General features: G+C 42.1%; 8 protein-coding genes, 1 long non-coding RNA gene and 2 other non-coding genes across 18 annotated transcripts; 8 read left to right on the top strand and 3 right to left on the bottom strand.

Annotated features, from left to right (window-relative positions):
• The first annotated feature begins 36,320 nt into the window (after positions 1-36,320).
• Positions 36,321-170,808, top strand: Epb41l4b (erythrocyte membrane protein band 4.1 like 4B). 5 transcript variants are annotated; one of them, XM_046451466.2, is made up of 26 exons: positions 36,321-36,641; positions 73,580-73,684; positions 84,254-84,296; positions 85,121-85,199; positions 87,201-87,245; positions 89,040-89,092; positions 93,832-93,952; positions 95,392-95,479; positions 95,640-95,728; positions 96,029-96,098; positions 96,192-96,361; positions 98,550-98,659; positions 100,578-100,608; positions 103,877-103,910; positions 108,364-108,428; positions 131,210-131,415; positions 133,374-133,492; positions 137,845-137,958; positions 140,866-140,933; positions 143,732-143,830; positions 149,516-149,693; positions 151,518-151,595; positions 158,027-158,143; positions 160,201-160,269; positions 166,364-166,509; positions 167,737-170,808. In XM_046451466.2, the coding sequence occupies exons 1-26, from the start codon at positions 36,336-36,338 to the stop codon at positions 167,804-167,806; spliced, it is 2,673 nt and encodes an 890-aa protein (XP_046307422.1). In that variant the 5' UTR covers positions 36,321-36,335; the 3' UTR covers positions 167,807-170,808. The 5 variants fall into 5 exon arrangements, with proteins under 5 accessions (XP_046307422.1, XP_058437601.1, XP_046307419.1 ...); XM_058581618.1 differs by having other exon boundaries at positions 149,507-149,693; XM_046451463.2 differs by lacking the exon at positions 158,027-158,143.
• A 3,207-nt stretch (positions 170,809-174,015) lies between these two features.
• Positions 174,016-205,882, top strand: Frrs1l (ferric chelate reductase 1 like). The gene is made up of 5 exons (XM_046452025.2): positions 174,016-174,268; positions 190,603-190,687; positions 194,499-194,637; positions 198,164-198,410; positions 201,799-205,882. The coding sequence occupies exons 1-5, from the start codon at positions 174,031-174,033 to the stop codon at positions 201,969-201,971; spliced, it is 882 nt and encodes a 293-aa protein (XP_046307981.1). The 5' UTR covers positions 174,016-174,030; the 3' UTR covers positions 201,972-205,882.
• Positions 205,883-216,458: 10,576 nt separating this feature from the next.
• On the top strand, positions 216,459-299,039 carry Tmem245 (transmembrane protein 245). Of its 2 annotated transcripts, XM_046451715.2 has the most exons (18): positions 216,459-217,061; positions 224,308-224,425; positions 225,906-226,007; positions 234,010-234,126; positions 236,646-236,882; positions 238,650-238,819; positions 240,244-240,267; positions 244,440-244,544; positions 251,479-251,561; positions 255,666-255,756; positions 262,713-262,811; positions 264,781-264,912; positions 270,710-270,832; positions 270,961-271,106; positions 283,603-283,703; positions 285,159-285,333; positions 286,735-286,929; positions 293,918-299,039. In XM_046451715.2, the coding sequence occupies exons 1-18, from the start codon at positions 216,480-216,482 to the stop codon at positions 293,961-293,963; spliced, it is 2,646 nt and encodes an 881-aa protein (XP_046307671.1). In that variant the 5' UTR covers positions 216,459-216,479; the 3' UTR covers positions 293,964-299,039. The 2 variants fall into 2 exon arrangements, with proteins under 2 accessions (XP_046307671.1, XP_046307672.1); XM_046451716.2 differs by lacking the exon at positions 240,244-240,267 and having other exon boundaries at positions 216,460-217,061.
• A 1,287-nt stretch (positions 299,040-300,326) lies between these two features.
• Positions 300,327-364,453, top strand: Ctnnal1 (catenin alpha like 1). Of its 2 annotated transcripts, none has more exons than XM_058581617.1 (19): positions 300,327-300,547; positions 316,339-316,528; positions 322,658-322,845; positions 324,972-325,091; positions 329,746-329,835; positions 330,853-331,023; positions 334,262-334,462; positions 336,441-336,527; positions 339,926-340,084; positions 340,429-340,521; positions 344,749-344,899; positions 351,011-351,048; positions 355,585-355,635; positions 355,725-355,879; positions 359,421-359,469; positions 362,266-362,322; positions 362,467-362,580; positions 363,223-363,306; positions 363,400-364,453. In XM_058581617.1, the coding sequence occupies exons 1-19, from the start codon at positions 300,416-300,418 to the stop codon at positions 363,424-363,426; spliced, it is 2,157 nt and encodes a 718-aa protein (XP_058437600.1). In that variant the 5' UTR covers positions 300,327-300,415; the 3' UTR covers positions 363,427-364,453. The 2 variants fall into 2 exon arrangements, with proteins under 2 accessions (XP_058437600.1, XP_046307244.1); XM_046451288.2 differs by having other exon boundaries at positions 300,328-300,547; positions 363,436-364,453.
• A 374-nt stretch (positions 364,454-364,827) lies between these two features.
• Abitram (actin binding transcription modulator) lies at positions 364,828-371,815 on the bottom strand. The gene is made up of 6 exons (XM_046451292.2): positions 371,456-371,815; positions 370,394-370,445; positions 369,556-369,685; positions 366,771-366,847; positions 366,587-366,656; positions 364,828-366,496 (listed from the first exon to the last, which is right to left on the bottom strand). Exons 1-6 carry the CDS (start codon positions 371,547-371,549, stop codon positions 366,359-366,361), a joined length of 561 nt encoding a protein of 186 aa, XP_046307248.1. The 5' UTR covers positions 371,550-371,815; the 3' UTR covers positions 364,828-366,358.
• A 38-nt stretch (positions 371,816-371,853) lies between these two features.
• Positions 371,854-427,968, top strand: Elp1 (elongator acetyltransferase complex subunit 1). 2 transcript variants are annotated; one of them, XM_046451285.2, is made up of 37 exons: positions 371,854-372,023; positions 375,184-375,388; positions 376,340-376,492; positions 378,088-378,169; positions 378,922-379,002; positions 381,088-381,173; positions 383,879-383,975; positions 384,297-384,387; positions 385,681-385,804; positions 386,456-386,549; positions 390,489-390,719; positions 391,789-391,959; positions 393,534-393,633; positions 396,229-396,411; positions 397,200-397,306; positions 397,719-397,822; positions 398,786-398,839; positions 398,926-399,031; positions 399,537-399,652; positions 400,249-400,322; positions 401,207-401,285; positions 401,376-401,455; positions 402,590-402,727; positions 402,836-402,921; positions 403,224-403,372; positions 404,954-405,077; positions 405,911-406,008; positions 407,129-407,330; positions 409,673-409,734; positions 416,821-416,883; positions 417,188-417,248; positions 419,130-419,243; positions 420,291-420,402; positions 421,515-421,642; positions 422,104-422,258; positions 424,156-424,231; positions 427,340-427,968. In XM_046451285.2, exons 2-37 carry the CDS (start codon positions 375,239-375,241, stop codon positions 427,402-427,404), a joined length of 3,996 nt encoding a protein of 1,331 aa, XP_046307241.1. In that variant the 5' UTR covers positions 371,854-372,023; positions 375,184-375,238; the 3' UTR covers positions 427,405-427,968. The 2 variants fall into 2 exon arrangements, with proteins under 2 accessions (XP_046307241.1, XP_046307242.1); XM_046451286.2 differs by lacking the exon at positions 371,854-372,023 and adding an exon at positions 372,048-372,307.
• LOC124097121 (uncharacterized) lies at positions 407,926-439,680 on the bottom strand. The gene is made up of 3 exons (XR_009227411.1): positions 439,544-439,680; positions 420,205-420,438; positions 407,926-408,355 (listed from the first exon to the last, which is right to left on the bottom strand). It is a non-coding gene; the product is annotated as an uncharacterized LOC124097121 (long non-coding RNA).
• On the top strand, positions 417,714-417,847 carry LOC124097550 (small nucleolar RNA SNORA42/SNORA80 family). Its single transcript, XR_006853284.1, has one exon. It is a non-coding gene; the product is annotated as a small nucleolar RNA SNORA42/SNORA80 family (small nucleolar RNA).
• On the bottom strand, positions 431,182-432,925 carry Actl7a (actin like 7A). Its single transcript, XM_046451289.2, has one exon. It carries the CDS (start codon positions 432,738-432,740, stop codon positions 431,418-431,420), a length of 1,323 nt encoding a protein of 440 aa, XP_046307245.1. The 5' UTR covers positions 432,741-432,925; the 3' UTR covers positions 431,182-431,417.
• On the top strand, positions 435,396-436,844 carry Actl7b (actin like 7B). Its single transcript, XM_046451291.2, has one exon. It carries the CDS (start codon positions 435,533-435,535, stop codon positions 436,787-436,789), a length of 1,257 nt encoding a protein of 418 aa, XP_046307247.1. The 5' UTR covers positions 435,396-435,532; the 3' UTR covers positions 436,790-436,844.
• A 4,563-nt stretch (positions 439,681-444,243) lies between the features above and the next one.
• On the top strand, positions 444,244-444,306 carry LOC124097543 (U7 small nuclear RNA). Its single transcript, XR_006853278.1, has one exon. It is a non-coding gene; the product is annotated as a U7 small nuclear RNA (small nuclear RNA).
• The last annotated feature ends 51,293 nt before the right edge of the window (positions 444,307-495,599 follow it).

The following is a 495,599-nucleotide window of genomic DNA, read 5'->3' as shown; positions in this document are numbered from 1 at the left end:
AAGCCAGGCGGGGAGGCACTCTCCCCTCTGCCCTCTCCCCCTCACACAAAATGGGAGCACCTCTGCGAGGATGGGTCAGGCACGTCAGAGACCCAATACAGACCCGTCCCCAACACCCCACTGCCACTGCCCCTAAGCACTGAGTGCAGTGTGAGCTGCTGATGCCACCAGAGTCCACTGCCAGGGACATACTGGAGCTGACCCTGCAGCTGCCACCCTACTAAAATGAACTGACGCAGCCCCTGCGTCCTGGCCTCTCTGAGATCTGGTCAGAGTGGGGGGCAGATGCTTGCTGTGGGCAGGGCCTGACCACGTGCACATACCTGGCTGCAAGGGACCCAGAAGCCTGGCAGGTGGCATTTTGGCCACATGGGAGATGCAAGAAGGAGGTCTTGTCTGCCTCCCACGGCAGAGGGGTCTCCAAATGGAGAAGTTGGGTGACCAAAAAGAAGTCCCCTAGAGCCCAGGCCTTGCTATGTAATATCACGCTTCTGATACCTGCCGGTGCTCCTGCCTGGTGGGACAGGAAATCTCCCCCAAAAGGAGCCAACCAGAACTTGTCATTGACAGCAGGGCAAGTCCCACTCTGTTCCTTTCCTTTGGGGCCAGGACCCTGTCTCTTTTTCTTGTACTCCATGTACTAAATTGTAGGTGACAACTACCCGCGTACCCAAAAACACTGAAGGAGGGAAGGGACATGAGATAAACTACGCTAAACACGCATAACACAGTGGGAGAAAATACAGCCCAGCTACCGGGGTGATGGGCTCTGCCCACAGCTGGCTGCTGTCCCTGGCGTGAGATCACACTGACCGCGGCCCCCGGGGCTCCAGTGAGGGACTCCTTGGCTCTGGATTTCACTGGGACCAGGTGCAGCGTCTGGATTGCAGCAAGAGACCTACCGGAGAACTGGGGAGGGATGTCAAGGAGAAGAAGCCGGGTAGTGACCAGGGCCAGCCAGTCAGTTGCTAGAGGAAGTGCATGGTATTTATAAACCTCTAGGACAACCTGGTGACCTGAAAGGGAAACAGCAAGAAAAGCCCAGAGAAAAACATCGTAAAATAAATGCTGAGGTCGTAGTCCTGCAGCGGGCCGCTCCTTGTAGCCGTGATCAACAAACTGTTGTCAGTTTCAGAGAGCTTACAGGATTCGGCTTTTCCTTGTGGAGTTGTGTGTCCAGAAGCACAGGAGTGCACAGGGACCAAGACCTGGTCATACCCCACCCCCACACACACCTGCCTCCGCCTCGTGCATTTCTCTTTCCCTCCTGCAGCACACTGGCCTCAGGGAAGATTTCCCCAGTAATGTTGGTCTCTTTTTTTCAAACCTGCCTCATCTGCTTCTGGAAAAACTCTTGCCTTTTCTTTCCTTTCCCATCATCAAGAACTCAAAAAGATCTCTACAGCAAGCTTTTTCACAAGAGATCAAAAGTAGAAACGACCCACATGTCCATTATCTGCTGAGCACATAAGCCAAATGTCTATCTGTACAGTGGAACATTATTTGGCCCTGAAAAAAGAGAGAAGTGTGATCATGTGCTAAGGCACGGATGAACCTTGAAACCAGGATGAAAGAAGCCAGTCACAAAAGGCCACTTGACGCCATATATGGGTTGTCCAAATCCACAGAGGCAGGAAGTGGTCAGTGGTTGCCAGGGGCTTGGAGGGGGAATGGGCATGACTGCCAGTGGCTCTGGAGTCTCTTTGAAAATGTTCTGGATAGTGGTGGTAACGTGGAACAAGGCTGCGGGTCCAGGAAGAAACACTGGCCAGCACACCTAGAGACACTGAACTTCATGTGAATTCAATCTTAATTTTTTTTAATTGGGGGAAAATCCATAAAAGCGTCCTCGGTCCACAGCAGGTGGAGTTCATGTTGCTGAGTGGCAGGAGATTTGCAGGTGTCAAAGCTGAAATGGGAACCTAGTACTTCACCTGGGGGAATCTGACCTAAGGGAATAACTTAAGAGTTCCGTTTTATGATAGTAAGAGGGTTTTTAATATGATTTTTGTAGCAGGGTATTTTTATAATAGTGAAAAATTTGAGATCAAGTCCATGCTCATTGGTCCAGGTCAAGTTCAACGAAGTTCAGCACATTTCTGTTACAGGATGCTTTGAGGCTCTGAAAGCTGATGTGGGGACTGTTGATGTCCTTATGCAGAAAATATCTGTACTAGGCCAGGCGCGGTGGTGCACCCCTGTAAATCCAGCAACTCAGGAGGCTGAAGCAGGAGGATCACAAGTTCAAGGCTAGCCTCAGCACCTTAGCAAGGCCCTGAGCAACTTAGTGAGACCCTGTCTCAAAATAAAAATAAAATATAAAAAGGCCTGGGGATGTGGCTCAGTGGTTAAGCACCTCTGGGTTCAATCCCTGGCACCAAAACAAACAAACAAAATAAAAGAAAGTATCCATAATATTTTGATAAGAAACTCAACCGGGCTGGGGATGTGGCTCAAGCGGTAGCGCGCTCACCTGGCATGCATGCGGCCCGGGTTCGATCCTCAGCACCACATACAAACAAAGATGTTGTGTCCGCCGAAAACTAAAAAATAAATATTAAAAAAATTCTCTCTAAAAAAAAAAGAGACTCAACCTATAGTATGGTGTTACTATGTGATTCCAACTAGTATAATTTAGTAGCCAAGAATATAGATTCTGAAGCCAAATAGTGTAGACACAAATCTCAACTTCTCACCACTAAAACAGCTGTGCCTCCTCAGGTACGTTACTTAACTTTTCTGAGCCTGTTTTTTCTCCAACATTTCTGAGCTTTCCTGAACTTCTGTTTTCTCATCTAGGATAGTAATAATATCTACCTCATACGGTTGTCATGAAGATTGAGTTATATGGAAAATCATACCATTCATTTTGCTTAACGAGTATGGTAGTATGTATTATTGCTCAGATGGAGAGAAGATAGAATTAAGGGAAGATGACAGACGAGGAGGGCGGAAGAACGCCAATGGGGTAATGACTGTCTGCAGGGATGGGGTTAAGGGGGGATTTCCTGCCCTTTGTGTTTACTGGTGTAGCCCAAGTTCCCGTAATGAAGTTGTATCGCTAATAAATAATCGTAGAGGGCTGGAACGTTGCTACTAAGACATGCACATGCCACAGTGAAGGCTCAGCCTGGGCAGTGAAGTGACCCCGAGGGTCAAAGCTCCTCCTGACGGCAGACGGGATTCTTTGGGCTGCAAGTGACAACCCAGCTCAGGCTAGCTTGAGCCAAAAAGGACTCCTGGGCCCTGGACATCTGAGCCTAGGGCTGTGCCTGAGGGACAGCAGCCTTCAGGAAGCTCGACGGCTTCTCCCGGACCTCACTGTCTTTGGTGTCTCCCAAATGGCCTCATAGATGGCTCTTCCTCAAGACTCCCAAGCCAGACAGGAGGGAGAGCGTTCCCTGTCTTCCAACTCAGCGCTGCTCCGTGGGACATTCGATCGGCCACATGCTCTAGCTCAGGTTCCATGCTCCCACCTCGGGCCCATGGCGGTGGCCCAGGGGTGGGTCGGAACCTGGTGGCGGGACTGGAGACGCAGCGAGGATCACTCCCCAGAGAAAGGAAGGCTCTTCCGGGTGGACTGAGCCCCAGAGGGCCCCGACGTTTCAGCCAGCCCTACCGCGAGCCCCCACTGGCCAAAACCCGGGACTCACCGGCCCCAGGGCCTGGGGCCCCGAGGAGTGTCCGGAGGCTCCTCCAGCCTTGCCAGAGTGGCCCGGGTCCTGCTTCATGTTATTTGAATTAACACTGTATGTCCCCAAGGAGGGGTCTTATGGGATAGAAGACCCTCTGCTCTGTTTCCACTTGGTGGAAGAGTGTTCTCCAAATGCTGTGAATATGGGGTGCATTCAGCGGAAACGTCATTTGGGATCCCGCCTCTCCCGAGGAAGAGGATCTCCTAACACGCTCTGCTTTTGCGACACAGAGAAGCCTGCACTCGCCCGTCACTGTGAGGATGAGCCTTTTGGCCAGTACACCCACATTGTCCTCCTGTCCCCCACCTGCGAGGAACGTGACCGCTTCATCCTCAGGATGCTTCAGCTCGGCCTTCCTGCCCCCTATCCACATACCCACAGCTTCCCAGATGCCCAGATCCCACCCAAAGGCCCTCTCCTCCAGGGAGCCTTCCTGGCCTGCCCCCTCCCCAGCTGGAGTCCTGTGTCCTCCTGGGCCCCCTCCACTGGCTTGTGCTCACCTCGGCTCCCTCCTAGAGAGGATCATGCATGTTCCTTCTCTGTGCCCCTGACACCTGCGCGCGCGCACACACACACACACACACACACACACACACACACACACAAGAAGGTGCCAGGAAATGCCTGATGAAGATTGGCCAGCGCTCCTTCCCTCACACAGATGATCTTCCTTTTTGACATTTTTTAGAAACATTCCTATCTTTATGGCAGGGGCCGCTGGTGAGAGAGAACACGATTCCTAAATCTGATCACGTGAAAACTCACCACACCGCAAACACAGTAAGAGAAGTCATCAAGAAACTGAGAAAAATATTTGCAACAAACATGACAGGTTGAGATGCCACTTTTAGCTTCCACTTGGCAAAAGTTTAAAGTCATGTTCTGAAGCACGTTTAATGGCAATTTTATGGAAAACATTTGAGTGGGGAAAAGCTTCAAATGGAAGTCAACATTAGACCACGATTGTGTGATGACAGGGGAGGTTTTATTTTATTTTTTTAAATGTTGCCGTTTTCCATTTTCTTACAATAACTGTGATATATATATATGTATATATATATATATAATCAGAGGAAGAGAAGTAGAGCCTGCTGCAGTGGCGGGTCCCACTTGTAACCCGAGCTGCTCAGGAGGCTCAGGCAGGAGGACTACTTAAGCCAGAGTTTGAGGCCGGCCTGGGCAACATAACAAGTCCCCTCTCAATTAAAAAAAAAAAGAACACAGTAGACGTCACCTTTTGCTGAATTTCCTGTAAAACTCAGCATTGGTAAAGGAGTGGCGGCATAGGGCAAAGGAATGTGGGAACCTTTTACTATTATTATTATGTCCTAATGGTAAATATCCCATATTATTATTGTTGTCATTGTTGTTAGTGTAATTTATTACCATAGAATGCCTCCCAGGACAAGAATGTTAAATAAAAACAGCCAGGCGAGGCAGGGTGGCTCAGGCCTCCAATCACAGCAGCTTGGGAGGCTGAGGCAGGAGGATCTTGAGTTCAGGGCCAGCCTCAGCAAAAGCAAGATGCTCAGCAACTCAGTGAGACCCTGTCTCTAATAAAGTACAAAAAAAGGGCTGAGGATGTGGCTCAGTGGTTAAGTGCCCCTGAGTTCAGTCCCCGATACAAAAAGAAAGCAGATAGAGAACAAAATGTAGAGAAAGCCTCCAAGTGTGTAAAAAAGGGGTAAAAACAAGACCATCTGTGTCAGCAGAGGGATATGACTACACCTGTGCATGCTGCTTCCATAGGTGCACGTGATTCTGGGAGGTTCCGCGTGACCCTGGGAACTCCGGTTGCCCCTGGGGAGGCAGAGCGGGAGAGAGAGAATTTTTGCCGTCTACCCTTTGGTACCTTTGCCTCAGTAGCTGAATTACCTACTCGGCAGCACAGAATGCCTGAAATTAAAGCCAAAACGAACGGCCGCTGGTTCTTAGCGTCATTGTTAAGAGCCTGAACTGTGAATTCACTTTCTTGATTTGAACCCGTCTGAACTGCTGGGTGACCGCGTAAACCCTGGAGAAATAACGGGTGTAAGTCTGGTCTTCTCCTCTGCAATCTAGAGGCAGTGACACCTGCCAGTGAGGGCTTGTGTCAGGAGCTCAGGCCACGACCCCCGGGAAGTGCTGTGGTTACGCCTAAGAATAGTAACAATACTGGCCGTGTTGTTATTCCCTGACTGTCCCAAGGCCGGCCACACCACAGGGCCATCGGTCTGTCCCTGGATATGGAACGGTCTCCCCCACTTCCGAGAATTGCTGAGAGATTCCGTGAGTTAATATAGCTGAAATGCCTGACATGGTGCCTGGTTCTCCGAACAAGCGAGCCATTGTGAATCATCCCCATGGCCTTTATAGGCCGTGCCCAGCGTCTCCTCCCATCTCTGATTCTTGGACTCCCTTTATTTCCATGACGGTAAGATGTCTTTCCTATAATTTCCATCTCGATGATTTTCTTGCTTTTCTTTTCTCATACGTTTCTGCTCTTGCCTGAAAGCTTGAAGTATCTGTGCCTTCCTTTATCTCTTCAAAAGTGCTAAGCCTGCTTATTTCAGACTCTCAAATTGCTTTCTGATCCTTAGTTCTTGGGATATAAAATCAATTCATTGCCCCGCTGACTGTGTGGGGTTTATTTCCTCACGGGGGTTTGTAAATTTATTGCAAAAGCATCTGCCTGGGATTTTTATGAGCAAGTGTCCCTGCCATGTGGTTCCAGGGACTCTCAGGTCCCCTAAGTTTTATCAGCTTCTGTTTCTCACTTGGAATCCCCATACCACACAGGTTTTATGGACTCAGACACCTCATCTGAACGTGGCCGAGAGTAAAGACGTGAATTTTTCTGATCCAATTTTTTTTTTTTTTTAAAGGTGAACAACTTGTTTTCATCTCCCTGCAAGCCTGGGATAAGAAATCCCCAGACCCAACCACCCAGCTTTGGTGGTCCCCACCCATCCCAAGATGGCAGCCACTAGCCACCTGTGGCCACTGGGCACTTGAAATGTGGTATGACTGAGAGACAGAATATTTTATTTGTCATGAAATTTAAAGAGCTGCAGTGACAAAGTCCTGGCTGGCGGTCTGGGTGGCCCCACCCCACCGCAGGCTGAGGGTGTTTACCTGGCATTTCTTCCAGATGGCACCTGGCTGCCGGTGGCGCCTTCTCTCCTGAAGTCTGCCCTCGCCCTCTGCTCTTCCTTCCCCTGGTCCTCCTCTGACATCTAGAGTTCCAGTCGCCTTGAAGCCAGGCAGGGTCACCCCACGTGCCTTCGTTCCACACATCCCCACTCACCCCTCTGCCTCCTTGAGCCCCATCATTCCAACTCAAACTGGGTTTCTCCCTCACTGAGATCACAGGGGCAGCAGCCCGCCCTGCGTTTGGCCCGACAGGGTCTGTGGTCTGCTGATTCTCCCTTTCCCCTCCCCTGGCTTCATCCACTCGGAGGCTGTCCTTTGACATATGCCGGACTCCTCACAACACCTCCACCCCACTGCCCTCCCAGCTGATGGGGGAGCCCTGGGGCCTTGAACCTCTTCCCCACTCCCTACTCCTGACCCAAAGGAAGACAGTCTGAAGGTTGCTGATGACCTCGGAGGTGGCTTGACTTGCTGAGCCTATCAGATGCTCTCTTATACAGGATTCACACAAAAATACTCAGAGAGGGAGGGAGTTAAAGTTAAGAAGAAGTTTTAAGATGGTATCAGGGTGGCCAGAGGCCATGAAAGCTGGGCTCATCGGGGCTGGGGGTGTAGCTCGGTGATAAAGCACCTGCCTAGTATGCATGAGGCCCTGGGTTTGGTCCCCAGAAGGGCAAGAGGAAGGGAGGAAGGAAGGGAGGGAGGGAGGGAGGGAGGGAGGGAGGAAGGGAGGGCTGGAGAGAGAAAAGTAAAAAAAAAAAAAACAGAAACCAAAGAAGCAGTCAGATATAACCAGTGATGTCTACACATATAGGTGATTACAATATCAACATATTTGAATAAAAATTTGAAATCGGATTCCCAGAAGGAGAGGAGGGAAAGAAAATGGAGCCAAAAAAGAAATTTGAGTAAAGAGTGACTGGAATTTTGCTAAAGTTTGTTAAAAATGTAGCTCAGAGATAGGACACTTGTCTAGAATGCAAGAAGCCCTGGGAAGGGAAGGGGAGGGGAGGGGAAGGGAAGGGAAGGGAAGGGAGAAGGAAGGAGAGAGAGGAAGGGAGGAAGGAGGAAGGAAGGAAGGAAGGAAGGAAGGAAGGAAGGAAGGAAAGAGAGAAAACCTGAAAGCTTACAAATTCAAGATTCTCAACAAAAATCGAACAGAATAAACATCAAGAAAGAGTCCATACTAGACCACATTATAAAGTCAAAAGGCTTAAGTAAAGGAGTACATTTTTTTTGGGGGGGGGGTACCAGGGATCGAACCCTGGAGTGCTCAACCACTGAGCCACATCCCCAGGCCTTTTTTACATTTTATTTTGAGACAGGGTCTCAATAAGTTGTTTTGGTCCTCACTAAGTTGCTGAGGCTGACTTTGAACTTACGATCCTCCTGCCTCAGCCTCTGAGCCGCTGAGATTACAGGCATGAGCCACTGTGCCTGGCTAAAAGAGTACATCTTAGCACAAGTAGAAGGATAACCAAGATGGCACAGGGGGCATTGCCATTGACGAATGGCAGACTTCTCACCAGAAACTATGGAGGCCAGATCAAGTGGAAGGGCAATTTTAAAGTGCTGAAGGAAAAACAAAACCCCAATCCATCAGTCCTGAATTCTAGAGTCAGCAAAAAACAGTCACGAAGAAGGGTGAAATAAGACTTTTCTATATTTTAAAAGACAACTACAGATATCCTCCCTAGCAGACCTGCATCGTAGGAAATGCTAAGGGAAGTTCAGACGGAAATGAAGGATGAAACTCAAATCCTCAGGAAGAATGAAGAGTACAGGAAATGATAAACATTTGGAAAATATGAGAGATCTTTCATCTTGTTCTCTTCATTTCTTTAAAATATTATGATAATTTAAATTAAAATTACAACATTATTTGGGGGTTTATAGCACATATATCTATGTGTTCTCTACATAACACATACATATGACACATATAATGTAGACAACACAGATAATGACAATGTAAAGGATGTGGGTCTTCTATCTTTACGGTAACTCATTAACTATAGGTGAAGTGAATGGTCAAAAGTTAAAGATGTGTATTTTTCTCTCTAGAGCAACCATCAAAAAAATAAGGCAAGCCTGGGGTGTGGCCCAGTGGTAAAGCGCTTGCCTAGCATATGTGAGGCCCTGGGTTTGATCCTCAGCACCACATAGAAATAAATTGATTAATTAAATATATTGTGTTCAACTATAACTAAAAAATAAATATTTAAAAAAATAAGGTGAAGAAAAATGGCCAGAAAACTAATAAGAAAACTAAAGTATAATTCTAAATATATTCAAATGATGTGTTTAAAAAAAAAAACAGGAAGGGGAAAACGAAACACAGAGAACACAATTTTTAAAAAATAATATTTTTTAAAATATTTTTAAAATATTTTAAAATATTTTTTTAAAAATATTAAAATATTTTAAATAATATGATTACAATAAACTGAACACTTCAACCCAAAACTGGTGTTGTCATAATTGATTTAAAAAACACAAGACCCGACTCTGTGCTGTCTAAATGTAAGGTCCTAAGATACATACAGGTAAACACAAAGTAAAAAGCCAATTATAGTGACACACACCCACAGTCACAGTCACTCAAGAGGCTGAGGCAGGAGGATCACTGGAGCCCAGGAGGTCAGGTCCAGCCTGGGTGACATAGTGAGATCCAAGAAAGAGAAAGAGGGGAAGGAAGAAGAGGAAAATAGATATACCATACAATTGTAAGCATTAAAGTCCTGTGACCACAATATTTAAAATCGATTATAAGACTAAGAGCATTACCAGAGGTAGGAATACAGTACAGTGAAGCTGGGCACAGGGGCACATGCCTGTCATCCCAGCAACCTGGAAGTTTAAGGCCAGCCAGGCAACTTACAGTCTCTAAATAAATAAATAGGCCTGAGGATGTAGCTCAGCGGTAGACCATCCTTGAGTGGACTCCCTAGACCTGGGGAGGGGAAAAAAAGAAATATTTCATAATGATAAGAAAGATTGATTCATGAGGAAGATATAATAAATATGTATATGCTCCTCTCAGCAACTGATATAAACACAAAATAAATAATTGGCATAGACAGATCTGAACACTAGCAACTACTTGACCTAAATGAATATTGATGTTTGTAGAACTTGACGCTCAACAACAGAAAACCCATCCTTTTCAAGTGCAAATGGGATGCTCATCAAGGCAGGCCATGTGCCTCAATAAACATCAAATGATCTACCTCAGATGCATATGTTCTCTAACTACTGTGGAATTCAACAAGAAATTCATAACAATAGCAGGGAAACCTACAGGTACTTGGAAAGTAAACATAACTCTTCTCAATAATTCACAGGTCCACGAGGAAATCACAGGGAGTCAGAAAATATTTTGAGCAGAGTGATAATGAAAATGCCACCCTTGTAGTATAGAAGTAAAGCAGTATTCAGAAGAAAAATGGTAGATCTTAAATACTTGGATTATGTTTTAAAATCTATAATCAGTTACCCAAGTTTCCACCTTGAGCCCTAGAAAAAGAACAAATAAAACCCAGAGTAAGTAGAAAGAAGACATAAATTGAAGAGCAGGAATCAGTGAAATAGAAATACACATCAGCAACACCACCACACCTGGCTTCCCCTCATCATTTGAAAAAATGCAACTGCAGTTTCCATCATCCTCAAAGGGGAGAAGCTCAGTGCTCCCCCTGTGATTAAGAAGGCAGCACGTTTCTCTGCCCTCGCATTAACTTCAGCATTGTACTAGAGATTGTAGCCAATGCAAGAAGACAAGAAACAGCAACAAAAAAACAATCAGAATGCAAGGAAGAAGTAAAATGAGCTCCATTTTTATACATCTAATGATATTAGGACAGCATACACAGAAAGTCCTAAGGAATAGATATTTTTGAGTATATAAGTAAATTAATCCAGAAAATTAAGGTAATTAAGGTTAATGTACAAAAATCAATTACATGTCAACATGCCAACATGAACAATAGGAATATGAAATTTAAGAATCAGTTCCATTTATAATACATTTTAATGCTACTGTCATCGAATCAGTGAGGGATTGACATGAAGGTGAACTCAAAAATTTACAGAAGAAAACAAAATCAATACAACAAAGGAGAGATTTCATGAGGAAACCATTCTTACATGGTCAGTTGATTTTGACATGATACCCAGATATTTCAAGTGGGAAAGTGCTAGAGGTTGAATCTAGGATATCCCCAAAGGCACTTGTGTTACAGGCTAGACTCCAGCTTGGTGCCAAGAGGTGGAGCCTAGTGGGAGGTTGTAGGTCATTGTGCACATGCCCTCCAAGGGGATAGTAGGACTCAGTCTCTTCCCCTCCCTCTCTGCCTCTTGTCTGCCCTGAGGTGATGGCTTCCTCCACCACAGGCTCCTACCATAATTCACTGCCTCTCCACAGACTCAAGCAATGGAACCAGCCAACCATGGGCCAGAACCACCAAAACCGTGACCCAAAATTAACCTTTTTCCCTTTTAAAGTTAATTATCTCAAGTATTTTATTACAATCACAGAAAACTGGCTAACACAGGAAGAAGAGACTTTTCAAAAATGGTACTGGAACAACTGAATATCTATCTGGAAAAAGATGAACCTTGGGCCACATATCAAACATACACAAAAAATTTTTCTCAAAAATATTCATAGGCCTAAACACAATAGCTAAAACTATAAATCTTTTAGAAGAATTCAGAAGAAAAATCTTCATGATCTTAAGATAGTCAAAAAAACAACAACAAAAAATCTTTAATTTTAAGAGAAAATTCAATAAAATTGACTTTTTCAGAATTAAAAAGTTTTACTCTTTGAAAGACATGGTTAAGAAAATCAAAAGATAAGCCTAAGGCAGGGAAAAGACATTTGCAAAATATGCATCTGACCAGAGTCAGAGTTTTATTAGAGATGTATAATAGTACACAAGTATCTGATATACATAGCTAGAATAAATGGGAGTTTATTTTTTCTCACATGACAATAAATATAGAGGCAAGACATGGGTGGTAATGAGTTGGCCAATCATTGCTCATCCAGAAATGCTCCTATCTTTACTGTGTGCTATCCTTAGCATGTTATTTCACCCTTGAGTTTCTTGCCTCGTTGCTCAAAACAGCTCCTGCCGTTCCAGTCATCACATCATGACATAAGGAAGGAAGAGTAGAAAAGACAAGGAACCATACTTGTTTTATTGATCTCCTTTTTTTAAAAGAATGTTTTCCATTTTATTTTTTTCTAGAGGACAGCTTTTCTTCAGTCCTTAAAGTCGTTTGGTAGGAGTCATAGGGACAGCCCAGCAGGTCTAAATTGGGATGGGTTTCATCCTTCTGGGGTTCTGGTGATGAGTTTCTGAACACTTTGCTGTGAATAAAACAACCCACATGGTAATGTAGCTTCACATGCAGCTCGGGAAGCACAGAGGTATGGAAGACACTCTGTTAGGAAATGCCCCTGATGGCCACGGCCTCTCCCTTGTATCCAAGGTCTAACTTCTGACAGGCCTTGTCCTTGGGCATATTCTGGGTGCAGTTCATGCAGCAAGTAGGCTGCTGCTCCTTTTCGTGGGTGTCATTATGGAAGCAAGGACCCCAACCATCTCTTCCTTTTTATCAGGACAGCAAAAGATTTCCCAGAAGCACCCTGCAGCTGCTTTCTGCTTTAGTTTTCATTGGCCAGAAAAAGTCACACGACCATCACTAGCTTCAAGAAAGCCTAAGAGAACAAGGGACAGGGTGGTCATTATGGTCCTAGGTCACCTTGTGATGATCACTTTAGAGAGGGTACCGCGGATGCCTCAAAGAAAGTCAAGGATCTGTTAGCCAAGAACAAGGGAAACTATTAGGTAGTCAACTTCTGGTTACAGTTCCTGCCACATCACCGTAAGCTCTAGCCAGAAAGGACACTCTTTCCCCAATGTTGGTGATGGAACCCAGGACCTCGTGCATGCAAGGCAAGTGCTCCATCACTGAGCTACACTGCAGCTCTAAAGATCCCCAAACCTTTAAATTCTTTATAATAAATTTCCTGTTTTTGTTTATGCTAACTCAAGTGGCTTGTGTTGCTCCAGTCAAGAGTCATAATTACCACAGTCTTTGCTCCCTGGTATCAGAGCTTCACCCACAGAGGCAGAGACGGTGCTTGCCAAGTACCCATGAGCTTCCCTCTGCTTCCCAGTCTCTGCCAGTTAACTTGCAGCCAACTCTGTGATCGAGTTCTAGGCAAAGGGTTATGATTGGAAGTGATGGGTGCTACTTTGGGCCAAGCAGTTAGGAGCCTCTGTATCTCCTTCAACTCTACCCGACAGAGACAACAGTGTGTTCTCTGCCATGTTGCTATAAGAAGGAAGAGGGCTTCCTAACTTCAACTGGATTTTTTCATGAAAAAAATAAATAAACCTTTCTTATAAGAAGCTGCTGAGACTTGGCGGGAGGGTTGCTTATTGCAGCATCCACCCTTAATGACACTAACTATTACACCCATTAAATTATAGGTACTTTACTTTTTCTCTCATTAGGTTCTGATGTGTTTGAGGTTAGTAGCAGGTATTCATCTTGTAATTCCAGCCCCAGCCCCTACAGGGCCTGGAACATGAAGTGTGCTCATTAAATATGTGTTGAAGGAATGACTTGACAATGAATCATTTTGCCTGATATTTCAACACCTCCTGTAAACACTTGCTAGGAATCCAAGGAGTATAGACATTTCTAGAGCTGGGACTTGAACCCAGCATCTTCTAAGTCTAAGCAGAGGGAGTTTTGCACATCACCATTGTGAGTAATTGATAGCAACTGTGAATTAACCCCTACGGGTGGCAGTTCGGCAGACAGGCAGTCTGTGTGTAGCTTTCTAGGACAATTATTCTGGAAAGTCACTTCTGGGAAAGGGCCCAAGAATTTATGCACAGCAGAGGAGAAAGACTGCTTTAAACGTTGACTGCTGCTGTTGCTCTGGTCATGAAACTCTGGAAACAACACAATCAGAAGCCTCCCTGGGGACAGAGGAACATCTGTCTTTTCAAAAATTTCAACATTCTTATTAAACAATTTCTCAGAAATTCACAAAGGGGAAATTGAGCCAGGGAATTCTCAAAATCCCACAATGAGGCTTGAGAAGTCAGAGCCAGTGCAGGAGGGGAAACGGAATTTTGTGACAAGCGCGTGAATGTCTGAATTAACTACAAAGCCAGGAGTAATTGGTATCAATTGTGCTTCGCTGTTGTCAGAGGGACAGGGCTGAATTTTTGTCTACTGTATCCTTTCTTACTCCTGATAAAGAAGTGTCAAGGTAGCAGATGCCATTTCCATTTCACAGATAAAGAAAAGGGGCTCAGAGGAGTTAGGAACTTGCTAAAGGTCACATCACGGGTTCATTGTTGACTCAGGATTCGAACCCAGGTGCTTTGGAGTCGATAAAATGTCTGAAAAACATCACCAAAGGAAATATAAATGCTTTGTCTGAGGCACAGATCACCCGGGGGGAGTAGCTCTGTTACCTTCAAACAGACGAAGGACCATCTTGAGGAGGATGGAGGACGTGTTCTGGGTCCCATAGGACCGGCCGATAGAAGTTTCCAGGAGACAGAGTTCAGCAGCAACTTCCAGAGTGCTTCCCAAGTGCCAACTCTGTGCCAAGTTTCTTCCCCTACAACGTGTCTTCTAATTGTCGCAACAAATCTGTCAGATGAATTTCATTATCCTCGCTTCACACGTGAGAAAATAGACCAACATAAGTAAATGGTCCACGTGGCAGAGAGTGAACCCAGGTGTTCTCTCTCTGCCCATTCCATTATACCACTCTGCATCTTTACACGCAACTCCCTGGTAATCATGTCTGTTCAAAGAGTCGGGGTTTTCCAGGAGCAGGGGGGCTCTCCTTGCCTAAAGGTACCCCTGCAAAACTCAAACAGCCATCTTCCAGGGCTTGATACAGATGTATTTCAAAGGGGAGATACAGTTGCACTAGAAATTCCCTAAGACCCATGCCAACTTTGACTCCATAAATTCTGCAAGCTGAATAAATTCTTTAGAAACATCACTCTGAAGATTCTCCCTCTGCCACCCCTCCCCCACCCATCTATCCACCCCTTTGCACCCAGCTCTGAGCCTTTCCGTGCAGACCTGTGTGCAATGCATCGTGGTCTCCCTGCCCCTGACTTGCCGCTGGCTTGGCCTAGTTGGGATCCCCAGCAGATCAGAGGAGGCAGGTCAGTAATTCTGCCAGGTTGTATTTGGTTGGCTCTTTCCCCAACTGAAGGTCACCACTCCTCTCAGTGTGACCCCTTCAGCACAACTCTTGCTCCTTCTAGGTTCAGTTAACTCCTTCCTTGCCTCTTTAATAATCTCAGTTTGGTGACAGCTCTGTTGGTGCCAAACCAAAGGCTCTACAGCCACCCCCGGGGTTCCTCCCACACCCATACTTTATAATCAATCTGCCCACGAGCCTTCCTCAAATGTTCTGAATTGAGTGTGCCACCTGTTTCCTGTTGAGAACTTGACTAGTAACTTCTTCCAGATTATAAATTCTACATCTTCATTACATTTTTCTATGTGCTTAGTATGGATCTTTCAGTTATAGACTAAAGAAGACAATTAAAATCACCTCTACCTGGACCGACAGAGAGCTAGCATTTGGGAGCATTTCCTGCTAACAAGTTCCTTATTATTCTTCACAGCTGATATACATTGGTTTATACCACTCACATCTCCATGCACATACAATTTTATTAACACAATTGTACCATGAACAATTCCTCATGTCATTAAAAATCCTAAACATTGAGATTCAAAATTGTATACCATCATATACATGATTATCTTTCCATTCCTCTATTTAGGTAACTTTTTGACTGTCAAATATTTTTGCTACCATGATCATAATTCCTAAGTCTTAGTCTAGATTTTTGATGATTTCTAGAAGTCCTTCAGAGTTTACGACTCTCCAGTGATGCCCAGAATACTGCACACACTAGAGGGAGCTAGAGAGTTCTCTGAAACAATAGTTTTCTGTGCCCTGGTGAAGAATGAGAAGAACCTGCCAGGACCGGCAGAAATATTAAAGGCATTTGAGGGTTTCCCTTTTGCCACTGGGAAAGCTCTGCCTGAGCTCATAATAATACAATGTGGGCATTCTCTTCCCAGGCCTGGGTCCATCTGGGGTCGGGAGCAGAGCTCAGTTTGTTGTTTTGGCTGATGACAAGTGCGGTCATGAATCTTTAGATGTGTGGACGACCAGTGGGGTGACCGCCAAGGCCACGCTCAGCTGATGAAGAAAGTCCATGCGAGAAGACACTGAAAAAAGGTCCCACCCCAGCCCCAGGGAACCACCGTCCCCAGTGCAGTGTGTTCCCAGAGCCCCAGGCCAGACCTCGTGGAACTCGTTGTGCAAGTTCTCTGTAGCTGCTTGAGAGACTGAAGTGGGGAATTGTCCTCAACCAAGGCCCAGGGTCACCAGCAAAGGAGTGGGTGGCAAGCACATGACCAGCAGCAGCTCAGTACTGAGGAACAGGGGTGAGGCAGGGCCTATGCTCCTGAGCCTGGAGCCCTCCTCTGTGCCTCCCCTCCCACTTGTTTTAAGATGGTTCCTACAGAAGATTCTGACAGGGAGAGCCTCCCAGAGCCCGGGTTCACTGCAGCTAGCAGTGCTGAGGGAGGCTGAGAAGAGGGGGAGCCCTCAGAAAGTGACTTGGAACGTGGAGCACAGCATGTCCACCCCACACCCCGAGGATGAAGATGGCATCCTCTGTTCCCCTCAAAACCAGAATCATAGGAAGAGGGTCGACTGTATGGGAAAGCCTAGGAAAGCAGGAGGTTTTCATGGTTTGCAAAAATGATAATCTCTAGAAAAACTGGGTTTTGATAGGCCCAAGGACCCCGTGTTAGTCCATTTCTCCATCAGTGTAACAAATACCTGAGGTAGGCCACTTATGAGGAGAAAAGGCTTATTTTGGCTAATGGTTTGCTGGGCCCCATGGCATTGGGCCTGTGGTGGCATACTGTGGCCAGAGCACATCATCACTGGGACGTGAAAGAGAGCAGGACAAAGGAGCTGGGGTCTCACTGTCCCCTTCAAGGTCATTCCCCCGTGACCAGGAGGTCTCGCACCTGTCCCCACCTCTTAAAATTTCCATCAGTTCCCAGTAGTGTCACACTGCGGACTAAGCCTTTGACACCCGGACCTTGGGGGGGGCATTTATGATCCAAATGACAGAGCTGGGCACAGTGGCACAGGCCTATCATCCCAGCTACCAGGAGGCTGAGGCAGGAGGATGGCTTGTATGCAGGAGTTTGAGATTAGCCTAGGTGAGCTCAAAAATACATAAATAAATAAAGATCCAGACTACAGCATTCAAATACGTTAAAAGAAAAATCCCAGGTAGGGTTAAGGTAAAACTTTTCCTTAAAAAAAAAATTTTTTGTTGTTGTTGTTGTTTGTTTTTGTTTTTTTTCTGGTACTGGGGATTGAACACAGGAGCCCTTTACCACTGATCTATATTTCCAGTCTTTTTAATATTCTCTCTCTCTCTCTCTCTCTCTCTCTCTCTCTCTCTCTCTCTCTCTTTCTCTCTTGCTAAATTACCCTGGCTGTCCTCAAATTTGCTATCCTCCTGCCTCAGTCTCCTAGGTTGCTGGGATTACAGACATGTGCCACCATGCCCAACTGGCTCTCATTCTTAATTGTGCATAAAATCATTTGGGGAGTTAAAAAAAAAAAAAAAGAAAGAAAACCATGCCCTAATCAATCACTTACAAGCCTCCAGGGCTGCACCAGGTAGCCAAGGTTGAGAACCACTAGCCTTTAAAGGAGAATGAAAGGTGGCCAAGGTTTGATGCATTGAGAGCCATATAAATTTAATGGCCATATTTCCAGTCTGTACTTTGATGTTTTATTTCCTTAAATCTTGCATATAAAAAAGCCTTCTGACCCTCATTTGCAAAACCAGTTAGAGATCTATAAATAAGTTATAATTTCAATACTTAAATTTAATGAGAATCTTTTTTTTTTTTCCCCCTTGTACCACTTGTGCTCCGGGAGTTATTCCGGCCCAAGGAAAATTTCATTGACTGGCAAACCTAAGGACTCCCTTTTTCCCTGAACAGGAGGAATGTCCTGGAAAAATGAGAGGAAAGGTCAAGGCAAAAACTTAAAGACAGGTGAAAAGACTGGGGGGGGGGGGGCTGGTCAGTTATGCACGCAAGTGGAGAATTCTGCATCTTAAGAACAGGAGCACAGCCTTCAGGGACCAGAGGGTAGCAGAGGCTCAGGGGCTTTCCTGGGTGCTAACATTTAGAGGCAGGTTTGGTTTGCATTGCAGGCAGGAAAGCTAAGACTCATCAAATCTCAGAATTTCAACTATTGGCCCTCGATTTTCTGCACCCTCTTTTCCATTCAATCTCAGGCACCTCCTCTATGGTTTCTTAGGGACCAGTGCAGGCTACAGGAAAAGCAGGGACCTTGGGTGGGAGAGCAGTGACTTCACAGCCCAGCTGCGTCACTTTCTGGCTGTGCATAGTTACCACACTTTTTTTTTTAAATTTTTTTTAGTTGTCGATGGATCTTTTATTTTATGTATTTATTTATATGCGGCGCTGAGGATCGAACCCAGGGTCTCACGCATGCCAGGCAAACACTGTACCACTGAGCCACAACTCCAGCCCGGTTACCACACTTTTGGCCTCTCAGCCTTTCGTTTTCAGTCTGTGAACTCAGCGAGTAGCCCGAGGCCCTGGAGCACTGCTGTGCCTACCATGCATTGCTCATGGATTAAGATGGCACCAGCTGTTCCCCTCAGACAAGGACTTTGCCTTTCCCGCCTAGCTTCATCTTCCCAGGAGATCGGCCTCTCCTGGCAACTGTATTTGAATAGCTCATTTGTGCAGGAGATAAAATCAAAGAAGCAATTTTCTGAGACAAGCGGGGACCTTGCTTTGGTGGCCTCTTGTCCTGCTGTTCCTCTGCCTATACTCACCCCTCCTGGGTCAGGGGCCTGTGGTGAAAGAGACCTGCCTCTTAGAATAATCACTTCCCTTTCTAGGCCACATACAACGACCAAGACCCTGAAATCCCCTAGTTGGGCCTGAGCCCACTTCTGGGGTCTGCAAGGGCTGGTCTCCAGGTCTGTCCTCTTGAAGATGGACTACACTGCCCACCCTAGGCCCTGAAGGAGGTCAGGAGAGGCTGCTGGGGAGGGGATGATGGAGATGGAGGTGATAGAGCAAGGACATCCTGCTTACCCACAGGCAAGTCCTTGTGTTGGTTCAAGACAGACTCAGGACTGAGAAGAGAAGGCACAGCTCTCCCTGCCTTGCCCCGTTTAGCACGGAACACAGGTGGGTCTTAGAATTCTACAAATTCAAACTTGGCCTTCCAGGTCATTATAAAGATACTTTTAGGTTAGGAGACTAGCACATAATTTATTTAACAGCTTGTTAGCTTGCTTTTTACCTTAAAAAATTGGGGTGTATGTATGTGAACCTCACGTTGACCCTGCAGATGTAACAGGCAGGCCTGGAGGAAAGAGTAAGATCATTTAAGTTGCACAAAAAAAAATCACAGATGCCTATGGTGTAGGTTCTTAGTAAGGATTCTTCTCTCCTTCAGGCTAATCAATGTCTCTCCTTAAAAATGCAGCTACAAAGGGCTGGGGATATAGCTCAGTTGGTAGAGTGCTTGCCTCGCATGCACAAGGCCCTGGATTCAGCTTCAATGCTGTACAGATTCACTGGGCTGAGCCAACATGGCCACAGGCCTTCACACAGTTAACTGCAGCTAAAGAAATAGCTCTTATGCCAACCAGGAAGGCCAACACCCCTTCTGAAGTGCCTCTCCCAGCAAGAGGCAGCCTTAGGGTGAGCAGGAACCCAGGCCGAGAAGGCCTAGGGAAAGAGAATTCTAGATAGGACCACAGGGTAGGCACAGCAGCCACTCCGGGGACCCTGAGAGTTGTCTGCAGAGGTCCACGGTCTGAGCTCAGGAATCCTACCTGGAAAGCTGACTATGCTCTTTTAAGAATCAGGGAAGGGGAAGGGGGAGCTCATGGATCCCAGCTCAGCACTCTGGTGCTCAGAGAAGCCAGACTTTTCTGATAAGTTGGAACCAGCAGAACTGGTTCACTCTGCTAAGCAATATCTCAAATTTGCTGCCACGTATCAACTCTGTGCTTTTAATTTACTTTCTGCATTTTTAAACAGTCAGTAGGAGTATGTGTACATTAGAAAATGGAGCTGGGTAAAGCACAAGCAGAGCAGGTAGAGGGAACAGAATCCACAAAGAGTCACAGGCATGTAAGTAACAGAGTACAGGACAGTGGTGAGCAGGAACCCAGGACTTCTCTCAAGGTCTAGGGAAAGAGAATTCTAGATAGGACCACAGTGTAGGCACAGCAGCCATTCCGGGGACCCTGAGAGGACAGTGAAGAATGAACCCCAAGGTCCGTGGAGGGCCGAATGGAAGTGGGCTTCAGGCAGTCTCACGTTGCTTCAGGATCAGAGAGAAAAATGCTCTTTGGACGCTATGACTTCCTCCTCTTTAGAAAAGCCTTTTAAATCTCTGGGAAATTTTAAAATTGGTAATCACTTAGTAACCACTCAGAGTCAAGGAATATTTAACTCATATGTATGCTGGAACTGTTTAAGCTGCTGGTAATTTTTTAAAATCTATCTTATCCATCCTTTTTAAACCACCAGAAAAATAAATTTATTTCAAAACCAAGAAAATATATTTTCAAATCACAGAGAAGGGGCTAGGGCTGTGGCTCAGTGGTAGAGTGCTTGCCTTACCTGCATGAGTCACTGGGTTCGATCCTCAGTATCACATAAATAAATAAAATAAAGGTATTGTGTTTAAACAATTTTTAAAAACCACAGAGAAGTTCTTGTGATAGTTTGATATCCTACTTTGTCCTAAGACACAGATCCTTGAGAAAATTACTATTAAATAAAATATTCTAGAAACGTCAAGATCTCAAAAACAAATATTACAAAACTTTCAACTTATTCAAATTCTAATGAGGTCCATAAACTCTCAGAAACAAGATCCACTGGGTTCTGAATCTCATCCTGGAGGGTAGCATTCTCCCTAAACATCAGGAGCTGATCCCATTGAGAAAAGCATAAACATGTTTCAATTTGTTCTCTGCCAAATTTTATCCAAAGGGCCTGGGGATTAGTGATGCCCTAAATTCACCTCCACACCCATCCTCACCACCACCCCCCCACACACACACAACACACGACTTTATTTTACCTCCACCATGTCCCTTATGTTAAACCCAGGGTGGCTCATTTTGATGGTGAAACACTGGTCCTTTATATAGAAGGTGACTATAACTGCAACATTGTTTATTTGCCAAATCCCCAAGAGGCAAAGATCTAATTAATCTATTAAGGCTTCTCTTGGAAAAAAATCAAACCTTTCAAAAGATGGGAAACCTGGGTGGATATCATCAGGGTGTTTTGCAATGGGACTGGCCAGATTGCTCCAGACGATTCCTAGGGCACTGCTTAGCACATGCGGAGGTTCACGCAAGCTGGGGAAGCAGGCTGGGAATGCAGAAGGTGGGGGGGGGCAGCTCTGTTTGGAGATGTTGTGCTGGGGGGGGCGGGGGGCTTCCAGCATCCACCAGGCCAGTGCCCACTGTCCTCTGCAGATGAACAGCTGTGCCTGCAGAACTGAGGCGAGAATAAAGGGAGTACAGCTGAAAGTGGGACCTCAGGACCCCATGGCATGTCCCTGTCATCTTCTGCACAACAGAATCGAGGCTGAGGGCTCAGCTCTGCTGGGTGAAGCCCTACTCCTGAAGCTTTTGCTGATGGCCGTGTTTATTATGATCCTTCCCGAAAGTCTCCCAGGGAGTGACCCCTCTCCTGGTACTGCCAGTTGGCCTGGTGGAGGGGGCAGGGGCAGGGTTGGTTTGGCTTATTTTTAAGCTGCAGCCTTTGATGTTTTCCCCAAACCTGAAGGGCATATGAATCCTGAAATTATTTCCCCTTCCAAAACTTCTCTCCCTCACGGGGGGCACAGACACAGCCACCTCATGCAAATGAACACGATCTGCTACACTGCTAGAAAAGGGGGGACCGACAAAGCCCCTCTCTGCAGAGTGAGAGTTCTCTGAGAAACCTCCAAGTGGGGGTTTTAGAGGTCCTCAGAGGACCTTCATTACACAGTTTGGGTATCTTTAGATCTCCAAGCACAGATGCTAAACCATCCAGAGACGGGCAAATCGGCTTTATGACATCTGTGCCTACAGGGGGCACAGTGTGTAAGATCGGGGGTGGGTGGGCAGGAAGAGAATATGGCTGACTGCAGAGCTCTGGCCAGTGAAACTGTCTGCAGTGTTGGAACTGGTCTCCACCATAGCACCTTGTCTCATGCCATAGCACCAGACAGACACGGGTGACTTCTTTTTTTTATTTTTTTAAGTATCGGGGATTGAACCCAGCCTTGAATGAGCTACATTTCAGTCTTATTTTATTTTAATTTTGAGACAGGGTCTCACTAAATTGCCCAAGCTGGCCTTGAACTTTCAACCCTCCCACCTCCAAGTCACTGGGATGATAAGTGTGTGCCACCATACTCACCACCTATGGTGACCGGCCATTTGCATGCTGCTAGTGGAACCCAGGAACTGAATTTTAAAATTTTGTTTCATTTAAATTAAACAATAGGGGGCTGGGGTTGTGGCTCAGTGGTAGAGTGCTCACCTTGCATGTAAGAGACCTGGGTTCTATCCTCAGCACCACATAAAAATAAATAAACAAAATAAAGATATTGTATCCATGTATAACTAAAAAAAATATTTAAAAATAATTAAACAATAGCCGCAGGTGGCTAGTGGCTGTTGCACTAGCACAGGGAGAAGTCTGCTGGGTTTGGGATGCTGAGAAAGGGGAGACACCTTCACCTGTTGCTGGTTGCACCTTTTTCTCGAGTCCCTGGTCATTCGGGCTTCTCCTCCTGTCTGGCAGGTCCACAGCCAGGGCCTCTCCCCGATTAAACCCCACGGCACTGGCCAACCTCAGCGAGGAGAAACATCACACTCTGCTTTGGAAAGACTACATATGACTTTCTCTGAGCAGGATGAGGTTGGCAAGGATCACCAAAAGCTGAGTGTGATATCCCAAACTGCTAATTTGCTGAAATAATTTGGGAAAGTGCTACTTAAATTCCTGACAGGGGTGAAGGCAACGTTCTGATGATTGTGGAGGCCAAAGTCCAGGCCACTGGAGGTTTTGTTTGCTGATTGTCTCAGTGGTTGTTTATTAAGTGGCCAGGGGATATTTATTTCGGTCAGAATACTTGGAGCAGTAAAGGTAACTGTGTTCACTGAGTTTGCTATTATAAACGAGCGAAAGATCCAGCCTGGTTTCCTATCAATTGGAAATTTGGAATCACGTCATCTGCTTTTCCCCAAAGAGATCTACAGGATGCCTTTGCAATGGGCAACCTGTCCTGTGCATAGGACCCTCTGAGTTTGAGAGTCAAGAAGGCATAGGGGACTGCTTCTGTACTGCTTTGCTCAGCCACCTGGAGTTGGTTGGACCAGAGTGGCCAATTTCATGGGGTGGACAGTGATCTATGACCTGGCACAAAAGAACCTTCTTCCCCAGCTGTATTCCTCTCCTCTGGATTCTAAATTAGAAGCAGAGAGAATCTGACGTTGGAAATAGTAGTTGAGCGATAAAGAGGGAAAAATCAAGGATAAGAATTTAGACCCAAGTGCAGTGGCACACATCTGTAATTCCAGCAACTTGGGATGCTGAGGCAGGAGGATTCCAATTCAAGGCAAGCCTCAGCAACTTAGTGAGACCTGTCTCAAAAAAATAAAAAGGCCTGGGGATGTAGCTCAGTGGTGGAGCATTCCTGGGTTCGATTTCCAGTACAGAAAAAAAGAAAACGCTTAGATGGGAGCTGTGAGCAAGATAGTGGTTTTGCACAAATGTGATAAAGCCAAACACCTGATACTTACCTTGTTTTAACTCCACATGCACTTTGTCACCTCCAACAGGACAGGACATTCTCCTTCACTTCGTGTGCTGCTTTAACACAGGATACAGCCAGCATTTTTCTATTTGGGGTGGTACTTTATTGTTAGCTTTCTACATAATATTTCTTTAGGATAGATTGCTAGTAGTAGGGTTCCTAGGTCAAGGAGATAATAATCTTTGTGCTTCTTGTTATATATTACTTTCCAATCAGTTTTATAAACTTAGTGTAATTGACAAATTGAAAATGTCAGCTTCCCCACAATGGTATTGCCAGCCTTGGGAATACCATTTGGGAAAGGGATATGACTCAGTGGTAGAGCACTTGTCTAGCATGCATGAGGCCCTGGGTGACTTTTTTTCTTTTTTTTTTTTTTTTTTTTTTTTTTTTTAGGGAGTACCATCCCATCTCTCTCTATGTATATTTTTCTTTTTCCTTTTTTCCTTTTAAGTACATGTCAGCACCTCAAGACTGCTTTAATTTGCATTCACTTTGATTGTTAGTTAAGATTACTAGTGAACTATTTCCCATTGGTGTGTTTACTCTGCATGTCTTCTTCATGAATTTCCCAAAAGTAATATCTTCCAGACACCCCTTTCTGCTACTATTAAATCTATTATCCCCCTTATTTTCAAAACCACAGCAGAGCTCTCAACACCTCTAGGGGCAACATCCTAAAACCCCACCAGTCAGAAAAGCAACCCTTTTCCATTTAGTTGAACCTCTGGTGTACTGTTTGCTGGGGTGTTTTGCTCACAGTGATTACTGGCACAGGCGCTCCTCAGTTAACCATGACACTTTGGTTACATGGCCAAAGTGTTCAGTGGTCACATAAAGATGAAGCAAGAGGATTAAACAAAGTTAGACTTCTTTTTTTTTTCCTTTCTGTTTTTGCACAAGGAATTGAACCCACTGTGGCACTGAACTAAATCTCCAGCCCTTTTTATTTCTTATTTTGAGACGGGATCTCACTCAGTTGTGTTGCCCAGTCTGACCTCCAACTCACTATCCTGCCTCAGCCTCCTGAGTTGCTGGGATTATAGGCATGCCCCACCTTGCCCAGTTCATATTGAATTTAATTTTTGGATATGGTTTGAGGTAAGGGTTCAGCTTCATTCTTTTGTATGTGGATATTCAGTTTTCCCTGTACCACTTATTGCAAAGACTGTCTTGAGTGAAATTGACCAAATTATGTCATGTGCATGTACCAATGTCACAATGAATCTATCTCACTAGTATATATTAATTACAATGCACCAATAAAAAATTAAAAATAGCAGTATAGTATTTTTTTAAAAGGTGAGAGGAAATAACGGGGGGCGGGGGGGGGGCAGAAGGAAAGACAAGACTGTCCTTTACACATTGAATGATCTTGGCACTCTTGTTGGAGCAGGGTTTCCAATGGCTCTGATGGACTCAAGTGGTAGGGCATTTTTGTGGTAGCGTGTGCGCCCCAGTTTTCCCTAAAGCACTCTTTCTCTCTCTTCCAGACTCAGAGGGGCTGCCATAGACAGGCCCAAGGAGACCCAGACCGCACCTCTCAGGTAGGGAAAGGCCTTGGGCAGTACCCAGGGGCAGCATCCAGAGGCAGCCATTCAAAGCCAGGCTGCTCCCTCTGGACCTGGCCCAAACCAGCCAGCACAGCCTGGCTCAAGGACTGCCCCGACTGGTTTGTAGGCTTTCTGTTCCCTGGGAGCTGGCTCCCTGGCCACAGCTTCTGCTTGTGTGAGCTCCCCACTACCCCCCCCCACTACCCTCAGCTGTATTTCTTCTCCAATTCCCTCCCCCACCCTCTTCTCTCCTCTCCCAGGCCCTGCAAGGTCCTCGCCAATCCCCAGACATAAGACTCTGAACTGCTGACCTCACTTGTCCTGCCTCAGCAGGGGCCCCCGTCCTCCCCTGGGCCCCCTGCCAGGTCAGTCAGGCTCTGACCTAGAAGGTCTCTATTTTTTTAAATGGATATAAAATTATCGATAATAACCTGACCAGTAATGCCTACAATAACAATCCACATTTATTGGACGCTTACTAGACATAGCTGACATGCCTCGCGTTGTTTCCTCCCCACATCAGACCTGTGAGGTCAACACTATTATTATGCCCCGATAACACATGAGAAACTAAGGCGTGAGGACTCAGATTTGGTGCCCAAGGTCACACAGCCAGTGAGTGGCACTGTCAGGATTCAAACACCATCTCCTAATGATGCTACTGGATCAGACTGTCTGATACTCTCACTAAGTGACCGTGGCCACTGAATGGACGGATCCGTGGGCCAGCCCCCCTGCATGTGTGTGTGTGAGTGTGCACATGTGCATGCCTGTGTGTGTAAGGAGGTGGGGGGAAGGGAGCTCTACCAGGACATGAGGGCCCAAGGAGAAGTCACTTAATTAAGGTCAGGGGATGGTGGTCATGGCAGAATTAAGTCCCCAAAGCAGTTCCAGCCCCAGTCTTTCTAGTACCCCCTGGGCATTGACCACCTCTAGAGGAGGGTGGTGGGAGGTAGGGAGCAGGCTAGGGACAGGTGCCCAACAACTGAGGCTACTTGCAGTGAAAGTTCTTGAACACAACACCCTCCTCACCAGGACCAGCCTGATTCTGCCTTTGCCCTCCCAGTCCCTCCTGGCTGGACTCACTGATACTGCACTCCTAGCAGGTTCAGGCCTGCCCAGTTCTGAAGGAATTCCCTGCACCAGGCCTGCATGAGGCAGAAGATAAAGAGGTAAATACCATGTGCTTCCTTCCACCTTCAAGGAGGTGGTGATCTGGGAGGGAGGGGGACGGGCATCACCTGACACCTGCCCCCTTGCTCCCCATAACGTATGCATCCCACACCACATGGGATGCAGTTCCTCATCCCCCCGCAATTCTGCTCCATTTCTTCTCCATTACAAGCCGTGGTGCCATCCTCCACGTTGGCTAAGCTCTGATACCTCTTAGCACGGAGGGACTGGCCTGTCTACATGGCGGAGGACATGCAGGTGCATAAGATGCTATAAGGGCACAGAAGCCCAGAAGGCGCTTCCCAGAGGAGGCCCGTCAGAGGGTCCCAAAGGTTGAATAAGAGTTCGCAGGTGGGAAGATGGGAAAATGTGTTTGAGGGGAGACAGACTCACATGTAAAGAAGACATCTTAGGGTGACTGAAGAAGCACAGTATTTTGAATTGAGGATGGAGGTGAAGGGACAGAGCCCGTCTACAGCAGCAAGGCCAGGCTGAGAAGGCCTCTGAGAGACAGGTCCTCCTGCAAGAGTGAGTGTGAGCTCTGGTTTAAAATAGGTTCACTCTCCAGCAAACAGAGGCTGGCCAAATATCTTTATGTGGCATTTGTCCATACAGGCAACAGAAACAGCCCAGGGTCCCCTTCCAGGTGCCTACAACTCTGTCACCAGCCCTGCTGCACAACTGTAAACAGAATGACTTGACCATTTTCCTTCAGAAGGGTTGCTCTGGGTGCTGGGTAAGGGATGGATTAGAGGGGAGAGGCTGCCCTGGGCGGGGGCGGATGCAGCAGTCCAGGGGCTCAAGAAATGACTGTGAAAAGCAGGGGACAGGCAATGGATGTTGCAGGATGAGAGAGAGGGTGGGGGTGGGGGAAGACTAGCTTCAGCTGTTGGTAGAAAAAGGCTGTGCCCTCCTCCCACTCCAGGAAATTCTCCTCCTGCCCACCTCAGTCTTAAGAGGAGGAAATACACTGATCTGACTGGTCAGATTCCAGCACGAGGGCGAGGCCAAGTTGACTTGTGAGTGGGGTCGCTGAGTGTTAACAACAACAGCAACAAAAGACACACAAGAATGTGGCCCTCTGTTCCCCACACCCACACCCAGAAGCACTGGCCTTAGCAAATGAGGCCTCCGGTAGGGGACAAGAGCCCAGGTTGCAAGTGTGGCCTTATCAGAGTCCTGTGCACTGAGCAGGCCCTGCATAATAACCCAGCCTGTATCTGGTTGCTAGTGCCTGTTGTGGCTGTGTCCCTCGGGAATCCCAAGAGCAGCCTGGGGAGTGGCAGGGCAGGGCAGGGCTGTTCTGCAGTGCCTCTTAGTATCGCCTGCCTTTATTTGTCACAGCTTAATTGAAAGGGAGGAAAAGGTTGGGGGACAGGGAGATGAAGGGAGGGAGTTTCACAGCAAGGGGGGTGGGAGGAGAGGGTGGCACCTTACCAGGGCAGAGGCTGGCTCTGGGGAGCACAGAGCAGCCCCCACCCCCAGTGAGTCAGTGCGGGTGGGGGCCAGGTGTGGCCGCGGGGAGAGCCGGGTTTCAGTTTGGAGAGGGAAAGAGGGAGGGAAGGAGACCAGCCAAATAGCTGTGGGACCCAGGTTTCAATCCCAGCCCTGCCGCAGCTCCCAGCTTTGAGACCTGGGCCACGCCCACTGCTGCTCTGAGCCCCGATTTCCTCAGTAAACACGGGGGACAGCAGCCCCTCAGGAAGAGCAGTTCAATGTGGAACTGTCTGTGACAGCACTTAATAAATGAGAAATCTCTGCGTGACAGAAAAAGGTGTCCTTTTTATTTCTTCCTTTGGGAATGAAAAGCAGTGCCTGGCCCTGTCTTTGCTACAGCCTCAGAAAACCATCCGCCCCCTTCCCCAAGCACCCTTGGAAACTCGCTGGTCCCCTTCAGCTGTCCCTCTCCTAATACTGATGAGGCTGCTCAGCATGAAAATAAAATTATGCCCCAAACTCTGCCTGGTCCTGGAGTCCCTTTGAGCTGTATTCACTCCTTCCAGCCTTACATTTGTATAGGATTTTGCAGTTTATAAAGACTTAATTTTTTTTTTTTGCACCAGTTATCTGTTTTGTCATATACAGAAAGACCTGACAAAACTTTGAGGTGAGGGGTACTCGCCCATTTCACAGACGAGAGAAGTGAACCCTGGGACTAGAGATCAACAGAGGTCTCACGTTTCTCATCCCCGGGATGCTGAAATTTTAAAATGAGCGGTCGGGATCTACAGTCTCCCTGGTTGCCTCTATTTTCTCTTGAGCCATGTGGTCCTTTCAAGGCTTCTGCCACAGTGCCAAATGCAACACTGAGTCACTAGCTCCAGCCCCCCTGGTCCCCTCCTAGACCTCGATCCTTTTAATGCTTTGCTGACATGTGTCTGATTCTACCCAACACCTTCTCTTTCTTTAAATTCTCTCCTTCCTTGGCTTGAGCCAGGACTTGAAGCTGACATTGGAGGAGAAGGGAGGGTGTTTTGTGTCTGTGATCCCTGCTCCTTGGTTGTGTGATGTTAGTGCAGATGAGTCATGGGATCCCACTTAGGAGTGCTGCTTCCTTGGTAAGCTCTGAGTTGTGACAGGATTCCCCAAACACACCAGCAGCCCACTTGCCCAGGGCTTTCCCTGAAAGAGTGATTTACCTTGGTTTTGACCAACTTGGTGGCTGCTGGGTGCTTTATTTATTTATTTTTGTGGTTTTATGACTTTGACAACCAGCAGTAATTTCTCATTGACATCGACTATGGGTAACAGGGTGGTAAGTTACCAAACCATAGAGCTTGTTTGGACACTCTTCATCTTCATTGATTTTTTTGGACAATTGTGCATGGCTATAATAGGGGACATTCCTTATTCCTTTGGTCTAGGCAGCTTTGTTGAGCCTGGTATCATTGAACACATCTGGAGTCCCAATCCCCCTCATGGTGAATTTATGGGTCTCTTTGAGCACCGGAGGGGAACTCTTCTTGAAACCCACTTTATAGTTGGGCTTGTGAATGTCAATGGTGTAGGCTGGGGTCACCACCTTGCTGATGGCAGGATGGCCATCTTCTTTTTGTCACCCTTGTTTGAAGGAGCTGTTCTACTGGGCCCAAGTGGGAAAGGAAACATACCAGGGATTGTCAGCAACTGGATTTTTTTTTTATTTGATGGCAAAAAAGAGGATCTGTCATATCTTGTGACTTGGCCAAGCGTGGGAAGGTTAATGTCAGCAATCTGGGACACAGCAAAAGGGTTCACCAGCTAGTGCCAGACTCTCCCAAAGGGAATGGAGCAGGTTCAATGGAGATGAGCCCAGCTGTCGTTAATGGACTGGAGTGAGGTGGAGTCCTGCATTGTCCAATATGGTGGCCACCGTTTACGTGGGACCATTACATTTACATTTAAATGAAATCAAGTTAAATATTTAGTTCCTTGGTCCTACTAGCCACCTTTTAAGTGGTCAGTAATCACAGGTGGGTAGTGGCCACCATCCTGAATAAAGCAGATATAAAATGCTTCCTTTGTTGCAGAAGGTTCTATTGGACAGCACTGAATTATAGTCCACTGTTAAGAAGAACAAAAGGTAAGCAGTTGGTTCAGAGAGTAAGGGACAAATCAGCTCATTAGGGATGTTCAGCTCATTAGGGATGTCCAGTAAAAAGGAGCTTAGCATGGCCAACATGGAGATGGAGGCAGGGAGACAGCAGAGTAGGCAGGCACTTTAATAAATGTGCCTCTCTCACTTTCTCTGAGCATCTTGGTATTGGGGTTACCTTATCAGAGACACATGTGCTTCCCCAAAGATTTATAACTTGGAAAACTTTTATTCTAATCCTAATTCTCTCCTTAAATTATACTCCTTAATTTGTCTCCTTTTAAATTGTACTGGCAAACATCTAATTCTACCCATCACCTTCTCTTTCTTCAAATTGTGTATTTCAGGAGATAAGTCTTGCTTCAGGCATGGCTGGATCCAGGTAGCTAAAATCAAATTGTCATAAAAAAAATCTGTGTCCATTACCTAGACTCTGCTTCTCTTTGTGTGGGTGTCATCCTCAGGCTTTTTTCATATGATGTTAAAGTGGGGGCTACACAGTAATGGCTCATCAATTCTGATGGAAAGAAATAGCCTCTTCCAAATAATTGTAGTCTGAGTTTCAAGGCTAACCCTCACTAGTCTGGCATGGGTTATTGCCCATTTCTGAGCCAGTAACAGGTCTCTGGGAAACACAGCCCTCTGATTGGTCATGAATGATCATGTGTCCACACTTGAGGCAGAAGGCAGTGCCTGCCCACTCTGCTGTCTCCCTGCCACCAGCTTCATTAAGACCACTGGGTCTTTGAGTTGGGGGTAAAATTGTTCCGCAAAGTAACCCAAACAAGAAGAGCAGAGGCTAGCCTGGCGGAAACCATCGCTGCCCACTATGTGGTCTTAAGTTAACCATAGCTATTATGGCAAATTGATGGTGGAAAGGTTAAGTTGACATGTATTAAAGGGACAAGGCTTTGTGGCACATAGTAAGATCTCACAAAAATGTTATGGAAAGTATAAAATTACGAGGGAGTAAATTGGAACATACATTACAGCATAATTGTGGTCTGTGGGGAATAAAGGAGTCCAGTGAAATGAGGGCACAACTTTGCAGAGTCTCAAAAATGAATCAGGAAAAACAAAGGATGGAGATAAACGGCACATTTCCGAAAAGGAGTTCCTCAGAGACAGGACTAAGCCTGTTAATTAACTTGCGAAACTACTCTGGAGGGAGGGAGTGCATAGGAAGCTCTCTAAGTTTTCTTACTGGTACAAGATGCCTGATGGGCTGTCGCTGGAAAGGTCTCAGGAACAGAAGAAGTGGGCACAGAAGTGGCAGCTGAGCTTCAATGAGGGAAAGGCAAGAAGGTGATTCTCAAGATCAAATTTGATGTAATGCCTATGAAATGAAGGAGGCCAAGCTTCTGTTTATGATCCAGGAAAGGATGGAAGTTAGTGGAGACTGTTTCCTAAACCGTCGGTGAAGATGGTTCTAGGGGCTGGGGCTGGGGCTCAGTGGTAGGGCGCTGGCTTAGCATGTGTGAGGCATTGGGTTTGATTCTCAGCACCGCAAATAAATAAATAAAATAAAGGTCCATTGACACATACTCACATATAAAGATGGTTCTAGAGAGACAGGCAGGAGAAATCCTGGTGTCCTAGTACATTCAGACTGCTATAAAAAATACTATGAACTGGGAAGTTTATAAACCGTCTAGTCCAGGAGTCTGGGAAGACCAGGATCAAGGTACCAACAGATTGGGTGTGCGGCGAGGGCCTGTTGACTGGCTCAGAGATGGCGGCTTCTCACTATGTCCTTGCATGGCTGAAGGGGTGAGGGAGTCTCTGGGGTCTCTTTATGGGCATTAATCTTATTCATGAGGGCAGCATCCATATAATCTAATCACCTCCAAAAGACCCTCTTTCCAAAAGCCCTACCTCCTAATCCCTGGGGGTTAGAATTTCAACCTATGAATTTTGGTGGGACAAACATTCAGACCAAAGCGCTACAGGCTCTGAGTCATAGCTTAAGGACAAAAGGCCCATCAAAGGAGCACCGCATTAATAAATAGGATACATGTGCAGCTCTGGCCAATTCACATTAGCCATAAAGGAGGTGCAAGAAAAGACAATAAAATCTTCGAAGGGTGGGGCTGGGTTGTGGCTCAGCAATAGAGCGCTCCCCTAGTACATTCGAGGCCCTGGGTTCGATCCTCAGCACCACATGAAAATAAATAAAGGCATTATGTCCAACTACAACTAAAACATAAATATTAAAAAAAAATGTCTTCAAAGGGCTGGTTTTAGACTTCAGGTAACAGGGTTAGGGACTTTTGAAGAAAGACCAAGATTAAGAAAAAGCCCTAAGTGACCACAATTTAGATGTAAGCATGCTCATCAGATGTTGAAACGTGAGGTTGAAACTGGTGATGTGAAGCCGGTTGTGGTGGTGTACACCCATAATCCCAGTTACCTGGGAGGTTAAGAAAAAGGACTGCAGTTTGGGGCCAGCCCGGGCAATTTAGCAAGATCCTATGTCAAAATACAAATTTAAAAGGGCTGGGGATGTGGCTCAGTGGTGGAGTACTTGCTTGGCATATGTGAGACCTTGGGGATGTACTCAGTGGCAGAGGGCCCCTGGGCTCCATCCCCAGTACTGTAAATGTTTTTTTTTTTTTAAAGAATTTCAGTGATGTGAATTTTCATTAAAGGAACACCTAAGCCTTGTTTCTGCTCTGAATAATGGAGAATAGTGTTAAATCACTATTATGATGGGTATGGGATGAGATTCACCGAGACATGGTCTTGTCAGGAGCACACAGAATCTGGAGTCAGGAGCCAAGAGTACGGGAGTCTGGGCTCCCCTCCGATCTTCAGTGTATTGCTATTGCCTTTCTAGAAGGCATACTTCACAGAGCCATTATGAAGATGAAATGAGATTTTAAAAAATTTTTTTGTAGTTGTAGATGGACAGAATGCCTTTGTTTTATTTGTTTATTTTTATGTGGTGCTAAGGATCGAACCCAGTGCCTCACACATGCTAGGCAAGTGCTCTGCCACTGAGCTACAGCTCCAGCTGAGATTCTTTCTTTTTTATTTTTTTTTTTTGGTACCAGAGATGGAACCCAGGGGCACTTAACCACTGAGCCACATTCTCAGACCTTTTTAAAAAATCTTATTTAGAGATAGGGTCTTGTTAAATTACTTAGGGCCTCGCTAAGTTGCTGAGGCTGGCTTTGAACTCACAAGCCTCCTGCCTCCGCCTTCCGAGCCACTGGGATTACAAGGCAGGCACTACCGTACCTGGCATGAAGTGAGATTCTGCATTCATTCAACAAATATTGGATGGACCCCCTACTACTTGCCAAATAGCAGGCTAGGTATTGGGTGAGGACACGTGGGGAAGAAGAAAAAGTCCCTATGCAGCTCAGAGTCCATGCAGCAGGAGAGAAAGGCCACGTATAATTATAAAGCCAGCCGAATGATGCTTGCTGGGGGGGCCACCATGAGAGCTCTCACCTCCATGGAGGGTGGAGGGCTTTGAATTAGTTTGTAATGCTCCAAACTAATACTATTTAATATCACTTGGATTCGATTCCTGTTGTGGCTAGAATACATTACCACAAACCCAGTGGCTTAAAAACAACATGACTATATTATCTTACAATTCAGAAGGATAGATTTGTTTGTTTTTGTTGGTACTGGGGCTTGAACCCAGTGGCGCTCTACCAGTACACTATACACCCAGCCCTTTTACTTTTTTTAGAAATTATTTTGAGACAGGATCTTGTTAAGTTGCGGAGGCTGGCCTCCAACTTTTGATCCTCCTGCCTCAGCTTTTTGGAGTAGCTGGGGTTACAGGCACGCACCATTGTGCCTGACTTAGGTAGATCTTAAGGGCTAAAATCCAGGCTGCATTCCTTTTAGAATCTCTAGGGGATGCTTCATTCTTCATTCTTTTACAGCTTTTTGAGAGGCTATTCCCTTGGCTCCTGAAACCGTTACTCTGATTTCTGCTGCCTTGGTCCTGGCACTTTTTCTGACTCTGACCCCTCTTCCTTCCTCTTCTAAGGTTGCTTGTGACTACACTCGGTCAATACCAGATTAATCTCCCCACCTCAACCTCCTTAACTAAATCACATCAGCAAATTCCCTTTTGCCACATAGAGTGACACATTCACAGGTTCCAGGGCTTGGGATGTGCACATCTTTGGGCATCCATTATTTAGTCTACCTTACCACTCCTGGGCTATATAGTAGGAAATGAGCTATCCTGAGAAACCACTGAGAAGAACCAGTCTACTTCTGAACTTGGTGGTGGTATTCTATTAAATTTAGTTGCAGCGGGAGGGGAACAGAGTGGGTATCTGAGGACCAATAACATATGTCCTCTAAGAATACACTGCCACAAGGGAGTCCCCATCGTGTCTTAAAGGGAATGCCAGGCAACAAGCGAGAGTACCTGACACTCAGCAGCTGAGACCTTAGGAAAAGATATTACTTCTTTCAGCTTCAAAATCCACCTAAGTTAAAGGGGATAAATAGAAGTACCTGAAAGAACTGGAGTCAGGATTAATGAAAATATCACCCATGAAATCACTTAAGACAGCGCATCATCCTCAATAAACGTCTGTCCCTCCCTCAGTCCCTCCCTCCCTCTTTCTCAGTCCCTTTTGCTGGAAACACTGCCTAGTCCAGTCCTCTCATAACCTTCACTTGCTTGCCAATCATGCCAACTGTGCTCCGGCAACAGCTCTGGAGCTTGGGAAAAGCACCCGCATTAACCATGGAATCTGCAGCTAGTCTCTTAAGCTCTCTAAGCTTCAGTTTCCTCCTCTGTACAATGGGGATAAGAATGTCTATGGAACCAGGCTGTCATGAGGATTAAGTAAAACGATGAATGGAGAGGGTTTAGCAGTGTCTGGCACAAGATTAAGGGGCGATAAACAGTAGTACTGTTATTCTTCCCAAGAGGCCTGACCTCCTTTCTGCCTGGTCTTCTCCACATTCCTCACTCGGGGAGCACCTGACAAGTCTCTGAAGCCGACTTGAACCCTGCCGAATAGTGCTTATAAACAATTCCTTTTGTGTCTGATATTATGCGTCCTGTTCTATTCATTTTCGCGGCCCCGGTTCTACTTTGCTTCTCAGCGACCTGTTCAACGTTTTCCTCGCCTTCTCAGTCACCTGCAGTGTTCAAGTTCTTTCCTCCATAGTGGACACAAGGTCCTTGATGAGGGGTGTCTCCTGTGAAGTGTGTTGGAAAAGTACTTCCCCTCCTTGTCAGGCCTCCATTTCCTTATCTGGACCGAGTCCACAGAACTGGAAGGGTAAATTAGCGTTTCCAGATCTGAGCTCTTAAACGATGGAATGTAATTAAGTAGCAAGGACCCTGTGGGTTACCTAGTCCACCTCTTTCCCATTCCAGAAGGGGAAATCGAGCGCCATTTTTCCATTAGGAGAAAGTTCGTGTTTTTCTGTTTGGCCCCCGGGACAAACCTTCCCGGAGGGCAGGAGGTCCTGATTTCCTAACTGGGAAAGGGGGGACTCGGCGTCTCCAAGGCTCGGGGAGCCGGAAACACGTGTGTGCTCACCTACGTGTACACACGTGAGTGCACCTACAGCAGCAGGGGGCGCTCGGGCCGGCAGGGGGCAGCACAGACCCGGCTTACAATTACCCGGCGCAGCCCCCAGGGAGGAGGGCGTGCTGCAGTCCCGGCGGCGGTGGCGGCGGCTGGAGGTGCAGCCTCCCAGGTGGGAGGCGGGGGCTGCGGGCGCAGGAAAAGGCGCCTTGTGAGCGGGCGCTCAGCGGGGCCTCTTCGGGCTGGGCACCGCGCAGCGAGTGGGAGCGAGCGCGCCGGGAGCACGCAGGCGCTCTGCTCTGGCTGGCCCTCGGCCCGCGCGCGGCGCGGGAGCAGCCCGCCCCCCGCCCCCTGCGCCCCGCAGCCCCCCGACTGCCCTTGGTCAGCGGCTCCCTCCGTAGCCAGCGCACCCGGAGAGCGCGCGGCGGCGGCGGCGGCGGGACGGCCCCGGGCTGCCCGGAGCGCGCCCTCCCGCCTGCGGCCAGTCGCAGGCGGCGCTGGCCCGGCCGGCGCACCCCGCAGGCGGCCGGAGCGCGGCCTCGGCTTCGGCCTCGGCGGGAACGAGCCCCGGGCCGCAGCCCGCGGGCGGCGGCGCGGGCGGCGGCGGGCACTGACGGCGTCGCGGGGCGCTCCCAGGCGGCGGCGCAGCGGCAGCAGCGCAGGGGGCGGAGGCAGGGGGCGCCCCCAGCCAGGATGCTGCGGTTCCTGCGCCGGACCTTTGGCCGCCGCTCCATGCAGCGCTACGCGCGGGGCGCGGCAGGGCGCGGGGCCGCCGGGCTGGGGGACGAGCGCGACGGGGGGCCACGGGGGGGTCCGGCCTCCGCTGCCGCCTCCTCGGCGCTGCCCGCCGCGCCCGGGGGCAGCGTGTTCCCGGCCGGCGGCGGGCCCCTGCTCACGGGCGGCGCGGCGGTGCACATCTCCGCCGCCGGAACGGCTAAGGCCACCCTGTACTGCCGTGTCTTCCTGCTCGACGGGACCGAAGTGAGCGTGGATCTGCCGGTGAGTGACGGAGCCGGTCGGGGCACCGGCATCATGCACCCTTAAGGCAGCTCCCCCTGCCCCAGTGCTTATTTCTGGGTCTGTCCTCTTGCACCTCTCTGGGATCCCCTCCCCCATCTCCTCTGACAGCCCTCGGTATCCCCGTTCCCTCCTGGGCCACCGGTCGGTCCCGGTCTCTTTCTGGCCCCTTCTTTGGCCCGTGCCCCCTTCTTGGCACGTTGTGCTATGGGGTTGCGCCTTCTCTGGTGCCCACCTGGTCCTATGGGCCTCACCCCCTTTCCAAGTCCCTGCCCTTGGCGAGGATGGCCTGTGTTCCCTGCAAGTGTTGCCTTTCCAGCACCCCCCACCCCCGGTTCCAGTGGGGGCCTTCCTGATGCTGGATTAATGGATAGAAAATTTCAAAGTAGTGCAGGGTTGTTCCCGGGTGTCGCGCTATATCCCCCTCCCAAGCCTTCCATCAGGCCTTGGCGAGACCGTGGAGAGGAAAGTCCTCTCCTGTTGCCCAGCAGGTACCCCAAGTTTGGGAGGGGGTTAGAGAATAGTTTCTCTTCTCTGTTGATTTCTCAGGGTGGCCCCTGACTCCAGCCCAAAGAGCTCCTCTTGCTCTCAGCTTCGCAGCGGGTGGAGCGACTTGGGAACTAACTCTGGGACATGGTCAACTTTGCTCTGGCAGAGACCTTGATGGGGCCCAGGGTGTCGATCCCGGGCCCCACGGGCCTGGCGTTCCCGACTAACCCCAGCTCTCAGCAGTGTGCGTGGGGCCCGCCGGGCACCCCGGGGCTGTGGCGCTGGGCCTGCGTCCCGGCCAGCCGCCCACAGGTGGTTGCACCCCCGCCCCGTTGTGGCGGCGAGCTAGGCTGGCGCTGCTGTCCCCAGCAGGGCGTCCAGCCACCAGCGTGTTTCTGACGAAGGGGCCAGCTCAGATCCAATCAAACCCACACATTAACGGGGCGCCTACTGTGCACCAGGCGCTGCGGCAGACGGTGCCTTGGGGAATCTTTGGGTGTGACTGAGGACACAGCAGTAATTGAGCTTTAGATGAATGCTACAGATCGTCCCGAGGGTTTCAAGGGAAGGAATAACATACCGGGACTTGCACGAAAGCATTTAGGCCTTTCCGGGTGGCAGGAATTCTTTGGATTTCACGAGAGAACTAGGAGCGTGTTAAGGGTATCGGATAGGAAAATCCGAGCTGCCTGGCTTGGGGTTTAATCCTTCCCTGTGTAGGTTTATGGCAGTTTTATTTTTGTGGCATCTTGTGCTCTCCATAGGATATCATTTTGTTATGAAAATACCCTTTTGGGGCCTTTTTATTCATGGAAAAGGAACCAACATCCCGTCCTTAGAGTTGTTATCTGTAAACAGCATTAAAATGTTATAGTTCCCAAAGAAGGAAGTTCTGCTTTTATTCAGCTGGGAGAGAGGGCCTGAGAGCTGGGGAGGAGAGAAGAGAGGTGAGCAGGCTGCCTCTGGAGTGGGCAGTTTGGGATTGGTGAGGATGTGGCGTAGTTTGCATCTGGGAACAGAATGCTCTCCTTGGGAACTTTGACAGTGCTCCTTACTGGTGGTTTGCTTGTCTGTTCCCCAGGGATAATTCATTTATAAAATGTATTGCTGCTGTCAGGTTTGTGCGACAAGCTTAAGTGGTGATTCTGAGATGAAAAATGCAAACGGAGTAAAGTACATGTGTGGTAGATAGAGCCAAACAGGTACACAGAGGAACAGGTAGGGATGGGAATACTTATTTGTGACAGCCGGTGGAGCTCTTGCAGAGTGTGGGGGAAGGGGACATTTGCATCCTAAAAGGTTTCTTGCCTTTATACAAGAAGAATTCACCCATCTCAGCTTTCCATATTATGTCAGTCTTCTTGGTGCCTTTCAGATGATTTCATGAACCCCAATTTATTTATACGCATATATATCTTGGCACTTTGTCCAAAGGCAAATAAAAAGCAAATGCTGGCTTTTGTCACGTGAGCTCCCAGGGAGGAAAGATGAAGAAAAATTCATTCGTGAGCATGGCTCATCGATTTAAAGATTTATTAAATATTAGAACTGCATCACACAGACTCCCCTACTAATCTTCCCAATTCACAGTGTTAGTTCCTGTAATTAATTCTCGAAGTTACGATGTTTTGCGCCAGGCGGCCCACTCCCCGATGAATTGGTAGCATTTGTGTTGTACATCAGATCCACTTCAGTAGGCTCCCTTTTTATGACTTTTTTTTTTTTTTTAAGGCATGTGGTCCTCTTTGTCATTATTTCTGTCTTCTGTTTCTGGATTTCGGCTGCTTCCTGAGCTCTGGCATTGGCTGGCTGCTGTCACGAAGATAGGATGTACCTTTGACCTCTCTACCCCTAAGCTTCATTCTCTGCCCCTATCATTTCCATAGATACCCAGGGACCTGGCCTGGCTAACTGTGACTCCTTTGTAATTAAAACTGTCTGGTGGCGTTGGCCTCAAGAATTTCTCTGCTCAACATATGAAGATCCCAAGTGGTAATGCATTGTCATAAACCTTTTTATTAGCCCTAGTCAGGACACTTGTGTTCTGAAATTGCCTTGAACACAATAACACCCTCAGTGTGACCATGCTGCGGCACCTCAGCTCAGTTCAGTCATTTATTGAATGTCTTTAAAGTGCCAAGCTCTGTGCTGAGGACACATGAGAGTCATGGCCTGGAGACTCTTGGGGGACAGGTGGACACATGGTGTTTTTATTCTGAGCCATGCTAAGTGATGTGACAGGCACACCCAGATGGGTTGGTTGCTGGGGTGAATGGGATGGGGGAATTAGGATTTTTTGGAGTTTTGACACTTGAAAGGATCAGAGTTCAAATTCAGTGTCTCTTGGCAAAGCTACTCTTCCTCTGTGAATGCAGCTAAAGATCCTACTAGTATGCTTGGCCACGGCACCCACTGTTGACTCGTATTAGTTCTGTCTTGTCATATGTGATAAAGGAAGAAGCCACCATAATCGTCTTCTTGGATGAGTCAATCTTCTTGGACAGGGCTTGGAGCCCCTTCTTCTGGTGGTAGGCTGAGGGTCCTCTAGCACTCCTGGGTGTTTGTAACCTTTGCTGAGGATGGTCAGTGATAAAATGTGAACAGACAGGTGTTAAGAATCCCATTTATAACAAGTGGTGGGCTTCCTGTGCAAACCTAGCTCCCAGGTGAGTCCTTGGCTCACCCTACCAATCAGAGTGCCACCCATAGCCACTCCCTTCAGAAAACCTGGCCCTGCCTTGGAAGGCACCTCCCTTTAGATAGCCCAGCCTGCCCAGCCTGCCCAGCCCACAGGTGTGGTCGTGTCTGAGCAGGGCAGGTGGAGGGAGTAGACACTCTTCCCCTGTGAATGCAGCTGAAGATCCCATTGGTGTGCTTGGCAGCAGCACCCACTGTTGACTCGTATTAGCTCTCTGTTGACTAAATCCTTGGCATCACTTTTGCTTGGGTGGCTGCTGCTCAGCCCCGCCTCCGTTCAGTGCGTGTGTGCGTTCTTCCAGCAGCTCTGTGGCGAGAGCTGTTAGGATGTGTGGCTGGCTGGTTAGCAGTCCTGCCGTGCCTTGGAGGGGACAGCTGGTTGACCAGTGCAGCTTTTCGCCCAGTTGTTCTCATTGTATCTGAAACTTGGCATTGACTTCCTGGGATCCAGTGCTAACACGGAGAATTCCAGTGCTATCTTACAGCCTGGCTCTGCTGCCTTGGGTAACTTTCAATTCTCTGAGCATCGATTTCCCAGTCTTTAAAATGGGAGCATCAAATATGGAAAAGACATAATTAGCCTCAATAAACAGCAAGATGCTGAAGGTTGCTAGGAAATTGTAATTTTATATAACTCTCATTCCTCCTCTTTGGACTATGGAAAGGATATGAAAAAAATTCTAGTAATGAACATTAGGGAAAAAATAAATAAATAAAGCTGTGCCAGGCAGACTAGCCATGGCTTGGCTCTTCTTATTGGAAATTGGCAGTTGGATATAGTATGAGAGATGCTTATTAAAATTTTCATTTTGGATGAGAAAAGAACCACCCCCCCCACCCCAACCCCCCACCACACACAGATTCTTAGAATGCTAGGACCGGAACCTCTGGTCGAACAGAACATATGTGATGCAACATAAAGGTCATGTGCCTTATTTTGGAATTGAGTGGGACCCTAGAAAGCACATATCTATACACTGTATATATGGGAAACTGAAGCCTGTGGATATAAAGTGACTTCCCTTTAGTCACTCAGTGGAAGGGTCAGAATGGGCTGCTCCAGGAACCCTGATTGTTCAGCTTTTGTAGCTGTGGCACTTAGGATTAGCCTCAGCAGTAGGACTGTTAGCGTTCCTAGTCCTAAGGTGGGCAGGGTATGTCCCTAGGTTTTGGAAGTAGGACAGATTTTCCCAAACAGCTGGAAACTCTAGCAAAACAGTTTTCTAACTTCAGGGTATACCAAGTTTTTCTGGGATTTTTTTTCTTTTTCTTTTTCTTTTTTTTTTTTTTTTCTGAGACAGGGTCTCACTATGTTTCCCAAGCTGATCTTGAACTCCCAGGCTCAGTGATCCTCCCTCCTCAGCCTCCCAAGTGCTGCGACTATAGGTGCATGCCACCACTCCCAGCTCATCTGGAATTTTTTACTTTCCTCCAATTTTAGAGCCCACTCCCAGAATTTCTGACCCAGGATTTCAGGAAGCTGGGCTCTTAGCAAGTCCACCACAGAATCACCACTCCAGGTGATTCTGATGAGGTGGTCTCTTTACAGCCTCATGAAATCCCCTGGCTCTAGGGCTCAAGAGAACCAAGAGCAGCTGCACTCTGCATTAAACATTGCTGTGAGCTGTGGGGGTGGGCGCTATCAGCAGCTTTGAGCTGGGGAGTGACCTGTGCTTTAGGAATCAGTTTCTGTTTGTCACAGTGGAGTGGAGGCTGAGTCACAGGAGGGGCTGGATACCAGTTGTGCTATGGCAGTGGTCCAGATGAGGGGTGAGGAGGGCCGGTCTAGGGCCAGGGCGCTTCACAGGTGTAGTCAGGGAGTTTGTTGGGGAATGGAAAGTGGAGTGGAGCTTGCTCTGCAGGGCTGTTCTCCCCCTCTGTTGTGGGAAGAAGTGACACCCTAGGAGGTAAGGGAAGACAGGTTCTCCTCTCTACCCCTCCCTAGGGTCTGGCTGCTGCAGTCCTTTGCCTTGTGGCAGGCCTCTGGTGACTTGCTTCTCTGCTCCTGCAGGATAGGTACTGGCTAAAGGTGGCGCTGCAGTGCTTACCCCACCCTCTCTCAGTCCATGAATGAGACCATGGGGAGCCCTGGATTTCTATATAGGCCTTGAGTTCGTGTTATTTTTATAAATGCTTTTGTTTTCAAAGGAGGGCTGAGCTGGGGGCTGAGAGAGGTGAATGCCCTCCCCATGGGATATGATATGGCAGCAGGCGATCTCTGGTGCCACACTTGCTCGTTGGCCAGTGTTAATATGGGAGGGGGGTTTGGTCTGCAGGAGTGATGGGGTCTGCCCAGTGTCTCAGGTGCCAGTAACATGACCCTACAGTGGTACAGGGCTTTGAACAAATATTAACTTGTTAAGCACTTCCACGTGCATAATCTCACTGAATTCTGCTCTTAGTTTTGAAATAGCAGAAGGTTGGTGGGGGTGGGGCCTTCCCTTAAATTCTTGCATGGGGACTTAGCAGATATCCACCCGGGTAACCACAGAAATCCTCCGCCTACAATTTGTCTTTAACATGTGTGTTGAATCCTTCCCCACTGTGTCCCCTTGGCTGGCTGCGGGATGTTCCCCTGTGCTTCTCTCTGCTCCGCCTGGAGCCTTCTTTGCCAGGAATCTGCACCCACTTCCCCGTGCTTGCCCAGGCGTCTGTGGGTTTTTTTTCAGGTTGGTGTGCATCCCTCCCTGACTTCCATTGCACATTGAGAACACATCCACAGCAGACGCGTTAGAAAATACAGAGGCAAGAGATAGAAAGATACCTAAAATTTCTTCAGAGGCTGGGGTATATATGGTGTATATCCATCTGTGCTTTTTTTTTTGTGTGTGTATTTAGAGATAAATATGGTGGGGTTTTTTTTTTGGTACTGGAGATCAAAAACATGGGTACTCTGTATCACTGAGCTACATCCCTAGCCCCCCTACCCTGCCCCATTCCCATTTTTCAATATATGAGTTAGGATCTTGCTAAGTTGCCTAGGTTGGACTCAACCTTGCAATTCTCCTGCCTCTGCCTTCCTAGTAGCTGGGATTACAAGTGTATGCCACTGTGCCAGCATAATCATGTATTCCAAATGATGAACTGCAGGGGGTTGATGGAAATCTCTTCCCACCCTTTTGGCACAATTAAGGAGGGACTGTAAGACCCCAAGTTTGAGGTCTGGTTGATATAGCCCGAGTCCCTTTGCATCTGGGAGCGTCTGCTTTGGTGCAGTCACACCTCTCTTACCTGCCTAGGGATGCCTGGGGCTCTGGTAGCAGCCAGAGCTGACCTGGCCAAGGCAGGCTAGAACTTTGCAGCCTGCCTGGTGTCCCTTGGTCTCCAATCTCCTTAATGGCATGCCTTCGGCAGCCTCAGTGACTTATCTCTTGAGCTCATTTGATTTTAAACGTCTGGTTTATTTTTAATTGCTTTCCAGAATGTTTTTGTTTGCCCAAGGTAAAGCTTTTTTAGTCAGCAAAGGCCTGTTGGGCTCTTTCTCTGATGAGGCATTGGCAGGGTACAGGAGAGGAAGGATGTTTCCTTGAATTCCCAGTCTCTGGCAGACGTGTAACGCAGTGTGAGGTAGGGTGGCAGGGAAGCTGGCCTGGGGTGGAGTAGGAGGTTTGATGCCCAAAGTGGCATTGGGGTTGTCCCAAAGGGTAGAGTTCACTGGCAGGTGCAAATGTGTGGGGGATGGGAGTCAGAAAATGCCAGTCTTTCCCTGGGCCCTGGGCTCCTGGAGTGGGGAGAATTAGGAGCCCGGCTGTGGCCCTAGGACTTGAAAGAATGAGTGAGGAACCTGTGAAGTGCTGATGAGCGTTGTGAATTAGCTATATATACAAGTCACCCTTACTGAACTTTTGCTGTCAGCCCGGTACCACACTGAGGTGCTTCCAGGATTATCTTGTTGAATGATCTCAAAACTGTGCTGTGCTGGCTGTTACCCCTAATCTGTAGGGGAGAGCCAGGGCTTAGCAGCTGGCTTCAGTGTGCCACAGCCACACTGTAGTGAGTAGACGCAAGCTTCAGGCTCAGTCTGGGGGACATTTGTGTTCTGAGAAGTCCCTTGACAGCTGCACTGGGCATGATGGAGGCTGAGCCTGCCTGAGAGGGTCCCCAGGTGGATGGGGACCCCTAAGCCTCAGAAGGTTTCTGCCTTTGTAGGCCCCTGGGGATTTCCAGAGACGGTTTGTGTCTTTGGACTCGTGTGCAGTTTCTCTAGGGTGCATTCTGGTGTGATTCTTTAACAGCCAGATCAGAAGTAGGCGACATATTTTAAAGTGCTTCATAGAGCAACATTAAAATTATCACCAAGAAAAGCATTTTCCATGTCCCATCCTGCTGCATAGCAACTGGTTGGGTTTGCTTTGTTTCTTTGTGCTTTTGTATACATGTGTATAAGCATGGCATATATCCTTTTCTTTTTTTAGTGGAAACCTGGACTTCACACTTGCTGGGCAAGTGTTTTGCGACTGAGCTCCACCATGAACCCTAACCCAGCCCCTCTTTTTTGGTATTGGGGATCAAACCCAGAACCTTGCACATGCTAGGCAATTGCTCTACCACTGAGCTACCTCCCAGCACTACCTCCTTTTCTATTTTATTTTGAGACAGGGCCTTGCTAAGTTGCTGAGGCTGGCTTTGGATTTGTGATCCTCTTGCCTGAGCCTCCCATGTAGCAGGGATTACAGGTGGGCTCTTTCTCCGCCTTTTTAATGTTTTTTTTTTTCTCCCATCCAAGCTTCCTGATACACTTCTCACAAGTTTGGCGCCCTCTTTATGCTTATTCTGAAGGACTTAATTTCAACCCTATTCTGTGGTGTGTGTGTGTGTGTGTGTGTGTGTGTGTGTAACACCTGCCTCTGCCAGTCTCTTGGGCTTGGAGGTTGATATGCAAAGCGCCTGGTTTTCCTGCCTGATGGGCAACCCTAACCCTACCTCCCAGGCTCTCAGAACTTGCGCTGCTTCCCTTAATGGCCACTTCCTGGGAAGGTATTATCCCCTTGCAGGAGATCTCCAAGAGCAGATGGCCTCCAGTCCCTCACCTGTTTGGTAGCACCAGATTGAGGATAGGCTTCCTGAGTGGCTTTCCAGTGTTCCCCCAGCCCTTGCCCCACACACCCACCTGTCCTGCATTGCCTGTGTGGTCCTTGGAACTCCCTGGGAAGGTCAGAATTTCATGCAGTAACCCCTCTCTCCTTTCTATACCCCACTTCACCTTTCCACACCTCTGGCCTTTGGGTTCTGTGTGCCATTTCTCAGCAGTTTTTGCAGGTTCTTTCCTCCAGGGTCATCGTTGGCTGAGTGCCTAGATTTTCCTTCTGGAAGCTCTCCCAAGGGGTCTGTCCTACCCTGGGATCACCTGGTGCTTCCTTGGTACCCAACTGAGCTCCGTCTCCAGTGGAATTGTCCACATTGCCCACGAGCTGTGAGGGCACCATCTGCCTGGTTTGGCAGGTGTCTGCAACATTGTCATACGTCTGCTCTGCGGTGTCCCTTCCATGCATATTTCCTGATCTGAGTGTTGCTGCTTCATGATACCCACTCAGGTGGGCTAAGGGTGCCGCTCCTTTGTCCTACCTGCTCGTGTGCTCAGCTGCACCTGTCCCCAAGTACAAATTTTCAAAAAATCATAAGGTAATATAAAGAACAGAAAATTTACCATTTTAACGTGGATAGTTCAGTGGTACACAGTAAATCATCTCCAGAGCTTTTCATCTTCCCAAACGGAAACTCTTTTCCATTAAACACTTAACTCCCCCCATTTTTTCCCCTAAGCTCCTGGCCACCACCATTTCACATTTTTTGGTCCTTACGAATCCGACTACTCTAGGTACCTTATATAAGTAGCCTCCAACATAACCCCTATGGAGTCAGTGCTTCCAGGCTCTGTCAGGTAAATGGGACTGCCCAAATTTATGCCATCACCACCAGGCCACCCGCCAGAGAGGGGGGGAAAATACTGTGGCTCCATTTGAGGGACACCCTGATGGATGGACACCTCTTGGACCTCAGGAGCAGGAAATGTTTACCCTTTTGTGTCTGGCCGCCCATGTAACCTAGCAGTGTCTTCAGGGTCCCTCTGTGTTGTCACGGGTGTGAGAACCTCATTCCTTTTTAAGTCTGGTGTTCCGTTGCACGCATAGGCCACATCGTGTTTATCTATTTGTCGGAGTTAGGTCTGGACTTGTTCACTGAGTGCCACCCGTCCATTACTGGCCCTGCTATTGAAGACATGGATGTCCACAGCCCTCTCTCCCCCAGGTTTTTACTTGGGATTCTGGCATCTCTCCCCTGGAACTTGCTCTGTGCTGAGCATCCTCCAAAGTTATCTGGTCTTAGTTTGGGGTGTGGGGGGGGTGTCAGGTAAATTTATTCTCCCCCTTCCATTTTGTCTGAGTTGCTCTGTGTTGGCAAGTCCTTTGTCCAACATGTTTTTAAAAAACTTTAATGATGAAATATGACCACAAAAGACTTTCTATGGCATGGATGGTTGAAAGAAAAATAATACAATGAACATTCCTGTACCTACCACCCAGCTTAAACCAGGAACATCACCAGTGCTGTGAAGGCCCTGAACGTTCCTCCCTGCTCCTAAAGTTTGCCTTCCTTTCCTTTATAGGTTTTTCCCATAAAGTAAAACAGGGTATTGTTAGTTTTATGTGTTTATGAACTTGAATGGATTTCCCGTTCACTATGTGAATATGAGATTCATCCGTGTCAAGGAGCTGTAGTCCTTACTGTTCTCTAGTTACTCTGTTGCATAAGTATCTAGGAATTTATCCTTTCTCTGTAGGAATTTGGGGTGTTTCCAGTTTGGGGCTATTAGGAAAAAAAAAATACTGCTTTGACCTTTCTGGAGTTGGTCTCCTGTGCATAGGTATAAGCAGCTCTCCTGGGCGTTCCCTGGGAGGACGGACGGACAGGGCGTTTTAATATCATGCAGAATTTTTTACAGGAATCCCAGCAGCATATAAAAGCCTCCGTAGGCCATTCTTCTCCAACCCTTGACGTTGTGTAGCATTTTTGGTTTATTTCTCCTGTCTGGTGGGAGCTATGGGGACTCCTGCAGTCTTCACCTCCTCCAGTTGTTGGTGGGGTTGAGTATTTTGTGTCTGTTAGCCCTACTGTATTTCTTCCTGGAATGCTTTGTGTTAAGAACTTTGCCAACTTTGAGCAGCCAGGAAGCTGCATTCCCCCTCCCCACTCCCTGCATTTAGCTTATTTCCCCTGGTCTTTGTTCCCATATCCACTCTTCAGAGGTAATCTCAGGAGCGGGAGAGAATATGTTAAGTCCCCAAATCCACTGGCTTCCTCTGCCAGCCTTTCTTATTGAATAGGAATTAAAGTTTTGACTCCACTTTTACTGTGAATGAACTGAAGTCAGCTACTGTTAGTGGCTTTTGGTGAGCAATGGCAGGCTCTGTACTCTACATTCTGCCCACTTTTTAAAAATGTCTTTGTTGGGAAAGTTTCTAAACCTATTCAAAAGTAGGGAGAATTGTATGGCTGATCCCAAGTAATCACCAGGCTTCGTTACCTATCAGCACCTGTCACTCATTTCTACCCTGACCTCTTCCCCTTCCCAGTGATTTTAAAACAAATCCAAATGTACTTTGTTATATGTCTTCAAGAGCTATATTTTAAAAATTATTCATAATACTGTGAAAACACCTAAAAATGATGTGATGATTATTTTTTGGCATTAGATATTTAATGTGCAAATTTCCCTCATTGGTTTTCAGCAAGGTTGATTTAGACCGTTTTTTGTCACTGTGATCAAAATGCATGACAAGAACAACTTAGAGGAGGGAAAGTTTCTTTTGACTCACGGGTTCAGAGGTTAGTTCATGGTGGGGCAGGTCCATAGCTCTGGGCCAGAGGTGAGGCAGAACATCATGGTGCCACTTCATTTATAGCAGCCAGGAAGCAGAGAGAGAGAGAAGGTTACAGAAAATGGACTCTTCCAGGCCCCCAGTGAATCACCTCCTCCACCCACACCCCACCTGTCTACACCTGCCAGTTAGTCCACTCAAACCAGGATGGACTGATTGGGTTACAGCTCTCACAATCCAGTCATTTGCCTCTAAACATTCCTGCATTAGCTCAGAAGCTTTTGGGGGACACCTCATATCCAAACCATAACAGAGGTCCTTGCAGTGCATTTGCTTGACAGTTTATCTGAAGCACTTAATCCAGAGTCCCCCGCCCACTTTTTCTTTTATCTTTTTTATTTTTCCTTTTCCTGGCCATTTAGTTATTGAAGAAGCCCTATATAATTTGGGGGTCTCTGGATTTTGTTGGTTGGCTTCTCAACGTTTGGCCACCCTGAGGTACTGCCGGCACAGGAAACTGCCGGCCTGTAACTCAGGACAAGCAGATCAATGGGAAGGTCATGGTCAGGAAGTCTGAGTGGAGATCAGTAACCAGCTCCCAGGAAGGCCCGAGGTGGGGGCAGCTGCAGGGGAGGCGACTCTAGGGTGAGCTTTAGACAGAAAGTTCTGGGCTCTGCAGGCAGGTTGGAGAACGGCCCTACTGGTGGCTGCAACGGCATATGCGAAAGGCACCGAGGTTCAAAGTAAGACCTTCCTTGCTCAGCCCTGCAGGGGACCCAGCCACCCTCCTCGATTTCCACTGGGCTTTCCTTCTTTGAAGAGTCCAAATTCCTTGTCTTGGGAAGTTCTCAACAGATTTGAGGAAAGAGTGTCCTTTTTTCTTCTGTGTCCACTTTCTCTTTTGCCATTAGCTCCTTGACCTTGGTTTTGACCTTGGATGCTTTCTTTGTCTAGATTACTCCTGTTTGGATATTTACCCCCAGAGAGGGCTATGAGTGAGCTCTTCCCATCCTCCTGGCTGAGGATGCCAATGGTGTTTTAGAAAACACAGACTCAATGAATGCTCCAGAGAAGGCGATGGGCTGACCGTGGCCCAGCTGGATGTCTGGCCTTGCCCCACTGGAGCCCACAGAGACCACACGGGCCAGAGCCTTGCTCTGGGGTGAAACTGCTTTCCTGGCTGCTCACCTGTGGCAAATGAGCAGTAATGAGGGTGTAATAAGGGCAGCTTCCTGCATGCAGCCCTCCTGGCTCCTACACGTGATATCCAGCCATCCCCTTGGCTCTCTGAAGCTCTGCCACTTCTTCTAAAGCAAGCCTAGGTTCTCCCCCGGCACATGGCAGGAGGCTCTCATGGTCTTCCCATGAAGTGCACGTGGGCATCATATGAAAGTGCCTGGTAAGCCACGAAGGCTTGGGCGGGTTAGTAATTAACCTGCTGTGCTCCCAACTGCCCATCCGGGCATTTCCCTGATTGCAGTCCTTTTATTGCTGCTGTGTGCTGGGGCCTGAGACCAAGCCTGTGCCACCTGCTCAGTCCCTGATGATCTGCATTAGGTGGTATCGGCACCACTTTGATGGCAGTAAGAGTGACAGGTCAGAGTCCAGGGAGAGGCCCAGAAGGACCCAGGTCCACGTCATGCACACCAGCCAGCAGCGGCAGACACAGTGGGGTGCTCAAGGGTGGACGCTGAGAAAGGAAACGTGGATGTGGGGTATTTTAACGGGGAAGTGAGGGCCCGTGGTTGACAGTGTTTGTTCAGACACCTCTGTATTCTAAAGCTATGGATTTAGTTTGCTTTTTATTCCAGAAGTATTTAGCTTAATGGAGAAGTCCCTCTTCACTAAAGAGACTCCTGAAGAAAAATGCAAAAATTATGTGGTGTCTCTTAAAAGGGAAAAGGAGGATTGCATGTATGAGGATGATGGAAACATGTCCTTTATCTTATTAGCTCACTCCAGGGAATGAGCCCTGTATGTGAGTTTCCCAGAGAGCGACAGCTTAGTCATTTACAGACAAGACCCATCCTGGTTTGGCAATTTCATGTATGTATGACAAAAAGAAAACCAAGTGGCTGGGGTGGAGTCTCAGTGGTAGAGCGCTTGCCTAGCATGTGTGAGGCACTGGGTTCTATCCTGAGCACCACATTAAAAAGAAAAAAGTAAATAAATAAACAAAGTTATGTAAAAAAAGAAAGAAAGAAAAAAGAAAGAAAACCAACCAGAGCATCTAGTTTATGTAAGATTCTGTGTGAGGAATGGGGAATGGTGAAAATGTGTGGGCCCTGCTCAAAGGGAGCTCATTTAGGGTGGACATGGAACTGTCCTTGAAGGGCATGACACATCTCCTGTCCTATGAGAAGAGAAGGAGCAATTGAATCTTGCCTTGGTGGCCCGGGGTCAGCATGCTGGGTGCTTGTTGCTCTCCTGGTCTGTAGGACTGCAGCCCTTCACTCGGAGGACACAAAGGTGGACACTCCCCCCCCCCCCCCCCCCCCCCCCCAGGCTGCGGACAGTCTGACTTACAGCTTGTAGGCAGTTCCAGCCTTGGGAGCGTCATTACTCATTCTGTGGCCTTTCTGGTGTTGACTAATGAGCTCCAACAGCGATTTTCAAAGTTTACTGTGGGCCAGAATCTTCTGGGGAGCTTTTCAAAGTCCAACCTGTGATACACCCTGGACTACTACCACCAGGATTATGGGGCATGGAGGCGGAACCTGGTCATCAGAACATTTCAAAGCTCCCGAGGGGATTCTTGATGCTCTGAGAGCCAGTGTTGGACAGGGCCACATCTGGTATAATCCTCTCTCACAGAGAGCGGTGGTGGCTCTGGCTCAGCAGTAAGATTTTGCCCCTAGTGTCCCACAGCTGGTAAATGACAGAACTAGACTTGAAATCATTTGCAGGCCCTCAATCCAGTTCTTCTAGGCTGTCACCTAGTGGTTCTCCAGCAGGCCCCCCACTTCTCACCCAGGTGCCTTGCCTGGTGCCGGCTCACTTCCCTTTGGCTGACTCTTATCACTCGAGGTCCTTGTCATCCTTCAGGGCTTGTCTCAGATGCCACCATGGGTATGAGGCTCATCTGGAGCCATTCCCTGGGGCCCTGCCTGTGACATTCCCTCTGCTGCCTGGGAATGCTGCCTGGGGACAGGCATGGCCCTTTTGCCTTGGGTGGGACCTAGCGCATGTCACGTCATAGTAGTTCTTTGTATAGTAATTCATACTATATAACATTATTGACTTTTTTTTCCCCAAAGTGATTTTTTTTATTGTGGTAAAATAGTCATGACATAAAATTTACCATTAGTGACATTTATTGTATTCACCATGTTATGCAACCACCTCTGTCTAGCTCCAGAACATTTCCACCACCTAAAAGGAAACCCTGTATCCTGTGAAGAAGTGGTTCCCACCTCTTCCCTGCTCCTGGCAACTACTAATCTTTTTCTGTCTTTATGGATTTGCTGACACTGGATATTTAATACAAGTAGAGTCGTACAATCTTACCTGGCTTCTTTTACTTTAGTGTGATGTTGTTGAGGAGCATTGATTATTTATGTTGTTCGACAGATTTTTCACAGTTTAACTTACTCCTCACAGTCCTATGAAGTAGATAGTTCCTGTCAGCATCCTTGTTACCAGATGAGTCCAGGCCCAGAGAAGTTAAGCAACTGTGAGAGTACACACAGTACATAAGTGCCTTGGCCCCTGTCCTGTATTGCTGGTGTATGCTATTGACCTTGATCTTGACCTTTAGAAACTGGTGGTATAAGCTCAACCTGTGAAATGGAATTTGAAGAGCAAAGATGAAACTTCAAGAGAGAACTAGTTTATAGCATAAGTACAGTATGCATATGATATAGCTCTCTGAGCAGAGATCATTACAGATGGCAGGACAGAAATCACTGGTTAAAGTTCTTGGCTTAACTCAGTTTCATTTCAGATTTCCCACAAATGTTAGATATGGAGCATAGGACTGTATAGCTAGTATCAGAAGCCAGCTGGTCTTCCAAGGTCACAGGATGTTGAGAATGAGTCTTCAGAACTCCTGAAAGATAGAGGTTGTCCCAGACAAAGTGCATCTTATGAAAGTAGTTCTTGCTAGGTGTCAGACGCAGTTCTGAGCAGTTTGTATATTTGCTCCATTCATTCTTACAAAAACTTTACAAGACAGCTACTGCTGTGTTTTATGGAGGAGGAGACAGAAGCACTAAACATTGAACTGTCTCACCCAGGGCGTGCATTAAAACGGGGCGGACCCAGGAAACCTGGCTCCTACGTTTATGGGCTTCATCTCTTTTTTCCTTAAAAAAGTCTTCATATTCCATTTGGGAATATAACATACCTGTTTTGAGGTGATAAGAACAGATTGCTTGAAAAGGAAGAGAAAACAGGAAGGGGGCTGGAAAATGCTGCTTGGATTAAAAATAGATGTGGGGCTGGGGCTGGGGCTCAGTAGTGGAGTGCTTGTCCAGCATGTGTGAGGCACTGGGTTCAGTTCTCAGCCCAGCATTTAAAAAAATAAAGGCCCATTGGCAACCGAAAAAATAAAAAATAAATTCTATCCTGATGTGTCTGTTCTGTGTTTTTAAGTTTGGAGCAAACAAGGTCTTTCAACAAAAATACGATCCTGTCATATACACCTTTTTTAAAAGTTTGTGGTAAAGCATGATCTTAATCTTCCTACTAGGCTGCCTCTTATATTTGAAGAAAAGCTTAGGGGTATCTGGTCCTTATCTCACAGTCAGGGACGCAGCTGTACCCTGGTACAGAAGATATCTGAAATGGCCCTGGTGGCAAAGGCATTTATGGCTCCTAATGGGATGGAGATTGGCCAACAGGTTCTAAGGTCCTGCGGGATCTTTGTGTGTGTTCCCAGTCCTCCTGATAATTCTTGGAAGTCAGCAGAGCGGCTGTTGTCCATTGAGGTCTTGGATGTGCTCCTTAGTCTAACGTGACTGATATCCTTTTAAGAAGAGGAGATGAGGACGTGGAACACAAAGGGGGAAGCAGCCATCCATAAACCCAGGAGAGGAAACCAACCCTGGCCACACCTTCCTCCTGGATGTAGAGCCTCCAGAATTGAGAGGAAGTAGATTTGTGTTGTTTAAGCTATCCAGTCTGTGGTGTTTTGTTACAGTCACACTAGCAAACTGATGCAGTAGAGAAGACTCAGAAAATTTTACTTGTTCTTTTGAGCTCTTTGCCACTTCATCATGCCTCTCAGACTTCCCCAAGACAAACCAGAAAGACTCGGGCACTGTCATAACCAGACAAATGGAGCCCCATGGGGTTCCTTGGAAGTAGAGGTGGATTTGGGCTGGGGATGGCTTCAGGGGAGAGGTTGGGCTGATTTGGACCCTGGGTGGAGAACTGGCAGAACGGCTGGGAGAGCCTGGTGAAGAACCTCCCTGCAGAGGGTGTGAGGAAGACGGGTATGGAGAACGGAAAGTGGCTCTGGGGATGCTGGAGCAGGGGAGGTGGGAAGGAGGCCCGGTCCCCTGAATGTTCTTGAGCAGCGGAGTTCTGGCTTGCAGGGTGCTGGCGGGTGGGCAATCACACCGAGAGGTGGTCAGCGTAGTGCAGGTCTCATCTAGGGTGTGCTGGACGTGAACAGGAAGGACAGTTGCCATGGAACTGGAGGACTTGGAATCCTGTGGATTTGGTGGTTGGGTTTAGATGGTGAAATGGAGAGGTGGCCCCGATGTTTTGCGAATGTCAAGTCGGTGAGATTGAGAACCCAGAAGGTGGCACAGGGCTGAGGCGCCCCGTATTGGGTTCCCTGGGCCTTTGTTTTTGTGAAGATTGCAATCTAAGATATTTCCGTATTTTCTTTCTTTAAGAGGACCTCTCAGTGGTATATGCTTTCAGGTGCCACAAATCCTGGGTTTATTCCTGGTCATTTTAGATCAGGCCAGTGCGAGGGGCCAGCACCTAGCATCTGGAGAGAGTTCAGCAGGGTTTGAATGGAATTCTCGCCCGGCAGGGCCTGCGGCGGAAACGGAAGAGAGACATGGCTGACACCATAGGACGGTCTCTGCCAGGCTCTGGGGGAGCTGCCTCATATGAACTCTGGTCTTGCTGAGCCCCAAGCAGAGCTGTGGAGTTACAGTCACCAGGTGTATGAGTGAGAAGAGGGAGGCAGCTCCTACTCTCCGCCCTGTTGCCTCAGACCTGGGAGGAGCTGACATTTTCAAGGGGAAGAGAATAACAAAGAGATGGGCACTTATTGCGGCCCTGCTGTGTACACAGAACAAGCCAGGCGCCAGGTAGATACAGGACTGAGTCAAAGATGCATCTCTTTCCGCAAGTCACTGCCAGTTTGATGAGAATATGTGTCTTTTTTAATTTTTTTTTTTAATATTTATTTTTGGGGGCTGGGGTTGTGGCTCAGTGGTAGAGCACTCGCTTGCCTAGTGCGGGTGACGCCCTGGGTTTCATCCTCAGCACCACATAAAAATAAATAAATAAAAATAAAGTTATTGTGTCAACCTACAACTAAAAATTTTTTTAAAAAATATTTATTTTTTAGTTGTAGTTGGACACAATGCCTTTATTTAATTTATTTTTTGAATTTTATGTGGTGCTGAGGATGGAACCCAGGGCTTTACATGTGCTAGGTGACTGCTTTACCACTGAGCCACAACCCCAGCCCCCCAGCCCCCCAAGAAGTCGTGTCTTTTGCATTTGTGGAGAACACTAGTTTTTACATGCCTTTCCTGGATTTTCTTGCTCAGGGGAGAAGAGCCAGGGCAGGACACAGGACAGGGGGAAGCAGCTACCTTGCTTCTCTGAGGACACCAAAGTCAGCTCTCGTCAGAGTTCTGGGGTATTTGTTATTGTATATTTTAGGTGCAGAAATTGATGTTTGTAACATGAGACTAAGGGAAGAGAGCAGGACTTGAGCAGTTCATTGAAAAATCATAGCTCTGAACCTCAGTTGGGGTTACTTTTACCTGAAATGTTTATCTCAAAGCTCTATTGTAGGTCATCCATAGAAGATGGCATGGGAAGGGTGATGCAGACATGTCATCACCAGCTTGGCTCAAATAACAAGAGATGGAGTCTTGCTATGTTGTCCAGACTGGCCTAGAATTCCAAGACTCAAGCCATCTTCCTGCCTCAGACTTCTGAACAACTGGATTACAGGGAGTGCCATTGTGCCTGACTCAAACTGAATTCTGAAATCTCATTTTTGCATTCCTATGCATTATGCTGAGTGAAATTAACCTTACATAAAAGAGTAGCCTCCGTTTGATTCCATTTATATGCATCTAGAACTGGCAGTATTAATTTGTGCAGGAAACAAATCAGAATAGCTATTGCTTGGGGACGGGTAGAGGGGTGCGGGTTACACAGATGTTTCCATCTGCCAAATCAGAACAGCTCAGACTCATGCATTTCAATGTAAGTATAACTTACCACCCTCTGGGAAAAGGAAGTGCAAAACTGATCATGGAGGCCAGAGGACAAATGAGTACAGGGAAAGATGATACAGAATGTTAATCGTTGCAAAAACTGACAGGTGTTTACTATTCTATTTACTTTGTATTCTTTTTTTTTTGGAGGGGGGTACTGGGGACTGAACTCAGGGGCACTCGACCACTGAGCCACATCCCCAGCCCTATTTTGTATTTTATTTAGAGAAGGGTCTTACTGAGTTGCTTAGCGCCTCGCTTTTGCTGAGGTTGGCTTTGAACTTGCGATCCTCCTCCCTCAGCCTCCTGAGCCACTGGGATTACAGGAGTGCACGCACCTGGCTTTACTTTGTATTTATTTGAATTGTCTGTAATGACAAGTTTTGTGGGTTTTGTTTTGTTTTTGTTTTTGTTTATTTTTAAGAAATAAGCAGCACAGAGGGTCATCTTTGTTGATTTTTCCTTGCAGGAAGCCTTGCTTCTGTCTCCCTGAGAGCGAGCCCAGAGGCTCGGGAGAGTGGGGCTGGTCCCAGCCTCCCTGGCTACAGTCTCTCTGGGTTTGCTTATTTTCTGCATTTTGGTGACCATGAACTTTGGCTTCCCCGCACTGGCACCTGCCATTGCCCCTGTCCTTTGCCATCCCTTTGATCTGGGATAGACCCTCCCCTTCCATTGACTTTGACTGCCCTGCTCCACCCACTGCCTAGTCTCTTATCTCTGACTCCTCCTTCCCTCTGCGGTTCCAAGTCTTTCTCTGCTGTGGGTGAACCCACAAAAGGTGAATTTCCCGGATCTCATTTCCCTTCCTCTTAGAATTGTGAAGTGCCACCTGTGAGCCTTTGTTCATGGACACAGCTCTGCTGGGAACTGAAGGGGCGCCATCCCCAGGCACCTGTGAATGATACATGCTGTCTGATTCCATGGATATAAACTTCAAGACAGAATGAATCCATGGTGCCCATGGGAAAGGAGGAAGGGATGGGAGCCCAGGAAGGCACACAGGGGCCTCAGTGGGGTGGGGGTGGAGCTGGGAGGGTTCTGGTTTTCACTTGGGTGGTGGTTGCCAGGGGTGCTTGCTTTTGGTAACTCCTTGAGTTGTACATGCACTTTTGTCTATACAAGTTACCCTTTAATTTCTTTTTAAAAATTGCTTCCATATTTTTATTGGTATATTATAATTGTACATAATTGTGGGAATCATTGTTGCATGTTCACACATGCATGCAATGTAACAATATAATTTTGCCAAAAATAAACTAGAAGCCCACACAACATTATAAAAAAAAAAACTGCCCTATTTCACATTTTAAAAAACACCCATATTTCTAGATTTTTCTTGAAAAATTGAACCAGGCATGGTGGCAGATGCCTGTAATCCTAGTGACTTGGGAGGATGAGGCAGGAGGATCACATGTTCAAGACCAGCCTTAGCAACTTAGCAAGACCCTGTCTCAAAATAAAAAATAAAAAGGGCTGGGGATATGGTTCAGTGGTTAAGGTTTAATCCCTGAATAATGTAAAATGAAATAAAAAGAGAAAAAAGAAAAATTAGATGTGGCAGCACAGTCTGAATCCCTAGGGAGTAGCATTTGGCTAGAGCTCTGAGGTGCCTGCACCCCCACCCCATTCCTCATGACCCACTTCCTGTCTCTGTGCCATCCAGCAGAAGTTGTCCAGCAAGTGGGTGGCACTGGTGTTACATATTTTCCTCCTCCTCCTCCTCCTCCTCCTGTTGTATTTTCTCATTTTCTTAGAAGGCATGGAAGTCTGGGGGTTCATGCCTGGTTTGGTCAAGACAGTCTTTCAGAACTCCTGGTGGCACCAGGACCCTAAGTGCTAACCATTCCAGGTAAATTCCCTGCACTGGGGACAACTGCAGTTAGATTATGACCAGCCGTGGCAGTTACTATATTTGTTCCTAGGTATTTCATTTTGTAAATGATTTCCTAATGTGCATTCTGTTTTAAAGTAAGATTTCTTAGTAGTCCTGGTTAATGCTTGTACCTTGCTTGGCATTCAGTGATGGTTTGGTAGAATGCATATATGATTGAGAAGTGTTTTCCTCACTTAATGGGTAAGGAAGGGCTTACTCAGTGTGATGAACTTAGAGCTTACTCTAGCTGCAAACCCACACCTCAGGCAAATGATCTTGATGATGCCATCCTTACAAATCCAAACCCGAGGGCAGGCTGGGAGCCGTGCATGCTCTTTTTCCCCATCTGAATATGTCCTTCTCTTTCTTCTTTCCTCCTCCTCCTCCCCCTCCCCCCTTTCTTCCTCCTGCACGGGGGGACAAACCCAGGGCCTTGCACATGCTAGGCCAACTATGCTCTTCCACTGAGCTACATTCCTCGTCCATTTCTGCCTCCTCCTTGCAGGGAGGCTGTGACTTTTTTTTTCTTTAAGACTACTGACTCATCTCCTCACCCACAAAAAAAAGTGGGGGGGGGGAAGAGAAGGAAAATCAAAGGCTACTTATAAACAGACAACTTTGTTTATATACTTCCCCCCCAAATGAATGGGTAGTGGTGCCTCAGTTACAGTTTTATGACCCTAGCAGCCAGCCTCACCATAGACAGGGTTAAAGGAAAGAAGTTTATGGACTTTTCCACTCATTAACCTTTTTGAAAATCTTATACACACGCAGAGCTAAGTAAAATCATGCTAAAATTCCATGCCTTAGCAGTTGGCATGACACTAAAAGTACTAGAATACAGAGTAATTTTCTCTCTGGGTTCATTGTCTGCATTTACAGAACGCCATCCATGAATGGAACAAGGAACTTGGGGTCCAAGACTATTCTGTGACCCAGGAAGCTTCTAGGTTACTGGGGTAGGGGCTCCCCTTCTGCCTCTTTTTTTTAAAATTTTTTTTAGTTGAAATTGAACACAGTATCTTTCTTTATTTATTTTTATGTGGTGCTAAGGATCAAACTCAGTGCCTCACATGTGTGAGGCCAGCGCTCTACCACTGAGCTATAGCACCAGCCCTCCCTTCAGTCTTAATCTAGGAAACACATGCAAGTGTCCAAGAGCTGTCACACAGCCAGGGCCCTCCTCACCAGAGACGTGGGCCAGAAAGTTCCCAGGGCTGAGTCAGAGGTTCTCGGTACACACAGGCTGGCTCTGCTCGTGGCCAGCTGTGACTGCACAGTGGGATACTCTCCACACGTGTTCTTGTCTTGTCCTTATGTGGCTTGGGGTGGTGGTGGTACTGTGTCTTTATGTTCACTTTACGGACAGGAACCAACTTTGGAAAGGTGAAGGGGCCAAGTCAGGGTCATGCTGGCTGTGGGTGTTGGAGCCCAAGTTCAAACCTAACTTGAAGCCCCGGATCTTCCCTCTGTTCTTGGCTAGGTTGATCATAACAAAGCACCACAGACGGGTGCCTTAAGCAACAGAAATCTGTTCTGTTCCAATTCTGGAGACTAGAGGGCCAAGATCAAGGTACAGGTAGGGTTGGTGTCCTCTGAGGCCTTTCTCCGTGGTGTGCAGGTGACTACCCTCTTGCTGTCTGCTCTCTTCACCTGGTCTTTTTCCAAGGGTGAGCATTCCTGGTTTCAGTGTGTGTGTGTGTGTGTGTGTGTCCGTCCGTCTGTCCTATCTCCTCTTTTTATAAATATGCCATATTGGATTAGGGCTCATCCTGCAGCCTTATTTTAATCTAGTTAACTTTTTTAAAACCCTGTCTCCAAATACAGTCACATTCTGAAGTCCTGGGGGGTGGGTTTAGGGTTTCAACATGAATTTGAGGGTGCAGGGTGCAGCACCCAGGTGAGTCCCTAACATTGCTCTATCACTCACCCCCCACAAAGCTCATCTTCCTCTTCTGCTAAAGGTGTGCTACCCAGAATGAGTTCACCTCCATCACCAGGTGTGTCCTTTGGGTGAACCCTGGGCCAAGCCCTGTTAAATTCATCATCTCGCTTCATACAATCTTTAGAACATCTTCCCCGAGTAAGAACCTTCCAGGACAATAGACTCCAAGGTGAGTAATAGAGTTTGAACTCCAACCCCATCCCCATGAGACCCGGGCTGTGCTTTCTGTGCCCTGTGGTACAGGCTGTGTGGTCAGATCCCAAACACCACTTTGAGAGCTACAAAGGGCTGCACAGATTAAATGGGAGCAGTCCCTACAGGACGGGGGCACTTAGGGAAGCTTTGGGTACGAGGTGGCATTGACATGCCTCATTTTTCAAATTTAGTTCACATTCCTACAGTGCAGGATGGGTGGGGGCAGCCATCCACCCAAACTTAGTTCTTTCTGTTCACGTTTCTTGGCTGGGTTTCCTGGGAATTTGTTGCATATTTATTGATGTAGAATTATTTGCTTTCAGAATTGCAAGGGTGGGGGAAATCTGCAGTCTGGCTGCAAAAAAGTAATTTGGCAATTTATTTTCAGGGCTGCCCTTCTTCCAACAGCTTGTTTCAAACTCAACCTCTGGCACAAAGACATCCATCATTTTAATTGCATGTTACTGTTTAGTCAGGCACAAATTTGTTTCATTTTCTTTTGCCTTTCTCCTGTGGTTGTAGGTGGTGGTGGTTGTTTTTTCCTGGTCCACCATAAAAAAGAAAAAAAAAAAAAAGGCCAAAAATATTTCTCCAAAGCAAGCACTTTTTATAGTCAACGAGTTTTTAGCCCTAAGATGTGTGGTTTTCCAATGCTGCAGGTTTGCTTCTTAACCTCTCTGAAGCAGAAAATCGAGGCTGCCTTTTCCCCTTTCTTGTTCAGGTAGCAACCATCATGCAATTGTCTCAAGATAGTTCTAAGAAAAGTGTGTTGGTCTCGGGGTCAGAAGGCTCCTGTTCTATTCCTGGCTTTGCAGTGGCTGCCTGGCAACATGATCTGCCTTCTCGCCTTGTTTTTCCCATCTGTGAAACGAAGGGCTTGAATGTGTTGATTTCTAGAACATTCCCGTGTTCTCACCTGGTGACCTTGGATCCCATACCCAGGCCTGGTCACTGTGGCCATCCAATGATGTCCATTGAGGAGTTTGTTCTATTCCCAATCATGATGTCTTGCTCTGTTGGGTCACAAATTGTGGCTCTTTAATTCAAGGTCAGAAGTTAATACTGTATCCCTCAGAAACATTCTCAAGGATAAAGACATTGTTTCCATGGATTAGATTGGGTAAGAAGTTAACTTTGGTATGTTCAAAGCTAAAAATGTAGCTTTCATTGTGGTGTATGCTTTGTTTCTTGATTCAAAGATGCTGTTTCCTGTGTCCATGAAATAAGCCCAGAGTGAGTAAGTGGTAGGGTGGCCCCCTTACAGCCTGGGCAGGGGAATGAGGGGATTAAATGTGCACACACAGGTGCCGAGCTGGGTGCCAGCAGAGGTCAGGATACTACATTTTGTTTTAATAATATGGAAGAAAAATAAATTGTTAACGGATTGGAGTGATTTCCTCTGCATCCCACAGCACTGTCACCGTCACCAGGGACAGAGGATTCCTCTTCCCAACCACAGCCTTGATACTCCAAGGCAGGCTTGGGCTACAACATGCTGACACCATCTTATCTCTCATCTCCTTTGCACATTACAAGGTTTTAAGTTTTTATTATGGAAAATTTCAAATACACAAAGTAGGCTAATATGCTGAAATCCTCACATACACAACATCCATTTATTATTATTTTCTGGAGTACTTTATGTTCTTTCTTTTCACAGTACTGGGGAAACCAGGGTCTTGTGCATGCTAGGTAAGCACTGTACCACTGAGCTACATCCTCAGCTCAATTTCTGGAGTATTTTAAAGCAAGACAACTTATTTAACCTGTTAGTACTTAAATGGGTATCTCTCATAAATATATATGTAGCATATATAGCCATAATATCATTATCATGTTGAACAAAATGCACACTGATTCCTTAATATCATTTAATACCAAGTCCTCCATCAGTGTTTCACATTCATCTTAAAAACCTATTTATGGGGCTGAGGTTTGGCTTAATGGTAGAGTGCTCGCCTAGCACACCCGAGGCTCTGGGTTCGATCCTCAGCACCACATAAAAATAAATAAATAAAATAAAGGTATTGTGTCCAACTACAACTACAAAAAAATAAATATATTTTTAAAAAAACTATTTATAAACTACACATTGCATTTGATATATGTGTCTGTTTTAATCTGTACAGTCCCTCCCCCTTTTCAGTGCAATTTATTGAGCTCCTTTTGGCAAATGTAGTATAAGACAGCTGTGATTAATTTAGTGTACTTCCCCTAAACAGAGTGAGTGGCCTTAAAAAACGGAGTTTTAAGGACTGGGGGTGTAGCTCAGTGGTAGAGCATCAGCCAGGGCTGATAGAAAATAAACAGAACCCATTTCTAGGGTTTTTTTTTTTTTTTTTTTTTTTAAAGAATGCATGTATTGGGCTGGGGTTGTGGCTCAGTGGTAGAGCGCTTGCCTAGCACATGCAAGGCCCTGGGTTCGATCCTCAGCACCACATAAAAATAAAATAAAGATATTTTGTCCAACTACAACAAAAACATAAATATTAAAAAAAGAATGCAAATTATTTGTCCTACTTTTGTTTCCAACTTAGGTTGATCCAACCTAAGTTGGTATCACAGAATGGGGGTTTCCTAAGAAGCATTTTTTTTCAAGTTGTGAAAAACTTTATGTACATGAAATCCTTAATGTACATACACACATGCCATGCACCCATGAAGTGTTTGTGTATATGTGTGGTTTTCATCCCAGTTATCTTTTGTTGCATAGTAAATTCCCCTGATGCTTAGTGGCTTAAGACAACCACCATTGTGTGCACATTTAATCCCCACCCCTCATGGATTGATTGTATTGGTCTAGAATTTGGGGGCAGGGCTCAGCTGTGTCCTGCCCCCATGGTCACACAGCGGTTGGATGATGGGCTGGTTTGTAGGGTGCAAATGTTACACTCACTTGTCTGGTATCTTGGCAGGGATGGTTGGGTGGCTGGCTCAGTGGTGACAGTAGACTAGAACATCTGCTTGCAGCCTCGTAAACATGACAGCTGCAGGGTCCGTGGACATTTTGCTGCCCTCTGGCTCTTCCCCCAGAGCAAGCATCCCAAGAGAACTATCACCTCACCTCAGAAATCACAAAATATCACAACACCATGTTCGTTTTCATTGAAACTGTGCCAAGTTCTTCCAAGGGAAAAGGACAGAGACCCTCTCTCAGTAGGGGTGTCAGAGAATATGTGGTCATGTTTGTAAGCACCCCCTTTGGAAAGGACAATACACTAGTACCTTAAGTACTTGTTAAGCCCCCATGTCCTTGCTTGTCTTTTGATGGAAGACAGAGGCCCCTGGAGTGGAAGGTACTACCCCAAAGGTCATTCAATGCAGCTCCTGTCCCCCATTCCCTTTCACTGGGGAAATTAGAGGACTGACTTGGTGTCTCTTCTTGATTGCCATGTCCTGAGCTGCTTTCCTCCACCACACCCTTATGCCACAGTGTTCTGCCTCACCTGCAGCCCAGAGCAATGGCGCCAGCCATTATAGACTGAGACCTCTGAAACTGTGAGCCCTAAATAAACTTTCCCTCCTCTAAGATGGGGGGTGGGTGGGAGGGAGGACTGAATTGGACAGGTGCACTGCAACAGCTACATGACTCTGCTCACCTAAGAAAACTGCTGTGGCTCCAAGTCCAGAACTTAAGAGGAATTGGTCCGAGGGACCTTTGTGCTAGGGAGATTGCCATGTATTTCATCAGTGGGGCTGGTATATTAGGCAGTGTGCCTGATAGTACGTGTCACCAAGAGTGTGAGTGTCAGCATGTGCTGTTTTGGTGTTCCTCACTGAGAGGATGAAGCATGATATTTGAAGTTTTGGGTGAGACCAGTTTTCAGGGCAGCCAGAGTCAAGTAGCTTTGGGTATCCTTGACTTCATTCAGCATTGTGAGGAATGACCAGGACACTCGTCCCTTCAACTAAGGAGTCAGCTGTGTTTGGATAGAAGTGTAAGTAGACAGAAATTAAGGAGATGTCAGGTGTGCCCTGTCGATGTCAAGAAGGGCCAAGGATTGGGTATAGCTCAGTGGAAGACACTTGCCCAGCATGAGGCCACAGGTTTCACCCCCAGTACTGCCAAAATAAGGGAAGGAAGGAGGGAAGGAGGGAAGAAGGAAGGAAAGAAAAGAGAAGGTCCACAGGATTTCTGTGAGTAAAGTCATGGTGGAAGAGCTAACTCTGGACTCTCCCTCTCTGGTCTTTGCAGCACATCGAGGGGCCCCACTCAGGGTCTGAGGAGGACACTGGCTGGCTGGGGAACCGACCAGCAGCGCCTCCTTCCATTGACTCACATACTGAAATGACAGCCCCTTTCTTTTAAAATGTCTTTTAGTTCCTTGTTGGTCAAAATTAAGTGTAGTTTTTTTTTTTTTGTTTTGTTTTGTCTGACTTCTAAGAGCTTGTTAGCCGGGCAAGTCAGGAAATTAATGACATGCTGTTTTAGCAGAATTGGATTTCCAGGAGCCACCTAGACAGTGCTACCCCCTCTCCTACAGAGGTGTGGCTCCTCTGTTAGTCTGTGAGCAAATATTCTACTTTCCACATGGCTGTGGCTTCCCTGCTCTCCAGAAGGAATGGGAATTGCTTCCCCACCTGAGATCTGGCTGCCCTCGACCCTGTAGCCCCGTACGCCAGCCATAGCCAAAATCATGAATGCAGTCGGCTCTTAGTGTGTGTTTTTTCTATTGGGTATAAGAAACGTTCCTTGTTTGCAGGGTACATTACATGGGCTCAGAGCCCCAAAGGTGAGAAGGAGGGCCAGGGGAGTAGCAGGATGAGGTAGAAAGACCTCTGCCGTAAAGATCGGGAAGCTTGGGTCTGGGTTCTAGTTCTGCCACTTAGAAACTATGAATTTTATCACATGATTTCTCTGAGGCTCATTCTTTTCTGTAAAGTGGGGTCTTAGAACCCTTATAAACATTGGAGTACTTGTTAACTGGCAGGTGGGATTTATAAGCTGGACAGGCTGGTTTTATAAATCCAGCAGATTCTGGACATGTCTGCGTGGTCTTGCATCACTATACTCATCAAGTCTTTCTGATAGCTGAGAGGGTATTTCTAGTTCATGATAAAATGTCAAGGTGACTTATGTGGTAATTTCAGATATCCATGTCTATGATGTCCTGTAGTAAATAGTGTGTGTTTGTTTATGATGACTTAGCCATATTGGCGATGACAGTGGTATTATCCTCATGTTACTATAATAAAATTCCCGGAAGCAATTACCTTATAAAGAGAAAAAAGGTTATTTTGACTCATGGTTTTGGAGGTTCTAGTCTAAGATCAGGTGGCCCCCATTGCTTTGGGCCTGTGTAAGGGTGGAACATCATGGTGAGAGGCCTGTGGCAGAGCAAACCACTTCCATCATGAGCCAGGAAAAAAAGACAAGAGAGGCTGGGGTCTCAAAATCCCCTTCAAGAGCGCACCCCCAATGACCTAAGGACCTCCCAGTAGGCCCCAACTCCTACAGGTCTACAGCAACCCCCAACAGTACCTCCTGGGGTCCAAACCTTTAGTACATGGACCTTTGGGGGACTTTCAACCAAACCATAGCAACAACAGAGACCCTGAGGCCACTTAGGGGGTGTGTGTTGGTAACTGAGGACTAGTTTCCTAGGGAGGTTCATGGAAAACTGGCAGGTCAGCCGGTGGGGGTGGGGGTGGGGGTAGTGAGGTGAGTGAACTGTGAATTCGCACTCCCTAGAGGGGCTGGAGCAAGCCTGCGGAGCACCAAGACAGACTTGCTCTCAGGGACACCAAGGACTTGGAGAGGAAGAAATTTACAGGTTTACAGAAATTCTCAGGCGGGACTAACAGTTTTCTCTTTTATTTTTCCCCCACTTTTATTTTTTAATTGGTGCCTTCTATCTGCATATACTAACGGGATTTATTGTTACATATCCATAATGCACATAATACACAATATAACGGCATAATTTGGCCAACATGACTGCCAAGCATTTTCCCCCTCTCTCCCCATCACCTTGGGTTCAAATGGGATCATTTGATATTGGCAATGACAATGGTATTATCCTCATGTTACTATAATAAAATGACGTACCTTGATTTTTACTAAGCATTTGACACAAAGCACGTGGTGGTATTCCTGTGGACCAGTGGGAGACAAAAGGTTTGGGTTGAAGTAATGATAATTCCTTCATTGGTATAGCACACCAGGTTACAGTGTATGCTTGTTTGCTGTCTTGCTTTTTTATTAATATAATACTTGAGTAAGGTCATCAGAGCAGATGAAAGTATTCCCATTTTTCAGACAAAGAAGCTGAGACTCAGGGTTGCCTCAGGTCATGGTCCCATTGCTAGGAAAGTGGTAGAACTGGGATTTCAACCCAGCATTTGTGCCCCTCAGAATCCCAGGGCACAGCCCCAGGGGGGACAGTTGTGTGCAGTCATACTGGGCTGGAAGCCACCAACACATAGGTGCCCTGAGGTCCTATGAAGCGAGAAGTATACCCCCAGCATCACCGCTCCCCGTGTAGACCTGCCTCTGACAGGGCCCCGAGCTGTGACACTGGCATCAGGAACTGACAGATGGAGTAACAGGCTGGGACTCAGGACATTCTTAACAGGGTAGATCTCTTCATGCACTGAAGAACCAGAACTGGTTAACATTTTGTGCAGAAGAGGCATAGCATTCTCATTCGCCATAAGGATAGGCCACAGAGGGGTGCGGCTTCCCAAGCACCAGAGGTCTGGGGTGCATTGGAGCAGACTCTGGTCTGGAAGAGGTGATGGCAGTACTGGGAACCTACACGCAGGGCCTGGCCAGCTACAGAAAATCCCAACAGAGTTGGACTGGGGAATCAGAACTGGGGTTCAGAACTTCTGAACCACGGGTGGTTGTGGTGCGAACCGAGGCTACTCCTTAATTCACTTCGGTGTTTGTGTTTTTTTCAACTTCCAAACGTCAGGTGGCAGAAGAGCAAAAATGACTAGTGCAGCGTGCTGCCAACAAGAAGCCGAGTAGTGGGCTGGGTGGGGCTCAGCGGTAGAGCGCTTGCCTAGCATGTGTGAGGCCCTGGACTCGATCCTCAGAACTGCATAAAAATGAACAAATAAAATAAAAGCATGCTGTCCACCTACAACTACAAAAAAAAAAAATAGAAAAGAAAAGAAAAATGAAAGAAAGAAAAATGTTGAGAAGTGAAGTTTGTTACTTGCAGTTGACCCTGGCATTTAGCTTGAGGATGGGGACAGGAATGGGAATGTCGGAGAGGGGCATCCTAGGTGAGGAAGGCCCCAGTCAACCCATGGAGGTGGGACTGCTGAGTGTGGTGGGGCAGGCATTGTGTTTGGAGAACAGAGTGCTTCACAGTTTCATGGAGCCTGCGGGGAGAGGTAACATCTAGTTTTAGGTTAGGCAGTATTGATAATACAAAGTCCCTGACACAGGCTAGGGTGCCTGCACCTCCATCCTTGATAGATGCCTTTGAGCAGAGCAGTGAAGACCACTTTAGGCAATGCAGGGGAGATGGGTATAGGGGAGGAGACACTAGGGGGAGCAGGATCGCTTGGGGCTGTTGCTGTGGTCAGATGATGAGCCACAGCCTGAACCATGAAGGGAGAGGCCTTTCTGAAGATGGACACACAGGGACATGCCATCCAATGGATGTGACCGTGCAGAGGGAGAACGGCCACATGTACCTGAAAGGAGCAGCTCCCAAAATCTCGTTCACTGCTTGGGTGTCATAGTTTTACAGTTTCCTTCGTAACTGGGATATATACACTTGTTGAGTACACACCTTCCAAATCTCCCTGGATGCCCCACATCTTATGCTCTTGAGACTAAATGAGATCTAGACAGGTTAGCTCCTATCTTCTGTGTTCTTCCAGGACCTGATTTGACTTGTGAGTGCTGCCCTTGGGTCAGGCTGTAGTAGGGGATTGCCTGCAGCATCTTATCTGACTGAGGTCAGCATAGTTCATTTATTTGGGGGGGTGGGGGACAGTTAAGGCATGGACACGGCTGAGAACCAGTGAGTCAGCGAGACAGGGACTTCTGACGCTGACTGGCCAGCAAAGATGGCACAACATCCATGCCTTTCCCTGCTAGCCGCCTGCCCGCCCCTGCCCACCCCAGCTTTCTTTTAAGTACATACTGTTATTTTACACACGATGTTAAGGAGCTCGGTTCTTGTCAGCTGATGTCAGATCCAAAGGCACTGCTGCCGAGAGACACGTCGACCCAAACCCCTGGTGGCTGGTCCTGGTGGAAAGTGATGTGTTGAGATGGGAGGCAGGAAAGCGAGGGGACATCTGTGCAAGAGCTCCAGGGAGGAGCTGGCCGGAGCCTGCTGTGTTTGGGGACAGACAGCTCACTGTGTTAGTTTGGAACTAGGTGCAGTGTCACTGGGTTCCAGAGTGGCAGCCCTGACTTGGTAAGGCCCCCGTTCCGTACAGGGCGCTTCAGAAGGTGAGGAGCTGAGTGGCGCTGAGGCCTGTGGGTTTGGGTCTGCAGTGGATTTGGACGAGCTGCTCACCGAGGACTTCTGCAGTGGGGGAGGTGGCCACCCTGCTTCTGACTGGGTAACCCCTGCTCCATGCCCTGCAGTGGCAGTTGGCATTGATAAGCACCTGGCAAGCATTTGGGAAGGAAGGGAGGAAGGGGGGAAGGGGGGAAGGGAGGAAGGGAGGGCAGGCTCCGTCACAGAGGGAAAGACCTAGTTAACAGTAAGGCCCCAAGCAACGGCTTTCCAGTCTTGTCATGTTGACTTAGCGCCTTTCGGAACCACTAGACAGCACTTGACATAATAGCAACAAAATTGTGTTTAGGTAAACAGCTTTGGAAGCGCAGGGTGGTTCCCCAGGCTCTCGTTCATGGAATACTTAATTTGAAAATATTTTAATGAGTATATTCTCATTTTGAGGCCTGTGGCTCGTGGAGTATGGTGGGTCTGTTGTCAATGCGTTAGCAAGGCCCATTCAGAATGTGCCTTTCTTGGCCCCAGACCCCACCACACACACACACACCTGCTGTCCATCCACACAGCTATCCATGCAGCCAGCGGGCATTAGGGAGCCCCTGCCGTGTGCCAGCCAGGCACTGTGTGAGGGGGATGCGGGACAGGGAGGTGAGTACTCGGGTGAATGGAGCTGGGCCCTGCCCTCAGGGTGCTTAGTCTGAAGCAGGAGTGAGGATACAGAAGCCCAGAGAGCAGCCATAGAAGTTGATCCTGTGTAAAATACAGCCATGAGCCTGCCCGAAGGAGCACAGAGGAGGGAGCACTTGTCTGGCTCCTGAAGAGATTCTGTTTGGGCGAAGCTTGAGGTAATGCTTTCTGGGCTTCAGCCCCAGGTGCTGGATGTCAGGCTGGCAGTGCAGGAGAATTGAGTTCTCTGGAGCCTTCTTAGGATTGAGTGTGAACACCCTGTGGACTGGGAGAAGGGGAGAAAGTGGGTTCAAGTGCAGAATGACCTTGATTCTCTTAATTTCATCCTAGCCAATAACCCACTGGGGCCTGTGTTGAGGATCCTTCCATTCCAACCCTCATTATTCTATCAGATTCTTTTTGGAGCTGGAAAGAGACCTTGGGAATTCTTTCTTCCAGCAGAATTTGGATGAACCAGGAGCATACTTGAGGGTGTGGGTGTGGGGGAGTGTCTGCAGGTGTGGAGTAGAGGTGGTATTTTCTAACGGACTGGGCCTTGCCACTTCCAAGACCAGTGGAAATGAGGGTCTGGCCTGGCAGAAGGGACCTGCTTCCTCACCTCCACCCTGAGCTCCTCAGACATGACAAGCCATGTCAGAAAGACATTGGAAAAGTGAGATTTGGAATGACCTGGGCAGAAGCTCATGCTGACTCTTTTCATTGTACACGAGTAGAACTGTGATTTTTCAGCCAGTGTTCTGTGAGTGGAGTCATCCTGTGCCTGCCTGGTAGGTCCTGAATCCAAATAGAGAGATCCAGCTGCGGGGCAGGTTGGATTCGGGGCCAGTTTGGTTTTGTGGCCCTGTATATTCAGGGCACTGTGTCAGGAGCTGCAGGACAAGTCTGGGCTGGTGATAAGGATTTGGGGAAATTATGAATTGCTTAAGGCCGCAGTTGGTGGTCCACCTGGGAGCACGGGGCGCCTGCTTTCTCCAAACCCAATTCCTCCTGCCGTGTCCTGCTGCTAAAGCTCTTCTTAACTAGTTCAGTCCCACCGGGAGACCCACTAATGAAGCGTTGGTGCCACAGTAACAGGTGTTTCCTAGGGCTGACAGCAGAGGAGAGGCACAGGGCAAAACTACCCAGAGGATCCATTGTTAGGGGCAAGAAGGAAGGGCACCAGGGAGGGAGGACTTAAAATATATATATATATTTTTGTTGTTGTTTGAGAACTGCAAGGAGATCCGTGTTTTAGGAAAACTTGGGAAGAAAACCACCCACAATTTTTCCACCCTAATACAGCTAATTATATTTTAACAGATTTTCTGTTTGTCTCAGGCAGTCCACAATACATAACTCACGTCTTTATGCGTACTTGGAATCACAGCTAGCCTATAGAGTTTGTTTACCTAACCTCGTACATTTTCCTTATTTCTGCCTCATCTTTGTAATTATTTTCCATAACGGCTGAGCAGTACTCTGGGGTGTCAGAAGGCCATCGTTCTGTGTCCCTGGGGCTGTGGAATGGGCTGGTTCCTCTCTCCCCCTCCTTAAGCTTGTGCTCTAGAGAACTTTCTGACACCTTCAGCCTTGTGCTTCTGTGCCCTTGCTGCCTTGGAGAAGCAGTTCCAGGAAGGGGACTTTGAAGTCGGTAATCCAGGCATGCAGACAGTTTTGATATTTGTTTTTACTTTTATTTATTTATTTATTTATAATATTTATTTTTTTCATTGTAGTTGGACGCAATACCTTCATTTCACTTATTTATCATTATGTGGTACTGAGGATCAAACCCAGGGTCTTGCATGTGTGAGGTGAGTGCTCTACCGCTGAGCCACAAACCCAGCCCCTGATTTTACTTTTATTTATATATTATTTATTTATATATATATATATAAAATATTCATTTATTTACCTGGGGCTGAGGGTTAAACCCAGGGCCTCGTTCATGCTAAGCCCACTACCACTGAGCTACACTCCCAACCTTGCATTTTTATATGTATCATGCAAATACAGATGTGCAAATAAAGCAGAGGTGTAGCTGAGCGAGTTATGAGGAAGCAGATGCCACTACTCGGCTCAAGAGACAGCTTCCTGCTAGCCAGAGCCCTCTGCGCTCCCTTCCTGCCAGGAGCTGCGTTACTCTGACTTTATTGTAATTGCTTCCGTGTTCATTAAGTTTTGTCACCCAAGAGTGCATCCAAGACATGACAGCTGGATTTTGCCTTTAAAAAAGGTCTTCTAGGGGCTGGGGTTTGGCTCAGAGGCAGAGTGCTCCCCTAGCATGTGTGAGGCACTGCGTTCGATTCTCAGCACCGCATATAAATAAATAAAATAAAAGTCCATTGACAACTAAAAAAAAATACACACACACACACACACACACACACACACAAAATATATATATATATTAAGCCTTTTAAATTAACCTATAGGAGTCCCCTCCATCTCTTCTCTTCCCTCTATTGTTTGTTGAAGAAAGAACCTGGATCATTTGCCCTGAGAGGTTTCTAGGACTTTCCCCAGGCTGGGTCTCCTGGAGAGAGGAGTTGGAGCCAGAGGTCACTCAGGTGGGTGTTCTGCTCCGGGCAGTACACAGGAGCGGGGATTCTCCTGCGGGGAAGTGAGTAGCCACTGGAGCCCAAGCGCAGAACCTTCCATTCATTAGGGGCTGCAGAGTGTTGAAAGGGCGGTTTCTCTTGTTCCTTCATTATTCGTTTGTTGGACTATTTCAGTAAAGAAAAACTCCACCCATCTGCTTTTTAAAAATAGCTTCATGGAGGTTCACATGTCCTACAGTTCACCCACCGAAAGTATGTAATTCAGTGGCTTTTGGTACATTTAACAGAGCTCTGCATCTGTCACCACAATTAATTTTAGAACATTTCATTGACAAAACGCCACTCCTTTTGCTGCCACATCCTAAACCCTCCAGCCTTTAGCAGCCACTAACCTAACTTCTGTCTCTATGGATCTGCCTACTCGGGACATTTTAACAGGCACATGTACAATATGTGATGCTGTGTGATTAGTTTCTTTCATGTCTTCTAGGTCCCTCCACATTGGTTGCATATGTCATTCCTTTTTATGGCCAAAAAATATTCCATCAGATACATGCAGTAGCATTTGTTTATTCATTAGTTGATGACTATTTGGTGCTACTTAACCCTTTGGATATGATGAATAATATTGCTAGGTAGATTCACGTATAAGTTTTTCACAAACATATGTTTTTATTTCTTGGGTGCATACTTAGGAATAGACTCACTGGGACGTGGTAAATCGTGTTTAACCATTTGAGGAACCATGAGACTGTTTTCCAATGTGGTTGCATGAGTTTTTGTTCCCATCAGCAATATTATGAGAATTCCAATTTCTCCAGTGTGTTTTGCAATGTCTTTTTAATTCTAGTGGGTATGAAGCAGCATCTAATTATGGTTTTATTTGCATTTTCCTAGTGAGTGATGATGGTGAGCATCTTTCATGTGTATTTTGGCCATTTGTAGATCTTTGGAGAACTATCTATATGTGTTCTTTGGCCATTTTTCAATTGGGCATTTGTCTTTTATTATTGAATTGTAATAGTTCCTTATGTATTCTAGATAAAAGTCCCTAGCAGATGTGGTCCACTCTCTATATCCATTTACTTTACTGACTTGTGGATCAAAAGTATTTTTTAAAAATTGCATCTGTGTTGAACATGTACAAACTGCTTTACTTGTTATTAGTCCCTAAATAATACAGTATAACAACTATTTACATAGCATTTGCATTGTATTATAAGTCATCTAGAGATGATTTAAAGTATACAAGAGGATGAGCATAAGTTATATGCATGTACTTCACCATTTCTATAAGGGGCTTAAGCATCTGTTGATTTTGATATTCTCAGTGGGTCCTGGAACTAGTCCTTCCTCAGATATAGAGCAATGACTGCATATGATTTGCAAAATATTATTGTATTTTGGGTTGCCTTTGTAGTTTCTTGGAAAAAAAATTTTTTTTTTCAGTGCCAGGGATTGAACTCAGGGGTAGGCACTTGACACTGAGCCACATCCCCAGCTCTATTTTGTATTTTATTGAGAGATAGGGTCTCACTGAGTTGCTTAGTGCCTCGCCTTTGCTGAGGCTGTCTTTGAACTTGTGATCTTCCTACCTTAGCCTCCCTAGTGGCTGGGATTACAGGCGTGCACCACTGTGCTTGGCTCTTGAGATCTGGATATCTTTTCAGAGTGTAAAAGTTTTGCAATTTGATGTCCAGTTCATTTTTTCTCTTGTGGCTTGTACTTTGGGTGTCTTATCTCTACACCATTGCTTAACCCAAGGTCATGAAGCTTGGTGCCTGTGTTTATTCTGAGAGCTTTAACTGTTTAACTCTCACGTTTAGGGCTGTGGTCCACCTGGAGTACATACACTTCTGTGCCCACTGGCCACCCGTAGCTGCAATTTTAGGCAGAGTCAGTGCTGGATTCTTCCTCTTCATTTACCAGTTTTGGTATTAAGGAGTTGCTTCTCTAGTATGAAACTGTGTGTTTCCTTTGTTGTTTTCTTTGACTCTTAGATTTAAACATATTTGCAATGGTGTAGTTTTTACTGAGCTGGGTGCCTTTGTTCTGTTGGAGCGATTACTGATGAGTACTTTCTGTTTGTTCAAGACTTCAATCTTCTTGGAATGATTTCTCATTTGTGATCTCCTTAGTCTTCCTAAGGAGAAGCTGGGAGAGCAGCTACCACTAGGCCTACTTTACAGAGCAGGAAGAGAAGCATAAGGAGAAATGACTTGTCCCAGGGCACAACCACTAATAAGTGCAGGACTTGAACCCTGGGTCTGACTCTTCTTGTGCTTGTGTCCCAGCTGTATGCCACACGGTCAAAACCCTGAGATAGACCTGGAATTTGAGTTTCAGTCCTAGTTCTGTGGTCTGTGATATGCAGGAGATCTTTTGTTCTTTCTGGGATTTGGTTACTTGCTCTGTGAGATTGGAAGAGCCAGTCCCAATCTAGAATTCTGAGCAGATTTCCTCATGTCACCTGCAATGAGAGACAGCCCAGGTCTTGCTGCTCTGGGGTGGAGCCCCATCAGGAGCATCTGATGGACAGAGCTCACCATCACACACAAATGTTGGTCCATATGGCTCCCTTTTTGTCAGGAGAGACTAGTGAGGGTTAGTGATGGTTATCCCCTTATATAGTTGACCTTTATTCTAGCATGTGATGTTTGAATTTCTTTAAGTATGAGTTTGTATTATACTTGAATAAAATAATTAAATTTGTAAAAACTTGTGTGCATGTATACAATGTAAAAGAGAGAAGTGGGTTTTTTTTAATCCTTTTGTTTCTTATCCGGCTCTCACACTCTAAATTTTCATCTACCCGTTTGTCTTCCAGAAACATGCCAAAGGCCAGGATTTGTTTGATCAGATCGTGTACCACTTGGACCTTGTGGAAACAGATTACTTTGGCCTCCAGTTCCTCGACTCTGCCCAGGTCACAGTATGTATTGCTTTAATTTCATTTCAGGACAGATTGGCTTTTGATGCTAATTGCAGATCCACAGTTGCTAGAAATTGGTAGAGAAAAATAGGAGTAAAACTGTGACACTGTTCCAGTAAGGAGCATTGGCAGCTGTGATAGTGCCTGAGTGGAGTACAGGCACGGTGCTGTGGGATGCTTCTCACTCCAAGACAGCCAACAACCAGGAGAACTGGTGCACAGGAAGCATTAAGGAAGCATTTCTGAGCATAGGGATGCACGGTGGACACATTTCTAGAGAATGTTGGAGGAAGAAGAAATATTATGGAAAATATTGCATCGGTATTGCTTTTATTTTTTAAGCAGCAAGATAGGCCTCCCCACCATCTTCTTATACAGCCTGGCTAGGTAGGGAGAGGGTCTTGTGAAGGTGGCTGAGGCCCAGCCAGGCTGGGGGGCAGTCAGAGCAGGCCGTGGCCCTGCACCAGGACCATCTTGCGGGCTCCAGGAGGGATATTGGGTCATCCCAGACTTCTCTTGCTGTCCCAGAGGCACAACTGCTCACAGTGGAGGTGCTAGAATGAGTGATCTCCACAGAGCTCAGAACCACTCTTTGGAAAGTAGCAATGACTTCATAGTCCCCCTTCCAACAAGAGATTTGGGTTTCAAAGATAATTAACTCAGTTATCTAAAAATGTTGGTTGAGGGCCTGTGATGCACTGGGCCCCATTCTGAGCATCATGGATAAAAGTGGTGATCACAGATGGTGTAAGGATAGGAGGGGACAAGAGGAGGCAGAGTTAAGCGAGGAAGAGTAAGAGGAGGAGTGGGTGCTGAGGCAGAGTGTCTTGAGGCAGGGGGTCCCTGGGAACACCTTCCAGCTGGATACCTGAAGCTTCTCATACCTAAAAGACACTTACCAGTTACCTCTGGGGGACCACATGTGACAGCTGTTAGCTGCTCAGACTGGTGTCTGGCCATTGGGGCTGCTGGAGATGCCCCGCCCTGGGGTGGGCTATAGAGTGGAATCTGGAGGGAAAAGCCCCTGGCTGTAGTGCCCCCTGGTGGTCCTCCCAGGTGGTGCCCTGGGCATCCACCTCTGCACCTTAGGACTTCCTGTCTGCCCTTACCCCACAGTTGCTGCCACCTTGGCCACATGGTCCTGATTCCTTCCCTGTCCCTCAGTTGGAGACTCTCACTGTGGCCCTGGGGGGATGCCTCCCTGTTTTTTGTCTCTGCCTGCCCTTCAGTTCTGCTTCCTTGGAGTTGAGCAGCCCCGGACCCTGCCCTCTGGTCTCAGGATTGTCCTTCACATTCCTCGGGGCCTCTGTGTCTCAGTTATTTTCTTCCCCTGGGCAACCTCAGGATTCTAGCTGCTGACCCTTCTGAGTATTCTGGGCACTGTTTCCTTTCATTTAAGCAAATCTGACTCAGATTTCTTTGGGGTCCTGTTATCACTCCCAGATCCAGAATCCTGCCATTCCCAATTTCATGGTATTGTCTCTCGATTCTGTCTTTCTGGCCCCTCTCCTTCTGGTCTTGGCTTTAAGGGGCCCTTCCTGTCTTATTCCCATTTCCCAGCCCCCCCCCCCGGCCCTCACCTCCCTCCCTGCCTGAGCCGAGCCTCAGCTGTCTCACTGTGTCCTCCCTTAGCCCTCGGTTCCCCTGCCCCCGTGTCTGCTCCCTGGCCACCCCTTCACATGCAGGCCCCTCTGTTTTCTCCGTGGCTTCTCCTGGGCTGCCAAGTGGTGCCGGAGAGTCACTGCTGTGCCCTTTGGCATCAGCAGAGATGACAAGTTCAGCAAAGTCCAAGCCCTGGACCGGTGCTTCGAGCCTTGCCAGACCCCCACGGGATGCCAGGTGCCCACAGTTCCCTTTCTAGGGAAGTTCTCCCACTGAGCCACACCCCAGCCCTTCACAGCTCCCGTTCTGAGGTGTGACCACGACCTCCAGTCCCCACCAGGTCTGTCCAGCAGCTGTCCTCACCTGCTGTTTCCTTGCCTTGTACCTCCAAGTTTCTCTTTCTCTCTCTCCAGCCTCTTGAGATAGAGAAAAGAGTCTGCCTATTCCTGCGCTTTCTCTCTGTACCTGCTGCCATGGTCCCATTCCAGCTGCTTCCTGAGCGCCACCATCAGAGTTCTCTCTCTGCTCAGTGTCCTCCAGCTGTCCTAGCACTGGACGCCTTCAGCCTCCTCCCTGAGCCTCCTCTCCGTTCTGCCTTCTGTGTGTCATAAAGCATGTGCTGTCTGTGGCTTCAGAATGTCTATAGCCCTGGCTCAGGAGTCAGGTCTGGACCCTGTTCCTGGCTCTGCTGCTGACCCATCGGGTGGGCTTAGATTGGCCACCTTTTCTCCCTTGGCCTCAGTTACCTCATCTGTGAAGTGGGGTTCTTGGACCTGTTTTCTAAGAGCTTTCCCTGTTCTCGGGGTCAGTGACTCTTGAGTCTGAGGGGGTGGGGCAGGCGCACTCGCCCCTCTAGTTGGGGAGGAGAAGGTACCACTGTTATTTGAGCAAGTGCCTGTTATCTTGGATGCATGTCCCATCCCCAGGTGACCCCTCTTCATCCGCTCAGCTTCCCAAAGCTGTGGATGTGACTCCATGGCCAAAGACTTTGCTGTGAACCTCTGCCAGTGTGCTGTCACTGTGCGTCAGGAGGGGTGTTCCCAGCGTGACTCAGGCATCCTTCCCAGGTTTCGAAGCCTCTCCAGCGTCTTGCTCTCTTGCAGCGGCAGGCAAGAGGGTGCAGGAGCAGCCGCCAGGACCCTTCCTGTCATCCTTCAGCTTCTCAGCCACATCCTGGTGGTCCACCCTTCTCTCTGTGCGTGGCATGAGCTGTCCCCCTCCCTGGAATGCCCTCTCGCCATCCTTCAAGCCATCTCAGCTGTCCCCCATTCATGAAGCATGTCCCCAGCTCCTAGAGTGTTTTCCTCTATGTAAACCTGGAGTTTATTTGCCTTCTGTGGTGGTTTGCTCACCTGGCCTCAGGTTTCTTATTTGAGTCTATAAACAAAACTTCATGACTAGATCCTAAAGCTTAGGACTTCCTTTTCTTAACTTGGTGACTCCTAGGAACAAGGCAAGCAAACTGGTACCTTCTACTTTACCCCGGAAGGGACCTTGGGAGAGGCATTTGTCAAACCTTTACATCTTCTGGATAGTGAAACCAAAGCCATTAGACCCTGGCAAGTCACTTAGTAACTGGTGCAGCTTGGACTCAAACCCAGGTTTTGTGATTTCACTTGTATGTGTTCATTCTAGTGCACTGTGCTCTTGAGTCTGCGCCTATCTGTAAAGTGGAGTAACACTTATTTCACAGGGAAATTGAGGAGCCCACAGTGGGTTAATGGATAAGAATAGATTTCTAGTATGGGTTTCTTAGTATATTTTGTGTTGCTATAATAAAATACCTGAGGCTGAGTACTTTCTAAAGAGGTCTACTTAGCTGGATGTGGTGGTGCACACCTGTAATCCCATTGACTTGGGACTGAGGCAGAAGGATTGCAAGTTTGAAACCAGCTTGGGTAATTTAACAAGACCCTGTCTCAAAATAAAAAGGGCTAAGCTAAGGATATGGCTCAATGGAAGAGTATCCTGAGCTCAATCCCAAATACTGCAAGGGAGAAAAAAAAAAGTCTATTTGACTCACAGTTTTAATGGCTGAAGGACCAGGATTGGGTGGCCCCATCTGGTTGGCCTCTGGTGAGGGCCTTCTGACTGTATCACAACATGACGGAGAAGCAGAAAGGGAAATGGCTGCATGCAGAAGGAGCCACGTGCATGGGGTAACTTTGCTTTACAATAACCCAGTCTTTATGAATTAATCCAGTCTGTAGAGACCTAACCCATTTTTACCAGGCAGGCATTGTGAAGATGAAGCCTCCATAACTAACTGCCTTCCATAGGCCCCACCTCTTATTTTATTTATTTGTTTTTTATGTGGTGCTGAGAATCGAACCCAGGGCCTCACAGGTGCTAAGTGAGTGCTCTACCACTGAGCCACACCCCCAGCCCTAGGCCCCACCTCTTAAAGGTCCCACGACCTCAACCCCGCCACACTAGGGACCAGGCTTCCATCACCTGAACCTTGTGGAGAGACAAACCACACCCAGACCATAGAAATCTCCTCCCCCTAGCTGGGCAGGCTGCTAGGGGCTAGGGTCCTCACGGGTGGGCACACTGAGAAGGGTATGGTAGCTGGGACCTGTGAGTCTATTCTGTGTAGGGGAGAAATGGCAGCACATTTAAACAAGACCCCTTTGGGAGAATCTGCTGAGATGGCCTATGGGGTGACATCCATTTTCACAGGGCCTGGGAGGTGATTGGATGTCACAGAGATGTATCTGGGGAAAGCAGACTAACAGATGGGAACACAAAAGGAAACTGTTCACTTGGCCTTTGGCTTACTGCCCCACAATTGAGGCTCTTTCCTATACATAGATCCTCATGTAGCCCCTGACATGAGGACCAGCAGGAAGTGGCAGGACTTTGGGCACAGCTGTCTGTATACCCAGCTTATACCTCCAGCTCCCTGAAAGAGCCAGGCCTGGTTTCCATAGTGCCCTGCCCAGCCTTGAAGCAACCGTCAAAGCCTGTTGGCATCATCTATTTTTAGCAATCGGAGCTGGGACCTCATGTTTCCTTTTCCTTGTTAGAAGGGAAGGCCATCCAGGGTCCCACTCTGTGGCTCTCACTTTGGTGCACCTCAGAGCAGGGGCTGGGAGTCTAATTTGCGTGTCAGAGCTTGCTTCCCCAAGCTAAGGGCTCTGGCCTCTGTGCCCCTCCAGCTTTCACATGCCTGGTCCTGGTAGCTGCTGTTTACTGAGCTCCACCCTGAACCAGGCATTGAATTAAGGGCTCTGTATAACTCTTATTTAACATTCATGACTGATCTGCAAAGCTGGCCATAAAGCAGACCCATTTTACAGGTGACAAATTTGCAACTCAGAGACATTAGGAACCTTGTAAAGGTTAAAATAAGGACAATGCCAGAACTCATTCCATTTGGTCTCATTCCAGAACCCAGCACATTCCACTGAACTGTTCTGGTTTCATGCTGCTCATGGCGCGCGCGCACACACACACGCTCACAACACACACACACACACAGTAGGAAAGAGCACTTTCCAACTTTGACTTGGAACTTACCTAAGGCCATGCCTTGTAGTTGCAGACATTGCCCCTGCCTGCCACATTTCTGGTGGGGGACACAGAGACAAGTAGTCCCTTGGAGTACGTCATGATCAGTTGCCTAGTGGAAGGTATCTAGGCCTTTGTGTAAGCCTGGAGGAGAGACTGTTATGTAATCAACAAGCCGACATGGTAGCAGAGAAGAAAGTGAACCCTGATGTGGTCCCCAGAGTGGGAGAGGGGTTTGCCACGTGGCGCTCTTGGGTGGGGGTAATAATAACAATCCCACCCAGCTGGAGTCTCTCCCTCCTCTTCTTGGGGGCAGGTGTTCTTCAGGGTTGATGCGGCCACCATAAATCTTTCTCCTAAGCCCCTTCCCAATAGGAATATGGAGCTTTTTATAGCAGTACATTTGCAGCAAGGAAATCAGAAAAAATAATTGAGCCTTTGAAGATTGTCACACGTTTTTTCCCTCTGGGCTTTGCAGCATAGACCCTGGGCTGCACGCTGAGGTCCACACATAGATGGTGGCTCCTGGAAAGGCTTGATGGGTGCCACAGGGACTCCAGCTCCCTTGGCTTCGCTCTGCTTATTTCTTGGAAGGTCACCACATTTGCTGCTTGTACAGAGGGCTCTGCTGAGTGTTCCTGCCATTTCAGATGTGACTATAGGAAGAAAAGGAGCAGGGCTGCCAATGTAACTAGTGGGCAGAGTGCTTGCCTCGCATGCACCAGGCCCTGGGTTCAATCCCTAGCATCACAAAAAGAAAAAAAAGGAAGAAATGAGTAAGTACTCAGGGTTGGAAGAGGGGAAGTAGGAGAGTGTAAGTGCTGTTGGTGGAATCTGTGTTTCCTGAAGAAAATCAGACCTCTCATTCTATCTGCTTGGACAATTTAGTACAATTCCTGCAGATACTCAGTTGATCCTTCCAGAGTGTTGGGGCAGCTCAGCTAATGGCTGAGGAAGCCCAGGCCCTTGCTTGTGGCCATACACCAGGGAGTAGCAAAGCTGGGACTTGAACTCTGGTCTGTTCCTCCTTCTCTTGTAGTACTAAGAGGTGTCAGATGGGTCAGTGTCATAGGCCTCCAGCAGCCCATCTGAATGCTGGCAGTGAGAGGCCAGTGAGTGTTTCCCTGCCCACGTGCAAATATCAGTGTGGAATGGATGGCTACTGAAGGGGTCTCTGCAATGGACTTAGACAAACTCCCAAGGAAAAACCCCAAGTAGCTGGTGTGAGTCTGTGGCTTCATCCTGGATGGGTAGAGAAGGTGGTTTGTGCTGGGGAATCCTTGAGTGGTGGCGCCAACCCCAGTGTGGGTTGGAATCCTGCCTCCCCTCTTCTTAGGGACATACCTCCCACAGCCTCTTCAGAGCCACTTCCACCTGCTCTGAGACCCAGTGAGGTGACGAATGTGACACAGTGGACTCCAGAAGTGCTCCTCCCCTTCCTTCTCTGTTCACCCTTCAGATACGATTACCTCTTCAGGTTCCTTCCAAATCTATTGAACCACCATCTAGATGCTCTTTACAAGTCAAGAAAATCTACAGGTACTAAAAATCCTCTTCTGAGCTCTATCACTCGGGCTTAATGGCGAGGGCCCTGGGGATATGGAAACAGGGATTTCCAACCCTCTTGAACTCCTGGGCTTTTCTCAGGCAGCGTGGTTCCAGGGCTTCTGTGTAGACCATTAAATTCTCCATCCAGCCTTGTGTGGTCATATTTCCAGGGCTGATGTACTGTTAGAACAGATGGGCTTTGCCAGGATCATCTCACACATCTTGATTTATGGGAAGGGCTTTGCCAGATGGACTTGGATGACAAATTCAGATCAGAAGCCACCTTGCTAACACCGTTAGTGTGTTTGAGTTAAACGTCTTGCCATTTGAACTCAGAAGTGCATCTGTCTGTCTGCAGTGACTGGTTTAATGGTCTGTTGAGAGGGCTGGAGCCATTTACCTTGGCCTTTACTGACAGGTGGCCTGGTTATATTTAGCCAGGACACAGGTGAACATCCCAGACAGGTCCTGCTGCTACTGAATAGAGTCCTCAAAGCCGCACATAGGTTGCAATTTACTGAATGCCACATCGGGCTTTCATTGTCCCAGTATTCAAGTGACAGGGGGTCTTGTGGGATAAAGTACGTGTGATCAGCCCTTGGTGAGCTCCTGTAGCTGTGAAGAAAGTCAGGTCATTTTGAGCTAGTTGGATACAAGACAGGTTTTATCATCTCTCGTTTTAGGATTGTGACTGGGTTTCTTATACCTCTGATGTGAGCCATCAAAACCCACTCTGAAAACCCCTGAGGGGTCAAGGAGCTTCAAAATGAAGCCATTTTCTAATTTCTTTCTTAGCTTGGTGAGCCCCAGGCATTTCACAGACCTACATGCTGATGGGTCCTGCTTTGGGCAGAAAGGGTGGAACCCAGCCCCACAGTGGACAAGGGACATCCACTCGTTGTGCAGCCATAGGGTAGAGCTGTCTGCTGCCCAGAGGGACAGCTGGCCTGAGGATCTAGCCATGATCTGCCTGTGATAACCCCAGCCACAGACATTTGGCCACTTTGCCTCTTGGACTAGCCCATAAAACCTGAAATTGCTTGAGATTTTGCAGAACTCAAAATAGCTATTTTCAGAGGGTTTGTAGATGATTTGAGATCATCAGGGCCTCTTCCTGGGTAGGAGCTGATGCAGAAAACTTCAGTACTGAATATTTAATGGATACACTAGGAGTTTTTATAAAACATGCATGCTCTGAGACTCCTGTTAATGAGTCTTGGGTGAGATCCGGGAGTTGACTTCTTGAAAGTTTCTCTGATGATTGGCATACACAGCCGGCGTTGAGAACCTCTGCCAAAGAAGCCACATAGATTGGACTTGGGTGGAGATTAGAGTTTGACAGGGGAGAGGAAAGGTGGGTGTCAGTGTGGTCTATTCAGCATTAACAGTAAGGAGATTTGAGAAAGGAAGGAAGGAAAGGGGACAAACTCCTCTGAGCTGTGAGCCACAGGGCTGCTGAGACAGTCTGGTTGCAGGGAGAACTTTCTTTACATGGTAATGGTGAATTCATTTAAGCACAGATTTAGTCATAGCCATTAGCATGATACATAGCTGGAGAGTAAATATGTTTTCCTTTTCTTTTTTTTTTTTAGTATAGGGGATCAAACTCTGGGGTACTTAATCACTGAGCCACATCCACAGCCCTTTTTATTTTTATTTTTAAAATTTTGAGACAGGGTCTCACTAAGGTGCTTAGAGCCTTGCTAAGTTGCTGAGGCTGGCTATGAACTTGCCATCCTCCTGCCTCAGCCTCCTGAGTCACTGGGATTACGTGTCTGCACCACCGTGCCTGGCAAGTAAATATGCTTATATCCAATCTGTCTTCTCAGAGCAAAGGGTGGGGTTCTCAACCTGCTTGAGTATAGCAGTGATATCTAATGCTCATGAGGCAAACACATTGTCAAAAACTGCCAGGTGGGCAAAAGATAAGTGAATATAGAAGTGACAAACCAGCCCATCCCCTGCAAATAATCATCTCATTAAATTAGAGAAAGAGAAGTAAATGACATTCACAGCCCCACTATCCAAAAACAACCCCTATCCTTCTGGATATATCTTGACAGAAAATAATAATTTCACATAAATGGAACCAACCTGATTTTCTCCCTCATCTAACATTGTGCTATGGCTCTCTTGCCACCTATCAATAAATATAGGCCTACGTCAGTTTTAAATAGTATTTCATTACATGGATGAGCCATTTTTTAATCCGCCTTTGTTGATGGACATTTAGGTCATTTCCAATTCAGAGCTTTTAACAATGAGATAAAGCGTCCTTTACGTGAGCCTTTGCGATATGCATCTTGCTGCGGTGATCTGCTTCTTTTATTACACGCTTGCCTAGCCGGGAGTGGAGATGACAAAAGCCCACGTTCTGCCGCGCGCTGCTCTCAGGCTTATTGTATTATAATTCACCTGTTATTTGCTTTTGTGTTTCCTCGCCCCTCCTCCCCCGGAGTCATAAGGGGTTCTGTGGTTAGGGGTAGAGTACCCTGGACTCATTTAGCCCCGCCCTTTCTCATTATTAGAATATACAGAGCTTAGATTGCTTCTGAAAGTCCCTGGCTGTCAGCAGAATGGCCTCTGGTTCTGAAGAGCTGGCGAGAAACCCACTCCGGCTGTCACTCCAACTGATTTTGCAGTGAGGTTCCAATGTGTGTTGAATTTGCTTAAAAGTGATGGGTTACATCCCTAGCTTGCCTCACTTAAAAAATAAATCATACTTAACCTGTATTTATTTCTCAGTCTAATAGGAAGTACACAAATGATGGGGTGCAGGGTCCTTGGCCTCCAGGGGCTGTGTTCCAAGGGGCTCACAGTACAGATGGTCCCTGACTTACGACGGGTCGCTGTCAGGAGGGTGTGAAAGCGATATACCTCCAGTAGAAACTGTACCTCCACTTTCGGATGTTCAGCTTTCACGGGGCTAACGATACTCGATAACAGTAATCTCTCCAGGTCCTGGGCAGTGGCAGCAAGCCTCGGCTCCCAGGCAACCACACGATCACAAGAGTAAACAACCGATAGTCAGTCGAGAGCGTGCTGCGTTGCTAAGCTCTGATGTGCAGGAGGTTGGATTATTAAATGCAATTTCAACCTACAGTGTTTTCAATTTACAATGAATTTATCCAGGCATTGCCCCATCATAAGATGAGGAACATCTGTATAATGTTCCTAAATATAGCTTTCCTTGGGAGGCTGCTGAGCTTCCTCAGAACTGTTGTATCCTCCACTTTGCCATTATAGAGACACCTTTATTTGAAGAAAATGTTTTTGCAATCTTTAGATGAGACTGAAGTAGTTCTTCTGGTAAAAACGAGAAGTGGAAATTCTGTCATTGGCCCCAGCAAAATCATCTTAGGCAGATTCCTGCCTGTCTTTCCATCTGTGGTGTGGGTCAATTTCCTGGACAAAGAATAAAGAGACTGTGAACTTTGGTTCTCTAATTTCAAAGTTTAGGGTGACAGAACTCCAAGGCTGAGGTATGAAGGGGGATTATCTGCATTGTAGCTTGTACTTTTCTCCAGATTAATGGAGACATGGAATTATTGGAGAAGATGATAATGTGAAACACTCAAGGAAAAGGCAGTCAGTTGGTGGTTCCTTGCATTCGAAGGGACTTTACAGATCAGTTAAGTAAGGGGTTCTAAGTGCTTCCAGGTACCTCTTTGAAAGGCTGATGAAACCTGTGAGCTTCCTTACTGAATAATGCCCTTGGGTGCACAAGTGCAAAGTTTTCAATTCCACATCAAACAGATTGTAGATCCCCACCAAAGAACTCATGGCCTGACCGAGCCCCTGGTTTGGGAGGGTAGAACTGCCAGGTTTGTAAAGGGGGGTAACTAGGAGAGCTTATAACCCTGTCGATGAACTGCTCCTAAATGAAAACCTTTTCTTTTCTTTCAGCACTGGCTGGATCATTCCAAACCCATAAAAAAGCAGATGAAAAGTAAGTAAACAGAATTTAGCCTTCTTGTGTATTCCTTTAATTTGTGGATAAAGTCCTTTGCCAAAGTTTTGAGGGTCTTAAGTATTCATTGTAACTGGGAAGCCTTTTTTAAATTTTTTTAAGAAGGGATTTTAAATGGATGATTCTTAGTTTCTTAAAGCCGGCCAAAGATGAGAGCTTAACATTTGAATTTGAGTTTTTAGTGAATGTTTAAAACCCAGCTATGTTCTCATTTGAAATCAGACACCTCTGCCAGTGAGAACTGATTAATGTGCTGTTCAGAAATGTGACGTTGCACCTGCTATATTCACTTCCTAATGAGTTATAAAGCAGGCTGGGCGAGTGGGCGGGCTCTTGGGGAGTGGGGTCCAGCTCACTCCTTTACAGGTGTGGTACCCATTTCTCTATGCTGTTTATGCTTGGGGCATTTAAAGAAATCTTTATTCTCTTAAAAATGCTGTAAGGTATTTCTTTATTTTCAGACAGCAGAACACTTTCCTTTAGCCCACTTTGTACTTTGTAGAAACATAGGCTATCAGTTTGGAGCCTCTCGGTATCAGAGGTAAAAGTAAAATGCCAACTCTTCGTAATTCATCTGGAGCCTTATGGTTTTCTGCCAGAATGAGGTTACCAGCTAAACTATCCTAGGCAACACGGAAGGCCATTTTGGTTTTCCAGACTGGGATTGAAAAGAATGTACTGGTATTGTGTGCCCAGTTGTGCCCTCCACGTAGAGTGGCGAATGTGCTGTAGATTTAACGTGTTTTTCCTTTTTTCCATTCTGTGGGGAAAACATCTTCAACCCTCCGTCTCCAAATGTTTAGTTGGACCTGCTTATGCATTGCACTTTCGAGTTAAATACTATTCCTCAGAACCGAACAATCTTCGAGAAGAGTTTACAAGGTAGGACATAATGCAGAAGGTTCTGCCCCGTAACACTGGCCTCACGTAGAATTTGTAGGTCTTCTAAGTCATGGGTGTGCCTCTCTTTCCATCCACTTTCTGTACTTCTGAGCATGGGTTATTAGCATTTTCCCCTGGGATTTCTGTATTCTGTTGAAAATCCACAACTTTGCTTCATTTGATATTTTTTTCGTTAATAGAAATTAGACTTATTTGTTTTCTCAGGCCACGGGTAAAGCAAATTGTTGTCCTATGGAATTTTATTTCTGTCTCAGTGACAAAAAGGGAGAGCAAATACTGGGAGAATGCTTCTCAGTCCTTTTTGTTTTTAAGGGGCTGCAAAATAGTCCCTTGATGGTCACAGTGAAGGCTAATTCCCTTTAAAGCCTCCTGCCCTAATTATGGCAGAGTTCTTAGAATCCTTTCATGTCACCCTTCAGCCCCACTGAGTTCTTATGTGTTGTGTCCGCCCGTGCATGTCTATCTCTTGGACTTCAGGAGCAGCGTAGAAGTCAAGAGAACGTACATAGTGAGGTGTTCCCCACCAGCTACCCTTCCCTTGGTGAAATTCTCCACCAGCCTTCTGCTTTTGATATCCCAGAGTCTCCTTGTCCCTGTTTCTTGGGTGATGGATTATAGTGGTGACACATATGCAGCTGGGTGGTCCACGGTGATGGCCAGGAACATGGAGATGACTTCCTAAGTAGTGCTTTAAAGACTGACCAGTGGTCACCATTGCCCCACTGGATGGGCCAACTGAACTTGTGAAGTTAGGTTTTCCCAGGGGAATTGGAAGTTCTGGCCATGTCAGCGTGCGTGGTGTCTTCCCTTGATATGAGTCTCCAGTTAGTGTCCAGAATTTCACAGGTGAAGTCGATGATGATCAAGCACCTGTTGGGAAGCAGGAACATCCTGGAATGTACTAGAACCTGCAGTCGTTCCTCCCCCACCACTTGATTTCTGGGTCACCCACATTGTCCTATATTCATTCCACAGAAAGTGACAGCCCGCATTGTTTCCAAGGTTCATACAAATTAAATTACTGGAGTTTTGTTCTTCCTCAGAGCTCTTTGTGAAACATGCTGCTTCTCGCTGTCACCAAAGCCAGTGGTTTTTAAGCCAGGCTGTGTGAATCAGAAACACCTGGGAGGCTTTTGAACAAATCAGATTCCTGGGGACCACTCTTGCATGTAGGATTCCTGACTCCATAGGTATGGAGTAGAGCGTGGGCAGCTTTGGTTTTTACAAAGCGCTGCAAGTGGTACTGATGCCCACATCCTCCTGGTAAAAAACAAAACAAAACCTACTTAAGCCGTTGCATCTTTTTTTTTTTTTTTAACCTAAGTAAGCCTCACCTGTGTTATTGCTGCCTTCCTCCTAATTTTTTGTTCTCCCTGTAACCCATTGCAGTCCAATTCCAGGATCTTTCTTGTGTGCGTGTGCTCACATATATGTGGGTGAGTGTATGTTTGTGTGCCTGTTTTTTTGTTTGTTTGTTTGTTTGTTTTTAAGAAGGTCTGCAGTTAGACTGCATCAGGAAGCAAAGCTCAGGCTGTTGATCACAGAATCCAGTCAGCTGCAAACTTGTTGATGTGATTCTGGAATCTGCCAGGTGGAGTTGGCCCAGGCCTAATCCAGTGGCTCCCCCTGCCTGTGTTAGTGGACACATCGCGTGCCTGTGTTCCAAGTTCCATGGGCCTGTTTGGCTCCTTTCTCAAGCATCAGAGGGGTTGTGGAGGCCTCATGGGACAGCTCACTGTTCCATGTTCCACCCCACAAGTATCTTGTGGACTCCCTACATGCACTACCTAGATAGGTTCTGGGATGTCTTCATGGAGCCAGGAGGAAATGCTTCCACCCAAGTTCTCATTTCATCTGGACTCCCTTTGGACAATGCAAAACCCCAGGCGGTGTGCAGGGTGGGATCTATGATGGGAAGCTGGGGATTGGAGGTGGCTGGGAAAGAGTTACCCTCTGTTGACTTTTGTATATGTTTGTCAGGTACCTGTTTGTTTTACAACTCAGGCATGACATTCTCTCTGGAAAGTAAGTATGCTTTTGTTCTAACTCTTCACCCAGGATAGATCATGATGTATTTCAAAATATTTCACTGTTTTAACTCTTTTACCCTTGTTCCCTTTTCAAAATTCAAAAAAAAAAAGTGCACCAGGCATTGTAAAGTGAGTCTAATACTTGTATCACTGTCATTATCATCTTATTTTAAATGATTACTATATGGCTTGAAGCATTTCCAAGAGCATTTAATATCTTAAGTGATGTGTATTTGGGAATAATTCACTCCCTGATCACATCACTGCCCATTCATAATGGCTTTTTGTCGTATTTGCAAGCAAGATACGTTATTAGTATGTATACACGTACAAGTATTTGGGTAGTCAAAAAGTTTCATTCGTCACCATCCACATTGAAGTCATGGAAAGAGGTTGAGTTCTGATTTGGATAGAAAGAGGCTTAGCCATCTCATCTCATTTCCTTTCCCATCTTAAAAATGGTTTTTAAATACTAGGCTTCTGGCTATGCACAATGATTATGAGCACAAGAAGCATTAGTTTGAAGTGGTTGATTTCGCATGCAATATTGGTTTATTTTAAAGATAAGATATTTCAACAGTCATAGCTTTTACAATGTCATTTTTCAGCATAGGTATTAAATATTTTCTATTACATGAAAAACTAAGGCTGTATTGAGTCTGAGAAGTAATACCTGATGTTACTGACAAGAGTCCATTCTGATTCTGAATGTAAGCCAAAGGAAAGTTAAAATGTAATTTTGGAATTTGCAAACTCAATAGAATATGCATTATAAAAATTTCAATGAAATATCCTCTGTAGAATGAGTTGATTGTACAGTGTATACATTTGCCTTATTCAGCCATGCAATACAGACCTTTGGTTGGCATAAGTGTTATGAGTGTGTGTGTATTTTTATCTCTTTCTCCATACTGTGCTCCTTATACTTAAGGCCTTGTGACTGTAGAAATTGTCTTTAGTTTAGAAAAATATTAATGGCAGCACCCTGCATTTGTACAGTACTTTGCAGTTTGCATGCACTTCTGCCTGATTTGCTATACTTCAAAGCCGGACGAGGTTCTAGTCCTGATTGGATGACCTTGGGCAAGACCCCTGAATACTTACTTCCTGATCTGTGAAATGGGAGATGGGGGACACTGGTCATACAAACTTGATGCATTGACCAGCTCAAATAATGTACATGAAAAGGCTTCAAAAACTATGAAGTGCTATACCAATGTATGCCATTATTATTTTTCTAACTGACTTTGAAATTATAAGTATGAATGAGATTGCCAGATTGGCATTAACACTTTTCTGTGGCTGTGCCTCAGTTATCCTGGCTAGAATCTAGCTGAGTGCACCCAGTATTAATTAGATATGGTGTCTGTGTGTTTACTGTTAACACTGCAACCTTGTTTCAAGAAAGATTTAAGACAGCTTGAAAAGATGCATGTACTTTATTGATACGACAAAATAAGTTTTAAAATAATAAGGCAAAGCAGAGGCTTTTCATTCATTTCCAAACTTCCCCATTCTGGCCAAATTCAGTCAAGTTGCCCATGTGATTGATGAAAAGTAGACCTAGAATGGGTTATTTTACCATATGATGAGAACTGACTTTGGGAACTTTGTAGTTTAAGTCAGTTTGCATTCTTTAATACAGAGAGCAAAAATATAAACTGAGAACAAAAATCATTGCCTAGATATCACTGCTTTTTGAAGAATGGCTTTCCCAGAATATTATATAGTTACGGGTACATAGCTTCATATTTAGAATTGATTTCTTTTCTTTCTTTTTTTTTTCAAGATTGAAATGCCCCTATGAAACAGCTGTGGAATTAGCTGCCCTCTGTCTGCAAGGTACATTAATCTTTAGTAGTAATTAGCATTTTAATGTTATTACTTTTCATTTCAACAAATGAGTGTCTGTTGTGTGCTAGGTCCAGTGCTCTACTTTGCCCCAGGATATAAATGAATATGACATGGTCTCTGTCCCCAGGTAGCTTGCAGTCCAGTGAGGGAGGCAGATGCAGGAGACAGAGCGGTTCCACCAGGAGCAAAGACACGTGGGACACTCGGAAGAGGCAGGGCCACAGGGTTACGTGGAGAGGGAGATGACTCAAGGAACCAAGGCATGAAACAAAGGGCAGAGAGGGGCTGGGGTGTAGCTCAGTGGTAGAGCGTGTCCCTAGCATGCACACGACCCTGGGATCCATCCCCAGCACCCCCCCACACACACACAAAAAGAAGCATTAGCCCAGTGAGGAAGTAGCAAGTGTTGAATGATATGGCAGAGAGGGGTCAGGATGGCCTCAGACCCCACTTAAAAAGCATGAACTGCATGCCCCGCTGGCTATAGGGGAGAGGGGTTGGAGTGGGACCAAGACCATGGCTGAGATGCAGTGAGAGGTGCTGCTGTAATAGGGAGATGAATAGGGCCAGTGGTTATGCGTGTACCCCAAAAGCCAGCCTTGGTAGTACAGGAAGGCAGACCTGGTGATTAGACTTGGGTGTTGAGAGAGGAGTCAGAGAGCTGAGTCACAGGCTGCTTCCCAGGGTGGGCGGCGGCAGTGGTGAGCAGTTGAGGAAGAGCTAGGCTCCCGTGGAGGAGACAGCCTGCATAGGACCCCTGGGCCTAGAGGTGCCGGAAGCAGCAGCAGTGTCTCCGAGTCTGAATGTGGCTCTTGCACAGGTCAGGCTGGAAGCGTTGCTGCAGGTCATTGGCACATGGGCAGAACTGAACAGCAAGACGTCTGCCTGCTAGATTGTCAGCATGGGCTGTTCATCCCTGGGGTGCATTGGCAGATCATGATTTAAAATGCCTAAGAAGCACTTGCTAAAGTCCCTAGCTCTAATTAAGAGAAGACTAATGTGTAGCTGCATATGTGGGGGATTTCATTAGCACATCAGATAGATATATGGCGTGGACTCGTTGATCAGTGTGTTTGTGGGCTTCTATTGGAGGATGAATTATGATGTGTTCATTCATAATTAGTATTTGTGAATACCATAACAGGACTTGGCTTCCCTCTTTTGTATTCTACCAATTTTTAAAAGTTAATCGAAGAAGTTTTTTTTGTTGTTGTTCAAATTATAAAATTAGTACGCTTATTAAAAGGCAGATAGAAAAGGAAATAACCCCCTGTCCGGCCACCCACAGGTCACCAGAGTTTCTATGAGTTTTAAGTGGATTTTTAAGAAATGTAAGTCTGATCAGTCCTATACACATTTTCTGTATTTTTTTTACTCTGTATTTCTAAAGTTTTTTTAAAATATATATATATTTTCAGTTGTAGGTGGACACAGTACCTTTATTTTATTTTTACGTGGTGCTGAGGATCAAACCAGTGTGTCAAGCATGTTAGGTGATCGCTCTACCACCCAGTCACAACCCCAGCCCTTTACTCTGTATTTTTAGTGCATTTTGCCATGTTTACACTCAAAGGTAGGAAGCTCTGTTCCTGGGTCACCTCACGTCTTACTTCTAATGGGGCTTGACATATGGCAGACAGATACTCACTGAGTGCAGAGTGATTTGAAGGAACACAGCTGGAGAGACCCCATTTTGAAGGGGTACCTCCCGTGTGGTCTGCCAGCACTGGTAGTAGAGGTGACGATAGTGTCATTCATAGCCATGATGGATCAGGTCCTCAGAGACTGCCACAGGATATGTGTGGCTTGGGGAGTGTCAACAGCCTGTCAGCTCTGGCCAGGGACAGACTTCACCAGCGTAGCCTGTGGCCTTCTTTCCCCTGAGAGCTGAGCTGTCCCATCAGGCTCGGCAGCCCAGCAGGAGGTGTCAGGGTGTTGTTGGTGAAATTAAAGCATCATGTCAGGCCTGCAGGTTTTCTCCTCAGGCCACTGGCACGATGTTGTAGCTTGCATACTGTCCTGAATGATTAGAGGCCTGGGCACACTCACAGCAGCACCATGCCCCCACCTCTGATGGAGGCAGCACAACACTCGGAGTCTGGGTCCAGCTGAACCCTCTGCCTTGCCCCAGCAGAGGCAGACGGAAGATCAGCTGCCCGTGAGCCTTTCTTGGAAAGATCACCCATTTGAGCTGGAGCCATAACATTAGTATAATTTAAGATGCAATCATTCTGTCAGTTTCAAGTAAAAAGACTTGGAAGATGTAGACACACATGGGAAACCCTTGTCACATCTGTCCCCGAGCCTCTCCCCCACCCCATCTCCTGCTGGCTGCTTCAGCCTAGCAGTTTGTCCTGGGCTCTGATCACTCAAGCAACTCCATGGGTCTGAGTCAAATGAAGGGTTGTGTTTCCTCCCCCGTGTGAGCTTTGAAGACATGTCTTGCCACCATTGTCCTTGTATCAGTGGTACCTCCTGAGTTGTGATACAGTGGCCCTGCACGGAGGCTTGTGTTCCTTGGGGAATAATTTTGTGGTAGACTTGAAAATTAATCCAAGTAAAAGGAACAAAACAAAACAAAAAAAAGGAATGGAGGAAGATGAATAAGACAGTCATGTTTTGTTTGCCTGTTGTCTTTTCTGGTCCTTATTGGAACAATTCCCATTTTTCAGTTAAGGCTCAGAGACCCAGAGAGGTTAAGTGACTTGCCTGAGGTCACATAGCTAGTACATGGTGGATTTGGGATTCAAGCTCTCCTATGTCTGGACTGTGCCCATGACCCTCCACCCTTCTTGGAGCTGGAGGCTCGCTGCAGAGTCTGGAGCCTAGTGAGGTGTCAAGTTCTACCAGATTCTTGAAAGGCAGACATGCTACCTCCAAATAGCACCAAGCGCTCAGGCCTGCTATAGTGCAATAAGGGTGAGGTCGGTTGCTGGCCCCATGCCTAGTCTGAGCACAGCCGGGAGACTTTGTCATTGGCTTCTCTCTGGTGCTCAGTGATGTCAGTAGCACAGTTAGTCCCGTCCCATCTGCAGTACCACTAGACACAGGGCTCTGTTGCCTCATGTTGGCCAGTAGGTGCAGGAAAGGGCAGTTGATGACAAGGGAGTCTTTCTAGACCACACAGCCCCTCTGGATGTCCAGGGACCTGGTTTCATAGCAGCCTCTTGGACAGAGGTCAGTGGTGGACTCCAGCAGTGGGGAACCAAGCTCTACCCTTTTGGGGCAAATAGTGTTTCCAGAGCAGTCTTCATCTGTGCCTTTACCCAAGGTACCAAGGGCTGCACTCCCTGACCAAGACTCTCCCGGGCCATGGACCTAGTGTGCAGGTGAGGGGCAGCAGGAGGGGGACCTTCCGCAGGCCCTGGCCCATGTACAAGCTTCTTGTACAAGCTCCTCACTGTCCATCTGAGTTTGGTATCACTGCTTCCTTGGTGTAGACAAGAGTATTTTTTCTACTCTGAAAGGCAGCTGGAATCCCTCCCTGGAAGAGAGAATGTGGGATTGGGCTCTCAGAAGCCCATGCTGTCTGGGCGTGACCTAATAGGTGATGGACAGGATTGCTGGGTACGAAGTGAGTTGCTGTCCCTGGACTGTTCGGGCACCTAGGCCTGCTTTGGTCTGTTGGTGAAGTTGGTGTGTGAAGCAGAGGTTCTCAAGAACATATTCCAGGTCATCCACATCAGCATCACCTGGGAAATGCAAATTCTGGGCCTCCTTCCAGACCTACAGAAACTCTGGGTGTGGGGCCAGCAGTGTAGGTTTTACGAGCTCACCAGGCGATTCTGATGCACCTTCAAGTTCCAAAACTGTTGGAGATCAGTACTTTCCCAAGGGAAGTGTGCATGGGTCCTCTAGGCCTCTTGGGACAAGGCGGGCTTTGCCTCGGTCGTTTCGGGGTGGGGCCTGGGGGTGTGCATTTCACACAAACGGGCTGTGCTGCTGGTCTTTGGACCATACTCTGTGTTGCCAGGAATTGGAGGAAACTGAAGGAGTCCTTTTTATTCTGGGGTCTGCAGAGGCTGGGTGGGGAGAGGTGACTTTCTCATTTATGCCTGGAGGGACAAAGCCACCTGTGTCCTCGGGGCCTCCATTCTGTGGCAAGAGCAAGGACCATGCAGCACGCTTTGGGCTTTCTGCTGGCATCGCTGCCTCTGCTGCTTCCCTTTCTGCACAGCCGCCTCCCCCCCAGGTTCTGCCCACTTTGCTGCAGTTGCTCCTGCAGCCATCGCACTGCCTCTCCCTCCCCCCTTCCCTCCTTGTTTTCTCCCTCAGCTTCTGTATGTACCAGATTCTTGATCCGTTCTCTCCAGCACTGCAGGCCCTGAAGCGCTGCTCTCACCTGCCCTTACCAAGCACCTTGTGCTGTGGATATTGCTGGGCAGATCCTCATCCCTACAATTGGCTTTTATTGCAAATGCGGGGCTCCACCACTTCTCAGGGAAAATGCAATCAGGGCCTCCCTGGTTGGGAGAAATAGTCAGGGAAAAGAGTAATAACCAAGATGATGGTGTATCACCCAATGGGGAGGGCATCGGAATGATTCTTGGGGACTTTGAGTGTACGTATGACTACCAAGTGAGGCCTCAGTCCTCCTGAGAGGAGAGAGTTATACCTCACGGGGTACTTGTGCTTCGTAATCATGCAAAATGTCTTTGGACTTGGCTGCAGCAATAACTGGAAGTATTCACTGTCTCCTCTTTTCCTCCCTTTTATGAACCTTGCAGCAGAGCTTGGGGAGTGCGAACTTCCGGAACACACACCAGAGCTTGTGTCTGAGTTTCGGTTCATTCCAAATCAGACAGAAGCGATGGAATTTGATATCTTCCAGAGATGGAAAGAGTGCAGGTACCTTGATGCCCCACTCTAGCATTCTGACCTGTTTATTCATCTTGTCCTGTGTGTGTGTGTCGGACTCTCTTGTCCACTGTAGAATCGCTTAGTTGATGGCCATGAGACAGCAAGCAGCTCCTGTTCTGCTGTGCTTCCTCCACACCTGTGTTCCCAGGGGCCCCCGTGTCATCTCTTTTCTGAGAGAGATGCAGCAAGAACCAAACCATAGTCTCTCTCTCCCTCTGAAGTAGAGGTTTGCTTGATGTTGCCAAGAGTGCCACCACCAACCTGGCAGCACCCCAAGTGTGCCCAGCAAGATGGCAATGCCCCCCACACACACTCTCACACACCTTGGTCACTGGTGACCCTGACCTGAACCTTCTAGAGCAAACCTTTTAATAACACGAGTGGAGCATCCCTACTCTGAAAGACCCAACTATGAAACTTTTTGATCACCAACATGACACCTTGGAAAAATTCCACACCTGACTTCATGGGACAGGGCACAGTCAAAATGCAGGAACAATAAAAACAGTGTTTAAAATTACCTTCAGGCTATGTGCATAGTATGTATATGAAACATAAATGAACTTCATGTCTAGACTTGGGTCCCCTCCCCAAGATATCTCCTCACCTATATGCAAGCTTTCCAGAATCTGCACGTCTGAGATCGGAAACCCTTGCGACCTTGCGTGTTTCAGATGAGCAGTGTCCAGTCTTGTAGTCCTGTCATGTAGGAGTCCCTGCAGTTGAGACTGTGTGCTGTGCTGTGTAGTATTTCAGGAAGTGTGGCCTCACACCTAAAGCCGGCCATGTCATTTATGTCTTTGGTTCCTCCCCGGCAGCCCCTGCCCTGATCCAACATGGTTGAACCCCACTCAGTCATTTCCCTGGGGTCCTTCCTTCCTCCCCACCATCCCTGCTTCCCCCCATACCACCCTGTTGCTCTCAGACCTGAAACTTAGTATGGCCCCCTGTATGTAGCCCCTCATGAAAAGCCCGGTGACTTTATTGTTGTTGGTAATGGAAGGTGACATGAGTGCAATCTCATTGTATCATTGACGCAGGTTAGAACTGTGTGGCTCTGGAGTCCTCCCACCACCCACCCCCTCACACACCCGTACAGCCTCCCGCCCTGCAGGAAGCCCTTGGCAGCAGCCTGTTGTGTGTCCTTCCCACCCCTTTCCTTTGTGTTTAAATATATATTTCTACACCAAAAAACAACAAAAAAAAACAAAACCGTGGTCCTGTTTTCTAAAGTGACCCCCTTATAAGCACTGTCCTCTGATCTTCCTATTCAGTAACAGTATGTTCTTGGAGATCTTTTCGATCAGTAGAACTGGCGCCCCCCCTTGCTGTCATTGCTGCGTGACCTTGCACAATGTGGAGTGCCCTCCAGAACCCCGTGGGTGTGAGAGTCCCCGTTTACGTGTGTTTCTGTTGGTTTTTCTAAGGGGAAAGAGCCCTGCCCAGGCGGAACTCTCCTATCTGAATAAAGCGAAGTGGCTGGAAATGTATGGGGTAGACATGCACATTGTCAGGGTAAGGACTGCCGCGTTTGAGTCGTTTGCTTTTGCTATTACTGAAAAGTATGTAAACGGTGTGTCAACAAAGTAACTTGTGGTGAGGGAACTGTTTTTGCATTCTGCTCTGTGACGACCTGTTAGAACCCTCTACCGATTGTCACTTCGTTTGTTTGTAGGGAAGAGATGGCTGTGAATATTCTCTTGGACTGACCCCGACAGGCATATTAATCTTTGAAGGAGCTAACAAAATAGGCTTATTCTTTTGGTAATTTAGTTTTGTCTAATATTAAAATGTCTTTTCCTATTTTGTGGTGGAGTCTATGTGATGGATGATTATGGAGGGATATACAACACCCAGATTTGTTTTTAAAATCACACCATCCTTTTCTCATTGTGGGGGTGTGGCAATGACCCTGAAACCTCTGGATAATCACATGTAAATGAATGAATGATTTTTTTTTTTTCTTAGCCAATCTAAGCTTTAAAAGTAGAAAGGAAACTGCTGTTTGATGTGTAGATCATTTTACCGCAGACTGCTTTTTTAAAATGCTTTCTCTCTGATCAGGCCTAAAATTACCAAAATGGATTTTAAAAAGAGCAAACTGACACTCGTGGTGGTGGAGGATGATGACCAGGTAGGCCTTGCTCCCCATCGGTCTTCCTTGCTGTGAACAGCCCTGCTTTGATGTGACAGATGCCCCACCGGGACCCTGTGCTTGCTCTCTCAGGGCCGTGAGCAAGAGCACACCTTTGTGTTCCGGTTGGACAGTGCCCGGACCTGCAAGCATCTGTGGAAGTGTGCTGTGGAGCACCACGCCTTCTTCCGCCTGCGCACGCCGGGAAACAGCAAGTCCGCCAGATCGGACTTCATCAGGCTGGGCTCCCGCTTCAGGTTCAGGTGGGGCCGCCTTGTGATGTGGGTGAGGTGTTTCAAAGGAAGGCAGCTGCTTTCCTTTGTGAACCCAGCAATTTGGGTCATCATAGGTCCCATCTCTACTTCCTTCCTAAGCTCTGACCATCAGGTGAGCCATTTAAGCTCTTTTGGCCTCATTGATAAAATGGAACTAAAGCGGGTTGAAGATCCCTTATCCAAAATGCTTGGGGAAAAAAAGAAAGAAAGAAAAAAAGAATGCTTGGGACCAGAAAGGTAGATTTTGGAGCTTTTCAGATTTTGGAATATTTGCCTATTTGATTTTGCAAATATTTGAGTCTCAACACTCAAAAAGTTGGGAATTTGGGAGCACTTTGGATTTTTGAATTAGGAATGCTCGACCTGTAGTAACAAAATTATTCGTAGCTGGCCTGCAATTAGAGCTACGCTGTCCAGTATAGTAGCCACTAGCTACGTGGAGCTATTTCAATTAATGGATAGTTAATAAACTTTAAAATGTAGTTCCTTGGCCTCACCAGCCACATGTGAGGTGCTTGGTAGCCTCATGGCAATAGTGGCTACTTATTGGGCAGGGCTGACTGGGCATAGTGTCATTGTTCACAGTTCTTTTGGACAGCACTATGCTAGAACTCTTCATGTATCCACACTTACTCATTGCAGCAGCCTTAATAATGAGGCAGATTGGCTATCCCCAGTTTTTAGACAAGGAAACCAGGGCTCAAACTCCCACATAAACACGGTAGTGCAGACTCTCGACCTGACAATGCAGTTCTTATATCTCCAACCCCTAGTAGCAATCTTTCTTTCCCCTGCCAATGTCAAGAAACTTGGTTATGATTAAGAATGAAAGCAGATGTCTGTATGTGTGTGTCTCCATCTCCCGTAGGGTCGTCTCAGTAAATATTAGAATCTGACAAGAGCCTGAAGAAATAGAGAGCTTATTCTGATATATTTTTACTTACGATTCTAAGACCATGTCTTTCTCTAAGTGCATGAAAACTCCCTGGGGTTTGTTAAAAAGGAGAATGTATGGCCTTACCGAGACCTTTGTTGTCAGCCTGTGAGCGTGCACACCTCTGTGTGAGGCCTTGGAATGTGCATTTTCAGTGTGCTCCCAGGATTGACTTTTGAGACACATGTGTAGGTCTGAGAACCTCAGTGATGAGATATAAAACTTCACATGGTTTCATAACCTCTACCCACACATGGCATGTCCCTGAACTCTGTTTAAAATGCCAAAAGATTTGCTCATTTCAGATTTATCTACGGTGCAAGGAAACGGCTGTGCACTTCTGTTTAAAGAATTATTTTGTTTGAATGTATTTTTAAATGCTCCAAGAGGAGGGGAAAAAAATAAAAAGACCAAGTCCTTTTGAGAAAGAATCGAATCACAGGGCTCTTGGAGGATGGAAATGTCAGATGGCAGAGGCTCCGCAGAGCTGCTCCGTGGTCTGCTGGGGTGGGGGGTGGGGAGGGCAGTGAGGAGCGGGGGTGGTTGCCAAGCAGGCTTGCTCCCTCCTGGGAGGAAACTCCCCCAGAATTTGGCCTGTACCTAGTGTCCTCTGGTTTTCAAGGAGAACTGTAGAAGGAAGGGAAGCTTTGAGATGAGGTTGCCCCTTGGAGACACGCAGAGCAGGTGGTGTGTGTCTCCTTCCATCTGATAAATCATAAACCAGTAGCAGCTGGAATGAAGCCATGATGGTAGATCAGCAGAGTACAGCTATCCCTCCTGGAAGCTGCAGCCAAAGTCATCGAATCCCAGAAAGCCCTGGTGAGATAAATACTGTTTCCCGTGGTATGGCAAGAGAAGCCGAGGTACAGTGAAGGGGTCATTGGTAACAACCTTCTAAAAGATGAGTTAAATGTCTACACAGCATGTTCCATTGAAAGGGTGTTTTGTGTGCTAATCAACATTCTCTTAGCCAATGTTCCAGGTACTCAGATCTGCTTGGTTTGTGCAGCCAAGTGGCTGGTACTTAAATTGCAGGTTTTATCCTTTGATAGAGATACCTTCCCCTGTCACATAGCCTGGATTTGGCAAATGTGATTTTGTTTCCAAATAGAAAGCTTAAACTTAGTGTATCTTTCCCAGGAAAGTATAGTGGTGCCCTTGAATATACAAACTCACTTCCAAATGTGTATGGTGTGCTGAGATTCTGATAATGGTAACACGTAAACAAATGTTCATTCCCAGTGGGCGGACGGAGTATCAAGCTACGCATGGCGCCCGTTTACGAAGAACCAGCACCTTCGAGAGGAAGCCCAGTAAACGCTACCCATCCCGGAGACATTCTACCTTCAAAGGTTCTGCAATTTTATTCTGTCTCGGCATTTTCCAGCACAGCTCAGTGGGTCAAGCCCTGAGGAGCTGGCTCCAGCAGCCTGAGAGGAATTTGCTGCGGTTCTGCTCTATCATCCTGAAACCTTTCAAAGAGGTCCCAGGCCGTTCTCTGGGTGGGGTCAGGGCTTCTGCTGTCCTACAGTCTTTAGCCACCCCCTTGCACATGCCCACTTGCTCTCCCCCAAGTCCATCATTCTTTTTGTGTGCCTCTCTGCTTCTTTTAGACCTGGGACCTCAGCAGTATGACAGGTCACCTGTCTTGTTTATAGAAGGTGCTGTGTCCCTTCTCGCCACCATCTTGTCATGTCTGGTGGGGATACCAGGTTCTTATTAACCAAAATTTAACTGCATGGAGTAGATGCAGAACTTGGAGAGACTTGGCTCAGGTGCCTACAGTCAGTCAAGGCCCACCCTATTCTTGAATGTAGCCAGGTCCTGGGATGCTGCCCCTTCCCCTCCCTAGACCCCCCCCCACCTGAACCTTGTCTGTCCCTTACTGCTGTGGCTCACACCTGCATGAGGCCAAGAACCAGGAGGTGCTCAGTCAATGAACGAGCAAGCCAGCTTATTCTGTTTGAGCCAGGCTTCACCGCCTATCTAATAGCTCCTTCCTCCCCACTGATTGCTCCTCCATCGGGGACACCCAAGTTAGTGCTCAGCGGTGGCTCTTTTAAAGCAGCAGGGCCTCGGCACTCTCAGCCCCACCCCTTCTCTCTACCCTTTACTCGTTGTGGCCATTCTGTGAGTTTCTCTTCCACAGCTCAGGACTTAGTGGGCCTCCAGGGAACCCAGCTTCTCTACTTGCCCCTTCTGGAATCTTTAACTTTCATTACTCCACCTTCCTTCCATCGCCTTCCTGTATGAACCAACATCACAGTAATCATGGCAGCCACAAACTCTCAGTCATTCTCAGCTGTTTTAGTGGAACAAAAATGCCCACCACCCAGAGAACATGGCATCGCTTTCTAGAAAGGCCAGAGGATGGGAGCATGTCCAGAGAAGGGTTATGAGTTAACACAGTGATTGTAGCAACTGCGGAGTGTCTGAGGTAGGGAGGGAGAATTCGCAGCTCCAAGGGCTGCTGCTACCTGCACAAGCAGGATCATGTCTGCATGTTTGATTCATTGGGTCACAGTTGTCAAAAGCAGCAGAATTTTCCAAAGATAAAAATTATTTATTTGAGACAGTAGTGAGGTCCCTGTCCCTTTGTGTGTGCACAAAAGGAACAAGCCTTGAGCCCTGGTGTGGCTATCTTGACCCCACCAGATGGCCTGGAGCTCTTCCAGAATCCTGGTCCTGTGATCACCTCCCACGCTCCTTCCTGGTCTCCAGCTCTTTTTCTCCCCCTTTATTTTACAGACTTTTTTTTCCCCCTAGCCAGAGCCGCATCCTTCTTAAAGCAAAATTGGAAGAAAAAATAGAGTGTAGATGAATAAGCTCCAACTCAGGCCCTGTGTCCATATCATGTGGACTCTGACCCCACCCCAGTCAGAAAAGTCTGCCCTGGTTTCCTCAAGTGCTGATACCTCTGGAATTTCCTCCTTTATCTCCTTGTGCTGATTTTACTTCTCTGTGCTTCTTGTCTCTGTCTCAAAACCATGAGCCTCCTGGGCTGTTTGGTGTCCACAATGCAGCTTGCCCAGCCCTGGGAACCTGCTCAGGGAAGGGCTGCTGCAGGCATGGAAGGAAGGGGCAGAGTGCATTGAAGAGAGGGGTGGCTCAAACTCTCTGGGAAGGAGAAATAGCCACAGTGCCTGTGACTTGGACTGGGCTGGGGACCGGCCTGTGACTAGAGAAGTCTGTCTTCCGGGCAGTGCCTGTCTGTGCCTGGTGAAATTGTAAAGCTCTCTAAGATGTCATAACTTAGTTTTTCCTTTCCAGCAAGCAACCCGGTGATCGCTGCTCAGCTCTGGTAAGTGAGCTCCCCACCTCGAGCACAGCTCTGCTCCCTGTGTATTGTGTTTATTTGCGATACTGACTTTCCCCTTAAAACAACAATTAAATCACAGTGAGTCACCTGTTAATATTTTTTTTTTTCCTTGTTCTGCTGCCTGGCTGTCCCATTCTCCTGGTTTTCAATAAGTACATGTTGGAATGTTCCAAGACAGTTTGTTTTTCTGGAAAACACAGGTGCTCGGTTTGAGAGGCGTTGTGCTTTGTTTTTTTATAACAGTGGACAAAAAAGGGGACAGGCATGTGTGGGGCACACTGTGCTGTGGTGTGGCAGCCAGTGATGGGGAAGGGAAGGCCGTGCTCCCAAGCAGGTGTCGGGTCTGCTCAGTGACCTGCAGGTGTGAGAGTCATACGTGGTAGGAGACATTAACCCATTCAGTGCCATTCCTGCAGGGAAAAAAAAAATTAGCATAAGACTGAAAATTTCCAGCACAACTTTCTGTAAAGGGCAGATAGAAAGTGGTTTCTACTCTGCCAACTGTGTGCTGTCTCGTTACAACCATCTGGCTCTGCATGGGGGCAGCTATGACCATGTGACCAGACATGGCTGCATTCTAATAAAACGTTATTCACAAGCACTGCTCCAGATTCAGCATATAGGCTGAATTCAGCCAGCTTGAAGCCCCTTCCCCACACAGGTGTTTCGGATCTTTCTGTGTATTGGAATTATCTGGTGAGCTTGGAAGGGCACCCTTGGCTGGGCCAGGCCCTGGGCCAGGTAACCTACCTGTTTTTCAGTGCTCCCCAGGTGAGTCTAAGTGTGCAGTTCAGGTGAGAGCTACTGACCTACCGGGCACATATGTCTTTCTCCTCCTATGAAACAACTTTATTTCCTGTGTGAGTTTGGATTTGCTGGTGGGACAGGTGTCATGGGGAGAGAACCACAGTTTCAGGTTGCTGAACTCTTGCTCTGGCTCCAGCCACAGGTGGGTAGCCCGTTTTAGTTAGCCTGCCAGCCGCGGGTCTCAAGGCTGCTGGGGAGAGCGGCCTTTGAGATGGCCCTGGCTTGACTTGCAGTGAACTCTCAGCTAGGACAGTGAGCAGATGTGGCGTGTGATGGGGCAGGTTGCTGCTGCCCTGGTTAGTGGCCAGAGCCCTGCCAAGGTCTCAGGAGCCCTCTCTCCCAGCACACTTCATGCTCTGGGACCTTGGTGTCCCCTTTCTAGTCCTCCTTTTTCTCATTTGCAATCGAGGAGGTTGGGCTAGATCAGCATTTTCCCAACTCTTTTAGACTCTGGACCCCACCCTCATACACACTCCAGAAAAAAACCCAATGTAGAAGCCCAGTGAACAGAACAGACAAAAACAGCTGCTCTAGAGCAAGCTGAGTGGGAGAAACGGGGCAGGCCCTGCTGCTCATCTGCCTCCTCCCGTTACGTAGCTTCAAGGCACCATCAAGGATCCCTGGGTTTTGGAGGACAGAACCAACCCCTCGGATCACACAGCTGGGAGCTGTGCTCTGCTCCAAGCCATGCTTGCAGTGCGTTCTGCCGGGGCTCACGCATGCAGCCTCTTGCCTCTGGATTTTGTTCTCAGTATCTAATGAAGGGCTCGAGGGTCCTATTGAACCCCTCTGCATTGCCCCTGGCTCCCTGTGGTAGAGGGAGCATCTTGCACGGGTTAGCGAGGGTCTGCAGGTGTGCCTGTGCCTACGGTCGTTCTGGCAGGAAGTAAGCTGGAAAACACTTGCACCCTTCTTAGCCAGTCTGGTGTCTCACTCTTGATTCTCAGGGCCTGTGAGTTGCAGCCGTTCTTTCCTTGGCTCTCTTAGGAGGTGATTGTTTGTTTGTATTTCCCTAATAAAATGACATTTTCCTCTTAGCGTCTAGTGGAGATTATATATTGGGAATGAAAACAAACTACCAAAAAAAAAAAAAACCTCCAAGAAAAAAAAAAACAGTAAATATACCCTTTAGGAACAAATGAGCTAATAACCGCTGTTCACAGCTGTTCAATTGCTCTTCGCAGCCTGTGAGATCCCGGGGTGAGTGGGATTGCTATGGGAGCTACGTATGAAATTATGTTCTGGGCTGCAGAGGTGCTACCAGAAGAATAGCCCCTCGCAGACCACTTAACCTGCCTGATGAAGCCCAGCCCGCAGCGATCTGGCCCAGAGCCCAGCTCAGTGTACTAGTCCTCTCTGAAAACTGGAACACAGAGCCAGTTAGACCCCAGGCAAGACTCATAGCCAGGACACCTTCCCTGTCATTGTTGGAGAAGCAATAAACTTGATTTCAAGCACACCGCCCTAGCAACAGTGATTATCCAAGGATTGTGCCGTGTTTCTGCGTTTCTGGCAGACTATGAGCTTGCATTTTTAAATACATTGCATTTGACACCAACCTTTTCTGTGTGCATGTGTGCACATACGTGTGTGTGTGTGTGTTTAGGGGGAGGCTCTCAGGGTAATTCTATTCAAAATGACATCAAAATAAGATGCATGAGCTCTAAATTTTTCCTTCGGCCTCTGAGAGCCAGCTTGGTTTAGTGGAGAGAAGACAGACTCTGGGATTGAGCAGATGTTCAGTCCAGCCCTGGTTCTGCCGCTGACTAGCCAGGTGACCCTGAGCAGGTTTCCTAATTCTCTGTTAGGCAACTGTTCCTTTATCTGTGAAATGAGGTGGAAGGAAACATAGTTGGCCTCACAGCCCTACTGGGTGGGTTAAATAATAACAGATGCAAAGTTCCCAGAAGCGCCTGTATGGAATGAGCATTCCACAGTGGTGCCCAGATCAGCAGCAGCTTAGCTAAGAGCAAGGGACCCACATGTGGCTGCCACCAGAATGCCATCTACCAGTGGTGGTAGATGTCCAGAAGTGGCTGGCCACTGTGCCTCCAGGGGGAAGCAGCTCTGTACATCACTGTAACTTCCTGGGACCACCCAAGACGGTCAGGGCAGCCTGCAGGGGGAACTGAAGTTACTTGGTTTGCAAAACTGAAAGGACCTCCTTTCTGCTACCAAAATGCGCTATCACAGCTGCGTTTTGAATATTACCAGTCTGTAATACTTAGGTAATTTTGGAATGTTACCTAAAGTGATGGATAAAGGTTGCTGTCTGTGGTTTGCCTGATTATATGTTCATTTAAGCATCCAATAACCAAGAAGAAATAGTGTGTGAACATTCCTAACAGAGCAGGGAGTACATAGGAGGGGCTTATGATTAAATAGGTCCCTAGTAATGCCACTTTACAACCTGTAAAGTTACAATGTTTCTTTTTCTTTTTAGCTCTAAAACAAATCCTGAAGTCCATAATTACCAGGTGAGATCCTACTTTTAAAGATCTTTCTAAATTTGCTATAATTATCATCATTATGTATATCATTAGATTTTGAAGAAATAATGTTAAGTTTTTTTTCTGCCTTTTTTTTTTTTTTTTTTTTGAGAAAACAGTAAGATAAACCTTCTTTCCTGGCCCCGCTTCCTCCTGGCCATCTGAACTGCCTGTTTTTCTTAACCTTGGCAGCTGGCAAGCCTCAGGGACATGTGCTTAAGTTTCTGGGTGGTCAAATGCAACCTCGTAGTGACATTCAAATAAGACAGCCTTTTGTTGAAGCATGTCCTAGGCCTGGGGAACACGAGTCCCTTGAGACGTTCCTCCAGAAGAGGATGCTTTGGTCAAATGTTTGGTAAATGTTGCTTCCTTCATTTGCCTTCTGGGATCTTAAGTGCCCATTGGGATGTAAAAATATGAAAAATCCTACAAGAAAGGCACATTTTATTTTATTTTTAAGATCTTTTAAAAGTTGTAGTTGGACCCAGTACCTTTATTTTATTTATTTATTTTTATGTGGTGCTGAGGATCAAACCCAGTGCCCCGCACGTGCTAGGCGAGCATTCTACTGCTAAGCCACGACCCCAGCCCCTTATATTTTTTTATAACTCAGTATTTCACCAAATCATCTGTGAATTGGTCCCCCCACCATTAAAAAAAAAAAAAAAACTAGCCTCCACTGACTTTTTTTTTTTTTAATGGTAAACCCATTAACATCTGTGGAGCAGTGGTTTCTAGAACCTGCTTTGTAAAGCACGGTGCTGGTCTCTCACCCACAGGAGCACAGGTGTGTTTCCACAGTTGATGTTCTGCTCTTCTGCAGGACAGCCAGCCAGGGCCCATGCTGCCTGCCCGCCTGCCTGTCCACCTACGCCAGGAAAGCCTTGGTAGCCTGAAAGATGTGGTCCACAGCGCAGCCTCCTCCTAAGCCCTCTCTGGCCATTTGTAGCCTTCTGTGACCTGATTCTGACTTCTCTGCATTTTATTTCTCACCCCTTCTCATCGTACCCCAAAAGTTCTGCTCACAGGGAGTTGCGTAACTGTCACCCCCAATTCCTTTCCACTCTTCCTCTGCCCATTCTCGTCTGCTTAGAATCCTTTACCTCCTACCTATTCACTAAACATATGTTTTGAAGAGCAGCTCAGGAGCCCCTTCTTCCTGATCTCCTCAGCTGGAAGCCACCAGCTCTAGCAATTCTCATTCTCCTGCACATTAAAGCAATCTGGCCAGCGTTTAAAAAATAACCAGTGCTCGGGCCTCACCCCGGAAAGATTGAGCATAAACTCTAGGGGTAGAGTTTCAGAGTTCCTGAGGAGGTTCTAATGAGCATCCAGGCAGGGGACCCTGGGTGGACGATGTGGTATGTACCTTGCTTCTCAGGTGCTCATTAGTTTCTGCTCAAAAGCAGCATCCCTCTCTGGTGACTTTTAGTTGGAGGCCTTATTTTAGTCATTTTTTTTTTTCTGTTGCTCTAACAAAATACCTGATGCTGAGTACTTCATAAATAAAAAAAAAAAGTACATTTAGCTCATAGTTCTTGAGGTTCAAGAGCATGGCACTGGCTTCTCCTGGGTTCCAGTGAGGACCTTAGGGCAGGTGGCACCACAATGGCAAGAGTGTGTGTGGTAGAAGAGATCATCCTGGAGACAGGGAGCCAGGCAAGGCGCAAGGCGGGTGGCGCTTGCTTTTTTTTTTTTTTATAGCAACTTACTCTCAGTGGAAACTAACCAGGATCCCAGGATATTTACCCTAATCTCCTTCAAGGACAGCATGCCCTCCCCTCGACCCCTGCACCTGATCACCCCCCACTAAGCTCCACCTCTTAAATGCCCCCACGGCCTCATACAGCAACACACCAAGGACCAGGACAGTACATGAACCCCTGGGGGAAAACCACATCAAACCACAGAAGGTCAAGTCTCTCACTCCTGGTGGGTGTGAGTGTCCCCAGGGACACTGTCCTCCCGGGTTGCTGTTCCCTAATCTTAGTCTGGTTGTCAATAGCACAAGTGATGCTACTGTTCTACAAACAATTTCATGTTGGAGTCTTATACTCATCATCCCTTTTCCGGGTCCTTCATTACCATAGAGAACAGTCCCTTACGTGAGGGTGAGACCTCAATGGACATCATCTTCACTAGGTTTCCAAGTTATGTCTCCCAAGAACTTGGTGATTGACTTGCATCCTCGACACCACATTCCCAGTGTGCAGAACCTGGACGTGACTTCTGAGTTTCAGGGAGCAACATGGAAATGGGGCTTGGTAGTAGAAATATTCTGGTTTCCTTCTCTCCCTGCCTTCCTGGGATTCTTGAGTCTCATTCTCAGGCTGTTTTTCTTGTGGGATTGTCAGGTGTGAGCAACTGTTGTAGGGGCAGGGAGAGGTTACCGATGGTGATCAGTGTTTGAAGGAGAGGAAAAGAATAAAAATTAACAAAGTAAAGCAGCCCAGCTTGGCACTCCCCTGCGGGCGTGGGTCCTCCCTGTGCCTTCTCTGCTTGGAGTAACATCCAGGAAGTTTTGGGTTGGCATCAGATCTGCAGAAACTTATCTAGACATTGTTCTCTCCACATCATTGGCAACCACTGGTCCCGTGCCAGACTTAGAGGGCCCGTGTTGCTCTATCAAGGTTTGGGAGTAAATTGCCCGGGAAGAGAACATCCTGAGGAGGACTGGCTTGGTGGCCTCAGAATGCTGCACGGAGTTCTCTGGAGGATGGCGTGACAGCATTTATCTGATTCCCAGTACAGCAAGGTCAGCCAACTGCAAAGGAGGGATGGCTGTGTTCTCCGGGAGGACACTATTGGCATTTGAGGAGGGACGGCTCTTCCTTGTTTGGGACTGTCCCTGAAGTTGCAGGATGTTTAGCTGCCTCTTCCTGTGTCGTCATGACAAGCAGAAACACATCCATGCATTTCCGTTGTCCCCAGGGGGACATGACTTTCTCAGTTGAGAGGACCATCTGGCTTAACATAAAACAGATTACCAGAGGAGACTGAGGAAGGTTCTGGAATCTCCTTTTTCCAGGTCTGTGGATCAGGTTCCCACCTCTTTCTGATGAATCTGATTTGGTGTGTTTGAAGGAAGAGAAGAGAGTAGGGGATCCAATTGTGGGTTAGTTGTTCTTTTTTGTTGAAGATCCAGGGTGTGGAACCTCATTTGGGGCATGGCTGAGACCACAGCACCTAGAACAGTTTGGCTTTGGGCAAATCATCCAAACCCTATGGGTGTCTGAATCTCCTAAAAGGAAGAGACATGAAGAGATGGCAGCAGGGAGATCCTAGAGCCCTGGTCATCTCTCCAACTCTGCTGCTGAGCTATTTTCTCCAGATTCTTTTCCCCTGCAGCTTGTCCTTTGGGGGCTGCAGACTCAGCTTGCTGACAGGCATGTTTGAAGGCAGAAAGAAAGGCTACTGGAATACAGAATAGGCTGGGAGGGCATCTCAGGTCCATGAAAATTGGATGAACGGAATTGCTGAGAATTTTCTGTAACAGAGCAGCCTGCTGCCTATTAACCGAAGCAGCAGGAGAAGGAAGAGGAAGGGAAGAAATAATTAAAAGATTAATGGTGCCAAGATTGTAGTGACTTTAATGTCAGGAGGGCTTAATTTGCCCCATAGCAAGTTTAGCCTTGAGAAACCCCGGGTGTCAGGCTGTGTCTAGGACTGCTGCCCTCTACAGGCCAGATGTGGATAGGCTGCCTGCAACCCAGCCAGGCCCGTCTGGGTTCGCCCTGATCACTGTTTTGGGTCTGTTTTCTTCCTCTTGCAATGGATGACTTCCCACCCTCCTCCTTTCCCTTTAGCCATCTCGCCCAGCCTCCCTCCCTGTCTACCTTCGTCCAGTTTTATCAAGATAATAAGTACTGTGGATTTTTTGTTTGTTTTAGAGTACATTTTAGAAAATTATTTTTAGCATTTATACCAGGAAGAAAGAAATTCACCCACAGCTCTGCTGTCTCACTTCGCATCCCTGTCCAGCCCTTGAGTGTGTGCAGATGTCACCGTCACACACATCATCATCATCATTTGCAGCAGCAACAAAAACTTTCTCTGAAGAGGGAAATTGACTCCTGCTCTCACCTTCTTTCTGTTATCGGGTCCCCTTGGCAGGGAGGAATAGTGCCCGTCCTGGGTACCAGAGGACCACCCCCTCCAAGCAGAGGTACTGTGCTTCTGGAGTGGCATCCCAGCACTTCCCAGGAGTCCACCTCTGTAGATGGCGCTTTGAGAACCAGGCTCAGGCTTCCAGTCCCAGCCTTTGACAGTGGGAGAAACCCCATCACCCTGGGAGAGGTCCACCGCTCCGCCAGGGTTCAGTTACAGTCTTTCTGTCACAGCCCCCTCCGCCCCTGAGCTGGTTGCCATGAAAAAGAAAGTGAATGGAGACCATTGAAATCCAAAGGCCAGTGGGTAATCAAGTGTGGTATTTTGTTTCTAGCCTCAGTACCATCCGAACGTCCACCCCAGCCAGCCCCGGTGGCACCCTCACTCTCCAAATGTCAGGTAAGTGTTGACACTCCCTGAGCTGCGCTTTGGAAAGTTCTCCTTTCTCTTGAAAAGCTCCCACTCTACTTAGTTATGAATTGGAAGTCTGCCGCAGAAGCGGTTCCCGAGGGTTACATTGCCAAGGCAGGGATGAATCATTTGCAAAGCAGTAGAAGCCAGCCACAAGTTTTTGTGAAATAAAAGGGAATTTTTTTTTTAAACACTCTAACCTCAGATATTTTGGATTTGATTTTATATCAAGATGTTACTTAGATTTTCTAAGTAACATTTTCCTGTTCTAACAATTTGTTTACTTATAATGTGATTAAAACGTGGGGATTGTCATTGTGGGTTTTTTTTTTTAATTGGATGGGGACAGGGTTTGCTTTTCTGGCAGTGGATTCCCCCCACCCCCACCCCACCAAACCCAAGGGTCAGTAAACAGTTTCTGTAAAGCATAGTCAATATTTTTGACTGTGGTCATTGTCACTCCCATTGACTCAACTCTGACATTGTTACCTGAAAACAGCCATAGACAAAACATAAGTAAGAGGACATGGCTGTGTCCCCAGTAAAACTTGTTTGCAGAAACAGTGGGATTTGACCTGATGGCTGTTACTTACTGACCCCTGCCCTACCCGCCTGGGCCCTGCCTGGGCCTCCCCCTGAAGAATTGGCACTGCTCTACTGTGTTTATAGTTAGGCCCCAGAGTGTTTTTCAAGGCCAGTTTTGTGAAAATAGATATGCCTCTAAGATTTGCATTTTAGATCAGTCTTAATTAGTGTTTATTTGTCAAGCCCATTCAGGAACAAAGTTTGTGAATTGAGTTTGCTTAAATAGAGTTGTAAGCCTTGCTCCTTGAGAAAAATCAAGTGGTGGAAATCAATTTGCTTAGACCAAGGCAAATAAAAGTCTTCAGTGGATCTTGTAATGACAACAGTGCAATTTTTTAAAATTATAATCACCTTGATTGATATTCATATAGCTTTTGTAGCAAGTTAGATTAGTGAAGTGATCATTCTTACTCTTTCTGTATTTCAATGGTAGTTTATTTTCCAGACAGAAGAAACAGAAGATTGATTTTTTTAAAAAAGTTATTTTATTAATACTGCTTTTATGAACTTTATACGTAGTATTGTCTGTTTTATTGTAGTAGTTTCCTTAGTTCCACTATTTACAAGGGATTCAACAGAGTCCCTAGCAGGTGGCCCTCCTGAAGGTCAGCCTTAGCATCCCCTGGGGGCCTGTTGGGAATGCCTGCTCTCAGCCCCTCCCCAGACCTCCTGCATGGGAATCTCTGGGATGGTTCCAGCATTTTGTGTATTATCAGCCTTCCCATGAAAAGAGAGTTTTTTAGTCCAGCACTTTTGGCAAATGCCACCGTGGGTGATCACAGATCACCCTGCACATTAGCATGATAGAAGCCTTCCTTGTGGTAAAGGAACCTTCCCACTTCACCTGGCTTCCCAGACTGACCTGACCCTGTGACACCCTTTGAGAAGAGGTGACTGGGCCATAAACAGAACTCTTAACTTGGAAGTTGATAGATGATCCGCATCTGGAGTTTCTAAATTACTGAGTAGCCAGTCCATTCATTTCCGTGTGCCCGCCATCACGTCCGCTGGTCCCCTGGCCGTTTCCTTTGTACCTGTGTTGTCTCACTCTCGTCTCTGAATTCTCTCCCATTCTCCCACTAACCGTTCACTCTGCAAACAAAACAGGCCACCCTTTCAGGATGACAGGTGGCTCTGGAAAGCACCGGCCAGCGGAGAGGACAGCCATTCTGTCCACGCCCAGAACCCGAGGAACGTAGGAGGGACGCACAGTGTGATGTGTCGGGACAAACTCATGACTGCTCTCTGAGACTGAAGCGTCTCACTCCAGGCCCCACCGTGCCGTCACTGCATCCCATGAGAAGGGTCTTGGTGTTACGTGCATGTGTTCCTACAAGTGTCTCTGTGGAACGGTTCTGAGAGCCGTTTTCAGTGTCTGTGTAAATATTTGAAGAGAGCCACGATAGCTGGCCGTGATTTACTGTTGACGGCGTTCTCGACAAAATGAAGGGAGCTGAAGGCTCAGCAATCATTTTTATATTCTGATTTTAAAATCGGAGCTAAAGTCTACGTTTACCCTCTCACTGCTTACCTGATATTCTTTGTTATTTAATTAATGGGACCAATTAAATCAAAAAAGAGGGGGAACATAGCTCAGCCTACACTGGGGTGGGAACAGAGACTGCTAGCGTCCAGCCTGCACCACTGAGTGACCTTGTCTGAGCTGGTTCCCCTTGTTTGGCCCCATTCCCCCATCTAAAAATGAGTTGGACTAGGTGAGCTCCAAGATCTTTTCTGACTCTCAAATTCTTTGATTTATGAAAATATAATTTCTTGGAGGTTGAGGACATACCTTCAAACTAAAGGACCTGCTTCTGTTGCCTCAGAAATGCAACAAAGTATATAACTTAATAGATGTTCTGTAAACACAGGGAGACTTTTTGAATTTCAGATCTTAAAGCAGTTCAGCCACTTTGAATTTCAGCCTTAGCACTAATCACAAATGGCATAGCATCCATTTTGATAGCATTTGCTGCTCAAGTGTAAAATAATTTTTAATGTCTTAATCATCGGTGCTGCTCTCTTGCATGATCTTCAGAAGACATCGTTGTGAATACACACTGTCAGGATTCGGGGGTTGGGTTTTACTCTAGACTTCACTCCTTTGAAATGGAACCTGCGGATTGAGACGCACCTGAGGCTCCCATGAAAACATGGGAGATTTTACAGAGGTTGTGCCAAAGCATTTTGTAGCACAGGGAAGGCAGGCCTGGCCCCAGTCTTTCTGTAGAACCAACCAGAAAACCATTTTTTTCTTTTTTTTTTTTTTTTTTTTTTTTTTTTTTTTTGTGGTGCTGGGGATTGAACCCAGGGCCTTGTGCATGCAAGGCAAGCACTCTACCAACTGAGCTATATCCCCAGCCAGAAAACCATGTGTTGTCTTTTAGGGTGACACTTGAACCAAAATATTTATTTTCCCCATTTCAATTCATGAGTCAAGCATGTTTTAATAGATAGGCCTGAGATATTTTTTCATTAGTGTAATCAGGTGATTATTATGCCACTTTTAAATATGCAGTTGTAATTTGGCTCCCATTTTTAAGCCCCTCAACATATATTGACATCCTTTGAGAGATTTTAATGCTACCATCTGATCTCTTTTGGTGACCACAGTCAATTCAGGAGGGTCTCGGCTGCACACCATGCCCAGTGGGTGGATCACCTATAACCTGTCCCTGGGGTATTTGTTTACAGGTGTATTCCATTTTAGCAGGTGTTTTGATCCTCAGTGTATGTGCTGCACCCAAATAAATGTGTTCTGAATCTTTTCATCTTACTGATAACATTTTTACAAATGTGTTTCCAAAGAATAAAGATTTTTCTTCCTTTTTCTTTTTTTTTTTCCTTTTTTTGAGTCCATCTTCATTTTATCGATTCTTGCTTCTGCCCCAAATTCTCAATGGTGGATGATCTCAGTGATGGGACAGTTGGCTTTTGGCATTCTGAAGGTGAGCATTCAGTTAGGTGGCACGGAGCAAGATCATCCTAGGACAAGACTGCTCTTGGCAAGAGTGGCTCATCTCTTCTTGCAGACACAGTGGCCGAGGCATTTCAGGGCAACTCTGGTGAAGGTCATAGAACCTGGTCACTGGTGCCGAGCAGAATGAAGTGGTGGCAGTCGGGTCTTCCTACTGACAATCCTATGGTGAGGGTGGGGGTTTGTCTTGGCAACTTTGTTCTTCCTGACTGGAAGACATACAGACCTGGGTCTGTTGCCTCCTGGAGACTGTGTATGCTGTCTAATACCCTCTAATAAATATCTTTCTGCTTAAAGTAACTTGAATGGACTCAGTTGTCTGCAACCAAGAAGTCTAATCAGTATGCATACCTATGACTTCCTAATTGTTCAATGAAGTACACACTTTTTATAGCTTAGGTGACCTTTCTCTATTGCATTTGGCCTCTTTGTTCTTCTTAGCAGCCTCTCCTTCTGTTATCCTATCAAATATTGGTATTTTCCCAGGGTCTTTCCTCTGCCTACTGCTTTTCTCACCGTGGTCTACTGGAATCTTCTTGTTCTGTGTTAAATTTAGAGTGCTGTTGACTCTGAAACTATCCTAGCTCAGATGACGCCTGTGTGTGCCTAAGACTGATTTCAACTTGGAAATCCCATGAATACTTTGAACTCCACATGTCAAAAATCAAACATGTCATCTTTCACCATCTTCCCAAACCTCACAACTTTTCTTTTATCTGAGTTCTCTCATCGTTAGAATCTGTACATCATCTACAACTCTTCTCCCTTTTGCCACCCATGTCCAGGAGGCCCACAGGTCTGCTCAGCTGTGCCTCCTGAGTATTTTGCTTGAGCCCTTCCCCTCTCTTCTTTCCCAGCACTGATCTTGTAGCAGCATCATTCCCCTTGCTGACAGGTGCCGTTGCTGATCTTCCTATCGAGCTCATTCTCCTGATAACAGTCTCTAGAGGGATCTTTCTGAAACACCACCTGATTGTGCCATTCTGAGGCTGGACATCTGCCCGAGTTCTTCATCATCCATACGATGAAGACCAAAGCTCTCTAAGTTCCTCCGCTCTCTGTGTCTGTCCTGTTGCTCTAGCGGGCCTCCCTCCTCCTCTCATCCTTCTTAAAATCCTACAATACCAAGCTGCTTCCGGTTCCTGGCTTACACCACCCCCTGCTGTTACATCTTTGCCTTTGCAGATGTTGTTCCTTCTACCTAGAGATCTGTCACTTCCCTCTTTTCCCCCAACTGCTGCTCATCTTTTAAATCTCTGCTCGGGTGTCATCTACTCCAGAGACTCTCTTGACAGCCCCCACCTCTGAAAATGAGGTTAATTTCTGTGTTCTATGTTCCACTCCACCTCCCCCTGCCACCCCCAGCTACAGCAACTTCGTACTCGCAGCTTTGTGTTAGAGCAGCCTGTTGTTCATCTGCCACCCATGTCCACACCTGAAGTACAAGCTTTGAATCTTAGCTGCTTTTGTTCCCAGTGCCTGAGAGATAGTAGGTGTTCAATGAATGTCTGCTCAGCGAATGGATTCTTGTACATTCATTCTGAAGGAAATGTCTAACCAGATAACAGGCAGTGATACGTCACCTCTGAGCCAGTCGGAAACTCTCTGAACAACCTCATCCATCCTGAGGGCATCACATGTTGAATAGGACGTGGACCACCCTGTTATTTCTGGATTCCAGTTCATCGTCTGAATATTAGTCAATGTGTCAACTGTGTTCTCATTCAAAGCCTTGGTACAGTGTTGAGCGTGGTAGAGGGCAGACAAGCCACCTGACATTGGAAACCCATCAGGTTGACACCAATCCACAGTGATACACGGCATTTAAAGCCAGAGGCAGTGCTTTGTACTCTGTATCACTTCACTTGATTTTTCTGACCACTTTTTGAGGTGGGTCCTGTTGTCCCTAGTAGGAAAACTCAGACCTGTGGTTTAGCTCAGCAACATGTATATGATATGTCACGGATCCAGTAAGTGGGGAGTCAGAATTCCAACTCCGAAGCCTGTTCTTATCTAAGCTTTAAGTCCTCACCACCAGTCATTCCATGGTTGTGACCCTGTGGATCGACACCTCAGCAACTTTACTGGATTATAGCAAGCAGTTCACTACGCTGAAGTCTGGTCACTAACTAGAGAGCCACCCCTCTACACCAGCAACCTGGTAACCCTGTCCACTTCCACCACATCACCATCATCAGTGGTCTAGCAACTGTCCACACCTTCCCGCACCATGCACGCCCCAGTGGCTAGGGACCTTGTCCATCAGCAGTGATGGCCTAATCTGTCTACCCCCCCACACACCCCCTACTGGTCTAGCAGCCCTCCCCACCTCACCACCCTCTAGTCTGATAACCATCTGTGCAGGCATTCCTTCACTAACAGTCCTGTTTTCAAAGGAGCAGAGATTGGGTATTATTTGTTCTTGGTGAACCCCTCCTTATTTGAGATGATCCACTTGTTCCTGAGAATCCGTGATATAATAATTTCTTCTGGAGCCTTAACTTGCCAGCGAAATCAAGCTCAGTATCCTACAACTGATTAAATTAACACTTTACTTTTATGCAATTTGCATTTATAACTGGTCCATCATCCGTTCTCATTTCTGTGATCCCTTGGAACATGCGGCAGTGGGTTGACAGTGCTGTTGGATTTGTGTAATTCACAAGGGTCTGAAGTCTTGAGAGCATGCCACGATAATTACCTTGACCTTCAAAGCCCTCTTACTTGTTTCATTGCTTGGTCTTTCGTTTCCACTAAAAATGGTCCTCCTCAACACTGCAGATGGAAGGAGCATAGTAGGACAGTTCCTTTTGTCTTTCTGGCACTGTCCTTCCAGGGCAGTGACTCCAGCCTTCTGGGTCTGGCTCTGAATACAGCTGATGACAGAGCCTTTTTGTTGCCCTTGACTTTGCAGCTCTTAACCAGCCCTTTAAAATCTGAGCTCATCAAAAAACTCCCTGGGCAGCCATATTGATCCCTTTGGGTCAATATTTCTCAAACTAAGCTCAAAGCCAATTCCCTGACTGACCAGGTCTTCCAAATGTTCCAAGTAAATACCTTAAATTGGCCTAGAATAATTTGCTTTCCACCATCTCACAACAGGAGGCCACGGGCAAATGTGAAGGCAAGGCAGAAGAGGGCAGAGAGACCGAAAAAGCAAACTATTGTTAGAAGTCCCTTCACGCAGGAAAAATGGCACATTTTAAGAAGCCCCAGGGGTACCTAAAAGGCAAACAGGAAGTTGACATGCAGCAGGGTCTCTGCTAAAGAAATCAATACTGCAGATTGGCCCACTTCTCCCCCAAACTAGGGAGACCAACAATGACATGGACAGTATATTTAAAATGTCCAGTGCTGGGCCAAGAGTTTGGGGGCAAGATCTGAGAACCTGCATTCTAACGGTCACCCCAAGGGAACCCAGGTGGGCAGAGACAGAATCTTACTCTGGAAAAATGCAGTTTCTTACCTAGTTATGTTGGTCCTCAGTTTAATGGTTCAGTTCTAATTTCCATTAAAGGCAAATTTTTGATTTTTTTTTCTTTTTTAGTAGGCACAATGTTAAAATGTAAGTGGATGGGTACTTCATAAGTAGCTAAATCTTCTCAACATAAGTTCGCTCATGTTCACCATCAACCTTCCCCCCAAGTTCATCAAACCATACCTGTGTCATCGTCCATCTCACTCCAGAGGCAGGACACTAGTGAATTCCAGCCACTGGATAAGGATGGAGCATACCCACCCGCCTGCCTAAGAATCTGTGCCAAGAGTGGCCTCCTGGTGGGGATACAGGAATTTGCAGAATCAAGATGGTGGGATGTTGCAAACCAGATGACAGAAGAACTGGAGTCCACAGTGGGGCGTTCTGGTTTTGTTGGGGGCAAGAGCCCCACAGTAAGTCTTGAGAGCATGCCACGATAATTACCTTGACCTTCAAAGCCCTCTTACTTGTTTCATTGCTTGGTCTTTCGTTTCCACTAAAAATGGTCCTAGATAAAATGTAGGCACTTTGAGTGTCACACGGTTTGAATCCCAGCTGTGCCACTTACCATCCATGTGACCTTTGGCCAGTTTTTCCTATTTGTCTCATTTTTCTCACCCCCAAAGAGAACATAACAATGCCTTGCTCTTGAGATAATTAAATGATGTGATGTCTGTAAGGTGCTTGGCATGTTGGGTTTGATGCTAGCTGGTAGCAATTTTTAGTGGGTTTTGAGATGTAAAACTTGAGCAGCCCCTGTGGACAGAAACAGGCCAAGGAGAGTCAAAGTCTAGCTCAAGAAACGGTCTATCTCATGGGCTGCTGGGCGGAGATGTGTAGTCTAAGTTTAGCAATGATGGTGTGTGGTTCCGAAGGAAAGGTCACGTGGAAGATGGTTAGCACAGTGCAGAGAGACACATCTCTTTGAAACTGACAAGCTAAGAGCAGAAACACCGTGGGGATCTTTTGAGACGGAATAAAAAGGGAAATAGAAATGATATTTCTGTCTGAGAATCCTAGGAAATAAGTGTCTGGGCACAATGTGGACAATGCTTTCCTATCTGTAAATGGCAGAACTGACATAGGGTGAGGAATTGGTGAGACTGCTGAGAATCCGTTCTGCTTTAACAACTGGGACTCAAAAGTTTGGAGAATTGAAATAGAGTGTCTGCTCGGCTCCCAATTTATCTAATTTAGGATTTCATCTCAGACAAAGCAGAGGAAACTTTGACCTCTTAGGAGACTGAATAGAAAGCAATAAAGAGAACCATTGTGCTTTTTTGCTTTTTTAAAAATAGGTAATACAGTGGTAAAAATTCAAGCAAAAATACTTAAGTTACTGCTCCTTTCCATTTTATTCCTCAGTTCCCCAGTTCTCCCCAGAGGCAAACACTGGTAGCATATCTTCTTGTCAGTCTCATGCTAGCCTGAAAATAAACAAGCACATATATTTATTTAACCATTTGAGATTGATGGACATGTACTATATGTCAGCTCCCCAAAATGACAGTCATCTACCCTTCTCATGCATTCTGTTTTTGCACTTGAATCTATAGAATGAATTTCCTAGAAATAGAAACTTTGGGCCAAAAGGTATATGCATATCTGATTTGGACATTGCCTAATGAAATCTCCTCCCAAAGATACCACCTGTCCATACCTGATATACACCCACTATCCTGACAGTACCTCTGTGACCACACAGGGGGTGAGCTGATAGCCTTTTCTAACTTTAAAATTTTTTGATAGTCTGATGGGTAAAAGCCAGAATTTCCATTTTTATTACATTTCTCAATGAGCAAGACGTCACACCTTTTCATCGTTGTGAATGCTGTTTGTTGTTTTCTGTTGAACTGTCTGGAACCCATTTTTGCAAGATCAGGCTTCTGTCCAGAGGTGGCTCACACCTGTAATCCCAGCCACTTGGGAGGCTGAGGCAGGAAGATCGTGAGTTCAAGGCCAGCCTGGACTACTTAGTGAGGCCCTAAGCAACTTAGTGAGATCCTGGGGATGTGGCTCAGTAGTTAAGCGCCCCTGGGTTCATTCCCTGGTATGGAAGTTGGGGGGCAGGAGGATGTGGGAGAGGAGATCAGGCCATTGAAGGCTGAAGTCAATTAACTGTGTTGTTTCAGCACTGACAATAGTAAAGAAAGGGGAGGCCAGGAAGAGTTGATCTGTACCACACAGTTTGAAAAGCAGATCTGCAGAAGTTCAGATAACCATCAGTGTGGTTGCACCCTGGAGAGCTTACAAGAGATACAGGCAACATAGAAACAGCAGAGGCAAAGGAATTGATTTCTAATATCTGTGTTTCCTTTCCTGTTTGGGAGTTTGTTAAGAACATTCAACCTGAGCTACTTAAATACCCACTCAGACATTGTGAATTTCCCCCACACACACACATTTGACCAAAAAGGGACAGGTTTACTTTTAGCTACAATTAAATTTCTAATATATTCCATCTAAAACCACAGCTGCAACCCAAGACTTGCCCATGATATTAGTGAAAGAAAACCTATAGAATTTAAATTCCAAGACTCTTATCATCTAGGCAATCCATGAAAAATGGTTAGATAATTAGAGGAACATCCCCGCAGGCTTATATTATAAGAAACCCGAAGAAACCTACCTAATCATCCCCTGCTGAATGGTGGAGGTTTAAACATCCACTGTCTGCAGCTGAGACCTCAGAAGCAGAAGGTGTTGCTATGCTAACCACCCACCCAGCCTCAGCCTCCTTCCCTGGCTGAATAATGGACATTGTGCCCATGTTAAAGGCCACTAAGCCAACAAGTCCTTCAAATTGGGCCCAGTGTCTCGCCTCAGAGGCAAACTAAGGATGTTTATGATAGATGCTTCTGGAAAGCCTACAAGAAATGAAGAACAGGGAGAGAATCATCTGAGATTTTTAAGCACTAATGAACACCAAAATAGATTAATCCTCATCTGTGTCACCTCAGAAACGTGTGTACCCAGTTTTTAGCTCCGGCTCCGCCTCCCACTGGTCTCTTGTGTAATTAGAATGTCTAAAACCTACCGTTACCAGATTATGCCTTTTATTCATCTAACCTGCACTTATTCTAGAATAAATAATGTTGTAATTTCATTCATTGGGAGACTTGGGTGGTGTGTAGGGAGTGGAAAGTCCCCCTCCCATCTCATGTCTGAGTCTCCCATAGCCCAGGGCACAGTGGGGTGAGAAATGGCTGCTCAGAGTGGCTTTATGCTGTAAACAGGTGGTTTTCATGACAGTGAGTATTTTGTCTTACTATTCCTTGAGGGCTCCCATATAATGCCATTTGGGGATGCACTCCAAGAAGCAGTTAAGGCAAGTCTGTTCTTGTTGTTTTCCTCCCAAAGAAAAGAGAAATGAATTTTCATTTAAAGCAGGGGCAGGGGAACAGGGCAGTGAGCCACAGAATTGAGAAGCAAACCAAAAAAATCCATGAGAAACCAAGAAGGGACTAGCACCATTAGACTTACTAGTGAATACTGTAAAGGAAAACAACTCTATTTGTGTCCATTTTTCCCTTTTGTAAGGCAAGAAAAAGATTGAATAAAATTCTTAGTCATGAGCCCCTAAAGCAAAAATGAACTTAGGAAATAGGAATTCTCTGGACTCAGATCCTGCAATTGAGCTGAAATTGTTAACATCTAAGGTCTCACCATGAAATCCTACAGAGCCCTCTCCTAGCTTCTTGGCACCCAGGGGCACACATGTGTGCACATACTCATGAAGACAGGGACATGAGAAAGCCATTGTAAAACTCATCAAGGATAAAACATCAAAGCAAAATGGATTTCTAGCAGAAAATGTTCAAGACCTGCTGACCTGCTCGTAGCCGTTCACTGGAATCATTTGATAGCAGTTATGCCCAAGGAAAATTCCAGACCCAAAGGTGAAGACACATGCCCTACTCTGGCTCACACAGGACAGGGATCCAAGTACCATGGAATCATAAAAGCTCTCTTCCCTAAGATGTGGAACGTTGTACTCTACAGTTTGCAGAGACTAATTAATGTAGTTAAGAACAACTAGGGAATTCATGATCAAAGTGAAATTTTTATGAATAGCTACTTGGTAATTATGTAAGGAAAATTAAAATTTAATGCACTAAAACTAACTCATTGAACAGATATTTGCTATGCTTCCACACTGTGCCAAGTACTGGTATGTTAAAAAAAATGCCACTTTTGGCTTCAGGTTTCAAGGAACTATTAAATAAATCAAAATGATTCCCTATCTAGGGTGAGTCACATGTCACCTATACTGACAATAGCATTAACTCTGAAAGTTGGGCACTTGGAAAATTTATTGAAAAAAATTACAATTTGGAGCTGGTCAAGTGGTGCATACCTGTAACCCCAGCAACTTGGGAAGCTGAAACAGGAGGATCACAAGTTTAAGACCAGCCTCAGCAACTTAGCAAGGCCCTAAACAACTTAGTGAGACCCTGTTTCAAAAACAAAAGCCTGGGGATGTGGCTCAGTAGTAAAGTGTCCTTAGGTTAAATCCTCAGTACAAAAAAAGAAAAAAAAAATTGAGAAAGTTTCCTTCTGCCAACTGGCAGTCTGAATAAAGGGGTCTAAAATATAATTTATTTATTTATTCTCTTTTTTTCTTAGTGCTGAGAATCAAACCCAGGTCCTTATGAATGCTAAGTACGAATATAATTTTGTAATGCAATTTTGACCTTTTTTAGACAAGATAAAATAAGGTAGTCATCTTTCCTTCTAGGCTTTTTTAAAACAAAACTACTTAGTTACTGTAAGAAATCCTCCCTAATTAACTGGCCTAACATTTGTAACATGTCACATTTCTAAAATGTTGATTCAATTTTCTTCTCAAACGCATTATGGAAAAAGTACGGCTTTTCAAATATACATTGTACTTACTGCCTAAGAGTAGGCTTGCATTGAATTCAGTGAGAACTCACAACAATGGGTTGGTCTGTTTAGTTTCTACTAAATTAAAATTGAAGTAAGTGACAGGTATCTTGGAAACCTGGATGAATAGATGCACCATCAGTCTTCTTTCAGTCACACATGGCAGAGACCAAATGATTTCATTATCTCATGCTGTCTTGCCTAGCATATAAATGTCCCAAAGTGCAGGGTCTGGAACTCAGATAAATGAAGTGAGTTATCCAAGGTCACAGCCAAACAGCCCTAAGGCCAAAGCTAAGTGCCAGCTATCAGTCCTGTGTCATCATTAGACTTCTTCCATCCCCCATGGCAAAGCCATATCACTTGGCACCTGAGAGAGCTCAGGGCTCTAGGGTCCAGTTTCCTAGGTTCGAATCCCAGCTCTGCCATTTACTAGCTTTGTAACGTTGGGAAAGTTTTTTAGTCTTTCTGTGCCTGTTTCCTTATCTATAAAATAAGGATGATTGTCCTTTCTTCAGATGGTTGTTGGAGATTAATGGCACAGTGCTGAGCACTTGAAAATGTTAGCTTTTCGTTTTTTTCCCTCTGTGAGTATTTAAAGAGGATGATTAATGTGCTGGTGTTTGGTCAGGAGGTATTATTCTGGCTGACACCATCTGTTATAATGGTGCTTCAGTAGATTCTGCTAAGAGATGCTCAGTTGGAGAGCAACAGTCCAGGTGAAGGAGCTGAATAGGGACCAGTGGTACTTCCCAAATTTTTCTGGTCCTTGGCACAAATAGAAGGTGATCTATTTGGATAGCACTTTGGGGGGAGCAGGCAAGAAGACTGAGGCCCCAGCTCCCCAGATCTTTGCCACTGACTCCAAGGATGGGGAGAATGCATGGTTTGGCATGCTTACGGCCCTTCTAGGGCCCGTCCTGTGGGAAGCTCTGTGGAGATCTCTATCAGCCACTCCCTCATACTTTAGTTCTAATGAAGCATGTGAAATGGCCCCCGTTTGGCTTCATGCTAACAAGGGAACCAGTTTGTCCCAGTCAGGCTTCTTTGGAATCTGCTTGGAGTGTGCCATCTGGGTGCTGCTGTGTGGACTGTGCATAGATGCTGATTCTACCTCCAGGACCCTGCCGTGGAGTGGAAACACAGGAAGGACTTGGTGACAGAGAAAAGAATATACAAGGAATAATTAATGGGAAGAAAGAACTCCGAGTACAGGCAGCACGTGATCCATGCACAGTGGGCCATCAGGACCTGAGGCGGGGCACCTTGGAAGGAGGATGTTCATGGTGCTCACCTGAGAGAGACGTCAGGCTGCACAATACCTGTGGGAGACGTCTCAGCTACCGGACATCAGCATCTCAGCTACCGGACATCAGCGTTCTGTTAGAGGCAGGGCATCTGCGGGTTTCTTGGTCTGCTTCGCTGACAGGTTGGTTGTTGGGAGGTGGAAGAAGCACAGCAGGGATTGCTGTTCATTCTGGTCAGCAAGGAAGACGAGGTGAGAAAAGCCTGCGTGGCAAGATCCCTGGAAGGAGATGACCCTGATGTCTTGGAATCATTCATATGACATGAGTAGAAATCAGGGTTTAATCCTGCCTGTTTTCTAACCTTGAGAAAAACCAGATTTCAAAGTGTCAAGAAAAAGACCTAAAAAGGTAGGATTTTTCACATGGGCTGAGAATAGAGCACCGATGATCTCAAACAGAAAGGCTTTGAGGGCCTTTTAGACAAACCCACAATTTGAAACAGTATTTGAAAGAGTGGGAAGGTGGAACATATAAAAAACAAGGGCACAAGCCAGGCACAGTGACACATGCCTGTCATCCCAGCCACTGGGGAAGCTGAGGTAGGAAGACCACAAATTTGAGGCCAGCCTCAGAAATTTAGCAAGACCCTGTCTCAAAATTAAAAAACACACACACATATTAAAAGGGCTGGGGGTATAGCTCAGTGATAGAGCACCCCTGGGTTCAATCCCCAGTACCACAAAAAGGTAGGAGCAGAATGCATAGGAATTAAGGGAAAAAAACTTTAAAGTTGAATAGATGCACACTTTGGAGCAAAAAGGTGAAAATGTAATACAGAGCCATTTTTTGGAGGATGGCATAGAAAATTAACAAGACATGGATAGAATTACTCAACTTCTGGGTTTTTTTTTTTTTCTTCTTTTCAACAAGGACTGTACTAACTGCAGAAGACAAAGGGAATGAAAAGAAGGGAACTGAGGTCTCAGATAAGGGAGTCAGGAGATATTTTACTGCTTTTTAGTTAGTTCAAGTCTGTAAGCTCAGAAAAGTACCTGCTCAAATCTGAGAAATAGCGCACTTGTTGCTGAGTCAGCATTCTGTGTCCTTTGAAAAGACACGTTGTCCCAGGGAAATGCCAGCAGAGCAGACAGGCCGTGCGATGAACTCTGAAAACTTTACCGGTAAGCTTAATGGTGATTGTGAGGGAAGGTAGAGTCTTTTTTAAGCACCTAGAAAAGGAAGTAGTGCCTAGCAAGATAGTGCAGAAAAGGACCATCTACCCTGAGTAATGGAGTTTGTCAGGATCCACATTCCACTTCAAAGAGTCTGCAAACTCCTAATGAAGACAGGACAAGTGATATTCCATATTATTCTGGAGGCTTTACCAATGCAATAAGCTAAGAAAACAAGGAATAATTAATGGGAAGAAAGAATAAAATTTATGTGTGACTCTCTTCCTGAAATCCAAATGAAATCCTTCTAATAAGAGAATCCAACAAAGTAGCCAGAAACACTAATATCCTAAAGTCAGTAGCTTTGTAAATCTAATCACAAAATTAAGGGAAATATATCAGTTAATGACATTTCATTTTCAATTGTCAAAACTGAAAAACACCAGGCAAAGAAGTTAATTAGATTTGTACCATACCTTAATGAAAAGGTTAAACATTCTGACTGAAGGACTTTTTTTTTTTTAACCAGGGATTGAACCCAGGGGTGCTTAACCACTGAGCCACATCCCCAGCCCTTTTCTATTTTTTACTTTGAGACAGGGTCTCACACTAAGTTGCTCAGGGCCTCACTAAGTTGCTGAGGCTGGCTTTGAACTGGCCATCCTCCTGCCTCAGCCTCCCAAGCTACTGGGATTATAGGTGTGCACCACTGAGCCCAGCTAACTGAAGGACTTTTAAAAAGATATGAGATGGAGAAAAAAATATCATGTTCCTTATAAGCACGTTCTTTCAAATTAATCCATAGTATTTCATTCTTCAAGTCAGAACTCCAGTAGGATTTTTTTTTGGTAGTAAATTATATTCTAAAGTAATCAGAAGGACTGAATATATAATGGTAACCAAGAGGAGAAAAAGCAGAAGGAAAAAGGATTTGTGCTGTTGCATATAAAATGTGCATTAAAGGTAATTAAGATAAACTGATACTGGTTTAGCAGCCGATAAATAGATCATTGAGAGAGTGAAGAATTCCAGAAATAGAAACTGATTTATATTGCATATCTGTCATGGGCAATCAGGAAACTGAAACTATACTAGGCATTTCTTACAGAGGGAATTGAACACAGGGAATTGGTTATATAAGGGTTGAACGAAATAAGAAGTTGGATTGGGCAGTAAAGCAACCCAGAAATGAGCAACAACCAGAGCTTGCTTATCCTTCCTAGGCTAGAGGGACAAAGGGAGGTGCCAGTGTTCCGGCACCCAGAGGTCAGAGCCACAAGAATCCTGTCTAGTGGGCTTGGAGCCACTAGAGGACCTATAGCCGATGCTACAGACATCACAGAGGATGACCCTGACTTAGGTCCTTTTCCACACTCCATACCCTGCGGTGCTCCCTTAGCCAGTCCTGCAGAAGCCAGAGGGAGGGAGCCGGGGAAGTGCAGGTCCTGGGAAGCAGAGTAAGTCAGGGGGAGAACAGGGAAAGGAGCCTTTAGAAAAGTGACCAGCACAGTGAAGATGGCAGGTCAAGTTCATGGGGCAAGGATGAGCTAATCCTTTGGGGATGTTGAAACAATTGGTTCTTCATATCAGGAGGAGAGTCAGAACTTCATAAGTTACACGTGAATTCTCAAGGAACTCAATCCCAGTGTTAAAAGTGAAGTGACAACAGTAGGAAGCTCATTCTGCCCATGTTAAACCCTGGAAAGTCCCCTCACCAACGAATGCACAGTCAGTTCCAAGCTTCAGCACTTGGGATAATCTCTGCCTGGGACAACCAGCCCACTCTTATCCTTCAGGACATCATCTGCTTCACACATCACGACCCTGGAAGTCTTCCTCTTTGGCTCCTCTCCTGTTTACTCTTATCAGAGCAGCTGTGAGCTCCTTAAGGACCAAGACAAAGTCTCATGATACAACGCCAGGCACTTCAATGTTTATCCAGTGCACTGAGATTTAATTCTGTTTGCAGCCTGACCACTATTAGTTGAGCACCTGCTATGTGCTCTGCATTTTTCTACTAGTGGAGGACACAGAAGCATGTGATGTGACAGTATCTCTTCCTACAGAGCTCACTGTATGGATGGGAAGACAAGGTGCATGCGCCAGGATGTCTCAGCCGGTGGGTTCTGAGAAGGACTTGGATTTTCCTGATGAGTGCATTTGCTGCCTGAAATAGAAGCTGGGACAGATGGGAAGGTGCAGCAGATGGGCAGCACTTGGGGCAGTGAGCAGAGAGGTGGGAGTCCTGGACCGTGTCCCAGGCTCAGCCAGTTACCCGCTGTATGACCTGCTCACCTCACTCCCCATGGTGGGCCCATATGCAAAATGAGGAGGGTGGACAGGACAGCAGTTCTCCGCCCTGGCCACAGGTTGGACTCACAGATGGGTGGCTGTGCAATTGGTCTGGGTAAGGCCTGAGCATTGATTTTTTTTTTCCTCTTTTCAAAATCTTCCCTGGTGATTTTCTAATTCCGCTGTATTGAGGAATAATATTACATGCATACAGTTTACCAATTTAAATTGTACAGTTCCCTGGTTTTTCATATTTTTACAAAGTTGTGCCACCACGGCTGAAATCTAATTTTGGAACATATTCATTACTTCTAAAAGAAACTCAGGCCCATTAGCAGTGACTCACTCATTTCCTCCACCCTCCCCAGACCTCCATAACCACTCATCTATCTACCGCCCCAGACTTGCCTCTTCTAAATGTTTCATGTAAATGGAATCATGTGGCCTTTTGTGTCGGGCCTCTTTCACGTAGCTTAATGTTTTCAAGGTTCATTCATGTGTAGCATGGATGGCTATTTCATGCCTTTTTATCAACTAGATAATTTTCCATCATATGGAGGTGGCACATTTTGCTTATCCATTCTTCAGTCGATGAACACATAGGTATGTGGGTTGTTTCTCCCTTTGGGCAATTATGAATAATGCCGTGAATATTTGGGTCCAAGTTTTTGGTTTTGTTCTTTTTTTTTTTTTCCTTTAGTACTGGGAGTTGAAGCCAGAGGTGCTCTACCACTGATCTACATTCCCAGTCCTTATTTTTTATTTTAACACAGAGTCTCACTAAGTTTCCCAGGCTGGCCTGAAATTGTGATCCTCTTGCCTCAGCTTCCCAAGTTGCTGGGATTACAGACATGTGCCCCAGTTTCAGCTCATGTACAAGTTTTTGCATGGACATATTTCTCTTGGGCATATATCTAGGAATGGGATTGATGGGTCATCTGGTATCTCTTTGAGGAACTGCCAGATTATTTTCCAAACTGGCTACACCATTTTGGATTCCCTCCAGTAAGTGAATAGGGGTTTTCCTACTAGTGATTTTAACATTCATCCAGAGTTTAAAACCACCAAACTGGTGGATATCCAAGGGGGTCCATTTCTGAAATTCTGGGATTTCTTATTCAGGGTTAGATTCCCCAGGGCTGCTCTCCAGAGCCCATGTCACCCAGAGGCTTGGCTGACTATAAAGTATATGATTGACTTCTCAGAGCACCTGGAACACTTATCTTGTTTTCAAGAGAAAGCCTTGTTTTTGTATCCCAGCTTGAGACCCTCCCCCTATCTTGGTTTCCCTAATTCCGGGAGGCAGTGCATTTTGATAGAGCACCATGTTTTGGGCAGGCTGGGATCCCAGAGACCAGGATGGGAGAGGCTCTAGTTGGAAGCATGTATGGGATTAAGTAGGTCAGCAAGAACCTCTCAACCAGCCGGTTCTGTAGAGCTGTGCCTTCCCCAATACAGTCAATGACGTCCCCTAGGACACTGGCCCACTGGGAACACCAGCTTCTCCAGAGTTGGAGACAGAATGAGAGCTGGGTCTTCCCCTGAGAAAAGGCAAGAGAATAAATTATATAAGGTTCAGTACTCCCTTGCAGTTCCAACAGGCCACATTATTCATCTTTGCTAAGCTCCAGTGTCAAATGAGGCAACAGCAGCGTCCCCGCAGGATGGTGTGGAAGTTGAGGTGCTTAGCACAGGACAGGCACATAGCACATAACAGCCCCCATCTTCCACCACGGTCCCTTCCCCTGTCAGCTCAGGGAAGCAGAGGCCAAAGCCTACATATCCCACCTTTGCCACCCACTCTGAAGCCACGATCTGTGACCTCCTTTCCAGAATGTCAGAGCCTCATGAGCCTGTCTCTGGTGATGGTGGACATGGAGCTGGCAATCTCCTGAGCCTTAGCCAACATCCCTGAGGCTCATGGGCTGCTACATGCTCTTGGACCTTCTAGGGTGGGCTTGACCTTCTCTTCAGACTGTATGAACAGGCAGACGCACAACGTCATGGCCACTCAATTACACCATGGTCTATGTGAATGGCAACTCGAGGAGTTTCAATGAGTCCATGAGAAATTTCCTTAATGGACCCACAGCCCCTTGAGACTCCATGTTAGGTATCTTAGGATGTTCCTCCATATGTATGAGCTGAGGACACTCTCAGGTCACTAACTGTTTAGGAACCTTTGCTCTTCCAGACACACTTAGCCTGACCACATTTCTGGGTCCAGCCTCAGGCAGCTTCCGACACTCATCTGTTCCTCTTTCCATTTCTCTCTTTCTGAGTCTACCCCCTAGAGTTGCAGTAAGAGGAAAGTCACCCATGCACCTTTGACTTGAAACGTTATTAAATGCAGTTTCTTACCCCCTGCACTTTACTATTTGACCCTTTGGTCTGAGTTTCCTTGAAATGAAAAGGCACGCACTTTTAACTTGGAAAGACAAGTATGTGACACCGAGGTGCTTTTCCAAGTCCTTGACAGGCATCACTAATCAATCACAGCACTCTCCTCCTGAGCTGGGCATAATCCCAGAATCCCTCTGCATCTTGTACTCTAGGCAGAGGGTGAGGATCAATCGGAGCTGGCATCAGAAGTGGTGTCTATTTGCCATCTTTCTGAAACGCTTAGTCAAAGCTTTCCAACTCCACTTCCAGCCTGAACGTGTGCCAGATCTCTGCGGCAAGACATCTTTTCCTTTGGGCGTTCATTCTCACACTCACTATAACTCATTTGAAGCTCAAGCATGTCAAAGTAGCCCTCATCCGCCACCTTTTTTTCTTCCTATTAATGACATGCCATGTGCCTGGTCTTCGAGGCTAAAAAATATTTAGGGTGTCCTCACCCCTCCCTGTCTCCATGTTCTCTTTCTCAAATCCAGCCAGTACCCATATCCTGTCCCTCTCTTCCTCTCAGTGTGTCTCTGATCTGTCCCCCTGCCTAGACCATGGCACTGCCCACTCAGACCTTTAATGGGCTGGCAGTGGCCCAGAAAGAAGGGCAGAGGCGAGATGAGCCTGAAGTCCTTCAGGGCAAAGGGCATTTTCTGTCTTCTGAGCTCCCAGTCTCTGTACCTCTCTCTTGAGGGTAAATATTATTTTTCAACATAATTAGGAGACAGGAAAATAATGTTAGTAGGATTTGGACTCCACGGAGCTGTCGTCCAATCCCAGCTCTCCAACTTCTTTGGTCCATCCTCTCCCCCTCCCCCCTCCCTCCACCCACCCTTGGTTCCTTCTCTCCTCTCTTCCTTTCTCCAAGACTTGTGGCGCACTACTGCGTGTCCAGCAAAGGCCTCTACACCTATCACGTGTGCTGTTTTACATAAAACAGGTAGCCCGGTACCTGGGATGTGGCTGGTACTAGATAGATAATTGGGAGAAAGAGTGATTCTCAGATCTGGAAGTTTGCCAGAAGTCGCCTAACCTGCCTCATGTTACAGATGGGGGAAGTGGGGTCCCGCGCGAGCAGCCACCCAGGGGTTCCCCTGCCAGGTTGAGGCAGGACCAAGACTCAGGCCCATGTATTCCAGCTCCACCTCGTGCTCCTTTTTCTGTCCCATTCCTGCTTCCACGGGAGGGTGGATACCCTGGACCTTTCAGGTTGGAAAGAGATGGGGGATGGAGCATGACCCCCAAAGCCAAACCACATCATTGTCCACATCCTTAAGGGCACACACTCAATGTAGGATTGTGCTTGAGCTAAGTCTTCAGGGGACAGTTGGGGTACATCAGAAACCCAGCTCTCATGGCACTGTGGGGGACCACCGGTGCCATTTCTGCTGGGAACCTCCTACCTCTGCAGCAGAGGTCTCCTCCTTCCCCCAGTGACCCAAGGTGACAGGCCTGCAAGCCTGCTCACACCCTGTCTGAATATCCCAGACAGCAGCCCACAGACTTTCCACCAGGCATCACTGCCCTGATGGTGGCCTGGCCCCTTCTCTCTTCCTAACTAGCCCCCTTGTCTTCTTAGTCTTGACCCCTGCTGTTCTCCTCCTCACTCCCTCTTCTCTCTCTCTCTCTCTCTCTCTCTCTCACACACACACACACACACACACACACACACAGAGCAAAACAAAGAACCCAACACCAGCACCAATTGATAACGTGGTTTATAAATGGGAGAAACACAGCCACCTCAATCAGTGCATTTTCTGAACCTTGTCATTGAAAAGGTTCGTGGTAGTAGGGGTTTCAGGTGTGCAGGATCTAGGCACTCAAATAATACCATTACTTATTCTTGCTCCATCTGCTTTTAACCTCTGCTCATCATTTCTCCCTTCATTGACCTCATTCCCACAGATACTTCTGCTTTATGTCCAGGGATGATGGTCACAAGAAGCCTCAGTGTACATCATCCTTATGGTCATGGCTAGTGTGTTCTCTACACTGTGGGCACAGAGCCTTAGGTCCACAGTACTTTATAAGCTCACAAATAGGTTTTAATTTCTTTTAAAATAGAAATGAACTTTTAGTTGGAGAAAATGTTTAACATACTTTTATATGAACATTGCCATGAAATACAATTTTTTAATTTTTTTTAATAAAGAAGGGACAAAAGGCAGAAGTGCTTAGGGCCCAGAGAAGTCACCAAAAGGCCCTGCTTGACTCTCACAAAGAGAGAGAGAGAGACCCTGTCTTTTGGATTTTGTATGTTAAATTTTAGGGTCAACTCTAATGGTCTCTGATTGGGTCACACCCCAGAACTAGGATGGAAGATTCCAGCTGGATAGGCTGGAATCAAGTCTCAGGCCCAACCCTGAGGGGGAAAGACCCCATGAAGAATGGGGTCTCCTGTAAGAAAGAGGATTACATTTCAGAAATGGCCCCTAAAGCTTTACCGTCTCCCCCTGGATGTTCCCTCCCTTGTGACACCTTCCCCTCTGCAAAGGAGTTAACTGTCTCTACTTCTGCTCTCCCAACTTCTGCCGTTGGTGTAGTATGATCGCAAGTTCCTGAAACACAGAGTTGTAGGGTACTTGGACCGTGAGCCCCTTGAAGGCAGAGAGAAGGTAGTGGGCGCTGGAATCTGGACAGCAGAAGGCGGGGTGAGCCCGCCTGGCAGTGTGAGGCGGGATCACAGCTCAGCCAGCTCTTAATGGAAATCTTTCCAAAGGAAGGGGCATCTCAGCCTGTTGAGAGATGAGGGATGCTCAGGATGGAAGGGGTTAGTGTGTAGAAGGGACGTTGCTAGAGATGGGGCTGCAAGAGGAGGGGGCAAGGTTCCTGGAGGCCACAAGTGCTGTGTAAAGTAGTGTGCATCCTCTCCTGCCAGCCTAGCTCTTAACGAGTCCCCAGACAGTTCCAGCAGCCCTGGAGTCCTGGGGAACTTTGCATCTGCAGGGAAGGTCTGTGGGGTTCCTTGGATTTCCAAGGGGGATTTCTGTCCTGAAAGGGTGAAGATGAGATGTATTCCAGCTCCCCCAGGAAGAGCGTCCTCCTCTGGAAGATAATTAGAATACCATTCTGGAAACTTCTCTGTGGGGGAGGGACTGAAGGAGGGAGTCTAGGGTGGGAGAGAATCTTGTCCAGGAGTCTAGGTGGGGGATGAAGGGGCTTTGAACAGGAAAATATTGGTAAACACAGAGAGGAGCCATTGGAATCAAAAAGTGTGACAATATTGGGCTTTCAATGTGCTGGGCAGGGTGGAGAGGAACTTCTAGTTTGTAACATGATCTTCTAGGATCATTTAACATTTTATTATAGTTGTCATGTCTTCCATTTAGAGAATGCCTCTAAAATATAGCAATGTTTTCATTCCATTTCAAAATTAAGAATTTTTTTAAAAAAATATTTTTTAGCTGTAGATGGACACAATAGCTTTATTTATTTATTTTTATGGGGTGCTAAGAGTCGAACCCAGTGCCTCATACGTGCCAGGCAAGCACGCTGCCATTGAGCTACCACCCCAGGATCCAAATCAAGAATTTTTTAAGGTCCAAGGAAGAAGGTCTCTGATCTATGCAGATTTCCACCTCGCCCTCCATACAATGCCCATGACCTCCCATTTTAAGCAGGAATCTTATGTGTTGAACCCGTTTCTCTTTGGTATTTGACGCTTAAAGATCATCTTTCGAAACCTACCGGATGATCAAGATGTTTTGCTTTTCTAAATCCTGACTCTGTCGCCACCACAGCTACCCGCTCCCCTCCCCTGTGCTCAGCCCCTCGGACCGGCTGCCCTTTGGCATCGAGGAGAACGGGGGCACCCCGTTCCCCCCCAAGGCTTCGGGACGGCATCACCGCCAACACCAGCACCACTCCAACTACGGCCTGTCACTGACCCTGGAGAACAAGGAGGGGCCCTTGAGGTCCCCGAACTCCAGCAGCAAGTCCCTCACAAGTGAGTTGGGGGAGGAGGGGGACTCCTGCTGGCAGGAGTGGCTTCTCTAGCAGCTCAAGGCAGACCCTTCCCAGGCAACACTGGAGGTGATGCTATGCTGGTTACTGGGTTTGGATGGGGACAGAGAAGAGCCTGATGCCTTTAGGTAGGGGCACTTGGGAGTCATAGTCTCCAGTGTCATTACAGGGTAGCCATTGTCCCCAGTCCTCTGCGGATACAGTATCCAGCCCTGGCTCAAGCAATAGGAAGGAGAAAGAGGGCAGGGAGGTGGTGGCTGGAATTGCCACTGTCCTAATTCCAGGGAAACCTGTCCTGCCCACTTTCTGACATGGGACTTCTGAGAACAAGGTGGTGTCAGGTGGACCACTGATGCGGGTCCCCATCAGAACTCCGTTAGTAATACAACGACAGAGTGAGGTTCTCTCTCTCCCATCTAATTTTAACCCGCAGGCTTGGGTTTTGTATGTCTGCTATTTTATTTTTATTTTTTTTTTTTTAGAAATTGTCTTTTATTTTAGCAAGGAATTTGCCTCTGGTGAACTGGGGGAAAGGACTGGTTCTCCATCTGGTGCTAAGGCAGAGTCAGGTGGTGTTGGCTCTGGTTCCTGCTGTAGGGCGGGGTCCCTCACGGTGCCTTGATTTCCTCTTCTGGGGATGGGGTGGAGGTGAGGAGATGAGAACCAAGGGCTCTTCCAGCCCCAGCATGGCATGAGCCTGGGAGCCGGTAAAACACCACGATCCTCTCCTTCATTGACCACAGAAAGCAATTCTGGGTTGACTGAGCTGGATATGGGTACTCATAACCCACTTGTGTGAAGACTAAGCTCTGTGCCCTCATGGCTGCCCCGGCTGCCTATGCCGAATCCCTGCCTCATCTTATATCTGGGTAATCGTGGCAACCTCCCGATGGGCACCTCCTCCAGCCTCCCTGAAAAAGCTGCCAAATCTACTTTCACCAGATGGCTCTATCCAGATGCCTTAAGGCCTTGCAGGAGTTCACTGTCCTGGGATGAAGGCCACCCTGCTGAGCCTGGCCACACACAGACCTTCATAACCTGGCTCCTGCCAAGGTCTCCAGCCTCCCCGACTCCTTAGCTCACTCTGGCTACACAGAGCGCCTCTCCTCTCACCGAATGCTGTGCCAGCTCTGTCCCTTGCACTTGTTGCCTCTTCCTAGAAGGCTTTTCTCTGTCCTGGTGAAGTCCTATGCATCCCTCAGGAACCAGCTCAAATGTTATCCGTGAATCGTTCTTTATCACCAATCCAGGCTTTGGAGTGCCTTCTCTCTCGTTCCTATCACTAATTATGACTTTTGCTGCTTTTTATTTGAAGTATCTGTGCATGTCTCTGTCTCTCCCTTTAGACCAGAATTGTGTCTCATGCATCTCTTTTCTTTCGGCTTCCTAGATCCCAATTGACTATTAGGACAAGTTTTACTTTGTAATGAATATTTAATATATCAGTGAGTAAATTCAAGCTAAAGGTAGAAAAGGTGGCCAACTAATCCCCAGTGGTACAAAAAAATCAAAGTCAGTGGATTTGATTTTAGAAACATAACATGGCTTTTAAGGGCACATTTTTGTGTCTCTTAGACTGAATACTAATCTTTCTAGTTTGCATAGAGCTTTTTCACTTTTAAAACACTTGTATATGAATAAAAACTCACTTAATGTTCACAGCAACCCTACAAGGTAAATAATTTTATTTTTATTTAAAAATGACTCCGAGGCTCAGAAAGGTAAAGCACTTTAGCCAGGCCCACCCAGCTCATGGAGCTGATGGGGGCGGAGTTAGACCTTGAAACCGTGACCTCAGATATTCTCACAACCCATCAAGCAAGAAGACAAGGAGGCAGGCAAACAGGGTGCTGGGGGCCAGGATCTGGCGAGTGTCCCTTAGCCTCTATAGCTGTCTCTCCTTTGACCCATCCTTATTCATTTTCCCCGGCTGCTGTGTAGAACTGAGTCCTGGACCACCTGCTCTGTTCAGTGATGCTGCTGCCCATCTGAAGAAGCTGGAGCTGGAGACAGTGAAGGCTGCTGGACCCTGGCCCACTCTGCATATCAACATTAACAAGGTGCCAGCGCCCGGGGCTCTGCATGAACATGGACTTGGTGCTCATACCAGACCTGGGCCTGTTAACGCGGCCTGCCTGTTAAACCAAATGCCAGTGCCTGGAGGGACTTCTACCATCTTTCTTGACTTTTCGGCTCAGGCTGTCTTTTAGGAGCAAAACTTCACTTACCGTCTTGCTGGGTGAATTACAGGGCTGGGCATTGCCCAATAGATCATGTTCCCCCTGGATTGATCTTCTCCCTCTTCTTAATCTCTTGGTTTTCAACTTTTCTTCAACAATACACATGATAAATGGGTTGAATACGGGCTTACCCAGAGTTGGACAAAATCTAGAACTATTTTGCAGTGAAATACAGCATATTGAACAGCAGAGAACTCACAAGTGCAATAGCCATTTGTAGTTGCCATGACCATTGGTAGGATAATGGGGACAGTGGCTTGCTCTGGGTCAAGGCATATCTGGAACATCTGTGCATTACAGAGCATTGCCCTGTAGCTCAGCTATAACTTATTATAACTTCCCTTTTTTATCCTCCATTCAGAGAAATACATTAGGGGGCTGGGAGTGTAGCTCAGAGGAGAGCTCATGCTTAGCACACACAAGGCCCTGGGTTCAATCCCCAGCATCAAAAAAAGAAGAGAACAGGAAAGAAAGGAAGATTAGTAAGCAAGAAACCTAGGTCAAAGCGATTATCCAGGTAACTCTGACGCTGTCCCAACCTATGAACATAGCATATTATTTCACACTATGATTCTTTGTCATCAATAGAGCATTTCTTGCAATAGACCTCACTTGATAGCATGATATCACAATTGGGAACACTGGCTTGGATGACTTTTAAAGTTTTTTTTCCCCCAACCTTAAAGATGGAGCATCTTCTGTTTGTTCTTAGATGACCCCCTGGGATTATTTAATGATGAGAAGTCATTTTCACTACTCGGTTCCAAAGTCACACCCAGAATTATCACAGGAATATGAATGTCATCAGATTTCCAATGTGTAAACAATTTGTATCAACAATTTAAATATGCATCTGATCATTTCTTTATTCCCAGATGACATCTTCCAACAGATGGCCTATTTCCAACTATAATAATCCAAAGGCCCAATTGGCATCCATTTGTGTATTTTGAAATATTTAACCATAAAGTGTCTTTCCACGATTCAAGCTGAACATAAAATATCAAGTATGATAATTCAGAACACAGAAAGCACAACATTCTGGGACCTTCCTCCAGACTGGACCTGTTGTTTTGTGATCTCCCATAGAAATGCCTTTTTCTGTGTGTGTGTGTGTGTGTGTGTTGGGGGGTACTGGGGATTGTCCCACGGGTGCTCTACCACTGAGTTACACTCCCAGACCTTTTTATTTTGTTTTCCCCCCAGGGTCTCACTAAGTTGCCTAGGTTGGCTTTGAACTTGTGATCCTCCTGCTTTGGCCTCCTCAGTAGCTAGGATTACAGTCATGTACCACCATGCCTGGAGAGAAATGCCTTTGAAACAAAAAAAAAAATTATATAATGTTTCACAAAATTTCCAAAATTTATGTCGGCCTTTACCTGAGTCAATTCGTAAAGCTGAACATTATTGCTCTTGCTTCATCCAGATGGGACAGGAATGAGATGGCATGAATTTTATGTCCAAAAAAGTAATTTAGAATTCCAAAGTTCTGGGGGGAAATCGTTGCTGAATTGCTGTTCTCTTCTTATTTTAGCAGCATTTCGTTTCTTTAAGTAGGTCTTCGGTCATTACTGTCAGTATAACCACATTCCCTCAAGCAATTGTCAAAAAACCTCAGATGGGCTTAATAACTAATTTCATTCCTATATTATTCCAGAAAAATTAAACCTAATTAAAAAATTAACTCTTCACATATCAATGAAAACATCCATTTAATATGGAACAGATATCTTTACATAACAGGATTTATAAACACAAGATAAATTATCCAAAGTCTATGCTACAAATCCTACCTTTTAAAATACAAGTTATAAATAAGTTAGTGATCTGCCTAAAGGAGAAAACTTAAGTCCCTCAGGATAATGAATCTAGTCAAAAGAGCCAGTTCTTCAAGCACAACTAGATGGCTTAGGGTCATTACTGTCCTCCCATCCAAAGTAACTTTTTGTTATATTTTCTTTTCTAACCAAAGAATCTGACATGAAAGTGTCATTTGTATCTTAAAAAATTTTTTTCCTTACTTGAACATCCTGAAAATCTTGTGAATAAAGAGAATGAGAGATGGGCTGGGGTTGTAGGTCAGTGGTAGAGCACTTGCCTAGCATGTGTGAGGAACTGGGTTCGATTCTCAGCACTGCATATAGATAGATAGATAGATAAAAAATAAAGGTCCACCGACAACTGAAAGACATTTCTTAAAAAAGAGAGAGAGAGAGACTGAGTCAGAGAAGGCAAGGGGAGCAGTATGGTGGTGTGGTTAGGAGCTCTGGGCTGCGTCTACCAAAGCCACTGTTCCTGAATGCGAATGTTGGCCCTTCTGCTTATCTCCTGTGTGATCTTGGACAAGTCACTTCCCATCTCTCTGCTTTGTTTTTCTCATATATAAAATGAGGATATTAATTCTCTGGTTTCTGTTTATATCATATAAATCCTTCACCTTTTATAAAAGTGGGGAGGATAATACTTGTACCTACTTCCAAATGGGTGGAACAAATGAGAGGATTAAGTGAGACATGCATATGAAATTTATAGTCAACAGCTGACTCATAGTAAGCTCTCAGTAAATGTTACCCACTGGAGTTATTTTTCTTTTTATCATCACTATCATCGTGTGTGTGTGTGTGTGTGTGTGTACATGCATGCACTGGTGGGAAACGAACCCAGGGCTTTGCACACACTAGAGAACACTCTTCACTACTGAGCTACACCCCTAGCAACCTCACTCTCTTTTTAAATAGTACTAAAAGAAGGCAAAGCTGAGGAGCAGATCTGGGTTTTTTGCCTCTGCCTGTTCTGGCATTATGTGAAATTGCTGCTTGCTCTCACAAACGCTCCTCTGTGTGTCTGGCGGTCCCCCTGGGAACCTGTATACTATGTCCTCTTTTCTTTGTCAAGTGGTGTCCATCAGCCAATTGCCTTGTGCTGCCTCTATGGCTTTTATAATATTGCTACTAAGAGTACCAAGGTGCTCAAGAGGACTTTCAAATTAGTGACCAAATAATTTGGGGACATGAAGAACTTGAGGGCTTTAGAACATCTCCTTCTTGCCCTCGTACAGGATGGCTGACATGATATTGGTATTGCTGGATTGCCTCTGGCAATCATGTGGTTTTGTGCTTTCTTATTAAATGCATATCTCTTCTGATGATAACTGTATATCATCATAATTGTCCTCAGTAGGTGTTTAATGGACACCTACTCTGCATCAAGCACCATATTAGTGCTGGGGTATGCAATGGCCATGATAGTACAGTTAGCAATAAGACATTATTTCCCAAAAGTGGTGTGTGTACCATTAAAGATGAGTTGGGATTACCCATGTGGATAAGTGCTTTTTATTTTAATTATTATGGAAATGTCATCATGTCTATAATAATACATAGAAGAGTTACAAAGCCTAAGATTTCAAAGATATCATTGCTTTGAGCATAGTTCAAATATGAATATTTGTCCCAGGGTGCCCTGGGATCACAGGAATTTTAGGTACATGTTCAGTTAACACTCGGGAGATGGTAAAAAGAGTGAAGGTGGTACCAATTTCCAAGATGCTCTGCAATACTGTAACAGGGGCTGGGGGTGTAGTTGAATGGTAGAGCATGTGATTATCCCTGGGTTCAATTTCCAGCCCCCTCCAAAAAAGGAATATAGATACAAATTCCTTGTTAAGAATCACAGTTTTAGGACTGGAGATTTAGCTCAGTGGTAGGGCACTTGCTTAGTATGCACAAGGCCTTGGGTTCAGTCCCCAGCAAAACACACATACACACACACCAGTTTTTAGCAAGATTTATTGTAAAAACATCCACAGATATTTTGCACTCTTTCCCTTGACCCTACAAGTCACAGTGTTGGCTTTCTGTGTCAGACTTGCGATTGTGGGGAGAATGAATAGAGAAGTTGAAGCCCTAGCCCGGTTCTGCCACAGGCTCTTGCCGCCTGACCCCTGATGATCCCCTTCCTCACCTTCTCAGGCCTCGCTCCCAGCTCCTGATGTGTCTTCTCCCTCCCTCATAAGAGGATGAGTGAACCTGGGGCACAGATGCATGGAGCTGGTGGCACATTTGCCTGGATACTTGGATCTGTATTCTGTGCAGTCGCAGCCATTGGGAAAGTTAACGTGCATGTTTTGTTTTCTGCTTACAATCCATCATCTGGATTTTGATTTGTTTCAGGCCGAGGAAAAGAAGGTCTCTGAGAAGACTCTTCAGACACCCCTGTTGCCCTCGCCCGTGGCAGATCACGTGAAGTGCAACATTCTGAAAGCGCAGCTGGAGAACGCTTCCCGGGTGAGTGCCCAGGTATGGGGAGCCTGGCTCCCTTGCGTTCAGGTTACGGACTTCCTCCACACCATCGGGAGGGACCCAGACACCACGTCAGTTGGGGTCCAGACTGGAGATAGGAATCATGCCTTGGTAGGTGAACTGAAACTTTAGTAGCAAGAATTCTTAACTGATATCCAGTTATTAATTAGGTATGTGTGAGTCCTCAGGAGAGCTGGCCCAGCCCCATGGATTCAGCAGGTCAGGGTCGGGCTGAGGAAATAGGCATTTCCAACCAGCTCCTGGGGCCACACTCGGAGTCACACTATTCTCAGGAACTAGAAAGAGAAACTGCAAGGAAGCACTTTCCAGCTCCATGGCCCAGGGACACGCAGATGAAATTTGGATTTCTTAGTAAGGGTCCCAGCAGCCAGTGCTGGTGTCTCTGAGCTGGAGTAAGAAACCCATGTGGCCTGGAGGAACTGCCACTGCCCAGGTGAAGCAGCCAGGATGGGGTGACTCAAGGAAGCTAGAAACAAACAGAAAAGAGCAAGTTCTGCCCCACTAGCGCCCCCTATTGACATGTCCTATCCTGAAGCCAACTGGGAAAGCAGTTACTGAATTTGCTGGTTCTGCCTCAGGTCCACCAAGTAGAGGTGCGGAGGACAAGCTGGAGATGAGAGACGACAGTTCCATAACTCTCGTTACCCACCACTAGCACCCCTAACAGACCTCACTGGTTATATGCAGTGATCACCACACACCCTGTGACCCTAAATGCAGCCTCAGGATTATCTTCTATACAAAAGGTCTTCCAAGGAGATACCAGTCAACAAGGTTGTCACTCAAGTAGAAATCCATTTGTCATCCCTGCCCTGGAACCAGTATATGAAAAGCTACAGTTGTCCGTGAGCTCACTCATGAACTTAATATTTATGCCTGTGTTGCTGAGGACAAAGCAATATTTAGTAATCTCTTATATTATTATTTCCATTTATTTAGCAATCTGAGTAATTTAGATCCTTCCAGAACATACCATGAAAACCCAGAAAGGGCTTACAGAATTTCTTCTTATTTGGGAACTGTGATCCAAACAGGAAGCAGTAAGGTAGAGAATATAAGTTTCAAAGTCAGGTGGCCTGGGTTCAAATCAGTCTACCATGTTTCAGCAGCATCACCTTAAACTTGTTCATTAATCTGAGCCTCGGTTTTTCTCAGGTGTAAAATGAGGAAAATGGTATCTAACCACCTTAGGTTACTGTGAAGACTGAATGAGACCATCTGTGTAAAGTACCCAGTACCCAACACAATGCCTTGCCCTACCATTGTGTGGATATTGACAATAATTACTACAGATCGGGCGTGATGAAGTTGTCAGGGGCTCTGATTGTAGGTAACAGTGGTAGCACTTTTTATAGGATGACCATGTTGACCTTCTTCTCATTGCATGTTAGATATTAAAGTTATAGTCACACATTACCTTTGTCTTAATCCAGCTATCTTCATCATTTTAGAGTATGCCATTTTTATACTGTCGTGGAACAAATAATACTGACATATTCCAAGTTTACAAAGCTGCTTTGATCCACTCTAGAAAGCTCTATCATGTGCCCAGTGGCCCCATTCTGCTCACACCATCCGAGGAGGACCCATGTTTCTGCACCAGTGAGGAAGTACAGTGTGTTGTAAACTTTTCATTCTGCAAAATATAGAAAAAGATGAGAAACAGATATGAAGAAAAGAGAGTGCCCTAGCCACAGACAGGGTGGAAGGGCATGAAAGGAGGAAAGGAGGAGAGAGTGAGATGAGAACTCAGTAATTTCAGAGCAGCGTTCCCCAAGATGTTATAAGGTGCACCAGCCCTCCAGGAGGCTTCCTGATTGTTCTGGAAATTCTGCTCACTAAATCCCCTGAAACAGTCCCAATGCACACATCTTCTAATAGGTTCTGAGAAGTCCTGCAGCAAAGAAACCTGTTTTAGTTTCCTTCACACCTGATTGGTCTCAGAACACTTTGTGAAACAGTTCCCACTATTATCATAGAACGGGAGATGCTGCTGAGTGTTCACGGGAAAACAGGGACCTGCCTTAAGAACCCCTGGCTTAGAGTGTCCCGAGGGGCTGTGGGGAAAGGGTTGTGCATCCCCCCAGAGAGTTAGGTCTGAATTCCCTCTTGGCCTCCATGTAGAGCAAGGGTGTAAGGAAAAGAATCGAGTTCCAACAGGGAGCCAGGGATGAATGTGTTTGGCACCCATGCAGGCCAACCGGTCAGTGCCCTCTGAGCCAGGGTCCGAGCAGTACCACTCACTGTATGCTTAGAACAGAGGCGCAGCTCTGTGTGCTGTGACAAGCATGAGGGCTGTGTCTGTCATCGAGCACTGTGCGTTCTGCTGGCCTGGCAGGCTGAGTGGGTGTCCCTTCCTCCCCTGTCATTCTTTGGAACTCACCAGAGGGAAGAAGACAAGGCTTCTGTCAAAATCAAATGATGTAATTCCTCCCAGGCTTGTTCCACTGATGTGAAAGAACAGATTCCAGATCCCTTTGTAAACTGTAAGGCTGTGTGAGCATACAGCTGGTAATTATTCCCGATCTAAACTGTGAGGTGAGCCAGTTGTGGGTTTGGCTTTTCCCACACCATCCCTTTCTCATTCAAGCATGAGCTGGCACGTAGCAGGTGTTCAATAAAAGTAGGAATACAATAATTGATTGCATTTGAATAATTATGTCTTAATCCCCATGGAGGAGAATGACTCAAGAAAACACATTTCTGTAAACTTACATAAATACCATAACAAGGTTTGCTATTGACTGAATACATGATGAATTCGCTCTTTGGTCCACCTTCACATTTCTATAATCCTTAGATTGTGGAAGACTTGAAAACATTTTTGCATGCCAAGAGATTCAGTTTGGACTAACCCGTTTTGTCTTACAGATTGGAAAAGAGGAATCGACATTTGTAAATATCAATAAGAAATCCAGTCTTCAGGACACTAATGTAAGGTCTGTTGCTTCTTGTTTGAACGGGGAGATGACACTCGGTGTAGCCAACATTATCTTCAAAACATTGCTGACATGTTATGTCATGCTATGAATTAGCTGATAATTTCCATCAGAGAGGGAAAATGAAACTAAGGGAATGTGAACCTCAAAGACCCACCTCAAACAACTGCTGCTGAGTCTCAGAATTAATATCACTACCTGCTATACCAACAAAGAATTTTAGACACTTGGGTTGTCTCATAACATAGAGTTATGACCTTGTCATGTGCCCAGATCAGTAGCAACCTATGGATCGTGGCAGCTTCATTACCAGCCTGTTGTCTACTAACATCTGTAGGGGCTCCCTAGGGTAGAGTTTCCCCCCAAAATGTCCAAGGACAACTCCATCGTCTCTTGTTAAAGGCACAGACTTTTGAGTCCAACTCCAGGGCCTTCAGATCCTATTGGGGGGGGGGATGCTGATGGGGACAGAGTCAGCAATTTAACAAACAGCTCAGGTGTATAGAACTACTCGCTTGATGCCCAAAGTAAAAGTTAATATTCCGGGGCTGGGGTAGTTGCTCAGTGGTAGAACGCTTGCCTAGCAGGTGTGAGGCACTGGGTTCAATTCTCAGCACCACATATAAATAAATAAAATAAAGGTCCATTGACAACAAAAAATATATATATTTTTTTAAAAAAAAATTTAACATTCTGGGCTGGGGTTGTGGCTCAGTGGTAGAGCGCTAGCCCAGCATGCATGGGACACTGGTTTCGATCCCCAGCACCACATAAAAAAACTAAATAAACCAAATAAAGGTACTGAGTCCATCTTAAACTAAAAATATATATTTTTTAAAAAGTTAACATTCCTTTTTATCACCTTATGATTTCCAACCTATGTTCTTGGTATAAATCTGTCTTCCACCAGAGACACCTTACCCTCTGGACATTCCAAAAATTCAGTTCATCTCTTTCCACCCTCCTCCATCATCCTCCACCTGTTTTCCCATCTTGATGACTTTCCCTTCTCCTTACCCTGGCCTGAAAACCTCCTGCCTCATCCCCTCACCTAGTTGGCCACCACATCCTATCAATGTGGCTTTCCTACTACCGCCACATCCATCCTTTCCTCTCCAGAATCATAATCCCTGCTGACTCCCAGGCCTCGTTACTGCCCATCCTGGATACTATCCCAACAGTACTCTAAGATGCCCTGGCCTCCCTTCTCCCATGTCCCCTTCTGAGCACCTTTCCAAATTGCACCTGACTATGCCACTCCCCTTCTTAAAGCCTTTAGAGACTGCCATTGCCTTCAGAGTAAACACCTCAGACTTGGGCCCCTGGTGACGTGGCCCCCTGTCATCCCTTACTTTGTCACTGGGACCTCCCTTGTCAGCATTTCCAGTGCCCTACATTCAGCCAGGTCTCCACACTGTCTCCCACCTTGCTGGTCTGGCCTCCCTGTGGTTAGGAGGAAACTTCTCTGCAAAGCTTTCACAGATATCAGCCATTCTACCCAAGCAGAGGTCTGAGCTCCTACAAGGCTAAAATCTTCCAAGGTCCATGTTCAGCTTCCTCTGAGCTCCCAGCCTGAGAAGCCACTGACTTCAGGTCCTCATTTGCTCATTCCTGTAGTTACTCAGCAAACATTTATTAGGCACCAGCCACATACTGATCACAAATAATTAGGCATTGGATAGAAGAAAACACAGAGGCTCAGAAATGTTAATTGACTTGTTGAGGTCCCTTGCTGAAGGTCTCAATTTGTTTAGATGCTCCTTTGGTGCTAGAAAGTCATTAGTGATTCAGTCGGGTGTGATGGTGCATGCCTGTCATCCCAGGGGCTCTGGAGGCTGAGGCAGGAGGATCATGAGTTCAAAGCCAGCCTCAGCAAAGGCGAGGTGTTAAGCAACCCAGTGAGACCCTGTCTCTAAATAAAATACAAAATAGGGCTGGGGATGTGTCTCAGTAGTCAAGAGCCCCTGAGTTCAATCCTTGGTGCCTTCCCCTGTCCCCAAAAGAAAGTCATTACTGACTTTTAATAAATGAATTTAGTGGAGCTGAGGATGGATGTGTGGCTCAGAGGCAGAGCACTTGCCTCCCACATGTAAGTCACTGAGTTTGATCCTCAGCACCACATAAAAATAAATAAATAAAATAAATATATTTTAAAAAATGAATTTAGTCATGATCACTTCAAAAATATTTAAAACTTTTCCTTAAAAATCACTGTTTTGAGTAGGGCCTACCACCTGTCAGGCATAAATGACTGAGGAAAGATAAAGTTAAACTTAAGTTTTAACATTTTCATATGTACATAGAATTAAAATGTTTTAGAGTAAATGCTAGTGGGCTTCTGGTTATGCATTTTTCACATAAAGTATACTACTCAGCTTTATTTTCTTGAAATGTGTTCTGTGCTATGTTTAAAATACATAGCTAGCAGATTAAAAGTAAAACTTTTAAGGAAGTCAAACTGAGTTTAGTTTATCCATTTTACCTGTTTATGAATCAAACATTCATATTGTGGGGTGGCTATGTGGGACACGGAAATTTTATTTGGTTCCCCAATTATATTTAGTTCCGTGCTTGCTATATTTTCTTCCCCATTATTTTTGCTTGTTGGTTGGTTGTTTGGGGTTTTCTGTTTTTAGTTGCAGTTATTAAATCAGTAGAACAGAAAGGCAAAAATAAATGGATTTCTGGACTACCAGTGTTATTAAGGTATGAATTCACTGAGAAAGCAGTCTGTTTGGCTAAAACGAGACCATAAACCTTTTTTATTGGTGGTATTCTCTTTTTTGGTATGTCTCTAGAAGTCCTATCCCTATACGTGTGGAAACTGCCCAACCAGCTGTGGAAAAACCGGAAATCAAGCCTTCCCGAGTGAGGAAGTTAACAAGACAATATAGTTTGTGAGTTCTGTATTGCAAGTTTTTCAGTTATAACCGCACTGATGCTAAACATATTGGTTTTAAATGTTTCTTAACCCTTCATACCATTCCCAGAGAGAGAGCCATTCTCCAAATTCTGTTTATTTCCAACTTGGGTCATAATGGGACCAGAACTTTCCCCCTGAAAACATACATGTATAATCATTATTGATTGCTGTATAACCAAACTACTCCCAAACAATCCTCGTTATTGCCTCCCAGTTGTGGGGGGCTGGAGTCCAGGCTTGGCTTCCTTGGCTCCTCCTCTGTGTCAGGATCTCTCACAAGACTGTGTTCAAGGTGTGAGGGCTGTGGTCTCATCCGAAGGCCCCTTCCCATAGTTCCTGGTACCCAAGGGCATTGGGCCAAGGTTATCTCAGTTGTAGTCACCCAGAGAGGGTGCTAGCAAGGCGAAGGTCACAGTCTTGTAACCTAATCACAGAAATGACAACTTATCACTTTGCCACATTCTATTCATGAGAAGCAAGTCACTAGGTGCAGCTCATACTCAAGAGGAGGCATATATGGGAGCCTGAATACCAGGACAGGGATCCCTGGAGGCCATAGCAAAAGCTGCCTCCCATGACCTGATAGTAAAGGGTAGCAAGGTCTGTCAGCAGAGCCAGAGCTAAGCACTGAGCTCTCTGTGAGACCAGTGGAAGGAGCCACATTCCACCAGGGCCCACCCACTTCTTTTCAGCTCAGTTTAACATCGGTCTCTTGGCTACAGTGTGCACTGGATTGTTCTAGGGATGGTCAAGGGAAGAGCAAAGTGTCTTTGACAATTCCCATCCAAAGAGTCACCGTGTATTGGTGGCAAAGGCCGAGTGTCAAATCCAAAATGGAGTTACAATCCAAAAAAGACAGAAAGGTGTTGCAGTAAAGGTGGTGGTTGATAAGTCATAGTGGTCGTCCCAATGGTAGTTCCCTTTTCTTGACCTTGGCTTTGGGCCGGGCAGTGTGCCTGGGCATGATTTGGTCAGAGAGCTGCAGGGATATCTCCAGATGCAATGGAATGCATAGGGGCTCTGGGGCTGAAAGGTCTTCTTTCTGTTGGAGCCCTGGCTGGTTTACAGCTATAAGCTCTTGGAAAATTTATTTTTGAGCTATTATTTCTGCATCTGCAGAATGGTTGTGCTAATGTCTACCTCAGGGATTTTGTGGGGGTTAGCATAGGTAAAGCCCATAGTAAGGGGCCAGGCCACCGAAGGGCTGTCTTTCCTTTTTTCCCCTGGAAACTTCTGAGAAAAAGTCCAAGTTTGTGGGTCTCCAGAGTGTGAAAGTGTAGGGCATGGAGGTGGCTCCAGATGCAATTCTCAAACAGCTGTCTCAGTGCTATCATTTGCATCTTGTGAAAAGAGGAAAAGGCATGCTGCGGGAGGGGGATTAGTACGGACACATCCTACCTCATTAGCTTTAATAGAAACTTCCGGATAATATAGCAACTGCATTTCCTAGGAAAACCAAAATGAATAGGGTTCAAATAATTAACAGTCCTAATGATCTCCGGGGAACAAATTAAACCGTTAAAAATCTGCTTCCCCAAGGATAAGGCTGGCGGGATTTGCCTTTCCTTTTACATTTTGAAACTCGAAATGTCATTATCACCCATTTGGGATATGTAATCATGTTTGAAATAATGACTGACTGCTAGATGGCCCGGAAGGAAAGAAAATTTCACTCACTCACCAAATTGGCTCTTTGAAGAAAACCCTTTTCAAATCTGTAACTTAAAAGCATGTTTATTAAAATGCCTCCAAATATTCTGTTTTGAAAAATCAAAGAATGGCAGCATTTCCCCATTAGTAGAAAATAGCAAATGTAATGGATGGGATTTTTTTTCCAATGTTACCTTTCTTCCCCCAAAAATAGTTCTTCAATCTCCAACAGTGGTTACTGCTCATTTGCTCATCTGTTTAACTCCTAGAGGTTGATAAAGTTGAAAGGCATGTGGTCAAGAAACACAGATGGAAAAACTCAGATTTTGGATTTTCTGGAACCATTTTCTGTGTTATCCTTTTTGTGTGCAGATGTGTGTGCTATCACAGTTTTTCTGGCTCTTAGACCTGAGTTATGTGTATTCAGATGTTAGCTGCTTTACCAAGGCCATCGTAACATTCAGGTGCTCTGAAGGAGTTTTTTTTTTAGCCACTGCTTTTAAGGATATAAACAAAAACCTCAGCCATGTACTTTCCTGGAAATATGACAAGAAATAAAAGTGTTGGCTGCTGTGTGCAGAGAAAAAGGGGAGTGGAGGAGCTCGGCAGAGGTCAAGGCATATAGAAGTGTCATCTTTATACTTATAGCTAGTAGGTTTTAGAAAATGGCTAGCAAAGCAGGCAAGGTGGTACACACCTGTGGCCTCAGCTACTCAGGAGGCTGAGACAGGAGGATCTCTTGAACCTAGAAGTTCCTGACCAGCCATGGGCTGGGAAGAAAATGGTGAGCTGTTTTATCTTTTTCCAGGAATATAACTTTGCTACTTATTTGAACACAGTGAAAAAAGTCTTTAAATATTCAATAAATGACACATGGAAGTTCAAAGAGAAAAGTAACCAATTCCCCAGAACCATGACATCAAAAATACCAAGTAGGGAGTGAGGATATAGCTCAGTGGCAGAAATCCCTCTTAGCATGGGTTCATTCCCAGCACCACAAAAAAAAAATATGTATATATATATATATATATATATATATATATATATATATATATATATATATATATACATACAGGTGTTCACAGCAGATGATTATTACTTTAGACATGCTTCTGTGCATATTTTGTTAAAATATAAAAAAAAATAATTTCAAAACAAAGCTCTACACATAAAATTTTATTTATTAAAATGTTATTTTGTGGCATTGGGGTTGTGGCTCAGTGGTAGAGCACTCACCCAGCACATGTGAAGCACTGGGTTCGATCCTCAGCACCACATAAAAAAATAAAAAATAAAGGTATTGTGTCCATCTACAGCTAAAAAATAAAGTATTAAAAAATGTAATTTTCTGAATTTAACATTACTGAATTTTAGATATATTTCTTTGTCATAAGATCTAAGTTATGACAAAAGATTATAAAATCCCATGAAAAATTTGGAGCTTTTCAAGTTTAGACAGTATTATTCGACTTCCTGCTGTGAAAGATGAGCTACGTTTTCTGAAATGGCTTTTTATGTAAAAATAAATAATAAATAGGCTCTTAAGAATACAGTTCTTTTAAATGAAGTAAAAGAAAAAAAATTACCCCACTCCTCCACTTAACTAGCCACATTACCAAATTTTTTTAAAAATGAGGTAAAAAAAATTTAACTCAACTCCTCCACGTACCCAGGTTTGTGACTTTGATCACATGAAATCACATCTGATTCTCTGAAAAATTGGAGATCAAATCACAAGGTTTTTGAGAAAATTTAATGGGCACATGCCCGGATAACTTACATGACCTGCTTTATCTGTGTGGTTGCAAATATGTGATATCTTATTAATTTTTCCACAAACTTGTTCAAACCTTCCACCTCCCCTTTTTAGTAATGAATCTTAAATCCTCCTTGAGAGTCTTTTCCAAACACAGACTGATCTAAAATCCCCCAGGGCCAATCCACACTGCAGCTGTGATCTGGGGCCATGTTCCCCATGAGGCCCACTGCCCAGGGACCATCAGAAGAGACTGGGCACAGGCCTCATTTGTGCCCATCAGCCATCTTTTATCTTTACTCTTGAGCTCAGCTATCGTTTTGAAAACTCAACCCCTGTGCCAGGATGGCTTCAGGGGGTGCTCCAGTAGAGACAGTGTGCCGGGGGTCCCCAAGACCATCCTCAAGGATGATGACTCACTAGAAGGACTCACAGAACTAAGAAAAGCAGTCACACTCACGGTTACCATGTGTAACAGTGAAGGAAACCAATTAATCTCAACAAGAGAAAAAGCCCAGAGGTGGAGTCCAGGAAAATACTCCCATTGCCCTCTCTCTGTGGAGTCACATGGGCAGGGATTCATTCTCCCAGAAATAACATGCAACAATATATGGGGAGTATTACCAACCAGGGAAGCTCACTTATGCAACGAAAAGTGGTTTTTATTAGGGGTCAGTCACGTAGGCATGGAGCGCCCATATGACAGACCTTAGCTTATTAAGATCAGACCACCCCCACACCTGCCTCAGATCAGACTGATACAGCATAGTCCTAAAACCCCAGGTATACAAATCCAGGTGTTTCACCATATAGCACATTGAGAACATAAACTCTGACATGGCCCAAGCTGTTGGGTACACAGACTCTCCCCAGGCAGGATACCCCAGGGCCCAGAGGATGTCTCCGAGGAGCTGGTCAGTGCCCGTGGTTCCTCTGGAATGTAGGGAGTTTGAGCATCTCAGTCCTTCTGAGTTAACTCTACTGCACAGGCAGGAAGCTGGCAGGTTAGCAGCTGGGAGACTTGTCTTAATTTCTAAAAGTTGGAGAAGATATTGTCCACGCTAAGAATGGGGAATCAATGGCACTGCTCCAGTGCCGTGCCAGGGTGACCAGGTCAGAAGGGGCTACCAGGCTTGGCGTATGCTGTGGGACATCAAAGCTTCTTTCCAAATCCAAGCCTGGAGATAAGCTGCAGTGCCAGGCCAGACTTCCCCTCCATTGTGGTGGCTTCCTGTCAAGTCCTTTCCTTCCCAGGTCACCTCCTCCTCACAGAGAGGTTCTAAGACCAAAGCTACTTGGCCCCCAAACAAACACTCCTCCCCTGTAACCAGCTTGTCACACCCAACAGACAGTTCGTACCTAACAAGGCCACAAAAGAGGCTATTATGTCTTTGGCTCAAAGCCATAGGTTTCTATGAGCCTTGTATACACCTGCCTAAAGGCCACCTCTCCAAATAATAGCCTTTGCTGTGGTGGTTCCTCAAGAAGCTAAGCAAAGAAGTAGCATAGGACCCGGCAACTCTCTCCCTAGATGAAATTCCAATCCAAAAGAATTGCAAGCAAGGAGCCAAGCAGGTATTTGCACACTCGTGTTCATAGCAGTGTTAGTTGCAGAGCTAGAAGATGAAGGAACGCAAGTGTCCATCAACAGATGAATGGACAAGAATATGTGGTACACCCACCCAGTGGATTCTTCACCATAGAAGAATGACATCTTGATAAATGCTACAACATGATTGTACCTTGAAAACACCATAGTGAATGTGACAAACCAGACCCAGAAGGACAGAAGTGGTTCGATTTTGCTTCCACAGGTGCCTAGAGTAGTCAAATTCATTGAGACACACAGAGGAATAGGTGCTTCCAGAAGCTGTGGGGAGGCAGCCACAGAAAGCTATGTTCAGTAACAATACAGAGTTTCTTTGGGGTGGATGCAAAGATTTGGGGGAAAGGTAGTAGTGATGGCTACACAACATTGTAAATGTGTTTAGTGCTACTGAACTGTAATGTTACAAGGACTTAAAATGATAATAGCACTTTATATGTATTTCACACAATTTAAAAAAAAAAATTCCTGGTGAGTGACAGAAAATCCAGCTCAAATTTGCTTTGGTATATAAAAAAAGTCAGTGTCTCTGACTCTGTCCGCTGCATGTCAGGTAGACGCGTGTTGAGGGAGCCCCCGCCCAGGCCTCCCTGCAGCCCGTGTGTTATTGTAATGAGCAGAGCTTCATGTGCTTTTAGTAACCGCAGTGATGAAGACGACCTCCCTCCAGACCTGGCCGAGGCGGTGGGAGTCACCACAGCCCCAGCCACAGACTCCACCACAGCTGCCACACAAGCCTCAGTGCCACTGGTGTCCCCCAAGCTCCAGAAAGTCAGCTCACCTCACAAGTCAGAAGGCAAGAGCCTGCTGTCTCCAGCGGCCAAGGTATGGCAGAAGTACTAAGGGTCAACCGCTATGTGCTGGGCAGGCAGGGTCCTTTGAGTGAGTGGCTTTCGGTGTGTGCACTTAAATTTTGCGTGATGCTTTTTGTGTATTCAGATTTGAAAATGTCAAGACATGTTTTCATGTACCCTGTCCCCGAAATATGAGCCAGCAATTTGTGGGAGACATGCTCTGATCTAAAGCCACACACACTGTACTTTAAGAGCAATTTAAATGAATTCTTGGGGGCAATTTTGGTTTAGAATATCATTTTACATAAGCTATCACTCTACTGTAATGACAGCAAGAGAGAAACATTCCCCCCCCCCACTCCATGATGGACAACTTGAAGGAATAAAAACAGACTTATCTCCATCCCATTCCTTTTACAAAATAAACCATGTTAAAAATTTGAAGATGGGAAATATTACTCTTTATCAGTTTGAAATTTCAGAAAATCGCCAGAGATGGGAATGGAAAGTAACAAAAAATGTCTCTTACCTGAGACATTTCCCTTGATTTTCTCTGAGTGACCTTTAGCAATTGGTCACTCTTGGGCAATTGGTCCAAACACAGACAAACCTATTGCTGTCCAAGTGGCTGCTGAGTCAAAGGTTGTTTTGGTCCGTGCACCTGCACAAGGAAAGGTGTGCACGCAGGACAATTGTCCTGAAGGCAAGACCAGAGCTCTGATCAGTTCCCAGGTGCTCCATTCACAGGCCTTGTGACTGCTCACTTCCAAAGCTGTTTTTCCTCCAAGACTCAGTTGCCTTCACCTAAGATGAGAAGGTCTGCTCCTTCACCCAGCCCAGGGGCTAGCATCCGGTCTCTGAACTGGATGCCTGAGGCTTCTGCAGTTTCCAGGGTCACAGTTCTTGGCAGTGTCTACATAGCAATAGTCCAAGCCCATATCCCGCATGCCCAAGGCTGGTCTTTCCCTGGTCCTTTCCCCAGGAGTTTGGACCAGACACAGGAATGTGGCTGACACCCGCAGCCAGTGACTGGCTGAGACTGAGGTTCTCTGCATTTCTGCAGATCACCTCCTGGCATCCTAAGTTGGGTTTCTCTTCACAGCAGAGAGTCCTCTTATAACTTGGTCTCAAGTGTGGACACAGGCTCCCATCACAGATCCTCCAGCTGGTTAAACCCAGGCAGAAATATTTACAAACAGAAGGGAGTGGTGCTAGGGAGGCAGGGAAAGCAGGCGACATCCTTCCAAAGGCCTCAGGGCTCCCTCTCCTGGCCATCTCTCCCCTTAGGGCCCTGCTCATATCAGGTCGATGGCTCCTTGTTTTTCCTCCCCTCGAAAGGGCCTCGGGATCACCCATGCAGCTAAGACCCCAGAGCAGGAGGGACAAAATGTTTTCCAAAACCAAGGAGCATAATGTTCAGAGGTGCCACCCCCACCCACACCATGAGCATCTTACCCTTTTTTTCCTGCAGATCAGTTTAGCTCCTAAAGGCCAATTGATCCTCCCCTACAGGACAGCCAGCTCTCTCGGTATACATTCAAAGGACTCTTTAAAGCCTTTTCCCGAAAGACCAATCAAAGAACACTCAGAAAACTTAAGAAAAGTTGTTTTCAGCTCTAAAAAGGACACTTTCCCCACCCCGTGCCCTACTTCTATCTATAAAGATTCCAGAAAAAAAAATTGGGGTTCAGTCTCAACATTTTGTGCACTGATGAGCAAGGGAGATGTGGGGGGTGGGCATCCTGATGAGCTCAGTGTTAGCAAGTGGGTAGAGGGGAAGTGGACCACCATCTTTCTGGTGCATTTACTGCCAATCCAGAGGCATCGCTAACAGGGGATATCTTTACCTTTGCAGAGCCCCTCTGACCGGGGAGGGACCTTTACCTTGGAGCCTGGAGATCTCCTGATGGATTTCACAGAAGCAACTCCTCTGGTAAACTTCCTATTTTTCTAAAACAAGAAAAGCCACAGCCCCTAGCAACATCTTGGCAGAGGTCTGGGTGGAGAGTGCTTCTAGGAGGGCCCTTCCTCTTATCTAGGAGGCACAGGGAGTACCTCCTGGGGTGGAGATTCAGGCACCTTGGGTCCCGCACCTCTCAGTCCTGGAGGAAGGGCTGCCCCTCTGGGGGTGGGGGGCCCACCCTCGCCTGTCTGCTGCTCACAGGGCTTCTCCGTGCTTGGGTCTTGGCTTTGTGGCTTCCTGGGCTGTGCCCTGCATGCCCACCCATCTCTTGCTCTTGCTTCCACCAATCTGTCTGGTCTAAAACAGTGGCTCGAACCTGAACCCTGGCTTTCCAGGCCCCTTGTGCCTCTGACTATCATCCATCTTCTGCATTCAGGTCTCCCCTTGTGGGTAGTGGCCCTTATGAGAGTCTTTCGGGTGAGAAACCCTTTTTAAAGGACAGAGCACTGAAGCAGAAATCACACAGCCAGGTCCTGTGTGCAGTCTGTACTCCCCCTTTGAAAAGCCTTGTCACTGGACAATCACTGCTCCATCTTCTATGAGATAAAGGATGCCATTGTTTGTCACAGGAGAGTTATAAGAATTTTATGAGCGCACACGCAAATGCATGTGTGTCCTATGAGAACAGAAAGTGCCATAAAGATGTGCAAGGTATTATTACAGGGAAACTTGCTTATATCTTTGGCTGGGCTCAGTGCGGTACCCAAGTGTACTGGAGCATAAATCACAGTCCACCTTGTATTAAGCTTAAGTCATCACTTTGAGCTATAAGCCAAAATGTGAGCAAGTCAAGACCTATCTCCTAGGAGTCTGCTGCTTGCCTGTCCATGTGCTGGGCTGTGGGAATAGAGAGGACAGCTAGAGGTGGAGGGGATGTCAGGTTGATAAAGGCCATGAGCAATGTGAGAAGATGCTCAGATAGAGACCAGAAGCTGGAGTCATTCAGGACCCACTTGCTAGAGGAGGATTGAGGTATTTAGGAGAGATTTCTGGAAGGTTTTCCAGAGAGGACACATGGGACCCACCACTGCTGACCAGCTGGCATAAGGAGATCATTGACACAATTGCCTGTCTCATCGGGACAGTTGATGCAGTCTGAGAGCTTTGGATAAACAGCTGACAAGTGACAATGGGTGACCCCTGCTCTGGTCAATCCAGAGTTAGACCCTTCCTGTGTCAAAGTCGCAGAATGATTCACAACCTCCTTGATAGACAGATTGCCAAGACTGTGGGAGGACCCCTTCCTCTTCCCTCTGCCTTTCAGAGGTGGTGACCCAGAAGCAGAGGCCCTTTCGGCACCACTTCATCACCCTTATGAACTGCCACTTCTGTGGGACCTAATATTTAACTGTACCTGGAGGCAATGGGAAAGGGAGGCTCATGGAGCCTGGGTTTTAGAGTATGAATAGGAGTTTGCCTGGTGAAGAAAATGAACCCAGACATTCTAGGTAGAAAATACAGCATGATCAAAGTACTGAGAATTTAATAAAGGGTCTGGTGGATCTTAGAACAAGGGTCAGTTTATAAAAATAATACACAGTGGGCTTTCCAGGAGTGGTAGGATTCCTTTGGAGACTTGTACTGGGAATGCAGCTGGTAGATTTCATTACCTGTGGAATTAAATTATCTGTTTTCGTTTGGATGTTACACACTGAGATGAGGAAGAAAGCAGCATGTGGCAGGAACTCAGGGATCTGCTGACCCAAAGTCAGTGACAGTCCTGCCTCTGCTGGCGCCCCCTGCAGCACCAGGAAGCTCACTCCTCTCCTTGGGAGGCCCCGCCTACATGTTGAGCAACTCTGACTAAGCTCTCAATTAGGGTTCAGCATGCTGCACTGCCCAGGCCTGGACAGGGGACATCCTTGTACCACACTGAGACACAGCTGCCCACTGAGGTCTGCAGTGAATATGTGTGCTCAGGACGGGTGCCTTTTGTCTTGGGGCACGAGCAGCCCAAAATGCCTGGCATTTTGGCAAGAGCCCACTCTGCTATGGGCTTTCCTTGGTGCCCGGCTCTGACTGCACTTTGCTCAAAATGAATCCTGTTCCCATGAGGGTCAGTGGATCCTAGAGAGGAGGAGGGGAATGTGGGCAATCTCCTACTCCTTTTGGCTGATCCCCTCCCCTCCATCCCCTCCTCTCAGCATCTCAGAAATACAAAGCCAGCCCTCTCACCTTGCCAAGGGGAGAGCAGACTCAGGGCTAGGGGCATCACAAGCACCAGTGCACCTGTAGCCATGTTCACCATCTCCAGGTCAGCATCCTGCACCTGATGGGGGAGGTTGCAGAGGGGCTTCTTAATCCACCACAGGAAGGAGCTGGGACCAGAGGGAAGTAGTGTATGCCTGACTAGTAGCCAGGACTTCCTTGAGCTCTTGCATCTGACCTGTCAGTGGGAGTGGTGCCTTGGGACCATCTCTTCCCTTTCCTCCCCTACAAATGGGGAAGCCAGGCAGGGCTGGGGATACAGCTCAGTTGGTAGAGTATTTGGTTCACATGCACAAGGCCTGGATTCAATCCCAGAACCCCCCCCCCCCCACACACACACACACACACACAGAAAAAGGTGGGGAAGCCAAGGTCCAGAGAAGACCAGACACTTGTAGCAGATCACACAGCTTGTCTGTGTCAGGGTCAGCACTGGAACCCAGGCCCTGGGCTGCTGTTTCAGCACATTTCCCAGTGGCAGATGGTCTGAGCCAGGATGTGTCTCTCTTTCCCCATTATCCAGTCAGATTCCCTGGCCCCATCCCTATCCTCCACAGCCCAGGCTTTGGGAAAATTCTGGGACCATCTCCAAGTTGTCAGCCCAGGTTTGGTCCCCAGAGTTGCTAAGTAGGGCGTGGGGATGGGAGGTACCCGGTACCTTGGTCTGACTCAGCCTGGACGAGGGGTGGTTCTGCCAGCTCTGTGCCCTTGGCCTCTGGCCTTGTCTCTGGGCTCTCCTTAAGCATTTCCTTGGGAAGAGGAAGCAGCACTTTATGGGGCAAGAGTGTCAAACTCCCCAGGTGATGCCCATCCCTCGTGAATATTTTCCTGGGCAGTCACTTCCCGAGCTCTAGCCCTCTCCCTCCTCTAGCTGAGATTCCTGAAGTCCTCATAATCCTTGAGCCAGCACTGGAAGGACAGGGAACTGGAGAGATTGGAACCGTACCAAATGTTCCTGCCTTTATTCAGGTATGTTCCACTGAGGCACCTGAAATCAGGTCTGATCTCTTTGGAGTGGTTTTTAGAGAAGCCCAGTCCAAAGAGGCAAGAGTAACAAGAAGGCCCAATGTTGAACTGTCATCTCTCAAAACATATTCAAGAAGATTAGATGAACTCCCCTGCGCCATACGATAAAGCTCTTTGCCTTCTCTTTCATTCTCTTGCCTCCTGCCCTGCTCCAAGGACTTGGGTTCTGGAACTCTCCACAGAAGTGCTCCTTCCAACTTCACTCTTAAAGCATCTCCCCCTCCTTTTCCCAAAACTTTTCTAATCCCCGAATCTTGTGTTATGTAGCTCAGTTTAGCCATCCAAAGCCAGACACCCTTTGCAGCTTGATGCCTGCCGTCTCCAGCTCTGGCTTCAGAGTTCATGATCACAAAGAGTTCCTGTCTGGGACAGACGGGTAGGGCGCGAGGGTGGAAAGGAAGAGGACAGTGACAGGAGAGCACCTATCACTGGAATTCTCTCGGGTTGTGAGAGAGTACTGCAGGGGGGTGTTGGTGTCAATTGAGTCACTTGACTCTGGGGATGCAGAGCCGGCCCTCCTCCACCCTCAGGTACCACAAACCAAGCACAGCTATACCTCTGCGTTCTCGGGTCTCTGCACTTGGTAAACCATTCACCTGACTATAGAGCAGAACTGGTGAGAACCCAGTCCCTTCTGGCACATGGCATGTTAGTGAAGAGCACAGATGTCAGACAGTACATTGGCCTGGCCAAGGGAGGGAAGCTGTACAGGGCCCATGGACAGCCCAGGGCTGTGGGTCAGAAGTGGATTCCCATCTGGCTCCACAGCTCAGTGTTTATTTTGAATCTCATTCTTCCACGAGGGCCATAGCTTGATCTCGAACCAAATCAGGGTGCCCCTCTGTAGCTCTGTGGGTTCATCTGTGCTCCCTAGTACACAGGTGGAAAGAAACCAATTATTCCATAGTGCCAGTGTTCACTGATACATCTGGGACACTCTGCTTCTTTTGTGGTCCTTTTGGGTAAGTAGAGATCGCTCGCCTTCTGGGAGGTATCAGTCCCTACATACTGGGCACCAAGCTGTCCTGGGGTCTGAGTGGCTCTCCCTGAGCAGGGCCGCTGGTCCTGGATTGCTCTTTAATCCCTGTTTGCAGCCACAGCCATGGAGAAAGGCCCAGGGCCACTGGCTCAAGACTCACCAGTGTCCCCCCTCCTCCCTTTGCTTGACTCTTCTCCCCTGTCCTCAAACCAGCAGGTCTCTTTTCTTATCTAGATGATGAAGAAGCACATTTTCATCAGTCTATGCCAAGAGTCTTTCTGTTCCCCCCAGAGTCAGACTTTGAAACTCAAAAGTCAAGTAGTTAGAGAAGACTGCAGCTGCCCGCATGTAGGAAAGCCCCAAGGCTTTGGTCGGGGGAGGCAGATAAAATGGCATTTCAAAAAGTATCCCATGACACGCCTTATCTTATTTCCTTTCCGTTTACTAAGAGCCAAGGGGTGGATTTAGTAAGAGTCCAGGGATGCTCTTTTGCTGAAATCCATTCAGGTGCATATTTAGAAAGGCCAGAAACGCTTGTCTAATGATCAACATTTACGACGAAAGCAAAGCCTTAAGTCATTCATTTTAATCTTCAGATTAAAGACATTTTGGCCTCTAGGAAACTCAGCCATATTTCTTGGTCTCTTATGCCAACTTTTATTTTCTTTAGAAAATACACACTGAATTCTTGCTGGTGTCAGCAGAAGCAAAAGCCCAGTGGCCAAAGGCCCCAGGTGCAGCTGGTTCTGGCTGGAGCAACAGTGTACTGGGGCAGCACTAAGAACTGATCCTGGAGGGCTGGCAGGGGGCAGCTTCATGCAGGCCTCAAACACCATCAGGTGGGATTTATCCAGAGGAACAGAGAGTGGGAGGATTTCAGTAAATCCTTCTGGTAAAACTTGACTACAGGTGCCTTATATGAATTCACTTACTACTGGAAAAAAAAAGAAAGGATTTCAAAACGATCAACATAGAATCTAGAACCCAGGACATTGCATATACAATGTATGCATCTCCCAAATGTGGAGAGTAGAACAAGTCTGTTGCGAAGAGCACTGAGTGACCGTGGTTGTAAAAGCCCTTTGGAAATTATCCAGCATTGCACCATTGTCAAGAGGACAGAGTTAGATCAATTTGGAGAAGGAAAAGAGGCCTGCAATTTTCTTGATCATTTTTCAATGAAACTTGTCCAGAAGCTGTATTTTATTCCTCGTGGCAGGATGATACCAACTATTTCGGGAACCTCTCTTGAACTCAACATGTATGTATTTATTCTCTGGAGCAAACAGTCCCTCCCTGAAACCCAAAGTCACCCTGTCAGTAGCCTCTGCTCCTACACGGAGCATCATCTGTTCACTGTTCTCATCCTTCACGGTATGAGCTGTTGGACCTCTGCTGGGCGCATGGCACTCATCAGGGACAGGGTGGGGAAGTTGGCATCCCACAGGGTGTGGCACTTTTCTCACAACGCTTGGTGTCTTTCAGCTTAGCAGCAAGTACCAATGCCAGTATGAGACGCCAAGGTCTGGGCTCCTGGGCGTGGGAGGTGGGTTGAGGTCATTCTGTTTTTGCAAACCCAGAGCCGTGACAGATGAAGTCCTAAACTCGGTGTTCCTCCCCTCATGTGTCTCTTTCCCAGTGCTCTCTGCTGGACATCTACATATACACCACAGCACATGCCCTTCTTTGGCAGAAACCTGGCGATGGGGTGTTGGGGGGCAGGCATGGAAGGCAAATGCTCTCGAGCGTGTGGCCAGTCTGCATATGGCTCCCGTGGCTGGCATTGTTAATTCATGGTGGCTCTTTCTGGCCTGGTCTGGGCAGTGCTTCAAAACCCTAACGGTGTGCCAGGGTGCAGCTGCCAATCCTGCGCGTTGGCACAGGTGACGGTCCCTCCCTGCCAGCCCCGGGAAGGGGGTTCTGGAGTGTCAGAGCTCTCATAGTGGAGAAGAGAGATGGGGGTCAGAGAGGAGGAGAGAGGCCGAGAGAGGAGGGTGGCGGGTGGGACCAGCGGGAGCTGGCCAGAGGCTGGAAGTAGGCTGCGGGCAAAGCTGGCTTGAGAATAGTCTGGATTTGCCAGATCCGTCTTGCACTATGCTCTCTCTCTCTCCTTTCCCCTCCCTTATCTCCTTTCTCTCCTCCCTATCTCACCACCTCCTCCTCCCGTTCTCTCCTCTCACGTGAGCAGGCAGAGCCCGCCAGCAACCCCCACTGTGCTCACTCTGGCTGCTCTCCTCCACTCTCTCTCCCCATGAAGGAAGAGACCACTGGAGTTTGCATGTACCCTCCAATCAAAACGAGGCTGGTAGGTACACCGGCAGGGAGAGGGGCCTGCCAGAGCAGGCGAGGCTGCGGCCGGACGGGTGTGCAGGAGCACCAGACCTCGGAGAGCCCCGCTGGCAGGGGCGCTGGCCCAGGACCGAGGGGCAGCTTGGAATCCAGCCAGCCTTGGTGGAACTGGGACGCTCAGCTGTGGTCCCATCCCTTCAGCCATAGCTCCCAAGAACCAGGAAGACTTGGTTTTCCTAGGGTTTTGATGAACATCGATGGCTTTTCCCAGGGGACATCTAAGTTCCAGTACTCACCAGACAGATGAAGTGTCATTTCAATTGAAAATAAAAAAATAATGTAAACTTGTCTTCTCCTGCTGTTTATCAAGATAGTGACATAAGAGCAGTGTCACCTAACAGTTTAAAAGGAATCACCCTTAATTCCACCCTAGCATGATTTTTTTTTCATCTTTTCGCATTTCCTTCTATTTGTCCATATTCATTCATAATTCCACATATTAAATCATAGTAGCCTCATCATCGCCTGTTTCTCTCTCTTAATACTGTGCTGTTTCTCTCTGGTTCTTGTTGCCACATTGCACGTGACTATATTTCATTGAGTGAATGGCCTCCATTTGCCTAACCAGTCCTCCACTGTGGGACACGGGCTTTGGTTCCAGTTTGTCACTGTTCAAGGGAACCCACACATAGCTTTTAGAATCAGACTAGACCCTGCTGGGTGACACTGTGTGACCATGGCTTTCACCTCCTTCTGAAGTGGCTATCCCAATTGGCAGTGCCATCAGTAGACAGTGAATTTCTTCTGCCACAGCGTGAGCAACACTGTTGGGGTCTAGTTGTTGTCATTCACAGCAGGTGGAGAGCCTCTTTGAGGTTGCTGACTTTCACATTTCTTTAATAGCAATAAGAAAGTACTTTCCCCTCTGTTTAATGATGGTCTGAACACTTAACTGCAGCTGCTTCTCCTGTGACATTGGTCTCAGAACACTTTGTTGACCTGTCAGGGAGGCGAGGAGAATGTACCATGGCTTTACCTTGACAGTCCTTCGAGTGTGCGGCCCATTCTAGGAATTTGGAGATATTTGAAGAGAATGGAGAGATTTGGGGGCGAAGGGAGCAGGATTAGGCTGCGCATCTCAGTGCACATTGTAAAAACACCATGGTCCCCATTTTGGTTGAGACCTACCCTGTCCATTCCAAAACACCTCAGCCAATTTGGGTCTGATCTGATGTGCTCTTGTTCATCCCTACCAGGTGCCAGCCCAGGGTTCATGGGCAAGACCCTGTAAGACACGAGGCTGCTGCCACTGGGCTGGGAGTCCTGGGTGTCTTGGAGGCAGTCCCCTGCCCGCAGGTGGCACAGGTGCACACACTGTGCAGGTGGTTTCTGGGCCCTGGGACTGCAGACCAAGCTAGGGCCAGTGTCACCAGGGCCCTGGACCTGCTGGTGTACTGGTTTGAATAATAAGTCCTCCCATTCCCCAAGACTTCCAGGAAGCCAAAGACAAAAGAATCGGAAGCCAAAGACGGTTTTGGCTACCACTCAGCATGCTGGGGCCATCCAGCCTCTTTCAGAGCAGCTCGGTGCTGCAGTGACCCCAAGCGTGGGGCACATTCTGGCTTAACTAGCCCAGCCTCTTATACCTGCCCATGATAATAGACTGTCCCTAACGTGACCTCCCAGAAGCCTCTTGCCATCCCCCACAGCTATGGAGAAGCCCTCAGAAGCCACTCTGGGCAGCTGTGGCTGCCTCGTTATCCACCCTGAATGTGTCCTTTTGTGGATCATGCCTGGGATTTGGCATGCCTGGAAGGCCCAGGCAGCCTGGGGAAGGGAGCTTCAGGTGAGGGGATCATGGCATGTCCACCAAGGACACCCCATCCTGTCCCTGCCAAGTGCAGCCCCACAGTCCGACAGCAGGTAGACGCAACCACCAGCCCACACTGAGGGACTAGGGCTCCCGGAGGTCCCTGAACCCTGCTGTCCAGTTTCACAGGTGCACTGCCAAAGATTTCAAAACTGTGTTTTCTCACATGAAGGTAACCCCCCTTGTCTCTCTCTTTTTTGAAGATAAAAACATTCCCGGCTGATCCGGTGAGCCCGTTTCCTGATCCTTTTAGCACCGGGCCTCAGTTTACAGTAAGTAGATGGGGGCGGGGGGCAGATCTGCATTTTGAAGTGCTGCTCCCGGGTGGTGAGCTTTTCTGTGGCATGCTGGACGGCACCATCGACTGTTCAACTCTGTGAGGTTGGGATTTGGGGTCTGCCTGTTTTATTTGAGGCAGGGTTCACATAAAATGAACCTTCTTAAACGAACAATTTGGTAGCACTTAGTACATTCCCAATGTTGTGCAAGTTAGAACTACCTCTGTCTAGTTCTAAGACATTTTTATCACCCCAAAGAAAATATCATATCTGATGAACGGTGACTCCTTAGTTTCCCATTGACCTGTAGCCCCTGGCACCTCCACTCTGCTCTGTCTCTGTGGATTTGCCGCGTCTGGAGCTTTTCTACCAATGGAGTCATACAACCTGGGCCCTTAGTGTTGGCTTCTTTCACTTAGCATCATCTTTGTGAGGTTCATCCACGTTGGAGCCTGTATTAGCACTTTGTTTCTTTTTTATGGTGGAGTAATATTCCACTGTGTGGATACACTGCCGTTTGGTTATCTGTCCACCTGTTGGTGGGAATCTGGGTTGTTGTGAATGGTGCTGCTGGGAACACATAGGTACATATATTTGTTTGAACTCCCGTTTTCAATGATTGGTCCAAATTTGAGCATGCTGTGATCTTAGGCTGGTGATTTTACCACTCTGAGCACCAGCCTCTACTTATTTAAAGTGGAGATGGTAATGAGAATATCCTTCTTGTATCTGGTTGAGGCCAGGATCAAAAAGGACCAAGAATTTGAAACTCTTTCCCAACCACAGAGCATCCCCCAGATGTCAGTGATGACAGCTGCTTCTCAAAGCTACAGAGGCAGGTGGTGTGATGAGCGACCACAGGGAGGCCTGACCGAGCCATCTCTGGGCAGCTTATTTGAATTCTGCAAATAAGCTGTCACGGTTTCCTCATCTGCAGAATGAGAGCACGCAATGATTTTCATGATGGGTTCGGCTGCTCAACTCATTCTTAACTGGAAGTTTCTGCAGAAGCTCACTATATATATAACCAGCTGCTATATGGAGTGGAAGCGAAGGCCCGGGTTCCATGCCCCTTCCTCTCACTCTCTTCTCCTCCAAGGATTCAGTTTACAACTCCTACTGGCTTCTGTCCTAAGTGGAGGATCTGTGAGGTGGCCTGGGAGTGGTCCGAAGCCGGGCAATGGTCACTACCCAAGGGTGGCTGCAGTCACATGGGTATGAAGGGAGAAGCCGATTCAGGTTTCAGAAGACGAGCAGAGCGGGAAGGCGCCCAGCAGTCCAGGCAGAGAAAAGAACAGGTTCCTAGAACAGTCCATTTCTAGGGTCATGAACCGCTTCCAACTCCTGCCTTTTAATGAGCAAACAGAGTCTCAGGGGCGGTGCCAGGATGTTGAATGCCACTTCCCTGACACCCTTCCAGCCCCCCTACAGTTCTGCTAGACACAGCTCCCGGCGGGAAGCTCCACTCCTTTTCCCTTGGTTGGCCCTGGTGGGGCACTCTGGCCTCCTGCCCGGGCTTGGCATTCCTGTGAGACACTCAGAGAAGCCCTTCCTGAAAGCTAGGGACCAGGGTGAAGCAGGAAGCCAGTGTCAGAAATCACGCTGGGACTTTCAAGAACTGGGCAGGAGTGGCTGGAAGGCAGGGGGAGCCGGCAGAGGGAAGGTGGACCAGAGCCTGGGGTGGGAGGGGTCATCATGCCTTCAAGACCCCAGGGACTGGGATGCAGAGCCCCAAGGGTCTGAGGTGTGAGAAGAGGAAGGGGACAGAGGCAGGGAGAAACACAGTAGGGACAAAGTTATGCTTGACTGTGTAGACCGCAGGAGGGATTCTGATCCTCATCCTAAAAGCGATGGAAGGTTTCCAAGGACCTAAGCAGGGCCATGGCAGGCAGCTAGCTGCTTTTGGAAGGGATCCCTGTGATCACAGTAGGAGAACATTTGGGTCCAGACAGTGTATCTAGAACAATAGTCTAGAAATCTAGGACAGTGGCTTAAGGGAGGGAGGACAGAGAGCTTATCCCAGCACGGTTTTGATTGTAGAGGTGGAGAGAAGTGCACAGATGGAGGAAACCTGTAGGCGGCTGGTAAGAGACTGGATTGGAGGGTGGAGAGGGAGTCACAAATGGCTGTCAGATTTCTGACTTGCAGAATGCAGTGGGGACAGAGAATAATGAGTTATTTGCCTTTGGTCATGATGTATTTGCCTTTGAAAGACGTGCTGGAAACAGGAAGTGGGCAGTTGGATATCCCAGTGAGCACCCAGGAGGGGACTAGGTGGGAGATGAGGACTAGAGTTACTGCAGGTGTCATGGTGGGGGGGTGACGTTACCCTTCCAGATTTCCCACCCCTTTGGGTCATGGTCTCTTCAAGTCAAGACGCTTGGATTTGCTGCAGGTTTGGCCTCTCCACAGGTCTCCAGTCCTATCCTGGCCTCAGTCACACAGGAGCTTAGCAACTCTGGGGAACTCTGCACAAAGCTGACCTGGTAGTTTCTCCAGCATTTACCTTGAACCTGGTTTCAATCATCAGGCTCCCTGCTTGATCTGAGACCAGTTGCTGTCACTCACGGCCGGCGTGGGTGATGGATTCAGGGTCACTCTGCGTGTATTGGGCTGGCAGACCACACAAACACAAAATACCTTTTTTGGGGTCAGGGACAGCTCTGAGACCTGAGGTGTCCACTCCTGCACTGGAGGGCAGCAGGAGCAAGGGAGGCAAGAGAGCTAGCGCACCTGGAACCTCCCTATTTATGGGGGAGGAGACATTCGATAGAATATTCCCCCCAAATAAGGCAAGGGATTGTGTAAAAACAAACAGGGGGGTGTAGCCCAGTCTCACTGGGTGACACCCACTCCCAGAGCTGCACCTTGCTGAGCAATGGTAAGGCCCACGTGCTTTGCACTGCATTCGATGCCACTTCCACACCCCCATTACTCAAAGGTAGGGGGCGTGCTCAGCTCCTGTTCAGGATGGGCCCCCAATAAGTTACTACTTCATATTCAGGCCCATGAACTGAACGGGCTCTCTGCTGGGACTCGGCTGAGTATTTTGGTCCATCAACAATGAGGGCCCCTATCTGGCTTCGATTTCATCCTCTTCCTAAGCTGGGTCTGTCCTTCTGGGTTTGATCCTAAGAAGAAGCGGGAGGAGGAAGAAAACAGAAGTTGGGGACGGTTGTGCCTGCCTGTGTCCCAGCTACTCAAGAGGCCGAGACAAGAGGATAACAAGTCAAGACCAACATGAACAACTTAGTGAGACCCTATCTCAAAATAAAAAAATAAAAAAGGGCTGGCGATATAACTCAGTGATTCAGTTAGAGAGCACCCCTGGAAGAAGTCCCCAGTATTTCTTCCCCAGAATAAGAAGAACATGCTTTCATGTATTTCCTCATTTAACAAATATTTTAAAAGTTTTTAAAAAGATAGGTACTTAGGTTGAGATTTTTTTTTTTGAATTTTTTTTTTTAATATTTATTTTTTAGTATTTGGCGGACACAACATCTTTGTTTGTATGTGGTGCTGAGGATCGAACCCGGGCCGCACGCATGCCAGGCGAGCGCGCTACCGCTTGAGCCACATCCCCAGCCCCTTAGGTTGAGATTTAATTAGTAATTTTTACTGCTTCTTCAATGACATTCTTTTTTGTTGTTATTGTTTTTGTACTGGGGTTTGAACCCAGGGGCATTTTCCCACTGAGCCACATCCCCAGCCCTTTATATTTCCTATTTTGAATCAGGGTCTCACTAAGTTGCTTAAAGCCTTGCTTAGTTGCTGAGGCTGGACTTGAACTTGTGATCCTCTTGCCTCAGCCTCCCAAGTTGCTGGGATTACAGGTATGTGCCACCTGGCCTGCTCTTCAAGGATATTCTTGAGATTGCCCCTCACCCCCTCCCACTGTGAAGAAGATGGAGACAGCTTATACAGATTGTAGTCATGCTGAAGCCCTAGCACTTTTACACACTGCTGCCTGTGCACCACCAGTGCAAATGTGCCTCAACCATGGTCTCAGAAGCCCAACCCCCAGCCATTCATCCAAGCAACTTCTCACCCCAGCTGCTGGATCAGGAGGGATCGGCTAAGCCTGTGGGTGCTTCCAACCAACGCAGGGACTTTCCTACTCAGGTCAGCCCTGTGTAGACTGAGGACTGTGCTCTGTGGTGCCCTCTTTCTGGGGACTCAGGCTAATGGAGCAGTATAAGCAATGACATGTAGAATGCTTATAGTCACAGTGGCGGAGGAAAGAGATTTTTCAGGATAGCAATACCTAAAGAGAGAGGTGGGGGGGGTGGGGAGATCAAATACCCACTGGCTCTTTCAACAGAAATGGGAAGCAGCACCAGCCCAAAGCAGGGCATATGGTCACAGCTAACTTCAAGGGGGCAGTGCACTCCTACCATGTGCCTGGAAGGGGACGAGCCAGAATGAGTTGAGGAGCAGCTCAAATGACTGCCACAGCCCCCATCTGTGCAAGCTCTCCATGGCTAACGTCACCTGCTAGCCCAAGGCGTGCTGCTCCTGTATGACCCAGGGGATGGCTTCACTGACGGGACCTTTGAGCAGAGACCTGAAGACAATTCCTTGGCATCATTCCATTTCAGGACAGTCACTTCTTTTAGGGGCACGTGTGAGGCACCAAAGAGCATTTGTAAGGCTCAGCAAGCCCTCCCCACTTCAAAGATAAGCCTTTTCCCCCTTGCTCAACTCCGATGTCCTTTCAGAACTTGAGCTCTGCGTGATATTTTCAGTGGTTTCCATGGCTGCCTGGGAGGAACAGCTCATCTTCTGTATAATCACTAGGAAGGTAGTCGCCCCTGCGAAGATCAGAGCCTCTTCTTTAGAAAGCCAGGCAGTAACTTTCTCCAAGTTCAGGGTCAAGATCTAGCATAAAAAGGCAAATTATAAAATACATAGCTGGCTGGCTCAGGAGGCTGAGGCAGGAAGATAGCAAGTCCAAAGTCACTTAACAAGACCCTGTCTCAAAATAAAACATAAAGAGGGCTGGGGATGTGGCTCAGTGGTTAAATACCCCCGGGTTCAATCCTCAGGACCCCAGAATGATAAATAATTAAGTTTAGTGAAATACATAGCTGGTATTATCCGAAGGGTGTAAAAACAAGCCAAAAACTATGCATAGGAGAAACTACTGAGAAAATAATGGATTAGGGAATTTCTTCATTTATCAGCTTTTACATAGATCCTCTAAGCTTTCTCTGTAGAAGTAATAAGCATATTGTACTTCACAATAAATGACATAACATTTTTATTGTTGGGCTTCATCCCCAGATACTTGGGTTCCAATGGCTTGAGTAGGCCCTGAGCACTTTGTTTTTCCCACCAATTTTCAAAATAATTTGATGCTGTTAGTCTGGGAATCATACTTTGGGTCCCCCAAGTGTGGGCTACATTGGTGAAAAACACCAGTTAGGGAGTTAGCAAACCCTCATTCTGAATACTGCTATTAATGTTTGCTTCCTGTGTGACCTTGGCAGAAGGCTTAACCTCTCCGAGCTTCTCATTACTTTTTCATAAAATCAGTTCTAAGATACACTTTTTGAAAAATGTATATTTATTTTTTAGTTGTAGTTGGACACGATACCTTTATTTATTTTATTTATTTATTTTTATGTAGTGCTGAGGATCAAACCTAGGGCCTCACACATGCTAGGCGAGCACTCTACTGCTGAGCCACAACCCCAGCCTCTAAGATATATACTTTTTTTTTTAAACCTGTTTATATCTCTGAAATCAGAATGTTTACTACAGTGTACAACATGACAAAGTTGGAATGCCACATTTTTCTTTCTGTGCGGTACACAAAAAAATGATGTATCTTATAACTGATGGGATCTAAGATGTGATGAAATACGGTTTTGCCTTAAAAGGTTGTCAAGAGGTGATGTATGTTAAGTGTTTAGCACAGTATCTGGCATAAAGCAAAATCGCTTAAAATGGCAATTGATTTTTCAGCTATTATTAAAAAATAACAGGAGCGGTACAGTGAGGCTTAGAGACAGAGTGGCTGCGTGGCTGCCCGTGGGAAACGGAGCTCAGATAGAGATTGATCTCCTCTCCTCCGTGTCTCCCCCAGGCCGACTTCAGAGACAGTAAATTACAGCGCTGTCCTGGCCCGCCTTCCCCACTGATCCCAGCGGCGGCCCTGAGGCCTTTGACAGAGACTGTCTCCACGGTACAGACCGTCTATACCACCCGGAAGCCTGTTTCTATGGCAGCCAGGTAAATCAGAGCAGGCACCCACAGTTAACTCTGGTGACATGGAAACCAGGCACAGACTCGAGGTTCACCGTGCTTGTGCCACTACAACCCTCCCACCCCTTGCATTCATTGATCCTGTAAGGATTGATTAACATATCCATGGGGACAGCTGTATTCTAGGTGCCAGGGATGGGTTAAGTGTGGTTAAGTGCGACCCTTACGAGGTTTACACTTTAGTGCCTGGAGGTGAAGGGAGACAGACAACTGGGGTGTGTGTGTGTGTGTGTGTGTGTGTGTGTGACAGATACATGACTGACAACTGGACCCCAGGCTCCAAGAAGTCAGAGGCAACCCCTCACGGCAGCCAGTTTTACTTCATTCAGCTTTATTCAGAAGACAACATTGTATTAAGTCCTACTTTAATCAGCTTTTCCTCCACTGTGACCAAAAGTCCTAACAAGAACAATGGTAGGAGGAAAAGAAATTTGGGGACTCATGGTTGCAGAGGTCTCAGTCTGTAGATGCCCAACTCCATTCCTCAGTGCCCGAGATGGGGCAGGACATCATGATGGAAGAATGTGGTGGAGCAAGGTAGCTCAAAACTTGGCCCAAGCAGCAGAGAGAGACAGAGACAGAGAGAGCATCTCCTTCACCACTGGCAAAATATAAACCGCAAAGGCATGTTCCCAACGACCCACTTCCTCCAGCCACACCCCACCTGCCTTCAGTTACCACCGAGTTAATCCCTATCAGAGAAACAATGCACTGATTAGGTTAAGACTCTCATAACCCAATCCTTTCACCTCTGAATGTTCCAGTATTGTCTCACATATGAGCTTTTGGGGGACAGCACATATCTAAACCATCGCAGACATTGCCTCAGTCATGAATCAGATTAACCTCTGGGACAAAGAGTCTATGAAACCAACTTGATTTAAAGAAATCTAATTCCTGGGCATCTTCCCATTCATTCGACGCTTGTACTGAGTGGCCGCTATGGACCAGGTACTGTATGGGGCTCTGAGGTTTCAGAGATGAACGACATATACTCACACTGCAGTCGGGGAACACATAGGTGACCAGACAATTTCAAGTTATGGTAATGCTCGCCGATGTAGGGGGTCCTACAAAGCAAAGTCAAGAAGGAATCTGGGAGATGACATTGAAGCTGTTGCTCCTGCGATTTTTGAGGGTCTGTCTCACTATTTTGACATTTTCTTTTTTTTCTTCTTTTTTTTTTTTTTTTAGTGCAGAGACACTCCGGCAGGAACTGGAGAGAGAGAAAATGATGAAAAGACTGTTGATGACTGAACTGTGAAACTGTCCCCTTGTCGTCTGGAGGATGGCATGGTGCCTTCTGTCCGTTTTCTTTCTTCGGGCTTAGCGTGCTCATTCCAGCACGACATACAGATGTGTGCTCTGTTCCCAGGTCTCCAGGGCTAGCGGAAACCGACTGCTGGCTTGACTTTCATGGGAAAGGTTATTCTATGTCTCCTGAGCAGTAGAGGTTTTCTGTGGCTCAGTGCAGTTGAGACAGGATTTGGTACGTTTAGGAGAAGAAAGATGGGAAGACAGGGATTCCTGTTCAGAAGTACCTGTGTGTGGGTTGATGACCACAGAGGCTAACGCAGCGGGGAATCCTTCACCAACAGTCTCAACCATGTGATTTTGTATGATTGGAACTTGCACCAAGATTCGACTCTTTGCTAAAGAGTAATTTTTAATGAGAGAATAATTCTTTACTGATGGTTTTTCATTTACACTGATAAATACACAGATCTTATAAAGTCCTTTATTTTTATTCAGACATGAGTAAATGAACTAAAAATATATATATATACATACATACATTATATATATATATATATATATATATATATAATTACCATGACTAAAAGTTCTTTAGCTTAACCCATAACATGATTTTCTTTGGGAACTCATTGGATATGTTATTATCTGTGATAAACAAAATTTATCATTGAACCAAAGTAGGAAATTCCAGCTTGCATTGTCTAAAAATCTGTACGGGGTTTTAAGATGGTTCAATAAGGAAAATCATTTGGGTTTTCTATTAAGGAAGACCATTTCTAAAGTTGATTGATTAATGTCCTGCTGATAGAACCCTGACCAGAAGAAACTTTGCTCTCTTTTTATATAGTTTCAAGAAATGTGTTTTTAAATTTTTATTATGCACTTGAATAACTTTGCAGGAACTAAAAAAAAAACACAAAACATCCCTCTAAATTAGTCCCCAAGCTTTCTCCATGAACATGCACATGTTTTTACGTAGCTAGGATCAGTGTGTACATTCTCTTTTGTTCCATTCTCTGCCTAACACTTATCTCCTTATCAAACAGATCCTACTCTTGCCAATTTAAATATCTTTATACCCATGTAACATGGTTAACCTCACTTCTCCCATTAGATACCTGAGTTATATCCATTTTTTCACTCTTATAAATAGTGCTGCTATGAATGTCTTTGTAAAAAAAAAAAAAAAAGTTCCTTCCTTTGGAGTATTCCCTTTGGGAGTATCTTCAAAGAGGGATTACAAGGTCAAAGAGCATGAAATACTTTTATAGCTCTTGTTTTATATTGCCAAATTGCTTTCTAGAAAGATCCAATCTCTGGATTGGAAGGACCTTAAAGGTCATCTAGTTTAACACCCCCTTCCCCCTCTGAATGCTTGAATCCCCTTTAAAATTTATGATGCCACCAGCAATGTATAAGCATTTCTATTTACCAATAGCTCTGCCAGTATTGGGTTTTGCTGTTTTTATTTATTTTCACTAGTTTAATGGATGTGTACAGTTGTTCTTGAAAAGTTGTTTTATTTCATTAATTGCTACAAAAGCTGAGCACTTTTCCACGTGATGATTTCCTAGCTGTATCTCCTTGTGTGTAAACTGTCCATCCATTTCTTACGACTGCTTGTTAAATGGAATCAATCCCGTACCTTTGTACCAGAACTGTATTTTTATGTTGTCGTAGAGTTTGCTCTCCTGTCCCTACCCTTACAACTGAATGGTGCCAATAATTTGATACTAATGATTATAAAAAAAAAAAAGCAATGCCTCATTTTCTAGCATTGTCGTGAATGAGGTATCTGAACAAATATTCAGATAACTGAGGAGTAACCCTTTAAGTGCTGACTTTAAAATTTTAATATTTTTTGAGGGAAATCTTTCTTAAATGTATCACACACATCCCTGCCTTAGCAAACAGAGTACACTGGAGAGTATTCACCCTTTCCTTACGGAGTCATGGTCATCTCTATAAACATCAGCCCCTTTTGTACCTTGGTATGCTGCCGTGATGTCGCCAAGAGCTATCAAAATGCACAGGGCTCGGCTCTGCCTCTTACAGCCTCTCACGTTCTTCTCATTGTTGGTTTTTACTGCTGTCTGCTCCATCGGTGGAGTTATTGGGGCAATTGTAGTTTGGGGGGCTTTTATACCTCCATGACCCCAGCTGTACTTTTAAAACAGCTTTAATTGTCCTTTATCTCGTGCCCGTGACACAAAATGTGTTCCTGTACAGCACGAGGTTGTCACCTCTTGCCAATGTAGCAGCCTCTTCCTGCTCTCAGCTGCTTTCTGAAGTGTCCACTCCTTGCCTCCGGCTATCTAATGGAAGTTCCAAGGTCACAGCTGAAGACCTCTTGGGAAAGCCAGGAAACCGAGTATTTCCTATGCGTCTGGTTTGCTTTGCTTCCCACGAGGGATGCGTGAGCTTTAGGGTTGCTGTTTCCAGGAGGCTCCGAGTCTCCTGTTTCTTCCCCTCTTCCCCCTGGGTTCACAGGTATTTTGAAATGTTGATGTCACTGAAAGTCTGGCTGTTATTGTGTATGAAAACCCAGTACCTTTGGCAGCTCACCTCTAACCAGTAAAATCAAGAGGATTCCATGGTTTCATCAGTCGTCTTGGTTATTTGCCTATTCAAATATAAGGATGGGTGCTTGGCATTGGGGCTGAGATGAAATTGTATTGGGTGAATGAGGCCATACAGCACACTCCTTAGGTCTAGGGTAAGCTCGGGTACCATCTGTGGCCGGGGCTCCTAGTGGGCATGGTGGGTTACTGCAAGAGTCTGAGGATCCTCAATCCACAGAGTTTCTGGATTGTGGACTGTATAGATCTTCATGAAGAGTTTGAAAACAAAGTCTGAATATTCAGAAGTTCCCACCAGGAAGCATCCAGAATTTTATATTCCCCAAATAGCACAGGACTATTCTGACATCACTGTTATCTTTTTTTTTTTCACCATCTCAGAGATCACAGCTTTTTTAAATGTTCAAATAAAATTCACCATTTTAACCATTTTAAAGTGTACAAGTCAGTGTTTTTTATGCAAACATCACCACTATCTAATTCCACCACCACTCTTCACCCCTTGACAACCAGTAGTCTACTTTCCGTCTATGGATCTCTACCTAAGGATCTGCTTCTCCTGGACATGTTGCATAAATGGAATCATACACTAGGCAGTCTTTTGTGATTGGCTTCTTTGTTTAACATAATGTTTTCAAAGTTCATTCCTGTGGCAGCGTGTATCAGAACTTCATTCCTCTTTATGGCTGAATAATATACCATTTATGGATGCCATATTTGTTTATCCATTCATCAGTTGATAGATATTGAGGTTGCTCCTACTTTTCAGCTAGTACGAATGATACTGTCGTGAGCATTCATGTACAAGTTTTCATGTGAACATATGTTTTCAGATCTCTTAGAATTGCAGATCATATGGCAACTCTATGTTTAACTTTCTGAAGAACTGCCAAGATCACATTTTAATTTCTTATGAAATCCAAAGTGAAAAATTACATATACAAGGCAATCCAAGGCATGGGCACATCTGTTACTGGTCAGATAGTGAGATGTAGCTCTCCTATGGGAAGTTTTTATAACAGAAAAAAAAATGTTTTATCAGAATGACTTTGATGAGAAGATAAAATAAAGGTGTTGTGTTTCTTTTAAAAATGAAAATGAAATTAAACTGGTTTATTCTCTAAGTTCTTGTTTTAATAACTGGCTCTTATTCAGCCAATGGTCTCAAAATGGTCAGACAAAATTCTTCCCCAGAAAGCATGTGCAAAAGAGGGATCCACAATATTTCTTGGCCATCCAGTGGATTCACACTGGTGGGGAACACAGAGTGTCCAACAGAGATGTAACTAAGAGAGAAATGTGCAGAGGAATTTATTTGTTTGTTTGTTTGTGCAGTACTACAGATTAACCCAGGGCCTCACACATTGCCAGGCCAGCACTTACCACTGAACTACACTTCCATTCCTGCTAAGGGTCTTTCCAGAATTTAAATCTTATAAGAAAATAAGAAAACCCCAAAATGCAATTTAAGTAGATTGGAAAGAATCTTGTGAAAGGGTAGAAGTAGGTTCTGTAGGACTTGGAAACCCAAGTAGGTTTCTAAGTCCCTGAAGAGACATGCAGACTTTGACCCATGGTAGCTAGAAGTTGCCCCTCTAGAAAAATTCATGCATCACAACATTATTTCAGCATTTTCATAAGCTCACACTACCTCTGAGCCTATCTGTGGCCTCTTTTGAGTCTATGGACACCAGGTCCTTGAAGAGAAGTGGATAATTAAAATCCACAGATTACATGCAAGGCTGTGTATTAGGCTGTGTTTGCAAATCCCCCTTTCCACAGAAAGCCCATGTGCTTTTACCAGACCATTCACTAGGAGATGGATATGACCTGGTTTTCATTTCTCTTCTATTGAGGTGCCATCACTGTTCATTGTAATAACTGAAATTAAAGGAATTAAAAAGAAAGTAATAGGTAGCAGCTTGAATTCCCAAACCAGAGAATCAACACTGAAATCAGAAGTCTGATGCTTTCTCTTTTCAGCCAAATGTAGGTCCAGTTAAAACTGACCATATTTGCTCTGGTGAATGGGAAGAAAAGAAAAGGAACAGATTGCAGTTTTTGAGAAGGGATCAGGTCTTTTTTTTTTTTAAGGATTTAACAGATTTTCAATTAATTGGAATTATATTTTATAATTTAAACCTTGCCAAGCTATGCTTTTAGGGAAGGAATCTTGTTTAAAATAATTATAGTTTACCTTAACCATTTCCAAACAATAAATCTGACTGATTTCTTAAAACAATTAGTATGTTGGAGGATCTAGTAAAACTGAAGGTTTTCATGAATTACATCTTGATTCAGCTGTCAGGATTAACATGTTTAAACCTCATTTGGACAACCCACCATGAGCTGACACCCAATGACAAACCTGAACTTTGGGTTTCTCAGAATGACTCCCTATGTCAACAGCTGTCCCCTGTCTCCCAGCCAACTAGGCCATAAAAGGTTGAGGTCACTCACTAGTTTCCTTTTGAATATTAATGTTTCATAATTCTATGCATATTTATTCATGCCATCGAGAGCATTGAACCCAACTGATCTGTACCTCTATTTTCTTAAATCTCCATTGCACCATGAAGATTATTGATCATGGGCAACTACTGATCACTACCCTAGGCAGTCTGACTTCTAGGCCTGCATTTAGAATCTATGCTTTTCTGCCTCCCTAATTAATTTATTTATGCAATAAAGTAAAAAAAAAAAAAGAAATAAAAAACAGGAAATCAAGTCAAAATGCTGACATTACATGAAAAGAATTTCGTTCCTGTCTCTAGCCAAAACAGCTTCACAGTTTCAACCTGTTATCACTCCAACAACTGTCATCAGTAGAGGATCCTGGGACCTGCCACATAGTAAGTGCTTGATGTGAATAGATGGACGACTGAGTAAATAACAGAGAATTTAAGTGGTAGGAATGGTTTTGAAAACGTGGAGAGTTCAGCGTGGGCACCAGACACGGTATGGGCCAGGTCAAGGCCCATGCTGCCTGCTGCAGAGGACCAGCTGCCTACTTTCAATGGTGCAAGTTACCCTTTGACCACTTCAGTTTACTCATCTCTATAGTGAGATCTTTCCATTTCAAGTTCCTTCTGAGTTGATCCCAAGAAATAACGGGTCTAATAGGTGTTCTGTAGAAATGAGAAGGTGCAGAAACGAGTTGGAGGAAGGCAGCAGTTTTAGCAAGGGTAAAAACCCCTAGAAGAAAGTTTCTGAATTGGAACTGTGGGATCCTGCGGATTTGGGTAAAAAGCAAATGCTGATTTAGGAGTCTGGTGTGTGGGGCCTGAGATGAGTGATGCTCCCAGGCTCCCAAGTGATGCTGACCCTGCTGGTCCAGGGACCACACTTTGAGTAGCTAGGCCTAGAATAGGTCAAAAATCCGCAAGGGTGGAAGGCTGGAGGAGGGAGATGGGGAGAATGGGCGGAAGGACGCAGAAGGGAATCTACCGGGAAGGAGAGGACGCGGTGGTGAGTGGAGGGGGAGGCTGCGGGGCTGGAGCGAGGATGCGCAGAGCAGAGGCGGGGAGGCGGAGGTGCGGGCGGCTCCGCGGCTGCGCGGGCGCGTGCTGGCGGCGGCGGCTCGGTCCCGGCCCGCGCCCGCGGCGCCCCCGCTGCGGCCGGAGCGGCCTGGCTGCGGGATCGGTGCGCAGCGATGGCGCGGCCGCCCTGGCAGTGCCCGCGGGCCTGGGCGCCGCTGCTCTTGCTGCTGCTGGCGGGGCCCGCCGCCTGCGCTGCCAGCCCAGCGGACGACGGCGCGGGCCCGGGGGGCCGGGGACCCCGGGGCCGCGCGCGGGGGGACGCGGGCGCAGACGAGGCGGTGCCGCGACACGACTCCTCCTACGGCACCTTTGCCGGGGAGTTCTACGACCTGCGCTATCTTTCAGATGATGGTGAGGCTGCAGGAGGGTGAGGGGCAGCGAGAGGGGAGTCGGGGGTGGGGACCCAGGGCGGCAGGAATGGGGGCGGGAGGGGGTTGGTCAGAATGCCAATGGGGGACAGCGGAGCACCGCCAAGGCCAGGCTGGGAAGCGCTCCACTCAGACCCCCATGGGCTTGGAGGCTGGGCCCAGGAGCTGTCAGCTTCTGCTGTCTGCTTTACACGTGGGGAGACTGAGCCTGGAGAGGGAGGTGGTCACCCAAGTCCTGCGAGGCTGTGGACAGGAGTGCTGAACTGAGGCTCCCTGGCCTCCACCCTCCCAGCCACGGAGGAGGCCACCATCTGGTCTGGGGTGTGTGAGACCTGGTCAGTTGGTAGAAAGTAGAAACCCCAATTTAGTGAGAAATGCTGCTTTGTTCCTCCCCATTTGTTTTGACCTAAGTTTGCCGTGACTAGCGCCCCATCTTCTTAGCGTTCTGTTGGTGCTCACTGCCCTAGCACCAGAGCTGGGTCACATCTCCCTCCCCACTCCCAGCCCACTTCTCTCCCACAGCAGTTCTGGTCCCCTAGTGTGAGCCACCATTGTTGGGGCCATCTGGGCTGGAAGACTGGGGGTTTGTCAGCCACCAGCCTCCCTGTAGAGCTGCTTCAATGAGCACAAAAGGCAAACTGACTCTATTCAGGAGTGGAAACTGTCTTACTTCTGCAACTTTGGAAAGTAGTCATTTTCCTTTTCTTTGGCTAAGAGGGATATCTGACAATCAAGCTGGGGTTTGAAATGTTGGGATCTGTTCAAGGGTGTTTTCTATTAGTTATGATTAGGTTCATCTATATGCAACCAGCATAAATGCCTTCCACAAGATGGAATTTTCTGTCTTGTAAAGAAAGCTGGAAGTAATCCAGAATCTGTGTGGCGGCTCCCTGATCTTCCAGGACCCTGGATCCTGCTCTTCTGCTTCTTTGTATTTCTTAGCATGTAACTTCATGGTCCTAAATATCTGCTTGAGCTCCAGCCATTACCCTCACCGTCCAAATAGTGGGAAAAAGGAAGTAGGAAGAAGAGGTCATTGACTACTTTATAAGGAGATTACTTGGAGGTTCCATTTAACAATTCTACTTACTTAGTTATGTGGTCACACATAGGTGTAAAGGCAGCTGGAAACGGTAACCTCACTGCTGAGACATAATAGACCCAGTTCAAAAAATGGAATTACTATATTAAGGGAAATGGAGAGAATAGATTTGGGGAAAATATATTTTTTTAAGTAGTCTTAACTGCTGAAACAGAGATTCCCAACATATAGTGGCTTAAATAAGAGAGAGAATTTTTCTTGCAGATAAGAACCTGGCTGCTCTGGGACTGGTGGGTGGGCTCTATTCCATAAGGTCATTTGGGGACATAGATTCTTTCCAATTGTTGCTCCACAGTCCTTTACCCCTCTGACCTCATCTGTGTGGTAGAAGCCAGGTTGCTTGCATGTCCTTGTTCAAGACTAAGGGAAAGAAATAGAGAAATTCAGGGTAAGCAATTACCTGTTAGGCTGTCTGCACAAATCACTGCTGCTCATCTTCCTTTGGCAAAAATGTCATTACATGACAGAGCTGTGGGGAAGGCTAGGAGGTGCAGTCCTCTAGCTGGGCAGCCATGTGGCCAGGAACAAGGTGTAAATGACAGGCAGAGTCGGAGGACAACAAGCAGAAGCAGAACCTATCACTCTGGAAAAGGATAAATATTCTGAAACCCATCTGTTTCTGGAAGCATCTGATGCATATTTATTCTGCGTACATCCAACCTAGTACTGCCCGGGGACATTAACATGAGCTTATATTCTCATTGGGTACATATGCCTAACATATGAAGGACAAGCTCAGAGTTTAGGCATACAGAGAGAATGATCTGTTAATTGCATGGTCAAGTTTTATAAACTTGGACATCAGGTGGGCCCTATAATCAAGGACAGCTATGTGGAGTCCAGCTGGAGGCATGAAAGACTGGTGAGATGGAAGAGGGAGGGCATTTAGATGAGGTGACCATCCAGTGGTGGCAGGGCATGCTGTCATGTGTGTTCAAATCCCTGGTTGCCCCTCCCATCCATTCTGTACATACAACCGGCTTACCCTTCCTAAAGCCCACCTCTAACCCTGTTGGTGTTGCATTTAAAAACCTGTGACAATTTCAACCTGCTCCCTGGAGGAAGCTCGGACTCCCTTCTCTGGAGTTTCTACCCTGGCCCAGTTCCCCTTCACAACCTCTGCTACTCCTCCCATTCCCTGCTGTTATGGTTTAGATGTGGTGTCCCCCCCGCCCCAAAAAGCTCATACGTGAAACAGTGCAAGAAAGTTTGCTGAAGAAATGATTGGGGTACAACCTTAACCTAATTAGTGAATTGATCCCTGATGGGATTAACTGAGTGGTGATGAGGCAGGTGGGCTGTGGCTGGAGGAAGTGGTTCACTGGGGGCCTGGCTTTGGGATATCTGGAGAGTGAAGACTCTCTCTGCTTCCTGATCATCCTGTGAACCCCATCCCTCTGCCACACTCTTCCGCCATGATGTTCAGCCTCACCTTGAGCCCCAGGAATGGAGTCTGCTGAATATGGATTGACTTATGAAACTGTGAGTCCTTAAATAAACGTTTCCTCCTCTATCATTGTTCTGGTCAGCTCCTTTAGTCACAGCAGTGAAAAAGCTGACTATAATAACACCTGCCCTAAGTGCCCACTTCCTGTTCTTCTGCCCTGCCCTCTGACAGTTTCTCACTTCCTCTTCAGATACAAATCCTACCATGAGCTGGTGGGGATGTTTGTGGGGGGACCTCTCAGGGGTAGCACCTCTGCTAGTTTACCCTGGACCTGGGCTTTCGCCCTATAAGTTCTGAGGAGGGAGTCTTAAAAACCATTGTTGACACTGTCTTAAAAGGGACTGTCAGAGAGGCAAAACCATGAGACAGAAGGGGTTGGAAACAGTGTCCCAAACCACCATGAGCAAGAAGGCATGGGCACTCCAGGTAGCCGATGGACTTGAGATGGGAGGCAGGGGGTGACCCTCCTTAGGGTGGATTTAGATTCAGTGGGGAAGGAGGACACAGGCTGATTGCTTTGGAGGAAGTGGCAAGTGGAATCGTGCCTTTAAACTATTCTTTAGGAGTGTGTGTGTGTGTGTGTGTCTATTTCGTTGTCAATGGACCTTTATTTTATTTATATGTGATGTTGAGAATCGAACCCAGTGCCTCATACCTGCTAGGCAAATGCTCCACCACTGAACTATGACCCAGCCCTAAACTGTTCTTTTTTCCCAACAGAATAAACAGATTTGTCCTTTTGAGGCAATCAGGCCACTGGTTTCTTCCATGCAGAATCCCCACTTCACAGATTCCAAATAGCCAAGAAATTGAGTTTGTAATGAAGAGCTGGCTTGGCCGTGTGCAACTAGAAAAAGGGAATTAGAGCAAGAGGGTGGAATAAGGATTTCAGTGAAGCTGGGAGAGACCCACTGACCATTATTGACCCTGTCCACAGACCATCTCTCTTCTGTCTGGTTGCCCAGGACCCCCCAATCCAGAAGCTGTGCATTGCCTGATTTGGTTTCTCTGATCACCCCTTCATGTACTCACTTTTTAAATTTAAATTATGTGTTGTTTTAACTATGCTGGTTTTCAGAATTCACTATCTTAGCCTACACTGTTTATCTTTGCTGTCCTGGCTCAAATGCCACCTCTTTCAGGGAGCCTTCCCTGATTTTCTCCCCCTCCCATCCTGGCCCAATAAGCTATTCTCCCAGGGCACACTCCTAACCTTGCCATGACCTGTGGGCTGTCAGCACTCAAGAGTCTGGATAGGGTCTCGGTACTTGTACCCACACCTCTTTCCCTTGAGCTTCTCAAACCAGAATCTATATATTCTGAACAACGGTAGAATATGCAGTGGATTACCATTTGATCATGGGCAAATACCCATTCTGTGGATTCTCTGGGGAAAAGACAAGAGCAAAGAACTGTGTGAGATGTTGGCTTGGGGTTAGGTCCCAAGGGAAGCCTCCCACTCCCATCTCCCTGCTGCTCAGATGGCCAGGTTTGAGGAACAGATCCTGAGCCTTAACCCAGCCAGCCACAAAAGATGATGGTACCTGACTTGGCCTTGGGGCCAGACCCTGCCTGGGACCGGAAAGAGCCATGTATGCTTGCTTATCTTAAGGCATAATGATCTGAATGATTGTAAAGTGGCCCAGTCAGTGAGTTTCTGACCATTGAGTTCTGACCAGTTTTTGCAGTCTTGAGAGAGCAAGCTGGTAAAGAGGCAAAGAGGACAGAAACATGGGGAAGGGAAGGAGCTCCCTCACCTTCCCATGTCCTTCCTCCATCCACCATGCAGGTGGCTATGTAACTCATCACCCTGCTAATCCAGAAATTGTTTAAAGGTGACGATCTGCATCTGATCTCTCTCTGTACCCTCCATGAATCTGCGCTGATGATAACACGCAGTGGAGCTAACTGGTAACAAGTGCTTGTTGTGTTCAGGCACTGTTCTAGGCACTTTATCCGTATTGACTTCACTCCTTTCAGCAACCCTGTGAGTTAGACACTACCCTGATCCCTGCCTCAGAGTTCAGGGAACTGAGCCACAGAAAATGTAAATATCTTAGCCAAAGTCACACAGCTAGGATAGCAGAGAACTGTGTGGGTTTGCTGGTTGACATCCAGCCTGCCTGGAGTGGGGGGTCCCTGGGGACCTGAGCTAGGAAATGGAGTTGGACAGGTGGAACTGGGAATTTCTGTGAGTGAACTTGAGAAGAGGAGTTAGGCGTTGATCTGGCAGGCAGCTGCAGGTTCCTGAGCAGCAGAATCCCACCAGCAAGGCTGCGTTCACACACATGTGGCACTTCACACTTCACAACGTCCCTTGATGGGGCCATGTTGTTATACGACTCTAATGAGTAGGAAAAATGGTTCAGGAGGCCCAGAAGGAGGCTGATGCAGTAGCTCTCAGAGATGAAGCTGAATGGTATGGCCAATTTCTGGTTAAAACTTCAAGGAGTCTAGTACTCAATTAATACCTGAAGGCTGTGAGCCAAGCAGTTAATTAGGAGCAATAAATAGCAAACCAGAAGCCATTAACCACCCAGTAGAGCATGGGAAGCAGGCTCAGGGGATTGCAGAAAAGGAACAGAGAGTGCCCGTGAATCACACAGGCACGGAAACCTTAGAACCATACTGGGAAGCTCCAAAGTCAACCGAGAAAATAAGTACCTCACTGAGCCACATCCCCAGGCCGCAATGTATGCATTGCACAACTAAAGAAGACAAGTCAGTGCAAAGGAGATAGAATGGGGTGGAGGAGAGAGAGGCAGGGAAAGTCTTTCAGGAATGAAGCAACAGGGTCAGGTGGTTGCTTCAGAAAGATGGCCCATGGGGTGTAGCTGGGTTAGAGAGCTGGCCTAGCATGTGCAGGCCCCTGGGGTCCATGCCCAGCATTAAAAAAGAAAAACATGGCTCATGATAGAAGAAGAGGAACCGAATAGGAGGGTGAACAAGTAGCCCGGAGGCAGGCTCTGCGGTAGGAATCACAGAAAGTGATGGTTAAGTGGATGCACCAGGTGGGAGAAGGGGCGACCTCTAGGACTGAGGTTTCATGATTGGGAGACTGGTCAGTGGTCGGATTGTTCACTGAGAAAGTAAACACAGGAGGAAGAGCACTGGGGAAGCAGAGGAACTTGGTGTGGGACATTAGGAATTGATTTGCTTGTAGAATCTCCAGATAGAACCCTCTGGATGCAGTTGGCTTTGGGGCTTAAACACTGACATAAGAAGAGGAAAAGCTGGAAATTGGGACATTCAAGAAAGAAGAGAATAAATCTAAGGAGAGTAAAGAAAAAAATAATAAGGGCATAGCAGAATCATTGAAAGAGACACCAAATACTCAGTAAAGAGGATCAACAAAATCAAAAGTGAGTCTTTAAAGATATGAGTAAGAGCTGAGTGTGGTGGCACATACCTGTAATCCCAGCTACTCGGGAGGCTGAGGCAGGAAGATTGCAAGTTTGAGGCCAGCCTGGGCAACTTAGAAAAAAGCCCTGTCTCAAAATAAGGAAAAGGATGGAGTGGTAGCTCAGTGGTAGAGTGCTTGTCTAGCATGCACAAGGCCCTGGGTTCAATCCCAAACACAGAATGGATGAATAAATAGACATTGAAATAGACAGATATCCAGAGATAGATATCAAGACAAATATTGAGACAGATATTAGGATAGGTAGATAAAGAATAAGAGAGATAAGTGTATTAATCAGGGTGCCACAGATAAAAAATAAAATAAAATAATAGCTTTCTTCTAGGGATGGGCTCACGTGATTGTGGAGGCTGTGAGTTCAAGTCCAAAGTCTTACAGTTGGGCCAGCAGGTTGGAGACCAAGTAATGAGCCCATGTTATGGGTCAAGTCCAATGGCATCTGTCGTTGCATTGCTTGGGGGAGTGAATGAGGCCCCCCGTTCTATTACAGAGGGAAGTCTGTGTAATTCCAAGTCCACCAGTGTAATCCCTCCAAAAACACCCTCACAGGAACAGCCACAACAATGTTTGACCACATACCTAGGCACCAGGGCCCATCCAAGATGACACATAAAATTAACCATCAGAATAAGTTTCTGTCGAGATGGATCATGAAAAAAAAGAGAGAAGTCAAATAATATTAGAAATTAAAAAGGGAAAATTTTAGACATAGCAGAGATTAAAAGGCTAATTGAGTTATAATTATAACAACAAAAATATAGATAACCTAATTTAAAAATGGGGAAAATCTCAAAAGAGATATTTTTCCAAAGAAGATGTACACGTAGCCAAGGGGCACATGAAAAGATACTCAATTAAGGTAATGCAAATCAGAATCATAATGAGGGGTGGGTGAATAGCTCAGTGGTAGAGTGCTTGCCTAGCATCCTGGATTGCATCCCCAGACTGCAAAACAGCAAAAACAAAAACATACAGATGTTTCTGATTCCAATGCAGTAGAATTGGAAATTAACAAAAGCAGGTTGGGTATTGTTGCCAGGGGAGTCAACCTGTCTGGAAAAGAAAACAACATGAACCCATGTGTTAAAGAGGAAATCATAACCACGAATGGTGGGACTCTACTTTGTGTACAACCAGAGATATGAAAAAATTGTGCTCTACATGTGTAATATGAACTGTAATGCATTCTGCTGTCGTATATAACAAATTAAAATTTTAAAAAGAGGAAATCATAAAGAAAATTAAGAAACACATCTAATGACCATCAGAACGTTGCATATCAAAATGTTTCACATGAATCTAAAGTAGAGCTTAGAAATTTATAGTTTTGAATACATCTGTCAGGAAATAAGATTGAAAACATGTGAACATGGAATCCAACTCAAAATGGAAACAGAAAGGAGGAGGTAATACAGATCTGAATAGGAATAAGTGAAATGGAAAACATACACAAATGAGGACAATTACCCAAAGCAAAATCTGACTCTCTGAAAAGTCTCATAAGAGAACACAATTTTTGGGGACAAATCTAATCAAAGGAAAGGGTGAAGATGCAGAATAAAGAAGAAGAAATATGAAGATACGGTGGATTGGCTTCCTCTGCATCTATCCTGCCCGCTCCCGCAACCTTGAAGCCCAAGTTCTGCCTGTGATTTTGATTCCGTCAATTAGATGCATGACATTTGAATTCAGAAGTGGGGTAATGTGGAGCTAGGGCATCACATGCAAGACTTCCATTGTGTGTTAGCTTTGTGTCACTGTGACCAAAATAGCTGACAAGAACTACTTAGAGGAGGAATATTTTGGTTTCACTCACAGTGTGAGAGGTTCAGTCTGTGGTCAGCCCACTCCATCCCACTGGGCCTAACATGAGGCAGAACATCTTGGCAGAAGGCTGTGGTGAAGGAAAGCTGTTCAGCTCATGATAGACGGCAGGAGGGGGGGGGGACATTATCCCCAAGGTACATCCCCACTGATCTATTTCCTCAGCTACACCCTACCTTCCTACTGTTACCACCCAGAAATCCATTCAAATTATTAATCCATTAAATGGATTAATCCACTGATTAGGTTACACTTTTGTAGTCTAGTTATTTCATCTCCTGCATTAATGTATGAGTTTTTATGGGGGACAGCTCATATCCAGACCAGACCATACTGGTTTTTCTTTCTTTCCCTTTTTCTTATTGAATGTCATTTCCATACAATTCACCCATTTAAAGTGTACAGTGCAGTAGTTTTTAGCATATTCACAGGGTTATGCAGCCATCACCATAGTCAATTTTAGAGCATATTCATCACACTGAAAAGAGATACTACACCCCTTATCCATTGCCCTGCAGTCTCCTCATCTTCCCCCACCCCACACCCTTCTTGCCCCAGCTTAAGGCAATCACTAATCTTTCTGTCTCAATATTTATGTTTTCTGGACATTTAATGTAAATGAGATTATAAAATATGTGGCCTTTGTTACCCTCTTCTAAACAAAATGAGTTGAAGTTTCATCCATGTAGTAGCATATATCAGTACTTTATTTTTTGTACCTAAATCATATTTCATTTTTTGCATTTACTTTTTTTTTTGTACTGGGGATTGAACCCAGGGGCACTTAACCACTGAGCCACATTTCGAGCCTATTTTATATTTTATTTACAGACAGGGTCTCACTAAGTTGCTTAGGAACTTGTTGAGTTGCTGAGGCTGGCTTTGAACTCACAATCCTCCTGCCTCACTCTCCCAAGCCACTAGGATTACAGGCGTACACCATCATCATACCCAGCTACCTTATTTTGTTGATTATTCATCAATAGGTGGACATTTGGGTGATTTCCACTTTCTGGCTATTGAGTATAATGCTGCTATGTACAAATTTTTGTGTAAACCTATTTTTTTATTTTTATTTTTTTAGTTGTCAATGGACCTTTATTTAATTTATATGTGGTGCTGAGAATGGAACCCAGTGCCTCACACATGCTAGGCAAGTGCTCTACCACTGAGCCACAAACCAGCCCTAAACTTATGTTTTAAAATCTTATCTTTTTCTACTTAAAATAGCTTGAGTGGTTTGTGTTTTCTGCAAAATATGGCATCTAATAGAAAAAAACCCTGCTCTTTTAAATTTATGTAATATAAGCTTGTGAGGTAGCTAAGTAGTAGAGCACTTGCCTAGCACATACAGGTGATTGCTAGTACCTGAAAACCAAACCAAACCAAAAAAAAAAAAAAAAAAAAAGAAAAAAGAAAAGAAAGAAAGAAAAAAAATGTGTGTGTGTGTGTGTGTGTTATTAAGTAAAAAGCTCAATAAAATTCATCCAGGAAGAAAATTCTGGAACTAAGTAACATGGCATAAAGAAAAATTTAAACAAGCTAAAAATTCAAGAAATTTAAATATTAGCTAACTAAATCTAACACTGTATCTAAAAACACACAATATATACAGGTATCACTTATTGTAGCAATGGTGAATTGATAACAGAAAAAAAATCTACCTATATAATTTTATAGTATTTAGATTATTAAAAATATATCTTAAAAACGTCAAGCACTGGGCATGGTGGTGCATGCCTATAGTCTCAGCTACTTGGGAGACTGAGGCATAAGGATCCCTTGAGCCTAGGAGTTCAAGATAAGCAACAACATAGCAAGAACTTATCTAAAAAAATTAATACATAAGTATAGTTTTTAGAAGATTATAAATATATTAGAAAAATATTTTACTTGATAGAGTCTCTTTTGAAAAAAATTGAAACTAACAATATACTTAATGGAAAATCCTTTAAATTTTATTTCTTTAGGGTTAATATAAGACAAGGATACCCGTTTATTATGACTATTACTGTTCAATATAGTACAGGAAGTCCTGGCCAAAGGAAAAAAAAATTCAGAGTCATAAGAATTGGAAGGGAAGACATGATGTGAGTATTTACAAAGAAAACCAAAAAGAATGAATAAACAGACATAATCAAGACAATGCAGTAAGGTTGTCATAACCAAGATCAGGGCACAGAAACCAAAAACTCCCTTCTTCACTAGCAGTAATAAGCAAAGAATGTAAAAGAAATGAAGATATTGTTTGAAATAGCAACAAACCTATATTATCCAAATGTTACTTGATAAAGAATGTATCAGTCCTAAAACTACTAAGAGATATAAAAGATGTGAATAGACAGGCATACCATGATCTTGGAAATGAAAATTAGTATTATAAATTAATTATATTAAATTATAAATTAATTCTCCCTCCTCCCACAATTCATCTATATGTATAATGCAATTCCAACCAAAAAGGTCTAGCAGCATTTGGGGAGAGAACTTGGCAAATTAATTTCTATAGTTTACATGGAAGAATTAAGTTTCATGAATTGCTAAGTAGGCTTTGTCTTGCTAGATATTAAGATATAAGACAAAGTCTGGTATTTAAAAGTATATAGTCCTGGCTCAGAAACATAGGTCAGAAATTGACCTATGTTACAAGACTTGGTTATCATTATTGAGGTATCATCATAAATCCCTAGGGAAAAGATGAGTTATTTCACAAATGGTGTTGAGAAAAATTTATTCAATATAGGGAAAAAATAAAATTGATCTCTTATCTCACACTATATAAAAAATAAATTCCCAATGGGTCAAAGCTCTAAATATGCAAGAAAATACTACCAAGGCAATAAATGAAAATGTAAAGGAACATCTTTATGTCCTTGGGTGGAGGGTGAACTCTTAGACAAGACCCTAAAAAGGACACCCCCAAAGAAAAAAAATTCTTAGCTTCACTCCATCAAATTAAAAGCTTTGAGTCCAAAAAAAGAATATCAGACAAAAATAAATAAAAAGAAAACCCAAATTGGTGACAGACTTGAAGGAAAAATAAAGGAATCATCTGGAACCAGGTTTCTGGAGTACACACAAACTCCTATGATAAAGATCACAAACCCAAGTAATAAGGGGAGAATGCGGAAATACACATCACAGAAAGAGAAACCCGACTGTTTGCTGAAGACAGGGAGAAATGTTCATTGCACCAGTACTCAGGGAAACCCAAGCTAACGTGAGAGAATGGTGGCATCAAGTACACAGAGGACATGGGGGAACCGGGGCAGTCATGCACGACTCGGGGTATCATCATAATTCTGATCTCATCAAGCTTTGTGGAATTGAAAATGTGACCCGTCATTTCCTCTCCTGGGTTTTTTGAAACAAAATGAAAAACACTTGCATATACACACAGGAAATGAGGGCAAGGATGTTCATCTCTTCAACTTGTGAGAAAGCACCATGTCAGAGGCAGCCCATGTGCTGAATCTGGAAGGAAGTTTAAGAAAATGGACACACCTCAGGGAATATTATTCAGCCAGCAGTAATAACCAGGCTTAGGTTTACACATGTAGGTAGATTTTCAAGGGGAAATATTAAACAGAATGATGAGCCGTACTGTTTTGTGTCATTTATGCAGATCACAAACATAGAAATATTACATTTTTAAAAGCACATATACATAATGAGAAATACATGGACAGTGAATGGTAAGTTGGAGTGGGCCCTTGCTAGTCTGCCCTGCTGAGGTATTTCCAGACTTGTGTGTGGCCATGGGATGGCCAATGCAGCATACCTGTGGACAGAGTGGCCCAGTGGTGCTGTAGGCAGGGTGAGAAATTGTCTATGCCTGGAATCTGCACTTTAGAGCTACTTCTGTGCTGGCAGCTTGGGTAATATCTTATAGGGCGATCATGCAAGAGTTCAAAGGTGGTGGTGCTGGGGATATGAAAGATGTTTTGCAACCTGGAAGATTTCAGCCTTGCACAGGCAGAGTTCTGGCCTTCATGGAGACAAAGAGCATACCCTCCAGCTCTGGATTGTCTGGAATCCATTATTACTGATGTGTCCTCTCAGGTTTTCCTGGTAAGAGATTTTTACTGTGATAAAATATCTTTTTCAGATATGTGGGTCAGAGTGTTCATTTTTTGTTAAGATCTTCCTCCTGGTCAGAAGGATATGCAGGAATTATACCATATTCAGTCTAAGCTAGGGAGGAAAATGAGGTTAGGAATGGATCAAGGAAAAATATAAGATGGCCTTTGCATAAAGTGATAATGAGAGTTTCACAAGCCAAGAAATGGCAATTTAATTCTGTGCTTCTAGTCACTTAAAAACCCACAATCAAAATAATTTACTACTAGAATTGTATAGTGCATATAAAACATAGATTCTATTGAGTATCATTTTTCAGTAGCCTTTGAAATGATAGCTGCTAATAAGCTACAGTCTGGGCAGATGCATTGTATCAGAATTCAAGAATGAATCCATTTAGTTGGTATTAAAGTGTAGTTAAAAAGACAGAAATCACACTAGCTATTTTAACAGAGTCACTAGTGCTAGGAGCTAAGTAGGAGCTGGTAGAACTGAAGAAGCATCAAGGGAGCATCAGGAGAGCAGAGAGAAAGTAACCAGAAGAAGCAGCCACCACCCCTGGGTCTTGGGTACCAAGAGAAAGGCTTGGGGTTCTCAGAACCTGGATGCTCAGACAAGGGACCTCCCAGAGATGCTACCATCTTTCAAGAATGGGGCTCTGCCCAGCTGCTGACAGTTTTGAGCAGGGTTCTGAGGCTTTTTTTTGGAAATCTAGCACAAAGCTGGGAACTCAAACCACCTGCCACTGTAAGGATGGAGCAGGGTTACTGAGGACTTGCTTTCTGGAACAGCAGCCTAACTGGAAGGAAGAGTCCTCTTTCCTTCCTCCCTCACATGCGACCTGTCAGCGTGCCTTAGCAGCTGGCAAGGAGGTTTGCATGGTGCTCAGCCTGTGGAAGGCTGGTTTATAGCCCATAGGCAAGAGTTTAGACCCAGGCACTTAGTCCAAATTTAGTCCAAATAGTGAGCGATCATTTAATTTCAGGAAAAAAAAATTGGAATACTGCTCCACTTTTCTAATACCAAATTTCATCAGCAAACTTCTTTCTGGTATTACATAGAGAGTACAGACCCCACAGGTTAAAAAGGTCATGGGCTACAAGAAGACTGTCCACACGTCAAACTGACCAGCCATAAATGCAGGGGCTTTCCACACTGCCATGACTCAGGCTCTATAACTCTGTCTCGTGGAATTTAGGAAAGCACCATACTTACAGTGTTGTCATCCAGGATACCATCAGGACCACCTACGGAGAGACACAGAGGGTGAAGTTTGGCTGGCTCCCAAATCCAGTTTCCATGTTTTTGGTGGAATCAGCATGTTTACCCTCAGTTACGGTTTGGATATGAAGTGTCCCCCCAAAACTCATATGTGGAACAATGTGGGAATGTTCAGAGAAGGGATGATCAGATGATGAGACTTGTGACCTAATCAGTGAATGGATCCATTTGATGGATTAATAATTTGAATGGATTCGTGGTTGGTAATTGTAGGCCGGTAGGGCATGTCTGGAGGAAGTAGTTCCCTGGGAGCGTGCCTCGAGGATGATATTGTTCCTGGATTTGTGCATGCAAGCTCCCTCTGCTTCCTGGTTGACATGCCCTGAGCTGCTTTGCCTTGCCCTTCCACCACGGTGCTCTGCCTCACCTTGGGCCCAGAGCAATGAAGTTGGCTGACTACAGATTGTAACTATGAAAGTGTGAAACTTTTTCTTCTCTAAATTATTTTTGTTGAGGTAATTTGGCCTTGACCATAGAAAGCTAACACCCCCTGCCAACAAATCCATGTGTTCAGTCAGAGAGCTCCACCGAGCTTCAGTGTCCAGAAATTTTATTGGGGTTTCCACTATGTGGGGATGAGATAAAATTCAATTTCCAGTCCCCCTTACCTCCCCAGAGGTGGGGAGGAGTCCAAATTCCAATTTTTTTTTTATCGGATATTAGTCTTTCTGGTGGTCAACTTCCATCCTGAGTCATATCATCTCTTAGCACAAATTCAGGTGTGATCCAACGGGTTCATGAATACCAGAGACACTCGTATTACTTGGAAAAGTCTAAGGATTTAGAGTTTGTCTCCCATGAACCAGAGACAAAAGCCAAATTATCTTTCAGCAACTTACAAAACAAGATAAAAATAAGTTACTAGGGGTTAGGAGTGTAGCTCAGTGGTAGAGTATGTGCTTAGCATACATAAGATCCTGAGTTCAATCCCCAGTACTGGGAAAAAAGTGATATTGAATGGATGTACAAGTGCATTTGACAGAATGCCAGTTCTCATTCCAAGTTTTAGAGGCATACAAGATGATAGAAAATTACTGCTAGAGAAGCTATTTGCCAATACTAATAAATCAGTTTAGAACATATATGTGAGTTTTGTTGCAAAACTTGCTTTTGCCGGGCACAGTAGTGCACGCCTGTAATCCCAGGGGCTCTGGAGGCTGAGGCAGGAGGATCGCAAGTTCAAAGCCAGCCTCAGCAACTCAGGGAGACCCTGTCTCAAAATAAAATATAGAAAGGGCTGGGGATGTGGCTTAGCGGTTAAGTGCCCCTGTGTTTAATCCCTGATGCCAAAAACAAAACAAACAAACACACACACACACAAAAAACCATGCTTTTATTTGGAGTTCAGAAGCCCAATTTTTTAAAAAGACAGCATTACCCAATGGTTATTAGTTCTCAGTTCAGTTTACAAAATATAATGGTAATAATAATCCAAAAACTCACATTTATTGAGCTAGGAATCTTCCATATACCAATGTATTATTCAGTGGGAAGTAGTAAGGGTGCTATGTTGAAAAAAATGAAAGAAGATAGGGAGTCTGAGTCAGAAGCAAAGTTAAAAAGGTCGTTTTTGTGAGTCACCTGCATTCCTAGGTAAATATTCTGAGGAAAAAAAAAATGACCTCAAGACTGTGGTGAGAAGTAAGAGGAAGAACACAGATGACGGTGCATGGAACAGCTGCTCCATAAATATTAGGGTAAAACAAAAAAACTCAGTCAAGGCAGAGCTCCTCTGTTATGTTCAAATGGATATAGGTTTTAGCACAAAGTAAACATTCAACTAGCAACAAGTAATGCCTGTGGCCTAATTGCTTAGAGGTGGCAAAAATTGCTTAGAGGTGGGCTATACCCCCAATCAATAAAGTAATAAAAATGGAATAAAATAAAACTAAACTTTATTTTAAAAAACAGTACAATAGAGAAAAAACTAATAATTTTTATGTTTATTTACATTACCCTATCATTAGTGGGTGATTTTATTACATCATTTGACAATCATTTATTCAGTGTTCAGGGTCAAACTCTAGGCTGGACAGAAAACACAGGATGAATCACACAGAGCTCCCGTGTGAAGTACTCAGCCTAGGAGACAGGTTATAAACTGGAGGCGGGCCATGGCCTCATCCTTTCATATGTAATTGATGTATTATAATAGTAAGAAATTTTATAACAAAGATACACAATTGCTAGGAACCATCTTTAAGGGATTTAGAGGATCTCTGGAAGTGTTATATACAGCTTAAGGCAAAATAGCAATTCAGAGAAATGGAATGGAAAAATCCTATTTTCATATATTTAAGTGGAAAAATCCTACTATCGAAAATAAAAGGGTAGTATTGATATTTTTGTTTCTTTTAGAGAATGTGTACTGTATTAGAACTGTGGTAAGCCAATGGTTATATGGAATTATGCCCCTGCTCAGTGTCTCCAGTTCCTTGCCTGAAAATGAGGAAAGAGAACACCCATTCCCAGATGCTATGTAAGGTTGAATCCAGAGGTGCATGCCCTGTGCTGACCCCCAGGGAGCATGATTAGGCTTAGTCAAAGCCCTTTGTGAGTCCCCAGCCATTGCTAGGCATATGCAATGGAAAATAATCAAAACTTGTGGGGAGCCACCTATGAAGCTTCTTGAATGGTCTTTTACTGGGTGCTAAGCCATGGGGGACTTAGGTCTCCCCTTGGGAAGGATCCCAGCATTCCCGTGTGTAGACTGCCCAAAGGGTGAGATCTCTGCCCTCTCTCTACTAGTGGGGCAGCTCTTGTAGCTCTGGAATTGGGTGTAACCCATTAGAGCTGGACAGCTCACCTCCTATCTTATTTGGCAGAAGAACATTCTATGGAAACCTTTGAAGTTTCCCCCATATAGAATAAAGCAAACGCGGCTCCCGAGCGCTCTCTCTTCCCAGTGTGGAAGCTCGACCCCTAAGGTCAAAGAGCCATCCCACCCCCGCTTTCCAAAATTACTTTCTGTGTAGTCTGGGTTTTTATTGCTGCCTTCTTTTCTTAGCTTTTTGTTGTAGCCAGTTCACTCCACGCAGAGGAAACCCAAATTCTACCGCCCGCATCAGACGTGGGCGAGAAAAAGTTTTATTTTATTTTTTTAATTCTCATTGAAAAAGTTGATATTGGATTTTCTAACCTCTATTTTTTCTCACTGCCCAGGTTACGCTTTCCCGACCGCTCCTCCTGTGGATCCATTTGCCAAAATCAAAGTGGAAGACTGTGGGAAAACTAAGGGATGCTTTAGGTTGGTAGAAAAAGATGACTTTAAGGCTAAGAACTATATTTACTTCTCAAGGTAGTATTTAAATCGCATGTAATTCATTCCAATCAGGAGCCTATATCCTTTCATAACTTCTGCAATGTTATGGTGTTTCCTTTTTGGAGGGAGGGGGTGATACTGGGAATTGAACTCAGAGGCACTCGACCATTGAGTAATCATACCCCCGACACTATTTTTTAAAAAATTTGTTTAGTTATACATGGACACATTATCTTTATTTTGTTTATTTACTTATTTTTTAGGTGGTGATGAGGATCAAACCCAGTGCCTCACACATGCTAGGCAAGCGCTCTACCACTGAGCCACAACCCCAGTGCCCCCAGCACTACTTTAAATATTTTATTTAGAGTTAGGGTTTCACTGAGCTGCTTAGCACCTCTTTGTGGCTGAGGCTGGCTTTGAACTCATTATTCTCCTGCCTCAGCCTCCCTGGCCACTGGGATTATAGGCGTTCACCACTGCCCACTGCCGTTATGGTATTTTCTAGAGTTATGGTGTTTCTAATGGCCACTCCGTGTTTGAAAGCTTTTTAGCTCTAGCATGCACTAGTCATTGGACTTCCATTTCTGGTTCTCCATTTCTGCTGTGACCCCAGTGTCTATTTCTCATCAATAGGCTGTAATGGGGAGATTCACACAACACAAAATATGTCTATGCTTATTCAGTAGGAGCTGTGGGCAGAATAAGCAATGATAGAGGTATCTAATACCCAATACCTTTTCAAATAAATAGTCGTGACTTGTGGGTTTCTACGTAGGGCTAACTAGTCACTGAGCATTGATTATTGTAGTAAGCTTGCCACTCAGGCATTGGTGAGTGCCCACATGATTATTTAGTGGTGTTCCACCAAGACACATTGTGTTAGGCTAAAAAACTGTGGTGTGCATAGCAGACCTCTCATCTAGTCAGTGCTGTCTTGTTGGAAAAGCCTTCTCTTTGAACCCTTTACTTCCTGTAACAAACTATTAAAACCTTTAGTAGGGTTTTAATGGTTACTGCACTGAGGTTCTGATTTGGTGGTTGTTCAGAGTTCAAGGTCTAAGGGGAAAACAATGAATACGGGAGCTTTGAGCTTTCTTTGGATTACAAGTCATTTCAAATCTACCTTTTAAAAATCTAAACTGCTAGTATTGAGGAAGATGGTTAGTAATGTACAATTTCTGGTGATTAGGGGGTGCTTTTGAGAAGGAATGGAACTTTAGCACCCTGCTGGTTTAAGAGTGACTTGTTTTCATTTTTTTTAATATTTATTTTTTAATTGTAGTTGGACAGAATACCTTTATTTTATTTTATGTTGAGGATCAGATCCAGAGCCTCATACATGTTAGGTGAGCACTCTGCCGCTGAGCTACAGCCCCAGCCCTTGTTTTTATTTTTTGTTCCTTTAACTTTACTTGGCCCTTTTCATATTTTTTTTGGAAATTTTTTTTCTGAATATGATTTTATTTATAATACAACACAGTTTACTTAAATATGACTAATAGAATTCATACATTTTAGTAATGACCATTTTCCTTAATACTTTTTTTTTAATTTTAATTTTTTTTTAATTTTTATTGTTGGTTGTTCAAAACATTACATAGTTCTAGATATATCATATTTCACACTTTGATTCAAGTGGGTTATGAACTCCCATTTTTACCCCGTATACAGATTGCAGAATCACATCAGTTACACATCCATTGATTTACATATTGCCATACTAGTGTCTGTTGTATTCTGCTGCCTTTCCTATCCTCTACTATCCCCCCTCCCCTTCCCTCCCCTCCCCTCTTCTCTCTCTACCCCCTCTACTGTATTCATTTCTCCCCCTTGTGTTATTTTTCCCTTTCCCCTCACTTCCTCTTGTATGTAATTTTGTGTAACCCTGAGGGTCTCCTTCCATTTCCATGCAATTTTCCTTCTCTCTCCCTTTCCCTCCCACCTCTCATCCCTGTTTAATGTTAATCTTCTTCTCATGCTCTTCGTCCCTACTCTGTTCTTAGTTACTCTCCTTATATCAAAGAAGACATTTGGCATTTGTTTTTTTAGGGATTGGCTAGCTTCACTTAGCATCATCTGCTCTAATGCCATCCATTTCCCTGTAAATTCTATGATTTTGTCATTTTTTAATGCAGAGTAATACTCCATTGTGTATAAATGCCACATTTTTTTTATCCATTCGTCTATTGAAGGGCATCTAGGTTGGTTCCACAGTCTTGCTATTGTGAATTGTGCTGCTATGAACATCGATGTAGCAGTGTCCCTGTAGCATGCTCTTTTTAGGTCTTTAGGGAATAGACTGAGAAGGGGAATAGCTGGGTCAAATGGTGGTTCCATTCCCAGCTTTCCAAGAAATCTCCTTTTCATATTTTTCAACCCAGTTCCAGGTTGCCTTGATCTTACATTTCTTCCCCACTGCTCAGGATATTTCTACCAGTGTACTAGGTTGTTCTTGCTTCTTTCCTCAATCAAAATTTAGCACCCTTGTGTCCTGTTCCTTCAAACACCTGCCATCTGAGCTTAGATTGCTACAAGCCATCCGCTCTCCCTCCCTCTGTCTCCCCTTCTTCCTTCCTTTCTTTCTTTCAGTGCTGGGGATCAAACCTAGGGCCTTGTGTAAGCTAAACACATGATCTACCACTGAAGCAGCTCTGTTGCTGTAATTTTTTATCATTCTGAATAGTGTGCTTCAAACTAAGGCTTGCTGGTTCTTAAAGGATCCACATATCCTTTGTAAGACTATTTAAATTTGTGTTTTCAACTCAATGATGCTCTTTAAAAAGAAGGTGTGCATAATCTGACTATTGAGATAACCACCTTATAGCTGTATGTTTTAGTGTCTGACTTTGGAATTATATTACCACCAAGTAGCCCAACAGAAGAAAGGCAAATTTTGTAAATCAATGATGCATTTAGGCTCAATGGACACCAGATGAGTTATTTGTTCATTTGGTGCACTGTAGAAGTGAGGGTTTTGCAGCAAATCAAACAGATAAATTGGGGAGTTGAGCCATCATGTAATGGGCTGCCGTAATAACATGCTGCATTCAAAAATCCCTGCAGGGTACAGTCAGACACACCACATACACAACAGTAGTATACTCTTAGTAAAATCACATTATCCATAACATGAATGCTGGGAATTTTAGTGTTCCTGGATTTTTCTGTTTGTTTAATCTATATTTAATTTCTAAATTTGTGTTGTTTTTAACTACAAAAATTTATAAGTAAAAAGAAGTGGTGTACATTTTAATTAACAAAAAATGGTTTAAATTATTAACTTAAAGAATCCTTTTCCTCTAAAGGAATTCAGAAATAATTCAGTAATTCCTAAAGTTTAAGAAATTACAATATAATGCAGAGAACACTGGCTAGAAATTTAGAGACCTACATTCCCATCCTGTTGCTGTCTTTGATTTCATTATGCAGCCTGAGCCAAGCCTCTTTCCTTCTCTGGACCTCATTTTATATGTCTGTAAAGTGGAGCAGATCATATCCACGGTTCTTTCTGAGTAAAACTGTTTTTGAGACCCCAGTAAGCAAAGACCTTTTTTTTTTTAGTAATATTGCTTAGCATTCTATCTGTTACTATATGTGAATAAGCAGAAGCAATAATGTCTCTTTTTAAATTTTTATTATTTTTTTTTAGTTGTAGATGGGCACAATACCTTTATTTTATTTATTTTTATATGGTGTTGAGGATCGAACCCAGGGCCTCACACATGCTAGACAAGTGCTCTACTGCTGAGCTACAATCCCAGCCCAATAATGTCTCTTTTGACACATCTTCCAGATATGGGAAACCAGGCTGTAACGCAGAGACCTGTGACTACTTCCTTAGCTACCGGATGATTGGGGCTGATGTGGAATTTGAGCTGAGTGCAGACACAGATGGCTGGGTAGCAGTTGGATTCTCTTCAGACAAGAAAATGGTAAGATGCAAATTATGATAGAATCTGCTTTTTTCTCCTCTTTAGTTTGCTGGGTTTCTTTAGATTTAGGAAGCATATAAATTGATCCAAGCAGTAGAACGATTATATTAGTTGCAAGTTAAAAAAAACTTTCTAGCTCACTTAAGGGCAAGGGTTGGTTGTTAGCATATGAAATGTCTTGTGGCTCAGTAATCTCAGCTATAGCCACAGTGATGCTACAGGAAGAGCCCCTGAAACTGAATATCTTACACTAGTGAGCATTTATTTCTTGCTCATAGATGTGTGGTGTGTCTGGGGTTCAGCCCATTTTAAGTAGGGTTCAGCTACACTTGGCTGCAGTTGGTGGGATGGATTCAGGTTTTCTCTAGTCAATCTAGAAGGAACTGCCATAGAGGCATGATTTTTCATGGCAGAAGCAGAAGTGACGAGCCATCGTAAGAGGAAAATTCTAACTGCTTTTTCTCTCTCCTTACACACTCAACACTGTTACCAGACACCAAGCAATCTTCCAGTGGATACCAGGTAGATGTCCTCTAACAATTCATTTCTGACACATCTACTGGGAGGTAGCATCAGATCCCACAGGTTAAAGGCTCAGTCCCAAAAGACAGCCCCCACTTTAGATGCCAGTTTCAAGTCCTGGGTTATAACCTGTGCTTCTGACACCTGGGAGCTGTACAACTGTGGGAACTGTAAATCATAGTTTCCACAGTTTCATTAAGTTGCTAGAGTAGCTCACAGAACCCTGAGCACTTTACTTTCATTTACCTATTGTGTTAGCTTTCCATTACTGCGACAAACTACCTGAGGTCATCAGTGTGTAAAAGGAAAAGGGTTATTTTGGTTCACGGTTTCAGAGGTTCTCATTTCATGGTTGCTTTTGAACCTGTGGCCAGGCAGTACATCATGGTGAGGAGCATGAGGTAGAGGAATCCTGTTTGCCTCATGGCAGCAGGGAAGGAAGGGAGACCAGAAGAGGTCAGGGTCCCAATGTCCCATTCAAGGGCATGTGCCCAGTAACCTAACTTCCTGCCCCTAGACCCCACCTCTTAAAGTTTTTGCCATCTCCCAATAACACCACAGGGTGGGGACCAAGCCTCTCACATAAAGGCCTTTGGGTGACATTTTAGATCAAAACTGTAACTTCCATTTATTATAAAGGATATTGCAAAGGATACAGATGAATGGCCATGTATACAGACATCTAGGGCAAGGTATGGGGAAGGGGTGAACAGCTCCATGCCTCCTGGGCATGCACCTCCCTCCAGGCATCTACATTCAGCATCCAGAAGTTCATCCAGACCCTGTTATTTGGGGGCTTGTTGGTTTTGTTTTAATTTTCTATAGTGATGGGAATCAAATCTACCACTTATTCCATCTAGGCAAGTGCTCTACCCCTGTGCTACATTGCTAGCCCTTTCTTTTGGGTTTTTATGATCTTATCATTGGCCTTTAGTGATCAGTTCTAACCAGAAGCTGGGGGGTGGGACTGAAAGTCCCAATCCTCTAGTCATCATGCCTTGATTTTTCTGATGACCAGCCCCCCTCCTGAAGCTGTGTAGGGGTCCCAGCTACTAGTCATCTCATTAGCATACAAAAAACACTCTTTCCACTCCAGAGATTTCAAGTTTTTTTTTTTTAATAAGTTGTGTGCTAGGAACTAGGCGCAGAGACCAAATGTGCCTATTCTATTACAGTGTCCCAGTCACAGATCTCTGCTTATATCACAGCTGCTACACTTTCATTGCACAAAGCAAGTCACACAGCCAACCTCAGAATGAAAGTACACTGTCCCTACCAAGAAACTTTGCAAAAATACGCCTACATAAATCTACCACAGGGCAGTGGAGAATTGGATCCAACAATTCAGTCTTTCAAAATATCCACCGGCCAGAAAACACCTGGACCTTAGAAAGGACTGTGACAGGAACAGGCAGGGCATTGGGAGGCCAGGCCGTGGTCTCTCTCACCTCAATGGCTCAGCTGACTTCTTTCTTCTTTCTTCTTGAGCCCCACCACCGTGCCAGGCTCCTTCCCAAACCATCTGCTTTAGTCAGCTTTTTCACTCCTGGGACCAAAAGACCTGACAAGAACAATTTTAGAGGAGGAAAAGTTTATTTGGAGGCCCCTGGTTTCAGAGGTCTCAATCCATAGACAGCTGGCTCCATTCCTTGGGGCTCAAGGTGAGGCAGAACATCACGGTGAAAGAGCATGGTGTAGGGAAGTGGCTTACACGATGATCAGGAAGTAGAGAGACTCCACTCCCCAGATACGAAACATATATCATGAGGGCATGTCCCCAATGACCCATCTCCTCCAGCCTCACCCTACCACCTCCAGTTACCACCCAATGAATCCCCAGTAGGGGATTAATTCACTGATTGGGTTAAGGTTCTCATAACCCGATCATTTCACCTCTGAACCTTCTTGCCCTGTGTCACACATGAGCTTTGGGAGGACACCACATATCTAAAGTGCAACACCATCGGACTTTCTCAGGCTGTTGGGCCTTTGCACCTGTAGCTGCCATTGTCTAGAGGGCCTGCCCACTTCTCTTCACCTTGCCTACTTTGAGGGTGTCTCATACCAGGGTTTCAGCTGTGGTGATGGTGAGGAGGGCTCCGGTTTTGGATGTTAGAAACCAGTAGGGATGGGATTTGCTAAGGAGTTGGATACAGGCTGGTGCTACAGGGTACAAAGAGACTGAGGGGGCAGTGTCAGCGGGTGGCCACCCTGGTAGTTTTGTTCTTCTCGAGGTCACCAGCAGAATGAGCCTCCACCGGTTCTAGTCCAGGCAGTAGGACAGTGGATGCATCTGGTAAGACTCCATGGATACAAATGCAGGGGGTACCTCTCTCCCACGGTGGTGTCAGGAGAAACGGCAGGTGTGGTCCTACCCAGAAGCTGGCTCCCATGAGGAGGGACCTCTTCCTGTCCTGGAATGGTAGGGCTGTTAAGATTAGGAAGCTCAGGCCAGGGACGGTGACACATGCCTGTAATCCCAGTGGCTTGGGAAGCTGAGGCAGGAGGATCACAAGTCCAAAGCCAGCCTCAGCAACTTATTAATTAGCTAATAATTAATTAGTTTTTGGAGTCTTTCGTAACAACCCTTCTGAAGATTATAGACTAGTTTTTCTTTTTACAGAGTGAGCTTCAATTTGGGTTGTCTGATTGTTTTCTCATTATTAGATTAGTTGATATGTTTTAGGCAAGAAAATTTCTTGTATATAGGTGATAATGTACCTATGTACATCAGGAGGCACTTGATGTCAGTTATGGTGATGCTGACTTTGGTCACTTGGTTCAAATTTTTTAATGGCATTTGAAATGATTTTTTTTTTTTTTGCTGATAATTGAACCCCCTGGGCATGTGCTAAGCATTTGTCTATCACAAACTACACCCCCAGCCCCAAATAATTTTTTGATGGGATTTCAAGTTACAGAAGGGATGGACTGTATATTTCTGAGTGAAATGTTCCCAAAAGACAAACCACGACTTTATCGTCTTACTCATTTTCTGTGTCAGGGTGGTGACGATGTCATGGCCTGTGTCCACGATGACAATGGCAGGGTCCGCATACAGCACTTCTATAACGTGGGCCAGTGGGCAAAAGAGATTCAGAGAAATCCTGCCAGAGATGAAGAAGGAGTTTTTGAGAACAATCGTGTCACCTGCCGATTCAAACGTCCTGTGAATGTTCCCAGAGATGAAACGATCGTGGATCTGCATTTGAGTTGGTATTACCTATTTGCCTGGGGCCCAGCCATTCAGGGTAAGCTTATATTTCAGCCTCCACATTAAGCACCAGACACAACTGTGCTTGTGTTCATTATGAATTGAAGTCACACTGTGTAAGCAAGAGAGCTGTAAGCACTTTGAATAATACAAAAGAAACAGGAGAGGCAACCCCTACCTTTAGTAGGTTATCACAGTCTTATGACATGCACAGACAAATGACAAGCTGCAAGGACAAGCTAGCTGGAGCAGGGTGGGCTGTGTGCTTAACAAATAGGTCCTGTGTCTTCCCAGTGGCAGGTATGGGCTATTTAATCCTCACAACAAATCCATTTATTCCTCACTGCATCCTATAGAGGTCTAGACATTGTTATTCTCCTTTTAGAGAGATTTAGAAACTTGCTCAAGGCAATGCCCCTAACTGGTGGAAGAACTGAAATCCAGTCCTGTCTGTCTGACTCCAGTTAGTGCTTGCCCTTAACTCATCCTCGAAAGAGAAAAGTATTGAAGGAAAGGGCTTAGGGAGAGTTGTCTGGAGCTTGACAGCAAGTATTTCATTACTAGTCTCTTCTGGTAGTCACAAATCCACCAAATTACCCTATAATTTAGCCTGTTACTCCTCAAATATTCGTATGCATAGGAATTCCCTGGTTGTAGTGTTAAGATGCAGTCTCCTGCAGGTCTGGGGTGTGGCCTGAACTTCTGCATTTCTAACAAACTTCCTGGAGATGCTGATCCACGGATGACCTCACTTTAGTGAGGAAGGCTTTTCAGCATTTCCCCAGGAGAGATCCAAGAACACCACAAGACCCCTTAGAGATCACTGAAGTCCAGTGACACTGTGTCTTGAGCCTTCCTCTTGGTTGACCAGGCTAGTGGCCTGACTGGGAGTGGGTGGCTTTGGTTTGCAGTCCTGGTGCAGAGAACTCACTCTGGCTCCTGGTGACGGCACCTTTCTTCACTGTGCGCCTGGCGACTCTTCCTTGCTTCATCTGATCTTGTTTTATTTCCATCAGTTTGTGTGCATCGATCATTTTGGAGATGGCATGACCCACATTTCTTTGCCTGTTGCCAAGTGGGAAAACACTTAGAAGCCTCTCACCATATGTGACACCTTTTTCATTTGCTGATTTCCCATATTACCAACAGTGGATCTGCAATGATGCCTTCAAGTACTTCCAGTACCCTGGGAAATAAATTAGATCTCAGTCTGGAGAAATGAACTCATTTAAAGTGGTGGGATTTGGAGCCTAAAATATTTGAGTTTGAGTATTGATTTTGCCCTTGGTATAGCTATATAATATTTAGCCTATTATCTAAAATCTGAACTTCATTTCCTTATATCTAAAGTGGGGATAATAATAATATCTGCTTCCTAGGATTATTGAAAGGATTAAATGAAAACAAGCATTTGAAATGGCTTTATAAATTGAAAAGTGCTGTACAGTATTCCTCACTTATCTGCAGGGACTGTGTTCCAAGATCCCTGCTGGATACCAGAAACTCCATATATACAGGCTTTTCCCTATACATAATTTATAAGTTAGGCACCATAAGAGATTAACAACAATAATAATAGAAAATAGAATAATTGTAATGATATACTGTAATAAGAGTTGTATAAATGTGGTCTTTCACTCTCTCTCAAAATATCTTAAATCTGTTACTGTATTTTTGGACCCTGAGTAACTATGGGCAACTGAAGCCACAGAATACAAAACACAGATGGGGGCACTACTGCATTTGCAGAGGGTCATCTTCCTAGGTGTCTGGCATCCTAGCCTGATGTTCAAAGTCCTCTCTGAGTCCATCTGGCTTTTCCTGATAAGCTCTTTCAAGACTTGAGCTCGGGCTGGGCTTGTAGCTTACTGATAAAACACTTGCCTAGCTTGTGTGAGGCATTGGGTTCAATCCTCAGCACTATATAAAAATAGGTAAATAAAACAAATATTTTTTTTAAAAGTCTTCTGTTCTTCTCACTGTCTCCAAGCACAACAGGCACATTCCTGCTCCCTGTACACATTTGGGCTCCTCTTGTTTCCTGAATGCCCTTGTAATGCCTTTATAGTGACCAAATTCTTTCCATTCTCTGAGCAGGGATAAACTGAGCTAAGGATGGAAAGGGTGTGGATTAGATTTATCCCAAGGGAGGCATAAGCCAGAGGTGCTCTGCTAAGTTTAGGAGACCATGCAGGTACCAATGAGGTGAGGTTAAGTAGGAGAGCTGAGGGGGCCCCGTGGAAGGGAGAATCTCTGTGCTAACTCTGTTTGTGCTGATAGGAGCCAGGGTTGGAGTAGACTTCACATGTCAAGTTTGGCTGGGCTTCCCTAGTAGTGATTATGTTAAAAACCCTCACTTGAGCCTTAGTTAAAAAGAGATTTCTGCACTGAGTTCACATGGCTTAGTTTCTCTAACCCAAGTTTCATTTGGATTTTCAGAAGGTCAGTCACTTCTAATCAACTTCAGCTTGTTATGTCTCTTTTTTAAGAGATAGGGTCTCACAGTGTTACCTAGGCTGGCCTCAAACTCCTGGGCTCAAGCAGTCCTCCTACCTTGGCCTCCCCAGTGGCTGGGGCTGTGGATGCACACCCTGCTTATTAACCATCTTTTATGTATGCATGTGCATATGTGTGTGTTCATTTACTGTGGTACCAGGGATGGGGTCCAGGGGATGTGGGGGAAGTGCTGAACCATTGAGCTACACCCTCAGCCGTTAACAATCTTTTATAACATAGCCTTTCCTTCTGCCCTCTTGTAATCAGGTCATAAAGTTTTCCACCCCCAGACTTGTTTGGTATCTTGGTCCTCCTACTTTCTATACCATTCTTCCCTACTCTGCCAGACAGACACACAGACTCACATGGACATACACCCAATCTGGCTCAGCTGAGGCACGCTGCCTCTATAGGTGCTGCAGACAATGGAAGAGGGCTTCCACCTTAAGGGAGACTGCTGTGTCACCAGGAGTTATCAATGACTCATACATAAGAGAGAGATTTGAGAGGAAAAAATTAGTAGCCTTTGCTGTTTGGAATCCTGTTGCTAAGAAATGAAAGTCATTAAAGATGAAACCCACATTCACTTTTTGCATTTGGCGTTAAGCATGTTTTCATACTATGGTGTCTAAATAGCAGCCCTAAAACAGAGATGCCACAGACAGATCAATACCATTGATCTGTTAAAGGAGAGGAGAAGATTAATAGGAGCCAGTCATTTTTGGATAAATTTAGCTGATTTCTGTGTTCCTCATAATAAATTATAGAGAATTCTGATGATAACTCTGATCCTGATTCCAGATCGTTACAGTCACTGTGTGCACGTTGCACATTGAAGGCTTGTCTTTACTTTTTCTGTTGCTTTCCTATACTGTTTTAAATCTGTACTTTTTTTCAGTTGCTCCTCCCCTTCTATTTCTTTCTTAAAGGCTCTATCACCCGCCATGACATAGACTCTCCACCGGCTTCAGAGCGCGTTGTCAGTATTTACAAGTATGAAGACATTTTTATGCCGTCAGCTGCCTATCAGACCTTCTCATCTCCGTTCTGCTTGCTTCTCATTGTTGCCCTGACCTTCTACTTATTGATGGGAACCCCTTAGCCATAGCTGCAAGGCCAGCGGAGTCAATGGATTGGAAAGTCTTTAGTATAAGCATATTTTTAAAAAATATCCAGTATAATTTTAGCTTCTGTTATTTAAAAACTCATGATTTCAGCTTTTTGGAAGAAAGAATAAACTTCTTTTCTAGTCAAAGAGGGTTATTTAATAATGATCCTACTTTTGGGAAGTACTTAAAACTTTTGTAAACAATTTCAAATATGTTTTCTTATTTGAGTCTCACAAGATCTCTGTGTTGGCCTGATAAAAAATTAAAATGACCATCTTAGCAAGATTTGAGATTCAGGAAAGCTGCTCATGTATGACTCACATGCCATGTACCTTGGTTATTTGGTTAAATAACACTTAGCAAGGTAGAGAAGAGCTAGGCACAGAAATCATGTCTCTGGACAATCTTTACTGAGTATTACAGCCCAAGAGAGTTACCTTGAGTATTACTAAAGAGAACCTCCCTGGGTATCACAAGTTCACAGTCAGTCTTTTGAGCAAATTTCTGTAGAACATAAGTTCTTTTTAGATGTGTACACAGTTGATGGGAAGGATGGGGAAGGTTATAATAATATGAAAATTGTTCATACCTATTTGATTTCTTCTCAGAGTGTAGCTATAAGCAAACATTTTTATAGCTGTTTGAAAAAGGTTACAAACAGAACTGTGAATGTTCCTGATGCCAAATCATTTTAATAGTTAAAAAAAATGGGCATTCTTAGTTAGAATTTGGACTATTCTACTATTATATTTTGTAAATGAAGGTATTCATCTGTTCTTATTGCCAATTCTGTTGTCAAAGTCAGCATGCATTAAAGTATGTGTTGTTAACAGACATGATTAAGTATGTCAGCATGATTAGGTATGTGTTATAATAGACAAATTATCTTACTAAAAATTTAAGTCATTTTAATACTATATGAATATTTGGGGGGATTTTAGAGATTTGGAGCCAATAAAAAAAGATTTTTTTTTAAATTAGAAAATGGGAAAATGACCCATAAAATGAATTCACCTAAAGTATTCATTCAAAATGTCCAGGCTTGTGAATTGGTCTGGCAGTCAGCATCATTCATAATAATGCCTTGATGTAATGTGTTTCTTTTTTTAAAAAGAAGCCCAAGTATACCTTTGTTCCTAACGTCTGTGGTAGCCACCCACTAGAGAAGAGGGTTCTGTGGGCACAGTCACACTACTGAGAGGCACTTCTGCATGGTGTTCTAGAGTCCTCTGACTTGCCCCAGTTGCTGGCTATGACTTTGTGTTTAAATGGCACTGGAGATTGTGATCTCTAAAGCCACCTTTGAGATTTATGTCAGAGGTGAAAGGCTGCCTGTGGGGAAAGCTTTCACATTCTTCTGGGCCTGAACCAAAAGAAGGAAGACCTTGATGCTCTGGGACATCTCACAGTTAGCAAGTGCTTCCAAGAGATATAGGAGAAACACCCCTCATTGCAGACAGGGAGAAATAAAATGACATCAGGTGAACAATGGAACTCCAGATTCAAGCCCAAGACTACATCTGACTACCAAGACCTCAATAAGCCCTTCCTTGGTGGTGGTGGCTGAGCCTGGCCTGTGTGTCACCTTCTCAGCTCTAATGGTTGTTTAGGAGTAAGGATATTGAGTATGCAGGAACCCACATTGTAAATAAGAAAGCAAATATTTTTGTATTTCACTCTCTTATGTGTATAATAATTGATCTATAAATAGATTAAAACAAAAAAGAGACTTCAGTTAGTAGCAGGCAGGAAAAAAATGAGTGGAGATTCCTTCCACTTACATTTCAAATCAACTGCTTATTTCACTAATTCACTCCTTTGATTATGGTTTTGCATGTCTATGCTTAACACTTCCAGTGACTTCTCCTTGCCCAAAGGTAAAACGCAAAGTTGGTGAGCTCTGTTATCACCTCTCCATTACTAAGTCGCAGCAAGACTGAAGGACTCTGGGTTCTTCAGACCTGCCCACTCTGTCACGTGTCCCATGTTCACTCACTCTTTGCCTCCTGTGTATGATGAACAGCCACTCATCTTTCAGGTCTCACCTTAGTTACTTCTTCCTCCAGTCCCCTGGACGTGTAGGTTAGGTCCCTACCCAGTGCTCCCATAGCCTCTAGGGGCTTCCTCCTCATAACACTCACCATATTTCATTTTAATCACTGACTCTGCCCTCCCTGCTGATTCCCTAATGCAGGGTCTGTTTCTCATTACTCATCACCGAGCAGATACTGCTCCACAGTAAGTACTCAGCAAACATATGTGGAAAAAAATAAATAGGTGAAGCTATGATGTGACAGCATATCATCTTTGGTTCAAAAGACATGTATTTCATATACTTTACCAGACTGGCCAACATTTTTTTATTCTTCTGTCTTCAATCAAACCACAAATTATTCTTTTATCAAATGCTGAACTTTTTTTTTGGTACTGGGGATTGAACTCAGGGGCACTCGACCACTGAGCCACATCCCCAGCCCTATTTTGTATTTTATTTTGAGACAGGGACTTACTGAGTTGCTTAGTGCCTCGCTTTTGATGAGGCTGCCTTTGAACTTGTGATCCTCCTGCCTCAGCCTCCCAAGCTGCTGGAATTACAGGTGTGCGCCACCATGCCCAGCTGAACTTTGTCTTTTGAAACAGAAATGGGAAGATCCTTAATAACAGTGCTAATAATTTGCCTACAGTGAACATTAGTTGACTCCTCAGCTCCCCACAGAATTGGGTTTTGAACCTAGAGGATCATATAAATTAAACACTCTACCATTGAGCTACATTCCCAGCCCTTTAAAAAAAAATTATTGTGATACAGGTTCTTGCTAATTTGCCTGGGCTGACCTTGAACTTGTGATTCTACTGCCTCAGCCTCCTGAGTTACTGGGGTTAGAGGCATACCACTACATCCAGCCTAGTTGACATTTTAACACAATAATCATTGTGCAGAAGTAAAAATCCACACAGACTAGGGAGGCAGAATAGTATTTGTCCATCGTCTCATAGAATCATCAGTTGATAGACAAGCTAAAATTAAAACTCTATAGACTGATTCCTTCCATTCTTTTTTTTTTCCCAAAATGCCCGAATGGAATAATTGTAAATAGCTGAATGTGGTTAGTGCTGTTCTAAGCACTTTATGTGGATTAACCCATTTAATCCTCATGACCATAGGAAGATTCAATTATTAATCCAATTTTACAGATGAAAAAAATGAGGCTAGTCATTTGGCATAAATCACCACAGCTGGTAAGGACTTTAGAGAGCATTTAATCCATGCATTTATATTACAAGGGAACAGCAAAGGCACTGGGGGGTGAGGATTTCCTGCACCTTCATGTGGATTCACTAAAAGTTGTATTCAGTGAAACCTGCTATCCATATTCAACTGAACTAGGTGCCTTTTTTTCCACTTTAGTAATTTACATTGAATAGGAGGACTATTTATAGTTATATTGGGGAAAGAAGTACATTTTATTTTGTATCAACTTTCTTTCCTGCTTAAAAACATTTTGATTACTTTACCAGTCGTTTTAGTGCTTTTTTTCCTCACAATTAAAAAAAAATTGTTCTAATTAGTTAAACATGACAGTAGAATGCATTTTAAAAAAAAGTTTATTTATTTATTTTTTCATGTGGTGCTGAGGATAAAACTCAGTGACTCACACATGCTAGGCAATTGTCTACCACTGAGCTACAACCCCAGCCCCAGAATGAATTTTTTAAAAAATTAAATTAAAAAATACTATACACATTAGGCAAAATGGGACGAATGTATTTATCTTAGTTTATTTTAAAAAGTGACCTGCCTAAAACCTAAGTCTATATCCTCGCTTGGAATCCAATGACCTTTTTATTTTTTGTGCTACTGGGGATTGTACGCAGGGGTGCTCTACCACTGAGTTATATCCCCCTCACTTTTTGGTTTTTTATTTTGAGATGGGGCCTTGCTAAATTGCAGAGGCTGACCTTGAACTTGTGATCCTCCTGCCTCATCTTCCCAAATAGTTGGGATTATAGATGGTGTCACCAGGCCTGTCTCCAATGCCCTTTTATTGCTCTACTCTAGTCTCAAAGGTGAATTTATAAACACGATTTCAGATAAAATGTAGGAGCTATATTTAATTGTGTTGGGTTGCCTTTTGTCATTAAAGAATTTAGAAAGTTTGGACAAGTTAGGGATGGATTTCCATTTATCCTAGATGGAATTTACTGCTATTTCTGTATTAAAGGTTAATAGCTATATTAGGATTTTGTCTTAAAAGATATTATCACTGAGGTTACCACTTAGCTCTAGCCAGGGTTTGATAAATTTCTGTGTAGCTGGGCTGTAAGTATTTTCAACCTTGCACTCTGTGTCTCAGCTGTTCCATTCTGCCATAGACAGCATGTAAATGAATGAGCATGGCCGTGTTCCAACAAAACTTAATTGACACAGAAATTTGAATTTCATATCATTTTCACGTGTCACGAATGTTCTTTTGATGTTTAAAAGCCCTTTAAAATTGTGAAACCCATTCTTAACTTTGCAGGCTGAACAAAAACAGGAAGCAGGCTGGGTTTGGCTTGTGTACTATGGTTTTTCCCACACTTGCTGTTGGTCAGGAACACAGCAGTGTATCATGATCTGTGGTAAATTATATGGCCAACAATTTATTACAGGCTTACTATAAAAATATTGAATATCTTATTTTAAAAATAAATTATAGTTGATTTATTGCTATAAATAGATGGCATAGCCAAGAATGATAGCACACAGCTGTAATCCTAGCTACTTGGGAGGCTGAGAGAGGAGGATCAAAAGTTCGAGGCCAGCCTGGGTAACTTAGTAAGATCCTGTCCTCACACAAAAGATAATTAGGACTGGGATATAGCTCAGGGGTAAGGTGTCCCTGGGTTCAATCTCCTGTACTGAAATAAATAAATGGCATAATGATATTCGCATGCATTTATATTCTAATATTTTTTTTCTGGATTTGATGTAAAACAGGTAGGTGGCAGTAAAGCAGAGAGCTGGGTAAGTTACATATTTTACCTAAGCTGTGGCAATCATGAGCAACTTTTACTATTGAACTGCCCTTCACAGTGATGATTTCAATGTGTCAGAGTGATTTATTTCCCTGAAGTAATTTAAGTTTTATCAACATGTGCTATACTCATAGGAGTGTTTTACACATGTGACATGGCATCTACCTTATGTAATGGAAAATATTTGAGAACCAGGGCATGAGGCCATATGCTGAGATGTGTGTACTTTGTTATTGTATATATTGTATATCTTTTCTCTCTAAACAGAATTGGTTATGTTTAGTGAATAGTTTGATGTTCTCAGTGTGTTTATATATATATTTGTACATACCTGAAGGGGTGTGGGTGTGTTTATACATAAATGCATATATATGAGCATTTAAAGGTCTTTATCAGGGCTGTTTTTGTTTCTGATTTCATGAATACTTTAAAACCCATGAGGTAAAACATTATGTGTATTACAGGGTAACCTACCCTTGAGTTTATAGCAATTTAGTTTATAGAAAGGATTCCTGTAACAAGGGTTGCCTCTTCCATTCAATATTATATGAATTGTTAAGAGCGTATAAAGTATCATTGTTGAACTTGACTGACTTTTCTATACCGTTAGTGAAGAAACCAAGACTAGTGTTAGGTAACTGGCATGTCGATGCAACCTATACATGCTTCATATTTAATTAGCCTCCTGATTCACTTATTTAATTAGAAAATTATTTAGTTTCAAGTTGGATTTCTTTGTTTTTATATTTAATGATGACTTGCATATAAGTTCTTTTTCATGAAAATAGTAGCTAAGCCAATGTGATTTTAAATATGTCAGGTGACTAAAACTTAGTGACTCATTAAGATTTGGGGGATTTTTCCCTTAAAATACACTGATGCTTGGTTAAATGTTGTTACTTTTCTCCTGGATATTTGCTATTAGGCGAAAAACTATTCAGTTTGATTCTTCTGGAGAATAATCAATTCATTGAGGTTATGGGGTACTGCAGTGGTGTGGCATTTGCCCAGGTCACTAGAGTCCTTACTGTTTCATCACCTAGAATGTCCTGGTCACCTGGATGAGTGACACAGCTTCGCCACATGCCTTATTCCCCCTGATGTGTTGATGTGCTGGAACAATCTGGGATCTGGGAGTATTAATATACTTTTTTGAGACTGTCTAGAAAATACTATTTTGTAAAAACTATGCCTTTAAATAGACATTGATGGGTTATATTTGTTTTATAATAATTGTGTACCAAATGTTCAATTGTGATTGATTTTGAGATTACATATAAATGTATATTTATAAGCCTGTTCTATGTGAATTTTTACTCAGACAATGTGGTACATTAATTACTAAAAAGACATGGATTTCTATTTATGTAAAGTAATGGTAACAATACTCCTAAATGCTGCCTAATGATTATTCTGTCCCTTTGCTATCATACTTTTATCTTTAGAGGATTATGTTATTGTCAGAATATATTAACGAGATTTAAAATATAAATTCTCAACATAGTTTGAAATTCTTCCTGTTGATGTAATTAAAATTAGTTTATAATTCTGTATTGCTTTGCTCTGCATTTTGTTTTTCTGTTTCTTTGTTTTAAATCCTTTCACTGCTAAGTCTCCCTCAAGGCTCTCTGAATCTACAGACTGTGGAGAAGATGGCAGCCTATCTTGTCTGACCAAGAGGAAGATCACATTGTTGTAGCCAGGTAAAAATCCCTATAGAGGAGCCATGTGCAAAGTAAATTTATCTTCATAGCTTCATTTTAATACCTTATCAAGTTTTAAGTGGAGGTCTGTAATCCCATTTCAAGCATATCCGTTGGTTAATTGCACATAGCTATCTCTAAGAATTTCAATTAGGAGCCTTATTGCCAACTAAATCATATTATATGTTAAGAATAAATAGACTTCATTTGAAGGGCCTAGTGAGTCATCTGGGAGGTTTAGAAAGTATAAAATGCAGAAGCTGAGCTACCAGTTCTTTTGGGACTAGGTTGAGAGGATCATGTGTTATAAAAGAATTAGGCACCACCACATTCTGCATTACAGCCCCTAATCCTCATCACAAAACCCCAAACATTTTGTCCTTGTTTGGTATTATAGTTGTTTCCTCTGATATTTATTTTGCAATATCTTCAGTGGGTAGCTTAGTTGTCAGGTATAAGGGCCAGCAGATAAACTGTAAAAGAACTGGAATAGATTTGAGTAACTGGGAAAGTTACCTGCATCCAGAAGCTCCAACCACTCATTCATTTAATAATTGTTTATTGAAGACTCTCATGTGCCTATGCCTCTACTAGATAGCCACACCTAGAAGACTCCAAGAAGAACAGTTCTTGATTTCTAACTCTAAGAAGTTCAGAGCCTAGTTGGGAATTCAGCACATAATACCATGACAATACCTCGTGGTATTCCAGTGGTATGGAAAAGCTTGTATGCAGTCCAAACCTGGAGAAGGGGTCCTTCCCCCACTCCTGGGGCCATCAGGAAAGCAGACAATAATACTGAAGTTGAGTCTTAAAGAGGAGTGCTATGAATGAATGCTTGTTTCCTCTCAGTATTCATATACTAAGACCCTAATTCCCAGTGTGATGGCATTTGGATATGGGGCCTACAGGGAACGATCAGATCACAAAAAAGGAGTCATGATGGGATTAGTGTCAACAGAAGAGACAAAAGAGAGTTTGCTTCCTCTATCTGCTCTCCACCATGTGAGGATACAGCAGGAAGTCAGCCATCTTTGAACCAGGAAGAGGGTCCTCACCAGAACTGAACCCTGCTGTCACCTTGATCTCCAAATACCCAGCCTCCACAACTATGAGTAATACATTTCTGCTATTCAAGCCGCTAGTCTGCAGTAATTTGTGACAGCAGCCTGAACTAAGACAAAGGGTAAGCTTAAGCAGGCAAAGGGTATTGGGAGGCATCTCCAGGGAAAAAAGAGTGCGACCTCAGAAGACAGACCAGCAGGAAATGTTCTGGAACCACTGTCCTTCAGCAAGGTTTGCATTTGTTTTCTATGGCTCCTGCAACAAAGTATTACAAATTTAGTGACTTAAAAACAACACAAATGTGTTCTCTTACAGTGTGGAGGCCAGAAGCCTGAACTGAATCTTATGGAACTAAAATTGAAGTGTTGGCAAGGGCTGATTACTTTAGAAACATTTCTTTCCTCTTCTAACTTCTGCTGGCTGCTGGCATTCCTTAGCCTGCGGTTTCATCACTCTAATCTCTGGCTCCATGGTTGAACAGCCTTCTCTTCTATAGTCTAATCTCCTTCCTCCCCACCTTTTTTTTTTTTTCCTTTTGGTGGTAGTGAGGGATGAACCCAGGAGAGTGAGCTACAACCCCAGCCCTTTTAATTAATTAAAAAAATCTTTATTTTGTTTATTTCTTTTTATGTGGTGCTGAGTATCGAACCCAGTGCCTCACATGTGCGAGGCAAGCACTCTGCCACTAAGCCACAACCCCAGCCTAACCCCCTTTTTATTTTTATTTTTTTTGAAACAGGGTCTTGCTAAATTGAGGAGACTGGCCTTGAACTTAAGATCCTCCTGCCTTAGTCTCCTGGGATTATAGGCATGAGCCACCACACCCAACTCACTGTTTGAATTTCTATTGTAAGGTAATCATTTTAATCAGGTTCAGTTCTTAGCAGCCAAGTGCTCTATATACAGAGGCCCACGGGAAGGGAAATAATGCCTACTCTGGCTATTTACTATGCTAATTACTTATGTACACTAGTTCTAATGCTCACAACATCCTGGCCACATAGATTTATCACCTCTGTTCAAATGTGGAGACATGCTCAGTAAGTTAACTTATACAAGGGAAGCGACAGCAAGGATTATGTCTCAGCTCTGTCTGCCTTACAAGCTTATATTCTAACAGCCTTACAATAATATATGCTGTATTCATTTTTTCAATTATTAAAAATAAGATGTTCACAGTACTGAAAGAAATACAGAGAATCTCACTCACCAGTTTCCCTCAAATGAGGAATTCAGATGTTTGTGGAAATGATTAGAATACAACATGGTCCATACTTGAGTGAAGGTAAATCAGGCGCTACATGGGCACAGTGAGGTAGCTGCCAATTTTCCCTGGATCTGGGACGTTTCTCCAAGGAGGTGACTGTGAGCTGGAGCTAGAAAGATAAATGGGGATTATCTAGATAGACGAGGGAGAAGACCTAGGGCCCAATCATGTAGGGATTTATATACCATGGAAAATAGTTCATTCTTTTGTTATGGAGAACCACCAGTTTTTTTTTAAGCAAAGAAGTGACATTTCTAATTATACACACACACATATACACATACACACACACACACACACACACATATATATATATTCTTTATTTAAAAACATATAATTTGCACTTAACATTCTTTTTTTTTCCCTAGGAACAGTGATTTTTATTTATTTATTTTAATTAGCTATATGACAGAAGAATGCATTTTGATTCATTATACACAATTGCAGCACAACTTTTCACTCATTTGGTTGTATACAATGTAGCATTGCTCTGTATACAATGGTGCAGCCATACAAATACCTAAGGGTAAGAATGTCCCTCTCATTCCACTATATTTCTGGCCCCCTAAATTTATATTTTAGAAATATAATTTTAGGCACTAGAGCTGTTGCTCAGTGGTACAGTATGTGTTTAGCATACTCAATGTCCTGGTTCAATCCCCAGCAGTTGCCAATAATATCCTTGTAGAGAGGGGACAAGACTGGAAGTCAAGACATTTCTTAGAAGAACATTTTGTAGTTGAGGCAGCTCAACAGTGTTGAAGGGTCCAGAATGGAGAGTTCTGTATCTGGCTGTCCGTCCTATGGAGACAGAAGAGACATCTGAAGCATGGTGCTATTTGGAGGAACTCACTGCTGGTACTTGTTGCCCAATTCCAGAAGACACCTAATGTGAATAGTACCTCCAAGTGTGAATAGTATCCCCTAGAATTGTGTAAAGTGGTGGTCTTGGACCATGGGGTGTTCACTGCAGTTCTGGGTATTTGACATTGCTATTTGTAATTCTTATTGCCACCCCATGAACAAAGATTATGTTCCCTGTACGGTTGAGGAAGCCCAGCTCAGAGATGCTGTGTGCGATGACAGATAAGTGACAGATTGGGAATCTGAATGCATGTCTGTCCAATTATATTTTCATGTAGTTTCTTTCTGCACTGTACATACTACTTTATATACATGACACACGACATCGAACGTAAGTTCTGGACTTTGTACCAAATGGATATTCAGCATATTTCTGGAAAGGTTTGCAGAAACACATGGAAACCCAAAGACAAACACACACAATGCCTGGAGAATCCCTTCTCTGCCTATGTTGGTCACATCTCTTGAGTTATTATCTTTAGACCTCTGGAGCCTGTGGACATTTTGTTAAGAGATGCCTTTTGGCTTCTGTAGGACAAAACAAGCCACTGTCATGTTGTCACCATGTCCCAGCACTGTGTTGCTGCTTTATGTATGTGTTCTCATTTCATCTTCATAGCAACCTTTCTTATAAACCAGGAAGCTTTCTGCTGCAAATAATGAAAAACCTACTCCAAAGAGAGTTAAATGATGAGAAAATTCATTGATTCATCCAACAGGAAGATGGAAGGCAGTCTGGTCTCCAGGTCAGCATCTATTTTACCTCCACTGTATCCTGAGGTGCCCAGGGAGCTGTTCTTTTCCTGAGATCTTCAGAATGAGTCGCCGTGTGGTGCCAGCCCAGGGAGCCCAAGCAGCCCGGCATTTTGGAAGAGATACCTAAAAGCAGCTGCCCTGTGAGCTAGAGATTTAAATGAACCCGAGGTTCCCTCTCAAATTCAGTTGTTAGGTCCTGTGTCCCAGCAGTTTAACTATTCTCTGTTTTCAACTACATGAATGCTCAGTAGAAACAGTCCAGAATTTCAATACCATATCTTGCAGAAAGCATAAGTGGGCTTTTGGGAACAGATCCCACTCATTCATTCTCAGCCAATCTTAGGGTGCTTCTACTCTGTATTATGAATGTCCTATGCTGTGTCAGTTGCTGGTGACAAAGAAATGAAGCAAATTCAATTCTTGTTCTCTGAGAGCTCTCTAGGAAGACAAATGCATATACTACTGACTTTGACTTTGGTGTGGAGAGTATGTATGGTCATAGGAGGGGTGAGCAAAACCCTGGGGGAGGGGTGAGCAGAACCCTGTGGGAACCCTACCTCTGTTAGGCCATACACATGTTAGTCTAGTTAGTTTGTTCATTTCTGTTAAAAGTTTCATTCCTGACTAGAAATTCTGCCTGCCACCTATTAGTTCTATTGCCTTGGCCATTAGAACATTTTTTTTAAAAAAAATTCAGTGCTGAGGATGGCACCCAGGACTTCACACATGCTAAGCAAGCACTTTACCACAGAGCTATATACCCAGGTCCCATTAGCATGATTTTCAAATGCTCAACAATTTTGCTTTTCATTGAGACTTGGAAACAGAGTTCTTGTCGTGAGCCAGCCATGGGCTGTGTGTGTGAGCTGTGAGCATTTGAGCGCATTCCGGGACTGGACTGACATTGCTTCCCTGACTGGGCCATGCCACATGTTTGTGTCCTTTGCGTTTGCTCTGCCTTTGATCCCACACAGCACCTGAGATGGGTGTGGACTTTCAAGATGTCAGTCAATTTGCTGACCAGACTCAACCCCCTGAAACCTGACCCTTTGCCTTATTTGGAAAGAACATCCCATGGAACCTCCCCTTGTGTGCCTCCCTATAAAAATAAAGAGTCCAGGTGCAAGCTCTCTTTTTCCAATGGACCCCTAAGGTGGAGAGCCATCAGGGATTTTGAAAAGGTATTTCTGTGTGCTTGCATGCTTTCTTCGCTGTTTGCTCAGTTATTGATGTAGCCAGATTTTGTGAACCCAGCATAGGTCGCCAGTCCGGCTAGCTGGCGATAAATTTCTAGGACAGGGCGTTTTTGATTTGCTGAAGTGGGACCCCAACGCAATTAAGGCAATATTAACACCCCTGGTCTTGTCTGGTTTGTTTGTATTCATTTTTTTTTTTTTTAAAGAGAGAGTGAGAGACAGAGAGAGAGAGATAGTGAGAGAGAATTTTTTTTTAATATTTATTTTTTAGTTTTCGGCAGGCACAACATCTTTGTTTGTATGTGGTGCTGAGGATCGAACCCGGGCCGCACGAATGCCAGGCGAGCGCACTACCGCTTGAGCCACATCCCCAGCCCCTGTTTGTATTTATTGATAAAACTTTTATTATGTAAGAGCTCTCCTGTAGTTCCTGGTTGGAGGAGGACGGACAGGATGGTTTGGCCTTTTCCCCTCAATGGCCATTTGTTTAGATGACAAAGGGGCAGGAGTGGATGAGATTATTCAGGAGAGGATTTATAATACATCAGGCACAAGAGACTTGGGTTAGGGTTTGAGTGACAAAAGTGTAACGATTTGGCAGTTCGGGAGAAGGAATTCTTCAGCTCTGAATGGAACCTAGCTCTGCTTTGGCACCAGCAAATTAGAGTTCGGGAACAGTGATACAGAACACTGCAATCTAGGATGGGCACTGAACTCAGTGAGCTCCACTGGGCAGCAGGGCGACACAAACGGTTGGTGGTGATTCCTGTCTCTGATCCCATATGAGGCATTTCCTGTGGGATCCCTTAGAAGTGACTCAGGAATTTTTGGGAGGGAGGTTGAAACCTTCTTATATAAATAGGATCTTTAGTCAGTGAAAATGGGGACTGAAAGCTAATGTGACCATAATTTATGATCATGATCTCAGAAGTTAAGCAGCAAAGCAAAATGCAGGAGCAACTGAAGGAAGCATTCATTGAGTCAAACTCCAAAACTGTGACCTGAAAGTGATAAATGAGATACTAAGGAATGTTTTTATTTTTCACTTCATTTACCAAATCCCTTTGTCTCCAAGACTTAGTAAGCAAGTTTATTCGTCTGAAAACTGTTTACTTTAGAAGAGAGACAAAACTTATGTTAAAGTTAATATAAAGATGTGTTGAAAACAGGAAAGGAATAACTTGCAGGATTTGAGCATTCACATATTGATTTTTCAGTAAAGGGTTTCCCATTGCTAAACTCTAAAGATAAAAGCACTATTTTTAGTGTATTTTTGTAGATAGAAGGTTTGGATTCCAGCGCTTTTCCAACAGAGCAGAAGCACCCTGCACTGCCCAGAGCTTCCTCTTGTCCACAGTATCCCTGAGGCAAGAGCTTCTATTATTATCATTCCCACATGACAGAAGAGACTTTGAGGTTGGAGTATTAATACCCCGACACCCAAAAAGAAACAGTGGCAGTTTTAGACTCTGATGGAGGTCGCTTTGAAGTTTGGATTGCTCCCATACTGATGAGACAGGAACCACCAAAGGGACAAAGGACAAATGCATTTCCAGACCTTGTCTCATGGCCACACAGCAGCCCGCAGGAGGCTTGATGTGTGCCATCTTCAACCAGTGTCAGTTTTGCTTCTAAGGTCAGTGTGCCTTGTACATGTTCTCCTGAACAGCTGCAGTAATTTGTTTTTAGCACAGGGCAAAATGCTTGAATTGAGTATACCTATGGCCAATTAACATGCCCATCCCTGCAAACAACCAATAAAAGGAGCTCCTTTTTGTTCAGGGAGCCAGTCTTCCATCTCCTTTTAGGGGCTGTCTCCCTTCCTAAATGGAAACCCCAATAAGAGGCTTGATGGCATTTTGGCTTCATGGGCTCGGTTTCATTTCCATTCTCATGGAGTCAAAAGATTCTAGTGTTTGGTAGCACGGACACGAGCACACGTGGTTGTCAACAGCGATTGCACATTACAGTGCTTTGAGGAGCTTTAAAAACTGCCACAGTATTCCTTGGTCAGACCAACTAGCATGGAAGATAAGGGTTACAGATGCGGGAGCCAGAGTTTGAATGCCGCCTGTGACCTTAGCCAGGTGCTTGACTGTCCCCTCGTTTTTCTATTTGTAAAATGAGGATAACATCTTCTTTTTCAGGGTTATTTTAAGGATAAAATGAGTTAATAGTAGTGAGGCACTTAGAACAGTGTCTGCCACACGATAATCGCTACATATAAGATCTCGTCGAATACACTAGAGTGAAAACGGCGTTTATTAAAACAGTAAAGCAGTCTGGGCAGCGGTCTTGTGCAAGTACTCCCCGCAGGTTTTCTGTCTCTGTACATAACAGCTCCTTTTCTGGGACCCTGCCTCCGCAGTTGACATCAACTGAAGAGGGAAAAGAGCTTCTTATTTTTTTTTTCCTGGGACTTGGGAAACTCATTCTCTGGATCTGCGGGGACCCACGCGCGCGGGGCGGAGCGCTCGCGGGGTGCCCTGGGACTCGTAGTTTCCCAGGAGCGCGCCAATGGCCCAGCCGGAACTACAACTCCCATAAGGCCGCGCGGCGCCACCCCCGTTCCCTCCCGCGCTGCCCGCCTACTCTCGGCTCAGCCTCTCGGCCGGGGTGGACAGAGGCGAGATGGCCGACAGCGGCTGCCCTGCCGAGGCGACCGGCTCGCGGGGCTCCCCGCGTCCGGACCATCGGGCCCCACGCGCGGCCGGGCCGAGTGGCGGCGGAGTTGGCGAGACCCCGCGCACCGCGGCGCTGGCGCTGCGCTTCGACAAGCCCATCAAGCAGGCCTTCTACAACACCGGGGCCGTGTTGTTCGTCTGCCTGTGCTGCGGCGCCGCCGTGTTGGTCTACTTCATCCTCGAGGCCTTCCTGCGGCCGCTGCTGTGGGCCGTGCTGTGCGGCACCTTCCTGCACCCCTTCAAGAGCTCGCTGACGCGCCTGGGCCGCCACTGGCTGCAGCGGCTGCACCGCGCGCACACCCCCATCGTGCTGGCCGCGCTGCTGCTGCCGCTCTGCTTCGCCGACTACGGCGTGGAGGCCCTGGGCGAGCAGGCGCTGCGCCGCCGCCGCCTGCTGCTGCTGCTGGGCGCGGGCGGGCCGCTGCTCTATGGCCTCTACTGCCTTGGCAACTACCTGGGCGTGCAGGTGCTGCTGGCCCACGCGGGCGCGCTCATCTGCCAGGGGCTGGACTACTTCAGCAGCCTGTGGGTGAGTGAGCGAGTGGCGGGCCGGGCCCCCTAGGCGGCTTGCCCCTCCGCGCACCCTGGTGTGTTGGGTCGCTACCGTGCAGTTCCGACTCGTTGCGAAAGGGCGACCAAAGGTCCTCACCTGTGCTGCAGTGAGGGTCGGCGCCTCCTGCCTACCTACACCTGGAAACTTGGCTTACTATCTTCCAATTTGAGGCGGGTGCGATTTGCAACATCCCAGGGCAACAAGTGCCCTGGCTGAGAAGGCCTGTTGCACTTTGTGGGCAGAGGCCCCAGAGAGGGATTGATTAGTTTTACTCCGGGTTGGAGAGGGAGGGCTGCCTTGGCCACTCTTAGTTATGTAGATCTGGGTGCCAGATCTGGAAGGGATCCTAGAGTTCAGTTTGCTATCAGAGGTGACTTACTACCAGGCCAGGACGAGTTAAGGACAAAGAAAGGACTGACTAATTCAGCTTTCTCAAGTCCTAAACAAAACTTTCTTCACAGTCAGGTGTTGCCTCTCAATTCAGGTCTTTAATAGAGAGTGCGTGCGAGGCCCTGGGTGCTGAGCGCCCACACTCTACTTCTGGGGAACTACTTTTGTTGTGCGGTGATCAAGGCACACATCCCTTCCTGCCTGGATTATAGCGTCCTGCTGGGTGAAGGAGGTAGATTTGTGATGCTCGGATCATCACGAGTTTACTCTTACAAAACCAGGGAGCCTTAGTTCAGAGATAACCTTTTAACACACTTTCCAGCTCGTTCTTTTGTGGGCCGGTTTATCCACATACCTAACTGGGAACTATTGAAAACAAGTGGATAGTTGATGCTTAAGAATGTTAAGAATGTTGATCAGTACTACAGGGGCTGGGGGTATAGCTCAGTGGTAAACTGTGCTTACATGTTGGAGGCTCCTGGGTTCTGTCCCCAGCCCCTCAAGGAACAACAAAAGCGCCCCCCCCCCCCACCAACCTATTTAAATAATTTGGTTCACTTTTGTCGAAATAAAGTTCAGTGTAACTTAACCTAATTAAGTTGCGAAATAATTCCTCTTATCTGGTTTTGAATTGCCTGAGTTAATTGGTAGGGTGGTTAATCCCAGAACTCCCATCTTCTGTCTTCTCATGCTTATGGATACCATCTCTCAGTTCCACTTTTCAGTTCAGATTTTAAAGTTGGTCAAACATGATGTTAGGACCTTTGTGAGGGATTTTAAAAAATGCTAAGATGCAAGCTGTGTCTTCAAGGTGCATATATAGTCTTATGAGATTTATCTCTCTTTTTTTTTTTTGTTGTGGATTGAACCCAGGGCTTCTACTTTGGTCCCCCATATGTGAGCCTATTCTAATGGAGACATTTATCTGCATATGAGACATTTATCTGATATGCAGATAAATGTTCATTACCCACCAGTTATGGGCCACAGGCTCAGAAGTCACAATTTTTTTTTTTTAATGCTGGGAAGTGAGCCCAGGGCCTTGAGCATGCTTCTGCTACACCACCCACTCTGTGGTTCATTTTTACAGAGCACAGTTCAGTGCTCTTACCTTGTATCATGGTTTACTTAAGTGGATTGAATGCCACATAGAAGGCAGACTACTGTGTGCCCATAAGAAGAACGACATGCTTGTTATCCTCAAGAAATTAATATTGTCAAGATCAGACACATTTACAGATTCTGCTAACATTTCTGACTGTTGATACTGCCCGAGTAGCATAGTCAAACTGTAGGAAATTAGGAACAGAAAGATCTGTCATGTATGACTAGTAAGTATTTTCATCTGGAGCAAAATGAGTTTGTCGGTTAGGTGGACAGTTAGGGGAAAGAGAGGCAACTCTGCCAGTCCCTCTTCAGACGCTCAATTCAGTGGAAAGAGTTGAGGAAGTGGGTACCTGGGAAGAAGTATCTGCAGTTCAGTGTATGTAGCTTTGAATATCTTTATACTGAAAATAAACCCTCATGTTTCCTTTTTCTTGTGTGGGTTGTAGATGGTGAGTGGCAAGGAAGGGCCAGATAGATTACTGGGGGTTGGAGGGAAAAGGCTCAAACTTAATTTTTAAATTTTTTTTTTTTTTTTTTTTTTTTTTTTTTGTGGTGGTGGTTGTGGTGGCAATGAAGATTGAACCAGGGCCTTTGTATGCTAAGCATGTGCTCAGCCACTGAGCTACTTAAGTCAGCTGTTGGTCCACAGTGATGGGAGCAAAGGAGAAGGGGCTTAAAAACCAGCAAACCTATAAATGAACTAGAAGTGAGTAGGGAGTGGTAAAAGCTCTACATTTGAGAATAGGGACTCTGCATTACCTGAATTTGAGAGAAGCAGGCTTAGAGTTTTGCTGAAGTAGTGCTTAGGGCTGGGTAGTTGAGTTGGGGTAAAGTATACTTGGAAAACAGAGTCCTTAGCCCTCTGTGGAAAGTGCTGATTAAGGCCTGACCTGCAGCAAGATGGCTGTGTGACCGCCAGGGGCCCTCTCTGTAATTCTTCTCATTGTCCACAGCAGTTTTGTTTTTTGAGCCTAAGCAGGGCTGCCTGGTACAGAACAGCAGTGTTTATGCTTTCTAGACATCTTGTAAATGTGAGCCTGCTGCCGAAAAGAGGGATAGGTAACAGAGGTAGAGAGAAAAATTACATTTGGGTAATCCACATTTTGGTGAACTGACATTTCATACATTTAAGATCCAAGGTTTGAACATTTACCATGTGCCAGGCACTGGATTAGGTTTTCTCATGGATGTAATTTTGTTCTCAGTCCTGTGAAATGGGAGGAAGGAATTTCGTATCTGAGAAAACTAATTTAGAGGTTGATCTGTGCATGCTGTCAGTTAATGGCCTTCATTGGACCTACCAGCAAGTGAAATCTTGCTGTCACCAAAACTCTAGTAACCTTCAGTAAGGATTTTAAAACGTTTTTCCCATTGGCTTATGTTTAAAAAAATTTTTAGTTTGATTTTTAAAAATGTCAATTGACTTTAGTTATCAGGAAAAATAGGATTGGACTAACCACAACTGTTCTCCCAAAGATCCCTGGATTCTAGTTACCTAGAAACCTTAGTCATTCTTTCTCTGTTGTGTCCCTTTATCTGTGCAGTTTTTGCAGGTCCTTTCCAGTTTTCCTTTGTAGTGTCCTGAGTGCCTGTGCTTTTCTTTGTCACAGTTTATCTTTGTAATTCCTCTTTTTTTTAAAAAAAAATATTTATTTATTTTTTAGTTGTAGTTGCACACAATACCTCTATTTGTATGTGGTCTGAGGATTGAACCCAGGGCCTCGCACATGTTAGGAGAGTGCTCTACCACTGAGCCACAACTCCAGCCCCCTTTGTAGTTCCTCTTGATGTCACTTTGGATCACTTCAACTTTTGTCTCCAGTTTCCTCCTAACCCTCCATTATGCTTATAGGTAAAAGACTGATTAATTCATTATGTTATGAGTAATTCCTTTCAATAATAAATAAAATAAAAATCTTAAATTAGAATATTGTCCTGACACTGATTTCATAATGCTTAAAAAAAAATTGGGCTGGGGATATACTGTATTTTACTGCATAATCCTCACAGATTTTATGCCAAGCTTTTGGCAAAAAGTGGGGTATGACCTTTATTTGAAGTTTTTCTTTAAAAAAATTTTGTTGGTATTATTAAAAAATATTACTAAACGCTCTTTGCTGCAAATTAGGATGCATGGAATATTTATAAATATATGTGGTAAATTATGGGGTAAATATGGTAGCTCAGTGGTAGAGCACTTGCTTAGGATGTGCAAGGCCCTGGGTTCTCAGCACATATTCCCCGGAGGGCCCCGTCCCCCCAAAGTTTTTGTTGCACCAAGCAGACATGTGATTCAGCTTGACCTCTCCTCATGGTGTGGAGTTGTGCATGATAAATCTGAAAAACTGATGACCTCCCTTGCTTCACATCTTTTGTTATTGTTGTTTGGTTTTGGTACTGGGATTGAATCCAGGGGCACTTAACCATTGGGTTACTTCCTCAGCCCATTTTTTGCAAGTTGCTTTAGGACCTCACTAAATTGCTGAGGTTGGCTTTGTTCCCATCTCTCCCCCTTAGTTCAAACTTAATAGAAAATTTGAAGACTGAGCTGGACACAGTGGCGCATGCCTGTAATCCCAGCAATTTCAGAGACTGAGACATAAGATCACAATTTTGAGGCCAACTTCAGCAACTTTGGCCTTAAGCAGCTTAGCTAGCCCCTGTCTCAAAAAAAAGAGTAGTAGAACTCCTCTGAGTTTAATTCCCAGTCCCACCCCCCTAAATGAAGGCCATTTATAGTTTTGCAGTAGTGATAGATTTCTTTTCTTCATAGTTTCTGTTCCCATTGTTTTCATCTTAATTAAAAACAACAACAACAACAAACCAGGAGATGGACTTGCCTTGTGATCTGAGACAGACAGGACCCTACTCTTGGCCACTCAGTCCTGGTTGTGTAAAGTGACCATGGGCTTGGCTGGTATCTAAGTTTCTGCTGTTGGGTTTGCTCCATTCTACTTCTAAACGCTGCTTAAGTTTGTTCTTGGTTACCTGGTAGCAGTGAAGAAGTTTCCAGAGCTTAGTTCTTTCAGTTAAAGACCTTTATTATAAAAAAATTCTTGACTCTTAGGTTTCCATATGACAAAAAGAATAGTTCACAAATTAGAATTAAGCTATTTTAAAGGAAAATGAAATACTTGAAGCAGTTGCTGATTCTGGCTCTATTAGGGCTTGGGTACCATAATTTGAGACTTGTTTTCTTCTCTCTGAAAAAGACTTAGGAAATGTTCTGCAAAAATACACTACTGAAGCAAGCCAGGTTTTTCCAGTTGATGCCCAGATGACAATAAATAGCATGAAGACATAGTCTAAAAGGAATGTCTACTTAATGTTTTATGAACTTAATATATTGTTTAGCCAGGATCATGTGGTTTATCATTACAAATGAAAGGAAAATGTGATTGTTGATTAGTTTGCTTTACTTGCAGTGCTAAGTAAATTTTGTTAACTTTTATGCAGCTTAGGTGGTATCTGCACATTAGTACTGAAAATGACTATGGACTATGTACTTTGAAAAGGAGACATGGTTGGTATTTGAAGAAAATAAATTTGGGAATGTGTTCCCTCTTATCTCCTTTATTCATCGGTTTATGCGCAGGTGAGAATTCACACATGAACAGATTTGCTTACAGGCTAAATATATCTAAAGTTGACTTGTTGACCTCAGGCTTCTGTGTTAGTGAAGGTTTAAGAATAAAAAACTTCATAGGTGTCTGAGACTAGGACCTATATGGAGACTGGGAAGCTGTCTCATGCTAGGCTTGGCCTGGCATGTACAGAGGTACTGGGTAGACCCTAGTACTGCAAGAATAATGAAAAAAAATTGTGTATCAAATGTGAAAATATACTCATTTTCACTGTTATTTAAAGAAAATATTTGATGATTTAAAAACTTGACTCTTATAAAATGTGCTCATGATCTAAAGAACTATTTAAGTAGCCTAGAAGTTTATTTGTAAATGATCCCTTTTCTTTGCCACTGTCCCCATATAGATGTTGCTATTGTTGGCTGATGTACAGCCTTTTAAATTTCTATCTGTGCCTTAAAAAGTTAAGGGTTTAAAAAAAAATTTTTTTAAATGGATTTCATACATATATTTCTGCACTTTCTTCATTTGTCCTTGTATTGTGGACTTCTTCCTCTTTGGTGCTTATATAGACTTATTTCTTTTTAATACTGCTGTAGTAGATGTCCCCCCCCCCCCCCCCCACCATGGTTTTTAGAAAGTGTTTCTGACAGATTATTTTAGTTCTGAGTTTGTATAAGAATATTCTGATAAACATTTTAAATAATTGTAGAATCAGTGTTTAAAGTCTGCTGAGGGTAGACTTTCCTACCTTGTCATCCCCAAATTATGGCCAGCAATTGTTCAAATGTAGCTTATTCTATTTTCAGAGTACTATCATTTGTTAGAAAACTTTATTTTCATATTGAGCTGAAATTTGTTGCTTCCTAATTTCCATTTATTATTATTTCTGCTTTAGAACCCCAGAAAATTAAGTCTCAGACCTCTTCCATGTGACATTTTCCCAGCTATTTGAAGACAGCTATCAACCTTGATAGTCTATTTTCTTTTCTAAGCTGCTGTTCTTTCCCAGCTATGTGTATCACATATGCTATAATTTCCATTTTCTTTCTCAGCCTGATTTTATTGTTCATGCAGTTTGATAGTGCAGAATTCATCGAGACAGTCACTTTCCCTGATACTAATATGGTCCTTAATAAATAGTCAGAAGCTACGAACCATTTTAAGACTTAAAGATTATTTTTATTGATAGATATGACCACAGTAATGTAGGAGATGGGTTCTTTTTCCTTGTAATAATGCTTAATTTATTTATTTTTTTTTTACTTAATTATTTTAAGTAAAATAATTTTTATTTATTTTTTTTTACCTAACTATTTCAGTAAAGTCCTTTAATTTCCTTGTAATAATTTTTCTTTATGTTCTGAATTATATCTTTTCTTAATTTTTTTTTGAAGGTTCATGTCAAACTTAAATTTTTCATTCTTGGACTGAGTTCTTGGTGTTCAAAGAGTGTGTATTTCTTCCATCTTTTATAAATGCTCTATGAAATACAAGTTCTGTAGGCTACACTGGTGTACTGTGATGCTTCTTGAGGCCTAGTCATTCAGCTTTAGAGAGGGAGAGGGTGGTTCTTCTGTTTTCAAGTCTTGCCATTTCTTTCACTAGTAATGTTTTCATGTGCACTACTTCAGCTTTATCTCAGAGGGTCACACCTCAGCTAGCTGCCTAATTGCTTTTACAGGGACATCTGTTTGATGGCCTTTAAAAAAAAAATCATTACGGGCTGAAATAGAATCTTTTGAGAAATCTTTTTTCTCCTTTTCATTTTTTCCCTAAACATTAATCGATGTTGAAAACAGAAATTCCACAAGATTTGGGTTACAATTTAAATCCATGGTTTATTTATTGAATATTTCACTTTAAGTATTTTTATACATAAAATGGGTTTTGAACTTTAATGTCTTAAGTTTAAACAATATAGTTTTTGTTTTGAATATTTAAATATTGCTACATGAAATTTCAAATGCCTGTTTATCTCAAAATAATTTATCTAAACAGGGGAGGAGGACCTAGGCATGAATCTTCTCTGCTGTATGCAGAGCACTGTTGGAATACGATGCTTACAAATGTTGTATAATTGTTTGCTCTTTTTCATGTATATGTATTTTACAGCTTTGTCTATATTTCATTTATTTAAGATCTGGACGTTGGTAGTTGGCTATGTGTTGACTGTTTCATTCAAGTGGAATACAAGCACTGAACGCTACTTGAGAGCAATTTCAATTCCTGTCTGGATTATATTGCTTTTTCATTTAGGTGGGTCCCTTCTTTTTGGAAAAAAAAAAGTCTGGGTTAAGTTCAGTAGAGACTGACTATGAATGAAAGTGGATTCTTTTTAGTGCTGTGTTACATTTAAAATTCTTTTTAATTTTTAGAAAATGTTATGCTTTAGTTTTTTATTAATCTTGAATGAAAATGATATGCTTTTAAAATATCTTTTAATTATTTCAGTAAAGTCCTTTAAAAGCAAATATATCTTAAAAGGTAGAACACGCATGACTGTCATTCCTGGCATTTTGTTGACCGTCCTGCTTGGCATATGGATACGCATTCAAGGACTAGGAGAGGCCCCTGTATATCACACAGTTAAAAGGACTGAAGATAAGAGGGGGGAGCTGAGCCAGTGGGGCTGGGAGGAGGTGGAGATAGAGATATAAAATGTGAAGGCCGGTTTCTAATAGTGGAAGGCTTTCTGTCCTGTGTAGTTTAAGCAGATCTCTGTAGTCATGGGTAGCTTCAGAGAAAGTCCTTGTTCCCCATAGAGACTGTCAGGTGTCACAGCTGCTCCGAGTAATGAGTTCCCTGTTGTGTGAAACCACCCACTGTCGTCTGGGGGGCTGCTAGGATGTGGTTGAGTGATTTTTTTTTTCCCCCCAGCATGATGCATATGGTTGGGACTTTTTATTTCCAAGTCTGAGTTAATGGGAATAATAAGTTCTAATTTAAAAAACAAAATTCAGTGGTTTCTAAACAGAAAATAAATTTATTTAATTTTTTTTTGGTTTTTAGACTATCAACTTCTAAATTAATTTTTAGAGCTATTTATTGTTATAAACAACAACAAAAAACAGTCAATTGAAAATGTCTGCTTAGAGTCAGATGCTGCACAGAAGCAGCCTTCTCTAGCTTTGCTGAGTTGGAGTACTTCAGTTTATGTGTAAGATCGATGGTCTTACAGACTCCTTTTGACCTTGGGGAAGGGAGAGGAGGGAGGCAGGCCAGTATGTGGCTCTGATGGACTCAGGCAGGTGGAAGTGGTTAGAGACATTGACCTAACCCATAGCAACCTGTTAACACTTTACTACTGAGGAGCATACGTTGAAGCTTTTGCAGTGTCCTTTTGGGCCATTAAGTTCTCTCTTGAAAGAGAGGTTCACACCGCGTGGGTATTTTCAGAAAATCTAGTCAGGTTCCATGACTTCAGGGTCTGTTCCTGATTCTGCTCATTTTGGGGTCAGGTGGGTGGTTGAGTTTGAGTTGATCTTTAGAATGGACTAGATTCCTTAGGCAGTACAAGCCCATTAAGGGCAGGCTGGCACGAACCTGAGCGGAGCCTTTGAGAGCAGGGAATGGCGGTGTTCTGTTTATGGCCTTTAAAAAGCTTTTTTTCCCTGTGAAATAATTTTGTAGTTAGCATATATACTAAATTATTTTGTCAGTCAACAAAACTGTTTCTTTTATGAACATGTACTAGGTTTTGATTTAACTAAAAATGTTAATTCTTAATGATTTTCAGCATCCCTGGCTGGCTCATGGAGAATTCCAGTGTTCCTGGTTATTGTTTTCCTGATGTCTGTGGGCACCCTGTATGAAAAACAGAATGGAAGGGAGTCTGCTGGTAAGAAACAGTGCATTCTGTGAATATTATTGTTAGAAGAATTTTGGAGAATAACTTTTATTAAAAAAAAGCTATGATGAAGTAGTTTTAAATCTACTTAAAAAACCTGTAGTGGTTTCTAAACAGAAAATAAATTTATTTAAATATTTTTTTGGTTTTTAGACTATCATTTTCTTTTTGTACACCCTTTCCGCAGTACTGGGGATTAAACCTAGGGATGCTTTTACCACAGGGCTATATCCCCAGCCCTTTTTATTTTTTTATTTTGAGACAGGATCTCAATAAGTTGCTGAGGATGGCTTCAGACTTGTGATCCTCCTGAGACTACAGGTCTGCCAGCCACACCCAGATCTTTTTTTTGTATTTTTTATTGAGATATAATTCGTATAATATACAATATACTGTCAACCATTTAATGACATTTAGGATATTTACAAAATTATTGTGCAACCCTTAGCTCTCCTAATTCCAAGACATTTTTGTCATCCCAAAAGGAAACCCCTACACATACATTAGGACTTCATTCCTTTTTATAGTTGGATAATATTCCATCATATGGATATACCATATTTTGTTTATCCATTCATCAGTTGCTGGATGTTTGGGTTGTTTCCATCTTTTTTTCTGTTCTGAATGGTGCTGCTATGTTTGAATAGTCATTTTCAACTTTTTTATTTTTTTATTTTTTGAGGTAATGAGGGATTGAAGTCAGGGGCACTTGACCACTGAGTCACTCCCCAGCCCTATTTTGTATTTAGAGACTGGGTCTCACTGATTTGTTTAGCGCCTTGCTTTTGCTGAGGCTGGCTTTGAACTTGAGATCCTCCTGCTTCAGCATCCTGAACCACTGGTATTATAGGCATGCACCACTGCACCTGGCTCATTTTCAACTTTTTAAAATTCCTTTTTTAAAATTTTTAATTTAATTTTTATTTTTTTAACAAATACATAAAAATTGTGTGTATAAACTAGGTATCATGCAGTGTTTTGATACATGTATGCCCTTTTCAGTTCTTTAAGGTATTTATGTAGGAGTGAAATTATCAGATTATATGTAGTTCTATGTTTAACTTTTCCAGGGATTGCCAAGCTATTTTCCATAGCAGCTGCACCATTTTGTATCCCACCAGCAAACATGAGCGTTCCAGATTCTCCATATCCTTGCTAACACTACTTTCCATTTTTTATAATGGCCAGTATAGTGGATATGAAGTGGTATCTTGTAGTGTGGATTTCTGATAGCTAATGATGGTGAGCAGTTTTTCATGTGCTTGTTCATTATTTGCTTATCTTTTTGGAGAAATGTCTATTTAGATTCTTTGCCCTTAAGGTTGTTTGCCTTTTTGTGGTTGGGTTTCAGGAGTTCTTTATATGGTCTGGATACTTCCTAGATATATGATATGAAAGTATTTTCTTCCATTTTGGGGTTGTTTTATCCTCTTGATAGTCTCTATTGATGTGTAGACATTTTTATTTTTGATATCTAATTTTTCCATTTTTCCTTTTGTTGCCTGTGCTTTGCCCTCCAAGGTCATGAATATTTACCCCTAAGTTTTCTAATAAGAATTTTATGTTTTTATCTTATATGTAGGCCATTGATGCATTTCAAATTAATTTTTTGTTGTTGTTGGGGTTTTAGGGATTTAACCCAGAACCTCTTGCATGCTGGGCAAATGCTCTGCAACTGAGCAATACCTTCATCCTTTTTAAAACATTTCCCAGGCTGGCTGCAAATTTGTAGTCTTCCTGCTTCAGCCTCCCAAATACCTGGTGTCACAGGTGTATCTGTACCTGTCTGTAATCCACATTTTATACTTGTGTCATAGCATCTTTCTCTGTCAGTGAATATGCTTTTACAGCATTGTTTTTAGCATCTTCATTTTATTTTAATCACATTTTATTTTAAACACACTGGTGTGTTTGTACAGCTTCCTTATAAAGGTGTTTTAAAAAATTAAATTGCTTTCTGTTTTATTTGGTAAATGAATAATGCCTGATAATTGTAAGATAGCTTGTATCCATAAATGTATGTTTCAAACTCTTATCTGAAACAAAGAAACCTTAATTACATATTTTGACAGTGGAAAATAGGGAATATTTTATTTTCTATTTTGCCATTTTTTAAAGTTTTCTATTTTCGGCCTGTATTCCTGTTCAGAATCTGTTAGATTCTGTGATTATATATCAGACCAATGGAAATAAATTTCCTGTCTGGGCATCTAGTGTAGAAAGCTTGGTAGTTTTGCTTGTTACTCAGGTTAGTTTTATCTTTCTTCCTTTCCCCTAGTTGTGGGTCATTCGGACAGCTCTACTTGCTCTTTACCTCTCACCTGGGGTGGCTTTCTTTTTTGATTGCTTTTGCCCAGTGCCGATTGAGTAGGGTCAGCTCTTTGTAGGTTCTATACCTTTGGATTCAACCAAATGAATATCATAAATATCTCGGAAAAAATGACATCTGTGTTTAACATTAACAGATTTTTTTCTTGTTATTATTCCCAAGAAAATACAGAATAACAGCTATTTACATAGCATTTACATTTTACCAGTATTATAAGGAATTCAAAGATGATTTAATGGGTATGGGAGGATTTGTGTATGTTATATGGAAATCATGTAAGGAATTTGAGCATCCTCACAGTTTATTTTATGGAGGTTCTGCAACTCATCCCTTATGATATCAAGGGACAGCTGTACCTTAATCCAAGAATATGATTAATGCAGGTTTAAAACAAGGGTTTCAGCTGTTTTTTTGTTTTTTTTTTTTTAATAGAGTATAAATTCTAGTCATCTGGTAATGATAGCCTAGAGAACTGTGAGAACAAGAATTCTAAAACCATGGGGAAAAAGACCAGGTCAGTTATTGTCATCAGCCACAAACCTAGAATAGTGGTGTGTTGGCATGCAGGCTAGATTTATGGTATTTGTGTTCTTGATTATGACAGTGAAGGAAATTACAGCGTTGCAGAGTAGATGTTGAGAGCAGATTTGGAAATGTTGGTTTTCCTTGTTTTGTTTTACTCTCATTCTACCCCCTCCCTTTTTTTAAAAAAAAATATTTTTTAGTTGTCAATGGATCTTTTCTTTAATTTATTTATATGTAGTGCTGAGGATTGAACCCATGGCTTCACACATGCCAGGCAAATGCTCTACCACTGAGCCACAATTCTAGCCTGCTTCTTGATCTGGAATTCTTTTATGGTCTTCTGGTCTTAATGCTCATCATACAATAAATCTATAAAATATTTTTTTTTTCTAAATTTCTAAATATTTTTCCTCATGCCCTTAGAACCTTGTTTCTTTATGAATCAGAACTTAGCCTCTCTTGTCCATAGTGGGGCTGCTGTTTCCTTCCCTTGAGTGGATACAGTTAGGTACAGGATTGCTTCCTGGTATGGCCTGGCCTTGCTCTTGTGCGCCAGTCCCCTGTGTGGATATCCTTCTTTATGTCTTCTGAGCTTTGAATCTTTTGCTGCTGTAGAAGCTTTTGTAGTCTGTGGTTCACTAGATTCACAAAATTAGTTCTCTCGATTTCATTAAAATTCAAAGCATGAGTTTGTTTAGTTCCGAGATCCAGAAAATTCTTACGGTCATTGCTGAGTTAGTTTCAGTAGTTTCTCAGTGGCTTTCTCTTGGACCTGGGGAGCTTTTTCATTGTATTTCCTGGAAATCCAAGTTTATAAAATGTAGGGAAAAATGTTTCAGTGACTATCATGGGCTGAGAATTCTGTTTTTAAGTGTGCTCTTTGTAAATCCAACAACCAACTAACCTACCAGCCAAAACCTGCAAACCAACCAAACAAAAAATAAGCAAATAAAACTTTGTAAAACTTTGTAAAATTTGTTCATGGAGACATTTAATTTCAAAGGTTAACTGATGTGCCCATAGTCACAGAGATGAAGCTAAGATTTAAAACCAGTGTTCTTGATCCTAAGCCCAGTGTTCTTTCCCTTTCCCTGGTTCTTTCAGTAAATGACAGTTATTTAGTAAAAAAAAAAAAATAACAACTACTGATCCTTTTTGCACTAGTTGTAGTTGTCAACTCCTTCATTCTTCATGTTGGCCCTCTTGGTGTACCATAGCCATAGGACTTAGCTTCTCTGCCTCCTGGATTCCACAAATCTCAATCAGAAACTTGGTTTCTTAGTCCATTTTGTATTGTTATAACAGAATAGCACAGGCTGGTATCCTGAACAGGAATTTATTGCTCCAAGTTCTGGAGGCTGGGAAGTTTGATACCAAGGTGCTAGCATCTGTTGAGGGCCTGCTTGTTAAGGCAACTCAATACTTTTGGTCTCTATCCTATAGTACTTCTTGATACCGTTACATGGTGTTTAAATTTCAGCATGAGTTTTGGAAGGAACAAACCATAGCATCTGGGGGCAGCTTCTCTGTGTCCTCTTGGCCTGTGAGAGAAGAGAAACTTTAACATTATTCCTATCTCACCGATGAGGTTCTGTTGCCTCTTCAAACATGCCATCTTAGCAAGTGGGTGAGATTGGTATTATAGTTATTTTACAGATGAAGAAACAGACTCGGCGAGCCATTTGCTCTGAGAGATTTCTTGGAAAGTAAGGGAAATAAGCATCAGGTGTATCTTTAGTAGCCTGGGTACCCATCCTGAGAAGTACTGAATACAGCTGTCTCCTGCTCTTCCTGACATTGGTAATTGTGACCAGAAGTACCTTTTCAGGGAGGAACTGATAGTTACCTAAGTTGTTTGGGATAATATGTAATATGAATGAATAACTTTGGCCCAGGTAAGCTCAAATCAGAAAAGAAAAGGAGAGAACTAAGTTTCTTACTGCTCATCTCTTTCTCCCTGATTATGGTGCTGAGAGACTTCTGGTCCACATCCCGGTCCTTCTGAAGTGATGCTAGAAGTGATCTAGAGGGAGATGTATCTTTCACATTGATAATGGAGACAGAAGCCTACTCAAGGAGACTTTGCAAGCTAGGGAGGCTTTATTTGGTATGCTGTGCCTCCTCCAGCAAGCATCTTTGGATATATTTCTGGCAACTGCCACTATTTTGTGAAAAAGAACAAAGTAAATCAAGAGGTATCTCCTCATTGATATTGTTTTCAGAATATATTTTCCCATGATTATTTAACATTGAGGTACCCATTGTTGAGTTAGTCATATTAATAGATTTTAATCTGACTTTGTTTTTTCTGTCCTGATTGATGACTGCTTGTTTGAACTTGTGTAGATGTCTCACTTCATACTGCCCTCATCCCTGTGGAGACTGACGCTTGAAACCTTGGATGCTCTTTTCTTTTTTGTTTTTAGACCTTGAGTCCCAAGAATGTGTTCCCTTGTTTATGTGCCTATTTTTAGCTGGGAATTTTTATCTAATACCACGACCTTGACTAGAATCTCAGTCCTGGCATACTTCTGTCCAGACCCTTGGGTTTTTGAAGTGCTGAAGGACACCACTAGGATAGAAGTTATTAAGATGCATGTGTGTTTGATAGGAGCAGTTAATGTCTTATAGCCATAGTTTTCAAATGGTCTTTGTTGATTTTTCTGTGTTCTACTTTCATGCTTTTTTAAAGTGTGAGGTGTTCTAAAAATTGGCTGAACCATTCGTATGTTAACTAGAATGATAATCACATAATTCTCATAGATGTAGCTAAGAGTTATTGAATGTTTATTGCATATTTTACTGACATCAACAAGTTGGAGAGTTATTCTTAAGTCACAGTTTTGAGGATTTAATTTCCTTTAGTTTTCCTCAAGTCTTTCAGTGCTTACTCTATGTAAGATACTTATCGCTGTGGGAGAGCTAAAAACCTCTACTAAGGGGAAGAGACTTAGGGAAATGGCTATCCTGTGATGCTAAGGAGTGAATGGTACAAAGAAATATTGTGGAAGTGATAGGACTTGTGCTTACATTTGATGCCATCAAAGCCAACAGTTTTGGTATAGATGATGGTGATAATTAAGATTTATTGGGCATTTCCTGTATACCAGGCATCATTCCAAGCGTTTTATTCAGACACACACACACACACAGAGTTTCACTTGATTCACATGTGAAGTAGGAATTTATATGAGCCCCATTTTACACATGAGGAGACTGATGTGTAAGAACTTGACCGTGGTCATCCAGGTAGTAAGGACTGGACCTGGGATTTGAACCTGGGCCATTTTGGTTCCTCATCTGTGCTCCTGCTCCAGTTGTCTCCATAAGTCAGGTTTTTTCTTTTGAAGCTCCCAAAATACCCAGTCCTCAATAGCTTTGTAATTTATCAACATACATTTTTTTGTGTGGTTAATTCACATATGTCTCTTGCATTAGGCTCCTGGAGGCGGGTCTTTGTCTTTATCCCTCACACACATTATAGCAAGTAATGAGTGCATAAGCCCTTGCCCTCTTTTTTAAAAATTTGTTCTAATTAGTTATGCATGATAGCCATAGTGTCATCTTGGGACACCAGCCCTTGCCCTCCTAATTGTCATCTTGGAAGGAACTTGGAAGGATAGGTGAATAAGGTCCCAATCCAAATATATAACAGACTTTCTTTTCAGACTATGAGTTTAATTTCTTTCCAATTGCCTGAAAGTAGACTTCTTTCCTGCCCCTGGGATACGTATTGGAGGAGGGATAGGCTTGAGGTAGGTGAATGCTTTTGATCCTGATGTCTTGACTATATCAGAGGCGTCTTGGGCTCTGGCTTGCTTATTTCTGGCAGACGGCCAGCCTTGAAATTGTTGGTTATGCAGAGCTAATTTGGAGCTAAAAGTCACTGGCTTTCTGAAGGGTTGTGGTTCTTTTCACTTGCTTGGCAGAATTCTCTGTTGTCACACTGAATATTGGTCTACCAAAGGTAAGGTCATAGATGTATGAGTGTGGTTGTATGATTTGGTGACTAAAATGGCCTGTATTCTTCAATTGTGGACAGTAGAATCCATTTTAGATGATATAACTAGTAAGTATTGTTGGTTAGAATTTAGAAATTTCTGCATGTGCAATTTTTGGAAACTAGGCTTGGCTCCAACAAAGGCAGGAGCACTGCAACCAGGAGAGCCGCTCAGTAACACCAAAGGACAATTCATACAGAAGGCATGGCTGCTCCTGCTGGCCATTAGAAATCAGATAGCAGAACTCCTGCAACTTTTGCTGAATTGCTGCAGAAAATCATATGCCTCCATGACAATTTGATGTGAAAGCTATGTGGCTTCTAAATTACAGAGTGACACTCTGTCATCCAAGCCTTGCATAGGTGTACTGGCTTGATAGAAACTGCATTACATGTGAGATTTTCATTGCAAGGAGTCTAAGAAATATTTATTCTTTGCTTTCCAGCCTCTAGTATGCAAGAAAGCACACTAGTACCTCATGTTTTGTGAACTAGTCATCTACCATAGCAGATCATTGCAGACAGACCTTGTTTGTCATAAGTGTTTTATTTGAGCTTAATGTAAATGATTAGGCCTGGTACTATTAGGAAGTTAACACGGGAATATATAACATGAAATGAGGTCATGATGTTTTTATAGATTTTCAGAGTGGTGGATTTTGCCTGTGCTGAATTGTGTGGTTTTTGCATAATATCCATGTATTTGCGTGTTCATTTAGGAAATGTATTACTGAGAGCACCAATTGTGGGGTGTCTGTGCTAGAACCTAGTAATACAAAGGGTAAGAGAGTTTAAACAGAGAGCTTTTAAACTTGGTGTGGCAGTGTTTTTTCATAGAAGTGTGTATTAAAATCAACTTGTAAAGTTAAATATAAGCTCCAAACTTCAAATTTATATATGCAGTATCTCTCACACCCACCAGCATCGTCTCTAAATGAGAAAGACTTGAGCTTTTAGCAAATCGTCTTGCTGATTTTCAAGCATTCTTCCTCAGTGAAGAACATTGGTCCATTGGGTCAGAAATAACCATTTTGTTTTACTGTTTTTGAAAATTTAGGATTGTGTTTAAATTTGCAACCTTTATTTCCTGCTTTGTTCATTTGCTTCAAACACTTTAAGAATGTGTGCTTCTTTTACAGGGGCAGAGTTACCAGGGCAAGTAATCTCCATGGCAGCGTCTACTCTAGCCAACTTGGCCATCTCCATCACGGGTTATGAGTCTAGCAGTGAAGACCAGCCCTCCACTCAGCCTGCAGGTGATTGAGGTCCTGAGGCATTCAGAATTATTCTAGAAAATGAGATCTAAATAGAGGATGGAGTTAAGAAGGATGCTAGCATCACAGAGTGCTGCTTGTCTTGCTGGTCCTTCATTTTTTCTCTCTAATGACCATTCTTACACCATTCAAGGCCACCTGTCTTTGTCCTCATGTCACTTTTTCATACATTTAATTGTTTACCTTCTTGAGTTTCTTATCTTGGCTCTTCTACCACCCCCTTTTTAGAAATGCTTTTTTTTTTTCTTTTGTTCTTTGTCACTTTGATTTTTCTTTTCTTGGTGTCTTATTTACCTTTTCCACAGGCCTCTCTACCTTAGGCTGTTTCTCATCTCCCATTTCTTTATAGCTGTCACTTCTCTTGCATTGATTTATTTTGTTCTATTTCTTTGTTACTTTTTCTTTTGCTTCCTTTTCTCAGTTCACATTCTTTTTTTGCAGGGGAGGGGGATGTTTTCATCCATTTCTCTGGCATTCTTTTTTTTTATAAAAGTTTGGTTTGCTTGCTTTATGCTGTGTATATTGACTGTTCCCTGAACTGACCCCCCTACTTATTTTCTGTGGCTTGGCTCTTGGAGTCACAAGCTCCTGTGAGATGCTCCTGGTAGATTTACATCTGAATATGTTACTGTGCCCTCCCAGAGCTTGGGAATGTGGAAAGCCGCCTTGGTCTATGCTGAGACACCTTTCTGAGCTGGAGCCATTTGGAGTTAGGGAATATTTATAGTGAGCTGTTGGTGAGGAACTGACTTTAGACACAAGTGGAAGGAAGCAATCATCCAGAGAAAAGAACCAAGAGTAGTAGGAGCACTTATATATATATTTTTTTACACATTAAATCATGTTCTAAAGTGGAAAGAAGATGATGGGTTATGAAGTGGTTATTCTTCCAGATATCTAACATACCCACCAACATAGTGTTTCCAAACTAGAAAGATAATAAGAGAGCAAAGTCAAACAAAATCATGCTATAACTAGCGTGGCTCCTAGCCCTTACCTCAGGATAGAATGCTAGTCTTAGTAAGGTGAGCTGACTTACTGTGGTACAGAGTATCTCAGCAGTAAAGTTTATTCACAGCTAAACATTTAACATTAAAATAAGCACTGAGGAAATTATGATAGAACATTCAGCTGGATACTCTGTGGCTGCTTATAAAAATGATGACATAACAGGGAATTATTCATTCAACACATATTTAATGAGCACCTACCTACAGCAGGTCAGATACTTTTCTGTGTGCTAGGAATTCAGTGGAGGAAGAACAACATAGACAAGGTCTTCGCCCTCTGGCTGACTTTGTTCTGAAGTGAGAAAATGGAAAAAGATAAGTGGAACATGATGTAACCAGGTGAAGCTGTGTAAAAGACTAGGGCACCTCGGCAACTTAGTGAGACCCTGTTTCACAACAAAAATATAAGGGATGGGGAATGTAGCTCAGTGGTTAAGCACCCCTGGGTTCAATCTCTGGTAACAAAAGAAAACCAACAAAAAATAAAAAAAAAAAACAAAAAAGACTGGGGCAAATAGGTTGATTATAGGTGTTCATTTCTGTGTTGTTTTTTTTTAAAGACTTTCCAAAATATGATTTACTTTTGTAATTAATATTTTTTTAATGGAAGGCAAGATGAGGTATATGGACTAAGATTGAGGTATATGGACGAATATTGTCTTAAAATTTGTATGATTTCTGGTGTATATGGTATGTCTTGTCAAAACTAGGAAGCAGAAATAATTTATTGTAAAATGTAGCAATTGTTACATCATTAGGAAAGAAGAGTGCCTTATGTGAAACAATCCTGTGTAGTTTCCTTTATTTGAAAATTTCTCAACCCACAATCTCTCTTTGTTTTATATCTCATTCAAAGAAAAGACACATTTGAAAGTCCTGGGTTCTTTTAATAGCAATTGGTTCTATTTTAGGAGAAATGACACTAAAAAAGTCACATTATGTCAGAAGCATGTCAATACATCTAATCTAAATTTCTATTGAAAGAGGAAGAGGGCTGGTGTTGTAGCTCAGTAGTGGAGTATTTTCCTAGCATGTGTGAGGTCCTGGGATTGATCCTCAAGACTGCAAAAGCAAAAATATAAGAAAGGAAGAATTCCTATATACAGAAATTCTTGTATATGTATTTGTTGCTTTATGTGGTTTGAATAATTTTTGATTATTATTATACTCAGCTACATTGTCATGTATTTTTCTCTAGTTTATGTAAATGATGTGTATATTAGTTATAAAAAACATTTCATCTTCCAACAGTATTTCCTAACAATTTCCTTAGATTTGACCTCTGTCAGTAGTGTAATTCTCCACAAGTTTTTCAGTGTGTATAAAAAGATTTGTAAACACATACAAATCTTTTGGTCTCTTTAGACATAATGATATTATATATTCTGTCAGAGTACATTTAATAATATAGGGCAGGCTAACAGATTGCTCTGTTACTGTTTCTTAAAGTGGACTAATATGGTCTGTGATTTTTTTTTCCCCCCTTTTCAGAAGCCACAGACAAGGAAGAACCCCCTCCAATGCTGTCTGTCTCTTCCTCACCGTCCTCCTCTTCCTCACCCTCCTCCCCTTCACCCACCCTGGGCAGACAAAGACCTGAAATCGGAACATTTCTTAGAAAGAAGAAAACTAGTGACATCTACTTTGTGTCTCTTGTTTGGGCCATCGTTGTTGTCCAGATCTGGTTGAACCTGTGGATTGTGCAGTTGTTGCCCGTGCCTATTGCAGGTCATTATCTGGTTAATTAAAATCTGCTCTTGTCTCCAAAGATTCCCCCCCCCCCCCCCTCTTTTTTCTTTTTTGACTTTGGATTTTAGCATTTGATAAAATTTTATTGTCACTTTAAAACAGTTGTATATTTGCATTTAAGTCATGGAACAAATGTTATTCTGGAAATTTGTTTCTTTGATATTTCATTAATATTTCACCCTTAAGCAGATATATACTTAGCTTCTTATTGATTGGAAATCTGTTTTCTACTATATCCAAAAGCTTAAATTTATTTTCCTGTATGCCTTTTGGATCACTAGTTTTCACCACTTCTTATTCTCATTGTATTGGTCAGCTAATTAAATCTTAGCCATTATTTTAAACGTTTATTTTGACCAAGAACTGTAGAGTGCTGTCCTGAGGGAACATATAGTATAAATAGTTGAAATTTCTGTTTCTTATGTCCTCAAGAGAACTTCTGGTAGGCACTTAGAACAAGATGCAGTTAAATTAAGCAAGTCACAGAGAACATACTATGGCTCTGCTTCTGTTAGGGCAATTATAGAAATGCTTAGTGAAATGTGGTTAAAATTGCTCTTCTAGATTGTTCCAACCTTTTTTGGTTCTGCCTGATGATTTCCTTGTGCTGGCAAATCGTGTTGGGGTTGTTAGAACCCCCTTTTTATTAAGGTTTGTTACCAGGAGTTAAGTTTCTCCTGGACATATCTGAACCTTCTGGTCATCAAAGGAATTTGATATGGTCTTGGGAGGGCAGGCTGTAACTAAGGTGGTCCCTCAAATGCTTTCTACAGCCTGTGATATCATGGAGATATCATGATATCACATAGATATAGAGCTTTTCTAGGGATTTAAAAATGCTAACGAAGGAATTGTTGAACTGGTACGCAGTACAGAGCTCATGGTTCAAAATAGGAAATGGATCCTCTGGTTATAAGGTCAGGGCTAAGAACACAAATCCCTGGAGTTAGGGAAATTATAGTGGATAGGAGTAGTTATCCAGGTCCAACCTTCAAGGCAGGCCCCACAGATCTGTAACACTGCCTTCTGGGCCCTCTACCTTCTGAGTTGTCTTTATTAGGGGGCTTAACTGCTTGAAGGGCCACTGCACTGCCTAACTCCAGGGGGAGACATTCCCATTGTGGTTTCCTGAGGTCCCCACTGAAATTGTGCAGTGCTGTCTCAGGGCTGCTTGCACTCAGCTGACTTCTTTGCTCAGCCCTGGCATCTGCTCAGATGTGCAGAGCAGCATCAAATGAGGAAATGGGAACACACTTGTTACCCTGCAGTGGCATAAAATCATGATGTGTGTGAAATACTTTATATTTTTCTGGTTGCTAAATGTCAAAACATCAAAGGAAAAGAACCAAGTTCGGAAAGAACAACTGTAATAGCTAGAGAGATTAGAAAATATCAGGGGTTAGTTTTCTTTACTTAGGAAGGGGAGAGTATGGGAACTGTTATAGTTACTGAAACCTGCATGATAAGAATATCTTGTATTTATGTGAGCTGTAAAATAATCCCCGACTCCTCCGAGGATTCAGACAAAGAAGATAGTCACAAAGAAGATAGTATGTGGGTGGCGGGGACTGTGTGAAAAGTTATCTGGCCAAGTTCATCTGTTTAGAACTTGAATTCTTCCACTTCTCCCTTTTTAGCATTGATCTTTATTTTAATAATAGTTTTACTGTTTTAGAAAGGAAATTAAGGAGTCTTTTCATATTATACCTTTCTGATCTGTATTTTGTTTGCATATGTATCTTATAGTGTGGATCATCAAAAAGCTTGTTATTCACTTTGGTGTTGTGGACTTCCTGGAGAAGCGCTGCCGGGTTTGGTGGCAGGTCATTGAGCATTTCCTGAAGGAGCGACAGGAGGCTTTAGCACCGTGGCCAATCATTGGGCTTGGGAAATTCTTGTTAAAAGTTGACAGCAAGGTATCATATTTTAAGAGCTTGGTCCAGAGTTTATATGTTTCATGGTTTGAAATGTTTCATTCCATGGTATTTAGTGTTTTTTCATAACTGTTGATGATACATTTAACATCTAATTCAATGATGAAATTCTGAAGTTTGGTATTATGGTTCGTATAAGGATATAATGGATTTATTTTAAATAAGTATTATGTGGTTTTCCTCTTAAATATGGGAGAAAAGGATTTTATGGAGTACCTAGTTCAACTCTTTCACTTTTTTAGGACTAAACTGAAATCCAGAAATGTTAAGTGATTTGCCTAAAATTTTATAACTAGGTAATGGCTCAGATCAGTGAGTATTTTTGGAATAATTCCTGTTTGTCAAATATTGTGCTAATTTCAGGGAAGGTCAGGTGAATCATGGAAAACCAGATACAGTAGCTCATTTAGTGGAGATAAACAACAATTCATGAAAACCCAAGGTTTAGTGGGTTAAAGAATGTGGACTCTGCATCCAAACTCTGGTTTCAGATCCCACTTCTGCTGCTTAGTAGCCTTATGACCTTGAACAGGTATCTTTAACTTTTCTGTGCCTTGGTTTTCATATCAATAAAATGGGTATAATAGCACCTACATCATAGAATCATTGTGAAGGTTAAGTGAGTTAATGTCAACCCTGTGTCAGTGCCTGGTACTCAGTAAGCTCTATGTAAGTAAGTGTTATCTAATTTGCTTTATATACTAAGTACAGGATTCAGTGGTAGCACCAAGCAAGAAATGACTTCTGTTGATAAGGAAGTAGGAAAGGGAAGTTTTGCAGAAGATGTGATGGCAGGGCAAGTTTTGAAGCACAGAGCAAGTTTTGAAGTAGGAGTTCATTAGGTAGACCTGGCAATCGCATAGGGTAGAGCCAGCATGGTGGCACTTGCCTGTAATCTCAGCCACTTAGATTCAGAGACAGGAGAATTCCAAGTTCAAGGCCAGCCTCAGCACTACTTCCTGAGAATCCGTCTCAAAAACAAACAAACAAAAAAAACAAGGACAGGGGAGTAGCTCAGTGGTACAGTACCCCTGGGTTCAGCCCTCAGCACCCCTCCCCCCTAAGAAAAAGATAGGTAGTGGATGTGACAGTAAGAGCAGGTAGATGGAGCGGTGCAAAGGCAGACACTAAGCCTGCAGCATTCAGGTTGCTTTATGCATTTTATTTGTTGGATTACCAAGAATGCTTACAGCTCTCATCATCCCAGTCCTTGTTGGTCATAGAGGAATGCTACATTCTCTTGATTTGAAGCTTCTTAAATGTGTTATGGTTTTCTCCTAGTTTTTCCTGACAATTTCCTTCTCATGCTCTCAGTGACTTTCTTTTCTTTTCATACTGTTATTGCATTCTCTAATGATGTTCCACTGTTCTTATCTTCTCTTTCTCACCTTCCCCCTATCCTCAAGCTCTGGCACTGGCTAAATAAGAAGGTAAATGAATACACAGATATTGGTTTTTACTACTGAATTCTGTAACCGCTCCTCCCCCAGTATCTCCCTTCTCTCTCTGTGTCTCTGTCCATATGTCAAACTAAGCTTCTACTTATATAAGCTATGGAAGGTCGTGAAGCATGAATACTGTTACAGTTCAATTTGCTAAAACCTCAACAAAGACTGTTTAGGATATGGAGGGTATCTCCTTGCTCCAGTGCTTGTGAGAAGGTCTGTCTTGTGGTCTTTGATTTCCATGCCTTTCCAGCACTGTGATGGGGCTCCTCTAGTCTCCTCTGATGTATGCCAGCACATGAGGTGGCAGTTATAAAGAAAGAGCTTTGTTACTTTTTCTATAAATAACACAGGAATTCTTAAAGATGACAAGTCTGATATATTTGTATGATTCCCTTGGTTAGTCATTTTATCCACATACACATAGGCGCGTGTACACACACACATATACACACACACACACAAAAGAACTAGTGTTTCAAAATTTGATTTTTAGCTTAAAACAGATTGTAGTCATGGCCTGTGACATCTAATTTTTTTATGTTCCCAAGGCATGGAGTTGTGTAAGACTCTAAAAAGTCTTCAGTGAATATTTTATAGCAGGTCATAAGAAAGATATGGTACTTCTTTGCAATAAGCCAAAATTACACTTGCAAATGTAGTGGTTAGGATTTTTTTTTCCTGTCAAAAGGAGGAAAAGGAAGACTTTGGCAATGCATAAATTTCAACTTTGGATTGAAAACAAGCAATGTATGAAATAGACTTCCCCAGTCGCACACATATATGTTGTATACTTGCCCATTCCTTATAAAACTAGCATGAGTAGATGAGTTTAATCCACAGCAAGTGATGTGCAGAAAGTCACGTTTTCTTATTTTGATCAAGGTAGATGATTTTGTATATTTTCCCAATTTGTCCTGAAGAAATGAAAATTGCTCCCAAGGAAAGTGAGAAAGGAGAACTGACTTCATTAGGTTAAATTTGATCTATTGTCAGTAGACTAATGAGTTAGATAACCTTAATTCAAGAACTTGATTCTAAACTGCATAATTAGATTAGTTAAAAAGAGTCCTATTACCTCAGCCATCAGGAACTTCCCTTTTCTTGGATGATTCCATGTAGAATGTGTGAAGCATTGTTGTGGAGTTAGAGTAACTGCTTGAAATTCTGAGTGTGTTCCAGGAAAGCACATAAATGAAGGCTGTTTTACTGCATTACAGCCAAGGTCAGAAAATGGCAACCTTGGGTAATTTTGATACATAAAATGTTCAAGTGGAGTGAATTAGGAAACTGATTCAATCAAGAGGACAGGGCAAGAGCATCCATCTTATGTTTGAGTGAACTGTGATCTGTTTCTCAGGGCTTATTTGTTTTATTTATTAATACTATTCACACTAAGACTCAAGTAGGAGCTGGTTAAAGAAATAAAGCAAAACATGGGCCTGGGGTAAGGAAATAGAAGAGAAACTCAGTAGTGCTTGATGAAGTCAGCTTAGAGGTTTTTTGAATGGCTTTTGGTATAGGTATAAATTACAGACATTTATCTTATTTTAAAATTATCCCCTTCCCCTTAAAAAAATAAACAACAACAACAAAAAGCCTCATAAGTTAAAGTAATTGGTCACAGCCTGGAAGCACTGGGGGATTATTGCTTGAGGCCCTGCAGTTTCCATGAGCCAGGCAGGGTGCTGGGTGGTCTGGTGTTCACTGCCCACAGCAGAGCATGGGACAGGGTCAGCTTCCTGGGATGGCATGTCTGGCATGTCTTTAGGAATTCTGTTCTCTGGAGCCGTCTGCATTGCTTCCTGTGTCCACGTCTCTTGTTCTGTCTCTGAGATTCTGTTTCTTTGTGGGTCTCGTTCTATTCACTTTATCAGGGGTATGTTGTCCTCCCCCCCCTGAGTTTTCTATCCTTTTGTTTTTTCCTGCTCTTATGGTCCTTAGTTATTTATGTACCAACTCCCATGCCCACATTTATTTCTTTTCTAATAACTTTTTCTATGCCTTTTTATTCTTTAATAAGTCTTTTTCTGTCTTCTCCCATCTGTATTCTCTGTTTCACTGTCTCCCTTATCACTCCGTTCTCAGTTTAATTTTAGTTGACCATAATGTGAATTAAAAAAAAAATAGCTTATGTGTTGCATCTTAAATAATTTTATTTTAATTTTTCATGAAACAGCTAAATATCCCTGTTATCCCTGGGCATAAATTTTTATTTAGGCAACCTGGGTATAGGGCATGTTAGTTATACCAGGGGCATCCAAAACCTTCAACAAGTACTTTATGCTTAATTTCTGAAAAAATTGGAATTGGGAAAATTCTACCCTAGCTTAAAAATATGAAGTTTGATTTTGTAATCTTTATATACATAATATGTTTCTGGATATTCTGTTTTATATGTTACATACCCAGCTATAAATTTAGATTTCTATATTTTCTAAATAGAACTTAATTTTCATTTAAAAATACATTTTGGGATATGACTTTTCTAAAGGAAAAAAACAGAAGCTCCTATCTTATTAGTGGATATGAATCTAGTCATAATTCTTAAATTACTGTAGGCTTGCTTTCTCAGCTGTTAATTGAATGCTTGCCGTATGCTTGGTACTGTTAGATTTTGGAGATACAAAGAGGAGTAATGGACGAAACACTAGCCCTTTCTTCAGGAAGTTGTCCGAAGAACTGGGTGTTCAGCTGGTTGCTGATTGTGCACTTTTCATTTCATTGATTTTAGAATTTACCTTCAAAATAAGACATCTGACCTTCCATATCTTAGAAACTTGTTATTTCTTTTTTAATCTCTGCATTGTCTTTGAAGCTTTGGAAGCATGCACTGAAAATTAACTCTTCTGTTTGAAGCTCTAACTGTCCAGATTACAGATTAACTTTTTATCTTTTAGTTCACCTTAGCATCGATCACTTAATGACAGTGTCCTTCATGAAATAACAGATAAGAGGACAACCAGCTTATAAGCATGGCGTAGAAAATAAATGTAGGAGACGTGGTGATTTTTTAGCAAATATTCTTTGCTCTTCTAACTTAGTGTTCAGAGAGCATGTAATTCAGATTTAAATTGAGAATAATTTTCTTAGTAATGCTATAGTTCATGTTGGATGGAGGAGTATAATGTAATATCTTAGTAATTGTTACTCTCATTAAATTTTAAAATGTTAAGTGGTAGCTTTGCACGGCAGGAGTTTTTGAAATCTATGGAATTGTTATATATTCTGCAAACAGAAATTGTTTAGCATGTAGGATTATTTGTGGTTGTGAAAGATGAGGGAACTCATCGTCAACATATAAAAAATAGCATTTAAGGAGAGCATAATTTTAATTATTGATGAAGGAATAACCATTACATTGATTTACATTTGACTAATTATAATGTCACAAAGCTTATGTTTTCAAAAGAATTTACTTCAAATGGAATAACAGTCTTTTAAGAGCACTTTATTATAAAATCTTTCAAATGTAGAAAGATTTAGAGAATACTTATTTACCTAACCCCCAGTTTGATAACACTACCTAAATAATTACCAATTTGTGCATCTACCTCCCAACCCTCCTATCCACCCCTGTAATTGCTATCTTGAATTTGCTATTTATTTTTGCTTGAACATTACATTTTTTTATTATTACTATCTTTATAACCCTAAATAAAGGGAAAAACATTTCAAATGTTACTGCGATTTTTACTTTACTCCTATTTTATCTGTGTAATTTAGGGCATACCTGTATTATAAGAACCATAATTTTTCTAAAGTCATCTATGTCTCCTGATTAATAGTCAACTTCATGAGATTTTTAGGTCAACTAATGAATTTTCATTGTTTTGTTGGAACATCTACCAGATGATAAATTATAATTTGAATTGTAGGTATACCACAGTATGAAATTCAAACATAGATATGGGGTTATTTGCCAATTGACTGCCTTTTCTTAACTATGACTGTAATGAACTCTTCCCATAACAAACAGTAGTAATTAATAGTTAGTTAACTTTCTAAAGTTACTTACAGCTTTTATTGCTTTAATTAGTGTGCCATAGTTTGCTTTGCAATGTTGAGATTTATATTTGTGTTCATGATACTTTAATACATAAGTGCTTTTATTAAGTTGTATTTTAAAGATAATTCTCTTTTTTGTTTCTGTGCAGATGATCATCTGGTTGGAGAAGATGTTAGATAAAATAATTAGCATTTTCATCATATTTTTGCTAGTAATAGGAACCCTTCTTTTAGCCCTTCTCCTGACTGCAAAGGTAAAGCACAACAATTACTATTCCCACTAATAAATTCATAATTGTTAGAATCATGGTGTAGATGATAAGCCAGCAGAAGAGACGTGGAACATGTTACTTGGCTTATAAGTATATACATAATAACTAAACCTATTTATGATGTGTATATTAATGATTTTGCAATGAATTTGCCTAGCATGTTTTCTTTTTAAATCTCTTATGTGCATTTTATTTTATCATCAAAATCCTCAGGAGGAAATGCAGATAAAAAAATAACATACTGAAGAACAAATGAGCTTTTTTTTTCCCCCTCATCAGGAGAATTATGGACTATTCTCAAGATTCCTAATCTTTTCACTAGATCTGAATTCTTTTCTTCCTCACTCCCTCCTTTCTTCCTTCCCTTCCCTCCTTTCCTTTGTTGTGATGAGGCCTTGCTATGTTGCCCAGGCTGGCCCCAAACTCCGGAGCTCAGACAGTTCTGCCTCAGTCTCCCTACTAGCTGGTACTGCAGACACACACTACAGAACCTGGCTTCAAAATTTCTTGAGTAGCTCCTTCCTTTTTTCTTGTTGGCCTTTTTGCTGAAATCCCATAAGGTCTTTATTTCTTTCTTTCCAGCTTGTATTTCTATTCTCCCCTTTCATCTCTTCAAAGAAATCCGTTTCCCAAAGCACAGCTAAAATTTTTTTCTACAGTGATATCTTTTATTTACTTCAGGTTTTTTTTCCCCGCCTTTTACTCTGCATTTTAATCTTTATTTTATCTGAACTCCTAGATTTTGGTTTGTTGTTTTCACGGGATTGTAAAGCTTACATGAAATCATGAATATAAAAATTTTTCTTATAGTCTTGTAGAGATACGTTTGTAAGTGTTACTAACAGGATAACCTGATAAGCAGCAGTTTTCTAAAGAATTGTTTTTCTTTTTTTTAAGTTGTAGATGGACAAATACCTTTGTTTTATTTATCTATCTATCTCATGTGGTGCTGAGGTTTGAACCCAGTGTCTCACACATGCACCGCAAGTGCTCTGCCACTGAGCCACAACCCCAAACACCCCCAAAAGAATTGTTTCTTGTCAGGTGGTGTGTCCTCTTACAAGTCATGTTCTCAGTCATTCGCAGTCTCTTTTGTCCTCACATTTATCTAGCATTTATTCATAGAAACTTGCTCTCTCAGGAGTCCTGTTTAAGCTGTGCAGTTCCTATCTGTTCTTTGGGTGTCAATCATATATACTCACTTGAATTTACTGTACAGATTTCATAGACTTTATTTTTGTCATATTTTGCCTCAACCTGCTATTATTGCAGTCTTCCATTCTAGTTCTTGGAGAAACCTTTCATCAGTTGAGCATTTCATTGTTCTTCTCGCTCCTGCTCTTTCTTTAATTTTTTTTTTTTAATTTTTTAGTTGTACATGGACATAATACCTTTATTTTTTATTTTTACGTGGTTCCGGGGATCGAACCCAATGCCTCATGCATGCTAGGCAAACGCCGTACCACTGAGCCACCACCCCGGCCCAGCTCCTGCTCTTTCATTGGGCTTCTCCTCCCTTTGCATGTGGTCTTCTTGCCTGTCCGTCTCAGTTACGCTCTTTCAACTTTTTTTTTTTTCCATCCTGTACTTTTGCTTCCCTGAACCCCCATAATAGGTCTTACTGAATTTCTTTCTTTCTTGTTTGGGATTTATGCAAACTGAATTTTTGAGGGAGCCTTATTTTGTCTAGTTTATTCTCCCTCTTGTAAAGATGTCATTCTACACAACACAGTGACAGCATCCTCTTGAATGTCTAATAGATCTCAAATGAAACATCAAAAACTGAATTCTAGACCTTCTCTCAGGTATCTGGTCTTCCCATTTCAGTAGGTGACAACTTCATTCTTCTGCTTGCTCAGAATACTCTCAGGATCATCCTTGACTACTTTTTTTTGTTTTATATCCACATGTATTTTGTTAGAAAATGCTTTTGGGCTCAATCTTACTAATATATCCTGGGATAACAGGATAAGGATGTCAGGTCTTTCTTTCCATAGAAAATAAGAATAAAACTTTAAAATTATTAGCAACATCATTTAAAGGCATTGGAAAATAACCATCTAGGAACAACTGGGGGAGGGTTGGCTAATAGCTTGGTGCTATTTGTATGCTGCCTTGTGTAGGCAGCAAAACCCCACAGTTTTTCTGTCAGTTTTTCCTGAGGGAGGTGTCCTTTGATACATGGGAATGTGTAAATTTGGGGTGGTCCTGTTTGCCTTTATTTGCTCTTGTCTTTGCTAAGCCAATTGGAGGTGAGCAGGACCTCAGAGATTTGTGGGGTAATATCAGGTGTTCTAATAGACATGTAATTAGCATCCCAGAAGATGAGGAGAGAAAGAAAAAATAGAAACAAATTTTGAAAAAAAAAAATTGCTGAAAATGGTTGAAAACTTCCTATATTTGGTGAAAAATATTAACAGATCCAAGAATTTCAACAACTTCTCAGTAAAATACACAAAGATGCCCAGACACATTGCAGTGAAACTGCCCAGAGCCAAAGATACAGAAAAAAGTTCAAAGGAAGCAAGCAAATTACATACAAGGGTGCAACAATCCAGTTCATGACAGTTTTTACAACAGTGAACACCAAAAGACATGGGAGCAACATCTAAAGTCATGGAGAAGGAAACCTGTCAACCAAGAATTTTATATTAAGGGAAACTTGAGTAAAGACAAAATAAAAACATTTCTAGATAAACCAAAACCAAGGGAGTGTGTTGATAGTAGACCTGTGCTTTAAGGCATGCAAAAGAAATTCCTTTATACTTCAAAAATAATTTGGACCCAGGGGAAGGAATAAAAAGCACTTGGTCAGTATGTAGGTAAATATATGTCCTTAAGTTTTCCTTCTCTTTTTTTGGAAATTGTTGGTTTTTTTGGTGGGCCTTTGGTTTTTTTTGGTGGGCCTTGCACATACTAAACAAATGCTTGACTACTGAGCTACATCTATTGGCCCTTGTTATTTTTTACTTTTGAGATGAGTTGCCTGAGCTAGCCTCAAATTTGCAGTCCTCCTTCCTTAGCCTCCTAAGTAGCTGGGATTACAGGCATGTGCCACTGTGTCCAGCTTCCCTCTCTCTTAATTTGTTTAAATAATGTGATTATTTAGAAAAATGTAATACCCTACTGTGGGCTCTATAACATATATAAATGAACTATTTATAAGTAGTATTTTTACATGTAATATAAAGAAGAGAGCTGGGAACTGGAACTATTCTGGTGTGAAGTTGTAAATATTTTTGTGGATGTAAGTCATTATTAACTTGAAGTAGATTTTGATCAGTTAAATGTGAACATTTTAGATAAATAACAACCACTAAATAGTGTGAAGTTTAAGAAAACTAAAGTGACAAGCTAAAAATATTTGCTGAACATAAAAGGCAGTAAAGGATGAACAAAGGAACAGTAGAGATAGGTCAAATAGAAAGTAGAGAGTAAAATAACTAAAAAAATCATTAAGAAATATTATTAGGGCTGGAGTTATAGCTCAGTTGATACAGCACTTGCCTAGCATGTGTTAGGCACTGGGTTTGATTCTCAGCACCACAAATAAGTAAAATAAAGGTCCATCAACAACTAACATATATATATATATATATATATATATATATATATATATACACACACACACACACATACATATACTAATACACATACATACACACACAAAAATTTATATATACACAAAAAATTTTTTAAAATGAGGGTATTGTCCATCTACTGTAAAAATATTAAAAAAAAGAAATATTATGAGAAAAATAAGGAATTTTTATAATATGATGTTGCAGTAAGTTATAAGTATGTATGCTCCTGATATCAGAGCTCTAAAATAGAAACATCCATAGTTAAAAGGAGAAATAGACACATCTATGATTTTAAAATTTTTAAGTATTTTTTTTGTTTGTTTTGTACTGAGGATTGAATCCAGGAATGCTTTACCTTGAGCTACACCCCTAGTCTTTTTTCTAACTGAATTGCTGAGGGGCCCATGAAGTTGCTGAGGCTGACCTTGAACTTGGCATTCTCCTGCCTCAGTCTCTGAAGTTACTAGGATTATAGTCATGCACCTCCATGCCCAGCTCAAATCTATGATTTAGTTTGGCATTAAATACTCCTAATAATAATAAGGAGATAGAAAATTAGTAAGGATACTTAGAAGCCTTCTAAAACACTGTCAACCACCTCAACTTAATTGACAAATAGAATTACATTATTACATTAATTGACAAATATAATTACATTATAAATAATTACTATATTCTATGAAAATAGAATTATTTTCATATTTATAAATATGAAATACTAGGATAAACAATACTTAATAAACTTGGAAATCTTAAAATTCTAGAGCATGTTCTTGGACACAGCAGAACTAAATTGGAAATCAGTCACAGAAATCTAGGAAATCCCCCAAATACTTAGAAATTGAGCAACACAAAAATAATCTGTATTGAAGAAGGAATTCCAAAGGAAATTGGAGAATACTTTAAAGTAGATGCAAATGAAACTACTGCGTGTCTCAGTTTATGAGATGGATTTAAAACATTCCTTAGAGGGAAATTTATAGCATTAAGTTCTTAAATTAGGAAATAAGAAATCGGTGATCTAAGCTTCTACCTTAAGAAGGTAGCAAAGAACAGCAAATTGAATCCAAAGTAAATGGAAGGAAATGATAAAGATCAAATGCAAATCAATGAAATTGGAAGTAGAGAACAGGAAACAACATTAAGATAACAAACAATTTCTTTGAAAAATATAAAGAAAATTGATAGATTTTTATCCAGACTTATCAAGGGAAAAATAGATAACAATAACAAGTATCAAAGAGGAAATATCTCTGCATGTCTCATAGACGTTAAAAAGAAAATAAGGGAATATAGTGAACAAATTTGGGCCACCAAATTTGATAATTTTGATTAAATGAAGAAATTCCTGTGAGGAAGAAATGGAACAGAATTGAGAAGAAATAGAAAAATTGAATAGTTGTATACTTAGAAATTCAATTACTGCCTGCAAATCCTTCTACAAAGAAGAGTTTAGGCCCAGATAATTTTGCTGACAAATTTTATTAAAAATTTTATCAAACATTTAATGAAGGATATTACCTGTTCTACAAAACACTTTTCACCTAGCAGAGGAAGAAATACCACTTTCCAGCTCATTTTATGAGGCCATTGTTGCCCAGATACTAGTCAAAGACATTCATGGAAAGAAAACTACAGATCAATATTTCAACAGATGCAAAAATCCATAATAAACAAGAGTTTAAGTCTAGCTATATATTGAGGATGATATACTATAACCATGAGGTTCATTTCAGGAATACAAACTTGGTCTAACTCAAAACAGTCGGTTAATGAAAGCTGTATTCCAAATGCAGTCCCTGCTTTCCTCTCCACCACCACTGCCCTGCTCAAATCTATCACCAGGCTTGATTGAGTTAGTTCAGTACCCTCCCAATAGAGCTTCCTGCTTCATTATTTACTCTGTTCTGTATGCAGCGTCCAGATTTACTTTAAAAACTTAAGTAACATGTTACTTCTAGGCGTTAAGTCCCACCAAATGAAAGCTAAATACTTCATAAGAACTTATAAGGCCTTACTTGGTCTGGGGCTTTTTTCAGGCATTCTCTGTGAGTTGATTCTCTCCTCACTGTGTTTAAAGTTTGTCTTCCTTTTCAAGCTACAGTTGTCTTTTGGTGTTCTTTCCACTTTTGCTGGGGCCTGATAGAATTGGAAGTGGGTTGCAGTGACTGCTTCAGTGGCTGTTAGTGCAGGTGGACTCTGTTCTGCTCCATATTTTGTCATGTGATTTGTTCTAGCATTTTTTGCCACTTGGCTGAGGTCATACACATCCCTATGGGAAACTGCCCTCATCTTTACAAGGTTTCTTCAGTTCCTTGCATATTCTTGAACTTCATGGAGAGGGAGAGGTGAGGAGAAGAGGGTATGGTGAGGCAGCACCGTTGATCTTTTTCCTGTGATTTATCCGTTTCTTCTCTACTGTGGCTTCTGACCTCTTCAGTCAGAAAAGGATAAGGATTTGGTTTTCTTTCGGCAGATTTGTGTGCTACATGTGAATCTTAAGGGTTTGTCAGCTCTGGGTGTGGGAGTCACTTAGGAATGAGCTGTCAGGCCTCTTGTGCTCCAGACAGCTCTGTTTCTTTACCTGATACTGTATTCCAAGTGGCACTGAATTGTTTCTTTCCTTGTTTTGGTGTCACAGATAAACTTTTCCTCATCTGGTGCATTTCGTTTTTTATTCCCCTTATTTCCTTGGTTATCAGGCAAGGCAAAGTTAGAGGTGCAGTTTCAGTTGGCCCTTTTTTTTTTTTAAATATTTGTTTATTTTTTAGTTATAGATGGACACAACATCTTTATTTTATTTTTATGTCGTACTGAGGATCCAACCCAGTGCCTCACACATGGTAGGCGAGCGCTCTACCTCTGAGCCACAACCCCAGCCCTCAGTTGGCTTTTTTGTATTTCCTCAGTTGCTTATTTGCTTGTACATCTCACCTAGCAATATAATTGTTAGCTAATAGAGTGTCATGTTGCATATGTAGTTACAATATATATTCACACACGTATATATGCAAATTAAACATTTTATATATGTATTAAAATACATATCCTTGTATTTTAAGTAAAATATATATCTGTTTATATGTTTTTTTTTTTCCCTCAAGTAAATTGTTGAGCTTCCTGAGGACAGGGAACTGTCATGTATTTTTTATTTCTTATAGTGTGTTTCACGGGGCATGTAGAGCAACTTTTCAGTGCATATTATAAATTAATTAAAACCAAGATGTGTAATTATATGACTCTAAAAGCATTGCTCCAGCTAGAGTAGAAAGTTAAATTTTAAATTAGTTTTATTAATTACTGAGATTCTTTTTTCTTTATCCATAATACAGGTACATCAAGAGAGTGTACACATGATTGAAGTCACAAGTAATTTGATTAATGAAACCCTAGCAAATCACCCTGAGTGGGCAAAGTAAGAATATTGTTTTTTGGGAAAAAAAAGTAGTGATGGATGACCTAATTTTAACATCTGTTGGCATGAAATGATCTTTACCATTACAGCTACATTAGAAGATTAAAAGATAGGGTTTGCCAAAGCTTTGATAAATAATATATATATATATTTTTTTTTTCAGAAGAATGGCATGTAATATGGGAAGAGGAGGGGCAAGTGCTTAAAATTTTAGGACTAATGTATGATAAATGACTTTTTTTTAAGATGGGATCTTGCTTTGTTGCTCAGGCTGGCCTTGAACTCATGATCCTGCTGCCTTAGCTCCCCCAGTAGCTGGAATTATAGGCATGCACCACTGTGCCAGCTCCATACCTTATGTTTGAATTGAGATTTATATATTTACATCATGTTTATAATTTCATCTGCCTGATGTCATTTGTTTGCATAGTGACTGAGGTAGATTGAAGAAATTACCCTCATTTTAGAGATGAAGGACCAGGATTATAGTTTTAACAACTTGGGATAGTAATTCTCCAGTGGCAATCAGTACTTAGAACCAGTGTGTCTATCCAGCTGAAGGGAACCATGCACTATATGTGTGACTCCTCAACTGTCTATGTAATTCTTGAAATAGTTTCATATTTGTAATAATTTGGGGGGTGGGGGGATAGGCAAACTTGGCCCAGGATCAAATCCATCTGCCTGTTTTTGTGATTTTTTTTTTTTTTTTTTTTTAAGCACAGCTCTGCCCATTCATTTACTTATTGCCTCTCACTGATTTGGGACTTTGAGCATTCACACTTGAGTAGTTGTGGCACAGAGGGCCACATCTGAAGAGCCTAAGGTTTTTATTCTTTAGCCCTGCACAGAGAAAGTTTACTGTTCTCCTACCTCAAGGAGTTCTGTATACTTGCTTAATTTAACTTGTGTAAAAAGGGTTTTAGGTCTTTGTGGGGAATGGTAGCAGAGTTATGCTGTTTACCTATTTTATACTTCATTACAAATGGCATGGCCTGCTCTATTACCCTTTTTAGTCACTAATTAAGTCAGGAAATAATCTGATTTTAGGATTATAAATTGAAATTTATGTTGATTTTTCTCCTTTGATTTCTTAATATAAAGCCTGCTTTGGGTATTGCTTGAACTTTCTTTAACATCACATTTGAGTATTCTTAAAAGAATTCCTTTGAAAATGTATTTCTACTGACTTACCATATTACCTAGAGTATACCCAAGTTACTTGTCCTCAGTACTTCTCGTTAGTTTAAAATTGTGGCATATCTATACAGTGGGGTATTATTCAGCGTTAAATACAATACAATGGGGTATTATTCAGCGTTAAATACAATTGAATTAATAGTACACGTACCAACATGCAGTATGAGCATGCTGAGTGAAAGACATCAGGCAAAAAAAAGACTGTAGTGTATGATTTTATTTATGTAAACTTCCAGAGAAAGCAGACTCCGCAATTTGTAGTGACAGAAGGATTACACATTGGGGTAGGGTGGGCTCCAGAGGGGGTGTAAGAGGGGTGCAAGGATGTTTATTTTCTTGACTAAGATATAAGAAGCGGGGGCTGGGGTTGTGGTTCAGCGGTAAAGTGCTCGCCTAACACATGTGAGGCCCTGGGTTCGATCCTCAGCACCACATATAAATAAATAAAATAAAGGTCTTGTGTCCAACTACAACTAAAAAATAAATATTAGAAAAAAAGATATAAGAAGTGGAAGTGTTATCAGATTTCATTCTAGAACAGTCTTCCCATCTGCATTGTGGGGTATAAGATGTAGCCCTTGAGACCAGCTGAGAATCAGAGTAAAACCTGATAAGAGGTTGTAAAGCCCTGGACTGTGGATAGGTCTAGCGGGAGTGGGCAGGAGGGATAGAGTTGTATAATCTTAAGGAGATTTGTTGGTTGTGAACTAGATATAGGAAGAAGAAATCTAGTGTGACTTGCTTCTGGCTTAAGAAATTAATATATGATGGTGGATTCAGTAAGACAGGAAATGGAAGAGAGGTTTGGTGGGGAAAATTCACTTTTTTTTTTTTTTTAATTTAACCTGTTAAGTTTTAGGTATTTGCAGGAAGGATAGGTGGAGGCATCCAGGAGGCTAGATGGGTATGCAGTGCAGGAGAGAAATCAGGGATAAAGGGAAGGAATTAGCAGTTGGTGTGAGTCCAGAATCGGAGGTCTGGGTTGGCATTAGAGTGTATTAAGAAAGAATGTATGTGATGCACACAGAGGACCCTGGGTATATGCCCTCTGGATTATCTCTGGCCTTGATAAGACTGAAAAGAAAACCATAGGTGGCAAAGGAGAATGAGAGAAACAAGAGGAAAGCCAAGGGCAGAGAAAATTTTAAGAAAGCAGTAGTGGATAGCAGATGTCAGATTGCTACAGAAGGGCTGGGGCACATGCTTAGTGGTAGAGAGAGTCATGCTGAGTATGAATGAGGTTTGGGGTTCAGTCCTCATTATTGCCCCTCTCCCCTAAAAAGGCTTCAGAAAAAGTAAGAGTGAGATTGGATGTAGTGACTACAGGATCAGTGCATTCAGTTAGCAGAGCAGAACCTCATTAGATTACTTTGTGTTAAATTATGGGGAAGAGAGAAAGTAAGTGTGGGCTTATCTTTCTCATGTTTATCTGTGAAAGAGCAGCTGATGGTTGAAGGGAGGTGAAGAGCAAATTTAAAAAAATTTAAGATGGAGGAATCTCATTTATTTGCTGAAAGGAAGAAATTGGTACGGTAGAAGGAATTGAAAATATTAGGAGAGGGGTAATTCTTGGGACATGTCTCTGAGGATGAAGCAGGAGATGAATCCACAGCACAAATTGAGGAAAGCAGATCAGAATAGATATGAATATAAACCCTTGAGTTTAGTGGGTTGGACTGGGGAAAGTGGAAAATTAGGGCAGTATGCCTTTGAGGTAAGAAGTGAGATCATCTGTCCTCTATGCCCTTTATGTTCTTTTAACATAAAATATTTTGAAATGAGAAAGCAAGGAATCAACATGATCCATCTATTAGGGTTTAGGAAAGAGCCACCTGATCCAGGCAAGCCTTCTCCCAGGTGTTGTCCTCCAGGGCTAGTCTCAGTATTATAAAGGATTCCTATTCTTTGGCAGTCATTCTTCTATAAGGCAAATAAACCCAAGTTCTTTCATACTGGTTTTGAATTGTAATAGCGCCATCTCTATTGCTATTTTGAAAGCGCACAGTAGTCGGAGCAGCCCTAGATCAGGTTGTTGTAGACAGGTGTTTTGTTTACTTGGTTTAACTTTTGAAGTCACATGAAGTTGCAAGACATGTATAGGGAGGTCCCCTATTCTCTTGATTCCACCCCCTCCAGCGTTGTCATTGTCCATAACTATACGACAGTAACAAAACCAGAAAATTTGCATCGGTGCAACATATTGTCTTTGGACTTTACTGGTTTTGCATGCACTGTATGTGTGTTTTGCTCAGGAATTCCTCACATCTTAAAAAAATCTTTAGTGGATAATAAATTGAAAATAATTATTTACCCTGTTAATTTTCTGAATTCTTTCTCAGTTTTTCACTTCCTTAGATCGATGAGTCTCGATTTTTCAGTAGGTCCAGGGTTGGCCCCAAGCATTTTTTTTTTCTTTTTTTTTTGTGTGCTGGGGATGAACCCAGGGCCTTATGCATTCGAGGCAGGCACTCTACCAACTGAGCTATATCCCCAGCCCACATTTTCATTTTTCTAACAGGTTTTCAAGCAGTTTTGGTGCTGCTGGTTCATGGATCGCACTTTGAGAACTTTGTTCCAGATTTTGACTATCCCAGTGTTCCAGAACTACTTCTGGTGCTGAAATAGGCAAATGACCCAGATTATGTGTGAACAGAGAAACAAGGCAAAGTGGAATGAAGGAGGAAAAGTGGGTCTAAATGCTAAGATCAAAGGGAAATTTTGAGTATAACAATTAGGCCAGTCAGGCCCAGATGTCAACAATCCTTGCTTGTGATGCACATCTGTGTATTAATGACTGATTGGCATTATTGCTTCCTAAAGTAACACATCATGTTTAAAGTGTTTTTGGAATGGTACACTAAAAATATCCTTTTTTTTTTTTTTTCATTTTTTATTTTAAATTAGTTGGCTTCCTGAGGCTCAGGTGGTCCAAAGAGCCCTGAATTCTGCAGCTAACAATGTCTATCAGTATGGGCGAGAATGGATAACCCACAAGGTAAGGGAAGAGCCTTTCTGTGGCTTCCTCTTTGCAGGGTCTCTGTTGGTAGTGACTTCTTGCTTCGAGAAAGCATAGAGATTCTGTTTGGAATGATTTCCATTTTTGAAATAAGCTTAAATCTACAGGTTGACAAGCAACATAAAATGAAATTAAAGCTCTAGATAATCACACCATACAGTGCTAGTAGCCTCAACAATCTAAGAGGTTATTCATTTACTTTCTTCTTGAGGTGGATCTGATTGTTATTTTTTTTAGGACAGAATGATCACTAATCTTGGATGGTCAAATATGGTCAAAGGAGGAGAAAAAGGTAATAAGCCATCCTCTTATCTGCCTGTAACAGTGCTTGGCAGTTTCCGATTAGTTTCATTTAATCTTTTCAAGAAAGCTACAGGAGTCTGAATTATTTTGCTTGCTTTGCAGATGAGGAAACGTACTCAGCTAGGCTGGGTAGATCCCCGTTGGTCATATAGGAAATCAGCTTCAGGCTAATGACCAGCTCCAAATCCTTGTTCTTTCTGCCATAGTGTGGTAGTGGTGTGTGCTAAACTGGAGAAAGTGCTTTCATATGGCACTTGAGATAAACTTTGAAGGAAGGGCAGATCAAGGAAGACTGTATTTTAGGAAGGGTAGTTAATGTGAGCAAAGAAGCAGAGACAGGAGTGTTCTTGAGGAGATGACCTTGACTGAAGGGGAAGGAAAGACATAATTGTCACAGTTAGATATTAGCTTCTTCAGTATGGGTTTGGGATATTCTTTTTTTCTCTCCTACTGTTGCCCATGGGAGTAAAGTTTTAATATACTGAAGTAATTAGATTCATATGGTGACAAGTTTTTTTTGCAGTGAGACTAGTGGCTGGAAAATTATATCAGTATATAATTTCTTGTTTGAAAGCAAATCTCCTCCTCCCTCCCCAGAATTAAAGATGGAACAAGTCTGGTTAAAAGTTGAGAGAGCCACAGGTTGTAGTGCACACCTGTAATCCCAGTGGCTTGAGAGGCTGAGACAGGAGGATTATGAGTTGAAAGCCAGCCTCAGCAAGGCTCTAAGTCACTCAGTGAGACCCTGTCTCTAAATAAAATACAAAATAGGGCTGGGGATGTGGCTCAGTGGTTGAGAGTCCCTGATTTCAATCCCTGGTACCCCCCAACCCCACCAAAAAAAAAAAAAAAAATTGAGAGAAAGTTGTGTCTGTCCCCGATAAGTTAATCACTACATGTTCCTTCTTAAAAAAAAATAATAATAATGTATACATGCATATATTATTTATTTATATATGAGATAAGCATCCACAAATTTATCTTTTACTTATCTTAGAACTGTCATAAGAGGAAAATCCAGCCATTGCAGAAGATTTTCAGCTTTCTAGGACATGTTATTTTGCTTAAATCATGGCATTTTATTCTTTATTAATATATCTGGGAGAAATTTTTATTCTAGAATCCTTATCTTTCTGGGAAGAGTATAAAGTAGAGGGAATTTTGGGTAGCCGGAGACATGGACCTTAGATTTTAAAGAAATAGATTTCAAATTACTTAGAGAAAAATAGGTATAAAACCTTCTAAAATGAAGACGATGGGCATTTGATAACAAAAATTATAAAATATGTGTGATCTTGATTGAAAAGACAGCGGAATAATATCTAAAAACATTGAATGTTCATAAAATGGGATATATTTTAATCATATAAAGGGATGAAGTAATGATGAGTGTTACAGCATGGATTATTTTTGAAAACATTATGTTAAGTGAAAGAAGCAGTCATAAAAGAATGTAAGATTTCGTTTATATGAAATGTCCAGAGAAGGCAAATTTATAGACAGAAAATAGAATTATGATTTCCAGGAGTGATGGGGCTGGGGAAGAATGAGGGAGTAACTGTTAATGTGAATGGGATTTCTTTTTGGGATGATGAAAATGTTTTGAAATGATATATGGTAATGGTTGCATGTTGTGAATATACTAAGAATCGTTGAATTGGGTACTTACATGAATTATAAGTCCTGTGAGTTATATATCAATAAAATTATTTTTAAAAAACTGCAGATGTAACTTTTTAATGAGCTAAAAGTCTTATCTAACTAAAAATCATATAAGAAGAATTGGGTTGTAAGAGCTAAAGTCCAGAGAGGCCTGAAATAGGGGAAAACATCATTCCCAGAAGAGTTTTTCAGGGTGTGTATCTGGTCTTCCTGTCCCCAGCTTATGTTGTCAGCCTCATCTCCTGTGTCCCTTCATATTGTTTGGGTCAAACGTGGACTTTCCAGTTGGCTTTCTTCACTCAGCATTCTTGCTTGAACTACCCTTTCTGCTTTTTATGTCTTTAATAAAAATCTGGGATAGCAAGAGAATAAATGATCAGAATGAAGAAGGTTCCAGCCAGCCATAAACAGGCCCCATTCTGTGCTAGGTGTTGGGTGGAAAGTGATAAATTACAGAGTTTCCACTCTCCCAGGGATTATACTCCAGTGAGTGGAGACCGTCATCAAGCATGCAAACAAATGAAAAAAACTCAGATGCTAATAAGTGCTGCCTTATTGAGTAATGTGGTAGCATGATGCTTTAGCTAGAATTCCAGAGAAGGTCTCTGAGAAGGTGACATTTCCATTAAGACTTAATGATGAGAAGAAGGCAGTTGGCAAAGGATTAGTAGAAGATTGGGTCAAGCTGAGGCAGCAAGGCAAGCCTAGATCAGGACAAAGAAGGTAGGGGTTTATTTTAGTTATAAATTTAGGCATTATGCAAATTACATAGAAGGGGATGTGACCTGATTTAGCATGTTGGACCTTATTTTGGTTGCTTTATGGAGAAGGGGGCAAGAAAAGGAGAAGACAGAGAGGCCAGATAAAAGGTTATTCTGATAGCAGCTAGGTTTGTGGCTCAGTGGTGGAGCACCCGCCTAGCGCGGGTGAGGCACTGGGTCCGATCCTCAGCACCACATAAAAAAATAAATAAAAATAAAGGCATTGTGTCCACCTACAACTAAAAAAAATAAATTAAATTTAAAAAGAAAGGTTACTCTAATAGACCATGTGAGAGATGTTAACTACTTGGATCAGGGTTGTAGAAATATAAAATGGAAGAATTGGTCAGATTTAGGATTTTCTTTCTTTCTGTTTTTTTGTTTGTGGTAAGAGGAATTTCTCATAGATTGGACATAGAACGTAAGGAAAGGAAGTTTTGGTTGTTTAACTAGAAGAATAGCTCTGATGGAAAAGATGTGGAGGTGATAATAGGGTTTAGGTGACGCGGATGGATCAGTAATTAAATTTGAGGCATAGTTAGTTTGAGTTACCTAATATCTGGATAGGACTGCCGTGAAGGCAGGTGGATATACAGAGTTGGAGTTCAAGGGAATAGATGGCAGCTTAGGAGTCATCAGATGGGGCTTCTGCTGTGTCACTGGGGGTGAATGCGGAGCCCTAAGGCCTGATCTACCCAAATGTCAGGTCCAAGCTTTACTCTGTGGGTATTCAGGCTATAGGAAAACAATTCATTGAGAAGATTTATTCTATATCTTATGACTACAGAGTCTTGGGAAGTAGATGAAGATGAATGTTCTATGTCATGTAATATTAAAATTTTGAAGTTAGAAGACATTTGCTAAGTCAGATCACTTCAAGTGTGTTGAAGAAAGCCTGCATATATTATCTTCCAGACATTTTGATTGAAGTATTCACACATTTATTTCATGCAAAAAGAGTAGATGTTTATACCTTTTAAAGTGGATTCACCAGATACATTTAAAAGATTCCTTTCCAGAGGCCCTGAGATTAATGGAACATGACATATGTGGACCCTGCCCTTGTAGAACTTTGACTCTGCTGGGGAAGTCAGCCATTTAATTCATGTTATGCATGATTGATTTTGGCAAAGGAGAATAAATTATTCTAAAGGAAATAAAATAACATAGAATAGATAATCTGGGTAAGTCAGAATATTGTTTCTTTGAATTTTTTGTCCTTTTGAGTTTTGTTCTGATTTTTTAGTTTGTTAGTAAATTGAAATTATTTTTGATTTAGAAAAAGCATTGAAACAAGAAATTATATATAATGTCCCTCTTATTGATACAGGCATAATCCACTCAGTTCCTGTGTTAGATGGTTGATGGATAGACTTTGTTTGATTTTTGCCAGAAAATTATTCGTTGACTCTAATGGTCACTATGAAATTGGAATGAGGAAAATACAAAAGGTGAAAAAAGAAAAAAGAATTATTAGATGGTACCCATGAGATTGGATGAAGTGGCCTCTATTAGTTTGCAAGGGATGACATAACAAAGTGCCACAGACTGGTTGGCGTAAACCATGGAAATTTATTTTCTCACAGTTCTAGAGGCTAAGTGAGATTCAAGTGTGGGCAGGGTTGGTTTTCCTGAGGCCTCGCTCCTTTGGCTTCTAGATGTCATCATCTTCCTGTCTCTTCACATCGTCTTCCCCTGTATGTGACTGTGTCCCAATCTTTTCCTGTAAGGATACCAGATATATTGGATTAGGGCCTATGCCAATGGCCTCATTTTAACTTCATTACCTCTTGAGAGACTCTCCCAAATACAGTCATATTCTGAAGAATTGGTGGTTAGGACTTCAGCATGTTAATTTTGGTGTGGACAGGGTACAGCTCATAACATGGCCTAAGTAGAGAGGGCAGATAGAAGAGGATCACAGGTAGACTCCTGGAGCACTTGAGGTTTTGGAGGTCAAAGAAGGAGCCAGTGGACTGAGGCATAGTCCTGAGGTAGAATGAAAGCAACCTGTGCAGCCCAGAAGCCTAGAGAAGAAGGTGTGTCAACAAAGACCTCCTCAGTCTGGCAAATGCTGAGATTTCAAGCGGGATGAGTACAGAGAATTGTCCCCTGACTTTATCATTCCCATTTTAGACATGAGGATGTTTGCCTTCTCAAGTCATTTTCTGATGGCTTTTAATGCTTTCTTGCCTTTCACATATAGAGAGCATGTCATATACTATCAACGATATGTGCCCTTCATTCATTCTTTGGGAATAGCAATGTTAAGTCCATCAGACTCTGTTCTCTAGCCCAGTCTTCCTTGTGACTTGCACTATGTATTTAAATGAGCAGGACAGCGTTCTGGGTCTATAATATTCTGCTATGGTGGGTATTACCAGGATTTTGGAAAGAGTGTTTTATAATATGTTTGTAAAATTATGCCATTTTGTCCTTTAATGGTTGTGGTATTTAGCTGTTGGGCTGAGAGTGAGACTTATAAAGAGATGCCTGCTTAAAATAGTGCTTTACTTTGTAAAAGGCCACCATGTGTGCACGACCTAGATTTATGCCAACTAACAATTTTAGGGTTTTTCTGGTGAGGGAGAGCTCAGAAACTGATGGGAGAATTGGTAGGAAGTTAGTGTCTGACAGTCATGATATATACAAGACTAAAGTAACTAAAGGAAATTAGATTATGGGCACTTGTGGATTTTAATCATTTTGAGTAATTTGCTCTAGGAGGTGTTTTTTTGTTCATAGGTTATATATACTGTAGTTGAAATAACATTAGAGTTTTTATCCTGACTGCTGTTTAGCTTCATTACCCCCCCCCCACCTCCTCTTTTTCTTTTCCTGGTGGTGGGCATTGAACCCAGGGTCTTGTGCATGCTAGGCAAACACTCTCCCACTGGGCTACTCTCCCAGCTCATCAAAACCATTTTCTATCTCTTGGGATTGTTGTAAAGATCATCTGATGTAGGTGAAAATACATTTTTAAATTTAAGCTATATAGAGATAGATGGCTTTTATTATATTCACTAGTTTGTGTCTGGTTTATGAATAAATCAGTTCAATACAGAGGCTTATATTTACATCAGCTATGTCTAATAACTGGCACCAATATCTATGAGACCAACATCAGATGGACTAAAGGTGAATTAATATACAGTGTAAACCAGAATGGAAAAATGATCACCTACTAAATTATCTAAAAGTTTTCAGTTAATCCATAGACTTCTGGGAAATTGTTATATCCATATGATGTTGGAAAGTATTAATTGATACAATCCTTTTAGAAGACTGTTTAGCAATGCATAGTCAGAGCCATTGTTTTCTTTGATTCCTATTCATTTATTTTCTGTTAGTGGTAAGAAAAAAATAGCTATATATAAAGATTTATTTATGACATTAAAAATTGGGAGCCATCTATATGATCTATGAGTGGGTAATGAATGTCAAAGATGAAATGTTTATGATGCAAAAGACCACATATATTTCTAAGAATAGTCTGTAAATAAGTAGAAAATTGCAGAGGAAAAGGAAAAATGCAAACAGTTGTATTAAGGGAATGGAATTGCAAATCAGGGTGTTTTAAAATTGTCTTTAATATTGCAATATGGTTTTAGTCTGATCAGTCATAGTTGTCTGAGGCATAGTTGTCTCAATGTACAAACTGAGGGAGGATTTGTGTTTATTGCCAAGGTCCTAAAATTTTACTTAAATTTCTGTGAAAATTCTTAATAATAGAGATATGTATCTCTATGATTATAATATGGCACATTGTATATATTATATATACAGTGATACATTGTATTATGATATGTGTGTGTGTGTATATAAAATATTTATATAAATATATATATATATATATGATACATATGCATACATATATATGATACATATGCACTGGGGTCATAGGGTTAAGATTTTTCTCTGGGTACATAAGCCCAGAGAGGTCAATAAGCATGGCTTCATTTGTACCATTTTCTTATGTATCTCTTAGAGACCTGGGAACAGAGGAAAGAAAAAAGAAGAAAAACATGAGAAAGGAAAGGGAATTTACTGGGAACATTGAGAAATAGAATATAAGAATATAACACAATGAGGCTAGCCTTAACTAAATAATCTGGAACATTTTAGTTTGGTTTGGACAAATGAAGACCCAGCCTGTATTGAGTTGTTGCCTGAATTATTAAATCAGATTATATCTGTATTTTTTCCTAGCTTCATAAAATTCTAGGAGATAAGATGAATAATACAGCTGTAATTGAGAAGCAAGTACTAGAACTTTGGGACAGACTGTATCATTCTTGGTTTGTAAAGGTAAGTTATCTTAGCAAAGGATTTTCATTATAAACTGAAGTCCTTTTAATGTAATTTATACATTCATTGACTACATAGGATTGTATTCACATTGGAATTTCATTTATTGAAATTCTTAAATAGCAGGATCTTAAGCCTCAGGTCACTAAAAGTCATCTTATATCAATGGTTTGTCTCTTGGCAGAACTTGTTAACTTGGATTGTCTGTTGTATCATTATTCTGTCCTCTGCTTGTTATAGATGACATCTTGTCCTCCAGACCAGCTCTATGCAGTGGAAATGTAATGTGAGCCACATGGTTGGGGTTTTTTTGGTGCTAGGCATTATACCCAGGGTCTTGTGAATGTTAAGCATGTGTTCTTCTACTGAGCTGTGTCTCCAGCCCTTGCAAGCTGCATGTGATATTTTATATTCTTTTTTTAATCCTAAGCTTTTGAAATTTAGTGGGCATTTTATACCAAATAGCATATCTATTTTTGGGCAACCTACATTTTAAGCTTTTAGTAACCACATGTGGCTAGTTGTTCCTGTTTTGGACAGTACACTTCTACCTATTTAAGAACTTTTCTCTGAGAAAGTAGAAATAGTACTAAAAGTTTAGAGACCTTTACTTTAAATCAACCTTGTGTACTGTTTATGTTTATGTACTTTTACTTCAGAATTTTGATGGAAAGTAATGCAGTTTTTCCCCGAGTATAAAAATAATGGATTAGAAAGCAGCGTGTTCTGCTGAGCTGTGCTCCATACCAGGTCCAGTGGCTGTCAGGAGCTGAGCTCTGCATACTGAAGGGCAGAGGCATTGGTTCTTTCCCAGGTTGATGTAAGGAAAGGAGGAGCAGCTGTAAATCTCTTAACCTGGGGTGGAAGCGAGGGGAACTGTCTTTAAACTTGAATTTGTGACTTACTGACCTGTTTTGAATGTTATTCTCTTGCCTTTGGATGAGTTGAGGGAATATGGTACTGGTTTTCTTACCTTTCAAAGACTGGGAGTTAAGACTTTTAATGGCATATTAGTTTGAATATCATATATTTCATTCTGATTGCTTAAGAACCAGGTAATTATAAAGGTCATATCTATGTCCTTTGCCAACTCTGGGGCTTCTTAACAGAGTTTCCTGTGCCTCACCCTTTTAGTATAGATCTATAAATAGTATACTGTCTTTCTTTCTTTCTTTTTTTTTAACCTCTTTCACCAGGACCTGAGTCTCTGCATTGTATAATGGATATTAATATCAGTGTTTTATTTGCAAAAACGAGAGAATGGAAGCACATGCAAAATGTTAAGAACTTCACCCTGAATTTTAACCTCACTTTGTTTATTCACATTTTTTTCAAATATAATTATGGTGGCATCCCTACCAGTGTTGTTCCCTTCCTGATAGATGAATTGTATTTTCCCCCTTATCCTTGATTCTTTGTCATAGTCACTTTGCTCCTCCTTTTATCTTGTACAAAAGACATTTTTCCTTCTTCCTTTTTGAGACTAGCTCACTGTGTTGCCCAGTTGATCTCAAGCTCCTGGGTTCAGGCTGTCCTCCTGCCTCATCTTGGATGGCTGGGATATAGGCACATTATTACTGTGCTGGCTTTTGTATAGAAGGTTAATAATGGAGATGAGGAAGGAGGAATAAACAAAGGTAGAAGACCAAGAAAAAGGTGGAGGAACTAAGAAGAAAAAGGTGAAAGTGAGTGGTGTTTTAGAATTCTGTTGTATATATTGAGTGTTTCAAAAATGTATTTAGGAAAGAAGTACTTGAGCCAGGCTTAGACACGGTACCTAAAATGTAAATGGAAAAGTGTTACATTTCATTTCTTTAGATGTCTTACTTGATTTCTTAGATAATATAAAGGTTTTTCACCTTTGAGTATTTCCTGAGGTACACAGTGGACCTAAAGCAGAATGGGACATTTATACTTTTCACTCTAGGTTAAGATGGAAGTTTCATGTTTGAACTGTTTTGTCTCATAGAATGTAACACATTCTGGAAGGCACAAAGGACATAAGATGCATGTAAGTCGTCAGAACAGCTGGCTGGGAGACATTCTGGACTGGCAGGACATCGCCTCCTTTGTTCACGAGAACATTGAGACATTTCTTTCGGTAAGGAATAGTGTTTATAGTTATGGTGGACTTATAGATTAAAAACAGAACTCTAATTCCAGGTTTTCTTTACACAGTATGAAGCCTTCAGTTACTCCGTTTTTAATGCCATGACGTTTATAGGCTGGAGAACTCTTTTTTTTTTTTTTTTTAGTTGTAGATAGACACAACAACTTAATTTTGCTCATTTACTTTTTTATGTGGTGCTGAGGATTGAACCCAGTGCCTCATGCATGCGAGGCAAGCCCTTTGCCACTGAGGCACAACCCCAGCCCAAGGCTGGAGAACTCTTCCTGCACTAGAAAGAGATCCAAAAGCAGTTTTCTTCAGGTGTTGGTCCCCTGCCTTGCTCTGTTGAAATGCACTTGTAAGATGCTGAATCCTGCAGCATGTGAGTGAAGCTGTGGGCTCCCATGTTCTCAGGAATCCTCGTCACCCAGGCTGACCAGAATGTTCCCAGCTGGACATTAGAGAGAGAGATCTGTTTTTCTAGTGGGCGAAGCCCTTGACATATGGAAATATGACTCATTCATTACATTACAGAAACTGAATATGTGAGGACTTAGCTTGTTGTCTTCCCCCCAACTTTTCTGTCATGTACCATCCACTCTGCAGCCTTATAGCATTGCTGAGTCTTAACGTCTACTCCGCATTATTCTGGAGTAGACTTTGTCGGGTGTCTTGGCATGTGGTTAGTCACAGAGATGAGAATGTTCCTGTGAATAGACTAGTGGATTCCAATAAATTAACAAAAGTTAAATTTTTAAAAATTGAAGCTTAATCTAAGTAATAATATAGCTGAAAAGTCAGTGCTTTAAGATTTTTATTAAAAAGAAGTAATGCCTTGTTCTTTGCTTCCCAGAGACAACCTCCAGAGTTACTTTCTGTTCTAGAAGCAGCTTTACCTGGGTGTTTACCTCTGAATTTCTAAAATAATGCTTACACTGCCCTTTTTTGTTTTTGCTATTTTAGGTATTATCTTTTGGCTTCCAAATATGGAAGATGAAGGTAAAGATGTGACTTCTTCAAGTCCTTCAATGCCTTCTAATACCTCCCTTGTGATTTTTCTATGATTCCTCCTCTTGCTCCCTGTACCTGCAATCACACTCTTTCCTTAGATTGCTGTAACAGTTTACAGTTAAGTCTATAAATCATGTCCTTCAGTTTTTATTTTATAGGGGTTTTTTTGGTCTTTTTTTTTTTTTTAAGGGGTTTGTATTGCCCAGACTGGCCTCAAGCTCCTGGACTCCAGCTATTCTCCTGCCTTAGTCTTCCTAGTAGCTGGGGCTACAGGTGTGACATACCTCGATAGGCGCTTATGTTTTTGATAATCCTTTCTCTATGTTTCCTCTAGTCCAGTGATTCTCAAACTTTTGATCTAAAGATTCCAAAGTGCATATTTATCTCTTTATTAAATAACAACATTACATGTTAATATATAGAGTATGCTTTTAGTTTGTGAAAAATACTGTTTTCTAAAATGAAAAAAGAAGTACTGGGAAGAGTGGCTTTCTTTTAAATTTTCAGTCTGTTAAACGTCTGCATTCTCAAGTCTGCTGTGCCTCCAGTCTGTTGGGATTGTTTATTTGGTTGAAGTGTAGGAAGATCATCCAGTCTCACACAGGTATCTAGATAGAAAAGAGAGAAATCTTTTAATAGATTTTTATTGTGGCTATTCTTTGATACTATATCAAAACTCAATTAACTTTTAAAAGGTTAGTTGCAGGGTGAAATTTAAAATCGTATCCATGATCTTTTTGTATTCTTGTGTATTAAAGTCTTTTGGTCCATCTTGGTTGGGAGTGTTTTAGCCTTGTGTGCTTTGGTAGTATACACTGATCATTTGGAATATCAATTCACTGGTATCTGTACATCTTCAAAATATTGATACTTTGTAGTATTAAAAAATTATGTTCTTTAGCTATCAAGGCCTCAACACCTGATAAAAATTTCCAAAATTAACTTTTTTTCTCAAAAGCTCAAATTTTATTGTTGACCACAAACACTGGGTGATTTTTTTTTTTAAGTGACACTTTATTCAGTTGTAAATGAACTTTATTCATTTTGAATTCACGAGGAAATGGTATTCAGTGAGAAGTTCAGCTAGTTCTGTTCCCAGGTCAGTCACACAAGTGCCCTTCCTCTGAGGACTGTTGAACTTCAGTGAGTGAGTGGCAGGAGTGTGTTTTGCTTACTTCCCCTTTCCTCACACAGAATGTTAAAAAAAAAAAAAAAAAGACAGGTATTCAAAGATTGATACAAAATTGAATTAATGACTTTTCCTGCTGCATAGAGTATATGCTTAAGTGAAGCTGGTGCCAGCTGTGTGGCAGTGAATACAATGAACTCTAGAACAGTCTTGTGCCCACTGCCTTGATTCCTGCCATGTCCCCAGCAGCTCGGCCCATCATTGATTGTCTTTATACTACCAGTGCAGAGGCCAACGTGAAGTAAAGCATGGGCTTGATTATTATTAAGAAAATAGCTTTGGCTTCACATAACCTCAGAAGGACCTTGGGGGCGTGGGTTGTCCAGGAGCCATATTGTGAGCATCACTTACCGGCTTTCTAAAGTGCCTTTTAGTCAAGTGTCGGATTGCTTAATTTTATAAACATCTTTTGTTTCCCTTTTTAGTACTCCCTCCCACCACCCCCTCCCAAGTGGCTTCAACTTTACTCTTGAAATCTTGATTGAATTTCCTGTTTCTGCTATCATACTTGTAATTTCCAACAGCTCTTTCTTATATACCAAGCCTTCCTTTGTTATTTCTTTGAGAATATTACTAATAAAAGTTGCCCTCTGTTTGTTCTGAGTCTCACCTTTCACCTTTGAGGCTATCCTCAGATATCTGTCTGGTGACCCTTGGCAGTTTGATGCTTTCTAAGAGTGAAACAGCCAGTTTGAAGGTCTTCAGCCAGGTCAGCTTGTAGAAAAGCCCAAGGGTCAGCAGATTCTACTCAGTTTATGGACCTTCTAGGTAACTTTTTCATGCCAGTGCATATCCAAGATAACTTATTGTCTAATAATAAATACATTTGAATGTTTGTTTTCCCCCAAAATTCAGGTGTGTTAACAAGAAGTTATTGAATCCTTTTTTTGTCTTTCTTTGAGCCTGCAATAGTTGAATTTTAAAGGATCTATTACTGACAGATGAAGTGCTGTTACTGAATCAAATTAAGATAGATGATACAAAAGAATTATTTAAATTTTATAAATTTTTATGGAAAGAAAACAAATGGGCAGTTTTTTGAAATTAAAACAATTTAGCCATGAAATCCCTCTCCCCCTCAAAAAAGGACACAATTCTTATGTCTAAACACATTTAAATATTGAGTAGTAGTTCAGGAAACAGATTATTTAGTGTTTTTTATATAAAATATTTTATGACAAATATTGTGCTAGGTTCTTTAAAATATTTTCTAAAATTTAATTTTCATAAAACTTCTGTAAATCCAAGATAACTGCTTTCATTTTGATCGGATAGTGGCATTAAAAATAACAGTAGATATTCAGATTCAGTTCTTCTTTCATTGGTTCCAGAGACCAGACTTGCCATAATACTGCAATGTCTTTCAAACCATATTTCATACTCTAGAAGACTCTGCTTTTCATAGTCTTATTCCTTTATGCTTTTATTTGCTTATTTTGTCTGTTCTCTTTCTGATCTTATAGTCCATAGGCAACTTAGAGCCAGTCTTGTTTGTGGACTCTTCCTAGTGATTTCAGAACACATTGAGGTTCCCCTACATTTTTTTCTTATTTTGACCTCTGCATCCCTATAATGTTCTGTTTTAGTCTTTTTCTAAACTGCTTCTTTTGAGTCTTCATGAGTTCCATAGAAGGTGTGCTAAGGACTCTCAGTAAATAGCTGGGAAGTCATATTAATAATCAGAGGTTTTGTGGTGAGCAGTGGACTCAGGGTGCAGGGATGCAGAACAGCTAGAGGACGGTGAGGCCGCCTTGTTCATTTCTTACCCACAGCAGAGACCACTTTTCATGAATATGCTGCTTTATGGCTTAGGTGTCTCCTGAGTTTTTTGTAAGTGTTTCAGAACCAACTACTCTGTTCTTGACATTTTTTGAGTTATGATTGTATCCTTGACTAAATCAATAGTAAACCTGGCTCACGTTTTCTGCTTTTGACCTGAGATATATTTATTTACATAAATCTGTTTCATTTTCAGGTTCAGGGGCTTTGTTACTATTTCTGCCTTTACTAATTTCTTCTATTTAAGACTGGCATATAAACTAGAACTGCTTTTTACCTTAAGATTTACTTAAGTTTCTGGGAATGTCCTTTCCTGTTTTCTCCATCTTATTCCCTTTTTTTCAAATAAGAAAAGTTACTTGAATTACTTTAGTACCATTAATTTTTTTTTGATTAAAAATTCCAGAATGACTGAGTCCCCAAAAGAGGCTTGTCAAAATCACAAAGGCCTTGTTGGTTTGTTTCTTGGAATCAGTGGCATTGTTCATTCATTCTTTATCCCACCAGGTCAAACAGTCAAACATGCATATTTTTGTAGGCATTGTGAAACACTCTCAAGATTTTATATAAGGAGTTTTTGTAAATGAAGCCAGCCTGCTGAAGTTCTCTTATGAAGATTGAGCTGAGATCTGCAAGAAATGCTGAGGGCAACAAAACATGCTTTTATAAATGATATATTTGCAGTAGGAAAGGAATGGATGGGCCTTTCATAGAACAGATGGTCTAACATGAATATATGACAAAAAACAGATCTGCTGTTTTCAGAAAGGGCACCAGAATAACAACCAGGCCTTCTGAGTTCTTGCCCCAGCCCTGTTTCTCCTCCTTAGTTCTGTGCCCTTGGGCAAGTTTTTAAAAACCTGAGCTTCAATTTATAAGTCTATAAAACAAAGATGATATCATCTCCATTTCTTCCCTCTTAGCACTGTTGTGAGGTCTGTAGAAATATCTTGAAAACTGTTAATTAATGGAAGGTGTTTTCCTGACTACATATTTTGCTTCCATGTTTTTCATTACGAGGGAGGATAGTCTCCTTGGGAAGAATAGAGCAGACACTACCATAGGTAATTGAAGTTCATGAAAAGCAAGGCATTAAAAGCATGGAGGTGGGCTGTAGACACTGTTCATTTCTTGGCATATTTAACATATAATAGCTATCATCTTGATATGTTTTAGTGAATTTGCAGGGAATACATGAACTTAAGTCAGTAAGTCTCAATATAATAATCATGGTCTATCTCAGGAAAGATTCTGCACTTGACCCTAGTGATTTTAATGGTTGTTCCTGTGGTATTTTTTATATTTGTAGTTGAATCTAAGATGGCAAGAATGGAATGAAGCCGATAATACAATAAGTGCTAGAACTTCATGGCCTGTACTTTTGATCCTACAAGATAAATATGTACACAGGATGTATTCTGACATATCCTCCTGTAGACATTTTTATGTGCATTCTATTTTTACATAGTTATAACCATACTATATATAAAATTTTTTGTATTCTGCTTTTAAAATTTAGTGTTATTATAATCATATTTTCCTATTATAATAGAAATATTTCTAATAACTACTTGCTATTATTTGAAGTGGATTCATCATAATCTTGTAACCATTTTCCTTATCATTGAACATGTAGATGTTTTTGATTGACACCCCCCCCCCCAGCCGCCCTGCCGCCCTCTTAAGATGCTCATAGTTCTTGTCTTTCAATTATGGTAGTTAAGACACTGTATTCAAAGCAAACAGGATGGCTGTAGCAGCTCCTTTCATGAGGATGAGTTCTGACATCCAACTTTCCCTCCTTGACAGATCTTGGAGTCCCTGTGGATAGTTATGAGCCGGAATGTGAGCCTGCTGTTTACCACTGTCACCACGCTCTTGACCATTCTTTTCTACAGTGGCACTGCCCTTCTCAATTTTGTACTCTCTCTGGTATGTGTGTCTAGATAAGTACTTGTCACATTTTCCACTGAAGCATTTTCTTGGTTCTGTTTGCATTTGTGGCTGTCTGTAGTTTCCCAAATGTGATTTTTTAGGAGATACTATCCTTTTTTTTGCAGATAATTTTCCTGACCACACTATTTTATCTGTTAAGTTCCAGTGATGAGTACTACAAACCAGTGAAGTGGGTGATAAGCCTGACACCACTATCTCAGCCAGGTCCATCTTCTAATATTATCGGCCAGTCTGTGGAAGAAGCTATCAGGTAGGGGTAAGATTTATGCTTTTGTTCTCTTCACCAACTGCTTTCCATGAGAAGCCTCTTGTCTGTCTTGAGCTTCCTAGTAATATTCATCACTAAATTAGTGAAAGACTCTGGTATTCTCAAGATTTTCATCTCATTTTGAGAAGATGCTATAAGTAGTACATATGTTAATAACAAACAAACAAACAAACAAAGCCAGAGTTTGTGATTTCCAAAGATGCCATGGCCTGCTGTCCATCAGCAGCTCATAGTCTAGTTCTTGTTGTCATGCCACTTGCATGGGAGAACCCCCTTCTTCCACCACTGCACTTCCTCAGAACCTTCTTCTGTTCTCAGGAATTCTAGCTTAGATCTGGGAGGGCAGCAGATGGCCTTCATGTTTCGTTCTGTTTCCCACTGCAGCCAGGCTGTGCCCTCTGCAGGGACAGGTTGGATACTGGAAATGCAGTCTTTAGTTCAAGTCAGAAGCTCTGTGTGCATAGTAGGTTCTGTCTAGAAACTTCCCTCATGCCTCTGAGGTCCTTGTATGGCAGGCTTGCTCTTCGAATGAGGTTCTTTTTCAACTTGTACACTCCATAGCTCTTTCAAAGCCACTGGCTTCTAGACCCCATTTCTTTCTTCTCTTCACCATGCCTGGTAAGGAGATGCTTTTTGCAGTATAGATCTCTCTCAACTCATCCCCCACTCCCTTCCTCTTATTACTTATTAATATGATTATATTTTTTACTCAAGTTAAACCCTAATATCATCCATTAGAACTCTTCTTTCTAGTAACTCTTCTTTCTAGTTACTAGTAACTCTAGTAAGTTATTAGTCAGGTGGTCTTAAGCTTTGTTGAATAGTAAATTTTAGGCATTTCTGTTTTCCATATACATTTTTAAAATAGCAATATCTGGCTGGATGTGGTGGTGCTATTCAGCTATTCCCAGCTATTCATGAGGATTGCAAGTTTTAGGCCAGCCTTGGCAACTTAGTGAGAACCTATCAAAAAAATAAAATAGAAAGGGCTGGGGATGTGGCTCTGTGGTGCTTGCTGCACTTGCCTAGCATTTGTATTTTTGAGGTCCTGGGTCTAATCACCAGTACCATAAACAAAAACAAAAATATCAATGAATCAACCACAAAGTATTGTTTGTAATTAGCCATCACAGAAATCTTGATTTGACCTGATAATCCTGACTCACTAATCTTAGCTTACTTTTCACATGTAACAGGTAGGGAGAATATATCATTTCTGGAAACTTCCTCAGTTTCTAGGTTTTCTCTTTCAGTCCTGCTAACAAGGCATGGGTAAAATCTTCACCGATACTAGTGAGATTTATATGGTGCCCTGGAGTAGCTACATGGGGTCATCCATGTAAAGATTCCAGATGTGGGAGTGTGTTATCCAACAGCAGCTGTCAGAGTGATGCTGTCTTTAAGAATGTATTATTAGCTTTAGTATCCCACCTAAGTCTATGTGAGCCTGGGGCATCGTCCTTACCTTTGGGTAAATAATGGAAATTGCAACAGTAGGGTTTTTGTTTGTTGTTTATCTCAGATATTTTTCTAAATCAAAAAAAGCATATGCAAATACTCTACCAAATGGAGTATTTCTTTCTTTCCAAAAGGAAAAGGATGTTGACCGAGCCATATCAGAGACTGGCAGCAGTCCTCCTGTCCATATGACTTAGCAAGCCATACAGAGGAACATGTACCTTGCCCATAAAGAGCTTTAAGAAAGATGGTATTTCATTTCCTTAAAGTAACCTTCTTTAGCACTGACTCTTCACAAATTTTTTTTTTCTGTTTTCAAATCACAATTCTTGAGTTTTCTCTTATTTTCTTAAAGTACACCACTTTCCAGCTGTCCTCTAAAATGTCTGTTATGGAGTCACCCTTTTTTTTTTTTCTCCTTATTTTTATCTTTTGGATACCAAATATTGCTGCCTCCTTTGTTTGGAATTTAATTTTTTAAGTCTTGGCTGCTAATAGATCTGTGGTCATGGTAAGTACAGCTGTAATTTGCACCTATATCCAATTGATCAAAAGTGCGTATCCTGTTATTCCATGATACCGTCTTCCAGGAGAAGCTGGTTGGGGTAGAAGATCATGAATTAAATTTGCAGTATTGTTTAGACCATTTATGTAGACACATGCAGCTGGCAGCTGTGTTCGGGCCTTTAGCTCAGGGAGACTTTGAGATTAGGAAGAGTGCTGTAATCTTCAGATATATGAAGAAATGTGTTTTTTTACAAATTAGCTTGGCCTTTTCTTACTGTACACTAATTATGCACTATGCCAGTAGCCCATGAATGGTTCCCAAGTATATTAAGACAAAAACCATTTCATTTTTTATCATACCATTTTTAATACAGAATAAAAATTCAACAGATTTCAGTACCCGACTGTTGGTACTCAAAACTGATTGATTTTTGTGAGTCTGATAAATCTGTATAGACTAGAAAAAGTGTTAAGACTTGAGCTGTCTTTCGGACCAAAGCTATATCAAGTTATATAAAGATTGTAATTCAAGATGATTTTTTTGCAGTCTGTGTACTTTGGGTTATTTCTTTATTAGGTCAAATTCTGTGTAAGTCTTACAATGGATTCCTCTCAAGAGCCTTTGGGATAACAGTGAGCTATTTCTAAGAACTCTTGTTATATTTTTTCATTCTGAAGGATTGTGTTCAAGTAGGAATATTTCTTCATTGTGAGAGATTTTTAAGAGGGAAAACATACAAATGATTATGAAAATATTGTTTTTAAAGTGCAGCTAGGTCTGTAAATTTTCAGTGATAACAAGTTTCATAAGCAGCAGTCATTAATCATCATCAGTGTTGTAGTTAAGTGGAAGTCATTAAACTTGTTTTATTTGATCCAAAATAAATGAATGTTAGAAAGTGGAATGAAACTGGAGGCTAACTGCATGACCAGACAGTGAAAGTATCTGTTCCTGAAGCTTTGCCTTCTGATTTATGTGTCTCCTGTATGATCACTGTCCCATTGAATTTTTGAACCTTAATTATTACTGAATCAGTATTCCCCTAAATTGAACACTTTTGTGGTTAGGTTTTCATTTCATGGATTTTTGAGTTAGTGGCATGCATCCTTTATCCCTAGACCATTTTCCTCCCTTTAGCAGCATGTTGTCTCCTGAATGTACACATCACACCCTTCTTCCCTGATGCTCCCATTCTGCTTGCTCTGGTGGAGATATTGCACATTACTAAGTTGCATGTTGTCACGGCCTCAATGCAATTTAGTGTGTGTGATATTTTCACATGAGTGCATGCACACGGGTATGGCTCTTGCTTGCTGGTATTACAACTTTGAATGCTGGTGGGTGGAAGTCCTACTGGTGAATTAGATGGGAGAATGTGTGTACTGTAAGACTTTGAGTTGGAAAGTGAACATACTTCCACTTTGACACCCCAATTTTGGAGAATTTTTTAAATCAGCATTTCTGTTTTTTACTTTGAGCAAATTAAATAAACATTGGAAAGAAACTTTCATGCATTTAAGGGTATGAATAGCATTTGTTTAAATTGTATAAGGAAGAGTTTAAAGCTTTAAAAAAGTATTTTCATTTATTTGAGATCTCCTAACATTGAATTAAAGAGGGAGAATTGATTCTGCATATATGAGAAATTTAAATGAGCTGGAGTTCTTAAAAAATAATCAAGACAATAAATATCTGCCTTTTAACCTACTTGACTAAAGATTGGGTCTGAAATACCTGAACCTTTATCTTTTTTTTAGTTTCTAGTGAAAGTCACCTAAAAATCTTTGTCTTGTGTGTAATTTCTCACTGTGATGGTTTAAAAATTGCTACATTTATTTTAATGGGCTTGTAATAGAACTAGTTTTGAGATATGAATGTTTACAATTTGTCTTGGTAATTGAAACAACCTGTTGTTATATTTTTAGCATTAGAGTAAGCTTCCATGATCTACAGGCACTGTTAAGGACACAAAACATGTATTAGTGGTATAAAAACAATTAATATTGCTACTGCCAGCATCTCCAGATGATTTACTGAATGCCAGTGTTGTGTGCTTCTGCCTGTGACAGACTCAGAACTGTTTTTGTGGGAATGGAAGCTTTCTGTACAAATGGCTCTTTCCTGTACCCCTCAGCCAGTTTTCTGGGCCTGAGTGCACATCAAGACCATTCCACTTACACTGAGAATCCATTGTCAACCAGGTTTCAGTGCTTTGTACTGTGGAGCTGAGTCTCTGGGCCAAATGAGCCACGAATGGGAAAGAGGGATGTAATTTCTCAGGAGAGGTTAGGTGTACAGACAAACCCTGGAGATAATGCAGGTTTAGTTTTAGATCATTGCAATAAAGTGAGTTATGTGAATTTTTTTTGGTTTTCCAATGCACATAAAAATTATGTGTACCCAATACTATAGCCTATTAAGTGGGTAATAGCATTCTATCTGAAAAAACTTTTGTAACTTAATTTAAAAATCTTATTGCTGAAAAAGGCTAGTAATTATCTGAGCTGTTGGAAAAATGGTTTCATAGACTTACTCAACATAGTTGACACAAATGTTCAATTTGTTAAAAAAACATTGCTTTACAATATCTGAAGTACAATGAAGCAAAGTATAATAAAGGGAGCATGGAGGGTACTTTTCCCAATTGGAGTTTTATATGCAGTGTCTCTGAGAGCTCACTGTTTTCCTTTGATAGCTCACCTCCTGCTTGAGGCACACTGTTGCAGTGCTGGGAGAATACTGGTAAGGCTGATACTGATAGCTGTTGGTTGTCCTGGGAAATGAGAATCTAGTAGTCTGTCTGCTTGAGGGTGGGACCAGTGTACAAAAATATTGTAGAGTAGACAGAATGTGATTTTTGGACTCTTCGCTTCCTTGCTGATTCTTCCTTAGACATGTGCTTCTTACGTGGCCACAATGTATGGCCCTGTGTACTTCCAAATGCACAGAGGTTCTTGACTGGTTGTAATTTCTCCCAACCCCAGGACTTGCTTCAGAATCTCATTTCATGAAAAGCAGGTTTTCTGATCCAATTCTTACCTTAGGTGAGGCATTGCTGGATTGGAGCACTATGGCCTGCCTTCCATTAGAGAGGTGCCCTTCCCTGGAATGGTCTACCACAGTGTGGGACAAGGGAATATATGTGTAATAATGGGAGGTCTCTGTGTGAGCAAGTGGCCTTGTTGAAAAGGGGAGCCTCCAGCTCGGTGGCTAATGTCAGTTTTTTCTTCTGTTGCGCTAAATCAGTCCTGCCGAGCTACCAAAAGAGAGGAGAGGAAGAGTTTCCAGAATATTCTGAATTTGATTCTCATCAGTTGCTGATTACTGGAGAGCTTAAAGATGTGGTTAAAGAACAACTGTCAGTCATCTTTGAAGAATCACTTGTAAAGAAGGGACCCAAAGGGCTGGGGTTGTTGCTCAGTGGTAGAGTGCTTGCCTTGCATATGGAAGGCACTGGGTTTGATCCTCAGCACCACATAAAAATAAAATAAAGGTATTGTGTCCATCTGCAATAAAAAAATATTAAAAAAAAGAGAAGGGACCCATAAGTCAGAACACAGTCAATGCTCTTTCTCCCACCCCCAAAGAAAGGGTCGAGGGTGGAATAGGATCATATGTTATATAAATATTGGAGTGATGAACCCGATTTAGGTTTTCAGTCTGATTTTACAGTATGTGCTTGATGATATGGTTGTTAGCAGTTGTAAAGGGGGAAAGGGCAATGCTTCATGGCACCATAAATTCACACAGCCACCCCGAGGGAATGCCACAAGTTCTGACTCTACTGGGATTTTTGCAAGAGATTTGACAAAGTGTGTCATAATGTTTTTTGTTGACAGCAAGGCAGGGAAAGTTCTCACTGAATTTGAATATCCAAAAAAATGTTGATTAATCAGTTGATACCAACGAGTGAATGAAATGAAAGAATTATCTTTCATTGGTATGATTGTAAGAAATATTCTTGCATTGATTAAACTAATAATTTCTGGTAATCCTTTTAAACTATATTATGCACATTGTTATATGCCAGATAAAGTTTTAGTTGACAATGAGGGTAAATTTAATGGGTGTTAGGTGACATCTCTTATTGATTTTATTTTGCATTTCCCCAATGATTTTGCAGAGCCTTGCCCATACTGGCAGGTGCTATGCCACTGAGCTATATCCCGTATTCCCCACAAAAAGTCCATCTTTGTACCTGTGGTTTGAAATGCATGCTTTATTTTATATTAAATGTCCACATACAATTTATTTTACTTTTGGACTTTGTATTCTGTTTTATCTTATGGTTTGTCTATTCATTGGTGAGTACAACAGGTCATTAATTATAGGCACATAAAAAGGATATTTTTTTTGAGTATGTGCATGATTCTGATTATCAAACTAGGGCCTCGCATGTGGTAGGCAAGCATTCTATCTACCACTGAGCTATAGCCCCAGCTTCCAGTCTCTGAATTTTAGGTTCCAGAGAACCCAGAGATGAGTATTATAGGTTATTGCTTTTATAGCTTCATCTGTATGCTACTGTTCAGCTAAACAAAACTTGCTGGCATGCTACTTGCATTGTATTAGTTTCCCATTGCTGCTATAACAAGTTGGCAAAAACTTAATGGCTTTAATAACATACTTTTAATTTTTTTAGTTGGGAGGTTAGAAGTCCTAAAAATCAGGAGGGTTGTGCTTTTTCTGTAGGATGTAGGAGAGAATTTGTTTTGTCTTTTCTAGTTTCTAGAGGCTGCCTTCATACCTTGAATATGGCTCCTCCCTCCAGCTTCAAGGCCAGCAGCGTGGGATTTCCGATCTCCCTGTCTGAGCTCTACTTCTGTCCTAATGTCTCCTTCCCTGACTCTCACTCAGTGCCTCCCTCTTCATGTTAATTTTTTTTTTTTTTTTTTTTTTTTGGTACCAGGGGTTGAACCCAGGGCCACTCAACCACTAAGCCACATCCCTAGTCCTTTTTAAAAAATTTTTAGAGACATGGTCTCACTGAGTTGCTTAGAGCCTTGCTAAGTTGCTGAGGCTCACTTTGAACTCACGATTTTCCTGCTTCAGCAGACTCCCGAGCTGCTGGGATTACAGGCATATGCCATTACTCCTGGAATTTTTTTTTTAATTGAGATAAAATCCATATTAAACTCAATATTTTAACTACTTTAAAGTATATATGTAATTCAAAGGTTTGTAGTTCATTCACAGTTTGTACAACCAGTACCACTAATTCTACACGGCCTTACTATATAAGGACTTTTTAAAAAACATTTTTCTTTTTTTAAAACATAATGTACAGTTGATAAAAATATATATTTTCTGTGTATAATTAAATGTTTTGATATAGTGCATAAATTGTGAAATGATTAAATCAAGCTAATATATCAGTCATCTCATATATTTGTTAGTTTTGTTGTGAGAACACTTAAGATCTACTCTTTTAGCAAATTTCATGTGTACATTATTATTAAGAATAGCCACCATGCTGTACAGTAAATCGTCTGGACTTCCTCATCCTGTACCTACATATTTGACCTTTTGACCAACTCTCTAACCCCCTACTCACAGCCTCTGGCAACCACCTTTCTGCTTTCTGCTTCTTTGGGTTCAGTTCTTATATTCCACATGAGTGAGATCATGTAGCATTTGGCTTTCTGTGCCTGGCTTATTTCACGTAGCAAAATGTCTTTCAGCTTTGTCCATGTTGTTGAAAATGATAGAATTTTCTTCCTTTTTGATACTAAATAATGTGGCCTTGAACATGTGTCTTCACATTTTTTTATCCACTCATCTGTTGATGGACACCTAGGTTGGTTGTGTATCTTGGCTGTTGTGAGTGGTGCTGCATTAGGAGCATAGGGCTGGGCGTGAAGCTCAGTGGTAAAGCATGTATGGCGAGCCCTTGGATGTGATCTCCAGCACTGCAAACAAAACCAGAAATCATGGAAGTAAGATACCTCTTCCACATACTCATTTCAGTTCATTTGGATATATACCCAGAGGTGGGATTGCTAGTTTTTTGAGAAAACTCTATAAATGCCATTATTTTCCATTTGACTCTACTAATTTACATTTCCCCCAACAGTTCCCTTTGCCTACGTACTCACCAATTTTGCCATTTTTTTTTTTTTTTTTTTGATGGTGCTGGGGATTGAACCCAGGGCCGTGTGCATGCAAGGCAAGCGTGCTACCAACTGAGCTATATCATCAGTCCCCCTTTGTCGTCCATTTTTAAATTGAGTTATTTTATCCTACTGACTTATTTGGATATAAACCTGTATCAGATACATTATTTGCAAATATTTTTTCCTAGATTGAGATTGTCTTTTCATTCTGTGGATATTTACCTTTGCAGAAGCTTTTTAGTTAGATGAAATGCCATTTTGACTATTTTTGCAGTCTGTGTTTTGGGGGTGGGGGTCATATGTTAAAAACTCATAGCTTACACCAAGGTCAGGGAGTTTTTCTCTCTATTTTCTTCTCGTAATTTTACAGTTTCATGTCTTCAGATTAAGTCTTAAATCTATTTTGAGTTGATTTTTATATATGATATGAAAATAAAGCTCCATGTCATTCTTTAGGATTTTAGTAATTATATTGGTGTAACTAGATAATTCAAGATAATCTATCTCAAGATTCTTAATCACATTTATCAAGTTCCTTCTGTCTTGTGAGGTGACAGTATCACAGGTTCTGGGGAGAAGATGTAGATATTATTGTGGGGCCATTGTTCATCTTACCACATGTGTACTTAAAAGTAAATGTTAATTTCTCTTGAACTTCCCTTTTCCAATATGCAAGGCTCTGGGAGTTCAGACTTCTAGAGTTTTCATCAGAATCCCTTGGGTGTTGGTCAAGTATACACATCTTACAAACTCTGATCAGAATACATCAGTAATAGCTTCTGTCTGGTGAGCACCTGCTATGCACGGGGTCAGTTACTAGAGGCTTTAGGTGCACTGCTTTTTAGCTTTTCATGAGCTAAATTGCTTTTTCTGCCAGTATCAACTCTCATAAAGCTGTTCAGTATGAATTTTGATATCACATGTTGAGGAGATACCTTGTGGTGCAAGTGTTGATTTCTGGGATGATGTCCATGGACTACAGATTTTTTCTGAATTGGGAGATCAGAATAATTGTTAGTGCTTCTTTTATAAAGGTAAATAAATAGACATTGTGTAACCCAGTGTCTACTCCTAGATATTTGTCAAAGAAAAATGTTGACAGTGTATGTTTACACAAAGATATATACTTTAATATTCATAGCAGCTTTATTCATGATAGCTTTAAAACTGGAAACTGACCAAAACTGCTCATCAGCTGGTAAGTGGATAAACAAATTTTGGTTTATCTATATAATGGAACACTACCCAGCAGTCAAATGACGGACTACTATTCCATTCAATGTAGATGAAGCCCAAAAGCATTAGGTGAAAGAAACCAAACACCAAAAGCCACATAATATCAATCAATGTAATGTACTGCTGAATTACACACTTAAAATGATTAAGATGACAAATGTTATTCCTATTTTACCACTTTTTAAAAAAAATGCTATATAATGTGTGATTCTGTTTATATGAAATTCTAGAAAAGGTAAAATTTATAATGAAAGAAAGCTTATCTAATGGCTGTTAGAGGTCGGGCTGGGAGGGACTGACTACAAAGCACATGAGGAAACTTTTTGGGGTGATGGAAACATTCTAAATATAGTGTTGTGTAACTTAAGTCAAAACTTAATTGCACACTTAAAGTTGGTGAGTTTATTATTTGTAAATTATCGTTCACTAAAGCACAAAAAGAGAAGAAAACATGGTTAGGAATTTGAGGGTGTTGAAAATTCAGTCTTCTAGGATTTTACTTTGCTATTTTCTAAAGGTTGTGCATAAGATCCTAAGTAATGCAGTAAAGGGGAATTTATTGTTTTTTCATCCCTCATCAGGTTGCATGAATATGTTTAGTAGCTACAAACAATATATAGTGCATTTAGGATCTACAGAATTATTTAAAAGTTGTCTTAACAAGAATATCATAGTCAGCATTCCCAGATGTCGAAGAAAGGAGACAGTGTGTTATTTCCTACTTGTGGTTCCTTTTGGAATGAGCTTTGCTTGCTTGCTACCAGAGGGGTGATTCATTTGCAATATTGTTTTTAAAAAATTTTTTTTAGTTATAGGTGAACACAATGCCTTTATTTTAATTTACTTATTTTTCTGTGGTTTATTGAGCCCAGTGCCTCACCCATGCTAGGTGAGCACTCTACCACTGAACCACAACTCCAGCCCTCATTCGTAATATTTTGTTGTAACTTGGTGTCAACTTATATTTGTCTTAGACATTTCTACATATATAAGGTAAGATCACATCAGTATCTTTTCACCTTGATGTTTCTCTAATTCTAGGCAAATTCCATATTTTCTCTGTCTCTCAACATTGTTATTCCCTCCCTCTCAATAGCTTCCTTCTTTTGTGCTCTCTGGGATTTTGCTCCCATTACAGAAATGCTTTCATTCCCTCTGGCTGGTATGTCTTTGTCCTTAGGTCCCTTATGAGAGCACAGCCAATTGCTTGGTTTCCTCTACACTTGCCCCTCAGGAATATCTTGTCCTCTCCTATAATAATCTACTCTGAAGCACCTCAGATCTCTTGTTCTAATCTCTCATTAAACCTTACCTCTCATTTCAGCTTCCTTCAGGATGTTTCCACAGGCCACTTTGTTTTGTGGTTCTAGAGACTGAACACAGAGGCACTTTACCACTGAACCACATACCTGGCCTGTTTTTATTTTGAGATAAGTTCTCACTAAGTTGCTGAGCCTGGCCTTGAACTTGTGATTCTGCTGTCTCAGCCTTTCTAGTTGCTGGGATTATAGGTGTTTGTGACCTGGCTTCCATTTCCTGACTTACCATTGCCCAAACTAAACTTAATCCCTTTTCTTCTATTCCTCTTCCATTCTGTCCTTCTCCACATCTTTGAGACACTACCACTCTTCCCCTTAGGGTTAAGGTCTGAAGCTCTGCCATTTTCTCTTTCCTCTGACTCCTCTATTCAGTTACTTTTCAGATTGTATTTCCTGCAGAGTCTCTCCCCCTTTTTGGTCTTTTTGATGCCGCTTTAGTCTGGATCCTTGTTGTCAGGGGTCTCATGACATCTTTAAGATATTCTCAAGTGAAAGCTTTTGGTAAGGATGACAGGTTTGTACACTTGGGGAGTCACTGTGTTATAAAATCCATGCCTCAGAGCCCAGTTAGGTGGCTGAATCACCAGATTTCAGAGCCTGACTTCCTCGGAGAATACACCTTGTGGTTCCCTTTGCAGAACAGTTTCCTTGTGTGTACAGTTTCCCCTTTGCTGCCGTAGCCTCTGCTTTTTCAGTTACAGCTTTCTCACCTCATGAATACATCCAGTGCTCCCTTGTTCCCCGCAAAGCCCAGGCTTTTATAGTTTGTGATACTCTTGAGATTATTTCAGGTTTCTGCTTTTGTGCTATCTCTAGTCAGGTTTTCCTTCTCTTTAAACAGTCTTGTGTTACTAATCTTCCAACCGAAAAGCAAAAAGAAAGTGCCTGATACTCTCTTTTCATCAGAGAGAAATTTAAAGAACAGCTCTATAAACAGAAATTCATATGCTAAATTCCTATATTAATCACTAAATACGTGTGTGTTTTAGCTTCCTTGTGTTTTGCTCTCTGATTTTTCTTTGGGGCTAATTTTGTTGTTGTTGTTGTTGTTCATTCCCCCCCCCAAACCCCCGTGACCTGCCTTATTTGATAACCCTTATAGCAGAAGTTACTTTGTAGACTTGGTTGCTCAGTTAAAGAACTATGGGGAAATTTTGTTAACAAGAAAAGAAAGATTGATGAAGGTTGGGATTGTATCCAGGGTCTAGAGCATGCTAAGCATGTGCTCACTGAAATATATGCCCAGCCTCATTTGCTTCTTCCTTTTCCTTTTCTTTCTTTTTTTTTTTTTTAACCAGTGATTGAACCCAGGGTTATTTAATCATCTGAGCCACATTCCCAACCCTTTTTTATTTTTAATGAACTTGCAATCGCCCTGTCTCAGCCTCCCAAGTTGCTGGGATTCATAGGTGTGGGACACCATGCCTGGCTCATTTGCTTTTTCTGAAGAGAAGGGCTGGCCATAGATGGGTTTCTAACCTTGGACTCATGTGATTCACACTTAGGAAATATAGTCAGGAAATATAGTCATTGCAAATGAGTTATCTGCTTCAGAACTGTAAAGTTGATGAATTTTTTCAGTGGGTAGGGTATTTTAGTGTTCTGTTGATCTTTTCATCAGAGAGATTTAAAGAACAGCTCTATAAACATGTTTGGATTTTAAAATATAAAGTCTTTATATTTCTTTGCAATAAAATGAAACAACATTCTCAGGTTAGTATAAAAATTGAAACTTTGACCAGATTTGGAATGAAGTGACCAGAAGCCTAGAAGTATTGGTTTTTCAGAACCACTGCATGATGCTGTATTTATTTACTTTTTCTTTTTATCTTTGGACATTCTAGAGGGGTATTTGATGCTTCCCTCAAAATGGCTGGCTTTTATGGATTGTATACCTGGCTGACTCATACTATATTTGGCATCAATATTGTCTTCATACCATCAGGTAACAACCATATCATCACTTCCACTGCCCTCTATTTAAGAAAAGTTAGACTATTTGACATATGTTAGGAAATGTCATTTTCTTTAAGTTTAGAATAAATTTTGTAATTTGAGACCTAATCTAATCCAGATTAAGAGCAGATATATGGCTTGTATTATCCTTTTTTTGTTACTATTTTCCCAGTGGCTAGAACCACACCCAGCACGTTTCAGCACTTAACACACACCTAGCATGTAACTGGTGCTCAGTATATCAACTGACCTAAAATAGCTTTGTCCTGCCCCAGGGAGAGGATGACTGCATCTGGGAGCACATAGGCTGAATCTAAACCTGTCATGATCTGTTCTGGTAATGTCCTCATTCCATAAGTACCAGGTGGTTTAATGACCTTCTTGTGGCTTTTTTTCCTTTATGTAATCTCTGTTCCTGTCCTTTGACTTTTTCTTCCTTTATTTCTGTTACTCCCTGTTTTCCTAAATATCTCTGCATTCCACATTACCTCTATCTTCATCGCTTCTACTTTTCTCTCTCCCCTCCTTTTTTACCTTCTTTCCTTCTTGGTGTCCACAAACCCACACTGTGATGTACAAGCACTCTGAGAGCATGTGGGGGTTCTTATTCCATAATCACCCTGAGAGGCAGTCAGAGTGGTGATGTTCATGTTGTCTAGATAAGAAACCAAGGTTTCCCAAGGTCACACATGTGTTTAATGGTTCCAGAGAGAGACAGACCGACTGACCGACCACTGAGCCACATCCCCAGGCCTGTTTTGTATGTTATTTAGAGACAGGAACCATTCCTCCTTTAGAGCAGTGCCATTCCTCATTGATTTGCTTAGTGCCTTACTTTTGCTGAGGCTGGCTTTGAACTCAAGATCCTCCTGCCTCAGCCTCCGGAGCTGCTGGGATTATAGGCATGTGCTGCTGTGCCTGACTACATTTCATTTTTATTTGAAGCAAAGTAAAGAATATACATTTATATCTGGGTTTTAGAAACTGATTTCTTTTTCCTCTTCTCTCTTTCTGAGCAGGGGATGGAACTCAGGGCCTTGTACCTTCAGGCCAGTATTCTACCACTGAGCCACACCCCAGGCCTAAAGACTAATAATTAATTAGCTTTTGCAATCAATAAGAATGTTGATAAATGTGCTACCCTTTTATAGGACTGTTTTTTAATTACCCATTCAGAGTAACACCTGCAGAACACTAAGATTTTATCACTGACGAGCAGATTTACAAAGTAGACACACACATTATAAAGATTTTTAATGATAAATTTTAAGGTATTAGACTCTTATTTAACTGAAAAATTCAGTTAAATAGGGCTTATCAGTCTCTTAAAATTAGAGTTTGTGAGTTTTGGTGGATATTTTTAAGTAGGAAGAGATTAGTTTTTGCTGCATTGTGATTATTTTGTAGAACCTTGAGTATCTTTTCTTTTTTTGTGTTTTATTAGCCTTAGCAGCAATCCTTGGAGCAGTGCCATTCCTTGGGACATACTGGGCAGCAATACCCGCGGTTCTAGACTTGTGGCTGACACAAGGCTTAGGATGCAAGGCCATTTTGTTGTTGGTTTTTCATCTCTTGCCAACATACTTTGTAGATACTGCAATTTATTCTGATATTTCAGGGTGAGTAGTCGGAAATTACTGGTGAATGATCGAGCAGTATGTATTGTTTTTGAAGCAGTTTTGTATTTTGAGGGGAATGGGGTTTGGAGAAAGAGCTGATAAAAGGAATTTTCAGTAAAGTAGTCTTTTAAATTTTAGTTTAAAATAACATTGTTTATAAGGTATGTTATTTTATATATTTTATATTTTGTAAGGTATATTTTATCTCAAAAACAAAGACAAAAAGGATATGGCTCAATGTTCGAGCACCCTTGGGTTCAGTCCCCAGTACCACACATACACACACAGAAGACAGTATGATTCAGTGAGGAATACAGGTTAAATTTAAAACAGAATCAAAACCTTGGTCATATAAGAAGTATCTTTTCATTTTGTTTTGTTGTTGTTGTTGTTGTTGTTGTTGTTTGGTACTGGGTTTGAGTCCAGGGGTGCCTGCCACTGAACTATCTCTCCAATCCTTTTTATTTTTTATTTTGAGACAGGGTCTCAGTAAGTTGCTTATTAGGGCCTCACTAAATTGCTAAGACAGGCATCAAACTTTCAGTCCTCCTTTTCTGAATTGCTGGGATTGCAGGTGTGTGGCTTCTGTGCCAGCCATTTTTTTCGTTTTGATAGCTTTTTAAGAATTACATTGAGTAAATCAAGCCAATTGTCATTTAGTCATATATTCAGATTCACATTGCTTATTAGAATTTAGGTTGTGACCAAAAGTTTATGGCCTACTCAAGCTGTCTAGTACACTGAATTTTTAAATAAAATAAAAGGTAAGAGTAGACAGGGTCAGTGTTTCCAGAAGTAGTACTCTTCAGTGAAATTATGTAGAGAGTAATTGTATACTACCTTGTTTTCTCTTTTTAGTAAGTTAGAGTAGAAAAAACTTATGTATAAGAACTCTGAAGTCCCAAAGTTCCAGAGCAAAAAGAGACAAGCAACTCTATAAGCCAGCCTTAGGGAACTGGTATGCCTAAAACTTGAGAGAGAAAATTAAAGGAGAACATCAGGGTGTGGGTAACTAGTTTAATAGATGAGTTTTGAACACTAGGAATAAGTGTTTTCATTTATTTAAACTTTGCTGTATATTTTATATTAAGGTAAAGAGTTCTAAGTCAGCATTAATCTGCAGGGACCCACCTGCACTGGGTATAGAATATCTGTTAACAGTGCTATTTCAGTTGTAAATAGGCAGATGTCACACACTGGTGCATGGGCAAGTAAAGTCTTGTATCTTGATTTTCTTACCATCAGTGATCAGTTATCTTCATGGAGGAATTTAAAGAAAGCCTGCAATAGATTAAAAAGCCCAGTGTACTGAAGAATGGACATTGTGTTAGAAAGATTTTTTAGAGTTGTGTGAGGTTTGTTTGTTCATTCACAAGCTAATCCCTGTGCTCTTTTTTCCAGAGGTGGCCATCCTTACCTGACAGGCTTGGCAGTAGCTGGTGGTGCTTACTACCTTGGCCTGGAAGGGGCAATCATTGGGCCCATACTTCTCTGCATCCTTGTGGTTGCTTCCAATATCTATAGTGCCATGCTAGTGAGTCCCACGAATTCAGTACCCACGCCAAACCAGACCCCATGGCCTACTCAGACTCAGCGGTGAGTTCATGCAGAATGATCATAAACCACATGTGAACATTGAACTGTCTTGTCTCTGTATTTGGTAAATAAATCATCCAGACTTGTCAGGGTAAAGGTGTTTGAATACTAATGCTGTGAAGAAGACTCTAAAGAAACAAATTGTTTTCAGATTGGGTTTCTTATGGCAGGAAAAATTTTAAACTATATTAGATCAAAATTGTTAATGTCATAAAAGACCAAAAATAAGTAAATTTAAGAGAGATTGTAGGGGGAGACTCAAGAAATTGGACAACCAAATGCAGCACATGAATCCATGGTAGGTTTCTGGATTGGGGATGAGCAGAACTTATAAAGAACATTTATGGAATAATAGGGAAGATTAACCAAGGACTGTATTTTCCATAATATATAGTCACTGTTAAATTTCTTGGATTTGATTGTTTCTTTTGGCTATATAGGGGAATGTCCTTTAGGGATAACATGCCATGATTTTTAAAAACTTATTTTCAGCCAAAACAGAGGTGGGGGGGAGGGGAAGGAGGGAGGGAGGGAGGGAGGGAGAAAGAAAGAGAAAGGACTGTAATAAAACACTGGTGAATCTAGATGAAGTCTTATGGATTCCTGGTCCTCCCCCCCCAACCCAAGTTTTCTTTGTTGTATTATAGTTTGTTGTTGAATATTTCTACATACACAGTACAGGTATTAAAATAATAATTGTTCTCATCTGTTATCACCAGAATTTCATAAAGTAAATTATAATGTTTAAAATATTTCCCAATTATCTCATAATTTTGTTATAATATTTTATTTAGGCATATCTTACGGTGATATACAAGTCCTCAATATATTAAGACTTATGCTAATGATCTTTGTTATATATTTATATTCACGTAACTACCACCCATATCAAGATACAGAACGTTCCCATTATTCTGGACTTCTTCCATATGCTTCTTCAGTTTGGCCCCTCTGCCTGCTAATATTCTGAGTCACTTTAGTTCTGTGTTTGAACGTCATCAATGTGTAAACTCTTAAGGGAGACCTCTTTTGATGTACATTCTGTCTCTGGGATTTACCCTTCTTGTTGCACTTTTTTCCCCATTGTTCATTTTTTCCCACTGTTATCTAGGATTCGAGTATATGAATATACTACAATCTCATTTATTCAGTGTAGTATTGACAGACATTTGGTAATTTCCATTAATGGCTGTTATAAATCAAGATGCTATGACAAAGTGGAACATCTGGGTATACATCTGGTTTAATGTTAGTAGACTCTTGCAAAACAATTTTCTATGTGGAATACCAGAATTTACATTCATAACAACAAAAGTAAGAGGGACAGTGTAAGAATAGATTGTAACTTTCCAGAGTCTTTATTGCATCATTCTTATTATCCTCAACTGGAAAACACAGTTTCTCTGCCTTGGGTTATTCTAGTGTAATTGAGGAGTCATTGACAAGTTGTTTCTGACCATGTACTTAATAACCATTTTATATTATCATATACAATTCTTGTATATAATTCTCGTATATATACTTCTTCTAAGTGTTAAAGAGACATAGTCTTTTTTTTTTTAATTTTATTTTTTGATACTGGGGATTGAGTCCTGGGGTGCTCTGCCATTGAGCTACACCCCAGCCCTTTTTATTTTTTATTTTGAGACAGATTCTTGCTAAGTTGCTGAGGGTGCCTTGAACTTGCAATCCTCCTGCCTCAGCCTCCCAAGTCATTGGGATTACAGATGTATACCACCATACTTGGCAAGACATGATCCTTTTAACTCAGAATAAGTGAAGTAGTTTCTGAGTTAGAGTTGGTTGGTCAGAGGTCCATTTGAGCTAATGCAGTACTCTCACAAGGTGACAAGGAAAAATTGGCTTCCTCAGCAAGAATAGATAGAGGGGGACCTACGAGGTTTTGACAAAGACCTTACCACTTGGGATGTGATGACACTAGGATATCTTTTTCTGCCTTTACCTCTGAGAACAAAGGCTTTCTTGGGAACCAGAGATGCCAACAGACTGTAAATTGAAAGTAACAGAGAGCCCTTGCTAAGTTGATACCTGTTCTTTGGGCTTACTAAACAAGTATAAAAAAGCAACATTCATTGGTGTTTTGTTGTTACATTTGAAAAAGCTTGTTAATGATTCTAAGTTAGTACAGCAATAATTTTTAGCTGAAGCAGAAGAAACTAATATGAACAGTTCAAAAAGCAAAAGACCTGTTCCCTACTTCCTCTTCTGAAAGTAAGCAGCTGGCATGGGGGTTTGACGAAGGCAGTGTGAGGACCACATAGCCTTCATTGTTTTTTTTTTTTTTTCCCTTCAAAGTTAATAGGAAGTTTAAATGACTTCTTAAATAGTAACAAGCATAACTTTTCTAACATTGGAACTTACTGTGTGCTAAGTTTTGTGATAAAAATTTTACACATATTGTCTTATTTTTCTTAGTGTATGCAGTATTTTTGTATGCCATGTTTGTAGATGAGGAAATCAGGTTTAGAGGAGGGTATCTTCCCTGCATTCACACCCCTAGGAAGCCCACAGGCTGGTGTGTTTCAGCTCCTGCTGTTTTTCTGCCTTTCCTTCCCTAAACACTTTGGGGTACCAAGAGAAATGCAGTATTCTGTTTACTAACTCAGTAACTGTCCCCTCACTTTCCTGTGCCATGTTTGGTTGTCCTTATTACTTCCTGTGTCCTCATTCACTGTCTTTACTCCATTCTGCCAGTATTAACCTCAAGTTTGCCCTGTGCCTTGTCCCCCAGTGCCACCACTGTTCTGAGCTGGTGCTTCTTATGGATCTGTTGCAGCCTTGTTGGTCTCCTAGCTCATCTCTCAGTGACCATTCTAACTGTTCTTTAGTTTGTTTTTCATACTATGGCTAATGTGGTCTTTTCAAAATGCGAGCATGTGTAATCACCAAATTGTCTTACCAAAAATGGCCTCAGTGGTTTTAGGAGAAAGATAACATGCTTGATGTGGTTCTCAGAGCTGCCCTGTGTGAGCTGGCCCAGGCCTGCCTCACTTTTGAAAGTCTAATTAATAGACTCATGAAACCAAAAACAGATCAGATAAAAAAAGATTTTTGCAATGTGACCTTAAGCCTGATTAAAAAAAAAAAAAAAAGGATGAGATATAATAAAGCCCAACTTTAGAACTTCATTCCAAGTATTTGGAAGGCAAGGGATATGAATAACTGTGATGCTCTGTCACAAGGGTTGTACCCTTGGCTGTGCAGAAACAACTAAGTTAAGTTAGTCTGTTAAAGCTTTTTATTTTTATATGTTTAAATTTTACTCTGCATTTCTGGGAGACTGGGAGTCAACAAATCTTATTAAATCAGAAAAGATTTAAACATTTCCGTGGGAGAGGAATTTGTAGAAGTCTCATTGAAACTTAAAAGGAAACAATTCTTGAAATGTTTTCAAAGAGCAAGAGATGGTAAGTGAGAAATTACAGGGCAAAATCCCTGTTGCTCTTAGAGGAGGTATAAAATGTTAACATTCCTCTGCTCAAATCCCTAGCCACATATGGTCCTGTTCTGGACTGCTCGTTTTCAGATGAGGAATCATACAACTGTGATTCTTAGGAGCACAATAATCCTTATGGTTTGGAAAAGAAGAATGCTGTATGTAGAGGGTTTAGGTAGGACATTATAGTGCGAGTTATTGAACTCAGGCCTCTTGCGTGCTAGGCAAGCTGTTTACCTCTGAGCACATCTCCAGCCCAATGTTTTTAGAAATAGCATCAATGCAGTGCTTATCCCTTTGTTTTTTCCTAGTCCAGAGAGTTAGAGTTTTTTAGGCCTTGCCGATTAAAGCAATACCTCTTGGATAGGCCAGAAACAAGTAGGTTATGGATTTTGTCTTCCTGTATAATTTGAGGTTTGCTCAAGATCAGTGTTACCTCAGTTGTATTTTATATGCCCCCCCACATCAACATGAAACCCTATACACCAGAGATTACATTGAGCTGGAAAATGTTTAGTATCTATTTTCTAAGCTTGTTTCATTTTTTTTTTTTTTTTTTTTCCTTTTGAATGCTTCTCCAGGCTTTCTTGGCCTGGAGGCAGCTCTGAATAGTAGGTATGAATTTCAAGGTTACAGCTAAGCCTTCTTTCTTGTCAACAGAAAGCAGTCACTAGGATAACCACAGTCTTAATCTTATTTCATGCATCTTTGCCCAGAGGCAGAAATTTTCATTCATAATTTAGAGGAAATGAGTACTTACGACTTAAGCTTCCAGATATCTTAGAATTTTTAAAAGATGTAGAAGGATGACTTAAGAAACTTATTGTGTATTGGAAAATGCTTTATTGGCCAGCTTTGGGTTATTGATTGTAAAAAATTTTCCAGGGCTTCACAGCATTGAGTGCTACCTGAAATTCCTATTGTCAGAAAGAGCTTGCTGTCAGATTTGCATGTATAGAAGTGTAAAAACACAAATTTGGATGCAACTCAGAAAATTAGACAAATAGGAATCTAGAGCAATGGGGGTGGGGGGAGGGGGTGACTTTTCCCTTAGACATCTGGCCATGTCTGGAGACATTGTCAGAACTCTGGATAGAGGCTAGCAGTGCTGCCTTTCAAACATCCTGTATGGCTCAAAGATATCAACAGTGTCACTATTAAAAAATGATAGGTAGATAGATAGAAGGAATGCATATAATATTCATGTATGTGTAAATCTTTATTTTTGGACATTCTTTTGAGAACATGAAAATATTTAAGGAAACAACATTCATTCCAATTCTTAGACCTGTCAGCATACTTTTTTAACATGGTGAGTTTAGTTATGCCGTAAAAGCCCTTTCAAAGCTCAGGAGGCATAGCCAGGAAGCTTACCTGTTTCTTGAGGCTGTTCTTTTAAGAAGAGCTGTGCCACTGAGAGTCATGCTTCAGAGGCTTAGGTCACCGTCCTTGAAAGAGCCTTGGGGTAACTCAGCATCCTTGAATGTGCTTTCTCTTCTGAGACATTATACTTGTGTTCCTCTTGACCTTGAAGTACTTTCTACTTTGTGTTAAAGTTTAGTCTTCTGTTTATCTCTGGCTTGCCTGTCTAACCCTGTTTGTTGGACTGAAAATCAAGAAGACAAAAGGAGTCAGGGAGGTAGCATGATTGCAGAATTGTATTTGAAGTTCAGATAATTTGCTCTGTAATTTTTTTTTTTTTTTTTAGTTGTAGTTGGACACCATACCTTTATTTTATTTATTTACTTTTATGTGGTACTGAGGATACTGAGGATAGAACCCAGGGCCTCGCACATGCTAGGCAAGCGCTCTACCGCTGAGCCACAACCCCAGGCCCTGCTCTGTAAGTTTTTAGGTGATTGTATCTAATGAAAAATGTTTGCCATCTCATTTCTGCAGTTGTGAGTCGTTCCCTGAAGGTGGAATGCTTAACCTTGTCTTCTACTTCAGTCTTATTTTCAATGAAAATGTTGAGCAGTTTGTTTTTAATAATCAATACTTGGTTATTGGTATGAAAATAATATTAGCTTTATTTGACTGTTAGGGAAAAAAATCTAAAAATGAACAACATGCTATAGTGATGTGGCCACAAACCAGTATAATTAGAAGACATTAAAATTCTTTTGAAAAATGTAGGCATTTTAAGGTTATTCTTTTTTACACTCCTAATTGGTGGTATTGTTAATAAAGGAGCAAAGAAATTTTATGTAAAATGATGGGAATAAACTGTCCTTCATGACTATATCACTTAAGAGATTTGCTTGTATGTAACCTCAAAACTAACCCACTATCAGTGGAACGCAAAGTACCAGTGACTTCAGCTAAAATACTCATATCTTGCTGGGGCAAAATGTCCAGAGGGGCAGTCCAGGGCCAGTATGACTATTTTGTAAACATCTGGGCCCAGCTTCTCTCCATTCTGAAGTGCTGCCAGCTGTGATTTGAAGCTCTTGTCTAGATGGATGCTGGAACTCATGTTCTTTTATAAACCCTGGCCTGGCCATTAGGCTGCCAATACAGATAGAAACCTGACTGGGTGATATTTACAGCTTAGACATGTAAATTTTGTATTAAAGGCAAGTTAGCAGTGCTGGTGCAGTGATGGCACATGCCTATAGTACCAGTGACTTGGGAGGCTGAGGCAGGAGGATGGAGAGTTCAAAGCCAGCGTCAGCAATGGCGAGGCACTAAGCAACTCCCTGAGACCCTGTCTGTAAATAAAGTCTAGTGCCCCTGAGCTCAATCCCCGATGCCCCACCCCCCCCAAAAAAAAAGGTCTGGGATATAGCTCAGTGGTAGCTTGAACCCCTGGGTTCAAGCTCCAGTAACAACAACAACAAAAGTCAGCTAACGCTGTCTTAAGGAAGGCTGATGTGTACAGAAGACCACCTCCGTCCTGACCAGATATTACCTGCCAGTTAGCAGCATTCACTTAACACATCTGATGTGGGTCAGAAGCTATACAAATCATTTGATTAAAAGGATTGCCCCATTCCTGAACCTCATCCTTCAGAGCTTGGATTCTGCTGGATCACTTTACTGTTTTCTAACAAAACTTATCCATTTAGTGTTTTAATCTTTTTTTCTTTTCAGTGTATCATATTCTCTTTCCAGCAAGTAAAAAGGTAAAGGAGTTGAGGGAGATTGTTCTTCTCTTTTAAGAAATTGGTGTAACACCCCAAGTGGCATAACACTTCGACTTACATCCCATGAGTCAAAACTTGGTCAGGTGGTCAGTCGTGTGTAGTCTCGAGGAAATCTGGGGGAATAGTCTTTTGAATAGGAGATAACAGACTCATCAAGAAACTGGATTCTTGTTAGTAAAGAATGAGGGACAACAAACAGACTTTGAAACAATTTTGGTGAAAATATTAAGAAAAAAAATAGTGGCTATATAATCTCATCAAGGCTCTCAAGTTTATAAAGTACTGTTGTCTGGTGACTGGTTAGATGCTTCCTCCAATGTGACTTTGTTGCCTCCACCCTCTTTTCCAAAAGCAAAACTAAACATTCTGTCTTTTCTTCTTTTAGGACTTTCCGTGACATCTCTGAAGATTTGAAATCTTCAGTAGACTGACTTGGTTTCATTGCAGTGGTTTCTCTATGAAGTTTCACCTTGACAGTGAGTTCAGCTGAGCTGAGGCCTTGTGTCCTTTCAGCTGTGTCTAGAAGGCAGAGCCAAGAAAAGAAGCCTCCTGGCCTTCCATACAGAACACCTGGACAAGAGAAACTCAACTGAGGGCTGCTTTGCATTTTAAAACATAGAGTTGAGACTTCAGAAATGTGGTTTGCTCACTTAACTGTTGCTAAGATGGCTTGAAGTTTCTGTTTATACACTGACACCATGGCTTGAATTTTTCCCACTTTGATTATAGTAATATGTATTTATAAATTTATTTTAAGAATTTGAAACTACCTGCTGTTAAAAATATATACAATGACATTTTCTCTTATTTTAAGAAATCAGTTCATAAACTTTTCTATGACAGTCACTTTTCAGTGAAGAGGGCTTTCACTTTTGAATATGTAGTTATGTGAGCAAGATTACCCTTCTTGAACAATGTACTGTTTCCTCTTTGAGAAAAGAACAAATCTTAAGTGCATGGGTAGGGAAGCATATTTGATGTTCTGCTGAATGTTGCAACCAGAGGAGATACAGAAAGTCTGAGGCTCTTCCTTCTCCCTCTGTCCCTCATTACAGTGTTACCAAAATTAAAACTTGGCTGCCCACATTAAATTTAAATACATACGAAGCTGCTATGAATGTTAAACAATATGAAGGAATTCATGCTCATTAAGTTTTTTCTTTTAAATGCTTAAGTGAAAACTCAGGTGTAGCGGTACTGATTTCTAAATGTATTCCCTATTATTTGGAACTCTGCCAGGTAGTTATTTAAAAGCAGTATAGTTTTATATTTATATCTTGTCACTTAGCACAGTGCCTTGCACATAATGACTCTAGATGAATGAATGCTTGCTGAACTGAATTGTAACTTCTTAAATATCTCAGATATTACATTAACCAGCATAGTGCTTTATATTTTATACAGTCGTTTTACACATATTATTTCACAACCACTTCACATTAGCATTCATGTAGCTTTTTATTATTTTACAACATTTTACAGTGATGGGGAAGATAAGGTTCTGAAAAGTGACCACTGTAGTCACATAGTTTAGTGAGATTTGGCCTCAGCTCTTTCTGACTCCTTAGGTCTGCATACTCTGTTGTTCTAGGGAGTGTTCTTTCTCTATCTTTTGCAGGTTCCCCAGTCCTGTGAGCCAGAATGGGTGTTGGCATTTGTTATGCCTGCAGACTTGCTTTGCCGTTAATCATGTGCTGGGACTGAGGCCCTGCCCTGTGCTTTGTACCCTTTCTACCTTTTAGAATAATCATCAGTCCCATCCTTTGCTCTCAAAGGAATATGGAGTAGAAGGAGTTTATAATGTTGAGGGTTTACTTTTTTAGAAAACATTTAAAAGTAGAAGTTTTTTTTTCCTAAAACATCTCACTAAAAATTGATAATTTATTTGCTTAACTTTATTCTTATACTACTTAAACAAAAAAACCCATCTAGAAAAGGTTACCAAGATGTCTTTCTTTTTTTTTTTAATATTTATTTTTTTAGTTTTTTAGGTGGGCGTAATATCTTTATTTTTTATTTTATTTTTTTATGTGGTTTTGAGGATCGAACCCAGCGCCCCACGCATGCCAGGCGAGCATGCTACCGCCTGAGCCACATCCCCAGCCCAAGATGTCTTTCAACTGTTGTTCTATAGTAGACTACCTGTAGATATATTATTTGTATTATAAATCCTTCAACATTTATAACCTGTTATTTCATTAAGTGTTAGATTTGACCACTAAATAGCTTATTCTCCTCTTTAGTCATTTATTCAGTGATGCATTTGTTCATTAGCACATTTTTCAAGAGTTTGCTAACTCTAGGCTCCATGCCAGGCACTGTACAGGGTGGTGTGATAACTCATAAGGAGGCGCTCTCACCTTAAATCTTAGCCAGATCATGTGTAATATTAAATTAAAAAATTTTGTATTAAAAGGGTTAAAAAAGGAAATCAAGTTTGTTTTCCTTAACTATATGCTGGTAAGTTTATAGGTATAATTAGCACACGTTCATAAGAGGGAAATACTATAGACAATGAATAAATGTGTGTATACAAATTATGTTCCTCCAAAATGCTTTTAGCTGTGTAAGGTGATATTGCAAAAGACTAAACTTGAGCTAATATATGACTGTTGCTGGGATAATTATTAGTATGACTATCAGGTTCTTAGAGAGGAACTCTGAGCTGTAAGAGAATAGTTTCAAGCTGCCAAAATTAGCAACAGCGATGTAATACCACCCTAAAATATCAGGAGCAGAGGTGCCCCAGAGTGCTACACAGTCCTGATCAGGAAACTTGAACTGCTCTGTTGCTACAGTGACAGTGTAAGGATTGGTTCAGTCCATCAGCTAGGGAAATCTGAACCTGAGAGAAGCACCCCAGCATGTGTCCTTAGGTACAGGGAGAAGGTTTTATAGAATTTTCACAGGATGTAGTTAGAGATCAGGTGGTATGACAAGGCAGGTATCAAAGATAACTTGTCCCAAAGAATCTCCTTCAGAATTTAACACAGAAAGAGAAAGTTTCCCTAGGAACAGACAATGTAGCAACAAAGTAGATGTAGCTTCAGTAAAAACCGAGTACAGAAATCTGTCCAAGTATCTTGTGTTGTATAGATATATTAAAAATTACTTTCAGGTTCACTATTAGTTGTACACTGAATGGTATGGGGGTTGGGGAAGATACACACTCTGCACACAGAAATGTTCCCGTCTTTCTAAGTAATAACAGGGAATAGGATTTTCAACATAAATTCCACATCCTGTAAATCCTTTTTGAATCCACATTCTGTTCCTGGACAATTTCTGTTTGACTGCCTTAGATGCTAGTCTGGATATTGTTAAAATTGCAAGATATTCTAACCCCCTTTTCCATGAGAGGCGGTTAACGAGTAGTTTTTTTCTTGGTCTCAGAGACTAGTGTGGATTGACTCTTAACTGTGGAAACATTTGCAAATCACATTATATTGAGACCCTGTATTTAAACAAACTCTGTAGCTTTTGGAATTGGCAGCTGTTTATTCCAGTTAAAGGCCTGCTATAGGGCTTGCAGGTGAGGTCTTCTGACTAACCTTGGTCCTAACATGAACCTATTGTGACTTATCAGGACTGTCTAGTACCTCTAGTTGCCACCTTGCTTATGTTAGTACTTCAGGAATGTGTCACGGCTGGGCTAGACTACTCAGAAATTCAGGCCATGAGGGGTTAGATTAGAGCACATTGATTTAGGTAAGCTATCCAGAACTTTCATCCTAAGTGTTTATGTGTAACATGCTCAAGATTGCACATTCCAGTCTTGACCTTCAGTCCTCTCTGAACTCTCCCAGGACCCTTAAAGAATACTACAGTAGGGCTGAGAGTACCCTTTTCACAATGGAAATAGCTTCTGGCAACATGCTCCCAAATGCTACTTTGAGTTAAGGATACATACCTTTTATTTTTATCAATCTCTTGTCTTTATACATTTTACCATCAAAATATATTCATTTCATTAACATTGATTATTGAGAACCTGAAGAAAGTATCTGAGGCCACTACGCAGTTTTTTTGATAGTTTAAACATAAAAGAATTGTAAATCAAGATGTCCTGTCTAGTTACTAGAGTGATAGAAATTCTCTGCTAGAATGGGTTGCATATAATTAGGTGATCCTGTAATTTTCTAGAGAAGGAAACAAATGCCTGGGTGAAAGTAGTTTGTCTGACATGTGCACACACAAAGTCAAGTCATGGAATTCAGAATGGAATACAGTTCCTGTTTCTCTCAGTCCATGTTCTATTTCTCTTCCTTTTTTCTCGTAGTTAAGCAGCTTTTGGCAAAGTGTTTTTCTTAATAGGGATAGTTCCAAGATATGTTGATGTTATAAGAGGAAAAAGTGTATGTGTGTGTGTGCGCGCGCACCATGCTCAAGTAACATTGAGGAATGCTGAGCTTCTTTTCCTTGGGATTTCTAAGAGTTCTTAACGTGCTATGATAACATTGTGAATTTATAAGAGGAGACAATTACTGTTTGACTTTAGATTGTGCCCCCTGCCCTCCTTTTCTCTGAGCATTTCAAAGGACTGTGGTCCCTTGGGAAATATAGCTCTTGATGAAGTTTACATCCCTAGAGGTTATACTGAATGGTGAATGTATTACTGTGATATCCTGCAATCATTAATAAATCTCACACTTTAGTGAGATACTAGAAAGCAAGCATATTTGCCATTCAGAGCTATACTTTAAAGTATAGAGGTTCTTTTTCACTGATGGTGTGTAAAATCAGTATTTGTGTTTGATTTTGCAAGTTTTTCAAGGATCAAGTAATGTGCAAACACAGTAGTGATATAGATATTACATTTTAATAATATTTTGTATGGCACTTTATGGTTTTTAGACACCTTTGGGAACAACCCTGTGAGCTAGGCAGTATTATAATCATTGCAGATGAGGCACTGGAGGCTCTGAAAGGTTTTTTTTTTTTTTTTTAAGGATTTCCCTCTAAGTTTAGACCACAAAAGGATGGAGCCAGAATTTATTTGCAGAACTTCTGACTCCAAGTCCAGAGTTCTTTTCTCCACACCTGATCACTTATGCTTCTAAGTTTAGATTTTACAGAGAAATGTATGGAAGCAAATCTTAGAGTAACATCATTTTAGCTTATTGTGAAATACCAATTCTTTTGTACAGCAGTGACCCAGATGTGAACTCTCATTGTGGCTATTCCCGAGAAAACCTTTCTTTGTCCTTTGCAGTGCCAGTTCTTGAGGTGACTGGAGTGTATTTCAAATACCATTTGGTTGTGAAACTAAGATTGGACATAGTTGTAATTACTCATGTATTCTCTGAAAATGTATCATCTCCACATTCTCAGGCAAAAGAGAGAGAGCTTGAAAGTAAACATAGTCAATTATGACAAATAAATATTCTTTATTCTTACACAAATGCTGTTTCTTAGCTTTAACTTGCTCTGACAACTACTGATGTAACCTCTTTGTAAAATGTAAAATATTTATATTTTGAAATAAAATTACTGCGGTTGAATGGTAACCTTTGCCTCTTGTTTCTTGAGAAATTTGATCTTTAGTTGTACTACATCCATCTCTCAGGCCTTGTATCCTAACTTCTCTTTTTGGCACCAGTGACCACTGAATTTTTATGAAATTTGATCAACTTGGATGAGGGACATATGTCTGGAGAGTGGATGTAGGACATTTGAAAAGATGCTAAGGGTCCCCAGCTGTGGCTGAATCCCTCATTGCACTGGGGAAATGGTTTTGTGATAAAGAAATGGTGAGGCATGGCTGAGCTGTAGGAATTGGAACTGGAAGAGAGTTGAATTAAGGAACTGTATTTTTTGAACAAAGAGAACAAGTCTAAGCTTGGCTATCATCAATGCCTAAGATACCTGTGTAGCTCTGGGAGAGGAAGCTGGACCAAAAATGGAAGCACTGCTAAACACATTTCAACAGTGCTTGGAGAACAGCGCCCAGCACCTCACTCAGATTGATGGTACCAGCTCATCAGTCAGTTGCTCAAGTCTAGAACTTCTTCACAGGGTGAATGCTTTTGACAGCCTCCGTTTGGCTTTCCTTCTGGAAACCTGAATATAAGGGGTGTTCCACATTCCCTCCTATCACCACCTGGGCTCCGCGTAAGTAAAATTTGGGCTCAGAGAACAATTCTTAACCTTGCCAGTGACTACGGTCAGAAATACCCAACGATAATCTTTGCATTGACCTGTTAAGAAACTACTCTGTCCCTGGAGAAAAATTAATTTTTAAAAGTAGTTTAAAAAGTAATAGGATTGGACAATAGACAACGCTTTTTCAGGCATAATTTTGTTTTGGGGAATAAACAGCCCGAAAGATATACCATCTTCCTGCCGAGTACCCAGATATTCCCTATCGCATCATGAACTGTTTTCACTTTCAACCCGGCACTAGAAATACATGCATAAAATAAGGGTGGAAAAGGGACCTTCCCAAGAAGGCTCAAAGACGAAAGGCCCCGCCCCCTGACTTGATTCTGGTTCTGCTTTAGCAGTTTCAACCCAGCGCAGCTTCCAGACACTTTTGCGGGGGTTTGGAATTGATTTCGGAAGTTATCTGTTGGGAAGATGGGAAACTTTGCCGGGGACCTTGTCCTCCTGGGAGGCTCTCAGCTGTCGTGCTTCTGGTTTGCGGAGAGTTGGGGAACCCGCCGCCGAGGGCAGGGGGCGGGGCCGGGCGAGGGGGCGGGGCTGGGGAGAGCCGACAGGAGTAGGTGGGGCTCGGGGCCGGGCCGGGCCGGGAGCGGGGCCTGCGGGGGGCGGGGCCGCGGGCTGCGCGGGTGCAGTGCAGCGGCCGCAGAGCCGCGGGCTGACTGGCAGTGGGCCGCGGGCCCGCAGCGGCGCGGAGAGCGGGCTGCAAGACCTACGCGGGGTCATGGCTGCCTGTCCCGGCCCCGCCGGTGCTGGAGCAGTCCACGCCGCCGGCCCGTCAGGCTTCGCCTTCGACTCGGACCTCGAGATCAAAACTCGGTCGGTGGAGCAGACGCTGCTCCCGCTGGTTTCTCAGGTAAAGCGGCGCCCGGAGCGGTCCCTCTTCGCCCTCCCGCGCGGTCCGCGATGGCGGCGGCAGCTCGCGCGACCCGGTCGGACCAGGCGGGGCGGGAGGCAGCTGCTGCCCCACATTCCGCGCGCGCGCTGCTGCCGGGGTCCGACCGCCTGAGTGGGGTCGCGGGCTGGCCGAGGCCGTGACGGCCCGAGACTCGACGGCCCCGAGTCCGGCGGCCCGGCACAGCGCGCTGAGCAGCGAGGCTGCGGGACCGCGGTGCGGAGCCTTGCAGGTGCCGCCCCGCCTGTGCCCCGGGGCCCGCCTCGCGATTGCGGCTCCGCGGGCCCGCGGGTAGAGAGGACCACCGCCGGGCCCCGGCACCCTAGGACCTGGTTAGTGGCCGTTGGGCCGCCAGTTGCGGTCGTCAGTTTGCATGCCAGACCAGAGCCGCGGCGGTTTGCTGGAAATAGGTCCTTCCTACTAGCCTCCCAGTCCAGCGTGCTCTCCAGAGGCCTTTGTCCCCTTCCCCTGCCGTGTGTGGGCTCGCCCAGCCCTATCCCCTCGACATGCCTGCCCACTTCTGCCTGCGTTTGTCCGGCGTGTTGGAAGGGTGACGGGAAGGACTGCCTCAGAGTTAATCCGGATGCACACCTACGGGCCAAGTCCCACTTAAGGATGCGTTGTTGTATTTGTCCGTCCTAACTGAAGTCCGGAATCAGCTAGCTGGTGCACTTAGTGATAGAGATTTTGTAACTCTGAGCTGAGGTATACATAGCCCGAGGGCTAGAATTCCTCACTTAGATCTGTGGTACTGTGCCAAGCACTGTGGGGACTGAAGAATTATGTGCCTTCTTAAGCAGCGCATTGATGATGCGTGACTCATACCTAAATTGTAACATCTTGGTGACTCATACAGGATTATCAAGATTTTAAAGAAAGAAGAAATATTAAATTATCCGACTCTGCATTAAAAAAAAAAAAAATTCTCTTTTACAGCATCCTTGACACCTGGCCACCAGTATTCCCTGATTAACCATGTTCAGTGATGAGGAGACTGTAGCTGTTTGTAGAATTTTAAATGCTCCCTTTTCTCCATCCCAGCCTTGTAAACATTTGAAAACAGCAGTCTTCCTTGTCCCTAGATTCTTGTTATGCTGATTATTTAAATATGCAGCCCATTTTCTTCACCTGTTTCACATGGCTAATGGAGCAGTGACACTCCCTGGGCCTCCTCCCCTTCCTGTCTGATGGAGGCACTGACCAGTGGGATGAAGTGCTGGGATCCCTTAGTAGTGTCTGTATCTTTCCTTCCCCTAAAACAACACCACCACCACCAGGACAATCACCAACGGAAGTGAGAAACACTGAAACAGTTTTAAGAGAGAGGAGAGCAATGGAGTTTATACTATGTTATTCATTTATTTAATAATATTATATGCTAGGCTATGGTGTAAGCACTTTGGAAATATGAATTCATTCTTAGAACAATTCTGTGAGGTAGATAAATATATATTTTCATGATACCGAGAAGGAAATTAAAGAAGAGCAAAATCAAGTAACTTGTCATTAGGACTGTCAACTCCCAAGTGCTAAAGTGAGGTTTGCACCCAGGCAGCATCACTCCAGAGCTGTGTGTTTAAGCTACTACTGTATGCTGTGTCCCCTCGAGAGAGTGGAAGCAGTGAAGTCAGCTGTCATGTACAGAGAAGAGTCAACAGTGGAAAAAAACAATGGGGGCAGGTTATTATCTGTAGAAATGATAACTTTTTATAGTATCACTGCTAAAAACCTGAGTCTTAGGAGATACATTGTATAATTCTGGGGTGAAAGGGTGGGGAGAAAGAGGATTAAAAGTGAATGGCAGCTGAGAGTTAATTAGAGGTCAGTGCCACAGAGGAAAAATACCTGTTTTTTTTTTTCCCTCCTCCTGTCAAAGTCAGGGCAATGGCTTAGTTTCTGCATCCCACACATTATGCGCAGCTGTTTCTCTGTCGCAATACTGTAATTGATATTCCTAATAATTGTCCTCAACAAGAAAAAATTGTTTCACTTAATATAAAAAAAATGTATGAAGCATGGGTAGAAAACTCTGTAAACAAGGTGAGTAGGAAAGTGTGAAGTATAATTTAGAACAGTTTGATAGTTTCAGTGAGAGGAGATTAAAACTTCAGTTCTCTAAAAACATATCTAGAAGTTTTATTTTTCTAAGGATGTTGCATTATTATCTATTTTTTAAAATATCTCATCCACACAAGGATATTGTAAGTACTTGGTTTTTTTTTTCTTTTTAAATTGGGTACCAGGGACTGAACTCAGGGGCATTTGATTACTGAGCCACATTCCCAGTCCTATTTTGTATTTAGAGACGGGGGTCTCACTGAGTTGCTTAGCACCTTGATTTTGCTGAGGCTGGCTTTGAACTCAAGATTCTCCTGCCTTTGCCTCTCAGGCTCCTGGGATTTCAGGCATGCACTACTATGCCGGGCTATTTTAAGTAATTGTAAGCAAGGATTTATTATGTGCTTACTTACTAGTTGCTGCTCTTTAAGGGCATATATTTTAGTTGGTAAATAGGACATGTATAGACTATCCCATTCCAAGTATCAAATGAACATCATCAAACGTTAAGTGCTCTGAGAACTTAGACAAGGCACAGATATCTGGGAGTGATGGTGCACACCAGTAATCCCAGATACCTGCAGGGGTGGAGTGGTAGCTGAGGCAGGAGGATCAAAAGTTCCAGACCAGTCTAGGCAACTTAGCCAGACCCTGTCTCAAAAGAAAAAATAGAAAGCCATGGATGCATCAGGAACGTAGAGAGTTTCTATTTTGGTTTTGTCTTACTGTTTTGACTCTCTTAGTTATAGGTCTTATTCTAGAAATGCAAGATGGTAGAAAAATATGTTCAATTTCTGTCTTAACAGACTAGAAAAAATATATGTTCCTAACAATATTCAGACAAAGCATTTAGTTATATGCAGCTTCTAATCATGATCAAGAATGCCTAACAAGCTTTAGTAGAAAAAAAAACAAAACATTTTTTTCACCTAACAGAGCATCTACAGAAAAGTTACAGTAATATAGCAACAATCAGATTTAAAACAAACATTTCTATTAAAACCATAATCAACTATTGACTAGCACACTGTACTTGAAATCCTAGCTGGTACAATAAGACAAGGAGAAGAAATAAAAGAGATAGGAAAGGTATAGAGATAGGAAAGGAAAAATAAAAAATGTCATTGTGATATTATTATCTACATAGAAAGTTTAAAAGAGGCTATAAATAAATTATAAAAATTAGAAGTGTTCAGCAACTTCACAGAATATGGAATACTATAATCAATTTTATTCTTCTACATTAGTAATTAACAGAAAAATACTTCTAAAGCCAGATATAATAACAACAGAACAAAATATGAGGTTCCTAGGGGAAAAATGTGTATCTCAAAAGAGTGATATCAAACTTCATGGAGAAAATTTAAAACTTTTATCAAAAGCCAAAGTAGAGTTAAATAAATGAGAGAAAAATACTGTATTCATGACTAGATTGACATGAAGTTATAGACATATTTCAGTTTCCTTCATTGACCTACAAATTTAATGCAATCCCAATGAAAAATTTATTAGGATTTTTGGGTAGAATTTGATTAAAACAGTTCTAAAATTTTACATGAGATAACAAAGGACCAAGAATAGAGAGAACGGAAACAAGATGGGTGGACTTGCTCTACCAGATTTCAAGACATTATAAAGCTATAATGTGAAAATAGGAACAAAGAGGACAAACTAGAAAAAAACTATAGTAGAGATACCTGGAACAGATCTTGACCTTCATGAAGACTTGGTAAATGACAGTTTCTGATCAGTGGGGAAAGGAAGAACTGTAAAAAATGAGATTGTGATAATTTATCTAAATAGAAATACATGAAATTCGGTCTCTTTCTTGCACTATGTTAAAAAAAATTCTAACAAGAAAGAAAAAGCAAAAAAACAAACAAACAAAAAAAAAAACAAAACCAAAAACCAAGTATATAAATATGAAAGTAAAGACTTATAAAACAGAAAAATAGGGCAATATCATTATTATGTTATTATGGGAAAGGATTTCTTACTACACCAAAAGTACAAACTAAGAGAAGATTAATTAATTTGATTCCTTTAAAATGAAGAACCTCTGTTTATCAAAAGACATTATGATATAATCATTATACGCCACTTGTGTAATCCCAGCTATTTGGGAGTCTCGGGTGGGAGGATTGCAAGTTTGAGGCCAGTCTGGGCAACTGAATTAGAGAGACCTGTCTTAAAAATAAAACATAAAAACGGTGAGGGACAAGGCTTAGTGGTAGAGTGCTTGCCTAACATGTCTGAAGCCCTGGGTTTAATCCCCATAACTCAAAAATGAAAACTTAGAGACGTTATGAAAGTGAAAAGATAAGCCATAAAGTGGGAGAATATGATTTCGACACAGATAGCCAAGAAATGATTAGTAGTCCAGAATAAAATACTCCAATGAAGCAAAAATAAGAAGATTAGATGTTGAAAGCTGTTAAAAGCAATAGTTATCTTACAGAATAGGAAACAAATGGATAAAAGATAATTGCAAAGAAGTTCAATTTCATTGGAAATATGAACCACAATGAGAACAAGTGTTGGTGGGGGAAGTGGAGATGGTGGAAACGTTAATGTCAGAACCATTTTGGAAAACATTTTGGTGTAATCTATTAAAATTGAAGGTGGGGGTTGAGGATGTAGCTTGGTGATAGAGTGTGTGCTTAGCATGGGTAAGGTCCTGGGTTTGACTCCCAGTACTATAAAAAATAAACCAAAAATAAATGTAAACTTTATATAAAAGTCGGTGTTACTAATGGCCCAGTAACTCCACTTCCAAGTCTTTACCTCCAGAGAAACCCCTGCATACATATTAGAAAAATTTCTAGGAATAGGGATAGCATTTTTACTTGTAATAACCCCAAACTGGAAACCACCCAGATGTCTTTTAACAATAAATATCTGAGTAAATCGTGTAGTGTTCATCCAGTGGGGATACTTTGTGCCAGTAAAATGAACCACTACTGTAATTATCAATAGGGATGAAATAATGTTGAGTGAAAAAAAATTAGGGTTCAAAGCCAGGTGAAATTAAACCATACATCATTTAAGGCTGCACTGTATTTGCAACAGTTTTAGGGGAGTAATGAATGCAACATCAGGTGGTATCTTCTGGGGTGAGGGAGGACAGTGATATAGACAGGGAGGAGCCTGCAGGACAGACACATGGGCTGTCAGAGGTATTGGCATTTCCCCCTTAAACTAGGTGGTGGGTACTTGGGTCTTCCTTTCATGTTTTTAAACTGTGCATATTTATATTACATATACTTGTCTGTTGCATATTTTAAAATTCAAACACTTTTTGAAAAGCCCCAGGCTAAGAACCAAAGATATGTTCTGCACAGCAGCTACCCACATCTTTTAATAATTACTTTATTCCTGTCAAAACTCACATTCCAGGTCTTAAAATGTTTTTATCCAAGGAAGGGAAGAAGGATATCTGCCACAGAGCTCCACCCTAGTGCGGAATGTTATTCTACTACCTACTGGTCTTTTCCTGTCTGTGATAGATGTCCTGCATTCACCATTTCTAGACCCTTTACATTTCTAAGCTCATTTCATTTTCCCTTTTCTCTCTGCATCACCATGGAAACATTTAGAATCCTTTTTTCAGAGAGTAGATGAGGGGTCTTCTCTGCTGTTTGCCAATTTATGTATGTAGATATAAGTGTTTTTAATTGCAAAGATGAAACAAAAGCCAAACAGTAAATTGGCTTTGTTCTTTTTTCCTTAATTTGCTTTCTTGCCTCCCCACAAGTAAGTAAATAAACTAAAAAAGTCCTTTTAATCTGGGATTTGCTGTCAGTTTTTCTACAAATTAAAAACATCACAAAAATGAGTAAAGAAAAGAGATTCTAGAAATCTAACCAGTGTAATGATGTTTAACAATTAGGTTGCGATTATTGTATAACAAGCACTATTTTAAATACAGTCTTTTACATTTACTCATTTATTTTTTCCACACAATAACCTCATGGGATGGATGCTATTAGTATTCCCATTTTTAAAGATGAGAACAGTCCCAGAAAAAACTAGCTGCATGGTCATGAGGCAGAGCCAGGATTCAAACCCAGGCAGAGTCCATGCTTTTAACTGCTTGGATATACTTTCTTGGTAATTTGTACTTCATGACACACTTTGTCAGAAGGTATCAAGTAAGCCCTATTTCTTATTCTTTTCTCCCATTGCAAAGTTTAATACATCAGATCCTCTTTCTTTCTGAATGGGATGCCTTCTCTGCCCTCTTTTCTGGCTCATTTAGGTGTTCTTTCTGGAATATTTTTAGGATTTGTCAGGCAACTCCAACTTGTGACTCTCAATTTAATATGCTGCCTATTTTTCAAGAGTAATAGCTGAAATTTTATTTGATGTGATTTTTCAAAGCACTCTCATAGCTGTTTCCCCCTTGATCCTTGTAGGTAAGATTTCCTTGTAGGTAATCCTAGTAGGTAAGAGAGACAGCTTCCTGGCTTTGTGACCTTGGGCAAATTCTTAATCTCTTCAAATTTCATGTTCTTTATCTGTAAAATGAGGGTAGTAGTATTATGTACCTGTTAGATATTAGAGATATAAGCCTTAAAATCCATTCTCTAGTGCCTGGTACTGTTGTGCTTAATAAATATTAGCTAGTTTTATTTTTTGCTTAAGGAGATTGAAGTTTAATTTAAATTTTATAAAACTACATATATTTAAGTTTGTATATTTATAAAACAAGACTGGAAAGAATTACTCCAAAATGCTCACAATGTTGTAGGATTATTAGTGATTTTTATTTCCTGAAGTTTTCCTGTATTTTTTATTTTCTCTTTTGAATGAAATCATGTATAACTTTTAAAACTCCCTTTTTATACAAGATTGAAAATAATTTTAGGAAATAAGAAGATTTTTTTTCCTTGGTGGTTTTGGGGATGAACCCAGGGCCTTGCACATGCTACACAAATGCTCTACCACTGAGCCACAATTCCAGCACCACTTTTTATTTATTTCCTATTTTGAGACAGAGTCTTGCTATGTTGCCCAGATTGGCCTCGATTTTGTGATCCTCCTGCCTCAGCCTCCAAGTGGGTGGAATTGACTATGTGAGCTATGGCACCTGGCAAATGTAGTTCTTTTAATAAGTAATGTATTGAGTCAACTTAGCTCCCCTAAATGTCATATCTGTATTTAGATCAAACATTATCCACACTGCTTTGAGTAAGAGGAAGACAGCCACACCTAATTATGCACTGGGGAGGATGCTTGCAGTGAAAGCCAAGTGTGTGCTTGGGAACTGAACAATGGTTGGTATTTTAGCCTGATTGCAGGATCTTTCCTTTATCATTGAAAATTTAAAACTTTATGTAAATAAAAGATTTAATGAACACAACTCTCATACTTTGGGCTGCTATAAGAAAAAGACCATAGACTAGGTATCTTAAACAATAGCAATTTATTTATTTATTTTTTAAAAATTTTTTATTAGTTGCTCAAAACATTACAATGATCTTGACATATTACCCCATTTGAAGCAATTTATTTCTCACAGTTCTGAGAGGTCTAATCTCAAGATGCTGGCAGACTCGGTGTCTGGTGAGGCCTGCTTTCTGGATCACAGACAGGTGTCTTTTCACTGTCCTCAAAGGGCAAGGTTCTTTCTGGGGACGATTTTATAAGGGCACTAAAGCCGTTCATGAGAGCTCCATACTCATGACCCGATCACCTCCCAAAGCCCCACCTCTTAATGCTCTAGCAGTGGGGCATCGGATTTCAGTATGTGAATTTTGAGGGGACATATTCAGTCCAAGCAACAACTTCCACTCCTTTTCACTCCAGAATCTTCCAAGGTGGTAGGTTAAAATAGTCAGTGGTGGTAAAACTCACCAGGTGTGGAGAATGGCATAGGTGGTGCCAATACGTTTCATAATTGTATCCTGTTTCCCAGCACCATGACCCAGAGTCATCCACAAAAATAAACTGGAGCAATTCTTCTTTGATGTGATTTCATAGTGGGCTTTTAGGTGACTTTTTATTTTATTTCCTGTTTCTTAGTTTATTTGGAAGAAAGGATTCTATTTCAATAATAATACTACTAATAATAAAAATTGAAAGTCTCCAATAAAGGAAAGAGTACTGGATGGTTCTGGTGTCAGATTAACCTGGGTTCATATTCTAGTCTACTTATTAGTTGTGTAAGCCAAGTGCTTGATTTTACTCAGCCTGTTTTCTTTACTAATATATAAGGATCAAAGAGAAAAAACACAGTATGCCTTTGAATGCTTACCATGCATTGGGTAGTAAGTTACACACAGTGCTTTCGTCACTGCATTAAATCCTGTTAACATTAAGGCAGAGAAGGGAGTGTAGCTCAGTAGTTAAAACTGGGCTCTGCAAGTAGAATATCTGTATACAATTCCTAACTTTTCTAATCTCCTCGATGTCCAGTTTCCTCATTTGTAAAGTGGGGACAATGATAGTACTCCTTTCATTGAGTCATTGTGCAACTTTACAGGGTAGTGTGTTCAAGAGTACAGTCTCTGGAGTCAACCTGATCCCAAATCCCAACTTCATCCCTTATTAACTGTGTGACTTTAAATAACCACATTTTAGCATCACTTTCCTTATTTGTATAAAGGACGCAGTACCTATGTCCTAAGATTATTATGAGGGTTAAATTAGATACTTTCATGTGCCTGGCACATAGAGATGTTAGTGTTACTCTAGTCTAGTCTGTTTCTCATACCACACATTTAAGGGTCATCTTCGATACCACCAATTGAATCCATCAAGATATTCCCCAGTTCACCAGTTTTCCTTCCCCTTGACTATTGTTACTTTATTTCACACCACCATCATATTTTGCTTGAACTATTGCAACAGCTTTCTAACTGTTTTTCTAGCTTCTACTTTTGCCCCTCTAGCAAACTACTCTAATCTTAGGAGCCAGAGAGTTCTTTTAAAACACTTACATTCGAGCTGGGTGTGGTGAGGCATGCCTAAATCCCAGCAGTTTAGGAGGGTGAGGCAGGAAGATTTCAAGTTCAAAGCCAGCTTCAGCAACTTAGCAAGGTCTTAAGCAATTTAGCAAGTCCCTGTCTCAAAAATAAAAAAAAAAATAAAAAGGATGGGCATGTGGCTTAGTGGTTAAATACCTCTGGGTTCAATGCAAGGTACACCCCCCCCCAATAAATTAATTAAAAAAAACCTACATTTGATATTGTGTTGATTGTTAACTGTTGCATAACAAAGTACCCCCAACCCCTGCCAAACATAATGGTTTAAAACACCAACCAGTTATCTCAGTTTCTGTGAGTTAGGAATGTGTGAGTGGCTTACTTGGGTTGTTCTGGATCACTTGTGTCTATTAAATGGGGTCTCAGAGTCTTGCTAGCTATTGGCAGAAGCCTCAGTTTCTTACCACAAGCCTTTCCCTTAGGCTGGTCAAGTGTATTGATGACATAGGAACTAATTTCCCCTGAGGGAATAACTTTAGAGACAAAGAGGGAGCTGAGGTGACTTTGTGGCTGATCTTCATAGGATGGAGCACACTGTCACTTCTGCTTGATTCTTTTAGTTAGAAATAAGTGGCTAAGTTCAGCCTGTTGTCAGGAAGAGGAGAATGAGACTCTGGACATATTTCAGAGGTTCCATGCTCCAACTTCTGTTATACATTATTTACTTTCATCCCATCTGCTAACTGCCTCTTCCTGCCCCAGCCCTCCCCAAAGCTATGGCATCAGCTAGAAATCCAGGATATTGGCATCTAGATCTGGCCCAAACAAAGGGGTGATAGCTGCTATTGTTGCTGCTTCTCTTTTTCTTTCTTCTGCTCCTCCCTTCCCTTCTTCCTCCTTACCCCTCTCCTTTTCTTCCTCCTCCTCCTCCTCCTCCTTTTTTCTTTGGTACTGAGGATTGAACACAGAGTCAACCACTAAGCCACACCCCAGCCCTTTTTTGTTTTTTGAGACAGCATCTTGTAAGTTGCTGAGTCTGGCTTTGAACTTGCAAACCTCCTGCCTCAGCCTCCAGAGTTGCTGGGATTATAGGTGTGCACCATTGTAATCTCACCACTGTGCTTGGTGAGATGAGGCATCTTATTTATGTAGTTGTTCCTTATGTGTAACTCCTTCCAGCTATAAGATAACCACTATAGACATCTCTCTCTCTCTCTCTCTCTCTCTCTCTCTCTCTCTCTCTCTCTCTCTCTCTCTCTCTCTCTCTTTTAGAGGGCAAATAGAAGTGGAGAGAATAGGTATTGTATTTTCGCCTAGAAGCCATTCTTAATTTTAGCTTGGTGTGCTATTTGGTTTATAGCATTTTGAAATCCCCCTGGGCACAGACTGATAGTTCCTTGGTTTCGACTCAAGTCCTGAGAATAATGTTTCATCACTTTTGGCATTGCCTTCTCCTTTTGCCATCCTGTTGGCATTGTCCTCTTTCATGAAAGGTAGCCCTTGTTTGCAGTTGATAGTTTTCTCAGCTTGCTGCTTGCTCATGGAAGCTTGGGGGTATAAAAGCTTCCTTTCATTTTATATCAATCTGTCTTTTTCTATTCAAGTTGATGATGTTTTTGCCAACATAATTATATTTATGTTGTTGGTCTCTGAGTCATATTGGACTCAGTGTATTAATTAGACAAAAGCCATATCCACAAATCTCTTTGAGATAAGCTCTTCTCTAACTGGGCTTCTGCTGGAACTGCTTAGAAACAAAACCTCTAAGTGTCTTAGGAAACTTGTTTCTTTGGCTCATACTGAGATTGTAGCATAAGATTTATAGTTGTACCCTTACCTTTGTCTTTAGATCGTGCTTTCTTGACAGATTTTTGCCTAGAAGCCCTTCTTAATTTTAGCATGGTGTGCTATTTGGCTATAAATTTTCAAAATGAGTAAGCTCTGGCTTGCTTTTTAAAAAATATTTATTTTTTAGTTATAGGTGGACCCAGTATCTTTATTTTATTTTTACGAGGTTCTGAGGATCGAACCTGGTGCCTCACACATGGTAGCCGGGTGCTCTACTTCTGAGCCAGCCCTTGCTTTTATTTCACAATGTTTCCTTTAACTTTTCTCTTCTCTTGGATTTTACTGTAATCAGTAGGAAAAAGCCTGGTAGCATCTTCCAAGTCTTCTTTGACATCTCCTTAGCTAGATCACTGAGTTCATTAGATACACTCTCTTCTTTTCATACTACATAAGAAGGATCCCCTTTTCTCTGTTTTCTATTGAGATTTTTCTCACTTTTTTTTAAGCTTTCTCTTATAACATCTGCAATGATTTGGTTTCTTCCCACAACTGATATTTTGTAACTTAATTGCCCTGGTGCTATTATCAACTTTTGGGAGGTGATTAGGTCATGAATGAGACTAATATAAAAGAGGCCGAAGGAGCCTATTTCCCCCTCCTACCATGCCAAGACACCATCCACCAAGAGCTGGCCCTTACCAAACACTGAGTCTTATGGAGCCCTAATTTTGAACTTCTTGGCCTCCAAAACTCTATGTAATGAATTTCTGGTGTTCATAAATTACCCAGTGTAAGATATTTTGTTATGTGCAAATTTGTAGAGCACAAATTACTGTGCTCTACAAAATTTCTTCAACAGTCTTCTAGCTTTTTAAGAAATTATTCAGAGAATTAAACCCGGGGCCTCTTGCATGCCAGACAAGTGCTCTACTACTGAACTACATCCACCATGGACACTTGGTGCTTTGACTCACTCCTCAAAGTCAATTCAACTTCCACATCCCAATTTCAAAGCTACTTTTACATTTTAGGTTTTGTTATCTTGCGTTACTCCAAACCTGGTTCCAAAATTTGTATTAGTTGTATATTGACATGAAACAAATTCCCCCAAACTTAATGCCTCAAAATAATAATTATCTTACAGTTGCTGTAGGCCAAGAATTCTGAGTTATTTACTTGGTGGTTCTGGATTCAAGTCTGCTCTGAAACTGCAATAAAGATGTTTGGCTGGGCCTGTGGCAGTTCAGAGGCTTGACTGAGCCTGGAAATCTGCTCCCCGTTTGCTCATCTGGCTGTTGGCAGGAGACCTCAGTCCTTTCCTTCCTGTTGTCCAAAGTCCTCACCTTGTGGGGCTCTCCATGGATTTGCTTGAGTGTCTCCATGAGACGGCAGTTTTGTTGTTCTTTTTCCTACTGTGATTGATCCTAAAGGGTGGGCAGGTGAGATGGAAGTCGGGATGTGTTCTGTGACCTTCCCTCAGAAGTACCCCATTGCTTCCATTATGGTCTGTTCTTTGAGTTGAGCCCACACTCTAGGGGAGAGAAATGAGGCTCCACGTTTTCAAGGGAGAAGTATGAGAGAATTTATGAAGACATTTTAATACCAGTACAGAGATCACACCACTTTCCTGTTGAAAAACATTTCAGTAGCTTCCTGTGATGCATAGAATCAAACAGATTCTTGACTCCAATTCCCAGCCTTCCATGGCTAGTTCTTACCATCCCATGTCTTGGACATCGGTTTTACACTTGCCTCCTTGCTCAGCGTGCTTTGACCACCTCTGACCTTCATTCCTGCCCCTGCTCTTCATTCCTACCCTTTATTCCCTGACTATTCCTGCTCCCTAGAATGCTTTATTCCCTGGTGTTCACCAGCCTGGCTACTTGCTACTATTTAAATCTCTGCTTAAATTTCTCTTCCTCACAGAAGGAAGACAAACAATCTCAAGCAGCTACACAGATTCTTTAAATCATATTATCCTATTTAAACATTTTTCCATAGCATTTACATTAAAGTTTTTTCATTTCCCATTGTTTTAATATTTCCATACTTTATATTATTTTATTTGTCAATATTTTCCAAAATGGAATTTTTGTGTGAAGAGTTATGAACATGTTTAACACAAATCATCAACTTGCTTTCCAATAAAGGGATACCAATCTACGGCTCACTGCTGATGATTGTGCTTTCTCTGTTCTTAGTCTTTGCATTTACTAGCTTGGTCTTAGTGGATTAAAGGGTTTAACATTTAACATGAGCTTATTTTTTTCAACTTTTATTTCATTTTACAGATTTCTATTAAAATAAATCATTTCCTAAAAATAAAGCAATATGTTTTCAGAAGTTGAAGTTGGGCTACTTAAGTCTGTACATACCTCCTCTATACATTTTTTTGGGGGGTGGGGTATACTGGAGATTGAACTCGGGCATTCTGAGGCACATCCCCAGTTCTTGTTTGTATTTTACCTAGAGACAGGGTCTCACTGAGTTGCTGAGGGCCTCACGGTGGCATTAAATTTTTTGGTGACCTATTTATGTAATTATTGTATCTCCCCACCTCCCGCATTAGAACGCCAATTCCATGAAAGCAATGGCTTCTGTTTTCTTCATCACTGTTCATCATTGCCTAAAATTTTACTTGGCATATGATAGTGTGCAGCAAATACATTCTGTGTGATGGAATTATTGGGCTTCTATACTGTAAATCTAATGGAAGCAGAATCCTATGAGTCTTACCCATGCCCCCTCAGGGCATCTAGTAGATATTTAAACTATGTTGCAAAACATTGTAGATGGGGAAATTTAAAGAGATTAAGGATATTTTGCTAGGTCATTTTGATAATGGCAGAGAAAAGATTCAAATCGAGGCCTTTCTATTCTAAATTCTTAATACCTGACATACAAGCACATACTAGTTTCGCAAAGGATAAGAGTGATTCCCTTTCTCTTAATTCTCTATTGTGGTCTTTGTTAATGTGCTATATAAATAATTTCAAAGTTAAATTCCACATACATTTACTAGATAGAATCTATGTTTTTCATGTACCTTTCTTTCTTTTTTTTTTTTTTTTAAATATTTTTTAATTATCGGCGGACAGAACATCTTTGTATCTTTGTTTGTACGTGGTGCTGAGGATCGAACCCGGGCCGCACGGATGCCAGGCGAGCACGCTACCACTTGAGCCACATCCCCAGCTCCTCATGTACCTTTCTTTTCATGTACCTGGGGATGGAACTCAGGGCCTTATCCATGCTAGGTATATACCCTACCACTGAACTTTACCCCTAACCCTCATGCAATGTTCTTTAATAAATATTTTCATACATCAGCATAGTTCATGTATTAGTTTTCTGAATATTTTTTTACAAATTATGTTTGTTTCTGTGAGCTGAACTTATCTTTTTTTTTTTTTTTTTTTTTTTAATTTGGGACCTGAGACCAAGTGTTAAAACCCTTGGTATTTAATTTACTTTGAGACTGGAACAATAAAATTGAGAGAGGACAAAACATAGAGTACACTGGTCATGCTGAATATTTAATTAATTCTGTAACTATATGTGGCACGTGTACCACTTGGTACAACCCATGTACCATGGTAGGCCATGGTGTGGAACGCAGTGGAGAGGTGGCTTCACCTTCACAGTGGCTCAGGATGTGGCAGAGGAAGCTAGACCTGAAGTACTTGGTTTTCTATGAGTTCTGTGAAGGAGTCCTCTCCTTCTTTTCTCCTGCCTAAGATTTTATTGAAAGATCTGGAGAGCTGCTGGAACTGTGTGCCCCAGATAATTGCCCTCAGGTGCACTTGGAATCGTAATTAATGGAAGTATTGTCCTGAGGAATGACGAAAGATACTTTGCTGGTTGTCCCTGGGTTGAAATATCTAAAATTAATATATTGATTTAATCTATTGGGCTAGTCCACTGCTGTGCTTGATTTTCTTATGTGATACAACTTAAAAAAGTTGAGATAAAATTAAAGCTAGTTTAATTAGAGAAATGCAGATTAAACCTGCATTGAGATTTCATCTCACTCCATTCAGAATGGCATTTATTAAGAATACAAATAACAATAAGTGTCGGTGAGGATGTGGGGAAAAAGGTACACTCCTCATACATTGGTGGTGGGACTACAAATTGGTGTAACCACTCTGGAAAGCAGTATGGAGATTTCTCAAAAAATTTGAAATGGAACCACTGTTTAACCCAGTTATCCCACTCCTGGATATATACCCAAGGACTTCAAGTCAACATACTATAGTGACGAGGCCACATCAATGTTTATAGCAGCTCAATTCACAATAGCTAAGTTATGCAACCAACCTAGGTGCCCTTTAACAGATGAATGAATAAAGAAAATATGGCACATATGTACAATGCAATATTACTCAGCCATAAAGAAGAATGAAATTATGGCATTTACCCATAAATGGATGGAACTGGAGACAATTTTCCTAAGCTAAATAAGCCAATCCCCCAAAACCAAAGGCTAAATGTTCTCTCTGATATTTGAATACTAACACACAATGGAGGAGGGGGGGTTGTAGGGAATAATAGAAGTACTTTGGATTTTAGACAAAGGGGATGGGTGGAAGGGAGGGTTATGAAACAGGAAAGACAGTAGAATGAACCAGACGTAACTTTCCTGTGTTCATATGTGAATATATCACCAGTGTAACTCCACATCATGTACAACCACAAGAATGGGAAGTTATACTTCATGTATGTATAATATGTCAAAATACATTCTATTGTCATGTATAACTAAAAAGAACAAAGAGAAAAAAGTCTGGTCTCAAGCATAAACTTTTAACAACATACCTGTCACACAGAAATGATGATGTTTGAGGAGGTAAACATGCTTGTTAGCCTGGTTTGGTCTTCATGTCTGCGTCTTGAATTGTTCTGCTCTATCTCAAAAATAAATACAAATATGATGTCTCAATGAAAAAAAATTAAAGCTAGTTGTATTTATCTTTTTAGATTACCACACTTATTAATCATAAAGATAACACCAAAAAGTCTGATAAAACTCTGCAAGCAATTCAGCGTGTGGGACAAGCCGTCAACCTGGCAGTTGGAAGATTTGTTAAAGTAGGGGAAGCTATAGCCAATGAAAACTGGGATTTGAAAGAAGAAATAAGTATCGCCTGTATTGAAGCTAAACAAGCAGGTATGTGAATATTGATTTTGAAGTCTATTTATACCAGTTTTATTGCTTTGGATATGACGACAGACTACTGTTTTATTATGAGTAAAAATGTATACTGATTTTGGGCCTTCTGATAATAGACGCCCAGGACATTGAGGACCTGGATTAGCTTCCAGGAATATTGAACTTTTCTTGGCTCAAGTTCTAAATCTGAAACATAGGACTCTTTCACTGGTCACACTGGTGACATGTCATCCTCACCATCAGCCATTGAGATGAGAGAGATGCAAAGTGTGAGGCCTGGGCTCTTTCCTCAAGGAGCATGGTAGCCTACCTCCTGCCATGTAGGAAATGTTACAACATGAGTGTGTGTCCGTACTCTATGGCAGACAAATCATCATGGCTTCAGACCTTATATTGTTATAGTTCTCTATAGCTCGTAGTCCAGAAGCATTTCAGAACCCAGGGTGTTTTGAGGGCTACAAATAGTTCAGTTTTGTTAAACTATCATTTATGTCTTTATTCTTTCAATAACTATCTACTGAGTGCTGGCAATAACCCAGCATTATTCTAGGCTGTAGGGGTATATCCATGTACAAAAGTCTGCCCTCAAGGAGCTTGTAAATATGAGTAAATATAGGGTTGGGGATATACCTCAGTTGGTGGAGTGCTTGCCCTGCATGTAAGGTCCTGGGTTAAATCCTCTGCACCACAAAAAAAAAAAAAAAAAAGATATTAAATATCTTGAAAGGTGGGTTCGGTATAGAGAGTACATTTTAGGGGGTCTGATGGTAGACTCAGAGAAGTCAGTCAGAAGGCTGTTGCAGTGGTCCAGGTGACAGATAATGGTGAGCTAGGTTAGGTGACAGCATTTGAGGTGGTGCAAGGCATCTGACTATGTTGTCAGGTGAAGCAGATAGGACTTGCTGATGTTTTGGATAGAATGTGACAGAAAGAGGAGATGTGCATACTACAAGGTTTGGGGTATGGACAGCTGGGTGAATGGACAGTTCCTGAGGTGAGCAACCCTGAGAGAGGAGCAGGTATTTTGGGAGGGTCTTTAGGGGAAAGGTATAATAAGACTAAGTAAATATAGAGGGCCAGTTCATACATGGTATATGAATGATGTAATATAGTCTTCTTTCAGTAATAGGGAGTCATTGAGGAATTTTGAGCCAGATGAAAGAGACTGTTAGAAATCTTTTTGATGGTAGATGCATATATGAGGACAGATTGAGAGAGGGTTGAGAAGGAAAGCAGAGAGATTAAAATGGAAACTTTACAATAAAAACAGCCAGACCAAGACAGTTTAATAGGGTTATAAAGAGCGGGGAGAGGGCACAAAATACTCATGAAGGTTGTTGGATCGGTAGAACCAGATTTTTGACTAAAGGAAAGGGAAGATCTGGTTTGACTCTCGGCTTCTGGCCATTTGCTGGATTACAGAATAGGTCTTATGTGAGAGGCAGGAGAGAGAGACTTATTCTATTCATAATTTATGTTTCCTACTTTAAAAAAGGATTTGAAATAGCTTATAATAAAAAAAAAAAAACCAGAAACTTTGGCAAACGTGATTATTTTAATTAAGCATGAAATTTATCTTTGTACTTCCTGAAAGGCAAAACAAAAATGTGAGAAACAAAGGGTTATATAATTCTTATTGTTTGCTAAAAGGAAACAAACCAGCTTGTGAGAGGAGAGAGAGAGTTTTTTCCTGGCACTAAATTATTATGTGGGCACTTATAAAAGCCATTACATAAGACGGGGGACAATGCACAGAAAATGCAGAGCCATTCTTCATATTGTTTCTTGTAACAACTATTGATAAAAGCAGGAGTGGAGCCCTTTAATGAAAGGGTGTCCGGAGTCCTGTCTTTATTGGCTTTGTGGTGTGCCATTGTGCTTAGGATAGGGCAAGCACAAAGGAGGACAGGAAATGGTGACGAGCTCTGGTGGAGTATAGTTCTCTGCAAGTACTGTAAGCTCAGGCAGCTGCTTAGATGGAATCTTTTGGAAGCCACCAGATGTCATGGATGCCACATATCATCTCTTCTTATTCAAGGTACCCTTTTCTCTCATACTCACTTTGTCACTCAAGTAAGAGAATGAGAATGGAACCTCCACTTTTTTTTTTTTTTTAATGTGTATAGATTTAAGACTTACATCACTGGAATGTTTCTGACCCAGTTAGTACATATGAACTATTTTCTCCTCTGGACAACTCAGCATTCGTCTGAGGGGAATAATGAAAGTAAGATAGAGCACGAGAGCTGAGTGTCAGATTGCCCATGTGCTAATCCCACTCTTCCCAATGCTAGCAGAGAGACTTTGGGCAAGCTACTAATTTTTTTGATTGTTTTATTTGTTTTAATTAGTTACATATGATAGCAGAGTATATTTCAATTCATTGGACACAAATGGAGCACAACTTTTCATTTCTCTGTTTTTACATGATATAGAGTTACATCACATGTGCAGTCATACGTGTACCTTGATGTTCGCCTCATTCCACCATCTTTCCTACCCCCGTCCCTCCCCGCTTTGCCCAATCAAAGTTCCTCCATTGTCCCCATGCCTCCTCCCCATTGTGGGTCACAGTCACAAGCTACTAATTAGTGTCATCATCTGTAATTTGGGACTTTTAGCAGGGGGTGATGTTACGCACCTATAATTTCACCTACTGGGGAGTCTGAGGCTGGAGGATTGCAAGTTTGAGGACAGCCTTGACAATTTAGCAAGATCCTATTTCAAAATAATGAAAAAGTAAAATAATAAAATAACATAAAATAATAAAATAACGTAAAATAAAGACAAGGGATGTAGCTCAGTGTTAAAACACTTGCTTCGCATGTATAAGAATCTTCGATCAATCCCCAATACTGGAAAAATATTAAAATAGTGCTATTATTGTTTATAGAGTTATCTTACTGTAGTGCATATATGCATTTGACACATAGTAATGTTCAATAAATATTAGTGTCATTTTAATTAGTTTTTATTCTTTCACTGTGTTGAACTCTTGCATTGTATTTTTACTTTTTCCATGGCTACCAGGCAAGGTTTATATTTAATATGGAGGATCAATTAATTTAAATGTTTGAGTGGCTTTGGATTTTCACTTTAAGACAGAGTACTGGTTGCATAGTGAAAGAAAACACAACCATGAACCTGAAAGATAGCTTTGTGCTTTTTCAGAGAACTAATTTCTGAATAGGCTACTCTGAACTCTGAACAACATTAAGGAAGTATCTGACTGTGTTGGGAGTTGATCAAATGTTACTATCTCATGTATTTACGAGTTAAACACCTGGGGTTCAGTTGGAAAAAATGAAGGGTTAAAATAATACATATGTGTAAGCTTACATGATATCTTTGGTGATTGAGATTAACAGGATAAATGAACATTTTCCAGAGAAACAGAGGAAATGTTTTTATTTTTTCAGTTATTGCTGGTAGTATACAAACTGATACTTCTCTTCCTGTCCCTTTCTGTGTTCATTTGGGTTTGGTTCTAAGTGCTTTGTTTATTTTGCCATAAAAACTGTTTAATAAAAACTTTGTATTGCTGTAAAGCAAATTAGCTCAAAGGTAGCAACATAAAGTTGCAAATAGTATCATCTCTGTCAGTTTCTTCTTCTTTCTTCTTCTTTTTCCTCCTCCTCCTCCTCCTCCTCCTCCTTCTTCTCCTCCTAGGGGTACTCAATCACTGAGCCACATCCCTAGCCCTTTTTAATATTTTATTTAGAGACAGTTCTGCTGAGTTGCTTGGGGCCTTGATTAGTTGCTGAGACTGACTTTGAACTCATGATCCCCCTTCAGCCTCTTGAGCTGCTGGGATTATAGGCGTGCACCACAAAGCCTGGCTCTCCCTCAATTTCTGAGAGTCAGGAATCCAGGATTTCTGGTGGGGCAGGGGTTTTGGGTCACTGGTCTTACCAGGTTGCAATGAAGTTGTCATTTGGGCTTCAGTTATCTGACAGTTGCATGAGACTGCAAGATCTGCTTCCAGGCTCCTTCACTAGATCGTGGATTGGCTGCATTTGCTGCCTGTTTCTCACCGTGCAGGTGTCGTTGTGGAGAGGGCTGCTTATAATATGACAGCTGGCTTCCCTCAGAGAGAGAACAAGATTATTGTCTCTAATTTTTTAATAGCCTAACATCAGAAGTGACATAATTTCTTTTACACCAGCCCTGCTTGGATGAGAGAGGGAGCTACATGAGGATGTAAATACTAGTAGTTGGGGATCTTCGGGGGCCATGTTGGAGACTGGCTACCATAGGCTTCATCTGTTGGTAAAGCTTCAGCTATTGCAATTATACTGTCACTTTCAAATCTGCTGACTAGTCTGCATTTGGGGGCTTATGTTTTGTGTATTCCTGTATCATTTAAAACTCTTGTTTTCTGAAACTAAATTTATCATCTCCTTTCCATGCCCTTCTGATTTTCTTTAAGTGACTAAGGTTCACAACCTTGAAGCCATTTTCACTATTCCTTTCCTTTTTATCACTGGCCAGGTACTAATTTTATATTTTCTTTTCTCAGTCTCTCTCAAACCATCTTCTTTCTATTCCTGTGGCTGTCATTTCAAAAGTCCTTACCACGATGATTACAGTGGTAGTCTAGTATTAAGTCTCTCACTTCCAGTCCATTTTATGTGCTCCCACCAGATTAGCCTTTCTAAATACTGACTTTGTTTTATGCCTGTGATCTGTCCATTAAGGTTCTATCTAGTACTTTTGCAAGATCCTTAGCCTATTGGCTGAGACGTTATTGCATGTATGGAGTAAAATTGACCGGAGAGCGTTTGTGAAAGTCAGTCAATCACTAGATACACAGGTTTATTTAGAACTTAAAAATTATCTTGAAGACTACAAGATGATAATTCATTATTTTAAAAATCTTGTTGACTTTAATAGCAAGGAGTATCGGAGGTTACTATAGGTTTTGTCTTTGAGGAGAACAAACAATTGTGTTGTTTTTGATGAATATTGCTTTATAGAAATGAAATAGAGCTAAGCATAGTGGCTTATGACTGTCATTCCAGTGACTTAGGAGTGTGAGGCATGAGGATTAAGGCTGAGGTAGGAGGGTTGCAAGTTCAAGGCCATGTTGGGCAACTTAGTGAGATCCTGTCTCAGAAAAACAAAAAACCAAAAGCAAAAAAGAAAGAACCAAAATGAATGGTGTGGGAGCTGGGAGGTTGCTCAGTGGTAGAACCCCCTGGCTTCAATCCTTGTGTCACTAAGTAAATAGAAACCAAATATTTGATGATACCAATGAATACAATTTTTCTTTTTCTTTTTCCTTGGTATTGGGGATTGAATCCAGGTGTGCTCTGCTACTGACCTTCATCCCTAGGCCTTTTTTCAAGTCAGCGCCTTGCTAAGTTACTAAGGCTGGCCTCAAACTTGGGATCCTCCTGCTTCCCAAAATTGTTGTTGTTATTTTGTTTATTAGGATTATGTCACTTCACCTGGCCTATAAGAGAATTTTTCTAGAGGGTTGGAAGTTTATCTTTTTGGTAGAGTGATGTGCACTGGGCACTACAGGAAGTGTGAACTCCACCTGAAAGCCTGAGAGAGAGAGTCAGCCCAGGACTTGAAGTCTTATGGGGAGAGCGGAAGGGGAGGTTTTTTTCTTTGTTTGCTTTCCCCACCCCAAGTCCAGGCTGATGAGCAGACATTTACGATATCAACCCTTGGGGCCCAAAGCCTTGTCATTCTGCTCTCCTTGGATGACTGTACAAACCTAAGCAACTTCAGGCCAAGCTTCTGCTTTCTATTCTGGATTTAGGTTCTTTGGTTTTTATCTCATTTGACTTATTTTACTATCTTGCAGAGAAGGAGGCTGTTAGATTGTAGAGTTGGTCATACTACTAGAAACAAAAATTCTGTTTTGTAAATGGGGTGGAAGCAAGAGTTTGTCAGTTGAGTTTGTCACAGTTCTAAAGAGTGTGCTGTTATTTTGTTATTAGAAAGCTTCATTTGATAATTTCTCCAGTCATCAAGGAGAAACCATTTCTTGTTCTTGAACTAATGCTGCAGAGTCAGCTTTTCCTCTGTCGTGCGTGATATCCAAGATCAGAAAACAGTTTGGATTTTTACTTAAGTGTCTCGTTCCCAATGTAACTCCTCCCCCACTTTTCTTAGGAGAAACAATTGCAGCGCTTACAGATGTGACCACCTTGAATCATCCAGAATCTGAAGGCCAGATCATGATTTTTACAGACAAAACAGGAGTTATAAAGGCAGCAAGATTACTTCTCTCTTCTGTAACAAAAGTGTTGCTGCTGGCAGACCGAGTAGTTATCAAACAGATAATAACATCGAGAAATAAGGTAATTGCTTTTCTGATATTGCAATACTTTTGTTTAAAAGTGTTTCTCTGGGTTAATTACATATGATTTGGCAGTACTTTTCTATAATAACCTTTAGTAGTACTGATTGTGTATAGTTTAAGAGTAGTGTTTCTTCTGTCCCTTTTTTTTAATAAATTTCTTTTTTTTTAATTGTAGATGGACACAATACCTTTATTTTATTTGTTTATTTTTATGTGGTGCTGGGGTTCGAACCACTGCCTCATGAATGCTAGGCAAGTGCTTGACTACTGAGCCACAACCCCAGCCCTGTTTCTTCTGTCCTTGCCTGTCATTTCTAAGTAATGTGTGGGCAAGGCCTAAACTTTTGAATGCAAATATAGTTTCTTCTCTGAAAATCATTGTCTGCTTGCTGAGGATTAAATGTAGTAGAAACCTAGTTGGTAAAAATGCTGAATTTTTAGTATGTTTTTTCTAAGTCAGAATGTAACAATTTATAAGCTTAAGACAAAATTAAATCATCCGAGACTATAATTATCTACAGTAATAAAATTTTCTGTGTGTAGCATCCCTAAACATTCCTGAATAATTACTAAACTCTTCCAGTGTCTTAGATAATGGTTATGCTTCTTGGTCATCTAGGAACCTGGGGCATGTATGATAATTTCTTTCCCTGGATGGTTCCCTAGCCAAGAAGGAGGGCAGTCAGCCAGGGAAGGGACTGTCCCAGTACAGTCTGAAGACAAAACCACCTGATGAGTATTGAGTAAATTAGAAAGTATAACTTTAAAGAGAATAAGAAATTGGAGAGGTGGATCAAGGAGTGCTAGAGGAACAGAATCAACTGTCTTCTCTTTGAAAGATAGAGGCTCTGCTTGGTGTGGAAATCTTCCTTATCTCTATTAGTTTCCTGTGCTTCCTGAGCTGCTAGGGCAGCTTAACATGACAAATATCCATCATATTCTCATTAAAAATAAGTAAACACAGGATATCTGTGTTTTCTTAACCTCTCTAGGTCTGACTAAAGCTAACTCAGTGCTGTTATTTTAAAGAAATATATTTGAAAATATGTTTCACATCTATTTACATCATTTCTTACACCAAGAAAATACATTATCTGTGGCTCTCCTATAGATTCACATGTCTGTATTCACTCCTGATCTCTGAAGGTTCTAGGCAATGAATTTATTTAACATTGTTAATTCTTGACTGATCTAAACTGTTTTCCTGCTCATAAATCCTGAACTTCTTTTTCTATTCCTCATTCTGCTGATGACCTTCCTTCCATTTTACTGACATGATTGGGATTCCTCCAGTTCTGGTTCAGTGAACCATACAGCTTCTGTGTTGTCTTTTAACTTCACTACATTCTTAGTTCTCAGATTTGATTACTGTATTAGTCCATTTTCTGTCACTATAATAAAATATCTGAGGCTTGGTACTTTATAAAGAGAAGAGGTTTACTTAGCTCACAGTTTTGGAGCTGAAGTTACACAATCAGGCAGACCCATTTGTTCAGCCTTTGGTGAGAGCTTCCTGGTGGCTGGCATTACAATGGTGGAAGAATGTGCAGAGGAATCACATGGCAAGACAGGAAGCCAGAGACCACGGAGGGGCCCTGTCTTGACTTCAAAACAACCTGCTCTCAAGGCAAGGCATCTTGTGAGGAATGAATTAATCCCTTCCCCAGGAAGTATCCCCAGTGACCTAACCACCTTCTAGTAGGCCCACCTTTTAAAGGTTCCACCATCTCTTACATTGACACTCTAGAAACCGCCTTCCAACTCAGGACACACTGAAACCACATCCAGGCTGTAGCAGCGACCACAGTCCACCCCATTCTCGCATTTGCTATTGGCTACATAAATGATCTTTCCTCTGTAAATCTAGTCATCTAGAAATTTTTTCCTTTTTGATTTTCAAGTAAACCCAAGTCTCCTCATCCTCAAACCACGCCATTCCCTAAGAGATCATGACCTTTGAACCAGCTTCTCTGAGCACTTTCTTTCCTGTCTTCTTTTCTGGTTCCTCCTCCTCAGCATCCCTCTAGAATTTAGAATCTTCCTTTTTTCTTCACTCTCCTCAGCCTTGACAGTCTCAGTCTCTTTTATATCTATTATCTAATAATAAAATATTCTCTTTTGCAGGTTCTCTCAACTATGGAAAGACTAGAGAAAGTTAATAGCTTTCAAGAGTTTGTCCAGATATTCAGTCAGTTTGGAAATGAAATGGTGGAGTTTGCACATTTAACTGGAGACAGACAAAATGTAGGTATCTACTACACTTCAGAATCTTTAGATAAAGGCATAATGTTTGGTTTGGATAAGGTGTGGTCTTTGCAATCCCTTGCTTATTAATCTATAACCTTGGTCTTGAAAACCCCTCATAAATGAGCCAGGGTGTAGTTAGTTGGCCAGCATATCATTATTGGACACATGTAACCATTAAATATATTCTCACTAGGAACACTCATACGTGCCTGCAAGGCCCAACTCGAGTACTTTCTCTTTTGTGAAGCTTTCTAATGACTCCTCTACCAGGGCTCAGATAAACAAATGGAGCCATCATTCATATTCTTAGAGTATTTTCTTATGTATTTCTGTTTTTCTTAGCACATTAGGTTAATGGTAATAACCCATGCCATTATTTATTTGCACTGGCTCTGTTATATGCTTGGTCCTTAATATACATGATCTCATTTAATTCTCAAGACATTCTTATGAGGTAGGTATTGCTATTACTGTCTCACACAAGAGGGGACTGAACCTGAGATGATAATGCTTTCTCAAGGTCACTCTGCTGACAGCTGAACTCAGTTAAATCTGATTTTAAAGCCTGCCATTCTCAAACTACAACATAATATCTGTTTTTCATGGATTTGTTTCCCAATTCACACCATAATCTCCTAAATTTGGGGATGTGGAAACCCATATTATATTCGGGACTGGCTTTTCCTTGTTGGGGAATTTGTGCATCTGTCAGCAGATTCTTGAGATGCTTCTAGGAATGGCCATATAGGTTACTTCCTTAGTTTTGGATGTGAACTTTCCTGGTTGCCACAGAGTTGGGAGATGAGTAGTGGCTTGGAAAGAGCAGGCTGGACAGTGGTGTTAGGCTCTAATCAAGCTCTCTCTATAGGTACCTTACTGCTTCATTTTCTGTTCCTCTGCCTCTGTTATTATAAAACATTTTTTTCTTTTATTTCTTTTTCTCTCTCTTCATCTTCTTCATCTTCCTCTTCCCCTATAAAATTATTAGCATGAGTATTGTTATGATAATTATATATTATCTAACATTTTCTTGATGCAAGCATGGTGTGATTTTTAGGTTTCAGAGCCACCTCCCTTCATGAAGTTATGCTTTCTGCTGGATTTTCTTTGACATCTGGATGTATTTGGAAAACTCATTATTTTAATTTGTAGTTAGAAATTTGGTATGGAGAATGTATATTTTTTTTTCTAAGACTATTAAGAATGTGATCCAATGTTTTAAAAGGACTTTAACTGAAGAAGTGTCTGTTTTAAAATATAACTCTTCAGATGCGGGACCCCTGAAACTTACTAGCAGCCATTTTGGCATCTTTGTGATTGATAAGTGTTATCTCTGGATCACTTTCATGGAATATGTCCAGGGTAAAAATGCTTTCTCCCTTAGTATAGTTAGAATATGTTGAAAATAGATGTTGGTCAGATTCATTCATTCAATTCACTTAGCAGGTATTCTTTAGCTGCTTACTCTGAATCAGGTTTTAGTTTAGGTTTTGGGGATACAATAGTAAATAAAAGAGATTAAAAAAAACCCCTCTCCCCTTACAGAGCTTAGATTTTATTTTATTTTTTTTACAAAAAATTAGTTTATTAAAGTCAATTATTTTTCCCCCATATTTTTTATTGTTGTACATAATGATGGGGTTTGTCGTTCCATATTCATACATGCACATAGTGTAACAATATAATTTGGCCAATATCATTCCCCAGTATTTCTCCTTTGTCTTCCTTCCTCCCTTCCCCTCGACCCTTTTCTCATGGATTGCCCTTTGATGTTCATGAAATCACCCCTCCCCCAACTTTTTTTTTTCCTTTTTCTTCTCTAGTTTTCATCTTGAGAGAAAACATATGACCCTTGACCTTCTGAGTTTGGCTTATTTTGTTTAACATAATTGTCTCAAGTTCCATCTATTTTCTTACAGATGACATAATTTCCTTTTTCTTATTTTTAGTTTATTTTTTAGTTTTAGGTGGGTTCAATATCTTTATTTTATTTTTATGTGGTGCTGAGGATCGAACCTAGTCCCTCACTCATGCCAGGCGAGTGTGCTACCACTTGAGCCATATCCCCAGCCCCTCCTTTTTCTTTTGGCTGAATAAAACTTTATAGTGTGTGTGTGTGTGTGTGTGTGTGTGTGTGTGTACACATACCACCTTTTCTTTATCTTCATCTGTTGATGGACACCTAGGTTGGGTCTCTGATGGTGGAGGACCCACTGATGCTGTCAAGCATCTTCAGATAATCAAACTTTTGAAACCCCAAATCTCTGCGCTCACATATCATCCCTTAATGCTGCCTAAATCCCAACTCCCAGATTTAGATACCAATACATTAGATATTTTGGAAACTACCTTCTCCTTGCTTAATAATTCCAACCCCACCCTTGCTGGTGATTGCTGGCTCTGCATGACAACAGGGGCAATCATGCCTATGGCAGTTCCTATTAATTCTATCATAGACAATGATAATACATGCCAACCTGGATTTCCTTTTAAAGTACAGCCTATAGGCACTTTTACATCATGTCTTTTAGGCATGATGCAGAATAATACCTATGATATTGATGTTGGAGTTACTTCCTTTGGAAATTGCTCAACAGTACAAAATTATTCCTCACCCACCCCATCTCTTTGTACCCCCAATGGCACAGTTTTTATGTGTGGAGGAAACTCAGCCTTCCCCAGGCTTCTAGCGAATTGGACCAGTGGCTGTGTTCTTGCCTTATTACTCCCTGATATAACTATTGTCCCAGGAGATGAACCTCTACCCATTCCTAGCCTAGACACCTTAGTCAAAAGACACAGGCGAGCAATACAGGCCTTACCACTCCTTGCCAGCCTTGGAATAACAGCTGCTGTGGGCACAGGTACAGCTGGCTTAGGCACGGCTATACACTCTTACCATCGCCTATCTCAACAACTTATAGATGATGTACAAACTCTATCAGGAACTATTAAAGATTTACAGGACCAAATAGACTCCCTGGCAGCAGTGGTCCTTCAAAACAGACGAGGCTTAGATTTGCTGACAGCTAACCAGGGAGGAATTTGCTTGGCCTTAGGGGAACGATGCTGCCTTTATGCCAATAAATCAGGCATAGTACGCACTAAAATTAAGCAGCTTCAAGAAGATCTAGAAAAGAGACGAAGGGAACTATTTGAAAATCCCCTCTGGACTGGGCTTAATGGATTTCTACCCTACCTTCTTCCCTTATTAGGCCCTTTGTTGGGTTTACTTTTAATGGTGTCCATAGGACCCTGCATTATAAACAGGCTGGTACAATTAATTAAAGAACAGATTAATATTTTGGCCTCTAAGCCCATACAGGTCCACTATCATCATCTGGAGATGGAAGACCATGCTGCCAACATTTAAAAGGATGTTCTACCCTTCTCTCAGGCTTATTTCTTAAGTTTACATCCCCACAGATCTCTCTTTCTTATATAAAAGTATAAGTAACAGCTCTGACCAACCATCTTCTGCCCTTGCCATAAGGGTTCGCTCCTCCATGGGCCCCTCCGCTTGGGGGAGGACGCACCCATGGAGTGAGGACGTTAGGCCATAATGAGGGAGGGTGCAGGAAGGACTGCAGGAGGATGGATCCACGGATCCCAAAACCCAAGACCTCTGAGTGACACGCTCTGGTGCATGGCGGTTGGCATGCTCCCCCCTCAAAGCCGTCTCCTCCAAAAACATGCCAAGGCCACCACGAAATCTCCTAGTGACTCGCTCAGATCAGGAGATATTCTAAGGCCTTCTAGAGGAACAGAGCCTCCATCACCCCCTAAAAACATGGCTGGTAAGGTATGGTCAAATATTTTATATAAGAAAGGGCGAGATGTCAGGGACTAGAAGGAAATTCTCCTTCAAAGATTAGCCTGACAGCCCCCTGGGAGACATCCTGCCTGGGAGGCATCCTGCAGCCACCTATCTCCCTGGAACATCCTGTGGTTATCAGGATCATCAGACATCTTGCACCTGGCAGTTTTACCACCCACATCCAGCAATTGCTGATTAGAGAGCTTCCCTATCCCCAGCATATAAATACCCCTGTGTGAACAATAAAAGTTTGCAGCTTGATCAGAATTCCTGTCTTGCTGCCATCCTTCTGTGTCTCTTGTCCCTATTGTGAATTGTGCTCCTATAAACATGGCTCCCGCCTCCATTGCTATAGTGTGGTGACTTTAATTCTTCAGGATAAATATCAAGGAGTCATATGGTAGTTCCATGCCTGGTCTTTTGAGGAACCTCCATACTGATTTCTGTAATGGTTGTACCAATTTACAGTCCCACCAACAGTGTAAGTGTGTTCTTTTTTATCCACATTCTCTTCATTATTATTATTTTTGGAGCTTACATTTTAGTGAGGATGGGAAGAGACGGTAAAACATAAATTGACAACTGTTAACTAAAACCTTGGAGAATGGAACTGTGGATATGGGTGTGGTGACTACTGTGTTTAGATGGAGAAGGTAACAGTTCATAAAACTTTGTCCTGAGCTCTTTTTCTTTTTCTTTCTTTGTTTCTTCCCCCGCCTCCCCCCCACCTAACAATGTTACTGAATTTTTAAGTAATGTTGAATAAATGACTTTTCAGAAATTGGTTTGTTTATATGATCTTAAACGGTTCAGTGATTTTTATTTCATCTTTAGGATTTGAAAGATGAAAAGAAAAAGGCAAAAATGGCAGCAGCTAGGGCAGTTCTTGAAAAGTGTACAATGATGCTTCTCACAGCTTCAAAGGTAAGAAGGTTTTTGTTTTACTCTGTTATAAATTGTAGTCAGAAAACCCATTAAGGACATCTAATTTATCTATTTCATGTCTTTATAAAGATTAAAGTGGTGACTTAGAAACTAGGCCTTGAATAGTCAAATCTCAGTTATTTGCAAGAATGCTAACTTTCTGCTCCAGCTCCAAACAGTAATTAATCTGCGAGTCAGCCTTGGAGGAGCAGCTAGGTGGAGAGGGTGCTGTGAGTCAAGGGCTGCCAGACATGCTTGCTCCTGCAGGAGGGAGCCAGCCCATGTGCTCTAGAAAAACACTGGGCAAGTTAGGATTGGTCAAGTAACAGCGCAGTGTGAATCGGCCCTTAGTTTGTTTATTCTGTAAATTCATACCTCTAATTCCTTTATCTCCTTTTTACAAAATTAACAATCAGGAGCTTGTATTTCCAAATAGCAGCTGGCCCGCAAATTGGTACAATTCAAGAATGAACTAGCAAGTGTCTCATTAGCAGTTTTTTTTTTAGCACCACCTTTCTGCTAGAGTACTTACTCTGTGCTGGGATCAGCGAGGCCACAAAAACAGAGACTTAATGAAGCCCATCCAGACAGCTCCATTCATATTTAAGCCCTTGAGTAGTTTTTCACATACATCATTTTTTAGAAGTCCAAGTTGTAGCTCTAGTCATGTATCATCTTGTTTATTTTTCTTCATTCCTTTTTAGTTCTTGCATGTGTAAGGCAACATTTAAAAAATGGTTTTAATCATAATGCAGCAATAGTTTTATTTCCCCCAAAGAATTTCAGGCAAGCTTATCATTGAAGTGTACAGATACAGTTTTGCACTCTGCATTTTTCACTTAACCTTGCTATCGCTTTTTACTCATCCTGCTTCCACTCTAGTGAGGAGAGGCAGCTGGGGGAGCCAGGGACCCAGGAGACTTGGGTAAAGAACCATTTTTATTAGCATGACATGTTCTCTGTAAGATTTTGTGGGTCATGAATGGGTCACATATTAAGATTTTCTATTATTTGAAGACATGTCTCAGGCATCCCAACTGCGAATCAGCTCATAAAAACAAAGAAGGAGTGTTTGACCGAATGAAAGTGGCATTGGATAAGGTCGTTGAAATTGTGACTGACTGTAAACCAAATGGAGAGTCTGATATTTCATCTATCAGTATTTTTACTGGAATTAAAGAATTCAAGGTAAGAATAAAGAAAGTATATAGTTTTTTTCTTTGATTTTAAGGAAGTATTGTTATGTAAGGTACCATATTTTTGTGTAAAGATTTACAGTGATGCTCCACAAAAGCAAATTTATCTCTTTATAGCAGCATTACTATATACAAACCTAATATTCCGTAACATTTGGCTTAGTATTTTATTTACAAAAGATAATGGTCTTTGCTTGTAGTAGCTGCTCTGATCCTGTTGAGCTGTATGGTTTAGTCATAGCCTCCTGTTTAGAAGAATGATCTTTTCCCCCTTTTTTGAGCAATACCATACCATCCATGGTGATAACAGTCAGCAAATCATTTCTGCTAGGATCTCTGCTCTTCCTTGTGCCATAAGGCTAATATTTGAGACCGTAATATTATAATAGTATTAACAATTAAAATTTAAAATAAGCAATAATACTAAAAGTTATTGAGTTCTTACTCTGTGCCAGTCCTGGTCTGAGTGCTTTAAATGTGAACTTATATGCATCACAGGAACTGTTGACATTGTCCCCGTTGTATGGCTGAGGATACTTAGACACAGATGAGATTAACTAGCTAGCTAGAAAGCACCAGAGTTGGGATTTGAAGCTAGGAAGTGTGGTTCCAGGCAGTCTGACTTCTTGTGGAAAGTCTGAAAGATAAAGGTGTTCTCAGGGTATGGGCAGTGTCTGAGCCAGGAGGACCCCAGGAACACATCTAGTACAGTGCTCTCATTTAGCAGATGCAAAAACCAAGGCCCTGAGAAGTTTTCCAACATGCTGAGAGTTACCCCACCCATCATAAACAGGGCTGAGACAGGAATGGTGTTCTTTCTTGCTTACTATACTTAAAATTGTATGAAGTAGAGAACGTAGCAGAACATTTATTTATTTATTTATTTGGTACTTAGGATTGAACCCAGGGGTGCTTAACCACTGAGCCACATCCCCAACCCTTTTTTTATATTTTACTTAGAGATAGATCTCGCTGAGTTGCTTAGGGCCTCACTAAGTTGTTGAGGCTGGCTTTGAACTCATGATCCTCCTGCCTCAATTTCCCGAGCTGCTGGGATTACTGGCATGAACCACCATGCCCAGCAGAGGCCATGTTCTTTATAAATATTGTATTTAATCCCCCACTGCCTTTTTGGGCGGGTGTATTTATGTCCCCACCCCCTTTTTTAGGAAGAAAGCTAATGAATGGTAAAGAAGGGAAGTGGGACCTTCTGTAGATCCTAGGATACTCTAGTTCTCAAATTTGACCTTTCAGCTTACACCTCTGGGTTTCTTTCTTTCTCTGATGCCAGTCCTATTCCTGCATCTCTTCCTGAGGGGACAGAAGCTGCAAGGACCAGTTAGAAATGTTGCCAAATCTGAGAGATTAGTTTTCTGATTCCCTCTTCTTGCAAGTGCTGAGGGAGGAGATCTGTTGCCAAGCATCGAAGGCTAACTAGGGAAACAAGTGGGCTTAGAAGCAGATCTAAGCCTTGCTTCTTCGTTTCTGGTTTCAGAGTAAGCAGGAGTAGTGCTTGCCTGCCTCTGCTGCTGACTGCCCTTGCTGCTGACCCTTTCAGGATGAAGCACTTCAGAGGGCAGAGGCTCATTGTCAGTGGCTTCCTTTTGGCATTTTTTTTTTTTTTTCTGATGGGGAATATAATCTGTAGAGGGAAATTGGGTACTTTTCTGTATTTGGTATTATGTATAAATGGACAAATCTTATGGAAACATAAATCACTAGCCTTCAAAAAGTTCTACCAAACTCTACTAAGTTGCTGTCTAAAAACATACATGTTCTCTTGAAAAGGAAAGTAAAAACCTTATTATAAATGATGTGAGATCAACATGACTATTTTTTATGTTTTAATTAGTTAAGTTCTTAAATTCTGATGCTCACAGTTGATTCTATACCTCACTATAATCCATGTTCTTTCTTAGCTTAAAAGAAAAAATCCTGTAAACCTAAGAATGAGTGATTTACTGAATTTTGGTACTCCCATATCACCTCTTGATTTTCCTAAACTTTTGTATTTTCATGGTTCATGTTAAAATGGGTCATAGGTAGGGTTAACTTGCAATATTTGTGACAGGACTTTAAACTGCAAAGCAAATGTAAGCCATCCTTATCAGCATGTTCATCATCACCACACTCCTTTTTTCCTGGTGGCCCCCCCAAGTTGTCTCTCACATATTTCATAGACTAAAAGTTAAAGTGGCATAGTGTGTCTTCAAAAGCTAAGAGAGAGAAAGATTGCACAAATGAGCCCGTGTTCATACAGTCAGGCAACTCCGGACATAGAATGACTGAAGTTTTTGGGGGGTTTGGGAGATGAGAGACTGTTAGAGAGGTTTATAAAGACAAGACCACAGAGGATTTTGTGCTATATCATAGAAGTCTGGGCTTGATTTTGTAGATGGGAAAGAGCTGATTATAGGTTATGTGGCAATAGAAGAGGGCTTATGTTTTGGAAAGATTATGTGGCCCCTCTGATTGAGGTTATCTGGGTCATTGAGGTCTATTGGGGACATAAAACAAAATGTAGGGAGACCAGTTAGATGACTAGGAAAGTTTTTTGATGAATTAATAAAGGAAAATTGATGTTTTTCCCAGTCTCTCTCACCCTCCACACCTATCCCCCGGGCTCAGTACATATTCATGTTTGGGTGTAACATATCTTACAGAACTTTGCTTAGGCATTTTCTCAGATGTAAATTAGTTAAGTTTTAATTAGTTAAGTTCTTAAATTCAGAAGCTCACGATTGATTCCATACCTCACTATAATCCATGTTCTTTCTTAGCTTAAAAGAAAAAATCCTGTATACCTAGGATGGAATGATTTACTGAATTTTGGTACTCCTGTATAATCTCTTGATTTTTCCCAAACTTTTCATATTTTCGTGGTTCACGTTAAAATGGGTCTTACGTAGGATTAACTTGCAATATTTGTGACAGGACTTTAAAGTGGAGGCTGTTTCATTTTTTTCCTGCCAGTTGCTATGTGATGCTGCTCTTTTTGTCTTAGCAGTCACTGATCTTCTGGGAATGTCATTATATTAACAACTCTAGGAATGAGGCTATGCATGTCCCTGATGACTCTTGAACAATGTGTTCTCCTGGGGTAGTGAAAAGTATAGTTATCATTGTAGGCTATATTTCCTCTCAGCTGGGAAAGAAATTGATAGTGTTTAGCCCATTTTTATCAGGTGGGAATATTGATTCACAGGAATGTATATTCTTTTTATTCTCAGATGAATATTGAAGCTGTACGGGAGAACCCTTATTTTCAGTCCAAAGAGAACCTTTCTGCAACATTGGAAGTCATCTTGGAGCGCACGGAGGATTTCACAGATTCTGCTTACACCAGCCATGAGCACAGGGAACGCATCTTGGAACTGTCAACTCAGGCGAGAATGGAACTGCAGCAGTTCATTTCTGTGTGGATTCAAGCTGTAAGAACTTTTTTCCATCAAAGTAAATCTTATATAGTAGCTTTTCAGTAATGTTTTGAGACATGTGGAGGCTAACATAATCACCAGGAAGATGAATTTGGTCAACATGAAATGAAGATGTCCCATCTCTTTTCTCCCTCCTAGTTGGCCAAAACATCTTTCCCATCCAGCATTCACAGTATATGACATTTTCCAGGCCAGTCCAGACTCTGCTACTGTCACCATGTTTAGTTTGCCCTGTTGTTTCCACTCTTCCACCAAACTCACCTCTACAAAATTTCTTCCCAGAATGCTTCTTCAGAGTGAAGCACAGAGGGGTAGATTCCTACCTAGAGGTTCTTGGTATCTGACTCTTACTGCTGGAGCCATGCAGATGTGTACAGTTCTTAACTCTGAGGACAGCTGATTGATAGACACAGTGCTATAGGACATTTGCTGAGGTTTAGATGCAATGGAAGACAAGGGTAGATCCCTCTAGCAGGTAAAAATCTTTCATTCTTGGACAGATTCCTGGTCTTAATCCATTGGAAGCTGTTTAGTGGACCTCAAATAGGTTATTAGTGTGCTTAAAATATGGGAGGCTCTTTGGGCATGACTGGTAAAGAGAACAGCAAGTGTGTTCTCCATCTTTCATAGCAGTGGGTTGCAAAATGGAGGGACAGGCCTGAGGCATGTCGTTGGCACCATTTATACGTTTTTTTCTTAGATCTAGGCTATGTCAGAAAAGTATTTCACATGACATATAACACACAGGAGAAATAGAACTAATCCAGAGTCACAAAAAAGCTTTGGCTGTAAAGATGAAGGAAGGTGAATATGGTTGAGATCATGAAAAACGAAGCAGCCATCTACTTTATGGTAACTGAATTGATTTATTAATGAAGAGTAGATATGAATTACAGATTTCTCAGATATTTTATTGGTATCATAATAGAGCAAATGCTCATTAAGGAGGAATCTTACCGTAGAGTAGAGTGGTATAAAAGACTCAAGCAATATTTTGTATTTAGTTTGAATTATCTATGTGACATTTAACACTATAGATTACTGTTAAATTTTAAGTTAAACATTATAAAGAGCTTCTTGTGTTGAAATGCTCTGTTAGAAATCTGATTCTACCAATTCTTACATTTGCAATTAACACCCTTCACATATTTCACAAGCACTCAGTTCCGATTCTGCACCAGATATACTTTTTTTTTTTTTTAAAGCAGTTCTTACTGAGTGCCTTTTATATGCCAGGCACCAGAAACTTAAAAGAAGAATAAGATACCCCCCCCAAAAAAAAATTTTTTTGTAAGAACATGTGTTGAGAGGGTTTGCAATAGAATAAGTTTGTGCTTAGCAAGAGGAATCAAGAATACTTCATGAAGGCATTGACATTTGACTTTGATTTACTTATTTAAAGAATTGAACACCTCAGACCTGCCATGTACTGTGCCAGGTACTATGGATTCAGTGGTGATCTCAGGTTTTGTGGAACTTTCATAGGCCTAATGGTGAAGAGAGCCTTTAAACAAACAAATATAAACTAAAAATGAAATATATAATTGTGAACTGGAATGATTTCTTAGAGAAAAATTTAGAGTGCGTTTGGAAGAGGTTCATATCTAGATTGGGAAATAACCTGAGAAGGCTTTCTGAGAAAGTAACATTTATGTAAGGTCTTATAGTACTTTGATTTTTAACTAGGTTAAGAGTGAAGGGGATGAACATTCCAGATAGAAAATGAAAAAGATTAGTTTAGACATGAGTTTATTAAAGAAAATGAGTTTTTAAAAATTCACGTGTTTATAATTAGTATGGAAAAATAACTAAAATTTTATTTTCCACTTTAATCATGAGCAGGTACGTTTTAACAATAAACTTTATTATATCAAAAGATATAAATTATTATAATTTACAATTTAAATGAAGTTTGAATACTAGATTTAAAAATGACATAACATTATATATATATACTTCTTAAAATTTTTAGCAAAGCATCAAAACAAAAAGTATTGCTGAAGAATTGGAACTCACTGTTTTGAAAATCAGTCACAGTCTCAATGAACTTAAGAAAGAAGTAAGTATGGTTTGAAATTTAGCCTCTTTTAATTTTCAGTATGAATGAAATGCATGTGTATTAATGTGTGACTAGAAAATGGATAAAATTTTTCCCTTTGACATAGTTTGAAGCCACCATTTATTTGTGTTATCATTCTCAAAGCTTATACATGAATACTCACAGCAACTTCATTTTTAATGGCCCCAAACTGGAAGCAACCTAAATTTCCACAACAAGGGAATTGATAAATGACTTTTTCTGTAACTCTACCAAGTAGTACTTGGCAACTTAAAGGAACAGTATGCAGCAATCTGGATGAATCACTAAAACACTATACTAAAGGGAAGAAGAGCCAGGCACAAAAGTGTGTGTGTGTGTGTGTGTTTGTTTACATTGTGAAAAAAAGTTCTAGACAAGGAAAAACTATTTTTTAATGACAGAAATCAGGTTAGTGGCTGCCTGAAGTCAGAAATTGAGGGATGTTAACGGATGCAATGGTGCAAGACTAATCCCAGTGATTTGGGAGGTGAGGCAGGAGGATCTCAAGTTCAAGATCAGCTTTGGCAACTTAGTAAGACCCCATCTCAAAGTAAAAAAAAAAAGTCAAAATACATAAAGGCTAGGGGATGTAGCTCATTGGCTAAGGGCCCCTGTGTTCAATTCCCAGTACTACTACAACATACAACAAAAACAAAAACAAAACAAAACAAGAAAGAAAAGAAACTGGGGGATATTTACTACAAACGGGCATAGGAAGCCTCTATAGAGTAATAAACTAATAATATAATATTGATTATAGTAGGGTTATATGGCTTATGTGTTTGCAAAACTTATAAAACTGGGTTGGAGTTGTGGCTCAGTGGTAGAGTGCTTGCCTAGCATATGTAGGGCTGGGTTTGATTCTTAGCACTACATACGAATAAAATAAAGGTCCATAACAACTAAAAAAAAAAAAAAAATTTAAAAACAAAAAAACTCATAAAAGTGTACCTTTAAGTTGGATATATTTAAATTAACCTCACTAGAGATTTCCCTGTTCTTAAATAAAAACTTGGTCATCTCATGACTTATTGGACCACTCAGGTAATTGGAAGTCCTGTGGTTACTTTAAGACAGGGGTTTGTTCATAAACTACCTCTGGATTGTCTGTTTTCCTAGGTAGTGTTGTGGGACAAAATTCTGCCCACTTAGTGTGCAGGCTATCTACTGTTTTCTTTCTGTAATAGCACAGTGGAGAGTTGAAATGAAGCCTGTGTGGCCTGTAAAGCCTAAAATAGTTACTATCGGCCCATTTATAGAAAATGTGTGCCGATCCTTACTTTCAGTGTTAAAGCACAGTCTCAGTTCAGAAATCAGAAGGTTCACTCCAGTCTTCATTCAGTGGTAGGACTTCTCTGCTGCTCCCAGCCCCTGGCAGAGCTTTTGGGAGAGATGTGTTCTCTTCTCTTTTCCACTCCCCTCATCCTCCACAGTGTAGCTGCTGTTACTGATGTTTGCAGGCTGTGGCACAGGGAGAGAAAAGAGAAAGATGGGGTGGAAAGTTCTTAAGGACTAGTTCCCCTGTACGATGGCTTTGGCCTTAGTAGACCCTTGAAGCAGACTCTGTCTCATGGATGCTTGTGTGTGTCCCTCAGAGGCTCTCCTCCACACTATAACTGCCAAGTCTTATTACTCTCTCTACTCTGAAGGGTGCTTGAAGAGGGCCTCATAATAAGCACTTATCAGCTCTTCAGAGAGATCCTCCTCATAAAAATTTCTGCCTATCTTGTTTTCATAATTCTTTTATGTTTTTTGAAGTGAGTCAAAGGCTTAAATTGGGTTTTGGATGTTTCTTTTTAAAATTATGTGCATGATGATCTGTTTCACATCTCAACCTGGATCTGACACCTCTGTTGAAACCTCCATTCAAACCCCCATTGAACTTAGAAGAAGGTCATGGTTTTCTATGCCTTAAAACAAAGCCTACCCATACCATTTCAGCCTATTCAATTTTAGCTAGACTATTGTTGAAATCCTGTACTCTCAATGCAGCATGAAATCCTTTGGTGATAGACTGAGGGACTTTTCATAGGTTTCATTTTCTTAGCTCTTAGATGGACATAACCACATCAACCTATAAGGATTAAGGGAGCTGAAGTATATAAAGCTGCTGTCAGGACATGGCACAGAGCATGTTTGCCTTTTTTTCTTTTTCTTCCCTATGGTTGTTAATGGCTTGTCCCCAAAACCATTTGTAAGAGTTATGTGACCTTGGCAAGTAACTCAATCTCTATGGACCTGTTTCATAGTCAGAAAAATAAAGGGTTGGCATTAGATATTCTCTGAAGCCCTGCTGGTTAAACAAAATCTTATACAATTCTTACATGGCTTTAGTTTTTAAAGGAAAACAAATCTTAATGTCTTTGTTTCTGGCTGTTATTATTCTCACTTGGTTGCTGAATGCAGATAATCCTATTGTTAATTTTGTAGAAAGTCCTGTAATTTGAATTGACATTGGATTATTTCTAGGAAAAAAGAAATTGCTTCATTTAAATAGGCTTAATTCAAGTCAAATTTTCCTTAGAATGATGGAAAAATGATGAAAAATAATCTCTTTCAGGACAACAAATCACCTGTTACATTATTAAAAAAAAAAAGAGGTAGGATAAGAAGAAAACATTTTTAGAGTTAATAGTATTCAGAAATATTCAGAGAGTGAACCATGCTTAAAATCCATTCCCCTACAAAGTCAATCATTGCTTTAGGGTTTGGGATACCTTGTATCTGTTGTTTCCATCAGGATCCACTTTATTATTAGAATAGAGAGTAAAGTTCTGGATAGCAATCATCATTGACTGTACACCACTGAGAGCAGGGACTGGGTCCTACTTGTCATGGATGTCTAGCCTCTAGGGCAGTGCCTGCCACGATATGGGTATTTAATAACATTTCATTAAATATTTAATTGAATCTCACATTGACACTTCTTCAAAAGTGTGCTAAAAGACTTCTTTAGTGATCATGAACTCCCATTTGATTTTTTCCTCTTAGCACTCTGAATATAATACGTTCAATACTGTGAATTCCTCACTAACTCTAAGAGTAGCAAAAACATTGTTGTCCAAGAGAGAAGCTGTGTGGGAAAGAGCCGATTGATTATAGGATGAAAAGAGCCCTGGCTGCTCTGCACTGGATGGCCAGGTCATCTTTCCCAGACAGCAGTATCACCAGCCCCAGGGGATGCAAGAGAAAAGGCCTCACCTGGTCCTTGGGAGGGACTACACTCTCTAGGGCTCCACAACTCGAGTTACCTCAGCCCATCAAATGGGACTGCTTTGAGGCTTTTGTTCTGTAGTTCTAAGTGCTTGTCAGGTGATTGGTGACAAAATGTATTTTTTTTTCTTTCCTTCATTGCCCTTCACACCCAACATCTGCAGCTTCACAGTACAGCAATGCAGCTGGCAGCAGATCTGTTAAAATACCATGCTGACCACGTGGTTTTAAAAGCATTAAAACTTACTGGAGTAGAAGGAAATTTAGAAGCTTTGGCTGAATATGCCTGTAAACTCTCTGAACAGAAAGAACAGCTTGTTGAGGTGAGTAGTAGGTTTGCTTGCTAAAAAAAATTGTAGTTTATGATACAACAGCTAAACAGTCAGGAGAAAATGTTGAGTACAGTTTTTGGTTAAAGTCCTGATCAGATTGGAAGTAGAGATAATATGCTTTGCTTTTATTTGTTTCCACTTTGACCCTAGAGAGTCTGTTGGTGAACAATATAGCTTTTTAATAATTTTGGTAATATGCAAATGTATTTTTATAGATTTTAATAAATTTTATTTGTAAAATTTAACTTTCTTTATAATTATGAAGTAACAATTATGAAGTGTAATTGTGAAGGATGTGAATATGGAAGTTGAATTATAGACTTGTTTTCTTGTAGACCTGTCAATTATTGAGACATGTATCTGGGACAGAACCTCTTGAAATAACCTGTATACATGCAGAGGAGACATTTCAGGTGACTGGCCAACAGGTAGGCTTAATAGCAGATTCTTTCCTCCATATTATGTCTTATCTGTTTGCTATAATGAATTTTGAGGAAGGAAGGTGTAAAGGGTTCTGCATAACTGGAGGCCAGATCTACTGAGAGAAAGCAAGATATATCTGTCTGTTCATTGGTAATATGCTGGAAATATGGCTGACATTCCATTGGATTATCTAGTTGTCTGTCAAATTGGAGATTGGCACCCTGAAATTCTAGTTTATATTTATTTTAAATGAAGCTGTTTATAATGCTATAACATGTTTAGAAGTAAACTACCATTATGTAATGAACCATAAGAATAATCTCACATTTCAACCTAATAATTCCTAAAGGTATAGGGGGATTTAAAAAACAAAACAATTCTTGTTACATTATTTATAATAAAATTCAATTGAAACAATAACTATTCTTAAATTAGGCAAAATATTTGAAAATATTAAATTGTAATATAATGTTAAAATGATAATATGATAATCAGAATTAGCAACATCAAAATATTTTGTTACAAAGTTAAAAGAAGTGGTACGCAGATTTGTGTATATTCTATAATTGCTACTATACAAAATGTACGTACCCGTGAAAATGATTATATGGGAATATGCAGAAATTAAAATTCTGCCTATTTAGATTATGAGTTACTTTTCTAAATTTTCTATAGTGTTACTTATTCTTTATAATTTAAAAAGCCTTTTTAAAACTGATATCCCATTTGTTTATACTTGGGCTTGAACTCAGGAGCACTCAACCACTGAGCCATATCCCCAGACCTTTTTATATTTTATTTTATTTATTTATTTTTTGTGCTGCTGAGGATTGAACTCAGGGTCTTGTGCATGCAAGGCAGACACTCTACCAACTGAGCTATATCACCAGACTCCTTATATTTTATTTTGAGACAGGGTCACACTAAGTTGCTTAGGATCTTGCTAAGTTGCCAGGCTGGCTTTGAACTTGTGATCCTCTTGCCTCAACCTTCCAAATCACTGGGATTACAGGCATGTGCCACTGTACTCAGCCAGATATTCCATTTAATGTTGTCTCTGTCAAATTTTATAACCTAAAGACAAAAAAATTCTTTTTTTTGAGCCCAAGCTCTAAAATAGTGTTCCAGATGTTCTTATTTAATTTATCATGGTCAACTGAAAGAGCTTGATCTTAAATTGCAATTTTGAATGATGAATGTCAAGTTCCTGAATATTTGAGTTATATCCAATAACAGTAAAAGTAACCTAGAGACAGTTAAGTTGTAGTCCTCTAGCACGTTGGATGCTAGAGGGAGATTGCATGCCTCCTCTAGAGATCTGTGTCCAAAGCTTATCATGGAAGTGGGAGCTACCTGAGTCAGCTTCCGTAATGATCATATATATGCAGAATACCATTGCAAACAGGGCATCTCTGCTTAGTGGGTGAAACCAAGGCTTTAATATCTGTCTGTTCACATGAGGGTCAGCCCACTTGCCTTGGTAACTAATATATTTTTGAACTGGAGTGTTTGGCTTTTTTGCCATGTGCAATCAATCAGTTCTTGTTCCTGTCCTCAGGCTCCATTTGCCATCCGTTTTCTGCCTATGTTACAAATAGCATCTCTTAAGTACTTTGTTTAGAGAGTGATTATTACATGAAAGATAAAATATTAGCTGTTCATTAATTCATTCATGTAGCAACTAACACAAGATCAAACATGAAATACCCAAATAACAGTGGCTTAAAGCAATCGGCTGCTCCCTTATTGATAGTCCTGATTGGTGGCATGGCTTTCCTCCTCTTGGCAACCTAGGCTTCATCTTGTGACTTGCTAGCCTGCAGGAGCTCAGACTCACTGCTGGGTCCAGTGCATTGAACCTTCATATGGGGCAGGGAGAGAGCACTAAGGCGCATGAGAGAGGTTTGAATGGGCCAGGCATAGAAGTGGTGGCCCAGGCTAAAGTGAACAGAATTTAGTCAATGGCCATACCCCTTGTGGAGAGCAGGCTATCCTGCTGAATTACTCCACCATGTATAGACCAGTAGTTCTCAGACTGTGCCTAAATCTATGTTACTCCATTTTATAAAGCAGTAGTTTTACCATAAGCCATTTTGAGTTTTAAGTGCTGAGGTGGAGTGGTCTTTGCATGGTTAAAATCAGACAGGAGAAACTACCCTCTGCTGAAGTCCAAGGAAGAGATTTGGAAGTTCACTGCAGTGGTGGAGTGACTCTTTACTTAATTTTGACAAGTAAACAACTACTATCTGCCTAGTAAAATAATAAGGCACAAACTGTTAAATAAATTAATTGTGCTATCAAAAATGACCACCCGTGACTTATTGAATTAGTCAGAAGCACATGAATGCATGGGTGTATCACACTCATACTGGAAAAACCAGGCCCATGAGCCCATTGAACATTTTAGACCACCAAATGAAGCTATCCCTTTGCTTGAGACCCATAAAAGGAGGAGCATCCCAAGTCTAGACACAGCCACACTCTGACTTCCTCACACTAGATACAGTCACACTGTGACTTCAAGAATCAGTGAGGGGAAAGGGGGAAAAAAAAAAAACGAGAGAGAGAAATGAATTACAGTAGATGGGGTAGAGAGAGAAGATGGGAGGGGAGGGGAGGGGAGCGGGGATAGTAGAGGATAGGAAGGGCAGCAGAATACAACATACACTAGTTTGGCAGTATGTAAAAAAGTGGATGTGTAACCAATGTGATTCTGCAATCTGTATACGGGGTAAAAATGGGAGTTCATAATCCACTTGAATCAAATGTATGAAATATGATATGTCAAGAACTATGTAATGTTTTGAACAACTAATAAAAAATAATAATCACTTGTTGTGACTCTTGCCCAAGAAAATCTCCACAGCAGTGAACTTCCAAATCTCTTCCTTGGACTTCAGCAGAGGGTAGTTTCTCCTGCCTGTTATGACCATGCAAAGACCATTCCTAGCTGACACTCTGAAACTTATCCTCTTGCAGGATCTTGACCTAAAATAAAATCCTATGCTTTGATAGCTCTGTCCCCTGAACAAGTTTTTTGTCTGGTTCCCAATATCATCTGACCACATACAGTGACTTGTTGCCTTTCTGTTTGCTGCTCTCAGTTCAGCCTCTTGAACCCCTGTGGCTTTCTTAACCTTTCTGTAAATTATACATATAATTGTGTAAGGTGTGATATGTGACTTGAATGTATTAGCTGTTAGAAATCAAGGCTGGAATAACAGAACTTGTGTTTGCCCAGTTTATGACTATCAGGTGACCTGCAAGTACTCATCCACTGATGAAAATGAATTTATTGTTATTCAAGAATTTGTGACATTGTGGAAAGACACATGTTTGGTCTCTGTTAATGATACAGCTTGCTCATGACACCCCTCTACCAGGGAGCCTGGGAAATATAATCTTGCTGTGTGTTGGGGGCAGGGTGGTGACAATATTTTGATGAAAACATAACTGTCTCTACAATAATTCTTTAAATTATTCACACATTTATTTAGCCCATATGGTGGTATGTAAAAGTATGAGGCAGATTCTTGCCCATTTTACTGTTTTGTGAGAGGCGGGATGATGTGGTGGAAAGAGTCTGGACTGTGTGTCAGGTAGATCTGAGTTCACTCATCAGCTTGGCATATACTAGATACAGGTCCTTGGAAAAGTTACTTGGCATCTCTGAGCTTCAGTTTCTTTAGCTGTAAAATGGGAATAATGCTTATTTGAGAAGGGTAATATTTTGTGTGTTTTTGAGGATTAATGTATATCAAACATTTATAAGGCACAGTGTTTTGAGCATGTTATTGTCTACCATGTACTCACAGGTGTGTGTACATGTTACTACTACCAATACTACGGTCTACCTACCATTACTCCTGCTGCTTCACCACTATTACTTTCTCTTCTACTACCATATACAGTACACTATTTGTAGTCAGAGTGTATGTCTTTGAATTGTGCTACAGAAATAACTTTGTTGAAATAGTCTTCCTTGAATAAAGATAATTGCCCCCTGAATGTAGGGGCAATAATGTATACTGTTTATCTGTAAGTCAGATTTAAGAAACAGCAGGTCTTATTCTATTGTGTATCTCTATATTACTCAACATAGGGCTTGTAGAAATTATTTAATAGTTGTTTTTTGAATTGAATTGAACAGTACAGACTTAAGTTTGGTCTCCAATGTGATTCTGAGGGCTAAGATTTAAAAATCCATGCCTGTGTATGTTGTGTTTCTTTAGATAATTTCTGCTGCTGAAACACTGACATTGCATCCATCTAGTAAAATTGCTAAAGAAAACCTTGATGTATTTTGTGAAGCTTGGGAATCTCAGATTAGTGACATGTCAACACTGCTAAGAGAAATCAATGATGTGTTTGAAGGAAGACGAGGTGAGAAACTGTCCACATATTTTATGATTTTTCTCCTTTATGTTTTATTATTTTAATGTAGCTCCATAAGTTTTTAAATTGGAAGCCTCAGATGCAAAATGAGTTATCATGTTATAACCCAGCTGAATAATTTCTTGAATATCTGCCATAGAAAATTGATAAAAATATTTTGTCTTTATTTTTAGTGTCTAAACAGTACAATTTGTGGTATTATAACGTAGTAGGTTTCTCTGAATTAACATTCTAGCTTTCCTATTGAAATATTATTTTAAAAATTTCTTCTAAATCATTTTGAATTTTAGTACAAAAGCTCTTCTATTAATACAGAGATTTTCTGATTTAATTCTACTAACTTCATAATGAAATGAATGTAGTTATTTGATTTTTGAATTGCTTTCCTTCCACTTGGATGGAATCTCTTTCCTTGATGACTACGTAAACTTGGAATATTGCCTGTGGTGGGTAAGTTCATTGGTATTTCTACAACATATAGACTAGTACCATACATTGTATAGGAAGGCATCATTTTTGCTCATTATTTTCATAACTGCTGGGAATTTTATTTTTCCATTGTATTGTGTGTTCTGTTATTTGTTTATGCATTTTTATGTATATATACATATTTTTTTCCCTTTGAATGATTTCTGTTAGTGTCAAAGCATGATTTAAAAAATAAAATGTCATTTAAAGTTATAATATCAAATTACATGTTTACTTTCACTGAAGATGAATATTTAAACACCTCATTAGAAAGACCCATTCAAGATTAATGTTATTTGCTTAGAAATCAGGGAATGATAGACCTTCTAGTTATAACATCATTTGTAAAGTATAATAAGTATTTACTGTTCTTCTGTATTTAAAGATTTCTGCAATAGCTAATGTGGATGGTATATCACTTTGAAGCTTTGCTAAAGGATTTATAATTACAGGGATCTTTATGTGAGGCAAGTTTTGTATGTTAAAAGGTTAGGTCCACATTTAAGGAAGTATCACTTAGCCATAGGGATTGCTAGGAAATGAAGAGAAGTGGCTTGGTGTGGTGAAAGGACACATGTCTGGGAGAGCCAGAGCACCTGCTAGGCCCAGCTCCTTCTCTAGTTGGACTCAGGCAAGCACTCCTTGCCCTGGCTGTGAGTGTCCTCAGCTCAGTGACGAAGGCCATCAGCTGAGTGGTTTCAGAAGCTCTGCCAATTCTAAAAGTCTTTTGTGAGCACTCCATGAAGTTGATGTCCTTTTGAGCTTTGGGCGAGTGAGATTCCATGAAAAATAAAACCATGGGCTACTAGTGTCTGTGTGGGTAACATTATAAATATGATATTTATATTTATATTTGGAGGCATATAAATCATAATAATATAAACATACAAATGAAATACTGAGAAATTACTGTGTGCCAGGTTCTTTGATAAGTGCTAGATGTGCATTATCTCATTTCATCTTCTCAGTGACTCTATGAGATTATATTTCCATATTTTATTTATGATAAAACTGAGGTTTGAAGAAGTAAATGTCAGTGTCCCACAGTGAAGAAGCTACAGAGACCTGGGAGTTGTGCTTCATCTAAATGAAGCCAAAGATAAATATTACCAACCACTCATCCACTCTTATCACTAAATTATTCTGATGAGAATGAACTGATTCTGTGAAAAATGCTCACAACTGCCATGCAGGGTTTTACTCTTGTCTTTGAATTTTTTCCAGAAATGGCTGGGAGATCCCAAAGATGATGTTATAGCCCTTGCTCTGAACTTTCAGAGCAAGGAGCAAGCAGTTGAGGGCCAGAAGACTGGATCTTTGTTTTAGTCTACTACTTATTAGCTGATGATGGGGCCATCTAAGTTATAGAAGATATGATTGGGTATATAGTATATTAGTAATGGCAGCCTAGGCACATTACCTGGCCCTTTGATTTTTAGTTTCTTTTTTTCTTTTTTTAAATTATAGAAGGACACAATACATTTATTTATCAATTTATTTATTTGGTGCTGAGACTTGAATCCAGTGCCTCACATGTGCTAGGCAAGTGCTGTACTACTGAGTCATGATCCTAGCCTTATTTTCAGTTTCTTTATGGCCATAAATGAAATAATTTGTCATGGTACTTGCAATATATAAATGGCAAGTAATGTGTTCTTCTGTTTTTACCATTAGGTGACCTCAAAGAAGTCCTTTAACTTCTCAGGTTCCCATCTTTAAGGGCCTTAGCTGGGTATGATGGCATTCACCTGTAATCTCAGTGACTCTGGAGGCTGAGGCAGGAGGGTTGCAAGTTCAAGGCCAGCCTCAGCAATTTATTTATTTATTTTTTAAACTTTTTTTTTTAAAGAGAGAGAATTTTTTTTATTTTTTATTTTTTTAGTGGACACAACATCTTTATTTGTATGTGGTGCTGAGGATCGAACCCAGGCCGCACACATGCCAGGCTAGCGTGCTACTGCTTGAGCCACATCCCCAGCCCCCAGCCTCGGCAATTTAGCAAGGCCCTGAACAACTTAGTGAGACCCTGTCTCAAAAAATAAAAAGTGCTGGTGATGTAACTTGGTAGTTAAGCACCCTGGGTTCAATCCTCTATATTCAAATAATAAGGGCATTAGACTAGATCAGAGTAGGCAGATGTACAGCACGAGTGTGTACAGAATGAGTGCCACTCCTCATTCTTGTCCCATGACAAATACTGCAGATTGATCTTGAATTTTTCTCACACTGAGCTTATACATGGACCCCCATTCTTTTTCCACCCAGTACTCTACCATTCACTATGGATAGAACAGAACTGAAACAGGAGAATCTTGTGCTTGTTTTGGACCACATGTTCACTGTGGTTTCTTTTACTTTTAAGCTGGATAGGAATAGAGGGCAAAACAAACAGGTACTTAAAAGCAGACTACAGGGATTGGAACTTCCCTGTGATAAATATGACTAGCTGGTGGTAATGGTAGCTAGCCAGATTATATAATTGCCTCCCCTTTTGGAGAATAGATGTGACCATTTCATGGTCTGGGCACTATGGAACGTCAAGCTTAGATAATACAAGATTCCTTGCCTGAGCCAGTTATCCTTAAGTAATGATTGTGCCCTCCTTTTCATAGCTTATTAAGGCCCCATTTTAGAGATCTTATGGATAATATTCAGACTTTGAATTAGCTAGGTGGTAAATTTTGACATGTGGCGTGACCTGAACATTATTTTCTGTTTGTCTTCGTGCAGCTAAGTCAGGCACTTTTTATATTAGAGCCTGACTATAAGGCATGAAAATAGCCTCCCATTTAAGGGGTTGTCCCTTAACAATTCTTTTTTTTTTTTTTTCCTGGTACCAGGGATTGAACTCAGGGGCACTCAACCACTGAGCCACATCCCCAGTCCTATTTTGTATTTTATTTAGAGACAGGGTCTCACTGAGTTGTTTAGCACCTCACTTTTTTTTTTTTAAATTTTTTATTGTTGGCTGTTCAAAACATTACATAGTTCTTGATATATCATATTTCACAATTTGATTCAAGTGGGTTATGAGCTCCCATTTTTACCCCATATACAGATTGCAGAATCACATCAGTTACACATCCATTGATTTACATATTGCCATACTAGTGTCTGTTGTATTCTGCTGCCTTTCCTATCCTCTACTATCCCCCCTCCCCTCCCCTCCCCTGCCCTCCCCTCCCCTCTTCTCTCTCTTCCCCCTCTACTGACATTCGTTTGTCCCCCTTATATTATTTTTCCCCTTCCCCTCACTTCCTCTTGTATGTACTTTTGTATAACTCTGAGGGTCTCCTTCCATTTCCATGCATTTTCCCTTCTCTCTCCCTTTCCCTCCCACCTCTCATCCCTGTTTAATGTTAATCTTCTTCTCATGCTCTTCGACCCTACTCTGTTCTTAGTTACTCTCCTTATATCAAAGAAGACATTTGGCATTTGTTTTTTAGGGATTGGCTAGCTTCACTTAGCATAATCTGCTCTAATGCCATCCATTTCCCTGTAAATTCTATGATTTTGTCATTTTTTAATGCAGAGTAATACTCCATTGTGTATAAATGCCACATTTTTTTTATCCATTCGTCCATTGAAGGGCATCTAGGTTGGTTCCACAGTCTAGCTATTGTGAATTGTTAGCACCTCACTTTTGCTGAGGCTAGCTTTGAACTCTTGATCCTCCTGTCTCAGCCTCCCAAGCCACCATGTGGTGTGCCACCACACCTGGATCCCTTAACAATTCTGAGTTCAAAAAACTACTAATAAAGTTCTCTTACAATTCTGATATTACAGAGAAATTATATAAATCATAAATTATTTTGAAATACCACTGGCAATAATTCATTTTTTTTTCTTTTCCATATTTCTTATTGGTACATTATAGTTGTATACAATGGTGGGATTTGTTATTATATACTCATACTTACACACATGTAACAATATAATTTCATGAATATCATTCCTCAGTATGTCCCCTGTCCCTCCCCTTCTCCCTCTCTCTGGTCCCTTTCCTTTACTGATCTCCTTTTGATTTTTATGATACCACCTACACACATATACCTTTCTTTTCCTTTTTCCTCTCTAGCTTTCACATATAAGAGAAAACATGACCAGTTACTTTGAGTCTGGCTAATTTAACTTAACATAATGTTCTCAAGTTCCATCCATTTTCCTGCAAATGACATAATTTCATTCCTCTTTATAGCTGAATAAAACTCCATTGTGTATATATGCCATGCAATAATTCATTTTGTAGATCAGCTCTGTCCAATAAAAATAGAATGCAGCCCACATATGTAATTTAAATTTTTCTAGAAAGCACAAGAAAAATTAAAAAAAAAACAGGTGAAATTTGTTTTAATAAGAGGTTTTATTTAACTTAGTATTTTCAAAGTATTATTTCAGTGCATAATCAATATTTTAAAATTAGTAATAAGATATTTTACATCCTTCTTCCCCCTTTGTACTGTCTTTAAAATCTGGTATTTTACATTTACAGCACATATCAATTCAGACTAGCCATGTTTCAAGTGCTCCATAGTCACTTGTGGCTAGTTGATTCCATACTCAATAGGGCAATTCCAGATGAAACTTTTAGTATTTGTATAAAGTATTCTGAGACCAACAAGTGCGCCCTGTTCATATAATAGTCATTCTATAAGAAAATGAGTGATTAAGGGCTCTTATGTTTTCTTTTATAAGTTTAGACCATATGAAATTTATTTTGTAGTTTCCAAGTGTTTGTATATGAACACTTTAATTTGGCTCAACTTGATATATTATAGCTGAATACACTTGTTTTCCTTCAAAAAGCTATAATACTATTCAAATTTCATCCTAAATTCTTACACCAGATGCCACAAACTAGTTTTGAAAAACCATTTATTATTATTTTATTATTATCTAGCTCCCAGATCATGTAACCTAACTCTGTACATGATCTGGGAGCTAGAAAATGATAAGACCGTGATGAAGAGGACATTGCCTGTTTCCTTCCTTTCCTGAGTTATTATGCTTCATGCCATATGTCAATTCACAGCCAAAAAACTCTGTGTTTGCTTTATTTCATTTTCCTGGGCTGGGGATGTGGCTCAGTGGTAGAGCATTTGCTTAGCATGTACAATGCTCTGGGTTCAATGTCCAGCATCACAAAAAAAAAAAAAAAAAAAAAAAATCATTTTTCTATCTTGTAGACTTGAGGTTGTCTTCTTCCCTGACTAAGAATACATTATGAGGTTAGTTGTAAATGATTTGGTCTGGTACTTGCAGAAAAGGAAGAAGTACTGATACTGGTGCTACTAAAAGAGGACTTTGGTTTCAGTAGAGGCAGGCTGTGGTAAGAGGAGCACTGAATGAATGGAGCTAATTGCAAGTGAAAGTCAATGTGGTCAGGCATTTTGCTTTTCTCCCTTTTGAGTTGGGAGAGACCAGCCATCTCCAGTGCCTTAGGGAGGCAGGTGTTGGCAGTCTTCACATTTGCCTACCAAATTATGATCTGATTTCTGAATGACATATAATAGGCTATCAAAATGAACGTACTTACATTCTTGTTCATTTAATCTTATGGTAAAAGTTAAATGTGTATAATATAAATGTATTATTAGAAAAAAAATTTTAAGTTATATATGTTATTTGTAGGAGAGAAGTATGGCTACCTTTCACTTCCAAAGCCAGCGGTAAGTAGAATTATGTACATTTCAGACTGTTTTTATTTAGAATCTAGATTGTGTTCTTGTTGCCTACTGCTGCTACTTTCCTTCCCTAAAGAAAAAGGTTAGGATATTAGACTTTGTTCAGAGTTGTTATTCTTAGTAGCAATCTACATGTGGCCCATACTCTGAATATTTGTGTTGGGTTTGAGGATTTGAGAGGATGGGTAACAGAATTTGTGATTAATACGCCCTAATCTAAGGTCAGAAGTCATTTTGTTCTTCACATCCTGGGTCTAATTTGCTAGGTTTTGTTGGATTCATTTTCTGTAAATTAAAAATTTTAATACACTTTCTACCTAGATGAAAACATACCATGTGTTTGGGAAAGATACAGAGGGGTAACTGAGCGCCTAGCTGGTCCTAAGATCCATTTTGGGAATGACAATTCCTATCTTCTGGCTGATAGCATTTTAACATTGGTCATGTTACCCAGGTGATGTTTTGAGGACCAGAGCAATTTGTTTATAGAGATCATTCTATAGAAATTCATAGTTTTGAATAAAATGCAAGCTGTGAAAAGCAGAGATTATAATAACAAAAAATCATTTATCAAAAAGGACCACTTTTCTAAAATCATCAAGTGTCCTAATAATTCTAACTTCAGAAATAGAGGGAAAACAATGGCAAATGAGAAAATAAAAGAATGGTAAATTATGCCCCACATAAAATTATACCCAGTTCCCCAGTCACAAAGAAGGGTACATTTTTATAGCTGAAAGTTCTTATAATGTCAGTGTTTCGGTTGAGACAAAAAAACATTCATCTGTTCATCTGTTCAACCACGAAATACTCCTTGGCCATCTTCTGTTTGCTGGGCAATAGGCTAGGCAGTGGTGCAGTGATGTTGAAAAAGATGCTAAAAGATATGTTCTGCAGGTGGGGATTTTAAAGACATTTTGTTAAGTGCAGTTTTCCGTTTTCCTAGAACTGCCTGTACAAGTATGTCACTTAGAAAATAATGCAATAATTTAGTCAATGAAAAAGGTAGGCTGGTTTCAGCCAGCCTAGCTTGGACTTGTTCAGTAGAAATATGATTCAAGGCATATACATAATTAAAAATTTTATAGTAGTCATATTTTTAAAAAGAAAATTGTGAAATTTCATATTATATTTAATCTGGTATATCCCAAATATTATCATTTCAACACATAATCAACATGTAACTATGGAACCTTTTTGAAGTATTCCTGTCAGCCTAAGTCTTTAAAGCCTGGTGTGTATTTTACACACACAGCACATCTTAATTCAGACAAGCCACATTTCAAGTGTTCAACGGCTACATGTGGCTAACTCTATTGGAGAGTACAGGTTTAAACTCACAGAAAACGAAAATGAATAGAGAGGAGAGAGAATTTGTGTGAATGATTATCAAGAAGAATAGATGGTGAGTATCAGAAGAGAGAAATGGCAATGAAGAGATAAGAGTGTAAAGTGCCCATGTTTGGGATGTAGAAGTAACAGTGGGTGTGGTGGTTGGTGTAGGGGAAGCTCAAATGATTAAGCAAACCCCCAGATTTAAAAAATGGCATATACTTAGTTTATTTTAAAAAGAAAACCGGCATTTAATATTGAAAATCAGGGGCTGGGGTTGTGGCTCAGTGGCAGAGCGCTTGCCTCACATGTGGGGCACTGGATTCGATCCTTAGCACCACATAAAAATGGATAAATAAACAAAACAAAGGTATTGTGTCCATCTAAAACTAAAAAAAAAAAAAATTAAAAAATATTGAAAATCAGTATTTGAAAACAATGTAGCTAGTGCAGAAGCAACTATAACACTGCAAAATAATTTTGTGTGTGTGTGTGTGTTTGAAAAGAGCTTCTATGCCTTAAACTATCCTCAGGGCGTTGAAAGTCTAGATAGAAATTTGTCTATTTTTTTGTTGTTGTTATTTTAACCCTACTTAAGTCTACTAGTTTATATTATAGTTAATAATCCTATTGGGTTTAAGCAAATAGGGATAGCTTGAATTTTTTTTTCAACTCCTATAACTTAGGATTATTACAAAATATTTTTTTGAAGTTAGAAGAGACATCACAGAGCTTTCTAATTTTTTTTTTTTTAGTTTTTTAGTTCTAGATGGACACAGAACCTTTATTTTATTTGTCTTTACTTTTTATGTGGTGCCAGGGATCGAACCCAGTGCCTCACACATGCTAGGCAAGGGCTCTATCTCTGAGCCATAACCCCAGCCCCAGTCTTCATACAGCTTTTAATAGATGGAATGGAGCAAAGATTTTATTGGACTAAATAGCATTATCTTTAGTAAGAAATAATTTCAGAATCACAAACCATCTCCTTATTTGAGGATAACACAGCTAATTATATTCCTAGAAATTTGTAGCTCTCTTTTCAGAGGCTCAAAGTCTTCAGCCTTAAGCAATTCAAACTGTTGCACCTGACTGCATTTTAAAATAGTGTCCACTAGATGGCAAGCGAGGTCACATTAGTGAGATGAAAAGAGTAGGTCAATCCTCTTGTAGTCTTCATTAAACTCTTTAATAACAATTTGTAAAATTAAAAACATAATAAATAAATACAGCTAATGTCAAAGAATACAGTGGGATGTAAAAATTCTAACTAAAATAAGGCCTAAAAATCTTGAGAATATTCTTAACTTTCTCAATTGCTTTATGATTTGCTTTATAGTCTGCTAGAAGGAAATAAAGATGATATGACTATCCAAGGAGGAGCCAGAGATCATTGATCATGTCTGTTTGTTTTCTAATAAGCACAAGAGCCAGCTTGCATTTGCCTGTGTGTTCATGTATGTGTATAATTTTGTAGTTCCTCTATGCATTTTATTTCATGTCCTTTTACCTCATTTATGTGTTTAAAATAAACATAATTTTAAAAGTCTCAGAATGGCTATGTTCAATGAGTGCATCTAAACTATGGAATAGGAAAAGAAGGGAACAGTTTTGTTCTGAAGTGAAATTGGTAACAGAAGTAACAAATCAGGTTGTAACAAGGGAAACAAAAAAGGAGCCCAAAACACACGCACGCACGCACACACACAGTCCCCTATCACTTTACAGTGGGGAGCATATTCTGAGGAATATGTTATTAAGTGATTTCATGGTTGTAATAATATCATAGTGTACTTGAACTAAGATGACTATGACATTGCTAGGTGATATAATCTACTGGAACCACCATCGTATATGCATTATTTAGTTAACCAAAATGTTACACAGAGCATGATATATACACACATGCATGCGCGTGCGCGCGTGCACACACACACACACACAGATGGTCCCTGACTTATGTGATCTTATCACTTTACAGTGGTGCAAAAGTGATACCCTTTCAGTAGAAAGCATACATTATATGTTGATCTTTACCAAGCTTGCTGTAAGTAGTACGATGCTGGTTGGGCAGTGGCAGAGGGCCGAAGCTCCCAGTGAGCCAGGTAGGTGATCATGAGGGGAGCAGCTGATACTCTACCATATATATGTTGATAAACTATGAGACTCAGTATGTTAGGTATGTTAAATGCATTTTTGACTTTTTATATTTTCAGCTTATGATGGGTTTATCAGTACATAATCCCCTTATAAGTTGAGGGACATCTATATATACACATCTTAAAGGTATTGGAGAAACATAGTTGTTAGTACTATAGGGTCTATCCTGGTACCCTGTTCTTCAAATGAGTAGTTATCTGTGAACTTGTATAGAACTAGTATAGATCTCTCCCTTTCTAGGAGAAATATATTCTGAGTTCCAAATAATTTATATTAAAACAAACTTGCTCTTTCAAAAATAGGAAACCGTTGAACATTGGTTTACATATTAAATCTAAATGTAATCTTTATAACCTGGGATACAATCTGAACAATTGTGATGGCAATGGAACAAAGATGTTGAAATTTAGCCTTCTAAAGGCACATTATTTAAAGGAATTTAATTCTGGAGTCATAACCATTGGGAAAGTATGAAGTACTTACAGGTGTTTTTTTAATTTTTTTTTTTTTTTTGTAGTTTTCAATGTACCTTTATTTTATTTATTTTTATACAGTGCTGAGAATTGAACCCAGTGCCTCACATGCTAGGCAAGTGCTCTATCACTGAGCCACAACCCCAGCCCAGTGGTTATTTTTAATACATTATTTCATGAGAATAATTCAAGCATATAATAATCTTGTTGCAATAGATAAGCCAGAGAGGTTTGAGGGACATTATTATTGCTTCCCAAGGATATTGCAGAAGTGTCTTGAGAGGTCTCCAAAACCCTTGTGCAAAGAGGAGAGCAACTGCAGACACAGAGGACACTGTGAAACAGGACACTGACCTGGTTTCCCTAGCTCCAGGTTGCAAACCAACCACCTGTTCAAAGCTGCATGCAATTCAGCAATTGTTTGTTTAGTTTAAAATACATAATATGATTTAGCTATGATATGTTAAAATTAGACTTTGTTACATTATTACTATTATATTTTCTCACAATTAAATGTATTGCCTTTTAAGAAATCTCAATTTTTTTATTGTCACAGAAGAATAATGCAAACCTGAAATCATTAAAGCTGGACAAGCCTGACTCTGAGGTAAAGCCTTTTCTTTTGTAATAATCTTACATCTATTCTTCCTTTTGCATCAACAATGACAAAGTTATGATTAAAATATATGTTTGTAGGAGCAAGCCAAGATAGCAAAGCTTGGACTTAAGTTGGGTTTGCTCACCTCTGATGCTGACTGCGAAATTGAGAAGTGGGAGGATCAGGAGAATGAGATTGTTCAATATGGACGGAACATGTCCAGGATGGCCTATTCTCTATATTTATTTACTAGGTAATGTGGTTACATTTTGATCTTTTAAAATTAGTCTGATACTTGTTATAAAGAAAAAGTGCCATGTTAAATCATTACGAGGTTAAAGTCTCTAGCAAAGGCATGGTAAAAAGACTGGAAGTAGTTAAACCATGTGCACTGGTACACATCTCTAATCCTAGCGACTCAGGAGATTGAGGTAGGAGGATCACAAGTTCAAGGCCAACCTGGACAACTTTGTCCCCAAACAAAGTAGAAATGGCAGGGATGAAGCTCAGTGGATAGTATGTGTGAAGACCTGAGTTTTATCCCTTGTACACATACGCGCACACACACACACACACAAGACTGGAAATACTTACTATGACAATTTACTTCAGCGGGTACAAGAAGAAGACACATCTATTTAATTGAGAGTTAGGTGTAAAAGTGATCCTTTTCTAGTTTTGTATCCTATTCTTTCCAGAATTTTGAAATAATTTACATTCTGCTTTTTGTCAACCTATATATCATATCGCCCAGCCAACACCAGTACATTTAGAGAATGTGCCTTTTCTATCTCTACACAAGTAATGATTGGACAAAGATTAATGAATAGATCTATGAAGACCTATCTCTATTGATTGCCAAATCTCCATGAGTCACCTTTCATTATGGAGAGGAGACTTTCCGTAACTTTAGTACTCCCTTTTCTGTATTCTCTGTCTTATCCATGTTATAAGGCCCTTGATCAAATGCCTTATTCATGTTAATTTTGATCATATTCCAGTCTTTTGCTATATTAAATTATACACATTCTGCTTAGCTAAAACCAGTTATCTGCTCAATAATCTGTTCTAGATTTTTTTCCTCAAGGAATGACTTCAAACTTTTATTCACTTTCTGAAATTTGTCTTTTTCAGAAATTCGGAAAATCAGGTTTTGATACTTGAGTATCTCCTAGGTACCTCCTTTCCTACTCATTTTGGCTTTGAAAAGATTAATAAAGTGGAATTGAAGAGTGTAGTTTATAACCGCAGGCAAGTAGGGCTTTAAAAATGACCCCTAGAATGAAGCAGTCTTGCCTCCTGGGGCAGGATGTTCTCTAAAACACATGGAAGTGCAGGTGGCTCCCAAAGGCATTTCACTCCCAGGGATAAAGGAGAGAGGGAAGGGCTGTAATTCCAACTGGGTTTTTCAGGGTCTCCACAAAGACTGAAAAGATGAGTGTCTGACCATCTTATGGGGTGGAATAAATGACATGGCAGACAGAGGTGAGGGATGTTATGTTTGTGGAGTTCCTTCATGTGGAAGGAAAACCAGGAGTGGGCACAAAGCATTCCACAGGGAAGAAGCTTCACTTGCCTCTTGATGATGTCTTCTGTGAAATGATAGGAGTCTTCTGTGAAATTTTTCTGCTAACTAACAATCTCTTGTTAATACCTTACCGTATTTTCCATCATTGGATACCATTCCTCTTTGGTGGTTTCTTTCTTAGTTTTTAATTGAGTTTAGTGAGTTTCTTCTCAATTGAGTCTTCCCAGCAATAATTTTGATCTTCTTGCTTAGTTCTTACTTTTTTAAAAAATTTGAAGGCTTAAGTCTACAAAAGAACATAAAATGGGACTGATTGCTGTGACACACACTTGTAATCCCAGCTACCTAGGGGGCAGAGGCAGGAGGATCATGAGTTTGAGGCCAGCCTGAACAAAATAAAAAGGGCTGGGGATGTAGCTCATTGGTAGAGCACCCCTGTATTCAATCTCTAGTCTCCTTTCCCCCGCTCCACACATAAAGGAACATAAAAAGTGAACTCCTGTGTTCACATAACAAACAATTTCTATAGACTGCTGAAATTGAAGTCTCAACCTTTGGCTGAATCATGCTACTTATCTCTAACTAGCACGAAGATCATGCTTTTTAAAAAAAGTTTTTGACTAATAAAAGATGGAGAAATACATTATTAATTTAGTGAATGTAGTATGTTATATAAAATCTTCCCAAAATGTTTGTCTGATTTTTTTAAAAGATATATCTGCTCTTTGTTATTTCAGAATATGTCAGGAAAATGTGATAAGAATTTTTTTTTGTTATTAAGTCAGAATAGTGGATTTGGATATAGACAGAGTCTATCCCAACAAGACTGGGAAGTGAAGGGGCTGTCCCATCAGTGGTAGGAATTCCTAAAACTGTGGAATGGAGCTGGTCATGATGGTGCTCATCTCAGCAAAATAGAAAGCTAAGGCAGAAGGATCACAAATTCAAGGCCAGGCTCAGCAAATTAGGAGGCCCTAAGCAACTTAGTGAAACCCTGTCTCAAAATAAAAAATAAAAAGGTTGGGAATGTGGCTCAGTGATTAACCACCCCTAGGTTCAATCCCCAGTTCCAAAATAAAACAAAAACTCTGTGGAATGGGAATTGTTGCTAGAATATGGTTATTTGACAGAAATGAAGTTTAAGACAAGAAGATGGATTTTCTGTAATGGCGAAACACCTTGTATCATTTAGACAAATCTTGGTAATACAATTACCTCCTTGTGATAACATCCCAGGTTGGTTTTGTTTTGTACCCACACTGTTTACCTGTTTCCTCAATAGTTGTCTCCATTTTCCCTTAAGACCTGTGGTTTGCCAACTTCATCTATGTCCTTGTTTCTGACTGTGAATCTTCACAGTATTTAGCTTTGCAATTTTCTTAGGCAGTTTCAAACCTCTCCTCAGGCTGTTGTTGAACTTTCTTATAATAATGTATAGGGTTTCTTAATAAGTTATATGCAATAATTTATATTTCTTAATTTATATGTTTTAAATTTTCTAATGCCTATTAGTTTGAAAACATTTCAAATGTACCAGTGCCTTTTGCTTTATGATTTCTTTAGATACTCTCAACAATTTATTAGGGATCAGGAATGATTTGGTCACAAAGCTATTAAGTGGAAGTACTGGTTGCTACTAGAGTACAGATTTTCTGTTGTTATGTCTAGTATATTGCTGCTCTTATGTTCTTTCTGTTATTTTCTTTGTTGCAATCTACTTTTCATCTTTTAGAGTTGTTAATTTTTTTGGTAGTTTTAAATTTGATATTTCCCAATCTCTTTGTAAGACTGGTAGCACAAGAATTATCATGATTATCTTATGCATTCAAAGTTGAAACTTAAATAATATGCCTTTTTAAAGATGAATAACTGAGTTCCTACCAGAATTGAAATTAGAATCTTCTGACTTTGATCTGATTCTGTTTTCATTATGTAACAAAGGACTTTTAGTTAAGATATTATAAATCTCATATATTTAATTCATGAAACAACACAAAAAAGATTAAAAAGGACAAATAGAACTCAAATATAACTTGCTAATTTTAAATGTCTTTACATTATAAAATCAACATATATAATGTTTGCATGGACAAAAAAAAGTGCACAAAGAAGTTATAAAGATTAAAGTTGCTTTAAGAAAAATGTTCCAATATTATGAGTCTGTTCTTGGGATCTATCAATACACAGAATGTTCTGAAATTATATTTTGCAGCCAATTTTCAGCCAACAATTTTTTTAACCTTACTAATAATTCATTTTATTTTAGAGGAGAAGGGCCACTGAAAACTTCCCAGGACTTAATTCATCATCTAGAGGTACGTTTTATTTTTTACTTTATACTGTTTTAATGTTGGGCTAATTTAATGTTGGGCTTTAGAGAGCAGTAGACAAGTAGAAAGAAAGAGGGCTTGCATAATGTTTTGTCAAGCTTTCTTGGTTATTTCATTAGAAACAAAAAATATTATAGGGATAAAGCAGAACAGGCTTGATTGGTAGTCAACAGATGCAATGTTGCAAACTTGAAACAGATGCAAGTCCCAAGTAGATGAAAATATCCTGAAAGCAGATGCAAATCCCTTATATCTTCCAGAGTTCTAGAAAAGTTCTTTGGCCTCTTCATAATTGCATTGGATGAATGATATTGATTTAATGAGGTAACACATAAAAAATTTTCAGAAGTAATAGACTGAAGACCACTAGAAGGTACTCAGTACTTGTTAGTTTCCTTCTTTTCTTCCATGTACATGATGATTTAGGGAATCTAGGGAGAGAGATATTTTGGTACCACCCTTTTGCCCTGTGTCTAATGGAATTCCATGTAAACCTGTCTCCATTTATCTTTCCTCTGGTTAGAAGCTTTAGGTTGGCAAGTGTGTTGTAAAATTTCTTTCCTGTTTTCTTTTCTTTACTTTTTTGAGGTGGGGTATTGCTGTGTTGCCCAGGCTGCTCTGGAACTCCTGGCCTCAAGCAATCCTCCCATCACAGCCTCCCAAGTAGCTGGGACTCCAGACACACGCCACCGCCACTCCACGCCTCCTTTCCTGTTTTACCCTCCTTATGTTAGCCTGTTTTCCAAGAGAATTCCTACATAGAAATCTGGAATTTCTATCACTGTTTCACTCTCATATAGTTTCCTTCTGCTTGCACCACTTCAGGAAAAGGATTTCAGCTAAAAGGGGTGATTGTCAACAAAGAAGAATCATAGCAGATATTTTTTTTCTGGATTTTTCTATAAATTAGATTTAAAAATGAACTTTCCCCCTTAACACAACTGCAATAAATTCTGGATTCATTCTGTTCACTTTGGCCTGTGTTCATTCTATTGTATACTGCACATTACTCACCTTCTGTGTGAGCATATGCCTTAAACCTGTGTCTAATTGTCTCTAAACTAAGATGAACATAAAATGGCATGTTTCACACAACAAATATTTATTAAGCTACATGTCAGATGGTGGGTAAGAACTCTGGGGAGAACAGTGAACCAAAAAAATCCCCTGCCCCCATAAGGCTTATATTTTAGTGTCAGGAAATAGACATTAGAAAGTTTAGTATATAATGCATATATATAAGTACTTGTAGATAAAATCATGTAGGACAAGAATATCAAGGTGATAGGATAGAAAAGACTTCTCTAAGGAGGTAGGTAACATCTGAATAGTGACATTAATGAAGCAAGAGAGTGACTTGGATGGATAAGTGGGGGTAGAGTATTTCAGATGGGCAGAACCAGTGCAAAGGCCCTGAGGTGTAAGGGTTCGGCTACATATATCTGAAGAAGAATAAGGGAACAATGTTGGATGGAGTGGAGTGAGTCAGAGGAAAGTGGTGAAGCATGATGGTAAATCCACCGAGGGTTTTCAGAAGCAGTAGCATCATCTGACTTAAATTCTAAAGGTTTTGGCTTGGCCAACATGGTAAATGATAGTGTCATTTATTGAGCAAGGGAACATTGAAGGAGAATATCAGATTTAGAAGGTGGAAATCAAGTATTTTGTTTTGCTCATGTTAACTACAACTGCCAAGTAGAATATACAGGGTAGTTCAGGAATGGAGAGAGCACCTTGGGAGTTATCAGCTTTAAAGTAGTTTTAAAACCATGTTATTCTTTAAGATAGCAAGGATCTTGACCTAAGGAGTTTACAGACTGAAAAGGAAAGAGAAGATATGCAGAAGAGAGAGTGGTAATGTGGAATGGTGAGGAGCACCCAGGGAAGTGAGACATCCAGTTAGATTCTGGAAGTAGCTCGTGGTTTCCCTTTCAAAGGGCAGGGAAGGAAGCAAGGACTCTGATCCTTGAGACCACTTCACCAACAGCAGCAAGGTGTCAAGGCTGTTGAATAAAGGGTGAAAGTTAACTTTGGAATTAGTCTTCTCCTCATTATTTTTTAATCGAGTTTACTACAAAGATCTGTTATTTTTATTTATAAATAACTTTCATATTTGCTCCATTCTCTCCTTTATTTCTGCTGCCACCTAAAACAGAGTCTTCATCCCTTTATGTCCACGGTACCTCTCACACCATTTTAACATGATGTCCTGAATATTCCTGTCTTACTTGTCCAATCCTATTTTTCACTGTTCTTCTTCCTGCTCACTAAATTGTAAATAAAATGCATGGTGAAGAGGTAGTCAGAAAACAATAAAAAAACCAACAACTGAGTCGATCCTCTCAAGTGGCTGGGTGATGGAATGTGTATAGGTGACACATTTAATCTTGGTTAGATGTAAGTAAGAAAGTTCTAGCCTTTTTGACCTCATGCACCAAGATTCATCATCTTTTTATAGTTGGGGATTTTATGAGTTGAGTTCAGGGTCCCTCCCAAAACCAGACATAATTTGAGTATCACAGATCTGTGTAACCCTTCAGAATAATTGAAAGTTTCCAGCTACAGAGGAGCCTCTCCAGTGATTAGTTTGTATCAGGTCCAGGAAAACTTCTGAATTCAGCTAAACCTGTTTCTGGGGTAAAACAAAAAATGTAGGAGTTCTGAGACTTGCTTTTAATGTCTAGGTCGTATTTTTCAAACTATATGAAAATATTAATGTGTATATTTCTTACCAACCCATAAGACATCTATCTAAACTAGTGATTGTTTTCATTCTACCAGGTTTTTGCTGCAGAGGGTTTAAAGCTTACTTCAAGTGTACAAGCTTTTTCAAAACAGGTAATACCTGCCTTCTCCCTGTCTAGTACTGGTGGTGGTATCATGTATACCCACTTTGGGAATATATTAAGATATAAAGGTATTTAAAGTATTAAAAGATGCAGTTTTGATGGGGTTGTTGTAACTTCCTAAATTATATTTCAGCTGAAAGATGATGACAAGCTTATGCTTCTTCTGGAAATAAACAAGTTAATTCCTCTATGCCACCAGCTCCAGACAGTAACTAAAGCATCTTTGCAGAATAAAATGTTTCTAAAGGTAAAAGAGAGGGGGATTACTCAAGGAGACACTTGAGAAACTTGTACACCTGTTTTTCATCAAGTTACTCCAGGTCCTTTTTCTTAAAATAAAGTAGGATATAGAAGGCTAATTTCCATTTTTCATTCCTTGACTGAAAAAAATCATTTATTATCTATTTATTATCTGCTGTTATAACTGACCCCAAGGAACAGGCTAACCAATTAAATTAGCTTTTTGAACATAGATTAATTCCATAACACAGAGCAGCTACCCTGAGTATAAAGCACAAACGCCTAAGTCTGGGTTCCCATAAATTATCTGAGGGAATGTAGGCTTATGTCCACAGAGCAGAGCAGGAGGAATTATAAAGTGGGGGATTCCCTGCCACTACTTAGAGCTCTTTAAAAAATTCCTAAAGAGCTGGAGGTAGATGAATTGCTTTTCCACCCATTCTTCCTGGGGTTCATGAAACAGGCATGAGATCTGGGCAACAAACCCTGTCCTATGTTCTGCACTTCGAGTCTGATCATACATTTATACCTTTCTCAATCTGTTAGATTTCCACAGTGGAAAAATGTTATCACTTTAAAACCAAATAAATGATAAAGTTTTAGAAGTACCAGTTTTGGAATCTAATTTGCATGCTTTCTGTCACTGTAGGTCGATAAGTGTATTACAAAGACAAGATCCATGATGGCGCTCTTGATCCACCTTCTCTCACTTTGCTACAAATTGCTGAAGAAGGTGAGGCAGTTTTCTATATTAAACTCACTTTATTAGCTTAAAGGAAAATGCAAAAGAAAATAATAGTTACTACTTAATTTTTTTTTGTTTCAGAGTAAAGCAGAAACTAATTGTCATTAACTTTTCCAGCTTCAGATGGAAAATAACAGATGGGTCTCGGTTACAAATAAAGATGCTGTGGACATAAAAACTTGAGAAGCTCTGGGGCCCGATCTCTGGAACATCATGTGGCAAAGCTGACATTTTTAAGAAACATACGACTCTTTATATTTTCAGAAATTCAACAGTTTTATAATGAAAACAGCACTGAAATCTTGCTTTATTTTCTGATCTTCAGATTGTGATGCTTTCTGACAACTAATAAATGCCACGGTAGTTGCTAGAATTCTAACTGCAGTACGATTTTAAAATGTGACATTGCATTAATAATGTTCTTTAAACATTAAACCAAATATCTCCGACTGTCTTAATGACAGTTGAATCCAAAGAAGCTATTTTGAATAAGGGCTCAACTTGGCATATTGTACCTTAACTATTATATTTAAGCTTATTCTCTAGAATCCCAATTTCAGGAGAAAATATACAGTAACCTGGGTGAACACAGGGCTTTCCTTTAACCTTTGGTCTCTTCCTTCATTCCTTATCCATGTATGACAGGGGCCCCTTGGACGCCCTAGCAGACCACCCATGCTAGTGGCAGTGGTTTTCTAACAAGCATTTCACAGTGTAAGGGTTATTATGCCATGTGTCCCTTCTCTAAGGCAGGTAATGGAAGTCACTCACAAAACCCTGGAGCAACTCCTGGAGGAGATGGATTTTAAAATTTTTTGCAGCCCTCAAAACCAGGGCTTTGTGCATGCTAGGTAAGCTCTCATCACTGAGCTACACTCCCAGCCAAAGGTAGCTCTTTTGGTTCTAGTTCTAGCATAGCTGGCCAATGTACCCTACTAGGTGGAATCCTAAATCTTTCTTACTGGCTTATAAAACAATTTCTAACTACCCTTCTTATTATTAGTTGGCAGAATGGCAGGTTAAAAGGACACTGGAACCAATGAACTGTTTAAATTCTGAATAATAATATATTTTATATATGTGGCATGGTAATGTTCATCATAAAACAAATAAACATCTTTTTGAGTATTTTTAATTTTAGTGTTTGAAGCTTTTTCTGTTTTTGTGGGATGGGTCTTTGACTGAAGGATCTGGTTTATGGGTTTTCTCCCTGTGATACTATACAGTTAATGCTGTTTTGGAATGGTGTCAGCTTATGCCCCAACACTTTGAAATTCATTTTGAAATCAGTCATGTCATCAATTGCAAAAGGCAGTAGATATGAGCTGGTCTGATGATCATGATCTTTATCTGTGTCAGTGAACACAATCCATGTTCACAAAAGAGTCTAAAGAATCATTCTGTCACCAACTAGCTAGTTGGTATTTGTCAAATATTTTTACTATAGTCATGGGGGGGATGGGATGCACTCAGCTGTTAGTGACCTTCATAAAATACCTATTTAAATAATCAAGTCATCAAACATGATATTTATTCTGTGAAACCAAAAGTCTCAAATTACAATAAAAATTGAATGATATAATGTAATTTGTAGTTCTCCTATCTCTAGTATTGCTGTATGAAGACTTCAAGAATCAGTGTTTATGCTGAGGCGGGGGGGTCTCCTGGCTTGTGCTTATATATTCAGTTCAGCACAATCACTGTAGGAGTTGCTACCTGTCAGGGGTCATATATAGAGGACAGTCATGTTGACATTCAAGTTTAAAGACATTTTTTCTTATGAACTAAAAAAAAACTTTTAAAGTTTTATTTACAAAATACTCTCTTAGATACCTGAGAATATTCTCATGGAAGCGTGAGTGGGGATGGGAAAGGGACAGCATTATTTCAACAGCATCAGAGGATAAAGAACCAAAGGAACCTACACATCAAGTGATTTTCTTTCCCTTTCTATATCTATGTATGTATGTGTTGCATCCCTTAAATAAGATGTGAAGTTCTTTTTTGAAATCATGTAAATTTAGTATATAATCCGTTTTTTGTGGTGCTTGGGATTGAACCCAGGTCCTCATGCATACTAGGTAAGCATTCCACCAAAGAGCAACACCCCCCAGCTCAAGGTTAAACCATACATTCAGTGGGATTTTTTTCCCCCTAGTTTGTGAAATTCTTTATTCTGGTTCAAAGGCATCTATGCCTTTGGGCGAATTATTCTGTCATTTCTGTGCTAGACATTAACTGTACCTAAAATGTGTGAGACCGAGTGAACTACAACCTATGTATTGCAAGAACCAGATGAACACTGTCCTATATCCATTTGCTAGGAAAGCTCCAGCAAAGCCTTTTTTGTGTCTGCAATTTAAGAAGTCAGTGTTGGAGATCTCATTCCTTGTAGAGGGGAGGCCCAGCTCCATAAGGAGCCATGAAGATATACTTAGCACTCCTATTTTTTTCCTACAACCTAAAGGCAGAGGAGTTGAAGCAAAAGGGATGGGATGAGACTTTGGTAATGTCACTGAAGAAAGGCTGGGTACCGTTTTTCAAAATATTAAACTGAGGGCTGGGGCTGTGGCTCAGTGGTGCAGTGCTCGTCTAGAATGTGAGAGACATAAAAATGAAATAAAGATATTGTGTCCACCTACAACTAAAAAAATAAAAATATTAAACTGACAGAAAACTCAGGCAATAATGATAAATACATGGCATGTATTCCTCTACGTCATAGGTATGGTAGGTAAATTGCTTTTACTTGGCTACCTAAAATTTTTCCATTTTCCAATTTTCCTGAAAGAGATTTGTTGTTTTTAATCAGAAAAACATCCCTTGCTTGTCAGTTGACAACATAATGAGTCCCCAGGCAAGACAGATCTTGAAGGATGAAGACAAAAGGGAAACTAGGTGACAGGAAGGATTAGGCCTCCCTAGCTGATGGCGGGTGCTGAGTATGCTTCACATACTCTGGGTTTCCTCTTTTAGTCCACTGACGTTTTGAGGCCAGGGTGGGTAAGTGTCCTACAGCACTTTTCACTCCATCTCATCCTCATGATGTAGCTGTTGTGGCAGTAATGCGTTTCACCATGACCTCTTCGTATTGTTTTTGTGTCAGTAACCCTTCTGTTACGCTTTTGCTCTCCTCGAATTTGGGTAACACAACTGCAATGTAGCCTTCAGTAGATGGCTGGAAAAGAAACAGAATATTTAATACTGTCAAATGATTCAAGGGCTGAAGAAAGGTACATGAATGGGATATTTTCCTCCTCTTTTTTACCTTTTCTTGAAGAATAGATGGTTTGTGGAGAATGTTTTCATTCACTTCCATCAACCGTCCTCTAACACAGCTGTTTAAAAAAGAATTATTTTTAAGAAACAACAAATTTTTATAGTTACTTTTCCTTAAGTAAATGAAGGTATTTGTGGCTTTCCCCCTAAATTGTGGTTAAAAAGTTACTCACCTAGATATGGTATATTCCTCTCCATCTGAGCAGTAAATCTTACACAGAGGTGCAAGTTCTGTTAGAAATTGTGCCCCCTAGGAAATGAGAAGGGCGAGGTGATTAATTGATATACATTCCACTTTCCTTTGAGAGGCACCCCTTAGTGTTAAAATACAATCTACTTCTGAAACTGGTGTTAATTTAAATAAAAATCACTTAAATACATGGAAACCATTCATGTATTCAAACATTTACATACTAAGTGCCTACTATGTGCTTGGTACCAATCTTATACTAAACAGTTGACTAAGCTATATGTGATAACAGGTAATTTAGTTATAAACTTGTTACTTTTTAGATATTAGATGTCCCCGAAAAGACTGTGTCAGACAATGCAAGAAAGTTGAGAGGTGAAATGATTGGGTTGTGACAACCTTAACCTAATCAGTGCATTAATCTGCTTAATGGGGATCTTGGTGGTAACTGAAGGCAGATAGGATGTGGCTGGAGGAGGTGGATCACTGGGGGCATGCCTTTGGGGTATATATTTTGTCTCTGGTGGGCTCTTTCTGCTTCTTGTTGGCCATGTCCTGAGCTGCTCTCCTCCTCTATACCCTTCTGCCATGGGTCCAGAGCAACAAAATCAGCCATCTCTGGACTGAGACTCTGAAAAACATGAGCCCCCAATAAACTTTTCTTCCTCTAAAATTATTCTTATCAGGTCTTTTGATCTTAGCAGTAAAAAAGCTGACTGAAACAAGACTAATAATGTATTTTCTCAACTGTAAATGAGAAAGTTACAAATAGTTATGTGTAAAGATTTCAAAATGTGGGAAAATCTACCACAAATAATAATATAAAATTCAACATGACAGGGTATGATAGCCATAGTGTTCAAAGTTAATTTCATTAAGATTCCTACCTAGGGGCTGGGGTTGTGGTTCAGTAGTAGAGCACTCGCCTAGCATGTGCAAGACCCTGGGTTCGATCCTTAGCACCACATAAAAATAAACAAAATAAAGGTATTGTGTCCAACTAAGACTAAAAAATAAATATAAAAAAAAGATTCCTACCTAATGTAAAAACATTAGAACTTAATAAAGAAACCTCTTTATCAGGGTTAATCACTCAGACTTTCTGAAGAAGGGATTTTTCTTTTGATTTTTCTAATTTAAAAAAATAACAAGCTGAGTGTACTGTAATCCCAGCAACTCAAGTGGTTGAGACAGGAGGACTGCAAGTTCCTACAAGGTCAGCTTGGGCAATTTAGCGAGACTTTCTCAAAATTAAAAGGGCTGGGGATTTAGCTCAGTAGTAGAGCATTCCTGGGTTCCAGCTCCAGTCCTGCAAAAAGTTAAAAACAAATAAAATTTTAAAATATTCCATTTAAGAGAAATGTGGAAAAGAGTTTTAATTAGCCACATAAAAATTATTTACCTATTATCCTGTAACCCCTAAATCAATACCACATTTCCATACACATATCTGTTTGTGATGTCAAGATTACTGTTGCATGCACTCCCATTAGATGGAGGAATCTGAGGAGGTCTGACAAATACCTACAAGGAGGCTCATGGGAGTCAGGGCATGCACGTCTCATGTGCTGCCCTATTCTTTTCAGGAACTTTTCCTGTAGCAAACAGGCATTTAAGATACTGTTCTTTATGACTTTTTAATTTACCTCTCAAAACATTACAGCATGGTATTCAGAGACTATTACTACATTGGTTTCACCCCGCTATGTGGGGGGGACTTCATTTCAAAATACAGGTGTCACTGTGACTCTCCACTTTTGGAAAGTAGGAAGTGGGAACTTGTTCCAGAGGGCTTATCTACAATTGGGCTTGTATCAAAAGAGAAGTGCTTTGACCCATTCTTATCACCTCCCTTGAGAGAGTAAATGATTAGCAGTTGATATACAATTAAAACTTATCTGTACTGGGTTCAGTATGCAGGTCCTTTGTTCTTTGTTAATAACAGTAGTGTTGCTATTTTGGACACTGACAAGAGATCCATTAGCATTAACTATTATATGTATTTGTAGACTTTTTCTTTTAAGAAAGGTACATGCTTTTTAATGTCCATTTGTTTCTGGTTGAAAAGTCAGGAATTATAAGGCATGCTATTACAGTGTCCTGGAACAGTAAGCATAATTTGCAGAAACTTTCCCAATCCGATGGGTTTGTTAGGACACTTGAATATGTAACTAAATTGTACTCGGCATGATATTCTTTTATTAGAGAGTTTGTTTTGCCTAGAGTTGTAGAGGATCAAGAGAACATGTTGTCTGAGCATTGGGTGGTAGTGGAGGTGAAAGACATGGGTAAATATGTGTTGACCGGTAATGTTTTAGTGTGGAAAAATGGTAAGAAGCTAACACCACATTATTTTCTCAGACTGATTTTTTTCCTACTGTTTCAGGATTTTTTTCTTTTAATTTACATGTCAAAACATGGTAAAGAATAATCACTTAAATTTTATATAACTTGAGATACTAGTTTAGTAAGTCTAGAAAAGACAAAATATCTTGTTATTTTGGTATTAGAGTTGGGACAAGAGGAGTGGTGATACAGAACCTAACATGATAGATACCACACCTCCTGAAATACCTATTTTTTTGTTGTTGTTGAGAGAATTTCTTTGTGGTTGGAGTATCTTAAAATCAACACCCTGAACTTCCAGAAAAGAATGGATACACACATTCCTGAGCATACATATCTGGATCTTAAGGTAGACTAGATCTATTATATCATGAATATAGAGGACTTTTGTTGGTAATAATCAGAGAATTATAGGGACATACCCGCTTAAATTTCCCAGAGACCTTGTTCTGAAGTCTGCTACAATTGGTACTGATCTGATAGGAAATGCTTTTAATTGTTTTTCCGCTTTGAAGAACTGGATGAGATTCTGCCAATGTGATGACACATATTCTATAGGAAGAAAAAAATTGATTCTGTGTTAATTCTTGGTATAATTATTCCTCCTGTAACACTGTTCCCACCTGCACTAGTCTATATGAACTGACATTTGTTTAGTAAAACTATCATCCCCCTTCTTTTTCCTTTGGCTATTATTAGAGCCTAACTACAGTATCGGAAATTCAATAATAGATGAGAGAGTGGATTTGAATTTCCTTTCTAGGAAAGTGAACAGTAGTAGCACAGGGATTTAGGTAGCACTGGAGTAGAAGAGAGGAAAGTAAGGTCTTCCTGTGTATACAGCATACCACACATGCCTCTACTGTGATGGTCTCCATGGGCTCTGGCAGTGGCTACTTTAGGTAGCAGATAACTGAAGATGTGTTCCATTTGAGTGTTTAGTTAATCAAAATTATATGTTCAATTTCTGCCAACCAAACTCCTATAATAATACCATTTCAACAAGTGGAAGGTAATTTGGTGATGTTCATTTAATAAGTTTTTTTTTTAAATATTTATTTTATTTTTAGTTGTAGTTGCACACAATACCTTTATTTATATGTGCTGCTGAGGATTGAACCCAAAGCCTCACACGTGCTAGGCGAGCGCTCTACCACTGAGCCCCAGCCCTAATAAGCTCTTTAATCCAAGACCATACCAGGTTAAATACCAGAAAAAAAGAAAATGTCTTTGATAATTTATAATTTTTGACTGGCTTACCGGTTAGAGTGCTGTAGTATACAGTGATCTTCACAGGGTTTTCCTTTGACATCTAGAAGAGTAAATAAGTTTGTTGGTTGCTAAATCAATATTTACTACCATTACATGATACTTTTTTTTGTTTCACTGAGATAAATTAATTATGAAGATAATCAATTAAAAAATATAAAGTTTTTTTAAAAAAAAGTATTTAAATGGAACCAGACCCACAAGAATCACTTATTTAATGTTAAGGTGATAAACCCCTGCTTCGTCCAGCTTTTGTCCTCACTTTAAAATGATTATACCCATTATTTCTGTTAAAGAAATACAATTAGTGTCACATTCCTTACCCTACATTGGCCTTTTGTTTTGTTTTGTTTTTTTTTTTGGTGGTGATTTCTGAAACTATCCTGATGTTAGCAGAGAAAGTCTCACATTCCAGGAAATCCCTCAATACTGTGTGAACCAGGATGGCTGTTTACCCTAAATTCGACCAACAGAAAAACATGCTATAATATAAATGAGGACACCCATTATTCCTGACTGAAAGGGAGAAAGTAGGGATTAGGTTAGAGTCCCCAGTGATGCTCCTCCCACTGATATTTACAGGTTACACAAAACACTACCACAGGAATGCCTGGTTCTGTATGGCAAAATGGACAATACCAGCGGATAACAAAACTGTAGATTCTGCATGTTTACATCCCTCTGCCTCTACCTGCTAATTTTAAGGAACTGGCTACTTTCTATAGGATCTATAGAATCTTTCTTTCTATAGCCCCTCAAGTTCCCCAGGAACTCAAGGACCTTAACAGCCTGGAGTACCTGTTTAGCCTGCGCAAAGTCAAACAAGCAAACCCTAGGGCACTGGCCAAATCTAGAACGCGCCCGGCTGTATTTCAGGCTTCCAAGTCTTTGCAAACGTCATTGCCACGGCCTGGAGGGGAGCACTGACGTCCGGCTCCTTCGGATGCTGGGAGGAAGAGCCAGGAGGCGCGCGTGATTTACGATCTGTCGCAGTAGTCCCCGCAGCATCAGGCCGATGTGGTGCAGCGGAGATCGCCCTCTTCTCGCACTTACCCGCTTTGTACCAGCGAGTGAAGTAACGATCCACGAGCGACGGCACCGCGGGTTCCGAAGTCGCGGGCTCGGCGGCCGCGGGCTCTGTAGCCATGGCGACCTCCCTCGCCGTGGCCCCAGTCCTGCGGCTCCTCTTTGCAGGTCTTGGCCAGAGAAGTCCTTCCGGCGCGCGGCTCGCGTGATGCGCACGTGCGCTGCTCCCTAGCCCACGGGCTCCGCCCACTGTCAATTACCGTGCGTGGGTTCCATTGTCAAGTTGGGGATCAAATAAAACAGAGGGTGCAGGAGGACGGAAGCCAGCGCGGATGCTCCAGCTCCTACGGAAAAGGCCACGGCTATTGACCCGGGGAGCCGCCCCCCAGCCTGGCCACGCCCCTTGCGCTGCGTGACGTCACGCCCGCGCCGCCTTGCTCCCGAGTCTTGGTCGCACTGTTTGCTGCTCAGCCACGTTTTAGCGTCTACACCTGAGGTCGGGTGATCACCGTGAGAGGGTCAGCGCGCGCCGCGAGAACTTGGTTGCCCAGACGGAGACGCGTGCGCACACTGCGGGCCTCGGAGCGCCGCGTAGGTGAGTGTTCGTGCGCAGTAACTGCAGTTGCGGCACGGGACCGGCGGGCCCTGTCCGCCCCGAGGCTTCCTGGTGCTGTGCACGTCGAGGCCCGCTGCAGACCAGGAGCCGAGTGCGGCGTGGGCTACCTCTTCCCTCGAGCCTTGAATTCTCTTGCAGGCTTTTCCCCCGCGGCCATCTGGGGCGCTTCGGGGCGTCGCAGCCTGGGCGGGACTTGCTGCTGTTCTGCTGCGCTCAACCCAGCCTGCGGATTCTTTGCAGGGAATAGATAATAACTGCCCAAGGTGAATTGATTGATCAACGGTGGAAGGCAGTAGTTACTGGAGGTTCGGGAATTGTGCTGTGGTCCTCTTCTCGCGTCTGAGATTTTCTTGTGTGTGTGTGTGTGTGTGTGTGTGTAAGTGTAAGTAGTGTCTCCTGTGCTTCTCCATCCAATGTGGCATACTATGTGGCTTACTCCCCCTTTCCCCGCTAAACAGTTGTGGCAGTGACTGTGTAATCTTTATCTTCACATCCTAGCATTTAGCGAGTTTTGATGTCACAAACCGGATCGTAGCATAAGGTATTTTAGCATGGGGACAGGGCAAAAAACGCTAATTCCCCAAATAGGATGAATTGTTTTGTGGAAGAATAGGAAGCCCTTCACATTGCTTTTGATATGCTTGTGATAACAACATGGGCTTAACAATGTGGGTTTAAAGCAATTGAGACAAGTTCAGTCAGGACTAGGTATTTAGTCTATCTGATCATCATAGTAGCTATCTACTTAGTACTTGTAGTCATGGGTACAGTGATTAGCCCAGAGATTGGTAGGTGAAGGGCAAAGGAAGAAAATGAAGGAGCTTTCAGAAAATTCGGAGATCCAGGGTTCATCAATGCTGTGGAGGCATCATTAGCAGTTTGAAGGGCTGGAATAAGTTGAATCTGTGGAGGCAGGGGAGTTGGAGGTTGCAGATGTCAAAGAGTACTAACATGCCAAGGTCCTGGGGCATTTGGAGGTTGTGCCTTTCCTAGTCTTAAAAGAACAGGGGTTATGTCTTCCTCTGAAAAGTAAGGGAGTAGGATGGTGGGTGGGAAATTTCAGAAAGTTTGTTTTCAGACTAAAGGGATTAGGGTGGAGGGGATTGATGAGCTTGCTTTGGCTAGCTGTGAGCTCACTGATTTTGAAAACATGGTGATCACAGAACCCTAGTTGTTTGCTGTGTTTGTCAGGGTTCAGTCAGAAAAGTAGAAACCACACAGTATTTCAGGAGCATTGAATGTGAAGAATTAGTTAAATGCTTGTTGGAGGAACCAAAAGTGACATGAGCAGTGCAGTGACAAAAGGTAAGCTGAATAAAGCAGCTAGGTCGGGGGTCAAAACAAGGGACAGTGCTGGAGACATCAGGTCCTAAACCTTGGCACAAAAGCACTGCAAAGCCTCAGACTTGAGGTGTTTAACTCAGTAACTCCAAGGAGATGCCCCTGGTTTGGATTTCAGAGGCCTGGAGGTGGGTGAGGCCTACCTGAGGGATGCTTCTGCCTCTGGGGCTGGAATTGATGGGGCTGATTCTGGGAGTGCTAGAGATGGGGAGGGGGATAGAAGGCCCCTTCAAGGGTGAAGGCCCATTACTGGGGTGAAAGTGACAGGAACTACAAGATAATAGGAAAAAATCGGTCATTTTCTTTTGCTTTAACTTCCCACTTAAGAGGTGACAGCATGAGTATCAGATAAACCAGTGTGAAAACCCGCTAGGACACTCTGCACAGTGGCCTCTGTTGCCTGTCCTTATCTGCTCTCTGTACCTGGCTTACTTCCTTTGCCAAGCATTCTCTCTTCTCACATCCGCCTTTCAGTTGTATGCCAGTGGCCATCTTTAAAGATAAAAGACGTGATTTTTATGATTTGAAAATCCCACACCTTATGTAATTCTGTTTAAATGAAAAACCTGCATGGTATCATTTGGTTCAAATAATTTTCAGAAGTTCTTGAATATAACGTCACCAAAATGTAATAAAGCCATTCATTATTTGCTTTGGTTCTCACCTTGTATGATCTTGCTTTCTCTTAATCCTCATATATTATATTATTCCTGTTACACTTGACATCTGCCTAATACCATAAGGATTGATTCATCTTTATTCTTTCAGTGTCATATGCATGAGATGCCAAGATGAGAGAATTCACCTTGGATTAAGGTGACAGGCCAGTGTGACCTGTGTAATTGCCATCCTTAACATGTACAGACTTCAGTCATAACCCTTAAAGGGATTGAAGCATAAATACCCAGCACATTAATATTTTTTTCCTACTTAGATAATGTTGAGTGTTAAAGCAAGTCTGATTTTTCCAGACAAAGTAGATGTCATATTTAGCATGCTTTTCTCATCTTTTCTGTTGCATTGGTAAAAGCTTGGCCAGGAAAATGAAGTTTCTTTAAGTATTTCCATCAGGCCATCAAATGTTTCAAGATGTTGGTCATCATTTTTAAGCAAACTTGTCATTTCACAATATTTTCTTTTCTACTCGATAAAAGTAAGTGCTTTTATTTAAATTTTTATTTTTTGTGTATATAAAGCAGTTTACTAGTAAATGTGTCTTGGTGAATATGAAAGTTGTTTTATTACAGATTCCTTTCAATTGCCAGTATACATACATAGTTTGTGTGTGTGTGTGTGTGTGTGTGTGTGGCTGGGGATTGAACCCAGGGCCTTGTGCTTGCGAGGCAAGCACTCTACCAACTGAGCTATATCTCCAGCCCTCATACATAGATTTTTATATAGTTCTAATCAACGGGATATCTTTTTTCCTTATAACTTCATAAATCTGTCAGGTTATACATATATTCTATATGCAAAAATAAAATGTTTTCCCATTTATTTTGTGTTTTTCCACTTTCCTTAGGAGTTAAATATTTAAATATTTTTTTCAAGAAAAAACTGAAGTTGAGACTCTTGGCCTTCCTACAGAGTGAGAGTAGAAAATAGGTTTCAGAATTCCCCAGTTTGTAGACCAGAGCTCTGCAGTAAGTTTGCTGCCCCATATCTGCACGGAGATGTATGTTCATAGAAGTTTTCTCTCTTGCTTGTTCTTTCTACTGTTTCTCTACCCCACCAGAATCATTAGACTTTATGTGAGTGTGATCATTTGCCATTGTTAAGCTGTTCCTTTCTCTTTTAGGAATTAATGCTTCATCAAGGGAAGTTTGTATTTTCCTCTTGAGCATTGCTTCATCATGCGAAATCTAAAGTTGCTTCAGACTCTGGAGTTCAGGGATATTCAAGCACCAGGGAAACCTCAGTGCTTCTCTCTCCGAACTGAGCAAGGAACAGTGCTCATTGGTTCAGAACATGGACTGATAGAAGTAGATCCTGTCACAAGAGAAGTAAGTTATTGATGGAAAATGCTAGCATTTGACATAATCTTTAATTTGTTTTCTTTCAGACTTTTTTCCCCCAAATAGTCTTCTTTTATATCTTAATGAATTTACATCTTCCTTAATAAACATTCCATTTGTTTTTTATAGATAGCATACTAGATATAACTTAAATAGTAACCTCTGCTACTATTTTAAGCTACTTTATATTTTACATGGGCTGCCTCCCTTTTACCCTTTCTACTGTGTAAGAACTATTATAGCAGTGGTTTTCACCTAAGAATGCACAGGAAAATTTGAACTTTCTAATTTTATTTATTTATTATTCTGTGGTGCTGGGATTGAACCCTGGGCCTCTGCATACTAAGCACTCATTCTGCCACTGAGCAATACTCCCAGGCCCTGTCTATGGTACTTTTTGAAAATATGTTTGGGCCAGCTAAATCCCAATCTTCAGTGCTGGATTTTACTGTGTAACTTTCTGAAGGTTGCATGAGTTGGTTTTGATATATTCCCTTGTTATATTTTGCTATTTATGTGTTTTGGGAAATTACATTGTATTGCTTTTCCCCCTTATTATAGAAGTCTTAGAAAACCAGAATTATGGAGCTGGGGATAAAGCCCAGTTCATGCACAAAGGCCCTGAATTTTATTCCTAATACCAGAAGAGAAAAGCCACAGTATTTGGTTTGCTGTTTTATTGGACACATTAAAAGAGACCATACTTCTTATTTTTGTTTGTTTTGTGTTTGGCAAGAAGGCCATATTGCCTGTTTTTCTTGTTAAAAGTGATAGAGTTATAATATTTCTCAAATGAAATTTTGGGCTTTAATCTAGAAACAAATTTTTAAAACTTTTATGTTATGAAAGAAGCATTAGAGAATATTTTATTTCTGGTACTTATGATTGTTCTGCAGAGTAGACTATGTTAATTTGCTTCTGTGTTTGCTTTGGCGAAAGGTGAAAAATGAAATTCCTCTGGTGGCAGAAGGCTTTCTTCCTGAGGATGGAAGTGGCTGCATTGTTGGTATTCAGGACTTGCTGGATCAGGAATCTGTGTGTGTGGCAACAGCCTCTGGAGACGTCATACTCTGCAATCTCGGCACACACCAGGTGAGAAGAGTCCAGTGAGGAGGAAATCACAAGCATCCCCAACTGAGTTGAGGTTTTCAATCCATAGTGATAATATTTAAGCCTTTGCAAATTAAAATCTTCCCATTGTGTATTTCTTTGTATAAGGAAAGGCTTTAGCTGTATTTCAGGGTTTTTCAAAAATTCAGTTTTGTCTACTGCATCTATTGATCAAAACAATTGGGTCATTCTGAATTAGAACTTAAATACAATAAAAACTGACCATTTCTGTATGGTATATGGTTGAAATTCTGTGGTCAGAATTTCATCCTAGGTTCTAATTTTTATTTCCCAGTTTAGGAAGTCTGAAATATTTTGTTATAAATTTTAGTGGACTATCTGTAGAGTCCCTGAACTACAAGCGCTATAGTGATATACTATCATTGCAGGCATATTTTAAGACTACCAGCAGAGATAGATTTTCAACCAGTTGCTTCTTTCTCTACCATGAAGTCAAATTTCTGAATTTCCATTTTAACCTTTTAACTACAAGAATTCTAATTACAATCACCTCAGCGTTTAAAATCTTTGATTACCTCATTAGTTGTTATCTCTTTAACATTGAGATGAGTTTTAGTATTGCCAATACTAGGGTAATAATACCAGCTTACATATATTTAATATTTGCAATGTGCAATTGCAAAAACAAAACAAAACAAAACACTTTTTCAAGTGCTTTTCATGTAAAACTTTATTTGTTCTTCATTCTGGCCTTCTGGGGTAGATTGTTGTTTCCTAGTCTTCAGAAGAAGAAATTGGGGCACAGAGAACTTCATAAGGATGCTACGATCACATAGTGATCAGACTGGAATTTGAACCCTTGCAGTCTAAATATGGCATCTTTATTTTTAACCACTGCATTTAGAACATTATTAATAAGCTTTATGTTTAGTTCATGGTGAAAAGTATCAAAAGCTATCACAATTTTATATTTCTCATATTTAAAATGTAGGTGTTAACATTCAAAACAGTTTGTATAGTTTTTCCTGATAACTCACCTCCATTTATCTCCACTTAATGGGGCCTTCATGTCCCTTTGTGACTTTTTGATTATCTGTAAGTTGAGTCTGTGTTTTTCATTGCCTTATAAGATCTTTAACTCCCTGTTCCCCATGCTGCCTTTCACCTTCATGCCTCCCTCATTCCTATGTAGGTGTGGACCTTAGGCTCTGGGAACAGCTGATTTTTAACTGCCCTTTATGCCTTTGTGTCTCAACACTGTGTTTTTCCTCCTGATCTTTCTCTTCTCCTTTTGTTGTCACACTGAACTTCACAAAAAACTTTGCTGGACTCTCTTGAGCTGCTTGTCATTCCTTCTGAGACCCACTTTGCTTCCTAGAGACCTAGAATCGTGGTGTTCTCCCCCTCCTGAGACAGCTCTGGGGAAAAGGGATGTCCACTTTAACTCTTGTGCCTAATATCATTCTGGTTACTGAAGACATGTTTGTTGGATAAATTTTCCTTCATCTAGTGTCCCTACTATGGCCTCAATCAAAACAGAAAACAAGCATATGAAGGTAAATTTATCCAACAAACACTAGTGTTCTAACTTCCCTTTTTAATTTTCCTCTTTGCAGTTGGAATGTGTTGGGAGTGTGGCCAGTGGCATCTCTGTCATGAGCTGGAGTCCTGACCAAGAGTTGGTGCTTCTTGCCACAGGTGAGCTGGTCCTTGGTGCCTGTGTTATAGTGTGGAGTGAATGTTTTTCTGACTGAAGTTTTATCTCTGTATAGTTACAAAAAGGTATTTAATATAACTTTTTTTGGTCTTTAGGAATAGGAAACAAGTCATGAAGCCTGTGGTGGCTACCAAGTCCACAGTTGCAGTTAAAAATTTAAACATTTATTTTATTTTTATTTTTTTAAATATTTTTAAATTGTAGTTGGACACAATACTTTTTTTTTTTTTTTTTAATGTGGTGCTGAGGATCTAACTCAGGGCCTCGCATATGCTAGGTAAGCATTCTACCGCTGAGCCACAACCCCAGCCCTCAACATTATTTATTTTAATCTACTCCATGAGTAAGAGTTGGTGTAAATGGAGTCTAAAAACCCCTTTGTGCTCCTATTTTTTTTCCTTGAATCTCTTTGTTCCAGATGAGCATGGCAAAGCAGTGTCAACTGCTGAGGTAGATAGTGAAGAGATGTCTGGAAGCTGGGAATGTTGAAATCAGTGGCGGGGGTTGTGTGGACTTTTGTATTCAGTTTTACACACATGAATATCTGTGGATAAGCACCAGGTGACTGATAAAGCTTTTTTTTTTTAGTCAAAAACTTTTGTATGCATTCTCTCTGCCCGCTTCTGACTATAACTCCTCCTCCATTTTGGTTTAGCGTACAGTGCCACAGATGCCTGTGTAATGACATTTTGTTACATAAAAACAAAATCATTCTTGTTTGTTCCCCTCTAAGGTCAACAGACCTTGATTATGATGACAAGAGACTTTGAACCAATCATGGAGCAGCAAATTCACCAGGATGATTTTGGTGAAAGTGAGTACAACTTGGGAACATTTTGTGACCTAAAGTTCCTCCTCAGTTTTAATCATTTACTTTTACACTAATAGCCACATCATAAGCCTGAAAAACTGTACAGCTTGGATCTTCAACAAAGTGAAGATCTAAGCCTTGTTCCTTCAGCACATCTCAGATCTTAAAAGGCTGACTGTGGTGCCTCTCCAGGTCTGAGGGTTGGCCTTGTTGATAATCCAGGAGATGGAAATCTGTGCCTAAGGTCACCTAGATAATTGTTGCTCTAACCCTAGGAAAGGCTTAAGCTGAAAGGGTCTGTCTAAAGCTAGAATAAGGAGAGCATTTCCAGAGTACAGTTTTGGGAAGAAAAAAACAAGAGAGGTGGGATACATGTAAGCTGGTATTATTACCCTAGTATTAGCAATACTAAAACTCATCTTGATGTTAAAGAGATGACAACTAATGAGGTAATCAAAGAAGATTTAGATAGAGAAGATTTAAATTTTTGTTTCTACTAGATCTGTATTTACAACTTCATGAACACAATCAGATTGTTTTCTTGCAAAGATCTGGCCAAGCTAATTTAGGCTTTGAGGCTGTATGAGTATTGTAGGAGGGAGGTGAGAGGAGATGCGTAAAGCTCTGGCCTACTGGAAGGAGCCCAGTTGACAAGAGGTTTTGGGGGAGAAGGCATTTCAACTGTTGCCTAGGTCTAACTTCATTCCTTCTTGCTCCACCAAGTTGAGAAATATTTAGACAACTGCTACTTATTTAGTTATTCAAAAAACAGTATGTTCAGAAACAACTTTTTAGTAGGTACTATGAATCCAACAGTGTGTTCAATGCTATAGATAATTAAAAAATGGGTAAGGAGTGTTGATATTGTGTGTAGATGTTAGGATAGCAGAAGGAAGGGAAGAGAATAAAATTCTAACTCCTCTTATCCAGGGGTGACAAACTTGCTTTATCAAGAGTTAGCATATGTTTTTAGCTTTACAGTCTTTACAATCTATTGCAACTATTCAACTCTGATTGTTGCAATGTAAAAGCAGTGGTGGACATTAATAAAGTGCAGCTGTGTCCTAGTAGCCTGTCTGTGATGCACGTGTTAGGTTGCAACTTGCAGATCCCTGCTGTAATCCCATCTCTTGTTGTCTGATCCCGTTGGGAAAGTTCTGTTGCTTTACTCCTTGGTCCTTTACTTCTCTGTGGAAACTTGCAGATAGAAGCCCACAGGTGTGCACTAGGATAAGCACTGATCTTTGCACACGGCACCAGGGTGTGTTTTGATGTACTGTAGTGCTGGAACAAGCTCATGCAAAGCAGACAGGAAACAGTCATTTCACCGATCATTTGCAGAAATTATGAACAGTCCTGCTTCATCAGAATCAGAATCAACAGCAGGAGGGAAGTATTGGGTCCTGCAGCTGGCTGATGCTTTCAGGTCCGTTATCATACTACCTCTTGTAGATGGATTCTGGATCACACTTCTAGAAACAGAAGAGCTGCTTTGTTTCAGCAATTCTGACTTTATATTTTATGTAAAAGAAACTATATTTAGAAAGAACCCCACCCTGGATGGCAGACACTTGTGTTCTGATTTTTGGCTTTGCCATAAGGGGATCTCAGTTTTTAAGTCTGTATGAGGAGCTAGATTTGAGATCTGTAGTGCCCTTTTCCACCAGAAGGAAGGTTGGATACATTTGGTTACTTTAAAGCTGGAATTTAGAATTTTATTCTCAGCTCTTGAGGGGTTTTTTGCTTTGTTTTCCATGGACATATTGTGTAAATTCTTCGTATTTCATTTTTCTTAATGTGTTAAGTGAGGGTGAGGTTGTTGGTCTTGTGTCATAGAGGGAACTTAGAGTGTATAAGGTGACAGTTAAATGCTTTCCAAAATAATAGCTTTCAAATTTCTACAAATCACCACTGTATATGAGATGGAACACGGGTTTTTCCAGTTGACTGCTGATCAGTTTATTGAGAGGTCTTAGAGGATCCAAGTAATTGTCAGGAGCTAACTTTGTGAAGAATGATAAATTGCGTTTATTTTATTTCACTCATCTTATTGGTTGTCTTGCATGTTCTGAACAAATTGTTCTGCAGGCAAGTTTGTCACTGTTGGATGGGGCAAGAAGGAGACACAGTTCCATGGATCAGAAGGCAGGCAAGCAGCCTTTCAGATGCAATTGGTAAGGTTGATCTGAGGGTTTAAAGAACCCTGATTGGAATAAATGGAAGTTTTACTGCCCAGCAAAAACTCCCAAGTCACCAGTTAGAGGCCAATAAATGGGCTGATCTCTTTGTTGTTGACGTGAACCTGTAACTGTTCAGAACCCTCATGGAGTGAGTCTCTTTATAAAGATCCTTTTTTTCCCCCCTGGATGATGCCAGTTGTTTTGTGTGATTTTTTAAGTATAGAAACCTGACAAATAGAAATGAAGCCTCCTTGGTAGCCTTTTCTGATGCCTTCCCCGTCCTCTCCAGAGAGACTGCTATCCCTCACTAACTATTGATCATTCACATGTGTGTTTTCATACTTTTCCTCTAGATGTTGATATTTTTTCTTTCTTTTTTTGTTCTTTTTCTAGATATTTTTCCTGTTGGATGAAACTCTTTTTTCCTTTTTATTGGAATAGAACATTCTTAAGCTCACACACTGGTGTCTTAATGGCCCCAAACATTGCATTTCAATCTTCTAGTGTAGAGACCCTCGAAGAACATATGTGAACATAGTACATTCTGGGGACACCTGGAGAAGTAGCCTCAGAGCCTGCAATCACATTAGGGTTTTAGAAACTATTTTGTTTTAGAAACTTATACAATATAAGCACTTTTAAGAGCATTAATTTTAAAATATTACCACTGAGTAAAATCAATGTGCCAAGAAGATATACCCTGTGTATCTTATGGCATATTGTCAGGTACCCCCACAGGTAGCATATGTCTTTGTTAGACATTGAGTAGCTGTGTGACCTTGGCAAGTTTTCAAACATTTCTGATCATTGGTATTCTTATTTGTAAAATGGACATAAGGACACAATCCCTTATGGATTGTGTTTGGGAAGCAGTAGTGTATGTGAAATGGCACAGGACAGAGTTTAGGCACTGAGATAATAGTTACTGTCATTATCTTAGTGGTTACATAACTTTTAGAACTTAAAAGCGCAAGTTTTATTTCAGAACAGTAGTTGTAAGCAAAGTGTACATGGTGGATCTACTTTAGCATTCTGAAAACTGTGCTGATCCATTAGAATCAATGAAGGTTTATTAAAGGGCAGAAACACAACCTTGTGTCCTTAGGATAAACATCTACAGTTACCCAAATCAGGACAACTAGTTTTTATGTTACCATGTTTTTTTTTTTTTTTTTAGTTGTTATTGTTATTATGTTGCAGAAGGACTAAAATGGGCAGGGATCAGGGGTTGAAAAAACTTAGTCAAAGAAATAGTTCTTGCTCATTTGTGTGTTTTTTTCCTCTTAGCAACAAGTAAACATGCTATAATTTTCTAAGATCATATATTTTAGATTTTAAAATAATATCTTACTGATATATACCACTACATGAATGAACCTCTTAAACAGGCTAAGTGCAAGAAGCCAGTCACGAGACCACATATTGTATGGTTCCACTTATATATAAATGCTAAGAATAGATAAATCTATAAACAGAAAGTAGATTAGTGGTTGCCTGGTACCGGGAGTTGTGGGGGAAGGGAAAAATGACAACAAATGAGCATGTGATTTCTTTTTGGGATGATGAAAATGTTCAAAATTTAGATTATGGTAATGATTACTCCTAAAATACACTTAAAGAATTTTGAGCCATGCACATTAAATAGAGTATTCAGAATAAGGCAGCTTTCCATACTCTGTTAAATTCTGTAGAAAACATTTTACTTTTGATACCCACAATACCAAGAGTTGCCTAAAAATGCCAAAATTAGGTTTTATTAATGAGATAAAATGATTCAGATAATAAGAGGAAAAAACCCAGAACGGATCCTAATATTTGGCAGACTGTTCAAAAGCTCTAACTTTTGTTCCTGAATTGTTTCTAAAGACTTTCTAGGGACTTGACTTGGTTTGAAAGTTCACAGCCACCTTTCGGAAAACAAAATACATGGATTTTGCTGGGTGTGGTGGTATGTGCCTGTTGTCCAGCTACTTTGAGAGGCTGAGGTGGGGGGATCACATGTACTCAGAAGTTGGAGGGCAGCTTGGGCAACATAGTGAAACCCCATCTTAAGGGAAAAAAACAACCAACCAACCAACCATGTATTAGTCAGATACAAGTACTCCTGGGAATGGCTTGGTTTTGTGTTGTATAACTCCAGCCCGCAGTGTGTTCCCTGCCTTGCTCTCCTAGTGCCCAGTAGCACTAACTCAGGAGGGCTGCTGTGAGATGCCGGTGGCATTGGAGGCCTTTCTTCCTCCTGTTGCAGAGCATAGAATGTTTTCTTCCTTGTTTGTTGCTGCTTTTACCACCTCTGTGGCTCTTGCCTGCCCACCTTCCTCTCACCTTCTTTACTCTCTGTGCCCTGTTGTATTGCTCACACCATAATGAAGCCAAACTCTACCCTGTTAAATTTATACAAACAGCATTTGTTTCCTTGCATAGTCTTCTGATAGGTTCCTTAGTTTATTGCTTTTATTATCTAGATCTATAACTCTTAATGCCCAAAGAAGGGTTTTGTTTTGTTTTTGAATTCAGTATTTTCTTGTTGATTTCTGGGTCTAAAAAGCTTTCTAGAAAGTTTCCTGAGGATTCTCTGAAGCTGTTTTTCTAGATAGCTTCAATTCATATGAAAGGTTTATATCTAATGGCAGAAGGTTGTTTAATTCTGGGCCCTGCAAAAGCCCCTCAGTAATAGTGGTGTTTCTTCCTCTGTTTAGCATGAGTTTGCGCTGCCCTGGGATGACCACAGACCACGTGTCACCTGGCGTGGAGATGGGCAGTTTTTTGCTGTGAGTGTTGTTTGCCCAGAAACAGGTATGGAAATAAATTCAACTAAGCAAAACATTTTTTTAAACTATATTTAGATTATAGAAAGTTTTCTTCCCTTTAGTCATACAGAAGAGATAAAGATATGCTGCTGTAGGTGTTAAATGAACTTAGAGTTAAGAATTAGAAGAGTCCTCTGTGGCCTTCTTGGCCAGACTCCTACCTGTTCGATACAAATTTTTAACAAGATTAACCTAATTGGCTTTATAAAATCACAACAGCTTAATTTATAAGAAGGTGAAAAGTTGTGACTTGATAGCGTTGTCTTCATGTTTTAAGTGTGTTTGACTCCACCTCCCTCCCACACAGGGGCGCGCAAGGTCAGAGTGTGGAACCGAGAGTTTGCTTTGCAGTCAACCAGTGAGCCTGTGGCAGGACTGGGACCAGCTCTGGCCTGGAAGTGAGTGGGAGAAGATACCTCGGGACTTTTTCTTAGAGAATTTCTTAGAAACATAGGCGTGGTGATGCCACTGAGTGTTGTTGTTTCTGTGACATACAAGGATATTTGCCTTTTGTTCATTTAGCTGTAAACCTCTATCTAGTTTTCCTCTTTTCTTCCATTAAGTCCAATTTTCTTTTTGTTTTGTTTCTGTGGTGCTGAGGATTGAACCCAGGAGTACTCCACTACTGAGCAAAATCCACAGCCCTCTTTTATTTTTTATTTTGGGAGGGTCTTACTAAGGATCCAAGACTGGCCTCAAACTTGCAGTCCTTCTGTCTCAGCTTCTCAAGTAGCTGGAATTATAGGCTTGCACCTTGCCTATCTTTGAATCTGTGATATGACTGATAGATTCTGGCCTCTTCACAGGTTTCGTCACTCCAAAGCCCCATACATTTTGCCTTCCTACTTCCTAAAAGGTTATTGTTAGGGCCTCTGTGAAGCCATTGTAGAAAACAAAATTGGGCTTAGAAGAGAAGTCCTGCTTGGCTCTGTGTGGCAAATGGAGCTTTTATGAAAACTAGGAAAAGAGCTCCTTCCTTGGTGCAGATTCCCACAGCAAGGGATCTTTTTGCTGAAAAACTTGCAGGCTGGGTCTGGGCTCCTTCCTTCTGTTTACTTCCTCGGACCAGTGCTCTTGTGCACATCACTTCTTGCTTGTCCTATGCACCTGCATGTAAATTGTAGGTAAAAGAAATACTGCATCTCTCAGTACACTCTGTTACTGCAAAACCACTAGATCTTTGGGTTTCAGACATCATGTTTTTTTAGTCAATATTTGAGTGGTGTTGGATAATAGAGCAAGAGAGAAGTGTTGTTGACTTAAAACAAATGTGAATAAGACAAGGGGTGTTTTTGGTTTGTAAGTCTTAAAAAAATACCTGCCTAAGCACAGAATATGTACTGACGTCGTCATTGAAGGAGAAAATAGATGACAGTTTTTAGGACAGTATACTTGGAGTGGTTTAGAAAATTTACTGGTTATTAAGAATGTCATCTAAGTGCAATTTAAATCTGTAAAGCTTGGAGGCAGATGGAGCCTTTGAGCAAATGAGGAAGAGGTATCCTTTCCCTGGGCAGGTGCAGCCCCACACTGGAGTAACTCACTTGCAAAGAGACAAGAGACACAAGGGATTTAACATATGAGGATTTTTGTCGATTGATTTTTACTGAAAAAATTCTCTTGTCTGAAGTCATCTTGTTTTGAGCCTGCTGGCTGAGCTTGGATATGCTGACACTTGGATTTGGTTTAAGACCCTCAGGTAGTTTGATTGCATCTACACAAGATAAACCCAACCAGCAGGATGTTGTGTTTTTTGAGAAAAATGGACTTCTTCATGGTCACTTTACACTTCCTTTCTTCAAAGATGAGGTCAAGGTAGGTGTCAGTTGTTTCCAATTAAATTTAGAGGACTCTTCTCAGCTGTCAAGGAGCTTATATTTGATTGGAGTGTATAAACGGAAGCTCCATCCAGAGTAGATAGGAATAGAAGCAGTGGTTTCTGTGACTGATTTGTTTTGTATTGTTTAAATGAAAGAGAAATTGTTTTTCCAAGGAGACTTTGCAAAAAAGAAGAGCATTTCTGCTCCTATATAAAACACAGAAAGGAAATAGAAATGCTGTTTTTTATTTTTGATAAAACCATAATTTTTCCAGTAATCATTTGTAATATTTAAACCTTAAGCAGTTTGTGTGCTAGTAAAATCCTGTTAAAGCAGAAACACATCAAATGGTAATCTTTAATTATGTAAAGTTTTAAACATTAAGAATATTTTTCATTACATAACCATAATTCCACAATTAACATTTTATCTTTAAGCATAATGCATTTATTTTTAAGTCCTTTATATCTAATGACATCTCACAGATTTGTTTAAGCACTCTGTAGTGTTGGTTGATAATTTACAGCTGGGGATTAGTTCAAGTAGCATGGGATGAGTTGGTGTGTGAGAGCAGAGAATTTAGCTGTTGGGAAGACTTTGAGGTAAATGTGTAGCTAAAGGCCAGTGACCTTTTTGTCCCTACTAGGTAAATGCCTTGCTCTGGAATGCAGACTCCTCTGTGCTTGCTGTTTGGCTAGAAGACCTTCAGAGAGAAGAACATTCTGCTTTGAAAACCTATGGTAGGACAGTTGGTATATCTTGGCTTATGTTTCATAAAATGTAGTTGAAAGTAGAGGGTGTGAGTTTTCCTTCATCCCTTCTATTTGGTCCCTTAGTGGGATCAAAAAAGCTGAAGTAATAAGAGATGGGGGAGAGGTTGGGTTTTAATCCTAGGGATTTCACTGGTGTATCAGTTGGGGTTCTCTAGAGAAACAAACAATAGGAGAGGGGTGGAGTGTGGAAAACAGAGAGATGGGTGGGATTATTGTAAGGAATTGGCTCATGCACTAGGAAGGGGATAGCAAGTTTGAAATTTGTAGAGGAGCCTGACAGCCTAAAAACTCAGGCAGGGTTTGTGTGTTATGTTATGGCAGAATTCCTTTTCTGGGAAACCTCAGTCTTTGCTTTTAAAAAAGGTCTTCAACTCATTGAATGAGCCATCCATGTTGTTGTGGGAAATCTGCTTTATTTAAAGTTAACTGCTTGTAAATGTTATTCAGATCTACAAAATAACCTTTTCAGCAACATCTAGACCACTATTCAATCAGGGCGCCATAGCCAAGGTGACACATAAATCATCAGGGCTTTCTCAAGTGGTATTGCTGCAGACAGTCAAAACACTAACCAAGCCTGGCACAGTGTGCACACCTGTAATCCCAGTGACTCTGGAGGCTGAGGCAGGAGGATTGCAAGTTTGAGGCCATCTTGGGCAACTTAGCAAGACTCTGTCTCAAACAGTAAAAAGGTCTGGGGATATGGCTCAGTGATAGAGCACCCTTGGGTTCAATCCCTAGTACTGCAAAAAACCCCCAAACAACAAAACAAGAATGAAACACTAACCAAAGGAACACTATAGGATTGAAAGGATTTAGATTGGATATAAGTAATGATCTTTTTTAGAATTTTAAAATATGTGTTTTTAAACATTAATATATAAGAACATTAGAAAATAAAGATGAGGAAGAAAATCCTCTAATACTGAGTAATGAGCACTACTAAAATTTTCTTGTTCTCTAGATTTCTTTGCCTGAGTATCTCAGTAGAGCTATGATTTTATTTTTGTTAAAAGTATAAATATCATGCATGCCATTTTATGACTAGTTTGGATAATGTATCACAAGCTTGTTTCCATTTCTGGTGTAGATCTGCATGGTTTTAAATTGCTGTATAGTATTTTGTTCCAGTTATTAAATTGCTTGTTGTTAGACGTTTAGTTTAATTTCTCATTATTGTGAACAGCAAGATATTGAAACGTTTTTATTAATCTTTTTGCCTAAGTATTTTTTAAGCTTTTTAGTAAGTAGAACTTTTTAATTATTTTTTTATTTATATATGACAGCGGAATGCATTACAATTCTTTTTACACATATAGAGCACAATTTTTCATATCTTTGGTTGTATACAAAGTATATTCATACCAAAGTATATTCATGTCTTTATTCATGTACTTTGGATAATAATGTCCATCACATTCCACTATCATTTCTAACCCTATACTCCCTTCCTTCCCCTCCCACCTGTCTGCCCTATCTAGAGTTTGTCTGTTCCTCCCACGCTCCCCTTCTCTACCCCACTATGAATCAGCCTCCTTATTTCAGAGAAAACATTTGGCATTTGGCTTTTTGGGATTGGCTAACTTAGCATTATCTTTTCTAACTCCATCCGTTTACCTGCAAATGCCATGATTTTATTCTCTTTTATTGCTGAGTAATATTCCATTGTGTATATATGCCACATTTTTTTAATCCATTCATCTACTGAAGGGCATCTAGGTTGGCTCCACAGTTTAGCTATTGTGAATTGTGCTGCTATAAACATTGATGTGGCTGTGTCCCCTGTAGCATGCTGTTTTTAAGTCCTTTGGGTATAGACCAAGGAGAGGGATAGCTGGGTCAAATGGTGGTTCCATTCCCAGATTTCCAAGGAATCTCCATACTGCTTTCCATATTGGCTGCACCAATTTGCAGTCCCATCAGCAATGTATGAGTGTGCCTTTCCCCCACATCCTCGCCAATACTTACTGTTGTTTGTCTTCATAATAGCTGCCATTCTGACTGGAGTGAGATGAAATCTTAGAGTAGTTTTGCATTTCTCTAATTGTTAGCAATGATGAACATTTTTCCATATATATGTTGATTGATTGTATATCATCTTAGAAATGTCTGTTCAGGTCCTTTGCCCATTTATCGATTGGGTTATTTATTTTTTTGGTGCTCAGCTCTTTGAGTTCTTTATATACCTTAGAGATTAGTGCTCTATCTAATGTGTGTGGGGTAAAGATTTGCTCCCAAGATGTAGGCTCTCTGTTCACCTCACAGATTGTTTCTTTTGCTGAGAAGAAACTTTTTAGTTTGATTCCATCCCATTTATTGATTCTTGGTTTTAATTCTTACACCAAAGGAGTCTTATTAAGGAAGTTGGGGCCTAATCCCACGATAGAGATTAGGGCCTACTTTTTCTTCTATTAGATGCAGGGTCTCTGTTTTTATTCCTAGGTTCTTCATCCATTTTGAGTTGAGTTTTGTGCATGGTGAGAGATAGGGGTTTAATTTCACTTTGTTGCATATGGATTTCCAGTTTTCCCAGCACCATTTGTTGAAGAGGTTGTCTTTTCTCCAATGCATGTTTTTGGCGCCTTTGTCTAATATAAGATAATTGTAAGTAGAACTTTTTAAACTGAAATGTCATTAGAAAATTCATTTATTTATTCAGTAATTCACTTATTCAACAAGTAGTTCTCAATCTTGATTGCACATTTTGAAAAAAAATGACATCCAGTTGTCATTTCAGAATTGGATTTGGTGCACGGGGATAGGGACTCTATCTCAGTAATTAATTAATTAATTCTTTCCTTTTGGCACTGTAAAACAAGGCCTTGAAAAATGAAAAATAAAGACCAACTTTCAAGTGATTTTTAACACAGTCACTACAGTTAAGAACCACTGATTAACCAGGTTAGCAGTGAACAGCATTATGATGTGCTCAGGATAAAAATGTTGCATGGGAAAAGCTACATTTGTCATCATGGAGCATGAACCTGTGATCTGATTTGCTAACTCATGGCTCTGTGGAGGTCTTGTAGTGGCATGATTAGAGAGCTGGGTTCTATATGCTGATATCACAAAGTTAAGAATTAGTGAGCAGGCAGGTTAAGAAAATACATTTCTTAATCTAATGAAGATTTTAATTTGTATGCTTCGTCTTTTAGTAAAGGTGTCAGTTTGGGCATGATCTTGTACTTTTAATACCTGTTAGAAAGTGATAATTTCGAGCATGCTCATCTTCTTTGGGCAGCTAAATCATTGTTAAAAACAGTCTGGGACACAATTGCAGCAAACACTGATAAGAAAATAATCATCTAAAGACTAATTCAACACAGTGATGCTAGTCCAGACCTTAGGTTGGATATTTTAGTTAGTATTGTTATATGCCACATAATGGGCATTTCCATCAAGGATGGGCCACATATTCAGCAGTGGTCCCATGAGAGTGTATCACTCAGGAACGCTGTAACCATCTTATTTTTTAACTGTACTTTCTGATGCTGTGCATCAGTGACATTTCCTTATGGTGCATTTCTCAGAATATATCCCTATTGTTAAGTGACGCGTGACTGTACTTTTATGATTGCCAGATTATCTTCTTCCCAGCTCTTCATGGAGAACACTTACTAAAACACTGGCCTTGTTCTAGTAGCCTTCTTTCCTGATCTTGGAGTTTGAAGATAGAAGTGTATTAAAATAGAATGTGTACTTCTTATCCTTTTTTTTTTTTTTTTGTACTTCTGATCTTATTGATGCTTGACAATTTATCCATCAATAACTATCTTTTAACAATTATTAAAGTATTATTTTAATGAAGAGACTGAGCAGGGAGGATTATTTAAAAAAGGAAAAAAAAAAAAAACTACATGAGTCTGGTTCCCTGTCTAAAAGCCTTCCTTTCGTTTTCCTTTGCAGTTCAGCTCTGGACCATTGGAAACTATCACTGGTATCTCAAACAGAGTCTGCCCTTCAGCACCAGTGGGAAGAGTAAGATCGTGTCTCTTATGTGGGACCCGGTGACTCCATACCGGCTGCATGTTCTCTGTCAGGGCTGGCATTACCTCTGCTATGACTGGCACTGGACCACTGACCGGAGCTCAGGAGATAATTCAAGTGACCTGGCAAATGTGGCTGTCATTGATGGAAGTAAGCTGTTGGGAAGTGTGGCCATGAGTCTGCAGGGGATCCCAGGCCCTGCAGATGTGGTGGCTTGACCAGAATTGTAGAGAAGTCTTTGTTTGGGTTGTCTGCTTTATATTTACTCATTTGTCTTTTTGAATGTCATTTGGTGGGGTATGTGCTCTCTTGAGAACTGTAGTTCCCCTTTCCCAACCCCGTCCCTCTTGTTCTGTATACCTGGCTTTCATAGTTGATTTGTTTGGCTTTTGAAGACTTTGCAAATTTTGACCTTTGTAGAAAAGATAACAGAGTCTTGTGGGAGTGGCTGTGTTAGTTGTGTCTTGTCTGCCCTGACACAGACTCAATGTTGACTCTTGCTCCCCTTGATCTATGTTGCTTTGTTTCCTGACATAAACATCTGCAAATTATATCCCTTTTCTTTCAGATTAGGTCATAGACATCTGTCTAGTATGAGGATGAAATTAGTATTTTATAATTAATTAGGTGGAGAGGATTTTTGGGGTATGCTGAATTGATGAGTCACATAGTTGATAGTTTACTTATTGTTGATAGCATACAGGCACTCTTGCTTATAAGATGGTAACCTGAGTTGGTATATAATTCATGTTCTATGTAATGGTCTAATATTTGATTTTATAATCATGTATTCTGTTTATTGAGAACACATGGTTTCTTAATCAGTTCTTAGTTCTACTTTATCATCAAATACACGCATAGGAAAATACATTAAAGATTTTGAAGCTGTTGGTTTTGGCTGGCTTAGCTATAGGCCCAGATAAGAAGTTTAAAGCCAAAACTCTGATATCTCAGCCTTTTTGCCTTAGTTTCTGATATCTGAAACTTCCAGGTCCAGAGATGGACTGTTGTAGGCCTGGAGGTGATAATAACCAGATACAGACAGAGCTTGTGACACTTACCCCCACCCCCATGATGAAAGAAACACCAAACGTTGTTTTCAAGAATTGCTGTATATTTTCTGCCACCATTATTTCTTAGAGGTATAGTTATGTTCAGATGCTTTGTTTTCAGAATGACTATCTCACGTCTAATCTTTTTCTTTGTTTTTCATGTGTAGATAGGGTATTGGTGACAGTCTTCAGGCAGACTGTAATTCCACCTCCCATGTGCACCTACCGACTGCTGCTTCCTCACCCAGCGAATCAAGTCATGTTCTTTGCACACCCTACAAAGAGTAACGACCTTGCTGTTCTAGATGCCAGTAACCAGATTTCTGTTTATAAATGTGGTATGTTAAAAGACTGTTCCCAGAATATTCTGAATCAAGTGCCCCCTACACCTGCACGAAATTCTAATTAGATGTTGTTTCAGAAAATTTTGAAGTTATTTCATCATTATTATGAAATTTAATTGGCTTGTGTTTTGTTATTTTTCCTAAATTCTACTTTAGCTTATGAGAGCATTTCCTTTGCCTTACTGACTTGAAGAGTCAGTTAAGAATAACCTCCAACTCTGGGAATAACATAGTGTCTTATTACATCTTTAACATGCTTTAGTGTTTTTGGTGACTGTGCATACATCTCCTAGGAACTATGTCACAGATGGTGCTAGTACCAGAGGGTTTGCAGTTACTTGAGCAAGAACGGGCAGGGACCTCAGTGCATGTGTTCCAGCTTCTACTCCAGTTGTCTTTCCATAGTTCTGCTGCGTCAGTTCCTTGTTTTCCTGACATATTGGAAAACCTGAAATTTTGTTTTTATCTATGAGTTCTGTGGTTGTGTCAGAGTAAATGGGCATACAGTAGTGGTAGCCTTGTTTGCAGTGTCTTCTAGATTATCAGCTATGAAAAGCCTAGATAGCTGCTGAGAGAGAATAATAAAAACTGATTAATTCATTCTGGAGTTTCCTACCTTCAATTCAGCTTTCCTGTTAAATCAACAGCTTGCTGTTTATATAAATCCTATTTGAATGTATCAGTTTCTCTGATTTTAGTTTTACTCTGTAAAATGCTATTATGGTTCCTCTTTAGTGCTTTAAAATATCTTTTATAAAATAATGTAAGTGTGTTCATTATCAAGGCCATATGATCTGTTGGGTGGCAAGTGCTATAGAGAAAAATTAAGCAAGATGTGGTATAGGGAGGGCTTGAGTTAGGGGCCTGTTGGGGGAAGGGAGCTTTTGTTTTTAGGGTGAGCAGGGAAGCCCTCTCTGTGAAGGTGACATGGTAAGAATCAGAGTGGGAACCATGCAAACCTGTGGAGTGAGAGCATCCCAGGCCAAGTGAGAGCAACTGTGATGACTCCTGCTGTGTGGGAACTAGCCAGGAGGTCCGAGGGACTGCAGCAGAGCCAAGGAGGCATAGAGTGATGGCAGCCGCTCTTGCAGAGCCTTGAAGGCTTTTGCTCTGAGTTGTAGGGGTTGGAACAGAGGATGCAATGTCCTGACTTGAGTTTTTTAAGGATTATATTGGCTGCTGTACAGTGAATAAACTGGGTCAAGAATGGAAAAATCGTGGGGGTTGTGGCTCAGTGGTAGAGCGCTCACCTAGCATGTGTGAGGCACTAAAGGTCCATCAATAGCTAATAAAAACATTAAAAAAAAAAAAAAAGAATGAAAAAATCCCTACCTGGTCTTGCTGAGATGTGGCCTTCGTTGGTGAAGATCATGTGTGACATGGTATTATGGGACAGCAGGTTTTGGATAAGCCTGAAGGAGTTTAAGAAAAAGAGATTGAAATGTAATTATTTTCTAGTTTAATTTATTTGCCTTATAGAACTCAATAACTATGGGAACCTATTCCAGTAATATTAGGAGAAATATTTATAGTTTACAAATGATAATGTTTGTAATTTTGTTTCCTAGGTGATAGTCCAAGTGTGGACCCCACAGTGAAACTAGGAGCTGTGGGTGGAAATGGATTTAAAGTTGCCCTTAGAACACCTCATCTGGAAAAGAGATACACGTAGGTTCTTAATTTTTATCTTGGGCCTCTGGGGAACAGAATCAGGCAGCATTTTGTCTTAAATGTAGCCTAGTATTATTTACTGCCTGTTGCTCATTGGAACAAGAGTAGATGGAATAGCCAGCCTCTGGTTTTTCAGGCCAGTTGGAGGGGATCGTCACTTTATTTATTTGAGTACATTACATTTCAATGGATGGCAAGCAATGGGAATCATAAGCTGGCCCAGAACTCACTCCTTACAACAGCCCTTGGTTTTCCAGGGAAAAATCACATAGGAAAGATGAAGGTGAAGATAATAAGGCACATTGACATTTTCCTGTTGACAGATGGATGACCCAGTGCAGTTCTCTCTTTGCCTCATCCCAGACTCCTGAACTTCTGGGTATTGTATTTTGAGGCTCTCAGGGTTAAATCAGAATGTATTTTCCTACTGAAACAGTATTAAAAACAACTGGGCATGATTGAGTACCTTAGGTCCAGTATAGGATTTACAAAATGACCCAAAGCCAAATGATAATATCACTTCTATGAGAAAACCTTTTTTGAAAAACATTTTGTATGGTGAGTACTTATAGATGAGAAGATGAAGTTAGAGGATAGGTAATTGTCCAAGGTCATAGATCTGATAATTAGAGAATCCAGGATTTAATTTTGTTCTATTTGATAAGTCCAGTGTTCTTCATTACTGACCTACTCTCTCTCTTGGTAGTATCTGTTACTAAATTAACCAAAAATTTAGCATAGTAAATAATAGAATGTAATAAATAACAGGTTTTATAAACATCCATTGTACTTAATAGGTATAAGTAATTTTTTTTTTCCTGGTTGTACACAAAGTATATGCACACCATTCTTCATACACGTACTTCATACATGTACCATTCTTCATACATGTCTTCATACATGTACTTAGGGTAACGATGTCCATCTCATTCCACTGTCTTTCCTAACCCCATACCCCTCCCTTCCCCTCCCATCCCTTTGCCCTATCTAGAGTTTGTCTAATCCTCCCTTGCTCCCTCTCCCAACCCCACTATGAATCAGCCTCCTTATATTGGAGAAAACATTTGGCATTTGGTATTTTGGGATTTGCTAACTTCACTTAGCATTATATTCTCCAACTTCATCCATTTACCTGCAAATGCCATGATTTTATTCAGCTATCCTACTCCTCAGTACACGCAAAGGACTTAAAAACAGCGGGGACACAGCCATTTGTAGCATTATTCACAATAGCTAAACTGTGGAATCAACCTAGATGCCCTTTAGTAGATGATTGGATAAAAAAAATGCAGCATATATACATAATGGAATATTACTCAGCAATAAAAGAGAATAAAATCATGGCATTTGCAAGTAAATGCTTAGTCATTTTTAAAGAACATTTACATACTTATTTTACTTTATAATGTGTTTTCATTATTGTAACAGAAACCTGAGCTAATTCAACTTGAAAAAGGAAAGATTTATTTTGGCTCACAGTTTTGTAGGTTTCAATCCATGACCAATTGGCTTTCTTGCTTTGAGTTTATGGCAGCTCATAATATCATGACAATAGAGTGTGGTAGAAGAGGCCTGTTCACTTAATGGCTGGGTATAAAAAAAAGAAGAGACCAGGGTCTAAGAGTTCTGAGAGCATGTCCTCAATGACCAAAGATCTCCCACTAGGTCCCACTTCTTAAATGTTCCACCACTTCCCAAGTGTCACTGGCTGGGAACCAGGCCTTTAACACATGGGCCTTTGAAGATCATTCCAGATCCCAGTGTTAGCACAGAGACTTGAAACTACCTGAGGTTAGAGATGTAAGGAAAATTAGAAAGGGTGAGACAGTTGAGAAAACAGTTTTATTAAAAATAATAATAATAATTAGGAGGATAACAGCCAAGTCATTCAGAAAAGGGTTCATGAAGAACATGAATTCGTATCTCGATCCTGGAGGAATGGATTGGTTTGGGGTTGGCAAAGGACTGGGAGAGTGTCAGTGAGAACCAGAGAGTGATCTTGTATAGAGAGAACGCTTAAGCTGAATGCAGTGGAGAGACGGAGTCCAGGAAGAGCTGGTTGAACAGGAAGATCACCATAGCGACCAGCTTCTTCAGTGAGAGCTGAGAGTTGCCACGACCTAAACAGCTGGATGTAGCTTTTATGGATTCCTATGAGAAGTGGCAAAGACAGAGTCCTGGTCAGCTATATAGGTATGAGAGGCAGGGAAACCATCTCCCAAGCTAATAAGTCATTTTGACATGAGATGCTTAGAAAAATACTATTCGGTGGAGACCCAAGTATCATCTGCTGGTGTCTTTGAATGCTGGGAAGTGGGACAGCCCTGGGGCTCATTAGTGTAGCACTGGGACAGTTAATATTCTTATACAGCCAGTTTCCTGAAGTGTTCTCTTCGAATCTAATTTAGAATAAATGCAAACCCAGATTCTTAAGCCAGACATATATTATTTTTGGATTTTCTGTTTGGTATTAGCTCAGGTTTTTTTCCTCCAAATAGTTAGGACTTGACTATATATGAGATGGTTCATTCAGGAAAGATTTTAAAGTTAGTTTTATTCATGTCTTGGATATTCTTTCAATGTTTGAACCAGAATTCAGTTTGAGAATAGTGAAGACCAAGAAGTAAACCCACTGAAGTTCAGCCTTCTCACCTGGATTGAAGAAGACATTTTCCTGGCCATAAGTCATAGTCAGTCCAGCTCACAATCTGTCATTCACCATTTGACTATGGTCACTTCTGAGATGGATGAGGAGCAAGGACAGCTCAATGTCAGGTATTGCAGTACTTCCTGTGTTTCATACATTAAATAAGCAAATGCAGTTATGCTTTTGTCTTTTATGAGGGTACATCTCTTTTTAACTTCTAGTGAGCAAGGCTGAGAAGCAATAGCTTTCTTGGTAGATTTAGTGAGAGGGTTAAGTCTGGGCTTAGGGTATAAGCTTAGTGGTAGCATTCTTGTCTAGCATATGTGAGTTTCTGAGCTTAATCCCCAGCACTAAATAAATAAATAAATAGGAATAAGTCAAGTTTTGAGTCATGTCAAAAAAACAGATTAATAAATATATCAGAAACATGGGCTGGGGTTAGCTCAGCGGTAGAGCACTTGCCTCGCATGCATGAGGCCCTGGGTTTGATCCTCACACCACATAAAAATAAATAAATAAAAATAAAGATATTGTGTCCATCTACAACTGAAAAATGTTTTAAAATATATCAGAAGCAGTGAAAAGTAGGACAACTACCAATAAATAAGGAAGTGGTAACTTTATAATGTAGACAATTAGGTGATTGGTTTTATGGAAAATAGAGCTAAGTAACAAGTAACTGCTTTATCTAGGTTTAGACTTAGAATAGTTTATTTCCCATCTCTCTGTTTCCATAAATGTATGTGTGTATGAGTATGTTGTATTGAATCAGTGCAGCATCAGAGGGCTTATTTAAATATGCAATGCTTATTTCTCTTTCTGATTTGCAAAATCAGTAAGATGTCAGTACTTTTGAGAATAATGGCTGTTTATCCCTCTCAACCCCCCCCCCCTTTTTTTTTCTAACCTTCTTCAGTTCTTCTGTGACAGTGGATGGGATCATAATCAGTATGTGTTGCAGTCCCAAGACTAAATCAGTAGCAGTGCAGCTGGTTGATGGCCAGATACTGAAGTACCTTTGGGGTGAGTATCAAAGTTTTAGGAAAGTATGTTTATGACTTATGTAAATTTTCAGTTTCTGAGAACATGTACTTGGGAGTAGCTTGTCAGTATAATGTTGTTGTTAGGGTTTCTTTTTTTCCCCTTGCATTATTGTGGATTGAACCCAGAGCTTCACACATACTAGGCAAATGCTCTACCTCTGAGCATCATCCCTCAACTCAATTGTTAGAGGTCTTTTAACTACCCTGGAAAACTTTTAAGCTGCAGACCAGAAGTGGCAGGTGTATTCTATTACTGTTTTCTCTTGTAATGAACATAATATCCTAATGATATCCCAAATACAACATGTTTGGTGGTGGTATTTTTTTTTTTATTATTATTGTTGTTTTAAGAGTAGTAAGTGATTTATAAACCAAACCTGCCAATCTTATAGAGTCACCTTCTCTGACTGTTGAACCATGGAAGAACCCTGGTGGATTTCCTGTTCAGTTTCCTTATCCATGTACACAGATAGAATTGGCCATGATAGGAGGAGAGGTAAGTGAACATAGGGTGGGAATATTTACCACTTAAAAAAGTTATTCAGAGACAAGTGTGGACTTTGGAGTTAGACATGGGTCTCCACTAAATCCCAGGTCATCAATGGGAAGTTAACTTCCTTTCCCAAGTCACACCTCTTTCATCTATGAAAAGGGAAAAATCAATGTCTTTCAGGGGCCTGGGGAGAATTAAATGAGATAATGTATGCAATTTGCAAATTTTATCCTTAGTTTACAGAATATTCAAAGTTATTTTATTAAATATCTCTTGAGGAAAGCACAAATGCAGTCTCAAAATTAGTCTTAAGTAGGTTGTCATTCAACAAATATTAGTCTGTATATATATACTAGAATGTCTGTAATTGGGGTGAATGGTAGGATATACTGATTACAAAATGAGACAACTGAGTTAATCCCTGCTCTGGTGCATGTGCTGAGATGTAAAGAAAGCTCTGCTTAGAAACAAAGAGTTTCAGGGAGAAGGAAATAGAGACACCCTAAGCTTGGCAAGATCTTGCCTTCTCTAGGAGGCTGAATGGAGGTATTATGGCTGGAGCTGAGGGAGACTCCATTGGAAAGAGTTTGGATTTTTTCAATAAAGGTTAGAAAGTTATTCATGATTTTTAATCCCAGAATAATATGTTCTGCTTCATGGATGATTTTGGCTGCCTAGAAGAGTAGATGGGAAGGATGAGATGGAATGGGGAATCAACACAGAGACTATTGGAGTGGAGTCCGTGGGAGGAGAAAGGACGTGTATTTGAGGTAGAGGAGACGTGGCTGCTGATGGCAGGATGGCATTGTACTCCATTTTTCATTGGACATTCATGTTTCACATACATTCAGCCCTGATTACAAAGACATAGATATAGAATCATAGTGCAATAAAACTATGTAGTAAAGAAGTTAGGCTTAATGAGTTTGAAATAAACTTGCTTATTTCAACTTTATTTCTTTTCAGGAATGTGTCCTTGGTCTGACTGATAGGTGTCGCTTTTTCATCAATGACACTGAGGTATCAAGGCTTGATTTGGTGCTGGATCCTTTTCCTAGTGTTGGCTCCAAGAACTAAAGCTAGCTTTTTCCCTTGCCTCATTGTAGGTTGCATCAAATATCACATCATTTGCAGTATATGATGATTTTTTATTGTTGACAACTCATTCCCATACATGCCAGTGTTTTCCCCTGAGGGATGCTTCACTTAAAAGTAAGTTTTTAGTGTATGAAATGGGGACAGCCCCTTTCCCAGTATCTTTTTGTTTTTTTGGAGTCTTGATCACTTTTAAATTCTTCACTTACTTTAGTTTTTTATCATGGAGTTCTAGACTAGAGGGTGTGTGTGTGTGTGTGTATGTGTGTGTGTGTGTGTTTTTTCCTGATTTGAAAAGTTGGTTTATTTTCTTTGCTACTAGCAAACAGGGACTTCCTTCCACTGATGGTGCTTAGACTATAGTAGTAATGCTAAAAAATAGAAAGGCTGTCCCAGTCACCCTGCATTTTTCCAAATTATTTGAGAAGTTATATATGTGAATATATATGAGGGTGGGCAACCACAGAATGAGATTGTTTATAAAAGGGCTGATGAACTTGGAGTTGAATGAGAGAGCAGAGGAACATGGTTAATTACTCTTAGATAACATGTGCAGATTCAAGTGCAATTGATACAAAGTGGCTTGTTAGGAGAATTTTTTTAAGGCCAGTGGTATTTTTAGCATTACAGGCAGGTCTGTGCAGTAATCACACCTGTAATGGGGAAGTTCTACGGAAGGTGGAAAGGGGTTCACGGATTGTCACAGTTGTGCCCCAGGACACAAAGCTTATATTACAGGTAAGCTGATGTTTTAGTCTTGCTGATTCTCCTTTAGTCAGTACCAAACTAGTCTTGCAGATTGTATTTTTGGCTCTCATCATTTTTAATCATTTATCATAAACCTTTCTGGCTAGGTTGTCTGTAACTTTATACAAAAAAGTGTTGAAGCTGGGTGCAGTGGCGCACACCTGTAATCCCAGCAGCTCTCCAGGCTGAGGCAGGAATACCGCGAATTCAAAGCCAGCCTCAGCAAAAGTGAGGCATTAAGCCAGTCAGTGAGACCCTGTCTCTAAATAAAATACAAAATGGGCCTGGGAATGTGACTCAGTGGCTGAGTGCCCCTGAGTAATTCCCCCCCCCCCCCCGGTAATCCCCCTCCCCCCCAAGAAAAGAGAGTGTAAATACAGGCTCTGACCAGAAAGGCTCAAAGGGAAGCTTTCCCCCTAAATCAAGATACATATTGAGCACAACTAGAATCTACCACTAGCATTCTCATTTTATAGAATTATAGTAGTTTTTTTTTTTTTTTTGAAGAATAGGTAAAATTGGCAATTTAAATTTTTTCTACTTCATTAAATTAATAATGCTGTGTGTTTTAATTTGTTTATTTTAAGATGCCAAGGGGAAACTTAGAAGTTGTTCATCATCGAGCCCTCGTTTTAACTCAGATTCGGAAGTGGCTGGACAAGTAAGTGCCATGTGTTTGACTAGTTAGCTCATCGTAAATTGTGTGTAGACAACAAGTACTTTAAATTTAGGCGTATGGGAAACTTTCACTATCGATATCTTCAGTCAAATTTCTCAAGCTTTTGTGTTTTTTTCCCCCTCCATTTTTTTTTTTTTTTTTTTACTTTCAGATTTTAATAGATATTTAGCAGAAGGATCATGAAGTTTATCACACAAAGGGGCTCCTCCTAACTCCAGGGGATGTCTGGGCTTAACCATGGGTGTAGGTGGCTTGTAAACCCAGGGAAATTGTGCACCAGATGTCCATATGTGTTCATCCAGGTAGAAAGCCAAAGCTCTCTATAGGGTTACAGTTGGGCCACTGATCCAGAAAGCCTGAGTCACTGTCATGAAGGAAATGATGGAATTTCTGAATCTGTTTGGAGCAAATTTTGTATTTTGAAAGTTTATATTATGTTAATCTTTTGTTAAAATAGTATATCTCAGTTCTCTGATGATTTTCTGCAGTATAAATGTGGGGACATTACAAGTCCTCAGAGTGTCATGACGACTCAGTCACACCTTTAAGAAGACAAATAATCTGGTACCTCATTTTTTTTTTCTTTTTTTTTTTTTTAAAGAGAGAGAATTTTAATATTTATTTTTTAGTTTTCGGCGGACACAACATCTTTGTATGTGGTGCTAAGGATTGAACCTGGGCCGCACGCATGCCAGTCGAGCACGCTACTGCTTGAGCCACATCCCCAGCCCTCATTTTTTCATTCTGTAATTTCAGAGTACAAATCAACTAGTAGTTGTTTTTGACAATTAGGCTATAATCTCATTATAATTGGTTTAAATAAAAATTTCTGTTAAATACCCTATCCATTTTCTGTATCCTTACAGACTTATGTTCAAAGAAGCATTTGAATGCATGAGAAAACTAAGAATTAATCTCAACCTGATTCATGATCATAACCCCAAGGTAACTCTAAATCTGACATCGACCCTGGCTTACTTAATTACTTTGACTAATGTGATCTGAACTAAAATGTTTGTCCATTTTTTTTGGTAGGTGTTTCTTGAAAATGTGGAAACCTTCATAAGACAGATAGATTCTGTAAATCATATAAATTTGTTTTTCACAGAATTGAAGTAAGTATTTTGACAATTCCCAAGTATCATTTCCATAATTTTTTTTCTTGTTAATGAAATCAAACAAATAGAGAAGAAAAAGATTGTTGAGTTTTCAAAATTTCCCATGACTCTTAGATGCCAGTAAGTTTTTTTGTTGTTTTAAGAACGGCCTACTTAAGGTTATGAGACTTGATAAGCTGTCATTGAGAATTATTAGACTGGATTTGTAGGTCTACATATAAAACTGTTTATTCTTAGGAGATTAAAATCAAATGTTGTATTTCTCTGCAGTGACCTTTTTCGTAAGATCTTAATGAAATAATTTAAACATGGAAAAACTGACAGAGTTGTCTATAAAGTGTCCTGTACCATCACTCAGATTGTCCAGTTTATATTTTCCTATATGTGCTTTATGTATAATCTGCCCGTTTATCATTCATCTTGTTTTGGACACATATCAGACTTTAGACATCAGTTCTTTGCCTCCTAGTATTTCACCTTGCATAGTGTTATTGGAGTATATTCTTTGAGTATGGGCTGGTTTTGGTCTTTTTTTAAAGGTCAAATTTTTCTGCAGTGAAAGGAACAAGTTTCAGCAAATGTATACTTTCTGTAACCTGAGCCCCTGGCAAGTTAGCATTTCCTTCTTAGAAAATTCCCTCGAATTCCTTCTCAATCAGTCCTCACGTCCCATCCCTGTTCCAAGTGTTTCACCGGGAATCAGTTCACTTGTTCAATAACCTCATATAAACGGAGCCAAATAGTATGTACTTTTCCTGTGTAGACAGAGTTTGTTTTCACTCAGCATATTGTCTTGAAGTTCATCTGTGTTCATGTATCATTAGTTCATTCTTTTTATTGCTCAGCAATATGCCATTGTGTTAATGTAGTACCATTTATTTATTCCTATTACTGGACACCTGGAGCACCCTCTTTGGAGCACCCTCATTGGAGCTAATATAAATATAAATCTATGAATGTAACTATACAAGTCTTTTGTGGACATGTTTCATTTTTCAATATTTTAATAATTAAACTGCTTTCCAAAGCCATTTTTTTTTTTTTTTTGTAAGTATGCTGGATACGCATTAGTAGTTTGATCACTGGGCCATGTGTTAAGTTAGTGACCTGGTTATACACACTTTTTCTTAGGGAAGAAGATGTCACAAAGACTATGTACCCTCCACCAGTCAACAGCAGCATCCAACTGTCCAGGGATACCAGTGAGAAAAAACTTGACCTTATCTGTGATGCTATGCGAGCAGCCATGGAGAACATAAACCCTCACAAGTATGGGTGCTGTCGTTATTGGCATCTTTTGAATAATGGAGATGTGTAGTTGTCCTTGTCCAGCTTATTCATCCTTCTCATTCTGGTGTTCTTCACTTGTTACCTCAGGTACTGCCTATCCATACTAACATCTCATGTGAAGAAAACTACCCCAGAATTGGAAATTGTCCTGCAGAAGGTACACGAACTTCAAGGTAGAGACCTGCTCATAGATAGAGGGTTTAACATGGCCTCAGTAGTCACTAGTCTTCTGAGATGACCATCACCTCATAATGTCACATCCCAGAGTAACATGTGGCCTTTTGGTTACCATTTTAAGACCTGTTGTTGTTTTTGAGTGGTGCCTTGCAAAGCATGACAAAACAGTCAAAAATATATATTCATCTGGTACCCAATTGTCAGAAAACTTATTACTCCATGTTTTTGGTCATGTTGTTAGGTCTGTGGGGTTTTGTCCCCAGGTTCTGATCTGTTTTGTTTTCTGAAACACCAACAGAAAATGCTCCATCTGTTCCTGATGCCGTAAGTGCAGAGGAGGCCTTAAAATACTTACTGCTTCTGGTGGATGTTAATGAATTATATGATCATTCTCTTGGGACCTATGACTTTGACTTGGTCCTCATGGTAGCCGAAAAGTCACAAAAGGTATGTGGAGTTACTGCTTTTGCATCATTTGGGGTCTTGTTTGTATAATCATAGGAGCGTGAACCCCAGCTTCTGGGAGTACAGCGTCTTGTCGATAAGCTATGGGTACAGGACTGAGGCTGATCTGTGAGTCTCTAGAGCCCACCCACTTAGCCTCATCCTCTGACGTAGTTCTGTGCTTATCAAAGTGTTTTGATTCTGGGGTTGAGGAGGTGAAAAAAAAAATGTCATTATTTCTAAGATACATTATACGCACATGTGTGAACTATTATCTTGTAAAGGAAATGTTCTGAGTACTTCATATTCCACTGCAGTTCTCTTTTCCACCTTTGTGTATATGCTACAGTCAAAAAGTTTGAGCACCATTTTTTTTTTCTTTTAAGTTTTTCTTTTAGGTCTTCGTTTCTTCCCCTATTAATTTGTTCTTTGCTCTTCCTAGAACTGTTCTTTCCAAAATAGAAACTCTGATCCTTCATTTCTCTGCTTAAAATTCTTCATGAGCTCTTTATTTCCACTAGGATGTGGTTTAGGAGTCAACACATTGCTTTGGAACCCTCCCGCAATCTGGCCTCTGTGTACCTCTCTGTTCTCTTCTCAGCACATCTTGTTCTTTGCCCATGGAGGACAGGCAGTGCTTTGTTATCCTCCCCCACTGCACACTGCCACTTGCCTTTATTTAGGTAGCATTATGTCTGCCACCTGGGCATAGGCTTCCACTGCCGCCACCCTGGTAGCCTGGCTAGTTCTCTCCTAGTAACCCCTTCCTGCCCTGCCCCTGTTCAAGGACTGGGTGAGATGCTCTTCTGTGGCACCCAGGGCCTATCCCTGCATAGCATAGTCTCCTACAGTAGCCGTTTCCTGAAGTGAAGGGCTATGTTTCATTTTTTATACTTATCCAATGTTTAATAAATATTTATTGATGAAATAATTTGGCCCAAGTTACTTCCAGATCACAGTCATGAGCATTTAATTATTTCCATTTTTCCCCCAGTATTGTTACATGTATTCATCCGTTTGTCTTATGAACAGAAAGCATTTCTTCTTCAGGAAGAAAAACAATTGACTTCTAGGGCATGGCCCAGGGTTAGAAATGATATGAAGATGGGTAGTGCCAATAAATGCTAGGTCCGTAGGACCTCTAAGTTTTGTGTCAACTCAGTATGGTTTACCTTTGTTTTACCTGTGCTCTTTGTAAATGGGGGACACAGAATGTCATGAAAACAGTATCAAGAGCAGTGCCGTGCACTGTTAGGAGAAACTTGGGTGCCTTAATTGCCTCACTTATATAGTACAACCTTGTTTTCCTAAACCTGTGAGGTGAGTGGCTTTTCTGAGACGTAGTTAAGGAGTAGACATTATTATTCCATATATGAACTAATAACACTATATGGGAAAGCATTTTTACCAAAACTTCTTCAATGTAGTTTGATTTTAGGTAATTATGTAATATATAATTAACACAATAGTGCACTAATGTATTTAAAATCATATTGCTCTGAGTTTATTGCTATGGTTAAATGTTATATATTTATTTTCATATGTAAATATCAAAAGTAATAATATTCTCATTTATTTTTTTAGGATCCCAAAGAATATCTTCCATTTCTTAATACACTTAAGAAAATGGAAACTAATTACCAGCGGTTCACTATAGATAAACACTTGAAACGCTTTGAAAAGGCCATTGGCCACCTCAGCAAGTGTGGTAAGCTTGAGGATTAGTATGTTTATTTTTGCTTCAAATCTTCTTTGGAACCAGGCAAGGTATGAATTAAAGGTTATTTTAGAAAGAGACTGATTTGATTTCAGTTTCCACTCCTGAAACCTGTAACCATGTTGTCTACTCACCTTATTTTGCCTTATTTTCTGAAAGGCTGGGGGTACACCAAATTGGCTAGGAGGTGCTTCCTACCCAGGAACATAGATCAGATCCTTTTTGGGTTATGAGCACCTCCTAAGTTCAGTACCTCAGTCAAAGCACTATACTACCCTTCTGATAGTGTTGGCCCCACGGGAAGGAACCCTGACATGTCTGGAGTGGGTGGCAGGGCCCTGTCTAGTGCCCTGAGAAGACACAGTTTTAATTGGTAGTGACAGAGTAGAAAAAGAACGGTGCCTGTTGATCTCCTTCACCTGGTCCCTGACCTGTGCTGGAGCAGTTGGGATTCTATACTGAGGTTGACCTGGGGACAAGGAAGAATCTCCTAGGGTGCTTGTTAAGCATTCAGCTCTGGGCTTATTTGGAGAGACTGATTCAGCTGGTCTAAAGGAGGACCAAGGTATATGTTTAATAAGCTCCCCAGGTGAACAGTGTGGGAAGAATTCCTAGTAGAATGCTGGTCCCAATCAGTGCTTCTCCTGCCTCAGAATCTGCAATGGTGCTCATTAAAAATTCCTGAAGTCCTTCTCCAGGTGCTTAGTTTATGTAAAGTCTTAAAAAGGTCCCACATTAATTTTGTTTGGGGACTGTTGGTAGAAATGAAATCCATTTTGCTTCCAAAATCTTAAACCTTGTTTGTGTGAATCTTATTCCTGCAGGACCTGAGTACTTCCCAGAATGCTTAAATTTAATAAAAGATAAAAATTTGTATAAGGAAGCTCTGAAGTTATATCCACCAAACTCCCAGCAGTACCAGGTGTGTGAAATAAGGCTTTGTGCTTTGGTTGGAAAGGGGTGAGGGTCCTGAGACCATAATGTCCTTGGTTTCCAGTTTTGTCCTGACACTAGTTAGCTTCATCTTGAACTTCTCATCTAGGGAAATGGCCCGACCTGTCATGAAGAATCACTCGGGGCAGAAACCAAGGGGTTGACCCTGACTGCTCACCTAGAACATCATAGCTGCTTCCCTCCTGCCCTCCTCTTGTCTGGCCTCTGGTCTGGCCTCATGCTGTATGATGATCCGTTTGAAAAATACACGTTTCCTGTTAATTTCAGGAGAAAGGGAGTCGGTTTGGTGGGAGTGTTTTTTTTTTTTTTTTTTAATAAGTATTTAGCATTTTTTTATATTCCAAACAACTTTGCTTATAAACTTAATGTATTATGTGATCCTCATAACCTGGTAGGGTGTTGTGGGCAACTTACAGATGAGGACACAATCTGCTATAGCTACAAAGTAGCAGACCTGGGATATGGGGCCCAGGCTGACCTCCAAGTCCCTGCGATTAACCAGCATGCTGATGTTGGGATTTTCTCTTCATTTGCAGATTACACATATGCCTCTCCTGCTAGTTTTGGTAGCACCAGCTTCTTCCACTCTCCACAGTCCCTGTTACTTGGAGATAGTTCCACAGATGTTACACTGTGTAACAGTGCCTCTGCCAGCACTCTGCCCTGCCCTTCCTTCATGTGAAGGAATTTTTGTAGAAATTGTCTTCTCTAGAAAGCCATTGTTTATTAGATGTCAAACATTGATCTCCCGGAGGACCCTATTCTTATCTGGCAATTCATTCTTTGTTGCCATAAGAGCAGGAACTTGGTGGCAGTTCTTATTTGTTTTATCATTTGTTTGGTTTTATTTTTTGCATAGCTGTGTTCACTGGCTAGAGTAGTGCATATGTAGGTACCTAGTAATCGTTGAATAAATAAATGGTACATCTCCAGTAAGGTTTTGCATGGAAAATGATTGAATTAACTTGTCAACCATAGGGTTTTCCCAAGTGATTCCTGAGACTCAATTATTAGTAATTAAGGCAGCCTACTCTGAAGCTTGAAGAAATTGTCACATTTCCTTACCATCTTATCTCCTGTTGTCACAGGCTATCAGCATTGCTTATGGGGAGCACCTGGTGCAGGAGCAGCTGCATGAGCCAGCGGGGCTTGTGTTTGCCCGTTGTGGTGCCCACTCTAAAGCGCTCTCAGCCTTTCTGACTTGTGGCAGCTGGCAGCAAGCCCTCTGTGTGGCAGCTCAGCTTGATTTGACCCAAGACCAGCTGGCTGACCTTGGTAGAACTCTGGCAGGTGAGCATAGTCATTTATTTTCTACTTCTCTAAAAGGTTTTTTCTATTGTTTGGTTTGGAAATTTTGCAAATAAATTTGAGGCAGCATACATTGAGTCAGTCTCATATTCATTGACAAAACTTAATTTAGAATGATCTATTGTAAAGCAGGGTAAAGGTTAAACTACTACAACAAGAGTCCCAAAATATAGCATTCTGAAGAAAGTAGTTTCTTTAGAATGCTATATTTTGGGACTCTTGTTGAAAGTGGAGGCAGGTTGGTAGTTTCTCTCTCATGTAAGGACTAGTACGTGAGCCTGTCAGTTTCTTAGATGGTTACAGCTTGGTTCTCTTTCCATCTAATATTCCAGTTCTTGGGGAAGTGGCGGAGAGTAATAGGAAGGCATTTATTTTTAAGTTGGAAATGACCTAGAAGTTACACTGTTTGTTCTACTCTATCGTTTACCAAACATCTATCTGTGGCCACACCTAACAGTGTAGCTGGGTGGCCATGTGCCATGTAAAAAGGTAACGATGGATTTTGGGATGGAGGCATTCTGTCATAGACGTTGATTGTTGGAGTCCATAATAGAAATTTCCAAGAATGGAGTGTAGGAAAAGGCCAAATGTATAAGCAGCCTGAAAGAGTGGAGGCAGGTTGCTGGCTTTGGGGTCTAGGGATTAGGGTTAGTACCAGGGTCTGATTTCTTTGAGTGGAGGAGAGGGTGAGGATGTCTGTGAGAGTAGATGAGTAGGGCCCTGGCCTTCTCAGCAGTGCTTGAAATAAAGGAATGACTGGTATATTTAGTCCCTGCCTTTCTCTCCTAGTCCATTTTCTGTGGCTAATAGAACAGTATCACTTACCTGTAGACTGGGTTGTAAAGAAAAGAGGTTTTTTTGGCTCATAGTTCTGGTTCAGGATCAAGGGCCCGCATTTGCTGATGGCCTTCTTGTTGGTAGTACTGAGGGGGTATGCGCATCTGTCACATTGAGAGATTGAGTGTGCTTCCAAGTGTGTTAATGAAGCCAGGTGCAGTAGCACATACCTGTAAATCCCAGCAATTGCAGAGGCTGAAGCAGGAGGATCACAAGTTTAAGGCCAGACCCAGCGCCTTAATGAGACTTTCAGCAGTTTAGTAAGACCCTGCCTCAAAATAAAAATCTGATGTCTCTGGGTTCCATCCCTGGTACCAAACAAACAAACAAAAATTGTGAGTGTGTGTGCATGTGTGTGTGTGTTTTCTGATCTCTCTCCCACTTCTTATAATACCACTAATATTCAATCATAAAATCCACACTGATGACTCATCTAATTCTAATAAGTCCCCAAAGTCCCACCTCTAAATGCCATAGTTGGATTAAATTTTCACATCTTAACCTCTCAATGGGGATTAAACTCCAACATGAGATTCTGAGGGGATAAACCATATTCAAAAAGCCTTGTAAACACTGTTATGGTTTCAAAAGAAAATAAGCTGTCCTGAAAAAATTCCTAATTATAGCTTATTGAATTTATATACATATTCTCTTTTGTTATTTGTATTATTCCTTTTTCTGTGGGATTAGAAAATGTGTGATATTATCATTTTTCTTATTCTGATTATTAAGATCTGTAGGCTTCTCTATAATCCCTCTTTTTACAAATGTTGATAATTATTTTGGGCCTTTTTATTATTCTGGCTTTATCATTACTTTTTTAGAAATATACACTATTGGTAGTTCATACCTTTGAGCTCTGTTCTTGGTGGATGTAGTAGCTTCTCTGATATTCTTTACAACTCTTAGCCTACTGTTTACCATGTCTGTGATGGAGCATACCTGACTCTCTGAGGTGAAAGGTGTGCTGGGCCGTGGGCAGAGGTCTTGAGCATTGTTGTACAGTGGGGTCACTTTGTGTGCCCATTTACCTGAGGCAGTTTACACAAACTAACAGAAGAAAGAAAACGATTTAAATAGTGGAGATGATCCTACCTTTTTTTTTTTTTTTAAGTGATAATATGCCCTGGAGTGAGCATGAGATGGGCGATAAGCCTGCCTCTTAGTAAGATGTGGGTTACATATGCCCCTCGTAGGGCGATTTATCTCATCTGGGCTGATTGATTCTAGGAGCTAAGGACACTGTATGACCCCAAACATAAGCCATCTACCTCCATCTAGTGCTCAACCAAAGAAACAGCAGCCTCTTCCTGTTAATTCCCATATGCATGCATTTTGAAGGTTAATTTTGACTATATGATTTGCAAATTCTTTTTCTAGATTTTTTAACTGCTGTTTCAGATAGGACTCCATGGTATGTGTACTTACTCCCTTCACAGAGACTTACAAAGTGCATAAGATAATATTGTGAAATATTATCTTTGCAGGAAAGCTCGTCGAGCAGAGGAAGTACAGTGATGCGGCCATAGTTCTGGAACAGTATGCCCAGGTGAGCTTACTGTTTTCCCTGTAGAGCCCCAGTCAGCAAGAAGGGGCTTGCTGGTTGCACTTTACTGATAGTGAAAATTAAAGGAACTGTTGGTAATCATTAGGTCCTAAGATAGTGGGAGGGTCTTCTATCTTGCTGACTTGACTTAGAAATTCAGTTTAATACATCTCTAAATACAGATTGAGTATCCCTAATTCCAAATCTTAAAAACTTCAAAATATGAAACTTTTCAAGTGCCAATATGATGCACAGGTAGAAAATTCCACACCTGACCTCATATGATAGGTTGCAGTCAAAATGCAGGCACACCAAAAATACTGTATGAAATTACTTTCAGGACATGTATAATGTGTATATGAGTATCAATGATATCCACAAAATATCACTTTGTGTATATGTAAATATTCCAAAACCTGAAGAAATCCAAAATACTCAGATTCCAAGCCCTTCACCATAAGGGATTCTCAAGATATAATTTCAAATTTTGTGGGTTAGAATCCTGTAGAGCTCTAGTATAATACATGCTAGTAATCTGACCTTGGTAAAAAGTACTAAATTCATCTGAAGGTAGTTGTGCTTTTTATGTTGACTTTACCAAAGTAGAAACAGTGAGAAAAGGATCATTATATAACAAAGTAATTCAACTTTAGATACACTTTTGGCTTTTCTTACCATTCTGTCTGTTGGAAATGTTTCTTTTTGCCTCTGGCAGTTTAAGGAGTTCACTTGTACAGCAGATTATAAGTACCCATATGAGCTTTTGCTAGAATTGTAGAATTTTTTGTAAAAATAATAAAAGTGTGCTTTGACACTGGCCAAGGACTAACAGGACACAGATACCCAGTTGATGCCAGGGATTTCTGCCTTTTAGAATAGATAGTCCATTTTTAGTCTGGCTTCCTTTACTCTTGTAATGTTTTTGAGATTCATTCACATTGTAGCTTAATCAGTAGCTCCTTACTTGTTATTGTGGAGTAGTATTCCATTGTATGGCTGAATCAAAATTTGTGGACATGTTCACTGTGATGTACACTTAGATTGTTTTCATTCTGGGGTTTAAAGAATAAAGCAGTTTTGAGCTATAGTAACAAAAATGGCATAGTCTTGGCACCAAATTAGACACGTAGACCATTGGTACAGAATAGAAGACACAGAGACAAACCTACATAAAGATAGTTATCTCATACTGGACAAAGGAGCCGAAAACATACATTGGAGAAAAGATAACTTCTTCAATAAATGGTGCTGGGAGAACTGGAAATCCATATACAGCAAAATGAAACTAAACTTCTATCTCTCACCATGCACAAAACTCAAAGTAGATCAAGGACCCAGAATTAGACCAGAGACCCTGTGCCTAATAGAGGAAAAAGTAGGCCCAAACTTCATGTCAGATTAGAATCCTGACTTTTGACTCCTAAAGCACAAGAAATAAAATCAAGAATTAATAAATGGATGGATTCAAACTAAAAAGCTTCTTCTTAGCAAAAGAAGTAATCAATTATGTGACCACAGAGCGGGAGAACATCTTTACTACACGCACATCAGATAGAGCACTAATCTCCAGGATATACAAAGAGCTCAAAAAACTTAACAGCAAAAAAACCAAACAGTCCAATCAATAAATGGGCTAAGGAGCTGAACAGACACTTCTCAGAAAAAGATACATAGTCGATCAACAAATATATGAAAAAAATGTTCAACATCTCTAGTAATTAGAGAAATGCAAATCAAAACTAAGATTTCATCTCATGCCAGTCAGAATGGTAGTTATCAAGAATATAAACAATAATAAGCTTTGGTGAGGATGTTGGGTAAAAGGCACATTCATACATTGCTGGTGGGACTGCAAATTGGTGCAACCACTCTGGAAAGCAGTATGGAGATTCCTTGGAAAACTTGGAATGGAACCACCATTTGATCCAGCTATCCCACTCCTTGGTCTATACCCAAAGGACTTAAAAACAGCATATTACAGGGATACAGCCACATCAATGTTTATAGCAGCACAATTCACAATAGCTAAATTTTGGAACCAACCCAGATGCCCTTCAATAGATAAATGGATAGGGAAACTTTGGTATATACACACAATGGAATATTACTCAGCATTAAAAGAGATTAATAACATATTACTTGTTGAACCTCACATTTAAATGAGCAAATGGCTTATCATTAGTAGTAATTTATTTTTTCACATTTTAGGAGATAACCAGATTCAATAATGGGAGTAGAAAGTAATTGAATGAAAACTGATTTTAGAAAATACCTCCTTGGGTCTATACTCCTATGGTATTTATTACATTTTGGGTTAGCTTCAACTGTTAAGAAAGATAAATGTATATAAATACATACATACATATATATACACACACACACACAAACAACACAAACACACAACACACACATACATATACAGTAACAAACTGAGTTCTTTAGGAGGGGAACAAAGTGATGTGTTCTAGAGTAATATGTTTTGTTTCTGTCTTCTAGGCATTGAGAGTGGAGTAGGACACAGTAGACAGATTTATAATGTCATGAATTATTTGTTTCTGTGAAATCCTATAGGGGTATCACTATTACTTGGACTGATGAGAGGAAGTTTAAAAAACATACTTATCATGAAGAATTGGCATTTCCTTATCATGTACATACTGGATCTGAACATCAGGGCCTTTAATATTCTGTACTGATTAATCCCTAGGAATGCAAAGAATAGTAAATTGCTATGTGAGTATTTTAAATGACTCATTTAAGACTTGCATAGTAAAGCAATAAGTATAAGCCCATCTGTCATTAAATATGGGATTTCTTTTTTCTTTTTGTAGTGTTATCTCTTCCACGGGGTGAATCCAGCTTGCCACCTATTTTTGTAAATAAAGCAATACAGCCATCCCATTTGTTTACATTTTGTCTAGGCAGCTTTGAAAATCCAATAATAGCTAAGGAGTTGTGACAGAGATAGTCTGGCCCACAGAGCTGAAAATATTTACTCGTTAGCCTTTAAACAGGAAAAATATGGCAATTTTTGCTTTCTTGGATTAAGGAAATCCCTTCTAATCCTAGTTCTGAGCAATTTTGTTGTTTTTGTCATGACTGGGTGTTGAATTTTGTCCAGTGTGTTTTCAACTATGATCTGTTTTTTTTGTTGTTGTTTTTTAGTCCAATGATGATAATAAATTACCCTGCTTGATTCTCAGTTATTAAACCAATATGGCATTCTAGGTTAAACCACTCAGCTATCATTTCTTATCCTTTTCCTATATTGGTGGATTAGAGGATTGCTTGAGGATTTGTAGTTGTGTTCATGAGTGTTTTTTAAGTCTTTGTCTGGATGATGCTGTTCTTATAAAATGAGGGGAAGTGTTCCTCATTCCTTTTTTTTTTTTTTTTTTTCCTGGAAGAGTTTGTGTATAATTATGTTAGGAATCTGGCCCCTGGTTAAAGACTCCTGAGTGAGTTTTCAGACCTGACTGAGCAATTGTAGGAGCCTGGCAGGAGAAGCTGCCCCTCCCACACCCTGCCTGGTGCGCTGCACATGCACTAAAGGGGGTGCAGCCAAGGACCCGGCCCCTAGGGGTCTTGTTCTTCCCATTTGTGTGTTCCTAGCCCTGGTACTTTCATTTCTAGGTCTGTTTATCTGAGGCCTTGGGCCAAGTTCATCTCTAGGCACCCCTGCCTTGGCCTCTGCAGTGCAGTGGAGGAGAGGTGACACTTAAAGACACTTTCCCCCAAGCATATCGCTAGCCAGTACTTTTCCACTGCTAGCCACCTCCCCCTTTCTGTCCTCTGCCAAGGTCCATAAAATTCTGTTGAAGCTTTTTGTTCTGGGCTCCCTCAATAGTGATAGAACCCGCACATCTGTGCTGGGCCAGGTGACCTGGACTCGTGTGCTCTGGTGTTCCCTGGGGAGAATGAAGAGGAGCTGGGGGTTTCTCTGGGGTTAGCCTCTTGCTTATCCCAGGCTTAGCTTTCAGTTGGGCTCGTTACTCTAGCCAGCTCCTCTGACACTTGGCAGCACATCTCTCTCTTCCTGCTCAGCTTTTGACATACTTTCCCCCTCAAATGTTTGGTAGAACTTATCAGTAAAGCCATCTGGGCCTAAAGTTTTCTTTGCTGAAAATGTCTTACTGTAAATTCAGTTTCTTTAGTAGACATATGCCTATTAGAGTTATCTGTTTCTTCTGAAGTGAGCTTTGGTAGTTTGGATCCTTCAAGAAATTCATCTAAATTGTCAGATTTATTTACATAAAGTTATGCATAATGTTGTCTTACTCTTTTATTGTCCGTAGGGCCCATAGCAATGTCCTGTCTTTCAGTCCAGATATTGTTTACTTGTGTCTTTGGTTTTGTTGTTGTTGTTGTTGGCTAGAGGCTAATGAATTTTATTGGTCTTTTTTAAAAATGAGCTATTTCATTGTTTTTCTCCACGCTCTATTTCATTAATTTATTATTTCTTTATTGCTTGCTTTGGGTTAAATTTGCTTTTTGTCTTTCTATTTTCTTAAGGTGTTGACTTAAAAATTACTGATTTGAGACCTTTCCCTCCTTGGTAGTTTAAGCACATGTTGCCATAATTTCCCTGGGCTCTGTTTTAGCTACAACCTACAATTTTTGACATATTGTATCTTCATTTTCTAATTTCCCTTGTGATTCTTTACTGACCTATGAGTTATTTTGAAGTGTTGGTTAGCTTGCAGTATTTGGAGATTTTCCAGCCATCTTTCTGTTATTGATTCTTACTTTAATTCTGTTATGATTAGAGAGCACACTTTTTGTTAATTCAGTCCTCATCTATAACCCAGTGTGGTCTGTTTTAAAGAATATTGCGTGCCTGGGAATATGACATCTGTGATGGGATGAGGTGTTCTATCATGTTCATTAGATTAGGTTGATTGTGCTCTGGGATTTTTTTCACCACTTTATCTGTGCTGGAAGAGAAAATGTTTAAATCCTCATCTGCAGTGGTGTATTTTTCTGTTTCTCCTTTCATTCTGTCAGCGTCTCCATCATGCCTGTCCTTGATGAATTAATTTTGAAGTATTACTCTTTAATTGTTAATATTTCTTATTCTGAAATTCACTTTGTGTTATTAAGGTAGCCCTTTCAGCTTTCTTTTAACTACTCTTTTCATGGCGTATTTTTTCCATTCTTTTATTTTTAATGTATCTGTATTTGGTCTTTATGTTTAAGGTAGGCTTCTTGTTGACAACATGTAGTAGTAGTAGTAGTTGTTTTTTAATATAATTTGACAATCTTTGCTGGTTTTATTTATATTTTAGTTTTCCAGCACTAGGGATTGGACCCAGGGGTGCTTTACCACTAACCTCCATCCCTACACAATATCTTTATTTTATTTATTTATTTTTATGTGGTGCTGAGGTTCTAACCCAGCACCTTGCACGTGCTAGGCGAGCGCTGCATTCCACTGCTGAGCCACAACTCCAGACTCACTGCCCCTTTTTATTATTTTTTGAGACTATGCCAGGCTGATCTCAGATTCCCAAGCAGTTGGGGTTGCAGGCATGTGCCACCACATCCAGGCTCATTCGCTGTCTTTTAATTGGAGTGTTTAGACCATTTGCTTTTAAAGAGATTACCAGTATAATTGGGTTTAAACCTATTGTCTCGGTTTTTTTGTTTTGTTTTGTCTAATTGATCTTTTTTTTGTTTTTATCTCTTTTCTACCCTCTTGGATCTAGTATTTTTTCATAAATCCATTTTATCTCCATTACTGACTTTGAATATTTTAGTGGTTATTCAAGGAGTTACAGTATATACCATAATCATTTATCATAGTATATATTCAGCTAATAATATACCACTTCATGTATAATGTAAGAACCTTACAAGAATATACTTACATTCCCCACTCTTGTCCTTTGTATAATTCACATTTTAATTCTACACATATGATAAACTCTGTAATAATTTATTATTGTTATGATTAGTTATTGTTTAATAATATTTCAGTATAAGCCAAAAGCATCTTTTATTATTTCTTCTCTTTCATGAGAAGTTAGAAATATAGATTTTTCTTTGACATTCCCTAAGTTTTCAAAAACTTCAGGTAAGGGGCTGGGTTTGTGGCTCAGTGGTAGAACGCTTGCCTAGCATGTGTGAGGCACTGGGTTCACTTCTCAGCACCATATATAAATAAATAAAATAAAGGTTCATTGATGACTAAAAAATAAAATAAAACAAAACTTCAGGCTACTCAAAATGGATCAACAACTTAAATTTAAGAGTTAAAATTCTAAGACTCTCAGAAGGAAACATAGGGTAAACCTTCTTGACCTTGTATTTGGTGCAATGGATTCTTAAAATTAACACACAAAGCACAAGCAACAAAAGAAAAGTTCATAATTTGGGCTTCATAAGAATTAAGAATTTTTATATTTATAGACATCATCAAGACTGTGAAAAAACAATCTCTAGAATGAAATAAAATATTTCAAATCATATCTGATAAACGTTTAATATCCAGAATATATAAAGAACTCTTAAAACTCAACAACAATAACAAAAACCCTTTTAAAATGATCACAGGATTTGAATAGATTGTTTTTTCCCAAGAAGATATATAAATGACCAGCACATGAAAAGGTGTTTACCATCATTAGTCATTTTCAGTTTTCTAAAGGTTTGAAATTTTTTGAAAGAAAATATTGGAGAAAAAAATAAATGTTGAAAAGAGCAAAAAGACTTTAAGATTAGTAGTTCTGGTCTGCTGTTTTTTGGAGTGTGGTGTCTTTGTTGAAATAACTTTGGTGGTGAAGCTGGGGAAATGGGCATTGCTAACAGACCTGCCTGGTGGTTTTGATATCACGAAACGTAAAGAGGTCATATTTACCTGTGTTTTGTCATCATGTTGAGGAGCACCACCCCTCCTCTGTCTTTTGTACCAGTGCTTACAGAGAGTAAAACCAGAGTGTCTTAGCATGGCAGGAACCTGCGAGCTGTGATTCTGAGGGGTCTGAGTGGCGAGGTAGGCCAGGGACGTGAAGGCAGCTCAGGGAAGTTTTGTGGTTGGGTGAGGCTTCATCTGACACGCTTACTCCCTTCGCTGCTTGTCTTTCTTGCCAGAATTATGAAGAAGCCGTGCTCTTGCTGTTAGAAGGAGCTGCCTGGGAAGAGGCTCTGAGATTGGTAAGAGAAATTCTGAAATCTTCCTATGTTGGGTGCTAATGAGAGAGAGCAGCAAGGGAGACAAAATAAAGTTTGACTGCTTTTTATTAAAGTGAGTTGAATTTCTTGGCTGCTAGGGAGGATCCCTGCTCTTCAGGAAACTGTCCTTGATATGCTGAAGTATTTGGGAGTGAAGGATAATACCTGAAACTTAAATTTTAAAAAGTTCAGTGGATGCATCAACAAGTGTATGTGTGTGTGATGCACGTATGTGTACACAGGAAGTTTTCTTGCCTAAAACTGTTATTTTTTTTTTTCCTCTTAGGTATACAAATATAACAGACTGGATATTATAGAGACCAACATAAAGCCTTCCATTTTAGAAGGTGAGGGTTACATTGTAGATAGCATTTGTTTAGAAGTATAGAGAAGGGGAGAAGAAAGATGGGGGGATACTGTTACTCTTTTTTGTTTTGTTTTGGTACCAGGGATTTAACCCAGGGACACTTTACCACTGAGACACATCCCCAGCCCTGTGACTGCATTTTAAAAGCATATGTTATATATACTCAATCATAATCTTTAAAACTATGCTGAACTGTTAGTTACACATAAAAGATTTAAAACATTAGAACCTATGATAAAACACAATTCAGAATTTTTGTGCCAGGCTGGTGCACACCTGTGATCCCAGTGACTCAGGAGGGTAAAGCAGGAGGATCACAAGTCTAAGGCCAGTCCTGGTCACTTTATAAGGCCCTGTCTCAAAATAAAAATGACTGGGGATATAGCTCAGTGGTCAAGTACCTATGTATTTAAAAAAAAAAACAAAAACCACAAATCTTTGTAATGTATGGGTTTGGATTATGGCAGGCCCGGGTCACTGGGCCTGTCATAGGTCCTTTGCCAGAGCAAACTCTGGTTGCACACCATTGTTTGGCCTCTGGGTTTGTGGGCTGCTAGTACTGAAGTAAGTTGCCCAGTAAGGGGAGAAAAAGGAATCTTTGTTTGGGGGAATAGTTGGTAAATTTGAGTATGAACTACATTAGGTAATAGTATTATATCAGTGATAAATTTTCTACATTTAATCTTGTGGCTTTATAAGATAATATCCTCATTATTCTTAAGAGATAAATGCTGAAGTATTTGGGAATGAAAGATAATATCTGAAAGTTCTATAGCCGTGTGTGTGTGATGCACATATGTGTACACAGGAACACATATGCACAGAGAAACAGGCAGAAAATAGGCAAAATGTTAACAATTGGTAAATCTATGTGAAGGGTGTATGTGTCAAACTATTCTGATTTTTATAAAACTAGAAGTCAAAAATAAATAAAAAGAACCTTTGTACATGATGTTTATGTATGGTTCCTAGAGAATGAGTGAATATTAGAAGTCTAGAATATTCCGATAGCCACTGGGATCCTTTAACAAGATGTGAAAAAACAAAATCAGTTTGACTTCTAGAAATCTTAGGAATGCACATTGGTTTTAATCTCTTACTTTTTAAGCAATCTGTCTCATAAAGACGTCTGGCCTTTCTGACATTTGCATTTATTTATATTCTCTGCCTTCCTGCTCCTCCTGTCCCCATCCTCACCGGAACTGTTGTTGGGGTACTTTTTTCACTATTCGCTTTAATTGTCCCTAACTGGATACGCGAAGCATTCTTCCTGGTACTGTGACAATTCATTTAGCCAACTCTTACTTGGATCTACATGACTAATGAGAACATAAAAATATGTTAATAATTCATCTGCACAAGCCTAATACCTATTAATAACGTGGGTCCTTGGATAGTACCATTTTGATTTTTTTCCTATATTCGTCTAGTGACATTTTTTTCTTTTATTATTTTTCCATTGGAAGATAATTTTCAAAAATCCTTAGGTTCATTTATTCTATACCCCTAGGCATTTTGATCTATGTTTAGGAAGAAACATTCAAGTAACTTTCTTCCTATTTTGTTAATAGCTTCCTGTGCTCTCCCTTTATTTGCCAATCTTTTGGATAGATTCCAAGTCTTTGTTCAGAGGATTTTCAAGTATAGTGGTAGGTATGCTGGAATGATACTGATGAACTCAGATCTGGAATCTCAGTCTCCAGTTCATTAATGCTCATTAAGGAAAAAAATCCTGCTGGAAAAATTTGTCACCTCTTTTTGTTGAATTTTAATCCTTCCTGACTGCTTTTCCATTCCCCTTAGTTTTTTCTCTTTGCTTAAACAAATCACATTCCAATTATTTTCCATTCTGCATCCTCAGCCCAGAAAAATTACATGGCATTTTTGGACTCTGAAACAGCCATATTCAGTCGACATAAAAATCGCTTGCTGGTGGTTCGAGAGCTCAAGGAGCAAGCGCCGCAGGCGCATCTGGGTGAGTGCCTGCCGGAAGCCTGTCAATACTTGTGGGATAGGCCTAGCACCACTGCACATTGTCTAAGCTGCTTAGTGTCTGTCAGTCCATTTTCTGTTGCTATGATAGAATACTTTAGGCTGCATAACTTATAAAGAAAAGAGATTTATTGGGTCAGAGTTCTAGCATGGCACCAGCATTTACCTGGCTTTTTTTTTTTTTAAAATATATATATTTTTAGTTGTAGTTGGACACAATACCTTTATTTTATGTATCTATTTTTATATGGTGCTGAGGATCCAACCCAGCGCCTCACATGTGCGAGGTGAGCATTTTACCGCTGAGCCACACCCCCAGCCCCTTGCCTAGCATTTGGTGAGGGCCTCATGACAGAAAGGGAAGTGGACATCTGCAAAGAAATGCATGTGTGCAGGAAAGTGAGGAGCTGTGTCAGGCACACTTTATAACAGCTCAGTATCACAGCAACCAGTTTAGTCTCATGGGAACAAGAACTCACTCCTGCAAGAAAAGCATTAGTCTCTCTTAAATTCATTACCACTGTCCCTTTGAGAAATTAAGCCTCAAAATAAGTTATTGAATTGGGCCAAGCTATATTCAAACCATAGCAGTTTTTTTTTTTTTTTTTTTTTAACTATACCATGTGGAGTCTGAGGCCCCTGAGGGGCTATGTGTGTCTGTATTTCTGAGTGTTGGTGAAGGTCTTGGGGTCAGAACCAAGCACAAAACAGAAGAGCTATGCCAAGTATTCCACCCCCCCCCCCCCCGTCCCCATCCAACCAGCAGTAACTTGTTTCTGTTTCACAAAATAAGTTTTCCTCATTTCAAAGAAGAAAAGGAAAAAAAAATTTTTTCGCAGTAGTAAAATTTTTTTTTTTTGATTCACAGTAGTAATAATTTGTGTTCAGTATCTCACTTATTTGAGATTGACTATAATAATTTTCATCCGTCTTTCGATACTTACTAGTTGGTTGTAATCCATTTATCTCATTGCAGGTAAGTGCGTGTTAGCAGGGAATCTTTCATCTGCATGTGGTGGTTCTTTTCTAGGTGAAGAGGTAACCCATGGTCAAGAGTCAGAGCTCTTCTCTGAAACCAGCAGTGTTGTGAGCGGCAGCGAGATGAGTGGCAGGTACTCCCACAGTAACTCCAGAATATCAGCGTACGTATCAACTCTGCTCAGTACATTGATCATCCCCTGTGTAAATGGAGAAAGTAGAAGCACATAAGTTGGTTTTCTACTAGTACAGTTCAGGAGGAATGTTCTTCAAGGCCAAGTGGAAGTTGTGCAGGAACCTGTGTGATATATTTGTGAGCTTAGACTTGGCACTGAACTGTTCTCTGCAGCTTCATGGCCTGTGAGTTGCCTAGAGCCCAGGAGGTACTTCACTGGCTAGTCAATTTATATAACATCTGATTGTATTGGTTTAACAAAGAGTGAGTGACTACAATGAAAAGATTTTGAAAAAACAAAACGAAACACAAAAATTCCACGTTTCTTTAGAATCCAGATTGGGAGAGGTTGTGAATATAAAATAAGGCATTACTCTTTGACTTGGTGTGAGTTTGCCACAAGTATTGAATGTCAGTGCAGTGACTACCAAATACTTACAAGGAGAGTTGAATTATAAGAGCTTGGAGTCCTGCTTGGAAGACACAAAACAAGATTTTTTGTTCAAAGTGAACTTATTCATAGAGGTCTGTTGAGTGATTAGAAACTGGAACAACGACAACTTGAATGGACTTTTCAAGAGTCAGAGAGAAAAAGTTCTAGAAAAACCAAATAGCATGATTAAAGCCCTGCAGCAGGAAGAAATGGAATTCATGTGTCTTCTGTTATATATCAAACTGGCATGTCATATCTCCTTGTTTAAATTTTATTTTGTTGCTTTCACATTTATTTAGCTAGTGTAAAATTCAAGTTGGTTGATCTGCTCATTATTACAGGATGGTATAAGATATAGCTTCATTTCACTCTGTATTTTAATCAAAACTTTAAGGAAAAATACCACTCTTTAGATATTTCCTTATATCTTATGTAAGGGTTATATCCTTGAATAGGATTTTCCCTATATCTTCTTTATTCCAACACTCACGCACAGCCCCCTTTTATGTGTTAACATGTAGCTTTAACACCTTAATGCCATTTTCTGCCAGAATACTTGGACATCTGTAGACTCTGGTTTCCCAGAAAGTCGGTGGCCAGTGGGCATTCATTTCAGTCCACTTAGCACAGGCGGAGCACCTGTTAAACATTTCTTTAATTTCTGACAGGAGATCGTCTAAGAATCGCCGCAAGGCAGAGCGGAAGAAGCACAGCCTCAAAGAAGGGAGTCCACAGGAGGATCTGGCCCTGTTGGAGGCATTGAGTGAAGTGGTACAAAGCACCGAAAAATTGAAAGGTATAGTCTTAACATTGATGATGATTCTTGACCACAAAAAAATTAGTAAATGGGCACCCAACCTATTCCATAGATGACAATTTTCAGTGGATACCATTTTCCCAATTTGAGAGAAGAAGAAATTTTTTCAGCAGGAAGGGCTGCTGCTGTGACGGCCCTGCTCAGCAGCAGCCTGCACGCCTTCCTCCATTGGGGCCACCTCACCCAACTATGAGAGGTGAGCACTTAAGCCAGGATAAAGGACTGTGTGGCCCTGCTTCCTGCATGGCCCCAGTGTTTCTCCTTTTGCAGTAGATGTGTTTAATTACTTCAGCATTTGGGAGGAAAGAAGTAAATGTGAGAGAAAGCAACTGTAATGTGAAATTTTGTAGAAATTTTCTGCTTGAGAAAGAAACTATGGTCTGATTCTAGCTATGGAGATGGGGGACACAGCTTGCCACTCACTCAAATTTCTTCTCTAGATGAAGTACATCGTCTTTTAAAGATGCTCTTTCTCTTTGAGTTTGATGAGCAAGGAAGGGAATTACAGATGGCCTTTGAGGGTGCTCTGCAGCTGATGGAAAGGTCACTGCCAGAAATTTGGACTCTCGCCTATCAGCAGAATTCCACCACACCTGTAAGTTTTCTCCAAGGGAGTGTGCAGTTTTCTTTCATCATATTCATAGGTCATTACTTCACACAATCCCTTAAAAGTCAAAGCACTTAAGAAATTTACTGTTCTTAAAATACCATATGCCCTCCTTAAATTATCTTAGATTGTTGTTTAGGCTGTCAGTAAGAAGGTTTTACTTTTGCCCATTCAGTGGCTAGTGCACATAGGCAGAGGTTAAGTGAGATATTCTTTCTCCTTTCTAGGTACAAGTAACTTTCATTGAGAATTTGGAAATTTTTTCCCTGAGCATAGAGGATGGAGTGGGGAGAGGAGAAAGTAGGATCACAGTTGACCTCTCACCTCCTAGTTGAGAAGTCATGGTTGGGACTGAAGCAGCTTCATGTCTCATCAGGATTTCTCATGTACAGTCATCTGTTTATTGAGAATACCTCTGCTCACTCTCTGACCCTTGAGGTTTGTTGTAAGAAGTTTTGGTTTGGATTCAGAAAGGCCCGTCTTTTAGGGTCCAGTAAGGAAAATAAAAACCTCAATTGTTACTTCCTCACAGAGAATTTAATACATGGATTGGTGAAGTAAGTGTTGGGGAACTGAAAAGGCAAGAGGGGACCACAGAAGACGGAGGGACACTGAGATAGTAACTAGAGGATAGATGATAACATTTGCTGCTCCTAAAGCTGGAGAACAAAGGGAAGAGTAGAAGAGTTTCAGAGATTATTATAATTTAGAGGCCTGGCATATACTGGGCAGGCACTGTCCCACTGAACCACTGCCCCACAGCCTGGGTTCTTGAACATACAGAAGAAGGTTCTGGTCAGCTCAATCTGATATTTCTGGAGGGCGTGACAAGGCTGGTTCTAAATGTACCGAAATAAATGGAAACTATGAACAGCTGCTGCTGGGGTGAAAGCAAGCAAATCCCTTCTTCCTCCAGCCTTGCACTGTCCCTCTGGTGTCCCCTATTGGTGGAGCATAATAAAGAGTCAGCTGACAGAGAGGACTGTGCTTTCAGGCCCCAGCCCCAGCTTCACAAGCATTGCATAAGAATGGGTTTCTTTCTTTCAGTGAGGAGGTTGCAGTCATTTCAGAAATCTGTGCTTTTGTTTTGGTTACTAAAAGTATAATGAGATACATTTGGGATATCCTGAGCCACAAGCTTTTGAGTGCATGGATTACTTCTAAAAATGTTCTTCTCAGGGACTGCATGGTGAGATGAGAGAGCAAACCAGAGGCTTGTTGAAGTCCTGAAACTCCTGTGAAGTCTTATGCTTTAACATGGGTGTGGAGTTTGTGTTCCACTTGTGAGATACACATATTTGTATTTAATATTAAAGTGACTGTTTCCCATGACTAAGTATAAATGTTATTCTATATTATATAGTCTCTGATATTTTTCCCTTGTGTTGGGATATGGCTTGCTCATTTGGGAAAGGTCAGGTATATATCATTGTAAAGTCCTCCACCCTCCATTATTACTTTATTCTTCTAGGAGGAAGGAGATTTGAAGGTCTGAGTTGAAACTGGCAAATTAAAATCACATTGAAGCTGGGCGCATTGGTGCAAACTCATGATCCCAGCAGCTCTGGAGGCTAAGGCAAGAGGATCGTGAGTTCAAAGCCAGCCTCAGCAAAAGCAAGGCACTAAACAACTCAATGAGATCCTGCCTCTAAATAAAAATACAAAATAGGGCTGGGATTGTGGCTCAGTGGTCGAGTGCCCCAAGTTCAATCCCTGGTATCAAAAAAAAAAAAAAAAAATCACATAGAAAAAGAGAATTACTGTGTCAATGCAATACTAATAAAAATGATAGGTTGTTTATTGCTATAAGAATTTGAGCCTTCAATTTTTGCAGAAATCAGAAGAATAAGTCAACCTTTGCTTACACACTCTATTTTCTATTTAGGTTCTAGGTCCCAATTCCACTGCAAATAGCATCATGGCCTCTTACCAACAGCAGAAGACACCAGTTCCTGTTCTTGGTTAGTACCTTCCCTATGAATTCTGAAAATACTGAGCAAAAGGATTAGCCATCATGAGTGCTTTGAAGGTCAGCAGTACAAAAAGAGATTGGGTATTAACTACAATTCCCCCTCCATTCTGAGACTTCATCTTTAGTAAGATTACTTTAATGCTTCTTGTGGCAAGACCTTGGTAGGGGCAAATCCAACATGATAATAAATGTTTAATTTAAAAAAAAAAAAATTAGCAACACTGAAATGCTCTTGTTCATGCACCTCATAGTTAAAATTTGAACAGTCTACATTTACACATATATTTGGAAGATTCTTCCAAATCATCATTTTTAGCTCTTGGCAGTTATACATTACATCTTGGGGACATTTTCTTTTTTTTTTTTTTTTTTAATATTTATTTTTTAGTTGTAGTTGGAAAAAATACCTTATTTTATTTATTTTTATGTGGTGCTGAGGATTGAACCCAGGGCCTTGCATTTGCTAGGCAAGCGCTCTGCTGTTGAGCCACAACCCCAGCCCCTTGGGGACAAGTTCATAATCCTTCTTTATGCATTGGATCTTTTTATCACCTTTATGAAAATATAATTCGAAGGCAAAGCTAAAGAATATTAGCATTTTATCTGCATTTCCAAATTAGTTATTATACTTAAAATGTTTTGATTGATTGTTTGGGGAGATGGTTCTCAATCAGTTTATGTATTCCTAAAAGTTACAAGCCGTAAAGGCTTTGTTTTGAAAGTTGGCTAGAAACTTTTGACAGACAAATTTGGTGCCTGAGCATTTGCTCTTCAGGTGGATCACTTAAGCATACTCTTTGAGAATTTGGCGATCCCTTTGAGAACATTTGGCAGTTTTTACTACTCTAATTTGCATTTTCTAGCATGTGACAGGCAACATCTGAGATTTTTCATTTAAATGCTACACTATAATAGCATTTTGAATGGCATGTGGCCTTTGGGGCTTCAGATTCATTTGACTCTCGGGCTGGGCTCACTCTAGCCCAGTGGAGCTCATGCCGCTGCCCAGCAGCACTTGCAGCCTGGCTCCCCTTCCTCCTCGAGTTTGCAGGGCTGCTCTCGGTGGCAGCTTCAACACACACTTATTTCTGGGGTGCTAAAAATTCATTTTGGACCTGAGGCGATTTGGTAATTGTTTAGTTTGTACTCTAACCCCCAGACCCTTCCATCCCTCGCTTCTTGATGCAAAGCTGAGAATGACCTTCAGGACAGGTCCAGACACACCATTCCCTGGGGTGTTCTAACTGGTTTTCCACATCAAAGAGCACTTCCATTTTCCAACTGACCCTTAAAGAGTCTCTAATACTTGAGGGCCCCTTGTCATCTGAGTATTTGGGAACAGTGCCCTGTGGCTTGGGTAGGAAGAGGGAGGTTCTTATAATCTAAAAACAGGCCTTGATAAACTGTTTGCAAAATTAGTCCCACTCAAATATTCCTAAATTGCCCTTCCCCAGCCAGCATGGTTAAATGGATTCTCAATCCCCTGTGGGATTAGCAACTTGCTGGGTCATTTTCTGTGGTGGTGTCATGTTTCAGTGGGTGCATGGTCATGCAGGGCAGTTGCAAGTCTTGCAAATATGTAAGGTATAAAATGCATTAAACTGATATTAGAAAAGTGCTTAAATCATAGCTAGGCTGGGTTTTTTACAATTGACAGGAAGGATTGAGGTCTGTGGAAAAATTAAAAAGCCCTTAAGGTTTTTTTTTTTTTTAATAATTTTTTTAGTTGTAGTTGAACACAATACCTTTATTTTTCATTTATTTATGTTTTTATGTGGTGCTGAGGATCAAACCCAAGGGCGTTGCATGTGCTAGGCGAGTGCTCTATCACTGAGCCCCAGCCCCAGCCCCTTTTTTTAAATGACTCTTTTCATTCCATGAAATCCAAACATGGAAATGTGAAAGCCATCACACCTTGCTGTCATAACAGTTTGTCAGAATTTTTACTTTTCTACCAAAAAGCCAACACCTGATATTTATTCTTAGTTAAGTCTAGACTCAAATATAATTATTATAGTTATGTCTAATTTTTAAAATAAGATAGATTATATACAAACTTTAATCACTATTTATGAAATTTATGGATGTTGTTAACCATGAATTTATTTATATAGTCTTTTTTCACAGTTAATATATGACCAAACAAAATCTCTGGTGGGCTTTTGTTTATATAGTTCTTTTGTATAGCGGGTGGGTGGAGAGTAATAGTTGCAAGTGTAATTATAAAACTGACATGATCATTAAAGAAAATCTGCACTGTAAAGTATGTCAAAGAAAAGTAAAATGTGATGGTTTTTAATCATATGGTATGTGTGTTTATGCATGTGTTTATATATAATATGAAAATCATTATGCTTTTTAAGAAAATCTTGAGATTTTTCTCATATTGTTAAATGTTCTTTGAAAACCATTTTTAATATCTGCATACTGCATATTTGCCCATATACTGCTGAAAGTTTAATATCATCAAAATTGCTGAGCAATAACATTCCTATATACATTTTTTTTTTTTTTGTATTTGCTTTCTATATATGATTCCTAGTTAGAAAGGACTCCACAGATCTAACCTGGGAGTCTTTGTTACAGGGACAGGTCTTTCCCTCTGATGGCACCCCACCCCCATACATTTTGTTAGTTTTCTTTTTTAGCAGGGCATCTTAGTGAATCAGCATGTTCTTTACATACTACCACACTTTTGCTTTTGTTTTTTAACTCTTTAAAAACAGTGGTAAATTTTATATATAGTAAAATGTGCTGATCTTGGCATATAATTTAAGTTTTAATAAATGTATATACTGCCATGCAACCACTTCCAGCCCCTCCGAGTTGAAATAATAGAAAATCTCCTACTTTGGATCACTTGGTAAGCATGCTTGAAGTTGGATGTAGTCCCTCTTCTCAGGGAAGGCCCTCCAGGTTGTTTTTTCTGATCAGGAGAGAAGAGGGTACAAGGGTAGCAGACACATTTACTAAGGCTGTGATGCTTTCTTGTCGTTGTAAAACCTAGTCACCCAGTTTGTTTAGGGAAGAGATACTGGCTCATTTCCCACCAGCAAGTGACTATAAGTCTATCACAATTTCCCTTCCTTTCTTTTAGATGCTGAGATTTTTATACCACCAAAGATGGACAGAACCCAGTGGAAACTGAGCTTGCTAGAGTGACTGACCATTAGGAAGTCCCCAGCAGAGAAGACTCCTTCCACCCTTTGTTCCTGAGGCCTGGCAGTGGAGAACTGGAAGCGTTCTGATCTGTTTAGTGTTGCCGAGAGCTGCTATAGTCACAGACCTCAGCAGACACCAAGCAATTCAATTTTTATTTCCCTTGGAGAGGATACATCTTAGTCATTAGCAAAACTTTGAGCTGTAGCCAATATATCATAGTTTCTTAAAGAATCTCTGCTCTTGTACTTAGTGCTGTTTGAGAGCATTATTATTTATGGTAATCGTGAGATTAGGTCTCATTTCCAGCTACAAGTCTGATTTATATAGGGACTTTGGACATGTCACACAATTGATTTGTACCTCTGTTCTTATCTGTTAATAGAGAATGATGTTTCATGGCTTCTACCTCAAAAATGTGAAGGCAAGTAATGTTACTTACTTGTTTTATGTTATTGGAAGAGAGCACTATATATAAACAAAGACTAGTAGTGCTACCAGCAGTCAGATGTAGACACTTAACTGGCTTCACTTTAAAGCAAAATAAAAATCAAATGTGTCATCTAAGTCATGTGATTGAGTTTTAATTGGGCTGTGCCTCCTATAGTTACACTGTTAGGGACTGTTTCATTGCCCATGTTTATTCTGCTAGAGAGTCAGCAATGTTAGAGCTGGAGTGCATCAGGATTTCTAAAACAGTATCATGTACCTTTGGTTTGGGTGAGTGCACGGTGTCTGGCATGCGTGACTGAAAATTATTCTTTGTTCTCTAGATACTGCTTCCTTTAACTGAAATGTTTATCTCAATGTCTAGGCCATTTTATTTATTTATTATTTTATGGTTTTTAACTGACCTCTGTTTTATTCAGTTTCTCAAAAGAACTTTTATTTTCTTTGGAAAAATGAAAATGTTTTCTCTTTTTGGCAAGTCTAGAAAAAGGCTGGTTTATTTTGACAACAGTTTTGTGGCTAATCCTTGGGTAAAGTTTAAAAAAAAAAGTTTTTAATACCAGAACCAGACCCTTATTTCTATATATGAACTAATAGGAAATGCTGCTTTTGGTTATCAGACTATAGATCTATTCCAAACTGTCATTTCAGAAGACATTCTTTACTACAGTATAATGCTAACTATAGAGTCCAGAGGTATTTACTGTATAACTTAATTTTATTGTGTATTTGAAATTTTTCATAAAATAGAAAAAGGAAAAGATATATACTTTGCTTTGGGGAAATTGACTGGGGCGGGGGCAGTACTGGGGATTGAACTCAGGGGCACTCAGCCACTGAGCCGTACAACCCCAGCCTTGTTTTATATTTTATTTAGAGACGGTCTCACTGAGTTGCTTAGCACCTCGCTTTTGTTGAGGCTGGCTTTGAACTCGTGATCCTCTTGCCTCAGCCTCCTGAGCTATTGGAATCACAGTTGTGTGCCACAGGAAATCTACTTTTCAAAACTCATAATGGATTTACTATAATTACATGGTGTTGGCATAAGAGGTTTACAAGTCGCAGTTCACCTTTGAGGGGCTATATTTTGTGATTCCTCTTTAGCATGGATAAATGAACATGGTAACTTATATAGCATTTTAATATATTGTAGTGCTCTTGCTTTGAATAATAGTAAAGGACCCATGCTTTGAACTAGAAATAGAAGTGAATGTGTTTGTTGATAATAGTGTGAATTTTCTTGAATGCTCAATTTCCTTAAAATAATATAATGAAACAGCAAGAAAGAATCTGTGTGATTGCAGATTACTATCAATACTATCTCATCTGAGCAGGGTTGAATTTCTTCATCTTGAGAAGCAGCAGACAGGAGCAGACCTTCTAAGTTGAAGGCAAAGCCAAGGAAGAATGTGTGGGGAAGAAATTGAGTATATGGGGAAAGGAGAAATTTGTGTCCTTGTGGAATAAATAGGTGTAATTTCTTAGCATTGCCACAGATTTTAAAATCAGTTTCTGTGTCTGTGCGTATACACAAACATTCACACCTACAAACATATTGGGAAATTTGTCATAGCCATAACAAGAAGGTATTTTTAGAAAATAAATAAAACTGACAATTCTTGGTAATTTAAAGAGTCAGCAAGTTTGGGAAGCAAAATTAGATTTTTTTCCCCTCCTTTTGTGCCAGTCTGTAAATACTTTGGCTTCTCTGGAAGTACCATCTGCACAAGCCTTTGGGACTTTTTGAGTGTCCATCCTTGTCTTGTTATTAGTACCTAGGGTGAGAGTGGGAACCTTAGAAGCTTACTAACTACAGATGTCCACAAGATCACAGACAGCCACACCTCACATGGTGCTGCTTGGCAGTGCTAAAGGCCTGCCTTTGAGTTCTGGGTCCTGTGCTCTGTGCTTCTGTGCCCTGTGTCTGCAGTTACTCTGTTGGCTTTAAAGGACCACCAGGAACATCAACAACAGTAGGTATCCTCATGGCATAAAGGAAAGAGCAAGGGTTTGAGCTTTGGGTCCACCCAGCTTGGTGTCTTGGACACAGTTGTTTCTTCTGAGTCTTGCTGTCATCCAGCTAAACAGGACTTCTCAGCAATAATTCTAATATTGTGGGTCACAACATTCTTTGGGAGTAGGGGTAGCTATCCTGTGTGTGGTAGGATGTTTAGGTACTTCTCTGGCCTTTTCCCTAAATTAGATATCAGTAGTGCACACTCACATCCCCATTGTAACCACCAAAAATAATTTTGATATTGTCAAAATTTTCCCCCAGTTGCGAATTACTGGGCTTAGACGGCTTCAAATTGCTCTTGGATAACTCTTTAAGTACGCAGAAGATTACAGATAAGCCAAACATGGTTTGGCTTCTAGATAAAAGGTGGATATCTGCAAGGTTCTGGCTAGACATTGTGAGCCGGATTCTTGTTTTCAGGAGTTTGTTTCTGGTTTTATGTCAGCTCTGTGAGGTATTTGGTTTTATAGGTAAGCAAATAGATTCAAATAGATAGATAGCATAATAGGGTTTCAAATTTTCACAGTCTAAAGCCATTGTCCTTTCTACTGTTTTTGCTACCTGCTAGTGTTTAGATTAGAATCTTAAAGGCAGGACAAGAATGTCCTTAGGGACTATCCTAAAGATTTTCCAATTTGGTGTATTCCAATTACAAACTCCCCCTGCAATAATTCTAATATTGTGGGTCACAACATTCTTTGCCAACTGAAGATCTGCTAGTTCCTTTGGGTTCCTCAGCTGGATTAGAACAACCAACGTAGAGCAGCTGTCTGTCCACAAACCCACACCATCAGCCCCAGAATTTGCAGCTTTTATCCTGATCCACCCCAAATTCCTACTATATTCTAGACTTTCATCCCTGACCTCAGTGCTCAACTGAAGGTAAGTCTTTGCCCACTTACTAAAAGGGAGTGTGTATATATACAACACTCATTTCAGAAGAGTTGGTCCCTCAGGACATGTACACATACCTTGCTGATAATATTCACTGTGGCCACTCACCACAATGGCTTAATAAGAACTAGAATTGAGGCTTAAGTGTCTGTTGGAATTGAAAGAAGGTACAGTTAAAGCAGGGGTTAGCTACCTTCAGCAATTTCCAAGTCTTCAGAGTTGCTGGCAAGGTATGAAATACACACTGCTGCTCTGTGGGAGATTGGACTTTTAAAGCATGCTTCCTACTGGTGTTATGGAAAGAGTTTTCCATAGCCCCTTCCAAAGCTGGCTTAAACAGTAAAGTAGCTTCTCAGTGGGGAGAACGCACCATAAGGGACACATTAATTTTAGGTCTAATTTCTCCCAAGAAAGCAAAGTGTTTAACCAGTCAACATATAATGCCTATGTCATTCATCCTTCCCCCACCCCTGCTTTTATTTTGGCAAATGCACATCTTAAAGCCAATTCTGCATCTGTGAAGTTGTCAGGAAATAGACAAGCTCTGGAGGGGAATATGAGGGGTGTTTAATGAAACAGTGATGAACATGTTGGCTCAGCTCCTGAAAGTAGGGTGGGTGCTTGCCCAGCAGAGCTGAAGTAGTGCCTCCTTAGTTCAGAAGCACCTTCTGTAGAGGAAGAAAGGCCCGTGCTCCTCGTACTCGAAGCGGTGGACCCACAGTGGCTGGAAACCCTGAAGCGAAGCCAGGATCGATCCACCAGTCCATACTGCAGTGTCTCTCTCAGGCAACACATTCACCTGTGGGGTGTCGTTGGGACACATACTACTCAGCTCCTTTTGCAGACGGTTAGGGAAACCACTGAGCATGGTGCTTCCCCCACAGAGCAGGATATTCCCCATGAGGTCCCGCTTGAGGGCGATGTCACACTTGTTGAGGCAGGACACTGTCTGAGTGTGGAGGCCCAGCTGCATGGACTTGATCAGAGATGGCTTGAAGAACATCTCTGAGCAGAGGAACCTTTCCTGGCACAGGTGTATCTCCTTCCCATCAGGCAGAGTATACTGAACCTCATGCTCAGAAGGAGGGATTTTCTTCTCTTCGATGGGGTCCAGGGCCACAAAGCAGCATTTTGTCTTGATGTCCTCCACGATGCTCACCTGGTCCTCGGTGAAGTGCTTCCCCGAGTTGTTCATCAGGCACATCAGGTAGGCCGTCAGGTCGGAGCCTGCATAGTCTAGCCTTCCAGTGATGCTGGGCAAAGGATAACCCTCGTATATAGGGACCACATAGGACACGCCATGGCCGACCTCCACCACCAGGCCAGAGGTCCTTCCGTAGGAGTACATGGACAGGCGGGACTGGTAGGCAATGTGCATGGCTGGTGTGTTGAAGAATTCAAACAGCATCTCGGCATACTTCTCTCTGTTGGTGTGTGGGCTCAAGGGTGGATCTGACACCAAGACTGCGTGCTCCTCGGGCATGATCTTCATCTCCTGTCGGAAGAGATACTCCCAGATATCCTGCACTGTGTCCCAGTCCACGATGATGCCGTGCCGCAGAGGGTTAACCAGCTTGAGACGAACATCTGATTGGAGGAGCTCCCGCCCCACAAAGGTCTCCTTGCGATTATCCCCAGTCTTGGCGGTCTCCATGTAGGGCTTGCCCACTGTCGTGGAGATCTTGTGGGTGGGCTTTGGAAGTCCAGCAAAGCCACATTTACAGTAGCCAGTGCCAAGGTCCACGACCACTGCTTTGGTCACCTCTACCTTGGGCCTCTGTTTGGGTGCCGTGGACTTCACAGGTTCTTCTGGCTCTGCACTGTTACGGCCAACCCACACTGCCCGCTTCGCTGGGCCTTCCTTTAAGGATGCAGTCTGTAAGACCTGAGTCTGCACGGAGACCTGGTCCCCTGCTTTCTTGGCAGGCCCATCCCCTGTGTTTGCTGCCTGAGGAACCCACACACTGTCAAGAGCCATACTGCTCTTGAGAAAGCCCCTCACTCTCACTGGGTTCAAGGCCTGAGAGGCTTAAATCAGAGGACCACATAGCAATGTTCCCAATGATGACATTGGTGATTGTGACATCATCCAGTGATCCAGGGTTTTCTAGGTACTAGGGACCTTTGTCGCATGTTAGAGCACCTTTGGAGAATTGTTTTTGAAATGATTCACCTTCTAGATTTTGTAATGAACTGATGGTTCATTTCGATGAATGTTTATTGAGTGACTGCACTGGGCAAGGCATCTGGGAATACAGCAATGGGGAAAAAAAAGAAAAACCTGCCTTTGTAGGGCTTCTGTTCTTGTAGGTGGGGGTTGGAGGGAGACAGACAATAAAGGTTATGTATTAAACAAAATGCTATTTGTTAAACAAAACAAATACATATTAGAACGTGTTCAGAGCAAAAGAGATAGCACAGAAGGGGGTGGCAAGGCTATTGTGACCTGGGCGGGTCCCTGAGATGGTGGCAGTTGTGCAAAGATCTGAGGGAGGTGAGAGAGAGCCACAAGGTAAAGAGAACTGAGGCAGTCATGTGGCTAATGAGGTGGGGCAGGGGCCATCAGAACACAGCCAGGTCCAGCCTGCAGATTTGGTTGTCTGAAAGTTTTTTTATTGTAGATAAACACAGTACCTTTTTTTAAAAAAGATATATTTTTTAGTTGGACACAATACCTTTATTTAGCACTAGGTGAGCGAGCTATTGCTGAGCCACAAGCCCAGCCCCACAGTACCTTTTATTTATTTGTTTACGTGGTGCTGAGAATTGAAACCAGTTGCTCACACGCGTTGGGTAAGTGCTCTGTCACTGAGCCACGACCCCAGCCCCTCTGGAAGTCTTTATTGGACACAGCTGCATTGGTTTTCCAACCCAATAGCAGAGCTGAGTCACTGTGGCAAAGGCTGCATGACCCAAAAAGTTGAATGAAAATCAATGTCAACTATCTGTCCCTCCCCAGCAGACCAGTGCTGCCTGTAGAGGGAGGCGGGAAGGAGCCAGTGGGAGGGGAGAAGAAAGTGGGTGGCGGAAGGTGACCAGCTCCTGTGAGCCTCATAAGCCATCACAAGGATTTTGGCCCTGACCAGGCGAGATTAGAAAGCACTAGACAATTGTGAGGAGAGGACTGATGCCATCTGAGGTTCATTTTAGCTGGAGCCTTTGTTGCTGTGGTGACTGCCAAGCTCTTCTGTCTCACTTCGGACCCTGAGGTTGACACTTAGGACAATCTTAAGAGGAGTTCTTTAGACATAATATTTGTCACCTTCTCCTTTATCAGGGTCATGGGGTCAGCAGGGAAATTGGACTCTCCAGAGTCCCATTAATGAGAAATGGAGGCGTAAAGGTGCGTGGGTGACCAAGGTATCCAGCCGGGGAGGCCAAGGTCTCCTGCTCCAGCTGCCTCCCTGGGGTGCGCTGAGACCTAAGGAGGTCTCAGGCTGCTCAGACACCGTCTGACAGGCACTCTCTGAAGCTGGGCGTGTTGTTGCGGAGGCTGCCACCGTCAGGCACCCAGAATCCAGTCTTCTGCTTACCTTGAACCTCACACCCAGCCCTGTGCTCTTTAAGGGGGCAGCCGCTACAATGATGGGCTTTCCCTGTAAGGAGGTTGTGGGGTACTCTTGGCCTTGTGAGGACAGGCTTACGGGCTCTGTAACTGTCTGACGGGGACAGCCAAACAGGAGGAAAACACTCTCGGACCCTCAAGATTTCTAAGGAGGCTCGGTGGGTAGGAGTTGGATGAACTTGGGTTAGAGTGCAGTGTGCTCTTAGGTTAATCATTTGGATTCTGAACCTCTGTACTCAGCTCTGCCTCCTCCCAGGATTCTGCAACATAACAAGTACCTGGTACAGGGCAATGATATCAACCCAACTATTGCAATATCACGTGCATGTACAAATATTTAACGACAAATTCCACTTTTATGTATGATTCTACTATACCAATAAAATATGGAAAATATAAGCATAACAATAACAAAAGTACCTGGTACGGTGCCTGACTTACTGTAGGAGATAAAATATTTATCAATCTCAGCAGAGGGTCCTCAATGAACAGGGGGTTAGGTTTGGAGTTATTAGGGGAGGGAGCATCTGCTTCATGAAAGAAGGTTCGGTTCATACGAAATTGCTAGAGAGTTTTAAATTAAAGAGACAGACTCTCATTACCTTTAATATCAGCTCCTAGATGGCTTCTAGCTCCCGCCTCCAGCCACCTAATGCGGTGGCGGTGGCGAGGTTTACAAAAGAGACTAGCGAGAGAGGGAGAGCACGCCAGGGAGTGAGCTTTTATTGGGGAACAAAAAATTCCAGGGAAAATCCCATCCAATGAAGGTTAAGGCGGGCAGCATCCCAAGGTCAAGGATGACGATTGGGTCTCCAGGTCAGTGGCCAGGCACTGCCTCTGCATGGACAAGCCCTCGGACCTGGGAAAGGGTGGGGAAGACTCAGACACAGCTGTGTTTAAGCGCCTCTCACCAGCCAGGGAGGTAACTCAAATCACATGCGGGGATGGCCTCCCACAGGAGCAGAAATCTGAGGCCCTACTGTGCTTGGATTACTAAAACTGCTGGCCACCTGCTCCCGCCTGGAGCAAACTAAAGTTAGAAGGATAGGGGTGGCAGGTGACAAGACCAGGCCCCACCTTAAGAGTGCCTGAATGGACAGCTCCAGTGACATCACAATCCTAACTGGTTGCCAAGACACTACTGGAGGTGGACTCTCATTTCTCCCTAGGGAACTCTAGGATGTGGATGTGAGAAAGGAAGGCAGATGGCGACAAAGAACAACCCCAGCCCCATGCCCATGGGCACCGCCCAGGGGGACCCGGGAGAGGCAGGAGCCCTGCCAGGTCCTGATGCCAGCATTCAGGACTCAGGTTCCACTGCTCAGCTGAAGATGAAGCCCAAGAAGGTGCGCAAGATCAAGGCACTCATCATTGACCTGGGCTCCCAGTACTGTAAGTGTGGCTATGCTGGAGAGCCGAGGCCCACTTACTTCATCTCCTCTACTGTGGGCAGGCGCAGTCCCGAGGCAGCTGCTGACGCAGGTGACACCCGCAAGGAGACCTACGTAGGCCATGAGCTGCTCAACATGGAGGCACCCCTGAAGCTGGTTAACCCACTCAAGCATGGCATCGTGGTGGACTGGGACTGCGTCCAGAGCATCTGGGAGTACATCTTCCACACGGCCATGAAGATCCTACCCGAGGAGCACGCCGTGCTGGTCTCCGACCCTCCGCTCAGCCCCAGCAGCAACCGGGAGAAGTACGCGGAGCTCATGTTCGAGACCTTTGGCATCCCTGCCATGCATGTGACATCCCAGGCACTGCTGTCCATCTACTCCTACGGCAAGACCTCGGGGCTGGTGGTGGAGAGCGGGCACGGGGTCTCGCATGTGGTGCCCATCTCCGAGGGCGACTTGCTGCCTGGCCTGACCAGCTGCGCCGACTTCGCAGGCAGTGACCTCACCAACTACCTGATGCAGCTGCTCAACGAATCTGGCCACAAGTTCACCGACGACCACCTGCACATCGTAGAGCACATCAAGAAGAAGTGCTGCTACGCGGCTCTGCTGCCGGATCAGGAGCTCAGCCTGGGCCTGAACGAGCTAAGGGTGGACTACGAGCTGCCCGACGGCAAGGTCATCACCATCGGCCAGGAGCGCTTCCGCTGTGCCGAGATGCTCTTCAAGCCCTCCCTGATGGGCAGCCACGAGCCAGGCCTCCCTGCGCTCACAGCCGCCTGCCTGGGCCGCTGCCAGGACACTGGCTTCAAGGAGGAGATGGCCGCCAACGTGCTGCTGTGTGGCGGCTGCACCATGCTAGATGGCTTCCCCGAGCGCTTCCAGAAGGAGCTGAGCCTCCTGTGCCCTGGGGACAGCCCCACAGTGGCTGCTTCTCCTGAGAGGAAGACTTCCGTGTGGACCGGCGGCTCCATCCTGGCCTCCCTGCAGGCCTTCCAACAGCTCTGGGTCAGCAAGGAAGAGTTCGAGGAGCGGGGTGGCGCAGCCATCTACAGCAAGTGCTGAGGGGCGGGTCCCCAGGCCACTATACAGTTACAGAATTTCACATAAAATTTTAACTTGCGATGGTTCTTGTCTGGTCTGAATTTCTTGGTCTAATCTGATAATAGAAGGTGTGGGGAGCTGGGCTTCGAAGTGATCTGCACCTTTGGTGCTGGGTGATGGGAGTGGGAAGTGGGGGCCAATCTGATTGCCCCTCCCTTTTCCTTTCTCCTCAGTAGGTGATATCAGCTCATAGCTTTAATGGTGTGCTACTCCATTAAATCCTCCAGGTTCAAACTGGATTCAACAGACTCCGCATTGCTTACTCAACCATCAGCCAAGAGGGAAATAGCTTTTGCTAAGGGACTAGCCCACGAGGGTGATTGGCAACTGGAGGAGACTTAGTCTTAATGTTCCTGGACCCAGTGCCAGGGCTGTGAGCTTGGGAAAGAACCAGAACAGTCATTATTACCTAAGCCATGCTCACTAGACCTTCTTTATTACCCAAGGTCCATCTTCTGGCCTGAAGTTTGAGTATCCAGCTCTGGCCAGACTTCAGTGCCAGGAACAGAACCTTCCTGTAGAGGGATGTTGCAGGTTGGAAGCCTGAAGGTAGACATTTTATTTGGCTGGCACAGTGTATAAATTTTCCTCTTAAATGTGAATTCTTTAGTGGGACCCTCATTCTCTACGCTGCGGAGGTCCCTACTGAATGATGTCTTCATACGTACGTACCTGGCTTCTTCAACATAACTTTTACTTAACTAGCATTAGTTTCTGTTTTTTGCAACCCAATACTGATCATAAATGACGAATACTGATCATAAAAACCAAATGAGGTGCAGAGAGGAGAAAGTGATATGCCCCAGTAAACAGGTGCTGCATGTGAACCCACTGCCACAGGCTGGTCTTGAAGATCTCCCCAAACCACGTCTATGTCTATGTCTATCCCCTCCCCACCCCTCTCTCACCTTTCCCACCCCCTCAGCAGCTTCTGCTGTGTCTGGTCACAGCTTCTGTCCTCTTCCTGCTTGGTCATCTCTGAAAACATTCCTGTGTGGCAGAGACGTAGAGCACCAAGCAAATCAACCCTTGACGTGAACTTAAGCTAGCCACAGGCATGACAGGAGGTTTAATTTGGGGGTGGGTCAGTGACCCAGTGAATGTGCATTTCATCTCTCCTAAGATGCCAGTAAAGTGATGATAGAGGAAATAAATGTGTAGTCCTACTACAGATGAAGAGGACAGTGGAGATTTCCACCAGATTCTGGAAGGAGAGTAGATTCAGGAAAGAACAAGGCAGAAAGGCTGCAGCCTGAACTGTGCAGGATGCTTCCTGTTGTGCAGAATGGGCAGAGGTTTGGGACTTGGAAATGCCCAGTGGGGAGGGACGTGGGGGTGAAAACAGGATGGGGGAGGGCTGTAGCGCGCTCTATTTGGAAGCACAGCCCCCCTCCCACACCCCAGGGTACCAGTTGGTATGTGTCTGTTTCTCAGGAAGATGGTTGAAGTCTCTCAAGGTGGTGCTAGTTCAGGGAAGAGGAAGAGGGCGTGTGTGAAGAGCTGATCATGAACCCTGCCTGGCCCTCACACCCCTTCTCCAACCTGGGAGTGCATTTTAGGTCTCTTGACATTCCTGAGGTGATGTCTCCACTTTCTCCTTATCTCTTCCCAACAACTCCCATTCTTATATGGGTACCAGATGTGGCCCAGGGGTGACCTCCCCTCAGCTCCAAGGGCAGGCAGGACATGCAATGTAGGCCAAGCCAGTCAGGCCAAGCCACCTCCCTGGCCTTTAATGTCTGATTCCAGAGTGAATGTTTAACTCAGTCCTGCCATGGAGTGGGACACGTGCTCTCTGGGAGGTTGATGTGAGCTGGGGGCTGTGTCCCAGAACTCTGGGCCAACATTTAATCCCAAAAGGATGTCAGCTTGACGCTGACCCACCAAGGAACCTGGGGCCTTGCACATGCTAGGCAAGGGCTCTACCACTGAGCTACACCCCAAACCCCCCTAAGAGCAATCTTGATAATAAACATTGAGCAGGGAGAGATCAGACTCTCTAGAAAGGCAAAGAGGATGAGTGGCCTCTCACACCATCCAAGTAGTAGGACATCACCACTCGAGGTCACTCCAACACTTGCTTACGTCTCTGGAAACCTCAGGCAAGATGTCCCTCCTTTGCTAAAACATTGGCATTCTTAACCTGGAAATCTCAGGGCAAGTTCAGAATCATCTAGGGAGCTAGTTCCTAAAAAAACAAAACAAAACAAAAAAAAACAGAACCCAAACCCTTATGGATCTTCCTCCCTAGACTGCAGTTCAGTAGGTCTGGAGAGGAAACTAGGAACCTGTACTGGAAAAGTTCCTCAGGTAATTCTAAAAAGACACTCCTATTAAACAAATTGCTCAGAAACGGGCATGGCATGTGCTCAGCACAGTGTGAATGTTTAGAAGTAAACAAGGAACTGTGATGTGTGGGACAAACCAAAGGTACCAGGAGATGCTACTCCTTGGTTTTGGGTCATCTTTTGCCACCTGTCCAAGCTCCATTCATTGCGAGAAGTGCTACTCAACTCTGCTCCCTTGGAACATGCTTCCCGATATGCTCAGGCAAGAGGCTTCCTCCTCGCGTCCCTTTACACTGCTGTGACCATGGGTGTGTCTGCCTTGGCTTCTGTCATCTGCTTACCTCCACAGAAAGGACAGAGACCATGTCTGGCCATCTCTGCATCGCAGGTGCAGGCTGGCTCCTGGCAGGGGTCTGGGGGAACTCACCTTGAATTTATTGCTTTGAGGCACCAATTTGTATTTGCTAGTCCTCGGCTTTTTATTGCTCATTCTTCTCAGAACTTCTCAGGATCCTGAGGGTATCAGCTCTCAACCCTTCAATTCTGGCTGCATGTTAGAATCACCTGGGGAGCTTTTTAAGAAATCTCAGTGCTCATGCTTCCCCTGAATTAAATCAGAATGTCTGGGGTGGAGTAAAAGCATGGGTGTGATTTAAAGGGCCCCCAAGTAATTCTCCCCAGCGCCCTGTTGAGAACCACTGCTGTAGGGAAGCCTCGGGGCCTGGGCTTTCATTTTCACAGCCAGAAACACCAGCTGATCAGGCAGCTCTCAGCCTAGGAAAGTGTTATTTTCCTGAGATGCCAATCCTTTAGCATTCCACAGGCTTTTGAAAGAGTTTCCTTCCTCTTGGTTTCTGCATTTATAGAATTATGTAAAATAACAACTAGGAACCAAATAAGTCATAGCAAAATAAATAGAGTCTGGGAGTCAGGCAGGAAAGCAGTGCTTTAGGGATCTCCCTTGAGCAATTGCAGATTGCAGAGAAATTGAGAGCAAAGAAGAAAAAAAAAAATGTTGGCAGTACCTGTTCTTCTCTATCCAAATACCAGTGGGAAAAAACATGCCCAGTTTCCCTGCCAGAACCGTGGTTTCAATGGGGAACCTTGTATGAGAAACTGATCTTGCACCCCACTCTCCCATTCATAGGAGTAGGTGCCATGCTCAGATTCCCCCCCGTGAGGTAGCATCAGTGGGTCCAGTGATGAGCTAAACCTTCATCCCCACCCAGCGCCCATGAGATGGAATAAGGTAATGAGAGGTAAGGCTAGTTGGCACTCAGCTTCTGCCATACCCCGCCCCCATCCTCTGCTGATGGTGGGGCTCACTAAGGTCCTGATCTTATACCCTCCCACTTGGAGAGAATGAAACACTGGGAGTCAGTGACTGGCTTTTGCTGAGAAAGTATCAGCAGAGTTGTGAGGGAAGCTGAACTTTCACCCAACACATTTGTAACAAGGTAGTGTGAGTCAGCACCTCGCCTTTGCATTGGAGGTATTAGTGAGGCACAGTAGCAAGCTGGGCTTCCCTGACCATCTGGCCATTGAGCTGTACCTCAGTGAAGGGGGAGGAGGTATCCAATGAGAAAACTATTAAGTAGGATTCAGAATGTCATGCAAAATGTCCAAGATTCAATCCAATGGTATTCATTCTATAGTAAAGAAATTGGCCTTGCCCAAGGGTATGTCTGGCCTTTGCCCTCAGTATCTGAGAGGCAATCTATATCATACCCCATAGAAATGCCTTTGTTTAGGGTAGAAGTGGCCACACTGGATCTTAGGCTAAGGGTGACCACACCCAGTAATCTTAGGTGATGGCCAACTATGCCAGATGGACCAACAATGTAATTTAGGGTAGGAGCTTTCAGTCACACCGTGGCAGTTGACCTCGAGGCTGAGATCAACCATGTGGTCTGTGTAATGAAGCCCCAGTAAAAACCCTGAACACTAAGACTTGGGAAAACTTGCTTTACTGGCAACACTCTCTATGCATCATCACATGCTGATGCCAGGACAACAATGTTCCCTGACTCCAGACAGGGAGGATGGTGGACCATGACCATAAGAGCTTTCAGTGAGTTCTGGGAATCCTTCAAGGGAATCATTGTTCTGGGTGTCAGAAGTTGCCACAGTCTGGCTGGGCACAAAATAACCGAGCCACCACACAGTCTTGTAGATTCAAACAGCAAGTCTTTATTCCCGAACTGTCACCGGCACTCTACACGCACGTTCTGGGGAAAATCCTTTTTACCTCCACCGGGCTCTGCATCCCAAATACTCTCTGAATCCCTCGAGAACTCAAGGGGAACTCAAGTAGCGGGCGAGCGCCTGAGGCAGCAGGATACGCCCTATTCCCAGCAGGATACACCCTAAACCTGGACCCACCCTAATCCAGCAGGATCCTCCCCAAACCCGGATCCACCCTGATCCTTGAGCAGGGTCACCTTTCAACCAAAACTCTCAAACATTCATGCAATGTCACTGCAAATGACCTGGGTCCAAGGCAAGCCCATTTCCACAATGGAGAGTCCTCCCTCTAAGCAACATGGGGTAGGCTGACAAGGAAATTGCCATGCGTCATTGCTACTTAGCTACGGCTCTCAGCAAGAAGTAGGGTGGGCTTGGGGGCTGTGCTGTCTACTTCTCATACTTGTCATAGCAAGAACCAGGAAAGCTGCAACGAGCATGAGAAAAGACAGTGAGTAGGTTCCAACAGTGAGAGGAGCAAGGAGTGGGATCTGAGCAGGATTTTAAAATAGCATCATATAGTTATTTATAATCAATTACAAATTGTCTTGGAACACATGAAAGCATAGAAAATAATCTTGGGAAAAAATAGGAGCTATAAAAATAAAGATGGAAATTATAGAACTACAAGATTTTAAAATTCATCGAATGGGTGAACTTGAAGGCAAATCAATATAATTTACCTAATAGGAATAAAATGGAGGGAAAATAGATTTAAAAAGTAAATCAAGTTCCATAGACCTGTGAGATAATAACAACAATAACATCAGCAAACAAATAAAAGTAACATTCATATCATGAGAGTTCCAAAAGGAGAGGAGAGAGGAAAAGAGTGGAACAAAAAGAGCGTTCAAAGAGATAATGACCAGAACTCTCCAAATGTGGCAAAAGACAAAGACTAAAGAAATTAGCAAACTGAAAATAGGGTTGACCCAAATAATTCCATATCAGGATACATTAGAATTAAACTTCTGACAACTAAAGAGAAAATCTTGAAAGCAGAGAGAGATTATGATTTACTTATAAGGGGATAGTAATTTGAATAACAGTAGACTTCTCATCTGAAACCATGGAGGCTAGAAAGAAGTGGATCAACATTTTTCAAGTACTGAAAGTAAAGAACTGTCAACTATAAACCCTATGTCCAGAAACTGTATCCTTCAGGAATGACGGAGAGGTAAAGGCATCTAAAGATGAAGGAAGATTGAGCTATTTGTTTTTTTGTTGTTGTTGTTTGTTTGTTTGCTTTGTTTTTTGCTAGCAAACCTGTCCTTAAAAGAAGTTCTGTAAATAGACAGGAAATGAAAACAGATAAAGGTTTGAAACTTCAGAAAGGATTTGTATCCAAATTACACAAAAAAATACTTAAAACTCAATCAATGGTATGGAGACAACCCAATTTAAAAATGGGAAAAAAATCTGGACACTTCACCGAAGAAGACATAGAGAGAGCAAATAAATATATGAAAAGATTGTCAATATCATATATTAAAGATGCAAAATGGCACAGCTGCCTTAAATGAGAGCTTAGCAGTTGCTTACCATGCTGAACATGTTCTTGGCTTGGGATCCAACCATTGTATAGCCAACTCAGTTGAGAACTGTGTCTCCTCAAAACCCTGCACACATAATCTATTCATAATTATCAAACACTGGATGACATTGCAATATCCTTTGGTCAGTGAATGGATAAACAAACTGTGGTATATCCAAACAATGGAATTTTGTTTGCCCACAAAGAAAACTTACCACACTGCCAAATGACATGGAAGAAACTTAAATACATTGTGCTAAGGGAAAGAAGCCCACCTGAAAAGCGACATCATATATGAGTCTAGCCATGTGATATTCTGGAAGAGATAAAACTATACAGACAGTAAAAAAATCAGTGGATGCTAGGGGAGAGGGTCGAGGGATGAAGGGGTGATGCCAAGGAGACTTCTAGGTGGTAAAACTGTCCTGTATGGACCTGTAATGGTGGATACCTGACAGCATGTACCTATCAAAACCCACAGAAGTGTATCACACAGAGTGAACCTAAATGTGAAGCGTGGACTCTGATTCATACTAATGTGTCAGTATTGGTTCATTAATTATAACAAAGGTACCCTGGAAGGCAAGAATTAATGTGAGTTTGTGTGTGTATGTGTGTGGGTGTGCGTGTGCACATGTGTGTGGTGGGGTGCTTTATGGGAACCCTACTGTCTGCTCCATTTTTCTGTAAATCTAAAACCCTTCAAAGGAAAATTTTTTAAAATGAAATTTAGAAAAAGACACTTTACAGAGTGTGATAAAAATATTTGCAAACCGTGTTTTGCGTGAAGTACTAATATTCTGAAATTTCAAAAAACCCTCAAAGCCAAATAGTTTTTTAAAATCCAATTAAAATTGGACATAATACGTAACAGCACCCCAAAGGATGCACAGTTGGCAGATGAGCACAGGAAAGACATAGTCCACCTCAGTAACCAAGAGGGAAGGCCATTAAACACAGATTGATCACTGTGTATCTGTGCGTGTGTGCGTGCGTGCGCGGGGGGGGGGGGGTGACTACTCTGGCAGTGGGCAGGACAAGGAGAAACCAGAATACCCTGCATTGCTGCTGGAATGTGACAGGTCCAGCTGCTGCAGGAAGTACTTCAGCAGTTTCTTGAGAAACTGAATGTGCAGCTGCCATGCGCTCCAGCAGTGGCCGTAGGGTGTTTGTCCCTGAGAAATGAAAATCTGTCTTCACACAACCCCCCGCCCCCACAGATGTCCAGAACAGCTTAGCTTCATTCATTATAGCTAGAAACAGAGCACAACTCATGCCTTTGGGCGGGTGAATGGTTAAACTGTAGTGTATCCATACAAGGGAGTACTATCTGGCCGTGAAAAATAACCTAGTGGGGCAGCTCTTTCAGGAATTTGTTTAGCAGGTTTTTCAGTTCTTTCTGGAAGACCCCCCAAGGTGGTGGTGGTGGGAGAATTAATTATAGGTGGCTGCAACCTGGAATTATGCTGAGAAGAAAAAGTCGATCCCAAAGATCACAGATGTGATTCCATTTAGCATTCTCTCTCTCTCTCTCTCTCATTTCTTAATGGTCATGTTTTTGGCTCCAAAAACTTTTTCATGTTGACATGGTCATCTTTAAGAAGTTATTTTTTTCTTTTTTTGACAACTTTAATGTCCACTAGGAACATGATCTAGACTTTGTGTCATTCACAGAACATCCTTAGAGCTTGGTGCTGTTCAGCTCATTGTATGAACTCAAATGTTTTTTTCTTTTATTTGTTCTAATTTGTTATACATGACATCAGAATGCAATTCAGTTCACATTACACATATGGAGCACAATTTTTCACCTCTCTGGTTGAACACAAAGTATAGTCACCCCATTTGTGTCTTCATACATGTACTTAGGTTAATGATGTCTATCTCATTCCACTGTCTTTCCTAACCCCATGCCCCCTTCTCCCCTCCTTCCACTTTGCCCTATCTAAAGTTTGTCTGTTCCTCCCATGCTCCCCCCACATCCCCATTATGAATCAGCATCCTGAGAAAACATTTGACATTTGGTTTTTTGAGATTGGCTTACTTCACTTAGCATTATATTCTCCAACTCCATCCATTTACCTGCAAATGCCATGATTTTATTCTCTTTTAATGCTGAGTAATATTCCATTGTGTATATATACCACAGTTTCTTTATCGATTCATTGACTGAGGGACATCTAGGTTGGTTCCACAATTTAGCTATTGTGAATTGTGTTGCTATAAACATTGATGTGGCTGTGTCCCTGTAGTAAGTTGTTTTTAAGTCCTTTGGATATAAACCGAGGAATTGGATAGCTGGGTCAAATGGTGGTTCCACTTAGCATTTTCTAAAAGCAAAATTATAGAACAGGTTAGTAGTTACCAGAGATTAGGGATGGGGGAAGTGAGTGCACCCCCTTTATAGTGGTGACTGTATGAAAGTGAATATCCTGGTTGTGATACTATACTACTGTTTTGCAAAAGTTACCATTTGGGGAGGGGGACTGGGTAAATGGTACACAGGATCTCTCTATATTAATTTATAAAACTGTATGTGAGTCTGCAATTATCTCACAATAATAAATTTTATTTTAAAAACTTAAAGGGCTGGACACAGTGGTGTACACCTGTAATCCCAGAGGCTTGGGAGGCTGAGGCAGGAGGATCACAAGTTCAAAGCCAGCCTCAGCAACTTAACAAGGCCCTAAGCAACTCAGTGAGGCCCTGTAAATAAAATATATTTTTTAAAAAGGGCTTGGGATATGGCTCAATGGTTGAGCAGCCCTGGGTAATAAATCTTAATGCATAAGCCACACCTTAGACCAGTTAAATAAACATCTTGGAGGTTGGATTAGGTATTAGTATTTAAAGCTTCCAGATGGTTCTAAATGTAGCCAAGTTTGAGAACCAACACCTTAGCTAACTGTAAAGCATGGGCAGTCAACATACAAAGCTTTGGGGTCATACAGATAGCTCTCACAAAAGCAGTGAGGTATGGAGTGATCCACCTAACCCCAACTTTTTGTATATTGGTGACTACCTATCCCCACTTACTGGCTTTGTTTTGAAGATAAGAAGACAATGCAGGTTAAGTGTTACATACATTGTCAAGTGTAACATAAATGTTCTGATCAACATGCAATGTATACCTACATACATTTGTGTGTGTTTTTTTTATTGATACTGGGGATTGACACCAGGGATGCTTTACCCCTGAGCTACCTGCTAGCTTTATATGTATATTTTTAATCTTGAGAGAGGGTTTTGCTAAATTGCTGAGGCTGACCTTGAACTTGTAATCCTCCTGCCACAGCCTCCTGAGTCACTGGGATTACAGGTCTGCACCATAACACTCAACATGCGTTTTTAAATATGTCTGGAATATCTACTGGATGCAGAAATTTTCATTCTTATTATCTCATTTGACTGCATCAACAAACCAGCAATGTAGGAATTTTGAACTTAGAGAGGAGCCTGAAACAAACAGAATAACACTTCTGACCTTAGGAATATAAATAGATCTGCTCCAGCAGAAGTCTACCAGATATGGGTTTGCCCAACAAAGGTAGCTGACAAAGTAATTTAGGTTTAAAAGTAAGCCCCTATCTTCCCTTTCGCTTCTAGGAAACATAAATAAAATTCCTGTAAGGGCAATTTTGGTTGAATTATCTGGGTAATAGTCTGAATTCTTCACTTTGCTGATAGAGGTGAAGCTAAGTGCAGGAGAGAAAAAAATGGCTATTAAAATAAGAGAGCACCTGGCTTCCAAACGATTCACTCCCAGCAAGAAGCCAGAAGGGAGAGGCCACCTGGGATAAGAATGAGCTAAGGCTTGTGTCATCTCATCAGCAAATATTAAGTCCCACTTAGTGCCTATGTTTCATTACAAAGGTAGTTAAAAACACATTCAAATGGAAAGGCCGAGTCTGGCATCAGATTTTCATGAAAGGAAAAGAATGCCAACGTAAAAGACAAGGGCTGTCACCTTTTCATGTGTTTCTGTTAAAAAACTAAATTAAATGATTGCAACATTTGTAAAATTGAAGTCCAGAGGGATCACCATTTCAAAGTACATCAGAGAACCAAGGGATTTATGTTTAGAATCTAATGTATGTATTAGGAGTATCTGGATAACTAGTATGCTTTTTGGATTGTTAAGATAATTACTTGATTGACCAACTGTGTGTGTGTGTAAGGAGAAACTTAGTAATTCAAGGTCTTTGGCTTCCCAAGTGGATGTGGAACAGGGATCAGCTTCAGTGCTGACTACCCAGTAATATTTCTTTAACAATCTTCCAATAATTGGGAACTTTGCATGGACTAGCCACCGTCTTTCCACCTCTAAAGGACATTTTTTTTTTTTTTTTTTTACGCAGTTTAATCTCTGTTTGGGTTCTGGCTCAATGAATTGGAGACAACTCACCAAATGCATCTTCAGGGGTTGGGGAAGAAATAACGAAAAAGAGAGTAGGATATTTTTATGGTCCCTTCCCTTTTTTTCTTTCTTCTTCCCCCTTCCCCCTTCCCCCCCCTTCCCTCCCTCCCTCCCTCCTTCGTTCCTTCCTTCCTTCCGCAAGAAGGAGCCTTTCCCCTGGCCCGGATCTTGAGAAATGGCTAGATTCGGTCCCAACTTAAGGATGTCTATGCCTTGAAGAAGTTACACATGGTATTCACCATCCTTGGTCTTATTTTCCTATACTGGGGAGCTGGTACATATAGAAAACCATTTGGCAATCTTCGGTGAGCTTCCTGGCATGGCAGTAGGTTCCTGAGCGTTGGGGTTTCTGCAGGGGCACCTATCAGGGCACTATCCAGGCAGTGTCTGCTCGGGTCTCCAATGCACACCGCTGTCTATCAGGGGACCTCTGACTCGTCTCACCTCAATTCCTGCTCTCCACCTTATCTGAACCTTCACTTCACCCTTGTTCTTAGATTGCCAACTGCTATGCTGTTCCTTAGCGAACAATTAGTAGACTTCAATATTTAAATCTACTGAAAAATTGAATTAGGTACAGGTTGTATATTTCCCTATCATTAAATTAGAATTGCTAATACTAGTAATAGCAGTATTTTTTTTTCCTGTTAGAAAGCACAGTTACACCTCCCTTGTGGCAATTAATCCTCACAGGTGGCCTAGAAGTAAAACTGGGTAAGAAAGGTTTCAGGTAAGAAAACTGAACCTCAGAGATGTGTTGAATTTAGTTACTGTGCACACAGCACTGTGCCTGGCACACTGGGAGGACTGGGGACATGCTGGTGCCCCCTACCCCCAGGAAGGATGAAGGCTGGTAAGTCAGGTAAAAGGAACCTCAGAATACCTGACTTCTGTTCAATGCAGTAAGCTGAGTTCAATAGAATTTTCAATAAAGTATTGTTCAGTATGGCTGGAAGGCACATACAGGCTCTAGAAGGCGGGGTGGATGGGGGACATGGTGCAGGGGTGGAAGGCTGGGAGGCTTCAGGATGGAGGTAAGGAGAACCAAGGATGTGGGTGAAATTGACAAAAGAAGCCGGGTGCAGTGGCACACGCCTGTAATCCCAGTGGCTCTAGAGGCTAAGGCAGGAGGATTGAGAGTTCAATGGCGAGGCGCTAAGCAACTCAGTGAGATCCTGTCTCTAAATAAAATACACAAAAGGGCTGGGGATGTGACTCAGTGGTCAAGTGCCCCTGAGTTCAATCCCTGGTATAAAAAAAAAAAAAATGACCAAAGACTGAAGGAGGGGCGAGGAAGCTGCTAAGGCCATCATCCTGATGATGTTCTACTTGCAACTCAGATGTTCTTAATAGTTAATTATATTCACACTCAGTAAGGCAATCCCATAAATACCAGGGAGACTGTGGAATTTCTCAAAAGCTACAGACTTGCATAAATGCCTGTGTGGGCAAGGGCTACTCCTGAAGGCAGGCCCGGAGGAACCAAGAGACTGAGGTAGGAGAAAAGCTCACTTTTGCTATGTACCTTTTAATTGCTTTTGTTTTTATCCTAAATATGTATGACGGATTCGAATGAAATTTTATAGAAAATTTAGAAACTGGAAAATTTGGTAAATTGGTGTAAGAGCCTTCAAAAGGTGGCCCTCACTTGCAGTTCACTCGGTAGTCACTCTGGAATGTTTTGTGGACATCTATGGGTTTGGTAATTTTCACTCCTGAACACAAGAAACTAGCTAGGCCTCAGGCATCCTCGCTCATGCTTTGGATGTGTTCACAGACTCTGAGCTTGAGGAGGAGATATTGCTTGGATTGCATACATTTTTCATTTATTTTTGTGCCTGCCATCTCCACGTCATGCACTTGGATCATGGGAACTATAATCAGCATTTTTGACACCTGAGAATGGTTCAAAATGCCAGCTCAGGATTCTGGTCCCCAGGAAGTGCATTTGAACTTTACTTCACCCTTGTTCTTGCATTGCCAACTGCTATTCCGGCAGATGGAGGGAGCTTTGGAGACCTTTGGTTTTCCCACATTTGGTAATGGACATGGAAGAAACAGAATGAGAAGGGAGGAACTGTCTTTCCCCTAAAGTCACTGCTGAAATATTCCAAACAAGAAACAGGAGAGGAGGTCATGGAAATGAACTGCTTCTACTCGTGAAACTCCTGACACTAAATGTGTGAAATTTTTCCTCACATCAACTAATTCTCCTATTCCTGGGCACCAGCTGGGTGTCCTAATCCAATCCAATTGAGATACTAACTCCCTGGAGTTAGCACAGCCACCAGAGATTAAGGACTCAGTCCCACGAAACTTCCTCTCACTCCAGAGGCCAGTTGCAAGTCCCAGATCTCTTCTTGAGCTTTTGTGACCATAAATGAACCAGCAGTTCCATGACCCCTGATTCAGATTTGATAATTCATTATAATGACTCATAAAATCAGGACTGTGCTTTTCTTACTGTTTATTACCAGTTTATTATGCAGAAACAGCCAGAGGGAAAGATACAGAGGACAAGGTATGGGAGCAGGGTATAGAGTGTCCTGCCCTCTCTACGCATGCTACTCTCCCTGAGCCTACATGTGTTCATCAACTCAAGCTCTCTGCACCCCATTGTTAGGGTCTGGATATGAGTATCCCCCAAAATATTCTTGCATTAAGAATGTTGGGAGGTGAATGGACTGACTGGATGGCAACTGGAGGCAGGTGGGGTGGGCAGGAGGAGGGTCACTGGGGGTGAGCCTCTCTGCTTTCCAGCCTCCTCCGCCATGCCCTTCCATTATGTTGGTCTGCCTCACCTTGGACCCAAAGCAATGGAATCAGCTCACCATGGACGAAATTCCTGAAACTGTGAGCCAAATATAAACTTTCCCTCCATGTAAGTTGTTTTTGTCAGGTATTTTTGTCACAGTGATGAACAGCTAACACACCCGTCATCATATAGGAATTTTGATTGATACTTCATTACTTAAGCCTGACTGATCAAATCATTGGCCGTTGGTGGTTAAGTCAATGTCCAGCTTCTCTCCTCTCCCTGGGGGTCAGGAGTGATGGGAATCATGTCTTGGTCTGTAAACCAGGCTCCATTCTGAAGCTATCTAGGGCCCCCCAAACAGTCATCCAGTGTACGGAAGGTATTCCTAGCACTCCAGAGATTTCAAGCTGCATTGTCAGGAACCTGGGACAAAGACCAGGGCTGGGAGACAACCTGTCAAGGTCACACAGCTGGTAAGTACAGGAGCAAGAGCATCAAGATGTTCTGGTTTTTGGTCTCGCACTCTCCACACCATTGGAGATTCTAGTTCAGTTCTGCATGGTGCAGAACACCCAGAAGCTTTGCACTGTGTGTTCTTTAAAAACACTCACAGGGAACAGACTTGCTGCAGGTTCCAGTTACTTGGTGGGAGCACATCCTTTGCAGGAAAAATGTGATTGTCCTCCCCCTACAAAGAGCAAGTCTGAGTCCCCTCCAGTGATCCCCCAGTAAGCCATGCCAGGGCCTCTCACAATCCTGGGGAGGAAAGCCCTCACCTATCAAAACTGCCTTTCTAGAAGACAGCCAAATTTCAGGTGAGTTCTTACCTAAGCTCCCAGGAATTTTTCTTTGGGCCCCACTCTTTACTTCAATGTTAAGAGCCTAAATGGCCAATCCTGTTTCATCATGAGATGTAATGGCAAAACAGACCCAAACTGATGGCAAAGGTCAGAGCTAGGACAAGAAGGTGGGTCAAGCAGGAAGGTGGCCATAGTTGAGACTGACAGCTGTCCAGTAAAACCTTCCCCTGTCCAGTAATGGATTTTCTGATGGATGTCCAGCTGGCTGCATTTACTGTCCTCCCTTGCAGCCATGGGTGGCACATGACACTGAGGTCAATGTGATGTGCATGAAGTACTATGTGCAACTGCTGGGTCACCTTCAAATAAAAGAAATTCCTGGTATTGGAGCAGCTCTCTTTCCTCTTCTCTTGAGCTGAAACATGAATGTGCCTGTGACCCAGCCTTGATCAGGCAGACAAGGGTGATGCCTTGGCCTGGCAATAGGATGGAAGGAAACTGGGTTCCTCAATGACTGTGTGGAGACAGAGTGCCAACCTGGTCCTCAGGACCATTAGTGACAGAAAAACAAGCCTCCATCTTCTTTAGACTAAGTAGTTATGGAGGCCTTCTTTAGACTATAAGAAGTTTTGAAGACTTTTGGAATTAGAAATTTACTCTGATTTGTCACAAACAACAGGAAGTAGATGGTATTTTTAGCACAATACCAAGGATCCTAGGGCAGAGCAGGTAAAGTCCCTTACTTTTGGCAAATTAAGGGACGGGGTGCTAAGTTCTCTGTAGAACTATTCCCTCTTTTCCTTTTCTGAAAATTTCCTTAGTAAACAACTTGACTTTTTCATATAACCATGAAAATTCTACGAACAGCGTTTTATTCCAACTTTGGTTCAGAAAATTGAGATTTATAGTGGGGAGGCTATGCACTCCATATCACTGAACTAATAAATGATGGGCCCATGATTTGACCTTGGGTCTCTGCAACCCTGGAGTCCAGGCTCTGTGCTTTACAGCATGGTGCCCCTCCCAACAGGTAAGGACACATCTGAGCAGGTGCTGACTATGCCAGGTGCTTTTAACATTTTAATCTTATAAATAAAAGGGACATGGTTGTTTCATACAGGAAGAGGTTAGCAGAAACTATTTCAGAATGTACCTGATTTATAAATGACCAGTTTATATTACTGTTCTTTGGAACTCTGGCCATGCCAGAGAATCAACACGATTCCACAGAATCATTGTTGAATCATGGTGACACATGTCCAGGCTAGTTCTCAAGACACCTCTCTTGACTTATAGTCTCAGGCCTGGGTACAAAGATCAAGGAAAGAGTCATGGTAGACATTATGATTCTCCAATGTCCAGATGTCCCCTGCTCATGTCACCTGTGCTCTGGCCTCCCTTGCCTTTGAGTTGCTACATACCAGGTCTCAGACTGCCACCTCCTCTACATTTCAGCCAAATCCTCTAACCCCTCAGTATAGCTCATTACATGTAGGAAGAAATAAGCGATGTGACTGAACTGATTTACACTGACTGGATTCTTATCTGAGAAAATTCACCCCACTCACAACAGTGGACTTTGACAGAGTTGTACTCTACACCGTGCATTTTATTACAGTGCATCTGTGATCCACAAACATGCTTGGATTAGTCCAGGAAATTAGGTTATTTTATTGACTACATTTACTTCTTGCAGACAGATTCAGTTTAATACCGTAAGGCATAAACAATATCTTGAAGGACAATAAGGTGGAGAAACAAGTTCAAAAGGTGCTGGCTGCTTGGCTACCCAGTCCAATTGCTAGGAGACAGGACTGTATTTACAGAGTTTGGAACTTGGGGGAATGATCTGGAAATATAAGGGCTATGTTGTTAAGTCTTCTCTGCACCACACCAGTGAGAATTTGGTTCAGAAGACAGAATCTGTTCTGCCTATTTTAAGCAGGAAGACATTTTAACACATGAAATCCTAACACACTTTGCTTACCAAGAGTGTGGTGGGAGAGCTGGCTGTGGCTCTGGTGTCCAGGGGTGACTGTAGAATAGCACAGAAATGGCTCACCAGGAATGGCCCACCAGAAAAGCTACCTCCTTTGGGGCCACATGAAAGTATTAGTTCAAGAACCTTTCAATGTAGTTCTGACCAGAGATAAAGAAATGAGAACTGGGAAGTGGCTGCCCATGATGGCCAGTCCAATGCCAATGTCGCAGCTGTACACCCAGGAAGCTGCAGAAGAGCCACCCCCACTCATTCAGCCTCATCAAACTCATACAAGTCTGTTGAGTAGGTAAGCCTGCAACGACTGTGGGAAGCACAGCTTGGGCTTTGTAAGCTCTGCCTTACAGGAAGGCATTCAAGGTCCACACCATCCAATAGAACTTTCTATGCTGAGGGAAATGGCCTCTATGTGCACTGTCCAGTACAGTAGCCTCTAAGCAAATGTGACCACTGAGCATTTGAATGTGACTAGTCCAATTTCAGGAACTGAATTTTAAGTAATTATTTCATGTTGAATAATTACATGTAGCTACTGGTTACTGACAAGTGTAGTTCCAGCAGAGGGCGGAACACAGGGTGAGTAGCCAGTTCATAGCTTCCCTCACACTGATTATGATCCTTGTGAATCACTGTGAAGGAAACCTCATGTCCCCCACTTCTTCCCCTGTACAGTAGGGATAATGACCTCAAGGAAAATGTTACAATAAAGTGGCTTGTAGTAAGCTCAGGACCAGGAATACCAGGGGCTGGGATGGTTATCTCAGGGGATGAAGATCAAGACCCTTGAAACTAGGGTCTGGCACAGTACTCCTGACATTCAAGTACTTTATCAATGGGACATTTCCAAGGAGAAAGCCACTGATATGTACATGGCTGAACTTGACTCATCTCCAGTCCAGCCCTCTCTTCTGAACTCCATGTCCATAGATCTCTTTACTGGAAGGCTTCACCTGGATGCCCCACAGTCATCTCAAATGAACTCACCTGTCCATCCATTCAACCATCCAAACATCCCAAATGCATAGTGTATGACTAGCATGTTAAGTTCTGAGCTAGGAACTGGGTGTAGTGCTGAATGGCATGACTGACACTTCTCTCTCAGGGCTTTTAGCTTAATGGGAAAAGCAGAACAAGCCACACAAGTACAGGCTGCAATGGAGCACTGATCTACACCTGGGGGCTAGGCAGCATCGGAGAAGGATCTAGCCAAAATAGACGGAGGGGAATAGCACAAGTTGAAGCCTAGTTTTTGTGCCAGTTCTGGCAAAGCCTCATCATACAGTAGGAAAGGATCAGGTGCCCTGGGCCAAGGGCTGTTTTGGTGAGGAAACAGTTGAGTGCGTAAATCAGCAGTTGGGGGGTTTTGACGTCCTTTGCTGGACTGGGGGGGCAGGGCCTGTCTCTCGCCCTCGTCACCAGCTTTATAGTGTCTTCTCTAGTGGCTGTATTGTTCACTAGTGCTTTCTCTGGAAGTGAACTCTTTGGGGGTGAATGTGAAGTGGGGCTGTATCTTCTGGACTGATGTAAGGTGAGAAGCTGGAGTCGAGGACAGAGCAAATTCTGAAAATGTAAATCCCTAGGAATTAGCAGAAATTCTTGGGAGAATCCAGACTATCAAAAACTCTACCTTTACAGGGTAGGGTCTGAGCTGAGATGACCAAGAGGGTAAAGGACAACCCAACTAATATCTGGGTTGTAGGTGGAGTAAAGGGAAAATTGCACTACTGTATACTTATGATTTGATGAAAGGATGAAATCGGAAAATAGTAAGATCCAGAGAAGAATGGAAGGATCTGGAATGCCTAGGAGGAGTGGCAGGATCTGCCAGGTTGGATGCTGTGAGGGGGACTGTGGGTTCACCTTCCTGTTCAGGGACTCTGTTACCCTGAGGAATACTGTCACTGTGCTATGGCTCCAGGATGTGGTTCTAGAACTCGTGCACCCAGTTATGTGAGGCACTCGCATGCTTCAGATAAACTCTGCTCAGATGCATCTCAGCAAGTCTTGGGGCACTAGTTTCAGCTACACTGTAGTGTATGGGGGTTCTTTTGTTGTTCCTCTATTTACAGAGGAAACAACATAAAACTGACACTTTGAAAAAACAGATACGGCAATCTGGAAGAGGAACCAAGGGCCAGACCTCAGCGGAGGCTGACTTCTTCCTTTTCACAGACTCCTCCCACTTTTCTAAAATCAGATATGTGGGACACAAGGCCCACCCGGGATGCAAACTGTCAGGAAAGGTTAGCATAGCCTCAAGGGAAACAGAGGAGGGGCAGGAGTGGGAGCTGGGATTTATATTTGAAGTCACAGACCCTCTGTCTGGGTGTGGTAGAGGGGTCCAGGATAAAACCCTGGTCACAGGATTCACTGGCCATGGACTGGATTATTAAGAAGTACAGCAGAGCCCTCGCCTCTTGTTCATCAACCATGGCCCCATCATAGATGTCTCTAGTCCAAGGCTTTCCCTTATTTGGGGGCTGATGGGAATAACAACACTCAGAACCTTTGAAAGCCTCAAATCAGATACTGGGGCCCAAGCTCTGTCATCGGGGGCAGAGGCCCAGGTAGTGGAGTACACTGGCTCCTGTAGTTCTGGGAATCCGTGCCTACATCAGAGGAGGGTAGGAACTTAAGAATATCAGTTGAACATGACATACGGAAAACCCTTCTTGAAATTTGCAAATTAGGAATAAAGGAAAATATTTGTATCCACTGTAAAGTGAATAATGGGGATGAACCACAAAGCTCTATTCATTCAATGTAGTAAATCAGATTGTTCACAAATAGTGAATGCCTACGGCTTGCTTAGAAAGAGGAGAGTAAAAACTGGGTTCCAGCCATTCATTCTAGACTCTCGAGATCAGTACAGTCAAGAAGAGGAATCAAGGTATAGCACCAGGGGCTAAGGTTTTATCCAGTAACCTTGATCTCACTTTTCCATGAGGGCCCAGATATACAATCTCTGAGGTCATCATTTCCCAGAGCAAGTTCCCATTAGAAACAGAGCTCTCAAAGGGGAGGCCTACAGGAAGCCTGTTCCACCCACCCATCCAGATGAAAAACGATGGCTGGGCCTTGAGTCTCGCCCACTAGTGGGTGGTGTGAGGTATATTGGAATTACTATTGTTTTTGAGGGCAGAACTTCCAGGTCCTGATTTTGGATAAACTGTTTAACTTCCCCAACATTCAGGCTGCTCCTGAGGTGATACCTGGCTTCCATACCTCACAGGGTTGTTGTGAGAGTCACCCAAGATAATGTCTGCGAAAGGCCTTACTATTTTTGTCACGAACCATTTTATCTTAAAGGGTGATTTTGATGTTTGTAGGTTCTACTCTCCCATTAAGCCTGCAAGAATACTGCTTTGCTCCTCTCTTCACCACATATCACCTATGCTCTTTGTTTCTCTGATTGGAGAGATTAACCAAAAGAATCTGAGGTCTCAAAGGACAAGCTCTCCTGATGCTTTCCTGTGTCCCTTTTTCCAGGATGGCTACTCAGTTTCAGGGCAGCCTGGGGTTGACCTTGGAAGGGAGCGCCATAGGGTAGGGAGTGTGGAAGAAAGCCTTGGGAGGAGGATGAGCAGCACTGTTCTGCCATAGTCCCCTGTCCCAGCTCTCATAATTCCTGCTTGTTCTTTGAACAGGATCCCTGTTTTGGTCATTGGGGGCAAGAGTCCTGCTGTGAGCTGGGAAACATGGTGGCCATGGAAGCTGACATTCTGTTGTTTGGGAGCATGGGAGAAATGCTGCTACCTTGGAGTTCCATGGTTGCCAACAATTCTACCTTCCCACCAGATTCCACAGAGGCCCAAGTTCCAGACCATCTATTGACTCGGGGACACTGTAGACCCCTGTCCAGAGAGGCTCACTGCCTCTCTGTCGAGTACCCTATGAGGCTCATCTTCCCTCACTGGATTCTTACTGGTTCTTGTCCTCTTCTTGGTTCCTGTTTTCTGAAAATATCTCAGTATCACGCTCTCCTCCATCACTGGCTTTCCTTTTGTGAAAAGTTGGTTGGAAAAGCCCAATTTCAAAAAGGTTTCTGAGCATTGTTCTGCTTAAAACAGAAACCTTCTTTCTATATGATGTAATGGGGGTTTCAGAGTTGTGTGGTCTGTTACAGCATTTGTCATCTCAAAATTATTTCTTGGCTGAGTCCTATTACGTAGGAAATTAGCTGATTAATTCCAAGAGATTGGTAGCTAAGGAAGCTGGGCGGCACCCAGAGGAAATTAAGTACAAGCTCAACAGACAGTATCATGGCAAGCTTTAGCTAAATCATGAGCAAATTGTAGCCTTGTGTTGGATTCAAACCTGGAGTGTCTAAGGCTGCATAAAAACATAATTAAGGATAAAGACCTAGGAGGTATCGGTTAATAGAGAAGTGTCAACAATTTAAAGCTTCACTTGGCCAGGAAGAAAGAAAAAGCCCATGCAAGTGAAAGCAGGCCAATTGGTGTCTCTGGCCATCTTGTCTGATGGCTCTTGGGGGAAGCTGTACCCTTTATGAAATCACCAACTTGGTTCTGATGGTCTTGGTGGAAGGTGCCTCTTCTGAGATCAGTTGCTGTGGAATGATTCCTTGGCCTCCTCTGTGACGAGACTTCCAGGGATGGTGGTCGGCTCCTGTCTTGATCTTGAAGGCAGGGGCTTCCTGCTGTGTTAGTTGTTAATAGTACCTGGTAAAGCCCTTCTTGTGGAGATTCAACCACCGTCCTTCTGATGTCTGATCCAGTAGCTTAAAAAATTAAAAAAAAAAAACTGTGTAAGAATTACTCATTACCAGAAGGACAGAGAGTAAATAGAATATTCTGATGATTCAAAAGAAAACTGTTATCTGTACACAAAATAACTTGGTAATTTTATGGAAAGTAAACACTATTTTTTTTGTTTTTGGTGTATCATCTGAGGAACATGTGTAAAAATAAATCCTTTTTCTGTGAATAAATCCACTTACACAGAATAGAACATTGAATGTGTCTTTTTCTCCATTTATGTAATTTTAAAAATTAACATTAATATACCTTTATATCAAGAGAAAAAATTAACAAATACACATATAGTAAAATTACAGTATAGGATATAATTTATCTTTGGGTATTAAAACAAATGTACATATTACACTGAATTGCCATTTTAATAAAGGAATAATTCCTTAACAGATTACATTTATTATCCTGCTTACACATTCATACTTTTCTATAATTGTTCTATTAAGCATAGTCCTAATCATTTTTATCAATCACCACAATCAGTTAAGGCATCCACTTTTTTTTTTCTCTAGACACAGGGAAAATTAAAAGTCAAGAAACCAAGATCTGCCTAGCTAAGTTTTATGAGTGCACATTTTAGAGTACCTTTTACATTTTCAGGAGATAGAACGAATACAGTACCCAAGGGCATTTACAGTTTCTGTAAGTCTATGGGCCTTATATAGTGTATATAATGAGGATAAATTAAAACTAAATGTATATTATAGTGTATATATCTGCACATACACACTAATACTAAATGGTATGTATACTATATTCCATATAGTGTGTGTGTGTGTGTGTGTGTGTGTATTTAGGTCAGAAACTGTCCTTATATTCAAATATATATCAAGTAACTCTGTTTTCTAGGGTTTTAAAATTTTAAGTATCTGGAAATTTTGGATGATGTAAGAATTTTACTAGACCTTTTAAAAGACAGCTAGCCTATGATTTAACTTAAGCAAAATTTTATATTTTGTAATCTTAAAAATTCTGGTCTAACAAGGATTGTTTTTTCTTAAATTTTAAGAAGGTTAAAACAGTCTGCATATAGACTATTGTCTTAGCATTAATTGTTATAATAAAACAAAGGCGATAGAGAGAGTTCTTTAATCAACATGTTTACTAATTCAGTGCAATTTGTCTAAAATAATCAGAAATATTACAAGGTACTTTTTAAAAAAATGTTTTAGTTGTAGATGGACACAATATCTTTGTTTATTATTTTTATGTGGTGCTGAGGATCGAACCCAGGGCCTCATACTTGAGAGGGGTGAGAGATAAGCACTCTACCACTGAGCCACAACCCCAGTCCACAAGGTACTTTTAAAAAACATATTTTATAAACTTTGTATTCTTGAGACAAATGTTAAATCTTAAAATCATATTTAAAAACTCCTACGTTAAAATTAAGATATTTTCTTTCATAATTATAGTAATGAAGGATATTATTTAAATTCATTTGTCCACACTTTTTAATGCAAAAGAAATAGTTTATTTTTTAAAAAATATTTAGTTGTGGTGCTGAGAATCAAACTCAGTGCCTCACACATGCTATGCAAGCGCTCTACCACTGAGTCATAACCTCAGCCCAATTTAATTTTTTAAGACATTTTGAACCACTTAAGTGTGAACAATAATTTGTCAGCAATTAATATTTAAAATTTCCCAAGTGAGGAGAAGGGCAAAGGTACAGAAATAACAAAGTCAGAGCAGTGGCTCTTAACAAATATGAAATTATCCCGGTAAAAGATTTTCTTCCCTTCATAGGGAGGAGAGAGAAATTTCCAGGGCAGGAAACTCTTTTCATATATACACAGATACAAAAATAAAAGTAGCTTTCACCAGGAGATGCAATGTCTGATCAGAAACCAAGAATTCCCAGCAGTGGCCCCAACCTCAACAAGCCCTGCCAAGTAGAATATCCCCCAGGATGGCCAGGGAGGGGATCTAGGTGGAATCCCAGCCATCTCTCTTTTAGGCAGACCAGATATATGATCTCCTCTAAGGCCGTCTTTTTCCTTTTTGCACAAGTACTTCCCAATGAACATTCTTCTTCATGTCCAAGTTCCTCAAGTGGCCAATGTAACTGTGATCTGTTATGCCAGAAGACAGCACAAAGCTGCTTAGCAGTCGAGCCCAGGAGATGGCTTGCCTGTTGACCCAAGGTAAAATATGACTTATATTTCAAGCCCTCAGTGCCAAGGTCAAGCTGCCTCTACTTGTTGACCTGAGAAATCAGTAGTCACCTGGCATGGAATGATGTATAGTGAGATCTTTCTCAAAGATTTCTCACTCCAGAAAAGACTAGGGAAAGTTCTCATGGATAAAAAGAAGGCCAGAGAGAGTGTGGAAAGCCATATTTCACCAGGAGATGCAATGTCTGATCAGAAACCAAAAATTCCCAGAGACATACTGAACCTAACACTGAAGGGTCGAGGACATAATCAACCAGGGTCTAGATTCCGTGCAAAACCACACAAAGACAAATCTAAACTCTGAAGATCTTGAGAATTGAGGAGGCTCAGAGGTGCATAATGCTACCAAGTCAAGGCAAGCAGGCCAATCTATGGTCTTAATGCTCTTGACCAAATCTCAAGGGAATCCTCAGTGCCCTAATCTAATCAGCTTCAGTTCAGCAGGAGCAAACTTTTAGTCTGACAAAGCCAGTCTGGTTGGCCTATTGCAGTGAGGAAGGTCTGCACAGCAGGGAAGCCACAGGGGTGTGTCATCAAGAAAGGGAAAGGTTATGACTTGATTTTGGTACTTGGGTAAAAATTAGATGAAATGGTATCTTGATAGGTTGAAGCAAAGCAGAGCTGTGTGTCAGGGGATGGCAGCAGTTCCAATGGCCAGGAGGACATGAGTCTCTCTTCTTCTTAGAAACTATAAACTGATGTGGATCCTTATGTCTAAAAGCCCCTTATCTAAATCTGTTGCTGGAAACCAATCTTGCTTCTCTTCGTCCAAGTGAATTAGATCTTGCAGCCAAGAGCAGGATGTTTTGTTCTTACTGAAATGATTTTAAAAACTAGGTTCTTGATAAACCGTGATTTTAAAAACAGGATTTCTCAGTACTAAGGTAGTAGTCTGCCACAGAGAGTCAGTAGGACCCTCATGGTGTTTCCCTGGGAGAAATACTACTCTGTTAATTTGCTTCTGGTTTCAACTACATCTGCTTTCCAGTCTGATGACCATCACAGTGGGATAAACCAATGTTCATTCTCTCAACATCTGAACCAGTCTTTTGCTTTGTTAGCTAGCTAGATGGAAGCTCTGGTGGCATGGGACCTTTTCTGGAAGTAATTAATCTCTTTCTTTCCCGTTGCCCTCTTCTTGAAGTGAGCTGAATGATTTTAGGACTCCAGTGCAGCCTGGGATTGTTCCTGAAGGAGGTACCCATAAGGAACTGAATGGAAAGAAAGCCTTGGGGTGAGAGAGAAAGAATCTTAGGAAGTCTAAAGATGTGGACTCATGGGAAGGGCCTGCATGCCGCAGGTGCCCCTATCATCACCAGGCTCTTGGCTCCTGGCTGAAGCCTGCAGCCACTTGGGCAGGCTCCCTGATCAAGCAGCTTTGGAACTGAGTGAAGATCCATGCTGGCATGTGTAAGCGGGACCATGGCAAGTGATCTTCTGGGAAAGGGGCAGCTTCCTCTGAGTCCATGTTGGCTTCTCAGCTGTGCCTGCCACCTTTATCCCTGTCCCCACAACCCCTCTGTCTGAGACCTTTCTACCTCTGGTCAGCTGTCACTCTCTCCCCAGGGCTCTCCACTGTGGCTCCACCCCTGCTCTTCCTTTGCTCCTCTCTGCTCTGCAGACTGCTTTCTTCTTACTGTACTCTGCCCTTCAAAAGGGTGTCCCACTCCTACTATGCCATTCACCCCTGTCACTGGCCTTCTGACTTCCGCTGGTGCCCACATTCTCCCTCATCTCTTTTCCCCTCCCAGGCTGGCCTCATCCCCTCTGTGGTGAGAGTCCCACTGGCTCATGTCACTCCTGATCTTTCACTTCTCTCATTCCCACTAAGCTGCTTGCTCATGTTCCAACCAAAGGTCCCCTGTGCCTCCACCCCATCCTCCAAAGTCCCTAAGTCAGCCTTAACCCTGGGCAGTTGACTGCTTTTTGCTTCTAGAGACCCCCAAATTTAAGGACTGTCTTTTCCCTCACCATTGGCCCTTTCAATCCTCTGAGAACATACTTAGATACTAGACCCTCCTTCTGAATAGACCCCACCCTCAGCACATGACCCTTTCCTTGGTTACAACTCTCTCAATCTCTCATTCAGCCCATGGATCTACTGATTCATCTGTCACCCCCACCTTTACCAGGCTCCACCTTAAAATAGTCTCCTTTTGGCTTGATTTCAATCCAATGGAACATGTCCCAGAGAACTGAATTTCAGATCACCCCTGCTTCCTGTGGCTTCCTTTCTTCCAATAATCTCGGGCATCCATTGCTCAAAAGCCTTGCCCCTTGAGACCTGCTCCCTGATGGCAGTCATCTGCCAGAACTCCTTTCTCCCTACCTTCTGGTACTGTGCTCTCCTGCTGGAGTGTTTTCCTCTCTGTCCTTGGGGTGGAAATGTGTAGATGCTCCTTTCTCAGCTCTGCCGTCTGGAAGCTTGCAGCCTGTCTGGAAGGTGCAGAGTGTGGGTTTCCAGGTTTGGGAGGAGTAGGTCGGTAAGGTCATTTATAAAGCAACACAGGACCTTCTCCCAACTCAATTCTGTGACTCCCTTAGCATCAGGTAGCATTGAGCACCACCCACCACCAACCCTTCTGGAGATATGAAGGTCAACCCTCATAATAGCTGCATAGTCCTTAGAGGCTTCCAAATCCCTGAACCCTGGGAGACCCTATGGCAGAAATGGAGCTAGGTCTTCTGAGGTTCCCCGCTGTGCCCAGGAGTTCCGGCTGGCTATCCTTCTGTTCCATGATATTATGTTCCCAACTGCTAATGGTTTGGATGTGAGGTGTCCCCCCAAAAGCTCACATGTGAGACAATGCAAGGTTTATAGGGTAAATAATTAGGTTATGAAAGCCTTAACCCAATTAGTGAATTAATTCCCTGACAGAATTAACTGAGTGTTAACTGAAGGTGAGTAAGGTATGGCTGGAGGAGGGGAGCATTGGGGGCATGCCTTTTGGGTATATATTTTGTATCTGGTGAGTGAAGTCTCTCTCTGCTTCTTGATTATCATGTGAGCTGCTTTCCTCCACCACAGTCTTCCACCAAGATGTTCTACCTCACCTTGAGCCCTGAGGAATGGAGCTGGCTGTCTCTGGACTGAGACCTCTGAAACTGTGAACCCTTAAATAAACTTTTCCTCCCTTAAGATTGTTTTGGTCGGATCGTTTAGTCCCAGAAGTGAAAGCCGACTAAAACACCAACCATCTTTGATACATATCCCTCTCCTCCCACCATACACTCCCCATTTCTCTTATTCCATCTTTAAATTCCCCGCCCCCAATCCAAGTGCAGCTCAGAGAAACACCCTGCTGTTAACTCAGACCCAAACCTTGCCCCACTTTGAGGGCCTAGTCCCAGTCCTTGGGGAAAGTTTCAGAGTGAGGGCGCTCACCAAAGAGGGACAGCAGCATCTTTCGGAATTCTTTCAGGAGTGGAACAATCTGGGGAAATAGTCAAGGCCAAGGAATCCCCAGCTCTGGAGCAGCCTGGGTTGGTGGAATCCCTATGTCCCTAAGCTTCAGGCCCTTAAAAAAAAAAAAGAAGAAGCCAGAATAAGAATGTAGCTCAAGCTGAGGGTCCCCCTTAGGAGATCTAAAGCACAGGTCTATCAAGGAGGAGCGCAAGTTTAGGGACCTTCAACAAAGTCAGAGTCTGCCCCCAGACCAGGGACTTAGCTGACCACCTAGTGAACAAGACCCCTAGTTTTTGCCCTAGACACAAGAGACTTTTTCCCAGTAAACTGGGAACTGATTCAGTGGCTCTGTTCCAGGACACAAGGTCAAGGGCAGAAAGTCACCTGAAAAAAATCTAAGTTGACTGTGTATTGTCTACCTTCTGGTGAAATCAGAGTCTTTGGGTAAACGATGCTAGTCACTGTTTCGAGCCCTGGGAATACCCAGATAGGGGGACAAGTCCCCGCCCTGTGGCGCTTCCATCGGGGTCCTTCAGTCTGCTGCCTCCCATCCGACTCAAAGTCTATCAAGCCTTTTCCCAACTTCTCCCTTCCCCACCCCTCAGATCTGCTGTACTGGTCACTTCCGAAACACGTGCCTTCAGAAGGGTTTGCAAGTCATCAAATCTTCAAAACTGGCTCCATCCTGCCCCCTCTCCTCCTTCCTCTCCACAACGTGGAAGAGCCACCCTGAAAGGCCGTCCTTGACCCTCCCAGGAAGGGGCTGGTCCCTGGTTCTTTCCACCGCGCCTCCAGCTGCACCGTGTCATCACGCTGGGTCATTCCTCTGGCGTCTCTTCCCTGAGGACAGGGACCTTCTACCTTGCTACTGGCCTGTGCCTCCCGCCTAGTTAACGGTCAATAACCGTTTGGGGAAACTAGGAAGGGGCAGGTGCGCAGAATCTCTAGGTGGCGGCTCCGCCCAGTGCACACTCTGGGAGGGGCTGCAGCTAGAGGGCAGGGGGCGGGGCTGCAGCCAGGGGGCGGGGCTGCAGGGGGGGGGGGCTAAATCGGGCATTAACAGGGCTGCCTGTCAGTGGCCTGACACTTCCATATCCTTTTCCCCCAGACATTGCTATGCCTTCATAATATGTAATAATACTATATATATGCACACATTTTGTACATAGTTTTTAAAGATAGGAACACATTTAACACTTTATCATAAGCATTTCTACATTAGATTCTTCCTAAACATAATTTTAAAAGTCTGCCATTCTACTTTTCTTTGATATTTGGATTGTTTCTAATTTTTTGATATAGGATGTTGCTTAATACTTTTGTGCATGCTTGTACGTACTTATGAACTGTATTATTCTAAAATCATAAAACTTTTCCTGAGCTTCTATCCCAGTTTCTGTGCTTGGCCACTTGTATTTTTTTGTAGGTTAGAGATCTACCCATGTGGTACATTATTTTAGTGCTGACTTCCCCCCATTGCTTCAAGTGCCTGCATCCAAATGCTTGCTTAACACCCCTGACCTTGATTTCCTATAGGTACCTCAAGTCTAAAATCTTTAAATTTAACTTACCTTCCTTGCCACTAACCACCTGCCTGTTCCTTCCACGTTCCCAGAATCCATGACCACTTCTCTCCCAAGCCAGAAACAACAGACTTTCTATCCTCCTCCTTCATCCTTCCCATTATTGGTCAGTCACCAAGTTCTGCTGATTCTGCCTCCTAATATTTCTCAGATTTTATTCTCCTCTCAGATCTTACTATCACCCTGGTAGTTCAGATCCTCATCATCTTTCACTCAACTATGTGGAGTTTCCTAATTTCCATTTCTGCGGTCTTTCTTCTCGAATTCTTTCCCCTCACAACTGTCAGAACAGTTCACCTAAAACAAATATACATGACCACAGCTTAAAATCCTTCTCTGATTTTCAATTCTTTATCCAAGAGAAAACTCTGATTTTTCCTGTTCCAATAATAGAGAAGTCTCTGTTTTGTTCTGTCTTTTCCTATGTCTTTGTTTATTATGAGTTTTCTACTTGGAGTTGTTCAGGCACACGAAAACTAGAATTCTCACAGTGTATTTTAAAAAATTGTTATTGTTTGTGGTTTTGGGGCGTGAACCCAGGGCCTTGCGCATGCTGGGCAAGCACTCTATCACTGAGCTACACCCCAGCCTTATCATAGTGTGTTATTCTCTCGAAACAGACTATAAGCAACTTTGGGTCAAAAAATGTGTTTTTTGAAGAATTCGTCCGTATCATCCAAGTTGCTAAATTTATTGGCATAGTTGTTCATATTTTCTTATGAGTAGATCTGGTGATTTCATTCTTGATATTAGTAATTTGTGTATTCTCATTCTTGACCAGTTTGATCAGAGGTTCATGAATTATCTTTGTTTTCCCCTAAAGAAACAGCTTTTGGTTTCATTGATTTTTCTCTTTATTTTTGTGGTTTTCCCTTTGTAGATTTCTGCTCACATTTTTATCATTTCCTTCCTGTGTGTTTGGGATACGTGTTACCTTCTATTTCCTTAAGGTTAATAATTACTGGATCACTGACTTGAGACCATTCTTCTCTTCTGCTTTGGATTGAGTATGGTTGGTCCCCCCTACAACTCCTGTCCAGATTGAATTGCCAATGTCATGGTGTGGACAGGTGGTGGGAGACACAGGGCTCCGCCCTCTCGAAGGGGTTAATGGAGTTCCTTTGAGATGGGGTAGTTGTGGTGGGTTGTTGTAAAGCAGGTCAGCTCTTCTGTCTACCCTGCCTTTTTCTGCCATGCATAAAGTGGTATGTGTCTCCACCAGAAGGTTAGCAGATGCTAGCACCATGCCCTTGAACTTCCAGGATCATGAGCTACATAAACCCTGTCTCTTCCTCCCTCGTTCCCTCTCCTCCTCTCTTTTTGATTGAACCCAGGGCCTTCCCCATGGTAGGCAAGTGTTCTACACACTGAGCTACACTCTCAGCTCCCCCCACCCTTTTTTTTTTTTTTTTTGTGATGAAGGTGTCACCACGTTGCCTAGGCTGCTCTGAATCTCCTGAGCTCAAGTGATCCTCCTGCCTTAGCCTCCTGAGTACCTGGAATTACAGTGTATGCCACCATTCCAGGCTTAACAGACCTATGTTCTTTATTTTTTTTCCCTTTACTTTTTAAAATTTGGTCTAATTAGTTATACATGACAGCAGAATGCATTTTGATTCATTGTACACAAATGGGACACAACTTTTTATTTCTCTGGTTGTATATGATGTAGAGTCGTACCATATGTGCAGTCATACACATACCTAGGGTAAGGATGTTCATCTCATTCCAACATCTTTCCTGCCCCCATGTCCCCTCTCCTTCTCTCCCTCCTCTTTGCCAATCAAAGTTCCTCCATTCTCCCCACGCCCTGCCCCCATTTATAGATCAGCATCCACTTATCTGAACATTCAGCCTTTGGATTTTTCGATTGACTTACTTCATTTAGCATGATAGTCTCCAGCTCCATCCATTTACCTGCAAATGCCATAATTTTATTCTCTTTTAATGTTGAGTAATATTCCATTGTGTGTATGTATCAAGTTTCTTTATCCATTCATCTGTTGAAGGGCATCTAGGTGGCTTCCACAGTTTAGCTATTGTAAATTTGGCTGCTATGAACATTGATATAGATGTGTCACTATAGTAAGCTGATTTTAAGTCCTTTGGGTATAGACTGAGAAATGGGATAGCTGGGTTAAATGATGGTGCCACTCCAAGTTTTTAAAGGGATCTCTATACTGCTTTCCAGAGTGGTTGCACCAATTTGCAATTTGTATGAGTGTGCCTTTCCCCCCACATCCTCACCAACACTTATTATTGCTTGTATCTTGATACTTGACATTCTGACTGGAGCGAGGTGAAATCTTAGAATAGTTTTTATTTGAATTTCTCTCATTACTAGAGGAGTTGAACATTTTTTTGTGTATTTGTTGATCAATTGTATATCTTCTTCTGAAAAGTGTCTGTTCAGCTACTTAGCCCATTTATTGATTGGGTTGTTTATTTTTTTTGGTGTTAAGTTTTTTGAGTTCTTTATATATCCTGGAGATTAGTGCTCTATCTGATATGCATGTAATAAAGATGTTCTCCCACTCTGTGGGCACTCTCTTCACATTGATTATTTCCTTTGCTGAGAAGAAGCTTTTTAGTTTGAATCCATCCCATTTATTAATTCTTGATTTTATTTCTTGCACCTTAGGTGTCTGGTTAAGGAAGTCAGGACCTAATCTGAAGTGATGATTATTTGGGCCTACTTTTTCTTCTCTGATTTAATTCCTAGGTCCTTGATCCACTTTGAGTTTTGTACATGGTAAGAGATGGTGCAGACCTATGTTCTTTACAAATGACCCAGACTCAGTTGTTCTGTTATAGCAACAGAAAAAAGAACTAAGATGTCTTCTTACTACAAACTTAAATTTTGAAGTAAATGTAACCTCAAAATTTTATTATCTTTATAATTAAACAAAAGATGAAGCCCAGGTCTGCCTCATTTGGAATATTACTCAACAATTCTCTTTTTATCTCCTTCCAGTTCAAAATGTTTGCATCTCTTAACATCTAGCATTCTCTTAGAACTGCAGCATTCAAGCCTTATCACAATCTTCTTTGTACTTTTAGCCTTTTTTTCCTGGAAGATGGGCTTAGTTTGGCTCACCAGACCACTTTACTTCCTGTTCTCACACTGCTTTCCCCCATTGAACCAAGGGGGTCCTTACTTTTCTTGTAGTGTGTCATTTTGTGGGACTAGTCCTTTCCACATGTTATTAAAAGTATGGTTGGTTTTAGGAACATTCACCATGTTCTCTGGAATTCTATCACTATAAAGTTTCTATGCTGTGAATTTCCCTGTAAAAACACTGATTTAGCTACATCTGACAAGTTTCAAAAGGCTGTTTTCATTTTTTTTTCCAATTTCAAATTATTTCATAATTTCTCACTTGACTTTCAGTTATGTAATGGTGTATTTTAAATTTCCAAAGATTGAGGATATTTTTATTTTCTTTTCTCTTTTTTTTTAAATTTAATTTTTCCCAGAGATTTTTCTACTGATTTCTAACTTAATTTCATTATTGTCAGGAGAATAGGCTTTTGCACAATTTCAGGTTTTCAAACTTTATTGAGATTTGTTGTACAATTCAATATTCGGTGTGTCTCGGTGACTGATACTGCATTTGGTAGCATTCTCTAGAAGTACCTATTAGGTTGGTTTGTAGTGTTGTTCAGGTTTTCCATGCCCTTCCTGATTTTCTTTCTGCTGCTTTTCTGACTGAGAGAAGTTTGTTTAAATGTTCAACTATAATGGTGACGCTGTCTATTTTTCCTTTGAGTTCTCTTGATGTTTATTTCATATATGTTAAAGCTCTACACACACACACACACACACACACACACACACTCTCATTTAGGATCTTTTATCATATTGATGAAATATCCTCTCTATCATTATCTAATGACTCTCTTTTTAAAAAATATTTATTTTTTAGTTGTAGTTGGACACAATACCTTTATTTGCTTTTATGTGGTGCCGAGGATCGAACCCAGGGCCTCATGCTTGCTAGGCAAGCACACTACCACTGAGCCACAACGCCAGCCCTCTAAAGATGCTCTTCATTGCTGGTAATATTCCTGTCCTAAAGTCTACTTCATCTGGTATTATGGGCACTCCAGCCTCCTTTTGATTAGTGTTCACATGCACATCTCTTCCTGTCCTTATACTTTTAACCTATTTATGTCTTTATATTTAAGCCATTATTAATGCCCCACTGTCCTATATGTATGACACCTATGGAAAGTTAAATCAAGCAATTTTATAGATGTTCTAGAAAATTTTATAGGTTTTTATAGGTGTCCTATTTATAAGACAATGGGTCATAAAGGGTTAAGGTGGGTTTTTTGTACATAGCATAAGTGAGATCTTTCTTTTTAATCCAAACAATCTCTGCCTTTTAATTGGAGTGTGTAGATTATTTAATACTTCTGTTATTGATATGGTTATATTTAAATCTACATTTGCTAGTTGTTTTTTCTTTTTATTACATCTGTCATTTTTTCCCTCTTTGCTTGCTTACTTTTGGATTGGATATTTTTTTATTCTGTTTGATCTTCATTTTGTTGTTGTTGTTGTTAAATCCATGTGTCTCCTGCTGGGTGCAGTGGTGTACACCTACAATTCCAGCTACTCAGGAGGCTGAGGCAGGAGGATTGCCAGTTTGAGGCCAGCTTCAGCAACTTAGTGACACCCTGTCTCAAAAAATAAGAAGGGCTGGAGATGCACAGCAGTGGCTAAGTGCCCCTGGGTTCAATCCCCAGTACCACAAAATAAAATCCATTATTTTTTTTTCCTGTGGGTGTCTCAGGATTTAAGATATACATCTTTAATATTCATCTGTAAGTTACCATTTCTTTTAAGTGATATTATACCACTTCATATATTTTATAACAGGACGCCCCCCCCCCCCCCCACCGCTTAGACTACTGTCATATACTTAGGGACTGTGTTTCTTTAAAGAAATTTTAAAATTGTTCAGTAATACCTTTTTTGAGTAAAACAGTTAAAACTTCAAGTCCCCTTGAATATCCTCGTGTTGGAAGTAAACAGTGTACTAATTTGTTATATCTCCTTCCAAACCTTTATTATGTATTTTCTTTCTGTTGGTAGGGAGGAACCTTTGTGGGTCTGCAGATACGGAATGTTTGCTGATGAATGTAACATATCCTATGTGTGTGTGCTTTATTACCTAAAAGATAGTATACTATTCATATCATTTTATAGCTTGCTCCTTTTATTCAGCAATGTATCTTAGCCATCTACCTGTATCAGTGTGAGCAAGGGTTGGCCACAGAACCAAGGTGGCCTCAGAGGTCCTCAGTTACCAGTTCTTATGATCATGCTGAAGATTTCAGACACATTTCTCTAAGTAACAGGCATGAATTCACTAGAAGGGGGTTCCAGGGAAGTTTCCAGAGAGTCCCACTCTTGACTTTTGACTGACAGTAAGATTGTATCAGATTTCCAAGTCCCTACTCTGCCTGGTCTTATCCCATAAAGGGGAGATTTTCTAAAGATTCAAGGTAATTCTGGGTCACTTTGGTCCAAGCTGACCAGTGCTAACTGGAACTTGTTGTTACAGCTGGTTGGGTGGCTTCTAATGATCACATCCCTCTGAGTTTTGGAATTTGGTCTGTGTAAAGGTCACAAAAGTCTTGCGGGTAAACCTGTATTCTTATCTGCAGGGAGGAGCCTTTCTGGGTCTGCATGTCTCTCACAGACAACAGGTTGTTTTTTGAGGAATGTAAAATATCCTGTTGACTTAAGACAGGCAGGGTTGCAGGTAATTTGCTCTTTAAAAGAAAGCATATGGGGGCCAGCACAGTGGGCCCAGTGGATAGAATTATCCTCTTAACCTCATGTTCCCACAGCTCATGTCTGCCTGTTACCTATCAAACAGTATTTGTAGATCGCCCTTATTCTTTTGAAATTCTACATGGTTTTTCATTAAGTTTTTAAAAAGTTGGTGGACATTTCCCTCTTATTATTCATTATGGTAAATGAGGCCTCGGTGTATTCTTTTGAGTAAGACATCCTTCTGTGTGCCTTATTGTAGACATTTGCAGGTGCTTCTCTAGAGTATCTAGCTAAAAGTGGAATATTTCTTATTACTCCTCCAGGAAGGAATAAAGGGAAAAAGGAGAAAAAAGAAATTAAACCTAGAAGGTTCTGTCATGTTTTGGATCAGAGATACACAGGCTCATGTGGTGAAGGCTTGGTCTCCAATGCAGAAATGGTCAGAGGTGGGGATTTGGGAATATGATTAGATCATGAATAAATTTAAATAATCCATTGATAGAGCTGAATGGGTTGTCAGGTAGGGCCCAGTGGAGGAAGTAGGTCACTTCAGGTGAGCCCTCCTTTCCCTCTCCCCTCTCTCTCCTTCCCAGTAGTCATGAGATGAGCAGCTCTACTCCTCCCTGCCTTCTCTGCCATGCTCCTCTGCCATGCTCCTCTGCCTCACCACAGGCATAGTAATGGAGCCAGCCAACCACGGACTGAACCCTCTGAAACAGAGCCAAAATAAGTTTTTCCTCCTTTAAGTGGATTTTCTCTGGTATTTTGTCACAACAATGAAAAGTTGACTAAACAGATTTTAAGATTGCAATTAAATTGGAACTAGCTGGGTTAGTATTGGTGGTAGATGGTATGGTAAGGATATGAGAAGGTTTAAAGCCATGGGAAAGTCTGGAAAATCTTGTACAGTAATGGCCCCATGGACCTCAAGGACTTCTGAGGAAGCATGGTTAGTTTTTATTTTCATGCCTTGGCATAATGAAGGAACTTTTTACTTCATCAGAGATAGAAAAGAAAGGTTATGACTCATTTAGATGATCTGTCATCAGAGGGGTTAAGTAAAGCGATATATGGCTAGTAAAGGACTTTTTTTCTTATCAACTCACCACGGAATGGCTGACAGCCCAGTAGGCTTATGAACGTAATTGGATTTACAGATGATCAGGTTACACACCTTCTCTTTTCACATGGATGGAAGCAAGTCCTTGTAAGCAAAAGATACTGACTTGCCTAAGGTCCCATCTTGAGCCTTCAATGCTGACAGATGAAACCCCAGCTGGAGGCGGGGAAACGCAGAACAGGAAGGAGCTGCTTAGTCCATCTGGGGGGAAGGTGCGGGGGTGGGGGGGGTGGTGGAGGCCAAGAGCCATGGCCAAACCACGTGGCCGCCGCCTCCTCCGCTGGCCGCCCACTCTCTTGCTTTCTCCAGATTCCTGTGGAGGTCTTTCTTCAGCAGCATCAAAGCAGTCCAAAAAGGAAAACTAAACAATTCAAATTACAGGACAGAGAAAAGGACCCATTTCCATGTAAATGTTACCATTCTGTAGCAAAACAACCCAGTGGAAATAGTGAGGCTGGGTTTGGATCTGCATAGGAAGATGGAGATGCTTATAAACCGTCTCTACGATGACCAGTGGGCAGTGGTGGTCCTCGCCTGCAGGGAGAGGAGGGGTCTGGGCACATCGCCACACCCTATCCAAAGACTGACCCAGGTCCCCTTACAGTAATCAGTAATTTCAGGCAACAAAACAAAACAAAAAATTTTGTTGTTGTTGTTGTTAAACTACACAAAGTGGAGAGAACAAAACCAAAAGCTGGTATTCAAAACACTTCTCCTAGCTAGAAAGATATGAAGGTGAGATTTGATACTGTGCCCCTCCCGTCTCATGCCCACTCTCCAATAGAAGTCCTCAAGGTGGCTTCCCCAGAGCAGACTGAGGGTGCCCTTGGGGAGCACTCCAGTTTGGGGTCTGGTCTTCTGAGGCCTTGGGAACAGAAGACTGTGGCCCAGGGGAGTCCCGCCCAGAGCACCATTTCACACTTTCCTTAATGGGATACTTGGGGTGCCCCTTAAAAGGGCAAATGCCTAAACTAGCCCCTCCCCCCAACTCTGGTGCCAGATCAGCATTTTAGGGGTGAGTGAGGGATCTGTTCCTAGTCTGATTTTTGTGCCTGCCTTTGATGTTGGACCCTGGGTGAGCTCATGTAATCGCTTTGCAGTGATGGGAACTGTCTTATTGAAGTTCTGCGTAAGACGTGTTGAATCCCATTAGTTTGTTGTTTTTATTTTTTCTGTTTTTGCAATTCAAAGCAGTCACACATATTGGTGATTTCATGTGGTTCCACCAAAATCTTGTTTTCTTTAAATTCCAATTAAAGCCTGACGGGATGGCTGCATGCCTGTAATCCCAGAGGCTTGGGAGGCTGAGGCAGAGGATCAGGATTTCAAAGCCAGCCTCAGCAAAAGCAAGGCACAAAACAACTCGGTGAGACCCTGTCTTTAAATACAAAATGAGGCTGGGGATGTGACTCAGTGGTTGAGTGCCCCCGAGTTCAATCCCTGGTATCCCCACACCCCTCAATTCACTTGAACTCTATAAAATGAGATTTCTAGATCTTTGGTTGGACACAGGGTGAAGACAATTTTCCAAGGTGTGATCACTAACCCACTGGGAACATAGGCCAGAGGTTTCCATATTTGTAAGTTTGGAAATCATTTCAGGGGATGCCTTAGAATTCTTGTTTCTGTTTGGAGCCATGAAGTTCAAAGATATATTTTACCAGGCAGTAGGTCTTCAGGACTTAAAGGTAATTCTATTTGTGTTTTCAAAGCAACCCTTGTTTCAGGATCTGCACAAACACTGTGGGAAGGGTTTCTCCCTACGTTGTAGAAAAAGTTGCCGCACAGCCACATTATTAAACATCTTCCAGAACAAGGCTAAAACATTGTCTTAGTTTTCTCCTGTATAAGAGAGAATCTTAGACTGGGTAATTTATAAAGAAAAGTTTATTTAAGCTCATAGTTTTGGAGACTTGGAAGTCTAAGAGTATGGCACAAGGTTCATTTGCCTTCTGGTGAGGGCCTGGTTACATCAATCCTGGTGGAAAAACAAAAGAGTAAGTAAAGGAGACAGAGGGATTGGGCTAGCTTTACTCCAACCTTCTCTGGTGGAAACTAATTCAGTCCCTGAGAAGTAGGTAATTCTTAAAGCCCTAATCAGCTCTTAAAGGCTCCACCTTCCAACACTCCCTATGGGGGATCAGTTTTCTAACTCATGAATTCTGGGGAACAGGGGCACTAAAGCAGGCATCAACTCATCAATCAATCAGAACAAAACTCTCAGCAGTACCAGAATCACAGATGGAGCAGACAGAAGAACTAGGCTTCCAGACTGGGGATATAGCTCAGTGATTGAACACTTGTCTAGCACTTGTGAGGCACTGGGTTTGATTCTCAGCACTGCATAAAAGCAAATAGATAAAATAAAAATAAATAAATAAAATAAAGGTATTGTGTCTATCTACAACTAAAAAAAAAATTTTTTAAAGGAATTAGGTTTCCAACTTAAAAACGAGTACTGTAAAGCGAATGTATTAAATTGAATTTTAGTTTCAGATTAGGAGTGATACTTACTGGTTGAGTTGAATGATCTTGATCCAGTCAAGCAACCTCCTCCAGCTATCTGCATCTCTAAAACAAGGAAAATGATGTCCTGAAGTGGAGGTGGCCACTGTTCCTGGGGAAGGTGTCGGAGACACCCCCAGGAGGTGCTCAGTAATGCTTATTGTCAGTGAATTCTAGGCTGGAGGTCTTTTTCCAAAGATGCAGAGCAGCCTCTTAGGTGAGAAGACTCCCAACTGCAACCCCTGGCCCCCAGCCCCTTCATACAAGAAACTGCCCGCAGCATTAACCCTCCAGGGGATGCTGCCTGTATGCAGCAAAGCGGGCACATCTGCTGTGGGCACCGGCAGGTGCCAGCACAGCCTAAGCTTTTGGAAGGGCTGCCTGATTTGCGTTTAGAATTCTTCTGTCCCTCAGTGTGACTCATGAAAGCCCAGACTTCCTCTCCTTTCATCCCAAGTGAGTGATTTCTGTCTTTCACGGGTCTTTCTTGTTTTCTACTCTGAGCCTGGGAAAAACGGCTCAGGGCTGCGCTGTCAAATAGCGATGAAGAAAGACCTTTTGTTTGGGCCATTTTGTCACAAAATGGATAGATAAAAATGGATAGATATACAGTGGCTATAAAGTGGGCAGCACTTTATAGTTTGCAAAGCACATTCAGATCCTCCAGCTCATTTAATATTTGCCAAACCTTGGCCAGGCGGTGTGCCAGCTAAGGGCTGGGCTCTGGAGCTGGAGGTTGCTTTCAGATCCTTGTCTTCCTTAGACAAGCAGCTAAGCAGACAGCAGAAACTACCAAGTTAGTTAGCAGAAACTTCTCAACTCAGTCATCTCGGGCAAACCATTTGCCATCTCTGAACCCTGTAGATTTCTCTGAAAGGTATTTGGAACGTTGGAAATAAGTGCTCAGTCATTGTTAGCTGTTGTTTCTGTCATGCCCATTTTAACAAGTGGCTTCAGGTTTTCCCATCATACCTGAGCGACCTCACAGGTGGAGTGTTGCTTTCTCCACCTTTCCCGCCATCTTCCCTCAGGCCTCCTCAGCCTCATTCCCGACACGCCGCCTATCCAGAGCTTCCCTTCTGCTCATCGTGTCCTGCCACAGGACTTTGCACTTGCTGTCACCTGGAACTCGGGTAATTGCCGACCCATCCTTCAAGCCCACCGACTCCCTCTTGTCTCCATGCTTTCTGCACACCTTGGTTACCACAGTTAGTTAGGCAGACTGAGATGGTCCCCTTCCTTCTCTGTCTTCTCATCAGACTGAGTGCTCCCGAGGACAGAGACTGCATCTTCCCATATGTCTTTGGGGCACCCAGTAAATGTAGAATTGATAAATGTGGCTAATATGATCCTAAGTTGTCATTGACTCCAGAGACCATAGAGAACCCAGGATCCTGCTCCTAGTCCCCACTCTGGGCAGTCCCCAGGCTACCTCTGAGTATGGCATTGGGACATAACTGGGTAAATTTTTGGACAAAGCTGGACATAGAAAGACAAACACTAATGATAGGAAAGCACTGCACTTCCTATTTATAGGCCCAGTAGAGGTTTCCAATGACCCCAAACGGCCAGTGTGCACAGGCTGCTTGCACTGCCAGAGAAAAGACAGAATCTCAGCCCAGCCGCCTTTGATGTCCTGTCTGCTTCGCTTTTCTGAATAAAAGGGAAACTCTGGCTCCAGGCTGAATTTCAATTGTAAAAATAGACTAAATTCCAACCCTTAAATTATAAAAAGTGCCACATACTCGACAAGCAGCTAAGCAGAGAGCAGAAACTACCAAGTTAGTAATTAAAGAGAACTTCAGTCAAATTAACAGAGACATTCTTGTCTGGCGGTCAGAGCCACGGCCTGGGAATCCCAGCATCCAGCCCTGGTGCCTGCGCGGGTCAGAGTCAAGTACTGATGGGCAGCCACAGTTGCCCACGAGGGACCCCCCTGAGCTCCCTCCACCCCCATCTGTCCTGGAAAGGCTCCAGGATAGAAGAGAGAGGGGGCAGGGGGAGGTTGTGGGGGGAGAGGCAGCTCCTTTCTTTTTCAGAATTTTTTTCCAAATATTGTAAGGGGCCAAGGAGGGCTTTTTCTTTATAAAATGATTGGAGTTTAGGAAGCCTTATTAATATTTTAATATAAATTATTATTCATTCCCTCAAAAATACTGAGTGCCTATAACAGTGGACAAAGTCCTTGGAGAGCTGACACACTGGGCCAGGAAGGTAGACAACAAGGAGGTGAACCATCGTGTAGTAAGTACTTCAGGAGAAGGTGAGTGACGTGGACATCACTACAGCAAGAGGAGGAGGCGGAGAGTCAGAGGCCGCAGAGAGGGGGATGGAGTTGTTATTTATATTAGGCACTCACGGGTGCTTCTCTGATGGGGTGATGTTTAAGCAGAAACCTAAAAGTGAAAGATAATTCAAGCAGAAAGGGCAACAAGTACTAAGGCCTGGAGTTGGGACGGTGTTCAGCATGTTTGTGGGAAATTGAGTAGCCCCTGTGGTCCAGGTGGTAAGCTGAAAAAAGATGCAGGGCAGATTGCGGGGGCATTCTGAGCACGCTGGCTTTTATTCTAAGTTAAAAGAGAAGGCATTGAAGGACTTTGAGCAGATCTGATGTGACTTACAAGTATCCCTTGGGCTGCTGAGCTGAGATGGAAAGGAGAGAAGTAGGAAGGCCTGTGTTATGGTTTGGATGTGAGGTGTCCCCCGAGGGCTCACATGTGATATAATTCAAGGAGGTTCAGAGGAGAAATGATTGGGTCAAGAGAGCCTTAAACCAATCAGTGCATTAATCCCCTGATAGAGATTAACTGAGGAGTAACTGGAGGCAGGTAGGGTGTGGCTGGAGGAGGTAGGCGTTGGGGGCATGCCTTTGGGTTCTATATTTTGTATCTGGTGAGTGGAGTCGCTCTGTTTTCTGATCCCCATGTGAGCTGCTTCCTTCCACCACATTCTTCCACCACGATGTTCTACTTCCTCTCCAACCCTGAGGAATGGAACCCGCTGTCTCTGGACTAAGATCCTTTAAATTGTGAGCCCTTTAAATAAACTTTTTCTCCTCTGGTTAGGTCGTTTAGTCACAGCAGCTTTCTAGCTGACTAAAACAGCAATTGGTACCAGGAATGGGGTCATTGCTTTGACTAATCTGACCGTGTAGTTCAGAAGCTTTTGGAGTTTTTGGAATTGGTTAGAGGAATTTTAAGATGTGTAGCAGATTCAAGCTTGATTCTTCTTGAACGGGTTCTTGGTTGCTGCTGTGATCAGTGGATATCGGATTCTTAATCCTTCATTCATCCAAAGCAGACTCTGCCAGTGATTCTCCAGAGTTTCCAGAAGCCTGTGGTCTTGGACTGGGGTAGCATGATTGATCCCTTTGTTCTGAGTCTCAGCCTCTTGGACTGCATAGCTACTGGTTCCTCCAGCTCTCCAGCCTTCAGATGGTCATTGTGGACTATCCACCTTCTGCTTGTGTAGACCAAAGTAATAACCTCATTTTTATAATCATAATTCCTGTTGGTTCTGTTCCTCTGGAGAACCCTAAGATAGCCTGTTGAAGCCACCCAGGGAGATGCCCTTGTGGCTGAGATTCCATGGTGCTGACAGGTGGTTAGAGTCAACCTTAGGTAACTTGTGAAAGCAGAGCCTAAAGTTTGAACTACATTATAATTTGGAACTCAGATATAAAAGGAAGAAAGGATTGAAGGATTCAAGGACAACATCAAGGATTTTAGCCTACCTCGTGGAATGATGGAGTATGTGCCTGTCTAATGAGATAGGGGAAGACCATGGAAAGAACAGGGATCCGGGATGGAAGTTGGGTTTGTCTTTGGATATGATAGTCTGGAGATACCTGTTATACCACTGTATCAGGAGTCATTGTCCCTTTAATGTTTAAGAAAACTGGCAGGCAGTGAGATTTTTCTGGCCACTCTTAAGTATCATAAAGTCTCATATTTATCTTTAGGAAACCACAGCCTTGATTCAGAAATAAATGTCCAAATCAGTACATTAATCAGTCATTAAAAGGTCCTGGTTCTCCCAGCTCCGGCCACCTTCCATCTCTCAGGCTGGTGACTAGCAGGCAGGCCTCCTGCGCCAGGGAAGAAGTTGTGGTCAGCTTTGCCCCCTTTCTTCTCAACTTCTCCTTGTTAGCTATGGTGGCAGCCACGCCAGAGCTGCAGACCTGGGAGGGTGGAGGGGAAAGAGGTCAGCCAGTTCTTGGCTGCTGTGGTCTTGCATGGTTCCACTTGCTCCGGGCCTGGCTACTGTTTAACAAGAGTCTCCCTTGGCTCTTTTGCAGCCTCCATGGCTACTCCCCTATGGAGGCTCCTCTTCCTGCCCACCTGCTGGTGGTACATCCTGGTCCTCCCAGTGCTGCAGGTGTTCCTGTTGCTCACCCCACATTGCCTACAGTCCATCACCCTACAAGCCCCTTGCACTGTCCACTCAAGTCCATGGGAAAGCCACCCCTGTGCCTTGGCAGATCCTTGAGGGGATCATCTCTGCTACCATCCCCTCCTTTAAGTCTATCACCTTTAGATTTCCCAGGAAAGCCAAACCAAGTTAAATAGGCAGTTCCCCACCCCCACCCCCATCTTCCCAAACTTCCCACATCAGTGTTCAAGCTGTCCTTGTCCTCTCTTACTAGATCTGAGCTGTGGGAAGGAGGACACTTCTCTACCCTTTCTATTCTCCAGGGACAGGAGGTTTTCACAGCGCAGTTTTTCCAAAGATAATCTTTTATAAATCCTTCCTACCCCCCTACCCTTTTATGGCCTTGGTGACAGTAAGGACCCAAGTTAAACTGTTCTCAGATATCCATCTTGAAAATATTTTAATATTGGATGATTCTTGTGTTGGACCCCTACTCAACTCTCTTTTGATTAACTTGTTACATTTTTCAAAACGTGAGAGTGAGTCCCACCTGAAGTCCTGAGACAAGAGAAAATCTGCAACAGGGTGAACAACAGTCTGAGGACAGACCTCTGAGGCTTGTAGACACCCAGAGATGGAGAATCAACCAAGCATGGGGAGGAGCACTTAGAATTTGCCCTGTTTCTAGATTTGCAATAACAAAAATATCCACACTTCAGGCACTTAGAACTCAGTTTCGGTTCTGAATTATAGTCAACATCTAAGGAATGGCTTTGGCCAGGCCGACTTTCATCCTTGATGAAGGTGTTCCTCATATGACCTCATTCTTCATATGCAAATCTTTTTGGCATTTACAAAGTGTCCATGATCTCTTTTTAACTACCCTATAACCCTTTGGAGAAGGTTCATTCCACATGGGGGGAACTGAGGGCCAAAGAACTTGACAAGGCTTTTCCAAGGCTTCAGAAGCAAAATGCACAGTTGTATTTGAATTCAGTTTGTTTTTTTGTTTGTTTGTTTGTTTGTTTTTTTGGCTCCACTTTCTGAGTTTTTAATCTCATGGCTGCCTCAGAGACGTGGCAATCTTAGTTTTTTTGTTTTTAAGTTTTGCTGAAGTAGACTATTAAATGATGGCAAAGGCTTCTTTTCAGATGGCTATCGAGAGCTGTGTTGAGAAGGATTCTGAGGCATTGTAAGGTCTGGCAGAAAAGAGGACTATGATCGATTATTGAAGACTGCATTGGCGCAGTAGGGCTGCTAGGGTGGCACACTGTGCATTTGCATTTGGTAATTGATTTGTTTATTGCCTGTGTGTGTGTGTACGCATGCGCATGTGGTGGGGTTGGAGGGAGAGGGAATATCATTTCTTGGAACAGCTAAGCTTCTCAGCACATATTAAAAGAATGGGGAAAGGAAGAAAGAAGAGCTGAAAGCCACCCGGGGTTGGTGGAAGCAGCACTGTGTATGGGCTTCTAAAAGCACACAGATTTTAAATGTGGACAAAGGAAACAGCCTTCCACACCAATTAAACTAGTCACTGTTCCCCAGAAGTTTCCTAACAGCCTTTTATCTTGAGGAGCTTTGAACCAACAGAAAAGTTTAAACAACAGTACAATGAATACACTTATATTATTTCCCTAGATTCACCAATGGTTAAGATTTTTCTCTCTCTGCTTTTATTTTGAATTGTTTGAAAGACACTCCAACATTCATCTCTTAAGGACCTTCTCCTATATTGTTCCAATACCACTATCGCACTTGCAAAATTGACGTTAATTTGATATCACAGAGCACGTAGGCCATATTGACATTTTTCTATTTTCCTAAAAATGAGATCAGATTAAATCTATTACTTTTCAACTAGACTTTATTTGGGCAAATGATATATTGTACAATTTTTCATTTCACTGATAAAATATTTTTCAGAAATAAGCACTTTTTTTTTTTTTTTACAAAAACCTGGATATAGTACATTTTATTGTACCAGCATTTTATTTTGTAGCATTTAGTCTGTTTCTGATTTATTGATTGCTCCTGGACATGCTGCTTCAGTGAGCACTGTGGGAAGATGGTGGGTTGGCCCTAGTATGTAGTCCATCCTCTTTCCAAGGGCCTTCCTATGCCACATTTTTTTTTTCCAGCCAGCTTTGCAGCTGGGGCATTAGATGCAGTTTAGGATCACCACTGTCTTGCACTTACCTAAGATTTGGAAGGCAAAAGGGAGGTTGAGTCACGCTTTCACAGCTCCTGCGTTTCTCCTGGCAAGCATAGCCTTTATTCCTACCACGTCAGCAGAGGCTGGGAAAGCCATTGGAGGGATGAGGATGGAGGCATGACATGACCTACTTTAATTTTAAAGGTCATGTTAAGTATTACTGTATGGAGGATAGATCATAAGGGGCATACTTGGAATCTGGAGCCAGTTAGGAGGTTCTTGCCATCTGGTGGTTTGGACTAGGATGGTATCTAGTGGTAGAAGGAATGAGAGACAGGTGGATTCAGTGAATATTTGGAAGATGGAATCATCAGAATTTACTGCTGGATTATGCATAGGGTATGAGAAAAATGATCCCTGATGCCCTTGTAGCTCAGATTCTGGATATAATTCAGGTTCCACCTGTTACCTGAGCTCACGTGAGATTTGAAGGGCACATTGAGGTAGTATTGTAGGGACAGATGAAGCAAGGCACCAAAGATTGCAGGAAATAGTTTTATTTGGCTGTAGCCAGGTTCAGAGGGCACAGCTTTTGCTGAAATCAATCAGTCCTCTGAACTCTGAATTCAAGTAGTTTTAGAATTTTATGCCCAGCATGTAAGGGGAGGGGCTCAGAAGTTTCCAGTCTGCAGAAGTTCACAAAAAAAAGCAGCTTTTTCTTTTACTGTTCTGGGCAAGTTAACCCTTCAAGGACAGCACCTGAGAAGGGGAGAGCTTCTTCTCCCCTTTCTTTCCTCCCCCTGCCAGCTGTTACCGTGGAGCCCAATTGGTAACTTCTCTTATCAGAAATGTAGCCATCTCTGTGAAGCCAGCTCAAGGCCAGAGTCCTTGTTTACACATTTCTACAAACTACTACACTGGATACATTTGTGAAAAACTAGTAAGTGGGTGTCCAGCACCCAGAGTGCTGATTTCTTCCCAGTTAGTGGCCAAGTAAAATAAGGCAACATTAAAATAGGAGGTTTATCTACATTGAACTCTTTTGCAGAGACTCTTTTGCTGACAGTCCTAAAATCAGCCATGGTGGAGATTTCTGGAGAAACCCAGTTAAGATTGTTTTGTGGAGGAGGGGGATGCCATTACAGTAGAGATCAGGCCTTTGTTATTTTGACTACATAGGGAAAGTCCAAATTTTGGTGGTGAACATTCAATACTATCATCCTGTTTTGGGTGCCTATTAGAAATCCAAATGGAGATGTGAAGTGGTTAGATATGTTGGGAAGGGCCAAGTCGGAATACTGCAAATGTGGCCTTATTAGGAAATAGGGTCTTTCTTTGCAGAGGGTATCAAGCATCCAGATAATATCTTAGAATAATGTCATTAGGTGGACCCTGATCCAGTATGACTGGTGTCCTCACAAGAAGAAGAGAAGAGACAGGGACAGACACAGGGGCAGGATGCCTGGGATAACAGGCAGAGACTGGAGTGGTGTGTCCCAGCCAGGAAACACCGAGGATCACTGGGAACCTCAAGAGCGTAGAATTGGTAAGAAGGATCCTGCCCCAGAGGCTTCAGAGAGCACGATGCTGCCAACACCTTGGTTTTAGACCCTTAGAAGAGAGCCAGATTGTCATTAACAATTCTCTCCTTTTGCTGGGAGAATTACCCATAAAACATCACCTTCAACTTCAAGAGATACCTGTGCCATAAATGGAATCATAGATTTTCATATCATTAAATGTCAGGTTTTGAACAATATTTGTCTTTTAAAAGTATAGCTAGTTTTAGAAATTATTTCTGATTCTGAGGCCTCTGCCTTTCCAAGAAATGACTGAGACTCCTCAGGAGGCTGAAAATGTTTATGAAATGGACAAACAGTCACCCATTTCACTTGAGAAATCTATGACACTTTTCTCTCAGTCCTGAGAAATAGTTTAGTAAATCAGCCTTTAAAACTTTGTGTGATAAAACCAGTTATTCCTCCCATGGTCAGTATTTCTTTTACAGGGTATCTTAGGGCTTTTTCATTTTTTAAATTTATCTTTTGATATGTTGATTTCTCATTTCTAAATTCAATTCTTCACTTTTCCTCTCAGTATCCTCAAATTGGAGTAGTGTTTGGATCATGGGAAAGACATCTGGGTGGGTATCTATAGTGGGGAAAAGTATTTGACTTGGTGCTAGAAGATAAAGTTTAAGTCCATCCTATCATGTCCTGGCTGTGTTTGGGGTTATTCTATCAAATTCCAGAGATAGTTTCCTTATTGTAAAACAAGAGTGGTACCCACCTCATATATATATCTGCAACAACAACAATAATTTTATAACTGTCAGTCATTCTTCCACATCCCATCTTATTTGGTCCTCGAATCAACCCCACGAAATTGTGGCATTAATTAAGTATTTCATTAATTATCAGCCCCTTTCTACATTCATGGAAACTAAGGCTGGCCAATGCTAAAGTGAAAGGTTCAAATCAGAAGTGTTGGAACTGGAGTTTGAGCTCAAATATTTTTCCTATCAAAGCCCATAGTCCATGGGCAGGGGTTGTGGCTCAGTGGTGGAGCCCTTGCCTAGCATGCATGAGGCACTGGGTTCGATTCTCAGCACCACATAAAGTAAAATAAAGACATTGGAAAAAAAAAATAGCCCATAGTCCAAAGTCCATAATCTGGTGACTTCACTGGGCTTATAGTGTTTTATAAATCTCAAAACACTCTGCAGCAGAGCATTTTTATTTCTATTACCACCCTATTTCTGTGTGCACATTTAGTAGTGGTTGCTATGAAAAGAGAGCAACATGCAATTTGATAGAACTATGCTGCTCATCTGGGAGCCTCCAGCCACACGTGCCATGGAGTCCTTGAAGTGTGGCTGATGTTACTGAGGAAGTGAATTTCAAATATTTCATCTAACGTAAACAAATTTAAATTTAGGGGCTGGGGTTGTGGCTCAATGGTAGAGCACTTACCTCGCATGTGTGAGGCCCGGGGTTCGATCCTCAGCACCACATATAAGAAATAAATGAAATAGAGGTCCACCAACAACTAAAAAAAATATTTTAAAAAGATTTAAATTTAGACATTGACACTCAATTCAGTTATTGGAAAACACTTAAATTAGTTTGGAACAATTTGGGTATGGGAATTTTTTTTTAGCTACAAATGTTATGAGTTACATACAGACCAGATATTTCCCATAAAAATTCAGTATTCATATTGAAATATGCTGCTAAGTATAAAATACACACTAGATTTTTGTCTGACAAATGTAAAGTATTTCATTAATAATTATGTTGTACAATTGAGGTGATGATATTTTAGATACATTGGGTTAAGTAAAATAGTTTATGAAGACTAATTTCATCTGCTTTTTACTTTTTTTAACATGGCAACTAGAACATTTAAAATTACATATGTATCTTGAACTATATTTCTCTTTCACGGTGCTTTTCTAGGATTTACTGTGTTTTCTTAACTAGGAATTTCCAGATCAGACTAGTACAAAGCATATTTCAAATTCCACATTTTGTTTTAAAGAAGGAGTTTCTGGAACAACCTGTCCTGTTTACTAGGGGCTGATTAATTGCTAGTGTAGACTTTCTTGTGGGTGCCTCTTGGGGTTGGTTCAGGGCATGTGTGTGGAGAGTTCCCAAAGCCCCTGTGTGATTAGCCCCAGCGCCAGCCAGGGAAGAGTGGCTCCAAACTCTCCCTCTGTCCCCAAGGCCTCCTGGACTGTTAACCTGGGCCACACTCCAACCCGGCATCCTGGCCGATTCCTCCTGATTGTACACATGCCTGGCTTGGGTGCTCCCTGACCACTTGAGTCTGTGCTGACTTGGCCGTTTCCTTGGGGTGTCTCACAGCTCTGGATAATTCTGGGTGACAGATCACCTTACTTTTCTACAGATGCCCATTTCCTGAAAGCTTATGTGGAAGTTCCACCCCTGCCAAGTAACAAGTGATAAGGTGAAGGTTATAACCTAAGACTGAAATATTTTGTCTTAAATAACACTTTGTAAATTAGTCCATCTTTGCTCTCTTTCCAACATTCCACATGTGTTCTTTAATTTCATTATTATATACACTTTAAAAACAAAATTAACGGCTAAAATGAGCCAGAAAGGCTAAATACTGGTTACTTCATGCCATAATTTTTCTCAAATATATTATTTTAAAATCCCACACTTTGTATCAAGAAGATTAATATCTTCACTTTTTCACTGTTCTTTTTTTTTTTTTTTTTAAATTAAGGGCCAAGAAAAGAATGCTTTCAATAGATTTTAGCTCCAGGTGTTTGGCCTTACCGTGCAGGCCCCTTAGGGAGACTGTGCGGCACACTCTGGTTGGAGCAGGTCACACATGGGTATGTGGGTGGGGAGGCAGTACCAGGGCTCCAAGGGGAGCAGGCAGAGTGCCACCAGCTCACGCTTTAGAAAACTCATGAGGTCACTGAAATCAGCCCTTGCTACAGGCACACACCCTTCTTTGGGGGCAAAGAGGTGCTGCTGTAGCAACTGCCGCTGGCTGCCAGGAGGTGCCCCTGGGACGTTCTGGGCCTCTGTACAAGAGCCTGCAGTTGGCATCAGAAAGCCGGAGTTGGGCTGTCCCTGTGTGATGTATAAGGTCTTGATTGGTCCTGGAGGCCTGCTGGGTTCCCTGGTGAATTCTGGAATCCCATACTGGGTGGTCCTGGAGGGAAGCCCTGTGTGCTTTTTCCTATGAGAACAAGCCTATAACTGGGGGGTAGAAGAAGGAGCTACAGATAAAGATGCTTTAGTCTATGCTCAACAATCTGGTTTTGTTCCCTTCCATTTGTTTCCCTGAAGAGCCTGGACGACTTTCCTGGCCAAGTCTGCCTCATAAATCAAGTGTATGGGACACTTGCCAAGCACAGAGAATAGAGCTCTCCTCCCCTCTTCCCCACCCCCGTCATGTTTTAGATGGTGGTGGGGAGGGGACAATTCTGGCAGCTCAGATAGATGGGATTGATAGTGTGCTAATAAATGAGGCCTCTAGTCATGGGAAGAAATTCCCACTTTTCCAAAGCAGGTTTGGCGTTGGCACACCCCCGAGCAGGCCGGTGGCTTATCAAATCGTCCTTCGAATGGAAGCAGAGAAACAGCTTATCAGACCCCGTCCTTCCCAGTGTCCAACCTCTGTCATTGCACAGTGGCTTTTATTCTTGAACAACATAAGGAAAAGATGGGAAGGAGATGCCAGGTTAGATTATTTACCAGGTTTGGCCTGTAGCCGACTGCTTTCAATAACCCCATTGAATCCCCATAGTCATCCTATGGAGTGAGATTTATTTTTCCGTTCAAAAATGGGAAAACCCAGGCACAGAGAGTAAGTAATTTTGTGAAAGGCAACACAGCCGGTAACTAAGTATTGCACTAAAATCCATTTGGAAACATTAGAATTAATAATTCCAACCTATAGCCTTGTGATGCACCCTGTGACTGCGTTTCACAACTGTCTGTCTGTCTCACTGTACGTGGGCTCCCTGCTGCTAGGGACAAGATAGATGCTTTGGGTTCTCCTGCCATCAGCCACTCCTTTCCTCTTCCTTGTCAACAGGACTTATTTCATTGCCCAGAACATAGTCATATGACCACATTTAGCTGCAAGGGAGTCTGGGAAATGTCTTTTAAATGCGGCATTTCCATCTGACTTGGGTTCTAATGCTAAGGAAGGAGGGGAGTTTAGATATTGGGCAGGAAACCAGCAGTTTCTCCATGGGGTATTTTAGAAATGTATGTTTTAAAATGCCTTTAGGACAAGCACATTTCCAGCCCCTGTTTTCTGTTCCCTTTCTAACCTGGCCTGACTTACATATTTGTGTTATCCCTAGACAGTGGTTTTGGAATCTGGCAGAAGCCTCTGTGGAGGGAGATCCCTCCTTTTTCTCCTGCTAATTCCTCTCGGAGGTCAGGTGGGTTCTCCTCACTGTGCAGTTAGAGGGGCTTCTGACCACTGCCTGAGACCCTGGCATGAAGCTCAACCAGTAGGAGGAGGTCCCCCATTCTGTACGTGCCCCCATCCTTGCCTTCTCAAGCAGTTTCTCTGTCTTACCCAGTTCCTCTTGCCTATTTAATGCCCAATTCAAAGTCAGTTTCACCTTATTGGCAAGAAAATGTCCATTGAACCTGGGTGTGGTGGTGCATGCCTCTGATCTCAGCGGCTCAGGAGGCTGAGGCAGGAGGATCTCAAGTTCAGAGTTGGCCTCAGTAACTTAGAGAGGACCTAAACAACTCAGTGAGACCTTGTCTCTTCATAAAGAAATAGAAAGGCTGGGGATGTGGCTCAATGGTTGAGTGCCCCTGGGCTCAATCCCTGGTACCAAAAAAAAAAAAAAAGGAAAATATGCATTGAGAAAGGGGGGTGTGAAGGTACTCAGCATATCGATTGCACCTGCCTGGAAACTCTCATCAACCCAATGTTTTAGCTCCTTGCACAGAAATGTGCCAATATCCCATCCATATGGGGCCATCTGCTGCTGTTGCTGGTGTGTGTGTGTGTGTGTGTGTGTGTGTCTGTCTGTCTGTCTGCTGTCTCTACCCACTTCCCAGTGAGCTGCCTGGAGTCTGTGCTTTGGGTGTTATGATTGTTGGCATTTGTCATGTAATTAGTTCATTTGTAGAAGAGATCCATGGAATCTGTGGGAGTGGTTAGAATAAAAGTATTTTCCACTTAAAATTTAGAAAACCATTTCTTTACTTGCTACCATTATTTTTTTCTGCCAGTCATTTTTGATTGTAAAGAAGGCTGCTGGGGAATCAGTGAAACTCGGGTGATTTCCACAGTTGTTTTACAGTTGTTTCTTACTGTAAAAGCACACATTGAATTTTTAGTTCATTTGGAAGTATTTCAGGAAAACAGACAACATAGAAAGAGGTAAGAATGTATAAATAAGTAAATGAAAACCCACTCCTCTTAAAAAAAGTCAGGAAATGAGTCATTTCATGTGATTCTGCTGTAACTCAGTTAATAAGAATCATCTCAAGTTCAACTGTCTTTAGGGGGCAGGATGACTTGTGAAGCTGGCCCTGAATGGTGGGGTTCTGGCTTTGAGTTCAGCTTAGTCCTTTGAGTGACCAGCACAGAGATAAGCACAGTGCGTGCTGAACTGAGTGTCACCACCAGCAGAAATAGTTCCATCACTTGATCTAATTGATTCACACCTAAAATTTGCAAGACTCGGGCCATTCTGAAGGGGTATTAATTAATTCATCAGCCTCCCATGTATTATTGTGTTCAATAATAATTGTTTATGGGCTTTAAACAGACGTTTTTGCTCTGTATGACAGAGTCGGTGCCCATAAACAAATGAAAATGGTTAACATTTCTGTCCCAGTTTATATGCGTCTACTATGTATATTATACCAGGGTCTAAGGTTAATACATTATTTTGATGCAGAGAATTAAAATTCAGAATGTTGTATCTGAGTAGGGATAAAAGTGGTTTTCTACAATGACAGCATATATAGAACTTTGAATTTGTTGACAAACTGGGTCATTTTCATCAGGTGCCCATGATCCAGTCTTTTGACCCTCTAATTGTGTCCCTGCTATAAAGGGACACTTTGTAGAAGCCCTTCTTATGGGTTTGATATTAGTGGCTTTGGAGATAATAGCTGGATTTGCCACATTTTTGCAAATTTTTTTTAACAAAGAGAAATATACATTTGTAAAAACGTGAAATGTATAGCTCGAATTTTTACCAATGGGACTTACCCATATAGTCAGCACTCAGTTTAAGAAACAGGGATGCTGTCAGTATTCCAGAAGGTTCTCCTGGGCACTCACCATTGTTTTTTTGTTTGATTAATGCATAAGTACACTTTTTCTTACTTTTACATTTCTTTTCTCATTAAATTTTTTTTACAACCACTGCTGAGGTAGGGATTCTCTTGCCATCTTACACAGGAGGAGAGGGGCTTCAGGGAGGTCACACAGCTGACAGTTCTATCCAGCTAGTGTCATACCCAGGACTGAGGGACTCCAGGCAGGGTGCTTGCTGCTGTACCAGGAACAGCAGAGACGTATGATCCCTACTAATCAGAGCGCACCGTGGTCTCACAGACCTGGGAATCCTTGGCTTACGTGACCTACAAAAAGAGTAGCTTCATCCTTCATTTAGAGATTCTAAATATACGCATGATTCCGAACAGGACTGGAGGAAACTGCCACTCACTCATTCACTCTTTCATGGTTAACTGCTCTTCGCCAGGCAGTTATGTACACTAGGGACACCACATGCCCCAAGGTGGGTATTGTCCTTGTTCTTCCTTGGTGCTTATAGTCTAAAGAAGGAGACAGGAAATAAATGAGTAAACATTTACATAGGCAAGTTCATGGAAGATAGTTATAATGCCATAAAGACAATAAGTCAGACTGACGTGATATGAGAGGGTGGGGACCGGGGTGATCAGGGAAGGCTTGTCTGGGGAGGTGTCTTCTAAAATGAACTTTTTAATTGAAACACACACACACAAAGTGGATGTCGTGTGAATACAGCTTGGTGAATTTTTGAAAAGTCCTCATAAGCATGCATAACAGCTCTCAGAACGTTATCTACACCCATGTGGTGGTGACATCTGAGTTGAGACCTGAATGTGGACTGAGAGACCTGGGTTCAGAGTGTTCCAGTAGAAGGGGACACTGGAAAGACAGCAGGAAGAACTTGGCATGTTAGAGGAGTGGAAAGAAGGCCACTCTGTACCAACCTATTGACTCAGCACAGTAATGTTGGAGTTTTGTGTTCGTGACTCTGTCCTCAGCTTGGGCTGGGAAGGGAAGCATTTGGTGGTAACCGCTATTGCAAACCACCTATCAAAAGCTGGGTCCAGAGTAGCACGGGAGTAACAAGGAGTCTCAGGAAGCTCTTAGGAGATTTGATGGATCATACGGTGTCCACTACATGGAAGGCGGGGAATGCCCCAGTTCATGCCCAGTGAAGACAGAGGGACTTTCCCAGAGATGTCATCCTATCTCACATTTCCATAATCCCTAGAGTCCTTTCAGTTAATTGATCTCCTGTTACCGGGGGAACCCACTCAAAACCAGGGTTCCTTGTCCACGACCCACGCAGACGAGACGAACTGGGTTTAAAAGAGCTGGCTGCAACATTAAGCTAAGAGAGTGGTGAAAAATCACACCACCCAGAGAGTAGTTTTAAACTGAGGGCAGGACAGCTCTGTGACCTTAAGGGTCAGCTGGTCGGCTTCCCCACTGGAAAGAGAGAGCGTGCACCCACAATCCTTTTATTTATAGGGAAATTAACAAAGGAGTTTCGATAGAATGTTCTTCACCAAATAAGGCAGAGGGTGGGCTGATCTAACCCCAATGGTAACGCCCAGGTCCAGAGCCCCGAGAAAGCAGGCTTCTTTGCAGAGCGAAGGTGGAGGCCACCTGCATGGCCCAGCCCAGACAGTGTGCAATGCCAGACCAACACCCGCTTGGCTCAAGGCTGAAAGAGGATGCTTCCTGTAGCTCAGGGGTGGCCCCCCACAAGGGTTCTTTCTGCCGTCTTGCCTGAGGTCTTGTTCTTGACCCTTGATGTTCTAAGATTAACCATGACCATATATTGAAAACCCCAAGTTATCTAAACATTTGAGTACAGGCCAGGTTTGCTGCTAAGAAGGGATGTAGGGAAATCACAGAGATGTTGGGAACAGTCACCTAACTGGGAATGGTGGCAACCCTGGGAAAATCATTACACAAGTGTGTGCCCCTCAAAACTTTCGTGTTCAGGCCAGGTGTGATGGTGCACACCTGTAATCCCAGCAGCTCTGGAGACAGAGGCAGGAGGATGGCAGTTTTAAAGCCAGCTTCAGCAACTTACTGAAGCCCTGTCTCAAAATAAAAGATAAACAGGGCTGGGGATGTGGCCCAGTGGTAGAGCATCCCTGGTTCAATCTTCCCCCGAAACTTTTCATGCTCAGGGGAGATAATGTCACTAGGGAAGAGGGCACAATCTTCAAAGTTTTCTGCCTGCCCTCGTTGGATTCTGATTTTTCTTTAACATTAGACTGTTTCAAAATTATTTGTATTTTCTTATTTGAACACTCAGAACGTGACCAGTGAGAACTGGTGAGGCAGTTCTGTCATCACACAGGGCACTTGGGACACAGGTCACTGAACTCGGCCTGACTGCCCCTGCAGAGGCTTCACCTGGTCCCCCGGTAACTCTGCAAGGTGTGCTTCCCTTGAGCCCAGGGCATGTCCCCTGAGTTCATGCCTATGTGGTGCCACCACAGAGAACCACAGTGGGAGGCCGTTCCCGAGCTGGCATCTGGATGTCGGTGTCCTCACTAATTCGCAAGTTGAAGGCTTGGTGTTAGGAGGTAGGTCTCTGGGAGGTGACTAGTCATGAGGGCAGAGCTGTCAGGAGTGGGTTAATGCCCTTTCACCAGAGGCTCCAGGAGACCCTCTCCCTTTCCATCAATTGAGCACAGTGGGGATGTGTCTTCTGCAGTCACCTTGACCTTGGACTTCCCAGCCTCTGGAACTGTGAGAAGCAAGGGTTTGTTGTTCATAAGCCACCAGTTTATGCTTTTTAGTGATTTTTTTTGTGTGGTGCTGGAGATCAGGGTGCTACACATGCTAGGTGAGATCAGGGTGCCACACAGGCCAGGTGAGCGCTGTGCCTCTGAGCGACACCTCCAGGCCCGCTTATTTTTCAATGTAGCAGCCTGAATGGACCAAGGCAGTTGGCGTGGCCAGCACACCTCTCTGCACTAGCCTGTAATGACTTTGACTTATCCCATAGTTCCTTACTGGCTGCCATTGTGAGCCCCCAGGGGCCAGAGGTGTATGAGGGAGACTGTCTCCTCCACCTTTGCTGCACTCTTAGAGGGCCCCAAAGTAGGGCTGCAGAGCTCCAGGGTGCTGCTGTCTCCTGGCCTCTTTCTCAAAAGGGGACAGATCAGAGGCAGGAGATCACTGCACTGGGAATTGGACCTTAGGATATTCTTACAGCCCTTTTCTTCCCCAGGTTGTCTTCCTCCAGGAGGCTCTCACCACCCCCTCTGCAGAGGAGACGCACGTCTAGCAGATGGGCCCAGGCTGTCCTGGGCTGCCCAACTCCCAGCCTGTGCTTGGCTACATCTCTCTCAGGGTGGCTCTTCAGCCCTTGGGTAGCTTCTCAGTCCACTGGTGGCTTCTCAGCCCACGTGTGGCTCATCTTACAAGTGGCTCCAGAAGGCCTGGATCTTGCAGCCTCAAGTTGAGGCTGAATCCTTGTTTGGACAAATCATGTCCCAACAAGAAGAGGCAGTGCTTGCCATTAGCCCCAACATGTCACCCTCCTGGGAAGTCGGGTCTTTTCTTTGGCTCATTCTTGGCAGTGAGGAGGATGAGAGAAGGCCGTGGACCCTCACTGATCTTTCTGGCCAGTGTCTTGGCCCTGTCATTAATCTGCTTGCACAGGGCCACTTCAGTAATCTTTGGAAAACGCTGAGTCACTCCTCTGCTCTCGAAACTACCAGTGCTGGCCAATCTCTCAAAGGCCAAGCTTTTTATCATGATGACAAGCCCTTCCTGATCTCATGGCCCTGCCTCCCTACCCATGTCCCACTCCCCATCACGCCAGATGTCTCCAAGTCCTCTTGATACACGAGGTAACTTTCCTCATGCTGTTCCCTTCATTCAGGACACACCCCCTCCTGCCTGACCAGCTCTTCATCCACTGGCTCAGTTCAATGTCCCCTCCCCTAAGAAACTCTTGCCCCTTCTATCATGGACACTGCCCTTATCACACAGACGGTGTCCCTGGCAGAAGCACAGAGCCTGGCTCATAGCCTAGATGTCACCAAGTTCTACTCAGGGGCTGGTTGTTCCTGAAGCATGATGCACCCCTCTGCAGGGCTCAGGTTTCTTCCTGGTGTGGAGCTGTGACACACACCTTCTCTTCTCATTTGACTCCTGGGGTACAGGGTGACATTAGCACATCAGGGCATTGCCTGTTGGTGGGAGATCACCAGCCCCCTGGATCCTCCCTTGTACCTGGATTATGTCAGACTTCACTGGGTGCCTGAAGGGTTCCCAGGAGTCTGATTTCAAAGTAACATGGAGATGTCATGCTGGCCACCCAACCCTCCACCTCAGCACGTTTATTTTTTCTGACAAATAGAATCACATCCAGGGAAGAACCAGGAACAAGGGAACAGACAAAAGCAAAGGAAAGAGAAGCACAAAACCAAACGTCCCTTCCAAACCCGCGGGACAGTGAATGCACTGTGTCCAGGGTCTCTCGGCTCCTCAAGGAGGTCTGAATGGAAAGGAGTCACAGTGGAGGGGCCCGCTCACTTCACCAGGGGTCAGACGACACCACATTGGGTGCAAGTGGGAAGGTCTACTCTCAGGAGGGTCCTTTAATCAAGAACCGCACCATTGCCCATGTGCTTGACACTGAAGCAGCCAGCGGCAGCCCTGCAGGTGGCAGTGGGTGGGGGGATGGAAGCCTTGGGAAGGCAGAGAGTCGAGCTCCTGGGAGTCGCTTCCTTGGCTTGCTGTATTCAGGACTGTCCTCTGCTCAGACGCCTTTGCTTCTGCCTTTTATAGCCAGCGCCTCCCTCCCCCTCTTTAACCCCTGGCTGCCACTAATCTTGTTTTCCATCTCCGTAATTTTGTCATTTCAAGAATACCGTATAAATGGAAGTGTGCAGCGTGTGTCTTAAAGGCCAGGGCCCAGTCTATGGCTCTATGAGAAGTGGTGCAGCCCTTTAGGAGGTGGTGAAACTTTAAGATTAGTCTAAGTGGGAGATCTAAGGTCATGTCATGTCCTCAAAGGGGTCATGTCCTCAAAGGGGATTTTGGGACCCTGGTCTCCCTCTTTTCCATTGGCCATGAGGTGAAAGGGCCTCCTCCAGCATGTACTCCACCATGATGTACTGGGTTGCCACAGGCCCAAGGCAATGGGGCCATTTGGTCCTAGACCCAAATCTCCAAGTCTGTGAGCCAAACTAAACCTTTTCTCTTTTTAAGTTTGAAGTGGTACCTTCTTTCTCCACTGAAAAGTCTTAACTGGGCCTCTCCAGAAATCTTCACCCAGACTGATTTTAGGACTATCAGCAAAAGAGTCTCTCCAAAAGAGTTCAATATAGATAAACTTCCTATTTTCATGTCACCCTGTTTACTCGGCCACTGGCTGAGAAGATACCAGCACTCCAGGTGCTGGACACCCCCTTACTAGTTTTTCACAAACATGTATCCAGTATAGTAGTTTGTAGAAGTGTGCAAACAAGGCCTCTGGCCTTGACCTGGGCTTCACAGAGATGTCAACATTTTTAAGATAAGTTACCAACTGGGCTCCATGGTAACAGCTGGCAGGGAGAGGAAAGAAAGGAGAAGAAGCTCTCCCCTTCTCAGGTGCTGTCCTTGAAGAGTTAACTTGCCCAGAACAGTGAAAGAAAAAACTGCTTTTATTTGAACTTCTGCAGACTGTGAACTTCTGAGCCCCTCCCTTTACATACTGGGTATAAAATTCTAAAAACTACCTGAACTCGGGGTTCAGGGGATTAATTGATTACAGCAAAAGCTGTGCCCTCTGAACCTGGCTGCAGCCAAATAAAACTGTTTCCTGCTGTCTTTGGTACCTTGGCTCGTCTGTCCTTACAACAAGTTGATTTAGTTCAGGTATTTGTGACAGCAGTGAGAAGCTGATTTGAACCGTGTATGTTGACTGTGGTAGGCACATGAAGCTTTACATGTGATAAAATTCATAGAACGGAACACAGGCACACACACATACACAAATGACTGCATGTAAAACTGGTGAAATTTGAATAAGGCTGATGGTTTGTATCAAGGTCAATTTTCTGGTTGGATATGAGGCTTGCATAGGTCTGGAATTTGTCAAAATTGTGGAAAGCACAGAATTTCTTTTCCTTCCTTCCTTCCTTCCTTCCTTCCTTCCTTCCTTCCTTCCTTCCTTCCTTCCTTCCACCTTCCTTTCTTCCAGGGATTGAACTCAGGGGCACTCAACCACTGAGCCACATCCCCAGCCCTATCTTGTATTTTATTTAGAGACAGGGTCTCACTGAGTTCCTTAGCACCTTGCTTTTGCTGAGGCTGGCTTTGAATTTGCGATCCTCCTGCCTCAGCCTCCCGAGCTGCTGGGTATATTATTTCTTACAGCTCCACGTGACTCTACAACTATCTTTTATAAAAAAGCCTTTGGTGGCAGGCAGTCCTCCACCTATGGAGCAAAGGCTAGACCCTCGATCTGGACCCAAAACCCATCCTGGCTTGACCTGCCCACACCCCTTCCATCTCTCTGCTCACTACTCAGCCTCGGCTGACTTGTTCCACATTTTCCATTGTACCATGCTCTATTCTTTAAAGAAAACCCTTTTTATTTTAATTTGTTCTAATTTGTTATACATGGCAGTAGGATGCATTTTGACACATTGTACACAAATGGAGCACAACTTCTCATTCCTCTGGCTGTACATGGTGTAGTGTAACCATATGAAACTTAAAAAAAAAATACTTTTTTAGTTGTTGATGGACCATTATTTTTTGAATGTGGTGCTGAGAATCGAACCCAGTGCCTCACACCTGCCAGGCAAGCACTCTACCACTGGGCTACAGCCCCAGCCCCGAACCTTCTTTTTAAGAAGTGCAACAGTGAGAAAGAAGAGGGCTCAGATCAGAGAGGCTCGGCTTGATGAACTTGTCACAACACAAACTAGATCACGGCCAGGGCCCCACTTTGCCCCCTTTCCCCGTTGCTGCCCTTTGCAGGCTAACCGTCATCTCATTTCCATCATTACATATTATCGTTGCCAGGTGTTGAACTCATAGACTCTTTTTTTTTTTTTTTTACTGGCTTCTTTGTTCAGCA

The sequence above is a fragment of the Marmota monax genome, unplaced genomic scaffold (assembly GCF_021218885.2).
Source record: "Marmota monax isolate L192 unplaced genomic scaffold, Marmota_monax_Labrador192_F-V1.1 WCK01_AAM20220418_F8-fsc00020, whole genome shotgun sequence".
Taxonomy (NCBI): Eukaryota; Metazoa; Chordata; class Mammalia; order Rodentia; family Sciuridae; genus Marmota; species Marmota monax.
Note: the sequence above shows the minus strand (reverse complement) of the source record. Positions and strands in the feature narration are given on the sequence as shown.

What these genes read in the sequence shown, in the direction of transcription:
- Epb41l4b (XM_058581618.1), top strand. Translation starts at nt 36,336, where the DNA reads ATGCTGCGGTTCCTGCGCCGGACCTTTGGCCGCCGCTCCATGCAGCGC. An exon ending in TAGACATGCACATTGTCAGG is followed by an intron (nt 95,480 to 95,639) that starts GTAAGGACTGCC and finishes GTTTGTTTGTAG; the next exon opens with GGAAGAGATGGCTGTGAATA. An exon ending in GGCTCCCGCTTCAGGTTCAG is followed by an intron (nt 96,362 to 98,549) that starts GTGGGGCCGCCT and finishes GTTCATTCCCAG; the next exon opens with TGGGCGGACGGAGTATCAAG.
- Frrs1l (XM_046452025.2), top strand. Translation starts at nt 174,031, where the DNA reads ATGGCGCGGCCGCCCTGGCAGTGCCCGCGGGCCTGGGCGCCGCTGCTC. An exon ending in TCTCTTCAGACAAGAAAATG is followed by an intron (nt 194,638 to 198,163) that starts GTAAGATGCAAA and finishes TTTCTGTGTCAG; the next exon opens with GGTGGTGACGATGTCATGGC. An exon ending in CTGGGGCCCAGCCATTCAGG is followed by an intron (nt 198,411 to 201,798) that starts GTAAGCTTATAT and finishes TCTTTCTTAAAG; the next exon opens with GCTCTATCACCCGCCATGAC.
- Tmem245 (XM_046451715.2), top strand. Translation starts at nt 216,480, where the DNA reads ATGGCCGACAGCGGCTGCCCTGCCGAGGCGACCGGCTCGCGGGGCTCC. An exon ending in CCCTTCTCCTGACTGCAAAG is followed by an intron (nt 244,545 to 251,478) that starts GTAAAGCACAAC and finishes TCCATAATACAG; the next exon opens with GTACATCAAGAGAGTGTACA. An exon ending in ATTTATTCTGATATTTCAGG is followed by an intron (nt 285,334 to 286,734) that starts GTGAGTAGTCGG and finishes TCTTTTTTCCAG; the next exon opens with AGGTGGCCATCCTTACCTGA.
- Ctnnal1 (XM_046451288.2), top strand. Translation starts at nt 300,416, where the DNA reads ATGGCTGCCTGTCCCGGCCCCGCCGGTGCTGGAGCAGTCCACGCCGCC. An exon ending in TCAATGAACTTAAGAAAGAA is followed by an intron (nt 336,528 to 339,925) that starts GTAAGTATGGTT and finishes CAACATCTGCAG; the next exon opens with CTTCACAGTACAGCAATGCA. An exon ending in TGTGTTTGAAGGAAGACGAG is followed by an intron (nt 344,900 to 351,010) that starts GTGAGAAACTGT and finishes TGTTATTTGTAG; the next exon opens with GAGAGAAGTATGGCTACCTT.
- Abitram (XM_046451292.2), bottom strand. Translation starts at nt 371,549, where the DNA reads ATGGCTACAGAGCCCGCGGCCGCCGAGCCCGCGACTTCGGAACCCGCG. An exon ending in CACTCGCTGGTACAAAGCGG is followed by an intron (nt 370,446 to 371,455) that starts GTAAGTGCGAGA and finishes TTACTCTTCTAG; the next exon opens with ATGTCAAAGGAAAACCCTGT. An exon ending in GAGGAATATACCATATCTAG is followed by an intron (nt 366,657 to 366,770) that starts GTGAGTAACTTT and finishes TTTTTTAAACAG; the next exon opens with CTGTGTTAGAGGACGGTTGA.
- Elp1 (XM_046451285.2), top strand. Translation starts at nt 375,239, where the DNA reads ATGCGAAATCTAAAGTTGCTTCAGACTCTGGAGTTCAGGGATATTCAA. An exon ending in CAGCCTTTCAGATGCAATTG is followed by an intron (nt 381,174 to 383,878) that starts GTAAGGTTGATC and finishes TCCTCTGTTTAG; the next exon opens with CATGAGTTTGCGCTGCCCTG. An exon ending in GAGAACATAAACCCTCACAA is followed by an intron (nt 402,728 to 402,835) that starts GTATGGGTGCTG and finishes TTGTTACCTCAG; the next exon opens with GTACTGCCTATCCATACTAA.
- Actl7a (XM_046451289.2), bottom strand. Translation starts at nt 432,740, where the DNA reads ATGGCTCTTGACAGTGTGTGGGTTCCTCAGGCAGCAAACACAGGGGAT.
- Actl7b (XM_046451291.2), top strand. Translation starts at nt 435,533, where the DNA reads ATGGCGACAAAGAACAACCCCAGCCCCATGCCCATGGGCACCGCCCAG.